Source organism: Megalopta genalis, chromosome 5 (assembly GCF_051020955.1).
Source record: "Megalopta genalis isolate 19385.01 chromosome 5, iyMegGena1_principal, whole genome shotgun sequence".
Lineage (NCBI taxonomy): Eukaryota > Metazoa > Arthropoda > Insecta > Hymenoptera > Halictidae > Megalopta > Megalopta genalis.
In genome coordinates, this window is record NC_135017.1 from 16,185,120 (window position 1) to 16,721,503 (window position 536,384).

At 43.5% G+C, this 536,384-nt stretch overlaps 89 protein-coding genes and 5 long non-coding RNA genes across 213 annotated transcripts in view; 49 read left to right on the forward strand and 45 right to left on the reverse strand.

Moving 5' to 3' along the window:
- Window positions 1–20,252: 20,252 nt before the first annotated feature.
- On the forward strand, window positions 20,253–24,542 carry LOC117227456 (transmembrane protein 135). 4 transcript variants are annotated; one of them, XM_076521985.1, is made up of 10 exons: window positions 20,256–20,405; window positions 20,648–21,532; window positions 21,777–21,907; window positions 22,045–22,171; window positions 22,351–22,505; window positions 22,577–22,832; window positions 22,928–23,095; window positions 23,355–23,495; window positions 23,623–23,789; window positions 23,869–24,542. In XM_076521985.1, the coding sequence occupies exons 2-10, from the start codon at window positions 21,386–21,388 to the stop codon at window positions 23,981–23,983; spliced, it is 1,407 nt and encodes a 468-aa protein (XP_076378100.1). In that variant the 5' UTR covers window positions 20,256–20,405; window positions 20,648–21,385; the 3' UTR covers window positions 23,984–24,542. The 4 variants fall into 4 exon arrangements, with proteins under 4 accessions (XP_033338609.2, XP_033338610.2, XP_076378100.1 ...); XM_033482718.2 differs by having other exon boundaries at window positions 20,253–21,532; XM_033482719.2 differs by having other exon boundaries at window positions 20,254–21,532; window positions 22,048–22,171.
- Window positions 24,238–27,181, reverse strand: LOC117227454 (uncharacterized). 2 transcript variants are annotated; one of them, XM_076521972.1, is made up of 7 exons: window positions 27,042–27,181; window positions 26,737–26,829; window positions 26,331–26,456; window positions 26,053–26,240; window positions 24,982–25,976; window positions 24,662–24,903; window positions 24,238–24,578 (listed from the first exon to the last, which is right to left on the reverse strand). In XM_076521972.1, the coding sequence occupies exons 2-7, from the start codon at window positions 26,746–26,748 to the stop codon at window positions 24,534–24,536; spliced, it is 1,608 nt and encodes a 535-aa protein (XP_076378087.1). In that variant the 5' UTR covers window positions 26,749–26,829; window positions 27,042–27,181; the 3' UTR covers window positions 24,238–24,533. The 2 variants fall into 2 exon arrangements, with proteins under 2 accessions (XP_076378087.1, XP_033338604.2); XM_033482713.2 differs by having other exon boundaries at window positions 26,331–26,664.
- Window positions 27,182–27,340: 159 nt separating this feature from the next.
- On the forward strand, window positions 27,341–28,614 carry LOC117227458 (haloacid dehalogenase-like hydrolase domain-containing protein 2). Its single transcript, XM_033482722.2, has 4 exons — window positions 27,341–27,481; window positions 27,691–27,990; window positions 28,081–28,291; window positions 28,384–28,614. The coding sequence occupies exons 1-4, from the start codon at window positions 27,387–27,389 to the stop codon at window positions 28,549–28,551; spliced, it is 774 nt and encodes a 257-aa protein (XP_033338613.1). The 5' UTR covers window positions 27,341–27,386; the 3' UTR covers window positions 28,552–28,614.
- Window positions 28,603–35,281, reverse strand: LOC117227453 (WD repeat-containing protein 48). Of its 2 annotated transcripts, none has more exons than XM_033482712.2 (12): window positions 35,112–35,281; window positions 34,459–34,675; window positions 34,121–34,333; window positions 33,751–34,046; window positions 33,486–33,671; window positions 33,085–33,402; window positions 32,892–32,994; window positions 32,650–32,815; window positions 32,353–32,544; window positions 32,042–32,288; window positions 31,822–31,941; window positions 28,603–31,744 (listed from the first exon to the last, which is right to left on the reverse strand). In XM_033482712.2, the coding sequence occupies exons 1-11, from the start codon at window positions 35,157–35,159 to the stop codon at window positions 31,879–31,881; spliced, it is 2,049 nt and encodes a 682-aa protein (XP_033338603.1). In that variant the 5' UTR covers window positions 35,160–35,281; the 3' UTR covers window positions 28,603–31,744; window positions 31,822–31,878. The 2 variants fall into 2 exon arrangements, with proteins under 2 accessions (XP_033338603.1, XP_033338602.1); XM_033482711.2 differs by having other exon boundaries at window positions 31,817–31,941.
- Window positions 35,282–37,079: 1,798 nt separating this feature from the next.
- SF1 (splicing factor 1) lies at window positions 37,080–44,001 on the forward strand. 2 transcript variants are annotated; one of them, XM_076521973.1, is made up of 9 exons: window positions 37,080–37,218; window positions 38,299–38,451; window positions 39,138–39,213; window positions 41,063–41,215; window positions 41,293–41,399; window positions 41,470–41,636; window positions 41,727–41,885; window positions 41,964–42,241; window positions 42,318–44,001. In XM_076521973.1, exons 2-9 carry the CDS (start codon window positions 38,397–38,399, stop codon window positions 42,871–42,873), a joined length of 1,551 nt encoding a protein of 516 aa, XP_076378088.1. In that variant the 5' UTR covers window positions 37,080–37,218; window positions 38,299–38,396; the 3' UTR covers window positions 42,874–44,001. The 2 variants fall into 2 exon arrangements, with proteins under 2 accessions (XP_076378088.1, XP_033338607.1); XM_033482716.2 differs by lacking the exon at window positions 37,080–37,218 and adding an exon at window positions 37,595–37,796.
- An 8-nt stretch (window positions 44,002–44,009) lies between these two features.
- On the reverse strand, window positions 44,010–45,334 carry LOC117227460 (uncharacterized). The gene is made up of 4 exons (XR_004492080.2): window positions 45,316–45,334; window positions 45,037–45,099; window positions 44,572–44,785; window positions 44,010–44,488 (listed from the first exon to the last, which is right to left on the reverse strand). It is a non-coding gene; the product is annotated as an uncharacterized LOC117227460 (long non-coding RNA).
- LOC117227452 (kanadaptin) lies at window positions 44,784–48,597 on the forward strand. 2 transcript variants are annotated; one of them, XM_076521968.1, is made up of 8 exons: window positions 44,784–45,267; window positions 45,380–45,617; window positions 45,706–46,559; window positions 46,674–46,945; window positions 47,038–47,180; window positions 47,252–47,412; window positions 47,491–47,865; window positions 47,935–48,597. In XM_076521968.1, the coding sequence occupies exons 3-8, from the start codon at window positions 45,810–45,812 to the stop codon at window positions 48,487–48,489; spliced, it is 2,256 nt and encodes a 751-aa protein (XP_076378083.1). In that variant the 5' UTR covers window positions 44,784–45,267; window positions 45,380–45,617; window positions 45,706–45,809; the 3' UTR covers window positions 48,490–48,597. The 2 variants fall into 2 exon arrangements, with proteins under 2 accessions (XP_076378083.1, XP_076378082.1); XM_076521967.1 differs by lacking the exon at window positions 44,784–45,267 and having other exon boundaries at window positions 45,382–46,559.
- On the reverse strand, window positions 48,478–50,795 carry LOC117227462 (uncharacterized). Its single transcript, XR_004492084.2, has 2 exons — window positions 50,533–50,795; window positions 48,478–48,980 (listed from the first exon to the last, which is right to left on the reverse strand). It is a non-coding gene; the product is annotated as an uncharacterized LOC117227462 (long non-coding RNA).
- LOC117227459 (putative glutathione-specific gamma-glutamylcyclotransferase 2) lies at window positions 48,939–50,273 on the forward strand. Its single transcript, XM_033482723.2, has 3 exons — window positions 48,939–49,096; window positions 49,264–49,491; window positions 49,650–50,273. The coding sequence occupies exons 2-3, from the start codon at window positions 49,357–49,359 to the stop codon at window positions 50,187–50,189; spliced, it is 675 nt and encodes a 224-aa protein (XP_033338614.1). The 5' UTR covers window positions 48,939–49,096; window positions 49,264–49,356; the 3' UTR covers window positions 50,190–50,273.
- Window positions 50,796–50,847: 52 nt separating the features above from the next.
- On the forward strand, window positions 50,848–57,838 carry CycG (cyclin G). Of its 2 annotated transcripts, none has more exons than XM_033482720.2 (7): window positions 50,848–51,006; window positions 53,136–53,380; window positions 53,463–53,879; window positions 53,961–54,218; window positions 54,314–54,522; window positions 54,635–54,702; window positions 54,785–57,838. In XM_033482720.2, exons 2-6 carry the CDS (start codon window positions 53,261–53,263, stop codon window positions 54,678–54,680), a joined length of 1,050 nt encoding a protein of 349 aa, XP_033338611.1. In that variant the 5' UTR covers window positions 50,848–51,006; window positions 53,136–53,260; the 3' UTR covers window positions 54,681–54,702; window positions 54,785–57,838. The 2 variants fall into 2 exon arrangements, with proteins under 2 accessions (XP_033338611.1, XP_033338612.1); XM_033482721.2 differs by lacking the exon at window positions 50,848–51,006 and adding an exon at window positions 51,222–52,057.
- Window positions 57,839–58,302: 464 nt separating this feature from the next.
- On the forward strand, window positions 58,303–60,674 carry Rtca (RNA 3'-terminal phosphate cyclase). 2 transcript variants are annotated; one of them, XM_033482983.2, is made up of 8 exons: window positions 58,304–58,527; window positions 58,642–58,759; window positions 58,829–59,153; window positions 59,254–59,395; window positions 59,463–59,602; window positions 59,678–59,831; window positions 59,917–60,141; window positions 60,447–60,674. In XM_033482983.2, exons 1-7 carry the CDS (start codon window positions 58,486–58,488, stop codon window positions 60,130–60,132), a joined length of 1,137 nt encoding a protein of 378 aa, XP_033338874.2. In that variant the 5' UTR covers window positions 58,304–58,485; the 3' UTR covers window positions 60,133–60,141; window positions 60,447–60,674. The 2 variants fall into 2 exon arrangements, with proteins under 2 accessions (XP_033338875.2, XP_033338874.2); XM_033482984.2 differs by lacking the exon at window positions 60,447–60,674 and having other exon boundaries at window positions 58,303–58,527; window positions 59,678–59,851; window positions 59,917–60,156.
- On the reverse strand, window positions 59,630–63,509 carry Alg11 (ALG11 alpha-1,2-mannosyltransferase). Of its 2 annotated transcripts, none has more exons than XM_033482981.2 (8): window positions 62,995–63,509; window positions 62,649–62,879; window positions 62,330–62,562; window positions 62,043–62,260; window positions 61,677–61,961; window positions 61,351–61,610; window positions 61,116–61,250; window positions 59,630–59,841 (listed from the first exon to the last, which is right to left on the reverse strand). In XM_033482981.2, coding segments are annotated over exons 1-8 (1,368 nt in total). In that variant the 5' UTR covers window positions 62,997–63,509; the 3' UTR covers window positions 59,630–59,837. The 2 variants fall into 2 exon arrangements, with proteins under 2 accessions (XP_033338872.2, XP_033338871.2); XM_033482980.2 differs by lacking the exon at window positions 59,630–59,841 and adding an exon at window positions 60,799–61,048 and having other exon boundaries at window positions 62,995–63,501.
- Window positions 63,510–63,778: 269 nt separating this feature from the next.
- Window positions 63,779–68,767, forward strand: LOC117227588 (tRNA (34-2'-O)-methyltransferase regulator WDR6). 2 transcript variants are annotated; one of them, XM_033482975.2, is made up of 14 exons: window positions 63,779–64,013; window positions 64,145–64,322; window positions 64,380–64,553; window positions 64,618–64,765; window positions 64,838–65,062; window positions 65,129–65,543; window positions 65,658–65,798; window positions 66,264–66,673; window positions 66,745–66,927; window positions 67,017–67,528; window positions 67,691–68,133; window positions 68,211–68,376; window positions 68,458–68,545; window positions 68,651–68,767. In XM_033482975.2, the coding sequence occupies exons 1-13, from the start codon at window positions 63,947–63,949 to the stop codon at window positions 68,510–68,512; spliced, it is 3,117 nt and encodes a 1,038-aa protein (XP_033338866.2). In that variant the 5' UTR covers window positions 63,779–63,946; the 3' UTR covers window positions 68,513–68,545; window positions 68,651–68,767. The 2 variants fall into 2 exon arrangements, with proteins under 2 accessions (XP_033338866.2, XP_033338867.2); XM_033482976.2 differs by having other exon boundaries at window positions 68,458–68,538.
- LOC117227596 (trafficking protein particle complex subunit 31) lies at window positions 68,515–70,267 on the forward strand. Its single transcript, XM_033482989.2, has 3 exons — window positions 68,515–68,949; window positions 69,017–69,326; window positions 69,437–70,267. Exons 1-3 carry the CDS (start codon window positions 68,783–68,785, stop codon window positions 69,533–69,535), a joined length of 576 nt encoding a protein of 191 aa, XP_033338880.1. The 5' UTR covers window positions 68,515–68,782; the 3' UTR covers window positions 69,536–70,267.
- ND-B15 (NADH dehydrogenase (ubiquinone) B15 subunit) lies at window positions 69,785–70,659 on the reverse strand. The gene is made up of 3 exons (XM_033482995.2): window positions 70,461–70,659; window positions 70,016–70,159; window positions 69,785–69,940 (listed from the first exon to the last, which is right to left on the reverse strand). The coding sequence occupies exons 1-3, from the start codon at window positions 70,596–70,598 to the stop codon at window positions 69,869–69,871; spliced, it is 354 nt and encodes a 117-aa protein (XP_033338886.2). The 5' UTR covers window positions 70,599–70,659; the 3' UTR covers window positions 69,785–69,868.
- A 360-nt stretch (window positions 70,660–71,019) lies between these two features.
- Window positions 71,020–71,932, forward strand: mRpL20 (mitochondrial ribosomal protein L20). The gene is made up of 3 exons (XM_033482991.2): window positions 71,020–71,281; window positions 71,389–71,499; window positions 71,562–71,932. The coding sequence occupies exons 1-3, from the start codon at window positions 71,195–71,197 to the stop codon at window positions 71,811–71,813; spliced, it is 450 nt and encodes a 149-aa protein (XP_033338882.1). The 5' UTR covers window positions 71,020–71,194; the 3' UTR covers window positions 71,814–71,932.
- On the reverse strand, window positions 71,823–73,292 carry Tpi (triose phosphate isomerase). Of its 2 annotated transcripts, none has more exons than XM_033482986.2 (4): window positions 73,168–73,292; window positions 72,959–73,084; window positions 72,527–72,780; window positions 71,823–72,375 (listed from the first exon to the last, which is right to left on the reverse strand). In XM_033482986.2, exons 2-4 carry the CDS (start codon window positions 73,065–73,067, stop codon window positions 71,995–71,997), a joined length of 744 nt encoding a protein of 247 aa, XP_033338877.2. In that variant the 5' UTR covers window positions 73,068–73,084; window positions 73,168–73,292; the 3' UTR covers window positions 71,823–71,994. The 2 variants fall into 2 exon arrangements, with proteins under 2 accessions (XP_033338877.2, XP_076378121.1); XM_076522006.1 differs by having other exon boundaries at window positions 72,959–73,088; window positions 73,168–73,285.
- Window positions 73,293–73,370: 78 nt separating this feature from the next.
- Window positions 73,371–76,392, forward strand: LOC117227599 (INO80 complex subunit C). Of its 3 annotated transcripts, none has more exons than XM_033482993.2 (4): window positions 73,371–73,596; window positions 75,570–75,760; window positions 75,836–75,909; window positions 75,991–76,392. In XM_033482993.2, exons 2-4 carry the CDS (start codon window positions 75,583–75,585, stop codon window positions 76,120–76,122), a joined length of 384 nt encoding a protein of 127 aa, XP_033338884.1. In that variant the 5' UTR covers window positions 73,371–73,596; window positions 75,570–75,582; the 3' UTR covers window positions 76,123–76,392. The 3 variants fall into 3 exon arrangements, with proteins under 3 accessions (XP_033338884.1, XP_033338885.1, XP_076378115.1); XM_033482994.2 differs by having other exon boundaries at window positions 73,378–73,596; window positions 75,836–75,903; XM_076522000.1 differs by lacking the exons at window positions 73,371–73,596; window positions 75,836–75,909; window positions 75,991–76,392 and adding exons at window positions 73,610–74,915; window positions 74,996–75,177; window positions 75,303–75,480 and having other exon boundaries at window positions 75,570–75,708.
- On the reverse strand, window positions 76,384–78,684 carry p23 (cytosolic prostaglandin E synthase). The gene is made up of 3 exons (XM_033482990.2): window positions 78,526–78,684; window positions 76,995–77,376; window positions 76,384–76,902 (listed from the first exon to the last, which is right to left on the reverse strand). Exons 1-3 carry the CDS (start codon window positions 78,540–78,542, stop codon window positions 76,762–76,764), a joined length of 540 nt encoding a protein of 179 aa, XP_033338881.2. The 5' UTR covers window positions 78,543–78,684; the 3' UTR covers window positions 76,384–76,761.
- Window positions 78,685–80,091: 1,407 nt separating this feature from the next.
- Nost (Nostrin) lies at window positions 80,092–95,818 on the forward strand. 2 transcript variants are annotated; one of them, XM_033482973.2, is made up of 9 exons: window positions 80,092–80,674; window positions 88,656–89,270; window positions 92,194–92,282; window positions 92,446–92,525; window positions 92,700–92,824; window positions 92,994–93,470; window positions 93,764–94,093; window positions 94,254–94,406; window positions 94,462–95,818. In XM_033482973.2, the coding sequence occupies exons 1-9, from the start codon at window positions 80,636–80,638 to the stop codon at window positions 94,909–94,911; spliced, it is 2,358 nt and encodes a 785-aa protein (XP_033338864.2). In that variant the 5' UTR covers window positions 80,092–80,635; the 3' UTR covers window positions 94,912–95,818. The 2 variants fall into 2 exon arrangements, with proteins under 2 accessions (XP_033338864.2, XP_033338863.2); XM_033482972.2 differs by lacking the exon at window positions 80,092–80,674 and adding an exon at window positions 85,767–88,491.
- LOC143259490 (phospholipase A1) lies at window positions 95,791–97,725 on the reverse strand. Of its 2 annotated transcripts, none has more exons than XM_076521997.1 (6): window positions 97,199–97,725; window positions 96,995–97,098; window positions 96,584–96,897; window positions 96,393–96,488; window positions 96,047–96,292; window positions 95,791–95,944 (listed from the first exon to the last, which is right to left on the reverse strand). In XM_076521997.1, the coding sequence occupies exons 1-6, from the start codon at window positions 97,691–97,693 to the stop codon at window positions 95,865–95,867; spliced, it is 1,335 nt and encodes a 444-aa protein (XP_076378112.1). In that variant the 5' UTR covers window positions 97,694–97,725; the 3' UTR covers window positions 95,791–95,864. The 2 variants fall into 2 exon arrangements, with proteins under 2 accessions (XP_076378112.1, XP_076378111.1); XM_076521996.1 differs by having other exon boundaries at window positions 96,047–96,313.
- A 251-nt stretch (window positions 97,726–97,976) lies between these two features.
- On the reverse strand, window positions 97,977–102,210 carry Rrp6 (exosome component Rrp6). Of its 3 annotated transcripts, none has more exons than XM_033482946.2 (7): window positions 102,072–102,210; window positions 101,112–101,255; window positions 100,782–101,027; window positions 99,197–100,705; window positions 98,608–99,110; window positions 98,374–98,530; window positions 97,977–98,271 (listed from the first exon to the last, which is right to left on the reverse strand). In XM_033482946.2, exons 2-7 carry the CDS (start codon window positions 101,235–101,237, stop codon window positions 98,215–98,217), a joined length of 2,598 nt encoding a protein of 865 aa, XP_033338837.2. In that variant the 5' UTR covers window positions 101,238–101,255; window positions 102,072–102,210; the 3' UTR covers window positions 97,977–98,214. The 3 variants fall into 3 exon arrangements, with proteins under 3 accessions (XP_033338837.2, XP_076378076.1, XP_076378077.1); XM_076521961.1 differs by having other exon boundaries at window positions 102,058–102,190; XM_076521962.1 differs by lacking the exons at window positions 101,112–101,255; window positions 102,072–102,210 and having other exon boundaries at window positions 99,197–100,723; window positions 100,782–100,922.
- On the forward strand, window positions 102,121–105,489 carry Dhap-at (dihydroxyacetone phosphate acyltransferase). 2 transcript variants are annotated; one of them, XM_076521971.1, is made up of 9 exons: window positions 102,121–102,260; window positions 102,373–102,733; window positions 102,805–103,215; window positions 103,302–103,337; window positions 103,425–103,809; window positions 103,885–104,168; window positions 104,263–104,516; window positions 104,599–104,928; window positions 105,035–105,489. In XM_076521971.1, exons 2-8 carry the CDS (start codon window positions 102,442–102,444, stop codon window positions 104,920–104,922), a joined length of 1,986 nt encoding a protein of 661 aa, XP_076378086.1. In that variant the 5' UTR covers window positions 102,121–102,260; window positions 102,373–102,441; the 3' UTR covers window positions 104,923–104,928; window positions 105,035–105,489. The 2 variants fall into 2 exon arrangements, with proteins under 2 accessions (XP_076378086.1, XP_033338869.2); XM_033482978.2 differs by having other exon boundaries at window positions 103,302–103,809.
- On the reverse strand, window positions 103,815–106,214 carry LOC117227595 (uncharacterized). The gene is made up of 5 exons (XM_033482988.2): window positions 106,082–106,214; window positions 105,767–106,013; window positions 105,523–105,706; window positions 105,273–105,442; window positions 103,815–105,174 (listed from the first exon to the last, which is right to left on the reverse strand). Exons 1-5 carry the CDS (start codon window positions 106,180–106,182, stop codon window positions 105,031–105,033), a joined length of 846 nt encoding a protein of 281 aa, XP_033338879.1. The 5' UTR covers window positions 106,183–106,214; the 3' UTR covers window positions 103,815–105,030.
- A 503-nt stretch (window positions 106,215–106,717) lies between these two features.
- On the reverse strand, window positions 106,718–114,998 carry PKD (serine/threonine-protein kinase D3). Of its 3 annotated transcripts, none has more exons than XM_033482970.2 (13): window positions 114,578–114,998; window positions 113,673–113,961; window positions 113,384–113,515; window positions 113,099–113,304; window positions 112,722–113,001; window positions 111,734–111,891; window positions 111,556–111,617; window positions 111,343–111,472; window positions 111,130–111,262; window positions 110,849–111,031; window positions 110,039–110,785; window positions 109,834–109,919; window positions 106,718–109,763 (listed from the first exon to the last, which is right to left on the reverse strand). In XM_033482970.2, exons 2-13 carry the CDS (start codon window positions 113,935–113,937, stop codon window positions 109,650–109,652), a joined length of 2,496 nt encoding a protein of 831 aa, XP_033338861.1. In that variant the 5' UTR covers window positions 113,938–113,961; window positions 114,578–114,998; the 3' UTR covers window positions 106,718–109,649. The 3 variants fall into 3 exon arrangements, with proteins under 3 accessions (XP_033338861.1, XP_033338860.1, XP_033338859.1); XM_033482969.2 differs by having other exon boundaries at window positions 114,328–114,998; XM_033482968.2 differs by having other exon boundaries at window positions 114,388–114,996.
- Window positions 114,999–115,524: 526 nt separating this feature from the next.
- On the forward strand, window positions 115,525–122,315 carry GluProRS (Glutamyl-prolyl-tRNA synthetase). Its single transcript, XM_033482608.2, has 12 exons — window positions 115,525–115,770; window positions 116,079–116,261; window positions 116,362–116,774; window positions 117,028–117,379; window positions 117,451–117,622; window positions 117,700–118,101; window positions 118,189–118,642; window positions 118,964–119,200; window positions 119,286–121,193; window positions 121,280–121,671; window positions 121,766–121,909; window positions 122,006–122,315. The coding sequence occupies exons 1-12, from the start codon at window positions 115,728–115,730 to the stop codon at window positions 122,169–122,171; spliced, it is 4,866 nt and encodes a 1,621-aa protein (XP_033338499.2). The 5' UTR covers window positions 115,525–115,727; the 3' UTR covers window positions 122,172–122,315.
- Window positions 122,316–122,933: 618 nt separating this feature from the next.
- LOC117227412 (uncharacterized) lies at window positions 122,934–129,767 on the reverse strand. 4 transcript variants are annotated; one of them, XM_033482610.2, is made up of 16 exons: window positions 129,584–129,767; window positions 129,310–129,372; window positions 128,503–128,633; window positions 128,316–128,417; window positions 128,036–128,160; window positions 127,786–127,969; window positions 127,580–127,683; window positions 127,388–127,504; window positions 127,192–127,307; window positions 127,076–127,124; window positions 126,777–126,965; window positions 126,466–126,679; window positions 125,508–126,386; window positions 124,928–125,061; window positions 124,584–124,731; window positions 122,934–124,439 (listed from the first exon to the last, which is right to left on the reverse strand). In XM_033482610.2, the coding sequence occupies exons 1-16, from the start codon at window positions 129,735–129,737 to the stop codon at window positions 123,573–123,575; spliced, it is 3,576 nt and encodes a 1,191-aa protein (XP_033338501.2). In that variant the 5' UTR covers window positions 129,738–129,767; the 3' UTR covers window positions 122,934–123,572. The 4 variants fall into 4 exon arrangements, with proteins under 4 accessions (XP_033338501.2, XP_033338500.2, XP_076378071.1 ...); XM_033482609.2 differs by having other exon boundaries at window positions 129,572–129,767; XM_076521956.1 differs by having other exon boundaries at window positions 129,526–129,663.
- On the forward strand, window positions 129,086–129,960 carry LOC117227416 (uncharacterized). Its single transcript, XR_013033434.1, has 2 exons — window positions 129,086–129,217; window positions 129,320–129,960. It is a non-coding gene; the product is annotated as an uncharacterized LOC117227416 (long non-coding RNA).
- Window positions 129,961–130,056: 96 nt separating this feature from the next.
- DNApol-zeta (DNA polymerase zeta catalytic subunit) lies at window positions 130,057–138,793 on the reverse strand. 4 transcript variants are annotated; one of them, XM_076521945.1, is made up of 18 exons: window positions 138,443–138,793; window positions 138,175–138,322; window positions 137,875–138,061; window positions 137,683–137,776; window positions 137,125–137,604; window positions 136,820–137,051; window positions 135,511–136,731; window positions 133,571–134,847; window positions 133,334–133,484; window positions 132,891–133,253; window positions 132,630–132,818; window positions 132,164–132,476; window positions 131,774–132,092; window positions 131,435–131,683; window positions 131,247–131,360; window positions 130,767–131,185; window positions 130,453–130,681; window positions 130,057–130,332 (listed from the first exon to the last, which is right to left on the reverse strand). In XM_076521945.1, exons 2-18 carry the CDS (start codon window positions 138,311–138,313, stop codon window positions 130,159–130,161), a joined length of 6,150 nt encoding a protein of 2,049 aa, XP_076378060.1. In that variant the 5' UTR covers window positions 138,314–138,322; window positions 138,443–138,793; the 3' UTR covers window positions 130,057–130,158. The 4 variants fall into 4 exon arrangements, 3 of the variants coding, with proteins under 3 accessions (XP_076378060.1, XP_076378061.1, XP_076378062.1); XM_076521946.1 differs by lacking the exon at window positions 138,443–138,793 and having other exon boundaries at window positions 137,875–137,970; window positions 138,175–138,311; XR_013033431.1 differs by having other exon boundaries at window positions 130,138–130,332; window positions 130,946–131,185; window positions 138,175–138,793.
- A 144-nt stretch (window positions 138,794–138,937) lies between these two features.
- On the reverse strand, window positions 138,938–140,127 carry Ggamma1 (guanine nucleotide-binding protein subunit gamma-1). Of its 2 annotated transcripts, none has more exons than XM_033482614.2 (2): window positions 139,978–140,127; window positions 138,938–139,769 (listed from the first exon to the last, which is right to left on the reverse strand). In XM_033482614.2, exon 2 carries the CDS (start codon window positions 139,732–139,734, stop codon window positions 139,522–139,524), a length of 213 nt encoding a protein of 70 aa, XP_033338505.1. In that variant the 5' UTR covers window positions 139,735–139,769; window positions 139,978–140,127; the 3' UTR covers window positions 138,938–139,521. The 2 variants fall into 2 exon arrangements, with proteins under 2 accessions (XP_033338505.1, XP_076378129.1); XM_076522014.1 differs by having other exon boundaries at window positions 139,872–140,113.
- Window positions 140,128–140,460: 333 nt separating this feature from the next.
- On the forward strand, window positions 140,461–143,192 carry CCT8 (chaperonin containing TCP1 subunit 8). Its single transcript, XM_033482612.2, has 5 exons — window positions 140,461–140,716; window positions 141,092–141,394; window positions 141,474–142,118; window positions 142,195–142,635; window positions 142,715–143,192. The coding sequence occupies exons 1-5, from the start codon at window positions 140,657–140,659 to the stop codon at window positions 142,901–142,903; spliced, it is 1,638 nt and encodes a 545-aa protein (XP_033338503.1). The 5' UTR covers window positions 140,461–140,656; the 3' UTR covers window positions 142,904–143,192.
- An 82-nt stretch (window positions 143,193–143,274) lies between these two features.
- On the forward strand, window positions 143,275–145,070 carry Gip (hydroxypyruvate isomerase-like protein Gip). 2 transcript variants are annotated; one of them, XM_033482613.2, is made up of 6 exons: window positions 143,275–143,405; window positions 143,612–143,840; window positions 143,928–144,039; window positions 144,135–144,307; window positions 144,396–144,515; window positions 144,614–145,070. In XM_033482613.2, exons 2-6 carry the CDS (start codon window positions 143,645–143,647, stop codon window positions 144,799–144,801), a joined length of 789 nt encoding a protein of 262 aa, XP_033338504.1. In that variant the 5' UTR covers window positions 143,275–143,405; window positions 143,612–143,644; the 3' UTR covers window positions 144,802–145,070. The 2 variants fall into 2 exon arrangements, with proteins under 2 accessions (XP_033338504.1, XP_076378124.1); XM_076522009.1 differs by having other exon boundaries at window positions 143,322–143,444.
- A 2,286-nt stretch (window positions 145,071–147,356) lies between these two features.
- On the reverse strand, window positions 147,357–152,886 carry LOC117227407 (palmitoyltransferase ZDHHC2). Of its 2 annotated transcripts, XM_033482602.2 has the most exons (9): window positions 152,567–152,886; window positions 151,842–151,868; window positions 151,642–151,736; window positions 151,448–151,568; window positions 151,100–151,323; window positions 150,871–151,000; window positions 150,650–150,776; window positions 149,458–149,544; window positions 147,357–148,335 (listed from the first exon to the last, which is right to left on the reverse strand). In XM_033482602.2, the coding sequence occupies exons 1-9, from the start codon at window positions 152,712–152,714 to the stop codon at window positions 148,194–148,196; spliced, it is 1,101 nt and encodes a 366-aa protein (XP_033338493.1). In that variant the 5' UTR covers window positions 152,715–152,886; the 3' UTR covers window positions 147,357–148,193. The 2 variants fall into 2 exon arrangements, with proteins under 2 accessions (XP_033338493.1, XP_033338494.1); XM_033482603.2 differs by lacking the exon at window positions 149,458–149,544 and having other exon boundaries at window positions 152,567–152,885.
- Window positions 152,887–153,324: 438 nt separating this feature from the next.
- On the reverse strand, window positions 153,325–155,894 carry ifc (delta4-sphingolipid-FADS-like protein ifc). Of its 3 annotated transcripts, none has more exons than XM_033482606.2 (7): window positions 155,546–155,894; window positions 155,375–155,457; window positions 155,033–155,209; window positions 154,660–154,799; window positions 154,365–154,578; window positions 154,085–154,296; window positions 153,325–153,988 (listed from the first exon to the last, which is right to left on the reverse strand). In XM_033482606.2, the coding sequence occupies exons 2-7, from the start codon at window positions 155,454–155,456 to the stop codon at window positions 153,848–153,850; spliced, it is 966 nt and encodes a 321-aa protein (XP_033338497.2). In that variant the 5' UTR covers window position 155,457; window positions 155,546–155,894; the 3' UTR covers window positions 153,325–153,847. The 3 variants fall into 3 exon arrangements, with proteins under 3 accessions (XP_033338497.2, XP_033338496.2, XP_033338495.2); XM_033482605.2 differs by having other exon boundaries at window positions 155,375–155,470; XM_033482604.2 differs by having other exon boundaries at window positions 155,375–155,475.
- A 3-nt stretch (window positions 155,895–155,897) lies between these two features.
- Window positions 155,898–159,041, forward strand: LOC117227576 (DNA primase large subunit). Of its 4 annotated transcripts, none has more exons than XM_076521995.1 (8): window positions 155,899–156,040; window positions 156,129–156,288; window positions 156,466–156,797; window positions 156,886–157,107; window positions 157,195–157,332; window positions 157,425–157,503; window positions 157,949–158,107; window positions 158,183–159,041. In XM_076521995.1, exons 2-8 carry the CDS (start codon window positions 156,171–156,173, stop codon window positions 158,194–158,196), a joined length of 1,062 nt encoding a protein of 353 aa, XP_076378110.1. In that variant the 5' UTR covers window positions 155,899–156,040; window positions 156,129–156,170; the 3' UTR covers window positions 158,197–159,041. The 4 variants fall into 4 exon arrangements, with proteins under 4 accessions (XP_076378109.1, XP_076378110.1, XP_033338836.1 ...); XM_033482945.2 differs by having other exon boundaries at window positions 155,900–156,040; window positions 157,425–157,803; XM_076521993.1 differs by having other exon boundaries at window positions 155,931–156,040; window positions 156,150–156,288; window positions 157,425–157,803.
- A 463-nt stretch (window positions 159,042–159,504) lies between these two features.
- On the forward strand, window positions 159,505–164,944 carry LOC117227483 (tyrosine-protein phosphatase non-receptor type 11). Of its 2 annotated transcripts, none has more exons than XM_033482756.2 (12): window positions 159,505–159,915; window positions 160,609–160,731; window positions 160,831–161,025; window positions 161,177–161,339; window positions 161,456–161,568; window positions 161,650–161,921; window positions 162,012–162,091; window positions 162,177–162,359; window positions 162,414–162,590; window positions 162,688–162,904; window positions 163,040–163,191; window positions 163,282–164,944. In XM_033482756.2, the coding sequence occupies exons 1-12, from the start codon at window positions 159,902–159,904 to the stop codon at window positions 163,447–163,449; spliced, it is 1,857 nt and encodes a 618-aa protein (XP_033338647.1). In that variant the 5' UTR covers window positions 159,505–159,901; the 3' UTR covers window positions 163,450–164,944. The 2 variants fall into 2 exon arrangements, with proteins under 2 accessions (XP_033338647.1, XP_033338646.1); XM_033482755.2 differs by having other exon boundaries at window positions 159,898–160,038.
- Window positions 164,945–165,635: 691 nt separating this feature from the next.
- On the forward strand, window positions 165,636–167,518 carry LOC117227618 (arginine-hydroxylase NDUFAF5, mitochondrial). The gene is made up of 3 exons (XM_033483044.2): window positions 165,636–166,638; window positions 166,708–166,892; window positions 167,143–167,518. The coding sequence occupies exons 1-3, from the start codon at window positions 165,995–165,997 to the stop codon at window positions 167,412–167,414; spliced, it is 1,101 nt and encodes a 366-aa protein (XP_033338935.1). The 5' UTR covers window positions 165,636–165,994; the 3' UTR covers window positions 167,415–167,518.
- Window positions 167,519–167,558: 40 nt separating this feature from the next.
- Window positions 167,559–168,786, reverse strand: Ufc1 (Ubiquitin-fold modifier conjugating enzyme 1). Its single transcript, XM_033483049.2, has 4 exons — window positions 168,332–168,786; window positions 168,043–168,174; window positions 167,775–167,942; window positions 167,559–167,692 (listed from the first exon to the last, which is right to left on the reverse strand). Exons 1-4 carry the CDS (start codon window positions 168,452–168,454, stop codon window positions 167,606–167,608), a joined length of 510 nt encoding a protein of 169 aa, XP_033338940.1. The 5' UTR covers window positions 168,455–168,786; the 3' UTR covers window positions 167,559–167,605.
- Window positions 168,787–168,791: 5 nt separating this feature from the next.
- Sas10 (UTP3 small subunit processome component Sas10) lies at window positions 168,792–171,062 on the forward strand. 8 transcript variants are annotated; one of them, XM_033483033.2, is made up of 4 exons: window positions 168,792–169,023; window positions 169,333–169,931; window positions 170,001–170,755; window positions 170,836–171,062. In XM_033483033.2, exons 1-4 carry the CDS (start codon window positions 168,932–168,934, stop codon window positions 170,923–170,925), a joined length of 1,536 nt encoding a protein of 511 aa, XP_033338924.2. In that variant the 5' UTR covers window positions 168,792–168,931; the 3' UTR covers window positions 170,926–171,062. The 8 variants fall into 8 exon arrangements, with proteins under 8 accessions (XP_033338924.2, XP_033338925.2, XP_033338929.2 ...); XM_033483034.2 differs by having other exon boundaries at window positions 169,336–169,931; XM_033483038.2 differs by having other exon boundaries at window positions 168,884–169,018.
- Window positions 171,063–171,330: 268 nt separating this feature from the next.
- Window positions 171,331–172,842, reverse strand: LOC117227622 (10 kDa heat shock protein, mitochondrial). Its single transcript, XM_033483050.2, has 3 exons — window positions 172,649–172,842; window positions 171,841–172,008; window positions 171,331–171,530 (listed from the first exon to the last, which is right to left on the reverse strand). Exons 1-3 carry the CDS (start codon window positions 172,649–172,651, stop codon window positions 171,387–171,389), a joined length of 315 nt encoding a protein of 104 aa, XP_033338941.2. The 5' UTR covers window positions 172,652–172,842; the 3' UTR covers window positions 171,331–171,386.
- Window positions 172,843–173,547: 705 nt separating this feature from the next.
- On the forward strand, window positions 173,548–177,381 carry LOC117227614 (heat shock protein 60A). The gene is made up of 4 exons (XM_033483029.2): window positions 173,548–173,919; window positions 174,730–175,141; window positions 175,284–176,174; window positions 176,252–177,381. Exons 2-4 carry the CDS (start codon window positions 174,730–174,732, stop codon window positions 176,656–176,658), a joined length of 1,710 nt encoding a protein of 569 aa, XP_033338920.2. The 5' UTR covers window positions 173,548–173,919; the 3' UTR covers window positions 176,659–177,381.
- A 143-nt stretch (window positions 177,382–177,524) lies between these two features.
- Atac3 (Ada2a-containing complex component 3) lies at window positions 177,525–182,922 on the forward strand. 3 transcript variants are annotated; one of them, XM_033483030.2, is made up of 8 exons: window positions 177,525–178,680; window positions 179,081–179,183; window positions 179,268–179,420; window positions 179,498–179,695; window positions 179,764–180,100; window positions 180,190–180,459; window positions 180,534–180,811; window positions 180,893–182,922. In XM_033483030.2, exons 2-8 carry the CDS (start codon window positions 179,121–179,123, stop codon window positions 181,148–181,150), a joined length of 1,557 nt encoding a protein of 518 aa, XP_033338921.2. In that variant the 5' UTR covers window positions 177,525–178,680; window positions 179,081–179,120; the 3' UTR covers window positions 181,151–182,922. The 3 variants fall into 3 exon arrangements, with proteins under 3 accessions (XP_033338921.2, XP_033338923.2, XP_033338922.2); XM_033483032.2 differs by having other exon boundaries at window positions 177,525–179,183; window positions 180,944–182,922; XM_033483031.2 differs by having other exon boundaries at window positions 177,525–179,183; window positions 180,579–180,811.
- Window positions 182,923–184,306: 1,384 nt separating this feature from the next.
- LOC117227613 (uncharacterized) lies at window positions 184,307–205,996 on the forward strand. Of its 4 annotated transcripts, none has more exons than XM_076521806.1 (17): window positions 184,307–186,286; window positions 187,618–187,802; window positions 187,934–188,130; window positions 188,219–191,365; window positions 191,453–195,567; window positions 195,681–195,895; window positions 196,051–196,354; window positions 196,446–196,624; window positions 196,722–196,908; window positions 197,004–197,236; window positions 197,467–197,869; window positions 197,962–198,070; window positions 198,167–198,506; window positions 198,583–198,627; window positions 198,711–198,827; window positions 199,580–199,682; window positions 199,770–205,996. In XM_076521806.1, the coding sequence occupies exons 1-17, from the start codon at window positions 186,142–186,144 to the stop codon at window positions 202,022–202,024; spliced, it is 12,279 nt and encodes a 4,092-aa protein (XP_076377921.1). In that variant the 5' UTR covers window positions 184,307–186,141; the 3' UTR covers window positions 202,025–205,996. The 4 variants fall into 4 exon arrangements, with proteins under 4 accessions (XP_076377921.1, XP_076377922.1, XP_076377920.1 ...); XM_076521807.1 differs by having other exon boundaries at window positions 191,456–195,567; XM_076521808.1 differs by having other exon boundaries at window positions 184,309–186,286; window positions 188,219–195,567; window positions 199,770–200,753; window positions 200,904–205,996.
- Window positions 205,997–206,257: 261 nt separating this feature from the next.
- Window positions 206,258–208,462, reverse strand: LOC117227619 (SAP domain-containing ribonucleoprotein). 3 transcript variants are annotated; one of them, XM_033483047.2, is made up of 7 exons: window positions 207,851–208,462; window positions 207,537–207,630; window positions 207,388–207,449; window positions 206,992–207,225; window positions 206,786–206,914; window positions 206,630–206,701; window positions 206,258–206,490 (listed from the first exon to the last, which is right to left on the reverse strand). In XM_033483047.2, the coding sequence occupies exons 1-7, from the start codon at window positions 207,899–207,901 to the stop codon at window positions 206,389–206,391; spliced, it is 744 nt and encodes a 247-aa protein (XP_033338938.2). In that variant the 5' UTR covers window positions 207,902–208,462; the 3' UTR covers window positions 206,258–206,388. The 3 variants fall into 3 exon arrangements, with proteins under 3 accessions (XP_033338938.2, XP_033338936.2, XP_033338939.2); XM_033483045.2 differs by having other exon boundaries at window positions 207,534–207,630; window positions 207,851–208,454; XM_033483048.2 differs by lacking the exon at window positions 207,851–208,462 and having other exon boundaries at window positions 207,507–207,632.
- Window positions 208,463–208,723: 261 nt separating this feature from the next.
- Dbp80 (putative ATP-dependent RNA helicase Dbp80) lies at window positions 208,724–211,440 on the reverse strand. Its single transcript, XM_033483043.2, has 8 exons — window positions 210,939–211,440; window positions 210,447–210,670; window positions 210,273–210,365; window positions 209,978–210,195; window positions 209,706–209,883; window positions 209,397–209,634; window positions 209,146–209,308; window positions 208,724–209,071 (listed from the first exon to the last, which is right to left on the reverse strand). Exons 1-8 carry the CDS (start codon window positions 210,999–211,001, stop codon window positions 208,818–208,820), a joined length of 1,431 nt encoding a protein of 476 aa, XP_033338934.1. The 5' UTR covers window positions 211,002–211,440; the 3' UTR covers window positions 208,724–208,817.
- Window positions 211,441–212,411: 971 nt separating this feature from the next.
- LOC117227564 (uncharacterized) lies at window positions 212,412–221,335 on the reverse strand. Of its 3 annotated transcripts, none has more exons than XM_033482932.2 (11): window positions 221,179–221,335; window positions 220,574–220,673; window positions 217,732–218,294; window positions 216,750–217,621; window positions 216,471–216,640; window positions 216,200–216,373; window positions 215,818–216,135; window positions 215,573–215,726; window positions 215,294–215,424; window positions 214,069–214,692; window positions 212,412–213,397 (listed from the first exon to the last, which is right to left on the reverse strand). In XM_033482932.2, the coding sequence occupies exons 1-11, from the start codon at window positions 221,187–221,189 to the stop codon at window positions 213,224–213,226; spliced, it is 3,291 nt and encodes a 1,096-aa protein (XP_033338823.2). In that variant the 5' UTR covers window positions 221,190–221,335; the 3' UTR covers window positions 212,412–213,223. The 3 variants fall into 3 exon arrangements, with proteins under 3 accessions (XP_033338823.2, XP_033338822.2, XP_076377924.1); XM_033482931.2 differs by having other exon boundaries at window positions 216,471–216,643; XM_076521809.1 differs by lacking the exon at window positions 212,412–213,397 and having other exon boundaries at window positions 213,426–214,692; window positions 216,471–216,643.
- Window positions 221,336–221,849: 514 nt separating this feature from the next.
- Tcs4 (Threonyl-carbamoyl synthesis 4) lies at window positions 221,850–223,753 on the forward strand. Of its 3 annotated transcripts, none has more exons than XM_033482921.2 (5): window positions 221,850–222,304; window positions 222,371–222,647; window positions 222,709–222,837; window positions 222,959–223,315; window positions 223,384–223,753. In XM_033482921.2, the coding sequence occupies exons 1-5, from the start codon at window positions 222,069–222,071 to the stop codon at window positions 223,681–223,683; spliced, it is 1,299 nt and encodes a 432-aa protein (XP_033338812.2). In that variant the 5' UTR covers window positions 221,850–222,068; the 3' UTR covers window positions 223,684–223,753. The 3 variants fall into 3 exon arrangements, with proteins under 3 accessions (XP_033338812.2, XP_033338814.2, XP_033338813.2); XM_033482923.2 differs by having other exon boundaries at window positions 222,371–222,611; XM_033482922.2 differs by having other exon boundaries at window positions 221,854–222,304; window positions 222,371–222,629.
- On the reverse strand, window positions 223,676–236,050 carry LOC117227550 (GTP-binding protein 10 homolog). Of its 3 annotated transcripts, none has more exons than XM_033482892.2 (5): window positions 235,748–236,050; window positions 230,187–230,407; window positions 224,751–225,054; window positions 224,449–224,667; window positions 223,676–224,384 (listed from the first exon to the last, which is right to left on the reverse strand). In XM_033482892.2, the coding sequence occupies exons 1-5, from the start codon at window positions 235,977–235,979 to the stop codon at window positions 223,771–223,773; spliced, it is 1,590 nt and encodes a 529-aa protein (XP_033338783.2). In that variant the 5' UTR covers window positions 235,980–236,050; the 3' UTR covers window positions 223,676–223,770. The 3 variants fall into 3 exon arrangements, with proteins under 3 accessions (XP_033338783.2, XP_076377931.1, XP_033338784.2); XM_076521816.1 differs by lacking the exon at window positions 235,748–236,050 and adding an exon at window positions 230,485–230,519; XM_033482893.2 differs by lacking the exons at window positions 230,187–230,407; window positions 235,748–236,050 and adding an exon at window positions 225,149–225,289.
- Window positions 226,258–247,282, forward strand: LOC117227552 (solute carrier family 2, facilitated glucose transporter member 1). 20 transcript variants are annotated; one of them, XM_033482902.2, is made up of 9 exons: window positions 228,378–228,517; window positions 233,121–233,390; window positions 234,162–234,189; window positions 234,334–234,393; window positions 234,485–234,508; window positions 242,032–242,130; window positions 243,043–243,607; window positions 243,808–244,208; window positions 244,418–247,282. In XM_033482902.2, the coding sequence occupies exons 3-9, from the start codon at window positions 234,169–234,171 to the stop codon at window positions 244,763–244,765; spliced, it is 1,518 nt and encodes a 505-aa protein (XP_033338793.1). In that variant the 5' UTR covers window positions 228,378–228,517; window positions 233,121–233,390; window positions 234,162–234,168; the 3' UTR covers window positions 244,766–247,282. The 20 variants fall into 20 exon arrangements, with proteins under 20 accessions (XP_033338788.1, XP_033338789.1, XP_033338805.1 ...); XM_033482901.2 differs by lacking the exon at window positions 228,378–228,517 and adding an exon at window positions 231,801–231,939; XM_033482900.2 differs by lacking the exon at window positions 228,378–228,517 and adding an exon at window positions 232,084–232,222.
- Window positions 247,283–248,653: 1,371 nt separating this feature from the next.
- Window positions 248,654–255,556, forward strand: LOC117227561 (uncharacterized). Its single transcript, XM_076521811.1, has 4 exons — window positions 248,654–250,693; window positions 251,818–252,566; window positions 252,676–252,894; window positions 253,034–255,556. The coding sequence occupies exons 1-4, from the start codon at window positions 249,428–249,430 to the stop codon at window positions 253,122–253,124; spliced, it is 2,325 nt and encodes a 774-aa protein (XP_076377926.1). The 5' UTR covers window positions 248,654–249,427; the 3' UTR covers window positions 253,125–255,556.
- Window positions 255,557–256,476: 920 nt separating this feature from the next.
- On the reverse strand, window positions 256,477–259,879 carry LOC117227556 (actin, clone 403). The gene is made up of 5 exons (XM_033482924.2): window positions 259,544–259,879; window positions 258,378–258,753; window positions 257,723–258,101; window positions 257,370–257,605; window positions 256,477–257,237 (listed from the first exon to the last, which is right to left on the reverse strand). The coding sequence occupies exons 2-5, from the start codon at window positions 258,501–258,503 to the stop codon at window positions 256,848–256,850; spliced, it is 1,131 nt and encodes a 376-aa protein (XP_033338815.1). The 5' UTR covers window positions 258,504–258,753; window positions 259,544–259,879; the 3' UTR covers window positions 256,477–256,847.
- Window positions 259,880–260,012: 133 nt separating this feature from the next.
- On the reverse strand, window positions 260,013–263,617 carry Gcn5 (Gcn5 acetyltransferase). 3 transcript variants are annotated; one of them, XM_033482886.2, is made up of 5 exons: window positions 263,208–263,617; window positions 261,868–262,845; window positions 261,227–261,787; window positions 260,416–261,140; window positions 260,013–260,327 (listed from the first exon to the last, which is right to left on the reverse strand). In XM_033482886.2, the coding sequence occupies exons 2-5, from the start codon at window positions 262,836–262,838 to the stop codon at window positions 260,134–260,136; spliced, it is 2,451 nt and encodes an 816-aa protein (XP_033338777.2). In that variant the 5' UTR covers window positions 262,839–262,845; window positions 263,208–263,617; the 3' UTR covers window positions 260,013–260,133. The 3 variants fall into 3 exon arrangements, with proteins under 3 accessions (XP_033338777.2, XP_033338776.2, XP_033338778.2); XM_033482885.2 differs by having other exon boundaries at window positions 263,407–263,615; XM_033482887.2 differs by lacking the exon at window positions 263,208–263,617 and adding an exon at window positions 263,040–263,200.
- Window positions 263,618–264,211: 594 nt separating this feature from the next.
- Window positions 264,212–270,356, forward strand: stc (nuclear transcription factor, X-box binding stc). 4 transcript variants are annotated; one of them, XM_033482880.2, is made up of 10 exons: window positions 264,212–264,363; window positions 265,039–266,531; window positions 266,600–266,773; window positions 266,847–267,236; window positions 267,607–267,888; window positions 267,965–268,255; window positions 268,489–268,952; window positions 269,063–269,593; window positions 269,679–269,785; window positions 269,864–270,356. In XM_033482880.2, the coding sequence occupies exons 2-10, from the start codon at window positions 265,064–265,066 to the stop codon at window positions 269,970–269,972; spliced, it is 3,816 nt and encodes a 1,271-aa protein (XP_033338771.2). In that variant the 5' UTR covers window positions 264,212–264,363; window positions 265,039–265,063; the 3' UTR covers window positions 269,973–270,356. The 4 variants fall into 4 exon arrangements, with proteins under 4 accessions (XP_033338771.2, XP_033338773.2, XP_033338770.2 ...); XM_033482882.2 differs by having other exon boundaries at window positions 264,358–264,481; XM_033482879.2 differs by lacking the exon at window positions 264,212–264,363 and adding an exon at window positions 264,501–264,951.
- A 154-nt stretch (window positions 270,357–270,510) lies between these two features.
- LOC117227549 (uncharacterized) lies at window positions 270,511–276,769 on the reverse strand. The gene is made up of 9 exons (XM_076521812.1): window positions 275,796–276,769; window positions 275,220–275,433; window positions 274,927–275,140; window positions 274,591–274,855; window positions 274,355–274,507; window positions 273,716–274,294; window positions 273,233–273,645; window positions 272,928–273,126; window positions 270,511–272,819 (listed from the first exon to the last, which is right to left on the reverse strand). Exons 1-9 carry the CDS (start codon window positions 275,821–275,823, stop codon window positions 272,674–272,676), a joined length of 2,211 nt encoding a protein of 736 aa, XP_076377927.1. The 5' UTR covers window positions 275,824–276,769; the 3' UTR covers window positions 270,511–272,673.
- A 137-nt stretch (window positions 276,770–276,906) lies between these two features.
- On the reverse strand, window positions 276,907–277,658 carry LOC117227560 (transmembrane protein 203). The gene has a single exon (XM_033482928.2). The coding sequence runs from the start codon at window positions 277,656–277,658 to the stop codon at window positions 277,242–277,244; it is 417 nt and encodes a 138-aa protein (XP_033338819.1). The 3' UTR covers window positions 276,907–277,241.
- Window positions 277,659–277,694: 36 nt separating this feature from the next.
- Rpp20 (ribonuclease P protein subunit p20) lies at window positions 277,695–278,550 on the reverse strand. The gene is made up of 3 exons (XM_033482926.2): window positions 278,371–278,550; window positions 277,981–278,149; window positions 277,695–277,908 (listed from the first exon to the last, which is right to left on the reverse strand). Exons 1-3 carry the CDS (start codon window positions 278,548–278,550, stop codon window positions 277,790–277,792), a joined length of 468 nt encoding a protein of 155 aa, XP_033338817.1. The 3' UTR covers window positions 277,695–277,789.
- Window positions 278,551–278,765: 215 nt separating this feature from the next.
- On the forward strand, window positions 278,766–280,991 carry CstF50 (cleavage stimulation factor subunit 1 Cst50). Its single transcript, XM_033482920.2, has 4 exons — window positions 278,766–278,898; window positions 279,095–279,995; window positions 280,103–280,196; window positions 280,314–280,991. Exons 1-4 carry the CDS (start codon window positions 278,828–278,830, stop codon window positions 280,556–280,558), a joined length of 1,311 nt encoding a protein of 436 aa, XP_033338811.1. The 5' UTR covers window positions 278,766–278,827; the 3' UTR covers window positions 280,559–280,991.
- A 229-nt stretch (window positions 280,992–281,220) lies between these two features.
- LOC117227557 (uncharacterized) lies at window positions 281,221–286,468 on the forward strand. Its single transcript, XM_033482925.2, has 4 exons — window positions 281,221–281,406; window positions 282,091–282,198; window positions 282,761–283,355; window positions 283,837–286,468. The coding sequence occupies exons 1-3, from the start codon at window positions 281,350–281,352 to the stop codon at window positions 283,325–283,327; spliced, it is 732 nt and encodes a 243-aa protein (XP_033338816.1). The 5' UTR covers window positions 281,221–281,349; the 3' UTR covers window positions 283,328–283,355; window positions 283,837–286,468.
- A 484-nt stretch (window positions 286,469–286,952) lies between these two features.
- LOC117227431 (pyrroline-5-carboxylate reductase 2) lies at window positions 286,953–294,111 on the forward strand. 5 transcript variants are annotated; one of them, XM_033482658.2, is made up of 9 exons: window positions 286,954–287,105; window positions 288,234–288,481; window positions 288,976–289,157; window positions 290,610–290,747; window positions 291,361–291,431; window positions 292,205–292,375; window positions 292,445–292,657; window positions 292,787–292,952; window positions 293,055–294,111. In XM_033482658.2, exons 3-9 carry the CDS (start codon window positions 289,082–289,084, stop codon window positions 293,180–293,182), a joined length of 963 nt encoding a protein of 320 aa, XP_033338549.1. In that variant the 5' UTR covers window positions 286,954–287,105; window positions 288,234–288,481; window positions 288,976–289,081; the 3' UTR covers window positions 293,183–294,111. The 5 variants fall into 5 exon arrangements, with proteins under 5 accessions (XP_033338551.1, XP_033338549.1, XP_033338550.1 ...); XM_033482659.2 differs by lacking the exon at window positions 286,954–287,105 and adding an exon at window positions 287,134–287,301; XM_033482657.2 differs by lacking the exon at window positions 286,954–287,105 and adding an exon at window positions 287,579–288,182.
- An 8,481-nt stretch (window positions 294,112–302,592) lies between these two features.
- Window positions 302,593–313,801, forward strand: LOC117227440 (MAP kinase-interacting serine/threonine-protein kinase 1). The gene is made up of 5 exons (XM_033482687.2): window positions 302,593–303,891; window positions 305,983–306,129; window positions 308,116–308,472; window positions 308,592–309,162; window positions 309,257–313,801. The coding sequence occupies exons 1-5, from the start codon at window positions 303,837–303,839 to the stop codon at window positions 309,726–309,728; spliced, it is 1,602 nt and encodes a 533-aa protein (XP_033338578.1). The 5' UTR covers window positions 302,593–303,836; the 3' UTR covers window positions 309,729–313,801.
- Window positions 306,136–307,808, forward strand: LOC117227447 (uncharacterized). The gene is made up of 2 exons (XR_004492072.2): window positions 306,136–307,437; window positions 307,499–307,808. It is a non-coding gene; the product is annotated as an uncharacterized LOC117227447 (long non-coding RNA).
- A 148-nt stretch (window positions 313,802–313,949) lies between the features above and the next one.
- LOC117227446 (uncharacterized) lies at window positions 313,950–314,936 on the forward strand. 3 transcript variants are annotated; one of them, XM_076522186.1, is made up of 3 exons: window positions 313,950–314,294; window positions 314,370–314,526; window positions 314,708–314,936. In XM_076522186.1, the coding sequence occupies exons 1-3, from the start codon at window positions 314,162–314,164 to the stop codon at window positions 314,841–314,843; spliced, it is 426 nt and encodes a 141-aa protein (XP_076378301.1). In that variant the 5' UTR covers window positions 313,950–314,161; the 3' UTR covers window positions 314,844–314,936. The 3 variants fall into 3 exon arrangements, with proteins under 3 accessions (XP_076378301.1, XP_076378302.1, XP_033338588.2); XM_076522187.1 differs by having other exon boundaries at window positions 313,950–314,261; XM_033482697.2 differs by having other exon boundaries at window positions 313,950–314,526.
- A 444-nt stretch (window positions 314,937–315,380) lies between these two features.
- Skp2 (S-phase kinase-associated protein 2) lies at window positions 315,381–318,516 on the forward strand. The gene is made up of 6 exons (XM_033482685.2): window positions 315,381–315,475; window positions 315,967–316,281; window positions 316,366–316,645; window positions 316,740–317,176; window positions 317,252–317,379; window positions 317,458–318,516. Exons 1-6 carry the CDS (start codon window positions 315,396–315,398, stop codon window positions 317,802–317,804), a joined length of 1,587 nt encoding a protein of 528 aa, XP_033338576.2. The 5' UTR covers window positions 315,381–315,395; the 3' UTR covers window positions 317,805–318,516.
- bor (ATPase family AAA domain containing bor) lies at window positions 318,493–321,634 on the reverse strand. Its single transcript, XM_033482683.2, has 4 exons — window positions 321,119–321,634; window positions 320,366–320,840; window positions 319,279–320,302; window positions 318,493–319,219 (listed from the first exon to the last, which is right to left on the reverse strand). Exons 1-4 carry the CDS (start codon window positions 321,315–321,317, stop codon window positions 319,082–319,084), a joined length of 1,836 nt encoding a protein of 611 aa, XP_033338574.1. The 5' UTR covers window positions 321,318–321,634; the 3' UTR covers window positions 318,493–319,081.
- Window positions 321,635–322,159: 525 nt separating this feature from the next.
- On the forward strand, window positions 322,160–328,224 carry LOC117227432 (uncharacterized). The gene is made up of 5 exons (XM_033482662.2): window positions 322,160–323,008; window positions 323,083–323,663; window positions 323,739–324,266; window positions 324,337–327,006; window positions 327,107–328,224. The coding sequence occupies exons 1-5, from the start codon at window positions 322,251–322,253 to the stop codon at window positions 327,268–327,270; spliced, it is 4,701 nt and encodes a 1,566-aa protein (XP_033338553.2). The 5' UTR covers window positions 322,160–322,250; the 3' UTR covers window positions 327,271–328,224.
- Window positions 328,225–329,306: 1,082 nt separating this feature from the next.
- yps (Y-box binding protein ypsilon schachtel) lies at window positions 329,307–337,157 on the forward strand. Of its 2 annotated transcripts, XM_033482692.2 has the most exons (7): window positions 329,307–329,466; window positions 330,980–331,043; window positions 331,962–331,995; window positions 332,080–332,341; window positions 332,411–332,724; window positions 333,549–333,611; window positions 333,951–337,157. In XM_033482692.2, exons 1-7 carry the CDS (start codon window positions 329,406–329,408, stop codon window positions 333,993–333,995), a joined length of 843 nt encoding a protein of 280 aa, XP_033338583.1. In that variant the 5' UTR covers window positions 329,307–329,405; the 3' UTR covers window positions 333,996–337,157. The 2 variants fall into 2 exon arrangements, with proteins under 2 accessions (XP_033338583.1, XP_033338585.1); XM_033482694.2 differs by lacking the exon at window positions 333,549–333,611.
- LOC117227435 (protein-lysine N-methyltransferase SMYD4) lies at window positions 336,260–340,149 on the reverse strand. Its single transcript, XM_033482680.2, has 7 exons — window positions 339,784–340,149; window positions 339,499–339,679; window positions 339,137–339,421; window positions 338,951–339,072; window positions 338,217–338,859; window positions 337,942–338,157; window positions 336,260–337,572 (listed from the first exon to the last, which is right to left on the reverse strand). Exons 1-7 carry the CDS (start codon window positions 340,142–340,144, stop codon window positions 337,257–337,259), a joined length of 2,124 nt encoding a protein of 707 aa, XP_033338571.2. The 5' UTR covers window positions 340,145–340,149; the 3' UTR covers window positions 336,260–337,256.
- A 394-nt stretch (window positions 340,150–340,543) lies between these two features.
- LOC117227434 (growth factor receptor-bound protein 14) lies at window positions 340,544–355,619 on the forward strand. Of its 8 annotated transcripts, none has more exons than XM_076522170.1 (13): window positions 340,544–340,676; window positions 342,702–343,228; window positions 343,512–343,738; window positions 343,837–344,017; window positions 344,447–344,577; window positions 345,823–345,939; window positions 346,002–346,133; window positions 347,964–347,993; window positions 352,130–352,357; window positions 352,501–352,608; window positions 353,587–353,855; window positions 353,956–354,049; window positions 354,127–355,619. In XM_076522170.1, exons 1-13 carry the CDS (start codon window positions 340,561–340,563, stop codon window positions 354,478–354,480), a joined length of 2,514 nt encoding a protein of 837 aa, XP_076378285.1. In that variant the 5' UTR covers window positions 340,544–340,560; the 3' UTR covers window positions 354,481–355,619. The 8 variants fall into 8 exon arrangements, with proteins under 8 accessions (XP_076378285.1, XP_076378286.1, XP_076378287.1 ...); XM_076522172.1 differs by lacking the exon at window positions 340,544–340,676 and adding an exon at window positions 340,840–341,317; XM_033482678.2 differs by lacking the exon at window positions 340,544–340,676 and adding an exon at window positions 340,842–341,317 and having other exon boundaries at window positions 342,702–343,200.
- Window positions 355,402–365,151, reverse strand: LOC117227433 (metabotropic glutamate receptor 6). Of its 6 annotated transcripts, none has more exons than XM_076522169.1 (12): window positions 362,998–363,174; window positions 362,759–362,918; window positions 362,563–362,699; window positions 362,337–362,485; window positions 362,063–362,259; window positions 361,697–361,995; window positions 361,398–361,626; window positions 361,186–361,308; window positions 360,801–361,118; window positions 360,452–360,734; window positions 360,187–360,386; window positions 355,402–360,109 (listed from the first exon to the last, which is right to left on the reverse strand). In XM_076522169.1, exons 1-12 carry the CDS (start codon window positions 363,172–363,174, stop codon window positions 359,724–359,726), a joined length of 2,658 nt encoding a protein of 885 aa, XP_076378284.1. In that variant the 3' UTR covers window positions 355,402–359,723. The 6 variants fall into 6 exon arrangements, with proteins under 6 accessions (XP_076378284.1, XP_076378281.1, XP_076378282.1 ...); XM_076522166.1 differs by having other exon boundaries at window positions 362,063–362,292; XM_076522167.1 differs by lacking the exon at window positions 362,998–363,174 and adding an exon at window positions 365,014–365,151 and having other exon boundaries at window positions 360,452–361,118; window positions 362,063–362,292.
- On the forward strand, window positions 357,308–359,653 carry LOC117227442 (uncharacterized). Its single transcript, XM_033482690.2, has 4 exons — window positions 357,308–357,524; window positions 358,149–358,193; window positions 358,281–358,435; window positions 358,515–359,653. Exons 1-4 carry the CDS (start codon window positions 357,308–357,310, stop codon window positions 358,986–358,988), a joined length of 891 nt encoding a protein of 296 aa, XP_033338581.2. The 3' UTR covers window positions 358,989–359,653.
- LOC117227438 (sodium-coupled monocarboxylate transporter 2) lies at window positions 363,973–366,864 on the forward strand. Of its 2 annotated transcripts, XM_033482684.2 has the most exons (12): window positions 363,973–364,172; window positions 364,239–364,398; window positions 364,469–364,534; window positions 364,610–364,729; window positions 364,806–364,960; window positions 365,084–365,224; window positions 365,312–365,420; window positions 365,498–365,607; window positions 365,706–365,889; window positions 366,039–366,125; window positions 366,195–366,376; window positions 366,452–366,864. In XM_033482684.2, exons 1-12 carry the CDS (start codon window positions 363,973–363,975, stop codon window positions 366,711–366,713), a joined length of 1,776 nt encoding a protein of 591 aa, XP_033338575.2. In that variant the 3' UTR covers window positions 366,714–366,864. The 2 variants fall into 2 exon arrangements, with proteins under 2 accessions (XP_033338575.2, XP_076378292.1); XM_076522177.1 differs by having other exon boundaries at window positions 365,389–365,607.
- On the reverse strand, window positions 366,812–368,931 carry Rcd-1 (Required for cell differentiation 1). Of its 2 annotated transcripts, XM_033482688.2 has the most exons (4): window positions 368,604–368,931; window positions 368,020–368,509; window positions 367,563–367,957; window positions 366,812–367,496 (listed from the first exon to the last, which is right to left on the reverse strand). In XM_033482688.2, exons 2-4 carry the CDS (start codon window positions 368,344–368,346, stop codon window positions 367,292–367,294), a joined length of 927 nt encoding a protein of 308 aa, XP_033338579.1. In that variant the 5' UTR covers window positions 368,347–368,509; window positions 368,604–368,931; the 3' UTR covers window positions 366,812–367,291. The 2 variants fall into 2 exon arrangements, with proteins under 2 accessions (XP_033338579.1, XP_076378299.1); XM_076522184.1 differs by having other exon boundaries at window positions 368,020–368,931.
- Window positions 368,932–369,074: 143 nt separating this feature from the next.
- Window positions 369,075–370,204, reverse strand: Sf3a2 (splicing factor 3A subunit 2). Its single transcript, XM_033482695.2, has 2 exons — window positions 369,514–370,204; window positions 369,075–369,446 (listed from the first exon to the last, which is right to left on the reverse strand). Exons 1-2 carry the CDS (start codon window positions 370,057–370,059, stop codon window positions 369,168–369,170), a joined length of 825 nt encoding a protein of 274 aa, XP_033338586.1. The 5' UTR covers window positions 370,060–370,204; the 3' UTR covers window positions 369,075–369,167.
- Window positions 370,205–371,093: 889 nt separating this feature from the next.
- LOC117227436 (scavenger receptor class B member 1) lies at window positions 371,094–374,584 on the forward strand. Its single transcript, XM_033482681.2, has 4 exons — window positions 371,094–372,269; window positions 372,596–372,873; window positions 372,939–373,191; window positions 373,262–374,584. Exons 1-4 carry the CDS (start codon window positions 371,238–371,240, stop codon window positions 373,616–373,618), a joined length of 1,920 nt encoding a protein of 639 aa, XP_033338572.2. The 5' UTR covers window positions 371,094–371,237; the 3' UTR covers window positions 373,619–374,584.
- Window positions 374,585–374,981: 397 nt separating this feature from the next.
- On the reverse strand, window positions 374,982–384,090 carry emp (epithelial membrane protein). Of its 2 annotated transcripts, none has more exons than XM_076522180.1 (6): window positions 382,621–384,090; window positions 377,612–377,949; window positions 376,455–376,952; window positions 376,193–376,391; window positions 375,856–376,064; window positions 374,982–375,758 (listed from the first exon to the last, which is right to left on the reverse strand). In XM_076522180.1, exons 1-6 carry the CDS (start codon window positions 382,676–382,678, stop codon window positions 375,501–375,503), a joined length of 1,560 nt encoding a protein of 519 aa, XP_076378295.1. In that variant the 5' UTR covers window positions 382,679–384,090; the 3' UTR covers window positions 374,982–375,500. The 2 variants fall into 2 exon arrangements, with proteins under 2 accessions (XP_076378295.1, XP_076378293.1); XM_076522178.1 differs by lacking the exon at window positions 382,621–384,090 and adding an exon at window positions 381,645–381,693.
- A 1,252-nt stretch (window positions 384,091–385,342) lies between these two features.
- Window positions 385,343–388,003, reverse strand: ND-49 (NADH dehydrogenase (ubiquinone) 49 kDa subunit). Of its 5 annotated transcripts, none has more exons than XM_076522183.1 (6): window positions 387,862–388,003; window positions 387,700–387,803; window positions 387,312–387,431; window positions 386,752–387,170; window positions 386,175–386,646; window positions 385,343–385,845 (listed from the first exon to the last, which is right to left on the reverse strand). In XM_076522183.1, the coding sequence occupies exons 3-6, from the start codon at window positions 387,428–387,430 to the stop codon at window positions 385,440–385,442; spliced, it is 1,416 nt and encodes a 471-aa protein (XP_076378298.1). In that variant the 5' UTR covers window position 387,431; window positions 387,700–387,803; window positions 387,862–388,003; the 3' UTR covers window positions 385,343–385,439. The 5 variants fall into 5 exon arrangements, with proteins under 5 accessions (XP_076378298.1, XP_076378296.1, XP_033338658.2 ...); XM_076522181.1 differs by having other exon boundaries at window positions 387,312–387,601; XM_033482767.2 differs by having other exon boundaries at window positions 387,312–387,614.
- A 620-nt stretch (window positions 388,004–388,623) lies between these two features.
- On the reverse strand, window positions 388,624–389,524 carry RpII15 (RNA polymerase II subunit RpII15). Its single transcript, XM_033482754.2, has 4 exons — window positions 389,382–389,524; window positions 389,115–389,265; window positions 388,976–389,049; window positions 388,624–388,895 (listed from the first exon to the last, which is right to left on the reverse strand). The coding sequence occupies exons 2-4, from the start codon at window positions 389,241–389,243 to the stop codon at window positions 388,706–388,708; spliced, it is 393 nt and encodes a 130-aa protein (XP_033338645.1). The 5' UTR covers window positions 389,244–389,265; window positions 389,382–389,524; the 3' UTR covers window positions 388,624–388,705.
- A 1,257-nt stretch (window positions 389,525–390,781) lies between these two features.
- On the forward strand, window positions 390,782–399,640 carry LOC117227475 (uncharacterized). The gene is made up of 4 exons (XM_033482746.2): window positions 390,782–390,985; window positions 392,206–392,606; window positions 392,736–393,201; window positions 393,326–399,640. The coding sequence occupies exons 2-4, from the start codon at window positions 392,232–392,234 to the stop codon at window positions 393,601–393,603; spliced, it is 1,119 nt and encodes a 372-aa protein (XP_033338637.1). The 5' UTR covers window positions 390,782–390,985; window positions 392,206–392,231; the 3' UTR covers window positions 393,604–399,640.
- Window positions 399,641–399,785: 145 nt separating this feature from the next.
- Window positions 399,786–403,682, forward strand: LOC117227474 (ankyrin repeat and SOCS box protein 16). Its single transcript, XM_033482745.2, has 5 exons — window positions 399,786–400,451; window positions 401,250–401,593; window positions 401,795–402,035; window positions 402,109–402,352; window positions 402,439–403,682. The coding sequence occupies exons 1-5, from the start codon at window positions 400,425–400,427 to the stop codon at window positions 402,990–402,992; spliced, it is 1,410 nt and encodes a 469-aa protein (XP_033338636.1). The 5' UTR covers window positions 399,786–400,424; the 3' UTR covers window positions 402,993–403,682.
- A 1,988-nt stretch (window positions 403,683–405,670) lies between these two features.
- Pex19 (peroxisomal biogenesis factor 19) lies at window positions 405,671–407,940 on the forward strand. Its single transcript, XM_076522532.1, has 6 exons — window positions 405,671–405,917; window positions 406,258–406,437; window positions 406,546–406,725; window positions 406,780–406,943; window positions 407,023–407,253; window positions 407,314–407,940. Exons 1-6 carry the CDS (start codon window positions 405,857–405,859, stop codon window positions 407,539–407,541), a joined length of 1,044 nt encoding a protein of 347 aa, XP_076378647.1. The 5' UTR covers window positions 405,671–405,856; the 3' UTR covers window positions 407,542–407,940.
- Pgk (phosphoglycerate kinase) lies at window positions 407,931–410,274 on the reverse strand. Its single transcript, XM_033482744.2, has 5 exons — window positions 410,032–410,274; window positions 409,407–409,755; window positions 408,985–409,323; window positions 408,700–408,919; window positions 407,931–408,612 (listed from the first exon to the last, which is right to left on the reverse strand). Exons 1-5 carry the CDS (start codon window positions 410,091–410,093, stop codon window positions 408,335–408,337), a joined length of 1,248 nt encoding a protein of 415 aa, XP_033338635.1. The 5' UTR covers window positions 410,094–410,274; the 3' UTR covers window positions 407,931–408,334.
- Window positions 410,275–412,068: 1,794 nt separating this feature from the next.
- Window positions 412,069–435,173, forward strand: Asator (tau-tubulin kinase asator). The gene is made up of 22 exons (XM_076521766.1): window positions 412,069–412,453; window positions 416,590–416,722; window positions 416,823–416,970; window positions 417,043–417,257; window positions 417,372–417,641; window positions 417,718–417,804; window positions 417,892–418,164; window positions 418,267–418,453; window positions 418,543–418,868; window positions 418,953–419,249; window positions 419,930–420,217; window positions 420,303–420,573; window positions 420,983–421,363; window positions 422,096–422,519; window positions 422,593–422,643; window positions 424,136–424,196; window positions 428,086–428,202; window positions 430,611–430,723; window positions 430,928–431,407; window positions 431,508–431,754; window positions 433,650–433,814; window positions 433,906–435,173. Exons 1-22 carry the CDS (start codon window positions 412,446–412,448, stop codon window positions 434,065–434,067), a joined length of 4,704 nt encoding a protein of 1,567 aa, XP_076377881.1. The 5' UTR covers window positions 412,069–412,445; the 3' UTR covers window positions 434,068–435,173.
- A 596-nt stretch (window positions 435,174–435,769) lies between these two features.
- CPR5 (cuticular protein 5) lies at window positions 435,770–438,618 on the reverse strand. Of its 2 annotated transcripts, XM_033482751.2 has the most exons (4): window positions 437,379–438,618; window positions 437,091–437,259; window positions 436,767–436,999; window positions 435,770–436,688 (listed from the first exon to the last, which is right to left on the reverse strand). In XM_033482751.2, exons 1-4 carry the CDS (start codon window positions 437,388–437,390, stop codon window positions 436,515–436,517), a joined length of 588 nt encoding a protein of 195 aa, XP_033338642.1. In that variant the 5' UTR covers window positions 437,391–438,618; the 3' UTR covers window positions 435,770–436,514. The 2 variants fall into 2 exon arrangements, with proteins under 2 accessions (XP_033338642.1, XP_076378650.1); XM_076522535.1 differs by having other exon boundaries at window positions 435,770–436,999.
- Window positions 438,619–438,771: 153 nt separating this feature from the next.
- On the reverse strand, window positions 438,772–441,653 carry LOC117227472 (uncharacterized). 2 transcript variants are annotated; one of them, XM_076522531.1, is made up of 3 exons: window positions 441,038–441,653; window positions 440,376–440,956; window positions 438,772–440,083 (listed from the first exon to the last, which is right to left on the reverse strand). In XM_076522531.1, exons 2-3 carry the CDS (start codon window positions 440,689–440,691, stop codon window positions 438,909–438,911), a joined length of 1,491 nt encoding a protein of 496 aa, XP_076378646.1. In that variant the 5' UTR covers window positions 440,692–440,956; window positions 441,038–441,653; the 3' UTR covers window positions 438,772–438,908. The 2 variants fall into 2 exon arrangements, with proteins under 2 accessions (XP_076378646.1, XP_076378645.1); XM_076522530.1 differs by having other exon boundaries at window positions 440,376–441,653.
- A 191-nt stretch (window positions 441,654–441,844) lies between these two features.
- LOC117227468 (roundabout homolog 2) lies at window positions 441,845–470,708 on the forward strand. Its single transcript, XM_033482736.2, has 11 exons — window positions 441,845–445,496; window positions 451,819–452,127; window positions 461,522–461,675; window positions 461,754–461,884; window positions 461,968–462,234; window positions 462,314–462,594; window positions 462,677–463,204; window positions 463,548–463,781; window positions 463,880–464,218; window positions 464,297–466,445; window positions 466,568–470,708. Exons 1-11 carry the CDS (start codon window positions 445,433–445,435, stop codon window positions 466,747–466,749), a joined length of 4,638 nt encoding a protein of 1,545 aa, XP_033338627.2. The 5' UTR covers window positions 441,845–445,432; the 3' UTR covers window positions 466,750–470,708.
- Window positions 470,709–470,990: 282 nt separating this feature from the next.
- On the reverse strand, window positions 470,991–472,142 carry LOC117227479 (uncharacterized). The gene is made up of 5 exons (XM_033482752.2): window positions 471,969–472,142; window positions 471,585–471,728; window positions 471,396–471,502; window positions 471,214–471,331; window positions 470,991–471,142 (listed from the first exon to the last, which is right to left on the reverse strand). The coding sequence occupies exons 1-5, from the start codon at window positions 472,015–472,017 to the stop codon at window positions 471,060–471,062; spliced, it is 501 nt and encodes a 166-aa protein (XP_033338643.1). The 5' UTR covers window positions 472,018–472,142; the 3' UTR covers window positions 470,991–471,059.
- Window positions 472,143–472,294: 152 nt separating this feature from the next.
- Window positions 472,295–491,686, forward strand: Nuak1 (Nuak family kinase 1). Of its 3 annotated transcripts, none has more exons than XM_033482734.2 (13): window positions 472,295–472,451; window positions 477,646–477,759; window positions 477,973–478,172; window positions 478,269–478,739; window positions 478,814–479,345; window positions 479,453–480,575; window positions 480,640–480,987; window positions 481,049–481,461; window positions 481,556–481,852; window positions 481,956–481,991; window positions 482,293–482,465; window positions 486,277–490,663; window positions 490,736–491,686. In XM_033482734.2, exons 2-13 carry the CDS (start codon window positions 477,662–477,664, stop codon window positions 490,893–490,895), a joined length of 8,238 nt encoding a protein of 2,745 aa, XP_033338625.2. In that variant the 5' UTR covers window positions 472,295–472,451; window positions 477,646–477,661; the 3' UTR covers window positions 490,896–491,686. The 3 variants fall into 3 exon arrangements, with proteins under 3 accessions (XP_033338625.2, XP_033338624.2, XP_033338626.2); XM_033482733.2 differs by lacking the exon at window positions 472,295–472,451 and adding an exon at window positions 472,689–472,966; XM_033482735.2 differs by lacking the exons at window positions 472,295–472,451; window positions 481,956–481,991 and adding an exon at window positions 472,689–472,966.
- Window positions 491,687–492,277: 591 nt separating this feature from the next.
- Window positions 492,278–495,428, forward strand: LOC117227476 (uncharacterized). Of its 2 annotated transcripts, none has more exons than XM_076522534.1 (6): window positions 492,278–492,620; window positions 492,707–493,066; window positions 493,160–493,279; window positions 493,375–493,475; window positions 493,543–493,851; window positions 493,914–495,428. In XM_076522534.1, exons 1-6 carry the CDS (start codon window positions 492,573–492,575, stop codon window positions 494,011–494,013), a joined length of 1,038 nt encoding a protein of 345 aa, XP_076378649.1. In that variant the 5' UTR covers window positions 492,278–492,572; the 3' UTR covers window positions 494,014–495,428. The 2 variants fall into 2 exon arrangements, with proteins under 2 accessions (XP_076378649.1, XP_033338639.1); XM_033482748.2 differs by having other exon boundaries at window positions 492,284–492,620; window positions 493,911–495,428.
- Window positions 494,175–496,951, reverse strand: LOC117227470 (nitric oxide-associated protein 1). Of its 2 annotated transcripts, XM_033482738.2 has the most exons (5): window positions 495,501–496,951; window positions 495,121–495,417; window positions 494,735–495,050; window positions 494,448–494,665; window positions 494,175–494,371 (listed from the first exon to the last, which is right to left on the reverse strand). In XM_033482738.2, the coding sequence occupies exons 1-5, from the start codon at window positions 496,738–496,740 to the stop codon at window positions 494,193–494,195; spliced, it is 2,250 nt and encodes a 749-aa protein (XP_033338629.2). In that variant the 5' UTR covers window positions 496,741–496,951; the 3' UTR covers window positions 494,175–494,192. The 2 variants fall into 2 exon arrangements, with proteins under 2 accessions (XP_033338629.2, XP_076378644.1); XM_076522529.1 differs by having other exon boundaries at window positions 494,448–495,050.
- A 516-nt stretch (window positions 496,952–497,467) lies between these two features.
- Window positions 497,468–512,879, reverse strand: Root (ciliary rootlet coiled-coil, rootletin). Of its 6 annotated transcripts, none has more exons than XM_033482544.2 (26): window positions 512,692–512,879; window positions 507,129–507,221; window positions 506,047–506,271; window positions 505,779–505,981; window positions 505,326–505,707; window positions 505,112–505,264; window positions 504,731–505,033; window positions 504,385–504,621; window positions 504,166–504,302; window positions 503,943–504,103; window positions 503,749–503,879; window positions 503,327–503,689; window positions 502,896–503,255; window positions 502,638–502,830; window positions 502,200–502,559; window positions 501,942–502,127; window positions 501,610–501,854; window positions 501,320–501,535; window positions 500,852–501,223; window positions 500,602–500,778; window positions 500,430–500,537; window positions 500,185–500,364; window positions 499,896–500,108; window positions 499,522–499,827; window positions 499,080–499,463; window positions 497,468–499,010 (listed from the first exon to the last, which is right to left on the reverse strand). In XM_033482544.2, the coding sequence occupies exons 1-26, from the start codon at window positions 512,698–512,700 to the stop codon at window positions 498,729–498,731; spliced, it is 5,979 nt and encodes a 1,992-aa protein (XP_033338435.2). In that variant the 5' UTR covers window positions 512,701–512,879; the 3' UTR covers window positions 497,468–498,728. The 6 variants fall into 6 exon arrangements, with proteins under 6 accessions (XP_033338435.2, XP_033338437.2, XP_033338436.2 ...); XM_033482546.2 differs by lacking the exon at window positions 512,692–512,879 and having other exon boundaries at window positions 500,430–500,516; window positions 500,852–500,964; window positions 501,022–501,223; window positions 507,129–507,436; XM_033482545.2 differs by lacking the exon at window positions 512,692–512,879 and having other exon boundaries at window positions 500,852–500,964; window positions 501,022–501,223; window positions 507,129–507,435.
- Window positions 512,880–513,673: 794 nt separating this feature from the next.
- LOC117227572 (uncharacterized) lies at window positions 513,674–517,269 on the reverse strand. Its single transcript, XM_033482942.2, has 3 exons — window positions 517,164–517,269; window positions 514,080–517,039; window positions 513,674–513,921 (listed from the first exon to the last, which is right to left on the reverse strand). The coding sequence occupies exons 2-3, from the start codon at window positions 514,218–514,220 to the stop codon at window positions 513,727–513,729; spliced, it is 336 nt and encodes a 111-aa protein (XP_033338833.1). The 5' UTR covers window positions 514,221–517,039; window positions 517,164–517,269; the 3' UTR covers window positions 513,674–513,726.
- A 36-nt stretch (window positions 517,270–517,305) lies between these two features.
- On the reverse strand, window positions 517,306–520,273 carry LOC117227369 (uncharacterized). The gene is made up of 2 exons (XM_033482538.2): window positions 520,093–520,273; window positions 517,306–520,035 (listed from the first exon to the last, which is right to left on the reverse strand). Exon 2 carries the CDS (start codon window positions 519,634–519,636, stop codon window positions 517,894–517,896), a length of 1,743 nt encoding a protein of 580 aa, XP_033338429.2. The 5' UTR covers window positions 519,637–520,035; window positions 520,093–520,273; the 3' UTR covers window positions 517,306–517,893.
- A 357-nt stretch (window positions 520,274–520,630) lies between these two features.
- LOC117227372 (uncharacterized) lies at window positions 520,631–521,597 on the forward strand. Of its 2 annotated transcripts, XR_013033416.1 has the most exons (3): window positions 520,631–520,759; window positions 520,873–521,382; window positions 521,444–521,597. It is a non-coding gene; the product is annotated as an uncharacterized LOC117227372 (long non-coding RNA). The 2 variants fall into 2 exon arrangements; XR_004492062.2 differs by having other exon boundaries at window positions 520,644–521,382.
- Window positions 521,598–523,366: 1,769 nt separating this feature from the next.
- The window catches only part of bchs (WD repeat and FYVE domain containing 3 bchs), an 18,317-nt gene continuing 5,299 nt past the window's right edge, over window positions 523,367–536,384 (reverse strand). For both annotated transcript variants that reach the window (XM_076521905.1, XM_033482522.2), the window contains exons 14-46: window positions 536,113–536,384; window positions 535,821–536,036; window positions 535,349–535,750; window positions 535,126–535,262; window positions 534,851–535,034; window positions 534,489–534,760; window positions 534,189–534,418; window positions 533,950–534,117; window positions 533,664–533,872; window positions 533,402–533,589; window positions 533,166–533,314; window positions 532,893–533,091; window positions 532,466–532,826; window positions 532,170–532,374; window positions 531,680–532,100; window positions 531,394–531,603; window positions 531,141–531,329; window positions 530,780–531,073; window positions 530,477–530,712; window positions 530,133–530,388; window positions 529,828–530,039; window positions 529,630–529,762; window positions 529,393–529,546; window positions 529,090–529,324; window positions 528,784–529,007; window positions 528,461–528,714; window positions 528,164–528,391; window positions 527,889–528,080; window positions 527,648–527,819; window positions 527,333–527,579; window positions 527,006–527,263; window positions 526,603–526,800; window positions 523,367–526,510 (exon numbers count right to left, since the gene is read on the reverse strand). The exon at window positions 536,113–536,384 is cut by the window's right edge and continues 18 nt beyond it. In XM_076521905.1, the coding sequence (XP_076378020.1) occupies window positions 526,396–526,510; window positions 526,603–526,800; window positions 527,006–527,263; window positions 527,333–527,579; window positions 527,648–527,819; window positions 527,889–528,080; window positions 528,164–528,391; window positions 528,461–528,714; window positions 528,784–529,007; window positions 529,090–529,324; window positions 529,393–529,546; window positions 529,630–529,762; window positions 529,828–530,039; window positions 530,133–530,388; window positions 530,477–530,712; window positions 530,780–531,073; window positions 531,141–531,329; window positions 531,394–531,603; window positions 531,680–532,100; window positions 532,170–532,374; window positions 532,466–532,826; window positions 532,893–533,091; window positions 533,166–533,314; window positions 533,402–533,589; window positions 533,664–533,872; window positions 533,950–534,117; window positions 534,189–534,418; window positions 534,489–534,760; window positions 534,851–535,034; window positions 535,126–535,262; window positions 535,349–535,750; window positions 535,821–536,036; window positions 536,113–536,384 (7,420 nt within the window). In that variant the 3' untranslated portion in view covers window positions 523,367–526,395. The remainder of the gene's footprint in view (window positions 526,511–526,602; window positions 526,801–527,005; window positions 527,264–527,332; window positions 527,580–527,647; window positions 527,820–527,888; window positions 528,081–528,163; window positions 528,392–528,460; window positions 528,715–528,783; window positions 529,008–529,089; window positions 529,325–529,392; window positions 529,547–529,629; window positions 529,763–529,827; window positions 530,040–530,132; window positions 530,389–530,476; window positions 530,713–530,779; window positions 531,074–531,140; window positions 531,330–531,393; window positions 531,604–531,679; window positions 532,101–532,169; window positions 532,375–532,465; window positions 532,827–532,892; window positions 533,092–533,165; window positions 533,315–533,401; window positions 533,590–533,663; window positions 533,873–533,949; window positions 534,118–534,188; window positions 534,419–534,488; window positions 534,761–534,850; window positions 535,035–535,125; window positions 535,263–535,348; window positions 535,751–535,820; window positions 536,037–536,112) is intronic.

Here is a 536,384-nt window from a genome sequence, read left to right on the forward strand (position 1 = left end):
CCAGTGGAGGGGGAAATGCATTACGCACACCATAACCATGGTAGTGTGGGACTGGCCGAGGGTGGTGCAATCGGCTTACCCACTAAAACCTAACCTCCCTTCAGCCAAGTTGTAGGAGCCCCCCTCAATGGAATCCGCCTTTCAGCATTGCTTCGTGAGGGGGGCGGCTGGAATTACGGTTTTTTAGACCGACCTACTTGTCTTTGCCTTGCGGCTTGGCCTTTTTCCTCCTTTGGACATTGTTGACAGCAGCTTCCCTCTTCTTGAGACAGTCCTCGACGTATCCCTTAAACAGTATCCTGTCCTCGTCAGCCTTCAAAATCCTCTGTATCTGGTCTATCGAGAAGGCCCCGATCTCTCCGACCAGGGCGGAGCGCTCACTATCGTGAGCCGGACACGCCATCAGGGCATGTTCTACAGTGTCCTCAGCTCCCCGGCACAGCAGGCACGTTGGATCTTCCAACTTCCCGATGCGCGCGAGGAAGCTCGAGAAGCATCCGTGCCCGGACAGCACCTGTGTCATGCGGAAGTCCAGCAGCGCAGGGCCCCACTCTATCCAATCCGAGATCTTTGGAATGATCCCGTGCGTCCAGCGTCCACCGGTGGCTGCGTCCCATCTCCTCTGCCACTCGGTCAGCGTCCTGCCTCGCTCCTCTCTCTTGACCCGCAGAGTCAGTTGTCCATACTCCGGCGAGTCCCTTACCAGACCCGCCAATCTCGTGTGGACGCGCCTCCTCTCCGCCGCCACCAGCTCGAAGGGGGGGAACCCCGACAGGACGCACAGAGCGTCCAGAGCGGTGGTGCGATACGCCCTGATAACTCGCGTAAGTATCGCCCTTTGTGCGGTGTTGAGTAGCCTCCTGTTATTTCCCATGCGGACGGCCGGGGCCCAGATCGGGGCTGCATACATGACCACCGACTCCACCACGCGGTAGTACAATGTTCGGGCCCCGTAGCCTCCCCCGTCCAGGTTGGGCATGATCCTTCCCAGCATGCCGGCATACCTCGCGGCCTTCTCGCAGGCGCTGCGAATGTGGGCCCGGTAACACTGGTTGCCTTCAACCACAACCCCAAGGTAACGCGTTGCCGCGCATGCCCTGAGGGGGGCGTCACCAATCCTCACCGAGATTTGCTGTCTGGCTTTCCTGCTCGTGAGGTGGAGGACCTCGCACTTGTTCTCCGCAAGCTCCAGGTGGTTGCGGTCGAACCAGGTCCTGATATCTTTCAGGGCCGTGGTGGCCTTGTTCTTAGCCGCCTCCATGTCCCCGGCCGTCACGATCAGGGCGGCGTCATCGGCGTAGCCCAGGAGACAGCAGTCCCGCGGCAGTTCCATGTCCAGCAGTTCGTCATACTGGACGTTCCAAAGTAGAGGGCCCAGAACCGATCCCTGGGGCACCCCCGCATAGACGGGTATCCGCTCCGCAACCCCGCCCGTCCATGTCAGAATGCAGCGCCTGCGGAGGTAGCTGCTCATCAGGTCAAGGAGGCGGGGGGTGATGTTCCTCCCTCGGAGGGCCTCCAGGATGTTTTCCCATCTTGCCGCGTTGAACGCGTTCTTGACGTCCAATGTTATCAGGAAACAGTGCCTCTTCCTTTTCTTCGCCGTGTCCCAGAGTTCAACCACGCGGCTAACTGCATCCACTGTACTTCTCCCCCTCGTGAACCCGTATTGGTTGTTGGAGAAGGAGATAGTGGATGCGATCCTCTGCTTTATGCAATACTCAAAAGCCTTTGCAAGGTTAGAGAGTATGCAAAGCGGTCGCCAGGCAGGCCGGCCGTCCGGGCCCGCCTTTTTTGGTATCAGAACAAGCCTGCCTACCTTCCAATCACGGGGGAAGTATCCGATCGCCAAGCACCTCGTAAATAGGTGCGCGATATGTCCCGCCGCATATCCCGCCAGCGACCGTACAACCGGCAGAGGCATTCCATCAGGCCCCAAGGCCCGCTTCCTGAGTCTTCTCAGTGCCGCGCGGACATCGTCCTCCGTGAACGGGGGATCATTCCTCTCCTCAGTGAGCCCTCCCCGAGCGGTCAGTCGGGGCGCAGCATCGGCGACGTCCCGGTCGAGTGGCGGAGGGGCGACGGTGAACAGCCTCTCCACTAACGCCCGCTGTTCCCCGCGGCCCAGTGCGGCCGGGGGAGGCCTCCCCTTTATATTTCTCACCACCCATTTGTAGGGTTTCCCCCAGGCGTCCGTGTCTATTCCCCGGATGAACCTCCTCCAACATGCATTCTTGGAGTCTTGAATAGTCCATTTCAGTTCTTTCTTGTGTGCCAAGTAGATGGCCCCTGCAAGCTCAATCCGGGATGCGGTGCCCTTTTTTCTTGCTCTCTGGAGCCTTCTCCTGCTTTTGACCACCGCTATCCTAGCCGCCTCGACCCCAGGTGACCACCACCATCTGGGTTTTCTGTGTTCAGAACGCAGCTGGGGGCGGGACGCCTCCCTCACGAGTACTGTCATCAGCTGTATGTAGCCATCTATGTCCGCCGCCGTCTCGATAAGGAACGGCGAGGCCAGCCTCGCAGCCGCTTTGTAGAGGGCAAGGAACTTGTCCACGTTGACCGCTACCGGCCTGGGCGCCCCTCCGTATCGAGCGGCGTCCTCGGCGAACTCATGCCTTATATATCGGTGGTCCGAGGCACTTTCTGTGTCAATGATGTTGCTACATATATGCCTCCGGAGCACCGCCTTTCCACAGAACATGGCGTCAATCACCGAGTGCCGTCCGTTCCTCTCAAACGTGCTCCCCCCCTTGCTGATGACCGGGCTGATTCGAGCCCGATTGGCCATCTCGAGGGTGGACGCGCCTCGCGTGTCCGTCTCCGCCGACCCCCATGCCGGCGACTTCGCATTGAAGTCACCCGCTACGATAACCCGGTTGTGGTCCAAGGTACCCAGCAAGCCCTCCAGATGCTGCAGGCGAGCCTCGAACTCGGCCAGTCGCACGTTTGGCGAGTAATAGCAGCTCACTACTGTGATGTCACCAAGCTGAACCGCCACGCATCCATCCGTTCCGGCTAGTTTCTGGATCGGGGCCGTCCTCCTGGTAGCCCTTTCCGTGACCCATATGGCCGCCCTGTCGTCGCTTGCCCCGAACCAATCACTCAGAACCTTCCAGGGCTCGGATATGATTACCACATCCACGCCCCAGTCGACGGCATTTTGCTGTAGCAGGTCATGAGCCAGCCTGCAGTGATTTAAATTTATCTGCAGGATACTTAGATGGTCATCCTTTCCCTTCTTCCTGCCTTTTGGGTTTGTACGGGGATGTGTTTGTGTGTGTGTGTTTGTCATTGATTGTGCTAGTTATTGTTGTTGTTATTGTAGTGTTGTTGTTGCGTGATGGTGTCCTGAGGCGCTTGCAGGGAGGCTCTACTCCCTGTCGTTGTTGTTGTCCTGGTTTCTCTTGGCTCTGTGGTCAGATCTTCCCCTCCAGAGGTTGTTCGTGTCCCGGGAGAACCTTCCTCATACATTTCTGCGACGCTTTTGGCGATCAGCGTTACCCTTCCCCCAGCTTTCCTGTTTATCCCATGGTCTGGATTAGCTGCAGTCGGCACGGGGTCCTGGTCTATTTCCATGCGGGTTGTCGGCGGATCGCTCTCGTTAGCTCTTGTTGCATCCGAGTCTCGTCCGCCGCCATTCTTTCCTCCGCTCCTCGGGTCCACTGTTTTATTCCCACTATTCGCCTTTGCCGCCTTTGGTTTCCTGGTGTTCTTCCTGGCACCGTCAGTAGGCGGTTGCTCCTTGGTTCCTTTGGCCTTTTTGTGTTTCTCCCGTGCCTCCGCTAGTGCCCTGCTGTATGCTGGGCAGTTTCGCCCCCCTGCTGTATGACCTAGCGTGCCGCAGATCACGCATTTCTCCTCCTTGGTGCAGCCTTTTCTCTCATGGCCACGTTCTCCGCATCTGTGACAGCACTTCGATCGGTCCTCGTTGCTGCACGTCGTGCTGCGGTGTCCGAATTCACGGCACCTGAAACATTGGGTTACCTCAACGCGTTCCACCACACGGCAGTGACCCCACCCTACCCTGAAGCGCTTTACTTCCAGTAGCCTTTTGGCGATCTCGGCTGTGGTTATTATTGTGGCGTTCTGGCTCCCTGCATGCCCCGGCCTTAGGGCCTTCACTTGCAGTTCCTGCGCGTCCATTTTGGTCCCTATTACTTTAGCGAGTGTCCCTAGGATATCTTCACGGGTGGCATCCCCATCCAGTCCCTTGAGGTGTAGTGCCTTGGTGTTCCGGGTCGACACCTTCGCCCTGACATCTGGAATCTTCTGGTTCACTAGTGCAGTGAAGCCAGTTGCTTTGCCTCTGTTACCCCTGACCGATATCACGAGGTCTCCTTTTTTATTTGCTCTGACGGCAGCTATGCTTATATCCTCTCGGCCCACGTCCACGTTCTTCTTGACTGCGCGTAGTATATCCGCGTATGTCTGACCATTGCCGGATATGGTCACCGTCTCTTTTGCCGGTTTATGGCCGCCGTCAGAACCTCTTGCCCTCTTCTCCGCCGATCCTCCCTTGTTAGGATAAAGGCAGAACGTCGTCTTGCTCAGAGGGGCTGCCAGCTCTACTATCTTCCTGACGTTGTCCATGCTAGTCCCACTGGGGCAGACCAGCGCAATGTCCCCCGTCATCGAGGAGTTCGCGGTTAGCTGCGCCAGGCTTCTGACGCACTGATAGACGGTGTGCTCATTCACCTCGCCCTTAGCGTCGTCCTTGTGTATTAGGAAGTAAAGGGTCTTCTTCCTGGTCTTTGGAGTGGTGTTGCCTCCTCTCCTGTCCGGAATCGTGGTGGTGGTTTGCAGGTAAGCCACCTCTCCCCTGCGGGTCTCCTGCACCAGAATGTCTTCCAGGCACGTCACTCTGTTCAGGATTTCGCGTGCCCCCCCATCGGCGGGTTGTAGGTCCGCCGGGGCGAAGCACGCCACACCACTGGCGTCCCTCGGTGGGGTGTCGGCTTCAGCGGTCCTGGTGATAGTGTAGGCGTCGGCGGCCCAACTACGACTCGTGACCTCTCGGAGCTCTTCCGAGCTTAATTCCCTCTGCGCATATCTTGTGACCTCCCCAGGGTCCACCGCCTCCGGGTCCGCGGTTTGCGTCCCCATTGTTCTGAGCGTTTTATGCGTTTTACGCGTCAGATATTCGGTGGTTTGGAGGACATCGATTGTGCTATCGTTCCCTTTACGATGTTTGTGAGTCCCTCCGGTGATGGCCTCCTTCGTGGTCCTTTTCAGCGAGTTGGTTTCGCTCACCAGCGAGGCAACCAGCTGCGATAAACTCGGGTCAATACCAGGTTGTGATCTGCAGTACGCCTGTACTGCTCTGGTGCAGGATATCAGTTTCCTGAGTTGGTCTGTAATGCCCCGCATCAGGTCGTTCGGTGCACAGGCTGTGTCAGAGTTTTCTTCTTCACTGTGGTCCGACAAGTTAACCAGCCTTTTCCTCTTTTGTACCCGTGTCGGCTCGTGTTCAGTGCACCGAGGGGTCCCATCCTCTTCGTACTTCCCCGTCGTCCGCGCAATATCCGTCAGCGACAACGAGCGCTGTCGCGTGTCGGACGGCGAAGTCCTTGGAATTCTCTTGGTGGGAGGGTAGGGGGGTTTGAATTCCGCCTTCTCCCCTTCTCCGTGGCTCACCTTCTTCCCAGCGGTGCGCCGTGCTTCTCCGACGCCGTCGGGTTTGTTTGCAGGAAGGACGGTGGCCACTCCGGAATCCCCACATCCTGGTCTCCCTGGTGGCTTGTGTCCCTCGTTGCTTCTCACCGAAGCGATGGTCTCCAAGTCAATCCTGGTAAGATTCACTCGGGCGTCTCTGCTGACTGTCTGTTCCTTGGGGCAGGCACTCTTTGTGTCCATCCCATGTTTCTTCCCTGTAGTTGTTTCAATCGGGAGAGCCAGGGGTTCCACCCTACCCGATGAGCAGTCGTCGGATGACCGTTGCGCGGGGCCTGCTCGCCCACACCCGTCCACAACGGGCTCTGGGGGTTCCGAAGCCCCCTGAGCAGTAAATGAATAAGTCGTTTTAGACATCTCCATGTTAGTTTATGTGTGTTGGCCGCGCTTAGTTTTCACCGCTCCGACTGGACCTTACCGGCAAGGGAGGCCCTGCCAGGAACCGAAGTTCCCGCCGGCATCGCTCCAGTCTTCATCACAGTTACTTAAGCCCCTATACCACGACAAGGTGGCGACCACATAGGGGGACATAACCTTGACATAACCTTGACATAACCTTGACATAACCTTGACATAACCTTGACATAACCTTGACATAACCTTGACATAACCTTGACATAACCTTGACATAACCTTGACATAACCTTGACATAACCTTGACATAACCTTGACATAACCTTGACATAACCTTGACATAACCTTGACATAACCTTGACATAACCTTGACATAACCTTGACATAACCTTGACATAACCTTGACATAACCTTGACATAACCTTGACATAACCTTGACATAACCTTGACATAACCTTGACATAACCTTGACATAACCTTGACATAACCTTGACATAACCTTGACATAACCTTGACATAACCTTGACATAACCTTGACATAACCTTGACATAACCTTGACATAACCTTGACATAACCTTGACATAACCTTGACATAACCTTGACATAACCTTGACATAACCTTGACATAACCTTGACATAACCTTGACATAACCTTGACATAACCTTGACATAACCTTGACATAACCTTGACATAACCTTGACATAACCTTGACATAACCTTGACATAACCTTGACATAACCTTGACATAACCTTGACATAACCTTGACATAACCTTGACATAACCTTGACATAACCTTGACATAACCTTGACATAACCTTGACATAACCTTGACATAACCTTGACATAACCTTGACATAACCTTGACATAACCTTGACATAACCTTGACATAACCTTGACATAACCTTGACATAACCTTGACATAACCTTGACATAACCTTGACATAACCTTGACATAACCTTGACATAACCTTGACATAACCTTGACATAACCTTGACATAACCTTGACATAACCTTGACATAACCTTGACATAACCTTGACATAACCTTGACATAACCTTGACATAACCTTGACATAACCTTGACATAACCTTGACATAACCTTGACATAACCTTGACATAACCTTGACATAACCTTGACATAACCTTGACATTTTTTTTTTTTTTTTTTTTTTTTTTTTTTCAGGAGGAGGGGAATGCTTTGCGCACGCCGCCCCTGGATGTTGGTGGGCGGGAGTGTGGGACTCCCTGGCGAAAAAGGTGCAATGCCTGGTATACCCACTAAACCCCTCCTCAGGCTTCAGCCTTTGCGCAGAACACCCACCGCGGCGTCCCCTCTCGGGATTCCTGCACGGTGGGTGTCTGGATCAAGAGTCAAAAACCGTTTAACTAAGGCCACGGTAAGCCTATACTACACCTAGAGTCAAAAAAGCAGGGTCAAGAATTAAACCTAGAATAAAAATAATAATAATAATAAGCAATTTAAAATAAAATAAATAAAATATAAACGCCTAGCCTAAAGGCTGAGGCTTGTGTCTCTGTCTGATGCTTTGCATCCTACGGTGCCGTCGCTTTTCTATCCGGTCAAGCTCTTCTCGTTGCTTGGCAACACCGGTGATGTAGCGAACGAGAGTTGTCCTGGTGGTGTCGTTTTTTAAAAGCGCCATAAAATTGCCGAGGCCGATAGTTGTTCCCATCGAACCCTCGGCGGCGCCCCTCTCGGCAGCAAAACGCCCGCACTCCAAGAACGCATGAACGGGGCCATCAGGCCCACGCCCACATGCCAGGCAGAGATCACTCGACAAAAAGCCCATCCTCGACTGATACTCAGAGAAGCATCCGTGCCCGGTGATAAACTGGGTCAGGTGAAAACTGAGAATTTTAGGGCCCCACTGGACCCACTCGCTGATAACGGGAATCAAGCGGTGGGTCCAGCGTCCATGCTTTGCAGCATCCCATCTGTCTTGCCAACGCTGTAACGTGACAAGCCTTTCCTCAGCCTTAACCCGCCCAGCCTCCGACACGAAGCCCTCCGAGCCCCGGTCGAGGGTGGACAGCCTGCGAAAAATGCGAAGCCTTTCCTCCGCCACCAACACCAGAGGCGGCACGCCCGCCAGAACACAAACGGCGTCGAGGGACACGGTCCTGTACGACCTGGCCACTCGGGCCAGGATCGAACGCTGGACCGCGTTAATGGCCTTATCGTTGCCGCACCTCGACGCCACGTGCGCCCAAGCAGGGGCCGCGTAGAGGACCACCGACTCGACCACCCTATAATAGAGCAGCCGAGCCCAGTAGCCCCCGCCCCGGATATTGGGAAGGATTCGGGCTAGCAGGCCCGCGTACTTGGCTGCCTTCTCGCAGCTTCGCCTGACATGTGCACGAAAACACTGATTTCCCTCGATCAGCAGTCCAAGGTAGCGCACGCATCCGCCGCCTCGAAGGGACGCCGAACCGAGGGCCAGCTGGAGGGGCCCCGGAGCCTTCCTGCTGGTCAGGTGCAGGACCTCGGTCTTCTCCTCCGCCAGCTCTAGATGGTTGTCCCTGAACCACGCGCGGATGCGGGCGAGCGTTTGCTCGGCCAACGCAACCACGCGATCGGCACTGCGCGCGCCGACGAGCAGGGCGACGTCGTCCGCAAATCCTATTAGACTACAGTGCCTGGGAAGAGGCATCTCGAGGAGGCCATCGTATTGGGCGTTCCAGAACCAGGGGCCGAGAACGGAGCCCTGAGGCACCCCGGCATGAACTGGAAAACGCTCAGGTCCTGACGGGGTCGTCGCCTCCACCACGCGCCCGCTGAGATAGCTACTCAGCACGCGCAACAGCGGAGCCGAGACCCCTTTCCCCGCCAAGGCGCCCAAAATACCGTCCCACCTTACGGTGTTAAAGGCATTCCTGACGTCCAAGGCAACCATTACGCAATGCAATCCTGTACGCTTGGCAGCGTCCCATGTGTCGATGAGGCGACACATGGCATCGACCGTGCTTTTGCGCTTGACAAATCCAAATTGATTGCTTGCGAAGGCCACCACGGACGCCAGGCGCTCCTTGAGACAATACTCAAACGCCTTGGAGAAGTTCGAGAGAAGGCAAAGCGGGCGCCACGACACCACGCCCCCGGGTCCAGGCTTCTTAGAGATCAACACCAGCCGGCCCACCTTCCACGCCTCAGGGAAATATCCCAATTCGAGGCATGTGTTGAAAAGGTGGGCGACGTGGCTGAGCGCCTCTCTCCCAAGAGCCCAGACCACGGAGGACGCTATGCCGTCGACGCCGGCCGCCTTCCTCTTGACCTTTTTGATGGCCGCCTCGACCTCGTCCTCTGTAAAAAACTGCCTAGAAGAGGCAGGGCACTCTGATATAAACTCCTCAATTCGAGGGAAAGGAGCCCCACTAGGAGGCTCCGTTACAAAAAGCTTGCGGACGACGTCCGCCACCTCGCCGGCACTAAGGGATGCTGGCGGAGAGCGTCCCTTGACCCTGCCGCTGACCCACAGGTACGGCCGGCCCCACACATCAGCCTCCACGCTATCAGTAAACTTTTTCCACGCGGCGGACTTGGCAATCGCTATAGAGCGTGCCAGGTCCTTTTTAAGGACTTTATACGCCAAGATACGAACTTCCAGGGCCCCGGCGTCCCGACCGCGCCTGGCCCTCTGCAGGCTTCGCCTGGCCTTGCAAACCATTTTCCTGGCCGTCGCGATCTCGCTACTCCACCACCACACGGGACGCTTATCGCGCAGCCCGGGGTGGAGGGTGCGAGACGCTCGTCCGGCCAGGTCGACAATCATGTCTATGTACGCGTCCACGTCCTCAACAGTAACAATACTGAGAGGGTTAGCTTCATGCGCAAACTTGTGATACTCTTTTATGAAACGTTTAATATCTACGCTCCGGCGCGGAGGGCCACTGAACGGTCCCCGCCCGGCAGCGCAGTCTACAAACTTGTGTAAAATGTACCGATGATCGGAGGCAGTCTCAACGTCGAGAATTCTGCTCTCCGTCAACCTTGCATAGGCGCCCCCGCCACAAAGCATAAAATCTATAAGGGAGCGTTGGCTCCCCCGCTCAAACGTAAACGCCCCGGCGCTTCTCACCGGGACGAGTCCAATCCTATTGACAAGCTCGAGGACGGCATGCCCCCTTGCATCAGAGCAGACCGATCCCCAGGCCGGGGACTTCGCGTTGAAGTCCCCGCCCACTGCAATCTGGCCCAAAGGAACTTTTCCAATTAGGGCCTCAAGCCCACCGAGAAGGACACCGAATTCGGTGAGCGGGATATTCGGGGAGAAATAACAGCCAACGAGGGTGAGATCACCCACGCCGACCGCCACCGCCCCCCGAACGGCACCAACATACCTAGCTCCCGCCCCCGCGGCGCCCCTCCCCGTGACCCAGACAGCCGCCTTTCCGGTTTCGTCCCTGTGCCAGTCACCTGGAACGGTCCAGGGCTCCGACACGAGGACAACGTCGACCTCGAGCTCGTGCACGGCCTGCTGGAGCAGGTCGTGGGCAAGCCGACACCTATGCAAGTTGATCTGGAGAACATTGAGACCCCCCAGCCGGATACTCTGTAAACTGGCCATATTAGCCATTGCGCCGCACTAGTATAACGTCTCGTGAAAATTGAAAATTGAGAGTAATTATGGGATTTACCGTCGGCGAGACGTTTGCGCTCTGCTAGAATTGAAGCGAAGGTATTCTGGTGGACCAAACAGTAAATTCCGTGCAGCAATGTTAAGCTCGGCGTTGCCGTTGCACCCACACACTGCACTTCACTAATAAAATTAATTAAATTAAAATTTCAAAACTTATCGGTTAACGACCGATAAGCTAACGTTATACAAAAGAAAAGAACTGTAAGAAAAGAAAAAAGTTTTAGAAGTAGGCCGACAAGAAATATACCTCGCACAAAAACTCTTGCACAAAAACCGTGCGTGTCAGTCGCGTATCGAAACAGACGTTACGTGACGTCAGCCTTATTTTCTATATTTTGACGGAGAGGACCGTCCCTCTCCGCACGTCCCTGCTCCGCAGTGCTTGTTGAGCCGCTCGGCACCTGTCGTGTAATTTCGCCCAGCTCGGCCGCGCCTGCGCCGCCGCCTGCGCGTTCCGTGCTGCGCGGACGCAAGACGACGTCATTCGGACTCGTCAGCCCGTCTCCCCCCGCGCGTCCCTGGGCCGGCGCTCTCTTCAGCCTGAGCTTCGGCTCTTTCCGGCACGGCTCGCGACGAAGGGCCGAGTCTGCGCCTTGGTCTGCGCAGACATCGCTGCGCGTTGGCGACGCGCTACTTGGCACAGGGGGTACCCCCCCGGCCGGTGCACCGCGCGGTGCAGGCTGCGGACATCCACCCGCGCGCGCACCACCGCCCCCAGAACTAATGCCTGCTTCATTCCGACGAGCAGACTGCTCAGGTGTTATATTATGATTACGCACCGCGGACGAGCCAATCCCCTTTTCAACCGAAGGGGGAGAGGCTCGCGCTCGCGGCGTTATTTTTGGACGTCGTTCGATAGAAGGAGGCTTCCCCCCCTTGCTCCTGGCCTCTTCAAGGGCCCTGCGGTAGGCAGGACATCTGAGACCCCCGTCCCGGTGCCCGTCCTGGTCGCAGACCACGCACCTCTCGCGCCCCTTACACTCGCCCGCCCGGTGATCATCAGCGCCGCATTTGCGGCAGACCTTTGTACGGTCTGGCCCTTTACAATCAGCGGCCCGATGTCCGTATCCCCGGCACCTGAAGCACTGGAGGATTTCCTCGCGCTCAGTTACCAGACAGCAGCTCCAGCCCACGCGTAGCGGGCTGAGGGCGAGGATACGCGCCGCCACCGACGCGGGAGCCAGAATAGATGCATTCTGCCTCCCAGCAAACGCCGGCCGGAGAGCGCGTATCTTGTAGCTGTCAGATGGAAATTCGGGCAGCCTCCTGTGAATAGCCGCCTTTATGTCGTCGACGGTCGCGTCGCCTTCGACACGGCGGAGGTGCAAGGTGCGGAGAGGGCCCCTTCCCACCCCGACCGACGCCCTAAGCCCTTGTACCTTTTCGTTAACCAGGGAGCTGAGGGCCCTGGCCTTCGCCCCGTCGCCCCTCACTTGTATGAGCATATGTCCCTCCCTGCTGGTCCTGACGTCGGAGACGAGAATCCCCGCGCCGTCGATGTCGACCTTATCCTTTACGGCCCGAAGCATCTGAGCGTACGTGAGGTTCTCGCCCCTCACCAGTACCGTGTCGGAGGGCTGCTCGGGGGGGCGACGCATTTGGCCGGCTGGGATCCCCCAGATCTTAATTGCAACCCCGGTTCCCGAAAAAACCGCCTCGAGCATCTTTCGGAAAGGCTCCGAAGGAATGTCGGGGTGGGAGGCAATGGCTATGCACTTGCATGCCATCTTGACTCCCAGTTCCCTTAAGTGCGCGAGTGCCCTGTACGCGTTTTCCGCCGCGAAGGTGCTGGGCCCGGTTGCCCTGTCAGCCGCGAAAAATATTCTTTTCTCGCGGATTCTGGGGGGGGCATCGCGGCGCGGAATGGATGTCCTGAGGGTGAGAAATGTGGACTCACCAACCGATGGAGGGTCCGTCCTCAGGTCAGCAACCCCCGGTATCCGGTCTAGAAGGAAGCGGGCAGGGCCCGTTCCCACCTCGAGGTCAGCTGGGGCGAAGCACGCCAGATCGTCGTCCGGACAGCTAACGAGGGGGTTACCCTCGACAATCGTCGTGTTCACGAACGACGATTCCGCCCACCTCCTGTCCACCAGTGCTCGGAGAGATGGCCAGTCCCTGGCCCCGCGCGTCCAGTCCGCAACGTCATGATCGTCCACCTCCTGCGGGTCGCAGGTCTGAGTGCCACAAGACCTGGTCCTCGGCGGGGCGATGCACTCGGTGTCCATCCTCTCCGTCGCAGGCTCGGTCTGCGTGCCCGTATTGACCCCGCGACCTCCAGGCTTCGCGTCCGGAGCTGGGGAGCTCCGTGTTGGAGGGCGGTGGGCTGGAGTCAAGGTTGAAGGGGCTCGCTCGTTCCTCCTCATAGCCTTGACCGCATGTTGCACCTCGTTGAGACTCCTGATAATGGTGTTAAATAGCTTACGCGTGCCCTCCTCTTGCTCAGCTGAGGCGCCTAGCTTTTTGGAGAGGGCTCGCGTACCGGCAACCGCCTTCTTAACTTGAGTCTCCAAGCAAGGCAGGGGACTCACATAGCCACTGGCCGACGTCGATTCGTCCGACGTGCATTCGTGTGCTTCTTCGGGCGACGAAAAAGCGGTCCTCTTCCTCTTGATCTTCCCCCTCCCCGCTGACCCCTTTCCGGAGCCAAGGGTGGGGGAAGAAGGGAAGGTAAAGAGGGAGGAAGGAGGGAGAGGGGAGAAGAAGGGAGGGGAGGGGGGATTGGGCACCGGAGAGGAGGCCGTAACGGCCGCCGTCCGGGGATTCTCCCGGTCCTCGGCCTCACGTGCAGGATCACGAGATCCTGACGGCGGAGACCGTGCCAAACTCTTTCTCGGCAGAAAGGGCGAGCCCTCCTGCGCGAGATCGAGGCGCTGACTTCCAGTAGCCAGCACGTCCAAGTCGGCCTGGTTGCCTACCGACTTGGCGGAATTGCGGGTGCCGGGAAGCACCCTTACCTCGGATAAACCGAGGGACGCAGGCGGCACTGTAAAAGCCTGCTTATTTTTAATATCTTTATTCATTTTTGAAAAAAAAAAGAATTAAACAAAAAGGGGACAAAAACAGTGTAAGAGAGTGTAGGTGTGTAATATGGTCAGGAGGATCGCCGGGAGAAGGGGCACCGGCAGCCCGTCCTGGACCCCCCCGATGTCCGAGCGTCCCTACAATCCGGTGGCCTCGTCGGTTCCCCCCCCGCTCCCCGCAGCAGGGTACCCGTCCGGACGCCACTCGGCACTACTACGAGAAGCGGGATTTAGCGTATTCGCCCTACCACTGTGCAGGGCTGCCTCCCAACTGGCTGGGCTGGGTTCGGGCCCCCCTACTAATGGCGGCCCGGCAGTGCCCACCGGTTTTAACCGCTGTACCCTCCAGATAGGGGGCGCACACGGACACGAGGAAGTCCCCTCAGGACCCCCGATCATTCCCTCCCCCGACGATCACTGCACCGTACTCCCAGACAGCGACCCCTCGAACTCGGAGACTCATTCATATTCCGGTGTACCTATTGACCAGGTACCCGGACCATTCATAACCCGCCAGGGCATTCCCGTTTATAGGTAGGCCCCCTTCATTCACGAGTGAACCCGTTTATAGGGTTACTCAATTCATCCACTGGCTCCCCGGAAAAAGGGGAAGGCCTCTCTTACACTCTCCCCGAGACAAAGGGTGCCCGGAAGCACGCGTAGAAAAGTGTGTGTATATGAAAGTGAGTGGTTGTGCCCGTCGACAGCTACCACTGTTGCTGCGTCATTCGAGAGCCTGAACCCCTTCGGCGAGAACAGCCGGTACCACGTGAAGGTGGGGAAGACTTGAACTGCAGAGGCTATGGCCAAAAGACCTTAGTTACGCATGACAGTCCCTTATCCGACCGACATAACCTTGACATAACCTTGACATAACCTTGACATAACCTTGACATAACCTTGACATAACCATGGGGGGGGGGGTTTACATTGACATAACCGTGGGGGGGTTTTCATTGACATAACCGTGGGGGGGTTCCTTGACATAACCGAGGGTTCCTTGACATAACCGGGGGGTTCCTTGACATAACCGGGTTCCTTGCCTTGCCTTGCCTTGGTGACAAATGTCTCTCGTTTCTCCCTCTTTCTCGCTTTCATTCGCTGTCTCACTCCCTCTTTCTCGCTCTCATTCGCTGTCTCACTCCCTCTTTCTCGCTCTCATTCGCTGTTTCACTCCCTCTTTCGCTCTCATTCGCTGTCTCGCTCCCTCTCGTGGTCTTAATTTCAGACAATGCCAAGCGGCTCGAGGAGTTCTGCGAAACCTAAACAAACAAAACACTGCCCCCACACAAAACACTGCCCACCCCGTATCGCGTTACACTCAGCGGACATTCTTACCCTCCTCTTTCCGAAAATTACGACGCACATTTATTCCCGAAATATGTAACCTTTCAGTATTGTAACATTAACGCTACACATCCATCGTTGTTTTCCAAATATTATCAGCATCTTGAAAAAAAAAAAAAAAAAAAAAAAAAAAAAAAAAAAAAAAAAAAAAAAAAAAAAAAAAAAAAAAAAAAACCCTTCGCCAGGGTTCTCATAAATCAACTTCACATTACTTGAAGAAATAAATTGTACTATACCGGGTTTTCCACAATTATTTTAACAGCCGAAAATGAGGGGTTGCTGAGGTCATTTGAAGTAACTTTTCCTTTGCGAAAATGCAATGCGCGGCTTTGTTTGCGAGTTATTAACGAAAAACACTGGCTACTGAGAGGTGACGGTGCGAGAGAGAGTGAGAGAGAGAGAGAGAGAGAGAGTCCGCGAGAGAGTCCGCAGCACGAGGCTTTGACAGATGGTCGGGACGGACTCGAGCCGCGTTCGAAGTATTGAACAAATCACGAAGCGAGAACTTTCCGGATTATTTTACTACGTAGCAGTGATATTTTTAAGAAAAACGCTGTTCACCTTTCCTTTAGAACGTCTGAAGAATATTTCGAAATTTGTCGGACCCGAAATAATAAAGAATTTAACCGTGACGGCCGTTTTAATTTTCTAGTGTGCATGACACCTCGTGTGTAACATGTGAATTTGTTTTAAGCAAGGTGGACAGTGAAGATTAGCAAAGTACGCAAATATTTTTACGTACAAAGTACGTAAATATAATTTACGTACTTTGCTAATCTTCACTGTCCACCTTGCTTAAAACAAATTCACATGTTACACACGAGGTGTCATGCACACTAGAAAATTAAAACGGCCGTCACGGTTAAATTCTTTATTATTTCGGGTCCGACAAATTTCGAAATATTCTTCAGACGTTCTAAGGTAGATTTATTTGGACAAATTGTGGCGTCGCATCCCTCTACCTGAGCGCGGCCGCTAGCAATAAAACAAGTACCGTTCCTAATGCTCAAAATTCCCTAAAAATCACGCACCCCTAATAAAGCAATTCTCCTCACATCTGGACACCTCGACCCACGCGGGACTTTCCCAACTTTCTCCTTTCCTACGAAAGCCCATCTATTCCTTTCTTCTCTTCCAGTATAAAAGAGACAAACGCGCAACTCCAAAAGCTCAGTCTGTCCTAAGTTGCTAGTCCTACGACACCACGCTAGTGGCGCCCGCGCTCATCGATAACAATTCAATAAACTGCATTAATAGTAACCTCAAACACGCTCTCCGATTCGCTAACCTTCCCTTCAGTGCTAAAAAATTTTAAGGGGATTATTATTTTCATTACTTCTCGGTAAAAAAAAAAAAAAAAAAAAAAAAAAAAACAGGACGCGCTCAGGGCGTAAGAGACAACGCGGTGAGAAGGAGATGGACAACGCTGATTGGGAAAACCCATTCGCGGGTCAACCAATCAGGAGTGTCCAGAGCCCTTGCCGGGGGCAAACAGGATAATATAAAAAGAGCAGCAGTGAGACGCTCGTTCTCATACCTCTGATACTCCTCATACCTCTCGTACCTCTGAAACTCCTCATACCTCTCATGCTACGACGTCACGCTACCCGAAAGTGATTCTACGCAACTTATCCAATAAAGTTAGTAATTACATCGCACGCACCAGTTATTTACAAGAACACAACTCATAACTAAAAATATTTGTTTTTCCGCGTATTTGATATTCGCGGTTCCCTACGACTCTTCAAGATGCTAGGGATAATAATAAGCTGAGTTTCTTTTCTTTAACATGGAATATATTTGAACATTCAACTTCACATCGATACAGAGTATAATTTTTAGAGAGTAGACTATTCCGTGTGCGGGTTGATGGTAGAATGACTGTTGTGTGTTCTCGGAGGTAAATTCGGTGTGGGTGTGTTCTAAATTTGAGACAGTCGGATTCGTGGATTGTTCAATTCTTGCGAGGAGTGAGGGAAACGGTCGCCCTGACTGATTGGATTGCAAAATTAGGAAAGTGACCGCCCCAAACTAAGGGTCACCCGCAGGTAGTGCTCGTGCCCTCGGGTGACGCCCGCGAAGGAATCCGAGTGTCCCAAGGATAAGCCGTAGCAAACAATGATCCCGAAAATGCCTCTTCTCGGTGGAACATGCATATCGTAAAAAAAAGAAAAAAAACGACTAAGAATGACATTTGGTGACCAACTGTGGATCATAAAAGAAATACTTGAATAGAAGACGGAAATGGCTTTCAACGAAATTGCTTACTACGGGTGTTTTGGCATTTCGATTGCTTCGTCCAAAATACGCTATTTCCTAGGGCCTTCGGTCCCTGGGTTATCCACATCTGGCAATTTTCCTCTTCCCAGGGACGAACGTGGATGGTAAATAATGTTTGACTCGAGGACAACATTTTTTCTCGCTTGATTTATAGGGGTTCCGTCATACAACGGAACAATATTTATGTATCGATAGTCGAAAGTCCTTCTGTACTGTCTATCCTCCCTGTTGGGATTATGGAATGAAAATGAATATGATTCCAATTCTTTTCTTAAAAAGACTTTATTTTTTTTTATTCCTTTATTGAGAGAAGGTATATGGGCGAAAACGATCGAGCGACCAAACTCTACTGAGAGTCCGGTAAGAAAAAGACGCTTCTTTTATACACTTGTTGGGTTCGTCTTATCCACCAATCAGAGACGTTTATTTGTCGCGCTTCACATTGTATACGTGACGCTGGGATCCCCAAACAGTCAGGGCACGATGTGTATCTAATGGTACCGGTGATGATGTATCGCGGTATCTATTATATACAGTTTACATCACCGTCGTTGCCCGCTGACGGAACCGACGAAAAAATGTAAACCGATATCTTAGTATCTTAGTACTAAGTAAACTATAGATTAATTTTTGTTCGAGGCTAAAATTTCCTTTTTTTCAACACTCCCTAATATTAATATTGTCTGTTCGACCTAATATAACAAGTATACCTTTCAATAGGATAACTGTTTAGAATTACGTCCTCTTTACCAACTTTACTTTTTTTTTTTTCTTAACGTCTTTGCTGTATTATATCGTTATTATTATTAATGAATCGCCGTAATTAATGTTTTTGAATCATCCTGCAGTGCACACTGCATGTGGCGCCTCTGTCGAAGAAAAGATGAAGCTCCGTTCCGATATCCGTACAGCGCCAATCGATACAGTGACAAAAGGCTCAAACTGTTAGCCAAATTATCGGCGATAGATTTTGGCTACCGGTTCCTGCGTTTTTCCGCTAGATGGGGGGCAAACACCGTCTGTTGTGGCGTACGCCCGTACAAGCGGCACACAGCGCCACCTACAACTTAGTAACTAGCTGTTGCTACGCAAACCACTGGACTCTCTCACAGTCTAATAGCAACCTCCCGAGAGTAAAGACGTACAAACAGTCTAAAGACGTACGCATAAAGTTAAATAAAACACGTTACAAGTTAGCCAAATTAACTGTTTCCTTTATTACCGAAAAGCCATCGTCCCCAGTTCTCAGAGAATCCAATTTAAGAGAACATAATACCAAGCAAACCGCCACACTGTCGAGTAAATAAAGTTCTCCTTGTACAGATCAACACCTCGAATTCATTTTGCAAACTCGCATACTCGCAACCCTCGATACGTTTAACGTTTCGCATCTGTTAGTACACAGCACTAATGTCTTTATGACACGGACGTGCCTAACCGGCTATTGTTTTGAGCTTAGGTTTTTGGGACTTCGCTTCTCTCGGCCTCGATGGCCGGGACGAGTCATAAAGAAGGAAAAGTTCCGAAGGGTCAGCCTAACATTGTATTATGACGGTGATGCCTAGAGGAACTTTCCTGCCTTTGCCGGAGCGATGCGGACGTGTGCTTTGGAACGGACTCGCTGATTGACTATTGCCACAAAAAAATCGGGCAGGGCCAATCGGCGAATATTGGAGGTGCATTGGAGGGATGGCAGTCTTTATTTTATACCGTCCACATATATAGCGTCATAATTCGTCGCTATTACTGACGACGCTGTGACGCCCCAACACAGCATCGATAACGGTTATGTCAAACGAATATAGAGAATTATGAACTTGACACAAGGAACATAAGGCCGGTAAAAGAAATTGCGTAACCATTGATTATGAAAATGGTACAATTCCAATTTCCATAGACAGGTGGCGGGTTAGTGGCCACCGGTGGCTTCACAATTGTTACTATTTTAGGTTACTTATTTTATTTTCCTCCAACAATGGATAATTTCATATTCACATCGGATAGTGATATAGGTAAGAAGAAATAGTAAATCAATGTTATGACAATTGAGAATATTTATTTTATTTTCAATAAATTTACATAGAAATAAGACCCATGAATATAAACAAAAGAATAACGAACTGTGATATAGAAGAATCAAGGAGTGCATTTTGCGCGCGTTTCTCCCCACCCCACGACCCTCGCGCGTTTCTCTCCACCCCACGAGCCTCGCGCGGCGCGCCCCCCCTCCGCCCTCGCCATTTCGCGCGGCGCGCCCCCCATTCCCCTTGCCTTTCGCGCGGCGCGCCCCCCATTCCCCTCGCCTTTGCGCGGCGCGCCCCCCCATGCCCCTTGCGGCGCCCCCCCAGCGCGCGTTTTTCGCGTGAAACCCCCCCCACAACGCCGCATGCGCGGCGACCCCCCCCCCTCCCCCTCGCTCGGCACCCCCCCCCCCCCCCTCCCCCGCGCCTTGTGACACCCCCCCCCCCTTAAATCTTGTCATTGCGCGGCTTGAGATGACGTTTGGGAGGAGGTATTAATGATAATACTAATTAGCTATTAAACTATATAATAATCAAATGTGTGTGCATCATATCAAATACATCAATTATATCCTCTTACAATTTATACAAACACGTATCTAGAATCGGAGATGTAATCAAACTAGGAATTTTCAATTCAAAGTAACCCATTATAACCTAGCAATACAAATTTATTAAGTCAACCGAAAAGTAATCTAAATCTTTCCTTGTCTTTCTTGGAGAAAATTTTATACAGCGCGTTAATAAACATGACTTTACTATTCCGATATTTATTAGCAAGTTCAAAGAACATTCGTATTAGCATGTGTTTTTATATCTGAATCCATTAGCATGTATAATAATTATTTCCGTTTCAATAAATAATTATATACATTTTTCTTTTTTTTTTAGCTGAATCAGAGGAAAAAAAAAATTAACGTGTCCCAGATTCCACAATAATATCAGTGACAATGCTTGAACAACGAGCGTGGGACGTACTTGCCCCCGCACCGCACCGGTCGTTTCAACTTTCGAGCGTACGAGTGTACACCACATTATGTTTCTAATGCAAGTACAGTATACACGCCATTCCGTTGTCACTTTCATCTTTCGTTTCATTTCAAGTGCGTGTGCACTCAGATTCTATGCTTTAGACATCATTCTGATTCCAAGAGGTGAGAGGGGAACGGTCCGTGCCTCGCGTCGCGTCGTGTCGTGCGATCCTCTGCTCTCAAACTGTGTTGTTTTGTCATCGTCAGTGCACACAAGCGTTTCATTACTTATCATTCTCGATGCCTTATGCCATCTAGCTCTAGGACCATCGACGCGACTCGATGTAATGCAATGTAATGAATCGCGGGATGCTACGCACCTGATCCACGGCTAGTCATTCAGATGCGAAAGGTTTAAGGTCGTCTGACAGTGACAACGACGACACAACATCGACGACACAGTTTAATCCAGTGTCTGGTCAAGTCCAGTTTAGTCGGCGCGGTACAGCCGCACGGCACGGCTCACTCGCACCTCAAGGTCTCAAAATCTCCTACTGATCTCGACGTGAACGTCAACCTCAACCTCAACCTCAACCTCAACCTCCATCGAGTCAAGTCTGAAATCTCAGTTCATCTCCACACGCATTCACGGTACGTTGAAGCGAGAGTGACTGCTTCGACAAGACTGAAAGCATTGTTTACGATCAATGCTGGACAAGCCAAAGTTCAACGCCGAAAACACGTTTATCTAATCCGGTTTCACGGTTGTTCGCGTCGATAAACACAAACAGTAATCCATTGGTGTTAACCAGTATCGTCAGCCTTCTCGGTTTGCGTTGCGTAATGTATATGTATAATCGACGTGATCACCAGATGGAGACGAGAAAATGAGATCGACGATACGTACGCTGCTATCGCATAACGGAATCGATAGACTGTGATCGGAAAAGTGTCATCGAACAATTTTCCTTTGATGCGTCGCGAGAACAACTGATTCGTATTCTGTGATTGGATAGAAAGTGTGAAAGCCATTCATCGTTTATAGTTTATCGTATAATGCCCGCTCAACTCAGCAAGTTCGTCCTGAACGCGTCCTGCAAGGACTATTGTCACCCATGGACAAACTCCTGTTTCACCGCGACGACCGGGCTCGGTTTGCACGCACTTCAAGAAAGCCTCAGGATATACTCCACCGTTTATTTAGTACGTTCATCATCGGTTTACTTTTATCTTTTGAATTTCGTATTTTCTCTCGTTGATAGATTTACGTTTACAATAGTCGTGTCAACAACATTTTTTAAATTGTCTGCGTTATACTAGGGACTTGGTAATCGAACGAATCACATTTTTTTTCTTTTTTTTTTTTCATTCGAGGTACAAATGTATTCCGTGTCAAGTTTTCAAATATTTTTCTTTCGTACATATTTCATTTACATCTTTTTCCTAGGTCGCACTGTTATTGAGGGGGAAATTCCCATCTAGGAAAGATGTCAGGAAAACATTCACAGATACGCTACAATCTGTAGCTTTTCTCTCGTGGAGCGCCTTTTCCTATCCTATGTTCATTTGCTTCCTGAGGTACGAAAAGTCAATGCCAATTTTTTTAGGTATGACTTGCAGACAATATACTATGGCTAATTAATTATTTACAATGAAATCTATTAAATCATGTCGATAAAGAATCACATTATCTTCATCAATTTTACGTATTTCAGAAGGCTGCTTAGAAACTTTAACTTTCTGACGGTATCTTTTCTACCATCGTTTTTATCCAGTTTAACAGCTATTTTCGTTGAAAGACCATCCAGACGTACATTGCTATGTTTATACGTATCTAACATTGTGAGTAAACTGGACTTAATATTATAATGTAATGCGTGCAGAGCCTCTTAATGGTTCGTATTATTTAACATGGTTAAATTATATATATACAAAATTTCCTATTCTGCATCATAGGAATTATCAGGAATACAATAATTGGGCTAAATTAAAAAATTATCTTTTATATTCATTCTTTTTAGGCTACAGAAACATTGTTTAGAATGGGTCAAGCCAGAGGATATTATTCTTCTATTCCTAGGGGAGATACATATATTTTTTCTACCAGTGTGGCATTATTGCTTTATTATTTCCGTTCGAAATCGAATAAACACGATTCGGTGTATAAAATATTTAGGTACTTACTGCAATTTTGTACCACTTGCATAATTTTGAAATAGTTTAAAAATCATTTCAAATCTTTGTCAGATTTGTTATTGGAAAATACGAAGGTATTGATTACATTAAAAAAAACACCTTACAATCTCCCACGTTAAAATGTTCTACCGATGAGTCTAATATGAGGAGTTCAAAGAAAAAGAATAAAAAACCTAAAAAGTCACTCAAAAAGAATATATTCCTAAAGTCTCTCGCAACATACAAGAAGATTATCGAAAATCTGAAAGATCTAGGGAAACACGCGTCCTGTCCACATTCTCATAGTTGTCTTCGTTACACGCTGGTGGTATGTATTCTACATGGATGAAACATTGTATTGCCATTGTACTTACGAATGTTGCGATTTCTAAGAATGCTAACAATAATTATTCTCGTTTGCAGGGTGGTATGAAATGCTTTAGTTATGGTCTTAGTGTTCAATTAGGACTCAATTTGGTATTACAATTTCAAAAGATACTTAAAAGACCACAGTCGATCAAATCTATAATGTTCAAGAGAAGCAACCTCAACTTGGCTGTGTTCTTAGGTGGTTTCTCAGGCCTTTATAAGGTACGAAAATATTTTATTACCTTCAAACGTTTCATGTGATATATATATATATATATTATCAAATATAATTCGTTCCCAATAGGTACAGATTGTTGTACAACACAGAAACGTTTCGAATCAAGTTCTCGTTAACTTACCCTGTACATCAATGTGTTATACTTGATCGTATATAATATATGTAAATTTAAAACTAGTTTCAACCATCCGTATGATTATAACTCACTGATGGACGTTGTATTTAGTGTAATTTTTGTTCTAGCTATTGTCTTGTTCATTGAGGAGACTTTTCCAGAAAGATTCTTCCCATTACGCGTTTCCAGCTGGATTCATAAGTGGTCTAGCATTCATGTCTTACGGTGGTAATACCATAGCATTATACTTTATGTGGAAAGCATTGCAGGTACTTGTGTTGGACAAATGATACTGTCGCTTGAAGCATTTGTTGACTTCATCGTATACATAGATATCTATTTCATTTTATTTTATTATTTTATTTTGTACGATGTTGCTTTTTTTTCTTTTTTTAGTTACTCTGGAATGATCTTGTGGAAAAGCAAATAGTACCCGAGGTGAAATGGTTTGTGATTTTCCTGTACTGTTTTAGTACAGCGGTACTCTTCCATGTAGCGATCATTGAACCACAAAATTTGCGTCCATCTTATTGGAAATTCTTATGCAACATATCCGGAGATAGGTAATGAATATGGTAGTACGTGTACTTTGTATAATATATTATCTTATTTCCTGTGTTCTTTCTTTTTTTCTTCTTTTAGAATAGCAAACATGTCTCGAATACCAATAGATCAATTTGGTTTAGAAACTAGTAAACATTTAGAAAAGGTGCTTGTGAGAACCAATACCAGCAATAAAAGGGCTTATATATTTTAATATTATATTTATTTTCCAAGAAGAATCTGTCAAGTCTTTATTTTGAATATCTATCATATACTATAATACTATTTGGAACACGTACACTGAACAGGCCAAACACCAAAGGGATGTACGAATTTAATTGGTTCATATTTGCAACATTGCAAGCCTACTTATTATACGCCAAATGATCATTTTATAACACAAGGGTACTATTGATATCAGGGTTCTGTAGTATGTGATAAGTCAGAATTCTTAAACTACGATAAATCTCTATGTTGTAAATACATGTATATTTTATGACAACTTAATATATAATTTCTGTACACTTGTGTAAGTAGAGTATACGCAAAATGAAAATTTTTTTAAATATAGGTATTTTGGAATACTAATGTGTAGTATACATATTCTCTTGCGTTGTAAATATTTGTAAAAGCATTTACAGGGTGAACTGTAAAATATGTTCGATGTATACAATGTTGTATATTGCAGTTAATATGAAACTTTTATATTAAGACATTTTTATAGAATTGTATAACTTATTACAGTGTAAAAATAAATTGTTGAGTTATCCTTCTTTCCGTGTTTTTATACTTTCAACAAATAGTAACAGCTAAAATTATAATATGTATATAAAATGCGATAAAACACGATGCACTATTTTTGTTTCCTAGCAATTTCCAGCGCCTTATTTACCATGACATCTGTACTTCTTTGTTCATGCTTTCTTTTTAGACGTTTCTTTTTTCTTAAAACGTTGTCCCAGTTAATTTGACTTTCCTTTTTGAGATCCTTGCTATCTAAAACTCCGGGTATAATTTCGGACTCCGAGATCGAAATGTATCGGTGTGAGACAGTCCTCAACGGTTTTAGGATTTTCATGGAATCTACTTGCCATGGAAGTAAACCAATTGGACATACTGCCCATTCGTAATTACCTAAATAAAATATTTCAATCATCATCATCATCATCATCGTTTACTTATTTATTCAATAAAAGCAAACTACACGCCTACCGAACATAGATTTCCATTGACTATTTCGCACTCTTTGATCCGTGAAAAAATGAGACGTTATGCTTTTGGATTTGCTTTTTTCAATTACGTTTGGTGCATGACGTTTATGTAAAGTCTGAACGTCCTCTACAGTGAAAGCTGTGTAATCCTTGTTGGAACTTTCACCGACGGTTGTTCGTCTCTCTGCATAAATTTTCACCAAATTCAGCAACATCTGTTTTTTCGTAGCATCTATCTTGGGACATATTAATTCCAAGATAGGTGATATAAATGTAATAGAGTATTCATTTGCATTTAACAAAAGTTTCGAAACAAAGTTCAGATCGGTTAAAATTGGCAATACCGCACCAGATAAATTGAACCATAAAACATGTTTCAAGTGTGGATAAGCATTTTCAGTTTCTTCCATCACCTTCATTTTAAATGCTCTTGGCGGTAATCTTTTCCCAGTCAAATCAAACTTGTACTCTAAAGTACGTGATATACAGTGAGCAATATCTAATTTCACAAAACCATAGGCTATCGAACTTATCCATAGCGAAGCGAATAATCTCTTATGTTTATCTACTTCTTGATCGTTTATTAATCCAAGTAAACCCATGATCAAAGTCTCCATCATTCTGTTCTCGTATAATAGAAATATAATATCTTTCCAGAATTTCAACATATCCGATGGCAAAATGTCATTTTTTAATTCATTTTCAGTATTTTCTTGTATGAAAATAAATAAAACATCTTTATTTGGTAAGAAAGCTTCCGATTTAAAGAGTTCATCGCAAACTACATCCTTTTTACTAGGATCGGATTTTTTACTGAAATATCTAGAAATCTCAGATAAAAGAACCATTCTAGCGGTCTCTAATGTATATTCTTCGCCTGTTCTTATATCATCGGTAGCCAGTTTTTCATAACCATTGTTATAGTTCTCTACGTTCTCGTTACCTTGTTGCTCAAACAGAGAGATGACATACGAATGGAGATCTTTTAAAGTTTCCCTATTCAAAACAATTTATTTATTTAATAGTTATAGCATATTATGAATTCTTTATGGACAAGAGTTTTTATACTTACACCAATTCAGAATCTGGAATATCCCCTACTAAATGGTATCCAGCATGAATGTATAAACTAACGGAAGTCCAAAGTTCAATTAAATCGCTAAATTCTTGAATTTCTTCATTTTCTTGAGCTTCTTTCACAGACTCCTCCATGACAATACACTCTTCCAATCTGTTGGCTTCGGCTGCCCAATATTCTTCCTTTAAGTATAATACAATTGGTCAAATGGTAATACAATTCTCTATATAGATTTACAAAAATATACAAAGTACGTAAAGAGATAGACTTACATGTAGCCATGTTAATAATATATTTATAGCTATTCTTAACACACCGATGGACGGCAACTCGTGCCCGTGAGCAGTATCGTGTCTCAAGTTCACAATCCATTCTGGGATATTTAGCTGCTTTGCAATCTGAAACAAGGATGTTTGCTTCGTGTGCCCTATGTTAGCGATATGATTTAAGAATCTCATTATCGTAGTTGAATACATTAAACATAAATCATTTTCATAACTAATCTGCAATTCCCCGTTATGTATCCTAGGAGTCCATTCAAGATCTCTAAGACAGACTTGCATGATAGAGAGGGTACAGTCCACGCCTACCGGCAATTTTGGCATCCTAAAGTTCATTCTGTTAATATACGATTACTATTCCAGACTATTTTAGCAAAGTATTCGCTGCTATTATTACCTTGCTTTCCATGCTAATAGAGTTTCATATGCCTTGGTTTGCTCAGTTTTGTTGTTTGAATATACTTGCTGATACACTTGGTGCCATTCGATTCTAAACATAGAAAGAGATAACGGTAAGTAATATTTTTACGGTTTATTTTTCGTCGAAGATCTCTATAAAATTTCCAAAGCATTTCATGTAAATAAAAATACAATTGCCTAAGCACGTGTACTTAATTAATGTAACAATATCAGGTAATACCACCCGATAGTTATCGCGTTAGACGAGGATCGTCACTGTTTTTATGATGTACGTGCACTTACAGTGAAAACCATGGAACTTGTTTCCCACTTTCCAGTTTTAGGGAAAGCGCCATAGTAAACCACGTGCAATTACAATCATACGCGTCTTGTTGCTTAATTTAACTGAACAGACGTTGCGCTGTGTTGATCGGTTGAAGAATATACGTGCATGTACGTGTATTGAACACACACGTACGAGGCTAGGTTACGTTACGGAAGCAACAGAAGTGTCGGTTACAGTCGCAGATCCACACGGGCTCGAAGCTTGAGAGACTGACAGAACCTAGAACTGTAAACTTTACAGTTAAGTAAAGTGGAACGCGCGAGGAGAAGAGCTTAACAAACGCGTTAAAAATATTCTAAAATATGACCAGACAAATACGAATGGTATTGATAGATCTTAGTGGTACTCTGCATATTGATAGCACAGTGATTCCTGGCGCTGTGGAAGCCTTAACCAGGTTGTTCTTCTCTTTATATGTACATTTCACTCTATTGCGCCGATATTCCTTTTATTGGCGCGATATACGTAATATAGGTAATCGTAATCGCATCGGGGCACAGATATTTAAATAGAATAGAATATTTTGTATTCGTTAAGATGATTAAATGTTGTTTGTTACAAGTTGAAAAAAAGAAACAGCAATCATGCTATGAATTTTCAAAACAGGCTTAGAAGTGCTAATATACCATTGAAATTCGTTACAAATACAACGAAAGAGTCCGGTAACTGTCTACACAAACGATTAAACAGCCTTGGTTTCGATATACAGAAAGAGGAAATCTTCAGCTCTTTAGCTGCCGCAAAGAATTTAATCATTGAAAGAAAATTGAATCCACTGTTGTTGATCGATCCCGCAGCCAATGAAGATTTCGATGGTTTAATAAAAAATGATCAGAAAGCAAACGCGGTGGTAGTTGGATTAGCACCGGATAAATTCCACTACGAGGAATTAAACAAAGCTTTTAGGTATGCTTTGATTATTTTTTGTCACACAACACATGATCGCTATTACATTTTGCATTAATATAATACTACTAAATAAATTTGTAAGATTAGATTGTTGTTAGATGGTGCTCCGCTCATAGCAATTCATAAAGGCAGATATTATAAACGGCCGGACGGTTTGGCTTTAGGACCGGGTGCATTCATTTCTGGTTTAGAATATTCCGCCAATGTTAAAGCTGAAGTTGTCGGCAAACCAACCGCGGAATTTTTTAAAGCAGCATTAGCCGGTGTACCTCCGGAGGAAGCTATTATGATCGGCGATGTAAAGAATTTACATATACATGTGATACTGTAATGTTTATGATACCACCTCTATCGATGATAAGATATTAACAGAAATGTTTATTGATTTAGGACGTCAAAGATGACGTAGCTGGAGCGCAAACTATTGGTATCAGGGGTCTTTTGGTGCAGACAGGAAAGTATAGAGAAGGAGATGAAAATACAATTATACCACCACCCATGAAAATATGCAGCTCCTTTATGGAAGCTGTGTCATATATTTTGGAGGAGAAGGATTAGGAATCGCGAGAATCATTATTTGAACAATGATAAGTGTAGAATAAATGAATATTCTGTATTAAATTAGATGTTTTATTTAAATATTAATAATCCCACAATGGTGTATACATGATCTGGAGTAGTTTCACGATATAGCAGTTTCAAAATAGAAAGCAGATGGTAATTACAAAGAAACCCCGTTATGATATGAAACATATAACATACAAATTTACTTCTGTTCTATTAATATTACCGACAAAATAACTTTTATAATACTATCCTCTTGCATACTACATACGTATATTGTAATGACAAGTAGATGAAAACAGAGGATATTTGGAATTTTCAACGGATATCGTCTCATCGGGTGATCTCAGCTGTAAAAAAGTTGTAGAAAATTTCATCTACTGTTAGGTGATAATACACTTTATAAATTATGATTTATAAATTAGAAATCATTCTTATCGAATCCAGATCTTTCTAGACGAGAGACGATATTTTTCTAAAATACTTATCTCCTTCTAAAAGACAGGAAAAAATAATCGTTGTAAATCTGAATTGCTACAAATACGTGGCCTTAGATAATACAAGTATATTATAACTACCGTATTTAATAAGTTATTATTATTAAGAGCATGTTCACAGAAACAGATCCTTTTTGTCTTGCTTTAAAAGGAGGAATTGGTGCACTGCAAGAATTTCCATCGGTATAAAATTTGGCACCATTCTGCAATCGTTTCGTTCTGTATGCAAGGACCGACAAACTTTTCGCATTCGAAACATGTTCAATGTCCGTCACTAAAAAGATGCGAGGGGTGTACAATTAGTTTTGATTTCACAAGTTTAAATTCGCATCTCAACAGAGTAGTCGCAAGTTTCTCTTTGTTCTTTCGTTTAAACGTTATACATTAATACTTCCATCAATGAACAATGTTATTTCTTTAATGAGGAAGGCTCAGTTATAATTTTTATGAATACTGTATGAAATGCATGACTTGTATCTAAAAGTAACATAATATTACCTATGCGCGTGAAACAGCTATAAACGGTAGAATGAAAATCTTCACGATTCTCTATCGAATCAGCTAAAATAATAGGCAAAAATTTGTAATTACAATGCAAACAAAATAACTTTACTTTTCTTCGACGCATTTTGCACAATCGAGCAAAATGACTTTACTCATTTCCAGTTAATGCTTAAAAAATACAATACATTCGCGTTGCGTTTGACATTAGAAAAATAAAACATGGTTAACATTTACGAATGAACATTATAAATATATAATTCAAAATGCTGGTCACTTTTCGCAAAATATTTTCTATGATTATGCATCGCAACGATATAACTTACAATTGATATTATTTCAATAAGGACCGGTACGCATCAGCTCATTAATTGAAATGCCCTCTACAACTTATAATCTATGATCAGGCACATGTTCATTTCCTGTCGCGTTAACGAGGGTCATTCGTCTTCTATCTTTTTGTTTGCTTTTTTTATGAAAATACATATTTCAGTTAAAATGAATTAATTAAATGAAAAAAAAACATACATAGAATGCTTAATTTACAAACATAAAGACATGAATCAAACTTAACTATAAAATGTACAAATTTTTTTTTGGTAGCCACATGTTCACATAATTAACGTTGTCATTGGCTCGAGAGAAGAACTGAATCGGAGATGTCTAACAGATTCGTAATTCACTGACTGTAGAAGAAAAATAAGCGGCAATAAACCATATCATTATATTATAAAACACCTATAACAAAAGCTGAGCAAAAAGGTAAACTTGCGGTACGCGGCATATTATAATGTAACAATGGAATAGTTTCTATTTGTTTCTATGTCATTTCGATAACACAAAAATTATAACATTTAGGGCCGTATCAATAAAGAACAGTATATTTCTCTTCTTTTCTCTCTCTCTCTCTCTCTCTCTCTCTCTCTCTCACGCGCGCGCGCACGCACACACAGAGACACACTCACTCGCTCACACATTCATTCTTTTTCTTTTGAATAGAAAAGTCAAGCGTTTATCCCAATTACATGGAACTGGTGTAAAAGCTTTAGTTTTCGATAGAATTTTATTTACACAGCCCATCACCATAATTAGGGAACATTACCTACACTCGCATTCATTATGTACACAATTTGTTGAATTCTAGTAAAGTGAATATTTTTTTAACAAAAGATCAACTACGTACTCTTCATTCTTCTTCTCTTTTATCTGTCACAGATTGTCTTCCAAGATCAAATTCTGTCAATATAGCTATATCTGTTTATTCGACAACTATATATCATACTTAAACTTTTCTTTTCTTATGAAACATTTTTATATATTTTGTAAATACAAATTTAATTAATGGAAGTTCCACTAGAGACAGAATTTGACCATATTGTAACGAAGACAGGTATATTAGATTGTTTCTTTCCTATGTTACTGACAGGAAATATTGAGAACTGTTAATTTGGCTGTTTAAATGTAATTTGATTAATAGTAAATTGACATTTTCTTCTTCCTATAATAGTTTGCTTCTTTCTTTACCATAACAAGGCAGGCGTGTGGAGTACTATTGACAAATATTAATTTCATTTTATTTGTTTGTTTAATAAATACATAATGAATTTCTCTATCTGTTTTATTCATTTGAATCAAAAAATTAAATATACTAATAGCTATAAATTACGAGATACGTCTACATGGTAGTAACACAGAAAAATTTGAGAAGCATTGTGTGAATACGATGGCGTTTACACAAAAAACGAAATTAAGATTTCCTGGGCCATAATAGGATCTGCCCCTCGATTTTGTGCTTAACCTTCCTCGCCGATACTTTTGAAATGGGAAGACAATAAATGGCTGACGACATAAGCATGTAATACTATACACCCAGGTACAAAAGAAACATATTATATATATATATATCTCTAAAAGCAGACCTAACTGAAATCAGCATTCCACCGCATTTCAGGGATAAGTTTGGCCTCAGGACATAAATATACAAACATGAGCAACTCATGCTAATACTTCCACACATTATTGCCTCTGAGCGCATTCAGTATCAAGTACTCTGTATGTTACTTGGCTTTAATTCATCGTCCGATGTGACGTTCAACGAACCATCCGTTAAAAGTCGATCGAACATCTCATGAAAAGGAGGTAACGTAAAGTGCCAGACTCTACAACTACTCCATATCTCTCCAGTTACTCTAAAATTCGATTTTTCTTATAGAGAATAATTGTCTCGATACCTAACTAACTAATAATAAACACATACTTACCTTACCATAGTGAAAAACCAGGCACACTTTAGAGATTCCTGTTCTGATGTACTCAGTCGTAACTATTTGACAGGCCGGTAATGAAACGTCAAGTCTGCCGAACTCTTCCAAATTAAATGCCTTACCTAAAAATACAAACAAAAATTTTGTAGAAAAGAAATTGATTATTATAACAATACTAAAGATTATTTCAATTGGAAGTCAAATGATTACTCGAACATTTACCGTTCTTAAATCCATAGAAAGATCCAAAACCTGATCGTTACATAGAATTTCCACCTTTTCTTCGGCCAGCGAAGAATTATCAGCGTTCGAATCCGTATTTGCTCTATCCCCAGCCGGAGAACCACCAGAAACTGTATTTCCAGTGCCTGCTACTGATCCTGAATCACTTCCTGCACCAAGCACCTTGTCGCAAACATGCTCCGCCACCTTACGAATTTGTATAAAATCGTTGGCGATTAAACGATCCCTTGAAAGATAAAAACACAGGAATATAAGAAAACTTTATTATGTTTACGCCAATAGTTACATACTTCTTCAAACTCTTTACACCAGATGTGGCATGTGGAAGGAGGTAAAAAGGTATTTTAATAAATTGTGGAAGATTCTTATCCACAACAATATTGACCACCCACGCTGGTACAGTTTCATTTAATAATCCTCCTTCTGTTTCTCCTGCAGCATCTCTAACTAGTAACCTATACAAAGTTTTTCCTCCCACTTCGCTACGATGTAAAAAGATTTATATATATATATACATATACATATATTGTTAACGATACAAATTATGTTCGAATTCAGTGAATGATATCTTATTAACTAACGTATACCTAAATATAAGAGGTGTGTGACTAGGTACTGAAAAGTATGGATTTCCTCCCCTCGTATGTATAGGACCATTACCATCGTTACTACTACCTTCATTCTCATCATCAGCATGCAACGGTCTCCACCAATGTTCGAGTAAAGCTTGCAGCAAAAGATTTCCATAATTCACTGAAATAGAAAATCTTCTTTAAGGGAAAAACACACACAGAAATGACAATATTCCTACTTCTAGAAAGAATGTTACCTTTTTGATCAACAGCATCATTTTCAGCGAGGCCAGTTTCCTTTGCAGAGACCCATGCAGAAAAACAGTCGTTTTCATCTTGACCTAAATGAATGGTTAACATCTACAAGAATAAACAAGCATGCAAGATTACTAATTACGTGTTACAGTTCTCTCAATTTGAACTGTCCTAGCAAACGATAGAAATGCTTACTCCTGTTTTAAGATCGACATTGAACCAATTCGGAACGTATACCATTTTATTTCTTTTCTTTATTTCCTGTTCAAAGTCTACTTTTCCTAAATCTTCAACTTTGCACGCCTTTAATACATCGTACAAGGCTACATTCTCTTCTGTATCTTTCGTCAAAACGTGTCTACGATCGTTTAAAACATGACAATGCCTTATCGCGGGTCCACCCAATATTCTTTGTGCAGGTTCCGTGTTACGTAAAACATTTGAAGACACTCCGGTAGCTGAGTCGCAGTAATCACCAATTCCTGAGTCCTGCCAATCTTTTTGACTTATAGTCTATTACAAAGTATTACAACACTTAGTTACTCGTATCGTTAAAAAAATTCATGTTGCACGTGCAGAGTATGAAAATTTGTTACCCAATTATTTATAGTCGATTCGCTGGTTGCCACCCAAATGCTAGACTGGTCAGGCATCATAACCATCTTTAGTATAGGTGCTTGCTCTTCACATATAACGGTATACCTTTCGGGATAACTTAATTCAGTCATTACAACTCTTTTATCCCTTCCCCCTGATAACACATGGCTGAAGGAATCTGTTGCCTGAAAAAATCTTATTGTGAGTTTAGAGAACGTACTAACCTCATAAAATTTATTACGCGAAAAGGTTAATGAAAATTACCAATAAAGCCCAAACACCTTCTGTGTGTACTCGAAAAGTTTGAATACATCTTTGCTGTCCTAACGACCAAAGTTTAATAGTTCCGTCGGAACTTGCCGACAAACACTCGCTTCCATCTCTATTTAATACTAAAGCTTTAATATTATCCGTGTGACCACGAAGTTTCATCAATTTGTTACAGTGTCTCGGATCCCACACTCTCAAAACTTTTTCTGTGCTTCCGCTTACTATAACTGTTCCAGTCTGATTCATGGCAAGACTGTATATTGAATCTTTGTTTCCGCTAAGCGACGATGCTGTAAACAACATTGTTAATTAAAAACTAATAAAATCGCGGCAATAAATGACTACTTAATAACCATATGGTTACTTGTTACTGTGTTGTTGCTAGCTGTAAGGGCAGTCAATGTATTAACGTCCCACAGGAAGATCAGTTTATCTAAACCTGCACTAGCCACTTGCTCTCTATCTTTAGCATAAGCTAAAGCTTTCACATAGTCCTTGTGTGTCCTTAACGTGGACATGCAAAAGCCTTTATGCGCATTCCATACCTTTACTGTTGTATCAGAGCTGGCTGATATCACTGTAAAGGAATAAATTTATTGATCTTTTATTCATTCAAAGTAATTAAAGTATAAATCAACTCCTTCTTAAGAGTGGAAGAGTAAACAGAATTAGTTTACTTTGGTACAACTAAATAATACGTACGATTTTTGCCACCACAACATAATACTATATCATTCACCCAATCTGTATGATGTTCCATCGATTGAATATATGGGTCCTTCATATTTTTGCAATTCCATATTCTTATAATACTATCTCTACCCGCGGAATAAAGCCTATGCAAAGCTGGGTCGTATTGTAAGGAGTTGATTCCAGCTCTGTGTCTCTTCTCCACTTCGTCTCTTATAACCATGGACACCTTTATCGATAAATGAGTAAGAAACATTAGAATTAAAATTTTTTAATGGATTTTACATCGAAAGGATAGCTTTTAAGTCCTACGTTGGTTAGACATTTTTTATATCTCATTTTTTACCCTCTTGTATGGTTGTACTAATTGCGATTTATAAACATTACCAAATAAGGTTGTAAATATGCAGGTAAAAATATGACATAACTTTTCTGCAAATGGAATTGGAGAACAGTTGATTTGATTCATATGAGAGATAATAACAAACAAACTGAAAAAGAAGTATGAAGAAAAAAGAAAAGGACAAAGAAAATGAGAAAGAAAGGAAAGAAGGAGAGAAGGAAAGAAGGAAGGAAGGAAGGAAGGAAGGGAGAAAAGAAAGAAAGAAGCAAGACTGGAAGACGATAAATTTTGCTAGAGAAAATAAAATATTTAGGACATGCACCTGGACTTTCTTTCGGGCGCTCTGCCCGCCCGTCTTATGAGCTGCCATTACACCGCAAATTGTTCCTCGAGCACAATGATAATTGAGGAAAACATTCAGATCGAACGATTATGCTGGGGCTGATCCACGTTGCGACGCGTCGCGACCACACACCAGTTTCATCGTAAATCACTTGCGATCACGAGCTCGTACGAACGGTGCGTACGGCTGCGCTTTTGAATCTCGGAAAAAATAAGTCAACGCGCATCACGGTCAGACGTTGAACAGCTGTCAAGCAATTTCTGATGGCGGTTGTTCATTCACGCTCATAACGAACGAACTACAGACATTCGGTACTTGTTTCAATGCCGGTGTCAATACGCTCGAGAATACGTTACACGTACAACGTTACATCACGTTTCTCGAGCGTCCGACAACCTTCCGACTCCATTGTTATGATTACGAATAGAATACCGAGACGTATGCCGTTGCTTGGCGTTATGCTGAAACACTGTGGCTCCTCTGCGCCGGTAGATAATCACGTTATCACGGGCTGATTACGATTTCTGTAGTGATACGCGCGGTCTCCGCCGCGAATTATGTATATGCGCGAGTCTATGAGTTTTCGAAAGTCGGGTGAAGTCGGTATGTACATTTCAATAATTCTGTAGTCGATGCTTGTGGCCAATAGCCGAACGAGATGCGCGTCTTGTGGGCTATAGTAACGGCTGCATTGCGCGGCCAATCAAAAATAATGAATGTGTTGCGTCTTGCGTCTCGATACATCCACGTATCGGATCCAGAATGCATAATTACAATTGCAAATTGCCTGTAAGTGAACACGTCATAAGTAAGTACATAATGTATGTACATGTATATTCACATGTGTATGCACATTTGTACATACATTGCATTTATATTTTGCTATTTCGACTGAAATATCTTATTGCCGTTTTTGCTTTCACTCTTTTAATGTCGATTGAAAAGGTGAGTACGATAAAGATATACATCAAATAGAATTCCAATTAAGCGATCAATACTTTTAATCAGCGATTTACATTTAACGATTAATTCTTTTAGTTGACGTAAATAAATATTTTATTTAATTACTCTCATACTGTACATGTGTACTTGACATGTATGCAATATTTTTGGGGAAGAGTACAAATATGCAAAGGTTTTCGAACACCCACGAATCGTACATGTTCAATTCAAGTAAAAAATTGTAAGAGGTATCGTCATTTTTTCAAAATTCATCAACAAATCTATATGATGCAACATTTAAAGTTTTGTTTAATTCTGTAAATTTCTGACCTGTATACAGTACATTTCTGTAATCCAGTTAGTGAGATGTTTGTAGATACGTAACTAGAGGGCGTCAACTTTATAGGAAAAAAATGGAGGCATTTTTGTGACCAAAAGGGCCATCTGTGATTTATCTGCATGCTTGGACGAACTAAAATTCAATATGGTTGCCTATCCACATTTGCATTTGATGGACTGTGGGTAGACCATGTGCCGACGCAACACCATTCCCGCCATTCTAAGCAAAGTCAAGCTAATCGCAAACGAACCAGTGAATAGATATAATGGACATAAGCAATAAGTCATACTTATTTTTATTTCCCATAGTCTCTTATATCTTTATAATAGTATTTAAAGTACACGTATTTTCGTTTTAGATTCTTTTAGATTGATCCATTCTATCATCGACAATGTAGCAGCGAGAACATCGGAGCCGCTGTCGAAATTCGCGACCTTTTTCACGAACTTTCTATACATATGTAACTGTCACGTACACGCATACATACTAAGTATGTACGCAATGTAATCGATGTGATGTACCCAGCCTTTACAGACTGACTGTATGCAATGTTAAGAGTGTTTCAAAACTCATCGAGGCTCCAGCTAGCGAGAATGTTCTCCACTACAGTGATACTTCTGTTTCTCCAAAACTCTCCGGCCACAGCACGCTCCGTTAGCGAGAATAGATGTAGAAATTGCTTTGCTATGATTGGCTGTCGATCCAATGCTAAGACAGAATTCACTGCGGATTGGCTGCACAGTAAAATAGTGGGGATACCAGGCGCTTGCTTAGAGGGGAAGAAAAATGTGCAGGAGTTGTGAGGTATGTATCACTCTGTATGTAGTACAGTTACGTATGCATCGCGTATAAATTTATGTGTGTGTGTATGTATGTATGTATGTATGTATGTATGTATGTATGTATGTATGTACGTATGTATGTATGTACGTATGTATGTAATTTCAGCCAAAAGGACTGCATCCGCCTCCGGTGTTCCCGTTCTGTCCCGTTCCCATGATAGAGGCGAAAGACGAAAGTTGTCGTTGTCGTTGTTCCTCAGTTGAGCTCCGCCATTTTCCTTAGTTGAAGTGAACGTTTCTGTTTCTGATCGTGGATTAATAAAACGGTGTTGTTCTGGATAACACGTATATACGCGTAAACGTATTCTTACATTGCTGGTTCGATCGATCCCATCGACATGAATCAATCGCGAAATTTCACGTCGCTGTTGAACCCGAGCTACTTGCAAAACGCACAGCAAAATGCTGCAACTGCAAACGCGGCCGCCGCTGCAGCGGCTGCAGCCGCCGCGGTCAGCGCTGCGATTGCAAATGGTACCCAGCTAAACGCCAATTCCTCAAATACAACGACGAACAATGTCAGGAAACGCGAAGCGGAAAGTATGCAGTATACAGTTCGTTTAATATATCATATGGTTTTACATAGCCTGTTACTATCCATTGTGCTGTGTGCTGTTTGTTGGTTGTCCTTTACATATATGTATACAGACCTTTGAAAAAACGAAAAGTATAGTAGGTGTAAAGAAAGAAAATCTGTTCAAATTCACGAAATTCCAATTTCTTTAACAAATTTATGGTACAGCCTTGATTATTAAAATAGTTAGCATTCTTAATTATAGTCTTGTTTGCTGTTTATATAGTAACTCGCAAGTACAATCACGATAGAAACTTGATGGCATTTTCAGACATTGTCAACTTCAAAAAAAACTTTGCTCCAGCTAATAGTTCTTGTATTGACTGGATCAAGCGGTAATCTCTCTCAAGATACAAGCATTTTCGCTATAATGAGATGTTCTCAAATATTACAATAAAGAGGATCTAAACATGATATGTCCATTGTGAAAGATGTTAATTATGCTTGAATAATTTGAAAATATTTTAGGTGACGGTAAACAGGAAAAAGAGACGAAAGAGGAACGTAGGAAGAGGAGGAGAACTAGATGGGGTGGTAGCGAACATGACAAAACATTTATACCTGGCATGCCTACAGTTCTCCCAACAAACCTGACTCCTGAACAGGAGAAGGCTTACCTCTGTAAGTTTATTTTCTTTTCATTTGTGTAGTTGTTGTTTCCATTTAATTACTTTTTTTATATGAATATATGTATGCGCACATGTATGTATATACATGTATGTATATATGATTACACATATACGAGCAGGAAACGATATAAGAATATCTCGCTTCTGCATATAAGTTTCTGAAACCAAATTTATAGTACTATAAAAGATGTAAGTATGTATGTATGTATGTATGTATGTATGTACGTATGTATGTACGTATGTATGTACGTATTGCTGAAGTATATAGCTGTCAGAGGTAATTGATTTTCTTTTGTTTTTTAAATAATTTCAATACATAACTTATGGCAATAGGAATTGCCAATTTTGCTGGACAAGAACAATTACAGAAATTCTTAGTGTAGATTAATTCAGCAGATTTTGACACCTGTTTTTGAATGCAACATATAATCGCAGCAACATATAATAGCAAACATAAACGCTAGAGAAATATATTTTTGTACCTTATTAAAAAAATAAAATAAAAGGAACAAATGTATATATTTTACTGGAACATTTACCTCATGGAAATTGTTAGATATAAGGAACTGTTCTACACCTTTGACACATGCTTACATTATAGAATGTATATGGCTATGGCAAATTGGCAATATCTCTAACTGTTGGGGTTTCCGCCCCCTCTAACCCGTTGGTTTACAGTTCAGCTGCAGATCGAGGAAATCAGCAGGAAACTACGCACTGGAGACCTTGGAATTCCACTTAATCCTGAGGAAAGGTTTGAAAGAAACTTACATACCAAAAATGACCGTTACATATCTACAATACCTATCTACTGACCATTCAGCAGCCCATAAATACTGGGGCCTTATGATTTGGCTCCAATACAATTAGTGTGGAATACTGATGTCTGTTTGAAAAGATTGGGCTTGATTTAAGCCACCATGCAGCACAGAAGATGAATTTTGATAATATTGGTTTGCCCTAATAAATTTATTTTACTAATTCATTTTTTAAACACTGCTACAAATGAAAATGTTTCTATTACGTTCGCATATGTCGAATTTTCTAATACGTAAAAAAAAGAAAAAGAAAAGAAAAAAACACTACTGATTTTCTTCACATATATAATACATGTATGTGCGTATATGTATATATAAATAAATTATAGTAGCAGTGTTTAATACGCAGTGGGTATTCTAGTCCATATATCTTCTAAATAGCTCTATTATTGCACATGTAGGGATATTTGAAGGTGTTCCTATGCAGTCCTATATCATTGAAGTTCACAGTAGTACAAATTAGTAGGCTCTATTCAACGATCAGATTTCATAGATCTATTTGAAAATGTTCGATTCTAATAAAATAATGGAAACTTGCGCATAGGATGCCTTGAGAAACACTTCTCCTAATTAGGCAGCCGTGACTTGCACGGTACTTTAAATCTTATTGTTTGTTTTGTTAATGGCCACAGGAATATCTGTATCATTAAGGAATTACGATAGAGTTTTTTCTCCTCTTAATGACAAGTTTAATGAGCAGATTTCAGGAAAATAATGAAATTGATCAGATGATAATTGCTATTATAGGCATAATACTATATAAAGATCAATCTTACGTTACTTTCAGGTTCGACTTTAACTAGATACACTTATTAATTTCTCTAATAAATTAATTTACTCCAATAGGTTTAACTTTTCTGATTTTAGCTGGAACCATTATTTTATATTATTGTGTTTCATTAGTATTATACATCATAGTAAGATATACAAGCTATTATTAACTAACCCAAAAAAATTGTTTCCTAATAATCACAGGATCTATCGTAGCAGCTGACATCATACCGATATCTGCCGTGCACAAACACGCAGTCTTCCAGTGGTTACCTACTACTGATTAGACATATATAGCAATCCTACAATTAACAATATATAATTTTTTATTCTTTGTTTCGATACCTCGGCATTGTTGGAAAACAAACTTTATACATTCTTAAATGTATAATTTTGGTGTATCGTACAATCAAACATTTTGAATTAGCAAACGCGCAATTGTTGAACTATCAAAGGTTCATCTTTAATGCTTAAACTGCTCTTGTTTCCCTCAAAACTCAAAATTATGACACATTGTACATTTGTATATAGATATGCCAAATGTATTATTTATTTTGGATTCTATTTCTATTTGACTTACTCGATGCAAAGGATAATAATAATTGTTTTGGATGTTGCATCGCAGACTATTCTTTTTCCAACATGGTCACAATGTATCTTATTTATAAGAGACAATATACAATATGTAAATGGAACAAACGATTAAAGCCAAATAATGTTGCATCGCAGAATATTTTTTTTTTTCCAACATGGTCACAATGTATCTTATTTATAAGAGACAGTATACAATATGTAAATGGAGCAAACGGTTAAAGCCAAATAACGTTGAAAAAAAAAAAAAAAGAAAAGCAGAAAATCAAAGCATTGTCCCAATTACCAACTTTCTGTTAATAATCAGCAGCTCTTTCCTCACTTAATCACACAGTCATAGTAGGATCAGGTTGCTTGTATGCTAGTATCATCTTGATTCAGACTTTGTATCTTAACGTATTCTTTTGTTCTTTTGTTTTACAGATCACCATCTCCAGAACCAATATACAGTAGCGATGGTAAACGGTTGAACACAAGGGAATACCGTACTAGACGTAAATTGGAAGAAGAACGTCACAATCTTATTCAGAAGATTCTCAAAATTAATCCCGAGTTCAAACCTCCGCCAGATTATAAGTAAGATTAAAGCATATGAAGAATTAACGAAGGAGATTTTCCCAATAACGTTTGGTTTTCTTGTATCTCGTATCTAGGCCTCCGATAATACGGGTACATGACAAAGTAATGATTCCTCAAGAGGAACATCCAGACATCAACTTTGTTGGTCTGCTTATTGGCCCACGTGGCAATACATTGAAGTGTAAGTAAATGCTGTGAATGCATGATAGAAATTCCATGCACGTCATGACTTATTCTTTGCTAATATACAGCAATGGAGAAGGAAACTGGAGCGAAGATCATAATTCGGGGTAAAGGCTCCGTGAAAGAGGGAAAAGTTGGAAGGAAAGATGGACAACCTTTGCCTGGCGAGGATGAACCTCTGCATGCGTATATTACAGCCAATAATTTGGATGCTGTAAAGAAAGCTGTTGAAAGAGTATGGTCGCGTTTTGGTTGCGTAGCCATTATCGTATTGCGCATGATTTTATAAATTAATATATTTTAATGCTTTCATTTTTTCCAACAGATTCATGAAATTATACGACAAGGTGTGGAAGTGCCTGAAGGACAAAATGATTTACGACGTAATCAGCTTAGAGAGTTGGCTTTATTGAATGGAACATTGCGAGAAAATGATGGACCACGTTGTACTAATTGCGGCGCATCGGATCACAAATCGTGGCTGGTTCGCACAATATATTACTTAATCCCCTTGTACTTTTAACAAGCGCCTTGATATGTATTTTCATTTTGATTGCTATAGTGTCCAGATAAGCCAAATGTAACAAACAACATAGTGTGCTCGAGCTGCGGAGGAGCAGGCCATATCGCTCGCGATTGTCGGTCTAAAAGACCAGGTCAGGGTGGACCAGCTGCCGCAGGAATGGGAGGAATGGGACCTGGCGGTGATAAAGCTAAAATCGATGAGGAATATATGTCTCTTATGGCAGAATTAGGCGAGGGTCCGCCGCCTGATAGATCGAAAAGTGGACAACAACGACAACCAAACCCAAATCCAAATTATCCGGGTCTTTTCGACAGGTAAGAAGATCGTGTTGTAAAAAGTGGTAATATTTCGAATGGTTAACCTATAGTTTTATAATGTTTCTCCGTTTAGACAACAAGCTCCTCGTGCTTTAATGGCGGCACCAGCTCATCCGCCTCCACAAATGATGCAAGGCGGACCAATGATGCCACCGCCAGGCATGGCTCCACCACCGTGGAGTCAAGGTGAAGTAAGCAACATGAATGGTATGAACATGCAATGGCAACCACCGGTTAGCATGCCTCCTCCACCTGGTGTAATGCAACCGCCACCACCACCGCCGGGCTCTACGTCCCAACCGAATATCCCTCCGTTGATGCCCTGGATGGCTGGCAATAATCAGCCACCGCCGCCTGGACAAATGCCACCAACACAGATCCCACCTCCTGGCATGGGTATTCCACCGTGGCAACAGGGCCAGCAAGGACCAATGCGGCCACCTCCACCTGGAACAGCTCCGCCGCCAGGATTTCCAGGATGGCAGCCGCAACAAATGGGTGGATGGCCACCGGCGGCACCGGTTCCACCTCCTCCGCAGCAACAAACACCAGCTCCGCCTGGCATCGATCTCAACACTTTACCTACGCTCTTGGCGCAACCACCGCCACCACCGCCACCAACAAGTTAGTGTAAAACAATCGTCTGCTCATTTAATTAAATCTTCGTCCGTACACTAGAGAAATACTATCGATCGTGTCAGTAAATGATAGATTGTAACGTTCGCCTGAAAGCAGTTAATATCTACGAGACGATTCAATCAATTTATTTCTCAATGTATGTTGATCTGGACCATGTGATGTGTAGAAAAAAGTGGCTTTAGGTTCGTAATACGCTGTACAAACGTATCTACTACGTGTTGTGCTCAGCAGAAAAACAACAGGTATCTATATAGTTTTGGTTACCATTATTTTCAAACTTATTGTGTATGACGTAAACCTAAAGTTTTCTTATAAATGTATATGTGTAAGTGATATACGCCAAAAGCATTTTTATAATGCCCCTCGAACCACGATCATTTTTACTTACATAATATTCTGAACACCCTGTATCGTACATTACGACTAGAATATAATTTGTACACTGTATTGTAATGTGCGAGTAGCGTGCACGAAATTGCGTATACCTACGTCGGTGCATTTGTTGCTGTGCACAAGTATTACTGTAATCAATATTTCGCTTCAGTATATTACCCACCGTATGAAACGAGGATTGTACATCGTAAAATAAATGTTCAATGCGAAAATGCGTTTTTCTACAAACCTCTTGTGTCGAAGTTCGTACGACTCAAAATTTGCAAGCGCGTTGTAATAGCTTTTATGACAAAGTTTTTGGTTGATTGTAATTATTTTAATTGATCGTTGAAACATTGGATAATATAATGAAGCGTTCAACAATAATCAATTATTTTCTTGTGTAAGCGATCAGTTGTCAATTTTAACTATTACTTAGGTTATTTATCTTAGAATAATTTCTGCAAATCTTTCAAAACCGATGCGGAATATGTTAAGTATTTACCAACTATACCGAAACATAAATATGATATCGCAAACGTCCAAGCGCAATAATTTTTCTTATCACCAATTTACTAACGAACACGAAGCGATTCACTAATTCAATATGAAGAATCTACTCTATGTATATGAAATATCGTTAGTATTGCGTGTTACGTTTAGAATACAAAAAGATAGTTTGTGAAATTGTACAATAGCTTGTGATGTGTATGTTAATTACACAATAAAGGTATACACAAAACAAATGCAAGCGTTTCTTAAAAAACATTCTTTCTTCTTTTTTTTACACATTACGTTAATGTAATCTTATTCTTATAATACTAAAAATATCGAAATCGTGGTGATATAGATTACCGTTATATGCATATATGTAGACCCGCTGACCCCGAAGTTAATTCTGCGACATCCGGATCTGAACATAGAACTGTTAATTGCATTGTCATTTGAGTGCCGGATAATGCTAATCTTGCACGTGCAAGAATTTCTTTATCATCTCTGAAGTAACCGCCCATGCTTGATGCACTTTATGTGGTATTCTGTCTCCGATTCTGTTGGATCGAATTCAGGCGATGATTTAACTAGTATCAAATTGCAAATCAACAACTCCAATTGTGGTATATCTAGTAACGCCGATCAATCATGCATCGTTCTCGTATAAAACTTCTTCGTTTTTTTGTCAACTATCTGATCTACGGCTTCCAATAATTCGTCCATTGTCTGTGCCGAAGGAATCTGAAAACAATCAAAATTTCATCGACTAGATGCTGACGATCATTTGTAGATATTAACGTACGCTGAAATGCTTATATGATTACCTGAGAGATATCGAATGGTTCATTCATGGATGTATGCATGTATTTCATTAAGGCTACTTCTAAACCAGACACGGTCAGATGGGGAGGTTGTATCGAGGGTGGGAGAATAGCGGGATCCATTTGCTGTTGGAGTATGGCGCAATAATAAGCCGCACGATGACGAACCTCGTCGTCATAGTTGTCTTCTCTAAATTTTGGAAAGGATTCCCCTCACCTAAAGAAAAAAAGATTACGTTAAGTAAAACATAATAAAATCGACCATCTGAATGTCACTCGGATAAGAGATATAGATTGAAAGATTTCAGTGAAGGAATACTACTGCTTCTTCGAACTTTTACGAAAAAGTCGTCTCAACCTGTTCGGTAGGAACTGCCACAAGAACGTGGCTGACCACCCGTTTAGTTTCGATTACAACTTAAAACTTACATTAAATATGAGAGGTAGAGCACGTATGTTCATAGTTACCATCTTCCTCCTCCTTCTTATCCCGTTTAAATGTATTCATTTTACAAAACCACAACCAAGAAACTGAAAAATAGGATACACGTCACCTTAACTTTTTTACGTCGGAATGGTTGGAACCATTGCGCACCATCGTGCATATTGTGCATGAGATGAGAACACTGCTATGTCCACGAGATGGACATTTGACATTTTGGCAGACTATTGTGGCGAGATATTGCAACTAATAAGTCGGTACGTACGTATATGTACTTTTGACTCCATTACAATTTTCTACATTACCTGACTTCGATAACACGGTATTTAATTGAAAGTTATCCACTTACACCGTGAAGTGTTATTACAGAAGGGTTATTACATAGTTAGAAAGCTCCAAGCTCTAAACCTGAGACAGAGAAATGAAAGACGGTCTTTCACACGGCTAGTTCGCGTTTGATGGATACCAACCGTACGTGTAATTCAATGGGAGTGTTCATTTGAATCTAACTTCAAATACAGTGTATTGAACGTGAATCGCGCGATGTAATCACAAATCGCCATGTAAAAGAGGTCTAAGCGTACAACTAGAACTGAGTTTAAATAAGGTAAAATTTTCTACATTTTTTATCACAGGTGGCGTAACCATTTGTTTGGCAAAACCAGAATTAAATAAATCGCCATATTGAATTTTAGTCGAGCCCCCCTGATAGTATGTGATTACATTATTTCACTATTCCGGTCAATATCGATGCGAACTTCTAACGAACGCTTTCTTAACGTTGTTGGTGAAAGTAATTATGGAAATAAAAGTAAATGAGGAAGAATTATTGCGTGAAATGGAAATGAACGAGATTACAATGAATTCGAACAACGAGAAAGTAAGAAAACTAGACGACGAAAAAGGCTGTGATAGTACCTTATCCAGTTCGATGGAAAATAATAGAACTGATTCCTTAAAAATTCCTAATGAGACCAGTAGTACCGACATAGTTTTTAAAAAACCGACTGTTACTGGACTCGAACGTTCTCGATTAGAAGGTAAACATTTGAAAACGTGCCCTGTCTTTTCGATTGGAAACCCAGAAAGCTTGGTTATAGTGGAAAAATCTCAAGAACATTTTAAGGATCCACCGTTTCCTTACATGGAACCTCCTTGGAGTGGAAAAGCAGAAAAAGATTACAAAATGGAGGTATTAAAATCTGGCGTCATTATAGACACAATTTCGCTCACGAAACAAAGTTTTTATGTCATTGGACGCCTACCATCGTGTCACATATCGTTAGCTCATCCAACAATTTCTCGGCATCATGCTGTCTTACAGTACAGATCGATAGAAGATCGTGAACACTCTAAAGGCCTTTATGTATATGACCTAGGAAGTACTCATGGTACTTTTTGGAATGGAAGTCGTATTAAACCTAATATTTATGTACGGCTGCGAGGTGGTCATATGCTCAGATTTGGATGTAGTCAGAGAAAATTCATATTACAAGCTCCATTGGATGATCAAGAAGAGGAATCTCTGTACACAATATCAGAATTGAAGGTATTTTATACTGTTTACTTTTTTAAATATAATTATTGAGGTACTACTGTGTATAAATATATTCGATGGATACGATATAAGCATTAATGCATGTAACAAACAACAATCTTATAGCAAATGCGAGCATCGAAGCTAGAAAAACCTGGCAACCAAGATGATGAATCATTTAATGAAAACAAAGAGACCGATGGTATTGACTGGGGTATGAGAGAGGATGCTAATGAAGAAACAGATTTGCAAGAGAATCCTTATGCCTGCATTGGCGACGAGGAGTTAGTTTTGGAAGACCCTAAAAAGACCTTAAGAGGTTGGTTCGAGAGAGAAGGATATGATCTACAGTACAAAACAGAAGAAAGAGGACCTGGTCAATTTTTATGTTGGGTAGAGTAAGTGTCCGTTTTGAATCTAATCGATCTTCGAATACTGTGTCTGTAAGCTGTATTCCCTTTTTTGATATATTTAATTACATGAATTGCAGACTACCCATGGAAGATATTGTAGGTCACTCTTTGAAAGCAGAAGCTCTTGTCAAGGGCAAAAAAAAAGAAGCTGTAGTGAAATGTGCGCTAGAAGCTTGTAAAATATTGGACAAATATGGATTACTAAGACAATCGCATCATGGTGAGTGCGTGAATCTGATCTGAGCTCGAATTTGTTTCTTTTCTTAATATATCTGTTGTGTCCCCTTGTAGAAGCAAAAAAACGGAAAACAAGAAACTGGGAAGCCGAAGATTACTATGATTCGGACGAGGACAATTTTTTAGATAGGACAGGATCGATAGAAAGAAAACGTGAACAAAGAATGCGGCTGGCTGGCAAATTGGAAGAAAAAGTGGAGACATACAATTCTTTGGTAAGCTTGACAATTGTGCACTATACATTTCTCATAATAGACGTATCATTGTATCCGTAATTCTTGGATTTCTTTCAGCTTGAAAAGTATGGGAAAATTCTAAAACGGATTTCGCATCTGACAGATTCGATTAAAAATTGGCAATATGAAACTAATATGAGGACAGAAACATCGGAAGAAGACGCCTTGGATGCTTTTATGTTAAATTTAAGTTCGTCCGCTTTGTCTAAAAACGACATTGTCAAGATGAAACTGGAACTACTGACTCTTCGTAAAGAAGAAGCGAGCGTAATGAAATTATTAGATTTGACACGACCAGCAAATTTACCGGCACTTGTTCAACAAAGTATAACAACAAATTCAACAACTGATCGAGATAAAATAATTATGAATACTATACAAGACATATCAAAAGCAAGTAAAATCCAACGTTACATGCTTGAACTTAGAAAGGTACATCTATTCGTTTTTTTGTAGTTTTCTTTATTTACAATCTTAATATCAACTTTCAACATGTCTTAGGGAAAACTTAATAATCGTCGGTCAAACGGAAACGTCGCTGGATTAATATCATATACATCTGCTAAGGATAGCATGGAAGAGGAATCTGAAGAAGAATCGGATCCTGAAGATGCAAACAAAGATGAATTGCTTTCAAATTCGTCTCCTCGCATAAACAAAAAAATTTGTGAACTACGACACTCTTGCACATCTAATGCAGATACCGTTGCTACTACTACTACTACTACTACTACTACTACTACTACTACTACTACTACTACTACTACTACTACTACTATTACTACTACTAGTAGTAGTACCACTACTAGTACTGCTACTGCTACTATTACTATTCCTACCACCACCGATGCTGACAATACTGATACTATCACTACAGTCGATGCTAATGATATTACTTCCACAATCAGCATAAATAGGTCTAACCGAGAAAAAAAACGTCGGAAAATAGTATCTTGTGATCAAGATATTTATGCCGACAATTATTCTATGTGGATTCCTCCACAAGGACAAGAAGGGGATGGAAAAACGAGTCTTAACGACAAATATGGTTACTAAATTTATGTTACACATAACGTGATTTCAATCAATTACATTTCGATGTATTATACTGTAAATACATACGTTTGTTTGTGTGTTTATTAAATTAAAAAAATAATCTGAGAATTTATCTATAGCATATTATAGCATAATAGATAGGTGAAAAATCATGCATGACCTGCCCTGTATTTTTATATTATCCCTGTTTGTCTATGGCCACGAGGCAACATTGTTGCGATACATAAGTATGCATATACAATATAATTTCGTTAGTTAATCGGAGTAAAATAGAAAATAGTTACATTTCTATGTTTGAGCGTATTTGTTGAAAATATACATATATAACTCTCCGGTTGAGAATTAAGTGTGCTCCTTTACTTTATAAATTCATAGATTGCCTCCCCACCGCGAGATTCATTCTTTGGAGGCGTGGTTTTATTAGTAAGCGATTCTTGATCTTGACTGTTCTTCCGTACTCGGTACTCTGTACGTTCTGTATAGGCATCATGCTGAAACCATGAAAAAGTGGTTCGAACAAACAGTGCTTTAAATATGGTTGTATATGTATTCAAATTATAAGTTCTTCCAAAAACATATCTATCAGAAGTATTTGTAGAAAATTTTGGTATGTAAAAGACAGGTATAGATACATGTGTTCTCTCTCTCTCTCTCTCTCTCTACATATATGAATTATGACTGTTCGATGACTGTTGATAAACAGTTTAACGTGTTTTTAATGTAAAATATTCTTAGAACTAGTATCTACAATAAGTCATTTTTTTATCATTCTAGATATTAACGGTTTCAACTTATCGATGAGCAACGTTTTTATTGAAAATCGAAATGAGCTGTTAAAATAATTATCGCGTAATGCTATAAGTTATAATGTGGGTATTTGGTTATGGTTCACTTATATGGAAAGCAGATTTTCCGTATGAAAAAATTTTGGTCGGACACATTAAAGGGTACAGTAGGAGATTTTATCAAAAAAGTACAGACCACAGAGGAATACCCAGTAGAGTATGTCTGCGATAATAATTTCTTCATCAAAATCTCTTTTATCCTTTATTACTATAGCTATGTGTTTATCAAAGGCATTTTATTGATTGGCAATAATTTGTATTTGCATTTCTCTAATTTTTACAAATTGATTTAACAGAGCATAAAATTCATTTTAGCCTGGCAGAGTTGTCACATTGGTAGCATCAAATAATGCCAAAGACGAAGTATGGGGTATCGCATATAAAATATCATCCGAAGACATAAATAAAGTTGTTAAACACTTGGACTACAGAGAAAAAGGTGGCTACGAAAGGAAAAGTGTCCCCTTTTATCCATCTTATTCGATAGAAAACATTGGAGTACATTCGTTAGAAAATAATTCTACTCAGGGCATCCTTGGATGTACAAAATTAATACCGTTAAGTGAAGATAATACACCGTTTTACATTACAATTTATATAGGTGGAGAAGATAATCCAAATTATGCGGGTGTAGAAGATGTTTTTACAATAGCTAAACACATACTTGTATCTCGTGGTCCTAGCGGAACTAATACCGAATATTTATATAAATTAGCGTCTGCAATGCGAATAATAGCACCGAATGTGTCCGACGAGCATCTGTTTACTTTGGAAGCTACTGTAAAGGCATTGGAAAAGGAAGAAGCTGAACAAGCAAAATTAGATAAAAATTCAACTGTTGACAAAAATAGATAAAATACATATTTTATACTTTATTAGGATATAATGTAAGTCCAGGAAAGATAGAAGTTATTACAAATATAAAACCTGTTAATACTTCTTCTAATGTAATTTAAATTAATTCTATGTAAAACAATTCTATCAGAATAGTTATTTCATTACAAAAAAATGTTTCTAAACGGTAACTATCCCCGACAAATTTTCAGTAATTCATGAAGAAAAGTATGTAGTGACCCATTTGACCAAGTTCGTCCAAAGTCTGAAGAAAGTATTCAATTTTGAATTCTAGTCACGTTATATTCAGTTCAATCGGCAATGACGAAAGCGATAAACGATAAAAATAAACAAAGCAGCAAACCTGTTACGCGTATATTAATAATCATATTTATGTATCCATAAAAAGATAATTGCACATGTATTTATTCGATTTCATCGATATCGATATGTTTCATTCGTTAAATCGTAAGGTTATCAAACCACCATTTACGTTAATTTAAAAAAAAAAAGAAAAAAATGATAAAAGCTAATTTTGTATGTTACACCGAAATAACATTTTTCGAACGATGACAATTATTTACGTCTTTACATTACTTTACGTTATAAGTTTTAAATTCGTGAAGGAACTACTTTTAATACGCATGAGCGTGCGTTGACTCCGTAACGCGTAATGATCAGCTGAACGTACGTGGTTCCGCCATTTCTTATTGTTAGAACAACTGTCAAACTCAGTAGTTCGTCTGCGTGTCTGTTTCCTCTATGTACCGACGAATACGATAAAAAAAAGCCAAGATTGGGTGATCTATTAACGTGAAAGCGTTTCGGACGCATCCGGGTGAGTTATCGTACGAAATTTTCTAGTTTTTCTATTACATGTATTATTGTTACATACATACATACATACGTACATACATACATACATACATACATACATACATACATACATACATACATACATACATACATACATACATACATACATACATACATACATACATACATACATACATACATACATACATACATGCATGCATACGTACATGCATGCATACGTACGTACATACATGCATACGTACGTACATAAATTCGATTGTCCAGCTAAGACAAAATGGTGGTAAGACTCAAATGGTACGATGAATATGTATATGTTTGTAATTGTTTTACAATCGAGACGATAACAAGTCCATAAAAAAGATTATTTTCTGCGATGTAGCTTAAAGCGGACCAATCTTTTTAATTGTACTTCCACCTGCTACTCTGCCCCATTCAACATTTGCTGTATATTATTATATCAAGCTTTTCAAAATAGAATGCATGAAAACGTATATCTTTCATTCGTAGAAGCGGTAATTATTTTATTCAAGGTGTTATTTTCTCAATGGTTAATCGATAGTTGTATACATAATAGCGTAATCAGCGGTAATCGTGGAATGTATTTTTAATTTTACATTTTTATACAGGGACACATATTTTTAAAAATGGATGACATGATAATATGAATAAACTATTATTTTGGTAATGCCTGTGTTACGGGCAATATTTAACATGTTACGTTAACGGCTTGAATACAACCATAGAACGTTTCGTTCGTAAAGTTCGTTTGAAATTCGTTTGTCGCCGTGATCGTTCGGGTATTGTTCATCTGGGACGATGTGACGATGTGACGATTGACGATTAACAAAGCAGTTGCGAGGTGCAAGACGAGATGCGACATACAAGATAGAGATGCAGTCAGTCGAGTTGAGAACACGCTCAAAGAGCGTATGTTCGTTCCTCATGGGAATTGTTTTGCTCTTACGCAAACAATGGAAAAAACGAAGTGTAGTATATATGTGCATAGTTTTTTTTCATAGTTGAGTGATCTCGTACGACCGTGTTTTTTTCATGTATGTCAATAGTATATATGCGAACACAATATTACACACTTACATATAACCGACAGTATTACAAAACATACCACCATCGATAATCCAACGGCCATTAACCTTCGAAATCTAAATGTTCTTTGCAGTTACTCACTTCTGCCTGTTCAATTTCTTCTTATTTAAGTCAGCATTTAGAACTAGTACAATCAGAATAGTTCGATATAATTTTTCACATGATAACATTTCAATTCTTGTATCCGGTAATTCACAAAAGTGTTCAACACTGAAATGTGAAGGTTAATCGAATTAAAAAAATACGTACCGTGTATTCGTCTATATGATTTCATTGTGTTACAAACTTGTACAAGCGTTTAAAGTTGACCCTTGATTTTGACAGTTCGTTGCATCAGCCGTTCGATGGCTTTGTATATGTAGTTATCTTTCTTTGGCGGTGTTCGTCGGTGGCAGTCGGCATAATTTAAGGTTGCTTTTACGATTCGATACCATTACTCCGTTCTTCGTATCATTTGATTAATACTGTTATCGTGAAATAAATATTTATTCATTCGATGTCAGTTACACATATCAGCATTGTGCCAAACAAAGATGTTTTTATGCTCTAGGGCCATTGCATCATAAGTGGAACTTAAAACTTTTTAATTATATGCGATGACTCGGACACTTGGTTCCGACGACCATATGTAATTCGTGAACGTTAAAAATATTGAGAAACGAATTTTAAAAAGTTCGACTCGCAAAAGTACGCGGATACCATGCTGTTCAGCTCTTCCGTATTTTTGTATCGTATATACATACATTTGAAATAGAAACCAAGTTATTCCAAATGTACTCGTTTTCTTGTCTATTCATTGAAACTGACAGTTCACTGTCAGTTTTACTACTCGTGGATGCAGACACGTATTGTCACAGCCTAGTAAAAGGGCAGAAGCATGGAGAACAAATTGTTTAAATATTTTTTAAATAATATTTGTGTGTTTACAATGTTTTTATAACAGATACTACTATTAAGGATATAATAAACATTCAAATGCTGGTTTAAGTAACTTTTTTCAGATCCGTTATCGTATTATTGTTACAGATACAAGGCTAGCCAGCTGCGCCATTCTTGTTGTGTGACACCCGCATCATCAGCCACACTACACATCTTCTGTGTGTTATTATTTCATTGTTGTTGTAGTTAGCTGTTGGTCACACATCGCAGGAATGGACACATCGGGCTTGCCTGTACCGGATGCAATCCACCCGCTACTCGAACAACTGCAAGAAGCTTTGGTCCTAGAAGTGAAATATCAACCTAATCTTCAGTTACCGACTATGTCGCAAGTAAGTATACAAGATGCATTAATAGACTTTCGTATATGTTGTGTCTGTAGTAATTTCCATTTTGTACCGTCCTCTTTTTCAGAATGATGAGATAACGATCGGGGCTCGTGATGGTTCAGCCCATGTTTTGAGGTGTTTGAAAGTATGGTACGATTTACCGTCGGACGTGTTTTTTATTGCCATCAATTTAATGGACCGCTTCTTAACAAAGATGAAAGCAAGGCCGAAACATATGGCCTGTATCAGTGTATCTGCTTTTCATATAGCTGCTGTTCAGTTAGCACAGTCCTTGGATGCTGATCACTTAGTCTCTATTTCCCAGTGCAAATGCACGGGTGGTGATTTGAAACGTATGTCGGAAGTGATACGGAACAAACTAGAGTGGGCACCGGGTACACAACCTGTTACACCCTTGACTTTTCTTCGATTATTTCATGCTATGTTCCATGCAGTCGCATTACAGTTTGGTTTAGGAGAGGTGTACAATAACATCGTTACAGTGAGATATATGTTTAATCTATTGTAGTAAAGATTTTTAGCGCTAAAATGAGAATAACAGAAACTTATTATATTGTCTTAGGAATCCGAGCTCCTTCTGAGACTAGAAATGGTTGCTTGCGATGGTAACTGTGCAAGTTTAAGGCCGTCAGAAGTTGCACTTCTTTTACTTTGCACATACTTAGATAGTGCAGTCAATCGACTGGATACAAATGCGGATACTACCAAATCTACAACCATTATACCTAGTTCCTCTGCGATCTGTAATATGACTGTAATACCGAAACATCAGATACTTAGACTTTTGGAATTTGCAGTAGATCTTCAGAAAATATGTAAGGTAACGTTAAAATAATAATAACAACGTTAATGATCACATTATATTTCTGCAATAAAATCATTATGTCCGTGTTTATTCATTATTCCTGCTTACAGATTTCGGACACAAATTTTTTCTCCACGCATGAGGCCGTAGGTGCTATATTGAGCAAATATAATGCTCAAGAGCAAACTCCTCATAAACAAAGACTGATATGGAGATTATCCTCTCGTACGGCGCGCCTTTTACGTCCAACCGATAAATTCACTTCTGTATTACCTGTTATCGCCGAACACGCTCCAGTTCCTTCACCGAGTAAAATTAGGTATGTTCCTACAATTACTTAATTTTTCTTTATAAATATTATCGCGTTGTTCGATAAGAATATTTTTTATTAATTAATAGCATGGCAATAATTATTTCACTTGTTTTTATAGAAAAAATCGAAAGTTTGGTCGACGCCATGGGAACAAGAGACGTTAAGTGGTAATATCGAGGCCTTAATGTGAGTCTGCAGTTGCCATTATAAGTACAAGTTTATAAATCGAAAGGGATGTGTTGGAATTTTTATTATATTATCTTTTTAGGTGCTGGATTAGAAGTTCAGTGTTTATCCGTCAAGCAATAAAAGAAGTTTAATTTGAAATTAGAAATTATTAGAAAGTACAAATACCGATGTATTTACGTCGTACGACGAACTGTCAGATATCTCTTTTCTATCATACATTGAAAACTCAAGTGAGTGTACGTTCACATTTTATTACAGTATTCTAAAATGAAAAATCAAATTGATTTTGGATATATTAGTTTCATCGGATGCATAATTTTTTTTCTTTCAATTGTACCATACCTTTTATAAAGAAAGACGAGAATTTCTGTTTGAAATTTAATGTTTCACATAGCACACGAATGATGTGCAAATGAAGGGAATAAAGTCGAAACAGCAAATCGTATTTTACTAACGTTAAAGTTAATGTGATACAATGTCCATTGTAAAACTCGTACTTTATGGATAAAACTCTAAATGGATGCAATTCTATTATTTATAACGTATACGTATATATATATATATATATATATATATATAATACGTATATATATATGTATATATATATATATATATATATATATATATATACATTGGGGGAGGGGGGTGCGTGCGTGCGTGCGTGTGTGTGTGAAAGAGCAAGGAAATTAATCATGCGCAAATATAAATTAAAAATTATTTAAAAATAAATTATAAAAATTAATAAAACTAATTACAATGATCAAAACATTCAATAAATCTAAACTCTTAAAATTTAACCAAAAGCGAATTCACAGAGATTGATGTTTTGTCGTGAGACTGTATTTAAATGGTGTGTATTGTTTGAGGATAAATTACGAATGAATGTAAATAGAATAGCCTTTTCTGTTATAATGTTTTTACGATATATCAATGGAGTAAAAGATGCAACGAAGCATTTTGCATTGAATAATTTAAACAGCTTATCCTTTTGCCCTCTGATGGTATTTTGCAAATTTCATTTGAATCTGTTTTTCAAATTTGTCGATATTCATAACATGAACATTATTTTTATATTAAATTCATATGAATTTATCTATATGTGTAGGTGACGTATAAAACATACACGATCGAAAAGACCGAGTAGTAATGAAGGTGACATTTAAAATAAACCAAAGTTGATTTAAATTTAGGTAGTATTTATAAAAGAATTATTGAAAAAATGTGAGTAATTGAAATGTATATACACGTTCTTTGTAAACACTTATAAGAGCGCAAGAGGTTAACGATATAATTATTATGAATGCTTCAAACAAACTGTTTGGAAATTAGATAGAAAAAGCAAAACGTGTCAGCTGTGAAAGTATAATTATGTGTAAAATAATTTAAGATACATAGTATTACATACGATTACAGATAAGAGCAACATTTTGAAGCCACAATTTGTGATAGAATTTTTTACTAAAGTAGTTTTCAATCGTGGCAATTATTACATGGTAGCGAAATTGTCTCGACCATTTGAGAATTAAAAATTTATCTTCTAACAATTTATTATCTACTAATTTTTCATATGATGCTTTTCTTTTGTGGCAATCTCATAGTGTTTAAAAGACGTTGAAAATAAAATGAAAATACTTTGAATTTACTATAAAAATAATTTACGTTGAACAAACACATAATAATTGTATAATTTTTATAGATTAATTGCAAAATCACGAAGATGTTATATTCTTATTTTATACGGAACGCCTAATTTTTAAGATACATATAGAAATGAGGTATAATACTTCAAATCGACGATCATTTTGATAGAGATTGATTCAATTGTTATCGTGTCTTTGCAGCCTTAGCCAGTTCACGCTAGTCATAAGTTGTACGCATTAAAATTTCATTTTGTTTGTAGAACGAATAGCAAAGATTAATTCAAATTACATATCTTAGAGTAATACTAAAATATGTTAGACTGTTATCCAGAGATGTATTTAATCAGATAAGAAAACAAGTTAATTATTATTATTGTGAAAACCATGAATTCTCTGAGATTTTTCATTAGCACACATTAACCAGTATTACATGCAACTCTGTATATTTTCCGAAGTTAATTCTACCGAATCTTTTCTTACAATAAAATGCCAATACAAAGTGAAAAATTATACATTTTAGCATACGAAATAGACAATTTCACAAGTTTTACTCGTTCTTCCTACGAAGGAATTTCAGAAAGAGATAATAAATAATAATAATAATAATAATAAACAATAATACTTTAAAGAAAAGAATGATGTTCTATAAACTATTTAAACTATGAATGTAATCGGTGATAAATTATAGATGTAGTACACGACTTAAGTACGAATTTGTTTACATATATTAGGTCGAGACATAAATGACTTCCGATGCAGCTAGGTAGAATCTGTTGTTCTTATCTATCCACTATGAGTCACCGGGACAAACGAGTTTTTGCTTTCACTAAACAGATAAGAGTTCGAAATAGATGAAATAAGAAAGAAAAAAGAAAAAAAAAGAAATAAATAAATGTTTGATAAAGAAACGGAAGTTATTTATGATTCGATCTAATATGTATACGTATGTATATAATTTTCTTGAATCTTCTTTCTAAACTCATAAAAAAAGTAACGAAAAAAGCTTACTGTGAGTATAAAATATTATATTATTCAGGTTACTATGAAATAGAGTAAAAGATTAGAATTTGTTATTAAAAATGGAATATTAGGAGGATATATCAGAAAATAAATTAAATGTTAACATATTAAATTGCAACGTTAACGTATTTTTTATTTGATGGGAATTGTGATTTTATAGGACAATATAAATGAAAATAAATTGTTAAAAATCACGTGCACAAAAAATAGTTCATTCTGTTTCAATTTCTATATACTGTACAATCAAATGAAAAGTAAAATGTGTAAAAAAACTGTAACTGTTTGTTGCAAACAATAAGATTCTGGTAAACTGAACAAAAACAGAGGTGTCGCATTTTATTCATGTGTGATGTTAGTGGCATTATCTCAAACATGAACATAAAATTTGTAATATAAAGACGTGTGTTTATAGTAAAACTGGAAAAAACAATCATATTTATGATGATGATTTGTAATAAAATAACAAATACTAATTATTGAATTAATCATATATTTTCTACCTCCCCCCCCTCTCTCCCTCTCTTTCTCTTAAAACATACGAGATGTCAAGATACATACATTATAATGTATATTCTCTATCAGAAATGGATATATTATTATTATATTAAGATTTTTTATTCGTCAACTGCGATTAAACAGTCACATAATGTAATCATGGTCAATTTCAATTATTGCAAGTTAATAATTGCACAATGTAAACGTACATTACGTATACATATATATATATATATATATATATATATATATATATATATGTACAATTACAATAATAATGGGTCCTGGTCGTCAGGTTGCAACTTGATCCGTTAGCGAGAATCGATATAGAAATTTTCTTTGCTCCGATTGGCTGACGATTCACTGCCTGAGACAGTATGTGCATTACGGTGTCACGGCATTACAATGGTGGGGATCAGGATCCCCACCATTTCCAACTTTGACATGAATATAGCTATGAATGTATTTCGAATATTTGAAGTGAGCATATATGAGCAACCTTCAATTTCATTTCATTTAAAAGTTCGAAAGCGAAATTTTTAAACCAACAATTTTCAAGTGTCAAAGCCATTTACGCACGATAATACGTGTTTCTTCTTGGGCATTTGATCATAGCATTAATATTATGACATCTACAGTACAGATTGACGGAAGTTTAGGCGAGGGTGTAAGTATTTAGAATCTGTTCATTTTTTAAAAACGAAACTACCGTTAGGTTATAGGATCGATAAACCGTAAATGTTAGATATTAATACAAATTTATGTTCTTAATTTTTGTAAGGGTGGCCAAGTATTGAGGATAGCATTGTGTCTGAGCGCATTGTACAAAATACCAGTGAAAATTAATAATATTAGAGCAGGTCGACCGAAACCTGGACTAGCTGCTCAACACTTAAAAGGTATACATATTCATAATTAGGTAATCTATATTTATGATTAAATTAATTCCCAATCAAATATTATTATAGGTATCGAATTATTGAAGAGTATGTGCAACGCGGAAGTACAAGGAGCAAATCTAGGATCGACTAGCATAGAGTTTAAACCGAATAACTTAAACTCGGACGGAAGACATACATTTGTCGTAGATACAGGAACTGCTGGTTGCATCTGTTTGTTAGCCCAAATAGCATTGCCCTGTGCTTTATTTTTTCCACGAGGAGATGTTGTCACATTAATCCTTAAAGGTGGTACAAATGTTCCTATGGGGCCACATATAGAATATCTTACAGAAGTTTTAAGACCTTTACTTAATAAATTTGGAGCTGATTTTGACTTCAGAGTTGTGAGAAGGTACTCGACATGTTATAGATAAAATGAGTTCCCATAATGCTTAACATAAGGTATAGATTGTATTATTTAGAGAATATTAATTTTTTAATGATCGATGGAGGGGTTATTATCCAAAGGGAGGCGGAGAAGTGCGTTTATACGTAAAACCTGTTCGCGTTCTGAATGCTGTTAATTTAATTGATCCTGGTGTACCTAAGGATATAGTAGGATGGGCATATGTTGCCGGTGTTGTTTATATCGAAGTATGCATTCCGTGTATTATTGTGTTGACGGCCACTCTATTTCTAATTAAATAATAATTTTTCACAGGAAGCACATAAAATGGCGAACGATGCTAAAGAAGTTCTGATAGAAGGTTTAAATAAATACGATATTCCAATTTCACAGATAAACATTGAATGTTATAAGGAAGATAAAGTTGTAGCCTTCGGAAATGGGTCTGGCATCAAGTGAGATATTAAAGTATTCTAAAGCAATATGATTCTACGAATTATATTTAATAATGAAACATAATTCGATACTAGTGTAGTGTGCACTACCACTAGTGGATGTGTCTATGGTGGTTCAGGATTGGGTACCAGTCGTCGAGAACAAGTTATACCAGGTGTACAAGCAGCTGGAGAAATCTTAAACGCAATTTTAGCAGGGTCTTGCGTTGACGAACATGCTCAAGATCAAGTATTTCTATCTATAACATAGTATAAAATTCTGTTATTATATGTAATTATGTAATTGAACTTTCTTTAATGTTTGTTTATTTCAGTTAATAATACTGATGGCTCTAGCAAAAGGCACCTCGAAAATTAAACTTGGAAGTCAAAAACTAACTTGTCACACCGAGACGGCTATAAAAGTGGCAGAAATGATGTTAAAACATTATAATCTTCGGTTTAAATTGAATGAAAAAAAAGTTGGAGATAACATTTCGTATACTTTAGAGTGTGAAGGTTGTGATTATAAACCTTTAACAACACAATAAATAAATGTTGTACGTTTCTTTTTATATTGTAATTGTAGCGCAGTCTCCTTAAAAATAATTCTGAGAGAAATACATTCCATACGAGGATACGGAATTGTTCCGGAGAATCTATTGTGTCGATAGCGTGTACAGAAACAACTGACGACTGTGAAACTGTAATTAAATGCTCCTTAAAGTATCGTTGACATTTATGTTAACTAATTATATTTTGATTTTCTTCCACGATATCGATCCAACAACAGATTCTCCTAAACAGTTCTGTGCCCCTGGCTTAGTCTGTCATGCCCCAATTTTGCCATAATTAATGTTTTCAGGCGATGTGTCCGCATTGTGCATACGCGCGGACGATATCTATGTACATATATTATACTGTTCGAGTGTATGCACTTAACCCTTTGCGCTCAGAGAATTTTTACAAATCACTATCAACTCGAACGTATTTATTCGTGAAGTAGTAAGTACATATGCGTATAAGATCTTCAAGTATAATATTAAATGATATAACGTTGGAAAAATAATAAATATATTTAAATAGAATATAACACGAGATTATATGGTAAAAAAGATTTGTAATTTTGAAAATGCCACAATTCCGAGCAGCTTTTTTTATGTCTACCGAGGATGGGGATCGGAGTGCCAAAAGGGTTAATATTAAGATACTCAATATTTTTCTTTCGAGCTTTTCTTTGGCAATGAAACTCGAATAATTTACATTTACGAATTTCTGAAGTTTTATAAAACGATTAATAAATACATTTTATAAAAAAGAAAAAAAGAAACTTATTATTATTAACACATTGGTTGATCAAAAATCATTTTTCATACAATTCATTCCTGTTTTTGTCGAAAAAATGGTTCTATCGTTCGTAAAAATTCTCTTTCAAATACCTCATCTGAAAACCGGCTTACGGATGCTCTGAAAAGTATTATATAAAAATATTTGTGATACTCGATCTTTTTTCCATTGCTTGCGCAATAAATACCTGGCTGTCATTTTAATGGCGTTTCTGTCTTCTGGATGCATACCAATGATATGTGCCATAATCGTTGCATACTCTTCAGCTTCTTCAGCCAAAAAACCATTTTGCGACCCTGGTTGAGTTTCAATTATATCAGCTCTAGAATTATTAATAAATACATTAAGGCATTTTTCTACTACTTGTTTCGCAACATTTTTCATTTCTTTTTCCTTTTTCCTTTTTCTTAACAGAAGATCACCTTGGTCCTCCAGAAGCATGAGCCACAACAATTAATCCTGCAGCCATACATTCAACTACGCTGATACCAAAATGTTCATTCCACATAGTATGTAATCCTATTGTTGCCCTTTGAAGTTCCGATACGAGCTCGGAATATGGTATATTTAATTTAAATTCCACGTTTTCGTCTAATGCAAAATGTTTCGATAAATCCTGCATGTCTTTAACACGTACTTCGTCTTCCACATTTCGGCAAGATCCAATAAGGATTAGGCGAATCTGGAATGTTCATGTAACGTGATGTGATCACTTTTCTATATTTAATTGAATTTGTACCAAATGTACCTTATCCCAAATTTCTTCTTTAACAATTGATCTAAGTTCGTACATCGCTCTCAGCATTAATGGATGATTTTTTTCTGGCCTGAATTGTGCAACTGAAACTATACGAATAGTATCGCTTTTATCGTCCTCGTTAAAAAGCTTTAATTCTGTTAAGTGTTTCACGTCGCACGGTGGATAGATCCTATGAGTTTTTAGTGGACACTTCCAAATTGCGTTAATGTGATCCTCCGTCCAAGAAGAATTAACCATGATAATTTCGGCGCTACTGCCAGCCCATCCATAAATCTACAGCGATTACTATTGATGACGATATACAAGCTTATTATACTTGTATTATATGATACCTTTCGATCCTAATCTACTTACAAACGCAAACAATTTGTAGTAAGCGATTTTAGCTGCTGACAGAAATGGATTTCTAGCTATAATTCGTCTGTTATTATGGGAAATAACTCTTCTGTAAATATGCCGTAACATATCGGTTGAAATTGTAGGATAATGCGTGTACGTTGCTACTCTACATCCTCCGATATATCTGAATAATGGATACGTAAATGCATAACCCATTGTATCGATGTAAATATCTAAAATTATACTTTAGATGTATGTTTTGACGAGACACGAAGCATTCGATGCATACAATAATCGCGAACCTGGTACGTAGCTATTTAAAGCTTCGATGCCTAACCAAATTGATCCTAAGCTTTGACCCAAAAGGGTAAAATATGGATACATCGTAGCTTCCACCCATTTGCGTTTATGTAAATAAACAAATTCCAACTTTCTCTCAATTTTAAAATTGAACACTGTTTCTGCTTTATTGATAATTTGTTCTGGATCCGCATCAAGGTCTCCCGTATAAATCACAATATGTACATCTGGATATCTGAAATAAAAAAAGAATGCGAAAAATAATAAGGATTTCGATAATCTACGAATTGAGCTGGATCAAGAGTAAGGCTTATTATATACCTAGTTTGTATGGCTCTAACTGCAGCCCAAAGTACTCTTTCACCACCACCACCCGAATTACAATACGGATGGAAGATGCCAACGACAGTTCCTCTATTAGATCTTTCCATTCGCCTTTTAGAGTATACTTTTTTCCACGTTACAAATAAAATGGGTACAGCTACGATTACGCACAATAGTTCGCAAATAAAAAGTACAAATAACATATTTAATGATAAAGCTATAGATATCCTAAAACGAAAACAGAAAAATTTAATTGGTTTGTAATTAATGGCTAGAATTGTTTCATATTAATTATTTAACATATAGTAATTTTCAATAATTATTTGACGTATTCAAATCTTACATGAGTGTGTAGAAAATCGTATTCCTGCCTTTGGAAAAACTTGAATTTCAAAAAATTATTTTGACACGGTTACACCCGTACGGGGTTATCTATAGTAATTTTGTGAGTTAACGCTATGAAACTTTAATCAATTAAATAATATCTCGCGTTAGGTTAATTCCTGCATGTGAATCGAACAAAACGTATACGTAATACGTATGTATTCAAGTGTAACCTTATGCAAATTTTATTGCTATCTTAACAACTGTGTATCAGCCATTACTTTGTTCTTTGATATACTTAAACTTCATAGTACAAACATAATCAATGTATACACTTAGATAGTTACATAAGCAATGTACATTCGTATGTAGTCTATATCCTACAGCTTTAATACTGTACAAAATAAATATTTGTTTGCAATGTAGACTTCAAAATGAAATGCATTATTCTGAAGCAAATCCAGTTCATCGTTATCGTTTAAGATTTTTACATTATTCCTATTATTGTTATTATTATTGTTATTATTACTCATATCAGCGTGAATGATTCTGACCATAATTTTTATAATGTACAAATACGCATTCTGGTAAGGCTTCAAGTTCAAACCATAGATGGTATCTATCTAGTACATATGTATATTATATGTATATACGTATGTAAGAAATTACAATTACGTACAGCGCCAATTAGTCTACTGACAAAACGCTCAAACTGTTAACCAAATGATATACCGACAGAGTAAATTACACCAGCGATAGTAGAACCACTTGTGTTTAAATCTCGAATTTCTGCTTGTAATCTGCAGTATCTGTACCGTGTGCATAATATGTGTTCAGATAGCGTTTTGTACAGCGGTAAAACTGTGAAGCGGTAAAAATTGTGAAACTAAATGAAACGTTTATTAATTGTTTATTATAATAAACGATGTGCGAAATTTCATTAATTTATAAATTTCGATGTAATTTCTAAAATGATTTCAAAGCTATTGTGCACTGATGTTCTTGCTATCCACAGCAGACGTAACCTCATTTTCGTAGGTTAGTTCAGGTTATATAAAATTTATTAAAAATTCTAAAATATGTAAAATATGTAAAAAAAAAAATAATAATAAAACAGAAACATTTTCTCTTAAATTTTGGCATCATTTATTCTCTCTATTTCGTTACAGGCGTAGGTACGACATTGCATATTTTTCGTGCTGACACTTTCGTGTTAGAAACAAAAATAGATTGTCTTTATCCAAATAATATACACGGTATTGTCGAAGGTCCTAATAATAAATTAGCTGTGTTCGGTGCTAATACTTTTTGTACTTATCATATTTGTATAAATGAAGAAACTTTGCAGTAAGTATGTCTTAAATATTGTTTTAATTGTTTCTTAAAACGAAATATTTATTTTAGAATTAAAGAAGATAATAACAAAGAGCTTCTGAACAATTGGATAATAACAGCGAACTGGCTTACTTTTTCTAAATGTGATTATTTAGTTATTTTATCGGCTCATAATAGCGTATATATATACAATACGTCCAACAAACATTACCAAGAACAATGGTGCAAAGAAAAGTGTATTCTGTATCCTTCTTTAAACATATTGAAACAATAACTTGATAAATAAACTTAACTGTATTCGAATTAGATACGCTGGTTTCATTTTCGTGAAAAATAACAAAGACTTGGTAGTCTTCAGTGGGACCGTTTTTCAAGAAATATTAATATGGGAATTAAATCCTATTAATTGTACGAATAAAGCTATGTCAGTTTTACACCGTTTACAGGGACATAATGTTAGTATTAGTTGATATTAATAAAATGGTAAAGTTCTTATAGATTTTGCTATCTGAACAAATTTTTTTCAGGGTGTAATTTTTTCAGTTATATTCGATCCAGTTACAAACTTTATTTGTTCTACATCCGATGATAGAACAATCAGATTATGGTCAATAAATTGTAACAGTAGAGAAAATGAAACCGATGTGAATTGGAAAAATGCAAAAATAATGCTAACAAGAACCATCTTTGGGCATACAGCTAGGGTATGGAAGTGTATTATTAATAATGACACTTTAATAACAATAGGTGAAGTAAGTAATGTAAAACGTGAAATATTATTAATGGTATTCTGTATTTTAATTTATTTACAATTTAAGGATTCTCTTATGTGCGTCTGGTCATTGAATGGTAAATTACTTAACAAAATTTGTGCTCATCATGGGGCTGCTATATGGAGCATTGATACATCGGACGATAATAAATATGTTTTTACTGGTGGAGCTGATGGTGCGGTTTACGTATGGCCTCTTGTTAACAATTACGTTCAAAAGGTTTTTGTAATACCCAAAAACTTTTTGTGTTCTTCGCCAAAACGTGTTTGTTCTTTATGTAATGGAAACTTTTTGGTCTTCAATGAAGATGGGAATCTTTTTGTTGTTAATAAGTTGTACAGCGATCCAATCGAATCACTATATCTAAAGAAATATAGTTCATATTGTGTTATGGAAGTATCATTATGCCGATCTTGTATTTGCTTTGCATCAAGAGATGGGGACATATGTATCTATAAAGGTAGATGTTATTGAACCGTATTGTATGTATACAGGGTGAAAAGTCTGCGAGAAGACTCTTCCTCATTATCAAAAGTATATTAATCATTTAATTATTTGTACAACATGTTTTCAGTAAGTATTAAGAAACTAGAACTAATTCTCGAAGAAAAGATAATGGACTGTCAGATCCTTTCTATTCAATGGTTACAAGATAATAAAATAATAGCGTGTGGATCAGATGGAATATTGAAAATAGTTGCCTTCGATATGACAGGTATATACATATATACATACTATATGTATGTATGCGCATACACGGGGTGTTTTTGGGTTAAATCAGCAAACTTTAGATATGAATTTAGGATTGTAAAACAAATAAATTTCTCCATAAGTATAAAACGCTAAATAAATATAAACGTTTTCTTTAAAAGATATTTGCTACTAAAGTTGTACGACTTGGTATAATGTATGCCATTGAAATAATTCAGATCTATCACGTATACTACTAAAGAAAATTGTTGTATTTATTGTAAAAATAATTGTAATTCTTACATGTGTTGTACAAAACGATTACCTTCAGTTTGCAAATAAACATTACTACGTTGTTTATTTTAGCATCCTAAATTCATCTTTAAAGTTTGACGATTTTGAAACCGAGAACACTCTGTGTACATACGATATGTCCTACATACACGAATTTGTAGTTACGTATTTTAATTTGATTGCATTTCGCACATAGCATCTATTACTATAGAATCAACGTGTTCGTTACCACCAAGTCGAGAACGTTGGCTGACAGCTGCGGTACTTTACGAAGGATTATTAATATGCGGTGATAGAGCTGGAAATATGCACGTTTTCAAACTTAAAGAATACGTTTTACACAAGGAAGTATATATAAAGGAGACTAACGATAAACCTATTCAAACTTTTACTAAAGTTCATGGAAAAGTTGGCATTCAAAGCTTTCTAATACTAGATTCAAAATTGGTATCATCGGGTCGTGATGGAATGTTAAGATTTTACGAATTGAGCGAACACGAAAATTCCAAACTGTTACGTATTTTACATAAAAAAAAAATGCCAATGGATTGGATCAGTGGGAGTATAAAAATTTCAGATGACATCCTGATATTGGGTTTCAAGGAGGTATAAACATTTGAAAAGATCTGATTTCATTCGATCGATATGTTTCATTATTTTCTTGCGATCACTTTCAGGTAGAGTTTTTGGTGTACAGCATGTTTTATCGCAGAACAATAGCAAGAATTCCTTGCGGCGGTGGTCACAGGTCATGGGACTGTATGTTATCCGGTGAATTAATCACATTTCTTTATATTCGTAACAAACGAGTACATGTTTTTGAATTTTCATTAAATTCTATCGAATCACCAGTTTTATTAGTAAGTAATTAATTTGTAATTAATTTACGTTGAAAGCTAAAAGCTAAAACGACGAGAACATTTTCGTTGTTTTATTTTGAAACTTCTAGAATGGTTTCCATACGAAAGAAGTGTATTGTATCGAACCTATACTGAAATTAAATCAAGAGAATGTTTTAATATCTGGAGGAGAAGATGGCAGTCTACGTGTCTCAACTATTACAAATACATTGATAAAGAACAATTTGAGTTTCCGAACGTTGGTCATTTTTAATGGGCATATATCCAGCATAAAATCTATAATTTCCGTGTGTTTGCAATCGAATTTATTATGCAGTAAATACCTTGTCTTCTCGGTTGGTGGAAGAGCACAAGTAAAAGTATGGGAAATCGATATAAAAAACTGTGAGACCACTCTAAAAGACTCGGACATTTCTTGTTCTGACGTTACATCTCACATGCTGTACGGAATCGACCAAATTCGAAGGAAACAATCGCAAGAACATAATCAGTCTTACATTATTCAACCTGAGACACGATATATGGATATTACGATCTATCGTGATATACAGAATTTAGATTGCATATTCCTTTTTATTGCTTGTGCAGATGGATTCGTCAGGTAAATCGTTTATTTAATTAGTTTTCTTACACAATTTAATACTGTGTAGCAGTAGAGAGTTAGCCATAAAGGTTGTTTATTTTTTTCTTTCTTTTTCTTTTCCATGAAATATTTCTAGAAAAACGGAACGAACATTTCTTCTTTGTTACATTTCATTTACAGGACATTTTTATATAATTTGAAAACGAAATATGTCTCGTTAAAAATACATGTGAAAATTGTCGACCGTTGCGTAGTGAAAATAAGTATTTTAAAGTTTGATGAAAAAGTAATTCTATTAACGATGTCAACCGATGGAGTTGGTCGTTTTATCGATTTTACCGAAATAATTTCGAAAATATCAAAAGGAATGCGAAGCGACAATCAAGAATTAGACGACTGTACCGATATGATTCTTGCGAAATTCAAATTACATCAATCTGGAATTAATTCATACGCCATAAAAACAATTAAGAAGGACGAGTATTTATTGGCAACTGGTGGCGATGATAATTTATTCAATCTTATACATTTTAAAATTTCTTCATCCGAAGATGGTGAACAAGTACACATTTTATTACTATCAAAATGGAATACGTCGACCGCACATTTTGCACAAATTACAGGTCTGCCTAAAAATCTTGTGGAACTGTTCTGTTCTTTGATAAACGAATTCTTTGAATATAGCTTGTATTTGTTTTAGGTATAAAGTTTCACGAAGAAGATAAAATTTTTAGCATTGGATTGGACCAACAAATCAATATGTACAATTATAGTTTCGCCAATGATATTTTATCTGTGAAAGTAATGAAAACTATTTTCACGTTCGTGACAGATGTAAAAGGCTTAACTTTGTGGGATACACCAAAGTATGCATTTTTGAAGAATACATTACCCTTTAAATTGGTCACAAATGTGTCTATATTTTAGATATTATTTTTTTCTTTTAGGAATGGATCAGCTATATGTGCTTATGGTAAAGGTTTTGAAGTTTTACTTTGTTAATGACAACTATGTACAACAAATTTATGGTAATAGGTAACACACTGTTTTCGAAAAATATTTCAAACTAAAACGGTTACATCTGTATTCTGTTTTTTCAATTAAATTCAAAATGTTTGTAATTCTCCTTTTAATCGACAGATGGCGAGTGCACAGGAAGACAACACATTAAGTTCAATACATTCAATGTTGAAACATTCGAATATCATTGTTTTGTTACCGAAATATTTTTAATAAAGGCATATATTAACGAGAGAATATTGGTTTATAAAAATGACAACTATTACAATATCAGCAGTTCGAACGCGAACAAGCATCCTTGATAAATCATTGAGTAAAGGGAAAGGAGAGGTTAGCCTTAGTTGTTTTGCACTTTTGTTCTCAGAACTTGTACAGTACTGTCAGAATCGAGTTTACACCGTACCAGAATTACAAAACAAGTACGTAGATCAACGAAACGATGAAAGATTTGCCTGTAAACGGAACGTTTTCATATTTATTGTTTAGATTAGCAGAAATAGGCTCGGAGGTTGGGCATAGAATAACAGACCTTTTAGTTATTCGAGAAAAAGGAGGAAAGCGCGAGATCAAATTATTGAACATTTTATTGTTCATCAAAAGCACGGTCTGGAAGTCTTTATTTGGTCGCGAGGCTGACAAATTGGAACACGCAAACGACGACGAGCGTACCTACTACATTATAGAGAAAGAAGCATTAGTGAATAAGTTTATATCAGTACCGAAAGATAAAGGAAGTCTCAATTGTGCTTCTTTTATTGCTGGGATAGTTGAAGCTATTCTTTGCGATTGCGGTTTTGTGAGTAGAAACTCAAAGTTTATTCTATGAATTTTAAAGATTATGTGCATTATTGTATTCTACGAATCTATTTTGAAATAATTACAAGTAATTCTATATTTTGCACCCAGCCAGCAAAGGTAACAGCGCATTGGCATAAAGGAACAACATATATGGTTAAATTTGATGATGCAGTTGTTGCTCGTGACAAGCAATTAGAAGATCGGTAAATATAGGTAAGAAAGAAGAAGGATTGTTATGATGTATTCATTCTACATGAATATAAAAAAAGCAAAGAAAATGTGTCCAATGAATTTAGAAAAAATTCATTATAATTGTTTTAGTTGTTAGTAATGTAGTCTTGTTACTTAAACCAAATTAAACATTTTATAAGTTCTACCGATACATTTACTACGCATCAAATTTACTTTAAATATCTCGATTATAACATTGATAGTTACAATAAAACTATACACAACTTGGATTTGTAGAATAACAATTTTATTGCATGTATTTTTCTAGATACATACTACGATAAACGATTTATTCTACATTTATTATTATTATATTTTAAATTTATAAACCACATCAGCATATTTCGTTTGCCCGGTCCACAATTTCTTTCTTGTCTCATTCTGTAACAATCAATTTTTTTTAATCTTATACTATACATGTCGTTTAATGTTGTTATTAAGAGACGAACAAATTACCTGCTCTTGCACTATTGTATTACGAGTAGCCCACATGGTAAACATCAGCAGTAATGTACCAATTGTAAAATTTCTTAGATTTAGTCTATCAAGTAAATGATAGTATTGTCTCACGTAACTATATCTATGTATCCCTGGGTCCATCTGTATATTCAAGACATAACATTATTATGTGTAACGATATTCCAATTGTTAACCATTATTTATGAAACAAACTGGTATGCGCCATTAATAAAAAATACAAAAAATTAATACCGTCTAATGAATGTCTTACATAATTTTCACATTTCGTACAAGTGCTGTTCAGATATATAATGTATAACTTTGAGAACCAATTGAATAGGAAGTAAAGAACGAAAGCAACTATAGATTACGTTTAATTAAGTTTTCTTTCATATAAATTTCAAAGTCATGCAAGTGAGGTTAGCAATTGAAAGGTACGTACAACAAGTTTTTGCTTTACTGGATTATGGACTTGTTTCAAATAGGTTTCGCGCAATTGTTTTCTTCTTGCAGCTTGCCATTCTAGTACTTCTCTGTCTTTCGCAGAAATATCGTACAATTCTACTCTCTTTGAACCCATTTTTTAAACAGGAAATCTCAATACGCGTACACCCTGTACACATGCACATGCATTAGTACATTATACGACATACATACTTACGTATGTATATGTACAGTAGCTCACGAAAGTATTCGAACGCCTTTTAAAATGCAATAACTTTTTTAAAACTGGTCTAAGGGACTTGAATTTTTTTTCAGATGATAGCGAGTCTAGTCTACCAGACGATGACCAAAGTGCTTTTTTCAAATTTTGCTATTACTTGGAATGACGAAAAGAAATAAAAAGAACTCTCGCTTTTTTTTAACTTTTTTATCTGAGCCTATAACGAAAATTTAAAAAATGCCTCTCGTAGATCTCGGTAATTTATATGCGTGTTGAAAATTCGAATACTTTCGTAAGCTACTGTATGTAGCACTTAAGGCAGACCCACATTTGTCAGAAACGAACCTCCTGTCGAAACCACGGTGTACATACATGTGTACATGTATACATATCATTTCGTGTAACCTAAAACTTAAAACTGATTTTCCGCGTATTATTCCTGCGTGAACAGAGGAATCATTTCAGAAACAGAAATATTTTATAAATTAAACTGTCTGTCCGCATCCAAGAAAATGGTATTTTTAACTGCTCAATTGTTCCCAAGATCTCGAGGCCCAGATGAATTTTGGCGAAAACGACAAATATTTAAACTAGCTGCTGTAAGTGTAATTGCCATATTCAGTTGTAATATAAAACAAAATAAATTTGCTGTAAGTATTCCATATCTTTTTTTTTTCCATTAAAATTGGACTGTTCAATTATTTAGCACTACATCGGCAGAAAAAGAAACTGTTACAGCATAGCTATCAGAAATGTACACAGGGCATTGTTAAACTCAACAATTGGAAGACAACTTAAAAAGGACGATATGAAAGAGGTAACACGTATCATTTCCTTTTTTGTCAAACATTCTACAATCGATGAAATAATTATTTACAGCTTTGGGAAACAAGAATAGAAGCTGCTAGTAATGAACATGGCATTAATTTGAGAACATTGATCGAAGGATTGACCAGGTGTAATATTTTACTGAATCGCAAATCTCTAGCAACTCTAGCTGTATGGGAACCACGAACGTTTAAAAGTTTATCAGGCATTGCTCACGCAAAAGTAAATATAGGAGATATTACAAAGATCGCGAATAAGCCTATGCCTGAAAGAGTTTTAACCAAGGGATTAGTAGACGATTAAGTAAACAGATTTAATTGTAACATTTATTATGCTGCGGATAATTAAATATTTACACGAAACGTATACTCTGAAAACTCTTTAGATAAAGAACAGAATAAAATATCATTATCTGCAATTTATTTTATTGCATTGAAATTTCTCTAAGTTTAAACAATACTTTTATAGTTGAGAATATCTGATCTTACTGTTTGGCGTTAACAATTTTTACAAAATCCGGTTTCAAGGACGCCCCTCCAACTAAGAATCCGTCAATATCTTTTTCTTTTGCCAGATCTTTCGCATTTTCCGCTGTCACTGATCCTCCGTAAATAATTTGAACATTTTCAGCAACTGTTGGATTCAGATTAGTACAGAACCATTGTCTCAGTTTATCGTGTACTTCTTGAGCTTGTTGAGGAGTGGCTGTTTTTCCAGTTCCAATTGCCCATACTGGTTCATAGGCAACAACTACATTATCCCAAGATTTTATCTTATCCGCGATAGCTTTGGTTTGCCTATAGACTACTTCTTCAGTTTTACCAGCCTCACGCTCCTCCAATTTTTCTCCGATACACGCGATTACCTTTATATTGAAAGTATTCCCATTAATACAAAAGTTGTACAGAGAGAGAGAGAGAGAGAGAGAGAGAGAGAGAGAGAGAGAGAGAGAGAGAGAGAGAGAGAGAGAGAGAGAGAGAAGAAATAATATTGTTTGGTAGAAAAATTTTACTTACCTTTAACCCTGCATCTAAAGCGTGAGCTACTTTCTCTGCTATTAATTCATCATTTTCACCAAAGACATTTCTCCGTTCAGAATGGCCAAGTATTACCCAATGAATTCCATTGTCTAATAGCATAGCAGGACTGATTTCTCCAGTAAATGCTCCTTTTGCTACTTTATACGTATTTTGGGCACTGACGGCAACATTATCGGGTAATATACTTTTCGCGTATGTCAAATATATTGACGGTACTCCAACAACAACCTCTGTTATAGCAATACTATTAGTATTATGAAAGTATTAGTTCAATATTTTCGTGTTTTGATTACACGATCAGATATATTACAGTAATCATGAGTTACATGATCTTTTTCAATGTTACACGAGAAGCACGAGAGATGAATTGTAAATTGTAAATTGTTCTAACATACGTAATAAACATACCAACATTTGGATCTAGAGGACCAGTTTTTAAAAACGCAACGATACCATCTATTTCATTTTTGGTTCCATTCATTTTCCAATTACCACCGACGAAAAATTTACGACCCATGGCTGCTGTGCTGTCTACTAACTTGTACGAATTATCAATTGAACCACGATTGCAATTTGTTAACGAACCTGGAACAAATTTCAAAAAATACTCTACTGACCTTCACGAGTACAGAAGGTGAATTTGGTCACGTCTACCCCCAATCTCGTTTCACCAAATCCCCTCTCCGAATTTCCTATTGTACAATTTTTACGTATGCACAAACGTACGCGCGCGCACGCGTGTACATGCATTGTGTAACGTGAAGTCACAAATGGTCACAAAGGGATATATATATATATATATATATATAGGTATCTACAATATTTTGAACATTCCAACTAATAAGACAAAGGTTCTCGACATATTATTGATATTAGTTTGTTCCGTCTCAGCAGTGAATCGTTAGCAAAATCCGAGCAAAGAAAATTTCTATACCGGACCCTCGCTAACGGATCAATCTGCGGCCTGGAGTTGTGCAGGAGTAGGACCCGTTACCGTATTTAATCATTGATTAAATAGAAGATTTCGATCTATGTATCTATCGATGGTAAGTCTGCATTTTATGTTATTTTATCTTCAAATAATGTAGCCCAGAGAGATATTTATGTATAAAGTCAAAATATAAATCACAAACACACAAGGTCTTAATTAATTTCTTAATAAAGGTTTTTCGGAAAATTTTTATTTTATAGGTTAAGGAATATGTCGTTGACACATTTGACGTTCTCGGAAAACCAGTTTGAGTTTTCTTTTTTTTTTTGATTACCCAAGAGTCAAACATGCAATGCACTTACATTGATTGAGAAATTTCTTGTTTAAAGAATCCATATAAAACATCTTCAAAAGATTACCACTAAGGAAATGAACAGTTGACTTTTTAATTACTATGTTTGAAGCCATGTATCATTATGAAGTTGCTTCGAAAAACTATAGAATGGTTTTTCACGATATCAGAGTTGTCAGTTATTTCATAACGAAGTTAATATTTTGGCTATTTTTCTATATAGAAGCTTTAGTATGTTTACACGTATTAATATATATTTTACATTATAAACATACCACTGTAACACATTAATTTGATAAGTCATGATTCAATTATCGATGTTAAATGTGGACAATTTTGTACACACGTTTGTTCAAAATTTAAGTTTAAAACTTGAATTCCCTGTTTGTAAAAATCACTCCAAAATCACATTTATTAAGTATGTTGATAAAGCTTATAGAATTAAACATCGATCATTATTCGCAGTCGAAAAGATCAGAAAGATTGATGTACAACAAAATTTAGATTTCTCTAATGAAAGAAACATACTATATTTCATGAACGAGAATGCCAGTTTCTTTGACAAATTGAATTCTTTGAGCAATAAACAGATATTAGCTTCGCACTTAAATAATATTAATGCAAGAATACTGCAGAAAGCAAAAGCAAAGAAACGAAATATTGAGAATATTAAGAAAATGGAACTCAAAGTATTGAATAAAAATATATCTTGTAAGAAAAAAGTGAAAGCAAGTATAAGGCATAAATTGTGCGAATTGAAAACGGAGGTATTACCTAGATTCCATAGAGATAAGAATATTAATTTACAAACAAATACGAAAAGCAATTTTAATGAGGCAGCTATAATTGAAGATAATGATAGAATCTGTAATGAATCTACTCATCCTAACAGTTACAAAAGTATTGATCGCTTTGAACCAAAATATGGTGATCGGAAAACATTGATTAAAAATAATTGGTCAAAAAATCTGATAGACATTACAAAAGAGGAAATAGAAATGGCAAGAAAAATCTTATGGTTCCATGCAAAAGATATAGAAATTCTTAGGAGGAAACTGCATGTTTCTCTTTATATTGCAAAGGTTATATAATAATATTATTGATTGTATTTATTTAAAGAACTTTCAGTTTTATTTTATTCGCTTCAACATTTATTATACAGAATAAAAATTATGGTGTCGACACAAGCAACCGAATGATATACAATCAACTCCTCTGTCACCATGCAATTTTATGTTTGATCGAGCCAAGTGACAAAGTTTTTGTTTTAGTCGAGGATGATTTAACGCTTGTTATTAAAAAGTATCTATTGCAAGGATATAACTATCATTTTGAATGTCAAAGGTATTTGATTTTAAAAGGGGAAGTTAGCATTTATACATATATATATATATACATTTTTTTTTTCTCTTTTTAAGAATTATATTATAGGATCACAAAGAGATGAAATGTTATTATTTCTTTAATAGAGATTCGCAGAGCTATTTTACTGCTTTGATTACTTTAAATCGGTGGGCTAAAGTTTTAGTTCAACACTCAAATACAACAATGATGCAGACAATTTGTGGTATACTTGGATGCAATGTGCATGAAATATTAGTTTTACGTGGTCCTTAAGAAAAATTGTTGCAGTATTTTAATATAAATGTAATGTTGCTGCTTAATAAAGACATTTTGACAGTACTATTTATAAATATGAATGTGCATTCATGCGTTTCATTGATGGTATTTCATAGATAAAATGAGAAAATGGTGAGCGAAGAAATAGTGGAGTTTAACAAGAAGTCACAGCCAATCTTCAAGAATCCAGTTTTTCAGCAAAAATTCCGGCCAACTAGTACTACTGGAAAGAAAAGAACCTGGCGCTCGTTAAAGCAGGTTTTGGCTCAAGAACGTGCATTACCGTGGCCCATAGAAATAGTACATTGTATGAATTATTTTTCAACAAATTAGTAAAGTAAGGACAAAGGACAGGTTTATCGTTGTGTTACACAACTTTCAGATAGTTCTATTAATGCACCGCCAAGCTTCAGACCAGCAAAGAAATACTCGGACATTTCTGGACTACCGGTACATGTATAGTAAATCTGTTTGTACAATTACACAATTAATTTAATTGTTACAACATAGGCATTAAATAGGTTTGATTTCATATAGGCACGATACACGGATCCACAAACCAAGCTATATTATGCAACCGCTGAAGAGTTTGCAACAGTTCGAAGTTTACCAATGGATATAACTGCTGGATACCTGGCATTACGCGGTGCTTCTAGTATAGTTGGTTAATTTATAAAATTCATGAATTCCTTCTATATAACCTTAGACACCTAGCTTATGAAATGAGAAACAATAGTTTTATAATTGTATATTTATTACAGATATACTTTAAATGAACAAACACAATATATAATTCTGCAAATTTTTTATGTTGTACAGTACATATAAACAGAAATATCTTAATTTGTTCACATTTAATTATATAAACTGATTTATACACGATCTACTCTCCTTTTCAACGGGATTCCCTGAAATAAACAACTGCACAAATAATTTAAATCATTTTCATTATTTTACCTTCATCTTTTACATAAGTAATCATTATTAAAAAAGCTTGTCCATTATAACTTAGCGTATGAACTACAGACTATAAAAGATCAGAAGAGAATCTTTAAAAAGTATATTACTGTTCATTCCATCGACCGCTGTATTCTTTTTCTGTTTACAGTTCTTTGCACACCTTTATCGATTTCTTTGCTACTGCATCACGGGCTGTCACAGCAAGATTGCAAAACTTATTTGCAATTGAAAATACAAATAGCATGGCCTACTGAAATATCGCCTGGTGGTGCACTATTCTTAGGTCGCCCCTTTTTTATTTTTAACGTTTTTTGAATGTAAATTATTTTAAAGTAGCATAAAAATTTTTCACTCAATTAGGTCAGGTAAATCATCATCGTCGCTATCAATTTCATTGCCTTCGTCTCCCATATCCTCGAATGTTTCGAAATGTGGCTTACTGGATCCTGAACCACCCGAACCACCCAAGCCACCCATTTGTCTCATCATCTGTAAGCGAACGACGAGATTAATAAACTGTGATTACATCTGCTGCAAGCTAGAAGTATGAAAAGTTTCGAAGAAAAGGATGGTTTCCTTACCTCTTCTAAATTATTGTTTTCCATCCCGATGCCATTTTCATTCTCACTGTCGTCTTCGTCCTTCCACTTGTTGAAATCGCTCTTTAGCCAATGAGCTTTTGTTTTTTCTGCTGTTAATCTTGGCCAATACGGGCCACCTTGTTTTTTAGAAAGAACTAACTCAAAAGTCCTTCCTTTTAAGTATTTAATCGTTCTGCGTGGAACAATTTCACCGTATAGATCGATCGTAAGTTCATGCATTTTCTGTTCTGTCCCGCCGACTCCCTTAAAATATATCTTTTCTGGTTCAATTTCAATAATGTGATCTTTACAATCTTCTAAGCAGATGGTAACATATAAAATGTCGTTCCTCTGTGCCCACATAACAGGTGGCGGAGGCAATCTAAAAGTAGCAAAACAATATACATACATATATATATATAGAATATATATATATATATATATATATATAGATATATATATATATATAGAAAAAGTGAAGTCACATATTAAGCAAGGAAGAAAATGGAAATTTCTCATTTAGAATGTGCGTGTGTGTGTGATTCGATCGTGTTTCGGGTAAACTTAATATCGCGTATAGCGTATCGCAATACAATTGCAGATAAATAATTTTATTAGCATGTACGAGTAATATTATTATTAAGATAAAATGGGAAGAAAACGGTATGTATGCAGTTGTAGAAGAATAATTAACGGAAAAACAAGTGATATATTATATGGATAAGTCGGTATTTCTCCAGAGAAACATGTGCTTCGATACACGTCTCGGGACAAGCTCGTAGTAACGTGCGAGGAGATCAGATATGAAAATTTTTGTATATATCATATAATTATATTCGAATGAATCCGAACGATCGTCTTACATAACTTAATAAGTGAAATAAAAAATTTGTAGCAGGACGATCGAGTGCCAATGGAAAAAGCATATGTTGAAAATAATGCGATAAACGTGAAACGTGGAGTAAGAGTAAAGGTTGGAAATAAAGTTGTACGGTTGCCGAGAAAAACCGCTAGTCATTGGTAGATAAAACGATACACAGTGTATCGTTGCTCGTCAACGAAACAGAATAAAAATAATTGCGCGTTGCCGAAAGCATTACGAGGAGGAACGTAGAATTCGAACGTAATATTTTTGTTTGAAAATTCGATAAATAATTGCTTTGAAATATGCAAGTTATTAAAAGCCAGTAGAACCAGGATGTTGATCGTTCGATATTTCGTCTAAAGCAAAACGTATGGGGAAGTTTAATATTTCGAAAGAATTCAATTGATCGGCGATGAAACGAAAGAAAGTTAGGAAATTGGCGAGAAAGCCAGGCACACAAAGAAGTTCATCGAAATTCTTTTCTAGAAATTTCGAGAATCAATAAAGTCGTTTTACAACATGGCGGTGTTTCGAAAGCCACGGGGCGGCATTTCAGCCATTCCGACGAATAACCAACGATTTTCACATCCCGATGGGAAAGGGATACGATTTAGAATTTATAGAATAGATCCGAGGGAGTTTTTACGTGAATTCTACTATACTTACTGGCCTTCTTGAGTCATATTTCCAGAGCTTCGTTCCGCGAGAAGCAAACAAACACAGGGCACTCACGTATCGCGCCGTAGACCTCTGATTCGATAGTGTTTCGAGATTCAATTTTCGATCAAACAAGATGGCGATTGGTTGTTTTCGACGATATCGACTTGGCTTGTTTCCGGAATCGAACATTCAAAAGTTCGGTTCCCGCGCTTTTTTGATCCGACGACGCGACGACGGGTATTTCATTTCAAACAGAAACTGCAAATTTCATAGGTGTTACGTAGATATATCGTCGAAACAACATACGTAGAATATTCGATAGAACGAAAGACGTTATCATGCATCAACTAACTATTAATAGAATATTCTGAATAAAAATCTGCAGATTTTGATTGCAATCGCATCGATATCAATAGCGATACCGATAAAGATATCGCGCAAGTATATCCCATTCTGGAAAGTATTGTTGCAAGATAAACGTGTTTCAGTTTGAAGTTTTTCAGCATGCAAGTATTTACTAAATAATAGTTTGTGTATCGATCAACGGGAATATCAAAAAGAAATACAAATAGAAGCGATACAATAAGAAGATGGAGTAGGAGAGAAAATAAGTGATCGAATGGAGGAAGATAATAGAGAATAATAGAGTAAAAGATCATTGAAGTATAAGAAAACTAAGATTAGTATTAAAAGTAAGGGGATACGAGTAAGAGAAAGAAACGAGAAATTAAGGACGAATAACCTACCTAATACGCTACCTAATGAAAGCAGTTATGAAAGAAATCATAATGTAAGGTTGTAAATAAATTGTGAAAGCGTTATCAATCACAATTTCAGGGGATTAGGTAGCGATAAAGAAACAGAGGAATAAGGGCAAAGAAGAAGTTTACGTTTAACTAAGTCTAATTTAGATTCGTATGTATTACTCCCGTATATAAAAGCGTGGTTTATTCTAGAGAGAGTTTCCATTCGTATTTTGCTGTAATCGTGAAATATTGTGAAAGAGAAGAGCAAGCGAAGGAGAAAGAGATGGTTGTAAGAGGAGTAAAGGAGGGCGAAAAGAGAGAGAGCGCTTTGACTTATTGTTAGTCCTCGTCCCCGAAGTTTCCATTTGCCGGCGTCATAGGGGCGTCTCTCGCGCCCCCACGCTCCCTAAAGTCGCCATCAAACCTCCTACTTGAACTGAAAGCCGAACACCGAAGTGGTAGGAATGCGCCGTGTAGCAAAATGTTGACCCGCGCGTCGTTACGTCGCGTCGTGTAGCATCGTGTAGCGTCGTGTCGGCGCAGGCGCATCGCAGTTGGGGAAGTCAACAATCCCCTCTATTACTCCATTCCAATTTAGTAACGTTGTCCATGTCGATCAAGTTAGAGGGTAGCGTGGCCGCGAGGGACGCTCCTATGACGCCGGAAAATGGAAACACTGGTTCGGTGACAACTGGAGGAGCCTTCGTGTTAGCTGTTGGGTTAGATTGTAGGTCAACACGGTATGGTGGGGACGTCGTTGAGGGAAATGGGAGAAGAGAGGAGGAAGAGGAGTAGGAGGAGAGAGAGAGAGAGAGAGAGAGAGAGAGAGAGAGAGAGAGAGAGAGAGAGAGAGAGAGTCGTACCTTTCTTACCGTAACCGTGGTCATAAACAGGACATGCATACGGTGTATCAGTCCGCTTCTTTCGCAGCTTTGACTCGTCCCGTTTCGTCCTGTCCCGTCTGGTGCAGTTCAGTTCAATCTTATGTCGCGCACAATTCGTTCCGCGCGAAACATCTCTTCGATTTTCTGGTTCCCCGCCATCGAACAGCTTCCGAATCTGAAAGTTTGCGACGCTCTCGGTGTTTCGACGAGAGTCCTAGTTTCACCTCTAGATTCGGTGATTTGCAAAAAGCTTTGCCTGGATTTTGCTCGGAGCTATTAAAACGAAGAGTGCAAGCGTGGGCACCTCCGTGCCTCGCGGGCGCGCATGTGCGTGCACGCGTGCAACCGCGTTCGACAAGTGCGACAAACTTGGTAGATATCGTGGTTCGGAGTTGTGGCCAAAATAACGGCGACCAACGATCGACAATGAAGCAGTTGTGAAAGTGCAACCCGTTCTCTGCAACTTGTTGCGCTTGGATTAACGCCATGTCGACTAGTTCGCTCTTTTACAAGGACAAGTACGCGGTGAGTACCTACCGCGTTCCTCTGGACCTTTTCTTCTTCTACACGTTTATTCGTTGATTCGATGATTTTATTAGTTGATTTTGATTCATTCGTTCATTCGTTCATTCGTTCATTGGTTCATTCGATGGATTGCATTCTGCGCGACAAACTGCTGTTTCCAAATTTCTCCATTGTTTTTCTATTTTTCTATTTTTTCTTCTAATTTTTCTATTTTTCTATTTTTCATACTTGGCAGAAAGCTTGAAGCATTTTGATTAATCAACAATGTATCGTCCGGCTTGTTTTCTATACGAGATATCGGATGTACGACCCACTTTTCTAAAAATTGTTGCGCGCATACACGCTACACACGCATGGGCGCTTGCGTGTAAATAAATTTACTCGATTCGTACGCTCTCTCGATCGCCTTAGTCGTTGCGCGTCGTTGGCTTTACATCGAAGTTTCGGGACCGGGATAGATGCTAGAACTCGATTTACGTTTAGAATACGTATAATAACAGGATTATACCAGCGTTCGATTCCGATGAAAAGGTAATACCGAATTGAAAGCAGCATTTATTGTAGCCACTAATCGTTGTACGATTTATACACGATGAATGCGTTCATCGAGCCTTTTCGATGATCGCGTAAGAAAAATAGGAAGCGCAGGGCGTGCACGATGATTGCGCTGGTGCAGTGACGCGTCGTCGCCTCGCCTCGCCTCGCCACGGCAAATGGCTCGCTGAACAATTATCCGCGGATAACTGCGTACTTATGGACAATGGCTGCGTTTCGTGCGTTCTATGAAACAAGATCGTACGAGCCTTGTTAGACGATTTTATCATTCGTGCAGAATCGTAGACGAGTAGAAGCACCGTCGCGTCGTTTTTTCTCGCTCTGAATTTGGATTCACCGACGCGTACAGATCGTTGCTATCACGAAGGCATGAGAAAAAAAAGAAAATAAATTTGACAGAGTCCGAGCAGATGATCGATTTCCGTGTTTTCGGATTCATCTTGTTTACTACCGTTTGCGTATTCGCGTTCGCGTTCGCGTTCGCGTTCGCGTTCGCGTTCGCCTTCGCGTTTGTACCAGCTTGAAAGATTGTCTCAAGGTCGCGAGAAGGAGAGAGACAAACTTGGTACACAGGTATATTATACAGTTACTTGTATCGGCGTGTAAGTAGTTAGCGAAACGCAACGAAGACGATCAGCAAACGGCATTGAGGTTCGTTTACCGAGCGGACGTTAAATCGCTCGCTACTCCAGTTATTCTCTGCTCTTGATCTAAAAACTTATTATCTCGGAGTTCGCTACGTATCGATAGAAAAAAAGAAAAGTATAAGCATCTTATCTTAGGATGGGTCATCGTTTCGCGATGGACTTGGTCATCGTGCCGCGCGAGGATCTAGATCCGCTATCGGCGTATCCATTCGTTCCGGGTATATCCCGTCGAATATCTCGATCGCAGCTCTTAATCTGAAATTTCATCGAAACCTAATTAAGTCGCGGCGATAACGGCGTTCCCTAAATTCTCGCTAACTAAATTTCCAACTAATTATCTTGGATCATCTTGTCGTTGTTGCAACAAACTTAACGGTCGCATCGCGGAGAGAGAGAGAGAGAGAGAGAGAGAGAGAGAGAGAGAGAGAGAGACTCGGAGCAATCGTTGCCGACAGAGGTAAAAATACCGGGAAGGTGAACGTGGAAACTCGAACGGTACACGACTCGATTGTTGCATCGTTTCGAGATCGGCTCGGAGATTTTTCTGTTCCGTTACGTAATTATCGATGAAGTTCGAGGCGAAAAGGCGAGTGGGGAAGAGAAGAAAAAGGAAGGGAGGAAGAAGGCTGCTGCAGGAACGGAGAGTGGCGGCGCGATGGGCTGTTGGCCTTTAAGGCGTAGGGTGTAACGTGTAACGCGTTTCTACTTTGCAATTGCAACGCGTGCGAACATGATACATCAAATTCCTGGCGAGCGGGTCAGTTCGAGCATTCTGCCATTCTGCCGGTCCTGTCGGTCCACTCGGCCCGCAGACCTCTATAGGCCCGTCGGAGACGCTCCGGGGGTGAAAGTGTTTCGGAACAAACACGCATCTTATTATGTCATGCAATCGTATTATACATGACTCGAGCAACCTCGCGAAACGGGTTGTACTCCCAGAACCGAATTGGAGGAAGAGGAGGAGGAGGAGGTAAAGGTAAAGGTAAAGGTAAAGGTAAAGGCAAAGACAACAACTGAACCGGACGAAAAGCTTCCTTGCCTCCTTGTGTCATTCCATCGGGCCCTCTTCGACTCCGCTGACATAGCCGCGCTACAAAGGTTGCGGCGCATCGCACCCTTGCCTCTTTCGTTTCCCGCACGTCTCGTGTGCGATCAAACGGCCAATAGATAGTACATACTTCACGGAGATAATATCGTTCTATGGATACGGGAATTAGATAGGAAGTAAAAGCACGGAGTATCGGTTCGCGGAGAAGCGTGTTACATTACGCGGTTATCTATTAGCTGCTCGCATTCGCAGTTGGAGCGTGTCGCGAGAGAACTTTGTTCCGGTCGACGAGTCGTTTCCGGTTGATCCTAGTCGCCGTATTAATCGTTGGACGATACTCGTATCACCGTTGACCGCGTACTCTTGTCGGTCTCCCTGGGAGAAGATGGTATAAAGTAGCTTCGGCTCTGCTCGCAAAAATAACATTAACGGAAGAAACGTTGAAGAAAGTGGTTTTCAACCGATGTCGATATTAGCATTAGCGATATCTTTGCAAAGCTGAAAAATCTTGATACCGATAAAGGACCCGGTATCGTTGGGTTCCCTCCTTTATTCTTTAAAACGTGTCGCTCTATACCGTCACGGCCTATCTCTAAGACCGGGATATTTTCCTACCCATTGGAAGACCAGTCTTGTTACACCCATTACACATACTACGAAGGAACAGTTCCATCGGAAAGTAAGAGTAGCTGAAACGATTAAAATCGACTGGCGTTCGAGCATCTTTCTTGCGTTGTTTAAACTTGGGTTTCGTTCGCGTTCTCTGTTTTCTGTTTTCTGTTCTCTGTTCTCTGTTCTCTGTTCTCTGTTCTCTGTTCTCTGTTCTCTGCTCTCTGCTGTCTGTTTTCTGTTCTCTGTTCTCTGTTCTTTGTTCTTTGTTCTCTGTTTTCGGTTGTCCGTTAAGAAAATCGTAGAAAATCAAGAAAGTACGATCTCGGGAGACCAGAGAATGCTTTTACTGGAACACATCAGAGATTTGCTAGCGAGATCGACGTTTCCGATCGGTGTACAATGTTTCGCAATTTTCGGTCGAACAGAACGTCGCGTCGGATAAGAATGGATTATGCGATAAGAGGAAAGCATGCCTGTGAAACGAATGTTCGTTGCGCGTGGACTATCGGTAGTCTCGCGCGTTTTTATTCTCGTTGCTTGTCGTTGCCACGTCGCGCGGTGGATGCGTAGAGCGGATCGAGAGAATGCTCGGAGCGTGTGCAACGATCGGATAGGTGGAGTTTTCGCAGGATGCGTTCGAGACGTTGTCGGTGTCCCGGCTGCGTTCGTTCGAAATTCTTCCGAAATCTTGTCGCGACCGTAAGTATTCGCTCATCGGCCGAATTCCGAATATCCCGAATATACCGAATATCGTACCGAATGTCCCCAATATACCGTGACTCGTGCGTTCGCCGGTGCGTACGATCTGGTTTTTATTTCGATCGCCAGACCGGATGCAGGACACGTGCTCGTCCCGACTTGAACGCGTCGACTACTTATCGGGTGGCTCGCCTGCGAGACCCGTACGGTTCTTTGTCCGAGATTGAAAATTCATTTTTCTCGCGATGCGACGTTCGAATATTCTCGATGTCCTTAAGATTCGTAGGGCGGGAACAAGAACGAATAAATATTGGAGTCGGCTCGAGTCGCTTCGGATCGAGCGTGCTCGATGCGAGTACGATAAACGATAAAAAGATAGACAACCGTATTTTCTCTAACGGGTAGTGGATCAACGAGGTAACAGAACAGGCTGTCCATGGCTAGAGGCAAGGTGCGACACCGGATAAGCGTGCACCGTACTTCCGCCGCTACAGTTCCCTTCTCCTTCTCCCTTCTTTTCTTCGCCTCTCTCTCTCTCTCTCTCTCTCTCTCTCTCTCTCTCTCGTCTCCCCATCTTTTTCTCTTTCTCTCATTCTTTTGTCTACATAGTTGAGGGTAGGAGTATCGTTCATCTTGATCTTGCCCTTAGAAAGATTTCGTAAGGAACAATGCGAAAACTAGTTCGATTACTCGATCTTCTAGACCTCTCTATTTAGAAAAATTGGAACGAAATGCGATTTCCTTCGGGAACTTTTCGAACCATTGTCGAGTGGCGAGGCGAAGCGATGCCGCAGGATCGTTCGCAGTTTACAGCGTCGTGCTTTTCTTCCGATCGCTTCGGATCGTTCCGAACGGAAATTGACATTGATCGCAGGTTCTCGTATCGGGTCTCGACAATTTCGGTTCAGCAAGCAAACCCGGTAAGCGGCCCGTTAACCGGTCGGAGGAATTGCTCGTTCAAGTTTGAGAAACGCGATCGCGCGAGTGGTTGCAGTCGTCGATCGACGTTGCGCCGGAGAAGCTGCACGTGTCGTGCATCGTTCGCTTTTAGTTGCGCGTTTTAGCTGTGCGGTGCGGTGCGGTGCGGTGCGGTGCGGTGCGGTGCGGTGCGGTGCGGTGCGGTGCGGTAGTGTAGCATGCACCGTGTTTCGGTAACGCGACTCTCTCGCACGCGTAACGAAGCTAAATATAATCTTGAAACAAAACGACAACCTCCCGCCTAGAAACGCGTTTATCGCTCAAACTATCCGCTTCTGGTTGCGATCGCTCCGGAGTGTTGCGCTCGAAACGCGCATTACGTTTCCGACCGCGAAAGAGTGTCCGGTGCTCGTGTCCCGTGTCCCGTGTCCCGTGTCCCGTGCCCGTGTTCCGTGTGTCGCGTCATGTCCGCATCTATTTACCCGCAGCTGTGCAGCGCTCTCGACGCGTCGCACTCGATCGCGATCCGTCTCTCCTCTTTGTAGCCGTCGGATCGTCGCTGCGTATCCACGCATCGTTACCAGTTTCCTCTTCCGAAGGTGCGCCAGCAACGTCTCTTCGTTCTCGTTTTTCGTTTGTTTTTGATTTCGGTGCTGCCTGCCATCCGTCCCCTTCCGATCGGTTTTCGCGGCTTAAACGCGGTTTAAACCGTAGCAAAAAGGAAGCGACCGGAGGACCGGAACAACGGATGGATCGCCGCGACGAACGGAATCGTACATACGTGGTATTTGCGATGGTAGCGAGCGACGAACGAACGACTGCTCGACGCTGAAATTTCACAGCGTTCGACGAAAAGAAATGGAAAGATATCGCAGCAGAGTCTTGCCTCGAGGCCTCGAGGCTGCGGAGGCACGTGCCGCGAGTTAAGCGCCGCTTAATCGTTAACGCAAGGAGAATTTATAATCTATTATTAGGAGAGCGGTCCTCGACTATGCGCGTACTTACCGTTGCCGCGATTTCATTTCGCAGAGATACGAGGAGCACGGTGCACCGTTCGCGCGGTTGTGCAACGCGCGTGTACGCAACGTAATACGGATATAATTGTTTGACCGACGCTGTTGTATAATACGATACGACGCGACGTACGAACGCGAGTTCCAACGCGAATCCAGTCGTCGCTGGAACGTTGTCGCTCGAACATCACGGTTCGGGGAGCGTCGCGCTCTCGCGTTTTCGCGGTTCTCTCCCCTCTTATTTCTTCCATCGATCTGCGGAAATCGGAAGAGACCGCGACGATCGTGTTCGACACGATTCTTCCGTCGCGGATCGAAAGCTCCGATCGATCGCTCCTCGAACGGTTCGCGACGATCGACCGTGAAACACGGTCTCGTTCCCGGGAATCGCGTTTTCAACGTTCCGCGATGATTCTTTGCAAGGTCGTTGAACGGCCCGCCAATTTGCGCGGATCGGCATGACTGTGAAATCGATCGGTGAAAGAGTAACGAATCGACGATGCAGCCGGCGCGACTATGCGCGAATCGCGTAACGTGGAAAAAACCGATAAATCGTGAAACTGGAACGATACATAGGCGACCGACAACCACAGGTGCATCGGTCGCGCGCGGAAGCGGCTAACCGGGCAGACGAGGCGAGGCAAGGCGAGGCGAGGCGAGGCGAGGCGAGGCGAGGCGCGGCATCGAGACACAAGGCGCGGTATCGCCTTATCATTGTCGCCATTGTCGCAGCTGTAATCGTAGTTGCGTGCACCGTATATAACGAACATCGAAGCGACGTCGTACGGTCTTCGACGCCTTGAAATTGATCGTCGAACGTGTAATTTTTGCAAATGTGCAAACAGAAGCGGATGGACGAATTTTCGAGACAGTCCATGTTCGTGGGAAAACAGAAATGTCATCGACGTTCACCCACCGCGAAGCGTTTCGAAATTCGGTGCTCGTAGGTAAATCGACCGACGACGTTGGATCTTTGAACGGGTAGACGGGAGACGTTTCGATCGATACTATCGGTCGAAATCGCGTGATCGCGCATCGCGCGATCGCGTCATCGCGTCATCGCGGCTCGCGTCACCGCGTCACCGACGGACGCGCGAACGTTGCGACGTCGTGTCAGCATTCTGCGTTTTTATCGCGCGCAACGATCGATCCGAGCAGTGAACCGAATCGAATCGAACCGAACCGAACCGAACCGAACCGCGGGGAGCACGTCGGAAGAAAATGGAAGAAATGCGACACGCGTGGGCCTCTCTGAAATCGGTTAGAAAATTGTCGTCGTCACCGAAAGCGAACGCGAACGCGAACGCGAACGCGAACGCGAACACTGGGAACGGCAACAACAACTCGTCGACGTCGACGATCTGGTACGACGCGCCGACGCCGGTGATAATTCACTGCCGCGAGTTTTCCATCTCCGATGGGAATCGGGAGGTCGCAAAGGTGGTCGACGAGGAGCAACGGCCGTTCCGTGACCGGCGAGCCATCCCGACGGAACAACCGTCGGGAGATCGCGAGAAAGCAACCGACTGCCGAGACGAAAAACGGCACAAGACCACCGTGGAACTGACGGCGGTTGCATCGGTGGAAACCGACGTGGACGGGGTGCCGACGATCAGCTTCAGTTTCTTGCAAGCCGACGAGAAGCGTCCCGTCCTTGACTCGAATGCGCCGGGGTCCGCATCCTCGAGCATGGCCGACGACAACGACCAAACGAGTATCGTCTCGACGTCGCAATCTTATCGGCTCTACGACTTTCCCCGGAATTCGTACGTACACGACGAAACCGAGATCAAGACCGAGACCGAGACCGAGAACGAGAACGAGAACGAGAACGAGAACGAGAACGAGAACGAGACCAAAAGCGAAACAACCAAAATCAAAATCGAAACCGAAACTGAAACCGAAACCGTGAAGGTCGTAGAAAGTCGCCAGGACCTGGCAAAGACGACGAACGATGGCAATGAAATTCACGGCACGATTCGAAAAGAATTCGACGAAAGAAAAGAACCGGAGCTTATAAAAGAGGCGGAGACTCTCGAGGATTTGGTTGACCGATCGAACGATATCGCCCCGGAGAAAGCGAACGGACGAGCGATCGTGAGAATCGGTTCGGTCGGCGAGAAGAACGGTCGAAGCGGTCGCAACGACCGCGCGAAGCGATCGATCGGATCGTTCGAGTCGGGTCGAAAGAGCTACGGCACGGAGGAGGACGACGAGAACGAGGAGTACGTCGTCGGAATCGCCTCCGTGTCTGGATCCTACTCGGATCCCGAGTGTTCGAACGACGCTCCGTCCAGCGCGTCCCGTCGAATCCGGCGTTCAAAGGTACACGTATTCGCGCCCCGAAGGTGCTCTCGCAGCAGAGCACGCGCGCGCGGTCTCTTCCCGAGCAACGTCCGGCGAGCCGGTTCGAGTCGGGCAACGACTCGAACGTCGCCGGACGTTTTGCTCGCGAACGGACCGAGTGTACAATTTCCGCGCGTCCGTAGTTGCAGAAGCACCGATTGGGAAAAGCGTGGGACAAAATGAGGAGTTGGCTGCGCGACGAAACCACCAGGTTCAACGAGGTGGTCAACAAGCACGCGAGAATGCAAGCGGTCGGGGCCCTCGCCGCGGAGACCGAACAACCGGCGAACGTCCCTAAAGTTTCGAACGTCTCGAACGGCAAACGCGAGTCGGCGTCCTACGACTTGACCAGGGCGACGATCGGGCACACGGGCTCCGTCACCAGGGTCGAGGAGTTCGGTTTCGTTTCCGTCTCCGTCTCCGCCACCGAGACAATCGCTACTCGGCCGGTCGAAATCAAAGCCGATATCGAAGCCGAAACAGAAGCCGAAACAGAAGCCGAAACAGAAGCCGAAACAGAAGTCGAAACCGAAATCGAAGCCGCCGGCCCGAGAAGAGTGCTCGGCAGCGCGAACGATCCGAATCCCTGCTGCGGCACGGAAAACGAGGAGACGGACAACGCGATCGCCGAGACCGCCGAGACCGCCGAGATCAAGGATCGCGCTCGAAAAGTCGGCCTGATTAAGAGAAGAATGCTGGGCTCGATCAGAGGGTTAATGGCCTCTACTCATCTGCTTCACGTTCACGAGGCCGAAGAGGTATACGTCTTGGTCGTTCTATTCTACTCCGAATTTAAAATCGGCATCCGCGATTCCGAGAAATTTCCTTCTTTTTTTTGCGAGAGCCGTCTCGCGTCTCGCGTCTTGCCGCGCGCGTCCCGGTCACTCGATATTTCCACGATCGCGCGCACGCTTTCGATTCTCTCTCCCGACCGAGAGGGCATCTCGCGCGCGCACAGTTTCTAATTCCTACGAGAATATCCGACTGTATTCGTTCGGGCCTCGGGTACCGCTAACCGTAAATACTGTTTCGAACAACGATCAAACCATGGAAAGTGTGGGAAAGTTGGGCGGAGAAAATAACCGACTTTGTCTCGCGCGCGCTCGTCCGCGAGTACTCTTGGCTCCGACGCTCCTATACCGGTGTGTACGCTTCCGATGCTACCAAGCTCCTACGCGTTCCTACGCTCGCGCGCGCGTGCAACGCTTCTCCTCGTCGCGTCGATCGAAAGATACCGCGACTTTCGTTGCACTTTGGTCGCGACTGCAGATTCTCCGTTCTCCAATCGGAAAACCGTAAGCTGCTAGTTTCGCTCCGCGAAGACGGTATCGTTTCCTTGCGAGCAGCGAACATCTGAAATCGAAACTTTCTCAATGTTCCGTGTATTCCTTGCGTTCGTCTTTTTAAACGATCGCGAGTCAATCTCTCTCTCTCTCTCTCTCTCTCTCTCTCTCAATGCCGAACGAACGCGCGGAACAACGTAAAATACACCGTACAATAGCCTCGAGCCTCGACTATGCGCAGTACCCGCGACCTCTGCGATTTCACCGTGGCGCGTGAACCCGACTAGAGGAAGTCGAGGAAGTCGGCCATCATCGATTCGTTTCGAGTCGAGTCGAGTCGAGTCGAGTCGAGTCGAGTCAAATCGTGTAAAAGCGAAAGGAAGAGTCGTGGCCGTTCCACCGCGACATCGCTTTCCGAACCCACCCACTTTCGTTGCATCCGAAACGTTCCCGATGCACCTAAGAGAGGGCCGTAAGCGAGTTCCATCGTCGGATCATGTTTTTACGATTTTCGGCGTTGACTAGTTTCGATCGATCGATGGTTGGATTTTCGAAACTCGAACGAATGCGAGAACCTGTCCCGGATACTCTGTCTCGCCGCGGTCTCGAGTAAATCGTCTCGAAATCATAGGGAAGACACGCGGACGCGTGCCACCTGTTGCACGATTCGCAGAATCATGCCCGCGCCATGTTATCGCATCGCGCGCAACTACACGCGGCACTTGCACCGCGCGTGGATTCATTTTTACGGCGAACGGACGATCCTTTCTTTTATCGTTCGCGTAATCGCGAGTGTCGTAAACCAGATTTTTTTTGTCGCGCGATTCGCGCGCACGCGTACTCGTCGTTTATCCGATACGGGACGCTCTTTCCGAAGCTGGCAGCTCCGCGTTTCTTTCGAACGTCGGACAACGACGTTTCTTTAAAGTTTCTTCCGGTTCCAACGAACGTCCGAATTCGTCGGAAAAGCCTGCGATCAACCTCGAATGAGAATCGGTCGGATTCGAATTCGACGAAAGCGAAACGGAAGGCGCGTCGCCTTCGCTCGCAACGTCTCGACATTTTCGACGCGTTCCCTTCGATCCGGTTGTCCCGTCCCGCCACAAAAATATTTCACGTTGCACAAGGAAATCCGAGATATCGAACAGAAGTAAAATCGAACGATTTTTAGTCGACCGGTTCGCGACGACCGGTTTGATTACAGAGAATATACCGGTTTTCCTTTTCACTTAACGCGCATAATTTTTCATCTATACATCGAATTCTCATCGTACCGAATCGTTCGATCGAATCGAATTCATTCGCGGTTTCCGCCTTGTCTTCTGTCTCCTTCTTCCTCTCTCTCTCTCTCTCTCTCTCTCTCTCTCTCTCTCCCTGCCCCCGTCCGTGTCCCTATCTTGTTCCCTTTTGGAAAGGGACTCGGACGGCCTCGAGGATTCGCCGTCGCGAAAGATATTCGGCCTAGAGCTATTTAGCCATGACGTAAGACGCGCGAGTCGACAAGACGCCTAGATTCGCGCATATCCACGTTGCCGCATGTCCGCGAAACGATTTCATCCGATCAAGGCACTCTCTCTCTCTCTCTCTCTCTCTCCATCTCTCTCTGTCACCTTCGAAATATAGTCCTTAAATCTTAGATAGGATTCGGAAACGATTATTCGACCGTCCATCGAACGATGGAAAGCGCCCGATTCCGCCGACGAAGCTACCTCGCTCTCCTCCTCGAGCAAACCGATAAGAAGGTAGAATCGATCCTCGCTGGCGCGACGTCGCTCGAGAATTTCACGTGGGAAAGTAAACGCGCGTTGCCTCGCTTTGCCTTTACTCGACTCGCCTTGCCGCTCGTGCTCTCGACGAGACGCGACGGTGCAAACGCGCGAACGCGTAGAAACGATCGATCCAGCCTTTCTCCGGTTACGATCGAGCACCGAGGCTTTCGAAGAGTCGAATTTTCATCGAAAGACTCGGGCTCGGTCAAGATCGCCGTAAGTCGGATAACTCGTGCCCGTAAACCCGTCGGGACGGAGAGCGGCGAAAAGGTAGAGATTTGTAAATTTCTCGTTTTTTCGAGGCCCGACGACGCGTCCGGAAGAAGTAGGCGAAACTCGGCGGCACGCGGCGCAAGAAATCCTCGTAATTCGTTCGCGATACTTTAGAAATATCGCATCTCGCGAGCCACGATGCGTGGTTACCGCTATTTTCTAGGTTCCCCTTGCGTACCGCGATTATTCAACCGTGGAACGAGCCCCCGCGTCCGTCCGGGAGTTTCCCGTCGAAAGTGGACAAGCTACGGGAAACGAGAAACGGGGAACGGGGACCGGGGACCGGGGAACGGGGAACGGGGAACGCGACGGTCAGCCTCCATCATCTATCGATGCGTATTGTTTTCTGATTGCAGGGAGGGCAAGGCGGTTTCGAGGACGTTCGAAGGTACGTCAAGCAGGGCGGTGACTTTTGCAAGGAGTTGGCAGCTATCCTACACGAAAGGTAATCGTCGCCGCGTCGCACGTACCTACGCATCCGTGTACGCGTTCGCGATCGCTCGGGCGTTTCGTTATCCCGACGACGGGACGACGACGTTATCTGAAAACGATGCACCGTGCTCGTATTTTCTCGCTCGCGCGTACTTCCAACTACCGATATATTTTAGGGCGGAACTGGAAGCAACTTACGCCAAAGGACTCTCCAAGCTGAGCAACAAACTGACGAAAGCGTGCGCAAAGGATCAAGGTATTTTGGCGACGATTCTTTACGATCGAAACGATCGATTTCTATTGGACGTGCGACTATGCGACTGTGCGACTGTGCGACTGTGCGACTGTGCGACTGTGCGATGGGACGCGAGGTTGCGATCAATTTGCATTGTCATAATTAGTTGGTCGCCAACGGTGTTTCGTAACGCAGGTGGGAACAGCAGCGGAGGCGTGAACGAGGCATGGAGATGCATCGGCGAGGAAATGGAGGCTGCCGCGGAAGCTCACAGGGTTTGGAGCGTCACGCTCAGCGAGCAGCTCGCGAAACCGATCCGGGTAAGTTCGGTGTCCCGTCGATGTCCCCAGGCTCCTCTCTTTTCTCGTGCTCGACGCGTCGGATCGACAGGGGTTGGGGAGATGGGCCGGCACAGGCGAGAACGCTACCTCGGCGAACCGTTACGGCCTCGGAACGAGAGGCGTTAACGAGGCGTTAACGTATTCGCAGGTGGGAGTAGCGGAAGCTCAGGGCCGTTCGAGGAAGTCGATCGAGAACGCGGTCGACAAAGCTGGAAAATCTCTTCACGAGTGGCGTAACATCGCTGCGAAAAGCAAAAAGCAGAGTTTCGCTTGCGCGCGGGAAAACGAGAGGCTGCAGGACTTGGCGAGGCTGCAGTCGATCGGTCAGAGCCAGCAGAGCAACAACAAATCGTCGAGCCATCACCATCATCACCATATGACCGAGAAGGAGGCGAGCAAGCTCGAGGCGAGGAGGAGAAAGGCCGAGGACTCGTCCCGTAGGGCGGACACGGAGTTCTACACGGTGAGCGTGAGAGCCGAGAGAGCCAGGCTCGAGCACGAGAGCACGGTGAGGAAAGGAGCCAAGCAGATGGAACTCCTCGAGGAGGAGCGATCGAGCGCGCTCAAGGACCTCGCGAACGTTTACCTGGCGCACCTGCAGGCCCTCGCTCCTCGTTTGCAACAGGTGACTGACTACTCGCTCTCGCTCTCTCTCCTCTCTCCGCTCGTTCTCTCTTCTCTCTTTTCTCTACGCTCCCCACTTCCTCCAACTTTCCACTCGCGCCACTTTCCATTCGTCATTCGCCATTCGCCATTCGCCACTCGCCACTCGCCACTCGCCACTCGCCACTTTCCACTTGCCACTTTGTACCGATTCGTTTTCACGATCGGCCTCCGACCTTGAGAGATCTCGAACAGACTTTGACACCTGTCTTCTTTTTCGTTTCACGTTTCGTTTCGCGGCTCGCGGGCTCGCAGAGCACGGACCGTTTGATAGCGCCCGTGCGCAACTGCAACGTATCCCACGACATCGAGATTCTGAAGAATCTGATACGAAGAGTCGAGAGCAACGACACCTGCAACTCCGAGCAACTTTTGCCCGATTTTTACGCCGAGCATGTCACCCTCGCGATGAACAGGGAGCGTCGGAAACAGTCGCTGGTCAGAGTTCTCCATTTGATCAGGCAGGACTTGGAGCGAGAAAAACGCGGACGCGAGGGTCTGGAAACGCTTCACAGAGCTTTCGTCTCGACGCCCGCCTTCGCCGCCGACGAGAGCACGCAGAATGTCACGGAAAAGTTGCATCACGTACGTATTCCCTTCGTTCCCTCGATTCCCTCTCTATTCCCCCTGTTTCCTCTATTCCCTCTGTTCCCTCTGTTCCCCCTAATCCCTCGGTGGTTTTTTCTCCTGCTCGTTTCGTTCTCCTCGCGATCGTCCAGCGATAGCCATCCTGTATTTGCCGCAGATGCGCTCTATGCTGTTGTACTTGGAGGCAGCGAGGTACAAAGTTGGAGGAACTCTGGCAGAAATGGAAGGCAGCAAACGAGCCAAGCATCCCTTGGCGGAACATATATTGGTTTCGAGAGACAAACAAGGATTACAGCAGAGCGTCCTTAAGGTGAGCAATCGTCTTTATCGTAGATAACGGCATCGATTTGTACGACGATTTTCAGGTTCCTTCTTGGGCGAAGAACGAATCGTTCGAGTTTCAAGACGACCAAGACGACCAAGACGAAATGGATGTTCGTCTAGCGAAGGATCACGAGACCGAGAGCCGCGATTGGGCCGATCGAACGGCCGGCGACGGCAACTCTGAGAATCCGCCCGACGAGGACGACTTCAGCGACTTCGACGAGTTCAGCAGCCATTCCGAGGACAATAACAATCAAGATATCGACGGTGCCGGCGAGACCGAGACTACCGGAAAGCCCATGGAGGACGCCGCCACGGCGGAACGGTGCAGGGCGATCTATCAGTACTCGGCGAATTTGAACGACGAGCTCAGCTTGAGCCCCGGGGACTTGATAACGGTGCACCAGAAGCAATCGGACGGTTGGTGGATAGGCGAATGCAAAGGACGGACCGGCATATTTCCAGCCACTTACGTGCAAGTTATTCATTGATCGGACATCGGCGCGTTCGCGAGTCGGCCATCTTTTATCGGTACTTTTCTTGCATTCGTCGCCCGTGCGGCCGACAACCGACAACCGACGACGCTACGCTGCCGAGAAAAAAAAAGAAAAAAAGAACTTTCTCCGCGTGTGCGATCGATCCATCGATCAAAGTCGATCGAGAACCTACCAAAGCACGCTCGAACGTCTCGAGTAGCGAAGCCACGTTTCGTTCAACGTGGACCGGTCAACCCTCGACCGGTTAGAATAACATTTTTACTCGAATCTAACAACGTATGCGGTGTATACGCTTCGACTAATTTTATACGATTACGACACTACCGACTACTAAACCAAATCGATCACCCACAAAAGTCTTTGCAATTGTAAATCTTTAACCGTTCTACCTAAATCGAGTAAACTTGTCATCGAGATTGTTAGAATTCAACGATTAAGAAGTGCGCGTTTTACTTTACCATTGTGGGCGAACACTTTTCCGGTACATTGTATTATACGTATACATGTGCTTGCGTCCGCGCGCGTGTCTCTCTCTCTCTCTCTCTCTCTCTCTCTCTCTCTCTCTCTCCCCCCCCCCCTAACGTTATCCAAGTGCCAACTAAAGCATACGCGATCGATAGATACGTAGGTAAAACGCGCGGAACGTTTGATCGCGCAACTTATTTCGAATACAACGAACCGTTATCGCCCTGTGAATGTTTTCATCGTCTACGCCTTCTACTATTAAATACGATGTATAGTATTAATAGCATATAGTTGGTTCGAGTCACTATGCTGTAACGCGTAAAAAAATGTGTATCGAAAGATCGATTTATTTTCGCAACGAATCTAGAACGAATAATTTCGGTACGATGTGCAATAATTACCGATGAGCAAAGTAAAGAGCATTTATTTGAGAATATATAGTCGGTACACGTTGATTATTTATTTGAATCGAACGATCAGTTTCAGTCGCAAAGTTCGTCCCTGTTGTTCTTCTCCACCTGAACGATGGCTTGGCCGACCGCACCAGTGTCGTTGACAACTACTGAAAGATGAGCATAACTGCTGTTCAACCAAATCCAAGTCGAAATCGTGTACGAAATCTACTCGGTGCCTATGCATGTTTCACGAGCGAGCAACAACTTACGGCAAAATGGGGTCGAGTTCGAAGTAGCAACGAAGAATGTTCCACGCTGGGGATAATTTATGGCGTTTATACCCATTTCGGTGCAAATGTTTCTAGTACAAAGTTCCGACCCAACCGCCATTAGATTTCGATACGATAAATCCCAATGATGCGCCCAAAATGTACAATTATGTTTAACGTCGGATATCAACGACTCCGTTAAATAAACGTACGAACGTCCATGACTGCAGATGGAATTACCGATCTCTGAAAACAACTCGTTTTCTTCTATCGAGATATTCGATTACCTAAAAGCGAAGCGAAGGGAAACAACGCGAACGGAATTCCTTCGAAGGCTCGATCTTACCTCGGACAGGAAACGGTAAATATTGGTTGTACGAAGCGTCTATTTCCACGCAGCCAGGTTGGCTTTTCCCACCGTTCGGATAAAAGTCAGCGTGGCCTGGTTAAGAAGAAACTTTATGAACCGCGTCTAAGAGACCGTCTAAGAGAGCGAGCATTTGATGGCTTTCGTAAAGCCGTAATCGTGATACCGACCTATCGGCTCCGGTAAACCTAATCCGATTTTCGAGAGCAATTTCCCATTAGTGTGTATAATGTCTACGAACGATGCGTCGGATTTGTGAAGCTTCACGGTGGAATCCGCGTTCCTGAAACAAGGCTGGGCAGGATCCAATCCTGTTATTCTTTTCACTCTCCACGCGCTCCGTTTTCTTTTCAGCTCCTTCGCCGCAAACCCGCATATGTGTGCCCCGAGACTGTGACCCACCAAGTGTAAAGGTCCCCGGCTCTTATCGTTGCTGCCGCCGACGCTTCCAACGTTCGTCGCATCTTCTATCTGTTCTAAAAATCTTGGCAAAAATAACACGAAACAAAAATAACGAAACGCGATTTCGATGTTGCGAATACGTTCGACGATGAACGCTCGAAAGCGAAACAGCGGCAAACCTTGCAATTTCATATCCCACTACTCTTGTATTTACTGCAGCTTTGTAATAGTTCCAAGTATTACCTCCGCTACTCCAGTCAACGACCACAACGTTCACGTCATTCTGGGCACATAACACGAGACATGAACGTACTATGCGGATATTCGATTTCAAAGATAACGTATCCGTACATTTTTATCGCAAACATTCGAGAACAACTCACCCATTGGAGAAACGATGTTTCCAAATCATTGATCCACGATTCTTGACCGTTCGATAAAAATCCATGTACAATTATAATAGTTGGACGGTCGATTCGATAGTCTGTCCACTCCAAACCAAATTGTTCTCCGATCACTACCTGGACGCGTTGCGGTTGATTCCGCGAAGACAGTAAAAATTTGATATCCAAAGCTTTCGTTCCATTTGGTTTGCTCGTGAAAAGCCATTCCAAAAATGTCGCAAACGTTTTACCCAAACCAAGACAATCGACTTGATCCGATTTAGATTCTGCGCGATAGTCTACGAGATCCGAAGAACCAGAGATCGTATAAATGAACTCTGACAAATTTCTCATATAACCGGTCAAGGAATTTTTCACTGTAACGTTTACGTTTCTACTGGTATTTTCATTTTGATTCGCATTTCTGTCGAACAGCAGGCCATGTGCTGCAGAAACCAAAGAGAGCTTGATCAACAACGTCGGAAAGAATACCATTTTCTGTACCGAACTTCAGGCTTACACGAACAAACTACTTTCGATCTTCCGATCATCGTCGATACGTCGTTACGTCGTTACGTCGTTACGTCGATACGAACAAAATTTCAATTTTGTTTACCTAACGATAATAGCCATAACATCAGAAGTTACGTATACCGTCTTACATTACCACTACACATCGTCGATTTCAAACGAAATACGCACTTGCTTTCGGTATCGCAACGACGAACATCGCCTTCCACCCAATTTCATGCTCGAGTAGAAACACAACTGTACCCCATTAATTTTCTAGACAATATTTATTCGTTGTAGTAAACAAATTTGTCCGCGCTACATCTGTGTAGGAGAACGTAATGCAAGGGGGCTGATACGCTGATACCGTAACGCCAGAATTGCCTGTTAGCGATTCGAATCGAATCTAACCGAAGAAACAACATATTATAAAATAGAAGAAAAAGGATATACGTGGAGCATAAAAGTATAATAAACTATTATATTTATGTATACGACGTGAGTTCTCAGATTGCATTTCCTTGTAGCTTCTTTCGCTTTCGTCTCTTCTCGTGTTGTTTTTTCTATAAGTATAAAAGAAATAAGACGTTAGCACGTTAACACGTTTAACGTGTACCTTGATTCGATCACTAAGGAACTTTAACGGACGATGAAGGTTCTCTTACCATCGTTTGCACAAAGTTCGCTTTGTTCGTTGTATTTGCGCTTCCTCCTTGGAAGGAACTGAAATCGACTTGTTTGTAATCAAAGTTTCTCGATGGCATCAAACCTATATTCTTCAACTCTTGTATCGTTTGCCGTTTATCTCCCTTTTTCCTTATACTGCGGTTAGGACGAACAGTTAGGACAACGTATAGATCAAAAATACACAATGGATAATATATACACGTCAGTCTCACCGTATAGATTTGATCGTTTCCTTGACTTCGCCTCGATCTCGGATTCTTGCTAGATAATTTTCTACCTTCTGCTCCTCCATTAAGGATGTCTCGTCGTCCGATTCATCTTTCACCAATGACGGAGCTGGCGTTAATAAACTGTCGTCTTCCTTCTCTCGCGTTCCAGCTTCTTTTTTGATATTGGAATCTCGCTTTCGTTTTCGCCCTTGTAGTTGACACAAGGATACTGGTGCCGGTTTCTTCGAATTTTCTCTTGCCGTTATATTAGAAACTTGTTTGAAATGTTCGTAAACTCTATTTTTGCTTCCCGCTATTTCTTCTTGGTCTTCTTGTTTCTGCATTTCTGTCGCTCGATTTTCTTCTTTTTGCTTTTGCCTTTCCCTTTCTTGTGCTTCTTCCAGCGCTATCATTGGTATCACGCGTTTATATCGTTCGAACGGACTAACAAACACAAACTTTTTCTTTTTGACGCTTTGTTGATCGTCCTTTGTAGATTCTTCGTCCTGAAATCATTTGGAAAAATAAGAATACTTCAATTATCTTCTACAGTATCTAGAAACGAGATTTATCGCGTTTATTTCCTTTTTACCTCGGATGTGACTGGGCTATCGAACACTGTAACCGTATGTTCCACTGTAGTATTTGTCAATGATGTTTCAGATACCATACTTTTGTCCAACAAACATGGTAAATCGGCTCTCGCTTCCATACCGCTTGGAATATCATGGGGCGAATGCATCCAAGTTTCTGAATTTGAAATCTGATTTCTTTGAGTCAACCTTTGCCTGAGATCCTCGAGAACTGGTTTGATGAGCGGCTGTTCTCTAGCCTTCAATATGATTTTGTGTAACTTTAGCAAATGTTGTCGGACCAAAGGAGGTATAGGATTGCAACACGCCAAGATTCCTTGCATCTCGCGTGGTAATGTTTCCGCTATATTCAAGAGCATGTGGTTCGGTAAAACGTAAGCGGTGCTATCGTCTTCTTCCCTGGCAGTCGAATCTCTCCATTTGTGAACTTCTCTCAGAGCATAAAGCTGTTTATTATTAAACATTTTCTGACTCTTTCTATACAGACTCATACAATTTTCTTCCGTCCAGAACGGCTTTACGTAAGTTTTCTTACATATGTCTGTACTTCTATCGTACACTGCTTTCAAGATGTTCGTTTGTCCATTGGCAACATCTATTAAAGCATTCTTCAGTATATCTTTCACAAACAATAAATAATGCGTATCTTCTCTAGCGTATCTTTGAAGTTCTTCAGGCAAAGGTCTTATTCGCCAATCGGCCAATTGAAAATGTTTGTTCGGATCTACGTTACAATAATGTTTCAGCAGGTATGCTAAACTCAAATAAGGCAGATTAAGTTGTTTCGCGGCTTGATGTGTGTCGAACATGTTCACCACGTACAGGGATAAATCTCGTTGAAGCCATTGAATGTCTAGATCCGCGCCATGAAATACTTTCAGAATTGTAGGTTTCGTAAAAATTTCATTCAACTCGTGCAGCTCGGAACGTAACGTCAATGTATCGATTATGTAATCCGCATCTGCCGTCGAGATTTGCATTAGGCAAGTTATTCCTTGGAAACTCCTATAGGAATGATGCTCCAAGTCTACGGCAATTTCTTTGTACCTATTCAAGTCTTGTATCAGTGTTTTGACATCGGACGGGTTCTCGATCATTATCAAGGGCGTTTCGTCTAGAGATTTATATTTCTTAGGTTCGAATTTCTGTAACTGGCTGCAAGGGGGAGTAAAGATGTCCAATTCGTATTCGTACGGATGACTGAAAGTTTCTCCGTTCTCGCCCTCTTCCAAATAAATTGCCAAAGGTTTCAAAGAGTTTGGTTTGTCTTTGATCTTGGGGCACCATGGTTTCGAGCTGTTATCAATTTTATCCTTGAACATTATTTGAGGTCTTTGAATGTTTCTACCGGCAAGTAGCCGAACGGATTGCGCAGCGTCAATCGTTTCGGTCAATCGAGACGGTCGTTTGTTCCAACTGCCGTTCACAGTCTGTTTTTTCGTCTGCGTTACAACAAATTCTACTTCGGATGTCTTCACAATGCCAGATTCTTCATCCATTAACAAGTTCTACGAACAAGGTAACATCTACAGTTCGTTAGAAACACAAAGTTACTAATAATTCTATACAAACGTCTAAGCTTACTGCTCTGTCCAGGAGTATGTCGTTGGATTCCAACAGAAGGTCAAACTTTTCTTCCGTATCGAGCCTAGAAATGTTACCTTTAATACCCGCTGTTCCCAAAACATGCTGCATAACGCTTAACAATAGCTCCACATTATTATCTTTGGCAGTTAAAAAACTAGGAAAACAGCAATAATAGTTAAAGTTTGATTCGATCGGCAAAGCATTCGCTGCTTTGATTCCAACTCTTATAGCATCAAACGCATCCTGAAATAAGATATTATATAATACGAGAAGACATGCGAATTTTGAAACTGTACACAACTGAGATTTAGAAAACGGATAAGTTACCTGAATGTAGTCGTCGAACTTAACGTATCCAGGTATAGCTTGCTTAGATTCCTCATGGGCGATTTCCTGTGTCTGATCGTCTATCGGTGTCTGACAATTGCCGCTCCAATCTTCTGCAGGATTCATGGTCGATCACAGCTATTTCTTCCAATGAAAATAATAAACACATCAACACCTTCGAGTTATTCCTTGTGTTTTCCTATGTTCCTCGCGTCTAACGTAACCTAAACACTCTACGCTGTAAACCAGTGTCTGTCCGGGTCGAGTATGTATGTATGCATGTATGTATGTATGCATGTATGTATGTATGTTGCACCCGCTGTCCCTCCACAAGTTTTTTGATTCCAGGAACATTAATTTTGAACAATTGGTACTATTGCACTAGTACCGGTACCGGAGATCATTAATTTTTTCTATTTTCGAGTTTTCATTGGTTTTTACTGATTTTCACTGTTTATCGCTAAGTGGCAGCACCAATACATCACCATGGCCTTGGGATATGTAGCATACATACATATGTATGTTTGTGTAGAGTGAAGCACGGGCTGTGCTATGAGGACGTTAGATCGACACGTGCATACACCTCGTGGAATGATATGTACTGTCACTTGATGTACATAAATCATCTACGTGACGTCAGAATGTTTAAGATGTACTATATACATGCATATAAGTTATGCTAATGCATAATTATGGTTCCTTGCTTTCAGTAAAATATCCATTCACGGAGAAATCGGTTTATGAACAAATGAAGTTGATATCGGCATTCTGCGGTTAAAATGCATCGATCCATGCAATTTCGAAAGAGTGACACATTGATATTCCAAACGTGTTCAACTTCTTTATTGTTCGACATTAATGAATATGCAAAAATGTTTAATTTCGCAGAATGTATTTAAAGTTTAATTGAGATGTTGATGTAAGCACAAGCAGAGTACATACGTACATATGTGGACATACTTAGTGTAAGCACAAGCAGTATATGCAAAGACGTAGACCATGGACAGTAGTGACCTCAACATCACCACCCAATCACTCGACTATCATACACTCGGCGATCAACATCACTGAACGTCGCACTCACGCACACGTCACGTCGTCACTGTATGAGTTACAACAGCGGGCACATGTGCTGTGACCTATGGCCGCGTAAGTATATACATACATATGTATTTGCATAACAGATTGTATTGACATATCATTCGAATTGAAAATGAGAGAAAATTGATCGTTGCACCTTATGTCGGCTTCTTGCTTTTAGTAAAATATCCATTCACGGAGAAATCGGTTTGTGAACAAATGAAATTGGTATCGGTATTCTGTTGTTAAAATGCATCGACACGTAGAATCTGTGGATTTGTTGCTCGCAAGGCGAAAGGATTGTGATATTTTATGGGCTTCTCGACCTATGGATCCCTTATTACCACATAAAATTTCTTCCGAATCCAAGTATTCCAGAGATCAAATGATTGAAGCTGTCTTGAACGATGAAAAAGTTAAATTAGCAATTACATCTGTAGCTACGGCACAGCAACTAGACGTAAACAAAGTTGTAAAAGAAGCTCGTGTGATGATAAATGAAATGGCTAGTAAAGCACATTTAGCTACTGTGCGTTGGCTAGGTAAGTACAAAATTGAGAAAGAAAAAGCAATGTTTATCCATTAAATTATGGATATTGATATTGGTTTTCAGGTATTGTTATTACTAAAGTACTTAAAAGAATTTTTTTAAGCATTCACATAAATGAAAATGTACTCTTGAGAATGAAAAAAGAAATGCAAATTTCTCAAGTTCAATACGTGTATGCCCCTTCGCATAGAAGTTATCTAGATTTCATATTGCTATCGTATATTTTGTTTTCATACAACATGGCGCTTCCTAACATTGCAAGTGGCATGGACTTTTATCAGATGTACGTGATAGGAGAATTGCTAAGGAAAACAGGAGCTTTTTATATGCGACGTAGCTTCTGCAATGATTCAGTATACAAAAAAGTATTCCAATCGTATGTATCGTCGCTAGTAAAGCACAGCGACAGAGCAATAGAATTTTTCATCGAAGGCACTCGCAGTAGAAGCTTGAAGAGTATAATACCAAAATTTGGTACGTAGAAATTGCTGCTATTACGGTGTTATTCTACCATAAATACCAAACAATACAAACATAATGTCTAACAACATTCTTTCTAGGTCTTTTATCAACTATTTTGGAAAGTTTATTGGAAGGTGGGGTACCCGATATTCATTTTATACCTATAAGTATTAGCTACGAACGACCACCGGAAGAATTACTATTCGCGTATGAACTCTTAGGTGTTCCGAAACCGAAAGAATCTACAGTTGGTCTCCTTCAATCGTTGTCTATTTTACGGAAACCTTATGCATACGGTTGTGTGTTTTGTAATATCGGCGAGCCCATTTCTGCTTGTAACTTTCTAAGTATGAAAGTCCGTAAGGCAAAAGTATTATCACCCTATACAAAACTACCATCGACGGTCTGTGAAAGTTTGGCTTTCCATATAATTGATTCGCATAAAAAAAATACGGTTCTTATGCCTATCAATGTAATCGCATTGTTGTTCAATGAAAGGAGTCAAATGTATCCTGATAATCCGTACACGTTAGATAGTTTAGTTAATGATTATTTGTGGTGTAAAAACATTTTACAAACATTTCATGCGACTGTATATTCAAAAAAGTAAGTTTCACTTTAGAAGAAACCATTGGGTTTATTAACATTACAGTCATTATTATAAAATATGTTTTGGTCTAGGTCAGGGGATGCAAATGATGCAGGACAAGAAATATTAAATACCCTAAAGACTCATGAAGAATTACTTGTGTTTGATTCGTTGGAAGTTCTAAGACTGAAACAAAGACACAAATCGACAAAATTGAAAATCCTCACACAAGTTAAAGGACATACTCTCTCGGAGAAAACGATGCAAATAGCAGTATCAGTTATTAACGTATCAATTTATCTGAATCCCACACTTTCTTTTCTAATGAAACCAGCTATTGCGACGTTAGCAATTGGAATGGAAAGAGCCGAACTCGGTAATCTTGAAATAATTACTCATACATGTTCGCTATTATTAACGTGTGTGTATCAATAGGGTTAAATAAAATATTTTTATTATGTTACACGTAGATTCCGCTTTTAAACGATATGCATTACTCAGGTTAATATTGAGCACAGAATTCGCAATGCCACTGTTGGAAGATGAGTCGGCGGTAATGTTCGAATGGAAAGAAACTCTAGATATTTTACTGAGACTGAATTATATAAATATTCACAATAACAAATATATTCAAGCACATAATTTGAAAGTATTCTCTCTCTTGTACAATGTATTACTGCCATTTGTAGATGCAATGTACATCACGAGTCTTGTTTTGTTTGAGGTGAAATTAGAAATCGATTCTTAATAATGCAGTATCGTTTCAATGTTCGATGAAAAATCTTGAAAAATCTTCTCAATTACAGTGGGATGAGTCGGTCGACGTAACTGTAAAAGTAGTTTCCACCGAAGCTCAGAAACGGGCTGAAGAAGCATTTCTCGAAGGAGATGGATGGGGGATGCATCCATATTCATTATCTCTTGATTTATTTTCCACATCGATAAGCAATCTCATATTGCAAAGTATTCTGGTACCATCAGAAAAACCAAACACCTACCATGTCGACAAAATTCGATTAGGGTTAGTTCTTGGAGAATTGCATAATCTTTCGTTGAAACGACCACCGGGTTCATATCGTGATACAGTATTATTGTCCGCAACGCCGCTAACTGTGCAAGCCAAATTGTAAACTTGGGTAAGAAACGTAAAGAAATATTCACCACAAAGTTACATCGGATAAATGAAGAATTTGTTCGCGGTGATAAGTTACTAGTACAGCTACTATGCATTTTTTCTTTCAGATGAATTTATCCATGCTGCTGAGTATCTTAACCGTCTCTTCGTCAAGTATGTTTATAGATCTTCTCCTTTTTCTTCTGCCGAGGAGTAACGTGGCACCGGTTGGGGTGGGTGCAGGGTTATTCATATTTCTGAATAAAAGCTAAAAGAATAAGAAACAATTACGTATAATAGCAAATACAAATCAAATTACTGGTGATAATGGAATTTAACAGATACTTATAATCAAGTCATTAATACCATTACTAGTCGAACAAGATATACAGCAAACGTGAGGAATGAAATAGCCATCAATGCACCTTCTATGGACGGAAATCCTGTGGCGTTGTCGTGAGAGTCGTAACCGAGATCATAATGTTCGGTTCCTCTTTTGTGTCGGCTACCTGTTACAGTCTGAGCGAGACGTGACTCTTTAAAAGAAAAAAATAAATCATGGTTATTATTTGTTTGCTAGAGATTTCTACGTCGCTTATAGAAATCATTCGATTACCTATTTCAGTTATCAACGTTTGTTCAAATATTTTCAAGAACAAGAGTTTTCCCTCGCTAGACGTGGACTGCGATTTTAAAATCTGATGAACAGTTTTCAATACGTTTACCGGTAAATATTTTAGAATGTCTACGTTGTTCGAGATCAAGGATCCATTGTAATATTCTGTGTTCGAATTGTTTTTCTGGAAAAAAGAAAGAATTCGAAGTAAGCAAAATCGATGGAACATAAAATATTAGCATACATCCGCTATCGAGGAATCGGTTGTCTTTTCTTGTTTTTCGGAACTAGTTGAAAACGAATTTTCTTCATTGGTATACTCGTGAATCGTCGTGGTTTCACTATCAGAATCTTCAAATCGATGCGATAGTAGAGATCCTTCGTTTCCGTTAACTGCTGCTACTTCTTCGTACAGATCTTTCCGCGATGATTGACCTTCTGTGATTGTTGGGGAAAATTGATAATAATGATCCTGTTTCGAGGATGGTATTCTACAAGTAAAAAATGGAAAACTTCAAATTAAGCGATGTTTAATATACATACTGTTTTTGTTACATACCTGTATATTCTATTTTCATCGGAGAACTGTGGCATGTCTATCCATTCTGCCAAACTGTTGTTCCACAACAACAATATACTTATTATACTTAGTATTAACATTTCAATGAACCTGATGATAACGTCTACTATTACTGTGGTATCGATTGCTTAGTAAAGTTCCGCAAAAAGATAAAAAATTGTAACACAATAAATGACATCAGCGAAATATCAGTTTGTTCCTTGCGCGAGTTTCGCATTCAAAGAACTGCTCGCACATTCCGTATTCGAATTTAAGTAATACAATAACCGACTGAAGTCCTTCCTTGGATACACGGTGTGTCACAGTGTTACTAAACAGGATGTTATTATTTCAAGCAGAAGTGCTGTTAGAATTAACGAGAACGAGACGAACAATTAAATTTCCACCGTGACAACATCGATTCGTAGACTTTTCAAAATGTTAGAAGAGAGAGAATGTTACAAGATCCAAATACGGAAAGATTTTAAATAAATTTTCTAAAATATCATCAGCGGTTTCACGATTTTTATACGTGCTAATCATAAAGATATCGTTAATATTAAAGTATTCGAAGGAAGGAGAGCAATCTTTTCTTTGTACATATGTAATACTATTAAAAATTAGAAGGCACGCTCATAGCGTCACTCATAATTAATTTATTCATATTATTATAAGTACAATAATGATTTAACATTTTAGCATTCTTATGAAAATTTGTTAGTTTTACTTAAAATCTACGATCTGTTACAATTTATTACTGAAATTCATTTAAGTACTTTTCACTACCCTTTCTCTACTAATTATGTGTCTGTGAGTGACGTAAACTTAGTTCAAGTGGAATGTATCATTAATTATTATGAGAAATTGTTGAATGCGTTTGAAAGAATTTCGTAACATTCTTCGAACAATAAAAAATTAAAAAATATATGGAACACACACACACACATATATATATATATATATATATATATATATATATATATATATATATATATATATATATATAGTATATACAAATAATTGTCTTTACTACAATTAAATGTATAAATGATACATTCAACGCATCTTGCACAGTAAATACTATAAAAACATACCATGGATACGTAATGTATTATCAAATTCTGCTAGGAATAATTCAAGTGTAATCTTTTGTGAAAATTTATTGCATTCGTACCTAAAAAAGTTATTACACCAACAGTATTAACTGCTCGAGTGTAGCTTTTTAATTTCGTAATTGCAACCGATAAAAGATTTTACAATTGTATGAATAAATATAACAATAAACATGGGACATCTAATAATATAGGCCATGAATCGCGAACACGACAGATAAATCTTAATAAGTTCTAATCAGATGAGAAACTTGAGAGATTCGGTTCAAAGTAGATGGATACGTAATTGTTATTAAAATGACAAATATCGCTACTCAAGAGCAACTCAGTCTTTGCCAAATAATTCATTTTGAATGTCTGCACAAATTTGAATCCTTCATTCTCTTATTAAGTTTATTTATTTCATCTTATATCGTTGTTCTTTTTGTTGGAAACTTTGTAAAACATTACATTAATAAAAAATATTAGAAACTATTATGTTAGTATCAGAATTGTGATGCACTATTATCATAACCCCTTTAGGATGAATTTAATGAACAATAGTTGTAAACAATAGTAACACTACGTACTTTTAGTTTTCTATCTTAAATTACAATAGTTGGGCATGTATCGTCAAATTACAGTGTACAAATTTCATTTATCTGCCATATTTATATGCCGACATTATATGAACGATGGAAGCAAATGCAATAAAGAAATGCACACAATATAAAAATAAAATATATAAATCTCTCTGATTTTGCTCTGTGTTTTCCAAACATAACGTGGAACGTTTTTGATTTATTCCTAATAAATATAGTAAAGCAAAAATAAAATAAAATAAAATTCAATAGTAAGAGAGTTCAAACAATAAATATGTATACTAAAAATATTCAACTTATCGCTTTATATGTACACCAATAATAGTATAATTTCAATAAAAATTTGATCGCTACTTCCAAATATAAAATTTATCACATTAGGAATTATATTCGCAACGCTGTGTAAAACATCATTTCGTGGACAATTTTTGAAAAATCTCCAATTAGGTATACAAAATCTCCTTATTAACATTATAAATGATTTTCTCCCCTTGTAATCAATACAGGCAGATACTTCGTAATTGGAAGCATTAAAAAACAACGTATTCGTATTATGATCTTATGTATAGTAGTGTATCTGGCAATAATGGATGAATTTTGAAGTGTTTGTAATTTCAGTGGTAGCTTGTTGTCTTTGGATGAACCATGTGAGAGATGATATGCAGGGCAAAACTTCTAATTTTCGAGTTTAGCGGATATTTTTTAGAGGAAACGCGAAGTAGGGAACATTACCTTATATAGAGAATAATTTTATATTCTTACCTAATCTATGATGATCTAACATTGTTAAAGAAGCTTCCTACATGGATAGAGTTGAACCCCGCCAATGATTTCCGAAGAACATGCCAACAAGTTTAACGGGCAGTCCATTAATTATTCATTATTAAAAATACTCTGCTGTTTATATGACAGTGTCTCTAAAAAAAAGTTTTAACAGCTGCTGCTTTTGATCGATCTCGAAGTAGTCTGTAAAAGTATAATTTTTGCAAATATTCGAATACATTGAATTTGGCATTTTTCTTTCTTTTAGTTTGTCTTTTTCGTACTGGAAACAATGATGGGAGTTTTCATGGTAATATTAACTCGATCGATCTGAACATAATATGCAATATACATTCAGATAATTACACACACGCACACACATGTTCGCTTTGCATATTATATAATATTATCTACTATTTAAATTTATTTGCTTAAATTTCAAGCAACATTTGTATAATTATAAATCATGCTAAACTTTGAAACTTATATCAAGCAGAAAAATATGTTATATGCCATTTGTATTGCAAGTTTAAGCAGTTAAATGTCACTTGTAAAATATTATACATTCAAGAGAGTATTAAAGTTATAAAAGGATATGAAATCATTACCTATCTCGGGGAACGAGAAAAGTATGGAGAATCATTAGAACATTTGGCACGAACGTACCGTGCATGCCATTCAATGAAAAACATCTGTTGCGATATATCCGTTAATTATGATAACGTAATATTGAAATATATTCGAGTTCTTGACCAAATTTCCACCAGGATTTTGTGTAAACGTTGCTATTACATTTTACTATATAATATTTTGTTCAGTATTCTATCTTACATATTCCAGTCTGATTGAAATGCCACTGAATAATATTCTTATTTTCTACATGAAAAATACCTTGAAAGATGTCTTTATCGATGGTGCGTAGTTTACTATCGGTATTTTAACATTTCAACATTTCAAATGAGTGATAAAATTGTTATACTCCCTTGTATAAACTTATTCAAGTCAGGCACGAATAAAACGCCGTAATCTGGCTCGAGCGCTTCGAGCCCAGCCTTTGTGTAACGATAAATTATTTGGCAATGTTTCGATGTTTAACATAGGCGGACAGTTCTGTCATGTGCGTTGGTTACTGTACGCCAGCCACCGAGCATCATCGCTTTCATGAGTTAAATAACGGTATCCCACCTTCGATTCTAATTCTCGTAAGTCACACCATGTTTGATAATCCTGGAAAAAACGAAGTGGAATTACAACATCCTCGATGCTTGTGTTCATTTATTTACTACCCGACGCTTACTTGAAGCCATATATGTTGTAAACTTTTGTCTACAGTGTAACGTTTCCTTTGTTTTACTTGCAACAAATTATTGATCAAATCGATTGCTGGAAAAACATATGTATATATATATACAATATATATATATATTATATTTCGATTGTATTTAGTGTTAAAAATATGTGAAAAACCAAAAGAATTTTCTCATAAATTGGCAATTCTATACCATCGGATGAAATTTCTTGCCAAGGAACAGGTGGATACATGAAAGCAGCATTCTGAATTTGTTCATTGATATCTTCTTCCTCGTTGAAAGGGAATGTACCGCTTAAAGATACATAAATAATTACACCGACACTCCACATATCCAAAGATCGATTGTAACATTTGTTTCTTAATACTTCTGGTGCTAAATAAGCGGGTGTGCCAACGACGCTTCTTCTGAAACTTTTCTCGCCTATGATTCTAGCGAAACCGAAATCGCACAGCTTCACTTGAGTAAATTCACTGTCGCTGCTTAACAACACATTTTCTGGTTTCAAATCGCAGTGAACTATATTCTTGCTGTGCAAATGTTTCAATGCTACTAATATTTGTGTAATTAGGAATTTAGTGATTCTCTCGCTGAGGCGGCCACGTTCCGAGCTCAATATCATTTCTAACATATCTCCCTTCAGCTTCTCCATGACCACAAATATTCGTTCTGTGGTCTCAAACATCCGTTCTAGATTTACCACACCACTGTGGGAAAGATTTTGTAGAATAGCGACTTCATTTTTCAATTGTGCTTCTTGCTTTGTTGGAAATCGCAGCTTGTCGATTACTTTTATAGCAACTGCCCGACCACTCTTACGATGAACACCTCCATATACAGTACCAAATTGACCAGAACCTAGTACTTCATCTGGAAAGATCTCATATAACTGAGACATGTCTGTGACATTTTCTTCTGGTTCTGTAGTTTGTTCCTGGCCTAAAATAATAATAAGTTTATTATCAAATTTCTTAGAAAAACACGTAAAGTCGGGATACACACTGTTCGATACAGTCGTCACAGGCATAAGTGCTTGTCTAATACTAGTTTCCCACGATCGAGCTACATGTGCTCCGATACCACTTTCTGGAGGAGGAACTTGACTACAATTATCTCTATACGAAGGATCTTCTCCAACATAATACTCAACATTGGCAGTTTTCAACTCGAAACAATGCATCGTGCCTGTAAACATGAGTAACATATTAGCAAATTGAAAGACAATTAATATTAATTTCATTAATTTAATACAATAAAAACTTGTGCAAAGCTTAAGTCGGTACTTGATCGAGATGTTTTTGCAGCTTCGATTGATATTATCTCGACCAATGGAATTTCTTTATAATATTTGGAGCTGTTTTCGCTTTGAAATAATGTGATAGCTTTTGTATCGAGACGCCAATAATGCTTTTTTCTCTGAAAATATTAAAATACAGTTTGGAAAACTGATTACTGTACAGTTATCTTTACATAATGCGTATATAATAATTATCTACCATCGAATCACGATTTGTAAAATGTACCATCCAACCTTCTTTTAGAACTTTTGAACCACGTCGTTTCGTGTGTTTTACACTTTGCACTATACGCATTAAAGGTATGTTATTGCTTGGCGTGGAACTGCAGCTATTAAAGTAAATATTGTATATAACAAAAAATTAACGCTACAACACATTCGTGTACCTAACAATTGAACAAATCTAACTCACCTTGATGGTCTTGATTTTTGACACTCGTCATAATTAGTATCATCGTTGCTTGGAACTTGTTCCTACAATAATAATTAGTAACAGTTAATTAAATGAATGCATTTTTCTGTTTTGTTAAATCAGTGGCCTACATAAAGTATTAATGTTAATACTTTATAGCATTATAAAGGAATTTTACAGAATAATCTTCAGGTGTTTTCGTTTCGTCTCCAGCAAATGATGAATGTTGTGGCGGTGATGGAGACTCGGCATCACTATCACCATCGCCTTCTTCGTTCCTTCCATCGCATTTACCTTCTGGTTCACTGCCTACTCCGCTATCTGGGTACTCATTACCTGTATAACAATTTCCATTAACACAATAGTCTTTTCTGTCAACTATTTAGGTCTGCCGAAAGTTCTATCTTCTTAACTAACATTTATTTTTGTTTACTTCAGAGTGTTGAAAGCAATTTGGATCGATAAGGACAACAACTAAAATAAAATCGTTCCCAAGTACATGCATCGTTTGGGATTTGCTTAAAATACTTATAATTTGTAAAATTAGTTGACAATTGCTATCAACTATTTCTGTACCATTCAATTGAGGAAAATAAGAAGTATATGTATGAAAATAATGTTCTAAAGGAAAATACGTACTACTGATCTAGAAAATTGTACTGATTACAACAAAATCATGGTTTTTTGCATTAGGAAACACAAAAATTCCTACATTCAATAGGACAAAGGGAGCTTAATTTACTGTAAGTTTAACAGGTAATGGCAACAAGTAATGGAAAAACAGGTTGTAATAGAAAGTGTGAATTTTGCATTACGATGACATCAGGATACATGCGTTTCTATGCAAAGACGCAAGACAGAATGAGGAACCAAAATGGGTAGGGCTACAATTACTTTTCGCATTCTTCAGACTGCACCTTCGAATTATCATGAAATCAGATTTATGTAGATCTCTTTCTGAAGAAATACTTTCCATCGAATTCACATTACTCGTGTAAACTACAATTTTACGGAATTTCAATTAAAAATCATTTCGATATGTGGGAAGAGATCAGAGATTACATATTGGCGATCTCAACTTCGATTTTTGCGGAGTAGTATTTCGAATCGCGAACGAGCAGAACTTTCCGGTAAACCTAATGGATATCAAAGCAAGTAAGTAAAACCTGTATTGTCTCGTGTATTTTCTCCGGTACAGTCTTTAGGTATTTTTTCAATACACTTTTTGTGTGCATTGTACTGACAATCTTTACATTGGAGGCCTTGCTTAAATAAACCTCTCAGCAATTTTTTACAGTGTCCGCATACAGTTGGCCTAGTGTATGTGTGCACCACAAATGTATGCGGAATTTTTATACGGGTCGCAAGTTCTCGTTCGACCCAAACTGGTCTTCCTCCCAGTGAAGGAGAACGGGATTGTTTTGGAGCCAGTATACTTGGTATTGTCTGGACATAGGAGATAATTACAATACACAAAATATAATATCAAGATGAGAAAAAAGAACTGAACAGGTCGTATGTTAGGCGTTACAAGAAATCCTACCAAAGTACTATTATTTTGGCTCACGTTCAGCATATTATTTGTACTATGGTTATCGTCGCTGATGCTGGTCAAACTACTGGTAGACCCTTGACTCGGAGATCTTGGTACATTCAGCATCGCTGAACTACGTCGTCTCTGATTGGCATCTTGTGAGCAATTATTAGGTATTTTAACAACGCATCTTTTGTGATAATTCATCCCACATCCTGCACAATAGAAAGCTCTAAACTTTAAAAGCTCCAACTACCATGGTTATCGTGTTATTGTATTCTTTAACATATTTACCTTCACACTTTAAACCTTGCCGAACAAGACCAAATAACATTTCACCACAAAAATCACAAAATGTTGGAACCTTGTACGAATGAACGGTTAAAGCATGAGAACGAATGGGAACTTCTTCATTTGGCACTTGCGCTGAATCACGAGATATGGAATTAATTAGCTTGCGAATAAATAGATTTTCTGGTTTGCGATATTGCACGAAGTCATAAAGAACATTTTAACGGAAGCAATCATTTTGTCGATAAAAGTTTATAAAGAAAGATATCTCTATAGAAAGAGCAATATTTACCAGTCAAAACAATTTCTACCAGAGTTTCGTCAACAACTTCTGTTGTATTCGTAATAAGCTGCAGTATATTGTTAGAATTATAATCGTGCTTGAATAAAAGCAATCGTTCGAATAGGTGATTTAAACCATGCTCTGGACATTTGGCATTTATAAAATCGCAGGCAAATTCCTTAAGAGCCCTAAGAGTTAACGTGCTGCTATCGACAGTGACAGTGTCACGAGTCAAACCAAATTGAAATAAAAATGTTACTTCTGGTCCCTCCATGTTATCTATATTATTATCTGTGCTCTGCAAATATATTTATAAGTTAGTTTTCCTTGAAAAGAGCAGGACATAAGAATTTTCTCTCTCTTTTAAATTATTAACAAACACTAAATTGTATACAGTCTTATTTGTATCTAAACGTTATCTTTCTCCAAGAATTCTGCTATTCAAAATTCATTGTGCAAATTTTATTTCTAATCTGAACTTTATTCGTTGTGTAGGATAAACGATCGACAAAACCAATTAATTCAAAGTGTCGCAGAAAATATTAATAAACAAGCGGTCTAACACTATTAAAGCATTCGTAAATATCTTCGAGAGTTCTAAATTACACTCAGACCATATGAATTTCGTATGAAAAAAACGAGGAAAAAAAGAACGGTAGTCTACCTATGTGTATAGTGGCAACTGTAACGTTTACTTCATTTAGACAATAATTGTATTACGTACATATCGGTAAATTGGCAGAAGGCGCTGTTTATCTACGTATGTAATCGGATTCTTATCAATCAAATTGACACTGATGAAACATAGTTAATGTAACAACAGATCCCACAAGTGTCACCTAGGAGCGTCAAATCCATGCCTGACACACATTCGTCGATGACATTTTACAGTTATCTCCAGGTGACCGACCCACCTTTGCTGTACACTTCTACCTGTTATACAGTACTCTCGCGATATTAGCTCAGGAACTGATATACAATTGTATGTATGTTTCCCTAGAAGTTCTTCAATCAGTAGTAATATTAATATGATTCTCGTGCCATCCTGGCGCATACAATCGAAATATTAGACGACATGACAAGCGATGAACGTTCAAACTGGATCAAAGTTACAAGCAGTTACGAGTTTGCATCGTTTGCGCGCCACTGTCCAGAATCCAGAATACGTATGTACCAGGAAGCCTATTAGGTACCTGTATGTACATACATGTAATTTATGTATAATGAACATGTTCAAAATTTGTCCCATTGTCGCCGTTGAAATAGAATTTTTATAATTCCATTACATGTATGTATTCCTAATTGCACGATGTTTGTTTATTTATAATTTTAATGTACACAGAATCGACATTCAAAAATAAATTTTTGTTCAGACCGAGAGAATGTTCATACAATATTAAAATAACAGGAAATTGTTATTTAATGTTCCTCATTATAAAGTGTTGTAGTTCAAAAATTCCGACCCGAATTCTTATATATATATATATATATATGCATGATGTACACCTATTGGTTGGTGTCAAGGATTCTGCTGGCGAGTGGTAGAATTGGATAATGCCAATGGATTCCAATTGTAATCCATTGGTATCATCCAATCCCATTCGTGAGGTCTCCCCTCCACCACTAGGAGCAGATTCCGAGCACCGTTGCCGTGCATTCCATTTCGTCAACTCAAATGTCACGTGATTCCATCCATGACGTTCGGAGAGTCAGTTCAGCAGAGTAGGGGTAGAGGGCAGTCTGATAATCCGACGCGACGCGACCAATCACAAACGTGAGAGTATTCTTGGCAACCGTGCTGCCCTCTACCGCTACTCATCCGAGACGTCATCGATGGAGTTGCGTGATCATTAGAAGGAATGCACGGCAACGATGTTTCCGAGTGTAGCAGGGCACGAGCCCATTCAGCCACACTGGGTACACTGTACACTGTATGTACATTGTTTCGTACTTCGCCTGTGACATGCTGTCATTTATAACTATACACGTGGTGGAGGTACAGTTTTAAGCAACGTGAATGCATTTATGAATGTTGTTATTATAATTTCAATTGTATAGAGAAAAATGACTTACAAACTTTCGGTCAACTCTAGAAATCCGCCGACAGGTAAGCTACGTACAAATCATTATACAACTTGCAACTCGAGAAATTGTATTTCAAAAGGTATTCATAACAGATGTCAGTGTAGTATTGGTAATTTCAGTTTAAACTTTGCTTTCATCTATATTTTAAATTTTGATCACACATTAACTATTGAGAATAAAGTCTATTTGTTCGAAAATATATGTAACGGAATATCTGATGCAATGCCTGTTAAAATTAAGTGTACTCTTGTATGAATGAAACTCTAATTATCATATCAATGTACTTATTAGATTCAATAATATTAATTCGTATGTGTTTTATTTATATAGACACCTTGATAGTAGTAGAATTAATTAATTCTGAAAGCAAGAGTAAAATCGATGTACTTTGGCGCGATGATTGGACGAAGAAGGAAAATGTTCAATTAATGGATAGTCAGAATAAAGTGTTAGCAGAAACAAGTAATGAAGTAGGTCGTTATTTTGCTAGAACTACACACATAAATTTATATGGTATGTATGTATATAGATTTAATCTTCCATAATTTCACATGTTTCATTGATGCATATATTCATTTATTATATATTTACATCTATTGTCACCTTTGTTTAGGAGGTACCGATCCTCTTGAAAAAACTAAAGTCGATCATTGGCTATCCTTCGTGATTGGTTCTTACGGACGCGGTCCATTAAAAGAGGATCTGCTACGTTATTTGGATAATATATTGATGGCAACCACTTGGTTGGTTTCTAAAAAGTTGACGTTAGCCGATATCTCTGTATTCTGTATGCTTTTGAATAACGAATTTGTAACAAAGTTTGAGAAACAATTTGTTAATATAAACAGATGGTACAGGCAAATACTTTCGCTGCCTGCTGTCGCAGAGGTATTATCGTCGATTAAGAAGAATACAAAAATGATCGTTGTTAACAATGTGCAATCTGAAAAAGCTACTAAGAGACAAACTGGCCAAAGAAAACAGGAAGGTAAATTCATTGATTTGCCTGGAGCAGAAATGGGAAAAGTATGTAATATATTTTTATAATACGCACAGAGTATCCCAGCTAAAGCTACACTTAAATATCTACCTTATTTATTGTTATATATACGATGAAACTCCTCGGTTCAATAATATAACTTTCTCATGAAAAATATTTACAAGAGGATAAATAAAGCATATATTTAGTTCCATTTAGCTAAAGTATCTTACGGATTGTATACATTGTCCATTTAATTTGTTTAATACATTTTTAGAAATCTATTTAATCTTATGCTAGGTTGTAGTACGTTTTCCACCAGAAGCAAGTGGATTTCTGCACATTGGTCATGCTAAAGCAGCTTTGTTAAATCAGTATTACGCGGATACCTTCAAAGGACTACTTATTATGAGATTCGACGATACAAATCCTGCAAAAGAAACTCTAGAATTCGAGAAAGCTATTCTGGAAGATTTAGAGTTATTAAAAATTAAACCTGATCGATTTACACATTCGTCCGATTATTTTGACTTGATCTTGGAGTATTGTACTAAATTAATAAACGAGGGAAAAGCATATGTGGATGATACTCCTGCTAATATAATGAAAGAACAACGTGATCAAAAATTAATGTCATCGAATAGAAATAATTGTAAGAATTAACGCCTTACAGGACGAAACAGCCTTATCGTTAGATTTTCACGAATTTGTTCTTTATTTTAGCAATAGAGAAGAATCTTCAACTATGGAACCAGATGCAACAAGGGACTGCAAAGGGAGAAGAATGTTGCGTTAGAGCAAAAATTGATTATGAATCGGCAAATGGATGTTTACGAGATCCAACGATATATAGGTGTAAACCAGAGCCTCATCCTCGAACTGGAACAAAATACAAGTATATGAGTTTTTATTAGATATTAAAAAACAAACAAAATTGTGTCATATGTTAATAATATTTTCATTTTTCGCTAGAGTCTATCCAACGTATGATTTCGCTTGTCCCATCGTCGATGCTATAGAAAATGTTAGCCACACTTTACGTACAACGGAATACCATGACAGGGACGTCCAATTTTATTGGATAATCGATGCTCTAGGCTTGAGACGTCCTTATATATGGGAGTACTCACGTCTGAATATGACCAACACTGTACTTTCGAAACGAAAATTAACATGGTTCGTTGACGAAGGTCTCGTTGACGGATGGGATGATCCGCGTTTTCCCACAGTAAGGGGTATTTTAAGAAGGGGAATGACTGTCGAAGGGTTGAAGCAATTTATAATTGCTCAAGGGAGTTCTAGATCTGTTGTTTTCATGGAATGGGACAAAATATGGGCATTTAACAAGAAGGTTATCGATCCGATTGCTATCAGGTAAGTTGATCTCGAAATTTTCTGCCATAAATTTTTCTTTAAATAAAAGTGGTTTTTCTTTAACTCGTACTCTCTCTCTCTCTCTAGGTATACTACTTTAGATTATGATAAGCTTATACCAGTCCATATAGACAACGTGAAGGAAGAGTGGCTAACAGTTCAGAATCATCCAAAAGATCCTTCTAAAGGTACCAAACAGGTATTCACGAGTTCATTGGTGTACATAGAGAAAGACGATGCAGATGTGTTGGTTGAAAATCAAAATGCGACATTCATCAATTGGGGTAATATATTAATAAGAAAACTTGAAAGAGATAGTACAGGCGTTAAAAAAGTACTAGCGCAATTAAATTTGGAGAACAAAGAATACAAGAATACATTGAAGATAACGTGGCTATCGGTACCGTCGCATAACAGCGACAATGATATTAGTAAAACTAGTCCAATACCGTGCTACGCTGTGTATTTCGACCATATCATAAGCAAGCCAGTTTTGGCAAAGGATGACGACTACAAAAATTTCATTGCTAAAGACACAAGAGTAAGTTAAGAGTATGAGCAAATTAATTTTATAACTGCAGTAAACAAATTTTACTAGTTCGATTAGTTTTGGTATATATTTTATTAACCCTTTGCACTCGAGTGGCGATTCTAAGACGCCATTAAAATTGTTTTATCACGTTACAAAATAATTTTAATATTATTTGTTTATATTTGCATGAGTATATTTTGTTATGTTATGTTTGCATTGTATATAGTTGCACGAGTCACAAAATTCGATTTCATATGTATAAAATGCACTTGGTTATATAAAATGGAAATACTATAAGTCAGAAAAACTACTTTGGATGTTTTACTTTAGATCGAGATACAAATGATTGGCGAACCGGAATTGAAGCGCGTGAAGAAAGGAGAAATTATTCAATTGCAGAGGAAAGGATTTTTCATATGCGATGTATCTTACGCACTCGCTAGTCCATTCTCTTCCAGGGAACAACCTCTGATTTTGTTTCATATACCGGATGGACACAGCACCAATACAACAAAAGCTGCATCTTCTGCACCAACAAATACGGTTAAAGGATTGTTGCAGAAACATGTGTGCAATATTTTACAATTTTATAGTTATAATTTAACGATGCGTGTTTCTTCTTAACGTCCTATGTGTTTTCTTCTCAATATAGGAATTTGTGCAGAATGCCGACACGATTATTGAGAAAATTGTTGCTCAAGGTAATAGAGTGCGTAACTTAAAATCTCAAAAAGCAGATAAAGCTTTAATCGATACAGAGGTGAAGGTACTTCTAGACTTAAAAGTCGAATATAAAGCGTGTACTGGGAAAGATTGGAAGCCAGAAATAGCTCCAAACAAGCCATCGCAAGCATTTCTTAACACGAATCAAACTACATTGACTAATGATATTACCCAACAAGAAAGTAAAATCCATGAATTATTGATCAAAGTAAATGAGGAAAAGCAACGACTTTCTTCTTTGAGAGCAGAATACAAAGATAAAGTGGGTATCGATTGGACGGGTACATTTGCCAAAAATACAAAAGAGTTGAATGTTGATCAACTGTCAGTGAATATACAGAAACAGGGAGACAAAATAAGGCAGTTGAAATCAACCAAGGCAGACAAGAGTGTCATTGATCAAGAAGTAAAATTACTACTCAAACTGAAGGCAGATTACAAAGATGCAACTAATAAGCAATGGCAACTACCCATCGCTGTAGCAAATACGACAGATTCTAATATTGATCAATTATCGGAGAATGTACAAATACAAGGAGATAGAGTGAGGCAATTGAAAGCTTCGAAAGTAGAGAAAAACGTAATCGATCAAGAAGTAAAGTTACTTCTTAAATTAAAAGCTGATTACAAGACTGCGACTGGCCAAGAATGGAAATCAGTCGCTACTACAACTGGTACTATCGCAGATAAAGGCGAATCTGCTAATGCTGTTGCTCTAAATTCGAAAGATGTACAAAAGCAAGGAGACGAAGTAAAACAGTGGAAAGTGTGGGGAGCAAGGGAAACCGTCCTCGGAAAAAAGGAGAAACAACTTACTGCTACTCCACCATTGGATGTCGATAACGAGGAAAAGCCAAAAATTGAACAGCTCTCGAAAAATATAGAAAAACAGGGAGATAAAGCGTCGGATAAACCAAATGCGAGCTTGAAAAAGACATCTTATATCCCCAAGACTAAGAAACAAAAGAATATTGCTAGCGAAGGTGCAAAAGATGCGGATAATGGAAAAACTGGAACTCGATTGGGAATGGAAGTGAAAAAGGAAGAAAATTTTTTCGAGTGGTACTCTCAAATTATCACTAAAAGTGGGATGATCGAGTATTACGACGTGTCCGGTTGCTACGTCCTTCGTCCATGGAGTTTCACCATATGGAGAATGATAAAAGATTACATGGACAAGGAAATAACAAAATTGGGAGTTCAAGAATGCTACTTTCCAATTTTTGTGTCACGATCGGTATTGGAAAAAGAAAAGACGCACATAGCAGACTTTGCACCGGAAGTTGCGTGGGTTACAAAGTGTGGGGAATCGGATTTAGCGGAACCAATTGCTATCAGACCAACATCGGAAACTATAATGTATCCAGCCTACGCCAAGTGGTTGAAGTCCGACACTGAACTTCCCTTGAGACTGAATCAGTGGAACAACGTGGTGAGATGGGAATTCAAAGATCCGAAACCTTTCTTACGTACAAGAGAATTTCTTTGGCAGGAAGGTCATTCTGCTTTTGCTACCAAAGCCGAGGCGGATGAGGAAGTATATACAATATTGGATTTGTATGCCAGAGTATACGAAGATTTATTAGCGGTCCCTGTCGTTAAAGGCCGTAAAACAGAAAAAGAGAAGTTTGCCGGTGGGGATTACACTACCACGGTTGAAGCTTTTATTTCAACGAGTGGTCGTGCTATACAAGGAGCAACTAGTCACCATTTGGGGCAGAACTTTTCGAAAATGTTTAACATTCAAGTGGAGGGTGCGACAGAAGTGGATGAGAAGTCGTTCGTTTATCAGAATTCATGGGGCTTAACTACTAGAACAATAGGTGTTATGATAATGGTATGCGAGTTTTGCTTTACGTCTTCCAATATAATATCTTTTGGTTATCAAGATCCTGTTCGATGAAATGGTCACAATTATTGTAGGTTCATGGCGACGATAAAGGTTTGGTACTCCCACCAAATGTAGCCTGTATTCAAGTTATCATAGTACCTTGTGGTATTACAGCTAATACAACGTCGGAACAGCGAGAACATTTATTCGCTGAATGTAATAAGTTGTTGGATGAGTTGTCAAAAGATAAAACTCTTCGCGTGAAAGCCGATTATCGTAATAATCGTACTCCAGGTTGGAAATTTAATCATTGGGAGTTGAAAGGAGTACCAGTTAGGATCGAATTAGGTCCCAAGGACTTGGAAAAGGATCAAGTGACACTCGTACGTAGAGACACTTGCAAGAAAATAGTTGCAAAGAGGCCCAGGGTACTTTCTACGTTAGACATTATATTGGCCGACATACAATCAAACATGCTTGAAAGGTAAGTCCATAAACGTTTTATACGCTGTAAATTAATATTCCAAACAGTTATACGACAAACAATTGGTATGTTTGTTTGTTTGTTTTTTTAATAGAGCCAGGAAGAACTTGAACGAACATATTAAACGTGTTGAAAACTGGAATGATTTTTGTTTGGAACTAAATAAAAAGAATATACTATTGTCGCCATTTTGCGGTGAACCATCTTGCGAGGATAATATTAAAGCTGGTAGCGCACGGTAAGCATTATTCGAACGAGAAATCCTATGCATGGTACTGATTTTTAACTTAATGCATATACATGTAAATGTAACGGTGTAATTTGGCATTTGTAGCGAGAACACGGAGGAAGAGCCTGGAGCGCTTTCAATGGGCGCTAAAAGCCTTTGTATACCATTCGAACAGCCAGTCTCGACTGATGTTCTTGCTAAACAAACATGTATCTATCCTAGTTGCCAGACTAAACCGAAATTTTATACACTGTTTGGTCGCAGTTATTAAAATGTTTTTATAAAGAAGATTCCCGGCAATTGTCTCTCAAAGCATTTTAAGGACACCTGTGTTTTCTACAATTTTGTGTATGTTATTAATAGCAGTTCTATTGTATCATATTAATATAAATACATATTCATCGCTTGAATTCTACTTCTATTTCAAAATCTCTTCTTGCTACAAACATAACAATTGATTAAACTTTAAAAAGCAATTAATTGTGTTTCTCAATGTTGTCATTTGTTTGCTTTTTTTTATGTATAACGTCGATATAGTAGATGTTACTGAACAATTCTGCCCCCCCCCCCTCCGCATACGGGGTTATTTTTGTATGCTCAAATCCTGCCATAATCATCCATAATTAATTGTTTTTCGACACTTTCGGCGACCTCTTCGATTATCCATATCATTGTACATGCCAGTGATAGTGGTGCCTCCTGAGGAGAAAAACTGAAGCTCCGTACAGTGGTAAGACGCTGAAACTGTTAGCCAAAATCAACGGTCGGTAAATTATCGAGTAGTTTGAGTGTTTTTCAGTTATACCAATTGTTGCTGTAAAAACATCTGAATGGAGTTTCAAAATATCACCGCTATGTATATTTTAGTCGAAATGATAATAAAGAAGAAAAAATAGATGAATGACAAGAAAAGAAACAAGAACTTCGATGAACAATGCGTAGATGAAAATCAATAACAGTCCAAGTCATTTCAGTTGTCTCACTATAAATAAATATCAAGATATAGAGGTATTATACTTAACTACAAACGATATCGTACTTATATACATATTTATGTTATATTGCTTAAATTTTACTACAGATCTGACGAGTACTTTCATTGATGCATTAACAAATATACAATGATAGAAAGATGCATTAGAAACAAGTATGAATACCCGAGCAAACGAAATCTTTTATCGGGTGAAGAGTGAGTAATATTCAAGGATTCATAATTCTTAGACAATTGAAAATGTCAATCTATCCCATTTGTAATTTAGCGAGTATGATAACTAATTTTCATAGTTTTGTAAATGGTATATGCGTATATATATGTCCAAATCTTTTTTTTTACAATATTTAAATGTACTATTATTAAAGAATTATAGGTACTACGTATAATAATCGTCTACTGCGTAACAAAACGTATCAGTTTCAGGAATGCTTCTCAATCGTACGATTAAATCAATACTTTAAAAATCCTTAAGTAAATGTACATGTATATATATATATATATGTAATTGTATTACGTTATCTATCGACGAAACGTTTCTCGAAATGACAATCGATCCACTTTACATTATATTTCAGGTGATCCAGTGAAAAATTGTTGAAATGTTTTGTAATATCTGCAGATATAACCTTGTTATTGCTTTTCACACACACACACACACGCGCGCGCGCGCGCGCGTCATCACCTTCGTTTACGTAACTGTTCAAATTCTGTTATTCGATTTCCAGTCAAAGATAACGAAAAATTCCCAAGGTGCTTTGAGTCGTCCGCCATTGAATTTACAGTATGTTTGTTCGATGCACTAATTCTTTCGCTTATATCATTGCATTCCTTCAAGAGACCCACTTCTCCGATTTTTCGTTCTTCGCTTTTTCTTTGGTCTTTCGAAAACAATTGTGGATTAGTGTCAATAAAATTTTCTATCTTTTCCAAGTCGATGCTTATTTTAAGGTGGATTTTGTTTCTGTTCTTTTTCCTGTTTTTAAACTTACTATTTGTACAAATTGCATTTGTTGCATCAAAAGGATCGTTTTTGTTAATACTTCCAATACTTTCAACCTTTGGAACATTTTGTTTTATACTGTTAATAGTCCAAAAGCACTTGTCGTTCGCGTCTGCGACAAGCTCATCCGTATCATAGATATTTGTGATATCGGTCGTTAAATTAATGTTTTCTCGATTATGCCATTGGTTATCCTCTTCGATCGTTTTCGACACGGAATTTGTCGCATTACTGTTCTCGCATTGATTATTACCATTATTTGTCAAACTTTTGCACGATATTGGATCCAGATTTTCTTTGGAGTCGTCACGATAACTCTCGGACTGATCGTTAACAAACACGCTGTGCGTATCTCTACTTTTAGAGATAGGTGTACTGCTATATAGAGAACTCTCGGGTTTCAAAACCGAGGAAGTTTCACCGAACGCTTTAATATACTTCTGCTGAACTGTCTTCCGTGCGGATACATCGAATTTATCAGTTCTTTTCGCTACGGTGGAAGTCTCCATATTAATATTTATAGAAAACTTATTATATAAGATCATCTGCAAGAGAAGGCAAAACTTTATGAATTATCTCAATAATACACCCATCCTATCAAAATCATAATTCTAAACATATTAAAATGGTAAAGAGTACTAATTCGTTCAGCGATGTTATTATCATATTATTAAAACTAAATTACTAACCATAAAATTATTCGAATTGCATACACGAAACTTTAAATCACATAAACGTATATATTCCGGTATCAGTCGATAGTGATCGCTTTCACTGTTTCTGTCTCTTCTTTGGTTGATGCTACTCGCATTTGTTTTGTGATTTGAAACGGCAGCCCTGGAATTAAATAAAATTTTGATCGAAGCTCTTATACACTTTGGTACTACATACTTTTTTACAAAAACTCGTGTTTTTGTTTTTTTTTCTTTATTAAACTGGGGATCTACAAGGACCACCCAGTAACTATTTGAAAACAGAAAAAAAGATTTTGATTCGTTGAACTGTGTAATGAAACACAATTAGCGATACTTACATCTCAATATTGGTCTGCAATTTCCGTTGATTCGTTGTTCCCGATTGCAACGAGTCGATTCGTTCATTAGAGGCGAGGATTCTGTATCCCGATCTGGCAGCAGCAGCAGGACCGGTGCCTGCATCCGCGTCACACTGTTAGAATTTCAAATTATACACTAAAGGAAAGGTACGGGGAGATTTATAGAAGAATACACGATCCCCGTACCCTACTTTCAATCAGGATTAACCCTTAAATTGAAATGTAATTTCGCTGCTATAAAGAGATGTATAGATGACAGAGAGTGTTCTGTTTAACTGGAAACGCAACTACGTTTTCTAGATACAGATTAATTATTATTACGACAGTCGTTCAATACGAATGAGGACATAGTTTTCTTCCTCTTCGAAACAACTCCCGCAATAATAATATTTTAATGATTCTAATACTGTAGACGGTGTACGGGATATTGTAGTGCATTTCATCTTCAAAAGTACTAAATATACGTATATGTATGTGCTTTACACCATGCATTTAATTGCATTAATATTTACACTGATTATGATTCCGCGTAAAGCATATATTAAATCGTATTACTTACATTTCTTACACCACTACCAATATTTCTCGCTTCAGATATTGGTCCATCACCATTCTCAATGTTTTCTTCTTTACGTTCCGACAACGTTGAACAGGCTGCATTATGTAATACCGTTGACATATCTTCTTTAATCGCATAGTTTACGTTAGGTATTTGAATATCAGAATTCGCATTTTTAACAGAATGCTTTTCCACTCGGGACGGTAAATGGTTAGCGACATTATAGTCCCTACTAATTCGCATTGAGTCTGTATCAAATATCGAAGCTGAAGTATTATTTCGAAATACGTTAGACTTCGTACTGTTCTTAATATCTGCACGTTCAAGTAACGATTTCGTCTCGTATTCGTATATGTTAAGACTTCTTCTGATCTTTTTAGATTTATCTTCCGATGCATTTAACGAATTCGTAATAACATTGTCAATTGTTCTTTTCAATCGAATTTCAAAATCATCGGTTTTTGAATGCGAAGAATGAGATTTTGGATTGATTTCCTGTTCCTCGTTAACGGATACACTTTCAAATTCTTCGTGTGTTAAGGAAATAATATTGCTAATTCTAATATTAGAAAGCGAGTCATTAGAATTGCAATCGCTTTCTACGTTTAAGTGTATCGTATCATTCGAATAGATTGCTTTCGTATCTTGCAAATTTTGTTCCTCCAGTCTGTTGGATCCTGGAACACTTAAATTAAATTTATGATTTTGTTGTCCATTGTCCGGGTGTAACACTTCTTTCCTAAACGAACTAGAACTCTGCGTTGTATCATTTTTTTTATCTTTAAGGATATCATTTTCTAATGAAAAAGCATTACTCCGCACAGGTGTATCAATATCAGCAATTAATATTGTATTATCTAGTGTACTAGTCGATGCATTCTGTAATACACAGATTTTCATCTTAGTATACTAAAGTTACGCTATGTGTAATTGAGTTTCTATGAATTCATACGTTTACCATTTCATCGTCGCTGTCGATCATAATAACATTATTAGTTGGGGAAACTGTTACAGATTTGCAGCATTCAGTTTCCAACTTGATATCTTTTTTGGATAAGTTCGATTTGTACGATGAAGCGTTTTTGTTATTTGCACATTCTTCTACGCTTATTTGATTTGAGCTCATATTTGTTTTCTCAGCATTATGCTGTCTGCCATTCCTCTTCTTTAATCTGCCAAGCATTGAGGTACACTTATGTTAACGTAAAAAAGAACTCAATATAACGAATACATTTATTCTGATAGAGAGCGAAGCACGTTTGTACTGACTCTTCCATTTCTTTAGCAATTTGGTGTTGTTGCCTTAATTTAAACGTTCGTGGACCAGGACGTAACTTAATGGTAGGTGGTACTTCTTGTATCTCGATAGGTATCAATGTATCTATTGTGTATGGCACAGGCAATTCTTTACCAACAGAAATGTCACTGTCACTTTCATCCGAATCAGTCTCGATTGTCCTTGAATAATGAAAAGCATACATTAATTTCCAGTTAGACTCATAATAATATATCGTAATTACTTTCAGTTATAATAATGGATGAATAAACGAGAAATGTAGACTACATACTGCAACATGCTAAGAGGTGTGTCTGTGTTGGCAATTGGTTTGGATTTATCTGTAAATTAACGTTACAATGAATCACCATTGTACTAAGAACAAAATATTATTTATTAGTAATTTACCTAAAATAGAAATACATTCGGCGCATTCCCAAATAGGATTACTCCATTTAAGTTGTCCGCACGACATATGAATTCCTTGAGATCCACAAGTTCTACAGAGCACTAACTCCCATTTTCTATTACAAAACGTGTTGAAGATAAAAAGATGCGATAAGAGAAATCGTGTAATGAAAATAAGAAATATATTTTTACTTACGCATTAAAGCTGGTATATTTTCTACCTTTAGGACATAAACAGATTAAAGCGTCGCATTGGTCGTGTCTGAACAAAAGTTCTTGAAACGCGTTCGGTTCAAGTTCCCAAGAAGCATCCCTGAAAAGAAAAACATATCGGTTGTAAACACAATTTATCGAACGTACATAAAATCTACCAAATTTATCAACTTACTGTCTAGGAATAAAAATACCATATTCTAGCATTGCTTTCTGGAACTTCTTTTTATCATTGCACAATGGACACTTAAAAAAGTAACCAGCACTCATAGCAAGTTGCTAAAACATAATGTTTGTCACTGGGTATGCGGTCCTACATGCTTAAAAGGTTATATAGAATACTCTAAGAATTGGTTTTTCATTAAAAGATTGTTGACTTACTTGAACACATTTTCTATGAAACCATGTATTTTTTTTACAACACGGAGCCCATATTGTATTAATTGTATCGGTTGGATTTACATTGTCGTAACATATGTAACATTTAATATCATTGATTTGCTCTAATTCATTCTTCACCTTTAAATCTATTTTTTGTCTTGGTCTATGATTTTGACAATACGACCTACAAAGTAATATTTCCATATCTAAAGAACATTGATCTGTAAATAAGAGAACATTAAACGCATACCTAAATTCACCAAAAAATTGGTTCAAGGATCCAGCCCTTAGCCCGCAAGGATAATGAAATATCCGTTTACACTTGGAATTACAACATCCTAAAGTAGCACCACTTTTTTTACAATACGAGCATACCTTTGAAAAAGAAAAATATATTCAAATGTGTTAATGAATTATATTAATTGTGCAATGTGTATATACATATACATATAGTATATACACCCTGTACACAGTTGTATCATTATATTAAATATAACATATTTATTATATTTCTTCATAAGATTAATTACCAAACGTTTTCCTCTGCGTATCTCTTTTTGTATATCTGATAGTAAAAATCCCAGAATACCATCATTGTCGCGTCCTTTCTGTTCCATATTTGATGATAATAACTATAAAGTATATTATGTATTCGAACACGATAATCATGAACATACGCATTTATGCACGATGAATAAAATTATACAAAATACATACTAAACAATAATAATGCGTGACAACATCGCCGTGTTCATAAAACTTCCCATATTCTAATTCATTGTCGTCTGGTAGTCCACAGAAGCAGCAGATCTTTTGGTTAAACAACTTACGTTTCGACATTGTATTCGCTTAAAGATACAACAAATAAGTTTTAGTAAAAAACATTAATATAACTGGCATTTAAACTTATAGAAATTATTATTTGGAATTTTGATAAAACATTTTGGAAACCTTATCTCTCTCTCTCTCTCTAGGGTTCTATAATACTAGCATTAATTGAAAAATTTTTATGCAATTTGGATCATATTAGTGCACCAAACACAGTAGCATATAATAATAATAAATAATCCTGTTCGTGCTTTTCACATTTCTTTAGTTTGTATGTCTTGCGTGAATAAATACACTTGAATAACATACAAGCAACGTGAAATATTCAAATTTCTAAAATTGTCTGAATGCTTACCTGTGATATCACGGAAGGTCTAAGCCAAATATACCGAAATATTTACAATATGTACATGCGTTCGATGTTCCTTTGAAGTTTGTTTTTTATAGATGCATGTTCATGAAAGGTTCAATAGCAAAGTGTACGCGACTGTTGCAACTCGCAGAACGTTGACAAAGCAAATAATCATAACGGCGAATTACTGTATTCTACGCGATTTTAAAACGTGTCTCTAAGTGTTCTTACACATGAATAATTTTAATTTATGTATGTGACAATAGGAAAAAAGCACTTGAACTACGATTAATTATTATTTAATGATAGAATTCTCATATTTACGATTTAATTAATAAATCTACCTCTTTTCAGGAACCAGTACTGCGCGGGAAAAACTTCATGGGAATGTTTATTATGAGTTACAACTAAAAAGAAAAAGAGGTAAATGTGAACATGTTTCACTGATAATACGGATTGTAATAACAGTGCTAATAGACTGAATGAATAGGATTTCTTTCACTTTTCTCACTGGTCAACTGTTTTTTTTGGCGAAAACTATGATAAAAACAACCACCCACACAGAAAATCATAAACCACTAAATATGTATGTATGTATGTACGTACGTATATACATACATACGATATGTAATGCACAACATCTGCATGAACGACGTAACCGTAACGGGTAACGAGTGTACTTGAACTTGGATGTATTGTACTGGGGACCAGGGGTCCCAGTTTTCACCCCAAAATGGTGGACGGGTCCCTGGGTGGGGATACGACGCGACATAACATTGTTACACGATGCGAAAATCGTGCGACGAAAGCGACAGCTGTCGTGTGCGTCGTGTCGTACCGTGCCTCGTAATAGGTCCATGGCTAATGACTAATATAATTAATGTTATACGATTTACGTGCACCATTCACCATTAAAGGGCTGCAAGCTCCATTATTTTCCTGACAAATTTCTCTTGTAAATGAAATCAGTAAAATAAAAAGTTTTCATTACGCTACTCAAATGTTTATTTTTTTGCAATTTATTAAAACTATCTTTTATATTAATTTATTTACAAATCTGCTAATGAACATATATAGTCATACGAAACAACTAACATATATGTATACTTTATTTTTCTGTAATATAAAAATATTTTCAGCGTGATTATGAACCTAAAGTAATATAGAATTGATTTAGAAAGGAAAACGAAAATTTACTGTTTTGTGTTTCTTGCTTCTGTATGAAAAATATCACGATTACAAATAATACCGTTTAAATATGGTATTTGAACAAGATCTCTTCTAGCTTGGACTAAACGGTACAAAACCGGACAGTCCAAAGATTCGCATTTCACATCATCCAAATAACCGACACAAGATTTACAAATCTGAAAGAAAATCTAATCAATCTCTCGGATATTAAAATACAATTTTATTTAAATATTTTGATCACTCGAATTGGGATCAAACGGTAGACGACATGTTAAAGATTGAATTTTACGTTATACCGTAGTTAGTTCAGAATGAGTACGCTCTAGCCACCTCAGCTTTTCATGTAAAACAATTATCGCTTGAGTTGGATTCTCTATGCAGTTTGTGCAAATATCATTCTGTGTTTGTCCTCCGCAAGCAGCGCATACAACTGTACTGAAAAATTGTCGTATCGTCTGCTTTTGATTGTCGATGAACAAACCGACTGTTTTGTTGGATGATTGTCTGTGGAACATTTCCCTGTACCTGAAAACAAAGGCGACGAATCAATATTTCGAACACAGCGATTATGAATATCAATATTTCGAACATCGAAACTATTTTCTAATACCATGCGTTAACATCAACCCCAATTAGGTTCAAACAACGATTAAGAGGCGGTATGATAACTTTTGTTATGTAGTATATTGAATTTGAACTCAAACCCTCATCTGAAATCACTTCCATTGGTGTTCGTACACACTGAATAAGGGGTTGATTCGGTGCACCTGCTACTATAACATAACGTACTCGTTCACCGGTACGAGGCACTGCTCGAGGATCTTTACGCATTAGTCTCCTAGTTAATTCCAACGCAGGTACGCATGCATTAGGTTTGTAACCGCGTAAACCACGAAATTCTTTCGCGAAAGTTAAATCTTGAACTGATATTTTCCTACGTAGAATTTTATCAAATTGTCTGGTAATGTACAGCTTTAACAAGGAAAGGTCCTTGGTATCGAACAAGATCTTCAATGTTTTCTCAAGTATCTGTAATGAAATATTTATCATAGTTGCTTTATATTCATATTTTATGTTTCATTTAACATACTTTTGCTGCTGCTGGACAACCATCTCTACGAATAGTTTCAATACCTTTAGCTAATAATTCTGGTTCATTTTGATCAGGAAACTCGTACATGTAACCGCAATATCTTTTTTTAGTCTAAATGCAAAACAACTTTTTAGTATTATACGTTTTAATCGTGGACCATTAATGTTGAAATCGAAGAGTATTACTTGTAATATCGATGGTTGCAAAACTTTTTCGAACTTTAGTTTCACTGGAGGCGGATTAGCTGCAGTAATTGTATCAGCCATTTCAGCTCCAATAGTAAATGCTTCTTCCTTTGATTTTCCTGGTAAAAGAATGAATAACGAATCTGTATCACCATAGACAACTTGTGCTCCCCACTTCGGTGTAGCCTCCACAATTTTGATTGCTCTTTCAAGCGTTTCTCTTCCTTTGCTAACAACGCTGTCTCCAACCTGAGAATACACGTAGTTAAAATTATTTGTGCTTTTAAAAAAGCATAAAATAATTTCATTTCTACACACAAATGTAAAATAATCACATACTTCTATGCATGGCATTCTTCCACTAAAATTAGCAGATGTATAGCCATAGGTAACATTCGCAATCAATTTAAGTCCCAATTGTTGCGAATGAAGAATACGCTGTAGTACACGATTCTCATTTCCATGGAGTTTCATAGACTGTTTTACCATTAATCGTGTGTTTAGAATTTCCGTGAGCATACGTGGCAATATTCCAAGACGTACATCTGGTTTTACAAAAGCTACGCCACATGGTGAGAAATTTATTTTGCCTTGTAAACTTTCAATAGTTCTTTTCCCTACTTTCAATGTAGTTGCTCCAAACTCAAACGGCTCATGCCTATAAAAAGATAACTAAAGCTATACATCACATATTTCGGCAGAAGTTAGACATGTTAATGTCATACTTACTGGCCAACATGTTCTAAACGACCCAAACATGTGGAGAAGCAATAATTATAAGCAATGATAATGCTTGGATATAAGCTTTGAAAATCAAGAACAACTATAGGATCGGTATAAAACATAGATTGTGGTTCCATAATAAGTGGTAGTGATTCAGGTGCCCGCATTCTAGCTCTTTGTTGCATAGATGGTGAAACAGCTATATAATTCAAAGGTTTTGCGAGTCTCAACATCATCGATTCAACACGAAACTGGGACCCTCGAGAAAAAACTTCATAAAATTGTATTCCAAATAGTCGAGCGTGTTCGCAAGTTCTTCCTGAAATGTTTTATCTAGTCAAACATGAAATATCAATATTTCTAAGCTTTCCATACTTACAATACACGTATAAATGCATAAAAATTAACAATCTGCTTTCTGTGCAACACGATTATCATTATTTACATATGTATTAGTCAAATAAATACGAACCAATGATATCTAGGTGTAAAAGTATTCTAAGCGTACCAACAACCCTTGTAACGTAATGAAAGATTACTTTCCACTGTGTCGTTACATTGCTATGCCTCCACCAATCGGTCAAATGTTGAAAAGTAGGGCACGAGATTCTTTCACGCAGCACATGATAAATAACATTTTCAAATGTGTAATTTAATAATGCTGTAAAATAATATGAATACGATGATCGATGTATAAACTTTTACACACGTGTTTCCAAAATGTATACTTTACCTATTTCATGACGCATTATCCGCCAAACATCAAGAACGATTCTACCTGGTATTTTTGCTTCGCTTAAGTTATCTTTATCCCATGCTTGATCTTTCGAAATTGGAGTAGCATTTGAAATTCTTGAAATTTGCCATGCAAGAGTAGTAAAACCTATGTGGTTAGCCCGCTGTAAAATGTAACCCCACGAATGAGATTCTATTTCCCAACCAACTAAGATGTCTGGATCACAATGCCTGAGCAATGTTATCAGGCTATTCAGTAAATCCTTTTCACTGGATACATACGATGTCAGACACGTCGCACTGGTTGAATAAACAGTTTTTATCCTTGAATCATTTATAGAAGAATTTACAACGATAGCACCTAGACAAATAAATATTCATTTTCTTCTTAGAAAGAAGTGTTTGGAACTTGCTGACAGAATATCATATTTTCGTGCATACCATGTATTATTTGTTGAGTATCCAACAATGATGGAATATCGTTGTGAATAGCATAGAATATTGCTCCGATCGAATCGTGTTCTGGATCAGGAAGAAGTTTACCACGTGTTACCGCATGTACTTCCAATGATAATATTGTCAAATATTGAGGCTGTAATAACAAACATAAAACATATTCATAATATTCATCATAAAACTATCATTTTACAAAAGATATTGTTACCGTTAATTATTTACCACTAATAGTCCTTTGGCATTTTGAAAATTTTCATCTGCAGCATTACCACTATGTCCTTTTATAGAATATTCAATCTGACCATATGAAATTCCCAAATGCTGTGTGTCATTATTTTTATATAATAACGGATTCTCAAGTATATCTCTTAAAGAAGGATTCATACTATCATTAGATCCACTTGAGCGGTGTGATGTATCAGTGCTTTGCGATTGTTCTTTTACACATTTAATATTAGCCAATGGCTTTTCATTAATCAAATCATTTGCATCAGTATTGACCTGTTCATTTGTCTTTTTTGTTTCCGAGTCCCTCTTTATTTCAGAACATTTACTACTTCGTTTTAGTGAGTACTTTTTAGCTTGCAACCAAATTTGAGTACTTCTTGAAGTAGGTGGTCGAATAAGAGGTTGGATTGTTGTCGAACAATGTCCTGTTAGAACTCTCTTTATGTCGCATGACTTTATATATAATCCAGAAGGATAAAATTCATTTATTTTCACTCTACGCCATAATTCGATACCAGTAACTTTATCTAGACTAGATTTAAAGGAAATCACATCCTCAATGTTATTATTTTTTCTTGAATATTCTTTCTGCTTTAGGAGGTCGATTTTTTTGCTAAAAAATGGTCCATTCGATTTGAAATCGTTATATATTTTCATGGTACTTATAATCCTTTCTCTTGTTGGTGAACTAAATTTTGTAGTGATTGTAGTCAGTTTGTTTCTCGCAATATTGTATGCAGAATCTAATGACAATAGGTTCAAATTCTCTGCCTCCAAATTTAATTTTTTATTAAGGAGTTGAGTATACATCATGCTGAAAATATTTTCTCCACCTTCGATATCGTCTTCATTGTATTCTTGCAGCATCTCATTTGATAAACTTCTTTTGCATAAATCTTTATCGATGTTTATCGTACTTGAGAAATTATCTTTGCCATTTGTTTTCTCATCTTTCTTTGTGCATGTTTTTAAAAAATACTTGTCATCAACCAAATTTATGGCAGGAACACTAGCAGCAGAATAAATTGTTTGCGACTTAATTATAATCTTTTCTACTGTAGATGAATGTTCAGAATAATTTTCATCGATACCATCTTTCATAGATGCAATTTCTTTATCATTTGTGTCAAGAAAACTCAGCCGTTTACGAACATCTTTGTTACATCTAGAAATAATATCTTTTGTAGGCTTTGTCGCTAGTGAATTATGTTCGGCATGGTTTAAATAAATAGACTCCTGAACATTTCCAGCACTATTCAGGATATGACTGTCTAAAACATACAGATGACATGTATAATGTAATATAAACAAATGTTAAGTGGCCATGCAACCATATCAGTTTCAAAAAATTAAAAACATTTGTTTACTTCTTTTTTTTCAACAAAATAATAGAGTTGTAATACAATGAAAACATGCAGAGATACGGGCCATAAAAAATACTAAAGAAATTTGACAATTTCTAAAAGCATCCAAAAAACAAACAGCTGATGATTTCTTGGAGGGATTAAATATCAGATTCAAGAGGAATTAAAAGTATTTTCTTTTATTCTATAAAAAAAAAATTAACTTAAAACTTCAAACTTTAAATCCATTTTTCTGGAAACTATATTTTTTAACCTGACAATCAGTAGATCTCCGAAAGTATTTATTCGATCGATATAAAATTTTATCGCATTATCCTACAGATTACGTACAAAGTAGAGTACGATGTTTATTATACTTATTCTTTAATTTTTTATATATTTTCAAAAATGAGTTTCTTTTAGAAATATTAAAATAAAGCTAAAATATTGCTTGATTTTTCTTATAAAAATATTTTCCTTTTCTTTTTACAGCATTCTTATATAAATAGAAAAATTTAGATTCATTCCATTTTATTAGACCTATATGATTGCATGTACCCTTAAATGTACCTCAGATACACATACTCATACCTTGGTCTACTTCAGAGGATGAACTACATATTTCCTCATGTAATAAATACATTTTCAATTGATTTTTGTTTTGATTTGGTGTATCAAATGTAGATTTCGTACTGCATGGTTTGTTTTTTAATGAATCTATTTTTCCAAAAGATTCTTTGGCTTTTGGAGACATTATTGTTATATTGAGGGCTGAATATTTTCTTGTAGAACATGGACTTTGCAAACGTCTTGCTTTAATTGGAGTATGATAGTGTATTTGTGGAGACCCTGAACTTGAGTTTCCAGACTCTAGTTTTCGTTTTTTTAGTGAAGTATTGACTATACACTCTTCATGCTTTAATTTTGTGCATGACTTATAAATGCAAATGCGTTCCTCTTTTCTATCGGTAGTGATATCTGAATCCAAATCAGAATCACTAGAACTGTCGACTGCATTACCATCGAACGATGGTAGTTCCACTTCCATTAAGCGATTATGAGCAATAGAATATGATTCATTATGATCACTCGTGTTTATTAAATTTGAATGATCGATTAATAGTAATGCGTGATCCGTATCATCTATATCGTATACATCTAAATCTTGATGATCCGGTTCATATTCCATAATAATTTCTGTTATCTTCCTTTCCATATTCCTACAATCACGCCCATGTTTCTCATGAAATAATATTGAATTAAATGCAATTGACTGTGAAAGAGTATGATCCAATACAATTTGACGTAACTTCTTCCTTGCATTCAATACAACGTTGGGATTAAGACAAGAAGACGTTATCACTGTTTTTTCTAACAAATCATCATGTTTCTGTATTTTAACGCAGTTTATGTATTTCGATACTGTATTTTCATTTTGAGAGGATTTTATCTGCAACTGTTTATCATTTTTATAGATCAAATCATTTGAACCATCATACTGTGGAAAATTCAACAAAGTAACATCTTCATCATCCAGTTTAGTAGATCTTCCATTTTCAATTCCAATCTCCTTATTTTCAAAATCAATTGTACTTAATTGACTAACAGTCTTGGTATTTGTATTCCATGAACTATCTAAATCTAGACTTGTAATATTTAGATCTTCAACGTCATCTTCATTATCTTCTCTAATTTCATTACTCAGCATAGAATACTGAGAAGCTAACACGCTATCATTATCAACAGAAACTTCTTCATTTGATTCTGCTAAATTGGCTAACATTTCAATTAAGTGTACATCATCTATATCCACTACAAATAAAATTATTCTTTATATAGTACCTATAAGAATATTTACTATTATAAATAAATTTATTCATTATCTATTGTTTCTACTTACAAACACTGACATCTATAGTTTTGTCCTGCGATAATGTTTGTATCGACGCATTAAATTTCTCAAAATTTAATGATTCATTGCTTAATATTATTTGCTCTTCATTCTTTTTATCTAGCAAGTTCAGTTTAAAATGATTCGACACATGCGAGGCATTAAGAGAATTACTTTCACCTTGAACTTCCAATGGGTAACGAAACGCTGACAATGTTGCCGATGTTGTTGTCATATCCGTCTTAACATAGAAATAAGTTATTTTAGATTTCTATTTAAATTCCAACTACATATTGTGTACCGACTTATCGTACCTGGGAAATAGTTTGCAATCTTCGCATTAATCTTTCTTCCTGATAAATATCATTATCGGATGGACTGTAAACTCTACTGTTCGCATTTGTATATAATAATTGTGATTCAGCTTGCTGTAAACCTTTGACATCTCTTCTATACTTTTCATTATTCCATATTGCTGCGATACCAGGATTCAAATCTAAACCATTTTCAAGTTCTTGTTTATTGAGTATTTCAGTTGCTCGTGCATCTACTTCCAATGTACATGTGCTTTGTCTAATAACAGATGAAGGAAGGTAGATCTGGGAATTATTAGAGTTCAAACAGGTTTCATTTTGAGAGTTGCTCTTGGATCCTGCTGCTATATGTTGTCTATACTTGACATCTTTTAAATTTATTAAGCTCATTCCATAGAGATTGTAATCTATCATAAATTGTAATATGAAAGGAATATGAGCTTCATGTGGTTGTAAATTTTGATTAAGTATCGCACCGTTCTATAACAATAGATTCATTATTATTCCTATGTAATATCTAATGTTAACAGATTAACTGGAAATGTAGAAATTATTTACTTGTAACAAATCAGCTGCTCGTTTAATCATAGACGGATTATAGAAATAGATTTTAAAAAATAAATGTTCCTTCTCGTGATAACCGTAGAATGGACTAAAACATATATGTTTTACACTGTATTAGTATTATAGATCAGAGCATTGATTTGGAAGTCTAAATTCATGTTTCGGTAACGAAACAAGTCCCCTTACATTCCAGAAGTTATGTGAATCTTATAGACATGTTGGGTTTTAGACATTGCTGATCCCAAAGATACATTAATTGCAGAATCCATTGCTGCAGCTAATCTGTATATAAAATTATCAATGTTCTTATCTATTGTACATGGTACATAAATATATGGAAATACACCATGTATATGGAGGCATGTTTTTAACCCTGAATAAAAAAGATAACTGTGAGATGGTTATTGTAAGATTGAATTGAAATAACACACTGTCACATTTATCCTCATAATTATTGAAAGATTCAATTGAAATAATGCTACTTACCCTTCGGAGTGGATCCAAATATTCTAATAATTGGGACATGCTTGATTTCTGTCCCACGAAAATCTGAAAATGTTATATCTAATCCAGACAGCGGAGCTGATTGGTAACTGTCTAATGTTACCAAATTAATAGAAAACATACTTAACCCCTGTAAATAGTGTTTACCAATATTTACATGATTAAAGTAAACATATGTTACGGAAAGTATTTATATTCTTGATTCTATGATAATACATTGTATTTTAGGTTAACGTTACAATTTTCATACCAAATTTTATAGACATATGATATATGTACGTTCTTTTCTCCACATATGTAAAGATTTCCATATACATCATTCGATCGCTATTTTCTACATAATACTGTGTGTATTTTTTAAACAAGACTAATCATTAAATGACCAGTATCAAATACAGACTTAATTAAGACTTCAGATAATCGTAAGTGATCCTAAGCAATTCTAATCCTAAGATTCCTAACTCTGTGTGGTTGTGGTCTGTTGTATCGTTCATGTGGTACATACATATGTGTATAATATAATAATACAATACGTACTTAAATGGTCATATACGGTATGTACATATACATATACGTAAATTGTAGCTTGTAACCTATCATTACCTTTCAATTACTAATTAACATATAGATTTTTTAAAGGAAAAATGATAAAGTTTCTATTGTATAATTGTAATGTAATTTTATTTCCTTAAATTTAATTGTTTTAAATACTTATTTGTTACATCTGCATCATTAACAATATAAATTATAGAAAAGTATGCACTTTATTTTGTGAGAACATAGAGGAGCTATACAGTGATAGTTTTACAAAACTTAGAAAAATATTGATGTACATACAATATGATTATCATATTAACATGTCTGTAAATTTTGTACAGATTACAATGGTTAGTAACATTAGGTATTTTTGTTTTCTGTCTCTCTTCTTATACAATTACTGCAATTTCTTAAATATTTTATAAAAGCAACATTATACAAAACAGTCTTCGGTTTTTGTATACAAATGTATAGATCAAATAGATTAATATATATATATATATAAAACTTTTGCATATATATAAATATATATCTGTTTTCAAATTTGAGATTCGCTTCCTTGGATCTAATTGTACAGAAAAATAGTTTTGCTTCTATATGGGATTAAATACAGGAACAACTAATTGTGTAATAATTTAAATGTGTCATGTCACAAAATTCAATTATTTTCTCCATAGAAAAGCTGATTGCATAATTGAAAAAACCTTTTCTTCTCTACAAACATGTTAAAATAATTAAAATACTTCATAAAAATGGATTGAGTTTACAATTTTTCATTTCAAGCAGGCAAGTTTAAAGAATGGTACATGAACTTTTCTCTCGAAAGGGATTAGACTTTTGAGATGAAAAACCCAACAGCAAACAATCTTCTTGCTCATGTTCGGTAATATATTTCATTATGTCTTCCACAGCTTTGCTCACTGTGATCCGTTTCAGAGCAGCTTCACGACGGAACTGCTCTGTAATTTGACGTTGTTGTTGTAGATTTGTGATCACCATATCCATAACAATTGCAGGCAATAAGAATTCCTACCAGATACCTGTAAAGTACGAGAGATTTACTTTATATTTCCTTGAATTATAAATAGTTATATATTTAGTTGAGTTATCAAAACTTGTCTGACAGGTTTTGTAATACCAACATTTGTTATTATTTATATAAGATATTATTATTACAATATATTATCAATATGCATGCGATCATATAAATTTCTTATTTGACTTTTATAATATTCAAGCACTATTTACCAGGTTAGTGATCGTAAATTAAGTAGTACGTAATTGTTATTGATTGCTATTTTTCTCGATATTTCTTACTGTTTATCAAAGTTTACAATGAGAGCCTATCCCTTAAAGCTGATTCTCATGGCAAAATATATTGTATGTATATGTGTAGACAGTGTATGCCAGCGAGAGTGAATATAGATGCATGAATCTCCGACCGCAGCTCGCTCTTTTAACGGAATAATAGGAGTAGAAATCGCTTTGCTCTGATTGGTTGACAATTCAATGCTAAGACAGGATTCACTGTAAATCGGATGCCCAGTAAAATAGTGGGGATACACGCGCTTGCTTAGAGGAGAAAAAAATGTGAAGAAGTTGATGTATCATTACAGTGGTAATCAACATTGTTACGTTGTACAGAAAGAGACATATGTGCTTATACAAAAACTCAAAGTTTTATATTCTATGGTCTACGATTTGTACATCTTGCATCTGCAGTCTTCTTTGCGCAACCATAAATGGTACGGTGCGCATGCGCGCCGAAAATGAATGTTGAAGTTGAAAGGCCGAGGTTTCGTTTCTGTCATCTGCAGAGGTGCTCTGTTGCTCTGTGATCATCTATGGTCTTTGAGTCTGTGGAGTACATGCATACTGTATATCAATTCTGAATCGCACGTGAGATCTTTCAATTTCAAGAAAAAAAATGGCTTTACATGTACCGAAGGCACCAGGCATAGCCCAAATGCTTAAAGAAGGAGCACGCGTAAGTTGTGAAAATCATTAGTAATATTTTATAATAGATAATTCGTATAACTTCGTTGCATGTTGTCAGGCCACGACGAAGTAATGTTTTTCCTTCGAAATAGAATAAACGTGACCTTTTATAGGCATAATACGTACATATTATAGCATTCATGTTACGTTAAAAAGATAATGTACTACTGGATAAACTAAACTTTTTTAGTTATTCATGTTTTCTGTTTTATTTGTTAATTCAGTTGTCTGTTACCGGTTTATAGTTTATAAGTTGTCAAGGTATATATATATATATATATATATATATATATATATATATATAGAGAGAGAGAGAGAGAGAGAGAGAGAGAACAGTTTAATATATTTTTTGTTTTTGTATTAGTATTTTTCAGGACTAGAAGAAGCTGTATATAGAAATATACAAGCTTGCCAGCTTTTTGCACAAACTGTAAGAACTGCGTATGGACCAAATGGCATGAATAAAATGGTCATTGATCATATAGAGAAATTATTTGTTACTAATGATGCAGCAACAATCATTAGTGCATTGGAGGTTGAACATCCAGCAGCTAAATTATTAGTTTTGGCATCGAAGATGCAAGAAGCAGAAGTTGGCGATGGTACAAATTTTGTTATAATCTTTGCTGGAGCACTTCTTGAAGCTGCAGAAGAATTACTTCGTTTGGTGAGATGCTTTGGTACTTATATTACGACGACTAATGTAATTATAAAATAATGTTACAACATAATTTGTTTTACAATAGGGCATCAATATATCTGAAATAGTCGAAGGGTACGAAGCATCATTGAAGAAAGCATTGGACATATTACCAACATTGGTTTGCCATGAAATACAAGATTATAGAGACAAGGAGAAAGTGAAAGTTGGAATCAAGACAGCTATTATGAGCAAACAATATGGAAACGAAGATGCGCTCGCTTCGCTTGTTACAAAAGCATGTGTATCTATCTTACCAGAAAAAACTACTTTTAACGTAGATAATGTACGCGTCTGTAAAATACTTGGTAGTGGTCTATCTAGTTCCGAAGTTGTTCAGGGAATGATATTCAAACGACAAGTAGAAGGAAACGTTATGAAAAAAGATAATGCTAAAATTGCTGTTTATACCTGTGCTGTGGATGTTATGCAAACTGAAACAAAAGGAACCGTATTGATAAAATCGGCAGACGAATTGATGAAATTTTCTCGAGGAGAGGAATCTCTGCTAGAAAGTCAAATAAAAGCAATCGTCGACAGTGGAGCTACAGTGATAGTGTCTGGAGGAAAATTTGGTGACATGGCTTTACACTATATGGAAGTATATAACTTAATGGCTGTCCGTATACCTAGCAAATTTGATCTTAGAAGATTATGTAAAAGTGTTGGGTCCACCGCACTTCCAAAATTGGTAAATATAATTTCGTTCTGTATATTTCTTTGTTTTACATGCAAACAATTCTTCTATCAATTGTCTTTGTGTTAAGGTTCCACCGTCGAAACAAGAGTTAGGATTCGCTGATTCCGTTTGCATCGATGAAATAGGAGATACCATTGTAGTAAAATTTATGATAAATGGCAAGGAGAGTCGTATTAGTACCGTGATCATTCGCGGATCTACCGACAACTACATGGATGATATCGAGAGAGCGATTGATGATGGAGTAAATACATTTAAGGGAATAACGAGGGATGGAAGATTCCTTCCTGGTGCAGGAGCTACCGAGATTGAACTAGCATCGCAACTTGTCACCTACGCGGATACTTTACCTGGTTTAGAACAATACGCAGCACGTAGATTTGCAACTGCTTTAGAAGTATTCCCGAAAACCTTAGCAGAGAACAGCGGTAGTCATGCTTCTGAATTGTTGTCGAAACTTTACGCAGCGCATAAAGAGGGCAAGAAAAATTATGGTTTCGATATTAACGTACGTGTTTTTGATCATCTCGTTTCAATATACTTCATTTTGCAGCATTCTCCGTTAATAAATGTATATTTATTTTTAGGAAAAGGGTACAGAACTTATCGATGCTGCGGAAGCTGAAATTTTAGACCTATTCTTAATGAAACAATGGGGTTTGAAATACGCCGTTGATGTTGCATGTACTGTTCTCAAAGTAGATCAGATTATAATGGCAAAACGTGCTGGAGGTCCCAAAGTACCGGGTGGCGGTATTCGCGACGACGACGAGTGATAATATATATAAAAATTCAATTCTTAACCCTTCTGTTTAAACGTATAACGTTGCATTTCCATTGGCTTTGAGTACGTTTTGCTTAAATGTTATGCGAGAAAAATATTTGTAAAAACGTTCAATATAGAGTATACTACTCTACGTAATATTATATGCTTTATATATTTTTCAATGAAAACACATACCAATTCATAAATTAAATTGAAATAGACATTTTATACTTTAACAAATATATAAATACATTCACACAATTCCGATATATTTAATAAAATCTACTAATTATATAATACTAATTTTCTTTTAATTTCCTTGTATGAAATGAACGTTCTTAATAAGAGATGAGTCCACATTGAATATGTATTTAAGGATATTTTACATATTTAACTACGTTATAGCATGTTTGAAATTGAGGTTAAGGACGGATGGTTATACATTTTTGATACTACTAGGTGTACATACCAGAATAATCAACTGCGTTTCGAAGTTTTTATTATACAATTAAGTATGTTACACAGAATTAAAGAAAAAGTGTGATTGTGAGGTTGTGTATACATTAAAGATTGAGTAGTTGATAGAGATATTAAAAAAGCAAGATATAATTCTTATCTAGCTGTATGATAGTGACTTACTATATATTTGAAAGAGATAAAGCAACTTATATAAGTATTGCTTCTACAAAATAATACTGTTTTTGTTGTACATTCACAGTTGTGAAACTTTGAAAAGAAAGTATACATCAACATGAGTCTTAAGTTTGCTAGCAACTTGTCTTTCATGTTTAACGAAACATCATCTATCAAGGAAAGATACAAATTAGCTAAAGATGCTGGTTTTAAAGCTGTGGAAAGTGGTTTCCCTCTTAACTTCCCTATTAAAGATATATTAGAGGCTAAAAGAAGTGCTGATGTGGAACAAATTCTCATAAATGTTTATACAGGTATACACAAGTTATGATTAATGTAAGGGAAAGTATTCTGAAAATGATATTCATAAAGATCTTATTAAGAAATTTTTATTGTAATAGGTGATACGTCAAAAGGAGAATTAGGATACGCTGCAATTCCTGGACAGGAAGAGAATTTCAAGAAGAGCATTAACACAACAATAGAATATGCAAAAGCATTGAACTGCAAAAAGTAACAAAATTTTATTTATACTAAGCAAAAATAATCACAATGTTCCACTATATATATTTTTGACTTCTAATTTATTTTCTGCTTAACTCCGTCAGAATTCATGTAATGTCTGGTAATGTGAATAAGCCAACATCCGCTAACGACAACGCCTACGAAAACAATCTTTTATATGCAGTCGAGAAATTTAAAACAGAAGAAATTGTGGGTCTTGTTGAACCTATTAGTAGCGCTGCTGCTCCAAATTATTACATGAATAGTTTTGAAAAAGGTATGTATGTATGATTATATGTATAATAAAAAGGTGCCTAAAATAATAATGAAGATCCTTCTATTGTTAATATAAAAGTTTTATTCAGGTTTAAACATAGTGAAGAAGATAAATAGCCCGAATTTAAAGTTACTACTCGATGTTTTTCACCTGCAACAGATTTCTGGAAGCATTACGAAAACTATTAAAGAATTAATGCCTTACATAGGTATATGTTTATTTGAAAATTTTTAAATAATCGAGTCTTAAATAAATGGTTCTTGTATAAATCATTCAATCTTTCATTTTCGTTTCTTTTATCTGCAGGCCATGTACAAATCGCTCAAGTACCAGATAGAAACGAGCCTGACACACCTGGGGAAATAAACTACAAATACGTACTTTCTATCTTAGAAATGGAAGGGTACAATGGATATGTTGGATTGGAATATCGTCCAAAATCATCTTCGGTCAAAGGATTGAGTTGGATACAGAAATATGGTTACAAATTGTAACAACATTGCATAAAATAGTACAGTTATTATTCTTGAACGTCGCATGGATAAAGAAGACAAAATATTTTACGAACTTTATCCGTGTTTCAAGATACACCATATTTTTACAATTTAATTTTCATTATAAACATTATATACATAGGAAACAAAAAATCAAGTAAACCTATTTTATATATAAATATAATTTTATGTATTGTTCTTGTAGCGATATACATTTTATTGTTCTCGTAATATTAAATAAAAGAAATGCTTTATACTAATTAATATAATATATTGTCGCATTAATTAAGTTATACTTTTTTTATTTATATACGAGACAAAAAAACAGTTCATAATGATAGTTTTAATACTTAAAATACAATTTCTTTTATATACCTCAGTTGTGTTATTCAGTAAGCTTACATAGTTTGTTCTTCACTTAATAACTGCGTGCGAAAAAATAAACATTGACTATTCCATTTCGTATCATATCGTAAGGTTTGTAAAACGGTTGTTTGTATTTTTAATTATCTTAAAAAACACAGAGACTAATATATGTTTCTAGTAAACTAGAAACTTGTCAATTGAATCCCTGCCTTATTAAAATCACACATACAAAAGAATTATCAATAAAGCATTTATAATGAAGAATAATTTCAAATAAAATAATCCGTAAATAGTTTTCGATATATGTATGCGAAATGGGAAGTAGTATTTTAATACAATTCTATGCAGTTCTTTAGCACTTTGACAATTAAACAATTATTTTAATGAATGACTATTTAATGTTCATTAAAATCTTATCTGTGTACTATACATGTTTATAACATTCACGGCAGTAATTTCTTTGAAATATAATTTACATTTATCATCACATCAATTTCTCATTTTTTACATTTTAGTGAGAAATAATTTTTTAATAGCAACTTATTAGCATTTAAAAACAAAGTCAATGTAACGTTGATGACAACTTTGCTATCGATAACATGGTATATTCCCGTTGAAAAATTTTCACAAATCATTTTGCATTTTAATTACTGTAATAATATTCTCATTAATATACCTATGTATATATGCGCGCGTATAGAATATTATGAATAAAACTATCAAACTTTGAATTTAGTAATACCTACTGCAGTCTTTGCATTAATCTTTAGCAGTTACACATTAAATCGTTTTGAGAAAATTAAATTAAGGAGCAAATTTGTAGCTTGTCAACTAGGATAATCGTTTGCCCGGCCGTAATGTTTTGTATATAGAATTTAGGCACAAGCAAATGTGATAACTGCGAAAGATTCATGTTAAAACTTTCAGAACAGTTTCTGCTACAACAAAGAGTTGTTTACAATAAAGATGAAGGAAATTTATCTGCTGTATCAAACAATTTCGGTTGTATCCACCAGAGGTTGAATTGCATCTGCGGCAAAACCTATTACAGCAGTGCTGTAAAATATTTGAAATGCGTTTAATAAAACTGAAGATGATCAATGAAAAATGTTCAAGTCTTATTAAATCAATGATTGTGATTTTAGGGACATAGAAATGTGTAATGATAATATTTTACATTTCTTTCATATAAAAAAAAGAAAAAAATAATAGCATTGAATGTTAGTGTTCAAAAACTATACAAACATAAAGGCATGCGACAATACAAAACTGAATCTGATTATGATTAGGATTTTAGGGTGTCTTATACAAATGAAATGAAATAGTTTCGAGTTTATATTAAAAATAGTATTACTAAATATTTTCAATGCCCTTTTTGTAAAGAATTTTATTGCTTTGAATTTGACTTTTATACATGTGGGAATATAATGCCTTTCAATTATGTGCACCAAAGTCATTTAAAAATCAATGTGGAAATGTTTTGGAGTACCGAGTCAGTGATAAGATAAAGACTTAGCATTATCTTATTCGAAGAGCTAAAATTGTAGATTCGTGTACCAACGTTCTATGGTTGATAGTAGATCTGAGATTTCATGTAATTACATGAGTACATAACTGTGCATTTATGCCATACTTTCGTGTGGATATGAAGCTGTGATACTGTGATTCGAATCAGTTATGTCCAAAAGATAAATATAATTTACAAAAAGCGTTATTTCGATTAAATATGCTTATTTCCTATAATGAATCAGCCATCATAATATTACAATATCTGCTTCTTGTCTTTAAAAACTACAAAAAATATAAAATTATTGTATTATGATTTGTGTCAAAATGTAATTAGAATTAGAATTAGAACGTTAAATTTAATATATGTATAAATGTGTGCATTAGACCTTTAAAGTTAATCTCATACATTGAAACATGCGTAACTAGACAAACAATAGGAAATGAAAATCATGCACAGCAATCAATTCTAAAAAAAGAAAAAAAAAGAAGAAAAATCGTGAATAAATCAAGTTTTAATTATGCAGAATTAAGTTATTCATGTTTTGTAAGTACACGACCTTTACCTTTTTCATAAATTACAGTTTCAATACACATTGGACAGTGGTATTGATAGACATGATGTCTATCGTGTACAATATTTTGTATATATCCTGTACATTGACCATTGACAGACACATAAGTGAGAAATTTAATAATATTTATTAATATATGATTCGTACAATCTTTAATAGAATTCATTAGACATAATTCTCTTATGTTTACATTAAGTACTGTAAAAATGTACATACTAAATTAGACATTAGTCTAATTTTAAATGAGGAATCACATTAAAACAGTATATGTTATTTTGTAAGAAAAATTTCTGTGATGGAAATTATATTATACTTACTTAATGTAAAAGTTCATAATAAACCGTTCAATTATTAATATTAATAATCAAGTATTTCACGCTGTTAAGAAAGTACAATTATTACAATTATTAGCTAATTCAAATTTTTAGCTAATTAATTTTTCATGTGTTCCATAAATTTATGACACGTAAAATAATAGGCCTAATTTTAATAGTAACTGCAAACTTATACCTACAATAATAATATACTTCTATTGAATCCATAGAGATAATATAGAATAAAAAGATTGTATTAATGATAACCAACATAATTATATGTCTCTTAGCTCGTGTATATAGAACATTTCAGAAACTCTGTTACAAAGTAATACTTTTTAATAATATTACCAGAACACCTTGTATAATGTTAAAAATGTTTTAGAATGATTTCTAGCTGTTGTTTCATAGGACAATAATAACAACTTACTAAGGTAAAGAAGGATGGTGTAACATTTAAGCTTGTGTGAATGTGTAGAAGTATTCACAGCACTGAACCTATAATTTTTTATGAATACAATATAGACAGAGTAACTGCAGCTAAACAAGCTTTGTATTACGAATACTGTAGCATGTACTTGGACACTGTAGGTAGTAGACTAATCGCACAGCTTCGATATAGGGATTCAGACTACACAATACCTGCTTGCGACCCATAGGGAGGTGGAGAGTCAAGCTCGGTCTCATCACCCCACTGTTGGGCAGTATGTCCCAACAGAGTATGTGTGTCTTCATTGCACAGCCGTTCAGGAAAGTTTACCCCATCGCCAAAACTGTAACCCACACCCTACCTTCTACTTGATGTTATCCCACATGTACTCAGAGATAGCGTAACTACTTGTTTTTAGTAGCACTTTTCAACTAGAAATTTCGATCATTGAACGCATAGATTCTCATAAGATCGTTTTACGATGTATAATTTAAAAAACTGCTAAGTAAAAATAGTTACGCCACTTCTAACAAGTTATCATGTATCAGCCTGTAAGAACCAGATGCACAATACCTCTTAAAATTGTAAGAAATTTTTAATCATAATTGATCAATGTACAATACGATGCATCTACCTAAAAAAAGAAAGAACACGTGCACTGTTTAAATATCAATTTAGAATTAAGCTAATATCTATGTTTAAATTGTTTCAGATAAAAAATTTAATTTTATTGAGAATGGAACAATGAATATTATATATATATATATATGAAACATATGTGTCGAATATATATACTGTACAGAATCGAAACAGGAATAACAGTATTTTTGAACACAACACAGGGATTATGTTTTTCAATGTATTGTCGCAAGTTAGGCTTATATTGACTAAAGTTTTAAGATAGTTCAAAAACATATTTTAAAAAATAAGAAAGCATATATCAGCTAACAACAGATATATCGACAAGAGGCTTAAACCGAACATACAGTTATAGTGCAGAAGTCATAATTTCGTTAGTCTTCCATTGTCACAAATACAAATATCAATGTTAGCAATAATCAAATAAAATTAATAAGTGTAATAACTACCCTTTACAATACCACTATATGTAGACTAGAAAAAAATGAAGACACAATAGAAATGAACAATCGCATGCATTTAGGAAGCAACATGTATGCATCTTCATTACTTTGGAACTCCGTGTAAGTGTAAAATAAACGAGAAACGAAAATCTTTGAAACGAGAGATGATATTCTTTTAAAAATTGAACGTATGGATCTGACGATAAGAAAAACAAAATTATGAAGAAAATGTTTCGTTTCAAATGAGTATGTACATAGACAATTTATATTACCACTCGTACGTTTAAACTATGAACTGCCTTTCAATCAATGATACTAATGAGTTCCATAGTAAAGGTTATTATAACTATTAACTGGAGATTTTACACTTCTATAATGCTGACCTGTTTCGAGTACTGCCCATGGAGTCGTAAGTATTGGGTGGGCCTTGATGTTGCGCGCGTACTGCATACGTGACACCATTTCCAAGACTAGAACACATTCAACGCACCCATCGCGATTTAACTAATTCATACAATTACTATTAGACATAGTAATGTGATAAATCAATTAAAATATTGGAAACTCTTAGTACTCTGTTAATTTTCTTTTCCTAGTTTGATGTCAAACGAAACAAGATGTTCATTTTTACATATAATTTTGATTTTGAAGGCAGTTTATAAATTTGTATATGATATTTACAGAACAATGACATTGTTTTAACATTTGACTTTACCATTTTCTTCATTTCATATCTTATCTGTGAAATGAAAACTTATTTGTGAAGTTGTACTACACATCTACACAGATCAGTGCATACATAGAAAAAAAATACAATATGTTGAATAACACTACAGGCTCAATATATCTTCATAAGAGGTTCTAACTTTCTACACATGATCGTATTTAGTATTGGAAAATTCAAATTTGTTCTGAAACACTCAATATCTAACATCCATCACTTTATACTAGATTCTACTTTGTATATAAATGATTTATCGAAAGTACAAAAGAAGAATGTATGTATGAAAGTTACATAGTACAAGGAGCCAAACGTTTCGAAGTGCACAGGGTGTTTCCTTTAACGCGACGCACGATTTTTCATCCACTTGCAGCCTGTCTGACAAAATAACATTTAGAACAAAAGTTGCAGGGTATGGAGTGTACAATAGGGACGTCGAGATTCGGGATTTTAAAACACATGTGTCCCTCAGGAAACCATGTAACTTTCGTTCTAAACAGTTTTTCGTCGAACGAGTAATTCCCGTGTTATATGAAGTCGTCATGTTACGAGACTCACCCTGTATATACATATATGTTTTTTTATGTATACAGATGTATATATATATATATATATATATATATATATATATATATATATATATATATATATATATATACAATCCATATTTATTATATAATGAATACATTATCATGTAGGAAACAAACATAAATTGTAAGTACTGAAAGTAGCGCATTAATTTTTCATATTGTGCAAATGGTTCACAGTTTAATCTTAAAAATTCTATAAATATCATTCTAATGAAAACACTGTATCATAAAATACAACATTGATATCACGATCGAAGAACATACCTAGTAAAAACAGGAAGGAACCACAGTCTAGGATTATCGCCAAACACTTCTTGAAAATTTTTATATTTTCCAAGACTAAAACCATCTTTGTCCTTTCCTGTGCGGAACATGGGTGGAGTAAATGCCTCTGCAAATATATCATTAGAAACAATCTAAATATTGTCGTATGTCGTATGTAAGATATGCAAATTATTTTTTTATATTCAGAAATCTTTAGTTACCTAATGTTGATCTGTTACGTAAAACCAGATAACAATGGTACAGGAAAAGAGAATTTAGGCTAACTGTGAACATCAATGCCACAAAGAATAAGAAGAAGAGTTGAAATCTACTCATTCCTTCCAATTCTCCCTATAGAAGAAATGCTTGTATCATAATGGGAATGAAATCCCAACTTGAAATACATTACAGATTTAAGTTGTTTGTATAAAAGTTCCTTTTTGTACTTACTTTGCAAAAACGTATAAAATACTGTAAAGATGTAGCCGTAATGAATAAAGAATAAAGAAAAGCATATGCCAGAAACAACATGAAGAACTTGTAGTTATGAAAGCCTACACAGTTGTTTACCCATGGACAATGGTGATCCATTTTTAAAACACATGTCCTGCACACATTGCAATGGTGTGCTCGATCAGGCTTAATCAACTGACATTTCTCGCAGAAACGTATTACTAGAAAAGAAATATTTGTAATGCATTAACAATGAATTACATGTTCGTGCAACGGCACAACCATTGATTCTAAGTAGATAGTATATACAGAATAAGTTTGGTTAAGGCTATGTACTGAATATACCTCCTTTGATGGTAAGATTTGTGACTGGAAGATCTTGTGCAAATCTTTCTAAAATTTGTCTGCGCGCTTCCTCTGTTTCGGCTTGTTGAAATTTTTCCATTTCTATATCTGGTATTCTAAACTGTATATAACATTATATTTATTATTGTAGTTATGTTTGTATAACAGAAGCTATCAGAGAATTAAAATTTTACCTTATCTGGTACTATTAGTAAATCTGTAAATACAGTTTGCCAGTAAGACCACAGAAACATTAAAAATACGGCATGATAAAAAATCAGGTAAAACGCTGTCAACAAACAAACATAACATAATTTATTATTTCATCCGCACAACTTTTTATTCGCGTAAAAACAAGATTATTATCCATTTATACTAATTAAAATTGACATACCTTTTTGAACATAATTATCTATTGTATCTAAAAGAAGATAAAAATAATTAATAGCAATATATATGCAATATAAAATATAATATACGCACAGAATTATATAAATCTAAAAATGTATTAAAAACAAGTAGTCTAAACATTATCTCCAATAGAATCTATTATATTTCTCTCGTATGATAAACAGTTTTTACTCTGCTTAACAAACAGAACTAGTAGAAGACTACACAATCGCATTTCTAACACTTTCTTTTTGTATAAAAGATTTAAATACCTAATAAAAATTACTTTCAATAGTTAGTCGTCGCATTTCTTTTTTTGCGAACAAATTGAAAAATTCGTATATTTATGTCAGAAATTTTTATTAATTAAACATACATAATATGTTTGCTAGCTATGTATGAATTTGGATGTAAATCTAAACGTAAAATACTGTTTAATCAGTTTCATCTTTAATCATTGGAATGTGTATGTAATACGTATCAATCGAACAACATGATATTCGATCGAGGGAAGTTCTAGTGTAGAGTTCACTCCGAGTCGAAAAACTTTTCTTTCCGAGAGCATCGGCTTTATACATATATTATTCGTTGTAAACAAAGAACAAGATATAACATAAATTTGTTGAAGAAGACAGCCACTTTCATTATAATAAAGGAAATTTAACTGTTATTAAACATTGAATGATAGAATATCGTGTGGAACGTTAGAATTCAAGGGATAATACTTACAAAAACATAATTCCACCACATAAGCGTAATAAGACCATACGATAACCGTCAAAATGAAAATAACTGGTATACAGGTGACGGTCTTCATAAACCACCAACAAGACCCGTCCTGCTTTCCCATGCTGTCAACCGTCTTGCAGATATGCATTTGTGCACGAAATTATTTCCCGTTTACGTATACATTATTTTTTTTATAATCAACACCGTGCACCGTCGCGGACACCTTGCACGAAAGGCGTACATGTAATCCGACATCCGATCAGAGTGCAAGCATGAATGCGGGAGTGCGAGCCATTGTACACTGATTCACTTGATTCGTTTTACCCTAGAAATTTCTTTAAAATCCCCAGGACGGCTCGAAGTTCTCACTGTACGTATGTAATGTAGAGCTGCGCCTTCGCAAGATAGTGAATCAAAACTAATTAATTTAAGAATTTCAGCATACATATACATATATATGTATGTGTACAATACTTATTATGTACTTGATACTAATTGTAAACGACAGATCAAAACTTCCCCCCCCTTTCCATCAAAATTTACACAATTCAAATAAACCGCCACATCACTAGGCAACGACTTTAGAATAGGCGTTCGTTCGTTTTACATACATATTATAAAATTATATATTTTATATTTCCAAAGTCTTCAATTTGTTAGTTTCATATACGATTATATTGGGAAACGAATTTTAATCACTAAAGAAACAATTGTATTAAAGAACGAGCTTTCGAAAAGGGGTTTATTACACTAAAGTGTTATTATTCGTGGTAAAAAGTTTATTGTTATACTAGTTTACAAATGCACGAAATTTGTGTTTCAGTTGTAAACAGTTGCCTAAAAATTTAATAGTTTTTAATCTTGATTGCTATAGTCACATATATTATTTTATTATATGTAAAATATTTACAGGAATCATTAAATAGAATACTTTGCTACCTCAACTTCTTTCATTTCCGGTTTAAGTATAGAACGAACGTAGCAAGTGCTAAAACAATTCTGTGAATTTTCATTTGGAAATATAGCGTTCAAAACATTGATAAAAATGAATATATCTTGACAAAATATAGAATTTAAATGACGTTCATATTTGAAATTAACTGTATTCATCGATGAAATCGATGTTAAAGATTACACATTTATGATTTTCACATGTAATACTGAAAGAAATCTAATAAATTAGTCATTACACTCAGTATGCTCTAAATACGTATGTAATTCCAAGGTTCTAATGTTTATTATTCAAATATTTGTTTTTAGAAATTAAAAGTTTTCCAAGTTTTACGAAGGGAGTCCCCTATGTTTTCTTTTAATTCTTGCATAGGGACCAATATCTGGGTCCATAACAAAATCATATAATACTGACGTCCACGAATCGTGGTGTGGTAAATTATCATAAAATTCGGAAGCTATTTTTTTTACCTGGAACAAACCCAAAATGGATATAAAATTCAAGGAATGTTTTTCATTAAACATATTTTCAATTAATCATTTTGCAACAAATAAGAACATATTTGCCTCTGGTAATCTTGAACCAGGAACAGCTGGAAAATCATGGTGTTCATTATGATATCCAACATTAAATGTAATCCAATTTAATGGACCATAGTAACTGTACGTCTCGAAGCCTTTCCTGTACATGTAATGTTCCGATATGAAATGACCAGCTACAGGATGTAGACCCATTGCCAATGCTGATCCAGAAAGTAAATATACTAAGGCTTTTCCACCTGTATGATTTATTATGAACTTTTACTGTACTGGTTAAATTTTATTTAAAAATAGATTCTATGCTTACCAAATAAATACCATATTGCCCCATCGAACACGAGCTGTATCACTAAATTAATGTATTCCAGATCTGTAGGCAATAATGGGTAAACAACGAGTGGTCTAAATGCATAAAAAAATGGCTGTAAAAGTACCCAACAGAATTTTCCAAATGTTGTACAAAATAACTTGGCTTCCACTAATGTTGGCAAATCAGTATCTAATACTTCATCTCCTTGATACTATAAATAACATTATTAGATTAATTATTAACTTAACATTTACATCATTATAAATAGCACGCGTGTCGCTTTTATACTCACACGGTGGTGTATAAGATGATACTTCTTAAAACTAACAGAAATTGGTATACCTATAGGTAAATTTGCAAAATATCCAAATAATCTATTTGCCATAGGTCTACAATGCCCAAAGGCAAGATTATGTGCTATTTCATGTATTGCTGAAATATAATTATATATATTAAGGATGTACAAAGTAGAAAGTTTAGATACTTTTTACAAAAAATGATATTACATTTAATTTACAACGATGTATAATGATTAAAGCTTACATATATCTTAGAAATGTGCATACTATTTCCTTAACAAGCTATACTAGTAGTAGTCACAAGGTACAATCGCCGCTGATTAGATTAGCGATGCTCGTATTAACTTAGGTGAAACATATACATACCTAACATCAAAGAATGATTAATTACTCCTCCAAAACAATATGCCACTAGAAAGATCATTGGATAATTTGAATCCTTTATAAAATACAAGGATACGAATTGAATTAAAACCAATCCTGTGACTATCCATTTGAACATAGGATCATATCCAAACAGTTTTTTTATTTGTGGATATTTTTCTAAAATAAAATGAGAATAATTGTTATCATATATTATTGTCGTTTATCTCGTATGCAAGTAAAGTTAATTGAATCATACAAACGCGTACTTTTATATATTATTATCGAGACGAAGATAAGTACAATTTACGATAAAAGTGTCAAATATAATCATTTTTCACGTACCCAAAATTATTTTGCGACGCGATGCATGCGGCTCTTCCGTGTAAACCCATTCGAAATCGGTTCTTGAAACGTGTTGACCCATTCTGCAACGTATCCCTAAACTTTATTTAATTTTTGCTTAGTAGTGACAAAAATCAAAACCAATTTATAATATACATTTATGTTACTTACATTAATGCTAGCAACCACTAGCAACTATGCCAAAACTGAGAATCTTTCATTACCCGGCGAATTCGTCAATCTGAATCTGAATGTACATATATATGTATTAATCACCGCAAGTTCAGATTACAGCACGATACGTGTCAAGTGGCGTACATATGTATGCATTGTACTATGTACATATTGTATAAGGTGCATTTATGTATGTGTATATATATATATATATACATTTATGTATGTAAAATTTAAATAATAATTTATATTATAAAAATTTGGTCGCTTTATTTTAACGGACGTCTAAAAATATAATAATCTTTCTTCCTAGTTTCTACTTGTATTGCTCTGTACATACTCCTGCACGCTTTTTCTACTCCCTAAGCTGGCGCGCACATCCCCACCATTTTGCTGCGCATCTAATTCGCAGTGGATTGCCTATTACCAACAATTATAAAAACGAGCTCTTCTCAAATTGTCCAATTTTGTTTACAAGTTGAAGGAAAATTAGTAAGTATTTACCGTAAACCTTATATGATAAATATGTATATACTTTAATGGCTTTGCCCTAAATCTGTTTATCTTTTTTACTCCTCAGAAAAATATTTATTTTGGATAGGTCATCAACTATTAACAGACCATGATGGACATAGAGCAATGTATTACATATCCATGTAATTTGCAAATGTATATTGTACCACCTACTGGGAAGATTAGATCAGAAGAGTTACGAGAATGGTGTATTGATAGAGTAAGAGGTAAGATAAAAGAAACAATTTGAAAATATATAATATATATACACATGATAAAAATCAATAGATCTTGTTAAACATAATAAATACACTACACATTTTTGAAAATTCTGTAGCTGTTTATTTCTTTTATTCGTTTATAAGAGATTTGTACCTTAACAAGAATATGTTTTTATTTTATAGTTCTAAAATTAGTAGAGGAAATATTAATGAAAAATTATAAAAAAACACCTGTGCAATGTGCAGAAACTTTAATACATGAATTGGAAAATAATGGTATCCACGAATTTGCAAATCTCATAAATATTCATAATTATTCCCACAGTGGAGTAGAACATTTTGTAAGATACGATTGCGCATCACATTTTATACTTAGATCCGCATTTTCATTTGAGCAAAATAAGAAAAAATGGTTTGTCAAATACGAAACCAAGTTATTTGCTTGGCGACTTTCCTTCTTAGATAAAGATAATGTAAAAATGCTGCTTGATCTCAGTAATCTTCAATATTCCATTGTTAGTATTAAGTGTAGACATACTGTAAATATCATATAAATGTTGTATCAATTTTCTATATTTATTGACCTTTTTTATTCTATCGTAGGTGAGTTCAGAAGAAATAGAACAAATAAAAGATGATTTAATTCTGTCATCTGTTGAAAATGTCGCTAATATAAAATTTTATAAAACTTCTTTTAATAATGTAATAAGAGCAGTTAAAAAGCGACATGTATATATAAAAAATGGCATCGCTTATGTACCAGAAACAAAAATGTTTTGGCTAATTATACCTGCGTTTAATAAAACATTAATTAATGGATTTGCCGTAAGTTTAGAGCAATAATAGCATAGTGACACGAACTTAGAATTATATATACCTACTATATTTTTGATAAAATATATATTATTTTAGAATGCACGAGTAGTTGCATCAAATACTTATGGAAACCTTAAAATAACAGAAATTTTAGGTACGTTATCAAGTCTTATTAAAACTCGATCGTTCAAGTGCAATTACCACAATGATGTCCCTATCGATCAATTGGACGAGGTATGTTCACGATCTCAATAGACTTATTGAAATAAGGTATTTGTAATTAAAAACATATTTAAGATTAATATGTTACTTTAAAATTTAACTAGTTATCGAGGACATCTTATCCGTTATGTATGAGATTACTACACGAAGCACTAAGAACAAAGCATCATCTCACAAATGGTGGTAGAGTTCAATATTGTTTATTTCTTAAAGGAATTGGTCTTAGCCTTAACAATGCAATACAGTTTTGGAAAGATGAATTTACCAAAACAGTTGATGAAAGAACTTTCGAACGAGAATATAAATATTATATTAAGCACTTGTATGGAGAAGTAGGCAGACGTGCGAAATATGAACCATCTCCTTGTTTTAAAATATTCAAGGCTGAAGTTGGTCTAAAAGACAATCATGGTTGTCCATATAAACATATGGAATTACATATCCTTAAAAGTACCCTTACTAAATGTGGACTAATTCGATCAGGTTATCAACACTTTAAACGATTATGAAAAAGAAATAACAATATATAATAGAAAATGATTAATCTTGTGAATCAATTCACTGTCTTAGTTAATATTAATATATCCATTTACGTAATAGATAATTAAAAAACTTATGACTATTTCAGATATAAACTCAATAGTGGAACTTTCAAAAGATGGTCATTATTTGCAAGCATGTAAAAGATATTATGAAGCTAAGGATTTGTGTATTATAGGAAACACTATTGATCATCCAAATGAGTTTTTTGAATATAGTCGTAAAAATATTCAAACTGAGTGCCCAGGTAAGTTTTTCACTTAAACAATTAAGTTTTAAAACATTCTTTAAAAACTTTCTATATATATATTGATTATTTTAGATGTGGAAGACTAAAACGAAATCTTATACACATGTAATATACACAACGTAAAAAAATATCGATTTCATTCCAAAATAATTTTATCCAAGTCGATATATGTACTCAACAAAAATGTTTACACGACTACCCCTCTGTTTATGTTCGTTATATATATGCAGACTGCTGTTAATACTTATAAGTATTAACAATGTTGGCAGTATTTACAAGATTCAAGGTTTTGTTAAGTTACTAAATACAGATCTAATTATTATTAGATGATCTGAAATATAGGATCACCATAAGTGTATGGTGAAAAAATAATTTCATTTGTAATACAATAAAGAAGTTGTAATTATAGAAAAATTAACAATTATTACAGACGGTATTGTCCCAAGTTACAAAGAGATAAATTTGTTTAATGGATAGTGCTGTACTTCTATTAACTAATTCAAAGAGAATTGTATCACATAATTCTCTGAACGGACATCTTGATAAAAGACCATCTGTTTCACAAAATGTACAGATATTCTTCTATGCCTGCGAAGTGATGATATCGTTATCCTTCCCGTACATTTTGTATCATTTGTAAAAATTGTATAAAGACAAGTATTTCAAACTAAGTTTTCTATAAGATGCAATTATAACTATTTATGTGTAATATTCCTTGAATTATATTAGATTAGGACCAATCATCAGTTCGTCATAACGTATATCTCAACATGAATATGAATGGTGTACACCGCATGTACATACAATGAATTCTACGCGTATGTATATCCAACGTCTATGGCGGCGCGTAGATTAGCAGAGGCCTCCAACTTTTGTGAACTTCTAAAAAAGGTATCTTGTTTATACAAAATAAAGTATCAGGTCTCAGGAATTTCAGAGGTATTTAATATTGTTGAACGTGAAAATGGTTAGAGTGAATCGATCGCTTCGCTCGCTCCAAAAATAATAAGCTAACCCAGGCCAGTTGCAGTTATATGTATATGTACTAGCAAATTTGAAAATGATACGCCATAGATTTTAAAGCCGGTGCCGTTCCTACGTTATCGACTGCTGGACTTGAGATAACAGACCACTGAGGTGACGCGATAGGCGGAATAAATTACCATAGCGAAGATATATACATGTACAATTAATAACACTGGATGGGCGTCTATCAATGTGTTAGCGATGTCTATATACGCTGTTTTCAGTGTACAGCATTATGTAAAAGTTTTTGGTGAATACCTTGGAAATTACCGAAGCTAATACGTTTTATATATGGAGTCCTTCCCCCTCCCCCCCCCCCCCACACACAAATGCCATCATGATCGGCGTCAGATCTCTTTCGAAATTACATACAGCCAGAAATTTTATTTATTCCGTATTGCATACTATGTATCTTTTTTAAATTTTAGTTATTACTACTCATGCGCTCAGCCCCATGGTACAATTGAGACGAGTCTTCATTTTATGGTACAAATCAGGCTACACCGAGCCACTGAGCTGATCTGTCCTCTAAGAAATTGTGTCATTTTGTCCTCTCTACAGATCCTGAAAATCTATGCCCGAATGGTTTAGCTTTCGACTTTTTTTTGTTTTCGTGCAAAGTGAATATGTCAAAGACTGTGGCGATACTGGCGATATGCAGTTAGCGTTAAACTGAAATCAATTGCAATTGTGAATTGTAGGCGCAGATATCAATGAATCGTTATGAATTATTAATATCCAAGTGATCATAGTTGGATCCACGACATGGCATCTCGTAGGTGAGGCACGTTTTTATAGTTGCATAAAAGAACATGTAATTATCATAATCGACGGTCGTTCGCTAAACAGGTCCACTTATTAATTACTCTTAGTTGCGGATTAATGAAATTTGATGGTGCGAGGTACGCATTTGAGTTGTTGGATTATTTATCGCTGATGAATGAATTTTTAATGTCCAAACACGGACGAAATAATATACCAGTTGACACATTTATATTATATATATATATATATATATATATATATATATATATATATATATATATTCGTCACAGATATTTCCAGACAAAAATATTCTCTCTTTATTCTACATGATTATTTGTATGCATTTTCGTAGTCTATAATCATATGATTTTTACACAGTATTTATATCGTGTTTTGTAGAATGAATTCTCTTGTACATATATGCTTAAATTTTTATTATTATTTGCACAAGATGATCGAAATTATTGTAATCGATAATTTAAATATGTTTTAAAAATGTTTTCCATTATGTCTTCTAATAGGAATAATTATTTCATTGTAGCACTTTTTATCCTTTTAAATTTATGCAGAAGTAAGTTAAGTTTGATTCATTTGTAGGCTATTAGTTGAACCAATAATTTCTATGGAATATTGCATTGATACTGTCCGATTAATTCTTTCGTCCAATCACGGAAAGGTAAACAATAATAGCATAACATTTGTTACAGATGGTTCCATCCCAACATTTCGGGTTTAGAAGCAGAACGTTTATTAATGGAACGAGGTTATGATAGTTCATTTTTGGCAAGACCCAGCTCATCCAATCCTGGTGATTTTACATTATCCGTGAGGTAAGAACATAATTTATATTATATTCTCATATAATAGTTGACAATATATAACAGCTCAGTATCGTTTCGCTATAACGGATATTTTGTTCTTTTTCTCAGACGAAATGGTGAAGTGACTCACATAAAAATACAAAATACAGGAGACTTTTATGATCTTTACGGTGGCGAGAAGTTTGCAACGTTGTCAGAACTTGTGCAATTTTATATGGAAAACGGAGGACAATTGCGTGAAAAAAATGGTGAAATTATTGAACTGAAGTATCCCTTGAACTGCGCAGATCCAACAACCGAAAGGTATTTATTCAAGACAAAGAGGTAATATTATTGATTCCATGATAATTGTAATAGTAAGTTTTGTCATGCATCGAAACATTCTTTCTTGCTACTATTACTTGAAATGCACGCATATAGCATGGTATGTGTTAATAGTAAAATATGGGTAAAGGTGGTTCCATGGCCATTTATCAGCTAAAGAAGCAGAACGTTTAATGCTGGAGCGAGGTAAAAATGGATCGTTTCTGGTTCGTGAATCCCAAAGTAAACCTGGTGACTTTGTATTATCCGTGCGCACAGACGATCGTGTTACACATGTTATAATACGATCTCAGGTTAATTACATCCTCTATTATGTGTCATATATATCATCTTTAACAATTTTCTCCTTATTATAAAATATTATCAAACCTTGCAATGTGCTGTTATTAAAAATTAATATATCTTGTAGGATAATAAATATGACGTTGGAGGGGGTGATAAGTTTGATAGTCTGACTGATCTAATAGAACATTATAAACGCAATCCAATGGTTGAAACGAGTGGAAGCGTTGTACATTTAAGGTAGAAATCGTTAAACTTGATAGGTCGTTAATTATGTATGTGTATACAAGATATATCTTTAGATCTTCTCTATTTGTCAAGGCAACCTTTCAATGCTACTCGTATAAATGCTAGTGGCATTGAAAGCAGAGTAAGGCAATTGCATAAAGAAAACGGCTGTTCGAACGGATGGTTATGCTGGAACGGAACCACCGGCGGTAACGAAGCTGGAATAGGGCGTGGTAAAGGAAAAGCTGGTTTTTGGGAAGAATTTGAGTCATTGCAACAGTTAGAGTGCCGTCACTTATTTTCCAGAAAGGAAGGTTTACGTCCCGAGAACCGGGCAAAGAATCGGTACAAAAATATCTTACCATGTAAGATGTTCTTTAACTTGATTAATTTTCTTAATTATTTTCATGTGGTATATGTGTACATTGAAATCATAAAATATGATTATTTTATAGTTGATCACACAAGAGTGCGATTAAAGGATGTTGATCCAAACGTTCTTGGAGCCGATTACATCAATGCTAATTACATTAGGGTAAATTTTTCCGCATGATTCAATATTTGCTTTGCTTACGTATGTATATTATGTATTGAAATTTGTTTGCATGCTACTTCTACAGAATGAAGAAGGAGACGGACAATCCGGCGGAATCATTACCGTCGGTGATGTTGGTGCATTTAATAAGTGTTACATCGCAACGCAAGGTTGCCTTCCAAACACGATAGCAGACTTCTGGCATATGGTATACCAAGAAAATACCAGAGTAATAGTGATGACTACCAAAGAAATGGAAAGAGGAAAGGTATACTATTTAAAGAAATTCACGTACGAATATATAACATATATTCTATTTTAGAACAAATGCGCCCGTTATTGGCCAGAAGAAGGCGAAATTGCAGAATACGGTAGCGAATGGAAAGTACGAGCCTTGTCGCGCACTTCAACAGCGGATTATACACTACGGGAATTTATTTTACATGGAAATAAATCGTGTTTCGCGGAATCTAGAAGAATTTATCATTATCATTTTCAAGTACATATCATTACAATAGAGTTCTTAATTATAGCCGTTGTATTATGCTGCATAGAACAAAATGATGAAGTTGTGTGTTAACTATATTAACTTTCAGGCATGGCCTGATCACGGGGTTCCTTCGGATCCTGGATGTGTATTAAATTTCCTTCATGACGTTAATGCGAGACAAGAGTCGATTACTGCATCCCTTACATCGAGTAGCCAAAATGCACAAAGTATAGGGCCGATTCTTGTACATTGCAGTGCTGGAATTGGTAGAACGGGAACGTTTATAGTTATCGACATGATTCTTGATCAAATTAAACGACACGGTAATTTTTAATAGAGAGATCATGTGTGTTATATTATAATATAATATGATTATATTAAAATATCATATTATATTGTAATATTTCATTAGAAATTTCATGAGTTCTTCTAATACTTTGTGCATATTTTATCAACAGGCTTAGATTGTGAAATTGATATTCAAAGAACGATTCAAAGAGTACGTTCGCAAAGATCAGGAATGGTTCAAACTGAAGCACAATATAAGTTCGTCTACCTTGCTGTGTTACATTATATTGAAACTGTGTCTCAACGAATGCAGGCAGAACAGGTAAGTAGACAAGATCTGTTTTACATACACATATATTATCCAATGATCTTGACTCATCTATAATCTTTTGTGTTTGTTGTCTTTTTACAGAAATCTCTTCATCTAGGTCGAGAATATACAAATATACGTTATAAAAGTGAAACAAACGCTACAACAAATATAGGTGATATACCTATTCCTACATGTACTGCAACGACCGTTACAACATCGGCACATTTCACGTTACCCACTCCTATCAGTAGTTTGAGGCCAAAGTAATTACTAATATCAAGATCTTTGGAAAGCAGGGCAATAGGCATTGTCACTCTTATCGCGCATGGTTTTAAACTTTGATATTACTTCCGTGATATGATCTGTGTTTGTAAAAATTTTATTTTGCAAATTGTCCAATCGTTTTTAATATTTAAGATGGTAAAAAGAGAAGACGAGGTAGTTGCAATGTATCTATATGCAGTGCACGGTCTCAATTTTGAAACTGTGATTATCATTTACTGCATGTTCATAAAGCATAGAAAGAAAAAGAAGCGCGCGTGCGTGCTTGCTGCATGCATGTACGGATGGATGGATGGATGGATTGATGGATGTACGGACGGACGGACGGACGGACGGACGGACGGATGATTATAATTCCAACATTTTATAGATGAATACTTAAAGGCAATTAGCAAAACGTTTTAAAATTACGAATGTATTATAAGAAATGTGAAGAATATTTTGAGAATTGCAACAATATTCCAAAACATTCAAATACGAGATCACACTAATAATTATTTCAAATATATTATAATTATATAATTACTTATATACTGTTAGCTCGCTATTAGCTGTATTACGTGGAATATTAATTAGGTAACAAATTTATATAAAAACAGGTAATTATTTTTTATGCTTATTTTTATGGGCCGATAGTGGAAGGATTTTCTTGTGGTATAAATATTTTCTCGAATATGCAACGAAATTCCCTAGGGTCTCTTTACGTTTCCTGGTGTAATATTATATATTGTACCTTAAAATGTGTAATATTATGTTTCTTTTTTGTTTTTTTTTTTGTGATTACATAATTGTACAAATTTTTTTAGCAATATCTAGGACTGACTTTTATATAAAACTTTACCTTTAACATTTAGGCAAGATTATAAAACATCTATTAATTGTAAATTTTAATTTGTTACGAGGCAGACCACGCAAAGGTGAAATAGTTACAACTTTACGTATTACTAGATACGTGCAAACGATATATGTATTGCGAATAACATTTATTAATTTTGAAATGATCGTACTTAATTATGACGTTAAATACTATTGGATCGAAGTTCATTGAATCAAAGTCATAAAAAATATTCTACTAAGTAGCAAACTGTCAGACCAGGGATTGTATTGGAACACAAACCGGTGTAATTTATCGATCAGTCCCATAAACAGTATTTATAACATTGAAATGTAAATTACGAAGATATTCGTTACATTTGTCTGTAATTAATTATGTTTGTGATTTATCTATATTCCAATTTTTGTATAGATTCATATTAAATTCTGTACACTTTTGTGCATTAGCGACAAGTTTTTTTTCTTGTACATTTTTACATGTCAGTTCAATGCAGTATATATACGTCTAAGTGGGTACTGTCTTACACAATAATTAAACATTGCGATACTTATAAGTCTTTCATAACATTATTTGAAACCAAAAGAAGATTTGCTTTATTTAACCATGTATATGTTTTAAATTATTAAAGTAGATTTGAAAATGAAATTTTAACGTCTATCTTGATACATAAGAATGACATTTTTTTATGTAATTATATGTAATTGCATATATATATATATATATATATATATATATATATATATATATATATATATATATTATTACATGTGGATGGTTCAGATAATTTAGTCATTTCGTGGTTAATACTATTTTCTTTTCTTTTTTTGCTGAATTATAATAAAAATTGTAGTTTGCATTATTATAATTGTTATTTTCTTTACAGCTAATTTGCAAAATCCTTAGTTACATTTAAGGTTAATGGATTTGTAACTCCTGCACGACGGCAAGGCTCTGGGCCGCAGCTTGCTAAGCAGTTGAAGTTGGAGACAGAAATTGCTTTGTTCCGATTGGCTCACGATTCAACGCTAAGACAGAATTCACTGTGGATTTGATACAAACGCTTCCTTAGAGAGGAAGACAAATATGCAGGAGTTTAGGTATCATATACAGGGTGTCCCAAAATTATTGTGAAAATGTAATCCACGGTTTCGTTTACGAGTTATTAACGAAAAACAGCGATCAATACGAGGCGGTTAAGCTAATGAGCGGAACTAGGCTTCGACCGCTCGTTGGCTCGGCCGCTTTTACTGCTCATTCGATCCGTAGTTGATCCTGTTTCAGCAGTAAATTGTCAGCCAATCACAGCAATGAAAATTTCTATAACAATCCTCGCTAACGAGTGATGCTGCTGCCTGGAAGTGTGCTGGGGTAGATCCCATTACTGTACTTAAATTTATGCTATACGTTTCCATTTCATTTTTGAGATCATGCTAATTACTGTGTAATATATGACATAATAGTGAACGATTTAAACGAATAGTTAATTATAATATAATTTATGATGAAATCTGTTAGTTATATATACTATGTATTTACGTGAACTACGTGCAATGCAGGTTACGTTAGGCGACTTATGTACATGAACGCTTTACGTGTTTGGATCGTTTCCCTAAGAAGAGTATGAACATGTACATACAATTTATTAAATATTATAAGCATATTTTGTGCAAATATTGTTACTGATGTTCAGATTATATGCACATGCGGAAAGAAGCAGACATAAAAATGTTAAATTTTCATCGACTTAAGGAAATGCATGTGTTGCTTGAATGTTGCATATTCCACCATGCGTTTGGGAATCAAAGTCGAATCAGCAATGTTCGTCGTATAGTTAGCAGTATAACAAATTTCACGCCAACATCCGATGGTGTCATGTACGTTTTCGATAGGGATGCGAAGCTACTGCAAAGAGAACGAGCAGCACAAGCGCCCAATGCAATACTGTTTGATTACATCAAAGACGAAGTAGGTTACAGACTATCGGATAGAATATTTGATATAAAGAAAAAATTTAAGAAAGCACTTAACTTAGGATGTGGTCGTGGTCATGTATCCAAGCATATCGCTGCAGAATCTGTCGAGGAACTAATATTGACAGATACGTGTTCAAGTTTGCTACACGAAGCAGAAACCACAGAAGGAATTAAAGTAACCAGAATGATTTTGGATGAAGAACAGTTTTTGTGGGAGGAAGACAGTTTAGACTTAGTCATAAGTTCCTTGAATCTTCATTGGGTGAACAATCTGCCAGGCTGCCTTGAAAACATTCATAAAAGCTTAAAGAACGATGGTGTATTCTTGGCAGCTATGTTTGGAGGAGAAACGTTGTATGAACTGAGGTAATTTGAATAACATGGAAAAGAATGACAATTTTGTGGTAATTTATTGTTTGTTGTTTGTTTTTCCAGAAGTTCCTTACAATTAGCAGAATTGGAAAGGGATGGTGGGATTTCAGCTCATATTTCACCATTCGTTGAAATTAGAGATATTGGAGCTTTGTTAAATAGAGCCAAGTTTACAATGTTGACTATCGATACAGATGAAATGGTTGTTGGTTATCCAAGCATGTTCGAATTAATGTGGGATTTGAAAGGTATTAGTTTATCCTCTGAACTGCAAGCAGATATACTATTACATCTTCTCGCATGGGAATTCCAATGAACAGTAACTCTATGTCAAAGCATTATTACCATTACAAATAATGTTGTGATCTTCATCTGTGATGTTTACTGTTTTGGGTATTGCTTTATGACATAGTTACTGGGACATCCTGTATGCATATAATCATTGTATAAGATAGGACATTATATGGATTAGTTATTTCGAGGTATTTAATTTTGTAGGAATGGCCGAGAATAACGCTACTAGAAATCGAAAATTACGTTTAAATAAAAACACTCTATTCGCTGCTTCTGCAATATATAAAGAACTATACGGAAAAATTAAAGAAGATGGTACACCGTTTATACCTGCGACATATCAAATAATTTACCTAGTAGGCTGGAAGCCAGATCCTTCGCAACCAAAAGCGTTAGAAAGAGGTACCGGCGAAATATCGATTAAGGATCTGTACAGATTAGACGAGATCATAAAAGAGACTAAAAAGTTCGAATAGATGAAGAATCTAAATAATATGCGAAGTATTGTTATTTATATGTAATGTACAAGTATAAATATTTATAATTCGTGAAGAGAACAATACATTCAGTAAACAAACCATTTCTTCAAAATTAATATAAAAGTTAATCTTGATCAACAATTAAAAGCAATAATTTCATTTATATTTCAGGATATTCTTTTATAATATTACGACTTTTGATCGATTTTATCCTTATGTACTACAGCACCTTTCTCTATAAGATCAGGAATTTCAACTGCCATCCATGGTCCCAGCTAAAAATATACATTTGAATATTTATAGCATAAAATACTAATAATTTAGCAAGAGTAATAATTATATAAATGAAAAATTTACTCCAAGGGCCATGACATGGGCAATTCCAAATTTTGGTACATTACGGGCCCACAAAGGCTTAAAATGATCTGTCAGACAAATCTTTCCACCCCTGTACATTTTTGCAGTTTTACCATCTAACTCTGGTAAAGCTATTTCAGGTGCTGTTGTGGGATATGTAACAGCAATCTACAATTACATTATTATTATTATTATTATTATTATTATTATTATTATTATATTATAGATATTGCGGTACTTAATTATTGTAGATAGAAGAACGACTTACCTCAAACTCAATCTCAAATTCGTATTTTAAGAGATTGTGAATATACCAACATTTTCCAAACCATCTTGTACCCTCTTTGTTAGATTCTAACCGAAACCAATCATTGTCAGAATCTTTATTATTTTTTACATACTGAAATACACACAAAGTTTAGGAACATCGTAAATTCTAAAATCTTAATTTATCGATCGATTAATCTCTTGCAAACAAGTTTATAGCATAAGTAATAAAAACTTTGGAAAGATTGTTAAGCGTATGGAAAGCACCACATTGTACAATGATGATTTACTTGAATTAACGCTTGATATTCTTCCTTTAATCTTTGCACCCACAAATCCTTATCTCTAGGACCCGCTTTCGTTTGTAACAATGGAATATTACTTAATGTTTTCTTCGTTGATTCATCAACCATCCTGAACTACAAACGTTATTCAAAACGGTGACAGGTTAAGTAAGGGAGTATTGGTTAAATGGGTTGTCTGATCTGCTTTGCAGTTTTGGTATTGGGGCCGTGGTGGAGGTCGGTGAAGGCCATGTAGAGAAACGAGAGGAGCTCCAGACCTGGAGCACTTCGAGAGATGAGTGACAGGAGGCGAGATTGGAAAGTGTAGTAAGAGCGAATAGGGAATAGGGACTCGTTCCTTCACTTATTTCACAAAGTGTTGCCGGCTAATTCATGCTTCAAGCCTAAAATATCTGAGGAGCGCAATAGTGGTCTGAAGTTCGAAATATCTGGAACAGTTTGGTATATGCTGCAGAGTGGCGGGGCGGGAGGGTGGCGGTGTGCACTGGCGACACTGCCATTGGAATCCGTTGACATCGTCCAATCCCATTTGTGATTGGTTTCACCTCCATCGAGCTGCAGCACATTTCAGACTGGAATCCGAAGATGCTCGGGCGCGGGCAAGTTAATTCCGAGCTGTTCCGAGTTTATCCGAGTCCTGCCATACGTTTTGTACACGAATATGTATATGAGGTTAGGTAAATTCGAGCGTTCACGTGTGTCGATGTTTCGTACAACTTCAAATTAAGTTTTTGACATGAGGAATAAAAAAAGGTGTAGCGTTTTTTTGGTTAAGTAACAATACGAGAAGCAATTTCATTTAAGAATAATTTACTTTCTGTTGGTATTACTTTATTAATTACTTGTTATTCCAAGTAATTAAATAGTTGAATTGTATGCTGATAAAAGAAAATGAATTTAATTACTTTTATTTTTGTTAAAAACATAAGATAATTAGCGTTTTTATAACATTTTTAAACAATCTTTTTGTTTCAACATCTGTATAGCAGGACTAGAGCATTCCAAATGCATGAAGAAGCAGGCGATTTAAAAGGAATAGATATGAACGAAATTACAGATTCGGAAGAAGAATATTCAGAAAATGAGCGGAAATTACTTAAAAAAATACGAGATAGACGTTCTTCTGAAAGCTATGATAGTGATTATGAAGTTTATGGGTTACAAAACGAAAATGAAGCTAAGGATGTTACGGAGAACGAAGCAGACTCTATGGTATCAGATATCGAAGGATTACAAGAAGATTTTGACTTACCAAATGAAAAAGCCTGGGGAAAAAAGAAAAAAGTTTATTATTCTACAGATTATGTAGATCCTGACTATGCTACAGCTAGTCAAAAGGATTTAGCTGATGCTGAAATGGAAGAAGAAGAAGCTAGAAATATTCAAAAAAGATTAGCAGGACAGTTAGATGATGTTGATTTTGGATTAGATTTTATGCAACCTATAAAATCCCATGATAAAGATATTCGAGAATATGCAGAACAGTTTGTAAGAACTGATCTCAGTAAACTTAGTAAAAGGCAAAAACAAGCAATAATGGAAAAAGAAAGTCCTGAATTTATGGTGCTTGTAACTGACTTTAAAGGTATTTAATGCATTTTACATTACTATCTTTATATTTTCAATTCCGCATAAATATTTGTTGGTTATTTAGATCGCATGACAGAAGCAAAAGATGTATTAGGACCATTTTTAGAATTGGCTGAGATTAATGCGATCTCCGGTTGTTCAGCGGTATCTTTTGTAAAGACGAAGTATGACATTTTATTGAATTACTGTATCAATATATCGTTTTATTTAATGTTAAAAGCTAAACGATTGCCTGTTAATTCTCATCCTGTTATAAAACGTTTGGCACAATATAGTCAATTGTTGAGTCAGTTAGAGTCAGGACAGGGAAATTTGATACAAGAGATCAAAGACGTATTGGCAGCTAAAAATCAAGGGAAACCATTGTATAATGTATCCGATGGTTCTAAATTAGGAACCAACGAAAAGAAACTATCGGATCATTTTAAAGGGAAACTAGATCATGTACAAAAATCTGCTAAAAAGAGAGTTATCGATCAATATTTATCAGAGTCCGAATATAACATGGAGAAAAAGAAATTTACAGACGAAAGAGAAAAATCTAAAGATAATATATACACAGAGATAGTAGAAAATTTGGAACCTCAAACAAGTAGTACAGACGAAGAGGACATGGAAGATACTACAGAAAAAGAAGAGAAGCAAATGGAAAATACTAACGTGAGAGAATCGGTAATTGAGAATGCAGGAAAAAGAGGAATTACGTATCAGATGGCAAAGAATAAAGGTTTAACACCACACCGGAAAAAAGACCAACGGAATCCTCGAGTAAAGCATAGAAATAAATATCGTAAAGCTAAAATTCGAAGAAAGGGAGCTGTACGTATCCATACGTCCATAAAATATCTACAATCTTTATTTTAAATATTGCAATGAAACTGAAACATTTTATGTTACAGGTGAGAGAGGTGAGAAAAGAAATAACTCGTTACGCAGGAGAAATCTCGGGTATTAAAGCTAGTGTGAAGAAAAGTGTTAGATTGAAATAAAAAAAAGTAGAAGATTGCTTGTAATATAATTTGCATTAAAAATTATAAAATTAGTTTATTTGCTATGAAGATATAAGTCTCTTTTACATACATAATACGAATTTAAGTACAATAAAAAAAATCTTGTATTCTGATAATATTAACAGACTTTATTCCAACTATCCTTAACGGTACAAATTATTAAAATCGAATGTAAATTAACAAAATTAACACAGCAAATGATATTTTTACAAACATAATCAATACGTGTTTTATTTCTTTCGGTATTCGTAACATTATATTTATTTCAACATCCAGCTTTTGGAGGAATATGTGAATTTATGATGATAGAACGGTAGACTTAAACTATGTGCAAGAGGTGTAAATGTGTATACGCATACATATTAGGTTTATGACTTCAGAAACTTTCAAAGAATATTTTTTAATGTTTGAAGTATTTTAAACTTACAATCAATACAACCTTAAACTTCTAACTTCGCCAGTATGTCCGACTCGCGGAATAAGTGTAATTCTTTATTATCTTCGAGCTCTACTTTAGTTCCTCCATATTCTGGCAATAAAACAACATCACCAACTTTGATGCTTAAAGGAACATGTTCTCCTTTCTGAAATAAAAGTGAAAACTATTACTATATGTTACTATTGTTTTGTTAGTAGCAGAACCTTTTTTTTTTTTATAATAATAGAATGATTTCTATAACCCATCCAACAAGACAAACTGCTAGATGTAAACAAAGCAGCTCTGCGATGTTTGCTTGGTCGAAGCTGACAACAGCAACTATTGACTGTTAAATGTCGAGTTCTGAGTTGATTTTATGCAGTTAGAAAACTTAAGCTTTTCCAAATGTATATACTGTGATCACTGTGCATTTGTTTATACCCTTTGATTTGTCTTATTATACAAGACTATAATACCTCGTTCCGTTGCCCAGGTCCTATTGCCACTACAGTACCCTGTAAAACTTTTGCCTGAGCTTTCTCTGGTAGAACAATGCCTCCTTTCGTTTTGGTTACTGCTTCGGCTCTTTGTATAAGAACTCTATCAAAGAGAGGTACAAGTCTCTTGATGACACTAACAGCAGCCTAAGGAAAAACAAATAATTTGGGTTGTATATCCTGAAACTTCTCCAGGTCACTTAATAGACTATAATATTTTAACAGCAACAATTACTTTGACATTATACATGATGTAATTTTGGACAAATTTCTGTTATACCAAGTGAGAGTACGTTCAAATAAAAAGATATGAACATATAATTCACATAAAGTTACAAGTTTCAATTTCTTCAAGATTATCTATTAGCAATTGCAACAGTAATAGTAGCGTCGGGTTAGACAAATAAGTAAAAAAAATATTTTTCTGTGTTTATTCTTTTGTTTTATCGATAATCCATAATCATTTGTTTCACACTGTTTACAACAAAAATAAAATTTTTGCCGGCCTTGTGACTTGGGACAGAGTTCGTATAGATCAGTATTTGAACTACTAAAGACAACAAAATAATAACATATTAAACATGTTGAAAATGTAAAATCTATTTGAAATATTGTATTCGTGCGTCATTTTGCAAAATATTACTTGTACTGAGAATGCATCTACTTAAGTTGTTGGTTTAAAGGTTAACTTTGAACATTTGCAAATAACTATTATTAATTGATACATTATAAGATATGTAAATTTCTTTACAGCAAATTCAACTTATTGGAAGTTTGAAAATCTTACCATTCTTGATATAAGGCGTTATTAAATTATATCTTTGATATAATGCAGCCGGCAAAGCAATTTCGGCCACGTTGTGTAATCTAGGTATAGAAGTATACAGCCAGTGAGAGAATGAGAGAGAGAGAGTCAGTGTAGAGACAATAGCACCAGCAACAGCAGCAGTACGTATGTAACTAGCAGGAGCGGCAGGCAGCGTGGCAGCACAGCCTCATTGATTTTCTCGAAATTTCCGATTTCCAGCTCCCTCTACCTCTGCCCATACAATCTGTCTTTAGCCCCTTCCCCCTGCGCCGCCGCCACCATCACCAACACCAACACCAACACCAACCCAACATATATATATTGATTTTGTAATTGCACTATTCTGCAGCACATTTCAGACTTTAGCATGTACATACATAAATACATATGTCCTTATCAATTAAAGAATCAATGAAATGCATGATCAAGTACATATCTATTGTAAATTTAAATATCGTATTTTTTCGATTAATGTAACGTTGTACCATAAGAGTCGAAGTGAAACTGAATCCATATATGTAGTTGAATATTTGTAGGTAATGCGTAAGATAAGAATATATTATATTTATTAACTTATATCTATATAGAAGAAAAACAATAATAAAGATCCCTAATTTCATCTACATAAATATATGTTCATTTCAGCTATCATACATATGCATATATGTACATCGATAAGCATCGATGAAGCATCTAGAAATTTAGAAGTACATATGTACCAAGTGCTGAGCATGGTGTACATATGCACATATGTATGTGTGCATTGTTGTACACCGTGGCACTGAGTAAAAAACAAATTCGACAATTTTTTGACGAATGTGATTGGTGTATACAGAACGATTACATCACACGAGTTCCAGTACATTCTAGAAGCTCAACATTCCACATGTGAAATACAAATTATTGACGATGCCAATACATGATGTGCTGTTAAACAAATAAAAATGAAGGGATTACAAATATTTTATTTAAATCGTCTTACATCTATTCCATTCATATATTGATATGAAATTTTGCACGTTTCGTGATCAAATATTTAAAGGTTAGGTTAGAATAAGCTGAAGAAGGAGGGGAACTGTTCCATCGTTCCATGTGATAGCGCAAGCCGTTCCGCAAGCTCCTTTCACTCTTCACTTCTCTCCATCTTATTCTCGTGGTGAGACAACGTGCGGTCACGCTGCGACGATTTTCAATTGCTTTTGCAGTTGCGATTTCTTAACCAAACCTTTTTGCTTTTTCATTAGATAAAGGTAAAAATATTTTAATCGATCTATTACTGTATATTTTAGACGAAATAAGCTCTTTAATTCTATCGGTGCTGTTAACCGGCTAAATCATATTCAAATAATTTTTTCATTACGATATCCATTTCATCACATGCTTCTCTTTTTGTTTCTTTTTTCGACCTTTGTTAACTTACTTTCGTATTAGAATTATTCGTTCCGTTTCTGTAATTTCGGAAATTCATACTTTCATATATATAAGATTACGAGTGCTGAATAAGATAATAGAATATAGTGAATGCATGGTAAATTAATATAATTTTTTTTATTCGTACGTATAATTGTGCTTATTCTAAATCACTTCTGTTTTATTAAAGCTTATTTTCTGTATGTAACTATATATATTTTTCGCTATCGAAATTGTGCCCGTTAAGACAGCCGGCTAGGTTAATCTATACTGTATGTTATTTTAAATAATACAAAACTGAATTTTTCGAAATAAAAATAGAGCGTATACCATAATATTAATTTTTACGTAAAATGGTATTATAAAATGCAATAATTTTTGAAATAATTTACTTTTGGAAATGTTGGTTATCATTCACGCGGTAGTTTAAATAACCATATTTACTACCAAAACGTAATTGTGCATCTCATGTTTAAATCTTTTTCGATCATCGACATTGTAGAAAATATGAATGTGAAATTGTTAAACGGCACTTACCTGATACCACAAAGAATTCAATTTTCATAAGATAGCGTGCTTTGGAATTTGGTATATGTAATTAAATATTTAAATTGCAAAAACAAATGTATTTTTATTTATATTTTTTGCAGATGTACAGATTGCCGTCTATGTTGCGCGGTGCTGCTTTGCGCCAGTTACAAGTTCGTTGTTATGCCAAAGATGTGCGTTTTGGATCAGAAGTTAGAGCACTTATGTTACAAGGTGTAGACATTTTAGCAGATGCTGTTGCAGTAACAATGGGCCCCAAGGGTCGTAATGTTATATTGGAACAAAGTTGGGGTAGTCCAAAAATTACCAAAGATGGTGTTACTGTGGCAAAAGGTGTAGAATTGAAGGATAAGTTTCAGAATATTGGAGCAAAGTTGGTACAAGATGTAGCAAATAATACCAATGAAGAAGCTGGCGATGGTACAACAACAGCTACAGTTTTAGCAAGAGCTATTGCTAGAGAAGGCTTTGAAAAAATTAGTAAAGGTGCTAATCCTGTTGAAATAAGAAGAGGTAAAAAGGATCTTATATTATTGTTATTTCTATAGATATTATTGTTATTTCTATAGATATTTTATATATTTCTATAGATATTTTATATAACACATTGTTTTAAGCGCAATATTCTTCATTTATTTTAACATTTATATTATAGGCGTTATGTTAGCAGTTGATATGGTTAAAGATGAATTGAAAGCTTTAAGTAAACCAGTCACTACACCAGAGGAAATTGCACAAGTTGCGACCATTTCGGCTAACGGGGACAAAGCTGTTGGCAATCTTATTTCCGATGCCATGAAGAAAGTTGGAAAGGAAGGTGTTATTACAGTAAAGGATGGCAAAACATTACACGACGAACTCGAAGTTATAGAAGGAATGAAATTCGATAGAGGATACATATCTCCATACTTTATAAATTCTAGTAAAGGAGCAAAAGTTGAATTTCAAGATGCGCTTTTGCTCTTCAGTGAGAAAAAAATATCGTCTGTACAATCTATAATTCCAGCCTTGGAATTAGCAAACTCGCAGCGGAAACCATTAGTCATCATCGCAGAAGACGTTGATGGTGAAGCATTATCAACTCTTGTGGTAAACAGATTGAAAATAGGTTTGCAAGTCGCAGCTGTTAAAGCCCCTGGTTTCGGCGATAATAGGAAAGCAACCCTTCAAGACATGGCAATATTAACTGGTGGAATCGTTTTCGGAGACGATGCGAATCTCATTAAGTTAGAAAATGTACAGGCGTGTGATTTGGGCGAAGTAGGAGAGGTAGTAATTACGAAGGACGATACACTATTCCTTAAAGGCAAAGGAAAAAAGAGTGACGTCGATCACAGGGCAGATGTGATTAGAGATCAAATAACAAATACAACTTCAGAGTACGAGAAGGAAAAGCTGCAAGAACGTTTGGCAAGGTTAGCATCGGGAGTTGCAGTTTTGAGAGTCGGCGGTAGCAGTGAAGTGGAAGTTAATGAGAAGAAAGATAGAGTTCACGATGCTCTTAATGCTACTCGTGCTGCTGTCGAGGAAGGCATTGTTCCAGGAGGTAAACATAATGTTTTTTTTTAAATTTATATTTGCCTATTTATACAAGTATCTAATGAAGATTCTTTTATTTTATAGGTGGAACTGCTCTCCTGAGATGTATTCCTGCTTTAAAAAATGTTAAATCATCGAATAGTGATCAAGAAACAGGAATTAAAATTGTAGCTAACGCTTTACGTATGCCGTGTTTACAAATTGCTCAAAATGCAGGTGTTGACGCGAGTGTGGTAGTGGCCAAAGTTAGTGAAAGTAATTTAGGTTACGATGCTTTGAACGACGAATACGTTGATATGATTGAGAAAGGAATCATTGATCCCACGAAAGTAGTTCGCACAGCGCTTACTGATGCGGCGGGTGTTGCATCATTGCTCACAACTGCAGAAGCAGTTGTAACAGAGTTGCCTAAGGAAGAACCTCAGATGCCAATGGGTGGTGGCATGGGAGGAATGGGCGGTATGGGTGGTATGGGAGGCATGGGCATGTAATGAAGTGAAACTTCCATAAAGACTGAACATTCTATTCTCATTGACATTTGGCCAATATTGCAATTCAATCGTAATGTTAACTTTTCCGCTATACATGGTAATTAGAGTTGCAAATACACGACCATAATTTACAATCATGTAACCGGAACGTTAAACATGTTTAGTACAGTCGTACTTCAAAACAGGGGATGAAGGTGCACAGAAAAAGAATGTGTTGCATACATGTTGTGTAATATTTGTTCCATAACCACTTATCTTTATGTTACGCATTTATAAGCATTATCGTTTTAAGAAATTAAATTTTATGTTCCTCAACAACTTATATAGAATACAGTATACGAACATACCGTATATCAATATTCCGCATAAATATAACAATTTTTTAAGGCTTAGATAATGAAATGCACGAAATTTACAACATTATAGAAAATTTCTTTTCAATAAAAATGCATCGTAATATGTTCCGTAAACATATTTACTACATTGATTCGTCGCTTCGTCACCGAAAATTTTTCGACGAGACACAACAACAAATTCGTTTCTAAATTCATAAACTGCAGAACACAAATTCTTTTCTATCCATTCGAGGATGAAAAAAGAGAATGCAAATGTACAAATATATATCTTGGAAAATAAGGTAGATAAGGAAGTTCCCGTGTTTTTCTTTTTAATGTTACAATTTATTTTCCATTCTTTAGTCTGAATAAAAATATGTTTAAATTATTTTACTGCGTGTTTATTAGAAAAACAAAAAAAAAACCCTCTTCTAGCAGAGAACCTTAACAGCAAATCTTAAGGGACGATATTTACATATTTTATATATATATATATATATATATATATATATATATATAGTATAATATAACTTATAATATAAACTATTAAAAACAAAAAATTATTAACGCAGATCATTAAAAGAGAAAAGATGTGAATGTATAGTGTTCTTTAACATCTTTAGTATTGTGTGACGATAGCCAAGATGTACAGTACTATGTAACGCGTAACGATTCACATCGTTGTGTTGTTGTTATTTTTGTTGTATCGTTCTATTTCATTAAAAAGACAAAAAAATATATGAATAGAGTGTAATAAACACCTACAAAAGAAAAAGGCGGATCGGGTCAGAAAATTGATTCGAAAATCTTTCGACGCTTACAATACATACAAAAAGTAACGTAAATAATATTTGTACGAAGTTCGTTGATCATGTATGCATGATGTACGTATGTACTTTCAAACATTTACAATGAAAAGATTTTGTTGATTTTGGAGGAAGCAAAGATTGTAATCAAGATTCGATTGTTTGGTAAATATATTATGTATGTAATGAACAAGTATCTTGCCTGTCTGGCACGTGTTATGATTGATTATGGACTTTTTATTAAACGGTGAATTATTATATTATTATATAGGTACGTACATACAATAGTTTCCCTATTGTGTACTCGGTGAACGGATTGAAAGAGATTTGAATCCTGAGCTTCGGATAGCGAAATAAATAAACTGCCTGTTATTTTATTCGTTCATCGATATTATACCAATTAATTGAACTACTTATTACATATTTCGAAATATGTACAACCCCAAGAATGCCCAAGAAGAAAAGTTTACGACGTAACCTAACCTTTCTTAAACATAACCAACGTACCTAACCAATTCAATGAAGAACATATTAGATACGCGCCACCACGTGGCGCTGCGATTCATCATGCGATTGAACATATTTAATCATTACCAAAGAAGATTTCAAGTAAAACGATAGAAATCTCTTTCAAAAATACATTATTTCGTAGGGAAGAAACATTTTTAATCAGGAAAATCAATGTTTATCTATGTCAAACATTGTTTGAAACGGTAAGAAAAATTGCACTTAGGAATGGCGCCAACCTGTCGCCATTTTCATGAAACTTTACCAAGACGGTAAATCGAGAAGGCCGTGGGGAGGAAGAATTCCTGAAAAAGAGTGCGTGTGTCGGAAAACTAGAGGAAAAATCACGAAAAAGCGAGAATAATGAACTGGCCGTAAGTATATCATCTCTCCATGCTATTTTTCGTCGGTTTGATTCGTTTCAAGCACAAAACACGGGGCCTATGGCATGGGACTTCCGTTTAATGAACAGGAACAGGAAGTTCCTCGCAATCTGAAATGGCAAAATAAAAACATCCTGTACCGAGGAAAATTTCGAAAAATATACACGCTACATTTCCGAGCAAGTAGACAAAAGCGAATAGATTGTGTTTTGATACCATTGAATTCGACTCGGATTTTAATTTTTTCCGACCTACTTTCGATTCCGGTGGCTCAAGGTCGAGCAACACCAACGGAACTGCACAGAGTGAAAAATGGAACGGTCACAGCTAGTCCTATTTACTTTGAAAAAAGCCCAATCGATAACAATTGTTATGGATCATTTGATTTTAGTGTGCACCAAAAAGAACGGGATTGAGTTTAATACACAAACATGCAAGCTGCAAGTATTTGCACTAATGATATTGAGGGTCTGGACACAGATACCCTTATACCTGTATGTACATACGTTCCATTATAATATACCTTACTACTTGTTGTATTTAAGGGACGCTATATCTGAAGTAAAGATATTTCCTAGGTTGAAATCCTTGATGTGTCTCATCGTGTAAGATCTCAAGATGCCATATCGATAGTGGAATTAGGGAAACAGTTGCTTTTTAGTGCAAAGTATGGGGACACGGATACTGTTCGTGATCTTATGTGCAGAGGAGCTCCTTTCACTACAGATTGGGTATATTTACTCGAACGATATAATCTATTTATTATTTATAGAATAGTAATTGTATCGTTCGTATTGTTCTTTGTTAGCTGGGTACCAGCGCGTTGCACTTTGCTGCCCAGAATAACCATACGGACACTGCAGAAGTTTTACTGAGAGCAGGAATTTCGAGGGATGCGAGAACAAAAGTAGACCGAACACCTTTACATATGGCTGCGTACGAAGGCCATCACCAGATGGCCCAATTACTTCTTAATTATGGTGCAGACGCCGATAGCAGAGATATGGTAAATAAAATAAGAATGACATAACCGACATTGGTTTTCTACGCTTGTGTCAAAACGAATGTTTTCAGTTAAAAATGACTCCTCTGCATTGGGCAGTTGAGAGGGAACATATAGAAGTAATGCACGTTTTATTAGAACATGGAGCAGACGCGAATGCGACTAGCAAATTTGACAAGACTCCGATTAGTCTTGCGCTGGAACACGATAGATTAGATTTGGTAGATATATTGCAACAAGAAAGAGAGATTGTCGGCGTTAGAGCTCATCAACAAAATCAAGCGAATACGGCAGAACTCGAAGTAGCAACTCATAATTTAATACAATTAGAATCCGAAAGAGACGAGGAACAACAGAAATTTGAATTATTACAACAGGAGTCCCAACCGAGAAGAAAAATTACTCATGGTACATTGCTTAACTTTGAAAATCGTTTTCTCGTGTAAATATTTACATCTAGAAAATATTATTAATTTTTCTTAAACATATTGTCCAAGTTGGGAAAAAACAACGAATGCTTTTTCAACAAATTCACGTTGGACCGAACACCGATGACGATCAGGACAAAGAGGTTGAAGATGCGGATGAAATTACTAATGCGAATAATCCAAACAATGCTAGAAAACGTAAAGATATTCCAGTTGTTGGGGGACTGAATAAACAGTTTAGGTTACTAGAAGCGCATGGGATCACAATGATACCCGTGGATAATAATTCTTCTATCGTGGAGAATGCAATGGAAAGTGGAAGAACGGTCGTTTTGACTGGTACGAAATGTTTGAAACTTACATAATTCAATGAAATTCGTTTCTATCGATGTCGATTATACGTTTGTCTACAGAAGCTGGGAAGCTTGCTTTGAATCTAACAAGAAACTCTTCGATAGGAGTGAAACGACTTCAAGTAGCTGGAAAAAAAGGAACTTCGAGGAAAGTGATAGCAATTAGAGCAGATCAAATATTGAATCACGCTACACCTACTCTTACCTCTAGAGGGCCGAACATATTGAAAAGGTCTTCTGTTGATAATAAGCCTGGCAAATTATTCATTTCATCCATCTCTAACGCTACACCCGTGTCAACGCCCACACAATCGAAAAATATCGTTCCATCGCCAGAGGTACGACGATCGAATCTATTTATTCGTTATTTTAACGAAAGCATATATTTTTAGTATATTTGCGTTCTATGATTTCAACAGAGCAAAATAATTAGCGCTTCAACAAAAATCACGGAGCCAATAATTTTACAGTTGGATGACGAAATTGAGGAAATTATCGAAGACGATCATACAGATACCAATGAACCGGTAATGGATATTGTCCTTTTAAATAGGCAATTGGTCGAAGCACGAAGGCAAGCAGCAGAATATCGTAAACGGCTTCAAAAGAAAGAGGAGGAGGCAGAAATTTATAAGCAGCAACTAAAAAACATTACAGCGCAAAGGGCAGCCAAGTGATTTTGATCATGACACATTCAACGATCGAGTCACGTTTTACGAGTAGTCCTGCTTTTTCTACAATAGAACATTTTACACATACAATTTTCAGTCTTGTTCAGCAGCTCGGTTGGAAATTGCATCTCTATATTTTAAGCTGTTCTTTCTTCAATCTCTTATTGCAAAGCATTATGATAGTACTTACGCGCACTTTTTATTAATAACTGCTTGTTTTCTTTAAATTTCGTTTTCTTTTCTTTTTTTTTTTTCTTTTTTGTAGAGAGCATCTCGGAGAATCAGCAAGATTCTTCCACAATTTTTTATTTCCATTCATCGGGCATAATTCTGTATTATTTAACACACATGCATGCTTTTTGAAAGCTGTAAAGGATGCATATAATTATTAAGTCTAATCTAGATGGAAACGAAACGTATTTTTTTTTTTTTTTTTTTTTTTTTTCTTTAAAGACATGTAAGAACACGACATGTTTAATTTGCTTTCCACATAATGTGTCGCATAAAATTACAACGGAAGTCCTTCATATTATATATAGTATCGTTAATTTTTGAATCAGTTAAAATCAAATTTTTTGCGCCAATTCGATTTGATGTTGATACGTAAACATGTTGCATGATTTCAATGCCTTGCTATTCAACTGTCTCTGTCTGTTATCAATCGGGTACTATTAACGAGCAGTGATTATTAGTACTGTATACCAATTTTCATATTGACGACACGTTACAATACCTTAATGCAGAAGGAAGAAAAGGAGTGAAAAATAATATAAAATAGTAAGCGATAGGTATCGAAGGATACATATTTTTAAATTGTATATGATCTATTTTGTACATAGTAAATTTTTATATACTTCGTAAGGTTGCCTAACGATAAAGAATGATTATGCAGTATTGATAAATAACTAGAATTACATAGAAAGAGAAGAAACTAAATAGATAGGAAATTTCTATAAAAGTTTTCAAATTTTATGGTCAGAAACCTTAAAGAAATGAATGTTTCCTAACTGTTTATATTTTGTAGTAAGAAAAGCGTTAATGAAATTTGGTAATAAAAAAGTTTATAGTGAAATATAAGAGAATCGAGGAGTTGTAAAATATTGAATCGTTCGCAACGTAATAATTTTTCCATTGAATCGGCGGAAAAAGAAATATTTTTTTATAAACAGAACGTGTCCGGAAAGCAAAATGTGGAAAGCAAATGATCGAATCGAATAGAATATGCCTTGCAGCAGTGTAAAATATAATTCATTTAGAAAGACAGGTTCACACACGTTATTTGGATACTGTTATCACACTCTGTATAGTTTCTTACGAACAAGGTGATTTCATTCCAAGCGCATCTATGCAATGATTCTGGTGCGCCGAAACAAATATGCTCATTCGAAATGCGTTGTGGAAGAGAATGCCAGACAAGTCTCTTTGTTTTATCTAACAGCATGTACTGTGCTATGTATTCGTGCATACCCAATATATTCGAATTTCTAGCTTAAGAATACGATATACATATAAGCGAGAATTATGTATGTACAGCAGACAAAAAAAATCAAAGAAAAAGGAAAGTAGTCTACTCAGGTAAAAAATGTTATAATGTATAGAGTATGAGAGGGAATTGAACAGTGTCGATCACCATCAAACGCAACTAATAAAATAATGCTAAGATTTTTTCTAGTAATATACCCTGTAAATACGAACATTTATACATATACCGATAGAACATGTTGGGATGCAAAGTTAGAAAACTTTTATTCGAAAATAAACATTTTATATTTCACGAATCGTTCGTACAATATTATTACACGGTTTAATCATAAGAAATACTTTTCGTACCTCTTTTATTCGAGTTTCCTGTTATTCGAATACGTTTATGTAGGACAATTGTCTGTGCAGGAATTAAATACACCAAATACTTCTAAAAGAGTAGATTTGGCATGTAAGATCGCCGAGAGAAAAGTTTCAAAGAAAATTTTAATAAATTTTCCAGTTAAAAACTACGAAATATGTTATTTATTTCTTCAAAATATAGCTATAGCAGTAGTATATAGAAAAACACGATTTCTCCTTCCTAGAAGCGTAACAGACTCGCGTAGTAGATGTCGAATTTTGTACATCAATGTCACATAATGTGTGGACGTACGTGATACGTATACACTACGGACGATTCAATCACAAACATATATTACATGGACGATTATGTATAAGTTAATAAGTTAATAAAATCATGAAAACTAACAAAACGATCCAATTCGCGCATTTCCTCGCGTAGAAATATGATCGATAATCTCGGTAAAAATGTGTCCCGCGTTATCGATTTGAAACAAACTCGCAGTGGCAGCACCGTCTGTCTCAAAAAAACTTTCATATTTTAAAAAGTTTGCCTATCGATCGATCCGATGGATTTCCGGCTCGTCTTACTCGAAATGTCGAATTATCATCGTCCTGAAAATAATGGTTAACTGGACGGTCGAAAAGAGAACGAACAATCCAAAGGATCAAAGGAAAGATTCTGCGATTTGCTGCATAGAACACAAGGGTGTCGACAAAGAGTCTTTATACTCCATATATGTATGCGCATAGTATGTATGTAAGCATACATAGAGATTCTTTAGTGTTTCTTGCTGCTACGATCGATCGCAACAGTCATACAATTACAATCTCGGCCTATCACGAAACGTCGCCGTGTAGAACATCGCGTTTGTTGCACGGCGGCGTAAAATAGATGGCTTCGGCTGCGCTACGATCCACGGTGAATAACCGTAAACACCCGTAAACAGTATGAAAACCAAAGCCAAAATGTAGTGCGTTAGGTTGTGCATCCTGTACATATTATACATCTCTTCCACACATAGCTCAATAGTCTAACGCTAATATTTTAACGCTAGCATTTTTTGTTGGTAATTCTTCAAAACCGAACGCGTCGTTAAGTGCTACTGTACAGAATTGTACATAAGCACATTTGTATATCCTTTACTTGAGAGACTCTGATCGATTGAATCGTTGCCCCCGCTATTCGAACTTGTACGGAACTACGCAGAACTACGTCATTGAGCGAGAGCTTCGCTCGGGAGTAGGGGTCGGCGAAGCCTTGAAGGTCTTGAAACGTGCGCTCTCGATACTCGATAACAGTCTATGTATCACGAACTTTTCGCGCTCTTTCGATACAATCGAAATTGAAAGGTAGATCGAAGAAACTTTATGAATCGTTCGTTGTGTTTGTTCTACTGTGATCGAGCTTGTGGTTTTCCGGCGAGTATTTCGAGTCGGATCAAGTCAAACTTTTATTTTTCAGTTACATTGAAATATTCAATATTTCTCCAAGTTTTTCTATTCTTTCGATATAGTACTTTATGAACTGTTTAATTATAGAAAAGATAATTATCTCTAGATCGGAATCAAACACGGTTATAAATTATGGGAAATATACAAAATAAAATACAATTGTTCTTATTACTTGCTGTAGAACAGAAAGTATGCGAACAGGCTAAATAATATAACCGATAATTGAAAAGAAGCTTCGTTTCAAATTGAAATTCGATACAAATTGAAAAGTGATTCGATGAAAATTCGAATCGAAAACAATTACTATGAAACGAATTGTTTGCTTCGTAAGTTTAATTAATATAGTTAATTCAGAGCTTACCAAATCATACTCCCGAATCCAAAGAGTTGATTTACTATGTTCTATATAGAATAATTTCACAAATCTGTACATCGAAGAAAACTATGATGGGGAAACTTTTGAACGTTCCTAGAGAAAAGTAGCTTTTGTAAATATGTAAGTACGCGTGTATGTACTTACTTAGGTATGACTAAAAGCATTGCAGGTGACCGGTGTGGGCTCGAGGTTGAGAACCCCCTAAATGTTTCGTAGCCCGTTGTAGCCCGTAGCCTGTGTGTAGCCTGTAGCCCATAGCCCGGACCAGCCCAGACCCGAAGCCCGAAGACCGAAGACCGAAGGCGATGTCCAGTGCGCTACGGTGCAAGGAAGGGGGATGGTTTTCGTTGTTGTGGTTGTGCAGTGTACATTGTTTCTCCGGATACAGCCAGTGATTCGAGAGCAACAACGATTCTCGCCGACGGAACGGCGAGGTACAAAGTAATATGCCTGGGGAACGCGATACCCCGCGATTACGTGCATCGTTATTATTGCGAGCGAAGGTGCGCGCGCGCGCGCGCGTTCTCCGCGCGTGCATACATGACACGGCACGACACAACGCATCACGCTCACACGCATACACACGCATACGCTTCGCTGTCGTTGTATGTTGTACTTAAGAGGCGCAACGATCTCTGCTCGGCTCTGCGTGTCGGTGTGTTTGCGGTCGAGCACTGTGATATGTGGAAAAGTGCGAAGTGAACAAGGAGAGAGTGAGAACCGCGAGAGAGCGAGAAACCCTCCGATTTCTTGAATCGTCGGAAACAGTACCGACAATAAAGTGGGGAAGTTGCGAAAACGAGGGGAACAGGGAGAAAAACAAGGTTTGCTTTGCGCGCGGTCCACGGTTGTTTCCCTCGCCTCCCGTTTTTCTCCATTCCCCTGTTTCGTTTATCCGATCTGGTGTTTCTGTGACGCAAAAGAGCGCGTGTGCTATTTCGTATCCGCCATCCGCTTGTGGTTTCCCGATGCGGGTGTGAGCGCCAGGTAGAGAGAGAAAGAGAGAGAGCGAGAGAGAGAGAGAGAGAGAGAGAGAGAGAGAGCGAGAGAAGGACATCGGACGGAAGGTATACTTGGACGGTGAGTGAAGCGACGAGAAGCGGGAAGCGGCGTCGGAACATTCGTTTAAGGCCGGCGTTTCGTTGATTTTGAGCGACTTCGAGCAACTTTGAGCCGTGTTCAACTTCAACGTTTTTCTTGATATCTCGATCTCAGAGGAGCCCCGCGGCGATTCGATCTCGGCCAGCGGAGGCGGTTTCACGAAAATGCGATACGAGTTGTTAGGCCGCCTAGCGTAGTGTATCGCCTAGCGGCGACGGGCCCAGAGAGAAGCGGCGGAAAAATGGCGTCCGATAACGAAGCCTCTTGCGCGAGTGACCCAAATTTCGCTGTGATCTGCTCGTTCCTCGAGTGCTTTGGCAAGTCCTGTGGCATCATTTATCCGGATATCGCGCGCCTTCAAGAGATGCTCGAGAACACGCAGGATGGTAAGTAAACTCTCAAGTCTGCATACGTGTATGCGTAGAAAAGAGCGCGAGAGAGTGAGAGGGAATGACTGACCCGCCCCCGCGAGGCCAAAAGTCTCGCCTCGCGTGCTATATTACAGTTTTTCTAACTACTTTCGTCTCTCTCGGACCTATTCTCTTGTTTACCGCTTATTCCCATTCTCTTCGACTTGACTGGCTCTTCGAACTTTATAGTATCACCATTCGGATCGTATATTAACGAGTAAACACGCTATTCGTCGCTCTGTTTTTATCCCTTTTTCTCTCCAGCGATATGCTAGCCGCAATTTCGCACATATGCCCTTCGTCTTTTGTTTCTTTGTATGTACACTTCATTCGTAGCAATTCGATTAATCGCATGGATTCAACCATTTAGAATAATTGCGAGCAGTTAGGATTCATCGGTATGTTTCAATAACATTATTGACAGGCGAGTTCGATTCGCTCTCTCTTCTCTGTTGTTATTTTCTCCTGTGCTGCCACCTCCCTTGTTGTCAATGTCGGTTACACGTGATTGCTAGTTAAGAATCGCGTGGTGATTCTTCGAATACATACGGTAACAAACAAATTTATTCATTCTCAACTTGTACATGTTGGTTGATTTTTCTCAACAGTACTATTTTGTTCGACACGCCAAATTCTTCGCTATTTTCATTGGAATATGTTATTTAAAAATGTCATTGTCATGGTATACTTTATCTGGAAATACGTATTCCTTTCAACGTCGAAAACTACCCGATTAAAACAGGGAATTTGTGATAGACGAACATGAAAGTATCTAACACATTTTTAACTATAAATTCGGTTAATTGTTAGAGGTTATTTTTCCATTATTGTGACAGTTAATTCAATATCCTCTACTATTAATTCTTTGATAACCTAAACATACTCTTATTTTCTATTAGCGTACTTGGAATGATTATTGCTTATCGATATTCTGATTTGAACTAATATTTTGTTAATTCATGATGAAATAATTTAGTTGAAATAATCTAATATTCAGAAAAAATATTCAAGAAATTCTTTAATATATTTATATGCACGCATAATAATAAGTATTTAATATACGTACATATATCTATACACGTATGTATGTATGTATATATTATATGTTTCAGGTTCGTGTCGTGTCTTAATTCTTTTAATTTTTGAAAAATAAACCGAGGGAAATAGTTAGCAATCAATTTATTATTCAAAGATACATATATATATATATATATATATATTATTATTATTATCATTAAACATTAGCGTTTAGATACCTTAGAATATATGTTCTGTTCAATTGTAATGACCGATTATTTTTATTGTAGTACCACAACAATTGATAGACCTACACATCAAATTGTTGCGTAAAACACGTAAAACGGTATCACCAGAAAAATGGGAACGAGCACTGGTCAAGTTCTGCCATACGTATTCTAATCAGGATGGATGGGAACTCGAACGTTTTGGTTATAAAAAGGCTCGCATCGCGGTTAAGCTACGCTTACTCAAAGTACATATTAAAATGATTCACTGTGTTTTATAAAGAAATAACAACGAAAACTTCAACTATTATTTGCGAAAGCTTCTTTCGGAGCTCTCGTGGTCCCGTTTACCATACATGAAAGATCTTTGTCGTTACAGGTTCTTTTGGAAACTCAATTCGACTTGAATCAAAAATTTAAAAATGAAGTGAATAAATTGGCAGCTAACGAACTACGCGTGGAACCAATGGGCAGAGATAAATCTGGTTTAGCATATTGGTGTCAGCTCGACGAAGAGTGCAATATAAGAGTCTATAGGGAAGATTTAGATGAAGAAAATTGGGAGCTTGTGGCTAAGTAAGTTTTCTACTAGCTCATGTTCTTTACTTTTAAAAACAGCTTATATATGAAAGTAGATACTTAGTTATTCTTTTGTTAATACCAGGGATCGGGAAGGTGTTGTCAATCTTATAAACACCTTATCGAATGGCGAGATTGCAGCTATTCCGATCAATGAAGATAGCAATAGTTTAGAAATTTCTGAGAAACCTATTATCGATACGGGGCAAATAACAACGTCCCCAAGTTTGGAAGACGAGACTGTGCAAGAAAACGGTGTTCACATCGAAGGTTTGGACGGAAAAGAAATAGCAAAGAATAGAGCCGATTATTGCGAAGAGGAAAGACAGAAAGGTAACGCCAAGGAAATCGATCGCGCCAAAGAAGACGTGGTGGAAGCCGAGGATGAGGCAACGAACGACGAAAATTCGAAAGAAAATACAGAAGAAGACGATTCTCAGGAAATAATAGAAAATCAAGCAGCGGAGTCAAATTATGTTGCTGCATCTTCCTCGGTACCGAAATCTTCATTGACAGTCAATAACGAGAAAGTTGATGCAACATCAGGAAAAGAATCGACCGTGTCCCAAGAAAGAGAAACGAACAAACCTCAAGAGTCTGGAATTACAACTGTTTTTAATATATCTAATGCTAAATCTGAGGAACATGATATGGCAATATGTAATAATTCGAAAGTTAATGCGGACGAATTGTTGCCGCTTAAATCGATTGAAACACCTGTTATCACGTCTCCTCTGAAGTTGGTAAACATTGTTGAAATGAAACAATCGTACGAAGAGAAGCAGATTGCTGGGACAACAACAGCAGGTACAGGTCTGAACGTAAAAAAACAAGAAGACTTAGTGGAACAAATGGTTAAACCGCTGGACAAGTCGGCCAGTAAAAATAGTCTTTCGTTTCCATCGACGGATATGCCAACGATACACAGTAAATTATCCGTGAAACCTATCGATCAATTGGCGGCAAACCTTGTAAGGATACAATCGGAGAAACTCGAAAAACCAAGTGGCGCCAAATCTTTGGAGAAAATAGCCGAAAATTTGGCAAGATCGAGTAGCATCGTTGGAGGAAACACGGTAAACGGAGACGATGACCGATTACCGCAAGATTTCTGTGCAAGAGGTCAAACTGAGAAAGCCAATACGCTTAGAGGGCACAGGGGTATGGATTTATCTACGTCGCCCAGAGGCTGGGAAGGTGCTAACGAACAAAATAGGCCGATGGATTTCTCCGGAATAGATTTATCTAGTCGAAAGTTCAATAAAGGTGTGGATTTACCGACTGCCGGTTATAGAACGCAAGACTTTCAACACAGAGAAATGGACCTTAGTACGAAGAAATTGAATAAACCAGAAGTGACGAACTCACCGTACGACGCTCGTGCTGTGATGATGCGTAATCACGCGATGGTCGCGGACTTGAGTAAAAGACAAATGTCGTTTCCTGCTTATGAAATGGCCTCTACACCGTATCATAATACCGCCAGGTTACCCACCAAGGAAGACCACAGATTACCAAATTACACGATACTTCCGGATCCAAGCAAGATAACGTCTTTAAGGATGAGCGCGACATCGATAAAGCGTCCGATAGAAGGAGACGATATGCAACAGGATGTGTTGAAAAGACTAAGGGCCGACGTGATACCGATCAGAGGATCTATGGATAAAATACCGCTTATCGGTAGAAACTGGAGGGACGAAGTTGGCGAAGCCATCGAAGAACCAATGATGATGATTCAAGGCGAAGGATCGGGCAGCGATTGCGATGCTGTCAACCCCGGCCTTGGCGAAGCAGTCGAAGAACCGATTGTTTTTATTTACGGTGAAGGGTCCGGAGAAGAATGTCAGACAGGCAATCCCGGCGAGGACACGTCGGCCGACAATAAAGAAAGCAACGAATCAAAAAACGAAGCTGACTCGGCTACTTCGTCTCTGTCGCCAAATAATAAAAGCTTATCCGAGGAGATCCTTCTAACCGAGATTTCAACCGGTTGCTCGCTGGTAACGACGAATAAGCCTACAATCAAATTAAACAGGAATTTCCCTCAGTCCGGTGTCTCTAATACAAAGCTGCCAAGTAGCAATTGTCAAGTTGTAGGTTCGACGCAAGAGAAGCCAAAGTTCAAGCCAACGTTGGGTATTCAGATTATACCGAAGAACACGAGCAGTTCCGTCAAGAGGATGTCGAGATGGGATGTTGGGAAACCAGGAGAGAAGACAGAGTGCGATAGTAGTATCATATCAAACGAAAGAGACATATCATCGAAGAATGACGAAACCGAGTGCGAGGATTCTACCAATGAGAAGCAACGCGTGAAAATAGATGGAAACTCTGTACATACCGAGAATGTAAGGTTACACGAGAAGAATATAGAAGCGGCGAGGCGAGATTCGGAAGAAAACACTGGAAATAGTTCTGCGGGACACCAACAAAATTCGACTCTCCAAGAAGCTACGGCAATGCAGTGCGATTCGTCTATATCTTCGTGTCAAGCGGACACCTCGGAGGCACTCGACTCTACCACGGAAGCAACACCTTCGACACGTTCGATGAACGACAAAGAACTTTCGCGAAACGTTTTCAACTCGGACAGCGTGGTTTCGCAAGACGCGACCACCGACGCTTTCTTGCTGGACAAAGTAGACAATGAATGCAAACCTGCCGCATCGCCGCCAAGATTTTTTTTTGGACCTAATTGTATATCGTACACTTCGAGAGTAGGGTCGTTCGAATCGCAATCCGATCATACAGTTTCTACAACTATACAATCCAAATCGGACACGTTGCAGTACGAGTGTGTTTCTTCTTCGAAGCCTATCGAAGATGTCACGATCACCTCCTACAAATCGGACGACTTTGATGTAACGCAAACCAACAATAATTCCTTGAAAGTCAAATCATATACATCCGAATCGGACAATGAATTGTGCGAGGATGACAATAAGACCAGAATAGAACTGACGGAAGGACCAACCGATACATGGGAGCAATCCGTTTCTTCGAAATATTCCATAAAAGAAAAATACCGTACGATACCGAAGACAGAGATAAACTTGCCGGGAATGGGGACAGGATCGGGGTTGGTGTCCAGGTCCAGGTCCAGGTCCAGGTCCAGGTCCAGGTCCAGGTCCAGGTCCAGGTCCAGGTCCAGGTCTAGGTCCAGGTCCAGGTCCAAGTCTAGGTCTAGGTCCGGGTCCGGATCCAGGGCCAGATTCAGATCCAGATCCAGGTACGTGTCCGAGTCCGAATCAATGTCGAAACCAGCAGAAAACTTGAAATTGTCTATCAATGATACTGTACAAGATCCCATTTCCAGTAGTGAACACGCAACGGACAAATATTTGAAATCCGATAGAACAGATGCGCCGAATGCAGTTTCACAGCCACATAGTACCAACGATTTGAGCAAACATCGTTCGAACGAGGAACTGTCGTCGAGTTCATCCGTCGAGTTAAGACAGTATGAAACATTGGGCAGCAGAGGATGTGGCACGGTTATGGAATCGCAATCGCGGAACGAAATGTCGGGCATGGAAGATAGCATTGTGAAAACTATCGAAACTCCGATATCTTGTTCGGAAGATAAAATTGTTTGCAAATCTTTCGACTCGGTAACGCTGAAAGACGGCGTTGATCGGAGAACGGATTTGGCGTACCTTAACGATTCGTGTTCGAGCTCGCAGCCCGCGACAAGATACGACAACGATTGCGATTCCGAATCGAATCCCGCGGACAAGCCTGAACGTTTCACCGACCAACAAGTCGATAGTTCCGCGGACAAGGAGCTGGAAAACGTATGTTCCGGAAAAGAATCTGATCCGGCCGTTGAAAAGTTCAACGAACAGCAGAGCGAAGAAACCGATACTTTACCGAGGAGTAATACCAATCGATTGGAACAGATGCTGGACGGCGATAATGAAATAGCAGCCAATAAACAGACCGTTTTAGACGCGGATACGGTGAACTTCGATTACGGCGAAGGCAGCGAACAAACTGTGGCAAATGCTTCGCAGAACATCCGAATTCTAGACGAAGTTTCTGAAACTTCTGAAAAAGCGAAAGAAAATCTGCTGGTTGGCTTGGTCGTAAGAAATTCTGTGCCCGATATTAACACCGATTTGGACTCCGCGGAGAATACTGCAGCTGTCACCAGTTCAGAATCCGTCGGAGAATGTGAGAAAAATGAATTAGTTCCTACGATAAGTAGCTCGAACAATGGTTGCGACGAAGACGTTGCTCCGTGCCAAGGCGTCGAAGCGCGTACAAATTCTGGGAAGACGTTCTCTAAAAATCAATATCCTATATCCGATGTACTACCATCGACGGAGATAGTACCTGACACGAATCATTTTCGATCATCCGAACCTGGTGGTTACGCGATCGGGAACCCAAAAGACGTGGATGGATCTAATTTGATCGAAACTGTGAACAAATTTGACAACGGTGCCGACGACGATACCGACAATGCCGACAATGTTGACAATGCTGACAATGCTGACAATGCTGACAATGCTGACAATGCTGACAATGCTGACGATGCTACATTAGGAAATCAAAGTACTCGTGCCGATAGAGAATCGATGAAATTGAACGAAGATCGCGTGCTTTTCGTAAGCGGTACTTCATCCGGAACACCTTCGTTGTCCGTGAAAGAGAGAAAAACCAACGTTGTTGTTGATGTTGCTTCGTTATCGCGGGATGCGAAAACGGAGAACCTTGGTTTTACGAATACTCGACAGAATTCTTCTAATTCGATAGCAGAATCCATCGGTTCGGGAAAACACGATACAAACGATTGCAAAGTTGTTTCAAACATTGGTCGAGAAGAGAGCAATCGGAAAGAAAATTTCACGAACGTCGCCGTTGAAGTCGTAATCGATTTGCAAAATCCGAAGGATATTAGAAAGTCTGAGACGATAGTGGAATCTGGAAAGTCTCGTGGACCTGTGACAGAAACGAAACAATCTTTGGTTGCAAATTATGAGAGCAGCGATTCGAACGATGGTAGCGACGATGTTTTTGAACTTGTTGCAACCGAATCGCTTAAAAACAAGAACAACTCGATTGTCGCTAACGTGGAAGTATCGACGCTTCGCGATAAGGAAATCGAAAATGAAACCGGTGTTTTGGAAGCATCGATTCCGACCAGTCGCACCGTGTCGAACGAAGGAAAGTGTTCGTTCGCCGATGAGCAACAATCCGAATTGTTAACGATGACGGATAACGGGGAAATAATGAATGAACAAGCCGAGTGGAAAGATAAGTGCAGCGAGAAAGTGACAAACGATGAAGAAATGGTCGAAGAAGAACAGAATTCGGTTGTTGTAGAAGATGATTCGAACGAGAAATCGATCGTATCGATAAACGAAAGCAAACGTGTAAATAGCTCCGAGAAAATCGTTGGCACAGTATTAACGAGAACCGACATATTGTCGGCAATTTCTCCCGAGGTAGTCGCTGGAAATACGTGTAACGAAGCGAATAACGAACGTATAAACTCGATGTTGATCAAAACCAACAATTTGTTGATAGACGTTGTAAGAGTTGCGAACGAAAAGAAATGTTCGATTCCTCCTAGTATAGACAAACTGGAACATTCGATTGCTGAAAATAAAAACAAATTTAAAACGCTAGATTATTCGGTCGATGAAATCGAACCCCCTCAGTTGACTCGAGAAGTCGACGAAGCTAACGAATTTACCGAGTCTAGCCAGTCCAGCGTGTCTAATCGTGTCGGCGATCAGAAATCTGATGGGAATTTCGAAGAACGGTGCTTAAAATCTGTGGAAGAAAAATTGCAAACGAATTCGGAGAACGACATTAAGTTCGTTAAATACGAAAAAGTCAAGCATGTCACGGTAGAACTCGGCACGATGGAATCGCGTAAAATGATCGTCAGCGAATTGTCAGAATTTAGCGACGAAAGGTCCGGAAAGTCTGAGAGATCTGCAAATAAAACTGACGCGTGCTCGCACGATGAAGAAAGTCACCGGGGCAAAGACTTACCGAACGTCGATGAGTCCGTTCGTTCGGCAGCGAATGCTTTACCGCTGAAATTTGATAATACATCGTCGAGCATAGATCAATCGGAAACGTGCAAAAATAACGTTTCAGCTGTATCGGAAGAGTTTCAACCTATAGATAATCTACATTTTGGCAATTTTGATAAATCAGAATGCTCGAATGTTTCGGAAAATCACGACGAGAAATTTGAGGAGCCTCCGCACGCTAGAAATAAATCGACGGCTTCTCCCTCGGAAAGTTCTGTTTTAAGGAGAAATGAAATAACATCGGAAACGACCGTCGTTACGAAATATGATTCGACGAAGGAGGCTAGAAAAAGATTGTGTAACATTTCCGAAACCGAAGATATTCCTGCATCGAAATCCAAATCCCTCTATGCGGAATCGAACGAACGAGTATTAGAAAATTCAACGGTGTCCAAAGTACAATTGGATAAATGTATGGATAATTCTAGAGAAGAAGACGTTCCAGTCGGTAAGATCGAAGTAGAGGAGGATGCTATTTCGGCCATTAGGATAGCAACCGTAACGAAAGATGAATCAAGAAGTACCGTTCCCGATGTTCCCGATGTTGCTGGTGTTGCAGCCGGTACAGCTGCGGCGGGTGGTAATGCATTGGTCGGAAATCAAGGAAAAGGTAGCGTTAACGAAGAAAGAAATGAAGAAAACTCGGAGATTCAAAGTATCGAAATCAAAACCGTCTCTTTGGTGTCCGATGACTCGATGGGATTGGACCACGATGAAAATCTATTTGATGCTGCTCCGGAAGAAGTGGATCCTTTAGCGTGTACCGACGAGGATACTCCGAGAAAGATAGACGAGAACGCGGACAGCGTTGTTCCTATTCCTCCTCTGCCAAAAATAGGTTTACGCGTTAAACCCGTGTCCGAACTTACTTACGACGGTTGGAAATTGGACACTACGGATCCCCCGAAGGTTTCCCGCAAGAGACGCGGTAGTTTTCACGAGTCGCATTCGGAGGATGCGGGAAAACAAGAGGACGAGGGAGTAATGGGAGGCAAAAGGATACGGTTACGCGAGAGACGTATGGCCGATAAACAATCGCGGAAGACTGCAGAGAAATATCGAATCGTGACGATAAGTTCGGAGGACGAGACTGTGAAATGCGGTTCGGAAAAGTTCGAGGAGCAGGAAGTTAAGGACATCAGCGACGATCAGAGCATCGCGCGTTCGATCGTGATCGAACGAAAAGCGAGGGGTCGTCCTAGAGGAAGGCGAAGACGCGGTTACAGAGGAAATGCGCGCTCGACTCGACCTAAACACAATGAATTTCAGAAAAGCAATCAGGTACCGGATGTGTCGCCCGAGGTTGTTCAGTTCGATGGAACACCGATTACCAACGATTCTTTGAATTTAACGCCAATATCTCAGAAAAAGCGAAAGAAACGTAAGCGGCATTATTTTATCAATTATATATCAGTTACGTGTACAATATATGTATATCGACGACGCTACCAGAACGTAACGTTACCGTATTTCCAAGTGTTATTTTATCTCTAGGAAAAATGGTACTGGGTCTCGAGGTTGGAAGAGACATCGCCGAAGAACAGTCGGGAGCAACCCAAAACGAGACACCTGTTAGACAATCTAGGAGAATAGCCCAATTGAAGATCAAAGAAGAGGCTGATAAAAGAAGAATCGAGGAGGAAACTTTAAAAGATGACAAAAAAGAGAAAAAAGATTCCACGGAGAAGAAGAAGCGGAAAAAGCAAAAGGTACGTTCTTCCTTTCTCGGTTTCTCGTTCTTCCTTTTCTTTCTCTCTCTCTCTTTTTTTTTTTTTTTTTTTTTTTTTTTTTTTTTTTTTTTTTTTCTTTTTTCTCCCAAATCTCTAATCGATAAAACAACGACGATAACTGTAACGATTTGCAGCCTGAAAGCGAAGAAGAAGTTGTGATAAAGGAAATAGAGAAAGAAAAAAAGTCTAAGAAGAAAAGAAGAAAAAGAAAAAAGAAGAAAATGCTGTCAAAATTTAACGAAGCAAATCCATGGCAAAGTTCTTCCGGTTCTAGTAGCGACGAAGAGAACGAAAATGAGGAAGAAGAAGACGAAGAAGAAGATATAGAGAGCGAAGGATCTTTACTGTTCAAGAGCGATCATGAATTTTCACCGGAAAGCGATCTCGAAAAAGATCAGGAATCGGAACCACTGAGAAGGGCTAGAACTGCTCAGAAAGGTATCGATCGATTGCATTAGAATTAATGCGAAGCGTTCTAATGTTTTGGTTATTTCATAAATGTATCGCGATCTTTCGTCCGGATTTTTAGCTCAGAGCGATGTCGAAGAAGCGGACGATGAATACGCTTGTCAGAAATGTGGCAAGGCAGATCATCCGGAATGGATACTTTTGTGCGATTCGTGCGACAAAGGCTGGCATTGTTCTTGTCTTAGACCCGCGCTTATGCTAATACCCGAAGGTGATTGGTTCTGTCCACCGTGCCAACATGTGAGTCGAGTGTTTGTATATCGGTGCTCGCGAACACCGATCAACGTGAAACGAATTACATCGAATGAAATTCACCCGTTTCTAATATCCATTTCAGAATTTACTAGTGATCAAATTGCAAGAAAGTTTGAAAACGTACGATCAGGTAGCGAAACGGCACGAAAACGAAGTGTTGAGAAAGAAAAGACTGGCCTTTGTCGGTATAAGTTTAGACAATGTTCTTCATAAAAATGAATTGCCGCGTCAGAAAGAGTCGAAGGCTTCTAGTCAAGAGTCTGACAATGGTATATCGCGTGTTTCCTTAACCAATTTTCTATTGTAATCTTGTATAATTTCTAATTAAGCATAATCGTTGGAATCTATCTAAAATTTTCTATAGAATCGTCGACTTCTTCCTCTTCGTCGAGTTCGGAAACATCGTCCAGCGAAGAAAGCGAACCTGTGTATCAGTTGCGCGAAAGACGATCCGCGAATAGGTATAAATTTAATGATTACGATGCCATGATCAATGCCGCCATTCAAGACGAAGTGGAGGCGGTTCAGGGTGCTGGAAATCAAGGAAGAGGGAAAGACATATCAACTATAGTAAATGCGAAGAAAGAGGAAGCAGAGGTAATGTTATCGAGAGTTATTAAAAGAGGCTGAAATCTTTGTATGGAAAATTTGTCTATTCGTCCAACCTACACGGCATGTACACTAACCGAGCTTGTAAGCGATCGTTACGTATATGTATATTGGCCAGTATGTCGGACCAGTAAAGGTTGATCGTACATCTCGATGCGATTGTATCTCGTACTTGATCGTGTTTCGTCAAGGTTCGAATTAATGAAATCTTTTCACAGCTTAATTTCAAACACGAAGATTTAAATATGGAGGAGACGCAAGAGACCAAAAATAATATTGATAGGAAATCGGAGAAAGATAGCGACGAAGAATACAAAATCGAAGGAGAAGATGGTATGGAAGACGATGAAGAAGAACATAAAGGAGGAGGAGTGAGGAAATTATTATCGCGCAAAAAACATCGTAAACTGAACAGTCTGGACATAAGCAGCGACGACGATCCAGAAAGCGACGAAGATTTCAAAGGTACAAGTTCGGAGGAAGAAGAGGATTTCTACGATCATATGACTTCGTCCGACGAAAGTACTTTCGCTGATGTGAAACGGCGCGGTAAAAAGGGAGATTCGCGATCGGTTCGAAGAAGTACACGTGCTAGAACTATGCGCTACGAGGAAGACTTCAGTAAGCACGAATATAATCGCACACCCTAAAAACTAATTAAGCAATTGTAAATATTTAAGGTAACGAGTTATCGAATATTGAATTGTTCGCAGTAAACGACGACAGCGAGGAAAGCGATAGACCAAAGAGGAAAAAATCTCGATCTACTTGGGACTCCGATAACGAAGACAGCGATAACTCGTGGCGACAGAGAAAGAAAAAGTAAGATGTTGTTGTTGTTGTTGTTGTTGTTGTTGTTGTTATAGGCTAAATGCGACCGAATTATAGCCGTATACGACGATTGTAAATTCATTTTAGGAGTAGAACCACATCGACATCTAGATACAGGGCGTTGCCAAAAACAAAGAGCAAGAAGAAAAAAAAGAGAAAGCGTATTATCGAGTCTGATAATCAGAGCGAGAATGAAGAGTCGAACGAGGAAATGACAATTGAATCGCACTCGCAAGTAGAAAGTGAAAAGATAGCGATGTCTGAACAAACGACGGATCAAATCAAAGTTGAAAATATAAAAGAATGTAACGAGAATTCAAATATGAACGAAATAAATAACGAAAAGTTAGAGAACGTAAACGCAACGATACCAGAAATACCGACAATCTTGCCAATCCCAGAAGTTACCCAGCAAAAGAAAAAGAGAGTAAGCGACAATTTTTATCGTCGAATTCTATTCGTTTGTGTCCGCAATATTTTCTTTTCTTCTTCTTTCTTTTCAGGAAATCTCGGTAAAACCAAAGAACACTTCGGTTATACGTAGGAAAGTATGTAACCTATATCGTTGTGCTTATTCGATGTTGCATTTTCGTTTTACGAGATTCATTTGAATTCCATCGAATGTTTTCAGATCATTTATGGCGGACTTCCCGACGAGAACAAACCGGAAGAAGAAGAAATTTTAGGCAGACGGACCCGAGGGAGAAAAATTAATTATCAAGAAGAAATAGCATCGGACAGCGAAGAGGTAGCAAGTATAAAGGCGGGTGTCCATCCAGGAGTAAAATTCTCGAGGATTGCTCCGTAGTCTCGAGGCTCGAGTTACTCTGGAAAGGCAGTAGGGCCACTCTTAGATGGCTACTCTCACAATACGAACCAATTTCGTATTCTGAGAGTAGCTCTACGTGTGTCGCATTGTCGTCACGTAATATCATAGCGGTAATATGTATATTACCATTGTAGTTGATTAGGTAAAGAAACTGCATGAGAAGGAATAATGTCTCGAAGCTGCTCTCAAATGGAAAAACAATTTGTAAGTATTCGTGAGAGAGTAACTCGCGCGAGAAACTCTCTCCAGAAACTCTCGGATGGACACTCGCCTTATCTCGAATGGGCGAACAAAAAATTATAGGTTAGGACTATTAGCAGCGTAGAAAAGCACATTCCGGCACTTTTAGATGCAGTGTAAGATCAGATGTTGGATTTTCAGCAAATACGATCATAATAAGATCGCGGCGCTAAATAGTATCAAATATATATATACACACACATATATAGTATTCAATTTATAAACACGTTTCTTTTTATTTGAAAACAACGACTGAATTGATCTGTTCGATTTATTACCTGGGCCAAAACTTTAGGGCCTAACTATAATTTATACTTTTTTGCCCGCCCACTAAGAGTGTGCGCGCGCGTGTGTAGTATTATATGCGGTAACATCGAACGCAAGAATACATGAACATTTAAAAACACTGCATATTTTACCTGATTTTATAGGAGCTAAAAAAGGCATTAAGGAGAACGGGCGAGAGCGAAGATGAATTCGTCGTGAACGAAGGCGAGGACGTAAACGATGATGTTGAAAAGGATTCCGACTCAGGTAGCTTTTAGAAGATTTTTCTTGTTAGTTCCGACTTCGAACTTGAACGCTGATATTAGTTTTAATCTTGAATGTGATACATTATAGGGGACATATATAATCCAAAAAAAGATGGCCACAAATTGAAAAACAAATCACCAAAAACCAGAAAGCCAGGGAAAAGTAAAAGTCCTGGAGGTAAACGGAAAACGATAAACGACGGAACGCCTAAGCAAAGGAAAAAACCTGGTCCTAAACCTGGTAGTAAGAATAAAGCACGAAAGCAAAGCTTTTTGGTCGGTTCGGTGATTCAAAGAAGAGACGACCAGGACGGAGAGAAGGATCTCATGGTTAACGTTATGGACAATCCTATAGCGGATATAGACTCGAAAATAGACGATAATCTTTCTGAAAACGTAGGACTGTCCGGTACGACTATGTCGGTTGCCGGTTCTTTTAGCGGGGATGTTCCAGAGGGTTCTTTAACAGGACTCGGTCCTGGCGAATTGGCTGATCTAGACGACGAACAGTTGGAACAGATGATGATGGAAGACGAAGAATACGGTCGACGACAGTTGGAGCTTGCTGCGATTGAAATCGCGAAAAAAAAGAAGAAAGAAGAACGCGAAGCGAAGAAGTTGGAGAAGGCACGGTTAAAAGCGTTAGAAATACTGGCGGCCGAAAGACAACGAGATCCTAATGCGCCGGAGGGTACCGACGGCGAGGTACCAAAAAAGAAGAAACGAGGACGCCGCAGCAAAGCTGAAATCCTTGCGGAACAAATGCGCAGGGACGGCGCTCCTAGTTTGAATGCTACCGTTTTACCTACCGCTTTACCTACCAGTTTACCTACAAGTTTGCCCACTACTTTACCAACTAGTTTATCTACCAGTTTATCCAGCAGTTTACCAACCAGTTTGCCGCAGAACGTTACGAGTAATATGTCACCCACCATGGTATCCACTATATCGACGATTATGACGCCTGAGGCAGAGAGATCTAGCGAAGGACACATTCCGATGATGACAGGGCCGGACGGACAACTTTTCAATCCCGATGGGTCCCCAATGAAACCCAAACGAAGAGGGCGTGGTAAGGGTAAAAAGACTCTAGCTTTGGAAGCAGCTAGAGCCGCAGAGGCAGCAGCCAAGGCTGCTGCTGAAGCTAGTTTAATTGGCATAGGCACCGACTCGAATCCCGAGATAAAACCTGGCGATATACCAAATGTACTTCCTACACCAGGTAGCAGCACGTCTGGATCGGCACCGTCCACACCACCCGCTGGCGTAGTCACGACACAGGGTCCGCCTGCTTCGCAAACTACACCAGCCTCGCAGTCCGTCTACTCGTCGTTACCGCCGAACAATCAGCAGCAGCAACAGCAACAACAACAACAGCAGCAGCAACAGCAGCAGCAGCAGCAGCAGCAGCAGCAGCAGCAGCAGTCTTCCGTTATTACCAGAATGCTGCAGTCGCAGCCGGTGTCGAGTAGCCCGCAATCGTTCTCCGCTGCAGCCGCGGCAATGGGTCACAAGTATTTCGGTGGACCAAACGCCGCGGGTCAAATGATGGGTGGACCTAGAACAACGGGTTACGAAATACAACCTCGCGGAAGGATTCCGTCGCCGTATAGGCAAACCGGACAAACTTCTATACCTCCTCATTTCGCAGCTGTAAGATCAGGAACTCCACCCATGAGGATGAGAGTGCCTGGTCCACAAATGTATCATACACCGCATCATCCCATGGATCCGTCTCCATCGGGCGGCGGACCGATATCGATCAACAACAGAGATCGTAGTTCTCCTCTCGGACCGGGGCCTGCGATGATTCCACCAGCCGCCGGAAGTCCTCTGGCCAAAGGTGGTCCTACGCCTCCTCCGCCCCCTCCTTACGTCAGAGGACCTCCTCCGTCGTTGACCAGGTTCGCGGACAATCCCATGGGTCCAAGGCACCAGATGCCTCCCTTCACGAACGCGTCACCGGTCAACCATAACATGCAACAACCATCGCCACCTCCTAATCGGCCTCCAGGTAACTTCTCGCCATATCATCCTCCACCTCCTCCCAATTATCATTACGGCGCCTATCCACCGCCTCCGCCAATGTCCACGGCAGACGATGCGGCCGCCTATCAGAGTTCCCCGTATCCAGCGGATCATTTCTCATCCCCTGCGGATAATCCACCACCCATCCAACAGCCACCACCGCCTCCCCAGACCCAGCCACCGCCGCAGCAGCAAGCGCATCCGAGCGATGCCGCTGGTGCTGGAAATAAACAATACGACGAAGAAGGCTCGGGAGAGTTTGGCGGTTTGGTATCGTACTTTAGTAGTCAAAGGGAGGACGATCTTGATTCGTAGCATGAGTGAGACCTTGGCCAACCCTGTATCTTTAAATAGCACGCGTTAACAGTGTCGGCAACGGTAACGCGTTAACAGTATAACGCGTGTCTTTCTTTCGACGGTCCAGGTAAGATGGCAACTTTTGCTCGAGAGGGAAAAGTACAAGAGAAACGTGAAACGTAAAACGAACTTACAGTTTAACGACCTGTAACGTAATCCTAAATGAAAGAAACAAAAATTAGATATATATATATTATATACATATAATATACATATGTGTCTCGGGGCATTGAAACGTTTGAAATAACGAATAAAGAGTATTTGCATTATAACATTAACAGATTCAGAACGATGTGTCCGATAGCCACGGATCGTTCCGTGATGCTGAGCGAATGAACGAACATAGAATTACCTATCGGTAACTATCCTACTGTAGCGGATAGAGAAGGTCAGGATACATATGGGTCACCGGTCGGTTATCCTATATTATTTTATAATTTTCTGCCGAAATAACAGTCGATCGTATACTTGGACGTAATATTGCGCTGAATGTGTTAATGACAACGATGTACGTTCTAGCATTATTTTCTACTAACAACGTACTGTAATAACGTTTTAATACGTAAGGATACACGCGTAGAGTTAGTATTGTCTTCCTCTTCGACCTCTTAAGCAAACAGTTGTCTTACGGTTTTTTGTACCTTCGAAGGAGACAGAAAAAATGGAAACCAGAAAGATAGGGGAAGCGAGATTACGAGAATAAGCGCCGGAGAAACCAAATCCAAGGTTGGCCAAGCCAGAACAAAAAAGAAAGAAAATATTAATATAGTAATCGCTGACAATGGAGCCTATTTCCTAAGAGTTGTAAGCTTTTTGTAATTAGTTCGAGTTTGATTAAAGTTTCTATATGAAAGCGAATAACGACCACACAGTTAGTTTACAACGCGTCAGAGATACTGAGAGATATAATCGCGTTTACGCTAGCGAAGCCGGATTACACAAAGATCTGACCAGAATTTTATCTAATAACTCTCTCCGTTAATATGATATACATATGCATACAAAAATGATATTCGTAATGCACAGTTTATTAACCGATCGACCTCCAAATCCGGCTTAGATACGTAGGTATTCTTTCTTCGGTAAACGTTTACTGTTTATACATGTCGATCTTAGTAATAATCGACGGAAAGATCAAGAGGGGGGGGGGAGAGAGAGAGAGAGAGAGAGAGAGAGAGAATGGTAGGAGGTGAAACTTATTAACACATTCGGACTATTCACCGTTGTTATGTGTACATATGTAAATACAATAAGTCCTTTAGGTTATATTATATGTATTATATATACACAAAAGAAACGCGTACACACGAACGTACACGAGTACATGCTTGCAGTCGAACACAGGTACAAAGCACCACGATCACGGATAATACACACATACACAGAGTCACTCGAAATACTTATACGGTTAATTAGTGCAAAGGGCACAAATGTAATATTTAAATTGGAAAAAAAGAAAAACGAAACGAACACGGCAGATTCGATTATAATAAATTTACAAATGGTGTGAAGACTACTACTAATTATTTATAATTCTAAATGAAAAAGATTAAGAATTTATGATATAAGTAGCGATAATATTGTATTTTACAAATTTTACTTGATTATTATTATTATATTATTAAGAACGACGAAACAAGAGCATATGTGTATATATCTATATATATATATATACATATACATGTATATACATGTGTGTATATATATATATATATATATATAGATAGATACATAGATAGATAGATAGATAGATAGGTAGTTTGAAGAACAGGAGGCTGCACCAGTCCAATTCTAAGAAAGTAAGACTGTAGAAAACGCGCATGAAAAATACATGTAGAAATTAGTCGGGCGAGGGTGCTTGCGGATACTATGAAATTCTATTTCATTTTAGTGTGCAATTACAAATATATAGTTAATATGTAAATTATATTGCGAATACATATGATTTTTCCAGGCATATGCAACCGAATCGAGTTAAAGACTAACAAATCTTTTTCTTTTTTTACACACACAAACATGCGCGTGCACGCGCACACACAGACACGTGTGGATATATTTATGTATATGTATACATACATACATATGTTTGTGTGTGTGTGTGTGTATACACGTATATTTCATGTTTCTTATCTTATTTCTTTGTTTCATTCTTGACTTAAGACGCTTTTCAAGCTTTTAAGGGAAAAAAAAAATATATATATATATATATATATATATATGCATACAGAGATATATATGTAATAAAGTATAAATTAATTAAGATATATTATACGAACGTATCGTGTTATTATGATTCATCACAAATTCTACAGCGCAGCTTCCTGCTTGATTTTAAGTAGCGGATTCGTATAAGAAAGAAAAAAAGAGCACATAAAGAAAAGTAATTCAACCGATTCGAGTGATTCGCTGAACAGATACGATTACGTGAAAATCTAGGTATATTTCTAAAAAGAAGGAGAGAGAGAGAGAGAGAAAGAGAGCAACTAAGAGGCACGCAGAGTGTGTGTGTGTGTGTGTGTGTGTGAGAGAGAGAGAGAAGTGTTACTTCTTTTTTGTGATTTATTTGTTTGTTAATAGTGCGACAGCCTCCTGCTCTTCGATCGGATCGCAAAGCTGGTAGTATCTCTTTGCGCCAGAAAGATCGTGTATCTGTTTAGTTATCACACATACGTACATACCTAATATAAATAGAAGTTATATAAATAAAGAAAAGGAAATACATTATCTTAGGATTAGCTGCTTGACAGTTTCCTTTACTTCGTCGACCGTCTTGGTCCATTAACGCGCAATGTTCCTATTTCGACGATTCGAACTTCTTTTTAAATTTCTCGTTACTGTTGTCTGCAAGTGGCGCAGAACATTTCAATAAACATTCCATCGAGATATAGCGAATTAATTATCCGATTTACTTTATAAAAATTGAAGAATAAAATTGGAGTTTTAATAAATTCTTGTTTCAGAGAGTTTCATTGAACAATGGAATTATCGAAAGTATCGATATGTTAACTTTTCCAACATGTGCAGTTTAGTCATCGATACGGGACCATTGACCGTTAATGGGTGAACAAGACCGAATTGTGAACGATCATTACACAATCTACACACCGTACAATTGTCAGAGAGAAGGAGGGAGAGAGGGAGAAAGAGAGAGAGAGAGAGAGTGAGAGTGAGAGTGAGAGAGAGATATTTGCTGCGTCTATAATTTCATTATTTTTACACCTATACGATACATTTCGGTTCTACACCGTTTTTCAATGTACAATCTCTATCGTCTTCTTTAACTCGACGTAATCGTATGCGTCTTCGACCCGTTCGTCTCTTAGAGTGCGCTTCAAGGAATAATGCGACTTCGTTCGTAAACGTTTCTACAAAGAATTTTTAAATGTAAACTCATGGCTGCGTCTGTTTTCAATTAAAAAAGGCAGATCTTCTAATAGATACAAAGGTGTAACGTAAACGCAACATAACGCGGAATATGGATGTCTTATACAGACTTTCGACTAGTTTTCATCTGATCTTTATAAAAGAAGTGAGAATAAAGCGATAAATCAATTTTTCAGACGTTGTATATGTATTATACGTACGTTCGTATATTTCTTATGAAACACATTTGTAATACACACGATGATTTTATCGAATGGTAGCGGATAACTAGAGAACACATTTCAAAGATCTGTAATCAATTTGAGATCGAAGCAGACACCTTTCTACACGCGTACTCGAATGTAGACAAAAAGAAACGGTACATATACATAGAAAATGTTTCCTTGGAACGTAAACTTGACGAAAACGTCATGTCGGGACAACTGTAAATGTGGTGCGCAGTTTAGCTTTTCTTTTCGTAAGGGTCTAGACCAAACGCAATTATTATATTACATGTTGTAGCCTAAATACAAACATTTTATAATAAAATTCAATATATTGAAGTAATCTTGTAGGATGCTGTTCTCTCTTTCGGTATATCCGATTTCATCGCATATCAACTTGAAATCAAATTTTTTCCTCACTATGGATTCTTAGCAACAGAATATCATAATACGAATAAGATCGGAAAAAGAAAATAGTATCGCAACACCGAATATGATATTTTTGTTACAGCTAGTGTTTTTTTTTTTTAGCAATTTCCTGCAAAACGCAATTAGATACGCTTCGATTAGTCACACTAAAAAAGAAAAAAAAAGATTGCTTGCATTCATTGCGCAAAGTATTTTATAACAAATACGATGATCGTTTATTGTGTATACAATGATTGTACCGAAAATAAGAAAACTTAGAATAAGGTTTGCAATCTACGTTGCTGTTTTGGTATATAACACTGAATATCATTTAACAATTTTAACTTTATTCTGAAGTACTTTATCATTCGTGGATGTTACTTCACCAAATCTGATTTTTCTCTTTTCTATTCTGGCTTCCAACTCGGCCTGCAATCAAGCATATTTGTAAAAATTAAATATAATATATATATATATATATATATATATATATATATATATATATATATATATATATTTAATCACATAATTGAATGTTATTTATATATGCTTTTATTCTATTTATTACCTTCTCCATTAGGGTAGAAACAGACATACCAAACCTTTCTGCTCGCTTTTTTAAAACTTCGTATGTTGTATGCTGTAAACATGTATAACCAATGAATTCTAAATATTTAAAACGCGTCAAATGACGTTTCGATTGTAATTAATGATAAATACATACCACAGGTGTTTTTACAGAAGCAGCAGACTTATTATTTTGATTATTAATACTGAATCTGGCAGATCTGGCTTCCTTTTTAGCAGCTTCCGATAGCGGCATACCAAACTTTTTAGCTCTCATTTCCAATCTCTAAACATGAAATCGGTATAGCGTTACTATTTTATTTTATACGTATATCCGTAGCGGAAACAAATGTTTATCGTTACCTCTTTGACACCGAGCTCTGACAACTTAATAATTTTTCTTTCCGGTGGTACAGTTTCTGTAGATTTCATGTCGGTCTCAGCTTTTTCTATCAATTCATTCTTAGTTTCTTCGATCACTCGTTTGCGGTTTAGAACTATTTTCTTCGCGCTCGCGTTGCTCTCCGTAGACAATTTCCTTTTTTCATTTACTTCTTGAGAATCTGGTTTACTCGATAGCTCTTCTATTTCTTCATCCTATATCACGAAATATTTGTTGTTACGACTATACCGATAGAAATTAAATCATAGATACTTTTCTAAATATTTATTTCTCAAAAGTTTCTGCTTGAAACGATCCTGTTAAAATTAGAGATAAATAAATGCGATATTAATTTGAAATATCCTTTTTGTACTTACACCGAGGACTGCATCTTCGTCTAAAATTTCTTCCGCAGTTTCGTCCAAAGATAATGCAGAATCTATCGAAAAAGACATCGCTTTATCAACATATAATTCTTACAGGAAAATACACATACATTGTAAATTCATTTATAAACATATACCACCATGAATTGCTAACTGAAGCCTTTCAACCAATTCAGTTTTATTACCGCTAGTGGTAAGTCCTCTCTGTTTCAATTCGATCTTCAAATCTGCAACCTATTTTATAATGTTAATTAACAAGTGTATTAAAGTTCTTTAACTGCAGAGCCTTAGTAACAAACATTATTTTTACGATTGATATCAAATAACTACTTGTGCACGGTGCAAATAAAACCGTAGACAGAGAAATCTTTTATTGTGTACAAAACAGTTGTATATAATGTTGAGGTTATGTTCCCGGTAGTGAAACAATATCAACCTAATACATATAAATTACCTTCATCTTCGAAAGTTCCGTTAGTCCTTTCTCATAAGACGAATCAGCCATAATGTATCTATTTATATTATTATATTTTTATAAAGAGAGTTTCTTAGTTTACGATTAACATGTCACCATTCGTTTCAGTCCAGTGTTCTTATGTATATTACATACAGATGTACTGTTCAATGCTCAAGCAGCCAGGATTCGCGGGCCGTAAGAAGTAAGAACTTACGGAACTTGTTCCCTCTTGTCTAACCACAAGTGCCCACAATGGACCACAAGTCAAAGTGATCAAAGTCACCACTCTCCAAAGCACAGACTAGTAATGAGCGATGTTGCATCGGTTCTTAGATAATCGATGCTTTATATTGTAATATCGATGTTTTAAGATATCGATTAATCAAGAAATCGATGTTTTCTTAGTTCGATGTTGAAACTACTTGGCGTCACTAGCGCATACTTCTCACCATTTTGTTTGAAGGCAGAGCTCTAGACGACTTTTTTGCAGGAAGGGCAGGAGTAGCAGTATTACCCATCATAAATAGGATTGGATGACGCCAATGGATTTGTATTGGCAATCCATTGAAATCCTCCAATCTCAATTGTGAGGTCTTTTCTCCGGCACTCGGAGCAGAATCCCTGACACCAATGGACACACTGGTCCTGAGTGAAAATTTCACGAACAAGCAATAAAAAATAGTTCCTGTTCTTTGCTATTAGTAGTAACTATTTCGATTTTTGTAATATTTATTCATATATATACATATATATATATATATATATATATATATATATATATATATATACAAGAGAATATATTTTAGCAATTTGTGGTTTAGAAGAATATTTTGAAGGTACAGAAATGTTCAGGACAATTTTCTAAATCCATTTCATGGCAAAAAAAGTTTGTTTCTTTATTAAAACAGTTAAAATGTCTACGCATATTTGATATAAAGGATAATTATATATCGTACATACTAAGCTAGGCTCCAATTTTCTCAATTTCGTCTGCGTCTTCAACATTAAGGTAACGTATTTTTTTCCCAAAATGAGTCTCTATATCTTTACATATTGCCATTGCGTGTGACGAATCTACTAAATTAATAGCAATTCCAGATTTCCCAAATCGTCCTGTTCGACCGATTCTGTGCAAGTACGTTTCACAATCAGCTTTCCAGTTTTGATCCATGGGTAGGTCAAAATTGACTACTATCGTTACTTGTTGAACATCGATACCTGAAAGATGAGTAATATATTTTCAAGTATCGGATGATTCGCTTATGTCGTTAATAATAAATTGAAATAAATACCTCTAGCTAAAACGTTCGTCGTGATGAGAACTTTCTCTAAACCTTCCCTAAATCGATCTAAGACAGAGATTCTTTGTTCTACTGTTAATTCACCGGACAAAACGGCCACTGCATGGCCATCTTTTGTCATTTTTTCTGCTAACCAATTTGCCGTTTTCCTAGTCTGCGAACAGACAGAAGATAATAATATATTTATGATATATAAACAGAGAAAATTTTATATCGACGTAAATACAAATGAACTGTCTTACATGACAAAAAATGATTGCTTGACCTATTGTTATCACACCGTAGATATTAGTAATAGCAGCATATTTTTCTTCCAAATCTTTGCACTTTACATAATATTGTTCAATGTTATCTAAACTCTCTTCTTCCTTTAACAGTCGTATTATCAAAGGATTATTAACTATGATCTCTGCAAATTTCATGACTTCTGGTTCATAAGTTGCGGAGAAAAACATCATTTGACAATCGCGTGGAAGTTGCCTGTGCAAGTAAAGTGTATAATGCGTAAGTGCGTATAATTCAATGAAATTTATTGCGGTCGCTTGAATTACTTGTGAATACGAATGCACTGATCTTGATGGCCTTGCGTTGCAATCATTACATCCGCTTCGTCTAAAACAAATACTGATATCTCGCTCAGATTAAAGAATTTAAATTTAACAGTCCAATCTAAAACTTTTCCTGGTGTTCCTATAATGATGTGTTCAGTAATTTTTGACCCGCGACTTACTGAAACAAGTACATAGATTACATTAACATGATAAGTATTCGTTTGGTATAGGAATAAAATATTTAAAAAATCTAACAGCAAAGTATATATTACCTTCTTCTCCTCTGACAGCGTATTTGATTTTAATTTCATTACAGAACGCAGACATTTTTGCTGCTACTTCTCCCGTTTGTATAGCTAGTTCATAGGTTGGCGATAAACAAAGCACTTGAGGATAATTCTTAGATGTATCTACTCTGCTTAGCATCGCCAACACAAATGCTGCTGTTTTGCCAGTCCCAGACTGCGACTGAGCTATCATGTTTTGAGGCCTGTACATTCGTTATCCAAATTTAAATTCATGATAAACATATAACAAAAAATATTATCGAAGAAAAAATGAACTTACGGGTCAGCGAGCAATGTCGGTAATGCAGTTTCTTGGATTTTTGATGGCGCGTTAAATCCCATTGCGTATACTCCTTTTAATAAAGCTGGTTTACTAAAATATGGGTTATCGGAAATGTATTTTTAATTAAACTATAGAATCGCAGAAAACATAATATATCAAAGATATACGTACAGATGAAGAGCTTCGAAAGTTTTTACGCTATATAAAGGCGAAGCTGGATCTTTTCTTTGAATTTCTATATTCTTTTTCGTTACTACTAGCCCTTTACGTATAATTTTTTGCAAGAATGACTTTTCTGCTGGCGTGATCTGTTCGTCTGTTCCATCGTCATTCTTAGATTCTGTATTATTCGATGCATTTTCTGCAGGTTGTTTTTCTATGTTCAAGTTAGACACCTGTCGATAACAACTAACAATAGTATACCGATAGTATAACAATATTTGTATCTGGATGCCAAGCTACTGAAATTGATTTGTACTACTTTTTTACAATGTACAACATTAATTTTATTCTTTCAATCAAATTTCTTCAAATTACACAATGAATATGAACACGAGAAAGACAAAAGTGTAAATTATAGAAAAAAGGCTGTAATAAGAAACATGTATAAACAAAGAAATGTGAGGTTAAACCGGAATTATATACATGTAATGAGAATATTACCTTGGCGGATAATTTTTCCTGTTCATCCGTACATTTATTCCAATCGACTTGAGTCGAAGCCATATCAGCATCCAGTTGTACTCACAATAATCAAGAAACAACTCGATTTTCAGTTGGAGCGACAAAAATGCCAAAATGACAATACACCGTTCAGCATGGAATATGACGAAATAATTCTATTACAAAAAATGGAGAACCTTGCTTACAGGTAGAGCTCTCAGGCGCCTGACCGTTCTTGAAATTTCCACTCAAGACCAGTGCGTTCATTGATGTCAGAGATTCTGCCCGAAATTCTTCTTTTCTGTGGAAAGAAAACCTCACAAATGGGATTGGACGATTCCAATGGATTGCCAATGAAAATTCATTGGCGTCATCCACTGTCTGGCAGTGGCTCTAGTAGACTTTAGTTTCGAGACTCCACACAGAGCACTATACTATAGCAACTGTCGAGAGTTTTACTCTTAGATGCACACCCGCCCTAATTCTCTCACTCCTACTTTCTTGGAAGAAAGTCGTAAAGTGGTCAGGGTGCTGGGAGCTCTGCTCGTAAAGCGGTCGTCGGGCATACGAGAGCCCTGCTTGTTTTCAAAAGCAAATTGTATCTGTTTTTCTGAGTTAACTTGCCGAAGTTGGGCACACCGACCGATCTGCATGGCTTTGAAATATGTTAAATTTGTTCAATATGTCTAATGTTAAAGCAACATTTTTCTTTGCATCAAAAACAGGTCCATTTTAGTTTCTGAGATATTTACAAAGAACTGTATCTGCTACATGCTACTACGTTGAATTCCGCTTGCCGCGCATGCCGCAGCAGCGTGTACAAACGTGTATGTGCGAGCCGCGAGCTGCGAGCCAGCGGTATAATTAATTGGTCTTCGAAGTTTAGTTAACTATCATATTAACCAATTATATTTTGCGTTGTTGTTGTTTACTTTTCTTACACGCTATTAAACTCTTTTATTTGTGTGTAGAAGCAAAGAAAAGTCAAGAATAACAAATTTACAACTTACTTGTTCTGATAATCGTATAGAGAATTCTTATTAATGCTCTATAATAATAAGAATGAGCGAGTATTAACTCTTGATTTTTTTTCTCGTTTTATTTAATACGTTGATGTGTGCACTTTTCCTAACTTATGTGCGCGACTATGATTAAACCCAAGAAACTTGAAGTTTTCAATAACTAAAAAATCAAATGAAAATATGATATTTAATTTTTTATTTCTTTTTATTATAATGAATCACCCTTTACTTAAACGTTTCCTACCCATGAATTTCTTCCAGAATTGACAAACTTTTGTATTACTTATAAAAATAGTCACTTATATAAAAAAAATAAGTTAATAATTGAACAAATAAATGGATTTTGACAAGAAACTATTTACATTATGACTTGTGTCTTTTGTTTGCTTGCAATTCTAGAAAAGGATGATGCGGAAACTTAATGAGATGTAGAAAACATAATAATAAATAATATCATTAATGTTTGTTGTCTATTTCAAAATTCATTATATAAAATGGTACGAGTATATCTAAAATGATTTTGAAGTTGTAATACACATCGGATTACATTACAAATACGTAACTTTGAATACTTAATTACATCTTAATTGTATAGTATGTTAGCCCTATAAATTGTACGATTAACGTTTTATTTATCGACATGTACGTCATCTTGCATTTGAAATTATATGTATAAATCCATCAGTTTTCCATTATACGAGCATACGCTGTACATACATGGTAAATAGTAGCTTTTAAATGCACAACGCGCTGTTGTATCTGCCACGTGTATTTTTATATGAAATATACATTGCATTTGACATATGTACAAATTAAATTGTTAGGATATTTTACCTTTGTCTGTAAAGGTATATTATACAATTCATTTGCAGCCAAAAATATGTTTTTCTAATCTTTTCAATGCTATATATAGTATCTCCCTTTCTCTCTACGTATGCGTATATATGTTAAATAATTACAAGTATCTATAATTAAATTACTTTATATATATAAATATACACACATATATATATATATATATATACATATATATATATATATATATATATATATATATATATATATATATATATATATATATACATATACATATACGTATATATATATATTCTAAATAAGAAGTATGTAAAATATGAAATGCACATTGAATTATACACAGATTGCTTCAATTAAATCGTGAATTGTTACTTTTAATCACAAATGTAATTATACTATGCATTTTTTGGTATTTGAATTACAGTGTTGGCTTGGCAAATATTTTCTTTAAGAAATTTTAATAACGGCAGCCATGGTTTTAGTTCCGCTTGACTGCGGTACAAGGCGGACAGTGATCAGCGATAGGTCTATCATTTTTCGCTGGTATTTCTTGTGAAACACCATGGCAGCAGACTGTGTCTTAAACACAATTGTTGCGCTACGTTCACCCATTTGTATGCTCTATAACACGAATAATATGAACAAAGAATTATTAAACTAAAAGTAGGCTGTTTATTTAACGGAAAAAGGAAACAATAAGATATACGTATAACAATATCTTGATAGAATCGTAACAGAGATGAAACTGTAGAAATAAATTTAATCGATGATGCATTAGAAAAATGAAAATAAATCTTTTCGACATATAGTAAATCGATATAAAACTTTTACATGTGACGCAAAATAATATCTTATATACATTGTAAGACATATCGCTACATATGTTTTAGTTAACAGAATCGAGAAGGGTACAAAGATGAAATAATACAGTATTTGACAAATAAAACACTTTCTTCGTTATAACAAGTGTCGTTATCGGACATACTGAAACGAATACTTCGAAAAGTTCGTAAGATTGGAAGAATTTGGTTTCAATCGAATAAAGAATATGTGAAACTTAAAGCAGTGTATCTTTGAAATCTTGTATCTATTACACACGGGGAAAATTATAATCAAATAGCTTCTGTGATACGAAGCTAGTTTTTACGTAATAAAGAACATAAATTAGCTTTTTTCTTCTACTAAAGTAACTTAAAAGTGAAATTAATAAAGTGGAAAAACAAAAGTAAAACCACTTAAAAGAGACAAACGAGTCGAGGCGGGAGAAAATGTTCTAGTAGAAAAATAGTCACCTCAATAGTTCCAATCCCTTGACACATACGTCTAATTTGTGCTTCGGATGTACTTGCTGCTAAATTTTCTACCTTCACGGTATTAGTTTTTGTTTCCTGTTGCTTTTTTTGTTGAGTTGGTGTTTTTTGAAGTATAACTCTTTGATTGTTCTGCGTATTCATAACAACCTTTTGTCCACTGGTATTTGTCGTTACTTCTTGTACATTGATGATAGTCTTCTGTAAACTTACAATCGGCTTTTGTTTGAAGATTCGTTGCGGATTGCTAACAATCCTCTGTCCAACCGTTATTAGCTTCTTCGACGGATCTGACTGGGTTTGGCCAGCTTTATGATCTGTAACTTGTGTCGTGTTATTTATTTTGTTCTGTAATATCATTTGACCTGATTTCTGTAGATTCGACACCGTTTTTTGGATAGTAGTGGCAACTTTGTGAGTATTCGATAACGATTTCTGTATAACAACACGTCGCATACCAGATTGCGTACTCAAAACTTTGGTATTATCATTGCTTTGCACAATCGTATGCCCGGAGTTATTGTCCTTGGAAAAATCTACCAAATCGTTGGGCTGTACAGTCTGTATTGTTCTTACAATTCGTACACAGGATGATTTTTCTGCAGCCTACAACAGAAATCGTAACGATATTTCAGTTTGTCGAGTCACCAAATCATAATAATTATAAAAATGACAGTTCATAAGAATAGCTCCTTTAGAATAACTGAACTATTGGAGGAAATGAAAAGGAACAAAAAGTAGTTAAAAAATACATTTTATTGAAACATGAATAAAAAATATACAGTAATGTCTGCTAAATGTATGTATATATATGTATATACATATATATATATATATATTTCGAATTCGTACGTTTTCATTTTGTTGACAATGATAAATATTTAAAATTAATGTATTTCTCCGAGATGTGTAAAAAAATGCAACGACACGTGCAGCGTGTCTTAATTACATGCATCGGTATATAATTGTTATATACCAACTTTAGTTTATGTACAAATAGTATTTTAGCACAGCGTGATCTTGGAAAACTTGAATAGGTATATAATCGGAAAATAAACAAAATGTACTGTACGTAAAGGTGAATGTAATAATTCTATTTAACTATATTCGACTTATGAGATTGTAACACTTTTGAAGAAATTGTACCAATTTTCATTGTTTTTCTATTGTTAGAAATTAAGAAAAGACAGTATTTTTAATATTGTACCTCGGTAGCTTGCGTATTGGTAGGACGACCGCGTCCTCTGCCAATACCAATATGAGCTTTGCTAATTGTAGCCTCTTTTACAACTCCCATAAGTACCGACGCCGGTTTCGTATCTCGTGTACCTACGTTTGCTGAAAAAAAGAAATCCGTGTAAAGCGCACACGTATGTACACGTCTATGGATGCACGATACGATGCTATTGCAATAATTATTGCGCCTCGAATCTAACTTAACGGTGATCGAAAAACGGATGTTTACAAAAGTACTAAACATACATACATGAACCAGTATCGTTTTTAGCTTCTTCACTTTGTTTCTCCATTGCAGCCATTTTTCGCCTATTTTCCTTTTCGCGTAAAATCTTTTCCCTAAGACGCTTCTGTTCTTCCATTTTCTTTCTGTACTCTTCCATTTCCGGATCATTCTCCTCGTCCTGAAATATTTCATTGCACGACAAAGTATAGAAAAATTCGTGCCGAGAAAAAGGTTGAAATAAAATGCTGATACAACTACTGTGTACACACCTTCTTATCGGTGTTCGCGGTATTTAAGGTATCTACCGTTCGCACTTCTTGAAGATTTCTATTATTAGATTTCATTCGTTTTGGACTTAGGTCGCGTAAAGGTCTGTCCACCGGTTCGGAGTTCCTCTTCTGCGGTAATCTACATTTTACCGAAGCGTTCATGGGTCTGTTACCAGGCGATTTTTGTTGCGTATGGTTTTGATCGTAGCTCTCACGGTACGTGTTCGTGGAGGGCGGTCGACTCTTTGGAATATAATCGCTTCTATTCTTCGATTGCAACTCTCTGTCGCGATAATTCTGACGAGTCCCTCTATGATCCTAATAAGCATTAACATCGTAAGCAAATGAATCGAAATTTGCATCCAAGTACGATAATGCTTACCTCTTGGTAACTGTCTTTCGGATCCCATTGACTGGACTTATACTTGGTGGTGGCATCGTAATTGCTGTCGCGCGTGTAACTGCTTTCAGCGGAATATGATTTACCGAGTGTTCCACTCTGACTTTTCTGTGGCTTGTTTTCTTGCCACACGTCCGAGAAATATGCATAGGGGTCCTATTTCAAATATGCGATTCGTACGCGTTATTCCAGAGAAAGAATGGTCAGAAAATATTGTAGGTGTTTCGTAGAAAAATTCTTTCTAAATACATACATCGCTCTTATTTTGCTGATAATTCTGCTGATAGTGCGGTGGTCCTTGCTGCTGCGGCTGACCGTACGCAGCTTGATTCGGATAAGACGGCAAAGATTGGGAAAAGTGACTGCTAGGAATTTGCGATAACAAAGGTGTTTGTTGTTGAGCGGAGTCCCATGCCAGCCTTGCTGCTTCATGCGGAAAAAAGAAGAGACGATTTCGTTCGGTTATAAGTAGCCTTCGGTTGACATTAGTTCTAAGCTAGGTTTCGCTGAACAACTATTTCCAAAGACTTACCATCGTTGGTCGATTGAACGGCGCCTCGAAAGTGAGGATTGATTAAAATCTTGTGGCCTGGAGGTAAAGGTACATTAGGTACATTGGAAGCAGACTGTTGCGGTACCGGCAAAGTATTAGAATTAAATTGGCTGGTAGGTACTTGATCGGTATAACCGGACCTCGAATCGTAAACCGGTCGATTTTCAAATTGAGCTTCTTGAAAAGTTGGCCTGTTCTCGAAAGGCGGCTGATTCGATACTTGTACATTGGGATGGTTAATGGGTGGTCCTTGGGACGATTGCCGCGGGAATCCTTGCAGCGGTAACGTTTGGTTCCCTTGTAACAATGCGACAGGGGCCGAAGCGACAGACGAAGCGACCAATGGGTTCAGGTTTCCAAGCAACGACGTTCCTGGATTTCCTTGCAACAAGGTGCCTTGATTATTCTGCATCAGACGAGTTTGACCGTCTTGCACGTTGAGCACATTCGAACTTTGAAAAGGACCCGGTTGAATTTGTCCGTACGGTGGTTGACTCGGTGAATGATTATTGTTGTGACTGTAAGGTGGTCCTTGCAGCGATCCTGGCAAATTACCTCGTGGTCCGTAATCTAATCTCGGGCCAATAATTCGAGGGACTACTTGACCTTGAAATTGATTAGGATTGAATTGCGGTCTACTATCTACGAAGTGTGTAGGACCTTGAAGCGAACCGTTCAGAGAATAATGCTGGAAAGATTGTACTTGAGAGTTTGGTTGTTGATAAATAATCTGCTGGTTTTGTACGTTGTTCGGTACTCCGAGAAGAAACGGTGGCCTAGCTTCGAGTAACGGTGGTCTGCATGCTGCTGGTGTTTGACCATCGAAATTCATGTTGCGCGCGTTGTTAAACCTAGCAGAACATTTCAGAGATATTTCAAAAATATTTAACACAGTCTAGCTATATCCGTATTTATCGTAGTAGTATCGGCAAGACGAATGGAAAGATGTCTAGTCAAGTACCTTGGATTAAAGTTCCCTGAATTCTGCGTATTAAATCTTCCTCCTCGGTTTCCTCTTGCACTTCGACCTCTTCCGCGGCCTCTGTATATCATCAACTTCGATGGTTCAGATGTTACAACGTTTTCCAAACTGTCCGGTATATTGGTATTCATTTTCGGAGATACTATAGTTCTCTCGTTTTGAAATCTGTTCCTCCTTTCCTTGGCCTCCTCGCATTCATCGTCTTCCATTCCTTGTCCAGTCGCTGCTGCGTACATCTTTGCGTTTTTCTGTAACTTCTCTCGCAAATCTCCTTTGCCGATATTAGTTGAAGTATTAACGTTATCGTTTGCCGAACGTTCATCTTGTTGACGCGTTTGTTCGATTTTGTATTTGTTTATTTCGTCTTGCTCGTAATATTTCGACTGAACGTCTAGCTGATTACCATCTTCATAAAAATCATTGTCATTACTTCTATTCAATTCTATATTTTCATCTTCACCATCTAAGTCGTCATCGAGTGCGTCGGTAACTCCTAAGTCCAGTACATCATCTGTTTCCTCTTCTCCCTTATAGCTATTCTGCTGCTCAGGGAATTAAATTGCCAAATATTTGTAATGAAAATATGATATTTAGCCATAGTCGTTACAATCTACTTTTAAATAACATATTCGCTAGTAGTCGTGATTTGATACGATTTGCTCTAATATAATCTGATCTGATCTTATCTGATTTGATCCGATCCGATCTGATGCGTATGTTTCTATGAATGCGAATGCGTATATGTAAAATGAGAAATTTATGATGAAAACGAAGATACGTTGCATGATTTTTGAACGTGATATCGCAATATTGAATTTTCATATTTCCGTTACTTCATGCTTATAAAAATTTTTCTAATTGAATGCCATCGCAAATGTTTCGCTAAAATTCACCGTTAAACACAATTATTGTGTTTATTGCAATCAAATATTAAATGAAGGTATATATTCGTATCTTAATTAATTATCTCAGATAGATTATATGCAACAATCGAGACATAGCTAGGACGATCGAATAATCCTTTCTGACCGAATAATTTTTCAATTACTTAACTTATACTTAACAATAGAATAGAATAAAAACATATTGTACACGTAATGTAACTATAGGTTACAGCAACATGACATATAACAGCATATTACTTTGGATTCATTTTATACGTTACTTGACAAACAAAAAATATCTTACCGCGATCGAAGATTTTAGTACTGTAATATTTCATACTGCTGTTTATGCGTCATGAAAATGAAAATAGATATATCAGCTTACATACTAGGAAAATTAGTACAAGTTCTATGGAAACGTGAACAATATTAATATTTTTTACAATAGTATTTTATCGTTACTTTAATAACATCTGTACATAATAGACAAATGTTTTAATGAAAAAATTCACAACAGACAAAACCTTTTTCTTTTTAAATTTCACTTATCTAAGTTCTACTTTTACCATCAAAAATGTAACAAGAAACTTTAATGTTTCAATTATAAAAAGTGTAATCGTTATCAATTACAATTCAAAATTTTATTCAAATCTAGTGCTACAATTTAAAGGTTTCTCAAGAGCATAACATTTTTCTTTGAAACATTCATTAGTTTCATTAAAACATTCTTATGCTACAGATCATTGTATTCAAACACACTGTTGAAAGTATATATGTGTGTGTATATATATATATATATATATATATATATATATATACACATATATAAAAAATCTATTACATAGTTTATAATATTGTCAACTATAATTGTTTGATGTAAATACTTTAACAAAATGGTGTAATGCCACTGGTGGTATTTACAATTAACTTTGATTTTGATTACAGTCACAACTAATTAAAGTGACATTTGTAAAAGACAGGGAAAAGGAAAAACACATAAATACATTTGTACACATTCAACTTTAAAAGGTTCAACAACATAAAATATTCTGATATTCAAAATTTCAGGACTTCGCATACAAAAGAATGAATTTATACTTCTAGGTACAATTAAAGTGTAGAAAATAATAAATTCAGCCGTTATCTATTACTATAGTTGCTTTATGTAATTTAGAATAGTAAAAAGAATATACGAATAATTTATAACTAATTACTTTCATTTTCCCTGCTCTAATTTTGATCAGACATATGACTTATCTTACATATTCCACATGTTATTTCCGCATAATATTTTTATATCCTTCTCATACATCAAATGAAAGGTAAAATTACAACATGAAATTCTCGCTAGTCCAATAATATCTTTTCACGTATATGCATTTGTTTTTAACCTCGTATTGGACATATTACATCTGTGTGATTTGATACAATCCTTTTGATACGCTTTAACATGTAAACATTTCATTTCGTGAGATTATTCAGACACAAAGAAACAAATATTTGATTTACTAATGTCATCCTTTGATAAAAAATTATACATGGTGAGTTTTTATATGTATACCTTTTGTAGCTCTCACATACAACATAAATAAAACGCCTACAGATTAAATAAATCTAATAGCGTTGAATTCCCATCTCGCATGCTGAAATATATCATAGATAGACAACACGAATATAAATTACATTAGATTTAACCCATCTAAATAACGTAATCCTTTGACTTTAAAGTAATAAAATTATAATTTAATATTTCAGATAGATAACGTTACAGCCATACGTGATCGATTAATCCATAATTTTCCACTTTCAAATAAGATTCTTCAGAAATTTGTTATTAATTTCCATCATAGAATAATCTTGTATGATAGTTTATGACATTACAATGATATGCAATTTTTTGTTTAATAACAAAATAAGTTGCAGCTGTATATGCTCACCCTTTCCAATTCATAATCATCTGCTAAAAGAGCCTCTTCCTCGTCGTTTCCAAGATCATATTCCTCATCCCCAAGGTCTTCGTCCAATAAAGTATCGTCGCTACACAAATAAGCATTGAATATTAAAGTATTATGAAAGGAACAAACAATAGAGTTGCAAGGAGACGAATTTTAATGACTAAAGATATATCATGTAGCAGAATTGCCACCTGGCTTGAAGTATAACGGATAAGTTAGTAATGGATAAATAAATGGGTTAAAGTACAGTACACAAAACGAATAGAATAGAAATCTACGAATAGAAATAATACAACAAATGCATTATTAATTTTTTATAAAATATACATCCTACGAAATGTAAGTATAACAACTGTAGAAATTGAAAGAACTTAACGCGATTAATGATGTTTGATAAAACACAATAGGTGTAAGTATATACGTCACTAATAGAAGCGATGGTTACTCTAACCTCTACTCTAGCAAAGGTAATCGAAGTTTGTTTGAACAATACAAAATGTGTTGAAAAATAGCACTAAATTTGTGATAAGCATTAAAATAATAAAAAGATATTCATATTTCAAAATAATGGGAGAGAAATTTCTTACTGTTCCGACATTGTACGTGGAATTTCCGACACTTTAACACGAAAATCTGTAGGTCTAGAGTCTGTAATGGCAATGTCTGATGTGTCTGATGACTACGGCGACTACAAGTGACTACAAGACAGTATGCTTTGCCAGATTGCATCGATAATCCATTTCGATATATCGTTTCTCATCTTCAAATTCTCGAATAGTTTCTCTCGATATGCATTCGAAACGGCTTCATAAGACCAAGTGGGAGAATCCAAATTATATTCACCATGAGATTTCATTAGTATTGATTAGTTTTTGTTTTGAAGACATTTAGAAATTCTTGGGAGCTTAGAAGGAGCTTTTAGGTATCTTTCTCTCTCTCTCTCTCTCTCTTTCTTCCTCTTTCTCTTTCACACTCTCTCTCTCTCTCTCTCTCTCTCTCTCTCTCTCTCTTTGCAAGAAGGAAAGAAGAACAAAACCAAGCAGCAGTGTGGCGGTAATACATCAGAAACGTATAAGATAAAACTGTCTTCCTGGATTCCTGTAATTTCTCGAAGAAATCATTCCGATCAGCGGCTTCAAAGTATGTAAGTACATATACACGCGTGCGCAAATGTAGAGATCAGTGTGTACTGTCGTCTGTTTGTATTGGTTTGTATGTATTTACTAGATCGGTAAAACCGAGTAAAGCAGATGACGTAGACAGCTGTCGATAGCAGTTGACTTCAGTCGGTTTTAGACCATGCAACTAAATAAGATTTTGAATCTATTCCGAAGACCTTTTGTTTTACTATAAAATTAGTATTAAATATGTAGTATATATTAATTTATGTATTTGTTTTCTTGATTATTGTTCAATAAAATCAATATTTATAACGTCGATTTTCGAAAGGCTAACTTAGAAAAAAACTAAAAGAAATATGGCTTTGAATATGCACTTATATTACAAACGTTTTTCGAAGTATTCTATGAATTCGAACACGTTATCGTATTTCTGTAGAAGCGATTCTGCATTATTAAAAACACTTTTACACAGTAAACCAGCTATAATCTTAGGGATAGAAACCAGTTGTGATGATACAGGTTGTGGAATTGTTGACAGTACAGGGACTGTATTAGGTGAAGCTATTAGTTCACAACATAATATTCATTTAAAGTAATTTCAATTATTATCAATCAGGCTGATTGTAATACTGTAGATAATATCTTGGTATACTTTTAGTTTTGGAGGAATTATTCCTTCAGTTGCACGTTCATTGCATAAAAGTAATATTACTAAGGTATGTGAAGCTGCGTTCAGGTCTGCAAATTTGAAATTACAAGATATTAGTGCAGTAGCTACAACTGTAAAACCAGGTCTGCACACGTCACTCGATGTTGGAACAAAATTTGGAAAGTATTTAGCAAAGATTGGGAAAAAACCTTTTATACCCATACATCACATGGAAGCTCATGCTTTGACAGTACGAATGATGCACAAAGTCTGTCGAATAATATTGGTATATGAAACAAGATTCTGAATAGAGGAAGGTATAATAAAATATGTATTTTTGCATTTAGGTCGACTTTCCTTATGTTGTTTTATTAGTTTCTGGAGGCCACTGTTTACTCGCAATTGTAGAAGACGTAAGCAAATTTTACTTACTTGGAACTACTTTGAATAATACACCCGGGGAAATTTTGGACAAGGTAAAAATCAATATTTAACTTTTCCTTAAAAATATTATATTATCAGATATGAATTTTTTCTGGGAATTATGTAGAATTTTTTATAATAATGTAATTATACCGTAAGCTTGTGTATTTATAGATTGCTCGAAGACTGAAATTAAGAAATATTCCTGAATTTAGTACTTTAAACGGAGGTTTAGCAATAGAAACTGCAGCATATAAAGCATCAAATGTTAATCAGTTTACATTTGCACCTGTTATGCAACATTATCGCGATTGTAATTTTAGTTTTGCTGGATTGTTAAATACATGTTTAAAGTATATCGAAAAACAAGAGAAAGATCATAACATAATTGCTGATATGACAATGCCCGATGTTTATAATTTGTGCGCAGCGTTTCAGTTAGCTGTTGTAACTCATATTTGTCAGAGAACTCAAAGAGCAATAGAATTTATCGATAATACGTCGTTATTTCCTAAAGACAAACGAACTCTGGTATGTTCTACTAATATACTGAGAAAATTTGGTTTTACACAATATTTAATTGGTTTTTAATTAATTAGGTTGTATCAGGGGGTGTTGCATGCAACAACGTTCTAGTTAAAGCATTGGATATTGTGAGTACAAAATTGGGTTATAATTTTGTACGGACACCACCCGAATTATGCACCGACAATGGAATAATGATTGCATGGAACGGGATAGAAAGATGGGTTGCGGATACAGGTGTTATTAGAAATGAAAATGATATTGATAAAGTGGATGTAGTAAATAATGCCCAGTTAGGAGAAGATTGGACAAAAAGGGTAAAGGAAGCTAGGATAAAGTGTGATTGGATAAAAGTAAACGCAGAACTGACTTAAATGATATAATTGGAAATTATGTAGTGTACATTTTGTCAATTAAAGAAGATAATATGATTTTATAAGAAAATTTGTTTTAGACGAATATTATATAAACGTGGGTGCGTGCCGTTGCGTTCCTCTTTTCAGCTTCGTCAGTAAGGTTTCTTCCACCGAATCTTCCACTGAATTCTCTGAACCGCGTTTCTCTTCTTCATATTTGTCAATAATATCTCGTAGTTTTTCTTTAATTAGCTCTATTTCATTTTTATCCTTTGAAATTAATGATGTTGCTAAAATCTCATCGAACTGTAAAAAATTTTCTGATTCTATAGATTCATCGAATTCTGAAGCAATCTGTGATAAATTATTTAATTTTGATTTAATTTCGTTAAATGTTTTGTTTGAATCTTTGGTATCCATTTTATTTATTAAAAGCATCGCAGGTTTTTTTAATAAATCCGGTTTGTAGAGTTCAATTTCTCTATTTAACGAAAGTATAGTTTCTAAACAACTCCTATGCTTGTACTTATGAGACAACTGAAATCCCTGTATATCTACAACGAACAATAATAGTTTTGTTCTTTCTACATGCTTCAAAAATTTGTGACCCATTCCTTTATTTATATGAGCACCTTCGATTAGACCAGGCAAATCGGCAATGGAAATCTGCCTATGATCTGTATAGTTTACAATACCTATTTGTGGTCTTATCGTTGTAACTGAAAAAGAAATAAAACTTACAATTATAAGTTCACAATAAAATTTGTAATCGATGCAACTTACACGGATAGCTAGCAATTTTTGGTCTTGCTTTAGAAACTGTATTTAGGAAAGTACTTTTCCCTGCATTAGGAAAGCCAACCAGACCAACGTCTGCAATTAATCTTAGATCAAGAATTATGGTTCGACTTTCACCCTTAAGTCCACAGTATCCTGTACTTTTGCAACCACCTAAACCACCCTTTGCAACCAGAACGTTTGCACCTTCTGAATTTACTTCGCCTGTGTACATATAAATGGAGAAAATTGTAGTCGACCGTTGAAATTATGAAATTCAATGCAAATAAAGCATAAACAAGCAGTACCAAGTTTGACATTGTTGCCGTCATAAACGGTAATACCTACTGGAACACTTATACTCAGATCTGTTCCAGGGATACCGATAATTCCTCTCGATGTACTTTCACCGCCTGGTCCAGCTTTCAATTTCAAGCTTTTTAATTTAGATTTAACTTTTTCCAGAGTTAAATCTTCTTTCGATACAATAAATACATTTCCTCCTGCACCACCTATTCCACCGTAACGAGGAAGTCCGGAACCTCCAGGTCCTCCGGTTACGTGTACGCGTAAACTGTCAATTAGTCCACGACGTCGAAATTTTCTTGCCAACTAAACAGGTAATATATATATATATATATATACACGTATATGTAACGAAGATGTTTATTGCCATCAACATATATATTAAAGTTAATTTCATTACCTTAACTACTTTATCTGCATAACCTAGAGTACGTGTTAAAACAACCATTCTTTCTCAATTACGTACAAGGTAGTTTTCATAAAATCGATCGATCGGCTTCCTATCGTACCATAATATTCCATATATGTACATACATACATACCAAGTTAACTCTGTTATTACATATGTTGTAGATGGAAGATTATACACACTTCTCTTCTCTATCCTGAATTTTGAAACTGATTTTTGGTTGCTGATGCGACATATTCGAATGAAAAAGATGAACGTTGCGTGAAGAAGTTGATCAAATGGCGGCAAGTTTAAGTAGGTACGCAACTGATAACATCTGGTAATGTAACAATCAAAACATCATTTCATATCTATCTATCGAAATATATATTTGTTTGTATAAAATGAATTGTTAAAATTTAATTTTATTCGTCGCATGAGCATACATCTTTTAAAGCGCAATAACTTTTTTTAAACTGGACTAAGTGATTTGAATTTTTTTTAGATAATGTAGGGACTAGTTTACTAGACGATTACCAAAATGCTTTTCTTAAATTTTGCTGGAATGACAAAAAGAAAGAAAAATAAAAACTCTCATTTCATAACTTTCTTATCCGAGCTTATAACGGAAATTTAAAAAATGCCTCTCGTAGATCTCGGTAATTTACGTGAAAATTTTATCGAAATCAGTTGACGTTGTTTGTTATTTGTTACAACCAATTAAAGGTATCAAAAATCGCAGTTTCATCACGATTTTGACCAAAAACTGAAGGCAATCTGCATTTAAAAAAAAAATCTTTCAACATCTGTAATTCGACTCTGGATTAACCGATTTCGATCAGATTTTCAACACCCATTTTAGCCATCGTCTAGTAGACTAGTCCCTCTATTATCTAAAAAAAATTCAAATCACTTGGTTCAGTTTCAACAAATTTTTGCGTTTTAAAAGATATACGCTCAATTTGGTGAATAACTGTATGTATATATATATATATATTTCAGGCAAAGAGTGAATTTGATTGTACCTGTAACGAGTACGTGGAATACAGAAATCAAGAAGAGTAATCAAGACTAAGATTCGTTCTCGAGAATTAGCTGATGCCATTCGTCGACTCTGACTGCTCGCGTATCACAATTTAGGAGGCACTCTGTACATACTAAAATAATTGTGCGCAGAAAGATGTGCCGAAACTGGAAGCTCATATAAGCGGAAACATTTCTTATCGTTAGAGGCAATTGATTTATTTCGAGAAGGTAAATTACGCCCTTTTTGGTTTGCCGATATCTAACCGTTAAGTTTGTATGCTTGCCCGATACAGAAGACAAGAAAATATGTACATATTTTCATACGTATATACTGTTTATCTACTGCTAGCTATACAAATGATTACGAACTCGCACTAGAGAATGTTTAACAACGAGTATTAACCGTCGAACACCCCGGGGGCCCGTGAACGGCAACTCGAGAATCGCTGCTATGAAATTGAAAAGCAACCGTTATCATTCAGCCATTGTAGCCATTGTAGCAAACGCTTCGAACAGACGCTCGAGTTTTCACAAGATAGTAATCATTTGGATGAAAGTAACTCTTGTTATCGAACCTAATCCGAATCATTGTATTAACGAAGATAGAATGAAAGCGAAGGAAATGAAAAGTTGTGCGGCAACGGTTGCGTTTTTAAACGACAAATATTTCGGATATACGGAGGAAGAATAAGAGAAGTTGAAACTACGACTACGTTCTGCAGATATTTCAATTGTTGTGAGTTGTGAGCCTGATCGGTATACACTGCCGGTAGGATGCACCACCGGGTCAAGTGAAATCAATTGCAAAGCTTAGTGAGAATCAATTGATGCAGAAACATAAGAGACAGCGAGAAGGAGTTGAACGGGGAGGAGAGGTTGATGTAGTAACGTATTTGTGTTCGTTGTTAGTGGAAACTCGGAGGCTCGTCTAACGACGTACGCGTTAAAATTAAATCCAGCCGGAGGCCGACGGATACGTCTTGCCGACGGCAACGGCAACGACAACGGCGACGACGACGGCGACGTCGCGACGAGATGCGTCCTCTAGCTCAGTCTCAAGAGCACATCCCGGCTGTACGGGTGTTCTTCGATCTTCGACATCTTTTTTTTTTCTTTCATCCCGTCCATACTTTCGTGCTTTCATCGACCGAATTGATCGGTGACACGGTTTCGTACGTCTTTTGGTTCCGTAATCGGCGTCAAGTTGGTCCGAGTTGGTGCAAACTCCTACGTTCGGATAGCATCCATTACCGAACTCTTCTTCTTCTCTCTTCTCTTCCCTTTTCTTCTCGTCTGGTCTCGCCTGGTCTCGTCTGATCTCGTTGGGACCCCCGTCTGGTCTGGTCTGATCTGATCTGGTCTGGTCTCGTCTCGTCTCGTCTGGTTTGGTCTCGTCACGTCTCGTCTCGTCTCGTCTCGTCTCGTCTCGATCCGTCGGTACTCTCTGTTCCTCCTACCGCTTCTGCTTGGCTTGCGCACGAGGTAATTAATCAAAAAATGAAACAGTCTCGTCGACGAAAACGCGAAAAGTGTCCTGTTCATCGCAGGTACTATTATTGGTCCCAGTAACCGAAAATTTCAGTTTATTCTGTTTATCCTGTCTTTGAAGAAATTTCAATGACCAACATATTATTTGATTTTAAGCAGCCGCCTGTTCCATGATTTTTCGCGATTCTACGCGTGCTTGAAAATCATACATTTGAATTGGATCGAGAACCTGATAGCAGATTACTTGCAAAATTTTCAAGAAAAATCGTGTTCGCATATATGTACACGATAGATGGAAACAAAGGCAACATTGGATATTACTGATTTTCTTGAATGATCGTAGGACAAAGTTTTTAGTTAGGGTGGGGAGTATGTCATCCAGTTACTAGCCTTGATCGTCTGCCAAATAATTGATAGGGAAAGCGTACTGCTGTCACATTCTCGTGCTAATTTTACGTACAATATCTACGACGCGCAATTGACAATTGTCTTCGTTATCGTGGAACGTAACTTTGATAGCTCGTTTTCGTAATTAGTAAGAAAGGCGATGATTCGACAAAAGTCGAAACACTTTTCGTTTCACTGAAAATACATATAAAACTATCTGTGCGAACGTTTTTTACCGTGTCGTACTGCATTGTAAAATTATTAAGATACTTTATTGCGTTGTTACTATAGATGGATAGAGATGACGAGGATTTTGGAGAGGGTTTCATCGCGGAATCTCATCCTCTTAGACCGACGCATCTTTCCGTGCCCATCAGTGGTCGCCCCGATTCCAGAGCACCGAGTATCAGTAGCAGTGTCAGTGATCTAGATGTCCCAATTTATGCGAGAGATACCACTATACCCGTCTCGGCACGTAAAGTGAGTACATTCAGTTTTATCCTGCCATTGAACTGTGACTAATTCGAGCTGCGAGATTCGTTTAGTTTAAATGGTAAAATATCGAGAGTAGCGAAATACCAAACGAACACCTTCAAAATATTATAATCCGTCGCTTGAACATCTGTCAGTGGAAAGCCATGTGTGTCGTATACTCGAAAATGTAGTGAAACACGATTGCTATTGGTCGTTGATAATCGAGAATCTAAGAGGAGGTCAATGTAACCAATGAATTTTTGCGTATCGCGTGAAGTCTATTTTTAATTGTAAACGATATATAATATCCAAACAACGCTTCCATTTGTGTTTGCAAGAGTTATCGCATTCGCGCGTTTCATTAGTTCCAATAGTAGCGATACAAAGTAAACCACTTTATTTTTAGTGTTCAGAACTACCGCGTGTACAAAGTTAGCTGTATGAATATGACGCGAACGTAACAGGATGATACGTCGGTGCAAAATATAGTACGATATAACAATAAATACATCGAGGAAAGCAACGTCTCGTGCATAAACGCGTTCATTCCGTATAAATACGGCATGTGACAGAAATGCGCGTGGACGTTCTTTTACAATTGCGATTGCAACATCTACTCGATGTTGACAAAGATTTATATATATGTATGTATGTATGTATGTATGTATGTATGTATGTATGTATATCGGTACGCGGTAGCTAACGTGTTTCGACTCCTAGCTGCATAAACGGAAGTTCAAACCCTTATGAACTAGAAATGTATAGTCAATAGCTTATAGTTTCGTAGAAATGACCATCGCCGCGTCAAAGACGAACAATTCTTTTAAATAGTAATTCTTGACCTTGCGCGCCTCGGATCATTGATCGTTTCTCTGTAGATCTCAGTCGGCGGATATCGTTGCATTCGGTGATGCACATGCTTTCCTGATCGAACAATCTGTCGTTTCTTCGAGTGACGCAACATGAGTTGTGTTCTCGACTACCGCACGTAGACACGTATTTGACCCTAGTTAATGGAATTCTAAGCATTCAATTAATATGCCCTTAGTACCTATCGGATAATTAAGCGATGCTTAGACTACTCACCGTAGTAGACATGTACTACTACCAATTATTTCTATGCATTCGGTACCGCTCAAAATGCTACTTTAATAACAAAAATGCAATTGTTACGAACCTCGTGTCGAACCTTAAAAAAGAAAAAAACAGTGATACCACATACATTCACTTTCATCGTTAAACATCGATCCTGATGATATTTGGTGCTCGATGCATACTAAAAAAAAGGAACATTAAGAAAAATGATTCTATATCTTGAAACAATACAAATGTTGCAGCATATCGTATATGTATACAGGGCGGGCCGTTATTCGTAATACAACCGAGAAGGGGGTTTGTTTACCAGGGATTCTGTCTTCGAGAAAATCGATTTTAAAGTTTGTTCATCTTTGCGAAGGATTCACCTAGTTGTCGTCTATTCTTTTATCGCAGTTGTATCTGTCCAAGATAGTGTTTACAAACATTGACAATGTATTGTATGTGTATCGGTAAGAACGCTTTGTATTGCTTTAACCACGCGGTAAATGATATCGACAACTGTGGTAGAAGAATAGAAGATGATCAAATCTTTCACGAAGATGAACAAACTTTGGAAGATGTGCACAAAATGACGCACCTCTTGGTGTTGGTACACGATACTCTTCCTCGTTTCTACTTTTCGCATCTCGTTTCTTGTTCCTGGTTTCTCGTTTCTCGTTTCTCGTTTCTCGTTTCTCGTTTCTCGTTTCTCGTTTCTCGTTTCTCGTTTCTCGTCCCTCGTCCCTCGTCCCTCGTCCCTCGTTCCACGTCCCTTGTTCCTTGTTCTCGTTTCTCGATTCTCGAGATGTATAATCTCACCTGACGCAATCAATATAAAAATTACGGTAGAACAAAGTCGAAGCACGAAAAAAAAAAGATATACATATACTACATACTTGGGAAAGTGAATATTTCACTGTCGATTTCTTGTTTTCACCTATGTAATCGAAAGCTAAAGTTTAGGCGCAAATATTCATTCCTATTACAGCGCGAAGATTAATTATAATGTATTGGTGCGTCAGCAGTGATTCGAACTCGCGTTTATTTCCATTGCATACCATATATGTATGTATATTACACGTGTCATAGGTCACGTGTTACGATTTCTGGTCATTGAAAATTCTTCCTTACCAACACATTCGACCGAACATTTGATTTCAGTCTGCACATACACAATAATTAAAACATTCATATATCTCATTTGGTAAGTACAATATTTTTTCGCGGGTTAAAGTTCATTAAGAAATATTTTTGAACTGTAACTCGACGAATGTGCCATTGCTATAAAGTGTAAATCGATGGAGCACAATTTGAAATGTAAATAATTGCCTTGCGTCGTCTACGTGCTAAGGAAAATGCGCATTTATTGACTAAAGATAACATTTTAATATGAAAAAATCGTTTAAGGTGTCGTCGATTTATCATTTTTTACTATGTCAGTTCCTTTGTTTTTCGATCGATCGATTTTTCCAATTGAGTAGTAAAACCGTGTAACCTTCCGTGCCCATCGAATAAATTTACCATAACTATAATAGTTACATAATATAAAATTGGATAAAGAGTAAATTTTCAATTATTTTGTTTACGAGTTAGATTACTACTTAACATTAATGGTGCTCACTGTGTGCTCGAATTAATGATTATATTTAACAAGTTTGACGTATAAAATCGCTTTTACGCTTCCTGTAATATAGCGACGGAGGGAAGGGAGAGCGGGGAGAGAGGGAGAGAGGGAGAGAGGGAGAGAGGGAGAGAGAGAGAGAGAGAGAGAGAGAGAGAGAATGGTGGGAGGGGATACGAAGAAGGAGACTGAACGATTATTGGGGGCTCGCCATTTGTCGAGCAATGACGCGCGTTCACTGGTTTTGCAGTGCGCAGCTGTGCTCATGCTCGTGTGCTTCAAACGTAAAGTCATCGTTTGTTCACCAGAGATCGGCTCGACCAGTTTTTAAAGTTGCTCGCGTTCCCTATCCTTCGTTTAGTTTTACATGAAAATGTATCGACCGCAATTTGACTTACAGTAAAATATGAATTACAACCATTTTCTTGTATGTACATACATCCCGCGTGACTTATCCATTGTCCATGTGCTTGAAAAGAGGTTAGAATCCTACTGCCCGTACATTTGTTTATGCAACGAAGCGAGTATGTAACACTTTTTTCATAGTCGTCTCGGCCGATCGAATCGATTTTAACGAATTTAACGACGAGTGCTTCTGTCACTTGTTCTATTTTTTGATTCGTAATCGTATCGCTTGCATACATACAATTGGATTCCAGTGCAAACCAAAGCCTTAGGGTGAAGAAATTTTCTTGGACACCGAATATTACACGGTCGAAGTGTTTGCACGGTAAATGGCTTTATCATTATGTTTGTACGCGCATAAACAAGTTGTTTATAATAGGATCGAGTTTATACAAGGCCGTAATATCCGCGGCAACGTTCGCGCACGTGCTACATGTACACTGTACACTATATGTATGCCAGTGTACACGCGCGGACGCATAGAAGCGTATACGCATGTAGATTACGGTTACGATAAAGCCTGGTTCGGTCGAGTTCAACTCGTTGTCGAAAGTCGGATCATTGCACATCGTGTATGTCCAAAAAGTGTACAGCATATCGATCTAGCGGTACGTAAATGTTTGTCCTAAATAAGAATTTGTGGAGGCGCAGGCTCGCCAAAAAGAGCCGAAAGTAGGAATCAGTATGCCTGCTGTCGTAGACACGCGTACGTCAACGTGCACGCCTTGTTGTCGATTCTTTTGCATATAAAAGTTCAAAGTAATCGTGTTTACGTGCACAGATTTGGGAATTCCGTTGAAAAGAAGCGCGAAGTTAGTCGCGTTGAAACGTTTAACGTGCAAAGAATTTTGTGTGCGCGGGGGAAGTACATACACTTGTTGAAATTGATCTTCGAGAGACACATAGTCGTATTACGTAAAGTCGAAGCTCGCGAAACACGAGAAACTCTCGCACAGATATGGCCATAGAACCGCCATAAATGTAAGAACATTACGCGATACTTCGATCGGATAACGTTTGAGGTTAATTACTTTTCAAGCGACAAGAATTCTGTAGGTATCGTCGCTACGGTCAAAGGTTGCCTCCAAAATACGCATGTTATGTATGTACATCTGTTATTTGCATCGAAGCATAGACAACCACGTTCTGTATAGAACATAGAAACGGGACGTTTAGTCTTTGGTGCAAAACTCAATTTCGAATCTTGTATCGAAAAAGAGAAAATAAGAATTTTGCGAACGTTCGTTTTTTACGTGTAATCGTTAATTTAGTAACGATATAGAACAGTCTTATTGGTCTGCACGCGTGATGTTTGAAAATACGAATGAATATAAACTCGATAACGCGCGTCGTCGTCGGCGAGTGAAACGTGAATTTCTCGTCTGGGAATTTCGGAATACGTGAGACTCGGCACGAGGCACGAGATAGGAAGCACGAGAGACGGACGAGGCGCGGGCGCGGCCGTCGGAAACATTTTCTCGTTGGATAAATGCTCGTTGGTTTCAGGAAACGCAAGACCGATTCGTAGAATTCTTGCGTCAGAGTCCGAGATGAAGCAATCGTAGGTACGGGATTGCGATGAAAGGTGCAAGCGAGACAAGCGTCGGTGAATTTTCGCGCTTGCGCTCGAAAATCTAGGGAAGCTTGTCGGAAAGGTCGTTCGCGTATCCAGAGGGGTATTATAAGCGCACGAGGATCGAACCCGAACCCGAACCCGAACCGAACCGAACCGAAGGAATAGTCGAGCCCGCATTTTCCTCGTTCGAGGGATCGACGGTGAGTAAGTACCATGTATACATACTATACGTTTCGATCGTCGAACGGTTTCCATTCGCACGCTCTCGGCTCTCGATGGCCTCTTTCCTTTCCTCCGTGGAATTTCCGCTGAAAGCCAACGCGTTCGCGTTTATTTGTAACGATTGCACAGTTTTTACTACGCGTCTTTGTTATCGGTTCAAAATGTTCGTTCACCGAACCGATTGGTCCGACTCTGTCGTCTTCCGATATGTTCCGAGGCAGTTGTTAGGGTTGCGCGATCCGTATGCAGAAGATAGGAGTGCGATACACGGAATCGAGTCGGTCGGGTAGGCGACAACGAAGTCAGGGTAAACGTACGGTTACCCAACGGATCGGTTCAATGAATTAAACGTTTCGCGTAAATGTCGGTTGGAACGATTATTGGCATCGTCGGTGTCGGTATACGATACATATTGCGGCGTGGAAAAAGACAAACAGCCGATGGAACACCTATAATCGTAGAAGATAGACGCGAGCGCGCGAATACGTACATATGTGTAACGCACTACATACGGCTTTCGTATTTCGCACGGTATTCGGAAAAGCTAATTGCAAGTAAGTCGAAACCAGCCGCGAGAAGTAATTCGAAAAACGATAGATTCGCTGAATCGATACATGAGATGGAGAAGAGCGAGCCATCGCGTCGAATGCCCGATGACGCGTCGCAACTCCAAATAATGAAAAATGAGAACGAATTCGGTTCGAGATTAAATATAATCCCTGCTTCTCTGTTGTTTCTTTTCCAAGCAGCGTTAGGATGGCAGCACAGGAGGACAAGGTATTCCGAGCGTGTGTTGCGTGTGCGTGTGCGTGTGTTGCGTGTGCGTGCGCGTGTGGGCGTGCGTGGGCGTGGGCGTATGCGATAAAGAAACGAAGAGAATCGAGACACGTTTCGAACGGTTAACCAACATTTTGACTTTAGCCGAGCAATGAAATACAAGAGCAGGCTACGACACCGACCGCTCTGACTCCGGCACCAGAGGTAACCAAATTCAACGGATATTCATTTACAAATATGTATTATCGGTCGGTCTTATCTTTCCGCTCTACTTGTTTGCTTTTTTTACACGCAGCCCACCACGAAGGATAAGCAGTGGGTGAGTACGCGACACGTTCGAGTCAAATTCTTCGTTTCAACTTCCATGTATCTCCCGACTATTATAATACGTAGAGCGTTTCACGCGATATACCAACGATTTATTCGTACAGATTATTTTTGCAATTTATTCGAGTTACGTCTTATTCGCGGTTCGAGGCTATCTTGTGGCTCGTTCGAGAAACTATGTACCGATCGAAACCCTGTGCCGCGTGTCGCGTTCGCTCGCAAGGGCACGGACCAAGTAAACCGGTACGAAGCGGAGACGAATCTAATCTCCGATAAATTTCGAATCGTAACCATTTCGAAAGTAGTCTCTAAAATGCAGGAATTCGGATAAAAACCAGACGACGCGACGCGACGCGACTTTTTCGTTTCATTCGTTGAGATATTCGCAACGGGGTCTGTGCGACGCGAGTACGCGTATTATATGGAAATTATTTGTACGTTTCAACGTTGACGTAATTAGTAATAATTTATACCGATTAAATTATCGCCGACTTTGTTTTCAAGTCCCTGTTCCGAGAAACAAGGTCGCTGCTGCAATACTGGCGCTGGATCCTCGATTCGTTTCAACCGCGGAATCTCGTCCCGATACTTTGAGAATTTCCCGTGGTATTCGTAAATTTTCTATTTGTCCGTCGCCGGAACTTTCTACTTACCGATAACGCGGTTGACTCGTTCTTTCTTTTCCGTTTGTTTGCGCAAACTCTCGAAGAACTTTGAAGAATCGGAAACGGAATCCGAGATGTTCTACGGTCTAGAGTCTAGAGTCTAGAGTCTAGGGTCTAGAGTCTAGTCTCTGGACGCGAACCGCGAGAAAGCGAGAAAGCAACGAGGCGTGGCGATTGGACAGCTAAAAATATTTTTTCGCGGGAGCACGTTTTTCGTTTTTCGTTTTGCTCGAAAATCGGTGTTCGGTGGAACCGATCGCGCGCGTAGCGACGATAGCACGACAGTGTTCGTTGTCGTTGTCGTCGAGTCGACGACGTATCGGTTACCGTTTCCGTAACCAAGAGCATGGTCAACAAGACGATGCGCTATTGAAACGATATCATCAAGGACGCAAGTAAAACGAGTACTCTGCTTCAATACCGTTAATTGTAAAATTGGTGTACGCGAACCGAGCATCGCCGCTAACAGGCTACGTCCGGTTCTGTTCTCCAGTCGGAGACGCTACCGTGCGCGGCAATAGCAAAAACATAGATCTGGAACGATCGAACAATTTTGATGTACGTACTGTCGTGTACCGTGCGCTTCTTAGGCACGATATCTAGCATCCATTGTGAATTTCCATCCTCGGAAGTCTCGGCCGTTCGAGTTGAAAGCGTTTCTTGCCCTCGGTAGTGGTACGTGGTACGTGGTACGTAAAAAATTCTTGAATACATTCGCTTCGAACCGACGCGACGCGTCCCGTTTTTTTCTCGAATTTGTTGGCGCGATACGAGACGACGCGTCGCGTCGCGATACATCTCGAAAGTAAACTTTGTACGTACGAACGATCTTGATAAAAACTTTGAAACGAAACGAAACGGTCGACGATACACGGTATACGGTACGGATTTATACGATACGTACGCGTGTACGGGTCGTACAGGCTCCGGTAAAGGGTTCGAACCGTTTGTTCAACCTCCGATGCGCACGAAATACGCCGCCGTCGGGGGAAACCGGTGTACACCGTGTAACGTGTTCGAAACGACCTCAACAGGTGTATCCTCTTAAATATGCGACAGATGAAATCGAGACGGGGATAAATATCGATACATTCTTGGAGAAACAAGGACGATCGCGAGGCAATCGACGAGCCGCGGAGTTGACGTGTTTTTCTGATATTATCTTGCGGGTAAGACGCGCTACGATTACATTTTCATACGCGATACGAACGAAGCGTTTAATTTAGCCATCAAAAATATTGAATCGAAATTGGTTCTCGGTCTTTGGTACGCGCGCGCGGGTGTGCTTCGATGCCGAATGGGGAACACGTGGAATTGCGGTGGTTTTCCGGCGCGGCAAACGGAACAGAACAGAATAGAATAGGATCGAATAAAGAGAATAAAGAGAAGAAAGAGAATAGAGAGAATGAAAGCAATAAAAAGAATAAGGGGAGGAAGGGCAAATAACGAAGGTAGACGCGAAGCGAGTCCGATCGCTGACAAACGGTTAGGTTTGCGGTTCCCTGGGTGAATTCCTTTCTTCGTACTCGTCGCGGGAGAAATGCAGGATTGGTGAGAGGCATGGGCTGGTGTCTGCCGACCAATGAGATTCGTTCGTGGGTCCCAGCAAGCGAGCTGGAGCGAGTAACGAGTAACGAGTAACGAGGAACAAGGAGGAGAGGGAGATACGAACTGGTTTCGAAAATCGGCTTTCGTCCCACTCGCACGAGTATCGTCTCAGTAGCTAACAAACGCGACCGTGATACGGAACAATTCGGTGGTTGGTCTCTGATCTTTTTCTAGTCTACCGTTCCGTTTCTTCTCTACCACGAGTCACGTTCTCGCACGCGAGACTGGTCACCGTCCGTTCCAAAATACAGAAGATAGTGCGCGACCGATCGAATCAACGCCGATTCGCCGATTCGCCGATCGCATCGCATCGATTCCTGGATTCGCTATGAGCAGTACTCCCACAGGGTGGCTGCAGGTAACAACATCGTTTCGACCGTATCGCGAATCTCTGATTAGCCGATTCGTCTGTATTAGCCGATTCGTCGTCGACGATCGATTTCCAACCACGCGTATATCCTCGATCTTTCCAATTTTTATCGTCGCTGGGTTTAGAAACGCGGGTTCGGATACCCGCGTCCGAGAACATCGAAGCGTTTCTTGAAATCCGCGATCGTACTTATTCCGCCCGGTTGCGAATAGCCTGCAAATATTATTAGCGTACCAACGCTAATGTACAATGCGAACATTCGAGTCGTATCGCAAACGTAGTTCTTCGAAATAGTCGAAAACACGCGAAACCTGGTATCGATGCTCTAATTTTTCTTCAAAAATTTCATTTCGGTTTCATCGATTTTGAAGTTTAGGGAAGCGTCGCCGACGCGTCGGCGCTTTTCTCTCTAAATAAATGCTCCTAAACGGTACCAACCTGTTGCTTCTTCGTTAAAAGGTACAACGGAAACGCTCGAATTTATCTATCTAGGTATTTGTACGAAATAAGACGCGTCGCTTATTGTTAGTTATTCGTTGTCGCGAGTAAACGTACTTCTGTCGCAAACGAAAGGAACGAATGGAACGAAACGCGAATAAGAGACGATGACATTAATTCGAAACAATGTTAAGATTCCGTTATGTCGGGTTTGCGTTAGCCATACCGTTGCCATACCAATCGTCGGTGACATTGTTGCTTAGCTTTCCGTGCATCGTGCATCGTGCATCGTGCATCGTGCAATCGGACAATAGACAGAATTCTCTTTGGTTTCCCGTTTATCCTCGAAAAAACATCTACGCACGTATGTATGTCGGTATATCTATTCGTATTTCGTATAAACTCCACATACGTATATAGTAGTATACGATATGTATGCGTGCTACATAACACTATGATCGGACTATACGTATGTACGTGGAGGACACCTTACGTTAACACGATGAACGAACAAAAGTGATAATTTGCTACATTCGTACATGTGCATATATTATATGTATATGTATGCATACACAATTTATATATGTATATAGCCGTAGGTCTTGGGCATTGATTATCACGTTTCTTCTACCATGGTATAATTTATTATTCTGGTATATCGAATGTAGAGAATTTTTGTTGGTAGATGCGTCGTTATCTGATATTCGATCCATCGAATGGATAAGAACTTGAGAAATTAATACGCTTTTTGGGAAAAACTTTTTCTTTCACGATAAGTTCGCGTTTAACCGTTGCGTCGCGTCGCGTCGTGTCAATCTTCCATCCTTTCTTTCTTTCTTTCATTCATTCATTCATTTTGTCTGTGTCGGTTAACACGTTCGCAGAGTGGTAATGTACTCTAGACAGTTGCTCGGAGACAAAAGGAAGGACCGTCTACTATTGTTGTCGTTTCCAGTAAAGATACTACGATCTCCCTTTGAATCGTACTTGCGCGGCGCACAACTTGCTCGTACAACCTAATAAGAATTGCAGTCGATATTCCATGTGTCGCGCGCACGGTGACGCAAACTAATAAATAATGCAAAACCCCGGTACTTTTAATATCGTGCATATTAAATATATATATACACGCATAAATAGGTATAAATATAAATCGCGAATAAGCACGAGACGCTGCGCACCGTTCTCACGACGGTCGGACACGGTTGTTGCAGAGTTTTTCATTTCTGTAGGAACAGAATTCTGTCCGTTGAGATACGGTTCGAAGATGAACTGGTTTCGATCGAAAAAGCAGGAGGATGCGTTTAGCCGTTGGAGGCTATTTTTATTCGAAGAGATACCGAGTACAGAAATACGCTTGTCCCGTTATTTTTTAGCGGGAAACTCGGATATAATAATTGCGATCGCACGTGCATACGTATATACATGCATGCTACAAGTTCCGATCTTGTTTTTTGATCTTTTCGAATCGTAAGCGAAGTCTCTCTGCCATCGGATCTACACGGACACACGTACACACACGTGTACAACGTACAATATGTAATAGAATGAAACAGAATAGTTTTACGGTTGCTCGATACGAAACGCGAGACATTAATGCCGATCTTTTGTATTTCTGCAACCTAGGGCAACTTAGCACGATATGGTTTCGAGGGAATACGCGAGGTCGAAAAACCTTACGACGTTGTTCGTACATAAAAGAGTATCCGCGCGTCTCTCCGCTTCTTGCTATCTATCGTCGAAACTATTTTTAGTATTAAAGCAAGCATTATTTATATCGGCTTATGTTGCGTTATATCGAACGTGTACGCGTATACCGCTAATGTCGATAGCAACACCAACGGTCGAGAATTCGTACGGATCGAAATCTACGTTCGTATTTGTATTTTTATACATTTTGTTCTTGGTAGGGAAAGAGGCAGGATAAGAGAATTCGATGGGGTACCGTCGCGAAATTGTTTGGGCAACCTGAACGCGAAGTGAAAGGCCTGTGTCTAAAGGTAATGAATCGACTCCGCTTATCGTACGTTCAAGCGGTACGTTGAATAACATGTTGGCGTTCGCGTGTGTTGCTATAATTAGGAGGCTTCGGCTTGCCACGAGGCTCGTTAAGAGAGGCGCGACGACCGCTGGCCAATCGTTGTAGTTTGCGATCGACACACCTCTGTCTAGACCAATCGGGCCGGAGTAAGGCAAGAAACGCGACCAGCGGCAAATTTCGCCTGTGTCGTTTTGCGAGACGCGACGAGCTTCTTCGTGTCTCCTCTTCGCTTCTCTCCCCCTCGGTGAAACGGAATTCTATTCCTGCCATAAAATTATGCGTATCCGTAGTATTTTCACCGCTAGCCGCTTCTGTAGTCGCTCGCGAGAATTTTCTATTCCGAAATGTATAAAACGATGCCTCGAAGCTAATATTCTCCTACTCTTGTACTCTTGCACTCTTGTACTCCCTCGTGAATCGTGTCTGCACAGAAGTCACGAGCGTTGCCAACGACGATTTGCCCGATCGAACGGGAGATCTTGACTCGCTCTTGCGCAAATCGAGAGACTTTACTACAGAATCTATTATCCAATTATTCTACGCTGGTACGATCGTCGAAACGATCGCGATCACGCGATAGATCGAAAAAATGGCCGCGCGAAGTAAGATATCGTTCGTCCGGTCGTGGCAGTGACAATACTTCCACATGGAAACGAGAGACAGGCGCCTCGACGCCTTCGATACATTTCGTAACATACGCGTATTCGCTATCGTTTCTGACTGATGTTCTTCGAGAGATGTTCCTTCTTATTCTTCTTCTTCTTCTTCTTCACCTATGCCTACGCCTATGCCTACGCGTTCGCACCGAGCTTCGTATACAATAAGCAACGAGCAAATTAATACGCAAGTGTAGAAATTGAATCGCGTACCTTTCGATGGAATCGATTCTTTATAACGAATATCGTCGTTTGCGCCAATGCGGTTAACCAAATTGCATCGAGTTTCGTGTTTCGAGTTTCAAGACGGAGATCGTTTGAAAAGCGATGCTGGAACGTAGGTTATGTCAAGGTCGTTACACAAGACTGCGAAGTCGAGTAAACGGTAAAAATGATGAACCTGTCGACTGTTCGATGACTTTCCTTATCTAAAAGCAATTGGTACTTTGCTAGCTAACCGACGATACCGTATAATCTATTGTAACTTGTAGTTCTCTTATTCCGCGTCACGTACACGTATACATACAATGTATAATTGCGGAAAAAGAAGAAACACAATTTTATTAGCATCGTTCGACCGCAGACCACAGTCATTCCAAATAATGTTGCGATAATGTTATGTTAACGTTCTCATTTGTCATGTACTATCGATAATGACGGTTGTACAATGTACGATACTATTACTTTTGTCCACCGGCTACGATATTTCGCATCTCGCGCTCCTTCTTCCGCAATTTCTGATTTTGAGCATCGCGAACGGAGCAACCGAGGAATCGAGGAATCGAGGAATCGAGGAATCGAGGAATCGGTAGCTTGAGAAACACTGTTTCGCCGAGTCTTTCTTTTGCATAAGTGGTTGCTCGCCGTTACGTCGTGTGCTGTATGCCGTATGCGGCATCGTGCGATGGTCGTTCCTGCATACGTCGTGTAGAAGCGGTATAAAAATGTGTGGCGGGGGTACCGACCCGCAGAATAGTCTTTGACACGTGCTCGAAGGCATCGAAGACGTCGAAAACGTCGGTGTTCCACGGAAAAGTTACCTTCCTTCCTTCGTTCGCTCGGTTGCTAGACGCGATTTTCTCCCAAACGTCGAGACGATTCAAACATCTCGATGACTTTGAAGACCATCGATTTGGAAATACCTGTCTTCAAAAGAGTGGTGAGAAGTCGACAAATTTTCTCTTATCACGGTAACGATCGACGACGAGCGTCGGCGGTACCTAACAACGAGGACGAAACGCGGACTTTCGAAGACGAGAGAAACTACAAAATTCAATGTTAATTTGCCATTTGCTATTCGTAGATCGCGATACGAATATTCAAGATGGAAAATACTGGAAAGGTTTCACGGTCGTTTCACGGTCGTTTCACGGTCGTTTCACGTTCGGTTGTAAGTTCGATCGAGGAAATGGTTCGGAGGTGTTTCGCGACAAAGTGGGCGAGGTCGTTGTTACGTTTATCGGTATTTGAAGTAAATTCGATAGCACGATCATCTTCCAACTTCCGTCTTTCATCCAATCGATTGATCGACGCCAAATGATAACACCGGCAAAATATGTCGTTCGAATACACGATTGGAAAAAGGTGTGTCCGGACGGTGTGTGTGTGTGTACGCGTGTGTCGGTGGGGGTGTGCGCGGACGAAGGTTGCGCGATTTCTGCCGAGTAACATCGAGCTACCATCTCGAGATACCATTGTAATATTACAATGACAACATATTCCGTATTTTGGTTACAGGGTCTAAACGGACGGTTAGCGTTTGCTATTGCGGCTGCTGCGCTCGGATCGTCTTTCCAACATGGGTACAACACCGGTGTCGTTAACGCACCTCAGCAGGTATTTCGCAAGACGCATCGTCGATTGTCAGCGTTTCTCTGAAACTGGCGAGTCATTCGTTTCTTCGCTTATTCGGGCTTTTCCCGTTATCGTGCGTTCGTTCGCTGCCAATCGGAACGTACCGTTCCGTATCGTCCCGCATCGTATCGGAGGCCAAGAAAAGGAAACGCGAGAATGCTCATCGGTTTATGATAATCCGTCGTTCCTGCTTACGCGAATAAGAAACGGTTGACAATTCTGCTTGCGTCATTAACCGACCGTATACCTTTGCATAATCGCGTTCGAGCGCGCTTGAAATTCGTCCACGATTCGATAGTGGCACCGCGCGTACATTGGACAAAGTACAAAGGATGATCGACGATCGACGATCGACGATGGACGATGAACGATCGACGACAATGGCCGATACCGTTAATTACAAGTTGCTTACGCATTAATTCGTGGGTTACCGGTGATTTTTCCATACGCGCATTCCATACGTTCGAGCTGTTCGTTATTTATGCTATAGACCGTCGTGTTTCTAAATGCCGATGATCGACGCGATATCCATTCGATCGATTCGATGAACCTACGAAGAGCGGAATTTCCTGAAGAAAGCCAAAACCCCCTCCGTTTGCAATTACCTCGCTGTTTTATTTTCACATGTACGGAATTCAGTTTTCTCGAGCGAACAGGCTTCGCGGACGACTTTATTTGCCGGTATTTGTCCGCCGGTATTTGTCGACGAGACCGGGTGTTACGAGATCGGGTACGATAACGAGCAAGATGCTCGCGATATTTGCGGTATTTACGGTGTTTACGATGTTCACACGGTATATCTAGAGAGAGAATGTTGAGGCTCGCGAGACGAACGAACACCGAACGGACCTGCTAGCGAGATAAACGCGTGACGTTCTCATGGATGTGTTGCAGCTTATCGAGGACTGGATCAGCGAGCTGAAAACGAATCGTACCGGTGTGCCGCCGAAACAATCGGAGGTAACGATGATATGGTCGATAGCAGTGTCGATATTCTGTGTTGGCGGGATGATCGGCGGTTCTCTGGTGGGTTCTATAGCCGATCGTTTCGGTAGAAAGGGTGGTCTCTTACTGAACAACGTGCTGGTCCTCCTCACAGTAATTTTCGAGGGCTGTGCCAAATCAGCGAACAGTTACGAGATGATAATCGTCGGAAGACTCCTGATCGGTATCAACGCGGGATTGAATGCCGGTCTAGCGCCCATGTATTTAGCCGAGATATCGCCTATCCATCTGCGAGGAGCCGTCGGAACGGTTTATCAATTGGTTATCACCATGTCTATTCTCGTATCGCAGATTCTCGGGCTGGAGCAAGTGATGGGCACGGTCGATCATTGGCCTCTTCTTTTATGCTTGACGATCGTTCCCGCGATCTTCCAAGTGGCCACGCTTCCGCTATGCCCGGAAAGTCCGAAATTCTTGTTGCTCAGTAGAGGAAAGGACATGGAAGCTCAAAGAGGTGAGTTATTACTCTCAAGCGCGCGTCGAAACTGTCGAAAGCGCCGAAACAGCGGCTCGACCGTTGCCGCGTACCGAATTAGGCGCAAGCTCGATTATGCTTGCTGTTTCCTATTTAATGAGAATTCGACGCGCGTTATCGGCGCGAGACGATTACCGGCTTCGGTAAACCACCTATATCTCCGTTCTTCTACGTTACAGCTTTGTCCTGGCTACGCGGCACGATCGAAGTTCACGACGAGATGGAAGAAATGAGGGCGGAGTACGAATCGGTGAGGATGGTGCCAAAGGTCACGCTGAAAGAACTCTTTGTGAATCCTGCTCTTCGAATCCCGCTGATAATCGCGCTCATGGTGATGTTCGCGCAACAACTGTCCGGCATAAACGCTGTCATGTTTTTCTCGACGAAGATCTTCACGATGGCGCAACTCGACAAGAACGCGGCACAGAATGCAACGATGGGTGTCGGAGCGATGAACGTACTCATGACTTTCATTTCCTTGATACTCGTCGAGAAGGCTGGAAGGAAAACGTTGCTTATGATCGGCTTCACCGGAATGTTCATCGACACTGCTTTGCTCGCGATCTGTCTCGCTTTCGCTGTAAGTAACCAATCTCACCTACCTAGTCGATTCGCACGGTCCAGCGTGGTTCTAGAAGCGTTCTCGTGGGAGTTCTAGAGAAGTTATAACAAGACGAAACGGAAACGCGACGATAACGAGCCCGTAATTAATTGTACGAACAAATAGAAAATGCAACATGATCGATGAAACGAAAAACACGATTGAGAAACAAATGTTTTATTTTTCAGGACACGTCCCGCGCGGCAGCCTACTTTTCGATCTTGTTGGTGATCATGTTCGTGGTCTTGTTCGCGACCGGACCCGGAAGTATTCCCTGGTTCTTGGTATCGGAACTGTTCAGTCAATCTGCGAGACCAGCCGCGACTTCGGTCGCCATCGCGGTCAATTGGACAGCGAATTTCATCGTCAGTATCGGATTCTTACCAATGCAAGAGACGTTAGGTGCTTACGTATTCATTATTTTCGCGGTACTGCAAGCATTCTTCACCTTCTTCATTTACAAGAAAGTGCCCGAAACCAAGAACAAGACGATGGAGGAGATCAGTAGCATGTTCCGACAGATTTCTTACCAATAGAACCAACGAGGACTCTGTGTTCCGTGGGCGAGCTTTCTCGCGTGTCTCGACAAAATTCAATGATCCAGCAGTAATTTGTTTCGAAAGGAACGTCCCGAGACGAATGCGAACAACAAACCGAGCGCCGATGCGAATTTCTTAGAAGAATCCGTGGCTTGACTGTAACGAGCGCATCGCGACGACTCTTTCAATTCGTTCGTTGTCATCGATCGTAACAATGTTTTACCAACAAATTCAGAGTTTTCAATATTTTTAGAGGAAACACTGTACCGAGAGGAATTTCTATTTTAACATTTTGACGAATCGAACGGGTCAACGGAACGATGCTCCGCGTATTTTAACGTATCGCACCGAATCGCAGCGTATCGTAGCGTATCGTAAATGCTGTCAAGACACGCGCATACTTTTAAAGGAGTTTGATTTTTATAAGTAAACTTATATCTAGTTCCTATTTTACCAGCACAGTTGGCTTATCGTAACGGACGGTAAAAATATTGGATCACGAACAATAGGCTCAACGTTGCGCGTTACTATTTGTTCAGTGAACAGATTTACTCGTCTCCCTTCAACTCTTTTCCTTTTTCTTTTTCTTCTTCTTTCTTTTTCTCTTTTTCTCTTTTTCTCTTTTTCTCTTTTTCTCTTTCTTTTTCTTCCTTCTTCTTTCTTTTTCTTTCTTTTTCTCTTTCTGTTTTCCTTTTTCTCTACATCTTTCTCTTCTTATTCTCGTAGACATCATCTACTTTCAATGGTAAGATTCCAAGATCGCGTACCCCAAAGTTTACCAGTAATCATTAAACGCAGCTCAACTTTACAAAGACGAACATACACGTAATAAGCTAACATACGCATACACTTACATGTACCTATACGTTTACACACGCGTAGAGCGTACAGCGTATAGCATGTAGAATATAGCATATAATATACATATAGCACATAGCGTATCTTTGGAGACGAACAAAATGTTTTCAATGAAAAGATTATCCATGACACGAGAGCACAATCGATTACCGATCGTCGACACGCATGGGAGAAAATCGATGATCGTTGTATTTTACATTAGTCTGACGCAGCTGTATTTGAAAAGAGTTAAGGAACGATATTATTTAACTGTGTTGAATAACTGTACTAAACGTTATAACTCTAGTCATAAGAATACGATTTGTTCCATTGCAGTAACATTCTACAAAATTCTACACCGAGGAACACATATTATCATTTTTTTGTTCTTTCGTTTCTCTTTTCGTATTTTTCTTTCGAAAAATTAATTTCTTCCGGATAAATTGGACTGGTTGCCACTTGACTTTTTACTTATGTTTTACGTAGGTCTTAGGCCATTTACGAACGCGAAACACCCCAGACGATTGCGGAGAAAAATGTAACTCGCCAATTCCTGAAACCGTTTGAACCCGTGAGATTGATCTTTAAAAAAATATCGATATTTTTGAACAGTAAATTTTTTAGTGTGTTCACATCGTTACATGTATAACTTTACACGAATATATAATATTTTGTTACGTGTGCTCGGCAGAGACATTTTAATCGAAACAAGAAAATCGATAAACGTTGTAACGATTGTACATAGAGATATACAGAAAGAGTAGTATCGTATATCGTAGCAAGTAATAATATTTATGTATGCATGTAATTAGTTAATGTAAATCGTTGTTGTTATACTTGTTAAATATTTAATTAATGTAATATAAACGGTAACTCGCGACCGTGTTGAAGCATCAAATGTATGCATAGTTTAGGAAAAGAGGGCGTCGTCGAATCGTAAATTGCGGGTTGACGATGCAACTTTTTATTTACCATGTGTACATCCTGGAATCCAAATAATACTCAAATTTAGGTAGATTTTTAATACCGAATCAATAGAGAAACATGTTCTTTTCTACGGCGTGTCACTAAATGCTGCAATATCATGTAATTTCCTTTGAAATATTGTTTTTTCTTTACACCGATTCGATGCATAGTACATATGCGGTATGGAGTATGTGAAGTATGAAGTATGAAGTATGGAATATGGAATATGGAATATGGAATATGGAATATGGAATATGGAGTATGCTGTATGGTGTATGGTGTATGGAGTATGGAGTATGGACTGCTGCAACTAACTCCTTGAAAATTAGATCGAAATTAGTCATGATTGAACAAATCGATCAACCTGTAAATCAACAAATTCAAAACTCTACAAATCTCTGCAAACATACAAATCCAAAAATCTAGAAATCTTTCTACGAAAACGACCAATTACTCAACGACGGAGTGTGCGAGTCGTTCTCCTTCGTTTTCCTTCGTTGACATCACGAATGATATCCAGGACATTGTTTAGAACCAATATTATTTCGAGAACCGTGATCGTATCGATGACGACTTGTTGATAAATAATTAATCGTTAAGTGTCAGCTGTAGTTACGAGGCACGCCGAAATCCTATTATAACAATGATATTGAACAAATGATATCGAATGGACAGAATAGACGGAATAATATCATATGCCGCAACCCGCAATGAACCATTTATTTTGTTCACCAATTGCACCCAAAAGTTGTTTCGTGTGAATACGTATTTGTATCGAGTATATCAACTTTCTACACTTGCACGTGTATGGATAGGAATGATTTTAGTTCCGTTCGCGATTCTTGTAGCTTACAGGTAACAAATTCTCTGCATGTACAGTACACGTTCGTTTCCGAACTCGTTCAAAATCAAAATCGATAATATCAGTTGCGAATCGAATAGAAAATCTAACAAAACACAGTTTGTAATTATATTTCGTATTACCGTTTATCAGTTAACGTTGCATAAGTTTGTCGCGGTACAATTACAGCATTTAGTGTTAGCTCCTTCTCTTTTATACGCAATCCCCTACTATATTACAAGTTCCTTGTTCCATGACAGGTCGATTATACATATCCGTAGGATGCAATGGAGTGTATCCCACAAAACTCGTACGCTCAAAGATTCTCGTTACACACTAGAAAGTTCATTATTCACAATCATTACTACAATTATTTAAAAAAACATTCTCGCATTATTCATCGGCGTCACCGTTTTCTCATAGAACGCTACGAGAATGTATAACGCATTATAGACTACAACTTTTGATGCCAATATACAAATTATTAAAATAAATGTTTTTCTTGTATTCTTGTTCTAACTATAAAATACCAACACATGTGGCAACATTAAATATTTAAATTGTCACGTTTTATATCCATCTCCTTATACGTAATCCAAGTAATCCCTGTGGGTCCCGATTTCATTGGTTAAATACACATACATATACGTATAAAGAAATTCATCTTGCGCCGAACATGTACACATTTGTTAACAGTGCAACATTGTAGCCTGTTCGAATGGTATTGCGTTGCACGTTACGAATACGCGCGTCCACGAACTACCTATTATCAAAAAAAAAAGAAAAGATTCAAAAATAAATACAATCAGCTTCGTCGACATTATCAAAAATGTTCGAAAATTATCATTATCATACGTCACCCTTACCGCAACTGTAATTACCGCGCTTTTAATGTTGTTTTCATCCACACGTATTTACAATAAATTTCTAATCGAACGGTAAAGTAGCGTAAGAACACGACGTTTAATTAACGTTGAACCATATCTATCTCGTACATGTCGTCAAGCGTGTTTCTTTCAAAAGTCATCGAAAAAATCGTAACGGTTGCAAGGCTATGTAAGATAATCTCTTGTATCTTCTTTATGCCAAGAAAATATCGACCGTGAATGCTAGCAAAATACCTACACACACGATACGTTTGTACAACAATCTGCTGTGGACAAAATATAGCACGCATGCGCAAATATTCATTACGAGAAATAGAAGCAAGTTGCATGCATCGGTTGCGCGTCGCACCATGGCGCACCACGCCACTGTACGCCACTGTACGCCACCATGCGCCACCACGCAATGCCACTGGTCTGTCTAGTCGCATCGGAAATAAAGGAACAGGAAACGAGAAAGGCGAGGAGTTGGGAAAGGGAGAAAGAGATAGTAAGGGAACAGAAAGAGAAAGAGGAGGAAAAAATATAGGTAAAAAGAAAGCGAGAGAGTTCCACCGACGTTGGTCGACGTCGAAGTAATCGATCGATGAGCGAACGGAATAAAACGCGAAAGGTTTACGGTTGCGACCGCGAGATGTCAGAACTCGAGGATGCTAGGAGGACAGGGAAACGCCGTGCGCGGCTCGCATCGTCCGTCAGAGTAAACACAAGCACGAGCATAGGCATAAGCAAAAGCAAAAGCACGAGCACGAACTCGGGCGAGAGAGGCGCCTCGTGTTGTACCGCCGCACTGCTCTACCGCTGTACCACCACCGCCAGTCTGCCAGTAGTGGCAGATATTTTTTGACGAGTGTTTAGACAGAAAAATATTCAAAGGAGAAAGCAAACGGCGAAACAGCAAACAGTGTCGGGAGAGTGAGAGGCGAGGCGACGCGACGCGACGCGACGCGCGACCATCAATCGGACAAAGTAATGATATGTGTGGAGGATATAGAACAGCGGTGAGAAGAGGGCATCATCGGTGAGGACATTGTCAAGACGCTTAATGTGCGCGGTGCGGGCGCGTGGTACGCTCGAGGCGGCCACAAATGAAGAAGAGGGAAGCCACGGCGAGGGTGGTAGAGAGGGAAGATGTCGAGTGGCTCGGCCTCAAAGCTTGTGAACGGTCAGAATAAGAAGGAGAACGTTCACGCGTACAAGTACGGGAACAGGAAGGGGAACGAGAGCGGCGCTGCTGGCAGCACTGCCTCTTCCATAGTTGTTCTCGCTGGTGGTGATACTAGTAACAGTAACAGTAACAGTAACGCTACTACTCTTGATGCCGCTGCTAGAACTCGTGTTGATGCTTCTAGTATTAACATCGCCGACAATTTTGGTAGTGACAGTGGTAATGATAGAGCCTGTTTCTCTGGTAGTTGCGGCGACGGTGACAGCGGTAGTAATAGCGGTGTCTGTGTTATCGGCTTGACCGCCGGGGGCGTCGTCGGCAGCGTGGAGTACCACGACGTAAACTCTGCTTTCAAGGCATCGGATCATCTCGACGATCTCAACAATCTCGATAATCTTGAGGAGTTCGAGGAAGAGGAAGAGGAGGAAGAGGAGGAGGAGGAGGAGGAGGAGGAGGAGGAGGAGGAAGAAGAGGAAGAAGAAGAGGAGGAGGAGGAGGAGGAGGAGGAAGAGGAAGAGGAAGAGGAGGAGGAGGAGGAGGAGGAGGATCAAGACGATCAAACCGAGACAAACGACGAAACGGAGCTGTGTGAAACCGAGTTTCAGGACCCGTACCCGGGTACGTGTATCGAGGCACCAATCGTTAATTTGACCGCCACCACTACCAACGCTACCGATACCACCACCACTACCATCTTTACTATCATCGAGCACGACGATCAAACGACCACGGCCGTTTCTGCCGCTACCTCTTGTTACGAGGGAGACGAGGAAGAGGACAACGAGGAGGACGACGACAACATGGTTGCGGCGATGAACGAACACTTGTCCACCACGTCGGCCACCAGCGGCGTTCGGAGTAGCACGGTATCGACGACCAGTACAGCTGCCAATTCCGTTCTCAACCAGAACAACAACAGTTGTTCTCGCAATGAATTCCAGAACGTCGACGAAAACGGCAAACCGGCCGCTGGAATACTCAGTTTTCCCTGTGATTTCGATCACATGTACGCCAGCATGACAGACGGCGGAGCCCCGGCAGCTGCCACTGCCACCTCCGCACTCGGTGTCAGCCCTCTTCGGGGCAACGAACCGCGTCAGAATGATTTGACGGAGGTGAAACACCTCAAGGAACTGTTGCTTCTTCATCTCGATTTGATCCAACAACAGTCCGAACAAATCGTTACCAAGGATAAACTTTTAGCAGCACTTCGACAAGAGAACGAAACGGTACTCTCTTTCCTTTACAATGCAAGAATTTCTTTTCCTTCTTTTTCTTTTGCATTTTCTTTTTCTTCTATATTTTGTATAACGTCGTTTAAAGCCTTTTTCGTGCCTCGCTATTATCGTTATCGTTATTGTTACCGTAATCGTTATCATTACCATTATCATTATTGAATTGTCATTAGCATTATTGTTAACACCGTTACTTCTACTTCAGTCGACATTCTCGCCGAACCTTTCACGGATCATGATTATCGAGAATTCGTTTCGAAAAGCGCGCATTCTAAAATACCCGCGCTTTTATCTGTCGCGCGTCTCGGTGTACGCATCTGCTTACTACATGCTACTACACTACTACTACTACTACTACTATTGCTTTTGGTTACGTTTTCCCGGTTGTTGGACATTGGACCTGTTTCCGTCATTGGTCAGCCAATCGTGAAGGCTAGCCGCAACGTTGCCACGGGATGGCGCTGTTTCGGAAAGAATCGTATCTTCGAAATACGGAGCACGTTACACGTTTCTGTTCGATTCTCGCGCGCAATCTGCTTTGGCAATGACGGCACCTTCACAATGGAAAATGGGAGATTCTTTATGAGAAAGGACTTTGTGGAAGAATTTTATTTTAAATCACTCAAACATATTATTACTGCTGCCGCTACGTCTTGCTAAGCCTACGTGTGATTAATTGTGGAAACAATAATGCCTGGAATTCGGAAAGAAACCAGAATTCGACCGACTTGTCGTTTGTTGACAGTAAATAGAGATGTTCGATCGAACACTACATAATTTATGCGATTGTTTACCCTCGGACACTCCCGTTAGCGTTAAATATGAAAGCGAACTTGATCCGCCAAGTTTCCCTACGATTCTGCTTTTTAAGTTCAGTTGTTGCTACGTTATTTCACGAATACAATGGACCGATCGACTCTTTAATTATTCGACGTTTTTTAAATAGTAACCTGCATAGCTGTGCAACACGCAATGTTTCTCTTTTGAACGTTATTCAAACATATAATTCAAATATATGTATATTTTCTGTCTTTTTACAAGTCAGGACAATGCAACTCCTAACGCTGTCAAAGTTCTACCTATTTGGTTTCACTAACAAGTGAATATTTATGTTATAGCTTAAACTACGTTTAGAACGTATGGACAGACGTGTGAACTTACAAAAATTGAGATCTGAAAATAATGAAAATTCCATTACATCGGAGCACATCGAAGCGTGTTCTCCTCCAAACATCAATTCTGTAAATGTGCCATCGACCAGTGAGATTCATAGGAATGTTCAGACGGAGAACAATAATTCTCAGTATAACGAAAGCTTTAAAATACGTTTGAACACTAGCGGTGGAATTACCACCGTCAAACAAGAACCAAACGATAATCAAGGCAAACTCGAGGCAAAAATAGAAACTAGTAGCGATAGTAGATTAGAATGGGAAGAGAGAAAGAAAAGGAGATCGGACCCGATACCATTATCCAGTGGAAGCAAAAGAAAAAGGGGTGTTTCGTGTTCGTCCACGATCAGCAATGATACTTCTTCGACGGTACAGGACAAGGTGTTGGCCCACGAATCGAATAGAAAAGGAGATAGAAAGGGCAAGCTGTTAGCAAAGAAACAATCTTTTCTTACAACCGAAGAACATTATTATACAGCCGTTGGCGACTCTAATTATACGTTAAGTTTGAAAGAACCTAGTCCTGTGGAATGCGATACCTCTTTGGAAGTACCAAATTGGAGAGTAAAAATATATACAAGCTGTTATACGATGGAAGGAACTGAAAATTTAGACGATGAAATTTTCAATAAGAGACATTTAAAATTGGAAAACGATGAACGGAGAAGAAAAAGGTGGGACGTACAAAGGATAAGGTTTGTATCTGGTGATCGTTGAAAATAATAGTTTTTTATCATTTTTTTTCGTGCTTATTACAATGTCATATCGTAGCGCGCATTACGCGAAAACGACTTGTTGTTGCAGAGAGCAGAGGCACATAGAAAAACTGAAGCAGAGGCAAGAACGTCAAAATCATCAAGCTACCTGTTACAATACAAATCATACAGGTCCCTGTCCTTCCACGGTCGAAGAAGAAGCTGTGTCGTCGCTATGGCCTGATATAGAACAAATACAAAGTCTACAAGTGGATGCCCAATTACCTATTACCGCATTTGGTGCTCCTATTCCTAGTTTTACTCCAAGGTAAATAGAAACGTATTCATTAATTTGTTCGTTCGTTCGTTCGTCGTTCGTTCGTCGTCGTTCGTTCGTCGTTCGTACATTCGTTCGTTCGTTCGTTCGATCATGCCATGGTTAATTACAATGAATTTTACAATTACAGCGAATTTTCTTTACCTTGGTCAAACATGCCACGATCAACTAGTCGGCGTCCAAAACGATCGACAGGTAGAAGAAAATCTACTCGGAGATAAACTTTTACGCGACGACAGACTCGACTACCTTTGTCTTATTAATTTTTAATCTTTCTGATAGACTTGCTCCCTTATATTCCCGTTCTCTTTTCTAACATCATATTCTTTATATTACTTGAAATAGGGGCACCAAAGATATTTTTATTACCTTTTTTAAAATACAATTCAGGAAAGATAATCATAACTGATAGGAGTACCTACCACCTTTTTATTTTCTTCATAATTGTCGATAAACCGTTCACTTATTGCGAAAATTTGTTTCAGAAAATACTGATTTTGCGATTCGTTTCGTTCAATTCGGTTGAAAGAATCATTTTATTCGTACAACTACGTATATTGTTGCAATTTGATAAAAACATACATTATTCATTCATTTGATTTTAATTAGTATTTATTATTTATATCTGAAATCTCAATCGGAATTGTACAAATTATTATAATAATAATAATCATCATTAACTTACACACGCTCAGATCGCATGTATTGTGTTTTGCAATAGTTTGTATAACGTTTCATTTAAAATTTATATTTCGATTGAATTGGGAATATAGAAATATGCAGAAACGCATGCTGCAGATACAAAATTTGAAAATTAATCTGTTGCGACCACACGCGAGCGAACAATACGATCTATCTCAGATTCCTCGTAGCCCCTTTTCTTTGGTCTCGAAAGGACAAAATTTTGGTAAAGGAGAAAATTCGTACCAATGAAATTGTCCCATAACTATTTCCAAAAAGTACCAATGGTACAAATGTATTTATTGTATTAAAATATTTATTCTTAAGGACTAGAATACTCTTGAAACGGTGAAAACACATGTAGTTGATAGAATAGATCTTAAAAAATTCAAAACCATATTGAATCAGATGTTTGCAAATCTTATTTATTATTAAATAAGTTTCAAGATAGTACAAATCCGAAAGTTTCAAAGAACATTAAGTCTGTGTTGAAAAGCAAATTCTACTCAATATGATTTTGAAGCGTTTAGAACGTTTACATTACGATGTATTCCGATAAGCATCTCGTGCGTCCATCCGGTAAATTATCTCAGCTATGTTGCACCCTTTGTGGACCATTTTTGTAGTATAATAAACATAAATTGTCTAATTATCTATGATAGGTTTAAAAACATTCATAAATATAACCATTGTCTTCCTAAAATGTAAGGAACTACATCGAAAAGATTGTTTGTAAATTCTTTCGGAATTGTATATAAGAATACGATTATTTGAAAATTTCAAATATATATGTACGTATGTATGTACGTATATTCAAATTTTCAAATAATTACGTAACGATTAAAGGAACATTTTCTGCATTTCATTAAAAAAGACAACAAAATTGATCGCGTTTCTTATCACACGAAAACGGTATGAATGAAAGAGCTGTATTTATGACAGTTATAAGTTATAACGTGTAGGAATTGCATAAATGATAGTATTTTAAATTGTTGTAAATTTCAAGCGACATTTGAGAGAAACTATTTATTTTGTTAACTCATATTCTGAGATCGTTAGATTCAGAATACGAGTTCAGCCGACTGCTGTGCAACAAATTTGATTAATACAATGGTTCGCGAATGTGTTAAAAATAAGTATTACAGTTAAGGGAACACATAGCTCTCGATAAGTAAGTAACAAACAAGTAATGTAAAAGATATAACTTCCATTCATCGGCCATGATGACATCATAAACCACTTATGTACATATATAAAAGATTCTACGTTACTTGTAATATTTCATTCTTTCATATGTATAAATATTGCGAAGGAAAAGGGGTTACGACGTCCAGTTATAGAAAGTGCGCGCGGAAAATAGAAATTTAATTAACTTTTGTCATTCATTTTTATTCGATTATTAATACTGTTTACCACGCAACTACATACATATATCGTCACCAAAATATTGTATCGATGCTTTAAATTTTGAAAAATGTTCAACTTCACTCGTTTACAACTTATTCTAACATTTAAATTATTTAACGTTTTTTCGATACAGACAATTCCCAAAAATTCTCAGGAATACATTACATATTCAAGTTATATGTATATAAATATGCAATACATTCATACATTACAAACATTCAAACAGCAAACATATATGTATGTATGTATACATGTATATACATACGTACTACATAGATACATATATCTTTCATGAATCTTTCTCTTTTTATGTAAATTTTACCGTTGCATTTAATTCTGATTTTTTGCACGTATTTCGGTAAAGGTACTAATCTCTACTATTCATCTATCACATTTAGTTGTACATATTACTTTGTTTTATACTACGCGACAATTGACGAGGTACTCGATTTAACCGTCCATGAGAAGTATCTGAATTTCATGAACTGAAATGCTCGACGTTGCGACACGGTAAATATAGCACTAGAATTTGTAAATAAAGGAACATCTTTCCAATTAAATGTTAGTTTTGAGTTTCTTTTTTATTTAATACACGTGTGTATCTATCAATCGAGCTCTACCGAAATATATACATATAAGAGTATATATACGTACTCTTATCCGAGGATTTATTTTTGTAATATCCTGATATTAAAATACTCTATTATCTATAAAAATTTCATTCAAGTTCTCTACTAGACGATGATGTATGTAAATAATACGAGATGATTCGATAATGGAACGTTTAGATACCAGAGTATTATACAAATAAATGATCGGATACGGTCCTATCTTTCTTTTACATTGAACAAAGTAAATGGATTTTGTACAATTTGTGTCTTTGTTAAACAGTCTTTTATTGTTATCCAAAATTTTCTCGAGTGTGTATTGAAAATACGTAAAAAATAACATAACGCATTTTTATACAAACTTAATGATCGATTGTTTAATTCCAATGATTTTTATTTATAAATTGTACTTAATACATATATGTATATGTAGTAGAAAAAGAAATAGGTAACCATTCACAATTCCAGTATACAACTGCGTTATATCGTTTGATTTGTTATCGCGCGTTGGTACATTTGTCTATAAAAACTTGAACAATTAAATCTTTAAATTTGGAATCGATGAGATTTCCAACTCCTACAAATTGCAATCTTCGGGATCTGTATTCTGTATACATATAAATGCATTCGTACGTAAGTACATACATATATGTGCATACATACATAGGCAGTACCTACAGGCGCGCGCGCGCGCGCGCGCTCGTCATCGTTCATACGTAGATACATACATATATGTATATGAGTATATGACGTTTATACATTTATCTCCGATTGTGTATGTGAGACCATGTGCATACGTTTACGCAACACGTTTACGTATGTACGCGAGTATAAATAAATACGTACATGTTTCGAACTTAATCGAATTGAAATATAATATATGTAAAATATATTTATTAAATTACATAATATATAATACATATATTATCTCGGCATTGCATATACAGGATGTTTCGTAACTGCATGGTGGTTCAATAAACGTGGAAAATACGTAATCGCTTTAATAATATGAAAAAGAAACCTATTTAAAACTATATAAACTCAACAAAGGTTTTCGATGCGATTAAAACAATTACGATGGAATCAAGCCCCGCTTACGAAATGTTCTGTATATAGATAATACGATCGAGTTACATTTTAGGAATAAGAGATATTGAATAAATAAGATTATTTCGTACAGCATGTCGACATTTTTTGTCAAAACCAGAACCGGACTGTGATAGACGATTATAGAGGAATGAGTATAAATTAGAAACACTTTCTATGTACGATGGACGGCCCCGATTCATCGTACTCCTGCTTCGAGATCCACATTTGCTGGAAGGTGCTCAAGCTGGCTAAGATCGAGCCACCGATCCAGACCGAGTACTTCCTTTCCGGAGGCGCGATTATCTTGATCTTCATCGTAGACGGTGCCAGTGCCGTTATTTCCTTTTGCATCCTATCCGCTATACCTGGATACATGGTGGTACCGCCCGACAACACCGAGTTCGCGTACAAGTCTTTACGTATGTCGACATCGCATTTCATGATCGAGTTGTACGTTGTCTCGTGAATGCCACACGATTCCATGCCCAAGAAACTTGGCTGAAACATCGCTTCTGGACACCGGAAGCGTTCGTTACCGATTGTGATCACCTGAAATCCGATGTTTCTTTCATCTCTTTCCCATTTCTCTTCTTAATTTCTCTTCTAATATGGTTATTTTCTTCGATAAATAAATACAATATACGTGTGTATGTATTTATGTATTTAATTAAATGGTCGTACCTGGCCATCTGGTAATTCGTAGCTCTTTTCCAGAGCGCTCGAACCAGCCGCTGTAGCCATTTCTTGTTGAAAATCTAAAGCAACGTAGCACAATTTTTCTTTAATGTCTCGGACAATTTCACGTTCGGCGGTCGTTGTGAAAGAATATCCTCTCTCCGTCAAAATCTTCATAAGGTAATCCGTTAAATCGCGACCAGCCAAATCCATACGTAAAATCGCATGCGGTAATGCGTATCCTAAATAAAGTAAAGAAAAGATGGTACAGTATTTGAATAACATCTAAAAACACGAGTGTACAATGTATGATAGATATATGTGTGTGTGAACAAAGTATTCGACAAGATTCTTCGTACCCTCGTAAATCGGCACCGTGTGCGAAACTCCATCACCGCTATCTAATACGATACCGGTAGTGCGTCCTGAAGCGTAAAGTGACAAAACCGCTTGTATAGCAACGTACATTGCTGGAGAATTAAATGTCTCGAACATGATTTGTGTCATCTTTTCCCGATTAGCTTTTGGGTTTAAAGGAGCTTCTGTCAGAAGTACGGGATGTTCTTCTGGAGCGATTCGCAATTCATTGTAAAATGTATGGTGCCATATTTTTTCCATGTCGTCCCAATTTGTCACAATGCCATGTTCAATTGGATATTTAACTGTTAAAACACCCCGTTTGCTTTGAGCTTCGTCTCCTACGTAACTGTCTTTTTGCCCCATACCAACCATGATACCCTGTATCATTTTTCCCAAATGAAATTCAATTAGATAATGGTACAATAAGTTTAGGGGTGGACGGAGGGGAGGAGGGCAGAATTTTCACCCGGACACACAATTTTTAATGTTAATCTATATGTGAACATTCTTTATACATACATACATACTATGGGCAAGACCAAATATTTAATGCTCTATCGTTGTATAAATATTTAGCATTGTTTAACATTAGAAAAAAGTAAAGTCTGCTAATTTTCGCAGAGAAAAAAAAGAATAAGAAGCAATCTATTGTACCTGATATCGTGGCCTTCCCACAATAGAAGGGAACACTGCACGTGGAGCATCGTCTCCTGCAAATCCTGCCTTGCACATTCCTGATCCATTATCAACTACCAAAGCTGCCACATCGTCGTCACACATTGTAAAATTTAGTTGGTTAATTTTTTCTTATGTATAAGGAAAGCAAAATTCAATTATTTATCGAAAACAAGGAAACCTTCTTACACGATTCTAGATTTAGTACTTATCTCTCAACAGTACAATGACTTCTCCAATATTGTTTCGGTGAAAGAATGGAGCTGCTTTATATTGACTCCCCCTCTTAGTCTGCCTCTGCCCACTCGTGCCTATATTTTATACTGTTGCTTATGGTCTAGTAAACCAATTTGTGCTGAAAATATAATGCAGCAAATCATTATTATTATTATTATTATTATTATTATTATTATTATTATCATTATTATTATTCTTATTGTTATCTGTTTGATCATTTATTTAGCAGATCTTTTACAAATTCCTTGCACACGTATGTAGGAAAAAGTTCTATCCAGTACTTTACTACTCTTGTTAAATAGAAAATACTATGTCCAAGAGATTGATTTAAAAGTTGAACAGATCTTTGAAATTCGTGTAACTGTACTAACACCGCATCTGATACAAATGCTGAGACGAATACCTTATAAGAAAGTTTAATTGGTTTTTAATATATGCCAATTAGGCACAGAGTTCGTATGAAGTAGAGCATAAGATTATTTCCTTGTCTCTTTGGTTCTGTAAGATTCTCTTAAGAGAAGTAACTGGAAGAATATACGCGCGTATTGATATCCCTCGCTTATATTTAAGATCCTATAAAAATAAGTAGGATCGCTTATTAAAGAAAGCGAAAACCAGCTTAAGCAACTGAACACGAATGAATTCGTTTAGGTTACAGAATGCAATTTGTTGCAAGATGCTATCGAAATAAAAACATCAGAAAATAAAATGATTTATATACCATCTAGAATCTTCTATCTACAATAATATTTTCGCCATGACAATTGTAAGTCTCGTGTCTTACTTAATCATTTATTTAGTAATTATAATCTAGAGATTACATCAACCACGATTACAGATTTGTATTTTCAAGTCAAGTACTTTACATTGTACTAGATTCTTCTTTGATATTTGAAAAGTGTACTCACCCGTATAGAAAAGAAGATATATGTACATACATGTTCACGTTTGCTTCAACTTCTCGAATTGGTTTCAGTTTAATTATAAATTTAGTTATAAGAAATTAACTTGCTGCCATATTTGCAGAGAGTAGATGTTTCGGCACGCCAAGTCTCCCAGAATTAACGCATTTTCAGAATTCACTGTTCCAGAGAATAATCACTGGGCAAAGGACTCATTATAATCGGTGTATTACATTTCTTAATTAACTGTTCGACTAATGCTTATAATTAGGCCGTGAAATTAACTACCTAGCTCAGTCTTAATTTGCTGTGTGTATCCTATTTTCAACAATTTCTTAGAGTGCAATATACATGCACGCATAGAATCAACTATTCTATCGTAGTATTAGTAAAAATCGAAGGTTTTACTGATAAATTAATGAAAAAATAAATGAATGGATAAATAGATAGATAAATAAATAAATAAAAAAATAAATAAATAAATAAATATTTCTTTTTAATTTATAATTCTGAAAATTTTATATTTACAGGTAAACGTACATACAAAATAGGATAACATTTTACAAATAAAGTAACTGTTCCTTACATAACAAATTTCATTTATCCCACAGACCAATCTCTTTCATTCTCGTTTGAAAATACTTTTCTAAAGCGTTAGCACATCGATAATATTCAGTGTCCGGGCTATTATACAAACGACAATTAGTAAAAATTCGAGTCATGTCGGCAATAAATAATCTTCTTGTCACATAGTATCGCGCTTTTAATCGATCGCTCATGGTCTTCAGATCTAGAACATAAGAGTCAAGTGTATTGGCCTGTATAGTATAGAACTGCATGTAATTAGCTTATCAAAGTTATTCTTATATTGCATTTACCCATGGGATATTTAATGTGATCATAATAATCTGGCACGTCGTTTTTATCTACAGGTTTTAAGAAAGGCCACGCCGTACTATGATTTTTGACACTGTTCAAAACGTTTTTCAAAGCATTATACAACGAATCGGTAATGTCTAAGCATGCCTCCATCGGCTCCGGCCCTTGAGTCCCTTTGGCTACTCCCCTTGTTCTCGTTTGAGCGTAACTTTTCCAACCGGTTTCACGAATACCAGGAATAGATTCAACAGGAATTCCTCTGACACCTTCTTTGAAACATGTCAAACCGGGATGAACCTTTTGTATTTCTTGTTGCCTTTGATGAATCAGTTTTTTAATAATTTCTTTTTGCTTCCTTATAACAGCCGTAAACTCGGTGTATACGATCTTAGCGTTCAATTCACAGTGCATCAATGTGGCACCTTCGTAGTCCTTGATATATCCTTGATGCATCGATCGAGGTATCTTAATATCTTTGCTGAAACCTTGCTTTTTAAAATATCCAATTGCAAATTCATCGGCGAAAGTCAGGAAATGCAATATATCATTTTTGATGTGATAATCTTTGAGCATGTTCATTAAATGTGTACCATAGCCTTTAACTTGTTCTTGACTTGTGACAGCACAGAATACTATTTCTGTAAACCCCTGAGAAGGAAACATTCGGAAACAAATACCACCGATTGGTCGACCATCTTTTATCAGAGCCAATGTTTTGTGTTTTCTAAAAATGCAAGATAATTCTAATTGAAAATTCGAAAGGTATCCATAAACAAACTTGAAGATTTTTCAGATATTTTTCATACTTACGGATCAAAAACTAATTGAGATATATACTCTTTTGGCATTCTAGGCAATTGATGACTAAATACATTATGCAATCCAATTAGCCAAAGCATAGTTTGCTTGGACACTGGCTGTGTCAAACTATTCCCGACAACGTGAAATTCAATAATTTTTCTGCTTTCCTCGATCTTAGCAGTTTCATCTCTGGGAACATTAGGTGGAAAAACTGCATCAGGTCCGCACATATAGTTAGGATCATTGATAGTCGCTACAATTTCAGCTACAGTTTCTTCTGGTAAATCTTCGAAAACTTCTTCGTTTCTTCTTCTTTTTACGTCTGTACGTCCTTCGGAATGCGACCTTTTTTCATGAACTTTCTTCATACCAGGACTTATATTAATCGTTGTGTAGTTATCTTTGTCGTTTGGAGTAACTGTAACTTTTTCAAATTCACCAGTTCTTCTTCCTTGACTTGGTTTCGATTCTAACGCAGTTTGTAAATAAGTAGCAGGCACTTGTTTAAATTCAGGATCCCAGATCGGCGAATTATCAGCATAAATTTCTGCTTCCAACAACGACAGAAATCTGGAAATAAAGTATTCCTATTCTATAGATAATCCTATTCTAGTAGGATAGACGGAAAAGAAAAAAATGTTTCAACATACTTAGGAAAATGCGTTAGAACTATCACTCTCTTCTCTGGTGCCAATTTATCTCGTTCGCTATGACACTTATCTAATAATTGTCTAGAAACTGGTTTAAAGATGGCTTGAACAAAGGTTCGACCAAATACCAGAGATGTGTCGTAATGAGGTAAAGAATCACAAAATGCTGGTATATGGCAAAAAACCAACCAACGTGTATGATTAATTTTATAAGCAGGAGCATCCTCCACGCTAATCGTTCCTCTTCTAGCACTAAGCGGATCAAAGTTCCAATGATTTAAACAATGTAAAAACATCTTCGCCATGTCGCACATTGCTTGCATGTCTCTTTGCGGCAAATGCCCGTATTTATATGCTACAAAGTTCATTACCGCCTTCGCTATACTGGGTCTTTCGAAGGGTGGTTGCCCTAAAGGACCTTCTATCGTAGGTTTTGTCATGGACTGTATACATTTCTGTAAGAGTTTATACAAATAAAAATAAACTTTTTTGGTATCTGGATCTTCTTCCTTTTGTAATCCCAAGAAAATATTGTCAGCATCGATAACCATACATAATAATTTATTGATTTCCTCTTCCGATTGATTAGTTAAATGAGAAACATGATTTTCTAAAACGTGTGTACAGCTTTTGCAGGGATCAAAAAAATTAATGATAGGTTGTTGCGAGTCAGTTTTAGGGGATTTTATCAGTAATTGAGGGTTCTTCCAGCCTATACATTTGCAATCTTCAACTTTACAAGCACTGTAAGCTGCAATTTTCAATATTTTTTTCATTTGCGGCAAATTTAACATTTGCTGCTTTCGTTGTTGTATTCTTTGAAGACTATTTTGTCGGCTACTTTGTTCTTGAGGTCTAACAGCATTAGGTTCTCTACTATTCCCAGCATGTTGGGATGTACTAGTCACAGATTGATTATTCTCCTCTATGGGCTGTAATGTTGTATTGCGATTCGTTTCCTCGGCTGACATAATTTGGCTAGAAAAATCATTATATACATCACCACTATGTATAGTAACATCAAACTAAAAAAACCCAACTATAAGATTACAAAGAATTTTTTTCGTTTGTTATGACAAATTTTAATTTTCAGATTACATATCGTAAATTTTACGAGAAAGAAAAGTTTCTATAAAAGAATGTTACAATCTGTGTGGCTTTATTAAACGTACTTTTTAAATACAGTCTTTAATAATTGTTAAATAAAACTTAAATTACAAGAACCACAATATAACAGCGAAATTTACAAATAACGAAAACGTTTGCACAGTAAAGTGTCAATACAAACAATATTACGATGTACAATTATAAGAAAAATGTTCAAACAAAATATTATCTACTTTTTTCTGCGATACACAGTCTTTGGTCATTGTTTACATTATGTACTGTGAGCACATGCTTGAAGTTAGCTAACAAAATCGTAAAATGCATCCAATGCAATTCGACGCTTCTCGAAGAAAAAAAGTGTGACATCTAATTCTACGTGAACAGATTTATACTCAATATCAACACAGTCAATTCTTCTGAACAATTCCGTACCCTTGGATTACTTTTTATCAGGGTTTTATGCCCTAATTTGTCCACAATTAATATTTTTAGGCGGGCGACCCTGCAGGCACCTGCACGCCTGCATACGCCTGCTCCGCGCACAATTGTGCATATGCGATATGTATTGTATGCATGCACTGTGTGGACGATTGTGACGCCACTTTCGGAAAAACAATGAAACTACCATCAGGGTCCACACAGCGCCAATTGGGGTAGTGATGAAACACTCAACTATTAGACAGGTAATTTAGCTAACAGTTTGTGCGTTTTGCCACTACGTGTAATGGCGTTGTGAACACCATAGAAAAAAACGCGGTAAATTTAAGATGTTATATGTGAAAAATCCATGCTTAATTAATCCACCCTAATTAATGAATACATGGAATGTAATTGAAAAGGTCATTTCTATATATTTTTGTCTCTATATATTTCCCCACCAGCATCTCTTAGCTTTTGTGAGCTTAAATTAAAATAGTAGATAATCGCACTTTATGGTAGGATTATTTACGTAATCTCAACGAAAGAACGTAAAACAAAATGATTACATAACAAATTGTCAACGTCAGCGTACTTCTTGACATATGGTAAAGAGAAATGTGAAAAATATACGTTGTCAACAATACGTGTGTATACAATATATTCGTTCGAAATGTGTAAGAACTTTCAGATGCATATACGATACGATAAAAGATATAACTATCTGAGCAATGTGCAATTAATAAAATTGTGTACGTAAGTGCACACACGCATACATACATACATATATTTGTTGAGTACCGTTTTCGCTACCATATTAAAGTTCAAATATCGCCGCGCTTTCCAACGTTTCCAATTTCTAGCACACAGTCTCTTCGTCTTCTTTCTTCTAGAGGGCCCATCGCGAAGGACAGAGAAATCAACTTACAAAAACTGACAAAAACGATACACATAGACACTGTTTATGCGTAGGTAGGTCCAAAATTTCGGGGTCACGCACAACGAATATTGAAGATTTTGAAAAGAATTCCTCTATTGTAAAAACGCCTGTAATATATAATACATACATATGTACAGCAAAGATTGTCATGTATGTATATATGTATGATCCGAGATTTTAAAGTTCTCTCTTGTGATTTTGATCAGTCTTCAACATTATATTTTGTTTAAGATATATTACAAAATTTTGTTTCCAACACGATTTTTGTATTTTTATTACGATCCAATTTTCTAATTGTTCGAATGTATACGATTTTGATCAAATATTATCGTTTGATTTTAATATCGTTCAACACATTCAAAATCGTTCGAAACACTAGTGTGAACAGACTCGTTTTAACGCGGATACATTTTCTCTTTTTCCCTTTACATACACGTTGATTGAAAGGTCTCCATGATTCTTGTGTGCTCATTGTGCAATACTATTGTACATACCATTACAATCGTTTTTGCTAATCTTCGTAAAATTGTCAAGTGGTCGGAATCTTCAAGTGTAAGAAGTACGATTTTTTGAAAGATTCGACAAGAAATAACTTAACCATAGTTGGAATATAATTATTCGTCAGTATAATAAACGATACGAAAGCAACAAGCAAAATTATTTTTTATTTATTATTCTCGTATATACAGCGAAAGTTATTCTTACAGACACGTGTGAAATCGTGTGAAGATTATGGCTACGTGGGATGGTTCGTATTCTGAGCCGGACGATCAACATTATTATTTATACTCCGATCAAAATGTTGCCGCTTCTACAACTGGAAGCTGGACGTTTTTTCCTAACAATGTGAGTAACGATTATACACGAGAAAATCGTGAATTTTATGTACAAAATGATTCTGTGTTCCATCAAAATTGTCCAACAACTTTGTATCATACAAATACAAATGTGATGTCCAACATTGTGTCGAGTGGTAATAGTTATCAGGAAGATTTAAGAAATACCATCGATAACACGCAGACACCAACTAATGTACAACATTTACCAAAAAATGTTACGCCACAAAATTACTTTGTACCCACCGCTGATTATTGGAGAAACGATTATGATGCGAATGTACCTAAGATTAAACAGAGTTACGCAGAAGATATGAAACAAGTTGCAACTACCGTGACAAGAGACTCAAACTTACATGCCACAGCTCGAGAGTTTGTGCCAAATCTAAATGCCAAATCTGCCAATAAAAAGTTTGAATCCCAAAATATGGGAATTCCTTGTTCTATCAACCGTATCGATTCTTATACCAAAGATACGAAGCTTACGGAAGAAGAAATAATGATTAACAAACATTCTGTTGACGATGCAAATAAATATGAGCAGAAACAATATGAAAACAAAAGGAATTACAAGATCAAAGAAGGAGGACAACAAGATCAATCTTATAAAAGAAATAGATATACCAACTCTTATCATCAGAGAGGCAGAAGTTCTTACAAGTTTCAAGGTAATAAATATTATACTAATAAGCATTACTCTGACAAATTGCAAACGAACATACAAGATACACCAAATTTAGACAAGGAAGAACCATGTTCCAGTATAGATACGAATCTGCATAAAAATAAAAAATTACCAATTGAAAACAGAAATAAAAGGAACGCTACTACCAAAGACAATAATGCGCAGTCGAATGGCATTAAACAATCTAATAATGAGGACAAAGAATTTATGTACGCTAATATAGGATCGAAACAATTGAACGCGTACCATAAGAACATAAGGAAATATCCATATAATGCTAGACATAGTAGGGAAGAATACGGTTATAGAGAAAGAAGACATAATTATCAAGGGCAGAACGAAACTTGGCAAGTTTGTAGTTCAGAAGATAAGCATCTGGATAGGAACGGACAAATATGCATTTACAAAGATCCTAACGACACTAATCAAGATATTAGCGAGGAAACTAATAAAATTGGAATAAAGGAAACAAAAGAAAAAGGATATAGTTATCAAGGACGTAATGGATTGAAAGAACACAGAAAAGGTGATAAAACTGAGACATTCAAAGAAAGGGATAGAAATAAAAATAATATATTTGATAATAAAGAAAAGGGAAATGAAAATTGGAGAAATAAAGCAGAAATTACTGAAAAGGGCTGTTTTCAAAAACGAATACAAAATAGAAGACCTCTACTTGGTACGTATAGAACTTAAATGAAACAAATTAGACTTCTGTAGAATATATTCCAATATTTTCCGATTTAGACGATGATGCGAGTCAAAAAGAAAGACTGACCGATCAATTGAACAGAGGACAATTAGAATGTTTAGTGTGTTGCGAGTGTATTAGGCAGAACGATTATATTTGGTCGTGTTCTAATTGCTATCATGTTTTACATCTGAAATGTGTCAAAAAGTGGGCAAAATCTTCGCAAGCGGGTAAGTGGTTTATGCGATAAGCAACAAATCGATATTGTATTCGTTGGACCATAAGTATCCAAATTTTTTGTAGAGAATGGTTGGAGATGTCCAGCATGCCAAAACGTAAGTATAACAATACCTGACGAGTATTTCTGCTTCTGTGGTAAGACAAGAGCCCCGGAATGGAATCGTAGAGATATTGCACATTCTTGCGGAGAAGTTTGCGGTAGGACATTATCAAAAAATACTTGTCCTCACAAATGTACCCTTCTCTGTCATCCTGGATCTTGTCCACAATGCATAGCAATGGTAACAAGGTACTGTGGCTGTGGTAAAACATCGCAAACGGTACAATGTAGCTCGCACAAGTTATTGTCGTGCGATGCTACATGCGATAAGGATTTAAGTTGTGGTACGCATAAATGCGGAAGAAAGTGCCATCACGGCGAATGTCCAAATTGTGAGAAGACAGTTGAACAAGGTACAAAATTTAAGTGTAATAACAATTTTGTAACTTTGCTAACTTTAACACGTCCACGACGGTGCTACTATTTGAGTTTCTCGGTATGGGGCGGCTGACTCGAATAAACATTTTCAACATACTCATGATTACGCGCACCATAGCGATACTCAAATACATATTTGGTGGTGGCTTCGTTGTCCGATGAGAAAGACCGTGATCTACTGGTGGTACACACGGTACGTCCAATGAGGTATTTGAGTGTGAGCCACTGGTGGTACACGCGGTCCGATAGAATATTCAAGCATAAGCCACTGCTGAACACCGGCGTGAACGTGTTAATGTATGTATTACTATGACAAGCGTAGAATCAATATAAATTTAATTTCAGAATGTTATTGTGGTAAAGACAAAAGAACAATTATTTGTCAAAATAATATTTCGCTTACATACTCTTGCGAAAGTGTTTGCGGTAAATTATTAGACTGCGGTAATCACACGTGCACAAAGCTATGTCATCCAGATGCTTGCGAGCCATGTAGTCTGACCCCGGAGAAAGTGACAACCTGTTGCTGTGGACAAACACTGCTGACAGACAAAAGACAAACTTGTTTAGATCCAATTCCGATTTGCGACAAAGTATGCTCGAAAAATCTAAAATGTGGTCAGCCGAGTAAGTATTTCAAAACCAGATATTGACCGGTCGAACGACAGATATCGTATTTCATGAAGACATAAATTTTCCTTAGACAATCCTCATGTATGCAAAGCAAAATGTCATAAAGGAGATTGTCCTGTTTGTGATTTAACTACAGACGTTAAATGTCGTTGCGGAAACATGGATAGAGAAGTAGCTTGTAAAGATTTAATATCGAAAGCTGACGATGCTCGATGTGAAAAAAGATGTACAAAAAAAAGATCTTGTGGCAAGCATAAATGCAATCAGTTGTGCTGCATAGAAGTAGAACATGTTTGTCCGTTAATGTGTTCTAAAACTTTGAGCTGTGGTAAACACAAATGTGAACAAACTTGTCATAAAGGTATTGTATTGCATCCTACTCGTGATAAGAGTGCGCAAATGAAATTTTAATATGGCAAGACTTATAACGATTAGCAAATTTATAATTGTTGTTTTAAAACTTTTTGATTGTATGCAACAACTAGATTGCGGATGTTTTCTGCTGCTTCAAATTATAAATACTCATTTTTGTCACGACTGCATAAAGTCCGCATCTTAGTAATTAACATAGGAAATATTATGTTGCTAATGCAGGAAGGTGTCAACCTTGTTGGCGTAGTAGCTTCGATGAATTGTATTGCGAGTGTGGAGCTGCTGTGATATATCCACCAGTTCCCTGCGGTACCAGGAGACCTGTTTGCGACAGGCCTTGTTCTCGTCAGCATTCCTGCGGACACGAAGTGTTTCACAATTGTCATAACGAGCCTACATGTCCTCTGTGCACTGTTCTTACTCAAAGGTGGTGTCACGGCAAACACGAGCTACGTAAAGCTGTACCGTGTTACGTTAATGAAATTTCATGCGGTTTACCATGTAATAAGCCTATTTCTTGCGGTCGACACAAATGTCTCGCTATTTGCCATCCTGGGCCGTGCGAGAAACCTAGACAACAGTGTTCTCAACCGTGTACCATTCCAAGAGAAATGTGTGGACACATTTGTGCCGCTCCATGCCACGATGGTAAATGTCTAGATACGCCGTGCAAAGAAATGGTGAAGGTAATAAATTGCAGACATGTACACACATGTGCACTTGACATATTATACATGTACATATAGTCGAGTACGTAATTGTTTTCTTTTTAAACAACAAATACTATTCTACGTAGGTAACATGCCAATGCGGACATAGAACTACTTCTCGTGCTTGTGCAGATAATTCGAAAGAATATCAAAGAATAGCGAGTAACATATTGGCTAGTAAAATGGCTGATATGCAGCTAGGTCATTCGGTTGATTTGGAAGAGGTTTTTGGTCAGGGAGCGAAAAAACAGAATCAATTGAAAACATTAGAATGTAACGACGAATGTAGATTGATAGAACGAAATCGTAGATTAGCATTAGGTTTGCAAATAGTAAACCCAGATTTGAGTGGAAAATTAATGCCACGATACAGTGATTTTATGAAACAATGGGCTAAGAAAGATCCACTCTTTTGTCAAATGGTTCATGAAAAGTTAACCGAATTGGTTCACTTAGCAAAAACTTCGAAACAGAAATCCCGTAGCTATTCGTTTGATAGTATGAATAAAGATAGACGTCATTTCATTCACGAGTCCTGCGAGCATTTTGGTTGTGAAAGTCAAGCATATGATCAGGAGCCTAAAAGAAATGTTGTTGCTACTGCTGTAAAAGATAAGGTAATGCCTTTCTTTCTTTCTTTCTTCTTTCTTTTTCTTTTTGTAATGATAATATAATGATGTTATTTTAATCAATTCGTTGTAGTGTTGGTTACCAAGCTACAGTTTATTGGAAATCGTGCAACGAGAAAACGGTCAGAGAAAAGTTCCTGGTCCAATGTTGAATACTTCAAGATCCGATGGATCTGTAAAGTAAGTATTTCAGAGAAATAAATAAGTAAGTTCGTTGATGTTATATTGATTTTATTAATGTTTTCTTTTCTCTGTTAGAACGATATTATCACTGCCCACAAAAAAGAACCAAAAAATGGAGATGCAGTCGAATACAAAAATGCCAGAGCCAGAACCAGAAATAGATTACTTTGACTACAAAGGCTAATATTGTTATTGTACATACATATATCATGTACAGTGTAATACGAATGATACAGTTAGTAACACGATCTGGAGAAATTAGTGTTGCTAGGTATAATTAATTATTATCTGTTCTTCGAAAGAATATATCTCGAGCGATAATAGCTGCCGATCTTACTCCTATTATTTAAGATTAGCAACACAGGAGTACAGTTACACAGCCAACTATTATGACTTCAGCTATATTTTTTCGAAAAACAAACCATAATCGTTTCAGTATATTCTTATTTGTAAAGCGTCAACACTTGTAATACAATATACGTGTAAGTTGTTAAAACTATATTTGAAATATCGATGTACTGAAATTGAAAAAATTAGATAATAACGAGAATAAAATTATTAAAATGTATATCATTCTTTTACTTACGTTCGACGACATATCTGCATTTGATCTTCATCGCGTCTACGTAAAAACAAAGTTCCAAGTATCGTAATCAACTAACGAAGAAGAAATTGGGAAAAGTGTATATTATCGTTGAAGAGAAACAATATTATCACAAACATGACTAGAGAGACGTTTATTGATCTAAGACCTTTTATAGTTTACATATTTCTTTTGACATTTGCTTTATTACCTGTGGCATATTTACGAAACAACAATGTCATGAAATGAGGAAACAATCAACAATGCGATGCAATGACCACTATCTAATGTACAGTTACCAGTACCAAAAATCTCATATGCTACTGAAATAAATTTTACACAAACAGAAACGAAACAAAAATAATTCTCGTTAAATCACGATCATTTATGTGATTGGATCGATGTTACTTCCCTCGAACTGACCAAAAATTGTGTGTGTATTAGAATCTATTTAATAGAGAAACAATTCTATCGAAGTCTTATTTTATTAGTAATTTCTATTTAGCTACACGATTTTTTGTGTAACATATATTATATTACATAAACTTAAATTCGTAAATGACTGTTTTATAAGATAATTCGTTTTATAAATTGCTTCCAACATTTTTGTGACATTATGCACTAAACTTTGCAAATATAGCACAGGTATTATAATAATATTTTCATCAATAAAAATAGTGTTTTATTATGCACCATTTTGAACAGCTTGAATCAGTTTAATTCAAACGATACCATTTGTTATTGTATGTACATTGAGTTCGTATATAAATATCCACATCTATACGTGTATAAGACTACTTCAATTGAGTCGATTTTCATAAACATTTAATATATAGGTAACACAAGTATTTGGCATATTGAACATTGACGACATAATATATTATATACTAAAAATTATTGTAGCTTCCAATAACTATAATCAACAAGATTTTCTCATGCTTGTTAAGTACATGTAATTTCTTCCATAACATTAGATTTTATAGTAATCATTGTCAAATAGAATGTAATGTTAGAATTTCATATAAATCGATGAAGCCGCAACTGATCGAAGGCAAGCAATATTGTTAGAAAAATCTATCGAAAGGATCGATTGACAGTAACGAATGCACAAACGAATTATTGTAACATATTGTGTGGCCAGTCTCTTATTTTATACAGTAACACATTCTTAGTTGACACTTACATATGTATAATAGTAGACATAAAGGGATCATCTATACTATATAGGTAAATTGTGTATCACATATAGAATTAAAATACTGTTAAAATTTGCATTTGTAAATAGGATGATTTTTTATCAGTTATCAAGAATTTTTGTTAAACATTTAATAGTAGGGCACTTCAATGTTGAACTGGTATTATTATCATTATTACTACTAACAGTATTGTGTAGTTGGTGCAGTAGATGTAGAGTAAAAATTCCTTATTTACGCGCGATTCTTTGTGATTTCATATACATAGTGCTACGTTATATTTTTTATACTCCAGGTTATTTCACAGTAGGAAAAAGTAGTCTCTTTTTGTTTTATTCTTTTTTAAGATTCACTAATATAATTTCTATGTGTGAAAAGATTTCTTGTTTTAGGTTTCAACACATTGTTTTGTAAGAATTTAGTAAGGAAGTGAGAAACCTAAAATATTATTAAAATAATGCTTTTTCAAACTAATCTAATTCGAAGAATAGAAATATTTATCAATCAAAATATATTCTTTAGAAGAATATCTTTTGTGTAAAGCTTCTTTAAAAACATGATATACATTTGTTGCATATATATATATCCTTACTAAATATATATATTTATACATGTGTATAAGCTATTAGAGCTAGAACATGTTCTTTTATGGAATTGACATGTTCATCTATTGCTATATTTAGTTGAATAACATTTTCTGTTCACCATCCATATAACTATGATAAATGTAACTTTGCCATGACATTGAACCAATAGTAAATAATGAAAAGGAGTTATTGTAACTCTTGTGGAACGAAAGATAAATCTCTCATTTTTATGTCTCATTTTCTTTGAAAGATTATAATAATAAGTATCATTCAATCATCGCGAACTGCAAGATGTACAAAAATATTAACAAACATTAGAGAATATCACGATTACGATGTATTGTTATATGTTTCGAAATAGGAACACAAGTAAAATATACGTATATATATATATATAGTCTTAGAAATCTTTGGTTTGATTCATCGCTTACTGATGCATTACTTTAAATGTAAGGATTGTTACCTAGTTTCCCATGTACATTATATTTAAGGTAACCATTTAGGTACTGATGTTTTTTGAACTTAGTCACGAGTAATACTTGCCATTGCCCAACCCATTATTAGTTCAATACCTCTGCATAATGTCTGATACACAAACCATGGCCAAGGTTTTGGATACTGTGATACGGTTGGTTGTGTACCATACCTTACTCTCTCGGCTAAAAGTCCTGAAACAATGTAAAAAATCAAGAATGTTCATCTTTAATAACAAGATCATACGGTCTGAAGTAATTAAGAATGCATCAAATTTGTCATTCACAAAAAAATCAAGTTACCATATGGACCAAAAATACGTGCAATGTCTGCAACGCATAAAATGATTCCTAAAATTGCAGTTACATATATTACATTTAATACTTTTCGAATTTTCATCTTCTTTGAATTTGCTTCAAGTATATGCAGACGCGTATCGGATTTCGATCTGTCTACATACGCGATGTGATTTAATATCGAATGAAGCGTGAAGTCGCCACTCTGAAAACAAATATTTAGATATACAGAGTAAAATGAAGCCCGTAGGTTTATAAGATTATAAAATCGAAATTAACGGAACCGATGAAACTAGATGAGAGGAAACTACCGTAATTTTTGTATCGGTTGTAGCAGTTTCAGGAAGCAATGTAGTCTCGACGGTTATTTCTCCGGCCTCCTCTTTTCCCTTTTCATTTTTCCATGATAAACTTTTCTTGCGCCCTTTTCCATCGTCCTCTTTGGTTTTGATCTTTTCTGCCATTAAGACTGCTTTCTCGCTACAATCAGGCTGATCCGAGTCCGATTCGGACTTCTCCTGTATTTCTATTTTTTCAGGAACTATATTACGACCATGGGTAGGACTTCTACTTAAAGTTCTAATGCTTATGTCACTATTCTGGCGGTTCAAGTTTAATGGTTTGATTTGAATCATCTCAGAATTACGTCGAAAGGAAATATCTGAATTTCTACGTAACTCGCTTTTCGAAATGATTCCGCTAATATCTGAATTACGTCTTGAGTCTAAAGCGTAAAATTAAGGAAGCGAATTATACAATTGTTGCTAATAGAACAAGTATTTTTTCTATTTTACCTGCAGGACTTAAATCCACAACTCTGGGTAATTTGTAATGTTCGTTCGAAGGTAACATTCTTCTAGGTGTTCTATTTCCAAAATCGCTATTACGCTTCAATTTAGCCGCAAATTGGGAACCTCTGTTTTTTTCATGTGTAAAATCGGAACACCGTCTTAGATCTTTTACGCTTCCTACAGGAGTAACATTCTCCGAATGTCTCCTGGACATTCTATCCGGAGATCGCCTACGATCGATATCGGGCGAATGTCTAGAGTTGAAGTCCGAATTTAATCGACGTTCTGGCGTAGTGCCGTCCTCATCGTTCACAAATCGAACGCTGCATTCGGAATTCCTTCGCGAGGATCTAGAGGCGTCGCTACTCCGCCTGCTACCGACAGAGCTTCTACGGCTCGGGCTCGATACCGTTATTATAGGCAAATTAGCTGCCGAAGGCGTTGGTGTCGGCGGTCGGACATACACTTCTGGTACCGTGGACACAGGCGTTGTCTTTTCGTCTTGTCGCGATGGATATCTGCAAAATTTCTCACACTCCTTTTGTAGTTGCTCTTCCTTTTTAGATAATTTTGCAAGACGATCTGTAACATCAAAAATACCAGTGTTTTATTTCATTTCAATAAGATAACTAATATTTTTACCTGTACAATTTTTCTCCGATTCGATCACAAAAGTGGGAGGTTCTGTTTCTTCTGTGCTCTTAGTCTTAGGATTGAGCAAAGTAGGTACTAGAGCGGCAGCAACGGACGATGCTAAGTTACCGTAAGGTGCTAACATTGCCAGTTGCATGATACCTTGGAAAATATTAAATGTTTAATTTAACGATGTTGAAATGTTTTGGTTTTTGAAAAATTGAAAGCAAGTTGCGAGAACATACCTTTCTGATCGCTAATATTATTGTCTCTCGCCAACATGCTACTCGGTACTGCTTTTAATAAGCGCATTATCTTGTAACCTGCACGTAGGAATGATAGATACAAAAGAATGCTCAAGACAAGGAACACAGACTGTACCATGTAATTGACAACGTAACAATTCGGGGAAGTTAGATCGATGTTGGTGGCAATTACAAGAAAAAAATGTCCTGCCATAATTAAATTTACACAATAATCCCTTTGTATATTTTGTGGTCCAAATTTAAGCTGAAATTGTATCCAATCGTATGTTGAGTCTGTTCTTGTTAACGTATTGATTATAGTAATATTCGGATTACCTGAGTTAGTTGTAGGAAAGTCAGTTGTATAAGACTAAAGGCGTACGTTATATAAGGGAATCCAAGATTCCATGCTATCGATCCTATGAATTTTGGCACGAAAGATTTTTTAAGATTATACGGATCTATGAAGAGACAAAGAGCTCTCAAAGCCCCGAATACGCATAGAAACATATTAATATTTGACATATAAGATCGGTTCGATATAAGCGACCTGAAAAATAATAGATAGATTCTGTATAATTCCACAATATATATATATATATCGTTTGTAAGAAATTCGTTCTTAGTACCTGATATGTAGAATGGATAAAAATGTGTAAGATGAAAGTACAAAAAAGAGACACGCGAAACCGTACGCGTGTAGAAGGAAGATCCATTTCAGTTCCTGATTTACAGAAATCAATGATGGAGAGACTACTAGAAATTTTTCAAAAACTGCAGATGTAGATGAATTTGAAATACAGCTTTGTCCAGAGTTTGGTGTTGATGATGTTTCATTCATATCTATTGATAAAGCAGAAATTATTAAACGATATTCATATTTAATGTTTCTATACTTATAATTACTATATATGTATAAGCTTTAAAGACTATAGTCTTATGATTTTTGTTTCAATAATTACAAAGTTTTCTGTGAGCTAATCGACAAAGCTATTAAAATAAATATTTACCGCAGTATTTACATGTAAGATAATTTTAAAATAATCATAAGATAAATTAGTTTCTTTCCACCGCTTGATAGCAAATAACATATAAAGTTATTATCACCGTACATTTTTTAATAATTCATTGAATAACATAAAAATATTTCACATATTCTAATCATGTGAAATGTAAAGAATAATTGTAGCATAAAAAAAACTGACCATAAGTCCAATTAGTCAGCCTATCCATAATCTCTAGATTGGTGTCCACAGCACATCACTGATGCTTATTCTAATCGTTGGACTATGACAGATAATCGTCGTTTCTTTCAACTGAAACCGATCAGATAATCGCAAAAACGAGCTTTGAAATTGTGGTAGCAGCAACAGGCTTTACCTATAGTGTAGCCGGACTTGCATCCCTCCTCTCCAAGTCGCGGACACTCTCGGTCCCGTCGTCCCGTCCCTTTCTCTTACCCTCCTGTTAGAAATATTGATTTTATACAAAGAGGATTGGAGGGAGAGTTCAGACTGTAGTGAGCTTGACGCTTGTCGATTGTTTATCTTTAGAATTTAAATAGAGCATGTACTAAATATATCAAATTAATCTCGTATCATTGTTTATTATTACCTCCTTATTACGTACATATTACATACACGTTAGTTTTATCTTTGAAAAATTGATAACATTATATTTTTAAAACATGATACTTATTTTAAGCATAGAAATTATCTTCTTGCTACTTTTTGTAGGAATTATGTACATATATGTAATAAATTCATTCACATCGATCAATTTTTTCATATAAACTGAGTTAGTAATTTTGTTTATCCATCTTGAAATATTTCAGAAATTTTCAGAAAATTTGTTCAATAAATCCTTGATATAGTATTAATTATTCTTATCGTTCATCTTTACCTCTACATTATACCGACATTAAATATAGTATTGTTCAATAATATTTTTTATTATTGTTGTCAAAACAAATAATTGCTTCGTAATAAGTTGTTGACGCTGACAAAAGTCGAGTCCACAATATCCACTTTTCTCACTTCGGTACGATACAAAGTTCATCCATTTAATAACAATAAAAATGTACTTACTGTGCTACATCTATTGAAATAGCATAGCATTTCAAACACTTAATTTATTGAAGTTTCAAATTATTTTGATCTAGAAGTGAACACTACAGGTGGTATTTGGCCATTACCGTTCTAGAAACTTACACACGTTAAATCATGAATGTCTTCCAAGTTAAAAGTATCATCGTTGTCGGCTGTGCCTAATTAAATGTCAATAACACAATCTTGAAGTAACATTAAAAAACATTAGTTCTAGTCAAACACCCTTTATTAAAATTCGATAGTCTGAAGTTTGTACTTGAAACTTAACTTTACATGTTTCGCTACATACATGTACATAATAAAGATATTGTGCAAAGTTAACATTTAATAAGAATAATGAAAAAGCTGCATGATAAACACAAAGGATATAAAGAAGAAAAATAAAACTCTATCCATGATATCATTATTATGCTGTTATTATATTATACTAAACATATGTTATTAATATTAGAAATTTCACGAAACAGTTCCACTTAAGTTTCTCTTTTGTTCTGTTAACTACAATTATGGTAAATTACACGAATGTTCCATAACTTGTAGAAATCAATTGCGTAGACATGCTCTAACTGCGATTAATTGCCAAAGAAGGAATATGGGGCTCATCATTTCTGAGTATTCCAAAGTGCTTTGCCCGGTTAACTTTTTACACAATAGGTATTTAAAAAGAAATAGCAAGAGTAGCGTTGTGAGGCTCCGAAGTGCTCTGTAATTAGCACCTCTGATTAGCCCTCCCTCCATACGCATTCTCATGAAAATAATTGCGCAAAAGTAAGTATTCAATCCATCTGCGACGAAGAGAGGTGAAAAAACTATCCACCATCCTGTGTTACCAAAGAAATAATTGTCATCTAATTTTAGAGCCAGTAGCATTGTAAACATTGCCAATGAAACTAAGTTTATCCATATCTCAAAAATTGTTAGGTCTAACCAATCTACTAGTTCGTCCAAAGAAAACATCATTTCGATTGCTTTGGATTAGAAATGAAGAGAACACAATTACTTTACTTCCTTCTTTATCATATCACAATCCTTTGTTTATTATTCAGATTTTTATCACGATAATCCATCGAACATTCTTAAGTCTTGTACCGCTATTCGTGATACTTGAGACTACCTACTGAAAACTTTCTAAATACACGAATATGTATGGCAGAATTATTCCTATTAATTGTTTCATAATCGGCATTATCGTGAAGAGGTTCAAAGTCATCTACAATAAAATATAATATTATTATCGTTATCGAAAATGTAATATTAATAACAATCTAGAATACTTATTCACCAATGATAGACGTAGTAGAAGTCTTGACATCTAATTCGATTCCACCATAATGAATCTCCTTCAACTGAAGAACTAAATTACAAGCTCTGAGTACAGCAGCTCCAAGACCATGAATGATCAGTTCGCAGGCACCATTGTTAAGAAGTTTCTCACATATCTTCAACTGAGCCTTGTATCGTAAAATTAATAAGAAAAAATCAATTAAAATGAACCAAATTACTTGTATTAATAAAAACAAAATTATACATATATATATCAATTGGATTATAAAATACCTGAACATAAAAACAATAACAAATTATAGGACAATCTATTTACTAACAAGCTTTTATTTTTCGTTACTATTGACAGTGGCAAAAGACAAGGTTATAATGTAGAAACAATTATTACCTTAATATTTGTTTTATTAGTAACAAATATATCTTTCTTCCGTTTTCTCAATAGACTGAAAGGTTGTCTTTTTTTGATAGTGTAGTCCGAAGACAACAACTTCCTGCGTTTTGTTCTAGGCGCGTTTCTCTCTTTCAAAAAATTCGAACTGGCCCCCGAACACTTGAGCACATCGGTCATTCTGACAGTTACCGTATGCGATTTTCTGTTAACTTTCCGCGTGCAATACTTTGTTCTTATCGGCAAAGATCTCTATCTAAGCAAACCAATAGGCTAATTAAATAACTCGTGTGAAAATTAAATGGTAAATTCGCTGGTCGAAATCAGTTGAAAACAACGATTTATAACCTTAAAAGTTAGAGGCATCGATTGATGGGCGCTTAGACAACGATTTAGCGCGTTCTACCGGAAACCGTCGTGTTGCGTGTATCATCGTAAAATACCGAATTTCGACGAAATGAAGGAACCCGAGGTAGACCCGAAAAATATTATAAAAAGCAGAGAATTACTCTACAGGCTTATGATCAGGTTGCATATTTTTCTTGTTCTTTTCCTTCCTCTGTATATTCGTATTAATTATTGTTCCTTAATAGTACTAGAAACTGTAACTTGTACTATTTTGTCTTCTACAGGGTCATTTAACCAATAGTTATATGCCTATATATAATATTCTTTATATAATATATTCATCAAAAATAGTAATACAATGTAACAAATGTTTTAGTCAATTATTTTACGATGGACATCAAACATTGGCTGTGCAACTATCGAATATAATTCAAGCAGAACCCCCGTGCCCTCCATCAGACCGATTACTTCATTTAATGTTGATCGGATTGGCTCACGAACCTGACCGTTCTAAAAAGGATACAAGTAATGTATCTACATTTTCATCAACATTTGATAATACTTTGGGGCCTGGTCTGGATTTGGAATTCGAAACAGAAGCTCAAACGCAAGCTCCGGAACCAGCACAATACGAGACTGCTTATGTTACGTCGCACAAAGGAAATTGCAGAGCAGGAGCATTCTCCGCGGATGGTCAACTAATAGCAACCGGATCGGTGGACGCGTCGATAAAAATTTTAGATGTTGATAGGATGTTAGCCAAGTCAGCTCCGGATGAAATGGCACCTGGCGATCAAACGGGTGGTCATCCTGTCATAAGAACATTGTACGATCATTTGGAAGAAGTGACTTGTCTAGAGTTTCATCCAAGGGAACCTATTCTTGTGTCCGGCAGCAGAGATTTTTCCATTAAGCTGTTCGATTTTAGCAAGGCTAGTGTTAAAAAAGCATTTAGAACTATTACAGATGCGGATCAGATACGATGTTTATCTTTCCACCCAACCGGCGACTTTCTAGTTGTTGGAACTAATCATCCTGTCGTAAGACTGTATAATGTTAATACAGCTCAGTGCTTCGTATGTAGTATTCCTAGCCACCAACACACCGCTGGAATAACTAGTATCAAATATTCTCCGGATGCAAAAACTTATGCATCGGCTGGTAAAGATGGGAGCATAAAATTATGGGATGTAGTGTCGAACAGATGTATAAATACGTTTGTAAAGGCTCACGATGGTTACGAAGTATGTTCGGTAACATTTACAAGGAATGGAAAGGTTTGTAGGATCTAGAAAAAACAATCTATTCTTGTTGTACGATACGAAACTGAGATACGATATTTCAATACAGAATTTCATAATTTTATTACGTCTATTGGTTTCAGTATTTACTGTCATCGGGAAAAGATTCCTTGATAAAATTATGGGAGCTGTCCACTAGCAGATGTTTGATAGCGTATACAGGTGCTGGAACTACAGGTAAAACGGTGAATTCCGAGTATATTAAAAATATATACTTGAACATTATACTACATAGATATATACACAGTATATATATAATTCTTTTATCGGTCGTTAATTCCTACGTTTCGATAGGTAAACAAGAACACAAGGCACAAGCTATATTTAATCACACCGAAGATTATGTAATGTTTCCCGATGAAGCAACAACATCGCTTTGTGCATGGAATTCTCGAAATGCGTCTAGAAAACAATTACTGTCATTGGGACACAATGGTCCGGTGCGACTGATTGTGCACTCACCGACTGCCCCAGCATTCTTGACATGTAGCGACGATTTCAGAGCAAGATTTTGGTTTAGAAGGATGCCAACTCATTAAATCGATATTGACGACGAAGAGGATAGATAGAAGTTGAACATTCGATATCGTGACACCAAGTACAAGTGCGAAAGCATGAAGAGAAAAAGAGCTACAGCTAACGATTAAAAAACGACAATATATAAGAATATGTGTGTAAGTTTGTACAAAAGACTTTGTACAATCAGTTCTATGGTGATCATATATTCGGCTGTCGTACCTCGAAGTACGAAACATTGATTGAAACGATATGCAATTTAATTTTAAATATTGTACATATCCGCCTCGTTTCTCGTTTTGAAGTAAAGCTGACGTTATTTTCTTTCGATAACAACTTATATGAATGTTAACATTTAGTAATGCTGCAAATATGTAACGAAATGGCAAGAGACGCGATTTATGCGTCCATTAAATGGTCGACTATAATACTTGAAATTAAACGGCTCAAAATGTTTTTCTTGTTTTAAGTGTAGAGGTAAGTAATCGATCGTAAACAGTTCACGTTGGAAAAAGTAGGAACGTTAACTATACAGACACACTTTGCGTTTCGTATTTTGAATGCGTAAAGTATAAAAATGAAACGATAGAATTTAAAAGGTTGCTCGTTTACGTTGCGTCGCTACGTGTCGAATTATCGAGTTAATCGCGAGGCGGCGCTCTGAACTCCCGCTCTACGTTTGATGATGTGTCACGTGACCCACGCTAACCGCCATCTTTGCTTATCGTATAAACAGTGCGACCGGGCTCAGCACGAATTCTTGCCGAGAAATCGCGGTTTTTCCAGTGTTTTTGAGTGATTCGATCGCAGGGAAATGTCCGAGATTAAGGCGGAAAACAAGAACGATAACAATATCGAGGATGCGTCGAAGGTAAGCGGATGGGAATGCGAGAAACACGTTCATCAAGCCGAGTTTTCATGCCAAGGCGGCGTGTGCTCCCCTCGAATGCGAGGAGACGCTCGTCCTCTCGAAAATTCGATACGATAATGCGTGCTATGACGAACGAACCTTGTTCGAGGAGTGATTGTGCGAGATACGAGCTCGTACGATCACAGGATAACGGTGCCTTATTGCGCGTGGCTACGAACTCGGTGATTTTTCAAAGCTGCGCCGTTTGTCCTTCATTGGCAAAGATGGTGGATGTTTTTTATTTGTGACTCTTGTGACGAGGAGAGTTGCTGGTCAGCGGCGATAGGGTTGTATCAAAAAGGCGGGAAACAAGTTTCGTTAGGAAGACGATGTTTCACACGGTTTTCCACGAAATTGCGGCCCCGTCTCGGAACATCGTCGGTGGCTACGACGCCAGAAATACATATCGACTTGGCAAAATGGCGGGAAACTTAAACAAACTTGGCGTGTGTCGTGTATCCCGTGTGGTTCAACGCAACGGTCCTTGATAAATCTTATCACGCGCGCGTAATTATCGTTCACATTAGTTTTCTTGTAGGCCATCGTGATCCTTGAAGCGACCACGAATCTCGAGCATTTTACCTTTCGCTCGTTTTCTTTCAATTCATCAGGACGAAATCTAATGGAACCATGAATTGTTTGCAGGATCATTCGGCAGAGGAGAAACCGATTCCAGTGAAAAACAAACGAGGAGGCACCAAAAGACTGTCCACATTGGAAAGGACCACTCAGGAAGGCGAACGACTCACAAAGGTGCTTTTTCGTTTTCCTATACGCTCGTATATAATCGTAGTTTATTCATCGAAAATAGCTTTCCGCTTTGCAAGTGCGTATAAAGATCGGATTATTTTTGTTTAGCACCTTGCGTGGTTATTTCCCTTTATTTAACCTCCTTGACGATTCTCGCTGTCTACTACGTGAGCAAAATATTATCGGGAGTGGGGATGGAAGGGATGTTAGACAGTCGAAGGGGGGAAATGGTGCCTTAAATCTTTGGTGGGGAGAATTCGCTACGAATACGTTACACGACCGCTAATTACGAATAGCCCAACCGTTCTTTTTAAACCGATTGCCGGCGCGTTCTTTGTTACCATTGTTTTCAAAATGGCTATGCTGCTTATTACATACCATATTAATTTACTGTACTACTGTGTGTTCTTATTAGGTTGGCAAAATAATTAATAAATAATAATTTTGATTTATAATCTTTTGCTTTTCCAGCAGAAATACCACGATTCATTACGGTAGCATATTTCTGTTATATACATACGTATTCTATTTCAGTTGTGTAAAAAAAATATGTTTATTATCATAGGATTTAAACGCATCCGTTGGAGAAGTGGAAGGAAGGAGGCGTACTCGTAGTTCAGCACGGGGTCTTGCATCATCGACGCCTGTACCGTCTCCACCTAAAAAGGAGAAGAGAGATACGTCGACAAAGAGTACTGGTCGCGGACGCGGGCGTCCGAAACGGCAAGAGAAAAACAATGAGAACAACACGGACGAAGAAGCAGCGAATAACAAGGGTGAGAAGCATTCCGAGGAGGAATCTATGAAAATGGATGTGGACGAGAATAAGGATGAAACAGAGAAATTAGTAGAGAACGAGGATAAAAGTGCTATAAAATCAGAAAGTAAAGAAACCATTGAAAAGATACAGGAACCAAACTTCAAGGAAGAAAAAATGACGGAAGAATCAGAAAATTTTACGGAAGATAATAAAAGTACTAGTGTCAGCGAAGAGAAAAAGGAGGAAGACATAAAGGATAGCTCGGATTCGAGTCAAGATGCGACAGACACAACGGCGGAAGCACCACCCTCATCTTCTTCGGAGTCTCAAAACCCCTCTAATACTACTACTACCGAGGAAAATAAGGAATAACCTCCTTTCGCCTGTTTGCCAACTTCATGTAAGCATTCTTTTTCTTTTTTTTCTATCGTTACTTCCTATCGTTTATCGATTTCGATGAAAATTTTGTCGAATTAGTCGATCGAAGAAGGGTGAGAACTTTTTGCTAGCGAACAAATATGTGTACCGTTCGAAGGTAGAGCGCGGGTCGGTACCGTCTGAGAACCATTTGTTCAACACTGTAGAACTTTGATATTAGCATTTGGGTCTCGTAGCTCACGATAGTTTGCGATCAACAACCGTACCAATATCGTAATTGCTTACAAATCTGTACTATCGGATTGCAATATTTCTGCATAACGGGGTTGCCATACATTCTGATTATTTCTTCTATGATGTTGGAAGGATATACGTGTAAGATAGTTTTTGTAAATTATGATAAGAAACGTTGAATCGTAGAGAAATTATTGTTAAAATGTATTACTTCTATAATAGTTTTAAGACGAAGGTTCATCTACATAAAACATTGATTTTTACTGCAGCAGGTACCAGGGCGGCGCACACATTGGGGTTACAAATCCAGTCCCCTCGTCTATTTTAACAAATTGACACCTACTTGCCAATCGTTGCTCTGATCAGCGCACGCGAGATTTGTTTTACTTCTCTTCCGAATTCGAAGATGAGACATTGGAATGTGTTTAAAAACACGCGTTCTTTACATGTTGGAATACATGTTTCATTGACACGTATGTACTCTCAATGGTATCGAGTGTACCATAGTATAATTGTTTTAATTCAGTTTTACTCTGACCGAGTAAAATTGCTCGTTGCACTGGTTAGTTGACGATAGCAAGCGAGGTGTAGAGCATACGTTGTTCATGTACAATGATAATATTATTGTAAAATATATTTAATATGGACTTATATAGAGACAAGTTGTTTTCAAATCAGAGCTGAGATTGGACTCTACAAATACGGTCTTTAATTCAGATCTGATATGGAAGTAGCTGAAATTAATTCGTACATAGCAAATTACTGTAATACCTTATCTTATATAAATAATGACTGAATGAAATGGAATATATGAGAATTATGGTAAAACGATTTCTCTTTTTTCATGGAATACAGAAATAAAATTTCTGAGAAACGCGTCTTAGCGTGAAATATATTGTCTCCTTCCTTGCGTAACGCTATTACTATTCGTCGAATTAACACATTGAAAATTTTTCTTTTCTTTTCTTTTCTTTCTTTTTTTTTCTCTTCCTTTTTACATTTTTTAACTAACACTTTTTAACGAAGTCCGTTTCGTTTATATATTTTGAGCAAATATTATAAGAAAGATATGGAAAATAAGAAAAGAAAAAAGGAAGACGAGGAAGAAATTATTGTAAGATAGACGTGTGTGCATACGTATTTTTCGCTATAGAATTTCGCGACACACGTTGATATTCTGTGATCTATAAATCTATCCATTAAACATCTTTTTTGTTCATAATGGTCCAATATTAAATATGTTGATATTATTGTGTATTTGAACGGTTGCGAGTGTACAGATAGATTATATAATTCAATGCACTATATGGTTAAAAGATTTTCGTTTCTCAATTAAACACGGAAATGGAATGATAAATCTGATCATCGAACGCAAAGAAGATTGATGAAATGTGTGCAATCAAGAGAGAAGCAAGTTGTTTCAATCGTTCGCTCGTAGTGTCTTTTTTGTTTTTTCTTTTGTTTCATTATTTTTTTCTTTTTTTTTTTTTTTTTTTTTTTTTTAATAATTTACATCGAACGGGAACCACCACCTCCGTCTCACGCACCACCGATATATTCTTTGTCGAATGCGGTTCTTGCGACATTTGAAGTTGACCAATTATGTATCGGACATGGTTTTAATGAAATCGGGCGCCGCTAAGAGCAACAAATCAATTTGATAAAGACAAACGACAGCAGTTGCTGATCAAGGCCGAATAAAACAAAGAAAACTATCGAATCGATTTTAGCCGAATTCCACAACATTTTCTACCGATAGTAATATTCATTGGAACGTTATCACGAGTGACGGGAAAAACGATGGGATTTGCCATTCCATGTGTTCTTTTTTTCTCCATTTTATTGGTACATTGAAATAACGAAGCTTCGACAAGAGATTAAAATCAAATGCGATACGCGTGTATATAGTTAAGGTTAAGCTTCGTGTGTGGCAATTGATCTTATCTCCGGTAGTAGCGTGAAGAATGGGAAAGTAGCGTGTGTTGGTGTGAGGCACCATCTTACATAAGATATACATACTATATGAAGCATAGCCTGAAAGACGTGTTTTTCCTTATCGAATCAAACAAATGAAATTTTACGATACCGTATGCTATCCCATCCCATCGTAGGAGAATCAATGTTAAACTTGTTTTACCTATACACGTGCACTTAGGCAATTATTACGAGACGTCGATGAAGATACACGCCTACGATGTTCCAGTGTTTGTATTTTTAGGATATATTTACAATCCGGGATAATTGTAGGTATCCATTCTTGTTTGTAAAGGTTAAAGTGTGTTTATATCCGGTCGGAACGGAAATGTTTCCTCCGATTCTGCATGTACGAAAATTTCATGGAACATTGCTTCTTACTTATCTCTTGGTTTTCTTTTCACGTTAAGACAGTCTAGTTTCCGACAGATACGTAGTAATTAATCGGTAGACCGGTATAGACTGTTGTTAAAGTGTGAACGCGTAGACGAGCGCATGCTTGTACAATTTTTTTATAAAGATTTTCATACGATTCGCCCTATGTAAATGTACTATTTCGATGTCGTTTTTGATTCGGTTCCTGCGTGCCGTACTCGATCGCGTGCGTGCGCGCGCGCACACACACAACACACAAACACCGTGAATCGTAACGATCTCGCTGATGCTGCATTACTTGTACGTTGCAACATTCAATTGTACCTATATCATTTCCTTTTCTCTTTTTTTTAGAGTTCTCCGAAACGCTAGGTACGCGCGGGTGTTTCGTAAGAGACGAAATTTTATCGCTAACTGTTTACGAGGTGAAGGATTACGGTTTTTAACGATGCATTGTCTCGAAATGTGATCGATTTTATAGGAATTTGAATGAATTTGTATCTCGCTATAATAGAAGAGGAAAATAAAACGATCGAAAATTCGTTGATCGAAGCATCATGCGTTATTTGGATTTGAAAGATATTTACATGTAAAAGACGTCCTGCCAAATCTTGGCATATAAATGTTAACGATCGTTTCTCGTTTTGTTTTTTAGCGAGAGTTGCGAAATTTAACCAAGTTTCCCCTAGTAGGTATTTTCTTTTCTCGCGACGTCGAAGCGGTAAGTTTTATTCGTACACGCATGTGCACACGTTGTCCAGACACGGCATTCTTTAAATATTGAACAGGTCGTTCGTACGACACCGGCTTTCGACCGATTCGGTCGTTTTACCGGATTGGCACCGGTAATAACCGAAGGTGCGCGAAACAGGATCGTGTAGACTATGTTTTACTCGAACAGCTGTCGGTGGTGTAATCAATTATCGTGATTGCGGGGCAGCAGAGTTACCACGAAAAGTATGACGCGAGGGAAATCTGTTTGCCCCCTCTCCTTCCCCGTAATCACCAACGCGAACCGAAGTTGGAGTAACGGAGAGTATCGTAGCAGCGATAGATCGTCGCGCGACGATGCGCAGGTCAGCGGTGTCCTCCTACCAGAGACTCACCGGGAGGATTGGTGTAAAAAGGAGCTTGTGTGTTCTGCAATGTTCGCGAAGCCCCGCACACCATACGTTTCGTGACAGCTTTGGTGGGTAATATACTACAAACAAGTTGTTAGTGCAAAGAAAAATGGTGATCGATGGTGACCAGAGCTCGGGGTGGTAGTGGTGGTAGGAGATTATCGCATTCAAAGTCCATGTTGTATCGTGTAACACTCACGGTACACGATGCAAACATTGCGAGCCAGAAGCGACGATTGTCCTATTTCTTTTGTTTCGTACTAGGTAAATACTAATCCCAACATTTCTTTCGTATTCCGTAATGTAATATCCGAACACGGGTGGATTACGATACATGCGTACATACATGATTTCGAATAATTTTTCTGTTTGGTTCTCCTTACGCATAGTCCGCGGAAAAGCTTAGTTTCCAAGATATTCGTGCAAAAGCTATTGCTCTCGTCGCATCGAATTTGCGAAGTCCCTGCTTTTCTACCGTATGTACTTGGATTATTTCTTATTTTGTTCGTTCGTAGTTCCGTGTGTGGTATGTCCCTAGAATTTGTGTCTTCTTTTGGCGCCTTTCGTGGAAGAAAAAAACGATGTCTATACAGCGCCAATCGGGGTAGTAGCGAAACGTGCAAACTGTTAGCCAAATTCGACCGTCGGTAATTTGGTCAACGGTTTGCGCGTTTCGTCACTGCCTCGATTGGCGCTGCGCGGACATTGAACGCAGCTTCGTTTATTCGATTTAATCGATAATTTTTAATATCGATCGTTCGTTATATTTTGGCTGAAGCATTGATTGCTCGATGCAACGAGACGCGCCGAACGTAGGGAAACGGTATGACAGGAACAGAATGATTCCTATCGTTTTAAATAGAGGTACAGAGATCGTAATCGTATCGATCGTCAAGAATGCGATACCGACCGTACGCGACACAATAATTTGTACTTATCGGCGATTGGTACGATTCAAGTGTCGCGCGGGTCGTTCTCGAGGTTCTATATCGCCTATGCGCAACCAGGTAACAATAGGTCGAGTCGGTCCTCCTCGCTGTGCGTGCCCGTGCGTGCCTGTGCGTGCCTGTGGCGCCGGAAAGCTCTGTATCTGATAAGGGGGTGACACGATTGTGTTTGGATTGCGATTGGCCGGCGCCGAATAGGTAGTTTTCCGTGTGTCTTCGATGAACAGTAATTTGTAAGTCGCATTTCAGTTTGAGACGACGCGAGACATCGGTATATAAGCCCCGCTTGGAAAACCGTTGCACAGAAGTGCACAGAATTCGAAGCGTAACAATTACTGTAGGCTGGAATTTGGCGTTGCGCGATATCGTTGCATCGGGTGCCCTGTAAAAGAGAGAGAGAGAGAGAGGGGGAGAGAGAGAGAGAGAGAGAGAGAGAGAGAGAGGCCACCGACCGCATACGACTATTCTCTCATGCGCTGTGCACTATGTAAAATTGGGTGAGTATTGATTTTTTCGTTAATGCTGGGAATAATATTAATAATTAGTCGAGAAGGTACAACTTATTAACTTCGAATCGATCGTAAACGCTCGGAAACGAATAAACGGAATAAAATTAGTTCGATCGTAGGACCATCGTACAAACTCGTTTCAATGTTATTCGGCAATGGGAATTATCGTGCATAATTACCAATTACGATTTCACATTCGTTCTTTGAAACGCAATAGAAAAGAAAAACTTCAAGTATTTTATATGTTCGTTCGATCCCCGGTCGGTTGAAATAAAATACGATACCGCTTCTCGCGTCTCGAACAACGAAAGATTTTCGATAAAGTTCGATCGACGTAAATTATATTCGGTGTCCGATTACAGTTTACGACGCGTTACGTTAACGATGAAATATTTTCGTCGCCCGTAAAACTACAAGTGTTTCTCCCGATCCTTGGGCCGGAATAACGATGCCAAGCGATTTATTTCTGTTTCGTTCGATAGGCCTTAGGCTACGACCTACGACTACGACTGCTCGCGTTTATCGGAAACCGCTGGCCACGTTTATAGAATCTGGTACAAGCTCGAGAAGGAAAACACACTGCCCAAGATGACCACGAATCTGAAGACAATGGAATTTCTGAAATTGAGCAGACGCGTCCGGCGACGGCTGAACGCCCGGAACGGTGAGTAATGTCGCAAACGTTGTCAAGGTTCGATCGAGATCACGATGTTATCGAACAACTCGCGATATCCGATTGAAACGTGATTCCGATTAATCGACTTCGCAGACCTTCCGCACGTGACGCCCCGTTTACATCCTGCAATGTTCGCATTAGCGTGCATCGGTAGAACGATGGATGCATAAATATCGAAGAGAAATCCGAGCGAGAAAACGTAACACGGATGGCTACGGCTGCTGTAAAATCGTTCTTCCGATGGAAGAATCGACCTGGCCTGTTGATAGAAAACGCGAATCGGAAGTCGTTGACAAACCGCGAACGATATCGCGACGCGCCGTTCCATCTTCGTAATCGTTTCTAACGATCGACGAGCTAAAGCTAAGCGATCCGATCGATCTCGATCTCCACTCTTCCGAACTGTGAACGTTATTGTAAAGATGAGGAGCGTCGCGATCGAATACGAATAGGGCCACGGATACGGATGCCGATGCCGATCACGACTTCGCAGAGAAACTGCACAAAGAAGCCCTTGCAACGCCCTTACGGCCGCTTCGCTTCGACTCGCAATCGGTTTCTTTCGAACGTCGTTCAGTTATGTTCTTTTCTGGTTAACCGGGCGAACCGAGTCACGATGAATTACGATCGCGGTTCGTCTATGTAGAACGGCGACCGCAACGTTCCAGCAATTATTGGCACCGCCGAGTCAGCCGAGAGATCGCCGAGTAAACGCGCCGACGAGCACGGATGTATGGGTGTCCGTGCGTGCACGCACGCCGGCTTGCAACGACGAGCAACGACGAGCAACGACGAGCAACGACGGACAACGAACGCGCATGGATGAGCGCGAGCGAGCATCTTATCTGCTGTACGATTACATGAAATAAAAATAGAAAAAAAACGAGGATGAAATGAAAAACGGAGAGAAACGAGCGGAATAATCCGAAGTTCGGGGCGAAGAGGAGATGGGGAGTAGAACAGGAGAAGCTGCGAGAAGGTACCGCACCAGCCGCGGCTGCGGCCGCTCTCGGTCATCGGGTTCCCCTTTGCACCGTGCAGATTAGAAGCTCGTTCGAGACTCGGATTAGAAACACGCTTGGTCTTCGACTCGGCAGTTCCCGCGTTTCCGTCGCGTTCGTCGCGTTTCCGTCGAAGGGATACGATCCGATCCGTCACGCAGCGAGACCAAGACGTACCCCGTTGCAAGATATCGTAAGTACCCGATCGATTCGGAGAGTACCGTAGATGGAACGGAATCGTCGCGGATGCTCGTACACATTCGTTCCAACTAGGAATCGAATAGAGGTTCGACGAGCGTAACGAACGCAAACTCTGTCCCACGACGCCGATCTCGATCGCGATCGCGTTCGCGATCGCGATCGCGATCGAACAGGATGTCCCGACTTTCTCGATCTTTTCCGACGAATCGTTTCGAACTGTAACGAATTGTTTTTGCAGTGAGCGACCAGCTTCTCGCGGACGGCCAGGAAAAGAGGAAAAGGGTATCGTTGAACGTGGACACGAAGATGCTGAAGATCGGGTTCATCGGAGGCGGCAAGATGGCACAGGCGCTTGCCAAGGGTTTCATTCGTGCCGGTAAAAATAACGATAGAACCTAGTTGCTCTTAATTACCCAATGGAATGGTACTCGGTTTCCCAACGCGTATCTTCGCACCTTGCGACTCGAATTTGTCAAGAAAATTCCCGAAACGCGTTCGGCGAACTTGTGTGTGGAAAGTTGTGGAAAGTTACGGGACGTTGCAACTCGACGGATCCGATTCGCTTCCATCGATTCCGTTCGCGCTCGTTCGTCCGACCTCCGACCTATCTTCTGCCCGACGCTCGATCGCCTGTGGTCGGCGGTGTGTCGGCGGGAAGTTGAGAAAATTCGAGAATTTGCCACGAGGTACGAGCCAACCGATTCCCATCGTATCGGATGGCACGCGTATTCGTCGACTCGTCGAAAAGAATGTTGAACGTTGCCGAATCACCACCCCCGGTCGCATATTACGGCAAGGTTATAGCGTATGCATACGCGTACGATACATGTATTTACGATCCAATAAGGGCAACGAACCCGAGACACGCGTACACGTATGCATATACGCGTAGAAACGTACGGAGAAACTCGAAGATCGAATCGTCCGATTCCGAAGCGTCCGCAAAGGACACGCCCGATCCCTGTTAACGCAAATACGGTGTTTCGCAGGGCTGAGCAGGGGCGACATGATGCTGGCCAGCTGCCTACCGAACGACGCAGCCAGTATAGACGCGTTCAAGGTAAGTCGGTTTCGCGATCGTAGAGAGAATAGAAATTTTCCCTGTCTCCCCACCCTCGCGCGAAAACCCTCCACTCCACCCCGTTATTCGTAAAATGATTCATTTGCGACCGTCGCATTCCTTGGACACGCAAAACAAACGCGATAAAAGGTAATCAGCGAATGGCCGACGGTATCGGCGCGTCGGCCTGGTCGTGCTGTATCTCGAAAAAAACATCAAAACAACGAATATCATTTTTGTTTGCTCGGTAAACATTAATCTGAAATTGCTCAATCGTTAATAAGCTTGTTGCGGCGTCGCCCGTTCGATCGCGATCGCGATCGCGATCGTGACCGTGACCGCGATCGCGATCACGATCAGTTAATTAGAGATATCGTACCGTATGTACGTTTACATATCCGATCGGCGATCGGCGATCGGCGATTCCGAACTCTGTTCTTGCTCGCACCGGGTTCACGAATGCTCGCTCGTGTCGCCAGAAACTCGATCGGATCGAGCGTTTTCGATCGTTATCGCGCCTAGGAAACTTTCCGTTGTATACGCGATACGTTTCCTTATCTTTGCTCAACGACAAGTCTATGAATTGTGACCGACGCGTGACGCGCGACGCGGATATCTGGCTATGCCTTTATCTCGAATCTCGGATCTCGGATCTCGGATCTCGGATCTCGGATCTCGAAAGCCGAATTTTTACGTTTTGCCGATGCAACGAATGCACGTGCAGAGAATAGTCGGCGATGGGGAATCAAATTGTAATTCCAACGTTCTTTCAGGAAATCGGATCGGAGACCGTATTCAAGAACGGACCCGTAGTCGATCACGGGGACCTTTTGATTTTGTCGGTAAAACCGCAAGTGGTACCGATGGTTCTTCCGGATTTGAAAAACTACAACAAACTGTTGCTGTCGATCGCTATGGGCGTTCCAATAGCATCGTTGGAAAAGGTATTTCGCGCAACGATCGATCGGTCGCGACACGATCGAATATCACGTTACGCGTTCCGATGCTTGCAGGCTTTACCCGGAGGAACCCCGGTGATCAGGGTGATGCCCAACACACCGGTCCTCGTTGGTTGCGGAGCTACGGTGTTCGCGCGTGGTAAACACGCGGGCGACAAGGAAGCTGAAATAGCGGAGAAATTGTTTTCCTCCGTGGGTGTCTGCGAAGAAGTGCCCGAGACCTCGATCGATCCGGTCACCGCTCTGGCCGGTTCCGGGCCCGCTTACGTCAGTACAATAATATATCGAACTTTCCGATAGTCGATCGCGGCGGTCTTCGCGCGACCGTCTCTTATCTCCCTTGGCAAACGAATCGGCTCGATGATCGGCACACGGTTGCCCGTTTCTGTTCGTTAGGTATACATGATGATAGAAGCCATGGCCGACGGCGGCGTGAAAATGGGCCTGACGAGGCCGATCGCCTACAAGTTGGCTGCGCAGACCGTTCTCGGTGCCGGCGCTATGGTTCGGGAAACCAACGCTCATCCGGGACAACTGAAAGACGACGTGGCATCTCCTGCTGGTTGGTAATCGAACCTGTCGCGATATATCGCGTATTTCTTTTCGAATTTCTCTCCCGAATTTCTCTCCGAATTCAAATTGCTGTAATTCTCTGTGCGATCAGGATCTACCATAACAGGCGTCCACTATCTCGAGCAACACGGTTTAAGATCGGCTGTGATCGGCGCGGTAGAAGCAGCAACGAAGCGGTGCAGAGAAGTTAGCTCGTTTCTAGAAAATGGCCAAGACTAATTTCTCGACCAATCGAACAGTGAAGTAGAAAATTGGCAACGCACACGCGCACTCGCACGCACGCACGCACACGCAGAGAGAGAGAGAGAGAGAGAGAGAGAGAGAGAGAGAGAGAGAGAGAGAGAGAGAGAGAGAGATAGGAGCCGGAAACAAGGAGCAAGTTGAAACATATATAGTACTCGCGTAGTTCTACACTGGAGATAAGCGATAGCGATTAACTATGTCTAGTTTTTAAGAACTCTTTTGTAGATTTTGTAAATAATTTCATTGAATTTATTGTTTATCATTCGTTCGAAGCATCGCGTCGCGATTAAAAATATAGATCTGTAACTGTTTCGACGATATCATATTTTTAGAACGAACGTTACGGTATATAAGAATGTTACATGTAAATATTTTTATACATATTTTGTAGCGACATCTGTATACTTTTGAGCACGCTGTTTCCACGATTTTCAATTTGAAATCGATTATAAAAAAATACAAAAAATATGGAACATACGATCTCGACGCGTGTACATACGTATAGCATTATTGCACGTACATTACGCGTTTTGTCCTGCGATTTCTCTTTATACCCGAAGCGATAATCCTGCGTTTAATTCTTATTAATTAATTTATTTAACGAGCAACGATGCACGTGCACAGTGTTATCCAACAACTTATAAATTCTTCGCGCGATAAAAGATAGCTAGATATAGGAATTGTTTGTCCGAGTATTTATAGATGCTCGTTGTTGACGCATCCTTCTATCGTCTTACGCTTGCCGATGCACCGACAAAGCTACCTCTTAGACGTTAGATCCGTAATAAAAGTTAAGCGATGTAACACAAATATGTGCACAAGTACAATATCGTTTGCAGTTGCCTTCGTAATCTTGATATTTGTAGTAGGATTGCTCGAGCGATAAAGACTGTCCTTGATAATCATCTGCGCGTTATTCATCGAATCCAGTTCCTGTTTCTTTTCTTATCGTTCAATTATTACGATTCTGTTTATTTTCTTTGAAGTTACACAGCAGCCGCTCGCATCGTGCCCCATTACGCTGTATCTTCGTGTACGCTTTGCTCGCATTACTTTAAACAACAAACATGTTTGCCAACAAATTCGAGATTAACGGTTCAAAATTGAAAGAACATTTTCAAGGTATGCGGACGTTGACGATACGCGGATGCCCGTATGTAGGGACGATCGAATATCTGTTAGAGCTGTCACGGATGAATCTTGCAGAGTTAGCACGCGACTCCACTTACGAATCGATGAAACTTATTTATTTTTATTTCTTAGTATCGGTACACGGATAAACTGGTGGCGACGGTTACTTTACAACATGGTGTACCCTAGGTTGTCGTCCGAACGATCAGGGGCGAGAAAAACGCGAAAATCGAGCCGGAAATATATCGGGCATAATGCAAATCCCATGTGTTCATGACGTTTTCGATACGCGCGAGCATCTTTTCGAAGTCGGTATATCGATCTTTGTCTTCCATCTTAGAATCGACACGTGGCGCCTCTCGCGGCGAGTTTTCGAAGCTCCTTTCGGGGTTCGTACAGCGCCAATTAGTCCCGTGGCAAAACGCTGAAACTACTAGCCAAAATTACCGACAGCTGATTTTGGCTAACAGTTTGAGCGTTTTGCCACGGGACTAATTGGCGCTGTACGGACCCCGAAAGGAGCTTCGGGATTTCGCCGCAAGAGGCAGCACTGTCGGCCGCATTCGTAGAACGCAGAGTCGCCGAAAAATATTAATTAAGGCAAAAGTAGGGCATAAAACGATAAACCAAGGGCACCGATTTATAGAGGAGCGTCTGCTGCGTCGATATCGCGTGAAGAAAGCGGATGACAACGTTACAAAATGTGAGTAATTAGCATTACAGTGAATCAAACTTCAAAACGCAATTAATGACGTTTCGCACTGTTGCGATCTGTTTTTTAATATGTTATCGATGCAATAGATTCTCCCGAACGTTTCCGTAGCTTTGGTTTATATTTCTGTGCTTTAATATTGTCATAATTAATGTTTTTCGACGACCATGCGTTCCGCGAATGCGGGCGTCAGTGGCGCCTCTTGCGGCGAGATCTCGAAGCTCCTTTCGGCGTTCGTACAGCGCCAATTGGTCCGGTGGCAAAACGCTCAAACTGTTAGCCAAAATCGGCTGTCGGTAATTTTGGCTAGTAGTTTGAGCGTTTTGCCACCGGACGAATTGGCGCTGTACAAACGCCGAAAGTAGGTTCCAGCTTCTGCCGCAAGAGGCGCCACCGTTTGGCTAGCAGTTTCAGCGTTTTGCCACCGGACCAATCGGCGCTGTACGAACGCCGAAAGGAGCTTCACAGTTTCGCCGCAAGTAGCGCCACTTGTGTCACACCTGGCGCTAATTTCAAACGTTCAGGGGCAGACGATTCGTATCGAATTCTACATTATATGTTACGGCGAAAGCCGTAAGGAAGTAAAATCGTTAGAATTCATCGACGATTCCGAATATAAATTCTTCCGAGAAAGCAGAGATAGTTCGGGCGTTTATCGTTACGCGGCAACGATCCCGTACGCCGTACATCTCGCGTTATCTCGTCGACCGCGAATATTACCGAACGTTATCGAACATCGTTCCGTGAGAATTTATGGACGTTGAGACATCGAAGCTGGAGGATCGCGATTTATGGAAGAGCTAATCGGAAAAATATCAAATGAAACGATCGTGCGAAGTTGGGTGACGCATCGTTGAGTTTTATTTTACATTACATAAGAAAACGTCGACACCGGCGTACTTCTCCACCTACGTTGAAGAAAAATGTGAAAAATACGCTGTTGGTGGTGCGCGCGCGCGCGCGCGTATACATATACATACACATATATAGATACGTATATCATCGACAAACACATTACACGCGATTAACCGTGCTTTCGAGGCCGTCGCGTTCGAGTTGACGCGCCTATCGGTGCGCGCAGTCCTCGCGCGATATACATGTGTACATATTTCGCGGGTGAACACGTAGATACGTTCTCCGTACTTCCTTTCCTTACGGCGCAACAACGTAGATACCGCGTAGTCGCGGTCTTCCAACAGCCTTCGCGTCGAATACTCGGAATGATACAACTCGAATTAACACGGTCCCAACGATACGAAGACGAATAACGGACAACGCTGAGACCAGGTCGCGGTCGCGACGAGAAGCGAGGACGAGACGGTCGAGACGGTCGAGACGAGACGAGTCGAGTCAACCGAGTAAACGTTGCGGATGGTCAGAGAGAGAGAGAGAGAGAGAGAGAGAGAAAGAGAGTACCGTCGGCTCTTGCCAACTATCGATGAAAGTTAATGCGTCTACTACAGCCGGATCATCGTCCTGCTTCGAAACCGATCGCGAGACAGCCAATTATCGGAGCTATCTTATGATATACGAGGCCTAAAGCCTCGGGCCCGAGGATTGAAAAAGTCGTGAAATTTTCGAGAACGACGAAGGACGGAACTGGCGTCTGCCCGGCCGTTGAAAACGATATCGTTACGATGTCGCTAGCTACGTACCTGCTTCGTATACACGCGCATACGTATGTACATGCACGTATCACGGTGGCGTCTACGACGGTGTCGTCGATGCCGACGATCGATCGTTCACCTGGTTTTAAGTTTTAATAGGTTTAGCGAGCTTCCGAACGATACGACCGCGGTCTCTGCAACGTGAACTCTGCTTGTACAACCGTGTCGTTGATCGCGACAGATCGTTCGACTTCTCGACGAGGATCGGTCGAGGAAGACGAACGTGTCGCGATAGAAACGAGAAAACTACGAGTTGGCACGTTCGTCTTTCGCGAACACGCGTCTAACGTATGATACGTTACGTGTCCGACGTACATAAATTGTGGCGTCGCGCCGCGCCGCGCCGCGCCGCGCCGCGTACACAACGTTATTGCTCGCGTCGATAACGAGGTGTTACCCCACGCGCGGCTGCGCCATTTCCTACACATCCTGGGATCGTTTCGTCCGTGTACACGTGTACCTATATTCTTCTACCTACATATATCGTATGTTCGAGAACGAGTACGTTTCAAATTCGATATCCGAAATTTCAATTGGTCGCGTCGCGCGCGGGTACGGCTCGCTTCGGTTGGTTCGAGTTCCGAGGTTCGGCGAGCTATCGCGGGTCTCGGGTCGAGAAGCGAGGTGTGCGAAAGCGGCTAGGAATGGGAAGTCCCGAAGACCGAAAGGCGCGAAGACCTCGAAGACGTCGCCGCGCGCAACATCTTCGACGCTCGTTCGACCGCGACTCGACCGTTTCAGAAATAGTCGAGAGTCGGCGATCCGGAAATGTCGCACGTTATGCTACATAATAGGCGCGGATAGGTATGTTCGGACATCGACGAACGATGCGTATAGTCGACGAGAAAGCCGCGCGCGGCGGAAGGCGGAATCCTTCTCGCCGAGGTTCTCGCGTCGTACGGACCTCCTGGTCCAACGTCGCAGCCGCGATACGGCTGTTACGAAACTAGCGAAACCGTAGAAATAGAAGATGCATCGCGCCGTTTCGTTCCAGAAGTTTGTCGCGAGACGCGCGGCGAGGCGTCGGTCTCGTTCGCAAAATAGGTCCGAATCGCTCGTTGTACCTACATCTGGCACGAATCCCGCGCTCGACGTATCGTTATAAATATCTTTCGCGTTTTAGCTCGCATTCTCGCTGTACCCGAATCGCTCGAAATCGAAAGCCGTTCCCCGTCTTCGAGCCGGCATCACCGAGACCGAGATCGATATCGATTCGCGACGCGAAAATTATACGATATAAAATATGTAGCCGATTAGAAATGCCGAACGACTGCTTCGAGAAGGCGTCGAAAACGTGTTGTGTCGCGAACACCGTTTGGGCCGCGTTTCCGACATTCTCGCCCTTCTCCGCCCTTGTTCGCGCGGGTCGAGAAAGTTCGTTGGCTCTTTTTCGGCCGGTCGCTTTGTTCGCCGTTGCGACTCGACTCCCGCCGTCTCCGCTTCGCACGGTCGCTTATCGTTGATAATAGTCGAGTTCCCCGATGGACCCGCGGAGACGCCCGCTTCCCGCACGGCGGTTTGCTCCACGAAATACTCGAATTTGTCGACGTTTCAACGGTCCTGTTACCCCGTAACTCGTAGCTCGCGGATAGCGCGTCGAAGGGTCGACGAGTGGCACGGTGGCCTTGACGCGCTCGCGTTCGCGGTTTGCACGCGCGTCCGTTTCTCGGCCGGGGAAATACGTACTCTTAACGCCATCCAGAAATAAGCGCGCGATGGACAAATTGTGGAGAGGTCGGTGCGCGTCGGTCGACGACCTCGTCCGATTCGGCCGCTCCGACTCGAGATTCGTTCCGATCGCGTAAATCGGTAAGAACCCGCAAAGGGCGTTTTAACGCTTTCTCGATCAACGAGACGGAACGGAGCGCGACGGGGCGCGACGGGGCGCGCCGGGACGCTTTCTTATCTAACAATAACACCTTCTTTCTCTCTTCGGCGGAACGAGCGTTCCAATGCACCGTCGCGCGCTGTCGTTGTCGCGTTGCTCGCTCGAAACCGGAATACGATCGTAAAAGCCGAACGCGGATGTAGGCGCGTTTCGTATCGAAAAATCGAAAGATCGAAAGATCGAAAGATCGTTCCCTCCCGTGAGCCGTTATCTCGTTAGCGATGCCGGAATCGACGAGTTTTCTCGGTGCTTGAAATCACCGTCGCGCGACGTTCCGCGATAAAGAATCGAAAGGAACGGAGGCGACGGCTGGGACGGACGCGCCTCGAAAACGAAAACGAAAACAGCCGAGCACGGCGACCGTAATTGCGAGACGTTTACGATCACGGTCGGATCGAATGTAGAACCAGAGATGGAAAGGCGACGGAGCATCGAGACGGGAGACGGCGACGCATCGTTCGATCGCGGTATCCTAGCCGACGCCGACGAACTTTCGACGAGTCGCGCGAACGCTCGAAAGCGAAAAGTTCTTCCTAATCGAAAGAGAAGCGGCCGCGTGCCAAGACCCGCTACCGCCGGCGGAATTCTCGTCCGATAAAAGGAACGACCGACGCCGACAACGAGCAACGCGCGGAAGGCGAAAGACCTTCGACAAGGTGAAACTTTTGCGCGTCGCGTTCGAACGTATTCGATCTTGAATCGCCGGAGCGACGACGTGCCGCGTAAATTCGTGCGCTTCGCGTTTCTGTAGTCGACGCGATATTCTCGCGTTCCGAGCGTTCGCACGCGTCGTACGTTGTTGCATTGTGCACGCAACGCGCGCGCACAGACGTCGTCTCGAGAATCCGCTAAATATAGAATGTTATCGACCGAATAAGAATCGGGAAAATAGCTTCCCGAGTCGAATGAAATCATATTTTTGCCGGTTTCGATTCCGCAAGTTTTTCCATCGTCGATTCGCACGCATGTTCCACGAACGTTGTCGGAGAGGATGTCGTCGTTTTACTTCGAGTCGATTCTTATCTCGGAAAATTCGTTTTGCTCGAAAGAAGCGCGTACACGCGCATACATTTTCGTCGGTGCGACGTCGCGTAGCGAGAGACGGTAGGTACGCGTTATCCGCGGCAACGCGTAATCGTTTTCGACTCCGCGCGGTGAGCAACGCGTGTCCGTAACAATTTATAGAACGCGGAGAAGGAGAGATCGCGTTGGCCGATAAACGCGATCGCACGAGTCACCGACAACCGTTGACCGATAATGCGACTCGTTCGAATCGACCAAGTCGATACTTTTGGCAGTGCTGCGATGCTTGTCTCGGGTGTTGTTCCGAAGCTGACGCAACCAACCGTCATTTTTAGGATCTCCGGCGTTCGCGCGTACATATGTACGCGGATGTTTACGCGCGAACGATCGAAAACTTATCGTGATGGAAAACCGGTGGACGAATCTATTTTAACGCTTTGTTTCCCAGATTCTGCTCAACCGATCCACGTGTTTACGAATGTTCCGATACCGCGCGTCGAATAATTAGATAACGAACGAATTCGAGCCAATTCTATAAGTTGGCACTGCACGCTTCTAGGCAAGCTTGAAAACAAGAGGTTTCCAGGGGAGGAATGTTTTGAAAGTGGAAGAAAGTTGGTCGAGAGAATCGGTATCGTAAGTGGGCGTTCGTACGGCCGACGACGCTCGATCGCTCGATCCCGCGATCGACCGATCGACTGTACCGATCGACCAGCTTGTGCCACGTGCGAAAACCGGTTTACGCTCGCCGTTCGTTTCGTACGAACGAATGCTGCCCTTTAAATTCTCGATTTAGTTGAGAAACGAAATTCGTCCGTTCGATCGAACCTGCGTCGTTGTCGTACCGTTGATCCGAAACGCCGCGACAGTCCGAAACGCGCGCGCGCGATTATCGTGCACCGATTACGCAACACGCAACAACCGCGCGATAACGTTATTACCGTATAAATCCTGCGGACGCGTCCAATCGTTGCGAAACGTGAAAAAAGGAATCGGTCGCGTTCGCGTCGTAGCTCGCGAATCGTAAATTTGGCCAAACTCGAAAAGATGGAAGCGCGAGAGACGCGTTATCCGTCCGCCCAAGGAACGTCGAAACGTGTTTACGAGCAAGCGTAACACCGGAGTGTTTACATAGGTATAGATTGTAGATAACGTCGAACAAACGGTACTCGGTCGAACGAGGACGCGTCTCGTGACTCATATACGTATGTAGGTAAACAATCGACCGGCTCTGTGGTCTTACGTAATATTAATACGGCTAATAAACTTACGACGCAATAATGTAGCGATTATGCGGGCAACAAGTTCACGCGATGTCGAACGGTTGAAAACAAACTTCGATGGCCGACGCGAGCCTGCGCACGACTCGATCGTGCGATCGCGCGACCGTGTGCTCGCGCAGAGGTGTCGCGGCGTTTGGGAGTGTACGCGTACACGACTGGGTGCGCGAGCGTATCGGTCTCGCGCGCGCGCGCGTACACGTACAATGTACATTCGATGCTGCATGCTCGCAATTAGTTGCTACGTACGTACTTGCTACAGGCTACAGGCTACAGGCTACGAAAGCTGAAGCGATAGATGTTCGCGTGTCCTTTCCCGTTCCTCTTTGCTTTTTCTTATTCTCCTTTTCCTTGTCGTACAAATACGTACATTCGAGCAGAATAATTTCACAAATTGATTATCCCACGGTTCGTAGCGTCGACGGTTCGCCGATATCGGAGTCGACGCCTTCGTCTCGTTTTACATATTTTCGTTTCACCGAATAGCAGGTTGTACGAAGAACGGCGTTACACCGAAATCGTAATATCGTTGGAACGTTATAGGATTTACCGTATACGTATACCGTATACGAAATTGATCGGACTCGAGTAGAATCGCGTACGAAAGCGGTACGCATCGGTGTGCGATACGCGGGTCGCACACCAACTCGATTCGTCTTCTGCGTTCTACGATCTACGTCGTTGTTTTACCACGATATGTTTTACCCACGTACGTACGTACACGGATACGATAAATATACATACATACGTACATATTACGTTTCCGTGGCCCGTAGCCATTGCGCGCGCGCGCGCGCGCGCATCTACACCCGAAAGACACGCAACACGCGACGGCGACGGCGACGCCGGACGACGCTGCGACGCCGTGACGCCGGCGAGGCCGTGGGTCGCGAGGCCACGCGACGCGAACGCCGGCGTCGCTTCCCATACATTTATCTGGTTTTGTCCTCGACGATTCGGGGTGTAAACGATACCAGATGTAAACATCTGTAATGCCCGAGTCGGAGAACGAGCCGACGAACGAGCAAACGACACATTTTCACAGAAACCTCGACAGAACGTTGTACGCCAAAGATGGCGCTTTTAACGGTGAGCTAATTCCAATCGCATCGGAACGATCAGTGACTCTCACGCGATGTCGGAGCCGGTCGCAACGGCGTCGGAGCATCGACGATCCATCGTCGAGGATCTTCTGGAAAGGAAATCGCACGTGGCGATTGCAGTCGACGAGCGTCGACGCTGCGATCTCGTCGCGTTTCCATCGCGCTTCCATCGCGCTTCCATCGCGTTTCCATCGCGTACGAATCGAGCGTATTTTGTTCCGCGAGCAACACCGACCGCGACAAAGGGGTCGGGGGAACATCGATTTGTCGCCGATCGAGTCTGCGTTCTTCTACGACCGATGAAAATTTTGTTACACCCGATTCTACGTACGATCGGATAAACGACGACGAGAGATGAGAACCTCTGACGAGAGGGCTACGTGACAGAAGGCGCGAGTCTCTCGCGGCTCGACGGCGCAACGTGTTTTCAGAGGGCGTCGACGAAGTCAGGCGATCCTACGTGGAAGCGACTGAACGGAACGGAACGGAACGGGTGGGGAGAGAGAGCCGTGGTAAGGTACGGTTCGTCGAGGAAAGAGGGAAGGGAATCGCGGAGGAAAGAGCGGGCGCAGAGAAAGGGACGGAGAGAAAGAAAGAGGCGAAGCGGTGCCGCGTGCGAGAGCGAGAGCGAGCGCGAGCGCGTACACCGGCGGACACGGGAACGGTTGATTCGAGGAGGAACGGCGAGGAACAGCGAGGAACGGCGAGGAACGACGGGAAACAGCGAACGGCGCAACGCGCGACGCGCAGCTACCGGTGGGGATGTTGGTAAGCGAAGCGACCATCTTGCGAGATTCAGTCGGAAACCAGCTGCCGAGCAGTGAGGGAAGGTGAACGAAGAGAACCGATGCGTTAGTCTAAGGATTTTTAATGCGCTTCCGAGCCCGGATTTCGCTACCCGCGATTACGACGGAGCACCGAGCACCGCGAGATTTTCGCAAACGGAGAAACCTTGGTTTACCCGGCGAAACATCTTCGAGCAGAAGAGACGAAGCACCGAGGGAGGAGCGGACGTAGGCGAGGTTTGTCGGCGGTCGACGAATCGGGAAAATTCGCTTATTTCCTGTCGGAGACTCGCCCATCGGAGGAACGCAATCGGATCGAAGGTAATCGAGAGAGAAGTTTCTGATCGATCGGTTGATATCGGACGTGGTTGGGAGCAGCAACACCTGCGACGCGAAACGAGAATTCTGGATACAACCGGAACGACCAAGGAGAGAAACCAACCGAAAGAAGAGGAAAAAAAAGTGTAGTGTCAAAGTCTGTGATAGTATTTATTCGAAAACATACAAGCTACAACGCGCGCGTATCATCGACTACACAACAGAGAGAGAGAGAGAGAGAGAGAGAGCGGCTTCTGCCGTTCGAAGAAACCGTGAGAGCCAAAAGGGCACAGGAGAGTAGATAGCCTTTATATATTTATTTATATCTGTGATACCGACACTGATATACATCGATCTATCCCGGGAGTACACGTCGGTAGAGGGAGAAAGACGAATCGAGGAGAATAGAGCGGAAGAAAACAAGAGGAAAGGAGAAAATACTGTTCTCTACGCCGATATACGCGTTCGCATGTATATCGCGAATAGTGGAGCGACGTTGCGCGTGTACGAAGTATAAAGCAATCGCCAAGTGCCTGCCTGGAACGAAGATTTATATCAGTATCTCTTAGTGTATATAGATGTTTTTGTATATACGACTGACTCTTTTTTACAATTATTGATACCGAGTTAAGGGAAGATCGTTCCACCGTCGTTAGTCGAGGGAAAAGGGAACCGAATAGGAATTTGAATTTCTGCGACGCCGATACCGTGTCGCGGACAAAAATGGTGGAGAAAATCTTGGAAGAGAGAGAGGACGGGTGTTTGGAGGCTAACAGAGGTAGGACGATATTTTTATTTCGTCGAATTTTGGCGATACTCGATTTTATTACGAGCCGAGTAGAACGCGACGCGTTCCCGTTTCTCGATCGCGCGCTCGAACCGCACACCGATGCCCACACTCGACCGACAAATTTGTTCTTTTTTAAACAAATCACTGTTCGCATCGTCGCGTCGATTCAACCTTTTTCTTTTTCCCCGCGACAGTTTCGTCGTTCGCATCGATCTCGTTCTGTTCGCGTTCCACGTTGTTGCGTGCACACGTACGTGCGTGCACGCACGCACGCATACATGCGTCGAGAACGCTTCGATACGTCGCGTGAAATCCATCGGAATACGTAGCAGAATCGGCGAGAACACCGAACGGAGGCGGACCGCTCGAAGTTGCTCGACGAAAGAACTTTCTCGAAGCCGGCACACGGCTAACCGTTCTGTCGCGCCTCGCCGTAGCTTTTATGCATGCTTCGCGAATGTAGCGGGTACCATCGCCGCCAAACCTACGCGTCGTTGTTTCGACGTATCCGTAGTCGCGGTTACAGTCGCGACGAAACCCTCGGTCGTCTTTTGGACATGTACGCGAGCAATAATATTCGCGAGTCTTTCGGAGCAACTTTTTCAGCGGATCGCGGCAGCACCGCGAAAGATCGGCCGATCGAAAACGCGACGCGTAACGCGTACAGCTGGGCGACGTTGGGCGGCGCGACGCGACGCCAACTTATATATTTTCAAGGGTCGAATTGGGTTAGTCGTATCGTTTCGAGTTCGACGCGCGTATCGCGAAGGGCGCCGTTCTAAGGGCAAGCCGGCACGGAGAACGTTCCGTGAAAAGAGGAATTATGGGAGGGGTAAAGTATCCGCGTTCGCGTGCGTGTGCGAGAAGCGATCGTGGCAGCGAGAACGGCAGGGGGCAAGAGAAGGAGGAGGAGGAGGAGGAGGGTGACCGAGGATCGGAGAGCGGCAGGAGAAGGCAGAAGGGTCCTTGCGCGCCACAGATTCGTTGCCCCCTCCATTAAAGGGAAGGGTTCGATTTCAAGGACAAAGGGATCGACGCGGCACCACGTTGCCTACCTACATACCTATCTACCTACCTACCCACCTAGCGGCTTTCGAATCGTAGTCTCGAAGTTATGTAAGCGAAAGCTCGTCGAGCAACAAGGGTCGCGCCGACGAGACGCGAACGAAATCCTAAATTTTCCAGAAATATTCGCAACCCCCTCGCAGTTAGGCGTACGCGCGTACGAACGAGTCGTTGCTCTCCGCGCAAACGTTAACGACCTACGCGAACCAAACAAGAAACTGATTTCGTAACGCAAATTGCGTGTCGGGTTCGAAAGGAAATAGATTTGTACGAGGCTCGGTACACCGTGTTCCTCGGGAGCGAATCGCGAATCGAAGAAAACAGGAGTCGAGTCGAGTCGAGTCGACCGGTGGCCGCCGATAACGAAGAAAAGCCGGAAACGAGAGCGACGCGAGTTTAAATACGTGCACGCGAATCTTTCGATGGAACGATAGGCGAAGAGAGGCGTGCATAGAATTTCAAAGATCTGCTCGAGATTTTTCGCTCGACGCCGGTTCGTTCGGTGGATGCAACGACGTTATCGTACGCTCCTATCTCGCATAAGATGGCGGCGTTGCTTTTCTGTGCCAGTCGTTGAACTCTCGATCGCGTACCGACCGTTGTCGCGTCTCCGTTGCCATCGATTCGGCGAACCGGAATACGTATTTGTAAAGAGGAAAAAATTCACCGCGACACGCTCTCTCCGCTTTTCCAAACTGCCGCGTCGACGTTCGATCGTTCGGATCCTGTCGATTTTTCAACGGAGACGAAACGATCTCGTGGCCCGCAAGCGTACGAGTCGCGCTACCGTTCGAACGGGGTACGGTCGCTCGTCGCTTATCCACCACACCGACGCTGTAAAATATATCGTTGCCGTTGTACTCGCGATAAAATATAAGCGCGAAACGAACGTCGATCACCGACGCGGTCGAAACGGTCTCGTTCCAGATTCTAGACGCGATCAGGGAAACGAGAACGATCTTGGAAACGGCGACAAATTTGAACGATTCGAAAATGTTTCGCGGTATGTTGCAGAGGATACGGGTTGCATCGGTCGCGGAGACACCGTGAACAAGTCGGGGGAATCGATGAGCGCGGTGCAAGCTCGTCAGGAGGAAGCCAGACGCAAGAGGCGCAAGAAGAAGCGTTCCGGATCTTCGTTGATGTCTTCTTGCTTCCAAGGTAAATATCGACGGGCGAAGAAGTCACGGACGTGCTCTCTCTCTCTCTCTCTCTCTCTCTCTGCAGGACGAAATAATGTTTCGTTGGTCGATCCTGTGCCGCGAAGCGTCGACGAAATCCGTGTTTCTCGGGACACACGACCGGCGTACGATGCTACGTTGCGTATGGTCAGCGTAGCGCGGTCTCGCGACAGCGTGCTCTATGTGTCATTCGTGCTTCGGTGACTTGCGTTATGTTCGGCCGTCCGACCTTGTCCAAGTTCAGAACGTTCGAGAAATTCTGACGCAAGCCGCTGCGAATCGATCGGCAGTCGCGAACTCGGGTATCGTTCGCGTTCGCATTCTTGTTCGCATCGACCGGCCGGTGCAACGGCCGGCGACGAATCCGCGAACGCGGAAGCGGTCCGATCGAATCGAACGCCGATTTCGTACGCGTTCGTTCGTCGAACACCGAGAAACGACCCGATCGGTTCCCGAGAGTTTACCGATAACGAGCAACCCGGTGGTGCACCGTCGCACCGATCGAGTTCACCGGCTTACGAAGATTACGTCACCGTGCCACGATCGATTCGCGGAGCAACGTCGTATTCGAGAAGCTTCCATCGCGTTACCCTCGCCGCGAATCGGCCGAATCGGCGTAATTTTCTGTTCGACGCGTTCACCAGATTCGTCCTAACGCGGACCAGGCCCCGGCTTTCGCGGATTACATATATCCATCCGACGGATTCTTGCGTCATCCTTAACAGACGACAATTGGATGTTGTTTCAATTCGACGCGGTATTGAGTCATCCGGGTCGATAAGGTGTTAAACGTACGTTTTTACTTGTTATCTCTAATTGCGAGCGATACGTACACGTATGTATATATATATATACATACACACGCGTATTTGTTTTAGCTGGTAACCCGTCTATGCGATTCGAGAAACGCGATATCTACGAATTACGACGCGTTTTCTTTTCTTCTTTCTTTTTTTTCATTTCTATTTCGAGCTGTTTGCTCCGTCGACGAAACTTTACGCGATCGACTCCTCCGCGAACGTGCCCGAGCAACGCTAATTGCGCCGTTGACGATCGCTTTGTTTCGCGGGTTAAATTGTCGTTGATCGAAGAGAACGCTGTACGTTGTAGCAACGATGGTCGAATGTAAATTTAGTGATCGCGTACCATTTTTCGAAGACGTCAGAGTTCCCGAATTAATCCCGAGCCAATTTTACGTTTCGCGGCATCTGGGAGGACGAACGGTGGACCCGACCGCGAAGACAGCCGCTACCGTTGCTAGCGCTACCGCTACGTCGACGACGACAAGGTAGAAGCACCCTTCTATTTGTCTGCTATCGGTTACGGTTACGATTGTTGTTGTCACGCAGTACCGTGTACATCTTGGTCTTGACGAGCGCGAACACGGTCTCCGGGAAGCCGGGAAGCCGGGAGGAGGACATTTTGCTATACCGGGAGCCCGGGTAGAGCAAAGAGAAGAGAAGAGACACGGGCGAGAGAACGGACGGATCCGCGAGAAGATAGCAGTTGGGTTGACAGCAACGGCGCGCAATAGTAGCATCGTTGAGCGAACCACGCGCGGGTAGAATGTGGGACGGAAGTCGATGCGTTGAGAGGAGTAGGGACCCCGGCGAACGGAGCGACGAAGAAACGTCGAGAGGCGAATAGGGAAGAGAAAAAGAGGGAAAAAGAGAATAGCAGTACTTCGGGGGACACGACAGTTTCCACACGGGTTAGCTCTGGCCGACCTTAACATTGACTGCGTTGCACCGAGCAAAACTCGGCCGATCTCGATGTTTCGTTTATCCCGATAGAGGCACTCGACTTTCGCCCCCGGACCGACGACAAAATCGAACTCTCGCGATTCGTCTCGAATTCGTCGTATAAAATTTCTATCGATTCAAAGACGACGGAGGGTGCGTGGAACGTGTAACTCGTATCGAATCGAATCTACCAATCTGTTCACCTTGTTCCGTCCTTTTTGCAGAACTGTACAAATTGACCGGCGAGGTTCTTGGAGAGGGTGCTTACGCCTCTGTACAGACGTGCAGATCCCTCTACACGGATCTGGAGTATGCGGTGAAAATAATAGACAAAATACCTGGTCACGCGCGGACGCGCGTATTCAAAGAGGTCGAAACGTTCCATCATTGTCAGGGGCATCCGAACATCATACAAATGATCGAGTTCTTCGAGGACGAAGAGAAATTTTATCTTGTATTCGAGAAGGTCAACGGAGGTCAATTGTTGAGCCGTATCCAAGAAAGGATCCACTTCAGCGAGTGGGAAGCGAGTCAGATAATCAAAGAGATAGCCAGCGCGTTAAATTTTCTTCACAAAAAAGGTACATTATATGGTAATCGCTTGTTTCGCGTTGCTCTTGGTCTCGTTCTCGCTCTTCTTCTCGTTTCTGGCTTCGACCAAAGGAGAAACGGATAAATAAAACGGTCTCGTCCTTTACAGGAATCGCCCACAGGGACCTAAAGCCCGAGAACATATTGTGCGTGTGTCCCGACAAGCTGACGCCGATCAAGGTCTGCGACTTCGATCTCGGTTCCGGCATCAAGTTCAACAACTCGCTGTCCAGTCCTGTGGCGACGCCGCAGCTTTTGACGCCGGTGGGAAGCGCGGACTTCATGGCCCCGGAGGTGGTCGAAGCTTTCATCGGCGAAGCGAATTATTACGATAAACGTTGCGATCTTTGGAGCCTCGGCGTGATCATGTACATCCTTTTGTGCGGCTATCCACCGTTCTACGGGAATTGCGGTACCGACTGCGGCTGGGAGAGGGGAGAGAACTGTCAGGCGTGCCAAGAGCTGTTGTTCACCAGTATTCAAGAGGGTAGGTACGAGTTTCCGGACAACGAGTGGAGATGCATTTCCGAGGACGCGAAAGATCTGATCAGAGGCCTACTGGTCAAGGAAGCTCATCAGAGGCTGAGCGCCGAATCCATTCTGAAACATCCGTGGATCAATCCGGGCCCCAGTTCGGTCGATAACACCGAGAAATCTCTCACGACTCCTCACATCATCAGGTTCGTGAACACACCCGGGGTACACACCCGTGTATATATCGTACGCGTATCGTAGACGATGGAAATAATGAAATATTGCTCGGTTCTCGTTTAGGAGGAACAATTCTGCGAGAGAACTTTCGACGTTTGCCGAATCGGCAATGGCTGTGAATCGCGTGGTACTTCAACACTTTTCCGTGAATCTGGAGGAATTGACGGAAAACAGGGAGCCGAGATTGTCGACCTCCTCCACCGACGAAGATAATCATCCGTACGGGCACATGTCCGATTCGAGCAGCGAGCTGTCCGAGCACGGCAAACATTGCGCCACCCATTCTTCCGGCGAGTTCGAGGGGAACAACGTGCATCGGCGGGAGTGTTGCTCGATTCGTTCGAGCATCGATCTTTCCGATCCGAAGACCATCGGCAAGAATCGTTTGATCGGAAAGGATTCGTCGCTGCATCAGCTGTTCGGTTTATCACCGCCCAGCGAGAGCCGGCTGATGCAGCGACGTCTCAAGGCGCGTTCCGATCTGCTCGTACGACAAACCAACAAAGCGGCTGCGATCGCGTCTCCAAGTGGCTGAACACGACCGACGAAACCGACGACGCCGACGACACCGACGACATCGACGCGACCGACCGTCTTTCCATCTCCGTGCGGTTACGCCTCCTTTCTTGGTAACGCTACAAATAACGTTCGTATTTACACGTTTGCGTATAGGAATACGAAAGCGTGCAGCAGCGATTTTATCCATCGACGGTTTATCATTGATAGCGACAAGGTTCGCACGACTCCGCGTATCTCCGATCTTGTACGATCAGGCTGGTTTAACGACACGCGAGAACACTTGAACACAGACTACGACCCGCGACTGGAACCATCCTGCTGTGTAACGGTACGTCGACGCGACCGACGACGACGACGACGACGACGACGACGACGACGACGACGATCGCGATCGCTACGATAACAATGGTTTGGCTTCGTTGTCCGTCGTGCCTGCCAGGGCATCCAACTTTCCACCTGCGTCGTTGGATGCGTTTATTCGGGTTGTGTTCCATCCTCGTGCAATGCTTCCTATCCACGATCTGCACCACGCTCGCGCAAACATTTCGAGATCGAGATTACGAATTTGATTTCATTTGAAAAAATCCGCGCGAACCGAACAACTTCTTACACGAGGGTCGCGGTAAGTTACGCGAGAAAGCGAGTTAACGAACGAACAATCGCGAATACGTTTCGGTTAAATCATAGATTATTTGGCGGACACGACGGATACGAGTATATCGACGATCGCGAGAGAAGAGTATGTTCGCATTATATCTTGTAGTTTTCGTGAGATTTCGAAGACGGTCCGAATTTCTCTTGTCTCGCGAACGTAATTGATAGGGCGCATGCTCGAAACCCGACGCATTCGCGAGAACACCAGAAATAGCGAGTAGCGCCGACAAATCAGACAAATAATACAAACGCGTTCTTTGGTGCATGTTACGAATAGTTTGCTCAGTAGGAATCTAAGGATGTAGTAGACTGTAAGTTCGAAAACGTCGCGAGTATCGTGTCCGAGAAAGGAACGAACGAGTTTTGCATCGAGAGAGAACAATAGGGGTGATAATTACGGCCATTTCTTTTGTAAATGTCTTTTAAGTATCTTTGTAGGAAGTTTAGCACGTAAGGAAGATTAAAGATTAGTTTAAAGAAAATACGAAAAGCCCAAAAAAAGGTGAAAAAACAAACATTACAGAAAAAAGTGTACCTGCGTCGTAAGGGTGTAGATGCGAGCGTGAGGGAAAGGTGTTGGGAAGAAAGACGAATAGACGCGAAGAGAAAAGAAGGAGGGGGTGGGAGGGAAGAGTTAGATGAGATAAAAACGATCGGAACGTTTGAAAGAGAAGAGAACGCAAAAATGTTAGCGAGAAGTATTCCCGGCAAACATAGATTATACGAAATTATCAATTAATTACCGTTACGTATTTTTCTAGAATTTTATCGATAAAACATCATTTTATCGTCTACCCGCTCTCACAGTCGCAGCCTCGTTGCTCGAGTGCCTCCGCGAGTTGCTGCTTTTCAACCAACATCGATCTTGCCTCGATCATTTTCTCCGGTTGAACGAACCTCTCGTTCCGCCGCTGTATTCGTTTGGCAAGCAATTCTGGTTTTCGAAATTGTTCCAAATTTTTCGAAAGTCGATCGGTTTCGAGTTTCGAGTTTCGAGTTTCGAGTTTCGAGTTTCGAGTTTCAAGTTTTGCGCGTTGTTGGTCCGCGCTGTGAGACGGGCATTTTTTACTCAGGGGAGTTCTATCGAGCCGCGTAAATTCGATTTGTTAATCGCAGATTTATCGCGTTCGGGAAAACCTACGAAGGTTACGGATAGATTTTAGGATAACGCAGCAGGTGTGTACACGCTCCAAGTCGAAGCCTGCCGAAAGTCACTGGTCGATGCTCGGTGTTCTTCCTTCTTTCGACGTAGTCCTGGAAAACGTTTATTCTGTGGCGACGGTCGTCCATGGCGCGCGTTATAATTTTCCTCTCGCCAACCATCGATCTTTTCGAAGGGAAAACCATTTACTCTAGACTCTGTACTATGTCGGACAGAACGAAACTAAACTAAACTAAACTAAACGAAACGAAACGAAACGATACCGAACACAGTGTAATCGAGACGCGACGACGAATTTTCGACCGTTCGATTCGTCCGAGTCTACGAATCTTTCGAAGTCGTTGAAACCAGCCGTTTTATTTTTACGATACACGCTTACGAAGTAGAGTGCGAAAACTAAATTAACACGCCGCACGATATTTATCGGTCTTGTTTTCGTAAGATCCGAGAAACGATACTACCATCGTCGTCGCGTTCGCTACCGCTTCTTTTGTCTCCTCCTTTTTTCTCTTCCTTTTTTTTGCCTTTTCGTTATTTTTCTTTCTTTTGGAATTCGATAGATTCTCGCGTAGAAGCTTTTGGACGAAAAGACGGTCGATCATCGGTTCTTCGCGGTTCGCGTGCTACCACTTTGTAAAACTTTGTTCGAGCATTGCCGATAACGACGCGAACGGTTACTCTCGCGACGAACGCCGGCTCGGCGTACGCGGCGCATACATAGAGAGGAAGGTCTAGTACCGACTAACGCGTGAAAATTGGTAAACCAAAGGACGAACGGTAATAAGAAAAACCCTATAATTTACTAAAAATGAAAAGCCAGAACGCAGATGAGAAATCTACGGCCATAACATAGTTCTATAATCGTAATATTTGCGCGCGCGTCGTTGAATGTGTATTACGCGTACCAGGGACAAATTGAACGACGCACGGACACTCGGATAGACAGAGTAGAAAGACGAAAAAAAATACAAAGTTAAGAACGGTGGCCTGTTTGCATGTCGATATACGAAAATGAGCCGTGAAAATGAGAATTGCGCGAGTATGAGAGTACGAGAGTATGAGAATCGTGCGAGTATGCGAGTTTGAGAGTTCGCGCGTACTCGCGTGTGCGTGCGCGTAGAAGAAGAGCGAGATAGAGAGACTGAGAGGGAGAGAGAGCGACGAACGATGTACGCGAAATGCGAATTTGTTCTCGTACGAGAACAACGATGCTAGGCGTTTAAGCGAAACATGTTTCTAATAGATTCGTCAGGTTTCGAACCAAGAAACCGCTGTGCTACATACCGACGAATCTTTCCTCTTGAAAATGAACAAACGTTTGCGCACGGTACGGTCGAATATCCGGGGAGGAAAGCGTAGAAGCGAACATTCATTCGCATCGGATTGTACGCGATATTCGTCGACAACGGTATACGAGATATTTTCCTTCGAAGTCAAAATTCTCGGTTGCAATTGCAGATTTCACGCGTACCACTCGTTCGTACTTTTCATAAAATTGATCGCTCACCATTTCGAATGCCGTTCGCGTAACGCTGAAACTAATCGTCCGTTACTTCGTTACACAGACGTTGCGACGAGTCCTACGAAGTTGCGAACGCGATTCTACGAGTCGTACGCGCACAATCCGGTGAACAGCATTTGTTTCTTCTCTTTTCTTTTCTTTTCTTTTCTTTTCTTTTCTTTTCTTTTCTTCACTTTACATTTCTACTCTTTCGTTTTCATTCTATAAAAACAATGGCACAAAACAAGCAACTCGCATACTACATTCTTTTTCATATGGAAATACGATGCATCGCTATCGGTTGATCTTTATCGCGTTTTACCGTATCTTCGGATGATTCGGTTCGAGCCGCATATCTGGCCAACTTAGGAATTGCAAAAAGAGACGGATGCTCATCTTTTTTCATGAAAAAGATGCGAAATCTTGTAAAGTTCTTCTTTGCGGGGAGCGAAGAAAGAGAAGAAGGGAGCAATAAAAGAGCGAGAACGGATCAGGAGTAAGAAAAGCGAGAGAGAGAGAGAGAGGAGTGCATGCATTTCGAATGGCTGGCATCGATACAAATTCCATATTTCTGCGTAAAAAAGATCTGATGAAATATCTGTGGCTCTTGCAAGGTATGCTTGGCTGCGATTAAGAACACGGAAGATGACAAAACCATATTGCGATACGATCGAGAACATTCAGCGGGCCATCATTGTTCTCGTGTTAAAGATTCTGCGAGTCTTACGAGAACTGTGTAAGCTTCCTAATAAAATAGCATTTAATTGAGAAATTTTTGAGCAATAAATTTGCGATTACCGCTTATTTCTGATTCCAAGAAATGGAAACGAGAACGATTTTTTTATCATTTTTCTAATTAATATTATCCGCGAGCGCTACGAGAGGACAACGATGGAACGATGGTAGGTCCCCTTTTCTTCTTTCCGGTAGTATTTATTTCCAGCGTAGTCGGAAAATATTGATCAAATATGTGTACCATCCCCGAGTTGACGCTTGTTGCGATCGACTCGCGCGACGCTTTCGTCCGTCGATCTTCGACGAAACCGGTACTCCCCCGAGGACACGACATCGTACTCGTATCCAGTGTCTGTATACGTGTAATCTCTGGAATACGCGCGATCCAGCAGATCCCATGGATCGAACCAGTTCTCGCGACTCGGACTCGCCGACGATCAGGAAGGTGCCGGAAAAGCCACCGTTCAAGCTGTGCTTCTCCAAGGATCAGATTCTCGGTAAATCGAGCGTTCGTACGCTCAAGACGAACTGTACGCACATGATTTTCTTTTGGTTCGCAAAACGGACAAACGTTCCTTTATCCGTGATTCTCGTGATCGTTGCAGGTGACTCGATCGCGCCGAAATTCTATTCGAGACAGTGCGAAAGCGGCGGTGCAAACGATCCGAACGAAAGCCGCACGCTCGACGATATTACACCCGGAGAGAAAAAATCACCCACGGATCTTAATTGTTATCCGTATCGATTGCTGTCCAGTCACGCGTAATATAATTTCCATATCACGCAACCTAAGATTCGATACGTATGCACCTCGTATACCTTGCATGCACCTTGTACGCATACGCGTACGCGCCACGGTCCACGGAATTGCTATTTCAAGTTCAAACGTATCTGTTTCGAACGTGTTGGGCGACCGAGACTTGCTTCTTTTTGTTTCTCGCAGGTACGGATGGTGGCACGAACAGGGAATACGACCAAAGGATTCTCGTTTCAACTTTCACAAGAAAACTTCGGATTTGGTGCATTTTCAAATGAAAGTTTACGCCGAAGATCGAAGGCTCGACGTTCCGAAACATTGACACGAGAAAATATGAGAAATTGCCACGTTTAATAATAATAATAATAATAATAATAATAATAATAATAATAATAATAATAATAATAGCAACGAATCTGTAATAATTACCTATCTCCTTCTCTCGATTAGATTTTCGAACGAATAATGTGTCGGAAACCGATGCAAAACGGAATAGGAAATCGAATCGGATACTTTATACTCGGTACAATATATTTCTATCGTATATTTCTAATTTAAATTACAATTTATAATTTGTAATTTGTAATTTGTAATTTGTAATTTGTAATTTGTAATTTGCAATTTGTAAGTAGTAGAAGTATAGCAAAGCGAGAGAGGAGAAAGCCAGCGCGCGCAAGCGCGCGTTTATTGGATCGCTTGGTTTCCCGCCATTTAGAAAGCCTCGAGAGGTCAGCCAATCGAAATCGAGGCTGAGGAAATGCTCGAATCGAAGCATGTAGTTCGAGCGATTAGAAGCGTCGCCACTAGCGATTGTTTTCTGTGCGAGCGACCATTGACGATTGAAAAAGGGGCATCGAGACGGATTCCGCCAAAAATGAATTCCGGCGTGGTGGACCGCACAAGGTTCGACGAGGACTTCCTGGAAAATTCCGAAGAATTTTCACCATCCGAAAGGTAAATTTCTTTGTTTGATTTTTTCTCGTCACAAAAGAATCTCGAAACTCCTGGTAATTACCAGTTGCGAGTTTCTTACCTGTTGCACAACCCGATGCAGGTGCATAGTCTGGCGCGTACAGGTAAGGTTAAGAACCTTTACCATTATCGCTTACGTCCGCTTCGAATTTTTAATCGGACGCGTTCGCGTTCTTGGCAAATACTGTACGGTGACTCGTTTAGTCGAGGCTCGTTAGTTTTCTATTTTTTCGCCGATGAAAAATACACGAGCGATATCGAAAATCCCGGAGAAACCGGGATTATTTGTTTATCGATTTTTGCACTTTCAACATAGAAATCTTCTCTCTGCCCACTTTATCGTTGTTATGGAAGAGAATCTCCCTCGAAATCCCATCAGGAGAGATTGCTTTCTTGTATTTAATAGTATATTCGCGTAGTATTTCAACAAATTGTACATTGTATCGGATCTCCATCGTTTATGTACATTCCAGCAAGATATTACGTTTGGACGATGGTTGCAACAACAATTTAAATGGCATTCTAAACGAGAAACCTGTAAGCAACGAGAGGTGGTCTTATTCGGGCGATGGCTCGCTGGTGGAACCAGAAATCTTGGCGGACATGGGTGTTGGCATGCTGGAAGACGAAGCATCTTGCGACAGAACAAAAATATCTCAGTCGTCGAAACATTCTGTTTCACCCGTCGATTCGCTTGCCGATAAATGCTATGGGAAAGACGGCAACTATCGACTGGATGAAAATATTTACGGAGACACCTGTTTCAAAGCCGGCGGAGTAGCCGATAGGTCTGCGACTTTAATGTTACGTTTTATCGTACGATGTAACGTGTCCTTTTAGAATTTTCCATAGCTATCTATTTTTATTTTCAGACTAGAACAAGATTCGTACGAGTTGGACAAACTGGTCGCTTATTCGACCATGGGAAACGAATCTGGTTACTCTTCTAGGATAGAAATAGACAATTTTGTAGATGCGAAAGAAACCTTCTGTAAAAACAGTTTAAACGCATCTTCCGAAAGGTGTAATCTCGAACAATTCTACCTCTCTCGAAGAAAAAAGAAGCCCTTCGTCGTTGGGGAAGATAAATTTAACAAATTGTCGGATGAAATGATTTTGATGATTTTGAAATGGCTTCCCAAGAAATGTTTGGTATAATTTTCAGCAGCGATTTAATCCGCTTTCTCGTTGCGCGATACGATACCGTACGATATAACGATTATTTATATTTATCGAATCGTTTCAGGTGCGTTCTATGTTAGTGTGTAAACGATGGTGCCAAATAGCTCGGGACGAAGCATTGTGGAGCAGATTGGATTTAGGTGGTAAAGTGTTGAGCGAAGGCACGTTGGGGCACATTCTACCCCGTGGCGTGCAAATACTTCGACTTGCTCAAGCGGAAATCGCGGATCCGGTGTTCCTCGAAAACAGCGAAGTTCTCATCGATGGATACGTCAGCAAATTACAATATTTGGATCTTTCGATGGCAGTCGTTTCTCCGAGTGGGCTGGCTATCCTCTTAGCCAGGTGTAAACATTTAAAGAAATTATCGCTAGAAAAATGTATATTAAACAGATCGTGTTGCAAAGCTATTAGTGAAAACGGTGATCTAGAAGCTTTGAATTTAACGATGTGCGAGGGTATGGACATTGAATGTGTCAGGAATTTAATGAAACTTAAACGGTAAGACAACCAATTCATCGACGCATCGCCGATCGATTTTTCAATCCGTTTAATCCGTGTATGGACAATTTTCAGCTTGAATGCTGTTAATATGGCTTGGTGCAGCTTAGACACGGAATCGATGACGTTACTTTGTAAATCGCTACCTTCGTCCGTTACACGATTAAATGTAGCTGGATGCAGGAAAACGATGACCGACGACAGTAAACAGAATTTTTCATAATATCGGTATTCTTGATTATTCGCATAACTATTCTAATAATGTTGCACGTTTATTTCAGGTATCAGGGATTTAGTGAAAAGTTGCCCGGATGTAGTGGAATTGGATCTGAGCGATTGTACGATGCTCACAATGAACAGCGTCCGTAACTTACTAGAGTTAACCAGAATAGAACATTTATCGTTGAGTCGGTGCTATGGTATACCGCCCTCGACCTACCAAAAGTTATCGTACATGCCCTCTTTGTTGTATTTGGATATTTTTGGTTTAATGTCGGAACAAATACTGAAAAATTTACAACTTGGCTGTGGCGAAACTCAACTGAACAAGTTTCTGTATAGTTCCGTTGCGCGACCGACGGTCGGTGTCCGTAGAACAAGTATATGGGGACTCCGTGTTAGAGATTGAAACGTCTACGGTTTAGCGTTTTCTTTGTAAAAATGTAACAGGCTGACCAAGACAAGTATAATAGACCAAAGTGAAATTGGTAGACTGTATGTAATGTTGTGCCTTTAAAGTGTCTTTTCATCGAGAGACTGATGATTTTACGGCACTACCGAAACGAACCTACTATAATTCAACGAGCACTTTGTACGATATATTTTAGTCTTTCCTCTTTAAGTCGAAGACATTATAATCGCATATAGAATTGTGCTGGAGGGAGAAGCATGCTCAAGCCATAGAACCTCGGTACCTAGTACTTTGTCTCTGATCGTATTAATAGTTTATTTTGCGGCTTTTTGTCTGCCCAGTTGTGAAAAACGATTAGGTATATAAAGAAAACTTGTATTTTCTTTTCATTAAGATTTGAAGAAAAACTCGCTTTCGACTGAATACAGCTAATACACGTTCACAACGCGTAGTTTGTTTTAACGTTGATTGATTTAGCATAGATATATTATGAAAAATGGTAATTGTGAGATTCTATGAAACTGAAATTACCAACTACTATTACTATTATACCTAAACAATCTTTTTTATTTTTTGCGAAATTGCTTATTTCTTAATTATATTTTAATTTAACCTATCAGGATTCAAAGAAATTCCGTTGTAATATTGTAAAAAGTGTCTGTTAACCAAACAATGAATCAAAGTGTTTAATAAATAACAGTAACAAAAATTGTACATTTATTAAACCTTTCGAGAATACAATAGAAAAGGTTTGAAATATAGTAGTGAAATCACTGTGACGTTCGATCTCTATATGGATCATTTGGAAACACAACCGTATAAGTTGAATTATTCGAAACCAAAACATAACCAAAGTATTTAATTAAAGTAGTTACAACTAATTTTCCGATTAGTCTGATACTGTGCCTTATCAAACCTATAAACGTTTTCCTATTAATACGGTAACGCGAGAGACAGAAGATCGCGAATATGTAATCATACACGAGAAGAAAGATAGACAGGCAGATAGATAGATAGATAGATAGAGAGAGAGAGAGAGAGAGAGAGAAAGGCATGACTGAAAGTTTAATTTGGCTAGAAGTTCAGATTACTAATAAATGCACTATTCCTGTACAGTATTTATACACTAGAGCGGTTTGCTTACAAAACGAGGACTGTACAATTAAATTCGTTTCCTCGATAATGCAATTTGTACCTTTTTCATTTCCACTTAGTACTAATTAGTTTCTTAGTAAAATAGGATTTGCAATTATTTGCGCAGTTATGCTTGTCGATTAAGCTGTTGCGACCGAATGTTCAGGTGTTGTGGGTTCGATTACAGGTTTCGGCTTTGTCACCGGTTCCACTGATTCCTTTTCATCGGCATAAATTGACTTTGCTTCTTGTCTTTCTTGCTCGCTCTGCCATTGAACCTGCGAAGAATAAAACGAGTTTTATCAAAAGCAACTCGGACAACAAGGTAGGTACGTACCTTTTGTCTGTGTTGTTTGATGGCATCCGCGCATCTGTCAACAACCATTTGTTCAGTGAGAACTCCATCCTCCGAGGCGTACGCTGCCGCTTGCCAGGCGACGCCCAGTTTCGCCAATTCCCTTCCAGACATTCCTTCGGTCATCACGGCCAATCTACTGCAAAGCGCGCCGTAATCGAATTGCGCCACTTTCAATCGTTTATTACCTTCGATCGCCGGTTGAAGAACAAACTTATCAAAGTACAGACGAACTAGACGTTCGCGCTCTTCCGGTCCCGGCAGACGGAATTCTACCATCTCGTCCAATCTGTCGTTAACGGCCCAATCGAATTGTTCCGGAGTATTCGAGGCGAGAACCAACATAAATTTATTGCTTTGCTCGCCGGTTCTGTACAGAAAAGCGTTCAACATCGCTCTCAAATCTTCGGATATATGCTCGCTGGAACGCTTCCGTAAGAACGCGTCGGCTTCATCGATGAAAAGCAGCAGACCTCGTCTAGATGTTGTCGCCCAGTCGAAAACCTTATGAATAGCGGTTACACCGTCTCGACCTAACGGGGCCAGGTCCCCGCCGGTCACGATCGCGTAGTCCATGCCGGAGTGTTCCGCCAACTTCTTCGCGAACATGGTCTTACCGGTCCCAGGCGGACCATGCATCAGTATATTTCTATACATTCCACGATTTTGCTTCGTGTTTTTCGTAGCTATCGCGACATCGCGTAGTCTTTCTTCGAGCTTCGGTGCTAAAACAACGCCGGATAACGCGTCCGTCTGCTTACTTTTCAATTTCTTCGCCGCTTGGACAGGATGTCGCAACGTGTCTAGTACCGTGAATCTGGAAGTTTCTCGGACCAAGGATGGCTTCCCTAAACGAGACTCGATATACTTCGCCGCGATGCCTGTCGATCCTTTTGCAGTGTACACGCCGAACGCTAGCAACGATAATCCACCAGCAGCAGCGATAATTTTGTCCCAATCTTGTAAAAGAGCCGTCGCTCCGGATCCCAATACCGAGCCAGCGGTTCTGAAACAACCGTTTTAATTGCTTTTTATCGTTACAACATAATCAGAAATGGTTCTCACTTACTTTATAGATTCCAAGACGGTGATTCTTTTTTCCGATGCTTTCAGTCTGATCTGTTCCAAGTTCAAGTCTTGATTTTCTCTGTCGATCTTTGCTTTGGCTTTCAACTCTGCCTCCAATTTTCTCATTTCATTCTTATGTCTTAAATCCATTTCATGTTCTATAGTAGCTTTTCTCATAGCTTCCTGTTTAGCAACCGATTCCTCCTGCCTCTTCAAATTTTCGTCGTTCATCCTTTGCTGTTGGATGAGTTGATCGTCGTATCGTTTCCTCGCCAGTTGATCCTGATACTGAGCTCTCATCTGATGCTGCTTGGTTTCCTCCTGCATAGTTTTCCTCCTTTCCTCGCCGTCGATGCGCTTTTGATCCACTTTCATCTGCTCTATAGTAGCTTCGTATTTCTTCATTTCCGTTTGCATTTCAACCTGTTTGGTCGACTCTTGTAGTTTAGACAGTTCCAAAGCTTCTTTGGCATGTTCTGAAAGAAGATTACGTTTAAAAGATTTTGTTCTAGCATCGTGCACATTCCTTCTATACGTTTGGGACAGCAAGCGATCGTATAGAATTTCATAGAAGAGAATTTCGTTCAACTAGAATCGATGTCTAGTAAATGCCTCGCGCGGAATGAAGCATCGCGCCATTAAAGGAACACGAGAACGAACTTTCTACCTCGTCCATAGAATAATTTTCTGCTTACGTAACCTTGCACAACGATTTCGATCGGAGAGAAAATTCGAAAAGATCAATCGTACATACTGGATCTTTCGAGTTCCTTGGCAGCTGCGGCTGCTCTTTCCAATGCACTCGAATCAAAACGGTAAGCTTCCATTCGAGACTTTGTGGTTTGTGCATGAGAGCCATCGCTATCGCCACCAGAATTAGCCGACGCCGGCACTTGTACAAATTGTGAAAAGTCTTGAGGTTGGGTGTTACGATATCCAAAAAGCCACGACATAGCGTTAGCTTTATCTCAAAAGAGTATTATTGATCGAAGAAACGAGTGTCTTTCCTCCTTTCCACTAATAGTCACCGATACCACGAGGAACTCACACGTGCATTGGCAACGTGAACACCGAAACGAATGGACCATCGAATCGAGCCATGCAGTGCCATCAAGTGTCACACACTTCTACGTACATGCATTTTCTATCCTCGCGTATTCTCCTATCAGAACTTTTGCATACAATTTCTCCTTAATTTATAAAATCGTTTTGCATATGTACATATTTTTATATTTTGCAATACGCTAGGTGGCACAAAAGCGAAAGTTTTTATTTTTCTTCGTCGAAATTTGTGCCAACCGATAAATATTTGAACACCGTAACAAAATATTTCGGTTGTCTAAATCTTTTCTTAAATTTGCATTTAACAGTATGTTCGAATCGGTCGTTACGCTGCTGATAAATGTGCTACATATATATGTACACGTTGCTGTCGTGATTGTTAACAACGAAACTTTGTTCAAATAGCAAATCTGAACACGATGCTTATCGTACATATGCATGTGTGTACACGAAACAACGTAGGGTGGCGCTTCAAGTGGTTCAAATATGTACGTTGAAATACGGGACGTCTGAAAAGGCGCGAGATTCGTATATAGAATCATTCGTATCAAGCATCGTAGAATCATGCTTCAAAAGAATTTTGTGACAATACGTATCTTCGCCATCATTTAATCGTTGAGCAAGCGCGAATTTTTCGTTGTAACGTTGTCAACGAAAATACGAAGAATCGTTCGAAACTTGAAAAACGATACAATTTAGAGTTACGTAGTTGCTGGTTGCTACGTCGATAATGTCGTTGGACGTTGGACGTAACGCAGCAAAGTTCCGGTGATTCGGTGAGTGTGCTCTTTTCAAACATGGAGAGGTTATTTGTTTGAAATAATATGTGGGATTTAGGATATCGGAGTATCGCCGCGTTAGCAAGTGTGTTGAGTGGGTGTGTGTTTCTGTACAACGTTTGGGGGCCGATTCTCGTTCTGACGATTCTGCTTTGCCTCACTGTTTACGCGTGCTATTCTTTGATCGTAAACGACAGCTTATTGTCGCCGCACGCGTCTTTTCTTTTCGATTATTGTGTGCACGTCGCTCTTGAAGTTCGTACACATTTCGAGACTATCGTCGAACAAATTTATCGGTGGTCACGTACATTTTGGGAGACCGCGAAACGTCGTTTTATCGAGGTGTACCTAACCAAAATCGGGATGGAAAGACGTCGTGGAACACATTACCAACTCAGCACCGATCCATATCCTACTAGAAGGAACTCGTCCAAGTTCGATCCTATAGCTCAACTCAGACCGATTTCAAGAAACGTGCACGAATCAAATATGAACGAAATGGTTCGATCTAATTCGTCGTATGCCCGCAATTCTCTAACCAAGCTTGCTAGCACACCGCTAGTATTCTCACAAAACAAGGAGGAGTTTGAGAATCAATTGTCCGAGGAAACTTCATCCCAAAGAGTATCCTCCGTATATTCTCAGTATGATAATTCAGTACAGGGGGAAGAAGCGTCGTATTATCCTTTGGAAGGATCTCCATGGGGTACTACTATTAGTCCAAAAGCCCGTGCAACAACGAACAAGTCGTCTCTGTCGCCGAGCACACCTTTATCTTCTAGCAGGTGTAACATCGATGCAAGGTAGATCCAATTTTGTTTTTTGTCTTTTCTGTTTACATCGGAGACGATTATAAGTTTTGTCCTTTACATTGCAGAGTTTATCGTGACGTAACTTCTCCAGGACTCGCAACTAGACTAACAAAGTATGCCGCGGAAGCGAGCAACAGATTGAATCGTCAGTCCCAGTATCACGTGGGGCAGAGTCCTAAAATAAATCTTCAGAGCAGTCCTGTTCCGTTGATAAACGCGAAATGCGTGAAAACAAGAACACCGGTGATTGTCAGAGTAGCTCCGCCGGATACCGTTTGTTATTCACCGCCTGGAAAACACAAAATATTGTCGAATTTATGCGACGTGGACGACGGTCTTGGATCGGGAAGCATCCCTTATGGACTCAAAGAGACGTCGTTGAAGAGACACGCCGAGAGAGAGGACGTTGCTTTTGATTTGGCAAAAAAGCAACGCACAGGCGGCATTTCCGTGAACGAAATCGAGACGCAGGACGAAACCAAACAGAAAAGAGGTAGAGACGAGTCCTCGAAGTCGGAAGAAGACATCTCGCCTCAAAACAAAACCGTTAGACCAGCGAAACGGACAAAGACACCGTCTTGCTATGATATCTTAAATTCGTTTAGTTCCAGTAAAAACGTAGCTTCCGGGATCAAAAGAAAGGCCAGTAAGTATAAAATCGTTTCGTTTATTGTGTTCTTTCTTTATTTTGTTTAATTCGTACACGTGATTCGTTTTGCAGGAGATCTTTCGCGATGCGGAACGCCCGACTTTGAAAAGCATTTCAAGTCGCTGGAATCTGTGGCGAATTTCAGCGCGCAAACGTTAGCAGAGGCACAAAACACGAACGCCAAATACCGTGAACACAACGAATCAATGGAAAATGTACAACCGAAAGGCCGGAACATTTTGGATCGTGTAGAGGGAAAACTGTCTCCTTTGAAGGGAATTTTAAAGCCTAGCTCAAGGTCTTTAGAAAGGGATTCCCGCGATAAAGAGAAACGGTATAGCGGAGAAGCCCGACCCTCAGTGACGGTTCAAGGAACGGTCGTCTCGGTAGAATCGGCTAAATTGGCCAATAAATTGTTCATGAGAGCGGAACCGGAGAGAAATGAAAAACTGAGAATGCTCGTTGAGGAGCAGGGCAACATTAGAGCGAAATTCACTACGGACGACGTGGAAGAGATCAAGAAAGAGGATATAGCCGACATGAGACAGACAAGCATGAAGGCAAGACTTCAAAGTATGTTCGACGCGATATCCGGCAAAGGTATGCAAAGTTTTAGTTACAGACTCTTAGGGAAGCGGTTCCGGATCTTAACTTTTACGTGTGCTTTCAGCGACAAGTAAAATTAACCCGGACGTTGTAATTCAGGCGGAAGAAGTAAACACCGTGAAGTCCGCACCGTGTCAAGCAAGTTGCGTCACTTTGAATTCTTCAACGACTACAACGAACGCGAATACTACACCTATCTCTACGTCAGCCATCGTTCCAAGTTCTGGAATCAAATCGCCGAAACACGTGGCTTTCGAGCTCCCAAGCAAGGTGGCGGTGTCGGATTCGAATGCGTCGACTGGCAATGTTGCCGAAAGAAAAATCGAGAACGTTCCAGTTTCAAATCCTACTTCGGTACTGGCTGGCTCATCCGGAATCGTGTTTACGAATACTTCTGGAAACACGATCCTTCCATCTGCCACGGCTAATTTGAACTCGACCACGGGACATCCCGAGGTTCGGAGTTTCAACCCCGGCGTGGCTACGACGACGAACAACTTTGTTCCGTCGACCGCAACTACTTCGATGGCTGCCCGGGTGACACCCACGGCGAATCTGATCAGAGGTACAACCAGTGTTACGTTCTCCTCTTCGAGTGTTCCAGCGAGTACGACTTCCGTGCTTGCTAAAGCTAAAACGAGCGGCTCGCAAGCGCCAGAGAAAGTTTCGCCGATGTCGAACACTATGCCCGGAACCAGCAACAACGCCGCGTTTTCGATGACGCATCCGAGTGCGTGGAGCGGAGCGTCGACTTCAGGTTCCAACGCGGGAAACAAGGAACAAAACATACCCATATCCAGTATATCAACACCCAGAATATCCCCGATCGCACCTACTACCATAGCATCGACTACCATGGCAGCACCGACTTCGTTGTTCAGCTTTGGAAGTAAAGACAGTGCCGCGAAGACCGAAGCTGGTTTCGTATTTGGCTCGAGTTTCGGTGGAAACAGCTCTATCTCTGTTTCCTCCTCCGCCACCGCATCCGCCTCTGCCTCTGCCTCCGTCTCCGTTGCCGCCGCCGCCGCCGCCGCCTCCACCTCCGCTATCGTTCCTATCTCCAATCCTGCGCCTGTTCTGCAGAGCAATCAAGGTGTTTGCGATACAACGAAGTCCGAAGCAATCTCTATCGAATCTAATACGAATCAAGCGATATCACGGTCCAATGTTGCAACGACTGTCGGTGGACCGACATCGGCGTTTGATTTGTCGTCGAACGTGAAAACTGCAGCATCCCCGTTCGAATTGACCAAACTTCCAAACTTCTGCTTCGGAGCCAGTTCCCCTGGCGCACCCGGTAACAGCAACAAACCAGGATTTTCTTTCGGCAACGTAACAACGACGACCGTCGCGACCAACGTATCGACGGGAACATCGAACGCGACGCTATTCGGTGGCGTCAATAATAACTCGAGCAAATCAACGTTTGGAAATTCGACGAACAATAGCAACGTTGGCAGCAGCAGTTCGCAATTCAATGCGAACGCCGCTTCGATATTTGGGAATATAACCACGACATCGGTTGGATCGGTGTTCGGAACAATGCCCGGTCAAGCGATATTCGGTGCTTCGACCGCTAACGCAACAACCGCGGCCGTGAACGCGAACGTGGCCGCAACGAGTACCGCAAGTACCTCCACCCGATCTCTGTTCGGCTCGAACTCGGCCACAACTTCCACCGATCCTACGCCAATATTTTCGAACAAACCGGCGTCTGGAGCATCCTTGGGAATGCCGAACTCGAGTTCCGCTTCGATCTTTGGCTCCGTTGCGAAAGCATCCACTTCCGGAGGGACCGGAGCGACCGGAGCGAGTGGCAACGTCTTCTCCAATACGAGTCCAACGTCCGCTTTTGGAACACCGAGCAACATCTTTGGTCAAACGAAATCTCTGGCGGACAACTTGAAAAGTACAACGGGAACGTTCTCGAGTACCTCGACGCCCGTGTTTGGATCGCCATCGATTACCGTGGCCACATTTAGTAGTCCCGCGTCTATTTCGAGCAACGCGACTCCGTCGATTTTCGGTTCCGTGATCGTTTCCAGGAGTGCAACGGAACCCTCGTTCGCCGCTACATACGCCGCATCCCCTGTCTTTGGATCTCAAAACAACGTCGCTTCTAAAGGGCAAAATACCGCATCTCATACCTTCGGCGGTGGAACCAGCATATTCGGCACAGAACCAACCACGACCGCATCCGCAATCACACCCGCTTCTGTATCCGCATCTTCGAATACGTCCGCAGCTCCCGTATTCGGATCAGCTATCACCTTGGCCACGCCCGCTCCCGCAGCAACATCCACTTCGGTTCCTTCTTCCATCGTTATTTCCAGCGTTATTTCCACCAGCGCATCCAATGCGTTCGCAGGACAAAATACAACATTCGGCGCATCCGCTAACGCTTCTGGGACGACTCTTGGTTCGAGCGTTGCTTTCAGCCAGAACAAGGCGCCGGCATTTGGTCAAGCCTCTTCTCCGTTTGCCACGCCGAACGTGTCCACGACCGTGTTTGGATCCGGAAATGCGAGCAACGCGAACAACAACGCCGCCAGTGTGTTCACTTTTGGGGCGAATTCGAACCAAAAATCGCCGCAGCAGCCAGTCGCCAGCTTCGCCTTTAATAGCAGCGGTAATAACTCGAACAACAACAACAACAACAATAACAACAACAACAACAACAACGCCGCTTCGTCCTCCTCACCGTTTCAGTTCAACGCGTCCACTCCGAAACAAGGTGATCATTTTCAATTCGATTTTCGCCCGACCATGTACTCGCGAATGTCTATTCTGTATACACGTATAACAACGATAACGTTACGTTTGGTGGTTCCAAGGGACCACAGGCTTCAACTTCTCTGCTCCATCGGCGACGCCAACCATCAACTTTGGAACAACGAGTACACCGACATTCAACGCGTTGATGCCTGGCATGTTCAGCATCGGAAGCGGCTCCACCGCCCCAAGATCCAGAAGCGTTCGGACCAGAAAGCCGAGATGATGAAGAATGTGAATCTGTTTGTCGAGGATTCGAGAAGCAACTCGACTCGGCTCCGTTCCGTTCTTTCTTGTTCGCTTCGCTCCATCTGTATTTCCAACGATACCAAGGATTTACCAGAGTCTACGCGTAGAGTGCCGCGTAGTTCCAAACGGAACCACTTGCTCGTTCAACGACTGGTTGTCGTTTCAAAATACATTTTTCGTTACCGTTCAAATCTATCCAGTTTACACGGACGTGCACGTCCAAACGATTCTTTTGATTCGCATTTTTGTTTTACATTCTGCTCCGCACAACCCGCGTGATCGAACAGTGAGCCACACGTACGGTATGACACACACTACGTACGTGGATTTATCTGGTATTTTAGATAATTTTTTCATTTAACGTTTATCGTTCGTCGATCGAAAGCAATGTTCATTTTTAACCTTTAATTGTTCACAAACGGACGAATCATGACAAATTTTCTGTTTGCGATTGTTAGCGCGATTTTTAACGTCTCATCGATCGATTCCGTACTTGTAGAATGTAATAAAATATCGCCAATGAAATCGGTGTAGTCAACGATGGACATCGGTCGAGCAACAAGCGTAATTTTAACGCCGACGAAATTCTTACATTTTATTACCCGGCGTCGCGGTCCCCTCGCGTTCGTATTCGGACTTACTCCGTCGAAATGTCCAGATATAACGACGTAACGACGTAACGACGTTCCCCAGACGATAGCAGCAAATAGAACAGCTGCTTCGTGTTTCTCAACAGCGAACGAACGAGATTTTCCGGTCGATCGAAGATTATTGTAAAAGATATGCACACACACACACACACACACACACACACAGTTATTTTCTTCTACGCTTCAACGAGGCAGATGTATTTTCGAGTTATTGTACAGTTTAAGAAACGTCGGAAATACGAACGTTGACGCTTTTCGAGTAAAGTTTCGTTTTACGTTTACATTATCTTTTCCCGTCCTCCCTTCCCGCCAACAGAATCGTACGAGCGCGGCTTTCATCGAACGTCGATAATCCTGAAATCCGATAGTCGAAGTTTGCGATCTAGTTCGAATTTACGGATGCGAAAATTGGTAAAATCGCACGAAAGATACCAACAGACTGTACCGGGAAGGGTTCAGCAGGGATCTTTCTCGGTGTAATAACTTGTAAAGAGTACGAGACAATTTTTGGGAATTTTGTCGAGAAGAAAGGCATCTTCGAACGGTACAATTCGAATCGTATTACGTTCACAGGCATTCGCGGAATATCAAATATTTTTAGACGATTTACGTAATTTTGTTCAAAGTTCGGCGGAAGTAGTACGAGCGTGTGAAAAATGGTTCACCGCAGGCGAACACGATTCCGACCGAGATTAAGTATCGCGTAAGAACTAGAACGAATTCGAATATTTGCAAATGATTCGATTCCAATTGATGCGATAACAGGGCACGCCGTTCGGTTATATCAAAGCCGTGAACGATAATATCTGGAGTAATCGAAATAACATAAAGGGGCACGAGATAGACCACGCGATGCGGTATTCGAATCGATCGATCGGCCTTTGCTACGAGCGCCAAGCTCGCCGATTCGTAGGTGCGCGCCACTGTACTTTCCGTACCATTCGGCGCTAGCAAACTTTCGAGTTTAGCCGTATGTATCGCTTTGGAAATACGCGTCAAGACGCTGAATCGTAAGAAAATAGTTTGTTCGATCCGTCGAATCAACGAGATTCCATAACTCGTAAAATTTTTAGTACGGACGAAGCTCGGTCGACGGTTCAGGGGACGTTGACGCGACGCGACGAGGAGAACGATGACGTTGCGACGGCGAGGGCGAGAGCGGGGGCGAGAGGACGAACACGAACGCGATCACGAGCGCGAGCGCGAGCGAGCGAGAAATCGAGGAAGTAGCGCGATACGACGTCACGCGCGTTCCGTGAAACTCTGCACGGGATTGGACGAGTAAAGAAACTGGCCGGCTCGACGACCTATCGGACCGTTCGTTAGACGGGAAGGATGTTTGCACGGTCGCCTGGAGGCGCAGCCATGTTGGGAACATCAGAAGGGAACCAACACCACGACCAGAAAGACGGGAACATCTAGGTTCGGCAGCGGCGTGTCTTAACACCTGAACACCACCACCATGGCTGACCCGGAAAAACAGCCCGAACAATCAAAGGCTGTCCAGCCGAAGCAGGTCATCGGTGAGTAAGCACTACGTTGATATCGCGACCGCGCATCTTTCCGGTGAAAAAATCGAGCCGAAAGGGAAAGCGGCTAACTCGTCGACCGCCGTGTCGTCAGCGTGCTGTAATGGCGTCCGCGAGCAGCAGACGTTCAACCATGTGGCATGTGACCGGCGTGTGCGACCAAAGAGCTTAATCGGTCTGGCTAATTTCGTTTCACGAAGTTTCGCTCGAGATCGCCGGTTTTTCATACTTTCTCGGAGTTTCTCTTGCTCCGATAATTTCAATTTTTCTCTTCTCCATACACTCTTGCGTCCTCCACGCATTCGGAGTCTTTCTCTCTCTCTCTCTCTCTCTCTCTCTCCCTTTCTCTCTCTTCCCCTTTCTACACCCCTATCCGAATCTATCCGTGTCCATCTAGCTACATTCGGCTCACGTCTACAGTAATCACCAGTTTTAATTCTATTTCTATCCCTATTACCATCTTGGTCTGCTATTCCTATCTATCTCTGTCTCTATCTATCTTTATCTCTATCTTTGCCTAGCTTCCCTGCCCCTCTCGTATCGCATTTTGTATCTCTCTCTCGCGCGCGCTCTCTCTCTCCATCCCTCTCTCTCTCTCTCTCTCTCTCTCTCTCTTACTCACTCACTTGCTCGCTCACCCAATCTTTCCCTTCGTCACCATAATGTTTCGTGATACGGAAATTCAACATAATCCGCGAGCTTGACGAAAACTCGTGAAAATCGGAGTTCGGCCGCTCTACGAACTAGGACGCATCGATTCTGTTTTCCGCGTAAATCGGAGCGTACCGAAAACGGAAAACAGGAAATATCGTGGTTGTATCGTACCCGGTCGAAAACATAGGTCGCGCATAGAGAAATCGCGAAAGCGATTCGTTGGAGAAACGTGTTAGAACCACGAATTCTTTAGCTCGTACGCGTGAATGGAGCTCGATATCGATATCGATAACGGTTGGCGCGATCGGCACGATCGTTCGAAAGCATCGTCGCGAACGACCTTTTCCGAAACGTGAATCGTAAAACTCGGAATTCGAGAATATCGCTCTTGTCCCCTGTCGATTTACCTGTTCACGATGTAAACACGTACCACTCGGAACGTACGGTTTCGATCGCGGACTCGTAAATGCAAGCACTCCCTGCGAACGTCGACACATGTCGAAGAAAAAACAATCGATTCGAGAGTAAACAGATATTGCTTATCCCTTTGGCATGGTTTTCCATTCGATTTTGATCGTTCAAAGTCTGTTCGGGTAATATGGCCGAGCAGCGGTTGCGCGCGTTACGCGGATATTCGAATCTTTCGTAAGTTCGATTCGACTCGATCTGAAAATTCTTTTTCGCGGATCGCGGAAACGCGAACGACAGGGTGTGTAGCTTTGGAAGAAGGAGAGGGGGGCAATTAGGGACGCGTTCTCGAAAGAAGGCTTAGTCGCGATGACCGGGCAGTAGCGCGGTGTCCCGTTACACGGCAAACACCTAATTAGAGCGTTTCGTTTTTGTTGGGTTTCAGCTACCAAAGTGACCGGGACTGTGAAATGGTTCAACGTGAAGAGTGGATACGGATTCATCAACAGGTTAGTAACCAGCATCTCTGGTGTGCCGGTATCGTATCCGATATTTCGATGGATCGAGATTTTTCGATGTTCGCGCTCTCGCCGATTTTCCGCTGCTGCGATCCGTTTTGGCCGGCCGTGTTCCGTCCACGCTACGCGAGCAACAACTACCGACGAGGAATTCCACCGGTTCTTCGTACCTTGATTCTCGAACCTCTCTGCTATTTCTAGACGGTTCTAGATCTAAGCTAAAGTTTGGCTGTCCGCCAAACCTTCGTTTCACGGCTCGGCAGTCCGTTCGGTCTCGCGAAGATCGTTGAATTTTGTCCGAGAGTTCATCGGCGAAGGAACACGGTTGCATACACCGTGTGATCGGCGAATAAATTAAAAAAGGCGAGACAATTTTTGATCGCGTCGTATCTTTGTACTATCCGTGTTCTCGAAAGGAGAGAACGTCTCCCTCGAGACGGAGAACACTGCGGAAAATCAGCGAGGCGAAGCGAACCATGAAGCAACGTGTAGAGCCGTTCGAGATTAGAAGTACGCGCGGCGCGAACGATTCGCGTTCGGTTATCGTCGCGGAGCCTATATTTTAGTTAAACGCCGCCACTTTTTCGCACCGTCGATCGCGCATCGTTCGCGACTCGAACGGCTAGTTTTGACGAGTGGCAAAGCAAATGATCGTGTCCGGTCACCCATTGGAACGTGTCGAGACCCTGTTCGAACGATCCATGTTCCGAGACGCACAGAATATCTTTACGTTCGTTGCGTTGGAGAAACGCGCTTAAACGCGCTTAAATGCGCTCAAATGCGAGATGGCGTGGCGGACCGGCCGGCCGGCCGGCCGGTAGCGGTGCGTTGCCGGTTGCAGGATCTTTAGGCGCGAGGGGAGAACATACCTAGCGGAGCCCCTCTAATCCTGTTTCTCTGTTGTCTCAGGAACGACACCAAGGAGGACGTGTTCGTTCATCAAGTGAGTTGATTTTATTTTGAAAATATTGCGGTTCTCGATCCCCCTCCGACACCGTCGATATTTAACCGATCGGTGTTTTTGCAGTCGGCGATCGTGAAGAACAATCCAAGGAAGATTGTCCGTAGCGTCGGTGACGGAGAAGTGGTCGAGTTCGACGTGGTGATCGGCGAGAAGGGTCACGAAGCGGCCAACGTAACCGGTCCTTGCGGGGAAGCGGTCAAGGGTTCGCCTTACGCTGCCGACAAGCGACGCGGATTCCGCGGAGTTCACTGGTACATCAGTCAGAAACGTGGCAACACTCGAACTCAGCGCAGACCGCGCGAGGGTCAGGAGGGCTACGAAGCCGGTTGGTAGATAATTCGCGAGAATCTTCTCTCGGACGATCACGGATTCGAACGACGTCAACCTTTTCCAGGCGAAGGCAAATCCGCGGACGAAGCTAACGTCGGCGAAGGTGGTGGACAACAGCGGCGTTACAGGGTCCGAAGGCCGTACGACGGTTACTATCGCGGGCCGAGACGATCCGGACCATCGGCGCAACAGCACACCGACAATTCCGGCGAACCCGAAGAACAGGAGGGCGAGGGAACAGGTGGCGAAGGTGTGCCCCGCGGCGGCGGTGCTCGCGGCCGCGGCGGAGCTTCCCGCCGCTACTATCGCCGCAATTTCCGCGGAGGTAGAGGTGGCGGTCCACCGCGTCGACCTCGCAGCCAGGATGGTCAAACAAAAGTCTGTATAGTTCTCTCTGTTATCTACCTCTTTGTCTCTCTCTCTTTCTCTCTTTTTGCCTTTCTCTTTCTCTCCTTCTGTTTCTGTCTTCCACCTATTCTTTCTCTTTCTCCCGTTTTCGCCGGTTCCACCAATTCCACTCCGACGGTTCGGTGTCCCTTCGCCGCTCTGTTTTCACTCTCGGTCTTGTCGGTTCTATCGCACGGTTTCTGCTTTTTCTCTTCCCGTTGTCACACTCTCTCTCTCTCCCCCCCCTGCCACCTCTCCATTTTTCCACCACGATACCATCATCTTCCCACCTTGATACGTATCGACTCAGGTATCCGACAACGACGAAGAAGGCGGTGGCTCGGCACCGGTCGACGGTCTGCAGAGACCGCTTCGATCGCGGTACAAGCGAAGAGTTGTCAGGCAACCGCGGCCAACCAGCAGCCAGCAAGCGATCGACAGAGTTTGCCAACGACGCTCCACCGTCGACAAACCCAATCCTGTCGCAACTCCTGTATTTCCACGTCCCGACGCCCGTCACCCGTTCGTCCAGGTAGAGCAGCCAGCGCGGCGGCGATCTTGTTTTTCCTCCGAGTCCGTTCCAGCGACGAAACCGCGTCGTTCGAATCGCGTCGCGATCGTCGCCGAGCTCTCGACGTCCCTGTCTCTCTCTCTCTCTCTCGAACCCTGGCTTTTTTTCGAACACGAAACACTTCCGATAAACAGCTGTTCGTTCGTTGACCGATCGACCGCGATCCGCCGACGAACGTGCTCGTCGTAAATTGGCGTACCGCTTGGCACACACTATTGCACGTCTCTTTTTGTGCTCTTTTCAGTCGGAGCAGAAGTCGGATGCACCTATAGATAAGGATGCACCTGCCGCTGCCCCTGCTCCACAGGTAATGTGGCTTTATTTTTCTTTCTTCTCCCAATTCCTCCATCGATCGCCACCTCGTACCCACGTTCTTTGCTCGTTCCACGATCGCTCCCTCCGTTTCACGGCATGCTCTTCGTTTACTTTTTCACTCTTCCATTTTCCACTTTTCGATCGATTCACCGACTTTCTCCGTAACTCGTTTCCATCGTCTCGCCGCTACTCGGTTCGATCGAACTCGCGCGATTACACGCTTCGTAGCGAGCGTAGTCGCTCGCCTAGATCGCAGCGGTACGGTACCGTTTTGCCTGCGACCCACGTTTCGTCGACCGATCGTCTCTGATCGAATCGTTGCCATTTGCAGGAAAGTCAGCCGGTTCAGAACACCACTACCGAAAGCACCGCTTAATCAACAGCAATGGTACCACCACGACATAACCACTCCTTTTAACAAGTAACACCAACACCCGTTATACACCGAAGCAGCAGCAGCAGAAACAACAGCAGCAACAACAACAACAACAACGTAACAAAAGAATCGAACAAAAAAAAATCTAAAAAAAGAAAGAAGGAAAGCAAAGAAACTAACGAATCAACGGTACACCGCGCTCTCCTCGGAAGAACGTCGCGTTCTCGATCGTTTCCTCGATCGCAGGGTCTCTCTAGGATCGCTGCGATATCTCCGGGAGAACTACGTTGTATTTTCGTAGAAAGTTTCGGCAATTGTTATCGCGGAGAAAGGAGGGAAAGAATAGAAAGAAGAGAGGGTGACCGACAGCGACCGTCCGCGAAGCCGGCAAACGAGTCGACGACGATGCGGCATGTATTCCGCGCGTTCGACCATGCTACCGACGAATGGTTCGCGGGGATGCAGGCGCGCGACGCTCGTGTCTCGCTCGCGACGAAGAAAAGAAGCGGAGGAAGCGCCGGATGCACCGACGGTCGACGAACGACGGACAATGGACGACTGACGGAACGACGGACGAAAATCGCGACTGCGACCAATTCGGTGTACACGATAGAGGGCAATCTTGATCGGAGGAAAGAACGAAATCGCGGAAAAAGGGAAGATGCACGGTGATATAGGGCATAAGGACGCGACATCAACTCGTATGGACGAAATTGCTATTTTTGTTCTTGTTTTTGCGTATTCATTGTTTCATATGTTTTGATTTTTCTTCGACGAAACGCATTCGATCGTTCTACATAGACGTCTTTGAGTTTAGTACGATATATACGTGAGGTTCTCTTGTTGCGTACATCCGTATACGTATCCGTTATCGTGGCGAACGCGCGTTATTCGCGCGCAAACGCGGAACAACCGAAAACCGTGGGTGGTTCCGTCGTTTGAAATTCTCTGAAAATTTTGCCGTTCCTTCGAACGCGCGTTAAACGTTGCGACTACGTTTTGTTTCGTCTCGTTTCGTTTCGTTTCGTTTCGTTTCGTTTCGCTGCGTTACGTTACGTTTCGACGAACGGAAGTCCGACGCGCGTCGTTTTCATCTTCCTCGATTCTCGATCCTCGCTCGTTCCACTGATCCGATCGCGACGATGCGAAAGCAAACGAGACAGCGTTCCGTTCGATCGATCCGGCGACAATCGTTCGGTAGATCGATCGGGACGGTCAACTCGGCCGGTGTGCCCCTGGCGGGCCCCAGGTGCGATCTGTCCATGGTTTTCGGATCGACGCCATTCTACGATTGCGCGATTATTCCAAGACTCGCGCGCGTCGATTGCGTACGATATTAAGAAATCGCAGTTATTCTGCTACGACTCGATTGACGACGCAAATCCCTGACTTGTCAATGGAGTGAGAGAGTAAAAGGAATACAGAAACAAAAAGAGAAACAAGAATGAGTGAGAGGAACAGAGAGTTTGTGTGCGTCAATGTATGTGTGCGTCTGTATGCGTGCGTGTGTGCGTGTGACAGGATAGGAGAGAGAGAGAGAGAGAGAGAGAGAGAGAGAGAAAGAGAGCGAGAGAGAGAGAGAAAGAAATTTATATGTTTTTGCATGAAAACAAAACTACTTTTTTAAATTTTAGTTTGTAGTCATATCGTCGGAAAATAAAGTATACAATTTTCTTCAACAACGTTTCGAAACTGTCATGCTGTTCGTTATTGTTAGTTACTTTGTGTACTTTGTGTTTTGTTCCACGATCGTTGTCGTCGTCGTCGTCGCTCATTGTATCCCGATCGTTGTCCCGAAGACGTCGACGTCCGACGCGCGACGGATCGCCGAAAACTATATACCGTTCTCTTATTCTATTCGCGTCCCCGGGACAGATTTCTCCGATAGCAAGTTGCGAAACCGAAAAAAAAGACTACAACGGTTCAAGGAGGAAACAGAGAATCGGACGCGAGCACGCGAGGAGAGTGTGTGCGCGCGAATGCGGTGCGGAGTGGGAGAAAACTAGGCACGATCGCGTTTCTTTGCGACCGGATCGGTCGTTCGAGTAATAGAGAGGATAACAATTATAGAGGTCGAGATAAAAAAAAGTTTGGTAAAAAAAACGGTTACTTACACTTGTATACATTGAACGTTTCTGTTGTCGCGATCGCGCTGCCACTCCCACGAAGTACAAAGTAGATGGAAAGCGACGTCGGGATGCGCTCGCCGTCTGGATCAGGCGACGAGGGAAAGAATGGAAGAGAGCCAAGAAAGAAAGTAACGCTTAGGACGCAAACATTGTAATTGAATGCGAAAAAAGAACAATGCATGTGTTGAAAGTGAATATCGAAGTAAAAAAGAAAACCAAAAAAATGTGAAATAACAAGGAAAGAAATTGTGCGCACGATCGAGAAGAAGAATCGAGCGAACCGAGGTACGCCCGAGGAATACATGTAACACGTGGTATTCGAGGCGCTCGCGATCCGCTCGTCCGGTTCGATCGCAACGTTTCGGTTCTCGTCGATCGTCGTCCGTTTTTCGGTCGTTGCTCGTTGCGCGTTGCGCCCGTGGTCGCAGCGCGAGCGCGGGAACCGATCGAGATCGGGTTCCCGAGATTAGGGAAGCGAGGGCACTCGCTGCGTCGCGCCGGCAGTCAATTAATTCAAAATTATGTGTTCGCGATAACGTAATTGGATCGAAATCGGATCCGCGGCCCGTTGCGAATCGAATCGAACCGAGCCGAGCCGAACCGGATCGGATCGGATCGGAGAACGAGCGCGCGACCGTATCCTCGAAACGATCGAGGAAGCGCGCTCGTCTCTTCGAAGGAGAGATGGCTTGGCGGCCGCATATCGGACGCGTACGCGCCGTTCGTCAAGTAGCCCTCACACCCCTATTCTCACCTACTCTTCTCTCTCCCGTTATATTCCATCGTTCCATCGCCCTTCTCCCCTCTCCCCTCTCCCCTCTTCCCTCTTCCCTGTTCCCTCTTCCTTCTTCCTTCCGCCACAGTCCCGTCGCTTCCACCTTTCTCCGAGACATAACCCGGTCCTTTCAATCCAGTGAATTTTGTACCAAAACGCGAAACTTCGAAAAGCTAATTTCATATATGGAATTTAATTTTTTCACGAAACATGTGCATTATAAAAAATAAATGCCAAAAAAATCGCAAAATCGAAGAACCGAAGGTCGTTTGTGATTCAGTTTCCTCGAACCGTCGTTTTCTCTCGTTCTCCGGATCCGGCCGTCGTCCGGAACCTGGCAAGAAACCGTTCACGTTTCTACGCGTGCCGGATCGAAGCGTGCGACATGCACGCGCTCGCCGCGATTTCCGCCAAATGCGTGTCCCTGTGCGGCGGCACCGCTATTCGGTGAAACTTTCTCGCTGCCCCGAGGAACGCTTCCAACGCCTCGTCGGATCGTTCCCGGTCCATCGCCGCGAATCCTTGCTCGTACCGACGCTCGCATTCGCGCAGAGCAGCGAGCGGTCCCCGCAAGTCGATCGTCCGACGACAAGCCGAGCACTCGATCGGGTCGCCCGTCTCCCCGGCTCGTCGGGGCTGCCGATGTAGCTTCTCGCATCCTTCCGTGGGGCATCTGCGACACGCAACGCTCGCGAGCATCGAACCGATTCAATCGAAGCGAAACCCGACCCTAGATCGTTCTTCGCTGGAACAACCGGTGAACCGGTTCGCGCGGCGCGACTTCGGCCGACTTTTAAAAAGCGATCGATAACCCCTCGCGAGCCGCGGTTATCGCGTTTCGCGTTCCGCGATTGTTCGCATTCGGGCGGAAGCGCTTTGCTCCGAAAGCGTCCGGCAGGCAGGCAGGCAGGCCTCCCGGCCGACGCGCGACACCGGATCGCAGCTGTTTCGACGGATCTAGGATCGAGGGTCTAGCCTCTGGGTCGCGTAGACGCTGGGTCGTAGGTCCCGGGTCCCCTAGCTCCTACGTGCGTTGGCTCACCTCAGCCGCGCGTGCTCGTTGGTCAAGCCTTCGAAGCGGGGCCAGTTTTCGCGGCAAGCCGTGCACTCGCACTCGAACCAATATCTGCCGGCCAAGGTTCTCCGGCGTTCCTCCAGGCTCCTTTTGGTGAAGATCGGCCCGTAATTCTCGGCGACCGTGTCCCCGACTCGCAGGCTGCGCGTCGCTCGAATCACGATGCTTCGGCCGACGAAGTATCTGCGCAAAAGACATATGTATCGCGTTCGTTCGTCTCGAAACAGTCCGGGGCAACGCACCTCGTCACCGCGGGATAACAGTCGTGATTGAATCGGGCCACGGTCGGGTAGATCGCCACCCCGATGTAAACGGGTTTGCTGCCGCGAAATCGATGTTCCTTGCCCGGTCGAGTTTCGAAGACCTCGTGAGCGTTGAACTGCAACAACTGAAGATGTTTCAGCAGCAGAGCAGCCACCGCGATCTCCGATTCAGTCGGCACCGTCGGCACCGTCGGCACCGTCGGCACCGTTGGCACCTTCGATCGACTCGAGTCTTCGAAGAAGCCGACCGTTTGCAAACATTTCAAGAGGAACGCTGCCATCAGCGATCTCTCGAAAAAGTCTCTGGCCGTTCTCCGGTCCTCGTGCATGACCAGCTCGTAAGCTCGAAGCTCGGTTTCCTCGTACGGTTTTTCCTTTTGGTATTTCGAGTCGCGCAATATCTTTCTTCTGATTCGCCGTTTCGCGGACTTGCCGAGCTTCGTTCGCGTTGCCGTTGCCGTTGTCGTTCCCGCAGCTTCTTCGAGACCGCCGTCCTTCAATTTCGGCATTGGATCCTCGGAGTTTCGAGCGCGCAGCGCGCGACAAATGCGCGCGCACTCGGTCGGGCCCGACTGGGCGACCATTCGCAGAGCGAGCATGCTCAGAGCGCTCATTCCCGAGCCTGACCTCGCAAAAAGATGCGCAACGAGTAACGAGGAGAAAGACCGGATCGGGACGAGAAGGTTCTCGGTAGTACGCTCGGTGTTCGTTACCTATGAGCAGCGCCAGAATCCGGCACTCGTACTTGTGATAGCTCGCCGTTGCCTCGTCTCGGCAGGTTCTGCCGCAAAAGGCGACGCTGCTGCAATCCGGACATCCCACGGGGCCCCTCAATCTGGAAGAACCGAGCGAGACGAATGTAGAGAGGCGGGGCCGGAGAGACGATGCACGACGCTCACCCGGCGAAACAGTGGTGGCAGCGGGTCCCGAAAAATTCCGGCAGCAGGCAAGCCGCGAGGGGCGGCTCGACCACCAGGGTGTCCCCGGGACCGATTTCCCCGGTCGCGATCGCCTGTTTGCCCGCGGTCGCCGTCTCTCGCACGTCCAGCAGAGCCGAGGCAGTAGGCATCTCGGGGTGCGGGCCACCGCTCAGCTTTTGAGATTTCGACGACATCCGCTCCTCCTCCTTCTCCGAAGGGATATAACGCTTCTCGCAGTCCGCCCTCTTCCTCGCGAGTTCCACCCTGAAAAAAGCGTCTCTTTTAATTCTTCGAGAAACGAAAACACCGCGATATTCCGAAACTGGAAACGATCGGCTCACCGGAAACGCTCCGGAAGCTCGACCTCCTTCTTCTTCTTCTTCTTCTCCTCCTCCTCCTCCACCTCGATCAGGGCAAAGTCCTCCAGGGCGAGCGCGTGCTCGTTCAACGCGACGAACGCTTCCGCCCTGCCGAGCAACGCGAGCGGCAGCGACAATCCATCGTCCACCGCTTCGCATTTCCCTGAAATCAGCGAATCGACTTGACGCGACGTCTATTTCGCAAACGCTGAAACGGGGGTCAGCGGGGCAACGCGACAACGGAGATACGCCTGGAAGATTCGAGACCTGTGGGTGGTGCGCGCAGAACGGCCTGGCTGAAAAGTAAAACGGCTTTCTCTCGTTCTCCTTTGGCCGCGGCTTCCAGAGCTTCGAGCCTCCTCGCTCTGGACGCTTCCGCGTCCTTCGCTCTGTAGAGCATCGTGGTTCTGTCGAGCGTCTCCGTCACCGCCTCCTTGATCTTCTCGTCCGCGAAGAGGGCTCGCACTCGAGCCTCGTCGTCCCGAATCCGGCCGAACACCTTCGAGATCCAGGTCTCGCCGGCGATACCGGAAACGTGCTCGCTGAAGTCTCGGAAGAATCCCGTCTTCCCCGATCGCACCGTTTCCAACGAGCACAAATTCCTGTAAAACTGTTCGGTGCCCTCCATGTCGAGGTCGCGGCGTCCCGATGCTAGCCGTACGCGGTGGCTGCGACCACCGTTGTTCTCGAATACCTCGCGCACCGTCGATGTCTCGAAGTCGCGTAGGGGAAACGACGATCGACGTCGCACCGATCCGCGGATCCGACTACGGGACCCGAGACGGCACGCGGCCGTTCGCGATCGTTCGAATAAATTTAGACGAAGCCCGCGCGGCTGGACGGCGCTATTTTCGGCGACGCATTTTCACGCGGCTGCACCTCCGCGAGCGCGCGCTCCGAGCTCGGAGCTCGAAGCTCGATCCGCGCCGGCGCGACGATTCCCTTCGGCATCGGAGGCAGAGACGGAATCGCGTCCGCTCGTGTCGCCTCGTCGCGAGAGAAAGCCCGCTCGCCGCGTAATTAACGCGCAATCTTCGGGGAAAAATGACGAAAGCCGACCGAGGCGGAAAGCCTCTGGTGGGGAGCGGGCGGACCGACGCGACGGCGACCAGGAGTCTCGCGATCGGCGTTTACATGGAAGAGGACGCGCGGCTGAGCACGTGTGTGGTTTCGCGGTGCCGCGATGCGGCGATCGCGGTCGCGGTCGCGGTCGCGGTCGCGGTCGCCCGGATCCGGATAATGCGATGCGCGATCGGAGACGCGGCGTGACGCGGTGAGACGAGCCGAGGAGAAGCGAGCGCGAACGAACAGAAGCGAACGGAAGCGAGAGAACGGTAGTAGTAGCGTGGAGAGACGCGGCGGTAAGAGGCGTTGCGGTGAAGCGATAGTTTGTTCCGTCTCGCGTACAGTGTCCCGTGTCCCGAGTCCCATGTGTTTCGACCACGCCGCCTTCGGTCTCCAGTTCCAGTCTCGCGACGGAGATCGCGGCTGTCGCGCTCGTGGTTCGAACGGCGGATCGACGGCTCGCGTTCACGGATCGGCGATCGCGCGGTCTCGGTGACCCCGACGACACCGACGCGACCGTGCATCGGAACCGATCGATGGAGAACCGGACGAGGACACCGACTCGAGAGAAAAACGCGAGAGGCACCGCTCCGCCGCTGTTGGATTCGGTAGAGACGGACGATCGTTCGCGGCTGTCGGCGCTGCGAGCACGATAAATTCGTAGGAACGACGATAACGGGAAAGAAAAAAGGCGAGCTCGTCGAAGCGCGGCTGGATTCGAGTAACTTCGAGTGACGTAAGTCGAGCCCGAGTTGCGGACGCGTCGGTTTTCCATCGTCCAATGGTTGTCTCGGTTCGCGTCGCGCGCGGGAGTTCGAGCGAATCGAGCAACGCGTTGCTGCCGTTTGCTGCAGTCGCTGCACCCGAGCCGCGATCGCGATCGCGATCGCGTTCGATCGCCGAGATCGAGACGAGATCGAAACCGAGTCCGCGTCTCTCTCTCCCTCTCTCTCTCTCTCTCTCTCTCGCTCGTTCTTTCTCCTTTTCTCGCGCGAGCCAGCTTCTCGCGTCGGACGCGAAACATGGATACGAGATCGCGCACAGTTTTGCCCGAGCCTGCAATTACGCGAGTTTATCGCGCAGCCTCGACACGAACAACGGCAGCAGGGTGTTGTCGTCGATAGCAGCTGTACGCGCGTGAAACGTTCGGGCTTTCGGACCGCTGCGTCGAATCGCCTCCCGACCTCGGCGACACTCGTATTTGATCCGAAACAATTGACTTTCGCCGCCTACGTTGACCGGTTCGTGCCTCGGCCGATAGAACGACGCGGCGAGTCCGTCTCGCTCGCGCCTCGCTCCTCGCGGCGGTGCTCTCCGCGGACCGCGCGTCGCGTCGCGTCGCATCGTCGGATAGCCGAACGCGGCACCGGTGCGGAAGAGAAAAGTGCGAACGAGTGCGGAGACGCGAGACGCCTTGGCTGGAACCGGAGGGCGATCGCGAGCTTTCCTTCGACGATCGTCGCATCGGTTTCATCGGCGAACGTCCGACGCGGTAAGGTGACAGGAGAGAGTCCACGTTCCTCGGACGTGGTTTCGCCGCGTATCGAAAGTATCGGGAAACCGTATCGTGCTCGTCGCTTTTCCGGGCCGATTCGAAGGGTAGCGGACGATCCGCGTTCGCGCGCGTTCGAGCGCGCACGTAACGCGCTACGTGCTACGTGCTACGTGCTACGTACCTTTGCGTGACCAATTTAGACCGCGCCGTCAATTTAGAGGCGAGTTAACCTTCGTTAGCCTCGCCGCGGCTCGACAACTATGTGAAAAAAAGTCTAGTTTTCTTTCGATACTCGGTGCACTCGAACGATGCGCCGCGAAGAAGTCGTACGCGTGACCAGCGTGTTCCAGCGATCGTTGCGTAACGATCGTGCAACGACCTTGCGACGAGATCGAATCGTTCTCTCCTGCGTATCTTCTCGCCGAAGAGATACGGAAACGGAAAGCGTCGTCGCGCGTCGTCGCTCGGACAGACCCGAGAAGCCGGAACTATACGGTTCACTCGTGCCGTCGGTCGTCGGTCGTCGGTCGTCGGTCGTCGGTTGCCAGCCGTCGCGTCGCGTCCCGTCGCCTCTCGTCTCGTCGCGGCGTTCTCGAAACTAACGAGAGCGATCCGTTTCTTTCAGAACCGTCGACATGGTGGGGAGCTTGACGTTCGTCGCCGCGACCAGATTCGAGGATGATTCTCGAGATTGCGCGAAGAACATTTCGGATCGCCTGTCGCCCGGATGTCGCGATCCTCGGGTGCAAAAGCTACCGTGGGAACGAACGGTGATCGACGACGTGTCGACGAATTTAACGATGCCGGCGACCGCCGCAGCGTCCGCAACGGCAACGGCAACGATAGCAGAAACAGCACCAGCTACCGCGACCGCGACCGCTACCGCGACCGCGACCGCTACCGCGATCGCAACCTCGGGCTCGAACACGAACACGACGACGATCGCACCATCGCTGACGACGACATCGATGACATCGATGACGCGCGATCGCGAACCCGATGCAGCGACCGACGAGCGAAGAATCTACAGCGATTGGTTCCTCGCGAGCTGCGCGGAACTCGCGAGTTGCAACGATTTGACGCGGGACAGAGGAATCGGCACAGCGACAACCTGGTTCTTTCAGGTTCGTCGGCGTTGTTCAAACATTTGCAGTAAGTTCGAAAATTGGACCTTGGGACGACCTTCGCGTCTCTCTCTCTCGAAATCCTTAGCGCGGGCAGAAAGAGAAACGAGAACGAACATGAAAATTCGGATAGAAACGAAAAATTCGGATAAAAGAAAAACGTAGGAAATTGTATCGGCCGAATTCGAGCAAAAGAAGGCGCGTCGCGTCGCGCTGGTTCGCTGTCGTTCGATCGTTGGGGGTGCGGCGCGCTCTACTCGGAACAGGACTCGGGATCCGCTGCGTTACTGCGCGTTCTTTTCCTGTTGCAGATTGGTTGCCGAAGGTGTGCTCGTGCACGGAGAACGGCGTAGCGATTCCTTGGTTGTCCGGTCGGCCGATGAGACGAGTCGGAAGTTACGAGCGGTTCGGATCCAGAGGCAGCGACGTCTTCGAATTTGGTCGGACCGCGTCGGCGGCGACGGTGGCCAGAGTCGAGGAACGCGCCAACGGCGAGCACGGTGGACGTTCCCGCGACGATCATTTCGGCAACGATCAAGTGAGCTTTCGTCCGGTTCGCGTTGGCCCGAGACGAGGCGCTGAAACCACAAACGATTAACGTTATTTTCGATCGTTCGGATCGGTTTTCTCGATCAGGTGTTGGAGTTGCGTTTTCACAACGACGACGACGACGACGACGGCGACGACGACACATGGAACAGCTTGCTCGTCGAAGAGAATCTTCGAGCGGACGACGCGTGTCGGCTGCTGAAAGTGAAGCGGAACGTTTCCGGTAACGCTTGGTCGATCGTCGAAGAGTGGCCGGAATTGGGAATTGGTGAGAATCGTCGTCCGTTATTCGGTTCGCAATCGTCCGATCCGATGGCTCGCGCGACACGCGAGCTCGACCTCGTCCCGTCGCGAAACGTTTTTCGATCGTCCAGTCTACTCGCGCCTTCTCCCGGTTCCCCCAATTTCTCGAGTCTTGTCCGCTCTTCCCACCGTACGACCGTCGCCGACGCGAAACGTTCTCGAGACGTTGAATTCCTTTGAATTTTCACCGCGAAGGGAGTAGAGCGAGGAAGACGCGATTCGCGACGCGACGGAGCTCGAGCTCGGGTGTTCGCGTCCTCGAGAGATCGATCGTGTGTTGCTGGAATCGACGTTATCTGGAATTCTCTCTCTCTCTCTCTCTCTCTCTCTCTCTCTCTCTCTCTCTCCCTCTTCTCTTCTCTCTGTGTGCGCGTGTGTCGGATCGGTTTCGCAGAGCGTACTCTGGAAGATCACGAAGACATCGTGGCCGTGCACAGAGACGCGAGAACGTTCGCGTCTCGGTTCCGCAGCAAATTTCTCTTTCGAACGGATTATCTCAAGTACGAATTCTTCGTGGATCCCAAGGTGAGTAGAGACGAATACGCGGAAACGTTGCGTATTCTCCCCTCCTCTTTGTCGTTTTAGTTCCGATCGATTCGGAAATCGGGATCGCACGTTCGCTTTCGACGCGCAACATCTACGCGGGTGTAAACCGATTATCGGGCATGTTTGGAATCGATCTTACCTCGGTTTCCTCCTTCGTTGTCGCTTCCACTAAAATACGATAATCGGGGCATCGTCGCGGTCTTTACGAACGACGCAGGATCGTTCGACGACATCGATTACGGCGATATTACGATCGCGTTGTCGTACGGTTTTCTCGCGCGAAATCGATCGAAGAGAGAAGATTCTCGTAGCGAACGAATCCGTGTCCTCGGTTTATCGTTTCGTGCTCTAATTTGGCCGTGATTAATGTTTTTCGGCGACCCTGCATTCCGCGTACGCGGGCGACAATCGACGAACGTGGCGCCTCTCGCGGAGAAAGATCAAAGCTCGATTCTGCGTTCGTACAGCGCCGATTAGTCCGGTGGCAAAACGTTCAAACTACTAGCCAAAATGACCGACGGTCGATTTTGGCTAACAGTTTGAGCGTTTTGCCACCGGACTAATCGGCGCTGTACGGACCCCGAATGAAGCTTCCAACTTCCGCCGCGAGAGGCGCCACCGATTGGCTAGCAGTTTGGGCGTTTTGCCACCGGACTAATTGGCGCTGTACGAACGCCGAAAGGAGCTTCGTGATTTCGCCGCGAGAGGCGCCGCCGTTGATTCGAAATAGCTCGGAGGTTAGAGATCCATCGACGAGAGTCGCGCAACACGTAGCATCCGCGATTTCGATTGGTGTTTCCACGTTGAAGCAAGAGCGATACGCGTACGTTTCGTTTCGTTTCGATCGCGTTTACTACGCTCGCGCGCGAACCAACCAACGACCCGACTTTATCCTTATCGCGCGACTCTTATCAGGTGGTCTCCGAGAACAGCGGTATTTTGAAACGTTCGGGAGCCGGTCGGAAAGTCTGCGCGCGTACGCGTGTACGCGTATATTCGCGGTAACGAATAAATCCGCTTGGCACGAAATGGATGCTGAAAATTTTCCGGAACGCCTTTGCGCACCTTCGTACGTTCTTCCAGCCCTAAATTATCATATTTTAGCGACGATAGCCGAGCGACGACGACCGAGCGAGACTCCACTCGAATTCGCAACTTGGACGACTCGTTTCCGTTTTGGGAACGGTGCAAGTCTAAACGGAACGTTTTCTTCGTTTATTCCAGCAATTCTTTCCCTCCGATATGATCGCGTTTCCTCCAGCCGACAATTCCAACGACAACGAGAACGGCGACAGCGCGAACAGCGGGGCAACGTTGATCGACGAGGAGAGCGCCTTGAGAGTCGGTATAAGCGCGGTCGAACGCGCGATTATTTCTGTTAACGAATCGTTGTCGAATTTCAGAACTATCTGCTGCAAGAGAACGCGCCGTGCCCGCAGGTGTTGAGCCCGGCGTGGGTGCGGAACGGATATTTCGACGCGTGGAGGAAAATGTACTTGTTGCTGCGAAACGAAAAGCTCTACGTGCTCAAGAAGGTGAGCAGCGTGCCGTGGTCGCGATTCGTCGGCCCGGAAGGACATTCGCAACTTGGAGCGATAAGAAAACGGATCGGGGTACGCGCGCGCGCGCGCGCGCGCGGAGAAAACGCGTGGACGTTGCGTGGGTCACTCTAGCGAACTTTGCTCGAGCCGAACGCGCGCGGGCCGTTCTCCTACCGTAATCGTAAGATATTTTTCCTAGCCGCTTTCACCGAGCACGATGCGTTTTTGCGACTATCCCGGTCCCGAGTCGAGTCGAGTCGAGTCGAGTCGAGTCGAGTCCCGAGTCCGCTCGCCCCAACGTTCTTCTCGGCTCTCCTTTCCCCTCGTTTCGTTTCGTTCGCTTTCCTTCGTCGGTTTCGCGGATCTCGGCGCGTCGCTTTCCATTCCCTTTTATCTCGAAGTCCGCGGAGAAACCGAGACGACGTTCACACCGTCGGCGACATCGTTCGTTTCGACCACGCGCGTAATCCCGACGTCCCGCGGCGAGCGTATCGAGAGGCGTCTCTCAGCCTCGATGGATTCTCGCGTAGGCGGTGTTCGCGAGGCGAGATCGGCCGTGTTTGGATGTTCGAGCGAGCGATCCGTCGCGCCGCGTCGTTTCCATGCCCGATTCTCCACGATGCCACACGGTCGAAACGTCGAAACGTCGAAAGCGGTCGAAGGAAGCGGTTCGTTCCGAAACGAGGCGTCCGCACGGGCGGACGACCGAGAGACTTTGGATCGGAGCAGCCCCGGCTTTCGTCTCGAGGCTTCGGCGAACCGGCTCTCGGGTAAGACGAAGGTGCGAAACGAGCCGCGCGTGACACACATTCGTACCGACGATAGAGTTATTCTACTAGGAACACTGCTCTCTGGGTCGTCGACCCAGCAACTCCCACCATTTTCCCCTCTCGCTTTCCCCCACTTTTCATCCGCTCGTCTCTCTCTCTCTTTTTCGCTCCCTTTCCGCCGTTCGCTCGCTCGCTCGCTCCACCGCTCCCCCTTCCGCCTCTTTAACCCCTTCTCGGCTTTCTCACCGTTTTCCTTCTCGCCGACTCCGTTCGCGCTCGGGTTCGTTTCTCTTTTCCTCCTTTCCACCTTTCCAGCTTTCCTCTTTTCCACTTTTCCTCTCTTCGTCTCTCGATCTCCGGTTGCTCCGACCCTGCCGTATCGTCCTTCGATCCGTCGATCACTCGATCGAGTCCATGTCTCGGTGGACGCGCGCGGCCCCCTCGAAAACGGACAAGTTCGATTCTCGCGAGGCTCGCGATCGGCCTCGTCGCCGATGCCGAGACGATGGCAATGGCAGTGAGAACGGCAACGGTAGGGCGATATGCCGGTACGGGGAAGAAGGATAGCCGCTACCGGTGCGGGCCCGTCGAGCCGGCTGCCACCTTCGAACAGCCTTCTCCCATCGGAACCCTTCGAACTTCCGTAACTCCGTTTCCCCCTGTACTCGTTTTACTCCGTTCAGGGTGTCGGGCAAGCACAATACGTTTTCGCAACGCATAATATTACACGACCTCCGTTGCATCCACTTCATTGTTCGCGTTCGTGACGCGTGACGAACCGTGAACGATTCGCGTTTTCGTTCTCGTTCTCATTCTAGTTCTCCTTCTCCATCTCGTTTTCGTTCTCGTTCTCGTTCTCGTTCTCGTTCTCGTTCTCCGAGGTCCGTTCGCATCGGGCCGCGCGCGAGCAGCTCGCGCGTCGAACGTTCTCGGTACTCTCTATCGAGAACGAGTCGAGTCTTTTTCCGGACCGTCGCGTTTCGTCGGCCGTCGCTCGCGCCGATTCCATGTCTCTCCGAGATAGCTCGCTAAATCGAGTATAACTTGGTTTCAGATGAACGAGTTATCGACGAGGCGGTTTCAGGTAAGACGATTGGTCGAAGCATCGCGCGTACGCGAAAACCAGAAGCATACGCGCGCCGTCTCGCCTTCGGTGCCGCCGCGTCGCGCCGAATCGAACGATAGGGAGCCGAAGCCGGAGAGCCGGAATCGTAAGGAAAGTCGGAATAACCGCGAAACCGTTCGTTCGTTCGTTCGGCTTTCCCGCCGTCGCGACGCGATTCGCCGCGGCCCGCCGAGCCGAGCCGTGCCGTGCCGAACCATTTTAGACTTTTCACGAGTTTAGTGGGTTAGGATATTTGGAGTAGAATGCGCGCGGCTGACTTTTTGGCGGCCGGCCAAACTTTGCGTATTTTCCAACCGTGTAATCGTCGTTTTTAGCGCGATCGGTAACGCGGTCGAGATACGCCCGAGCATTTCCCTCGCCGCGTCGATCGGCTTCTCGAAAGCGCGGCGAAATTCGGCGAGAACGGCGAGAACGGCGAGGGGCTGCGAGAGGAACGCGAAAACCAACGGGGATGGTCGATCGCGCGGACGAGAAACGAAGAAAGGGAACGGAACGGAAAGGAAAGGGAAGGGAAGGGAAGGAGGAGGAACAGGAAGAGGAAGAGACGAAGGAGGAGGAAGAGGAAGAGGAAAGAAGGGGTTGAGCGCGACCAGCTGATTCGGGAAAGTCGGCGAGGGGGAGAGCGTGATCGAAACGAGGGAGCAAGGAAGAGAGCAAGGCGCAACTGCGACCCGCTGCTCCGCTCTCGGTTCTCTCGGTTCTCGGTTCGCAGCCCGCCGCCGCCGCCGCGTCGCCGCGTCGCCGCCGGGAAACCAGCTGACTGCGGGCCTCGGCTGTTTCCGCGCCGCGACTCGGCAACCGTCGGATCTTTGTCCGACGCGAATGACGCGATGCACGAGGGTACCCGGAGTACCGGCGAGCAGCAGGCTGCTCAGGCTCGGCCGCTCAGCCGCTCCGCCGTCAGTTGTCGACCCGACGTCGTCGTTGGGAGGCGATGCGCGCGTGCGCCTCCTACGCCTCCTACGCCTCTTTCGTCGTCGCCGACGTTGTCCTCCCTTGAATCGCGAATCGCGAATCGCGACCGGCCGCATCGACGCCGTGTCGCGCGGGACCGATCGGTCGCGACGTCGCGACGCCAACGCCGACGCCGACACCGACATCGACGTCTTCGCCATCGACTCGTTCCGATCAACGGGGAAAACAGCTGCGAATCGAGCAAGAAGATCGGCGTCGACGCGCAGTCTGCCGTTGCCTCGCCGGTAGATCGTCTCTCCGTCTCTCTCTCTCTCCCTCTCTCTCTTTCTCTCCCCCCCTCTCTCTCTCTCTCTCTCTGTCGCTCTCGCTCCCTCTCCCTCTTTTGCACGCTTGCTCGCTCGCTTCCTATCCCCTCCTTCCGCAGCCTCGGCAACTAACCCCTTCCTTCGTTTCTCCCTCGCCATTGCGTTCGTCATCGTGATCGGCACCCCGCGGATAGCACCAGCATCAGCATGAACAGCGTCGTCGTCGTCGTCGTCGTCGTCGTCCTCGTCGATTCGCTGCTACGAGGAATGAACACCGAGAAATCAAAGAGACCATCGAAGAAGCGCGGAGAGTCGCGGAAAGGTCCGCGACGACGTCGCAACCGTCGCGAGAATCAGCGAGAACGGTTCGTCGGCCGATGTCGAGGATACGCGCTTCTTTCGGATTCCCTTCCGAAATTCTAAACGAAGACGTTCGTACGAGCCGCTGGACGGGCTCGGAAGTTGTTCGGATTCGTAGGTGTCGTGATTCTATCGATGTGTCGCGAGAAATGCTCGGTCCGCGGAAACAGTGGCACAACGTTGAACCGTCGACCGTGCATCGTCGGTCGAACAACGGCGACTCTCTCTCTCTCTCTCTCTCTGCCTCTGTCTATCTCTTTCCGTACACGAATCGCTCGAAGACGGCGGAATAATGGAGTACTTTCGCCGTAGCTTTCGTGGTTTCGACGACGCGACGATTTACCGACGGAATCGCGACGCACAGTGGGGATTTGCTCGATTTCGTTCGCGAAAAGTCGGTTTCGTCGAATCCGTCGTCGGCGGAAACGAGTCGAGTACGTGGAAAAGACGAGTAGTCGGGGGGCAACGAACCGCAAATTTTCTTTTCGTTTTTCCCTTCGCGAAGAGACACGCGACCGTATTTATACGCGTTCGTGCCTTTTTCGGCGTCCACCGCGTTGGCGGATTTCGGAGCGCGATCGCTTTTTTCCACGGTGAATATATATTTTTCGCACGCGAAATCTGAAATCGAACGTGGACGGATGACAGAGTTAAAAAAAAGAAAAGTCACGTTTGGGCGAGAAAATCGTGATCGGCTTAGCGGGAATCGCGATAGAACGGGACGCGACGCGCAAAAATTCGTACGCGTCGCATGGCTGTGACTTATCAACCGCCGACGACGAGACGAAACCAGAGTATGAAATTGTTTCGAACGATCTCGAATTTGTTCCAGCCGTTTTCGCTGTTTTCGATAACGTTCGATGCGTCGCGACGGTTTCTAATAGCTTCCCACAGCTTGGCGTAGCTTTTCGCGACGCGGAACGACAACGATATTCGTTGGTTCGACGGTTGAAACGATTCGCGCTGCGTTCGAGCACCGTAAACGCGGATAGGCGCGTTCGTCGATCGATCGAATAACAAAGCCAACGTTTCGAATATTCGATCGGGAACTCGTATTCGTCTATAATTATTGTTCCAAGCCGAGCCAGCGAAATCGAGGGAATACCCCACTGTGCTACGCGAGAAAATCGTTGGATTCGCGGAGAAAGCGGCGACCGGTCGAAACGAGATCCACCGCAAGGATCCCACAGGGAACGATGGCTTCGACGCGATCTACGAATCGACGAATCGACGAAACGACGAATCGGCGATGGAGTTTTCTCTGGATACGGAGCGGTCGCGGAGCTCTCGCTTCCGTTTTTCCTCTCGCTCTCTCGACCGGAGACTCTCGAGTCTCGGCCCGACACGTTCGCGTTCGCGTTCGCGTTCGCGTTCGTGTTCGCGTTCGTGTTCCCGTCGCGTCGCGTCGCGTCGTCCGTCTCTCTCCGACGCGTCGATCCTAGGCCTAACCGTTTACCCACTTATCCGGCGAACCGTTTCCGCGTGCATCTGCCTCGCCTCGCCTCGTCTACCTTATCTTTCTCTCTCTCTCTACGTTGTCTAGTCTACGTCGACTCGGTCTCGTATCCTCGACGCCGATATCGCCACCGACGATTCCGACGATTCCGACGATTCCGACGATTCCGACGATCGCCGACGATCGTTTGTCGTTTCGTTCCAAACGTTATCGTCGAATAGAACGTTGCACCCGCGACATCCGATCGGCGCGACGCACAATGTCACGAGCGGTACGATATTCCTTCCGATGTTCGAGAAACGCGCGCTCCTCGATGGTTCTGGGGCAAGTGCTGAGCGGTCCATCGCGACGCGGTCCTCTTACCAAAAGCCTCTCTTTCCCTTTCCCGTTCTCGTTCCCGTTTCCTTTCCCTACTCCGCGGCTAGATCCTCCGCGAAAACCGAGTCCCGACACTTTGGCTCCAGACGTATACGTACTTTCTTCCGCCACTCGATAACCGGAAGAGCCGACGCGCGTCTCGTCCCGTCCTCGATCTCGCCGATCGATCCTATCGTAGATCCGACAAAGACCGAGCGTCGTCTCGAAAGCTCGGCCTTGCTCGCGTCGAATCGTTCGATCGGTTACCGTTCTCCGGCTGGAATTTGTAACGCGAGATCCTTCGTCCCCGGTTGAAATTCGGTGTTGGGTATTGGCTCGCGCGAGATCGCTCGTTCGTCGGATTTCCGCGCGTATGACAGATCGCGCTTCTGGAATTACTCGGAAACCGGTTCCGGTTCGACCGTCGCCGCGCCTCTCTAAGCGTTATGCCGTGCCCTGTCCCTGTCCCTGTCCCTGTGCCCGTCCTCCGACCCTCTCTCCGTCCCGCGCCGCCCGTCGCCGTCGCTTCGCTTCCGCGTTTTCGATGCCGTTCGTCGGAATCGAACCGACGTTTCCGGATCGGAAAATCGTCGATCGTTTCATTCTGTCCCGGAACAGAGATCGAAGAACGAACGGTCGCGACCGCCGTCTTTCCTTCGTACTCGCGAACCCGAGAGTCTGATGCGATCGAATGCTTTCAGAGGACCGAGCGGCTGACCACTTTCGCCCACTTGTCGGATTTCGTGGTGTACAAGATCGCGAACGCGAAGGGGCCCTTCCGCGCACCCTTCGAGTGGGGCCTGTGCCTGAAACCGTCCAACACCGGAGAAACCAAGAGCACCGTGGCCGGAGAATCCTGCGTCAAGGTGGTCGCATTTCAAACCGAAAGATCCCGCGTTTGCTGGCTCACGGCCATGAGACTCGCCAAGGTAACGCTCGCTCTCTCTCTCTCGACCCTTAAACTTCCCGAAAGTATAAGCCGTAAACTATAAGCTGTAAGCTGCGAGCCACGAGCCACGAGCGATCGCGTTCCCATCCTCTGCCAGCCTCATATTCGTTTCTGTTTTCGCAGTACGGCAAGCAGCTCAGGGACAACTACAGAGCCTACAAGAACAAACAGTGCGAGCAAACCAGCGGGGATAGCGCGAAGGAACGATACTCTTCTTACAATGTGTCCAACGTGAGTGTCCGCGCGTCGATTTTCGGCAGAGTTTCGCGGAGGAGGTCGCTTTCGATCCACGCGCCGAAACGAAACGGACGTGAAACGAACCGTAGCGATATTTCCTCGGGCTGTGTTTCCAGGCCCGATGCCTCGGGCCCTAGGCCCTAGGCCGTTGCTACGCGCAACCGGCTATCGATCATCCGGAGGAAGCGACGCGTCGCTTTGCACCGCGCCGCGCCGCGCCGCACCGCAACCCGACGCACACAGTTTCCTCCGACTCGAGACTGAAATCAAAACCGAAATCGATACGGAGCATTCGATCGCGCCGTTCCCCGCTTCGCGGAGCAGTCGATCGGGCGAAACCGATCCAATTGCTCCGTACGATCTGACGCGTTTCGTTTCCTTTCGGCTCGCATCCGCGTTCGGTGTTTCGCGTTGCGCGGCGCGATTACGGATTACGGATTACGAATTACGACGATCTTGGTCGCTCGGACGGAGTCGGTCGATTTCGCGCGTCTGCGCTTCGACAACCTTGACATTGAACGATCTCTCTCTCTCTCTCTCTCTCTTTTACGACGGGGGGTCTTGGTCGGAGCATCGACAGACCTCGACGCTGCTGCCGCTGGTTGCCAGATCGTCGAGTATTCCTCGCCGGAACGTCGATCCGTTCCGACCGAACATGGAAGTTGTTCCTGCACTCCCGGAAAATCTGTCCCTCTCCTGCGTCGCATCTTCGCGGACCGTCTTTTCGATGGTATCGCGAAGCCGAGAGGTAATCGTATTCGTCGCAGCGCGGATTTTTGGATTTTCGAAAGGGGGACGGACGGGGAGAGAGAGAGAGAGAGAGAGAGAGAGAGAGAGAGAGAGAGAGAGATGTCGGGCAATGTTTGCGTAGAACGGCGAAAGCCTCGGTCGGTCGGTCGGTCGATCGCATTTCGCTTCGCGAAGCAGCTGCGGAGGGAATATGTGACGAATCGTCTGGACGCGTTTTCACAGGAGTCGGTGCGGTCGCTCGTGGCCATGGACTTTACGGGAAGCGTAGGAAGGATCGTGGACGATCCGAAGGAAGCAAAAGGTATCGCGGAGAGCGAGGGAATCGATTGGAGGCGCACCTGGAGGCCGTTCTTGAGACCGCCGCCGGGCTGCGCGGTGGTCAGGCTGCACGGGCTCGACGACGGGATCCACGTTTTGCAGCCATGGTTCCACAGGGGACTCAAGAGGGACATCGCGGCGGCGATCGTCAGGGATCACGGATCCGTGGACGGGTAAGAGAGCGAGATTCTGTCGCGATCCACGCGTCTAAACCGCGATCTAAATCGCGATTACCCCGAGACAGCTACAGTTTCGCGCGTTCGATGGTTTCAGCGTGTTCCTGGTTCGTGAAAGCAAGAGCAACTTGGGAGCGTACGTGTTGACCTACAAATACAGCGACAAAGTGTTTCACGCGCAGATACAGCCGGTAAGACCGTTCTCGTTTCGCGTCGAGCGGAGGGAAACGAACGCCGGGCTAAACGCGACCGGACGACGTTGTTTCAGGTTTTCGACGAGCGATGCAACTGCTGGCTGTACACGCTCGACAAGGGGGTAACCAAGTTCTACGATCTGCTGCAGTTGATCGCGTTCTACCAGCTGAACGCGGGCTCGTTGCCCACGAGGCTGACGCACTACGTGCAGAACGTGGTCCCGGGGTCCCTGCCGATCGCGGAGGAAGACGGGGCCTCGCCTTCGTCTCCCACGCCTCCATCGCCTCGTTCGCCGCCTTCTCCGCCGTCGTCGCCGGCCTCGCCTTCGTCGCCGTCGCCCTCGCCGACGGAGACCGCTCCTCGGTTCGTCGCGACCGCGAGCGACCGACCGGAGAAATTCGCGAGCCACGGGTCCATCCGAGGATAGGATTTTGAGCGGCCCGATAGCCTCGAACGGCCCTCCGGGGCCGACCCTACGACGCGATCGGGTTGCTGGAGTTTGTGCCTCTGCAGTTACAGCAAGTGGAGTCTGTGAGAAGAGGAGAGCCGCGGTTTGCAGGCTGCGACGCGCCGGGAGCGCGCGCACCCGAGGACGGCGAACCGACGACAGATGCCGTCGTCGGATGCTTTCGGTCGGTCGGAAACACGAAAGCGATCGTCGTCGCCGTATCACCGTATCACCGTTTCATCGTATCACCGTTTCACCACTCGTTGCGCCAGAGTCGCTGACCGGACGCTCGCCGGTGGTGGCTCGCGGAACTTGCTCGAAATCTGCGAAATCTACAAAATCTACGAAGTCTACAAAATAGTCTACGAAATCTACGAAATCCGTGAAATTGCCGAGATCCGGCGACTTCTCCGTCTCCGACGACCTTTTCCACAGCGACGATTCGCTCTCTCTCTCTCTCTCTCTCTCTCGGGGACGCGACTCTCGCGCGTGCTTCACGGTTCGAAGAATCGACTTTGATAGCGGTTAATCAATCTCGATTTTTGGTCCATTGGCCGCGCGACGTCTATGTCCGCCGCGCGTTCGTCAACGGGAAACGGAAAAGTCGTCGTCGAAGCGCCTAAAGCGCGCGTTCGCCAACAAGGTAAACGGACCGACGACCCCTATCGTTTGCAATTTACTTTTCCGCTTCGTCTTCTTCGGTCCGGTTCTCGGCTGTCGTTGTCGTTATTATTATTACTATTATTATTACGATTACGATTACTATTACCATTACCATTACCATTACCATTACCATTACCATTACCGTTACCGTCGTCGTCGTTGTTATTATTATCATTGTCGTCGACATCGTACGGTACGACGTTTCCGCTCGAAGCAACGATGATAATAACGATGATCATGATTACAATTATGGTTATTATTATTATTATTACTGTAAACCGATTATCGTAGATACAAACCGTTACAATGATATATATTTTGTACGAACAATAACGGAAAGAGTTGTACCACGACGCGACTCCGTGCGGTACAAAGATCGAGACACCGAGTTCGTGCTCGATCCGACGCGACGTTCGATAAAGAAATAATAAAGCGCGGACACGCTGTCAAGCACGCACCGTCGCCTCCAGTTGTTCGTTTCACCCTGAACCGTAGTAGCTTCGACCTTGGACCGTCGACGTTCCGGCCGGTTGCGGAGGATCATGGTTGTTCCTCGACTTCGAGCGAGCGTCGAAAACGCGACGGCGTTATCGAGCGATCCGCGCTCGTCGCAACAGGTAAGTCGCTTCGAAGACAGACGAGTCGAGTCGAGTCGAGCCGAGCCAAGCAGCAGCCGATGAACAGGTAACAATCGCCAGGGGGACCGTGGATGGCGGGGAGGGGTTAGCGGGAGACAGAGGGGAAGTCGACTCGGTCGGAGTCGTCGGTGTCGGTGTTGGCATCGGTGTTGGAGCGGCGGCGAGGTGGGATTCGGATTCAGGTGCGCTGCAGGCGGTAGTGGCAGGAAGCAAGGTGGTAGCCTGGTAGCTCTCGGCTCGCGGTTCTCGACTCTCGTCTCGGCTCGCGATCGACAGTTTACCGCGAACGCTCGAGGAGGCGACGCGTTTTCCTTTCCGGGATCGTCGACGATATGCGAGCGGCCGGTGCTCGTCGGACGACCCGATCGAGTTCGCCGATCTCGGACCAACCGACAGCCAAGTAAGAGAACGCGCGATCGAGCCGCGATCCGAGTTCGGCCGCGGGATCGCGTCGACGGAAGTGGGCACCGTCGAATCGGTCGCGCGTGGGCGCAGGCGCAGGCGCGTACGATCCGTGGGATCGAAGAGGAGACGCGGCGGCGGCGGCGGCGGTGAAACCGATTCCACCGTCTCGAACGAATCGTTTCGTCCGGGCGTCGACGTTTCGCTCTCTCGAGGCTTCCTAGAATTCGTAGCACGCGCGCGTCCGTCGTCGTCGCCGTCGTCGTCGCGCGGCCGTAACGCGTCGGTACGCGCTCGCAAAGTCGAAACCGGTCGGACGACATTCCTGTCCTCGATCGACCGACCAGCCACGATCCGATCTCTCCGTAGTAAAACCGTTTCTCTCTTCTCCGCGATCGCGTTGGAGTTCGAGGCGTCGCGTCTCCTTCCACGGACGCCTCTCGTCCGGGCCTCGACGCGTGTCCTTCGACGCGCGACGATCCGTGTCCGTGCGTCGATCCGGTACCGCGAGATGCCAGGCACGGCTCTGCAATTTCTATCGTCCTCTCCGACTTTGCATACTTTTTTGCGAGAATATTTCCAGCACCGCGACGCGAGTGTCCAGCAAAATCGGGGGATCCGAAGCACGGAGGACGGAGGGACGGCGACGTAGCACCTGGGCCGTAGTCGCGCCACGTAGCGACGCATCGGTATTTCCGAGAGAGAAACGGGTCGAAGATACGACGCGGTCGAACACGGCTCGAGGAGAAACGTTCGGCGAACGGCCGATCCAAGGATCGTTCGAGCCTGGTTCGAAGCGCGATGACTCACGCCCAGCGTATTTCTTCGGCCGGCTTTCCGATCGCGGATGCCCCGTCCCGTTCGGCCGCGTGTATTCTCGCTTCTCTCGATCCTTTCTCGCGCGCGAATCCTTGACAGAGCCGTGCTCGATTTTCTAAGACGAGCCGTACGCGCCCGTACGTGAAACAGTTTCAGGACAAACATGGTTCTCGACGAAGACGTTTCGGTGGATCGACGTTGAGAGGAGCGAGGCGAGACGAGGCTGGGCCGTCGAAGGCGAAGCACCGTCGAAGCGTACGCGTTCCTCGGCTCGCGGAGGCGACATGAGCCTCGAGACTCTCGCCGCGGGGCTGCTGCTCGCGGGAATCGCTGGATTCGCGGGTCCGATGGTCGAAGGAATGAACACGCGCAGGGAGAACTGCGGCGACGTCTGCCCGGTCACCGAATACTGCAACAAGCACAACAACCTGTGCACGCCGTGCTCCAACATCTGCGACGAGGACAACTACCTGGAAAAGGAGTGCAACGCTTATTGTCGAGGTAACAGCCCGGAGAGCGGCTTCGACTCTCGAATCTTCGAAGCTGGCGGGGTACGCGACCGCGAACGTCGCGCGTCCTATCCGCGTTTCGCGATCGATCGAACGAACGAACGAACGAACGAAAGAAAGAAAGAAAGAAAGAAAGAAAGAAAGAAAGAAAAAAAGAAAGAAAGAAGGCGAACGCAGCTAGTAGGCCAAGCTATGCCCGAGAAGCATGCATCCGGGCAGAAGGTAGCAGGCTCGAGTCCGTTGACTTTACACCTGACCACCGACCACCGTCCCTCCGTCGACTTTCCACACGCCACACGCCGCACACGGCGCAAGGCGCACGCGAACGCGAACAAGCTCGATGACTCATTCCTGCGCCTGCCTGCCCCCTGCCTACCTGCCTGCCTGCCTGCCTACCTACCTCTATCTACCTGCCTGCCTGCCTGCCTGTGCGCCTACCTGCTTCACCAGCCTACCCTACTGCCCGTTTCTCTATACACATTTTCTTTCCTCGGTCTCTCCCTCTCTTCCGTTCGCGTTCCGTGAAACGGAGAAAGTCGCGCGGTCGAGTACTCGCCAGCTACCGAAAATTTCTCCGCATCCGACCGTCTACGAAACACGACGATTTCTATTGCAGTGTACCTGCTGGCGCGCGTCGAACGCCAGTACGAAGATCTACGAAGTAAGTAGAGCCGGCGGCGCGCGTATTCGCGTACTCGATTCGTCGACGCGTCGACAAACGATAAGAAATGTTCCTCCCGGTCGACAGGTGAAGTGAGCAGGTTGCAGAACTTTTCGACGGCGGCGATCGCGGTGGCCTTCGTCTCCCTGGTCGCGGTCGCGTGCCTGTTCGCGAGCAGGTTCGTCGAATGGAAAACCGTCGGCGGCGCTTTGCGCCGACCGTTTTCCGGGGCATGGCGCAAGGTGAGTAGTCCGGTCGAAGCGACCGAGAACGCGAGATCGAACCCGCTCTCGTTCACCGCTCGACGTATCGATCTTTCAGAAAGCTACGGCGAACAAGAGCAACAATCACGAGAACAACAACAAGACCACGGAGGACGCGGAGTCGGCCGGTTACAACAGGCGAAACGGTCCTAAACTGGTGATGCCGACGATCAGCGCGACCGTGGCTCCGGCCCGAGATCCAGGCACCGCGATCGGGATCGAGAATCGCATCGAGAATCGGATCGACAATCGGATCGACAATCGGATCGACAATCGGATCGAGAATCGAGGCGGAAGCCGAGCGAACGATCAGGCTGGAAATCGGAGCGGACAGGGACAGGGACGCGCGAACGAGACCGGAAGCTGCGCCGCGGCCGATAACGGCACACCGAACACGACCACCACCACTCTCTCCCTGTCCGGAAGACACCCGAGCGAGGACACCACCCTGGACTACGCCTACGACAATCCCGCCATGACGCCCAGTCCAGTGTCCGTTCAAGTCCGGAGAGATCGCGAGAGTTCGTTTTGACTTTGAAGCCGAAGGGGTGGTGGTATCGAGACGGTCGGGATCGAGACCGATACGGAATTGTAAATAGCGCGTAGTTAGATGCGAACCGAACAGCGTACGGATAGCGTACGTTCGAGCAGTCCTTATCAATTGTTCCGTCCATGAACGCGAAAGGCCTTCGGAGCGAAGTCTCGGCGACGACGCGCTTCGCATATAGGTCGGCTCGGTTCGGCGCGGGCACGGATCGGACGTCGACGTCCTTCTTCGTCGACGCGGAACGCGCAGCTTGGCTCAACTCGTCTGCTCAACGCTCGATCTCGATCGACTTTCGTCGAGATCCCCCCTCTCTCGTCTTTCGAAATTCTGCGCGTTCCGCGTTCCGCGTTCCGTCTGGCGCGCGCGAACCCTCGCCGTCCTTAGGATAAGTTACGTTTAGACCGAATTGGGCACCGGATCCATCGATCGTTTCCGATTCTTTTCGTCGTCGCACGGGAAGAGTCGACGTCTTCCAAAAGCGAGAACTCGTCTCGAGTTCCCGGAAGAATTATCTTATCGTAGGCGTTGACCTTTCGCGGGTATTTATTACGTTTTAAGCCGTTGTCTCTTCTTTATCTGTTGTCGATTGCGCAGAAACAGTGTTCCGTTCGAAATCTAGAAATACACGAGAGCGCGCACCTGTCCGAAAATATTTCTGTTCAATCGCGATCTATCCTCTTCTTCCTTGGCGCGCGGGTCTCGTCTCGTCTCGACTCGAGTCTACGGCTGGAGGTCGGACCGGGCGGATCGATTCGCGATCGAAGGCGACCGAGAGGGAACCTCGAGCGGTATCGTCACCGTCGGATTCGAGGAGCCGGCGGCGTGCGGCGATCTCGACATGACCAGCTCCCTCGTGTTCTTCTCCGGCTTGATCAGCACCACGTAAACTTTCGGCAGGAAGAGGCAGAGCAGCTGCACCAGACCGTTCAGCGACAGCGAGAGCGCCAACGTGATCGCTCTGACCAGGTTGCTGACCGAGGCCAGGTAGAGGGGCACGAACGCGAGCCACAGAACGATCGTCGCGTAGTTCGCGAACCCGATCAGTCGGGTCTCGTTGAATCCCTCCGGGCACTTTCTGGTCTTGATCGCGTAGAACGTGGACGCCACTGAAAGGAGCCGCGAGCACAGGTTCGCGCCGGATTAATACGAGCGGCGTTCGTTTTCGCGAACGCGACACACTTACCCGTCAGCACGAACGGATACGCCAGACCGATCACGTACGACCCGTCCTCGGATCCGCGACAGATTCTGACGTTCGCCTCTCTGCTGGGATAGGAGTTGATCACCGACGGCGGTTCCCTCAGCAGCCAAGCCGCGTCCAACGCGACCTCCGCGAGCGTCAGGATGCCCGCGATCGTCAGCTGCGACCTCGGGCTGGTGTACCTGCGACCGCGAACGCGATTGAAATCGTTTCCGCGACCGAACGAGATCGCGCCGATCTCTCGTACCGTCGCTTTCGCGGACTCGGCCCGGGATCGTTGAATATCCGGTGGATCCTGTTGATCTTGGTGGCCAGCGCGGCGTAGCAGACCGTGTAGCAGAATCCGATGCCGAAACGGACGACGGCGCAACTGCCGGTGCTCGGCTTGGCCACGATCGCGAACGTGATCGAGAAACTGGCGAGCGCGCCGACCAGCAGCAGGAACGACAACTCCCGGCCGGAGGCTTTGATCATCGGTGTCTCGCGATACCACCAGAACACCGAGAAAACGAAACCGGTCAACGATATGCCTGCGGACACGAGAAGAGGAACGCGTGTGGAGGCTTCGCCTCGAGGAGAGAGCGTTCGAGGCTTACCGAGGACGGCGACCGCCATGGCGGCGATCGCCCACGGGTTCGAGTGGTCGACGAACTGCTCGGGAATCGGCTCGCACCCGGTGCCGTTCGCGGTCGGCCGGGTTCCCCGCGCGCACTCCTCGCACCTGTGCTCGTCGACCCGGTACCGGTAGAGGCCGCAGCTCTGACATCGCCAGCAGCACGGGTCCTCCTTCGCTCGCACCATGATCCGATCGGAGCCGCACGGTCTGGAACAGGAGGACGCCGGAAAGTCGACCTCCCCGCGGAACCTCATCTTCTCGCGGTCCAGCCGAAGCTCCGCTCGTCCTTGCTCGTTCGCTGCGCCATCGCGGAAACGGTTACGAAAACGAAAACGAAAACATGTCTGGAACTGTGCTCGACTTACGCGTGTAATTTCCAACGATCGCCCACCGATACGAGCCGTTCGAGGTCCGTCGAAAGTTCAGAATCGAGTATCTCGGCGGCCCGTCCACTTGGTTCACGAATTCGAATCCGTAGCCCGATTCGTCTGCGATCGGATGAAAACGGAGAAACGTTTGAAATTTCGACGTCGACGTCGATTTCGATTTCATGGGACAGCCTGTCTCGCTCTCTTACCCGCGAACGACACGTTGGACAGGTATCGAGAAAACGTTTCGCCGTCCATGGATCGCATCCGTTCGCAAATACCGCGATATCCAGGGCCGCAGCTGTCCGTTTGCGCGTCGCGCAGGGCGTACGCCACCGCGTAGACCGCGTCTCGAACGAAATGCAGGAATCTCCGTTGCTTGTAGCCGTTGGACCGATCGATTCGGAGATTCGGATCCGCGCATCCGTCCTCGGCTCGCTGAAACCACCGAGCCTGGTTAAACGCGCGTATCGCCGTCGAGAAGGATCCGCGAGGGATCTCGGCGTACCTCCTCGCTCGAGTAGCCGCAGCCGTGGTACTTGTACCAGAATTCGCGGAACCAAGGGTTCTGTTTCTCGTGCACGAGCGTCAAGCCCGTGAAATACTCGTCGAAGCCCGAGAGCGGGGCGTAGAGGGGCTGCACGGCGAGCGCTCCCTCCATCTCGAGCACGCTGCTCCTCCGTTCTTCGTCGATTCGATCCGGCCACGAATCGCTGCCCAACCAAACGAACTTGGAATGCAGGCCCATTCGACTCGCCGCCTCCAGCACGCGCAGAGTCGCCGACTTTTCCGCGAACAGCACCACCACTGAAAACGAGCGAGCCAATTCACCGATTCGTCCGTGTTTCTGGTTAACGACTCGCGATCGATTTACCTCGGACGTCGGTTTTCTCGACGATGCTGTGGACCACGTCGTCGTAGTCTCGGTCCGCGAAACGGTCCTCTTTGATTCTGTGCGGAGCGGTGAAGCAGATCGAGTACTCGCTCGCCAGGGAGATCAGCGTCTCGTACCCGTGATCGCCGTACTCCGAGTCCGAATATACGATCGAAGCGTACGTCCACTCGAACCGTCTGCCGGGAATACGAAACACGAAACACGAAACACTAAACACGAAATACGAAATACGGGGAGGACTCGGCGTACTCACCGAAGTATCTCGAGCATGGCGCGCGCTTGGTTCACGTCGCTCGGTACCGTTCGGAAAAACTGCGGGAACCTTTCCTTGCTGCTCAAGAACGGCGACGTGGCCATGTAGGAGATTTGCGGGATCGAGAAGAGCGTCAGCACCGACGCGACCTGCGAATCCAACGAATCGAACGAATCGAACGAATCGCGATCGCAGAGGTGCGGGTCGTCTAGGAACGAGAGCTCACCTGTATGGTGACCGAACTCGACTGCGCCCCGAGCACCGCGATCACGTCGTCGAATCCTCCGTTCATGAACCTCGGCGCGCTTCGATCCTCGCATCGGAACTCTTCTTCCCCGTGCCGATTGCCGCGCGCCATCGAACCTATCGGAGGAAACGCGGTCGAAAATTGGCCGGTTATATATTCGTACATGCGTATATACCTTTCACGAAATAGAAGGCCTGTTCCAGCGCGTAACTCGGGTTGTCGCACGTATCGAAGGCCAGAGCACCGAGTCGTATGCCCGGCAGTATCTCGGGGTCCTCGTTGATGCGTTCGACGGTGTACAGCATGGCTTCCAGAGGTTGCACTCCGTCCTCGATCTGAAGCCGAAAGAAATTCAACGATGACATAACCGAACGGAAAGGAGCTGTATATACGGTCGAGGGGCAGCTTCCTCGCCTGAATCTCGCCGCAACTGTTCCCTCCGCTGCCTTTTCGGTGGACGGGAAACAGGCCGCCCAAGATTACGTGTCCGGTGATGTTGGCGTAGGCGACGCCTCCTTCGACGTTCCATCGACGCTCGAGTCCCGATAACAGCGACGAGAGGAGCGCGATCCTAAGTACCTCCGCGATCATTTTACTCGCTCCGTTACCGTATCAGCCCTTGCGAGCACCGCGAATGGAAGGACGCGGCGGCGGCGGCGACGCGTCTCGGTCGCCTTCGGGGCAAAGATGCGACGAGCTCGCGCGACGCCCATCCGTCGAAGGCCCGAAAGAAACCGGGAGTGGTCGTTTCCGTTTTTCCTCCCGAACCGCGAACCGGGGAAATCGATCACGGAAAGTAGCATTCCGTGGGAGGAAACGAACCCGAGAACCGGCCGATACGGGAGAGAAGGTAAACGGATCGGCGGCGAGCAAACAGGGGCACGGAAAGAGCAATTCCGCTAAACGATCGACGTTTGTCCTCTCACCCCCTGGCCGCGCGTTTTCAAGCTTTCACGTTTCCGTGCCGCAGCGAGCCGCCCCGCGAATTCCGATCGAATTCGAGTCGAAAGACGGGGACGCGCGGCCGACGCTCGCGCGCGGAGTCGAAGAGAGAACGAGGACGAGATGGATCGAGAGGAGAGGAAGACGTTCCGCGGAGGTAACAACGGAGGAAGCGGAGTGGGAACGCTAACTAAGAGAATCTGCAATTATTCAATCGGCTCCCCAAGCGAGGTCCGCGCAAACGTCCGGGTCGCATACGGTTTCGCGGCTCGGCATCCTATCGACGAGGAGACGTAGTGCCGTTGTTTGCTCTCGCGCGAATCGATCCGGTCGCGAAGTGCGTCGGTCCCGCGTCGATCTCGCGATCTCGCGATCTCGCGATCTCCCGATCTCCCGAGCGCCGAACCGACCGCGACAACGAAGGAAAGAAAGATCGCGGCCGCGAGCATGGCCGACGGCGAGGACGCGGCTCGGAAGACGTTCGATCTGATCGATTCCGCGGTCTTCGTGGGAATGCTGGGAATTTCCGCGATCGTCGGCGTCTATTACGCGTACGAGTCGAGAAAGAACGCGGACGCGGTTCGCGAGTACCTGGTGGGCGGCCAGAACATGTCCATTTTCCCTATAAGCATGTCTCTGATAGCCAGGTAGGAGAAGAGTCGCGCCTCTCTTCGACCGCAGCCGGAATAAATTCCGTGGGCTCCAATTTTCAGTTACATATCGGGGATATCGATCCTCGGTCTGCCCGCCGAGATGTACGTGTTCGGCACGCAATTCTGGTGCGGGGTGATCTCGGACTCGTTCGTCTCCCTGACGATGGCCTTCGTTTATCTGCCGGTGTTCTACGGTCTCGGGATCACTTCTTCCTACGAGGTAGTACTCCCCGCCGTCGCAAAAGTACATGTAAATCGGCACTGACCGCGCGCAAACCGGGCTCTTTCAGTATTTGAAGCTGAGATTCAACGACGCCGTCCGTCTGATGGGTTCCGTGATATTTCTGATCAAAATGGTGAGTAGTAGTGGCCGCGCGACGAGCGAGCAAGCGGCGCCCACATCCAAATTCAAGGACGGATTGTCGTCGTAGCTCCTCTACATCCCACTGGTGATATACGTTCCCGCGCTGGCGTTCAATCAAGTGACGGGCATAAATTTGCACGCGGTCGCCCTGCTGGTCTGTGCAGTTTGCATATTTTACACGACCCTGGTAAGAAGGAGGCGAGTCGCGGCCGTTCGAACGCGCCAGTTCGCGATCAGCGTAATGGCGGAACCGCGTGTTCCAGGGCGGCCTGAAAGCTGTCGTATGGACAGACGCTATTCAGACCATCGTGATATTCGGAGGTGTGATCATCGTTGCGGTTTACGGGACGCACCGAGTAGGCGGGATCGATCTCGTCTGGCGGAGAAATCGCGACACGGATAGAATCGAGTTTTTCAAGTAAGAAACGCGCTGGGGAACAAAGAAAAAAACAGAAACCTAGAAACCTTTACCGCCGCGAATTTCGGCGAATTCCGTTCGCGCTTCCGGTTGTCTGAACCGCTCGATTCTTCCGACCCTCAGCATGGATCCGAATCCGACGACGCGGCACACCTTCTGGTCCGTGGTCGTTGGCAACTATTTGAACTGGCTGGCGTCCTGTTCGGTGAACCAGGCGATGGTGCAGCGATGCTTGGCGATGCCGAACCTGAAAATGGCAAACGCGTAAGCGAACACGTTTCTTCGCGCGGTTCTCCGCCGTCTCTCCTCTATTTATCGTAATTTCGTGTCTACCTTTCGCGCGTTCTTTAGAACGATCGCGATAATGGCGATCGGCATAATAATCATCGTCTCGTTGTGTTGCTACACCGGCCTGGTCGTGTTTGCAGCGTTTCACGATTGCGATCCGGTCAAAACCAAGGTAACGTCGCGATACCACCCGCTCGCTCGCGTCTCGCATTCGTTTTTGTTCGCGCCACTCAACGCGATTCGTTCCAGCAAATAGGTAAATCGGATCAGCTGTTGCCTTTCTACGTAATGGAATTGTCCACCTCGATACCCGGACTGCCGGGCCTGTTCGTCGCCTGCGTGTTCAGCGCAGCCCTCAGGTAAGCTGTCCGCGTCGAGAGATCTCGTCCTCGTTCTCTCGATCACCTCGTCGGCGGTCAACGGCCGACGGAATATCAGCGTCCGCGTTTCGTTGCAGCACCATGTCCACCGGCTTGAACTCCATGTCCGGAGTGATATTCGAGGACATGATAAAACCGTGGCTGCGAGGGCCCATTTCGGACACGGCTGCCAGCCGAACGATGAAAGCCACGGTGGTCGTGATCGGTATCGTTTGCATGGCTCTGGTGTTTCTCGTCGAGAAACTCGGCGGTCTGATTCAGGTGAAGTCTCTCGTCTTCTCCACTCTCCTCTCCCCAGCCCCTTCCTTCGTCGTTCCGATCCGTCGGACTAATCTGCATTCTACGTATACGTATTCCAAAGACTAGTATTTCGAGCACGATGCTCTCGCTTGCATTTGAACGTTTCGCAGGCCGGCAAGAGCTTGTCGAGCATCACCGCGGGACCGTTGCTCGGAATGTTCACTCTGGGCATGTTCTTCCCGAGCGCCAACTCCGCGGTAAGCAAACCGATCGATCGTTCTTTTCACTTTCGGACCGTTTCCGATTAACGGTGCGACTCGCGACAGGGCGCGATGGTCGGTGGTCTCGCGGGCTTGGCTCTGGTCGCCTGGATCTCGCTCGGCACCCAAGCGGCCGTTTCCACCGGGGAGATCGTGTTCCCCGCCAAGCCTGTGTCGATCGAGGGATGCCCGGAATCGATCAAGAATCGCGTCGGCAATCTGACGACGATCGCCGATACCGCGAGCAGGTGCGCGCCGAACGATCGTCCCCGAATCGCGCGGTGACCACCGAACACCGTTCATTTCGTTTTTGCCGGTTCCAGGGAACAACCGTTTCTCCTCTACAGGATGTCCTACCTTTGGTACACGTGGGTCGGATTTCTGATAGCGATCTCGATCGGCTTGCTCGTCTCGTGGATCACCGGGTCGAACCGATGCAAACCGGGGGACGAGAAATTATACACGCCGGCGGTACGCCCTTTCTTGCGGTCCAAAGCGGCCACGAGCGGCCAACGGGTCCGCGCTTTCGACAAGGTTTCGATGGAACTCGGGAAGATCGAAATGGATGCGTCGAGGAACCAGTAAGGAATCCAGCCGTCTTCCGGGATACGCGGAATTCGCCGTAGCTTGCCGATCTGCGGTCAGTCGTGGAAGATCAACGGACGCAATAATATACGTACACGTGATATCATACAATATAATATACTATAGCATAATATAATACAATATAAATATACACACATTTATCGTAGATTAGAGCTTTGCGCGACGCGTACACGTCAACGCGTATGTTCGTATTACGTCGCGCGATGGATCCGTGGAAGCTGCTCGAAGGAGAAACTAACGAAACTGACAACGTTACGCTTCCGATCGTTTCTTCGTCTCTCCGTTTCTCTCGCAGGATTCTCGTAGCATTCGCGTAGTCGTCGTTTTCGTGATTTCGACGAGCCGCGGCCTGCTCTTATCGCAAAATCGTGCCAGCGATTACTCGCGTTTAATCGTCTTCGTTGCGCCACCGCGATCGATGGAGCTCGCGACTAGACGACAAAGGTGGGAACTGTTCGGAGCCCAGATGTCGTCGAGCAAAATTCGTCGTTGAGAACGAGACGGGACGTCACCGTCTTTGAATCGAAAATCTAAAATCTCAGAAGAACCGGATAACGTTAAGACGCGAGTGGCGACATGCCGATCGTTCTGGGATCCTGCTGGCCCGCCTGCGCGGGAGGCACCAGCTGAGGGCCGTTCTCCAAGTTCCGTAAAAGTTGGTTCAACCAGTGTTTGGTGGACGCGTCCTCTTGGAGGCAGGTCGCGAACGTGTTGTTGTCTCTCAGCTGATCCGGCAGGCACTGTCTCAACGCCAGCAACGCCCTGCAACGAATTCGCTCGGTAACGCGTGTAACGCGCGTAATAAGCGGAAACAGTGGCTGGACGCACCTCGCGTTGTCCGACAGTCTCAAGTAACATCTGACCACGTGCTTCAAGAGCCTCGCGGACGGATCCTTGGCCAAGGACAAGACCATTTTTCCCAGAATCATCGCGACGTGGCTGAACCTGTCGTAGGTTTGGCAAATGTACGATAGACCGCTGTCGTCCAACAGAATCTTTTGCAGGATGAACGTAGCCACTGTTTTGCTGAGCTCGGACCCGCTCTCCATGATCCGCAAACAGAGCGGGATGATCTCGGTGGTGAGCAGGAACGTGATCACTTCTTGCTCGTCGGTCTTGACCAGCGCTCCTATCACGCCCAGACTCGTCAATCTGAGGTACTCGAACGGCCTCGTCTTGCTGATCGTGTGCAGAAACGGGTACAAGAACAAGGGGATATGGGCCTGGAAAAGCAAAACGGTTCTTATAAAACGACAAGAATACGGGCATAGAAGTTCTGGCGTACCTGCAGAAAAGCCGACCTGGTCTCGGGGTGACTGGCCACGCACTGCAGCAAAGCCAACGCGTTGCACACACGGTTGCTTTGGTAGGCCGTCAGCGTGGCCGGATTGATGGCAGGATAGATGCTGATAATTTCCTGAAGCAACGAAGCCGACGTACCGAACGAGTGCCACAGCATGGGGGCCAGGTCGGGGACGACCTCGCGTTTCTTGCTCAACTCCATCAGCGCGTTCTCTCTGGTTTCGGGGTTCGACAACTCGGTGATCCACGTGTATACCTTTTCTCGGTCCACCGAAGACTGAAGCGCAGCGGGGCTCTGCTGCGAACTCATTCTATCCGTTTGTCTACCGTTCGCAGTTCGTCGATCGGCTCCGAAACCTCGCTTGTCACAGGATACGCTAGGTCCGCGAGTCTCGAATCGAATCTACGGGATCCGGATCGAGTCGAGTACTCGTCGTTCCGGCTATTTGCCGGGTGATCGGTCTTCGAGTCAGCTCGAAAACAAATTTTGAGGTTAGCCTCCGAATCGACTTCGATTCGCCGCGATCCGCGACACGGTGACGGAACAAGTTCCCTTTGGCAACGTACCACGAATCGGCAACACCCCGGACCCTAGAATTCTTCGTTTCGTGCCGTAGATAACGCTACGTAGGAACGCTACGAATCAAGGGTTTTCGATGGCTGTGCAATACTTGCGCTTTCTCGTAATTTCGGGTTATGAAACGAAACGATAACGGTAAATAACGATACGAAACGAAACACAACGTCCAACTTTGAATGATGCTTTGCAAACTTCACCGTCAGGTGGCTACGCGTCGCCGCGAACGACCGAGAACGCGAGACAACGAGATGCGCCGATGTCGTGCTGTCTTGCTCACTCGTTGTTTCCTCTCTTTGTCAACGAGGGCAGCACCGTTCAACCGTGAATCGTCGGCCAATCGGAGCAAGGCAATTCAAAAATGTCGTTAAATTCTCGTTGCCCTCGGATGTACGTACTTCTTTGTCGTCAGGTACAGTGTCGATAATTAGAACGGTATAGACTTTAATCGAGTTCCTTGATTACGAAATAAAATTCCTTTGTGTATTCTCTTAATCAAATTTAAATAGTAGAAGATATTCTCTTGGTTCCAAATATATTTACAGATTTATTTTTTACGCTATGTGCGGAGGCGGAGGAGGTATTTGCATTCCAGTAGCTAGAAGCGCGGGTGGTGGAGGAACCGGATTAAACATCGGAGGTCTAGGCGGTGGTGGTACAGGTACCATCGGCGGTCCCAAACCTGGCCTTATGAGAGGTACCGGTGGCGGTGGTACTTTGCCGATCGATGGTTTTTCATTCTTGAACGCAAATTGCAGGAAAAACTGCTTGGTATCCTTGTTCCAATGCGTCCAAAACTTCCCTTCCGCTTTCTCGACTTCTCTGCTAGGCACCTGTAAGGTACGTATAACATTTACAAACGATTTCCAACTCACGAATCTTGCCGTATATTTTATTTACCTTGAACGCTATAGTTTCATAAGGTTCCGCTGCAAACAACAAGTACTGCCATTTGCGGTCCGGTGGTTCGACCTTTTGTTCATAGGCTGACATGAACCTGTGCCTCGGGATTACATTGTCCGCAACCTCTGGATAATCCACTTGGAACAGTAAACTCTGTTGCCCGGTTTCCGGATCGCGTTGTTTGGTTACTCTGTAACCCGGTCTTCCAATTTTCACGAATTTCTTGGGTTCTACTCTAGGTTTCTCCGGTGCGAGAGTCTGCGGTGCCTCCTTGGCTTCTTTGGCAGCCCTTCTAGCTAGATTAGCTTGATGCTTTTTACCTTGCGTGTGAGCCAGATAACTACCCTCGTTGTTGTGAAGAGTAAGACACAATTTACATTCGTAAGACCCTAAGTGATTCTTCATAAAATACGGATCTTTGTTCAGATCGATAGTTTCTAACGCCAACTGTCGTAGACGTTCTCTTCTGTCCCGGTTGCTTTCCGACCAAGAAGCTACACCTCCGCCTCCAGTTTTGCCTCCTGGACGATTTTGGAAATCCATTTTTCTTCCCGGATCAACTTTCTACCTTTCGGAGCAGCGTATAATCGATTATTGTCCTTTCCTGTGTCTATTATAAACAACAAACAACGCGACGAAAATGTTTGTTCGACCAGCGTGTGGACAACGATAGTTCCACCACCGGCGGTTAGAGGCAGCACTCGTTCTCGATTCTCGATTCTCGATGAGCGATCCATTTCGAGATATCGAGTTTGGCGAGAGCTCTGTACGAGGTCGCGCGACTCTGGCGGCCGCGAAATTTTTGAAAAGATGCGACTTTTACGAACGAAACCATGGCGCGTCGGCCCGTCGACGACGGGCACATTGGACGAATGTCGCAATAGGAAATTGCTCTTGCCGTTTCTCCCCGACTCATTCGTCTCCGAGCGAAGAAGAATATAATCGGAGCGATTCGCTGAATTTATTGGATAATCGTGAATGTACCGGCCAAGAAGAGTCGTCCGATTCGCTGCGCTCAAAAAACGATGTTTGTACACGTCCGGGGATATCGATATGGATATGGACACAGTGTGGCACGATTCGTGTCGCGCGTCTCGTTCGCACGACACAAGCGGGTGAAAAGGGCATCTGCCAGTCACAACATCGAACGGTTTCGATAAAGGCGAATCAACGGCGACGAAGCGCATCGAGATGACCCTTTTCGAAGCCACCGTCTTCCGGCACGTCGCGACGCGCCAAGAAAAAAAGAAAAAAAAGAAAAAAAAAAGAAAAACGATGGAAAACCATCGAAGCTAATCCGAACGCAAAAAACTCGGCAGTTTCGAGTCGAAGCGACGTCGGTTTTTCTACGGTGCGCGCCTAGACTTTCCTGTTATCGCCTCGTATCGCCTCGTGGACGGGAACCGCGTACGTCTCGATAGGAAATTCCAGTTGGCATCGAGGCATCGACGGGCCAGTTATCGATCTTCCGATGGATTTTTTCGTCTGCGCGAGATACCGAGTCTCTCGTGGTCCCTAGTCGCGCGGACCCGGAGACGCGAGCTCGGAGACGCGAGCTCGGAGACGCGAACTCGGAGACGCGAACTCGGAGATGCGATCGCGTCGCGAGAAGCGTAAAACTCGTGGAAAAATTGTAGACGCGACGAGGTCGAGTCTAGCAGAAGCCCGAGGGAAAGGGGCGGACCGAATCGGACGATAGAGAATACACAGACGCATCCGAGATGTCTTCGTCGAGCGTAGGAAAAACCGAGCGTCGTCCGGCCAGCAACCACCGGCTAAACGGGCAACGAGAGAAGGCAATTTCAAGAGCGCGTCCCAAGTTTGGTAGCGTGCCGGGGTCATCGTCGCCGGAAAGGTTATCGATGATTCGAGGAAAGGTGGGGAGATTTTTGTGCGCCGTCAACGTATTCTTTGGCGGCGAGCAGGCCATCGGAACTGTAATCGAGCGTAATCGAGTGCCGCGCGTTGGACCGCACACGTTCGGTAAAACCGCGACGAAGGGATCGATCGAGGAAGGGGAGGGCCGAGGAGAGGTTCGATCGGGTCGGGAGCGCGCACCGATCCCGCGATTCTCGCCGCGAATCGTTGGAGTCATGGAGACGAGGTGCTGGGCGAGAGCGATCCGGAAAGGCTTCGACGGCTCGAGAAGCAGGCGGGTCCTGTGGCTGTACGGCCTGGCCGCGTTCACCAGCATAACGATGTTCGTGGCGTTTTGGTTCACGAACGCGTTCCAAAACGCGATCCTGTCCAACTTGGAGCTGCGAAACGGCACGTCGGCGTATCTGCTATGGCAGCAGCCACCGGTCGGTCTGCTGCTCAGCGTCTACGTGTTCAACTACACGAACCTGGACGAGTTCGAGAGCGGAAACGCGACGAAGCTGCGGGTGCAGGAGGTCGGCCCTTTCGTCTACCGGGAGAATCTGAGCAGAGTGAACGCGGAGTTGCACGAGAACGGGACGGTCACCTATCAAGAGAAGAGGACCTTCGAATGGGTGTCCGGCGAGCCGGACGATCAAACGGTGATCGTCCCGAACGTTCTGCTCGTGTCGATTCTCGCCTTCTCCCGAAACTTGCCCTACGTGATGCAACTCTTGTTGACCATGCTGCTTTCCGGCCTGCGTTCCAAGCTGTTCCTCGAGTTGCCGGTCGGCGAATTCCTTTGGGGCTACGAGGACGAACTCTTTCGCGTGATCAAGCCTTACTCGTCGCTCAAAGTCAACATTCCTTTCGAGAAATTTGGGCTTCTCGCATTTGTACGTATTATGCGACCATCTCCCTCTCTCTCTCTCTCTCTCTCTCTCTCTCTCCTTCTTTCTCTTTCTTTTTCGCACGAACGATTCGTTGCAACGATCGCTCGAAACACCGCGAAACGTTCCACCGATCGCGATCAATGGATCGACAGGCGCGCGTGACTGCAAGGTCTCTGAGGTCGCGGAGAGATCATGGGCCAAGAAAACGATTCGCGGCAAATAGATCTCCGAGTCGCATCGGATCGATTCGTAAGCGATTCGTAAGCGATTCGTAAGCGATTCGTAAGCGACCCTAAACCCGATGTTAACCGATCGTCGCGATTTTTCAGAGGAGCGGCGTAAACGAGGATCGGATCACGATGCGCACCGGAGTCGAAGATCTCGAACACATCGGACTGATCGAGCGAGTGAACGGAGCGCAGGATCGCAAGGTTTGGGGGGACGAGAAATGCGACCGCGTGTTCGGCACCGACGGCAGCATGTTCCCGCCTCATTGGATCGAAATGCCGTACAACGCCACGCTCCAGGTGTACGCGAAAGACGTTTGCCGGCGTATACCGTTCGAATTCGAACGCCGCGACTATGCCCACGGCATTCCCACGTATAGGTAAGCGAAATCGTTTTCCCTCCGTTTCCCAGCGGCCCTCGTCGTTGTATCGCTGTCGTTGCCAGGTTCCAACTGGCGAGCAACGTTTTCACGACGACGCCCGACGAGAACAGCTGCTATTGCCAAAAGGATCCGAACGATCTCGACTCGAGAAGATGTCCACCGGCCGGGACCTTCAACGTTTCCAGCTGCAGATTCGGCACTCCGCTGCTGATCTCGTTTCCTCACTTTTACGCGGCGGACGAGTCTCTGTTCGAAGAGATCGAGGGTTTGTCGCCGAAGCGAGAGCATCGCGAGAGCTACATCGATCTCCACCAGGTGAGAGAGCGTTTCGACTTTTCTCGTCGCGCCTCGCCGCTGTTCTTCATCGATTTCGAAACAATTTCAGAGATTAGGCGTCACGGTGGGCACCAGAATGAAGATTCAGCTGAACATGGAGGTGCGCAAGGCGGTCGGAGTGCCGTTCGCGGATCGTTTGAAAGACGGAACGATCTTGCCGGTGATCTGGACGGACACCGAGATCGAGGAGATGCCGGAATCCGTGAAGCAGCTGCTCTATCGGAGCCACTATCTCGTGAACGCGATCGAAGCTGGATTTCAGTGGTGCAGTCTGGTCGGCGTCGTGCTCTTCTTCGGTGGTCTGGTCGCCGCGTTCAAGAAAGACGAGGAGCCGCTCCAAGACATCAAACTCGAGTCGTCGAGGGACCAAAGAAAAATCCGGCAAGACGTCGTTGCGGCAACGTGAATCGTTTCGATACTTGCCTTTCATCGATTGTCGCCGCCGTTTCCGATACCAACGTCGAGGCGAACCGTGGTCGCGATCGAAGAGCCTTCGAAAGAGACTCGATCGCTCGGTTTCTCGTTCCGGTAAGGAGAGAGTTCCGATTCGTGGATGGGGATCGACCGACCGACCGAGCAACCGATCGATCGATCGACCGACCGACCGACCGACCGACCGACCGACCGACCGACCGAGGTGTCCCAGACGTTTCCATGTTCCATCGATCGCGTCGAACCCGCGTGAAGCGAAACGCGACGACGGCGCGACGCTTATCGAGCAAGAATCTCGACATCTTCGTTGTTTACGTTCGCGATCGATTCGGTCGCACGCGAGCGCAAAACGAGAACGCGAACGCGAACGTCGGAGCGATCCACTTCCGTCGAATCCGATAACCGAGGTCGCATCGAACGACGTACGGCGAGACACGAGATAACTGCTGTATTATTTTTTCTCGAATTTATCGCGACCGAACGCGTTCAACGGCAACAAGTTCTCGCGCGATGGGGCAGGATATCTGCGAACACGCGGCGGTCGATTAGTTCCGATTAGTTTCGGACGTTCGGACGTGGCACGAGATTCGAAGATTCGAAGATTCGAAGATTCGAGAGAGCAAACCAAGCACGGTGTACCTGTCTTATAAAACATTTATTCGTCTCCACCGAATCGCTCGACGATCGAATTGACACGAATCCGACCGATTTAAAAACCATTTCGCAGTTTTATTGCCTGCTCGCGCTCCAAAGTGGTAGAAAACTAATTTTTACCTAAGAATATGAACCTAACCGCGATCCATCTGAAACAACGAGACGTTTAGAACGATAGGCGCGTATACTCGAACCGGTAACGAATAACGGATAGGAGGAGCTCGATCGTTGCGGAGTGCGCGCTGTTCGAGTATGTACAAACTGATAAAAAAATACGTATTTCCTATTTGCTATTTACTATCTACGCGTGCACGCACGCGTTCATTGGACGGAACGATTTCGTAGGCGGCTCGCGTCGACGAGCCCCGCCGATTCGAATCGACGATCCGGAATCCTGTTCCAGATTCGAATTTCTTTACGGTTCTTTCGCCAACCTTCGGAGAGTCTCTCCTCTCTCTCTCTTTCTCTCCTTTTTCTATCGCTTCCTCGATCACCTACGTACACGTATTTCTAGAATAATACAAGTTGCAATCAACGGAGGAGCTCTTTTGCTACTTTTCGCTTTTCGATCGGACGATTTTTACTCGACCCGAGTAAATTAGGTGCGTCGAGAACACGGCACAGTTCTTGAAAACGGTGAGTCGTGTACCAGGTACCGTTAAGCGGCGCAGCCTAGCACTCTCTTCCTTTCTCCGATCGAACGTTTGTTCGTTTATTCGTTTAAATCCCAACGTACCGACACCGACACCGACAACCGTCACCGACAACCGTCACCGTCCCGCGACCCCGATCCCGACACCGACACCAAAACACCGACACCGACACCGGCTCGAATTCGAGCCGGGCATTTGGAAGCGAACGCGACCCGAGTTTATCGTTTCTTCTTCTCTAGCAGAGCCGTTTCTCGTTCTGCTTCTACCGTTTTTATTTGTTCGACCGTATCGAGCGCTCGCGTCGCGTGTCTCGAGTCTCGAATCGACAGTGAGAGGGAGATAGATAGATAGATAGATAGAGAGAGAGAGAGAGAGAGAGAGAGAGAGAGAGAGAGAGAGGAAGAGAAAGAGAGAGAGAGAGAGAAATCGAGGATCGAGCGTCTGGTCGTGCGTCGGGATTCGAGAATGATCTGCGAATAATCAATCCGGTGTCGGGGGGAAGTCGAGGAACCGAGTTCGAACCGAGTCGACAGAGTCTAGCGAGTCGATCTACTTGGAACCGGCGGAATTCTGGAAAGCCGGATTCAGCTGACCGGTTTTACCGGCGCTGGCGTTCGATGGTAACGGATTGCTCAGATGAAGTTTCTCTTGACGTTTCGCGGCACGCGCCAGGCAGACGAGCGCGCCGATTAAAACGACCGCGCCGATAGCCGCGAGCGCTCCGGAGACGGCCGATCGAGCGATCGGCGGCGCGTCCACCGCCATCTTCATCAGGCTCCGCATCTCCTCGGGGAGCTCGTCGATGCCCTGGAAACACGGAAACGATGTACGTGAGCGCGGGCGCAACATTTTCGGGAAATCTCCGGAAATTTCGGGAATCCGTTCTGCTCGAAACGATACTTGCGTCCTCGAACCACATGATGGGGAAAACGATGTCGGGAAACGTGGCGACCTGCTTGATGTCTCGCACCTGACTGACCGCCAGATTGATCTGAACCCTCGCCTTCGCTCTCAGCGAGGTGCCCATCATCGGCTGCACGTCGATGTAGAACTGATGGTTCTCTTCGACCGGCGGCGATATCCCGTTTACGGCCTCGCGCAGCGCTGGATCGGCTGGAACAATGGTCGCGCGTGGAAACGCGTTGAAACGCTGAGAAAACGCTGGGAGGAAAACGGTGGGAAAACGGTGGGAAAACGGCGGGAAAGGAGCGCGAGAAAAGTCCGCGAGCGAGGGGCCTTACCGAGATAAAAGTGCGGGAAGCTGAGGAGAACCGGCGACTCGTATTGGCAAAGGGACGCGTTGAAGGTGCCCTCGGGCGCGCACGGCGGCCCCGCCGGGCAGAAGCATCGCTGCGATTCTACTCTGCCGGCGGATCCGAACGCGTCCTGGGACGGGACGAATCTGTAGCCGGGAATTCCGCCGGCGGTGGTCACCTCCTCCTGCGAAACGGAACGATTCGTTCAGAGTTTGTACGGGCGGTTTCGCCACGGATCGCGTCTCACCTTGTAGACCAGAGGCAGGGCTCGACAGAGATCCTTGTCGAAGATCTTGAGGACCGTTTGCTTGGTGATGCGCGGAGGGAAGATGCTGCCGTCGCTGCCGGCGACGCTGTCGCACTCCGGCGTGGTCCAGTGACCCAGGCTGCTCTTTCCGTTCCACTTGTCGAGAACCCCGTACTTGGAGATGTCCCCTTGCCCGGTGAAGATGGTGAACCAATCGGGCATCGTCGCGTTCTTGCCGTACATCAGCCCGAACTGGTCGTAAGGCAGCTTCTGCTCCTTCGGCACGACATCCTTGGCCAGCTTGAGCAACGGGTCGTCGTAGCCCCAGAGCAGCTGCCCGATCGACACCTCGACGAACGGCTTTATCCGCAGGATGTCCATGATCGAGGCCATCGCCAGTCGCAGGAAACGGGCCGCGTGCTTCGATTGACTGGTCGCCGAGAGCATCGGCACGTTCGGCACCACCACCAAGTCCTCCTCCGTGCCGATCGATTTTTCCTGAAACGATCGAGCGGCGCGCACCCTTTTCATTCTCCGATCCCGATTCGAGAGGAGCGTTCGCTCCCGCGTCGCCGCGTCGCCGCGTCGCCGCTTCGCTGTTTCGAAAACGCGAAGAGAACGCGCGTCGACCGTTATCGATGCGAACGAGCGATATTGTTCGCGCGAGTCCGCATTGTTCTTCCGAACAATACCGACGATCGTGAGAATCGAGGTGTCGCGCGTGTTCTCGGAGAAACGTGCCACGTTGGCCAAACGTTGGCCGCACGCTTGCTTTTGCTTTTGCTTTTAATTCACGGAAGCGCGTTGCTCCGCTATTACGATCTTACTCAACCCGACTATCGTTACCTAGCAGCACCGTTGCGTCATACCCCGCGACCCGACTTACTCTCGAGAACTTTTACGAGAAACCACGCCGCCCTTCCTCGCGGCTGCCGCTCTACCACCACCATCGCCACCATTTTCCGTTCTCTCCCCCTTTTCCCTTTTCCCTATTCCCCGTTCCCTATTCCCTTTTCGTTTCCCGTTTGCTCCGATCGTCGTCTCGACGTTCGTTTACGCGGAAACGGAGCGGCGTTCGAGCGCGATCCAGGAAGGCGACGGCGAGCGAGATACGCGTAACGCGTACGCGCAACGCGCGATCGAAATCGAGTGCTTACCGGCGAAAAGACGAACTGTTTCTTCACTTTGTACGACACGGTGTCGTTGTCGTTGAATTTAACCTCGACCTTTTCCCATTGTTGCACGTACACGTAGGGACCGAGCTCCATCAGCGTCGGTTTCTCCCCGTCGTTCAAAAACTCATCGGCGTTCGTCATGTTGTAGATGTAGATGCTCAGCTGAGGAGACACCGGCGGTTCCTTCCACCATTTGAAGGTGCGGCCACCCTCGCGCAACGCGATCTCCCTGTTGAGCAGGACGTCGACCAGTTTCGGAAACACCGCCGCCAAGATCGCCGCCGCGATGATCAGCAGAGCGCCCACGGCCACCGCAGCCCCTGCAATCGAATCGAATCGAATGGAAATTGATCGTCGTCGTCGTCGTCGTCGTCGCACCCGCGGAAGTCGCGAGGAATCGCAGAGATTCGAGTCCGTCGACACCGATCGCGAATCGAGGAACCAAGAAACCAAGAAACCAAGAAAAGAAAGTGGTCGTCTCGCGCCCGCAACCTCTGCAACGTCCGCAACGCCCATGCTCGCGCTCGTCCCGAGATCGGCTTTGCTTTCTATCCCGTCGAGCGAGCCCCGCTCGTCGCGTCAACGATTTTTGGTCATCGATTTTCGGTTTTGCCGGAGATCGTCGCAACTGGGCGAATTCGACGAGTCTTCGAATTCGCTGTTCTCGACCGATCCGTTCCTTACCGGCCATATTCGGACTGCCAACGTGTTCGCGTCGGTTTCGATCGGTCTTGGGAGACGACGAAATTTCGCAGGACGCGTCGCGCGACGCTCGTGCTTTGCGAAACGTCGCTTTCGAGGTTCTCGAGACCTCGAAAGACGATCGCGAGCCGTCGATACCTCGAAGTTTTGCTCGGCCAACCAACCGTGCGATGTCGCGAGCATGCCAGTGCGTTCGCGGCTCGCGGTGCGACCACGATCGCAGCGGCGATCGACCGGTTAAATTTTTAGTCACGTAGACGAAAAGGCACGTACGCGACACCGTGCCACCGCGCGAGCCGGCCTTCGAAACGGGCGGTCCTACTTTTTCCCGCTTGGTCGCATCGCCGCGCCTATCCCGGCTTCCGTATTTCCGATTCTTTTGAAAAACGATGACTCGATCGCTTCGATCGTAGGCTTCCTCGAACGATCGGATCTGGTCGTGCGTCGCGTCGCGTCGCGGCGCGGCGCCTCGATCCGAGACGCGATCAGAAATCAGGAATCCGCGTCCGATCGATCGAGAACTCCTACTCCAGGAATTTTCCTCGGATTATCGAGAGTAAGAATCGCGCGAGTACGGGCGCGTGCTCGATGGCGACGGCGATCGAGAATGCGCGACGCGACTTGTCCGCTCGTGGACGTCACGCCTCCGACCTTACAAAATCCTTCGAGCCGGTGTCGCGACCTCGAGAGACCAGTACTTTCCATCGAACGCGACGCGTGCACAAACTAACCGAACGACTTTGTTTTTTGGCCGTAAACTCAAACGCTCGGCTCGCGTTCTCGCGGCGTAGCGTGGCGTGCCGCGGCGTGCCGTGGCATGGCGTGACATCGCGCGCGGCGCCGCATCGTCGTCGTTGCGTTCGGCATCGATTCGCGCGACAGAAATTCGTCGAAGCGACCGCGACTGGGATTACGAAACGGATACCCCGATCGATCCGATTCGATCGTGTCCAAGTTGTCGAAGGTGTCGAAAGGAATGCGAAGCGACGCGAGCCGCGCCGCGGCGTCGGTCGGCGCGAAAATTCCCGATCGTGTTTGCGGAGTACGCGAATTTGCGATTTGCGAATTCGCTGTAACATTCGATTTTGGTAGGCGCGGCGCTCGGATAACCCAGTTTGTAACCGGTGGGTAACCGATCGGGCATTCGAGCGCTCTCGACGCGTTTTTACAGATTTTTCCGCGTGCACGCACGCATCGCCACGCGCCTCGCGTTTCGCGTTTCGCGTCGCCACGCACCGCCACGCACCGCCACGCACGGCCACGCACCGCCACGCCTCGGACGGGAACGTCGTATCCTCGGTGATCCAATAAAACGGCTAAACCCTCGGTTTTACGCGCGCTATATTTTCATTGACTCGCGCTCTCTCTCGGAACGCGGGGCGAGGGTAAAGTCGAAAAGAACGGGTCGAGCGGATCGTCGATCTCGATCGAAATCGAATTTCTAAACGATTGTTGCGCGAACGGGAAAATTCCCACGGCTCGTCGCGGCGATGGGAACCGTCGCCGAGAGATCCGAAGAAGCGCGGAGCCCGTGAAGAGCAGGGCCCGGACGAAGGACCGAAAGACGCGACGGCGCGTGCTCTTTGTCCTTGACACGACCATTCGATGGGCAGTGTTTCGCATGGAAACGAGCGGACGAGGATTCGACGGGCCGTCGTCGCCGTCGCGTCGTTGTACACGATCGAGGGAAATTGTTTGGCACGAGACGGCAACGACTGCGCGGCTACTGCCAAGACGAAAGAAACTCTTGATAGTTTTACGCAGAAAACCAGAGCGAGAGGCTCGCTTTCGACGCGTTCCTATTCTCACAGTCACGATATCTCGACGAATCGCCTGCTGCGCCGCCGTTGCTCGTTTTCTCGTTTGCTCGACTGCTCGGCCCGCGTTCTTAACGCGGTTTTCAACGCGCTGAAACGAGGAAGCGAACCTGAATTATCCATGTATTGTACGCGCGTCCGAGCCGACCGTTCGTTCGCGTACACCGGTCGGTTTAACCGTCGGTTTTTACCGAAATCGCTCTTACTTTCTTAGAACCGCGACTCGAACGAAGCTCGGTCTTTACAACGAATTACCGATCGCTGCTCCGCGTACGGAAGAACCTAAGCGTACGCACCTAACAGGTGAAAGCGCAACACCACCGAGCGAACCGTTCGGCGAAAGATCGAGTCGGCCGTTCCGTCTCGTTGCTACCTTCTACTTCTATGCGTGCACGCGTCTAGGCGCGTACGATTCGCGCGTATCTCGGGGAAAGATGCGCGCAACGACCCGGCCAACTTGGAGTTTTTTCGCAACGAGAAATGGGAAACGAGGAACGGGAAACGGGAAACGGGAAATAAATATATATATATATATATATATATATATATATATATATATATATATATTCGTATTATATGATGTATAATATAATACGAATACGCTCCCGTTTCCTCGGCCGCTCGGTCCGCGAGGTGCGGCACGGTCTAGGTAGCTCCTGCTCGCCGTCGCCGACATCGACTCGAAAGGAATGCGATCGAACGTTCGCCGGATCGGACGGACGAGTGGTCGCGATGGAAGGTACGCGCGTAGAACGACGCCGACGACGACGCAACTGGCTCGAAGCGCGACCCGCGACCCGCGACCCGCGTGTCCCAGCGAGCAAGGAATCGCTCGCGCGTTGCATCACGGAAAGAGGCGATTCTGACATCTCGTCGCGTCCTCGTTTCCCTTTTTGCAGTCTACATTTCCCGATCCGGCGCTCGGCGAGGTTCGATCGACGAACGATCGCGATCGCCGACAAGAGCGAAGGACGGATCGGCGACGAAAACGAAACGACGACGTTGCTGCGCGAGCTTCGATCCCGAAAGCCGAACCTACGTCTACACCTACCTACGCGTACTTGTCGGCAATTACTCGCTATTATATAAGGCTACGCTTCCTGCTCTTACTCGGAAGGTTTCGCGCCTAGCAAACGAAGCGACTCCACACGGTCGGAACGTCGGCGTGCGCAAACCAGATCGGACGGCCTCGAGCTCGAGTCCATCCGAGCCTTTGATCGTCCAATAATTTGGCCGCTACTTTTCCAATCTGGTAAACGCCTCGCCGCCGTGCCGGTCTCTCGTCTTCCACGTTCCACGTTCCACGCTCCACGCTCCACGCTCTACGCTCCAAGTTCTGCTTGGACCAGGCCTGGGCGACTGTTAGGTTTATCGCTGTCGAGGTTTTCCAATGAAACCGGACTCGGCTCGATCGTCGCGATCCTACGCATCGAGGATTGGAATCGGAGAGCAGTGTTACGTTGCAATCTCGCTGCTCCGCGAGTTCCTGTTCCTACCTGTTCGAAGCGAGACGGCGACGAAAAGTTGCATAACGAACCGATCAACGACAGAAAAAAAACCAATAATAGACCCGGAATAGCAAGTATCTTCCCGCTCGATCGTTCCTCGTAATGGTATCAAAGTTCGCTTTCTGACGCACGAATAATACCCGCGGGCAGTACCATTACGGACGACCATGTAACGTCGACTCGTCCCAGGACTCTAACAGCGTCGCGGTCATTTAGTCGCGACACGCAAAACTACTTTTTGCATTCGTTCGCCTCGATTCGATCATTTTTTCGTCCTCGACTGCTGCGTGCGCCTATCGAACCGACCGCCTCGCAGTTTCTGCGACATCTGCGATGCGACGCGATGCTATGCGATGCGATGCGATGCGATGCGATGCGATGCGATGCGATGCGATGCGATGCGATGCGATGCGATGCGATGCGATGCGATACGAAGCGAACGATGCCGTTTCCATTCGAGTTTCCCGCTCGCGTTCTCGTTAACGATCGCGTTCGCGCTCGCGAACTCGAAGTGAAAGTAAGAAAGAGCCCGGTTTACGACGATTGCTCGCGATTTTGACGCGCGCGGATAAGCTCTTCGGTCGCTCGTACCGTTACCGAAGATACCGAGAGGATACCTGGTTGGTGTCGAGCAATTTCGAGCGGTGCGGCGACGGTGCGCGACGAAACGTAGCTACGCGACGCGATGCGACGCGGTGACTCATTGAGCAGGCATACGAAACGACACGTTCATCGAATCGAATTAAGAGCGCATCGAGCGTGACGGTTGTGGCGCCGGTAACCGCGTTAACGATCTCGTTAACTAGCCTTCCCTCGAACGATACAACGTAGCACGTTGACGGGACGGGACGAGACGGGACGAAACGCGAGAAGAGAACGCACCGGAGAGACCCGATGTAACACCGTAACACCGTTGCGGCGATCGTCTCCGTTTCACCGTGCCACCGTTTCGTCGTTTACTTACACCATCGCCTGAGAAATCCTCCTTGCAATTTCGCGCAAATCCCACGGTGTACTCTCATCTTGATTGGTCACCGCGTACACGCGTCGACGAATTCTCGGCTCTCCCTCGTCTCTCGTCTCTCGTCTCTCGTCTCTCGTCTCTCGTTTCTCCTTTCTCCTTCCTCGCAGGCGCGTGCGTCTTCTTCTTGCGTTTAAACGACCTCGCGCGCTTCTTCTACTCCCTCTTTCCTTCTCTCTTCGATCTCCTTGACCTCCCTTCTTCCTTCTTTATCGCTCTCCTCGCGGCTACCTCCTTCTCCGACCGAGCCTCGCTCCGTCTCCCGATTTATTCGAATTATTCGGATTATTCGACTTGTTCGGTTTACGCGCGACTCCCCGAGTTTTCCTGCGGCCAGTAGTCTCAGAGTTCTTTCGATTTCGAGCCGTTCGGAGGACTCTCCGAACACGCGGCAACGTTTAGAATTTTAATACGTCCGGCCACTTCTTCTTCTCGTCGATCAGACCTTGATCATCGTCCTGCTTCTCCCCCTTCTCCTTTTCCTCCTCCTTCTCGTTGCCCTCGTCACCGTCACCGTCACAGTCACCGTTACCGTCGCCGTCGCTGTTGCTGTTGCTGTTGCTGTTGCTGTCGCCGTCGCCGTCACCGTCACCACCGTAAACGTCGGTTTCGATCGTCTCGGCGATGGTTATCGTCGTCGATGCCCGCCGATAAAGAGACCGCGGAGACTTCGAAGACGCTTCCCTCCGCGGCGCGCGAACGGGCCGCAAAGCAAAGCAGCGCAACGCAACGCAACGCAACGCAACGCAACGCGCGGCTGTTCGCGGTGGTTCGCGGTGGTTCGCGGCACGAGGATCGGTGAGAAGGAGAAAGTCTATTCTCCTTTCGAAGCGTCAAGTGTGCCACCGGCGCGGCGATCCGACGAGAACGCGACAACGACACCGAGCGCGCGCAATCTGCTCACCGGAGAAACGAGCAACGAGCAACGAGCTATCCGTCGGTTTGCAAGTTATCTCCTTCGCAAGTATCGGCTTTCTCCGCACAGTCTATCGGAACTCGCGTCGATCGAAACCGACTCCAAAAACCGATCCGTCGAAGGGCTTTGGCTCGCTCGCGTTGGATAGTTTCTTGTTCCGTTGAAACTCGTACAAAATTTAAACAGCCGTTCCGTAAAGCAACGGAACGGAAAAACGCTCGACCGAATTACCAACTAACACGGATAACGGCTGCATTCGCGTTTGCAGCCGTTCGCAACGAGACGGTCGAACACTGGCGACTCGACGGAATTTGAAAGTGCCACTGCGAACGACGCGAGTATGCAGAAGGGTCTCGAGATCGAAGGGAACGATGCGATGCGATACGATACGATGCGATGCGATTGCGAAACGAAGCGATCCCTACGAGGTCGCTCGAAAGACTACGCGCGGATGTCTAAACGAACGCTGCCCTCTTCCCGCACGACTGCATCGTGAACGGGGCAAGCATGCGGTTCAGGTGAACGATTTATTATTACCCCCACTGGTTCTTTCGCTCTCCGATTCTACCGATTCTTCTCTTCCTTCTGTCCTCTTCGTCGTGGTCTCCTTCCACGTTGCGTCCTCCCACCACCGTCACCACGACCACCACCTCAACCACCACCTCAACCACCGCCTGATCGTATAGCGCTCTCTCTCTCTCTCTCTCTCTCTCTCTCTTTCTACCAACCAGTTTTCCTCTTTCTCTGGCGGCTCGTTTTTCTTTTTCCAACCAGGAGGCGAACCGCCATCCTTCTCAGCCTTCTCTGTCACCACGTCACCACTATCGTCCCCATCTTCCATTTCTTTTTCATCTCAGTCCCGCTCCAACCTTCTACCATCTATTCGACTCTTACCGACAAACTGGCTCTGTCCGTCTTCCTTGTCGTACCGTTCCTTTTCCTCCGATGCTCGTACCAACGTCCATGCCGATTCCTATAATGCTAGGAATGCTGAGATCTCAGCTGCCCCCCCCCCCACCGTGGTCGTTACCAATCGCTGGAATCGCGTTTACGCTGATTACAACTTCCAATAACAAGTTCCCTTCCGATTTAGGGAACACACTCCCTATTTATGCAGGGCGGAAAAGTTTCTCCATAAAACGAAACGAACGGACGAGACGGAACGAAACGAAACGAGACGAGACGAGACGAGACGAGACGGTACGACACGGCATGGCACGAAATGTTCGTTGGCGCGAACGAGCGCGAACGAGCGCGTACATAATTGCCCTACCATGAAATAATTGTGTAACGCACGCGTTGCCCTTGCTCGAGACACGTCGGGATCAAGAGTAACGAGACCCTTGACCCCTTCATTGAAACCTAATTCCTGTAATTTCATGACACGGAAAACATTTCCGGAAATCTCGGACGAGCCAGACTCCCGCGACTAGATTGTGTCAGATTCTATCGTATTATCTATGTCCGCTTAATTATCGCTATCGAACGTTTCTTGCTAATTCCCACGTGGGAAACAAGAAAATTTGCTCGATTAGATGACGATCCGTTTCGATCCGATTCGTTTGCAATTGCTACACACTGTGTACACGCGTGCACGAGTTCCGTGCATACGAATTCGCGCGACGATTAGAGTAAAGCTGACGTTCGAATGGTCCGATTTAGCTGGAACAGTACTCGCACGCGTACTCGAACGTGGCAATAAACGCAACAGCTGTGAATTGTGTACAGTATGAACCCAAACAATGAACATTTTGTTATATCAACGAAGCCGATTTATTTGCTAGATCCTACAAAAACGGCGACGCTACAGAAACATAGAATACTCGGTGGAATGCTAAATCTAGAATTATCTGTCGATTTCGCCGAAAACAACGTCCAGGGTGCCGATGATCGCTACAATATCGGCGACCATACAACCCGGACCCATATGACGCAACGCGGACAAGTGAGCAAAGCCCGGAGCTTTGATCTTGCACCTGTAAGGCTTGCTGCTACCGTCGCTTACAAGATAAACCCCAAATTCTCCCTTCGGTGCTTCGATCGCGGTGTAGGTGGCACCCGGAGGCACGGCAAAACCTTGCGTGAACAGCTTGAAATGATGGATCAAAGCCTCCATACTGGTCTTCATTTCCTCTCGTCGCGGCGGAACTATTTTCGCATCGTCTATTCTAACTTCGCCCGGTGGCATCTTATTTAGACACTGATATATAATCCGCAGCGATTGACGCATCTCTTCGATGCGGCAAAGATACCTGCGAACAAACGCGATATTACTAACAGAAGGAAAGAACCCCGGAGTCTACAATTTGCGCAACGATTAGAGCTCCGAATACCGAAGCTAACGATTCTACTCCCTTCTCGGGGCGGACGGTTAATAACTTTTCGCATATAAAAGTCAAAGTTTTTCACCCGGTATAACCTTCTTTTCATTTCATTTTTTTGTTTTTCTGGAAATACACGCGTAGCTGATCGTTTGAAAGTTACCTCGATTAAAATTCCATGCGAGAACCTCGCGTTTTAAGTCGATTCCATCGAACGCATAGAGCCCGCGTAGTCCAACGGTGTATATAAACACGCCTACCTGTCGTAACAGTCGCCATGTTTGCCAATAGGAACATCAAAATCAACGAGATCGTAAGCGTCGTAAGGAGCAACTTTCCTCAAATCCCATTTGATTCCCGAGCCGCGCAACATTACTCCGCTACAACCCCAATTCAGCGCATCCTCCGCAGATAGTACTCCAATGTTGCGTGTGCGAGAAATCCAAACTCTGTTCGAGGTCAGCATGTCTTCTACCTCGTCCAAACGTTCCGCATATTTTGACGCCCATTCGTATATGTCGTCCATTAAACCGAGCGGCATGTCCAATGAAACACCGCCAGGACGGACATAAGCGGCGTGCATTCGTGCACCGCTGACACGTTCGTAAAACTCCATCAGCTTCTCCCGCTCTTCGAACAACCAGAAGAAAGGCGTCATAGCGCCGACGTCCAACGCATGCGTTCCAACGCCCATAATGTGATTCAAGATTCTTGTAATCTCACCGAAAAGTGCTGAAAGTATAAAGAAGGGTTATTAACACTGCCCTGCCAAATCGTCGAACGAACGAATCTTTTACGATTACTCTCGATCGGTCTACCAAGATGGCAATCGCTTACTTCTAATATATTTCGCTCGTAACGGTACTTCTATGTTCAGCAATTTTTCAATAGCCAAGGAGAAACACTCTTCGTTACACATCATAGAAACGTAATCCAGCCGATCGAAATAAGGTAAAGCCTGTATGTAGGTTTTGTATTCTATCAACTTTTCTGTACCACGATGCAAAAGACCTATATGTGGATCGGCACGTTGGACGTGTTCTCCGGAGAGCTCTAAAATCAATCGCAGTACACCGTGCGCGGCTGGATGTTGAGGTCCAAAATTGATGACCATGTTTTTAAGATCTGCCTTGTCGCTTGTATCGACGAGGTATTTATCCCAGAAGGATTTTCTTGGATAGTAGCACCTTTCGTACTCCACTGCCCGCGCAATTTCCTCACAGGTCGGATAATACTTATGAGCGTCCCGCTGCTGACTGAAATATTTGGTACATTTGTGTCAGAGAATCAATTTTTTTAGGTTATAAAACGATTACATAATATTGCATGTATATGTATCTACATCGCGCATTTACATTTGACATCTTCGAACGTAAAACTCGTCACGTTAATATCACCTTCCTATGCAGAACGAATTTCCTGTCCTGCAAGCAGTAGCGCACAGTCCTTTCTCGTTCCATAATCCAATAAATCCTTTTCGTGATCGTAGAACGGATGTCAACGCTCTGGCCGCCATTCTGGATATGGTCGATCAGAGAGGATGTTACTTTGATAGTCGTTACTGTTACTGTTACTGTTACGTTACGTTACGTTACGTTACGTTACGTTACGTTACGTTACATTCACTTGGTAGGTTCGCATCGGCAAGATGCTGTGCCTATCTAGCACAAGCTTTTCTTTCTCCCTTCTGTAAGTGTCACCTACTTCGTGTTATCATTATTATTTTCAACGCTACGCGATAGTACGTATTTAGCTACCAACTTATAATCTAAATTCCAAACTCACCTTGAACGCCTTCTCCGGCTACTGTCGACCAAAGAATAAAAGGTTCTTGTCACTCACTCGTTCGTCGGATTTTCGGTCTCGAGCTTGTTGTCAACCATTCTCAACTGCAATTGGTTAACTTATCGTTGCAACGTACGGAATTCTAGTGCAATATGTACGTACGTATAACGACAGCGACAAATCATCTACATAGCGACATTCCAAATTTAATCTAATAAGCTAATACCAATGTGTACATATGTACATATAATAAATATCAATGTACACGGGAATAACCCAAGTTTCGAATCTTGAATCTAGCCTCTTTTGGAGACAAAATGATGCTCCGTTTGGGGTCCGTACAGCGCCAATTAGTCCGGTGGCAAAACGCTCAAACTGTTAGCCAAAATCAGCTGTCGGTAATATTGGCTAACAGTTTGAACGTTTTGCCAGCGGACTAATTGGCGCTGTACAGACCTCGAACGGAGCTTCATTTTTTCTTCGTAAGAGGCGCCACAATCGCCCACTTATGCACAACGCAGGGTCGCCTGTAAACATTAATTACGACAAAATTAGAGCATAAACAACTAAACCAGGGGTACGGGGAATTATTCAGGAGAATCTGCTGTGTCGATATCGTGCAAGAAAACCAAACAAGAATAGCACAAAATATCATTAGTCAACAGAGAATATGTACTCAACCAAAATTCGAAGAGCAATTTAATTGCGTTTCACAATCTAGCCATTTGTTTCTTTTTTTATACGATATCTATGCAGTAGATTCTACTAAATAATCCTGTACCCTCTATTTATTTATTGTATGCCCTACTTTTATCATAATTCATTGACGACACAAGGTGACATAACCACATGTACATACATTTAAAGCATTCCAAGTATGCATATAAGTTATGCGCGCTCTAGTCTCCTCTTAAATTTCTTCGATTTGTTTCCTAACAGTATACATGTTTTATTAAACTTACGTGTATACATAGTTTATATTTTAGAGTAGATTATAGTTTATATTTTATTCTGTCCACCTATGAGAACAATGTTGATTGGTGCAGACATAATATAATCTCATTTCTTCTTCCGCTCGCCTGGTCTGTGCTTGGAAAAATACAGCTTCCCTGTGATTACACTTTGGACACGGGTGTTCCTCTGTTCTCGGTAAAGTAGGATCTGATATCACATCTGCTACAATATGTGTTAGTTCGCTGAAATCACAAAGTTAAAATTGCACTTTTTCTGTGCGCTATCCAACATCGTGCACATGCATCGCGTTACGATTACTTACTCAATCTCGTGCATAATTTTGTTCACATAAATACAATTACTATCGGCCAGTTGTTTGAAATCGCAGTTTCTACACTGTAAAGGTAATAAAGAATTATAGTCTTCCTAAAGGGAAAGTAACACGTACTTCTAATACTTACAGCATACATCAGTACTTTATTTTCTTTGTCTTCTTTAGGATACAACATATTATTGCATTCCTGACAAAATCGAATACCAACAAAACCTGGTCCGTCATCGTGTGTATCGTATCCAGTTATTTTTGACATGATGTGCGTTTAATTCTAATACCTAAACAGTATAGCTTCGTCTTTATCCTAAATATATCGTTCATATTCCAAATGAATGTTTACAAATTGTGAAAAATCAATATTATGTGGTACGTATCGTTGATACCCATACATTACCGTAGAAAAAAGATATACAAGACTAGCGTTGTAAATATACTACATACATACATACATACAACGTGACACGACGAAGAAATTCTCACATTATCCTTTCAAAACCATAATGGCGATTTGTTTAGTCACGTGACCGATCTCTTATTCGCCCGTTTTGTAACATGTGCATATATACACATGTTTGATTGTTCGATGTTCATCCGTTCTGCTCGCGACTAACTAATATGTGCGAAGTGTTTGTTAAAAACATAGGTTTTGTTTAAACGTAATTTATTTAATAAAACGAATAGCTATACACTGTACATACGTACATATCAGCCAATCCCAAGGTGCCCATAAAAGTAACTAAATCATGACACGTATTCGATTGGTTACAAATTCGAACTAACATTTTGATGGCAATTGGACAATTTTCATGGGATTGTTAGACATATTCATACGTACGCATGGAATATTTAGTCTGGAAAAAAATGAATCAAATTTATTTATTAGAGTATATGGACGCGCATGGAATCTATACTGCTACAACAGTACGTACTTATTGTTGGTAGCCCATAATTCGGCTTTGGAATACATCGATGATACATACACAGATGATATTGTACATACAACAACAAAGTGTATTGTATATATTTATGTTATGTAGAATGGCGGCGCGTCTCATCACGTGATGAACTTCTTATTGGACCATTTTTTGTCGGCAAGGAGAGACATACCTTAGGCCTTAGGCCTTAGACCAATGGCCTAAGTCCTAAGGTATGTGCATACGTACTAATATGTATGCATGTGTTCTGATTCCCAGAAAATTAATTTGAACATAAAGCTAACCACGTTCACTCTTCCAGGTTGAATACCGTATTAGTTTCTTATGCTCTTTCAAGAGACAAAGCATTTCTTTTAGATCGCCTATCATTTTGATTGCAAGCTTAGGCGCGTTTCCATGAACAAGTCGAATTCGTACACTTTCTATGGAATTACAACTAGACGCATACATACACATATCTTAAACATATATTTTCTAAAAATATCAGCGAAATATTTGATCGGTGAAAACGAGTGAACACATATTATATTTCTCTGAACATAGAAAATATCTGTTAAAATTGTTAACAAGGTCTCGATGATTTTTCGCAGATATTTGATCCACACAGTATAGATTTCTATCGATGTTGTCAAAACTATTCGATTGAAACCATAAAGATATTTTTCAAAGATTCGGTAGTAGCGCTATAAATTCTACGTGATATTTCTAAAGGAGGAGGACGTGTACCAATGTGTACATACACAATGTATGCACGTACACGAGACGCACGAGCACCCAAACGCGGATTTACGTGCGCGCGCGCGCGTACGTGTAGACGTGTGTGTACGGTAGAGCAGTTTTGATACGCGTCGGGCGTCGGGAGTCGGGAGTTCGTTCGTAAGAGTTTTCAGGAAAGACAAGAGGTGCGCTGGTGTTCCACTAAGCTACCCCCAGCCTTACTACCCCCACCCTTCTGTTCGAGCTCCCCTAGCTAGTGCAAATCTCGGCGGATGAATGTTTTCTTAAGGGATTCTTCCCGAAAGCGACGCGAAAATCTGAGAGGAGTCGACAAAGCTGAAAATTCGTGAGTGAAACCATTTATTCGAAAATTCGTTCTATTTTTTGTTCCCCGAGTCCTGAAGTTTGTAGAATTCGGATTCGTAAACTAAGAAGAAAGACTAAACTTGTGTTCAAGGCGTTCCTGGGGGGTGATGACACTCACGCCGACAGCGTCTCCCACAAAGATTTCACCATTTTTCTATATGGAACGAAATTTTACATTTCTCCATGTATATCGTACATTTTTTGGTTAACCTGTCGGCTAGTACGCTTTGAACACGTGATTACGATAAACGCCGCGTAACTGGAGTTTGGGTTTGAACTTTTTTTTCCAAAGAATTTGCTTAAACATTATCAGCGACCGATTTGTTTTGTTACATGTTTTCTCAGAGATAATGCTACGAATTTCTATTCGAGTTATTTTCACATGAATATTTTTCTTTGTAACCACATTTCGTTTATATTACCAATTTCTATATTTCATTCAGGTAGATATTTTGTATTTCATAAGTATGATGGATTCTCTTCATAGTCGAGAACACACACCGTAATCATCAAATTATTCTAGCCATGTTGCATGCTATTGTTACGGTAGCACTTGCACATTTTGTTAATCAAACTATATATTTTCCATTAATTTCTCCAACTTTTCTTTGTTACGTCCGTTGACATTCAAAGGCTTGTTCTTATCCTCGAGTCTTGCCTTTTGGTCTTTTTCTTTTACAAAAGTTCTTATTTGTTCCGGCTTATCGATGTACTTTATTAAAGTTTTTTATGTATACGTGTACAGGCAAACGTACACGAATCGAATTGGATCGTTTCAAAATTTATCTTTAGCAGATCTCTTCGCGCGACGTTAACTTTTTATCAGAAATAAAATGAAATGTTTGTATACGAGAAAGAGAAATGAATTCTTAAAAGCATAAAGTCATTGCGATATAACATCAAATTAAATTATACGTTATCGTCGAACTTATTACATGTTATACTTGGAATAGAAGCGTATCGGTTGCTAAAGAAAGTTTACATCTATCTTATCGTTGTAACGTTTCGTCGTTCTAACGATCCGTCAAGAAATATATGTACAGTGTTCGAACTATAGCGAATACTGTAAAGAATTTTTATAAAAAAAAAAAAAAAAAAAAAAAAAAATATATATATGTATATATATATATATATATATATATATATATTTTCAACGTATCGTCGCAACAGTATAATTAAACTGCTTGTTAATATTGACAGGAAGATTGTTCTAAGAAGGTACCATAATGGAGAGTGGAAGTATCTTGAATACCCCAGGTAATTACCCTGGTGGGGATCGTCAACAGTTTTGCGTTTCCTGGAATTCTCATCAGTCGAATATGCACAGTGCGTTTCCTAAATTGTTAAGTTCCGAGCAATTTGTCGATGTCACTTTGGCTTGCGACGGAGGTTCGATAAAGTGTCACAAAGTGGTATTGTCAGCCTGTAGCGATTATTTGGAACGTTTACTGCTAGAAATACCATGCACCCATCCTATTATCTTTTTGAGAGACATGAGAATGTGGGAACTTCAAGCTTTGGTGGAGTTCATGTATCGTGGAGAGGTGTACGTGGAGCAACAGCAGCTGGCAAAGTTAATGCAGGCTGCTGAAGTATTACAGGTAACGAGCGATAGATTTGCTTTGCTATTTCCACGAATACTTATATTTATCCGACGAAGTAATTTTTGAAAAATGCACGGAACGGTGCATCGATCGATCCCGATCTGACGATAATATATTTTGCTCTAGATTCGTGGTCTATCGACCCAAGGAAACGATAACACTTTGAGCGAAACTATTCCTCAACAGTGCGATTCGAATACTCCGTCGGCTGCTCCGTCTACTACCACGCAGCAGGATGGAATCAATTTTAAAACGGAGGAAACTCATTCGGACGACGGAACATCGAATGCTAATTTTCTGGAGGCCACGTCGATCGCCGCATCTAGTACAGCCAGTGCGCCATCGCACACTAGCACTCCGGTGTCGCAGAACCCAAATTCGTCGAATTTTATGAACATGGAGCACAGCGAAGCGCTCCAACATTTGGAAAAAGCGCTCAGCGCTTGCGAAGCGACTCTAACCGAGACCCAGGGAATGGTAAAGATGGAACCGGACGAGCAATTTACTCAGCAACAGGATGTAAAACCGTACTCGATCAGTATGGTACCGAGCAGTAATTGTAATCCTAGTAGCCCGTTTCCTGCAATCGAAGGTGAGAAACGAAACGAATATCCATCGCGTCGTAGTTCGAAAGAACAAAGATATCTAAACGCGAACGCGCAGAGGATCGGGGGTAGGCGCGTGCACCGTTTAATCGTCGTCTGCTTCACTCGTAGGTTACCAGAGACGACAAAGACGTTCGGAGGAAGAACTGAAACAAGCTTCGGACATGGTGGCACGTGGTATGACGTTTCAAGTTGCTTCGGAAAAATATAAAATTCCGATAAGTACGATTCGATTCTACATGGTTCGAAAAGGTATATTGCAAAGGCGAAAACGCGGTCGTGGTTCAAGCAATCTTGGCATGAACAGTCAGCCAGGAAGCCCGGCAAGTCCGCCGTATCATATGATGAATTATCGTTTGCCAGAGAGCCTAAACTCCAGCCTACCGTAGTGCTATAAGAGAAGTAGCGAGTTTTTAGACTTGAGTTGAATCGAACAAATTTTTTATTGCCGTATCGGAGCTGTTCCAGACTGTCATTCTTCCCATGCTTATCGACTCACACTGAGTTATCCATTCTTTTCACTCCATCGTTCACGACCGGAAAAACGGTCACGCATATCTATTGCGAATGCGTTTTCGCCGAATAATTAACTATTCTCCATACATTTATTGCATTTACAAAGAAGATAGTAATTTAATAGAGAATAATTGACAATGTGTACGTATCGTACACGATAGGTATGATTTTAGTCTAGAACAGCTCGACTCCGTGTACATAAGCAGCACCATACGCGAGCTTTCGGACGCAGCATCTAGACAAAAGGAAAAAGTAACGAGAAATAATGGAATTAGAAGCAGAACGCGCGAAAGAGACTTGTCGCGTCGGCTGTTTTTTCGAGGTTTCTCCGAGTTGTTCTCGATCATTTTGCCAATTAATTTTTTGAAACGAATATTTTCCGCGACGTCGTTTGATTCGATCGAGTACTATCTCGATTCTTGATTTTTGATTTTCGACTTTCGTTGATTTTCTTTTCTCTGTCGCGACGACGTAAAAGGAAAGAAAACAGAAGAGAAGATTGTGATGCGACAAGTGTCGATGCGGCGCTCGAAGGCCACTCGTACGGTTCAGTTTTGGGCCGTGTTCCGTTCTTCTACTTAGTGACACATACACCTTGCGTACATGGATAGCGTAAGAGGTATTTTTTTGAGTCCTATACACAGATTGCTACAACAGATTTACATAACACGGTTCATAGAAAAAGATTGAACGCGTCACGCGAACCATATTTTTACGATCGCTCGAAAAATCTTTTTGATAATACGTATCCGTATAGGGTAGATTCTTTTTTATTACGTATTTATATACATAGAAGTACACACGCACTGACATACACCACGTAACACGGACATGCATTCACACGCTCCCGGACACGTACACACGTGCTCACGTGCACACACGGATAGACGGGGCGGAGAAGAGAGGATGGGTGCGAGAGAGGTAGATAGATATATATATATATATATACATAGATATATATACAATAGATATAGACACGGACAGAGACAGGCATACATACGATACCAGAGACACACACCCGCATACACACGCGCGTGCGCGCGCAAACACGTCGGTAACATACGTATGGATTGTGTTGGTTGTGTTTAAGAGTGAACCGGTGGTTACAGTTCATCGTTAATAGGAGATTATAGCATTTTGACTTTCTCACTATCTAGATATTGTTTCGTTTAATTTGACGCGAAATCAAGCAAGACGAGAGAGAGAGTAGTAGAGGTTTGCGGTTGAGAATAGCTTGTTATAATATTACAAGAAGATCGTAGGCTTTGTCCATGAACGAATTTTAGTCACTACGTTCAAGACTGGTCGTACACGGCTGATTCCCAACCACGTCGAATTTGATTATATACTGGAAAATCTGAATTGATTATACCGATATTTTTGTAGAGACCTTGTCGTGGTACGAGTCTTCTTTCTGCCTTCATACAAGTGCTCGCGCTCCAATCTAATTCACCCATACATATATATACATATATATATATGTATATTATTCTTGTATCAACGTACAATCGTACAGTCGTACACAGGTATATACATATATGCATGCGCATGTGCACCGATGCACTCACGCACGCATTCACGCACGCACGCAGCCAGACATAGGCACGTAGCCACGTAAACGTACCACCACTTGCTCGGGACTCGTGCTCGAACACGTACGCGTACACGTACACGTACACACAGCAACACCATCGCTACAAAGCGTAGATACGCGAATACAGGATGAAATGTGCGTGCGTGCGTGCGCGCGCGCATTTCTACACAAGCGTACACATGTATGTGTACAGGTGAACGTACACGCGCGTTATACGAATATAATATAATAATACATGTTGGTAATTGTGGAAGCTCGATACTCGGTACTCGGTACTAAAAACGGTTGGTACTTGTTCAAAAAGTTTACGGTTTAGCTTATAATCGAAAAACTTATAATCGATCGTCAAAATTGACCAGTTTTCATGAAAGCGACCAAACACGGCTTTTTCGATCGTTTTGTGAATCCTGGATTTGCCTTTTCGAAAGATTATATAATTAGATATCGAAGATCGGTGGCGCGCGTTCGGTCAACCAGCAACTGCGCGTCTATACTATACATTATACAATACGTGTACATATACTTTTTAACGAGTACATTGGAACTCGTTCGCGCGTACGCGCATACATACGTACGTACACGGGGTTGCGTATCTCTGCAGGCTTGCATGCATGTACGAATGCACGTGCGCGCATTTATGCACGTATGTGTACATATACAGACGTATATAAATTCTCGCGTGCACTCGGTCGCGAAAGAAACAATATACGATACGACGGATGCCTTGTCACCGTTTCGTGTTTTCGACTAGGATTCTGATTTCGAATCGTTACGATAAAGAATAAGAGCGTTTTGGAGCATGCACCTAGCAACAACACGAACGATTGATGGGCATATTACCCGAGTATATCTATACAGAGAACGTACACGCGCGCACAGAAGGTACTTGGACGCGAACACACACACACACACACATACGCACGCACGCACGCACGCATACGCGCACACGTTGATCACAAGGGACATAGGACACGACAGGAGGACATTGACACAAATGTAACGTAATCGTACAGTGTATTGCCTTTGTTAAATAGCATTCGGATAAAGCCATATTTTTCCATGCAATGCAATAATCCAGCAAAATAAATTACCGTAATTGTGAAACAGCCTAAAATAGGGAAGAGTGCCAGATAAAACAGAGAAAAAGAATGAGAAAGAATAGGAAGGAAAAGAGAAGAAGAGGGTGGGGGGGGGGAGAAGGGGAGAAAAAGGAATGAAAAGAAAAAAGAGAGGAAGGAAGGACGCGAACGGAGGAACGGCGAGGAGAAGCGCCGAACGTAAAAGGGAGAAGAATACGTGGGCGAAGGAAAGGGAGGAAAAAAGAGGAGTAGGAGAAGACGAAGGAGGAGAAGAATAATGGGCGTGATCGATGTAAAACGATTTCCTACCACTTAGAACATATTTGCCTTTTATTCTGGCCTCGTGATAAATCCTCACTTTATTTATACTCGACAATATACTGGATACCGTGCGAAGGAACGACTAAATTAGGATAGGAAACTTGATGAACCAATGATTTCTCGCGGTACACTGCGAGTCCTAAAATTCCACCTCGTTCGCGTGAATCGTTGCGAACCCGGAACTTTGGGATTTTCTGGAATTTTCGATTCGTTTCCTACCCTACATTTATTCTCTCTCTCTCTCTCTCTCCCTCCCTCCTTATTTCCCCCCTTTCTCTCTCTGTCTCTCTCTCTCTCTCTCTCTCTCTCTCACACACACATAACACACACTCTCTGTCACTCTCCTTGGCTCTCTCGCTCTCACTCCACGTCCTCTCTTGATCTCGATCAAACGAGTAGCTGTGCGACGCGTGGTGCTCCTTTACCTTTGTCTTCTTTGCGTTGATCCTAATCCCTGCTTCTTCCAAGACACGCTCTTCCTTATTTTCCTTGCCTCGTTTCGTCGCCGTGACCGCGAACGAATTCTCTGTAAAAGAGTGTACGAATCAACGTATAGAAAGAAGAAAAACGGGAGAGGAAAGCGAGGGTTGTTGCGGTTTTTGGTCGCGTTCCGATCAGGATCAAAAACAAAGTAAACGCGCGAGAGCAAGTAAACGAGAGCGAGAACAAGCGACGAGGTAGCGTTTTTATCGGCGTGTACAGCATTGTTGCTTGAAAAAGTTCGTATCGCGTGAATCATCGTTCAAAAAGTTCCAGTTGACAAAGGTTTTATACAGATCTATTAAAAACCAGTATTTCAAACCAATGAAGAATAATTAGTTTTCTAATAATAAACAGTACATTTTACGTGAACTTAGAAACAGTGCTTAAGTCAGTAATGCTCAGCGTATGTAACAAATATTTTTAGTGGAAATCCGTGTCATACTCACGTGAATTATAATGCCCTTAAAATATGTAACTAAACTAAATTAAACTAAACTAAACTAAACTAAAATAAAATAAAGTAAAATAAAGTAAAATAAAATAAACTAAAACTAAACAACAATCAAAGAAGCATGGACGATACTTGACGACTATTATTAATATAGACGTTTTCTTAGGAATACATAGATCGTAGCCATTTTGAGGCAGTTTACGTTATATTTAATTATTACTCTTTTATGGCGGTATTATTATTTGTAGATAGAATTTGCGATTATACTTACTGCGATGATCGGTCGATGATCACTATAATTAAGGTTTCTTTTTACAGTTACCGAGATCAATGTCCTGCGAACGACAAGAAACTCGATCGATCGGTCTTTCGTTCCTCCACTCTGCGACGTGGTATTTCTCTTCGTCTCCTCTTGTCCTTTCGAAATCTTTGATCCTCCGTCGCTCGGACGGAAGAAGAAACTCTGCGAGAGTCGATCGCGAAATTGCCCCAACCTTTTTGCAGCGGATCCTTGTTCTCCATATATATATATATATATATATATATGTGTGTGTGTGTGTGTATAATTGATCGGTCGATCGGTTCCTTGGTCGTATCGGAATCGCGAAGAACGTTCTATAGATATTTTTCGACGAAATCACAAACCTATAAAAAGAACACGAGTAAAAGTCCAATTTTCTAAACGCAGGTTCCTTAAGACTAACGAACTCTCGACGCGACCGTTGCAACAGGTTGCGACAGTTTGCGACAAGTTGCACGCGCCCGACGATCCGCGCATACACCGATGCGATTATCCTGCATATATATCGTATATACGTGGCATCGCGTCGAGCGGGAATCGCCATTGAAACGCCTCGTGCTCCTTCGAAATTGTATTCTCCGTTTGTTTTCGATCGGGACGACCGCGCACCACCGCTCGACGCGATACGCCCGTCGAGAATGCACGGCCACGGATGTCGTTGCCGTTCCCGTTGCCGCTCCCGTTGCCGTTACTGTTGCAAATAGACGAATAAAAATATTAGCGATTAGCAACGAAACGTTAGGCGAGTCGCGAAGCGTCGCGTATGCGCGTTGATCGCGGTCGCGGTCGTTGACGATGAAGAAAATGCCGGCGGTGCGCGTCACCGTTCGAAACAAATCGAAAGAAGAAGGGAAAAAGAAATTCAGAATGATATCGACTCGCTTTTTTTGTTTTGGTTTCCGCTTCGGTTACCGTTTCTAGTTCTTATTCCGCTCGTTTTTACAGTTTTAGCGCCGATCCGAGAAACAAGGAGACGCGAACACGCAGGACAAAACCGAACAAAAAACAGACTAGAATAGATAATAGAGTGTAGGATAGAATAGAGAAAATAGGACAAAACAGAACAAAATAGAACAGAATAGAACGGAACAAAACAAACCAGACCAGTTCAGAGTATGTAGGTAAAGAGAGGGTGAGAGGGGAGAGAGAGAGAGAGAGAGAGCGCGCGCGCGAAAGAAGAAAAAGGTAGATAGAAAAGAGAGAGATAGACGATGCGGCGATCGTTTCAGCGATTACCGATCCGATTTTGAGAGGAAGCATATTGCGATCGTACAGTCTTATTATATCCAGAATATCGACCGATTTTCTTAAGCGAGATCATTCGGTAAAACAACGTCGTAGCAACAGTAATAAGCGTTCGAAGTTTCGAATCGCAACATACATGCACTTCTGTACAGAATTTTTCGTAGGTTGCGACGATTTTCATGAAAAAAAACTCAGCACTTGTCGGCTTCGTGAAATTAAAGTATTGTTGTTTCATTTACGTATAAGCTGTACGTTAAGGAAAAAAAATTGCTTATAATTTTAGGGTCGTGTAACGTGTGTTAGCGAAGCATGCTTCTAAGTAGAAAGATAGGACAATGCTATAACAATAATTATTATAATTAAAGTGAGTTAAGAGTATAAGGCATTTAATAAGTGCAAAGTATTTCTTAATAAAAGTACTTCCAAAAACGAGAAAGTGTACAGATTGTTTGAAGAGTCCTCTATCTATCGTACGCGCGCGTCTCTTTCCAGAGATATCTCGAACCGCGTCGATCGACCGACGCACCTGGTTACCGGACGCGAATTCGCGTGGACGAAAGACGAAAGAAAGTAGAAGGATGATCGGAGGACGCGACGGTTCCCCGGCAACACCGGTTGTTTTCAACTCCGACGATCGGCGAGAATCGAAACGTTATCGAGTGTTCGACCGTTCGAAAAGCGTGCCTCGGGTACACGTGGTCGTATGGTATCGTCGTCGTATCTCGCGCGAGATCGCCTCGAACCGGAAACTGAATCGCGAGCTCGATCGTCGCGTCGACGCGCCGCGCGACTCGACGCAACGCGACGGTCGACTCGATTGCCAAGGAAATCGCGCAACGGGGCGTCGTTTCGAACGTAGGATATTTTCAACGAGATTCTCGGGAGAGCCGAGGAGATCGGAAACAAAGACCGCGTATCTTGGTTCCCGATCGCGAGGACCGCGCGGTTCGCCGTCACGCGGACGAGAAGAAAGGCGAGAGAGAAAGATAGAGGGAGAGAGAGTGAGAGAGAGTGAGAAACGAGGGAGAAACGCGAGCAAAAGTACCCGCTGCGAAAATTTCTGCGAAGCAAAAATTGCGCAGTTGTCGCGAGCGAACGAGTCGGTGCGCACGCTCCCGCGCGTTCCCTTTGTGTTATTTTCGGGCGGAATCACCGTTTGAAGCTTTAAATAGGACCGACTTTCCGACCGAGAAGACAGTTTGTAACACAACCGGTTCTATATGGTGGAGCATCGAAGATTATTCACTGTGAGTAAACAACGTCGAAATGTGGAACGGCGATCGCGTCGGGAAACGTCATCCGTCGTGTTTAACCCGTCCGAAACGACCGAGAGAATCGTCCAAGAGAATTCGCTTTCCGCGACGACGTCGACGACGACGACGACCCGTGATTCGTTTTCGTAACGGAGTTCGCGTCACGCCGTTTTTTTCCTCGAAGCGGATCTCGGCTTCTTCGAGGAAGAAGCGTTCGCGAAGCGCGTTCGAGTTTCAACGACGATTCGAACTCGCTCGGACTAGATTCAATGGTCGATGAAATAGACGCGAGATCGTCGCGTCGAACGAAACCACGGTCCCGCGATCCGAGAGGATCGATCGAAATCGTCGGGAGAAACGCGAGGTCCATCGCAGCCGAGAATAAGCCATCGGGTCGGTCGCGATCTCGATCGATTCGCGGTTCCGTTATCATCGCTAAATTTGTGTCGCCGTCTTGGCAGAGTTTCGGCGTTTCGATCGAGATTTCGATTGTTCGATCCAACTAGATTCGATTCGATTACGATTCGATTCGATTCGAATCGACTCGCGAGGCGCGAAACTCGAACGGCCCTCGACTTCCGGCGCGCGGCAACGCGGCGCGCCGTGACGTCGACGGCTCGCGCGGAGCTTGCGACAACCTTTTTCTGTATTTAACGATGACCGAACACGAGCAGGAAGAACGAGGAGAACCGAGATCGAATCGAATCGAATCGAATCGAATCGAGACGACAACGATCGCCGATTCTGATCGTCCGTGTTATGATTTTTCCTTTCCGGTGACGACGCCCGTAGATGCCGACCGAATGCATGGCGAGCCCGTTGCAGCGCGAACTAGCCGACTCCATAATACGGTTGAAACCGCTCGACGAGATCCGTATTCTGCTGGCGTGCGGGGCGAAGGCGAACGAAGCTGTCACTCAGGGCTTGAGGCCGCTGCATTACGCGGTGTGGCAAAAGTACACGGAAGCGGCCCAATTGTTGTTGGTGCGCGGCGCGGACATAGACGCGACCGACGAATGCGGCTATTCCGCGTTGCACCTCGCCGCCGAGCACGGCTACGTGGACTTGGTGAAGCTTCTGCTCGACCACGGTGCCAAGGTCGACCATCGAGCGGACACCGGGGAGCTTTTCCCAAGGTAGAATTTTCGATCGCGCCGAAACGATCTTCTCTCCTCTTTCGCTTCCTCGCGCCCGTCGACGATCGATCGGCGACCAAAGCTTTCCATAGGATGGAACGCTCGTGTTCGTGGACGGAAGAAGCGAATGAGACGAAGGACGGTCGCGTCGGCGAAAGAGATATCGCGATCGGTGAAAGAGAATCTCGCTTGATCGCGCAGGACGACGATGTGCGACGAACCTCTGCGGCTCGCTCTGAAAAATCGGCACGTCGACGTCGCGAGAATCCTGTTGGAAGCTGGCGCGAACCCGAACAAACGTTATTTCTTCGGTTCGGAGATCAATCTGGTCTCGCCGTTGGATCTGCAATGCATGGAGCTGTTGCTGGCGTTCGGGGCTCAACCGAACACGAGGGATCGCGCTGGACTCACGCCGTTGATGAAAGCCTCGAGATTGCCGCAGGTAAATCTTCTCGTCCGAGCCGCGACGATTCTCGGTATCCTTTCGAATCAGCGGAGAACGTTCTCGCCGACAGGGCATATCGTCCGTGTTGCTTCTGTTGAGCTACGGCGCGGACGTGAACTCGATGGCGGACGCGAGACACGACTACCGGACCGTTCTCCACTACGCGATCCTCGGCGGTGATCCGACGGTGATCGATCTGCTCCTGAAGCAGGGCGCTCGACTGGACCTCGGGCCCGAGTATCAAAAGCCGACGGCTCTCGACTTGGCCATTCTCAAGGGGGATCCCTCCATCGTTCGGATGCTGTTGAGATCGGGTGAGTTTAAGCGCGACGCGACCACCCCCGGCATCGTTTTCCTACGGGCCTTCGAACGGATGATCGCGAATTCGATGCGTCCTCAGGTGCCGACGTGAACGCGACGTCGCCGATCATCGGTTCTCCGCTCCACGTCGCCTGCGCGGACAACATTCCAAACAGACTGGAGATCCTGACGATGCTGTTGGAGCGAGGCGCGGACCCGAACCTGGTGATACGCAGCGACGAGGGCCCGGCGTTGCGTCCGGTTCTGGCCGAATACGTAGCCTCGAACGAGAACCCGTCGGTCCAGGTGGTGGCGCTCTTGCTCAAGTACGGTGCCCGGGTCGTGATCAAGACGCAGTTCCGCGACCCGCACGGCATACTTAACTCGCTCCAGAACACGGCGAACAAGCCGCGGCTGCTGAAGGCGTTGCTGGAAGCGGCGGAGAGCTTCGATCCTTGCATGATACGGAGATCGAGCAGCCTGACGGACGCGCAGAGGGCGATCGTGATGGAGGCGGCCAGAACTCCGTTGCCTCTCACCCATCAGGCTAGGTTGATCGTCCGGAAGCTGTGCGGCACCAAGTTGCCCAAAATCGTTCACAAACTTCAGCTGCCGCAATCGCTGAACCGTTACCTGCTCTACGACTTCCATTAGGTTTTTGCCAAGCTTTGCCGACCCCGCGGAATAGCCGCTATCGAAGCTGCCGTTGCTTCCGAACAATTCGCCGCGGCGACCGATCGCGGCGCGGGCCCGTGGGCCCGTAGGCCCGTAGGCCCGTAGGCCCGTAGGCCCGAAGGCACGGGACGGAGGACGCGAAGCGCGCGGTGCAAACCGCGGTTCGTTTCCACTTTCTAGTTTCCAATTTCCAGCCGCTTTTCCCGATTCCGACCGCGTCGCGCTGTCCGCCGAACCGACGACATCGACGTCGAAAATCTGCCGCCGCGTTTCGGAGTCTACGAAGAAACCCGGCTTTCGAAGAGAAACTCTCGCCGCTCGCTCAAATTGTCGTCGCCTCGAAAGGTTGCCTGCCGTTCGTCGCATCACCGTCCACGTTTTTACTCGTTTCGCTTGAATCGACGCGCGACGGCTCTTTCTACGCCTGTCGCGTCGACCGGTCGATCCTGTAAACGGAAATGGAAAGAAACATCGAACGTAATTTTCTACTTATACGCGGTATCCATCCAACGAATTCGTCGTTACACCCAACGTTACAACTATGTGCGTATGTATATTCGGGAATACGTATTCTTCGCCTGTTTACGACAACGCGTACAACGACCATGTACAGCCCGATCGAGACAACCGCCTCGACGATCGAACCAATAAAGGATAACTGGAGGAATACCTCGTTTCTATACTCTTTACTTTGTAGTTTATCGAGCTCGAGCAAATATCGTCTTATGCGGCATCGTCCGATCTGTCGCAAACTTGCCTCGCGACTAAAATACTCGATGATACGTCTACCGGTATATCTACATACTAACAATAAGCTGCACGCGTACACAGCCGAGTTTTTCTGCCCTGGGCCATCTTTCCGAAACGAAACGCTTGCGACTTGCGGCGAATTGACGTCATTCGAATGACGAGCATTCTCTGTCTTTGTCTTTTCTGTTGGCATTTTGATCGATCGTCGCATTATTTATTTTACGCGCGAAACTGTTTCTCAATGCGCATACGTATACGGTATACGGTGATATAGTCGCTGACACGCGCGATCGTTGAAATACCGTGCACCCTGTAGAGTCATCGGGTGCTAGCGATTCTACGTTACATCTATCGAAGCAACCAATTTTATTTTGATCGCGATACGAGTACCACCGTGTTATTTGGTACACGGAGCAAACGCAACATCGGGACCGAAAACGATTTAAATTTACCGCCACTGATCGACTTGTAGCGCCTCTTGCGGCGAAATCTCGAAGCTCCTTTCGGCGTTCGTACAGCGCCAATTAGTCCGGTGGTAAAACGCTGAAACTACTAGCCAAAATTACCGACAGCTGATTTTGGCTAACAGTTTCAGCGTTTTGCCATCGGACTAATTGGCGCTGTACGGACATCGTTCGGAGCTTCAGTTTTTCTCCGGAAGAGGCGCCACAATCGCCCACATATAAACAACGCAAGATAATTTAAATAACATTGATTATGTCAAAATTAGAGCATAAACAACCGAACCAAGGGTACGGAATTGCTCAGGAGAATCTACCGTGTCGATACCGCGTTAAAAAACTAAACGACAATGACGCAAAATATCATTTAGTTAACATAATAGTTGACCAAACTTCGAAGAACAATTTAACTACGTTTCGCAATATTGTCACTTGTTTTTGCATACGATATCGACACAGTAGATCCTCCTGAGAAATGTCGTACCCTCGGTTTAGTCTTCTGTGCCTTAGTTTTCCCAAAATTAATGTTTTCAGTCGACCTCGCAGTAGGCAGGTAGGGCGACTATGGTGAACAATCTCTTTTGGCAAGAGAATTTTCTAGAAACTGGACTGTTCCCATTATTGTTGCATACGATAGATATTGTCAGGATCGAAGCTTTGTATGTCGTATCAGAATTCCATATTTCCTTATACGTAGAATTTAGTCGAAAGTAAATTGCAAACATTTAGGTATAAGTATAAAGTAGTTTGTACTCGTTTCATGTTCTCTGTCTAACAAGGAATGAAGGGAAACTTATGTGGGTCTCCTCATTGAACCAGCAGCAGCATTGCTAGTCACCGATGAATTACTGATAAAAATTAGTTATTGCTACGTCTCTATGTCACTTTATTGATTAATCACTTTACACTAAAATGTAACAATTCTCATTTCGGAGCTGTTGAACATTCTTCGTAGTTTGATGACTAACGAAAATTTTCTTGAAACGAATGTAGGCGTCCAGAGTTTTATTTACAATCCACGCGTGCAACATTGTACAAGTGATTTATAACAAGAAATTAGCATGGATCAGTTACATACATGTTATCGGTTACCGAACGGATTGTTGTCGAAAAAAGATACAAATCAGGAAAGATAATTAGCTTTCGCTGATATTAACAAAGAACATATACGTATACATTTTACATATCGAGCTTGTACACCATCCGATAGTGTCGTCAATAAATAAAACCAAATATATTTTACATATAATACATTTCTGTATCATGCACATTAATTAATTGTGAATAGAAAAATGGTTAATTTATTTTATACGTATACCGGTAGCGTATACTGTATACATCGTAGAATACTTGAAAATTTAAATTCGGATCAATGATAATTATGAGAATTATTTTTAAAAATTATACCTTATGTATATGTATGCGAGTACATGCATAGGCTACTATATTTTTTTAGAACGATTATGAAGGACAAACGTGCACTCGAAAAAGATTCTTAGTTTGTTAGTGTTGGTCCACCTAAAAAGTATTTTTAATATGTATATGTATATGCTGATAAACGTATACCGTTTCGATACGTATACTTTTATGCCATAATTTTCAAGTTGTCATCAAGTTCGAGAAACGGTAAATATGGCTGATGAAAAACTGGTAAATCAAGTAGAAGATCAAGAATTGAATGATTTATTAGACAGTAAGTAATTCTTTTGTTTACCAAAATTTAGTTAAGTAAATATAATTCAGAAATTTTATAACCTAAAATATGGAACAAATGCTTTGTGTTTTTGTTTTTTTATTCCTACCAATACGTTTAGTAATAAAAGTCGATACGAGCTTTCTCTGTTGAAAGCTTTAATATAAAAAAAGGTATAAATAATTTCTGATTGTTATAAGAATTTGCAAAGTCATCGATAATTTGAATTGAAAATAATTGCTTTGTTATGTAATTCTTCGAAAAGAAATGAAATTCTAGTCTTATTAAAGTTACAGTATTATGAATATTTCTTGTTGTCATTACAATAATAATATTGTAGGTGCTCTGAAAGATTTCAACAAAGAACAAAAAGTAAAGAAAGCGGATGATAGAAAAGAGTCTTTGACAGCTACGACGGACGAGGAAAATTTTGAAACGTTAGAAGATGCTTGGACTGCAAATATTACCGAAGGAGCTGTTGACCAGTTTAAGGAGAATCTACAGGATTTAATAAATAATGGTAAAGATTTGTGAGACGTTTGAAAAAAAAATACTATTTTAATATTGTTCTGCTCTAAACAGACGGCAAACTGGATACGATATATGCTGTAATTGTAATGTTATATAGGTGTTCTAAAGGATTGCAACAAAGGCCAGAAGGTAGGTAAAGTAAGCGAGAAAAAGAAATCTTTGACGCCTGGGACGGACGATGATACTTTCGAAACATTAGAGGATACCTGGTCCGCGGACGTCATCGAAGAAGCTGCCGATCAATTCGAGGAGAATATACAAAATTTAATTAAGAATGGTAAAGACTTATGAAATTGTTAGAAAGGACACTATTTTAATATTTTTCTATTAGGAGCCGATAGCGAATTGGGTGCTTCTTTAAAAAGAATGGCACAAACACTTTCGAGCGTAGTATCGGACGAAGGTAACACCGATAAAGGCAGCGCAAGTACAGATTTCGAAAGTGTTATCGCTCAAGCATTAAACGATTTGTCTGCAACATCCGAAACGTTACAGGTAGTTGTTTACAACACGGATCTTTTGTTTAATTAAACATTTTGATTCTGACAAGAAGTCTCCTACAACGATATTGTAGAACGAAGCTGATATTTCGGAAATGTTTGGGCAAGTATCTCTGGATGATGGACCCGGTGGTATTCTACCGATCATGCAAGGAATGCTGCAACATTTGCTGTCCAAAGAAATTTTGTATCCGTCGTTGAAAGAATTGGTAGATAAGTATCCTGAATGGTTGGAAGGAAAAAAATCTTCGTTATCGGACAACGATCTACAAAGATTTAATAAACAATTAGAATTAATGAGACAGGTGAGCAGCAGAAAAATGTCAAATACAACGGTCGATTATAATCGAATATCGTTTTTGTAGGTGTGTACCGAATTGGAAAATGAAAAAGACGAAGATACGAAAGAAACGAAAAAGAAACGTTTCGAGACTGTGACGTCGCTGATGCAAGAAGTACAAGGATGCGGACAATTACCGGAAGAACTTGTGGGTGAACAAACAATGCCTTTTCAACTCGATGCAGAAGGAGATCCTATTATTCCAGCGGTACTCCGCGGCATGGATTCGTCGCAAAATTGTCAATTAATGTAAACGATAAACAATTCTTCGGAATCATTTCACAGGAAGAAGAATCAGTCTAAACCCGTATAGGGGCTTGTAACACAAAAATATTTTAAACGTGTAAATTTTAATTGTACGTACAGCCGGTGATGTATTTAATACAGAACAATACTATTCCCGTTGATAATATTACGAGGAAGGATTCGAGTCAGCAAATGAATTGAAATGCGCGCAAGCGTGCTGTACGATTTACAATTTGTACATAGATACTACATATATGTGTGTACATATAAGTGTCCACACGCATACAAAGTTACTAGAATGGAATTATGTTGAATCCCGCGTTTTGTAATTGTACGTTTTAACTTGTGGGAAATAAGATTCCGTTGTTTTAAATGATATTTTAATATATTATAAAATCTGTAATAACTCAATATTTTATTTAATCTAAATAATTTATATTTGTGTTTAACGTTTCGTTAAAAGGACTCTTTACATTTCGTCTATCAACAAACCGATCTTTTTACGGATAGGTGTCGATTTCGATTTACTTCTTACTCCGACAGTCATTGCGTAGCGTATACGATACATTCCTACAAAAGCAAACTCTCGTATCTCTTTCGACATACATATTTCACGTGGAGAAGCAACAGTCATGTTTCACAGAATACAATATTTTTTATACGGAAATTTTGTATACAACAATATTACTGTTGTTAGAAGGTTATTTGATGTTTTATCTATTCGATCGAACATTCGACTCTGACACGACCGATGTCCTTTAAAGTCTTAACAGCAACTGGTACATTTAAAAGTTGCTAATTTACGCTGGAGTAAGAGCCTGGACTCCCGGCAAAATTTTGCCTTCGAGAAGTTCTAAACTGGCACCGCCTCCAGTGCTCACGTGGCTCACTTTATCTTCAGTTTTCCATTTAGCGGCACACGTGGCTGTATCGCCGCCCCCTATAATGGTAATGGCGCCCTGCGACGTAACGTTCACAACGTTATCCATCAGACTCTTTGTACCTTGGCTGAAATTTTCAAATTCGAACACGCCTGCTGGGCCGTTCCATACAATGGTCTTTGCTCTTTTGATCGATTCTGCAAATCGTATATCGATAAAGTATCCGCCACGTCATAGGTACAAATGGAAAGTGGAAAAGCTCGTTGCCGAGATATATTATTTACCTGCGAATAATTCTCTCGTCTTAGGTCCAACGTCGAGACCCATCCAACCATCGGGTATGCCGCTCTCTATGTCTGCCGAACCGACAGCTGCATTTTCCGCGAATTTATCCGCGGTAACAAAGTCAACCGGTAAATGTATTTGAACCTTGTTCTTCTCTGCTTTCGCTAATAGATCGTTGACTATTTTCGCGCCTTCTTCGTCGAACAACGAATTACCTATCTAATACGGGAAACATCGTGCGTTAATTAGAAGTAAATGAGAGTACCGCGTTTCGCGATATTCACCTTCATGTTTTTGGATACTTTCAAGAAAGTATACGCCATTCCACCGCCGATGATCATTTCGTTGACTTTGTCCAACATATTATTTATTAATTGTATTTTATCTGCAATTTTGGCACCTCCTAATATCGCTAAAAATGGTCTCGCGGGATTATCTAACGCTTTGGCGAAATAATCTAATTCTTTCTTTAAGAGAAAGCCGCTTGCCCTTTTTTCATATCCCTCCCCTAACATCGAGCTATGAGCTCGATGCGCGGTGCCGAACGCGTCGTTAACATAAATATCTCCAAGTTTGCTGAGAGATTTTCGGAATTCCGCGACCTTTTCCTTGTCCGCTTTTATCTGGGAGAAAGAGAAATTTGATTAGAGTTTCTTACTTCGAATTGATATAGATCGGAACGTCGAAGACAACTCTCCTCCTATACCTTGCTTCCATCGGGGCCAACTCCCTTGCCTTCCTCCTCGATGTGGAATCGCAAATTTTCTAACAAGATGACGGTTCCAGGTGCAGGATTCGCACAAGCAGCTTCCACCTCCGGTCCGACGCAATCGTTTAAAAACAAAATCTCTTTTCCAAGTAGCGTTTTCAATTCTTCCACTACCGGTTTCAAAGTATATTTCATATCTGGTTTACCATCTGGGCGACCCAAGTGCGACATCAATACAACACTCTTCGCTTTTTTCTCAAGAGCATATTTGACAGTATCCAATGCAGCAACGATTCGTTGGTTGTTGGTTATCTTGCCTTCCTTTAATGGCACATTGAAGTCCACGCTGAAACACGATTACAACTAATATATATTTTACATTATTCGCATGTGTAGCAACATTATAAATAAACTTGTCGGTAGATGACATATATTCGTTTCTTTAGAGGAATTCGAAATTCTTCAACCGGCTTCCGAGTATCTCGCATCGCGTTGAGGTTACATTGTACATCAAAATCGAAGAATACGCGAGAATGTCGACGCAAGGTCTCGTCGATGCGTGAAAAGTTTAGTAGCGCACGGAATTGAAGTCGAGAGAGGTACGATTAAAGGATATGTGTACCGCATCAGAACCCGTTTGTCCGTCAGATCCACTTTATCGATGCTGAGCATATTGAACGCCATAGTTTTACTATTTAAATGTCTCGCTTTCGAAACGATGCTCTTCTCGACGATTCTCGATGCTCCGTTCCTGTGCTTTTTCAACTCGGTTAACCTCTGTTCGGTGCAGCAACTTGCGACAAAACTCTCGACTACCTTTCGATTCGTTTTATCACCGAAACACTTTGACTCGGCAAAGTCAAAGCAAGGTCGACGAATGTAGCGACCTCCTACGAGTTTTAGAGACGCGCGCATCGAGACAGCTGTTTCGAATATGAAAACGCGAACTGGTTACTCGTTGGGTGCTCTAACTTGAAAAAACGTAGAAAATTCCTACGCGTACGATGTACGCGAATACGTGGCTCCTCTCGATTCGTACGCACTCGTCGTTCGTACAATTTTCACCCTATTGTTCTTTAATACGATCGTAGATGATTTTCATTCGTTCCGAGAACGCCCAAGTTCTTCCGAACAAACGCATAATTGAACAAAAAACGGGTAATATACCACGTTTGTTTCGAACAAATTGAAATTATCGATTACAATCTGTAACGCCTCGGTTCGATAATAGTTTGGATATCCTTTTTTTTATTCATCGATCGCAAAATTGTCGAGTGTACGAAGTACGGACAGATACAGGAATTGGTAGGAGCGATCGATTTTGATTTCGACTCGACGACAGAAAAACCAAACGAATCGGTGACAACGAGACTTCTCGAGAGAGAGAAGAGTGCACTCGCGTAAATAGGAGAACACAGAGACTACAAGATCGTTCGGTTTTCTGATATCCCATCGCCGAATTATAATAATACAAACACATGGTTTGGGTCCGCAGAGATGGAATATTCGATAAACGTCTGGTATTCCGGTATTTCATCTGACCGATGCTATTCTCGAGTCTGGCATGGTAACACAATCGTGCCGTCGACCGTTTATCCGATTCTAAAACGAAGGTGAAACAGGGGTAGAGAGCAAGCCGAGTGGCACGCGTGAAAATAGGACGAGAGGAACGAATTTTTCCCAATTATTGCCGATATTACGTATTATCCGACGTACACGAGGTACACGCACCTCGGCGATACCGTTTCTCCTTCGAATTTGGAATCTCATCGTCGTTTGCCACGAGCCGATCGGCGTTTTCGGGCGGAAAAGAAAAATAGAGGAAAGGAAAGAAACGAACTTGAATAAGATTCCGACTCGACTCGACTCGTCGCGTCGTAAGTTGCGACACTCCTCGACCTGTAAAAATTGTACGCGTGAAATGGTCGAGCACGCTGCCGTGCCGCCGCGCCGGACCGAAATAACACAAGTTTGCTGAACGCGAAGGCGGGATACGCGAAATATGTATAGCTATGTATATTTTCTCGACAGAATTTCAAGACAATCGTACTTTCGGAAGACCGGTTTAATCGCCTCTTCCAACGTAAAACCAGGAGTCCCTGTTTACCGAATAAACTAAAGATTACCGGGACGCGTGGCTGCGAATCGCGACGTCTGCTTCGAAATTTGCAAAGATAGCGCGAAAAGGGAGACGTATACGTGTACGCGTGGGTGTACGCGCGGACGCGTCAATGATCGAAAATCGATGAATGGCATAGTACGGACACTTTATAGTAAATAGGCAGAGATAGGTAGGAGCGTAGGAGCCAAGGTCTGGTACGCGAAGCAGCGTCCGCGATCGGTTCGGTTCAAGATTCGAGACAGGCCGAGCGACCACCAGGCCGCATCGGCCGGAGGGAGGGAGAGAGAGAGGATCGAAAAGAGAAGGAGACGATGGAAGAAAAGGAACAAAGCGATACTCGTGTGTCAGTCCAATGCCAGTGGAACGCGGCGACTCGCATTCGAGCTCTCTGACTCCGACTCGAACTCGGACCCCGACTCCGACTCCGACTCCGACTCCGACTCCGGCTCCGGCTCCGACTCGTCCGAAAGAGCTTTAGCCATCGGTTCGTTAACCAAAACCGTTCCCTTCGTGTTCTCGGTCCCGGATCGCGCGAGAAATTGTCCTCGATCATCGTTCGTCGCGCTCTGCATGGGAGGGGCCGTGGACGATTCCACGGTACAATGTTCGTTTCGATTTCGATTCTATCCGGTTTACCCGACCGTCTGTTCGTATCTTGTGTTCGATTTTGAACAACGCGTCGATTCGCCACCGTCACCACCGCCGCTGTCACCGACACCTTCGTCACCGCCACCGCCGCCGCCACCGCCACCGCCACTGCCACCAACGCTACCACCAACGCTACCACCAACGCTACCATCGCCGTCGCCGTAATCATTCTGCTCTGTGTCATCTTCGTGTAACCACCTCTATCCACTCGACGCGATCTTTTCATTGCCTTTATTTATCGCCAAGTCCCTCTTTCGTTCGGAGCCATGAAGTGGTACGTGATCATTATTTCTTTCGAGACGATTTAAACTTGGTATTCGATCCTTTTTGCTCTCCCGTTGTACCCCCTTGCTCTCTTTGTTGTATCTCCACTTCTCCGCTACCCCCTCCACCACAGCCCTCTTTCTTTCTTTCTTTCTTTCGTTTCCCTCGACCAATCGGTTTTGTTTCACAGTGTGTTCTCCTTCTTTGAAATGACTGCGCTAACTTTTTCATCCGTTTTTCTATCCTTACGCATATTCGTACAGTTTGCATAAGCAGAGCATGCCCGGAGTGTGCGAGTACATACGTTTTAATTGCCCTGGAGAGCACGCACGAACGTGCGCACGCGTGCTTCTCGCGTATTCGCGCTTCATCCGTGCCTTGATCATTCGTATGTATGCATGTGTGTATGTATGCATTTCGATAACGCGGTGAACGGGTTGCCGTCGGTTGCAGAGAGAGAGAGAGAGAGAGAGAGAGGGAGAGAGAGAGACATAGTGGACCGTTTAAAACCAATACGAAAAACCAATCTTTTCGTTCGACCGACGTGCAGATAGATGGCTAAAGAGCAACAGAACTACCTCGAAAAGTACCTTGGCGCGGAGAAAGATGCTACTCCGCGTAATATGTACACATATAAAGTGGGGTCGTTTAAAAATAGATGTTTAAACTTAAATTGTACAGCATATGTATATACATATAAGAATTTATTTTGCTTTCAACGGGGTAAAATCCCATACGAACCAAAATTTGCGAGGCAGCACGAAAACGCGTCGATCAGGTGCTATTTGTAAATAAGGTTTTCGATTTAGCTTTTCGTATTCGCTCTATATTCGTATTGTGACAAAGTAACAGCATGCGTACGTTACGAATTATATTTCTGAACGAAGGTTATGCATTGCCCATATACATATTTTATAGGTAGCATGCAACGGTATTCTTTGCCATTTCCAAGCGAGACTTGTCTTTGGTACCGTGTAATCTGCCCGAAAGTTTCTGCTCCGTAATGTACGTATAATTGGCCAAAAATTTATGAGAGAATCGTAGTTCTATCCTTTTAGAAGTGTCCCACGCTTCGAAGTATCGTCGGTGACTAGATAGTACCAGTCTGCATTCTAAATGTGTTCTAACTAAGCTGTACACATAGTACTTTTATTGCGTCAACACATTCAAGATCTGTGATTAATACATGCTTCGAGACGCTCGCCCTTTTAACACATTGTAACAACGTTATTATAAATATGAAAAATTCGATTTAGTTGAAATATATATATATATATATATATATATATACATACATATATTATAAAATCATTCGCTCCGTTCGCACTCCGCAATATCGGTTCACGCGTTTTATCGTACAAATTAACGCGCGATGTAGATTTCGACGTGATTCGGTAACGTGACATTTTCGCATGTTCGGTATAACAGAATTATTTAAGCACCACCTATTAAAAGCAACATCATTCGGTAATACCGTACTGTAGATTATAAGGTGGTACAAATATGACTACGATAAAAATTTCTCATAAATACATCGTTTTTCGCGGGTAGGGGATACAGATACATATACCGTCTTGGTCGAATTTACTTTTATTTCTACCGCACGAAGGTGGAATAGCGTAAGTAGTATATGTCGTGGAGAAAGTTTCCTGCGAAATATTAACGACAACGGTAAACCACGAGCGTCGAGCGCGAGAATAATCATTAAACTTGGGCCGGGCACTTCACGGTACGGACTTCGAATCGTGTCTAGCACCGCAGCGCGTTACGCGGGATATTCAAAATCGCATCGCACCAGGCGTAACGCGACGCAACATTTATTCAACGATCGATCACTTTATTGTTAATCGTTGCTATCATTACTAATAAACGTTATTATTTACCGCTACTGCTATTGTTAATTATTATTTACTAATCGACAAAATTTGAAATATTACAAAGCACGAGCTTGTAACAGGAATCGATGTAGGAAAATTTGTACGAACGATCTTTCTCTTTCGATCGTATCGAAGCGTGCATATACGTATTATATATGTACGCGCGCGTACGCGTACGCGAGACCGAACAAGTTCGAGAGAGATTTTTAAATTCTCGATCTCTATTACTTTCATAGACTCGATATTAATCTGCTGTCAGAAGTAATACCGCGAGAGCGATCATTTTCAGATTTGATTAATTCGAAGGGCAGTAGGTCGGCGCATAACCTCAATTTGCAAAGAAAATTTATGTATTTACACACGTATATGTGTATTTACTATACTGCCTTACGAGCGCGTTTCGATTCTGTAAGAAGTTATTAATCTCTGAGCTGTACTTCTTCGTTTCGAGAATGAATAATTCCAAACTATCGTATATTTTTGTACGCGTCGCGAGACTTATCGCGAAAGAAAATAGTTCAAATGTTTTCTGTTGGAACAATGCGAACGACGTAGACTAAAATTCACCGAATACATGTATCTATAATGTACATATAATCTACAGTACGATGCACAATTATACAACAATGCGCAAAATTAGAAAGAAAGAAAGAAACAAATACGAGTATGCATATGCATGTCCTCTGGTATATCGGTCACGTAAGTAGTAGAACGTTCACAGTTCACATGGTCACTCACTGATTAAACCCTGAAATATTTGAAAGGATAGTGAGAAAAGAGAGGACGATAGAGACAGAGATCGATCGAGCATTCAGGTCGCTATCTTGCGGCGTTTACAAGTATTACGACTGTAGTGGTACAAAATCGAAAAATGGCTGTTCTATCGGTGTTTGACGGGAAATAGTACGTAGCTACGGTTCTCGCAGATACATCGGATACATTTTGTACCGTCGCGAACAAGGTGATCGCAAAGATAAAATGTCGTGTGAGAATAGAAAAAAAGAAAGGGTAAAATAGCAAACGTGCGGTGTCGGTGTCGGGTCTCTCGCTCGGGTCGAATCAACTCGCAACAGAGTGGGAAAGGGTGACAGAGAGAGAGAGAGAGAGAGAGAGAGAGAGAGAGAGAGAGAGAGAGAGGAGCAGAGTGAGTGAGAGAGGGAGTAGGAGGGAGGGAGAGAGATATATAAGAAAACGGTGGGATGGGCTAGGAGAGTGGGAGAGGGTGAGAAGGCAAAAGGAGAGAAAGAAAGATGGAAGGGTGAAGCGAAGATAGAGTGAAACTAGCGGGAAGGGGACGAAATACGTGTGATACGGATACGAAGTATCGGGGAAAAAGGAGAAAAGGAAAGATGCGGACGGAAAGTGTGCAATCGTGAAGAGACTTGTACACTGGTTGGGGAAAGTTCTGCTCGCGAGGAAACATCGTCGAGGATTCGAAACAGTATCGACGAACAACATCGTTAGTAAAAATGAAATAATTCATTGAAATCTGGATCGATGGGTGTGCGGGAAAGGATTACGAATGAAACGCTCTATAACATGAAATGTTTCATACAACATTGCGACGAGCAAGGAAACCAAAGGGATAGAACTACATACATACATACATATATGTATTATTTTCTTTAGCCGTGTTCCCTCTCTTAGTTTCATTGCTCGACTCGGATTCATTCGGTTGTGTTCGTAATGATTGACGCGAGTTAACGCGACTTAGCGACTCGTAGACTTGCTGGAAGAATCGCTCGAAAGTTTCAAAGGTGTGATTGTCGCTAAACGATGAATAATCCACAAACGATTTTTCAAGAAAAAGAAAAACTCGAATGTGACGGGTGACGGGTGACGGCCGAACGCTGTCGCATGACGGATAGAACGGTTGGTCGTCGTTCCCTACGTATCCGCTGTACCCTTCGCTCGCACGCAATCATGGCTGCCTAACACAGGGCGCTCGGTATCGACCAATTTTCTACCATAATACGCTGCTTTAGGTTAAAAACCTAACCTATTACGGTTTCGGGGCGTGTCGCTTGTCTCCCGTTGACAGCTACAAAGTTCGTTGTATCGAGCCGTTCCTCCGGTCTCTTCAGTAACGTCGCGTCGACACACGTTACGATTCTGTTTCCGTCTCTCTATTTATTTTTATTTAATTATATGTTGTCTTTTCGCGTGTTCTCGAGAGAGGCCAACGGAGGCCTAAACGCATCCAGTATGCGAACGATTCTACGTATCTCGATTCAATCGCAACGCATAAGGGATCGCTCGCATTTTTCAGGCATCCCGTTCATTCTACCAATGTGCTGCTGAGGAATGTAGGCGACGAAAGTACGGACCAGAATAATAACATAACTATGACGAGTGAAGATTTGTTACAGCCTGGCCATGTGGTCAAAGAACGTTGGAAAGTTGTGAGTCGCTTAATTCATTTATCCTTTTCTTTCTCTCAACGTATACATCTTCTCCTTCTTCCTATCAATTTTACATGTTACCGTTCTTTTCACGCTGTAGATTAAAAAAATAGGGGGAGGAGGATTCGGGGAGATATACGAAGGCGTAGATTTAATGACCAAGGAGCTAGTCGCGTTAAAAGTTGAATCTGCTCGACAGCCAAAGCAAGTTCTTAAGATGGAAGTAGCCGTATTAAAGAAGCTTCAGGGTTTGTTAGAATTTTATGTTAGCATCTATGATTTTCTATGCGCGCAAATATAAACGATCGCATCTATCGCAGGTAGGGAACACGTATGCAGATTTATCGGCTGTGGTCGAAACGATCGATTCAATTATGTTGTGATGCAATTGCAAGGCAAAAATTTGGCTGAATTACGTCGTGCTCAGCCAAGAGGCGCATTTTCGTTGTCCACCACTCTTCGTTTAGGACTTCAAATTCTTCAAGCGATAGAAAGTATACACGAAGTAGGTTTTCTTCACAGGGACATTAAACCGGTGAGCACGATTTTGGTATGGTATTGTACTATAGGACACCTACGAACGTTCGCCGTGATACCGTGTTTCAAAATTACACGTATGTCATATACATTTCTGTGGGTATGCTTGCAGTCAAATTTTTCAATCGGACGACTTCCGCATAACTCGATGCTGGTGTACATGCTGGATTTTGGACTGTCTCGTCAATTTACAACTACCACCGGCGAAGTTCGACCACCTCGCAGCGCGGCAGGATTTAGAGGAACCGTCCGTTACGCATCCGTAAATGCACACAAAAATAAAGAAATGGGTAGACACGATGATTTGTGGTCGTTGTTTTACATGTTGGTAGAATTTGTAAACGGACAACTTCCATGGCGGAAAATAAAGGACAAAGAACAGGTACGTTAAAGGGAGCACGTCGTTCGAAATATCGGTTGGACCGATTAATCGATAATATGTAATTCGTTTAACTCAGGTGGGTCTCATGAAAGAGCGGTTCGATCATCATTTACTTTTAAAACACCTTCCATCCGATTTTCGAGGTTTCCTGGAACATATTCAGGTACGTGTTTGAAAAACCATGGCGACACGCGATCGTTAGGAAATTGTTAGTACTCGATATATCTATTATAGAATAACACTATTCTAGAGTTTGGAATACGCGGACAAACCAGACTATGAGATGTTAGCGGGATTGTTCGAGCGCTGCATGAAACGGAGAGGCGTGAAGACGAACGATCCTTACGACTGGGAAAGAGCGGTGATAGCCAACGAAAGTTTGTCAACTACCAGGTCTCTGCCAACGGTTACCGTACCTCCTGTACTGACTACTGCAACCACGATCAATCAGCCACCGCCCACGCCAAACGTCGACACGAACAATCAAGAAAACGTCGAACCCGACAACAGGAAAGAATTAGACGTAAGACGCAACGATGCTAACAGCAAACTGAACGGGTTACCGCGCCTTGTTGCCCCTAACCGCGTCAGTTATCTCTTGCTATTATTTTCTGCCGTTTTCCAGGCACAAATGGATTACGAAAGTATATGCAGAAGGAACAAGCAACGCGGTGTGGAAGCATCTTCGGTACCGTTTACATCAGCCAATAGCAATCATGGTCGCGACAAGAACTGCAACGCCACGATACCAACGATCGATAACAATCACCAGCAGAACAGGCAGCAAGCTGTTCTTCCACCGACGACTCACGGTCGCAAAACTTTTTCAATTAAACGAATAGATTTCTATCTTTCTTCCGGTCCCCTGTTTTACATGCTTGCGTCTATATGGATCTTGCAGGTTCGCCGAAGAAACGGCGCGCAGTCTCGATGGCCGCCGAACCGCAAACTGGAGTGGTGACGGTGGAGAAGCCCGTGGACAACGAAGGGGATGCGCTGATGGCGTCTGCCCGTTCCGCTTCGGAAGTGACCCGAAATAAAATTAGCGCGAAGCTGCCGGCACCGTTGCGAAAATCACAGAGCGGTGCCTTCGTTCGAGTACGGGTGAGGCCCGCACCCGAACCGACAACCGAAGAGCCACCCAGTCCTCGAGTGCAAACCGAAGTCGATGCCTCTTATTGTTCCTACGATGTTACCAATCCAAAATACGTTGGCAATCAGAGTCCCGTACGTATCGATCGACCGTGTTCGTTCGAATTCGAAGAGTTTACACAACTTGATCGTTGTCTAACAATTAGTTAACTCCGACAGGTTACGGAACAAAGAGAACCGCTGAAGAGGGAACTCCGTAGACGAACGGACGGTCGACAACAAACACGAGCCAGCCGTGCGGCGATAAGAGACTACTCTATCACCCAGTGTGCACAGATCGACGACGACAACGTATCCGCGTTACAACAAGTAACCAAAGGCGGTGGTGGGTTAACGTTGGCCTCTCAATGGAAATCGCAATTCGACGACTCCGAAGAGACCGACAACGAATGGAAAGGAGAAAACTTACAGAGTCCTGAACATAAAGGGGCCAACTTGCCAGTTATAGTTCCGCAGGTAAATTTGATCTGAAATTTTCCTTGGATCGTATCGAATTCCCTGCAGACATATTTTTGGTGAACAAGAAAAAAAAAAGAAGACATACGATACAAGAAGAAATGTATATTTCTTTATCAACTTACGGATGAAATGTTTGACATTCTAGCCAAGTCCGGGCAGCGTCCATGCCCTCGTTTGATGCGACCGTTGTTACCTGCCACAGAATCGAATCGACCCTCTTTATATGCCATCGTTCGAAACTTTACGCGTGTTTCTGCATTATTTGTCATCGCTCGTCTTGTCTGTCTTTTCGATATCTGTGATATATATATATATATATATATTTTATTACGTAGACCAGTTTACGACTACTTCTCGATTCTCCATGCCTCTAGAAATTGCAAAACCTTACGAGGAGGCGCGCACATGCCTATAGATAACTCGATTCTGTCGTGTAGTTTATCGTAGTTGGTAGAGACGCATGCGTTACGAAAGAGGATATCAAACGAAGCGAGAAACGCAGAGTCGGAAAGAGTTGCGTGCACCTGTTTGTCCACCTTCGAGTTCCTTGCACTTTTTCTACATGTTTTCGTTTGAGTGAAGCAACGATTCAACAGACGTATACATACGCCCTACATGTGCATATACAACGATAGTTTTGCAATAGTTTCGTGTTTTTACCACACTTGTATATACAGTCGACAGTTGTCAGTGATGCTGTGACTACCGCATCTTCAGTGCCTGCGTCTATCGATGCGAAAACAGCGGTGGTTCAATCAGCCACGTCGGTTGTGTCTCATCAGCATTCAATTGTACCTTCCGCCCTGTCTCGAATCAGCGAAGATTCTCCAAAACCTTCGGTTCCTCATCGATGCTTGAACATCGCTGGCATCGAGAAATATCCGGATCTCCAAGGGGCGCTCCCCAGTGCTTGGAGCGTGCCAGCGTTGGCGCCGCATGTCCGCGCCAATCTCGAAGCCCCGTTGGTTCGTATATACGCATCTGTCCTAGATACATCTATTGGTATTTTGAATTTGATTGGAATCGATGCACCAATTTATTTTGGGACAGGTACAACAAGCGGCGTTCGACGATCTGTTTTACGAGGTGGACGTAATGAGGAACATCGCAACGCGTTACGACGAACCGAGAGAAAGTCCGCCGCCCCGACGAGCGAGCGTACCAGCGGTTGCTTTCTCACCCCCGAACACAATGCCTAGTACACCCGGCGGGGAAGAAGAAGAGACGGGTGCGGTGGCGGGTAGACTGGAAATTAGGGTCGTGGACGCGACGGCTGGTGCTACCGTTGTGCAAACTACCACCGACAGAGAACCGTTGCAGAGTAAGCATGCCAATTGTTTGCTGCGATAGATTACACGTGTCTTCCCCGTCTCTCTCTCTCTCTCTCTCTCTCTCTCTCTCTCTCTCTCTCTCTCTCTCTCTCTCTCTCTTATCTCCCGTGTCTTCCGTGTTTTCCGTGTTTACCATGTTACTCGTGTTTACCGTGTTCACCGCGTTTTCCGTGTCTCCCGCGAGCCCTTTTACGCCTAACGTGAACCGGCCAATTTATTTAATCTACTATAATATATGTTTGCGCCTGCCTGCTTCTTTTTCGCCTTATTTCCTCATCATCCATCTGGCCGAAAGAAACAAGCTTTCTAGCATCGCAGACACTTCGTTTCACAGTAACTTTCTCTTCGTTCAAACACACATTTCTCGGCAACGAAGACAACAATTTTGTGGTTCGACAGGAAGCATGGCAAACGGTACAGTGGATAGTCCAGCTGGCCCTAATCCAGGATCGGAAGAGTCGTCGGTATACGACGATGCTGTCGAGAATCGGCCACCTGCCGATGCTGTCGTATCGACACATAAGGAAAACAATACCACAACCGTCTCGGCCACTATATCGAACATAGTAGCCACTCGTGAATATAAGAACAATAAAGAAAAGGAAGCTCCTTGTAGGATCTATAACACTGTCAGTAAAATACCGGTCCCGGTTAAAAGTCCCAGATGTTCGCTATCAGAGTCTACTCCAGAAACGAATACTCCGAATACCAGGACTTGCGTGGCTAACGAAATCGAAAAATCGTCTACACCCGCGGCTATAACCAGGCAAATAGATGCTAGTTAGTAAGCCTTTTTTCGATTAAATTGTAATCGTACGATTCTCTTTCGAGGATCGCTGATGCGACTCGCGCGACTCACTGTATATTTCACGTAGTTTCGTTCTATTCTGTTCCGTTTTGCTATTAGATTTTCGAACTAATGCAATTAAAAGTAATATCGAAGCGGGACACGCGCGTGTCTCCCCGTCGATCGTAATCGTTGCCACAATTTCAAGGATAACGAACGCTTACAAAAAGAGGATGGTAACAGAATATTAAGAGAAAATTCAGAGAAAATTCAGAGAAAATTCAGAAAAAATTCAGAGAATACACGATAATATACTCGATTGTACGTATTATAATTGAAAAATGTAGATACATTTACGAATCCTGTCTCGAGTTACCGTACAAGTAGCTGCATCACGGTTGTTTCGCTAATTTTCCGTAGTCGAGAATTTTCCAAAGTTTTTCGATCGGGGCGCGTTCTATAGTCCCAAGAACGGCAGGCCATTCGATGAACTTTTCGTTTTCTTTTCCAAAGTCTTTGCGTGTACGGTCGTACGGTCCAGGAAAACGCGAACGAGCTAGAAAAGTAAAGTCGAACGATAGAAAGGCGAGAAAGGAGGAGAAGGAAATGGAAAGGAAGGTCTGCGCGCGCTTGGTTAACCGTATTTGTTTCGGATGAGCTGATTTGTCAGAAATAATGCCGCGGGTATAGCGATTCGAATCGATACTAACATTGGCAAATTTTAGCTATCAAAGGCAAACCCTTGACAGCGGCCAGGATCTGGGAGCCCCAGCAACTACGCAGATGCGCAACCTTGCCCGACGCACGACCGATCTTTTCGCCGTTAACGTCGGCTAACTCGACGGAAGACATAAATTTGACCGGATGCACCCCTGCGTTACGTCGCCGAAGGGAAAGCGAGAAATACGTGACGGATGCTAGTCAAAGAAATCTGCGATTCCAAACGAGATTGCAGCGCATGGTCAGACCTAATTCCGAAATACTGTCTCGTTTTTCTCCGAGAGGAGTACCGTCGCACCTCCTAGGAGAAGCAGCCAAGCAAACGGAAGAGAGTAGCAACAGCGATTCCGAAAGCAGTGGACCACCGAATGCTCAGCCTCCGCCACCTCCCACGTCCTTGCCACCTCATGTTGCAGAAAATAATGCCAGGTACGTTTCTTAGAGTAGATAGACCCGACAGTCGATACACACGATACATCTACGTGCGGGGTCCGATTTACAGATGCCGCAGATTTCGACCTATACCGGACGCAACGATAGTCAGCCGAGAATCGTGAGGTACAGCGTCAACGACAAGAAGGAAACCGATCTGTTTCTTTGTAATATCACGATCACGATCACGGCAGAACTTTGCGATCTGCTGTTTCGTCGAATGTGCGGAGCTTTTCTTTCCGCGTAGTGCGAAAGAAACCATCCGTGACTGGCCATTTTACGGCAATTGGATTGTACGAGACTCGTACAACACCGCCGCGCCGCCGAACGATCGTTCAGCCTCGAAGCGTAAAACAAACTCAACGGAATAATCGATCGAACAAGAAATAACGATCCACAAGTTGAAATTGCTTTTCTGTACGAGCAAGCGATTCTAATTATTTTTACGAACGTTACACGTTCTCGGAACAGCACGGTTCGATTAGATTCGAGAAATTTTCGTAATTTTAGCTCGACGCATCTAGGCGTCTACGCATCTGCGCGTTCGTCTAACGATTATATTCAGTCCATCCGTATGCGTTGAGCGTATCATTTATTTCTAATGCAGAATTCTCTCGCGGATCGCGAACATTATATGAATTGGTGGTGCTTCAAAGATTACATTTCCTAGTCCTTAAATGCGTCCGATGATAATTACAATAAATATTAATGATTATGTGTAAATGATGCACGTTGCTACAATGCGATAACGGCATTTTCGAAAAGATGTCGGGGAAGTTGTCCGCGTTAACGACGGGAACAAATTCTTCCTGCACACATTTCTTTCCATCTATCTATGTCTGTCTTTGCCCCCCCCCCTCTCTCTCTCTCTCTCTCTCTCTCTCTCTCTCTCTCTCTCTCTCTCTCTCTCTCTCTCTGTCTCCTCATTTCTCTCTGCTTTTCTCTCTCTCTCTCTCTCTCTCTTTCTCTTTCTCGTTTCCTTCTCTTCACGAGTTACTATAACGTGCCGTTCCTGTTCATTTTGTGAGACGTCGAAACATCACCGATAACGCTTAACAAATTCTTCCTAAAACGTAGCTTGATCTTTTCCGTTTATTTCGTTGGAACTTTCGATAGTTTGTACGATGAAAAGAGCTTGTATCGATTCCGTTCTATGTACTTTAGCGACTCTACTTCTACGTTAGCGACATTGAATATATCGGAAACTAGTTGAAAACCGATATAGAATCGGTTACGCGTACACGCGTTACTGTGATTTCGGTTCGGTATTTTGGATCGATTTCGTTTGGATATGTTCGATTGTCTCCGAAACGTACGTACGCGCCATGTACATATACGTGCACACGTGCATACAGGGGAACACGATTTCTTTGAAAAACCACCATCGTACGTGTGGGGAAGGGGGTTCGCTAACAATAATATCGACGAAAGAAACGAACCGGGCGCGTTAAAGAACTATTTGCGTTTGTGAGAAATTTGTCGAGGGAAACAGAGAGAGGAACGATATCAGACACGTAAACAGAGTACTCGAAAAAAGCTACAGTTAGATTTATATGTAATAGAATTACGCGTATTTGTCTTGCACTTCCCGGTAACGTGATTTTTCCAGACAGTTACGAATTCGCAGTGGAATGGAATCTAGTGATGCATAAAACTAGTCAAGTAGATCCTCTAGTATTCCATTACTAAAACCAAATTCGCGCATAGAGTTATACATACCTATATTGTATTTGTACAAAGTAGTTAAGGGTTTATTTTGTGCAATGGTCGTAAGAACGTTGACGATACGGTACGATGAAATAGCTTTAACTTTAAAGAATCGTGAAATTCATTTTGCGTCGTAAAAGTGTGTAAACTACACAAACAAAAGAATCAACCGAGACACGTAGGCGCAATAGAGACAAACAATCGACTGAATCGAGTCTATACGAGTCTATACGAGTGTATGAATCTGTGTATGTACGTATATTCTTCTGTACGTATATTGTTACAACTTGGACAGCGCAATGTCTGTTCTTGGATCTCGAGATGATTACGATCACGAAATATCTTGTACGAATATGTATACAGAATTTCGAATGCAACGACAGTAAGGTGCGCAAGCAAAATCAACTCTGTGTAAATCAGTAATGGATCTGTAATCAAAGGTCAAATGTATGTTTGAATGTAAACAAACACGCATAATACAACTCATTGGACGTATCCCTTATTACATATTTAATTTTGTAAACGGAAAGACCGCGCGCGCAGCAAAATACTTATACGATTCACCTTGACGATTCGCAGCTTCATGAAAATAAACAGAATGTTTTTTGTTTTTGAAAACGTAGACATGTCAAATTTATTAACTTTATTTTAACAAAAAAGAATCGGAACAATCATGCTCTGAAAGTGAAATTTCCTTATACATGAAATCTGAATTTCTACTCACGTATCTGCCTGCATACAAAAACAAACTCCTGAATTCTCGACTCGACCCTGACAATTTTCGGATTCTCTTATACCTCTACAAAGCTTGTTTTTCTTTAGTTCGAAACAATTCAAATTTACCGCCGTCGACCGGTCAGTGGCGCCTCTCGTGGCAACAATACGAAGCATTGTCGGGGTCCGTACAGCGCCAATTAGTCCGGTGGCAAAACGCTGAAACTACTAGCCAAAATTTTGGCTAACAGTTTGAGCGTTTTGCCACCGGACTAATTGGCGCTGTACGAACACCGAAAGGAGCTTCGAGATTTCGCCGCAAGAGGCGCCACTGTCGGCCGCATTTGTAGAACGCAGAATCGCCGAAAAATATTAATTAAGGCAAAAGTAGGGCATAAAACGATAAACCGAGGGCACAGCTTTATAGTGGAGCGTCTGCTGCGTCGATATCGCGTGAAGAAAGCGGATGACAACGTTACAAAATGTGAGTAATTAACGTAACAGTGAATCAAACTTCAAAACGCAACTAATTATGTTTCGCAATGTTGCGATCTGTTTTTTAATGTGATATCGATGCAGTAGATTCTCCTGAACGATTCCGTAGCTTTGGTTTATATTTCTGTGCTTTAATATTGCCGTAATTAATGTTTTTCGGCGACCATGCGTTCTGCGAGTGCGGGCGACAGTGGTGCCTCTTGCGGCGAAATCTCGAAGCTCCTTTCGGCGTTCGTACAGCGCCAATTAGTCCGGTGGCAAAACGCTCAAACTGTTAGCCAATATTACCGACAGCTGATTTTGGCTAACAGTTTGAGCGTTTTGCCACGGGACTAATTGGCGCTGTACGGACCCCGACAAAGCTTCATAGTGTTGCCGCGAGAGGCGCCACTAACGGCGGTAAATTTGAATCGTTCGGTACTCGAGACAGGTAAAGTATTTTCTAGATGTTTTGCTAAAACCTAAAAATTTTTAATCAGCCACGGTGTAGTTATTTATTATGTATCTATAGTTTCGTGTAATACTAAAATGTCCTTCGACTGTTCGAAATAGTCAGAATTACTTACAGCAGTTCCTACGTCGCTTTACTGTCTCGGAATAGAAGCGGGAATCAATGATTAAACGATAGAAGCTTGAAATTATCGACCTGCTGCTTTAGCACGTTTATCAGATCCAGCTATAGAGATTGTATATTACGAAACTACGTTTTCACCGTACCATTTCGATATCATTGTATGTATTACGAAACTCGCAGTTCATCTACGCTTCCCATTGTCAAGACAAAACACGGTAGACCAAACAAGTGTTGACATAGTTTCCTCGCAATATTTTCTCTCTGAAACGCTGTACGTATCGCGATGCAATCGCATACACGTATATGTACTGTTGGCATTTCATTGTTTGTACAAAGGGTTATAGACAGGAGAAGACGATTCTAGCTACTTTAATACTTCTAAGCAAAGTTCTGAACTTTTGCAAGTGAAAAGGAAAGACAGCTTATCTAATCTCTGTTATCCATTACGTGAAATACCGATCACAGCATGTTCACGATATCTCCACGCGACAGTTTCCTCTATCTATATGATCGCAAAATTTTCCAAACAAAATGTTTCTTTACGACGACAAGCAGCGCGACAAATATAGCTGCATACGTATGTGTGTATAAAGCTGTATAGATCGCTGGTTGAAGTTCCAAATATGCGATTAATTTTCTTGGATTCGATCGGACGATCGATGACTGTACACGTCGGTTTTTTGTTGATATTAGATAGTACCCTACGTCGTGTTTGGTATAATTTGTAAAAGCAATTACTTTTTTACAACACGATGACTAATTTGTTAGAAATGTTCCGCATCGTTACATGGATACGTTATCACAAACGAAACTGCGCAAACTCAACGATTCTACGTATCCAGGCAGTTGGAGACCCTTATCGTTCAATGTGTGCATCGGTATGTATATGTATGTATCGGACAATAATGATTAACAACGAAAGTATTTGTATATGAGAACGCGATGCAAATATTTCAAAATCTGTAGATACATGTGTAGAATATTGGTTGTTGTTTACTCGTGCACGGGAAACCTTGATTTCGAATACAAGATCGGACAATGTAAATCGGGCAAGGGCGAGCGTAGCCCGTGTGCCAAATCTGGCTCTTTCCCACTCCTACGGCTCCCGTGGCTCGCGCATTAATCTCGCACGTTCGCGCGATGTTCCTTCTCGAAATTTGACCTGAAATCTGATTAAAATTGCAGAATTGAACGATAAATGGGTAGAAACGCCGGTGTTTCGTTGACCAACCGTGCTTTATTGTATTCCGATAGGTGAAATGTGGACGCGCAAGCGTACCAGCGGGTGACTACGCGTCTACGTGTAAGGTAGAAACATTGAGCTCGTAGCAAATACATTCCTCGATGCATACGTAAGCTCGACATTGCTCGTGCACGTACGAAGAAGCACACATAGGACGCGCAACGACGGTGGCGTTGCCGTCGCCGAGACACCACCGAGAAGTGGGAACGAGATTGAACGATGATTGGCTGCCGCTTGTAATTGTGTGGTGGAATTGCGTGTCCCGTCTCCATCTCTCTTTCGATAGCGCATATTCGTGTTGACCTGTGCACGAACACGGACGTCGTGTACGCATACGCGGACGGTATTCTCTTTCTGTAGTTGTGCTTCAACGAATCCGTATCTCGAATCTCGAATTACGAAAAAAACTTACTTGCGCTCTACTCGCACGTAGAAAAATCTTTGCTCGGTGGGAAGAAATACCCGCGGATCGCATATTTGTGTTCGCAGTGGTCGATCTCGAGAGTCGATACATTTAACGTAGGTGTAACGGTTGCTCGTGCTTTGTCGAGAAATATCGAGAAGCAACGGTGACCGAATCGAAATCGATTCGAACGTCCGCACGATCGCCAGTGAATATCCGTCGTCCTTTGACGGAACAATCGTCTCGCATTTCCAAGGCCCGGAAACTTGTCCTCGCAAGACTGCTGGAGCTATTTTTTAGCATTCTAACCTCGTTCCCGTAACAAATTTGTGGGAGCACCGTTCGAAATACCGTCCGAACCCTTTTACGGCGACAGTACAAAGCGGAAAGTAGAACGCAGACAACGAACAGCAACGCAATTTTTTAGTTGCTCCCGGACTACGGCAGAGTAGTCAAAGTGCAGGGGAACCAGGCAGGAGCTGTGCCGCGTCGTTCCAAGCGTTACCAGTTACCGACAACAACAAAAATGGGTTTGGGATACAAGGTGCGTAAACAATTGTATCGTTTCGTCGCGTTCTCTTTTCATTTCCGTTTCTCCGGCAGATTATTCTATCGGAACTTCGTATCCGATATTTCTCTCTCGTTTCTTATTTCGTCGTTAAATCGCTAAATGCCGTTTAGTTTTGTTGTGCCACGCCGTGCCGTGCCGTGCCGTGCCGTGCCGTGCCGTGCCGTGCCGTGCCGTGATTGCGTACGATTACATAGGAACATGGCGATAGACGGAGAGTCGAACGCGTTATCTTCGAAGGATAAGCAGGCGCGACTAAATTCTAATCAAATATTATACTTCTTTATCCAGGCATGATCTGTGCGTTTCCGCGGTAGTTCGAAATAAACATGTACGCGGCTACGAAAGCGTTTACAGACTTCTAATTACGAGTCGAGCTCGAAATCTCGTATATTATTCGATCGAGGAAAATATCTGAAACTACGCAGATGCAACGTCTCTCGATCACACCCTCCTCGAACAATTTTTCCACTCGTAGCGCCGGAGCCGCGATCCACGATCACCATAATACGTAGATACACGCGTGCTCGCGATACGAATACCGGAGCGCGTAAATACTTTTTAAATGATTCCATAATTTGTTCGCTAATTCGTAGGACGGCCCGGTCGATTGGAATTTGACCGATCGCGTGGCAACGTTAGGGGATGCTAACGGAATTCAGTCTCTTTTCAGAATCTCGATCCGCAGCTGGAAAACGCGGACGAAACGTTTTCCAAACATTTTTCCATTCGCAGCATTTATCATCTGTAGGAAACAATTCGACGCATACGTGCTCGCACGTATCACATACATACATACATACATATAATACAGTATAGTATAATATTATCATGTAACATAATACAATCTAATACGATACAACCTACGTATTTTACATAATGTACCGACGATGCGACACAGTGTAATAAATAAAAGTAGTTGAACAGATGGAAACCGATCGAAAAAGGCGCATCCGAGTTCCCTTCGTCGTCGACGACGTGCAGAGCTTCGAGAAAGAAAACTAAATCGTACGGCGGCCTTCGCTTCGCGTTCATCAAACGATAATTGCTTCCATCTCGGAACTCGAGTTCTCGTTAAGATTACGTAATGGTGAGAAAATTGCTGAGAATTCCGAGAATGCCGAGAATTCGAGGAAAACGCGTACGAATCGTTCCGTTCGCGGTCCGAAGGAACAAAAGATCGATCGAAACATCGTCGTGCCACGGGACGATAAACGCAAATGGAACTTGGCAATGCGTTACGTCCGGAACCCTCGTTCCGCAGACGTAGAATGTAGATTATAGTTGTTTCCGCGTTCCGCTCGATAGGAGCACAAAATAATTACCATCGGCGCGGCTGCGGCTGCTAGATCGAACATTTGCGTCTGTTCGGCTTTCGTGTAGCAATCTTATATAACAAACATTATTCTATAGAATGTTTACCAACGACGGACGATTAGTTTTCACGATAAAATTGGAAATGAGCGTTTTAGATCTGGGTGTGTACGGCGCGGCGCGGCGCGGCTCGCAGTTTAACAATGTTTGTCACGAGGCCAGCGGTGCAACAATGACCGTGACACGGTGCGTATCGCGTAAATAGTAAATCGTGTAAATAGCAAGTAGGAAGGTTGAAAAAGTCCGAGTCGATATAAACACGCGTGCATCGTCGCGCTCGATACCGAAACGAGCGCGACGACAAAATGTCGCAAGGACTGTCGAACGATCGCGAGATATCACCCTTTGCCGGACGACCCCGAACGAAACGACCGTATTTATATTTTATAGACCGGCGATCGTCGATAATTGGTAACGATAGAAACGCCGATACCCCAACGAACGCGAAATCGTCGCGGAACACGACGATGGCAATACGCAGGACGAAATATCGATCGTTAGTTTCGCGCAGGTCTGCTCGACCATTATCGGGGCAGGTCGGCGAGACCTAAAGATGCGGCGCGTTCGCGGCGTTCGTTTCCGTCGCTCTTGATTTTTCGGTCGATCGGTGATGCAACATTGTCCGGTCGTTGCAACTCGTAAATAGTAGAACAATCGAAAAATAGAAAGGTAGAACACGGTCGAAAGGGTGGAAAGAGAACAAGGAGAGAGCCACGTTCGCCCTGCGCGAAGCGACGTCGATGCGACGTTAACGGATCGTTTGCTCCTACAAGTGTGTTTGCGTACGTATGCATCGTTGCGCTCGCACGTATGCGTCACGCGTTTTTTAGGTTGATTTTGAACGGGGGCTCGATCCGACCGGCACCGGAAAGGCGCCGCGAAAAGCTTCGATTTCAGCCTACTCTCGAACTTGGCTATTATTACGCTATAACGCGCGCGTACACGCGTAGAAGATGGCCGGTCTTTTGGTCGAACGCTCGATTAATCGCGTCGTATGTTTTATGCGTTAGATGTCCGAGGAGAACCCAGAGATGCGGGAAATGGCAGCACGCATATGTCGCGATTACCTCCACGGAGTTTGGAAGCATGTTACAGCGGAGAATATCGCTCTGAAGCGTATCAGGTGAGTGGAAGACCGGGCCACACTGGCTAGGGAAAACAGCGTTGTTGTCCGAGCAACGGGCCTGGTTGCGCGAAGCAAAGGTATTTGGAACGCGCGTATTCTCGTCTCGCGATCATAATTACGGGGGTGGGGTAGAGTGTCCCGTCTACCGGAGGCAACGCTCTACGCGAGAACAAACGGTATAACGTGAAATGTTTGTTGCAGCGGCGGCCTCAGCAATTGGTTGTACAACGTTCAACTTCCGAGCGGAGCCGTTCCGATCCGCGGCGAACCGCGGCAAGTTCTGTTGCGGTTGTACGGCCAGGTGCACGGGGAGAGAGCGCTCGAAGGATTGATCACAGAGTCCGTGATCTTCACGTTGCTGTCCGAAAGACAACTCGGGCCGAAGTTGCACGGCATATTCCCCGGTGGTCGCATCGAGGAGTACATACCCGCCAGGCCGCTGCTCACCAAGGAATTGGCCGATCCGACCTTGAGCTCGATGATCGCCGAGAAAATGGGACAGATTCACACGATGCAGGTGCCCATAAGCAAAGAGCCGACCTGGCTCTGGGACACCATGAGCAAATGGTTGGACACCGCTAACGACATTCTCGAAAACGTCGAAGATATAGACGACCGACACGCGAAGAACGTTAACGCGATACGATCGATCGACCTGGAGCACGAGATCGATTGGTTCAGGTAAGCAGGAAACCGCCTTCGATAAAAGAACGATGGACGAGTATCGTCGACGATCGATAACGGAAAGAAACGATACGATTCGTTGTTGATGCGTTTTCAGGTCTCTCGCGACGCGACAGAAGCATCCGGTTGTATTTTGCCACAACGACATGCAGGAAGGTAACATATTGTTGAGACAGAACACGCGTAAACCGGAACTGGTTCTGATCGACTTCGAGTACTGTTCGTACAACTATCGAGGATTCGATGTAGCGAATCACTTCGTCGAGTGGCAATACGATTACACGGCGGCCGAATATCCTTTCTTTCACGAACGCTCCGGATCCGGACCTACGGAAGAGCAGAAGGTATGTGTCGGAGATCGACGGCTCCAATACTCGAACCGTTAGCGATTATTCGAAGAGGGGTAAGACGTTCCTATCCTTCGTCACGTATACGCACGCGTCCCGCGTAAACGCGTACGCATACGTGTTTTTTTGCTTACCGATTCGTTCCTCGATTAAAAAGGAAACTCGATGTTCGCGTTTCGTACGTAATCGGACGACGAGTACGCGATTCGTATCGCAACGATAAGCGTCGATGATATATCTGTAACGATAACGATAACGACAACGATAAGAGTAACGATTCGAGATAACGACCACGATAGAACTTGCGTTTCGATGCTCACGGAATCAATGAAATTTCAGTAGCTAGGCGTTCGGCCCGATCGGAGTTCGAAGGAAACGTTGACAAATCGAGAAATTTGTAACGGGAAACTGTCCGGCTTTCTACCGAATCGTTCCAGTGACACGCGATGTCGATGAAAAGGAACACGGAGAAACGGTTTCCCTTTGGTAAAGCCGCGCGGCGAATTTTACGCGTTTACTTGGGTATTCCCACGGTTCGGAGAGGATTCCGCCGTTGTCTTGCAGGACATGTTGGCTTCGAAATTGTCCAGCGACACACCTCCGCGCTGACTTTCAGCGAACAAACATTTCATTCGGTAGAAGACGATGCCAGCTCGATCGATCCAAATGTCCTGCAGGAGCTTCGACGCTGATTCTCAATCTTGTTCGCGACAACATGTTCCAGTAGGATGTATTTTGAATTCTTGCCCTGGCAAATCCACTCCAAACACCCGTCGCCGATCATCGCCTGTCACACGTATCCACGGATCACACCATACACCGTACACCGTACACCATGCATACCATACGTCATACGCCATTGGCCGTTCCTCCCGTTTGTCCCAGCCGTCGGAGTCTCCCTAGCTAGTCTACCGTTCGACGCAACACGATAAGACGTCGAGCGCATAAGAGACGATAGCGAAGAAGAATACGTATAGCGTGGTAACGTTCTACATTGCACATACTCGGTCGAGCGAATTCGAGAGCTTTCGAGTGCTGATCGAGGACTGGTTGGCGTGTGCTGCGTGTGTATATATTAGTTTCACAGGACCACGATTCGGTGAGACAAGGCTGATGCCTGCGATCGGCTAATACTCGGAATAATGGACGGCATATCGATCTGCCGATGCGATGACGGATCCTGTGTGTCTCGCACCGCACGTTGTGGAACCAGAACGACCGGTGCCATCATCACCCATCTTTGCAACATCAGTCCCGTACCTGCGCATCTACGACTCTAAGAGTACTTCTTCTACACGCACTCTCGATAGTCGATCCATAAATGTACAGTGTCTTATGGGTGGTAAAACCGCGTTATTTCCAATTAAGACACTTCGCTAAAATCACCGCAAACGCAAATTATACAGCATATCCGCTTTCCGCGGTATTTTAGAATATCCTTTCCCCCCACGAGCCGCGTATTTCTTCCCATGTTTGTTCTATTCGGAGAAAATTCGCACGAGTTTTCGATCCGCCAAGTGCTAACTACAATATGTACCGTGCTAACATATAGATACGCGTTTTTTCTACATTCGTATGCATACGCGCTTGTCAAAAAGTCTTCTCTTTGGCAAAAATTTACTCAAATTTTCCTCGACGAGTCTACGCGTTCGCGCGCACACGCGTACGTCGCACGCGTACCATAGCGTGCACGTGTTTCTATTCGAACCTGCCGCGGTTCGCTCTCGACCGTCGCTTTCATTCGCGCGATTTAACCAAGTACGCGTGTATGCGCGTACGCGAACGTATCGTTCGATGATTGTTTTACTCTCTCTCTCTCTCTCTCTCTCTCTCTCTCTCTTTCAAACTCATTCTTTTGCTTGCGTTTAATCGGTTCGTTTTTTTCTTGACAGCTCAACTTCATTAAAAGTTATTTAAGAACGGTCGGGAAAGAAGGGGCGTCGGAAGAAGAGCGCGCGATGGCGGAAATCAAAATATTTTCGTTGGCCAGTCATTTGTTCTGGGGTCTGTGGAGCATCGTCAACGCGAAACTTTCCGAAATACCGTTCGGATACTGGGTAAGTTCGAAGCTGCCGCTAACGATGTTGGCGCAACATCTTCCACCGTGATTCATCCGTTGGTAACAGTCATGTGTCATGCGCGTTGCAGGATTACGCGGCCTCCCGATTACGAAAATACCAATGTCTCAAGGAGAAGATGATGCTGTCGGGACCGCCGATGCCGACGCCAACGTCTACGCCAGCATCGACGCCGACATCGACGACCAGGGAATCCACCGCCACGGACACGAACCTAAATGCGATCGATTGAAAAGGCGAACGTGTAACGTCGCCCGTTACGACGTGACGTGGAGAGATTTTCACATCGTCGACGCGACTACAAAGGTTGTCCGCCACGTCTTCGCGTGCTCGTGATCGTCTTGCCGGACGATCGCGTTGCATCGCGATGCATCGCGGCGTTTTCTCATCGAAAATCGTGATACGCGTGTCAAACGTGCTTTCGAATTAGTCCAAGGAAGAGAGGAAGAGAATTCGAATGGAATGCCGGTCGACTGATAACGCGGATGCGGGGAAGAGGATCGAGAGTGATGGAACGCGCGGAGGGCGTTGAATTACGCGTTACAAATGTGATATAGGATAAGCATAGACAGAGAGAAGCTGTACAACGTTATTATATTTTAACGGCGCGTCAACTTTTCAGGGAAATGTTGCTCAATTTCCGAGTCAGACTGTCAACCTGTTCAGCCGCACCCTAGGAATCGGTGACATAGGATATTCTTATCGTTTACGAAACAGGTCGCGTGCACCAGCACCAGGCACTCGCACTCTCGCTCTCGCTCTCACTTGCACCAGCACCAGCACTCGTGCACGCGACACGCGTACTTAAGTGTGTAGAAGATGAGTGCATGTATCTTCCTATACGCAACCGATTTGTACATAATTACAACTTCGTTGTACCTGGATTGAATTTTTTTCCGTTTTTTTCTTTTTTTTCTTTTTTTTTTTTTTTTTTTTAATTTTATTCTAGTTACATTCGGAATCGAAAACCGCAATGAATCGTGCCTTGATCGTATCACTCGAATATACGTATATGTACTTAATGATATTTACGGTCGCGCATCTCAACGTTGACCGAAGGTGTAACTAAGAAACGAAGAAAGTAACGCTAACGATAACGATAGTAGTGTAACACTGATAGCAATCGACCGATATATTAACGAATAGACGCACTTTTGGCTGGTCTTTATCGTTGTTAGAAGAAGAAACGGTCTGTTCGTCGCGAATAACCGTCGGAAATCCTGCGTTGCGATTCAACCATGTTTTTGTTTCGTTCACAATATTTTTACGGTTGTCACTACTATACCTCTCTCAGTGATCAAAGTATCATATTTTAATAAATTTCGAGCGAATCTTTTACATTTTGGTAGTTTCATGAACCATCGATGTTTTTGCCCTCGCTTTCCTCGTCGGCGTCCTTTGCGCCGATACACGCAAATGCATTGGACAGCTACTACAGCGGTAAACGATGTCGTCGCGAAATCGCTGACATCGGTTACGGCATCAACCTCCGATTAGGATCACGTTTTAGCAAGACTCGCGCATCGGATGCGAAAAGGTAATTATTAATCGAAAAGCATCGCGTGCAGTTGTTGCATACAACACGTATGAGCATGTATTTCTAAATTTCTACGGTAGATCGTTTCGGAAACCGCGCGTTAGAAGCCCGCGTTGGAAATGCAACGTCTCCAAAGCGTTCTCGTCGAACGCGAAAACTCGGCAAGCCCATAGTTTTCGAGCACGCACCGTACAACTCGTCGCAGCACAGAGGTAAACACGATCCTTTCGCCGTTAGTTCGACGAAGACGCTTTTCCATTGTTTCTGCAACACGGATAGCATTTCATGAAACGCGAAACGTTCGAGCGATCGAGCAATCTCTCGTTCCCGGCGCGCCGAGGTCGGCGTTTCCGATACGGGATTCCGGATCGAAGGGATTGAAAACTCGGGGAGACGATTGCTAAATAAATGATTTTTATTTTCTTTTTCACGTTAACGCTACTCGTTGGAAAGTTGTTGGAAACGCGGCATCGAGAACGCTGCGTTTCGAGCCAGGGATGAGACGTCCTAGAATCGTTCCAATGGCTAGAACGGCGCGTGCGGCGTGCTCGCGGCTCGTCGCATCGTTCGGCGTTCGCCATCGGTTAGCGTTAACTTCCTCCCGGTCTTTGCGCGATATAGAAAATATAGCATCTTACGAGTATCACGTGTCACAGAATACATACGCGAGTAGAATGTTACCTACGACTTTAATACATGTACTGGGGTCTAGAACAATTCCAGGTCTGCTCGTTCGACGAACGTTTTCGTTTTGTGCGCTAACAGCATCGTGTAAAGTGTACAAGGTGTAAGGTAATAAGGACTCCCCGCTGCTCGGCGAAAAAGACGCGCGAACGCGTCTGTTTCGAAATGGAAAGAAACGAAAGGTTGGGACGCGCGGCCGACGTCGACCCGATAATCGTAATCGAGAATTTAGCGAATCGAAACTGTCCAGGGAGGATCGGTCGGGGAGGTAGGTGGAAGAGAGACGAGGACAGGAGCGGTCGGAGTGAGAAAAACGCGAGATAAAGACGCGCCTGCGAATCGATACGGAACGATTGGGATTACGAGTGCGATCGGAAGAAGCGGAGAAAAGTGAACCAAGAGCGCAGATTATGGAAATGGGGAGCCCAGCCGAGTAAGTTCGCGTCGCGTCGCCTCGTTTAGTGGACTTTAACGATGCCACCGGCACCCAAGGCAGCACCCGTGAGCAGAGCCTGCGTACCGATCAGAGAACCCTGTCTCAGTCCGAGCCCGACGCCGAGTCCTCCGAGACCCAGCAACCCTGTGTTGGCGGCTACGAGGTTCGTGGCGGCCACCGTTGGTCCTGCCAGCAACTGAAATCGACGAAGACGTTCGATCGTTAGCCGACTATTATTACCGTTACAACGATTTAGGGAGTCCCGCGAACCAACCTGAGGGCGGATAGCGGGTGCGGCCGCGATCACCGATGCCGCCGGTCGCGCCGCGATAACCGGTTGCACGGTCTTCACCGTGATGCTCGGGTCCTTTTGAACGATGGCGTTGAAACCGTTGATGGGATCGGCGGCGTAGGACACCACGCGTCGAGAGCCGTCCGGTTCGATCAGGCTGTAGCTGCCCTGGACCACGTCACCGTTCCGAGTCTCCTCCTGGGCCTTGTTGTCGCCTGAAACAAGCCCGAGTTACTCCTTCGATTCGAAAGAAACGTTCGTCGTTTCCCGGCAGAGGAAGACTCGTCCACGACGAGTTAGAGATACCTGTTAAACCGTCCGCCACGCTGTAGCTGAAACTGTACTGCGGATTCGGGTCGTAATTCTCGGTCCTGACCACCGTGGCCTGGGCTGGAATCGCAGCCACCGTGGCTCCTGCATTCCCGATGATCCCCGCGTGGCCGACGCTGATTAAACCGGCCAGGTAACAGAAAACCTGCGAACATCGGAACGGATCGACATTGTTATCAACGTATTCTCCACGTTCTATCGGATCTGTTTTATGCGACCGCGAGCTTCGCGTTCGAAGGAAACGGTAACGGGGAAAGAAATTACTTTGATGTCCATGGCGTTGAATGCTTTGGCGATGCGATGCGATGCGATGCGATTCGGTGCGATGTAGTGCGATGCGGTACGACGATGTGTTTCTTTGACAACTGCTTGCCTTTGCTCGACGGTACCGAGGATTTTATACCAGTTGGCCCAGGTTGACCCCACCCAGGACTCTTCTGCGACGACATGTAGTTACACGCGCCCCACTGTATCGGCAACGCATACTCTGTTGCTTGCTTACATTGGAATCGTTGTTTCTTGTGCGTGTCTACAGGTGAATGCGACCACCGATCGTTTTGCCGTCTTTCGTAAGAATAGAATCTTAGTTCGATCCCTCCGCAGGGGGAGTATGCTCGTTAGTCGATACGAGTGTACTACTTTTGTCGGCAGGAGCCTGTATCGATCGAACGCGTCCGCCGACGCGACGCCGAGAGACTCGTCGTCTCGAGTCCCCGTCGACGAAGATGCGCGTCTCTAGAATGCGAAAAGACCGTCCCAGGAACCAGGAGACAAACCCCGGTCGTAATCAGTCGTCGCGGTGCAAACCGCGCGTCGAAAGATGCTCTACCGTCCGCGAGAGCTCGATCCGCCCTGTTCCGCCAGACAATTGACTCGAGGCGATTAACATAAGTACACGCGCTTGGATAAACGAAGATCGAACGGATCGAAAGGATCGCCTCTTAATGCTTTTGCCGCAAACATTAAGTAATTGTTAATTGTAAACCGTAAGCCGCAACCTGAAATCCGCAAGCCGTAAGACGACAAAACTACGCGAAAAGGAACGTAATATGTTGCGGTCGGTTTACGATGGCAGGATCGCGTGACAGCTAATACTAATGTAAGCCAATAATTGGTATGATTGCGCCATTCGGTAACGAAATCCAGGCGTCCCGTCGCGGCGGTAAACGCTAAAATGTATCGCGTTGTCGGTGTGCTCGATTCGACGCGCAAGGGATCGGGCGGTAACTCTAGGAGCGCTTCAAGGAATCACTCGGACTCGAGGCGCTCGATTTGCGTAACTTTATCGTTTGCCACGACAACGATTCGATCCGATGCAATCCGCTTCGATTCATCGTAGGTGTAATATAGATGGGCAAGTTCAGGTTCGCGCACGGTTGCGTCAATGAAATCGGACGAGCTCGTCGAATCGCCGTGGGTTATTTAAGAACGGTAAACTACTCCTACAATTGGGTTATTCGCTGGAGTAGGGATCCCTCTCGCCGTATAAAGAGCATCGACTGCTTCTACGGTTCGCTGTAAACGGTCCGGGAGTCTCTGCGAGAAGATCCGCCGGGATCGACGCGGCGCAAGCTCCCTTCGTCGAGCAACTTCGAACAATGTCCAACTCGAGCACGCTTGCTGTAGCGATAACGTAGCGACAACGTAGATACACTGGTTTTCAAAGCGACCGTTGCACCCCGTTTATTTTCATCCGGTTCGATGATATCGTACATAAGTATTATAATAACATTAATCAGAGTCGGACGACGCTCCGGTTTCGTGTCTCCGAAAAGCTGGACCGACCGCCGCGAATTAGACCGATTCCTCGATCGCAACCGCAACCGCAACCGCGTTCGATTCCGGTTCCGGTTTCGGATCGCGGACGCGCGATTTCCGAGCGCAGATACGATCGCGGACGAGCGATAGCGTTTGCGGAGGCAGAATGCTCACCAGCATGAGGATCGGTTGAATCACTCGGGAAAATCTCAATAGCCAGAGATCGGTGAAAGCGGCGGCCAGCGCGCTCGTGATCCAAGGCGCGTCCATCAACAGGTAGAGATTCAGGTAGAGAAAATAGCGTTTTCTGGTCTTGTTCTCTTTCGCGGCGGTGTTCGCGGATGCCAGCTTCGTCGACCTCTGTATCGCGTACATCCTGTAGGAGGTGTAGCAGAAGAGAACGGTGTTCGCGAGGCAAGTAAGCACCGGGAACGTCAGCACGTACAATAGGACGGGCAGGTTCGGGCCGTGTTCGACGTTCTCGAAATTCGGTCTGATCGGAGAGGATTCGGGCAACAAGCGAGAGAAGTGGGCGACGCAAGCGAGCGCGGTAGGTAGCAACGACGCGCCCCAGGTCCAGCCGGCGTACCATAAAAATTTCGTTTTCTCTTTCGATCGGCGATCCTGCGATCGGATCGGCGACGCCCGGTGAAATCTCGTGATCGCCAGCGTTATGTCGACGCAAATCATGAACAGCCAGAACGTCGAGGATATCGTTAAGAACATCAGCGCCAGTCCGACGAACGCGTAGAGCTTCGGTGGGAACGGCACGTGACAGAGAACGCAGGATCCTACGCCGATCAGAATCAGATTCAGAACGATTTGCGTTACGTTGTAACAGAGGACGACTTTGCCGTACGCCCGCGCGGCCAGGCCCGGCACTATCGCGTAGATCAGCACGACCACCACGTACGGGACCATGTACACCGCGTTCGCGAATATCACGATGTTGGCGCCCCAAAAATTTAGCGAGCTGAACACGCTGTCGCACCGGCGCGACCGAACGCTCGCGTTCGCACCGTCGCTGCCTTCCTCCGGAAGCGGAATCGTTCCGTTGCGATCGCCGTGATCGCCGCTCGCCGAGACACAGAATTCGAAACAACTGCGACTCGTCCTCGGGTTCGACCGTGCTCTCCTCGCCTCGACGAACCGTTCTTCCTCCTTTCCTCTTCCTTTCCTTTCCTCCGGCCGAACTCTCGTTTCGAATTCTTCTGAAAACCCCGGTAGAATTGATTCGTACAGCGTGGACTCGTCGATCGAGTCGCGATACGCGCGTTCTGAGTCATCCGACGAGTTGTAAATCCAATATTAGTAGCGAGTTTAACGTTCGAAGCGTATCCACGGTCGTCGAAGGAGAGATCTGTACCGAGAAAAGCAAGGATCGGCGCGGATGCTGGTCCGTGATTCGAATAAAGTGTCCAACGACTCTCAGCGATTCGTACTTTTATTCCCGCGTTTCGCAGAGAACGAGACGCGAGCGTACCGTGCGCGTGCGATACTCACTCGAAACGGTCGAGACGGTCGAGACGGTCGAAAAAGTTGAATCGGATGGAACGCAGACTCTGCAGCACGACGTGGCAGACTCGTTGCCGATCGTATCGTACGGTATCGCCCACGTGCCGTTCGAATCTTCGAAAGCGCCGCATCGACGATTATTCGTGCGATCGACATCGTCGAGGCAGCAGTCTTCCAGAAATTCCTCTTTCGATTTTACGTCGCTGCGAGCACACTCGATCGAGGCACGGCCGACGATCAGACAGAGCAGCGTCAGAGCGGTTGGACCAGAGATATTCGGTTCGATGCCTCTGTGTCGTTCCATCGTTCGTCCGTCGCGCGACTCTCGAATCGTCTATAGAAGATCTCGAAGCCTGCGAACATTTCTCGGTCTATCTTTTATCTCTGTTACCTTTACCGCTTCAATCTCGTTCGTCTCGTTTTCTGGCCAGGTTTCGGAGAACGACGCTCCCACATCGGAGACACCGACATCGACGAGACATCGCACGCACTGACCGCTTCCCCACATCCTCCGCATCCTCCTCGTTTTCCCTCCTCTGGATTTTTCTGCGTGCGTTGGGACTTTGCGACTTTAAGAAGACAAATAAAACGTACGGCCCCCTTCTTCTCGTTGGTCGGGATTCCCCTCCCCACTCGATCTTCGGACTTACGCATCATTTTCTTTCCCTGCCCTGCCCTGGTTGGCTTTCATCCTTGTCCTGGCTACCCGCGCACCTACTTCGACGAATCTCTTTTCGATATTACGCGCGATTATTAATACCTAATAATAGTAGGCGATTAGTTGCACGCGAGCCCGCCGTACTCGCACGCACGCACGCGCGCGCGCGCACGCATTCGCTGCGCGTGTCGGCGCGGTGCCGTGATCGGAAATCTAAATGTTGCGGATGTAACAGCGAATATTACAATTGTACGATACGTGCGCGGGGTACAAGGTTTATCGGCTTGGAGATTTCTTTCAACGTTCGCTGATCGCGACGAGACGTAGACAAAACTCGTCGAATTTAAAATGCGTCGTCCGCGATACGCGTATCTACGTCTACATCTATCGTACTGTCGCGAAACGAAAGAAGCTATTTGTCTACATTTGAAGCGAAACAACGTACGGTCGTATGCCGCGTGTCGTGTCCAGCATGAAAAGGTTATTCGATTCGTTTCATCGTCGACGCGTCGGCCAATCTGTCCGATATCGTTGGAAACTGGACAATTCCATTGTTCGAACTGAAATTCGTCGAAGGTGATCTTGGAACTTGGACCTAAATGGACTGTTCGTCCAAACGTCCCTTTCATCCGAAAGACCTGGCTCATGGCACGCGAAACTACGATATCGGCGCCTTGAGCAAGGATCAGAAGAAGAAGTTGAACCTGAGAAAAGCGACGGTCAGAAACGAGAATGAGATTTATCTGGCAGCGCATCCGGAGATCAAGGCTGTGATCTCCCTTTTACTGAAGTAAGTCTCATCCTGTTGTCTCTGCGCGTTACGTTGGCATGACGCCGCGATATCGATGGACGGGTGTTGCCGGGAACGATTCCCGCTGCACCTACACCGTGCTCGAAATCCGCGGTGCTCGTGCCTTCTTCCTGGTGCTAATATGGTAGCAAAACAGCAATCGGCAATTGGTAGGTGCGTCCTGCTCAGCCGACCCGATGCAAACGTTCACGAAACTATGGGCGAATTCTTCAATAGACCACGCCGACAGGTACTCTCGGAGCTTCTCGATTACATGTTGAACACGGATCGCTCGGACGACGTCGAATACGGGTTACAAGCGGCTATGAAGCATTCGAATCCTTCGGTGTCGAATTTTGCATTCTGTAATGTATCGGGGCGGGCCGATGCGACGAGAAATATAAAGATCCCTGAAAAATAGTAAACGGTAAGAAAGAGAAAGAAAAGAAACAGAGGCGGAACAGAAACGGGAGAAACAACGAGGCTGCAGGTTTCGGATAGCTCCGATGCGAACGATCGAGTCGCAGGAACGTGCTCGCGCCGTAAATGCAACCGATGCCGCGCCACGTACTTCCGTCTAGTTTCCGGTTATTTACGAAAGGAAGTTTACGATTGTTTGATCGGTCAATTAATTTCCGGTGTCAAACGGTGTAGGTAGATGACGCTTTCCTTTATTCCCATTACTCGGTCCGTGCCGCTATTACCGTCTCTCGTTCGCATTGTCCGAACCAGCTCGAACATCGGTTCTCGTTTTCCAACGATCCTGTTTCTCGCGTATCGTAAAACCCCATCGTCGGCCTACCGTCGTTAATAATCGTTCGCCACTCGCTACGCATCCGTGCATACTTGCAACAATGAATCTACTCGGCCGTGTCGATGTATACGAATTTTCACAGGTACGGTACGGTACATCTCCTCGGGACATTATTCGTAGAAAGTACAAATTGCTCTAAAAAAGAACGCATATATATGTGCATAGATAAATACGTATGCGGTGCTTACCTACTGTTACGTTCCCCCTAATTTCGCGTTCATCCTCGATCGTCGAAATAAGTTGAAAGTTGAAACACAAGTTCGGTCCGGCCGGTGCTCAAGATGGAGACGCGAGTTCGATCTTCGATATTTCCGATATAAATCGATACCGGCGAGTTCGAGTACCGACAGCGACAATGGCAGCGGCACGATAGCGGCGCAGCGTAGCAACCCTGTGCTCCAAGCTCCAAGCGGCGCTCCATTTTGCTCGCTTGCATTGTCAGAGTCGCAGAATATACCTATTTCTGCCGTGTTTCCGCTACGGTTTGCAGATTACAGTTTACACGGTTCGATCTACGTCTCGCATAATTCCGTAGACCATACAGATTCCAGGGTTTCGAGTTCCGAGTCGAATAAAATGCAAAGACAGTTGTTACCCGTACGTGGAAAACATCGGTTCGGCTGCTTCGCCGAAGAAAACGGTATCGACTGGGGCGAATAGGAATTTTCGAGGGGTGTCGTTGACGAGAGCAGAAGGGATTCCGGCATCTCGATGGCTCGGTCGTAATACGGCGGGGCACGTAACTGGCCACGGGTGCGCAGTTCGATCGGTGACATCGTAAAGAGAAGACATCGCGTTACGATGTTACGATAGAATTTTCTCCGGAAGGGCCGACGCAGCCGAAGATGAAAAGCGCGAACAAAAACAGAGGTCCGAGCAGGTCCGAGGGCAGAACATAGATGCACCGAGCATCGAGCGCCGAGTTCCGAGCGCCACCGAGCGCCGCCGGGCGCCACCGAACGCCACCGAACGCCGAGAAACGAAAGCCGAAGGATAGTCGAGCACGATCGAGAACAGACGAATCTGGGCGAACCTCCCCGAAGAGCCGCGTGGTGTCACGGTCGTCAGTCGTCACGGGAGAGCTGACTGCGCCGTCGACCGTCAGTCGTGGCTCGTTCGTCGCGCTCGCGCCCGCGGTTGCGGTCTTTGGTGGTTCGCGATTGCGTGTTTCGTTCGAGGTTTTCCGATTTTCATTTTGCGTGCGACTGCTCGTCGTTCCTTGCTGTTTCGAGATCAAAGCGTGCTCGTGGATAGAAAATGGCAGATGCCACGACGGAGGAGAGGAATAATGGTCGCTCGGAAGGCATAGAAACGGTGTACGGTTCAACGGTCGGTCACGCAGAGATCGATTTCGGAAGAAACGCCGAGCTACGAAGAAACGGAACGGCTCGTTCGAACGTCGGCTCGAGGCAATAGAGAGAGAGAACAAGGAATCGTATCCGAAGCTCGATCGCTCTCCCTCCCTCTCTTTCTCTCTCTCTCTCTCTCCCTATCTCGCTCTTCAACCCTTTCTTTCTCGCTTGTTCCAAAATCGGTGCTCGCGTACGGTGGACGAGGTGGCAATGAGGACGCGCGGCTCGGATCGATGAAAAAATTAGAGTAGCAGTACCCGTTCCGAAAGAGGATGAAAGTGTACTAGAAGAACGACATCCAGTGTGCGTCGGTGGTGGTTCCGCCTTCCGCCTTCTCGTTGACGGCGCCTTCGCGTTGTGTCGGTGCCGTGGGTGCGTGGGTGCGTGCGTGCGCGCGCATATACGTGCACCGTGATTCGGCGTGCTCGTCGGTGTAAGCTGCTCCAAGCTGGTGTTCCAAGCGTGCGCGTGTGCTTTGTGTCGTCGATGTGTGCACGCGTATCCTTTTCGATACGGCGCACCTAGGTGTGCGTTTCGCGTGTGCGAGCGTGCGTGCGTGCGTGCACGCGCGCGCGCGCTCGGCTAGCTCGTCGATGTCAGAAGTTCGTCGTACGAAAGCGGCCGTTCGTTTTGTCCGATAAGAATGGGATCGGTGGTGATTGGTCGGCGGTCGGTGCATTAACGTTACGTAGGTTCGCACGCGAGAATATACCCGACGAAACGCTCGCGAATATATGCGAGAACATACTCGATCTCTCCGCGTATCACGCGTAGATGCACGGCTCGCGAACACCGGAGTTCAGACTACACACGTAATGGCGAATACGTTGTACGTTCGCGTGGGTGGGTTTACGGTATAATGTGGACGTGGATGTGGCTGTGGGTGTGGGTGAGCGTCAGCAGCAGCAGCAGCAGCAACAGCAACAGCAACAGCAACAGCATCGGCAGCATCGTCGTCGTTCTTTGCACGTACACGCGTACGCGTATACCAGTGGTGAGGTCGGTAACGTGTAATGGCATGGAAATGAGGCGCGCGCGAGTGTCATCTCGAAAGATACGCCTCTCGCCCGGAAAGCTACTCTGTGCTCCAAACTCGAAAGTGGAATCCTCTCGCGGGTGTTATCCGTTACCGGCGTAACCTCGGTCGGCTCTTGGTCGACTCGAGCGATCGAGCGCGTCTCGTTTACGTCGTCTACGCGCCGTCTATGCACGTCGCCGAGCTCCGAGCTCCGATTTTCAAGTTCCGTTCACCCGTGGAACTGTTTTCCGGCTTTGTTTCGATTTTGCATGAACGGCCGCCACCGTTTCCACTACCACTACCGTTAGCACGCACGGCACACAGCATGCGATAGCATCGAATTCCGAAGCAACCGCGAAGGGTCTCGTTCGTGATTCACGACATCCCAAAATCTTTGGACACCGAAAGAAAAGATGCGCAACGAGTGGCTAAGGAAGTTGATCGCGATAGCAGTATTCGCCCTTACCACGGTTCACGGTAAGTTCACCGTTTCTCTCGATCGTGTATTTTGCTCCATTTTTCCCGTTTACCGCGTCTCTTCACCGACGCGACGTTATCGCGAGCTTTATTGGAAAGCAACGATCGCGGAAGAAAGTGCGAAAGAGACCGTTCTCGACACACCGAAGCAAACGAAAGTAAACGAACGGAGCGCGTAGGTTTCTTACCAGTCGATTGGCGCCGACCGTGCTCGCTTTAGCGCCATTCGTTTCGACGAATCGATACGCTCCACGGTGTTACCAAAAAACGAGTGCGATAGAAATACGTAGGCGATATTTATTTCCATCGGTACGGTGTTTGGTTTTCACGCTCTGTGCACGGATCTGGAAACGCGCTAACTCCGGAGTTAGGGTTACGGGGGGATGCTGGAAGGGGAATTGTTGTGGTCGATATATCGATTCACCGATAAACAGTTTTCTCCGTCTTCTTTGTCTTTTTATCGCTGGCAGGCCGGGTCGAACGCTTCGCCGGACGGAACGAACAGGAAACAATCGAATGGAATTATTTGCATTCGGCATTTAAAAATAGACGAATTCGATTCGACCCGTTCCGGAGCAACCGAATTCGCGGAGAAGCCGACGGTCGTCGAATCCGACCATCGATTGTTAAGTCAAATGGTTCGAACGGAGCCGCGATCATTTGTCGCATCGAGAAATTAGCGTTTCCTATCAATACGCGGTAATTCGTCCTCGATGGACGTATCGGTACGACTCGCGCGGACATACATATATGTATGCGGCGCTCGTTTACTCCGCGGCATTATCTCGCAGCTATTTCAAAGGAGAATCGAACGAGAAAAGGAAGCGAGTCCAGATGTTGCTATCGGCGCGATCGACGTCGTTGCGATCGTTCCCCGACTAATTCGGTCGGGCAAACCGAGAATTTGCTCGTCTCGGTCTCGTCGATGCACCGTGGAAAGTTTCGAAACGAGTGGAACGCGGCGGGAAACGCGTGGCTGAAAGCCGAAACGACCAAACAGATTCGGCGATTGCGATCGATGGAATCGTTCCGATAGGAAGCGACGGTGAAACGGCCGCCGCGTCGAATCGCATCGCTACGGAATACGCTTCCGTTTATTGTACCGGATACGATCGGAAACGAACAATTTCTCTTCCACGGATGTATCGATTTGTGGACGTACGGACGCGTTCTCGAAAGAAAAGCGAAACATTATTATATTCGGCGCAGCCGCCAAACGAAACGCAACGGAACGCTATTGTTGCAATCTCTTGAATCCGTTCGATTCACTGGCGCAGCGATAACGATCGATAACCACGATCTCGTTCGCGAAACATTCTCGATGCAGACCTTTCAGAGTCTACCGAATTCGCAATATTCCAGATACGGTAATGTCTCTCCAATCGATGCTCGGATTGTGCAGAAAAATGGACAATTTGGGAAGAGGAGATGCGATTGTTCGAGTCTCGTGGCCCGTTTTTATAATCGTTGACAATCGGCAACCGTATAAAACGAGCCACGAGGCTCGAACGATCGCATCTCCTCTTCCCAAATTGTCGATTTTTGTGGATCACCCGAGCGTCGATTAGAGAGACATTACTGTACGCCGTTACGAAATAGAATCTCGTTATCGAAAGGAAACCGAAAGCATTAGGGTCTATTGGAGTTAGGTACGCGTCGCGTCAACGCCGGGGGAGCTATCGCTCGACGCGAAAACGCGAAACGAATGTTTAATGGAATCGGAGCATGTGCGTGGACACGTGGACGTGTCTTGTTCTCGCCTATGTCGCTTCGTCCACGTACTCGGGGACGTTTACGAGGTAACCGATGCAACCAGGACAAACCAATCTTCGGAACGAATCGCCTGTTCTCGAGTTCGGCTCGGAACTTTGACCGGTGCTCGAACTACCGAGCCGGCAATAACTTTCGAACGAATCGTTCGACGGTACGGCTACCTAACCGAGAAAGCGAATCGACTAATGTCAATGAAAATAACCGTAAACTCGATCGCGGGTTTAAAGGTGTACGCTACGATGCACGGTTGGTTCGTCCCAAGAGCGCGCCAGCATCCTATGCACGGGAGCGCGTAGACGAGGATGCGAACGTATGCGTTTTTTTCACTTTTCGATGGCTCGAACCGCTTCGTTCGGTATCGTACGGTTTGGTAAAATGATAAATTACGCGGGATAACACGCGAATGCCGCCACAGTTCGAGTCTGTACACGCTCGACTCGATAAATTCTGGCTTTTGGATCGAGATACGTGTTCGTATCTATAAGTTACAATTATCTGTATTCGCACGGCATACCTGGATATAACTATGCTACCAGAAAATAACGACACGATCGAACTCTACGCAACAGATATCGGTGGTTGTACCATTTTCGTGGTTGGAAAGTTGCGAACACGGCCGAGTTTCGCCGACGTTAAACGAAACGGTAAACTTGTATACGGTCGGCGCGTGCAACGACGACAGTTTTTTCCCTATAATAGGGAACGCACAATTTTTCTGAAAGCTTCAACGATTCTCGCATCAACGATCATCGAATTTCCGTCGATTCGAGCTCTTGGAAGTTTGCGCGCCGGGACGAGAAGCGAGTCGCCGTGTCGCGTAAGAGCGGAAGAGTGCTCGGGCATCGTGTAAAAAAGTTTAGCAATAAACGTTTCGCTCGCGGATTCTCGATATCGATTCGTTTAACGGTACGCTTCGTTTCGTTGGAAAAACGTGTCGTTCCGGTGACGTAAATCGTATGCAGGTATACGTGGACGATCTTCTATGAAACAAGTACGAAGCTGTTCTATTTCGGAATGAGAACACCGAGCCGCTTCGAAACAACGTCGGGAAAAATCGCTTTCTTCTTCTACAACTTCTGAAAATAGCGTCGGAGTCTCTTTCCGATGTAATCTTCTCCGATGGAAACCGATGAAAATCGATGAAGAAGCAACGAGGAGAGTCGAATGTCTGCTCGCGCGTGGAATCCAGGCTTTTTCCAGCGTATTCTCGTTTCTTCTCCGCTTGTTAACGCCCTCGCCGTTCTTCCCAGATTTTTACAACTAGAATTCGCGAGATCGATCGCGAATTCTCTACGATATATTAATAGCTCGAATCGATAGCCGGGGTGTAATAGTTTCGATACGAGCTAAACTACGCTGTCACCGATTTTTCCCCGATGTTTAAACGGATCTCGACGTTTCGTATCGTATCGTATCGACGGACGTCGGGCTGTGCGCGCCATACCCGCGAGGGAGAAACTGGACGATCGATAGCCCCGGTTCGCAAGACAATTTCTTCCGAGGTCGAAGAGACAGAGGAAACAGCGAGCCCGAAGTGGAAGGGCTGCGGGCGGAGGAGACGAGACGAGACGAGACGAGACGAGACGAGAGGAGGCGAAACGGGGTGCGATGAGAAGACACGAGGGGAGGGAAAGAGGGTGGTCGCGGTCGTGGTCGCGGTCGCGGTCGCGATCATGGTCGTGGTCCTGGTCCTGGTCCACACGGCCAAGTTCCCTCCATTAGGTATCGCTATTTTTGGTAAAGTCGTATAAATCGAGAGCAACGAGAAAAACGTCTGAGAGCAAATGGAAAAGCGAGTAGGAACGGAAACCGAAATAGAAGCCGAAATAGAAGCGGCACCGACGGATCATCGATTCTTTCCGGAGTTACGCTACGCTCTGCGTTATTTACTTTAGGAACGTTGCTATTTTTTTTCCACGAGCTTGGACGAGCCCGCTGCTCGGAAAGAACTCGAGGAGGGTGTGTCGGCTAAACTCTCCCTTCCCAGGTTTCCGTGCGTCTTAGGTTTCCCCCACGTCTCAAGGAATTCAATGGTTATTCCCGTTTCGTCTTCTGGCTTCCCCTCTCGAAAGAATATCCTTCTTAGGGGATAGGGGATAAGGGAAAGAAAGTAATGAAACTGTTTCTTCCTCCGTGGTCCCCCTCGCTCCCATTTGCTCCCGTTCGCTCCCGTTCGCTCCCGTTCGCCACCCATCCTCCCGCTTCTCGGTCCTCCCGCTCCCGCTCTCTTCCATTTTCTCCCTCTTTCCATCTAATCTCGACATCTATTAATCTTTTACGCGCAACGATGAAAACGTACTCGCGCGCGTACGTAGTACGCGCCTCGTAAACATCTGGCAGCATCTTCGCGATCCAGTCGACGATTACGGGAACTTCGACCGGTCGGGATCGTCCGGACGTCGATACGTGCCTGGAAATTAGGCTAAATCGAAGGTGTACGTGTGCACGCGTACGCGCGTGTGCGCGTTGCCCTTTCTGGCAGAACGGAGGGGTAAAAATGGTAGTCTACGGCGTGGTAATGATTTCAAAATAGGACAATCCTCGCGACGGTTTGCCGTGGTATGCTTCTGGAGACGTGCCAAATGCAGTTTGGTAGTCCATAATGTGTACTCGTACTCGCGAAGCTATATTCCGTTCTTCTCTTCTCCCTTGTTCTTTGCATTCGTTTCCCATTCCTTCGACTTTTATGCCGTTTTTGCGAAACCTTTGAAACCGCAACGAACGTTCCCTTTGCTTTCTATATTCTCCGTCGACAGTTTTCTTTGTTTCGTTTCTTTCTTTTTACACAAAAACGAGAGGGCCGGCCCGCTGAGAAACGGATGCTCGAAACGTTGGAACACGCGTCGATCGTCGTTCGCCGCGTGTCGAGCCGAGGGAGAGAAGACGCGAGACCCGGCAATCCGGAAACAAACCGTAAAGGGGAAAGAGGAGAAATTGGAAAAAGAGGGTAGAGGGTGAAGGGTAAAGGGAAGATAACGGATTCGATGGATTCGGCAGAATTCGGCGAGGCTCGCGAGGGCTAAGGGCAGCGAAGCCGGCGCGGTGGAAGACAGGGCAGAACTAACAGAGCCGAAGCAACAGCGGCAAATCAATACTCGCGTCGTCGCAGCCGTGAAGCCGTGAAGTCGCGAAGCCGTATGCCAAGCGATCGCGCACTCGAGCGCTCCGCGCTTTAATTGCCGGGCATTATCTTCGAGTCGTCGATCGTCCTCCGCGATATCATTGTCGTTCCGTTGCATCGTTCCGCGTCCACCTGCCGTCGCGACGAGACGTTTCGGTGGAAGGCGGACGATGCTCGATCCGGCCAAAGCCGAGTAAGAATATTTCACGAGGAAAGAAGGAGGCCGAGCGTAAAGCGCGAGAACGGAGGATCAAATGGAACGAGAAAGAGCAGATACGCGGTGGTCGGTGGAACACAAAAGAAGCGAGAGTGGGGAAGAGTTGGCAATGCACAGGTTGTCTGGATAGCTTGATTCGGAGGAGTTGGAACTTGGAACTGAAATGAAACGAGATGCCTCGGGCCTACTGAACGCAAAAGCTGCGCGCGCGCGCGCGCGTCCGCTTGCCTGCGAGTCTGTTCAACAGCGAAATATGAAAACTCCGGAGGCGATTTTAATTTAGCCACAGCGTCTATTGTTTCCGAGCACCGAGGCAAGAACACAAAAGAAAAATCTGCCGGCTTGCGCGCGCGCGCGCTCGCGCTCGCGAGCACCAGTCTGCCAGATATTTTGTATTCGGGGGATCCGCGAGCGTTCGACCGATTTCGTCGGAGCAAATTCGATCGCGCGGATTAAGAAGGCTCGATTTCATTTGCTAGAACATTCGTGCAGCGTGTCCGCGAACGCGTCGCGCGTAAGTACACGCGCAGCCTCGGAATTCGAGTAAACGTTCTTACAGATGCGAAACGTTTCTCGAGCGGCCTCGCTGCGGACGTTCCGCTGGAATAGAATTTGCAGACCGCGCGAGGCGATCGCCGTACATCTTCGTGCACACATATCCGACTATATCCGCCTATATCCGTATATCTATATCCATCCGCGCGTATATTTGTGTACACAGATGCGCGCACATCTCGGTACGTCGATCGTACCTATACGTACCGCTTTAGAATTCCCATTGCTATATCGAGATGGTTGTAATATCTTTGCTCGGACGCGTTATGCGGACGACGGGGCGGACACGGGAGCCAGTTGCGCGCGTGAACGCAACTACCACCGATGCATCGTCGATCATCTGGAATATGGAATCCGGAATCTGGAATCTAGAATCCGGAATCTAGAATCTAGAGTCTAGAGACGACCGCAAAGTCTGCGCCGCGAGATCTAAAACGGTCTCGAGCGACGAGCGACGATCGACGTACGACCTGTACCTAATTATCGACCGTCGCGCGTTAAATTAGAGAGATAGTCGTGGAAATAGTAGCGGATGATAAATAGACATAGAAGCGGAAAGAGCACGGATCGACCGTCGACGCGATCGTTAACCCTTTTTCCAATAGTTTTCAGCGTGTGTGCGTACGAGCTAACCTCGAACGAAATGATTGTTTCAGGGCAATGGAGATTACCGCGCATAACGGAACACCCCTCGGACATAATTGTGGCGAAAAACGAACCGATAACGTTGAATTGCAAAGCAGAAGGTAAACCTCAACCGGTAATCGAGTGGTACAAAGACGGGGAACTGGTTCAAACGTCGCCAGGAGATGCAAAATCCCATCGCGTTCTCCTCCCGACGGGATCGCTATTTTTCTTAAGGGTAATGCATGGCAAAAAGGAGCAAGACGGCGGAGTTTACTGGTGCGTCGCGAAAAATCAAGAGGGTTCTGTTCCAAGTCGAAACGCCACTCTCACCGTCGCAGGTATGTTCTTCGCATTTCGCATTTCTCTTTCTCATTCTCTTCCCCTTTCTCATTTCCATCGTCTCCTCCGCCTGCCCCCCCCCTCGTTCCTCCCCCCTGTACTTAGGCGTCTTATTGTTGGAGCATCTCGACGCAATGTCGGAAACGCGATCTTTTCTCGGCGAAACGGTAAATTTAACGCTGGAACTGCCGGACCCGACAAAATGGCGGACTCGCGATCGTTCGGATTCTAAAGACGCTTCTCCAGGCAATTACCGGATACGTCTTTTATTCGGATGTATTCCGCGATCGCGTCGTGCATCGTTGGGGTCCAGTCGTTTTTCAAAGAAATTACAAAAATTAGTAGCTTTCGGTGCTCGGTTGTTCCAGCGTTAATTTATATTCGATGGAAGCGCGTATCGCGTCAATTTCTAGAAATAGCCGAGGCACATTCGAGATTGTTTCGACCGATGGAAAATAGCGGACGCGTTGCAGGTTACAGTTACAACGAGAGTCGAGCATGTCGAACGATGTCGAGTTTGTTCCGATGCGGTGCCCGGTATTCTATTCTAGAATGAAAAACGGAATAAAGGACGGGAGAGGATAGCGGCTCTTTCGTAGCTCCGTGAAATGCGAAGGTAAGCGCTAAACGCGTACGCATACCTGCACCGGTCGCGCCGTGCGCATACTGTGTACATATTGCGTTGCATCGCATCGCATAGCGCGTAGGTATCTACGCGATACGCGGCACGTAGGTAGACGATAAAATCGTTTTTTTCGGTAAACCGAACGCGTCTCGCGCACCGCGTTCGTTGGAATCGAACGGTGCTCCGAGCGGGAAGTCGATTCGCGGTTTTTCACGGTTCTTCGCGGCGAAACGAGCAACGGTAACAATGCCAGCGCCAATGCCAATGCCAAAATCATTTCGTCGCCGGTAATTAACGCGCCGTGCGTTTTCGCGTCGCCGTGCGTTTTTCTCGGCTCGACCTCCGCTTCGCGACTCGAAAAAGAAAAACGGGTTCTCCCGGAAAAACGGGTCGATTCGTTTTCGAGCAGAGCGGTAAAAGTACGGGTAATTCGATTCGAAAACGAATACATATAGTACGTAGGTAGGGTACCTACGCGAGGAACTGTGCGATAGTTTCGCTCGAAATTTAACCATTCGTCCACGCGGTGAGCGCAGTCGAGCCGATCCCGGCTCTCGCTCTCGCACTCGCGCGTTCGCACTTTTCTACGGTGCTCGTGGTCGTCGGGTATCTACACGCGTACGGCACACGTGTACGTACATACAGCGATACCTATATAGCTATAGAATGTATAATAGAAAGAGCGAGAATGCCGGAGGGAGGAGAAGGAGAAGGAGAATAGAAATCGATACGAAGCTGTATCTACATCGAACGTATGCTTGGCCAACATCGTGCTACGCTATGTTGTGCGACGCGATGCAGGATAGCCCGACGGCCGACGCGACGGCTCGTCGCATCGTCGCATCGGATCGACGTAGCAACGTCCGTACGCGTGCAGTGTGCACACGGTATAGAGCATGGACGCGTGCGTTCTGCCGTGCAGTTTGTCGCGAACGCGACAAAGGCGGCCCTGTGAACGCGACCGTGCCAGAGTTCCAAATACCGGAGATTCTTTTTCCCTAATTCGGTCGCGTTTCTAGCTTATCTCGTACAACACGACCGCCTTCTTCGTTTCCTCGGCGAGGAAAATCGTTGCGCCCGGAACCCTCCGAGGCCCTTTTCCCTCCCTGCAGCCGTTAACAAGAACGAAGATCGACGAGCAACGAAAGGCATCACGCGATCAGATTCGCGTGATTCGAGCCGATATCTTTTCAAAAATTTATTTTACTTTTCACGCACGTTTCCCTGGTTATCGTGCGCGTTACACGGTACCGGCGATCTTCCCCGCTTTGTTAATCTTTGTCGCATGTACCGTGATAGTCGACGGTTAAGATGGCGATAGGAACGGCGGCGGGTATCGCGCGGGTATACGTTGCTACGTGGAAGGCGGTTCGCCCCTGCGAACAAGGCTTTGTGCCGCGGACTGGCACGCTGCTCCGGGGTTCGTTGAATTTCCATCGTAACGGAACCATGGAAATTGGAAGTCTGCGCGGGCCGGAGAAAACCGAGCGGGGAGGGTGCGTTTGGAAAACGCGAAGCGCGAGGATGCGCGACGCGCGCCGGTGAAAAGAAGATGGATGGAAAAATGGGAAGGCTCGGTGGCCAGGGGACAACGGGTCGGTGAAAGAGACGTATCCGTCGCGACCGTTGGAAGATACCGATCGCTCGCAGGTCGAACCGAACCGAAACGAGTCGGTCCCGGGACTATGGGGCGGCGAGTCCGAGTCGAATTCTGGGAAACGTCGAATCGATTCGAACGATTCAAGCTGCTCGACCGCCGATTCTCCCCCGTTTCTCTTTTCTTCGGTTCTCGCCTCGACGAAATAACACCTATCCATCGTTTGCTTTCAACCCTCCGCTCAACTATCTGGGACCCTATTCGGGTCCCTCGTTCGCTCGCTCCGCTCCATCCACCGCGTATCGATTAGCCGGCCGGCCGGCATACTACCGCTCTGCCTCTGCCTCTGCCTCTGTGTGGCTGTATCGGTGTGCGTTCGTATCCGTATCCGTATCCCTATCCCTATCCCTATCCCTATCCCTATCCCTATCCGTATCTGTGCCCTGTGCTCGCGCTCGCGCCAGCGCCAGAGTTACTTGGCATGGCTTTTAGGGGAAAAGAGAGAAAGAAACTGACAATGAGAGCCGGAGGGTCGGAGACGAGCTGACCGAGCGCGGAGGAGCGGGCGAAGGAAAAGGACGCGGCGAGAAGAGACCGAGACGATTCGAGTGGGCGCGAGAAGGCGAAACAGAGACGGAGGAATCGGAATAGGGCCTGTGGCCTGTGGCATGCATGCATGCATACATAGGTACGGCGAGTCGAGCGAACAGCGTGGCCATAACCGGGACCGTTGCCGGCCGAGGGGAAGAGGGGTAGGCGCGTTATAGCTTTTAATCCCCACGGAGGACTGTTACCACGGTGCTCCGTATCGACGGATTCGTTGATACGCAGCAGCGGTGCCGACACGGTAAACGTTTCCGTTTATTTGGTTCACGGACAAAGTCGAAGAGTCCGAGGTCCGAGAGTCGACGGGTGGCGGTCGGTCGTACACGGCTAATCCGTTCGAGCGGGGCCGATACGCGCGGAAACCGCGCGTAAAAGGGAATTCTTCGGCGGGAGAGCAAAGAAATCGAGATCGCAGATTCGGTAGCGGCGAGCGATTTCAAAGGGAGCGAAAACGTCGAAGGGTATATCGCGATTATTATTTAACGGGCCATTGTTTCGCGCGAACGGCACAGAGGAGGAACAGAAACAATACCCTCGTTGGTTGCGTCGACCGTTTAATCGACCGCTTACTTAGTATCACTTACCGCTTATGAGAAGATTCGAGCGAACCTTTGTTCCCATTAAATTCAAAAGAACCCGAACCTTCGAGCATCCTAAACGATCCTCGAACGATTCTTGTCGCAAGCAGCCGGAGCCGCGAGAATCCTCGGACCGACGCTCGGATTGTGCAGAAAAATGGACAATTTGGGAAGAGGAGATACCATTATTAGAGCCTTGCAGCTCGTTTTTATAGTTGTTACGGTCAGATTATACATTTCCCTTGTACAGCGGGTCGCGAGCCTGATCCCGGTCATGGAACACGGTTAAATATCGCGAGCTGTAACTTCGAAAACGGCCGATCGATCGAAAATCCAGCTCCGAGCCGGGTCAACAAAATTTCTTCGTTTCGACGTGAAACCGTGATACGCCGTTGCGCGGCGAGTCTGGTTGCAGGGTGCAGCGGTCTCTCGTTTCTCGCTTCTCTTCTCTCTCCTCTCTCTTCTCGCCGTCCCTCTGGTAAGGAGCGAGCGAGCAAACGCCGTCGAAACAACGACTTCATTCAGTCCCGGTGGTGTAGTAGGTACTTCCGGCGTGGACAGCCAAGTTCGCAAGGCATAGTCCGAGGATCGTGAGTCGTGACGCGTACAAACGTTTATCGGGAGATGCGATCTGCCAGCTACAAAAACTATCGGGAACCCGGTCGAATTCATCGGTCTCTTTGGTATTCGGATTCGGCTCGTTCGCTCCGTTCGAGTTTCAAATTTCCAGTTTCGAATTTCGTGTTCCGTTTCGTAAAAGTCGACGCGCGCAGCGGCACGAACGTTCTTAGAACATTGTTCAACGTTTGCGCGGTTCGAGTCCGATTCGATTCGATTCGATTCGATCCGATCCTATCCGATCGATTTGCCGCGCGGACGTTCCATATCCGCTCGTAAACGATCGATCGGGTGCTCGCGGTCGAACGGAAAAGCGGGCTCATCCTTTTCCGGTTCTACGACGAATCACGCTCGCGTACATACACGGTACAGAGTATACGTATACGTGCATGTATCCGTATACATGTACCGATGGCACATAGAAATCTCGTAGCGCGCGATGTTTCTCGGTGATGCATGCGCGCGGGTACGTCCAACTGCCACGCCTACCGACACTACGGTTTAATCGAGTAATCGAGTACCCTCGCAACATTGCCCGAACCAGGAGGAGAATCACTTTGAACCCTACCCGTTTACTCGTTGCAGTCGATGCACGCGGTCTCCGTTCTTCGGCCTCCGCTCTCCGCTCTCCGTTCTCCGTTTCCCGTTTTCCGCTTTCCGCAACCTTCCATCTTCCAATTTCCAACCGGTCTCTATCCTGTTCCACGCGACCGTGTTCGCGAATCGTTTCGTTTCAGAATTTTCATAGCCTCGGTTACCTCTTCGCGTGCGCCGCGTTCAATTTTCATTTCTTCTTCCCTTGTTCTCGAAACGATATACTGGAACGACCGATAAACCAGGATCGCGAGTGAGAAATAGGGGTTGCGTTGCAGGAATTCGTGTCCTTGCATGTAGGCGAGTACATGCGTGAAGAGAGAGAGAGAGAGAGAGAGAGAGAGAGAGAGAGAGAGAGCTGGGGAAACCGATGAGGAATGGTGCGAAAACTGGCATATATTTCGTCGTACGTTCCGCATTCGCGCGTCGCGTATTGCCTGCTCGCGTACACAGATAAGTCTCGGACCGTTTGACCAAAGAAGAACCGGGATCATCCATCGAGGACGGCGGTTATCTATCGAATAGTGGCTCGCACGGGGGAACGAACGCGCCGCGCGCCTCGTACCTCGCACTTCGCACCTCGCACCTCGTACCTCCCGTCTCACTTGGCGTCTATTTATATCGAATCCGTGGGCATACCGGACCAGACTGGCGCGTCGCTTCGCTTCGCGTCGCGACTCGCTAGCAACTCTGGTTCCTGGTCTCTGGACTCGGTCCCTGGCCGATCCTTCGATCGCTCCGGACCGCTCGGGACTTACAATTGGGACAAAGTTGTCGCGTCGACTCAGAGTCGTCTCGACGAGACCGACTACCCCGCCGAGAACAAAGCGTCGCGAACGTTTCGGTACCGTTCGACCGAGCAGTTTTCGCGGGCACGTTACAGATGCATAAAACGTACGCGAACGCGATTCCTAGAGGGAACTCGGCGGCGTAATTTCCAAGCCTGCTTCGGAGTCGCGTTCCGTTATTGTCCCGAGCGTCGGCGATCGCGAGCGTCAACGATAGCGATCGATGATCTCGATCGCGACGAGCCGAGTCGAGCCGAGCCGGCTCGCGCGTCTTCCCCCTCGCCGCGAATTTCCCCCCACGAATTCTCGCCGTTCGTCAAACACTGTAGGCGAGTCGTGAATCGGACGATAGCCTCCGTTCGTCGCCTGTCGTTGAAATATTCGCGAAGGAATCCGTGTGCGCGCGCGGTATGGTTTCCTCGGAGTCGGCTTTCGACGGAGAAAGAACCCGCGAATCGGCTAACCGCGAACCTTCCTACCTTACAGCCTGTACACGCACCCGTGTGCATACTCGTTTCGCCGTCGCGAGATCGAACCGAACGACCGAACAACGATATCGACGGCTCGAGCTCGCTACGCCAGGACCGATCGCCTCGAGATTCGAGCCGAACAACCGGAGAGTCGTACGCCGTGTAAGCCGTAGGCTGTGCGAGCCTGCGAGCTGCAAGCTGTATCTACAAATGGAAGCTCGGATGCTTGGACAAATTCCAACGACAACTCCGTCGTTGTTCGGCCGTGCTCTGGAAAATGGGTCGCGCGCGTCGATTCTTTCGCGACGCAGGCCCCCGCTTCCTCCGTTCCTTTATCCGCACAATGGACGATCGAAGCGCGCGTTCAGGGGCGCACGCGTTTTAATACGGTCTCTCGTACGCTTTTAAGAGCCTCTTTGGAAGGCCACCTACGTTCGATAACCGCGATGTTAAACTTTTGTACCCGACAAGTCGGCGAAGTTTCGTAGCTCGCTGCCTACGCGCGCACGCCGCGCCGTTCGCCGCTCGCCGTCTTCGATCGATCGAGCACGCGGTGCATCGGTGCACACACCGTTCACGGTTCGCGCAAGCAAATCGTACGAAAGGAAACGCGTCGCAAAGTTCGCTCTTTTACAACGAAATCGACTGGCGGAAGCGTCGATGCTCCGGCTCGAGATTTCGCAGTTTCCCGACGAGCGTATTTAGTAGCTGGCGTGGACGCGTACCTGTACGCACACGCGCGCACATGGGTGCACGCGCCTACTTGTACGCCTACCTCTCTCGGTATGGGGATTCGCGATCGACCACCCGTATACGGATATGCTCTCCGTAAACGTCGCGCACGGATGTGCGCGCGTGCTCGCGCGTGTACGAATAGACGCACAGGTACACGGGGCATGGGTCCACGGGTCCGCGGGCACAATGGGCATAAGGCATGGAGGCATAAGGCGTATCGAGAGGCTTAGAGGCAACGAGCTTCTCGGCTGAAACTCGCGGCGAGGCACCGAGCACCGGGCAACCGAGCGTGCAAACACGCGAGCATGCTAACGCGCACTCATACCAAGATATCTCTCCGAGTATTTGCATTCAATGCTCTTACCTACCGAGCGAGTATCCCTTCTACGCAGGCATTGCCACCGCTGCCACCGCTTCTCGCCCTTTCTAACCGGTCCTTGTACCATTGTGTTTATTTATGCACTTTAATTATATCGAATATGGTTCTGGTAGAACCCTGACGCCAGACTTCTATCTCTTTCTATCCGCCTTCGTTCTCTTCCTCCTTCTTTCTCGCTTTCTCTTTCCCTTTCTCTTTCTCCTCCTGTTTCTCTTTATCTTCCTCTTTCTCCGGCCGTTGCATCTCTCTCTCTCTCTCTCTCTCTACCTCGCACGGACACGGGCGCACGCGCGCACACACGCAGTTTCCTTTTATCAATACCGCATTGAATCGATTCGACCGGAATCGCGAGGATATACGCGCGATCCGGCTACAATTTGGTTAACGTCGAAGACCGAGAAGAACACGGGGAAGAAGAAGAGAGCTCGAGAAATCTTTGCGTTTGTCTCGAGAGTGAGACCGGTGTATTCGATGGTTCGCGACAACCGCCGAAGCGCGCGGGCGCGTGGGTGGTTACGGTCTATAGTCGAACAACCGTGTATCGAAACATTTCGAAATTGGGATTGTAGGAACCGATCGATTCTTGGCCTCGTTGCTCGGTCCGGGCGTTCGTCCGATTCGCCCGATTCCAACTCGAGGTTCGCCAACAACTCGAGGTTCTATTCATCTTGCGACGAGGACGAGAGAGGCTCGTTTCGAAGGACTCGTGTCTCGCGCAGATGGTGCTACTCCCTCGCGAGCACGGTCCAACGGGCATCGGTCGTTTGTCTCTCGTCTATGCACGCGCGATGCGTGATGCGTGCGTGGTGGGTGCCACGGGGCGCAGACGGGCGCTGAGGAGCGCGGACGGGCAGGAAGGGTACGCGCGCGCCTGCTGCTCTCATTAGTTGGTTCCTGCGGCTCGCGAAAAAGCCTGGGGGTTAGAAGGCCGACTGGGGTGAGAATGGTGAAAAAGACGAAAGGGGCGAGAGACGGGAGATCCAAGAACCCTTCAATTCTTTCGCTCCAGATCTAGCGTCCGTTAATTGGAGCTTGTTTGACTACGCACCCAGCTTCGCCCCTCTTTCTCTCCCCTATATCTTTCCCTCTTATAATTTCTCTCTCTCTCTCCCTTTCTCTCGCGCCCGCTCTCTTTCTTTCCGCCTCTCATTCTCTCTTCTCCTTACATCGTCGACGCATTGTAGCTTCGCCATTCTTCTCGCCTTTACTCCCGCTCCGTTTCTCCAGTCGATAAACAGTTGCGCCGATGTCGCGTCTCGGCTTCGATTCATCGGCAAATCCGGCCGGGAGCGGAAAGGAGAAAGTTTTCCGATGCGGATAATTTGTTTCCGATGGAGCGACAAAAGTTTGCGTTCTACGCGGCTGTTGTCGAACAACCGAGTCGAACGTCGCGAGCGAAGAATCGTCCAACCGTCTCCCGCCGCACGAATTCGTTTCGAATAAGAAACGACGAAAGCTGTTCAAACCGTACCGCTCGGACGCAGAGCTGTTTGTACGGCGCTAACGATGAGCAAACAGAGCGGAACGGTTTAGCCGATACACAGCCTAGGTCGTATGACTCATCGTTTGGTCGGCGACGGGAGAAGAGAGAAGAGAGACAAGAGAGACGAGACGAGAGAAGAGAAGAGAAGAGAAAGGACCGTGTCGGTACGGATGCTGTTCGAACGTTTTTCTTCGTTTCCCGATTATCGGCAAAGCCCGTCGCTAAAGCGCGATGGATCGATGCAAGAGCCGTCGCAGGCGTTAAAGACTCGAAGAATAGCTCGGAACTCCGAATCGGTCCAAAGGGAACTCGCGGCCGCACCAAATGCGGCAGCGTCCGTAAACGATTCTTAAAGACGAACCGACGCGACGCGCGTCGATCGAGCGGAATAGACGCGAAGAAAAAAGAAACCGAAGCGAAAAGAGCAAGAGCGCGCGAAGGTGTATCCTATGGTTAAATTCTTCGGTATCGGAGAACGTATGTATATCCAATTTTCCGTTCTCCGTCGATTCGCCGGCACGAACGGTCCCGATTCCCGCTCCGGGTGCCGTATTTCCATTTAAAGCTTCTATAAATCCTCCCGCCCTCTCGCAACGTTGAACGTAGCTTCTTTGTTCGAGACGGGACACCGCTTTCTCGGTCGAAGCGAATCGCGGTATTTTCGCGAGACGCGCGGCGAGGGACGCGAGCAGCAGCCGGCGAAGACGGACGTTGGTCGACGTTCCTGCGAAACTCGTACGAGCAATTTCCTGGCCCGATGTCCTCGATCCACCTATACGCTTTCCTATCGTTCCCATCGTTTCGAATGTTCCGTATCTTTTGTTCCTTTTCCGAGCAGGGCTTCCTTGCGCGGCTCGAAAGAAAAGGAAGCGCGCGGTATCGACTTGTCGCTGACGAGGCATCCGATTTCTTTGTTGCAGTGCTGAGGGATGAATTTCGCGCGCAACCGCAAAACACTAGGGTCGCGGCTGGAGAAACCGCCTTGTTGGAGTGCGGGCCACCTCGTGGACATCCGGAACCGACTTTGCATTGGAAGAGGAACGGTCATACGATAGACCTGGATGCCACCAAAAGGTATAACCTTCTCTCGTACGCTTATCTCGGATTCTGTGACAATACCTTGACCAACAATACCTCGTTCGATTTGCGCAGGATAACTCTCGTGGACGGCGGGAACTTGATGATCTCCGATGTCAGGCAGACGGACCAAGGAAAGTACCAGTGCGTTGCCGAGAACATGGTGGGAACGAAGGAGTCCGCCGTGGCGCTTTTGACCGTTCACGGTAAACGCGATAACCGATTACTTTATCGCGGGTGCGGCTTTAATCTGGAAGGAACTACGTTCGATCTCCTCGACTGTCCACAGTGAAACCGTACTTTCTGGCGACCCCCGCGAACCAGACGATCCTGACGGATCAAACGGCCGAGTTCGCCTGCCGCGTCGGCGGCGACCCACCGCCCGAGATACTTTGGCGACGGAACGATGGGAAGATGCCGATCGGACGAGCGCACATCTCCGACGACAAGAGCCTGCGGATCGAGAAAGTAACGTCGCTGGATCAGGGCATGTACATTTGCGACGCCGGGAACGGTGTCGGCGCGATCTCGGCGAGCGCCATCCTGACGGTGCACTGTGAGTATCGTTAGCCGTTTGGTCGACTCGACGCGCGACGTTTCGAGAATCTTTAGATCTTGCTTACGTACGATTGCAGCGAGACCGGTCTTCACCGATTTTCCAACGGACGAGGCCGTCGTGATCGGCGCGAACGTGTCGTTCTCGTGCGCGGCACGCGGCGCCCCGAAGCCCTCGATATTCTGGACGCGCGAGGGCTCTCAGGAACTGATGTTCCCGGGGAATCAGTATCAGGGCCGTTACAGGGTGACGGCGGACGGAAGCCTGCACGTCTTGGGCGCCCTGGCGAAAGACGAGGGCCATTACGTCTGCAGCGCGATCAGTCAAGCCGGCGCGAGCACCGCCACCGTTTTCCTCCAGGTACCTTCTTCCGCTCCGATCAGCCTCGTTTCGCTCAATTTCCTTTCGTTTGGTCCGTGATCGCTGGTTGTCGTTTCGTCAGGTTACATCGGTCGAGGATTCTCCACCGCCCATCATCGAATTGGGGCCGAGCAATCAAACGTTGCCTCCGACGAGCGACGCCACGATGGCGTGTCGCGCGACCGGAAGACCACCCCCGAAGATTCGCTGGCTGAAGAACGACGAGCCGCTGCGAGACGACGGGAACCGATTCGCGATCGCCGGTAACGGCACCCTCTCGATAAAGAACCTGCAGGCGAGCGACACCGGCGTGTACAAGTGCGTCGCCGTTTCCGATTTCGGTAACGCGACCTGGACGGCGAGCTTGACGGTCAGCCCGGAAGCGGACCACCGACCGCCCAACCTGCTCCAGGACGTGATGTCGGCACTGCCCGAGAGTCCGAGCAAACCGAGGATAACCAACGTTACCAGCAACACGGTTACGCTCGCCTGGAGTCCGGGGCACGACGGGGCCAGCAAGATCATCGATTACACCGTCGAATACTTTGCCACCAATCCAAAGACCGGCTGGACGGTTGCCGCGACGGATATCGTCAACGATATTTATACCGTAATAATCTAGCTCTCTAGCTAATTGGTATCGGGCAGACTCGCCAATTTGCCAGTTTGCCAGTTTGCCAGTTACCATGAGTAGCGAGTCTGCTGCTGGAAAAAAGTCAGCAACGTTCGATTCAGGCGAGATTTTCTTCCAACTGCGAGCCGCGAACAAGCGCGCGCTATCGTGTCTCGACTACTCGAACGTGTTTTTTCTTTTAAAGCTCGTTCGTCGTCTAGCCGAGACATCCTCCGAACCGCTTAGCTTGTCCGCGTTGGCAGACTCGCGCGACTCGTGTCTCGCGTTACACCTTTTCTTCTCTCGGTCTCACACTCCCTTTCCGTCTCCGTCTGTTCAGGTAACGAACCTGAAGCCCGACACCAATTATGTATTCCTCGTCCGTGCTAGAAACGGTCAGGGCATCTCGCTTCCCGGTCCGCTGTCGGACGTTGCGCGGACCAGCAGCCTCGATCGACAGCAGACCACGCCTCAGTCCGAATTGATTCGGGCGAGAGATCGTCTGAACAGCGAGATTCTCTTCTTGAAAGAGGTTCAACCGTTGAGCAGCACCAGCGTGAAGATCGTGTGGGATGTAAGTACATTATGGAACGCATGGACCATCGTCCGGTCGCTTCGTTACCGCGTTATCGGTATTTTAGTTTTCCGAATGGCATGTTCTCGTGCACACAGATTCTCGGAGCCGCGGACTTGGTGGAAGGTCTCTACATACGGTATCGCGAGATATCCGATAAACCGGAGTATCGGATGGTCACGGTGCTGAACGCTGGTGCAACCAGTTACGTGTTAACGAACCTGAACAAGTACACGCGGCACGAGTTTTTTCTAGTTCCGTTTTACAAAACTATCGAGGGAAGACCGAGCAACGTGAAGCTGGCCACCACGTTGGAAGACGTACCTTCCGGCGCGCCCGAGAACGTTCACGTCGGCATGATCAACGTGACGTCCGCGTTCGTTCGATGGTCCCCGCCGCCGAAGAACGCGCAAAACGGACAGCTGATCGGGTACAAGGTAAAGATCTCTGTGTACGATGTTGTAGCGACGGAATCGCGTAGAGGGCACAGCCGTTATCGTCGTTGTTCGTTTCAGATCCAGATCAAGAGCAACAACAGCAACAAAGTTCTGGGTCAGATGTCTTTGAACGCGTCCATGACTTCCGTGATCATCAACAGCTTAACCACCGGAGGTCTTTACACCGCCCGCGTGGCCGGATTGACTCGGGCCGGTCTCGGCCCCTTCTCGAATCCGACCGTTTTGAACATGGACCCGAGACAGCTGACGCAACTGCCGGCGAGAACCGATCCGAGTCAGAAAACCGCCTCCGTGATCAGCGAAACGTGGTTTCTGGTTCTGATGATCACGGTGGTGCTGATCGCGATCGCGGTCTTTCTGGGCATCGTCTACGCCCGACGAAGACAAGCGATGAGCAAGCAGCTCGGTCATTTGAACGTTCCCGTTGGCACGGCCAACGATATCTGTCAACTGAACAAGGACGCGTTGTGGTTGGAACGCGGCTGGAGGCCGAGCAACACTCTTCAGGCCTCGACCACAGACAAGGACTGCGAGACCAAGCTGCTCAGCAATCAGAATCAGATGGGTCTGCCGCCGGGAATCGTCGGGATGACGGGCTCGGAGTACGCCGAGGTTAACCTGACGACGTTCTACAACACGAGGAAACAGTTGCAGGCACCGCCGGAACCGTACGCCACCACCACGCTGTGCATGCCCACTCGTAGTCCAGAGTCGGCCGAGACCAGCGGTCGCAAGTCGAATTCCAGCGACTCTTGCCTGAAGCCGGACTACTCCAGCTTGGATTCGAACCTGGATCGCAACAAGTCGACGGTCTCGCCGTGCAGCGACAACGCCAGCAGCATCTACAACGGCGAGGAAAACACGGAATCCCACAGAAGGACTCACCAGTACAGAATGCCGCTTCCGAACGAGAATCCGCCGCCGAACTGGTGCGACATGCTACCGCCTCCTCCGGATCATCCGCCCTCCTTCGAGGGATCGCTCGGTTCCAGCAGAGCGACGCATCTACATTCCCATTCGCATTCGCACACGCACGCGCATTCGCATCCGCATCAACACCAGCATCAGTATCAGTACCATCACCATCATCAGCAACCGTCGCAGCAACAGCAGCAACTCGGCCATCAGTATCAACATCAGCACCACTATCAGCAACAGCAATCGCAGTCGCAGTCGCAACAGCAACAACAACAACAACAGCAGCAACAATATCAGTCGGCGTTCAGTCCTCATCTGGGGAAACGGAGCATCGACAGGCAAAACGATCTAGACTCGATGACCGGTTCGGGATTGACGTTGGGATTGGGCTTGGGTCTGAGCTCCAATTCGGGATCCGGATCTGGATCCGGATCGGGGTCCGGTTCCGGGTCTGGTTCCGGGTCCGGATCCGGTTCTGGTCCCGGATCGGGAAATTCTCAAAGTCCACCGAGTCCGCCGATCCGAACGGCCAACAATCTGAGCGGTTCGGGATTGGTTTGGACCGGCTCGAGTAGTTCTCATCATCATCAGCCGCAGCCGCAGTCGCAACAACAACAACAACAACAACAACAACAGCAACAGCAATCGTTCGATGGAGCCGTTCCGCAAACGAGCGGCGTCCATCAGCAGCAGAGCAGGTACACGAGTTTGCCGCCGCAGACGAATCCACCGTCTTTGCCGGCTCTGCCGCAGGGATTCGAACGTTACGATTACAAGTGCAACAACCAAGAGAACGAGTACGAGAGCGGTTCGGTTTTGTACGGGCAACGAAACGATTCGCCGCTCGAAGATTACGATTCCAGCGCGTACTGCCGAGTGAACCGGACAGACTCTCGCTCGGATCAATCGATCGTGAACGAAAGCATGTATCGCCGGCACAACGAGGACTGTTACCCAACGGAGAATCTCTACCAGCCGGAAACCGAGGATTGGGACAGGAAGTCGTGCGACTCGAACGCGCACTCGGACATTTGTTGCTCCTGTTCCGAGTCGAGTTGCCTCTACGGCAACACGCTCGAGTACAACGATCAGTTCACCGTGTCCTCGGCGAATTGTCTTCACGGTAGAACCGGATCGCGAAGCAGGAGCGGCAGGAGTCCGCGTAGAAGAAACCCTAGAAACTCTTCGCCAACCTACAGTAGCGGTGATAGTAATTACTCTTGTATTCCCCCGAGGCAACCCGGAAGTATCGGCTCGCAAGAAAGGGGAAGGCATAATCGTGGGAAAGGTTAGTACACCGCCGGTATCGCCTCGCGATCCGCGCTCACACGTAATTAATACACGAGACCAGAGACACCCACCCACACATCCGTATTATCTGTATCTAAAGCAATGTTTACCTCCGAACAGACAAAGTGCCTAGTTTCACCAGAATCGGCGGTTATTCTCAACACAATTCCACGGGTTCGAATACGGTCAGCAGTTCCGGAAGTCAAAGGTACAACAAGTTGAGCAACGTGTTCGCCGGGGCTAACAACTCGAACGTTCCTCCCGCGGACTGTAGCCGACCGGCGGATCTCCGTGACGGTTAACGGGGGGCAACAACGAGCTCGTGCTTGCTCTCGTTCGTCGTCCACGGCCGAACCGATTCCTTCGGGAACTGGTCACGTGTCCGCCTGTACCGGTGCCACCCCTATACCTATACCTATACCCATATCCAGGTGACAACGATCGCTCGGTTATCTTCTCCTTTTCCACCTTCCTTCTTCCGCCATTCCCCTCGAATCCCACGAAACCTTCGACAAATCCTCGAAACCCCCCGAATTCCACGAACCCCGTGGGCACAGTCGCTCCAAACAGTCTCTCCATTCGCGCGATTCGACGAGAAATCGCGGAGGTCGTTGGAATCTTTTTGGAGCCATTGGAACGCGGAAAGTTTCATTCGCTTATTTTCCGAATCGTTCTACACCGCACATGTACATACGTGAAGATAGCGACCGCCCCAGAAATATCAAGGACAACACCTTCCATGCTCGAGTTGACCGGAATAATTTCGATCTCGCCGCCTATCCTTGTCGAACACGAAAAGATGGAAATAGAAAGAAGGCGAGCGAGCGATCGTGTGCTCGATCCAAGACGAGCGTCGTCTAAATTACGATTACGATTACAATTACGATTACGTAAATAGGAATTATAGCGTGAGAAATGGTGGTGCACGTTGAACGGTATATCTGTATAGATTGTTTTCCTACTTCGCGGAGCGAATAGCAATTTACGATTTACAATTTACAATTTACAATCTAAAGCGTAAACTTTTCGATTACTATCCGCTCGCGCGCACACTTCGATCTAGCGACGGCATTTATTTTATGAAGACTCGAAATTCTCGCCGCAATGTTCCGCGTAAGTGTGTGCGCGCGTGCGTGCGCGTGCGTTGGCTTTGCGCGACGCACACGACCTGAACTTCTGTTCCTGAACTCGTTTACGAGTCGCGGAGTCACGAACCGCAAAAGTTGGTCGCGTCTATCGAACCGTCTCGCCGACCGTCGACCGTCGACCGCCGACCGCCTCGATCGACCACCTCCGGTCGACGGTGACGCGCGTTTTTTCTCGTACCGTACGTTTCTACGACGACCGTGGCGAACACTCTGTAACCAATTCCAATGGAAAGAGAAACTAGAGAAACGATTGCCATATATCGAGGAGTTTTCTATTTGTAGGAGTCGCACGTTCGCCGCGAGTCCCTTCTCGCCAGTCGAGGCGACGCGATCGCAACGACTGCAACGCTTCCTGGTCTGCGATTCGTTGTTTTCGTCGAAACGAGGCATCGAATGCTCGACGATTTCGATCGCCGATCGAATCGGAACTGCTCAACGGCGCTGCGGGGACTGTCTGTTAAGCTGGAACGCGTTCGAACGATTTCGAAATCGTGCACGAAATCGAAATCGACGTCGATCGCGCCCGCATGTACCTATTATGTATACATAAAAATCCGAAACCGAGATCCTTCCAACGAAGAGAAGGAAACGATCGTGTGCGAAGTAAATTTTGCGAAGAGTACCCGCATCGGTGATCGCTCAAAAAATCCCTCGTGATTAGTTTAAAAAACGTTTCAACGAACGGAAACAGGATAAGGAGAAATATGAAAGGAAATAGGTGAAAAAAAATATATATATATATATATGCAGAGAGAAGAGAGGACGCGGAAAACTGGGGCGCGATAACGCGGTAACGATGAGAAACGACTCGACGACGGTTGATCGACAATTGGAACGACCGATGGTACCGAAGATATTGCCAATACTGCCGGATACTAAGAGAAATTATAATAGAAACTTTCTAAGGATAAGTAAGAGTATAAAGATAGGGAAATATAAAAGTAAAAGAGTAAACGGAGATGTAAATCAGCCGCTCGAGAGACAAAGTTCGTAAATGAAACTATGATGAATTCGTAGCGTGTATAGAGAAGACGCGAGTGTAATCCATCCAAACAGGTAGCCGGAGGAGCAAGAAATTTCATTGACCGATCCTCGGGGGTTCTGATTTTTGTAGCGTGTTTAGATTAGAACTCGAATCGGTGAATCATAGGCACGTAGGACATGTATTTTAAGTATCATTCACCGTAACATTACCCGAATCGTCTCTTATACGGGGATCTATTTGGATTGTGCGTGTCGATACCGCCGAGCTTGCCAAATTTCACCCAACGTTAACGAAGAAAAATAAACGGCTGCCGTTCTAGACGCGTAGGCTCTCGTCCATGGAAGAGACACAACGTAACACATCTTCGGTTCTGTAAATATCGTCGCGCTCGAAATTTTCCATGGTGCGAAAGAACGATCGATAGCACGATACCGTAAAATAACATTACTCAGCTACCGGAAACTGAAACGGAAATGAACATAAGAAAAAAATGGATACGAAAAGGAAACGAAATTTCGTATTTTCGTTACGCGAGGAAACGGACATTTGCTTCGCCGTCGAACCATCCTATCAATTTGCGAGAATCAAAGAAAAAGAAAAGTAATACGTTATTTTTATAGTTTTTCAAGCTCGCGCGATTGTTACGATGGTTTGCGCACCACCGTTTGTATCATACGTGTAACGTGCTACGTGGCACATGTTACGTGTAACGCGTCGACTTCCGCGGTTCGAACGGAAATGTGAGAATGTGAAAATATGTGTAACGTACAGAAAGGTTATTGTTCGTGGTACGGGTACGGGTACGGGTACGGGACGATTTACGCGACATTCCTTTTCCGCAGCTTGATCCTAGTTTGCTGTATGCCCTATGCTGTACCATGTTGTTCGTGTCCTGTATCGCTTCCCGATACGATCGGTAACGCAACGATCTCTCGTTCTTGATCCGTACACGGTCCTATCCGATCCATTTCCTACCTCCCACCGGCATACGGCGATATAGCTCGTAATTCTCCGTAATTACCACTGGGCCAAATCTTTCCTACGTTCGCCTGCTTGTTCTTGTACCGATTGCTCGTTCGTTGGTCGACCACACCGTGGTCGTGTCCATCGAAGCGTACGAAATCGCATCCCCGAAACAAATCCCGCAGAGAAAGAATCGCAAACGCCAGGACACGACGCGTTTTATGCCTTTGCGACGAGAAAGGTTGCTATTCTTCCGTTCGCGATATAGCCAAATTACAAGTAATCCCGACTGATTCGTATTCGTAGAAATATACCGTACGATAAATTCGGTTCCAACGATTCGCGTTCGCGACACGGAAACGATTTCGTAAACGCGTTTACATCGGATCCGCCTGTCTGCCCGGCTGTACTGTACAACTCGTTCAACTGCCCAACCACCCCACTGCCTGCCTGACTGCCAATATATAAATCGAGACTAGTCTCTCCTCCACCCTTCCGAGAGGAGACATCGATCGATAAGAATTCTATCGGTCGGCGCGAAAGGAAATTTTATCGATATCGTAGGTCGTCGATATATTTTACAGCAGCGAATCATCGATCGCGTCATATCATTAACTTTTAACGAGGAAAAGAAAAGGAAAAAGTTACGAAAAAAAAGCGAATTAATACGCGCCGACGAATATCGAATCCGAATGCCGATACAAATTCGATGACAAGTTCGTATCTTCTTGATTGTCGCATCATTTAGCTCCTAAGTCTGAATCTAAACGCGAAGGCTGACGAGTGATTTAGCTTAAATCTTCTTTACATTTTGTAAATAAAGCGCGTGAGAGAGAGAGAGAGAGAGAGAGAGAAACGGAGAACGTTTTTGTAGGCAATAACTTATTTATTACGAAAGAAAAGAACAAAAAAAACACGAATTGATATGTCCAGTTCGGAGCGCATAGAGTCGCAGGAAACAAAAATGCGAATAAAGTCGATGGAATACGAAAACACAGCAATGTACGCATACACGCAGCAGACACGCGCGCACAAGTGTAGATAATTACGGAATAAGGATCATTATTGTCAAGTACTACGTACACGTATGTATAAGACGTATAAGATATACGGAAACGTTACATAATATACAGGTAACGATTATTAATAAAAAATTACGTTGAAAGCTTGAACTTTATCCATTTTACGTACCCATCGAGTTCATGGAAGATTTATAAAAAAAAATTCAAGAAAAAGTGCTTGTCCCCTCTGTTCTCCCTGTTACCCGATTCTTACGACCTAGTATGCACCTAGCGAGAGAATGTTTCGTTCCTTCGGACGAAGAAAATAAAGAAGAGTCGCGCGAGCCGTTAATTTGGAATAGCGAGCGATCGAGAAACATTGTCGCATCTACGATATCTGGGACGGAAGCACGGGACTTATTGTAGGAAAAGAATACCTCAAATGGTCATGTTTGCAATCTCATTCTCGAACAAAATACGAATGTATTAAGTACGCGACCAACGCCGATTGAAAATTATTCGCAACCACCTTTTCCGCAGCAGCTACGCTTCGGCGGCCGATATCTACGAGAACTATCCCCCATCAATGGATTGTATTCTGAAACGATATTTCGGACAAAACGTTATTCCTATACGAAATACATTCGAAGAGCCATCCATCGCACTTACCTTTTTTGAACGAAGCGGGCTTGTTTTCGGCGGATCGGTTGTCCGCTTCGGATCCCAATTTTTGTCCCAAACCACGAAGGTCTATCGACTTCGATGCTTCCCTTTTACTCTTTTCCCGCTGGAAAACGGTACAGCACGGTATCAGGACATTATCAGGATCGAGAATTCGAAAACGATTTTACCTCTTCCTTGTCTTTCTGCGCAAGTGCACATTTCTCGATGTATTCTTGATGCAACTTTTGCCGCGAAGCTTCTACAGCCGAGAGCCTCTGTTGCAACAGATCCGTATCTAAACGCCGAAAAAGTAATTGTTACTTCTTAACGCATCGTACCATCGTTTGCCAACAGAAAACAACATAATCGTCGCTTACTTTTATGATACTTTGCGGCATAATCTTGCTCGTCTTTTTTCAACTTCCACTCGATATATTTCTCTCGAATGTACGGCGAAGCATACCATAGCGCGATTAGAATCGCAACTATGTACCAACCCACCGATGCGATGGTCGTCCAAACTGTGCAAAGTTTTGAATATTAATTAAATGTGACTACGCATAATCTAGTCCATCGGCGAGCGCGACCTAGAGATTAAGAGGTTCTACGTTGCACGAGTTACGGATATGCTAGTCAAATTATACCAAATGGAAAGAAAAATGAAAACTTTATCCGAAGAATATCCGTAACTTTACGATTTACGTGATTACATTTTTAGGTTATATATCGTATTTGTACTCGTTATGTACCATCTTACATACTTATCGTGAAGTAAGAAACTTCAAAGTGTTCACTGTCAGTAAAACTCATCCTTTATTTCGTTCGTCATCCACAATCGAAGGAAATTCACTCGTCGAAATTTTGCGACGTAAACATTGAAAACTACGATTGCAACTGGATTGCAGCTCTTGCCAAGGATCGTCGCAGTCGCATCGGATCCAAGATCCGATCTATGCATAATTTTTAACGGTACTTTCAGCGCCGTCCAACGAAGAATTTCGGGACTACGGCGACGCGCGACTTTACCATCGGTCAAGACCAACGGTTTCAGCGTTTCCCCGCTGCACGGAGTGGCGCTGTTCGAACGTTTGAAAACGGCAGAAAATACGTGGCAGATTTTACATCGACCCTTATCGGAAATGCGGCACAAATTATTTGTCCGGACATTTGATATTGCAACGTAAAACGGAAGATCGTTGATAGCCGATCAAATGAGATTCGAAGAAAACGGAAAGCTACCGGAGGTAAGCGCGATTCGAGTCGGGCGACGGAAAGGTGCATCGGGGATAATTTTTCATTCCGCGATAATCCGACGCGAATAGATTCCGCTGCTGCAACGCGAGCTAACGCAAGCTGACGCAAGCCGCGTGCTCGATCGTTCGACTGTACGTAGCACGTACGTGGTATTTATGTACGTGAAAGACGACGGCGAAAGATGTCGCCGCGATCGGCGTACCCATCTATCCGTTCCCCGTTCTCAGCGTTCAAGTCCAAAATTAGTAAATAAAGATGGTGGCAGCGCGTGAGACGTGTGCCGTATCGTCTCGCGAAAAATGTCTGGTAAAATGAAGTGGAAACGGAGAAGGTTCGCGATCTTTCAGGAAAGTTCGAACGTTAGAAAGACTTAGCGACCGGGGTCGGACCAAAGACTACGACAACAGTGTAAATAGTGATTGGTTCCTTCTATAGTTTATCCCGGGGCTAGAAGCGGGTAGCAGCCGCAAAAAGAGGATAATTTCGTTCCAGAGTTCACCGTAAGGTACAAATTCTCGCTATTTTTAGATTGAATCCGAGCGTCGATCCTCATTGAAAGAGTGTCGAGCGAAGTCGAGTCGAGACGAGACGAGACGAGTCGAGCAGAGTCGAGTCGAGACGAGTCTCGAGTTAGTACACGGTATCGGCTGAGCCAAACTTCCGAGACCGATTCTCTACTCTTTCGCGGAACCAGTCAACGGAGACACCGTTGATCTTCTTTCGCAGGCGTTTCCGATCGCTCGATAACGAGCGAGAAACCGAGCAAGGAGTCGTTCGATCGCCTCGCTAAACCGTTTAATCCCGTCTCGCTCGGTCTCGTCTGGTCTCGCCTCTGGTTCCTTTCCGCCTCGTTCCGTTTCATTCCGTTCGGTTCCGCTTCGAATCGAATCGAGCCGAACCGATCCGATCCGAATCGGAGGCCCTGAACTCGAATCCGAATCCCCGAACCCTTTGGCACCGTCCTCGGACAACCCCTTCGCCGAAGGCCGAAGGAAGCCTTATTCTCGGCCGTGTCCGAAGACGCCGCTCGGAACAATTAACGGATGTCCCGAAAGATCCCTTTAAAATATCAGAATGCTATTTTTATCGATAGAAACCTACATACCGCGGTACGCGGTTCATTCGCAAACGGTGCACCGATATACGCGATACGCGCGCTCCGACATGGATTTTCTCTAACCCAATTTATTAGGCCGTTAGGCGATTCCTCGGGACGTCCGGATCAATTCTCCGGATTCGCCCGGTCTCATCCATTTTCCCGAAGCCGCGTTTCTCTCGTCCGTTCGCGGCGCGCGGTCGTTTCGGCTTTACCGGTAAGATTTCGGCTCGGCCATCGCTACGGCCATTGCTCGGCGATCGTTGCCAACGAGAGTTCCTCGTGGAAACGATCTAGGTCCATCGACGACAACACGTCTCGACGATGACTTCTCGCGTGACCGTCGCCCCCGTAATTTAGCCACGGCTGCTACCTACGCGCGCGCGTATATTCGCGTATTGTCGCGGCACGTAACGAACTCGTTAAAGGTCAACGAGATGAAACGCGGCGCAAGGGATGCGTGAACGGGGAGGAGATAGGTTGCTCGAAGGTTCGCGTATATACAGGGTGTCTCGAGCCCACCGTTTCTTATCGAAAATATGCACGTGCCTAATTGTCGCATGCGACGACCGATAGATAACTCGGACACAACGCGCGACATCCGAGATAGGAGAGACGAGAGACGGGAGGAGACCCGCGATAAGGGAATTCCGCGCGCGCGATGCAACATTTTGCAAAGTTCGTTTTCGCGATTCCGAGCACAGCCGCGGATATCGGCGGGTTTCGAAATCGCGACGCGAGCGTTGCGACATCGTTTCTCGCGGACGTTGATAATCGTCGTCGAAGCAGGCGCGAGCTCTGTTTTTTCGTTCGCGTTTGTAGCGCGTTGAACGTAACACCGCGAAACATTTCCCGGCCGAAATAGCACAGATGTCCGGATGCTCGCGGACGCGAAGACGAACGCGAAGACGAATACGCGGTCTAAGGGGAAGACGAAGACGAAGACGAAGACGAAGACGAAGGCGAAGACGAACGAGAACGCGAAGGCGAACACCGACGATATTCGCCGAGCGTGGGCTATTAATTCCTCGTGACTCAAACTTTTGTCGCGAGAAATCGCGATCCACGCGTACAATCACCCGCGCTCCGCGCACAGGAGTTCATTCATATATGCAACGCGGGTCGCGCGGACGAATAATGCGGGTTTTAATAATAACGCGTGAATCACGAGATACCATAGAAGCTGTCGCGGAGGACGTCGACGGTTCTCCTTCCATTTCCATCGGGCCGACGGTCCGCGTCGCTCCGTCGCGGCCTCGTATCGCGCTCGCCGACTTGATCGAACGCGATCGAAGCTTTTCCACGGACTTTGTCCGGTTTTCGAGCCAGCCGCCTGGCCCGCGATCGAACGGCGAGGCTCGGAAGGCCAAGGAAAGGAAGTTCTCACTGGCAAGAATTCCGGAATTCGGTTCCCTTCGGCTCTCGTCCCGTTCGAACGGCGTCCAAACGACAAAGCGGGACGTTCCGCGCGCGTCCGGCGTCGGCCGCCGTTAATAACGCGAACGCGCAAATGTAAATTTATCTTGGCAGATTTTTGGTAGGGACGCTGCCAAACGGTCGCGGCGCGGCGCCTTCCCATGCATCGACCCGATAGATCGTTTTCTCGGCTTCCGCTCGAACGTGGAAAGATCTTTTCGCGTTTCCGCGTACGGTCTCTCGTCCGAATCCAGCGAACGATGCCGCGAAACTGTATTCGAACGGTGCCGAGGGACGTTCCCCGACGCTCCGTCGCGTGCACGCGACGATACGTCCTCGTAATCGGCTGGCCGAACGTATCCCGCGTTCTTTCAGACTTCGCGTTGACAGTAGTATTTTGGACACCGTCTAAAAATACCGGGTAAAAATGATCGTGACCTGGCTACTGCGCGTTCCTCGGAGCACTCGCGTCCGGATCGTTCGGCTCGTCGACGGAGCAGGGACGTCGTCTCTCGGCCGTTTCGCGATCGATCGATCGGTTAATCTCGATTCCCGTTCTCCCGCGAAACACGTCCGGAGATCGGAGAAAGGGAATCGAAGAAGCGGAGGGAAGAGAGGAATTCGAAGAAGCATCGCGGGACGTAACGCGCGCGCGATGAAATGGAAGTCATTAGGACATCAGCCCTGAAGCCCGAGTCTGCCCACGCGTTGGGTCGGGTCTACGCGTCCGCTAAAAATATCGAAACGCACCGATCGAGTATCGAGAACGGGAACGAGACGCGGCGCCGCGGGGCGATGTTACGGGGCACAAGCGCGTGCACGTGTTCCGTTCCGTTCCATTCCGTTTCCAAAGAGTTCCGTGGGCCCATAGATCGGCGCGGACACGCGCTCCGCGACGAGATATTTTGCGAGATCGTGCCCATTTTCACGCGGTATTCCGCGCGTTCGACGGCTCGAGTTCCGTGGCGCTAAAACGCTGGCGATAATAGACCTTGCGAAGCTGGCTAGACGGTAACGATCTATCTAGCTTGCTTCGAGGCAAATTGGCAAAGCCCACCCATCGAATCTGCTCGCGCCAACGTCAAAACCCGGAAGCGTCCACGCAACTTGGACACAGCGAGCTCGGCTCCTTGGGGAATCGCTTCGCGAGATTCGCTTCGATTCCGAATCGAGTCGAACGAAATCGCGCCGCCCTTCGGAACTCGTTTTTTTCGCGCACCGCGACGACGAGGAACGGGATACGTCGCGACGAAGGAAACGGACCTGCCAAGGCCAAGCGCCTCGTCGATCAGGTGAAAACGATCGCGAGACGTTCGAGACGAGAGAGCGACGCGACATTTGGCAAGGTTCTCCTGCTGTCTCTGGTCTTGTCGCGGTTTGTCGCATCGCGGCGTGCCACAGCCGCAAGCTTAAATCGGATTGTAGCGTTTTGGCATGACCCGAGGAATTCACCCCGAAAAATAATTCGAGAGCGTCGGCCTAGGCCTCGTCGCGTCGCGTCTCGTCTCGTCGACGACGTCGGATACCCGAACGAACGGCTCCCGATGCGCGACAAAAGTTTGTCGATCGAGAGGAGAAAGCGTTTCCGAGAGCAACTTTCTTTCGACTTCCGACGATCGATGCTCGGCGACACCGCGCCGAAACCGGCGCGTCGCGTCCCATCGCCCGATTCTCCGAGAAAACCTATCCGTCGGGGACCGTTCAGCCAGCGGGAGCGCAGCCGTAGGGCTTTCGCCGGTTCTTTGACCCCTTTTGCGGACGCAGCCGCGGCCTCGGCACGCCGGAAGCCCGGCTTTGGATGCCAAAACGAACGGGCGACCGGTCGTTACATCCATATCGCGAGGCATTAATAGCCGCCTCCGACGAGCCGTCGTCTCGGTTCCACGGTCGAGACGTTCCGTTCGAACAATTTCTTTCGGCACGCATCGAGGACGCGGATCTTCGATCGTGGTCCCGCCTCGAATCTTTCTCCTTCTCGTCCTTGTTCTCCATCCGATTAGGGGGAAACGCGACGATTCGCGCGTATGTTCGGTTCGGTACGGTTCGGTTCGGTTGGGTTCCATCGAGCGTTTCGTCGAGGAGGCGAGCAACCCCGGGGCCGTCCATGGGCGGGAGCGACGTACACCGACGTCTCGCACCGAAAATAAACCTGCCCCGTTCCACCTCTCCGTCCTTCGTTCCTCGTTGGACCGCGAGCTCGATAACAGTGCCCCTTCGTCGCCGTTATCCACGGGCTCCACGGTTCACCATCGCGAGAGCACGCGGTCTCGCCTCCTCGGATCTTGCCCACGCCTCGCCTCCGAGCAACCGATCGCCTCCGATCAAACGATGGCATCCTCCTACGACCCGCGGCCTACGACGGCCGCTTCAACGATCCGCCCGAGCTGGATCGTCCACGATCTCGCTCGCTCTCCGTCCTTTCCTCCGGCGTCCTTGTTCGCCGCGTCGCGCCAAAGATGCTCGACGAAAAGATACCTGTGCGCGATCGGGCGCGAAAGACTCGCTCGACGAACAGCCGAAACGTATCGACGAAGTCCGGGCCGACGTCGGAGCCCTGTCCGAGGGCGATCGCGTCGGCTTCGTCGCGAAACGGAAAGCGGGGGATGGCGAAGAGAGCGCGAACTCGCGGCGTTCGAGCTGAATCGTGACTTTTCTTTTCGTTTTCTTTGCAGAGATAAGTAAGGCAAAATGGTTGTCGGCGAGGCGAGCATACACAACATTATGGGAGGCATGGAGAGCACGGGAGGGGTGCGTCTTCACAATCACAAAAGGAAGTTGAAGCAGAGGTACGTCGGTCCAGCGAGATCGAGAAGCGGCGAACGAGAGAGAAAAAGAGAAAAAAGAGAAATATCCGTGCGATTCGATGATTCGAAACGAGAGAGCGGGCGCCGCTGTTCTACCCGTTTCGACGTAGAACGAACCGCCCCGCGTAGACGATGACGCGCGTGTGTCCGAGGCGTCGCACCCCCAACGTGTTCCGTTTGTTTTCTTTGATTCAGGTTCGACATCATCAAGAAGCTCGGTCAAGGTACTTACGGTAAAGTTCAGCTCGGCATAAACAAAGAGACCGGCCAAGAAGTGGCGATCAAGACCATCAAGAAATGCAAAATCGAAACGGAGGCCGATCTGATCAGGATACGAAGGGAGATTCAGATAATGTCGAGCGTCCAGCATCCGAACATCATTCACATTTACGAAGGTAAGAATCGATCTTCGATCTCGGATCTCGACGCGACCGGCTTCGAAGCTGCGCGCCAACGAAGATTCAGGATAACGTGTTCCGTTTTGATTTCAGTGTTCGAGAACAGAGAGAAAATGGTGCTGGTGATGGAGTACGCGGCGGGCGGCGAGCTCTACGACTACCTCAGCGAGCGCAAGGTGTTGTCGGAGCACGAAGCTCGCCGGATATTCCGACAGATCGCCACCGCGGTCTTCTATTGTCACAAGCACAAGATCTGCCACAGAGACTTGAAGCTGGAGAACATTCTCTTGGATCAAGCGGGGAACGCGAAGATCGCGGACTTTGGGCTGTCGAACGTGTTCGACGAGCAGAGGCTGTTGAACACGTTCTGCGGCAGTCCGCTCTACGCCAGCCCCGAGATCGTCAAAGGCACGCCTTATCACGGGCCCGAGGTCGACTGCTGGAGCTTGGGCGTTCTTCTCTACACGTTGGTCTACGGTGCCATGCCCTTCGACGGCTCGAACTTTAAGCTACTAGTCAAACAGATCTCGCAGTCCAACTACTTCGAGCCGAAGAAACCGTCGCGTGAGTCGATCCGTTCGATGCGTACAGATATCTTTCCAGTCTCCGCCGATTCCTAACGCGTCGTTCGATTGCAGCCGCCTCGCCCCTGATCAAGGACATGTTGACGGTGACGCCTGGCAAGCGGGCCGACATAGAAAGGATTTGCACCCACTGGTGGGTGAACGAGGGCTACGAGCAGAACTGTTTGGACATCGCCGAAGAGCTGGCGGCTCAGACGCCGGTGCGGCTCGATCTGCTGCTGTCGTTGGTGCCGCAGTCGGCCAGCGCCGAGAAGCTGGTGGTGGGCGACGACCGGCAAGCCGCCGGGGACACCGACGACGTGTCTTCCGAAACCCTGGTGCCCACCAGATGCCATTCCGTCGGCAGCTTGATGGAGCTCGATCGAAACGATTCCGACAGGAGAGCGAACAGGAGAATGCAGATGCTGCTGGCGGAGGACGAGTCGAGGTCCGCGCAGCAAATCTCCTCCGGCGAGGCCAAGAGGAAGCTGGAGACGACGCCGTCGATGGAGGAGACGGCCGCCGCCGGCGTCAAGAGGAAGGAGCGTTCCAGGAGAAAAGAGAGAACCGACGAGCGGGAACCAAGAGCCTACAGATCCGGATCCAGGTAAAACCGTGCGCGCGCACTCTTTCTCGTTGTTTCTCCGCTTTCTTTCTTCCCCCGGCGAACCATTTCCCCTATCGGCTGTCTCAAAAGTTTCTCGTTTCGCGCAGGCACCATTCGGCGCCTATTCCGAACGCGATCACGGAGGAGGCCATGGAGGTGGACCCCGTCGCGATCCTTGCTCCGGCGGGCACCGATCCGAACGGAGCCGACGCGACGACCGGTTGCCTGGAGTTGATCAAGGAATGCAACGAGAGATCGCCCAGCAAGGAACGCAGCAAAACGCCGGTGCCCGCGCCAGCGCCGCGGAAACAGGAGGAGCCGGTCGACGACGCGATTATGGACGATGCCTCGAATACCGGCGCGACCGACCGCGAGGAAAAGGTCTCCCGGCAAGACGAAGCGACGCGCAGCCGATCCGTCGAGGGCGGACAGAATCTCGCGACGGCGTACGACGATCGATCAAAAGCGATCTCGAAGTCCGAAACCTGCGAGTCGAAGTTGACCGGCAACGACCGATTCGTGGGTCACGACACCGTCAGCTTGGAGGCGACGCAACGGGAATTCAAGAAGCTGAAAGAGAAGGCGCTCTCCCTGGACTCGGAGCTGTCCACGGAGACGCGGGACGTTCCGGCGAGAACGTTCGAGAGGAGACGTTCGAAGATTTTCGAAACCGCGGAGAAGTTCAATCAGATGGCGTCGAACGTCGAGACCGAGAAGCCGAAAAAGATCTTTATTCCCGGAGTGAACGTGGGCGGAGCGAAACGAGTGTTCGAGCGGAAAGCCAGTTTGTCTTCGATCGGCGCGCCGCCTCCGGCCAAGCCTAGCGCCTCCAAAGTGATCATCGACGTGCCCACGGACAAGAAGACGAACAAATCGGTCGTCGAACAGTCGAAGCAACCGCGGGAGACTCGAGGCGAGGAACAGCAGCAGCAGCAGCAGCAGCAGCAGGAACAACGGACGCAGAAGCCGGAGGACGAGGAGGAGAAGAAGAAGGAAGAGGCGAAGAAACGGGCCGTGGATATCATAAGCGGCGCGATCGGCAAGCCTCCGGTGCAGCGAAGAGTGAACGGATCTCCGCCGGTTTCACCTCCGGGACACGAGCCGAAAAAACTTCCGCTGAAGATACCCGTCGGAGCGAACGACTCGAGGACCGCCACGGTGTCCGTTTCCACTCCGGTCGACACCACCTTCTCGTTCGGCGAGTCCTCGAGCGGAAACAAGCAGTCGCCGGTAACGATCGCGTTGCGTCTTTCACCGATTGTTTCGATCGTTCGAACGTTCCTTTCGTTTTCAGGTGTCCACGGACGTTCGAGAGATGGACGAGGCGCGAGGGGAGGAGCCCAGGATGTCCAGCAAGGTGGAGATAACTCTGAAAAGCGCGACCCTGCCGAGGCCGCGCAAAACCAGCAAAGCCGAGATCTCGTTGTCGGGAGCAAAGTCTTCGGAACCGGTGGCGTTCAGGTCCGAGGTGGAAGCGAAGATCGACGCGTTCCAGCCGCAGAAGCTGCGAACCCAGAGGTCCGAGGTGGCGTTCCCTGTCGCAGCCGCGATTCCGCAAGCGCATCGGAGCTCGAGCCTCGAGCCGGACATCAGGCATACGGCAGCCTCTGCACCACCCAAGGAGAGAATAATACCGATACAGGTTTGTTCGAGAAATCGATGTCGTCCGTAGACCCCTAGGGTACATTGCGTCGTGCTCGCAGGTCGAAGGGGACAGCGGGAGATCGTTGCAACACTCGTCGACGCCACCGACTCCGCCGACGCCGTCGACGCCGCCGAAACCACCGATGGCTCAGAGATTGGTCTCGCAGAGATCGGGATCGTTGTCCCGACAATCGACCGCCGACTCGGACACCGACAGCGCTTTGGGTTCGACGGTCGGTCCGGAACCCATCAGGAAGAGTCCCAGAGAATACATAATCCCCATCGCGGTCGAGGGCGGCGGTTACGTGACGCCCAGGTCGGGCAGCGTGGAACCCGAGAACAAGACGGGCACGTCGACGAACGCGGGCGCGAACGCCAACGCGTCCAGGTCCAGGTTCGCCAGGCCCCGAAGAATGAGCTCACTGTTGTCGGACGCCAGCGAGGACGAGTCACCGTTCTCCTCGTTGCACAGGTTGGTCGGGAGCACGGTTCTCGGTTCTCGACTTCGTTTCGCGCATCGTTGTCGATCGTTGTCCTACTTCGTTCACTCGTTCCCGTTTTCGCAGAGACAGCGAGGATCTCCTGCAGAGGCACATGCATCGACTGAGAAGCTCTCGGCCGTCGAGGCAACCTCCGGAACACGCGGACAGTCTGTCTTCCGGCGAGGACGACGACGACGACGGCTTCGAGCTGCTCACGGCGGAAAATCTGTTCAGCACTCTGCTCTCCAGAGTGCGGAGCTTAACCCAGAGACTGAACGTGGACGATAACCGAAACGCCGGGTTCCCCAGCTCTCGACTCTTCGGAAGATTGGGCCCGAACTCCTCGCAAACGTTCTGGGGTCTGAATAAGCCGTTATCGAGGTAATTGGCCAACGGCCTTGTCTCTGTTTCCGCGCGACGTCGCGACGCGAGTCGGCTCTCTATCGAAGTCTAATCGGAACGATTCGACGCTTGTTTGCGCAAGCTACCAGACGTATGTCGAAACGAGGACCGTGACTACGTGAGTCCAATTGTTACAACAACTTTAGAACAATGTAGTGTATCCCGATTATCTTAGAAGGTAGTGCAGAACATATTATACGATTGATTCGCCGAACGTAACGAATCGCAAGCTGGCAAGCTTTCTTCGCGTTCGTCGAAACACCCTCCCCCGATCGACCCCGATCCCGATCATTTCGAGAATCGCGAACGAGAACGATCGGGGTCAGTTCGTGTCGGGAAATCCAGCCGGGTCTCGCCACGACTGCGTACTCTCGACGATCACGGGGAATCACCCGAGGTTTGCTTTCTGCCGAGCACAGGCGATTGACGGAGTCTCAGTTCAGGCATCCGTTGGGCCGCGACGAGGACGCGTTCTCGAGGAAAGATCCCGTCGACTCGACGAATCCCAGCAGCCCCGGCACCACCCACGGATCCAACAGCACGCCCACGAGGGAAACCGTGTTCGATATCGGCAGCAACACCTTGCCCAGAGGTAAGAGAGTGTCGTCAAACTGTTTCCAAGACTCCGACAGCTCGATGCGGAGTCGCGTCGCGTCCGACGGCCGACGTTCCTCGTCGGCCCTTTGCGCGTTCCTCGGCGAATCGCAAAGGATCGACGGGTGCGATCCATTCGGGATCTTTTCATCCGGGATTCGTTCGTCTCGCGACTTCGCGGAACGCGCGCGGGCCCCGCGTTTTTTGCTCGGAAACGTATCGCCGACGAAAGAAAGTCGCGAGACGGCCGAGAACATCCTGGATGGTAATCGGTATGCATCTCCTAGTACCTATAGCTGTTGTCGAGTCGTTGATAGACAGAGCCATCTTTTTTTCTTTACTTTTATCGATTTGCCTCTTCTCTTTTAGTTTACTCTCCGCCTTTTTGTCTCTCGCTCGTCCACTCTGTTCCTCCTTCCCCCGATCTCTCCCCCCGCCGTCCGTGTGTCCCATCGTCGACGACGTGGTATTTTTCCGACTTTTTGATTGCCTGAACATGTTTTTTGCAACTTTTTCTACTAACCCTACTTAGAATAGTCGATCGGTTCATGTTTGGCACAGGTGGGTAAACGTGGTTCCGATAATTTCGGGAGATTTCTAGGCTCTTTCACGGATCGCACACTCTTCTCTTCTCAACTCTTCTCCGTTCTCCATCGTTCTCCATCGTTCTCCACCGTTTGTTTTCGCGAGAGGGTGGGAGGATCGCGCGAATCGTTTGCCGATCGAAGCGCGCGTCTTGTTCGATGTTGCTCGCAAAAAGAAAAAAAGGGAAACGGTACCCGCCTGCTGTGTACAATTTACAATTTTCATTCGAATAACCGTGACGTCCCCTCTACACTTCCACCACGATCCCGTGCTCGTGCTCGTTGCAGCAGTGTATCGATCCAAAGGGAAAATCGGCGCGCCGCGATCGGTCGCGAACGTGAGAGAAACGGGTTTTCGCTATTTGAATTACTCACAGACGTAACTCACACTTTGCCTGACATAGAACCTCGTAATATATAATAATGTAATACAAGATATATAATTAATAATAATGGTAATAATAGCAATGACAATAATGATAATAATAATAATAATAGTAATAATAATACGCTGTAGTAGCGAGTTGCAATGTTGTTGCTGTAGATTTTTCTATACGTACACATATGTATCGCATATATACGCGTATATGTCTAGATATATACATGTACACACATTATCCTATTAACACGAACGAGCAGCCGTAATACATTCGTCTTTTGTAATTGATCGAGTGTACGCGTATTGTACTAAAGTTTATGGCATGACTGCGCACGTATCCATGAACGCGCACGAGCGCACGAGGAACAACTTCGGTTCTATGCTATCCAAGAGACAGAATCCATCTTGAATCAAGAACATTCATGCATCTACTTCACGTCTATCGTCGACTCTTCAATCAGCGATCAAGGGAATTGAAACTGTTTGTCACCGGCGATCGATGCTTTCGCGGTCCGCATCCTCTTCCGACGATTTCCTCGTCGTCGACGCTCGTCCAAGGTTGCTTCGGCGAAGACGTGGACGTTCGTCGATCGACGAGCAACGCGTCGGCGTCGGTGCGGACCGACCTCGAAAACACGTACAGTAATGTCTCCCTAATCGACGCCCAGATTGCGCACGAAAATGGACAATTTGGGCAGAGAAGATACGATTGTTCGAGCCTCGTGGTTTATTTTTATAGTAATAAATTGTCCACAATTATAAAAACGAGCCGCGAGGCTCGAACGATCGTATCTCCTCTTGCGAAATTGTCCAATTTAGTGGAGAATCCGAGCGTCGGTAAGGGAGACGTTACTGTACCGCGGAAAGCGAAGTCGTCCCGGTGGTATCCGTTTTGTAGCACGTGTATAATTGACGGTCTTTTCTGACGGTTGTTGCAGCGACCGTGCGAGTGACTCTCCGTAGGCGGGCAGACGGTAATCCCCAGTAGACAAACCAAGTTAGGTACTATTCTACACTCTCTATCAAGCGAACGCGACACTCTATTCCCGTCGCGGGTCATCCGTCTGTCGGTTGGTGTCACGTTCGACGAAGCACAGAGCCGCCGAATCCACTGCGCGGAGCTCGCGACAGCAAACACTCTGTTATAATGTACTCGCGGCTCGGATATCGGACACCGAACACCGAACACCGAACACCGAACATCGGCGAAACACGTTACGCTCGCGAGCCTGTTCGTCGACTCCGTGTCGAGACGAGACGAGAGGATCTCGAGCGAACGCGATCGAGAAGAGCTCCGTCGAATCGAGAGCCGAGAAGTTTGTCGAACCGAGTCCCCGCGACGGCGTTCGCGTGTCCTCGCGGAACAGCTTTTAGCCGCGAACGAAAACGGAAATGGAATCGGAAAATCGCGACAATTACGTGCCAGAGCAGAAACGAAGGAGGCAACGCGCGCGACGATCGATTCGCAACGAGAACCCGACGTTATCGTCGCGTTTCCAAAACGGTATACATACTAAACAAAATCCGTTGCATAACAAAGAGATTTCTACATTCGTTGAGGAAGACGGTATCTCGATAGATCGATGTGTACCGCAAGGCGAAGGAGAGAGCTAACCCTTGTTTGAGATGGCTGATATTTGTTGTGTTTTCAAGAGTTTAAATAACAGCGTTTTATTACTTCACGTTGTCTCAGCATGCTTTGATAATGCTACTATATTGTATTTAATATTGTACACTGCATTACTTTTGACTCGAGTCGACGCAATAGCGTTGCGGTTGTTTGGATCAAGTTAAGGACGCGAAAGCGCGACGCGTTCGTATTTCGATGTAATCGCTCGCGGACTTCCCGGAATCGATGCAGAGAGGAGAGACACCGATCTCTTCGAAGGATAACTTTCTTTCGAGAGGGACCAGCGAGTCGACCGATCGATCGATCGAACGAACGAACGAACGAACGACGAACGAACGTGCGTTCGTTCGACGAGAACCTTCGCGCCTCGGGTCAACACGCTCGACGAACGCGAGTTTTACGCCGCGTACGTACGTCCCGTTCTCTCTTCGTCGATGTGCTCGCATCTGGTTCGATTTCGAAAGGGAAACGGAAGCGACGCCGACAACGGCAACGGCAACGGCGATGGAAGCGGAAGGAAGCAGCGGGGGGAGACGGCGACAGATGCGGCAGTAAAAACCAGCGAAAGCAGCGGAAGCGGCGGCAACGGCAGAAGTTAGTTACAGCGGGCGGCAACGGCTCAACCCAACCGATCGCTCTCGATCCCGTTTTGTGCCAGAATCTGCGACGCGTCGCCGACGCTTTTCCCCTCGGCGCTACTCGTCAACTTGTTCGATATTTTTCCTCGCGTCTCGGTTCGGTTTCGCAACGAGTCGACGGTGCGCTCGTTCGGTCGTCGCCACCGATGCCAAAGCAGCGCGATTATATTTCGTAACTTTTAGCAATAATCGCGTTCGCGATTACTCCTTTTTTCGTCGACCGACGGTCAAAAGCCGGTGCTAACGGGGAAGAGGTCGGACGTCGCAGCGCGACAACCTAGCGACCTCGCGCGAGCAGTAGCGCGCGCACGCGCGCGCGCGAGTTTATTTATTAATTTTCGAGAGATTTTATATAAGAGAAGGCAACGCGTTACATGTATGCAGAAATAAAGGAGTGTAAATACCGAGAGAAGAAGACGAAGAAGAATGTTTTGCCCGGTCGCATCCCGAACGTCCGCACCCGCGCCCGCACCCGCGCCCGTTCCCGTTCCCGTTCCTCGTCCCGAACAACGAGAACGCCAGACTTTTCGCGCGGAATGTGTGGAATTTGCGTAGACGTTATCTCACTCTTTTTCCAGATAGAGTAGAGCGCGAAGACGCGGATACGGCAGCAGAAACGAGAGCCGAAGCGGAACCGGAAACGGAGCTGGCCCGAGTCGGCAAAGACGCGCGAGAATCGTTGGAACTCGGGTTCACGCCGAGCCTGGCGAAGCGGCTCAGCAGATCGTTCATCGAGCAAACGAGGCGACCCTTGCCGTACGAGAAACGGCACCGGCGCTCGGTCGAGGCGACGGAGCCGTCCGCGACGGAGGGCGACGCCGACGTCGACGCCGTCTCCGATCGGACAGAGTACAAGGAGCATCGTGCCTCGGCCAACAACAGAACGGTGCGCAGATCGAACAGCCTGCTGGAGTCGACGAGCACCGGCAGAGACGCGTCCCATCGAGCGTCGCCGTTGCCGCGACGAAGCGTCAGCCTCTTCGACGACGACTGCTACGGCTACGGCTACGGCTACGATTACGACTTGGACGCGGACGTCGATCGCCGGTCGGCGACCGCGCCGTTCTCCAAGTACGCGACGGCCGCCGTCAGGAAATACGCGGAGAACGCCGCGGCGACCGCCGCCGGTGCCGGCAAGCTGCGCAGGGAGAACTTCCACGCGTACAGGACCGACAAGATCCAAGAGGAGCCGGCGACCGACGACGCGTCGGGCCCGCCGCCGAGACTCGAGTTCGACCACCTGGACAGCTACGCGACCGACAACGGCTCCGTCTCGGAGATGCCGGACGCGACGTCCAGCGTGTCGACCAAGTCGTACGACACCTCGCCGACCACCGAGTCCTCCTCGAACGCGCTCGACTACAACCGGTTCTCCTACGCCGGCAAGTCGGATCGGTCGTCGAGGAGCTTCGAGAACAGGCTGCTCGCCGCCGAGAATCTGATCAAGGAGTCGAAGCTGAGGAACCTCGGATCGAACCGGTTCGACCCGAATCTGAGCTCCAGCTACAAGGAGAACGACAAATGCGAGAAGCAGTCGCTGGTCCCGATCGGCGAGCGCGCCGACCAGTGCTCCTCCTCGAGCTTGGCGAAGCGGCGGAGTTGCATCCCGAGCTTGCGGCTGCGGTCCGGCTCGCTGACCAGGGAGCCGACCGGCCGACCGGATCGTCGCAAGTCGTTCGCGGACGCGCGGGATCTCGGCGGCGTCGCGGCGCGGGCCCTCAGCCCGGAGAAGTCCCTCCTCGGCAAGCTGTTCGGGCCGTCGAGCAACCGGGACGCCGAGTCCAAGCAGCGGGAGAGGAACAAGGACGCCGACAGGGAGAAGGAGAAGCCGCAGAAGTCGAAGCAGCACAGGATATCGCGGTTCCTGCGGCCCGACTTCTTCGACACTCCGCGGGAGGAGAGCAAGTACGCGAAGGAGAAGGAGGAGCGGAAGGCGGCCGAGAACGAGAGGCGCAAGTCTCGCTTCATGAGGCGGAAGAGCGAGAGCAGGCCGCGCGAGGCGAGCAGCGTCGAGCGAGAGAAGCGGGACAAGGAGCTGAAGAACGAGATCAACGCGCTCAGGAAGGACAGCCGGCCGAACGAGAATTCCTCCGAGGAGAAACGGGAGGAGGACGCGTCGCCGGTAACGCCGACGCCGACGCCGACGCCGGCGCCGACGCCGATCGTCGAATCCGTCGAGGGGAAGAAGACCGAGAAGCACGGGTCGCGAAACAGCTTCCTGCACTCGCTCGAGAAGAAGTTGGAACGGCTCCGGTCGAGCGAGGAGCCGAGCGGAGCCGCGGCTTCGGCGCAAAACGGCGGACTCGCGAGCGAGTCGCGAGAACGCTCCGCGCCGCCCGGCGAGGCGAGGCCGGCCCGCGAAGCCGGATCGCTCGGGAAGGCCGGCAGCGTCGAAGATCTGATCGCGTCGAGCAAGCCCGTCGGTCGAACGTCCTCGAGGAGCAAGGTCTCGTCGGTGTTGGGCCTGTTCAGGAGCACGGACGCGAAGCAGGCGGCGAACGCGATCGGCAGCCGCACGCAGAACGCGATCCTCGGCCGGCTCAAGCGAAGCCCGCCAAAGTCCTCGAAGAGCGACGCCGCGGTCGTCGGCGAGGACGCGGCTTGCTGCGCGAACGGCGCTGGAAACGGCAACGGCAACGGCAGCAGGATACCGACGAAGCTCGCTGGCAAGGTCGAGCCGAAGGCGACCAAGAAGCTCGTCGCCGAGGGAAAAATAAAGCCGGCCGCGGGGCCCGAGTCGCCGAAGCGGTCTCCGCCGAAGGAGAAGCCGTCGATCGCCAAGGAGAGAAGAGCCTCCAGCGAGAAGGAGCCCAAGACGCCGGCGAGATCGAGCGAAAGAGAGAGAGACTCGGCGGACGCTCCTCGCGAGAAATCGAACGGAGAGACGAAGCGAGACGAGTCCGCCGAGAAGAAGGGAGAGGCTGCGAACGGCGGCCTGCTCGTCGAGAAGAAGGTACTGAAGACCAGGAAGAACAGGACGCTCGCGGAGACCGGATCGTCGACGGGATCGTCGACCGGCGAATCGACGAAACGCGACGACGCCGACAAGAGGTCGCTGACGCCGACCGTCAAAAAGACGACCAAGGCCGGCGAAACCGGCGAAGGAAACGAGGTCGACGGGACCAAGAGGAAAAAGGTGACGCGAACGGTGAAGAAGCTGGGGAAGAAGACGCCCTCGGACGGCTCCGAGGAGAAGCCGGACGACGCGGGGAAACTCGGGAAGCCGAGAACGAAGAAGAAACCGACGATCGGAGCAGCCGCCGATGCCGGTCAGAGTTCGGAACCGGTAAAGTCGAACCTCTGCAAGGACCTCGGCAAATCTAAAGAGAACGGCGTCGAGTCGCAAACCAACGGAAGGGCCTCGACGCGGTGCAGCGTCGGCGACGGCAAGACCGTCGTCGGGAAGCCGGGCTGCGTTCCGGACGCCAAGCCGCAGGACTCGCAGCGCGCGAGCCGAACCAACCTGAAGCTCGACCTGTCCAAGATACCTCAGCACTCGTTCAGGAACACCACACCCAAGAGGGACTCGCCCAAGTCCGAGTCGCCGAAGACGTCCGGCGGCGACTTTGCCGATTCCCGCGACTCCCCGAAGACGACGCACCCTATTCGGCCCGAGGAGCTCCTGCCCGACAAGCTGATCGAGTGTCTCTCGAAGGTGACGCATCGCGCCAGCATCACCGGCAACAAGATCGTGATCGACAAGCCGCTGCGCGCCAAGGACGTCGCCGAGCTGAAGAGAGAGGTGACCGAGTGCGCCAAGATGATCGAGAGCCGCGTCGGGGCCGCGAGAGAGGCCGCCGCGGATCACGAGCAGCCTCCTCCCAAGGTCCTCGAGGACCTCGAGAAGCGCGAGGACAGGAGAGACGGGGACAAGGAGGCGTCGGCGGCACCCGTCGCTCCGGTCGTCACGGTCGCCACGGTCGCGACGCCGGCCAGCAGACAGCCGTGGAAAGAATCGCCGACGGATCTCGAGCCGTTCTCGCCCGTCGACGAGCCCGACAGCTTCGACTCGTGGTCCGTCAGCTCGACGGAGCTGAACCACGCCAGGACGGATCTTCGCTCGCCCACGTCGCCGTCGCGTTCTCTGTACGCGAGGGCGGACAGCTCGACGACGGAGTCGGTGATCGACCGGATTCGCAGGCGGAGCTTCTACTCCCGGTTCAACGACAGACGAAGGCCGTCGCTGACGGCGCCGCCGCCTGGTCTCGGGCTGTCGACGAGCGCGGCGTCGCTGCCGCGAAAGTACAGCTTCGGCGGGCACCGGGACCGAGACAGGGAGCATCGAGACCGCGGCAAGTACGGCACCGGCGGCTACGGTCTCGCCGCTACGATCGGCAGGACCGGGCAACAGGACTCTCGACGAACGAGAAGCTTCGACTTGTACGCCGACGACGCGGTCGCGGCCGCGATGGCCGCGCGGAATCGGTCCCTCGAGAGGCCCAGATACTCGGACGCGACCTCGTCCCCGTACATCCTCGACGCCAGGTCGTCGATCGAGCACCTGCCTCCTCTCTCCTCCTCGTACGACCCGCTCCGCAGGTACATCCGATCGCCGACCTTCGACCTGTCCAGCTCCCGGACGAGATACCACAGCGCGGACTTCTCGATCGACTCGGACCTCGCGAGCTACCGCAGCCCGTACGCCGGCCTGCTGACGGAGCCAACGATCGACAGCTTCGGCTCGACGTCCACCTTGCCGAGAAAGTACGGCAGCTCCGCGAAGGGCCCGAAGACCGTCGAGTATTACGAGGAGCTGTTGGCTTCCGGTTCCGCCGACTTCTTGCAGATCAGAAAGTCCCCGATCACCGGCGACTACTCCGGAAGATGCGAGAACGGCTACTACAACGGCGCCAAGGACTCGCGCGCGACCGCCTCGAAGCGGAATCCGTACGCGGAGAACGCGAGCGACGCGGAGCCCGGCGAGCAGCGCGATCGGGAAGAGGAACGATTCGTCGAGCGGACAAGGTACACCTTCGCGAATCGGACCGCCCCGCGAAGTCCCGCCTCGAATTGAAACGCGTCTTCTTCGATTTCCAGGAGCAGAAGCGGGAGCACGAGCGCCAGCGTCAGCGCGAGCATCAGTGCCAGTGCCAGCGCCAGCACCAGCGACCGACAAAACGAGGGCCACCGTCGCTCGCCCATCTTCGACGATTCGTCGATGGCGCGCGCGCCCGCTGGAAGCGACCGCGATTATTGAGTCCGTCGAAAGGCTCGGCGTCTCCCGATCCGGACGACGAACAGCTCGATCCAGCTTATCCTCCGTTCGAGAACCGAAGCCGATAAGCGCAGCCGATCGATATCTAGTCGAGAAACCGGTGTTTCTGCCAACGATTTGGCAAAGGCCCGCCCCCGCCGTTCAGGCCCGCGTCGATCGCGGCGCGTATCTTTCGAAACTCTAGTCTTCGAGTTTGTGTCGTGACCGCGCGCGCGTTCAAGCGAATTCGCGTGCAACAGTTGTTTTGTTCCTCTTCTCTTTCGTTTCTTTTCTAATCGCCGTTATCGTTGTCGCTATTACCACTGTCGGTGTGTCGCCGTTACCGTTGCACGAAAGAAGACGCGCGCGCGACGTAAAACGTGAAACGTCCCCCGATCGGGAGAGTCGTCGACCTTGCTAATCGCGCGAACGTTCGTTCGCGTCGCGAGATCGGTTGCAGTATTCGTAGAAACGCGAGCGAAGCGTATTGGCAGCTCGTCGCATCTCGTTGCGATTTTTGCGCGGTTTCGCCGATTTTGCCGCAGCGACGGCTAGTTTTCCCAATGGCTCGGTCCGCGCGAACTGTTTGCTCGCGATCCAGCGAGTTCCGATCAAGCGAAACTCGTTCTCGCGCGATCCGGCTACGAATTGGGACCACGTTCGCGAGAGGAGGAGCTCTCGCCCCGACGCGGCCCGAGAACCCTCCGCGACCGATCGGCTACGGTCTTCCGCTTGTTGTGTATGCGTTTTCTATTCATATACGTATCTTTAAATAAATATCATCGATATTCGAATCGGCCGTCGCCTCCTTCTCTCCGTTCCTCCGTTCGAAGCGCGAGCGACGGGCTTCGAATGTTTCTCCGAACGCGTGCTTTTCGCCAGTTTTCGGCGCGACGCCGCGTTCATCGCCAGATAGAAAGAAAATGTCCGCGACTCTGCTCGATCCGCCGCGATGAATCCGGTGAAATTGCGATTCCTCGCCGAAAGATACGAGAAGGAGAATAAGCGGTTGCGACTGCAGGAGGAATTTGTCGCCGTCGGTCGGTCGGAGGCTCCGACCGGCAGCAAATTCTACGCGAGACACGACGCGTTCCAGGAGTCGGAGATCCGGCAGGAGTACGTCGATTTGGTCGCGAGACGCAACACCCTGACCCCGCGGGCCCTCTATCCGTCGGGGCCGCCGACGGCGAACATGCTGTACGGCTGGCACGCGGACCGCTCGGTGGTACCGCCGACGACCGATCCGAGGCTGCGGTTTCCCAGAACGCGGATCGACTTCGTAGCGGTCGAGCTCGAGATTCGTCGCTCTCGGCGGGGGATACCGGTCGAGAAATTCACCGGGATTCCGTTCAAAGTTTAAGCTTTATCGATTATTCGACCTCGGTGTTCGCGTACGCGTTCGGACCGGAGCGAGAGCGGAACGCGTTCGATCCTCGGCGAAATTCAACCGACGGCCTGTGCGCGTTTTGTCGTGCGGCCGTCGTTGCCAAGCAACGATCGAACGACGCCAGTTCGCCCCGAGTTTACCCGCGAGGAAGGCCGCGCACGGACCGCCTCGGCCCGCGTTTCCGCCGACGATTCGAATCGGAAGGATTCGACGGGATCGGAAGCGAACCCGAGAGCCCCACGGCAGGACAACGGGATGCGATTCGAGGATCGACGGTGACCGCGCGCGCGAACATGACGGGCAAAGGTTTCCGCGTGAAGGTGCGACTGGACCTGCACGCCGTACGTATACTATATATCGTATCGCTTGGTTTCGTTTCGCTTCGCTTCTTCGTCTCGACGACGCCTACGTTCGACGCGCGTTTCAGGTAACGTGTCCAGGGGTATGGCTGTGTCCTAGCGGCGAAACGGCGCTGCGGATAATCAGTCTCGGCTCCACCCTAGAATCCGACAGAGTATCTCCGATTTTTCCACTATTATTTCACAACGAGTTTAACTTTAAGAGAACGTTCACACGGCTGGCTGGTTTGACAGAACTGCAACAGAAATTGGAGCAACAGTTTATCCGCGCCGAATTGATACAATGGCTTGGTCCGTGCAACCGAGCCGTCGTGTTAGCCACCTTCGAAACCAATTTGTCGGACGTGCTGTACCCCGTGTCCCGTTGCAAACGATTGCTGCCCGGAGTGGACGTCGACCTCCTCATGGATCCAACGAAATCGTTCCCCGTTAGTAAAGACCGGTCGAACCGGATATCTCCGATTATCCTCGATATCCGCGCTAATCGAACCTACCGTTTCGTCCGATTCGGACGAATCTAGGGCATCATAGCACCCAAGATCGAGATCTCGACGAGAACCGTGATAGAGGAGGTGCTGGCTGTTTTCGACGGCTGGTTGGACGAATCGGCCGCAGTCGACGCGAGAACGACCGAATTCAAGGTACGGCTTGGACGTACGCGTCCTCTATGAAGAGGGAAAATCGCTGGTGATCGTTGACCATCGACCCCGTTGACCCGCATTCCCATGTCTTTCAGCGCACGCTGCCCGCTCAGAGGAGACGACCCGCGAAAGGTATCATCAGACAAAAGAGAGTTTGTCACAGCCGAACGCATCGTGGCATCGAGCTTCCTCGAACGTGAGTACCGACGAAGCGACCGGCCGTCGAATCGTATCCCGGAATTCAGCATAACGTTCCGTTCAAGCGCGAGATGCCGATGCGTGGACGCGGACGACTCTCCGGTTCGCCATCGGCCACGAATCGAGCAAGGTTGCCGAGAGACTCGTCGACGAGAAGATCGCGAATACCTACGAGGCGTCCACGACCGGTCGAGCGATCGCCGAGCCTCCGTCGCCGCTTGCGAGAACGCTCGTCTCTTCGATAAATGTTCCGTCTGTTCGATGTACAAGTGTTACTTCGGCTGCGACTGCAGCAGCCACGCTCGCGATCGGCGGATAGCCGGCGGAGACGCGGACTCCTGCGACGAGTGGCGATGTTGCGACGACGCGCTCGCGTAAGTTCCTCCCAGCTTGCATCCTTGTTCGCGCGTTATAGAGCACTTTGTTCTCACAGTAGAGCCTCGAGGACTCGATGCCCAAGGACGACGAACGCGTATCGATCTTCCCGTTGCTGGGGAAAGGATCGCGGGGCAAAGTGTCGGCACGTTTCGAAATAGCAACGTTGCTCGAAGCGAGAACAGCTCGTGACCGGAGCCAAGGCTTGCACGAGGGCGAGGGAAACTTCCAGCGCGGGAAACCGACGATAGCTCGATCAAAGTCGAAGGAATCTCTGTTCTAGGACGGAACGATGTAAAAGAGGCAATCGAAACTCTATACGAACCGGTGAAATTTTCTTTTATTTCACGTAAACCTGCCGTCCCAGCAGATATACAGGCGTAGACTGTTTCTTGATGCCGCGAAAGTTGACCGATTGCGAGAGCAACGCCGGAGTTCTCAGGTATATACCTCGAGCCTGAGGTGTCCATGCTCTCAAGGTCGCGTGCTCGTTCTCGTGCGGCGTTACCGCGATCCAACCTGATTCAGAGAAAACGCGATCCGATTGAATTGGCGGCTCCGCGAGCATGAAATCGATCTCGAACAAATCGTTTACCTATACTGGACAGTACGATGTCCGCCACGGATTTCTTGTAATTTATGCCCGTGACTTTCATTTCTTTCGAGCCCAATTTCGGCCACCTTTCCAATCGTTCGGGGTCGTTGACCGGCACTGCGAACGCTCTCGTGGTCAGCAATTGTTCGTACAGGTCGTCCGCGTGTTCCGTGAGGCATACCGTTAGAGGCAGATCCATGCTCGCGAACAGCGTACACCTGTTGATCGAACGGATAATTTGTAGAGTTCGAAGTTTCGCGACGAGAACGATAAAAAAGATTCGGTACCGAATGTAAACGTCTCCTTCGAGGTAGTCCAATCTTCCCATGCCAGCCAGGAACATGGTTTCTTTCGGCCTGAGGATGAACGTTCTCGGAGATATTATTTGCTTGGGTATGGTCAAGGACAGTTCGTCGGTCGTTAACAGATCTAATATTTGATCCGGCTGAATGGTGCCCGGTGTATCGTAACACCAACGACTCTGCGCATACTCTGGCTGTGTTTCGTCGAAACAAGGCTTCCTTTGCATAAACTTGTACGATTTCTCCGAGAATGGATCGCGTTCTTCCAGCGGTTCCTTTCGGAAGGTTCTACCTACGCGCTCTACGGAAAAACTGTACAGATTAATAATCGAAAAGTCCGCGTAGCCGATCGAATCTAAATAAATCTCCACCTTCCAACATGGTGTAACGTATGTTCCTTGTCTCCCGAAACTTCGACACTCTATATTCTGTCTCGGCCACTTTATAAACTTGTTCTTGCATCAGTCTTTGCGTTCGCAACGCGACTTTCTCGGGCTGTGCGTTCAGAATAGGAAATTTCAGTAGATTCAACGTCGTCCCTGGCCAAGGTGATATCGTGGCGCGTTGCAGCAGATCCACAGCCTGACTTTTACAGTAATCCGAGTTGATCAGCGCATTGAACATTGTACTTTTTCCAACGTTTGTACAACCAACCAAATACACGTCTCCTGAAAATTTAGACGATCTTTTAGAATTCTTTAGAATGTCCCCTATCTCCGGAGCACGGTGTAGGAAAACCGAGGACGATCACCTCGATTCCGCCACAGGCGCTGCAATTTGTTTATGAGCGACTCTATGCCAAAGCCGGTCTTCGCGGACGCGAGGGTATAGTGCATCACGTTCTTCCGTGATATACCGGTCACTTCGAGAAAGCTGTTTAAAAGCTGGTCCTTCAAGTTGTCCAGAAATCGAGGGCAGTCCCTCGGAAGTAAATCGACTTTATTCCCGACCAGTATTACGGGCGTGAAAGGATGCATGACGCTTTTCAAATCGGGCCATATACTGCAAGGGAAGTCCGTCAAATCGACGATCAAAACCATCGCACATTTTGTCTTTTTTATGACCTTCAACAGCTTCGGATAATCGTCCGCCGATACCTTTACGTGCAAAGCGGCATTGTAAGCTTTCAAGAAATGGCACCTCTGACAAACCGTACGTTTCAAATCTTCTTGGTCGCCGCGCGAGAACAATTCGGACGGCAAGTAACCGGGAATCGACGGATCTTTGCAATGCAGTAACGCTCCGCATCCGCCGCAAGGAACGGAACTTACAGCGGACGACGGATCCGGAGTTCCGTAACTTCGGAATGCTTCGTCGTCTGCCACAGTGTCGTTGAACTGTTCGAAATCGGTCATCCATGTGGATGGTACTTTCCAAAGTTCTCCCTTTGGTAACGAATGGTCGTGTTCGCCCTTTACGATGTCATCAAATTTTGATTCATATTCGATGCCAGAGTTCTTTGCTTCCAAATATTTTTCATACAACTTCTTGTACTTTATGTTTAACCGATCCGATGTTTCTTCTTTTATACTTTCATTTGACAAATCGATGGTTTCGTAAGAACTTGTTCTGGTATATGGCATATAGAAATTAGAAGAGCTTTTATTGTCTGTTCCCAACCTCTCGCCGTGGTCAGATTCTCCGTAACTTGATTTTTTCTCTCTATCTAAAATTACGCTTGAAACGGGGTCCTCGAACGATGTCTTAGTCCTTGCTGCTTTTTCACGCGCTAAAAACTGCAATTGCATCTGTTTGCGTCTTTTAAATCCCGTTTTAACGTATTCGAGATCCAAGTGATCGCAGTACAACAGTTTCTCTCGTAAAGCCAGAACCTTCGGATCTACCTCGTCATTTTGAACGTTTTGCTTAAACGGTTTCTGTTCGATGTGATAGAGCTTTGCGTTACAGGGCAATTTGTGGGCATTCAGCCGCGAAGAAAGAATTCTGATCTTTGAAATGTGCATCATAAAACTCGTTGGAAAATATTCCATGAAAAAGAATTTACATGCATACCTATTCAATATTAAACGGAACTAAACAGCACGTAAATATTTATACAATCAGCTACAGGTTTTAACGAAGAACCGTGTACAAACATTGTTGTACTTACTGTATAACAAGGTATTAACTAATTTTTTAAACAAAAATAAACATCAACAATCCGCCATGTATTCATAACCTACAGTACAACTATTGATAACTATTTGACATGTGGCGCCTCTTGCGACAAGTTTTCGAAGCTCCTTTCGGGGTCTGTACAGCGCCAATTAGTCCGGTGGCAAAACGCTGAAACTACTAGCCAAAATTTTGGCTAACAGTTTGAGCGTTTTGCCACCGGACTAATTGGCGGTGTACGGACTCCGAAAGGAGCTTCGAAAACTTGTCGCGAGAGGCGCCACTAACTAGTCAACGGCGGTAAATTTGAATTGTTTGGTATTCAAGATAAGTAAAGTATTTTCTAGATTTCTAAGTATGGCTTAATTAGGCCAAAAAACAATTAACCAAAGGCATAGAATTGTTCAGGAGAGTTTTCTGTATCCATGTAAAAAAAACAGATAACAATACCGCAATACGTAATTAATTAACATGGTAGATGATCATTGAATTCTTTTAATGAAAAAAATTGAAATTTTATGAATTATTTGTATGTATATCGTATCCCCCTAAGATCAAAGATTGTAATACTCTTCCTATCTCTTTTTTGTAAACGCATGAACATGAAATTTGCAATAGTTTATTTATAATCTGTACGTATACATAGTTTTACAAAAATGAACATTAAACATATAATAAAATGTTTGTTTTCCGTGACTAGAATTGAAAAAAAAACTACTTATTTCGGTAGAATTTTTCGTCGATTAAAGTAGATGATTCCGGTGTCTTTCGGAAATGACCATTTCATAAATACATATATACGAAAGGATACGTTGTACATAAAAATAGAGTACTTAAATTATCTATAATTGGCTTGATTGAGCTATTAAAAAAACGTCGTAACAATCAAGTCTGTATGGTGCAAAGGTACTAATAAAATAGTACGTTCTGTTATTTGTGCTACGTTTGTACTTAAAAAGAGAAACTAATGGTCTCTGAACACATGAATTTGTTTCCATGATCCGCAAACAGGACAGCTCGATTAAGCCAGCTAAATATTTCGGCTGGATTAGATGTCTATATTCTTAACGATAAAGAATAGACACAATCCAATTCGTCGAACCAACCCTTACGTGCACGTTGCCCTTTGATACCTCCTTCTACGGTACCATGTTCTACTTCCTATGGCTACGCGGTAGACTTCAGTTATTCATCTATCAGAAGCATATCTCTACAATGCTTTTGCTCGGTGATTCTCTTTGGTCTCGGAACAAGACCAAAGATAGCATTACTCTTGCCAGTACAACTTACTCTGAAAGTGCTTTCCATTATACGGATCATAAGCGCATGCTTCGCAATCCGGATATACATATATTCTCAAATCAACAACCAATAACGCTAAAATCAATTAAAAACTAACTTATAGACGCAATTACTGCAGCAAACGAACGTCTGCGCAACGCGTGGACGGACTGAGATTTAAGTACGTTTCCGTTTTATCTTAGTATTATCTTAGATAATATTAAAAATGGTACGGGTATAGAAATTCTTTGTCAAAAAGAAAGAACTGTCTTAATTACGATATTATACTGTACCGTTGGTACAGCTTCGACCTTTGTTGCCGAATTCATATAAAAAATGATCTGAAAAAGTTGTGTTCCAGCTTTAGAACCAGAGATTACGAGAAAATCCATTCTTCCGCAAGAATTTTAAAGTGAAGTTTAGGCGAAGGTACGCAGACCCGCGGATGAATCTTTAAGTACACTTGGGACTAGAATGAATGTTCCTACGAGTGGAAGAATCGTTTCTACTCTATTCTTCTGGCAAATAACGATTGAATATTGGCAGTTGTCGAGTCTGAATCAGTCTGAAACGGAGCGACGATTTATTTGAGTTGTGCCGGCGTGGAAGATCTGTCGTACGGCGATGGAGGTGGTAAAGCCAACGATGGTGGTAAACTGGTGGTACTCGTTAAAGTCGAGTCCAGCTTACGGGCTTCGTGTTCTAATAATACTGCGTCCAGCGATGGATCTTGGGCCACTGTTCTCAACGAGTCGCCCAGAGCTTGCCTCAATTGCTGCATCTCCCTACCAGCCCTTGAACTTCTCAATACATACAATTGTCTGCGTTTTATCTCCTGATTCAGTTGTTCCCGCAATAGTTGAATCTATTCACAAAAATCGGAATTATAATACAAAGTTCTCGATCTTGGACATAAATGGTGATAAACTGTTACCTGATTTTCCAGACGTAGGATTTGCTGACGATGGCTCTGCTCCCTTGCTTCCAACAACTTCTCTGCCTGCAGTTGCGCGGCCCTGAGTCTCTCAACTTCTCCAGATCTATCCCGACTAAATTCGTACATCGAATGACTATGAACGTAACCCGACTTCACTCTTATGAGCTCTGCTTCTTTCTCCGCCAGCTGAGTCTCCAGTCTGCGGACTTTCAATCTTAATTCTCTGTTTTCTTGCTCGTAGTGGTCCACATCGAAACTAGTGCCCAACAGTTCTGCGTGTGCTTTTTCTGGCCTTTCGTAGCTCTTGCTGCGAACGCTGGTCGACTTGGCCAATGATATTTGACGTTCTAAATTACGTTTATCGACTTCTAACATTTTTACCTGAAACATTGTTGGAAGAATGTACCTTAAGATTGTCAGCGAGTTATCAAAGATTTACCTTGTCGCCAAGTGCATCCACTTTTCCTCTCATCTCGCTCCTCTCCCTCTGCGCTGCTTGCAGCTGACGCATTAACTCCTCGTCCTTGTTCGTTGTTTCCTCCTGCGGAAAACTGGCTATCCTTAATTGTGACTCCAAGGTGCAACGTTGCACCTCGTTGTTCGCCAATTCGTTCTGCAATCGATTTATTTGATCTGTTAACGACTGATTCGTACGTTTCAACTCGCTCAAGGACTGTTGCGAGGACTCCGCGCGCTCTGTCAGAATTCTTCGCTCATTTTCAGTATTTGTTAGCTGTTTTTGCAACTGTAACAATTATATACGTCGGTTTAATATCGATACCTCTGGTAATTTACCAAAGATGAAGAAAATACCTGCTTGGTTTTCTCATTGGATGTCTGCAAAGAGGTCGTCAATTCTAGGACATTGCGCTGCAGACAATTAATTTCACTCTTCAATTCACTCTCCGTATTGGACGCCTTCTCCAATGTTAAGTTCAATTGTTCTATCGTTGATTTTAACGAAGCACAGCGTTCCTCCAAGCTTGCCATGGCTCTGCTCTGAGTCTCGTTTCTCTCTTGCAGTTTCTGTGGGATTATTTAGAAAGTAATATAATTCAAGTTTGTTAGATGAGTTTAAAGGTTGCAGTCGCAAGCGAATTACATGAATATTTGCTTCTTTCTCTTGGAACATCATCTGCAGTCTTTGAAGATCACCCTCCAACGACATCCTCTGCAATTCCAGTTTAGTAGCACGGGACTCGCTTCTATTGAGCTCCTCTTGCAAATTGCGCTTCTCGTTTTCTACTCGATTCAAAGCTTGCTTCATCTTTTCCAACTTATCCTATAAATTACAATGCAATTGGGAAACAATGAAAGCGTTTTCCCTACAGAATGTTTTGTTCCCACCTCGCACTGTATCTTTTCTTCGGTGCTACTGCTGATCATTAGCTCGAGGTTCGCCAGTTTCTCGCGCAGCTGTTCGCATTCCTCTGTCTTTTGTTGCAAAGCGTTCAGCTTAAAACATACTCTTCGGTAACGACTTAAAAATTGCTAGCAGAACTCTATAGGAAAAACATACCTGCATGTCGTAACTGCCCTGTTTCTGAGACAGTTTCATCTCCAAAGAGTTCTTCTCATCCTGCAGCATTCTGATGTTAGCCAACAGCGTATTTATTTGAGTGTCTGACTTGTTCTGTACCTCTTGAGTTTCTGTCAGCTGTTTCTTCAAGTTGCACAACTCTGTTTTGTAATCGTCCTACAGTTTAAACAAAATTGGGATTAATTAAAAGGAACGTGTAGAAAATTTATGAAAAAAATGCAACAGTTACTCTTTCGCGTTCAATTTGCGCCACTTGTTGCATGAAGGAACGCACGCCTTTTCTAACTGCTTCAGGATCAACATCGATTATCACGTCTCTGCCGGAATCGGTGTGCTCTTGAGCTAAATCATAAGCCAAATTGTTATCTAATCGTCGATGTTGATCGATCGATTGCTCACCTCTCGCTGGACTCCATCTTCTCGAAGGACTCATCAATTTGAACGGCATGTTAACATTTCCATCCATTTGAATACCGACGATACGTCGTAAGGTAGAACCAACGCTGCTCAATTTCTGTTCAGCTTCTTTCTTTGCGATTTCAAGTTGCGATAGCTGAGCGTCCAGAGCTCTGACTCGTCCTTCGGATCCTCCGAGACGTGCCTAAGTAGCATATGCAACAAAAACAGTACTAAATCTATTTTCCAAACTTACCATTAACTCTTCAGAAATATTCAACCGTTAATTTCGATATTTTACTTTTAGTTCTTGAATTTGTTGGGAAGCATCAGCCAAGCAAACTTCCAAATTATGTTTTTGATCTTCGAGCTTTCTCTCACGGCATCGACAGTCCTCCAGTCTAACCAGTAACTCCTGTTCCCTCGTCCTCCATCTCTCATCTTCCTCATCGGCGCGTGAACGCAGTCTCCCAAGCTCTTGTCGCGTGGCTTCCAAACTGTTGTCCACATCTATCAACTAACCAAAAACAGTCAACGGACGAACACATATATTTCACAATTAATTTCTTTTACAGTACTCAATAGAGATACCTGTTTCTTCACTTGATGCAGTTGCAGCTGCAAACGTTCTCTTTCCTCTGTCTCGTTCGCCAGTCGAGCTTGCAACTCTTTCTCGTCGCTCTGTGCTTGGGCATTACTATCGTGAGACTTTTGCAATTCGTCCTGTGTGAACCGTAATTGTTTCTGCAACTGCGAAATCTCCCGTTCCATGTCACGCAATTGTGTCTGAATACGTGATCTCTCTGCGTCTATAGCTACTTTCATGTCCTCCAGAGCTTTACAGACATTACATATAAAATATTTATTAATAAAACGCTACCCACACACTGCAGCAGTCATCTACATCTGTCGCTACAATGCACCTGCAATCTTTTGGTACGATTCTTCCAACGTCCTACTCTGTTCCCTCTTTTCACTTTCGATGCGTTTCACGTGCTCCCGTAACTCTTTGTTACTGTTATGGTACTTCTCCTTTTCGTACGTAGAGTCAGCTAATTGCCTTCTAATATCCACTAACTCTTTCCGCAGGCTTTCATTCAGAGTTTCAGCTGCAAATATACAATCGTTGCTGTAGAATCAACAACCGATCGAGCGTAAAGGATATTTATAAAAAAAATTACCATCTTTAAGTTTTCTCACTGTCTCCTGCAACTGATTTTGTAGACTGTCGACCTTGTCCTCCGTCATATGCAATTGAACTTGCAATTCTTCCGACTCCCTCTGTGCCGATTCCCGTTCTTTCCACAGCTCTTCGATCTTCAGATCAAGCTTTATCCTCTCTTCGTCAGATTTTAATTTGGTCTCGTCCAATTTTGTCTTAAGACGATTCAAGTCATCGCGCAATTGCTTAGTACTGTTGCGTTCTTGTTCAGCACGTGCAGCTGCTTCCCTCTTTATTCTCTCCACGTTGTTCTTTTCTTCCTCCATTTCTCGTAAAACACTCTCGAGCTTGTCCAGTAGTGCTTGTTGATCGTGATGAGCTGAGAAAATGCATAGAACGATATCGATAAATCGAAATAAATGTTTACAAATTTATAATGTTATAAGTATATTTGTACCCATTAATAGAGCCTGCTGTTTGTCATTCTCCGCCCTCAGAAGAACCTCCTCGTGCGTCTGACACAAGTTTTCCATCTGTTGCTGCATCTCGTCGATCCTCTGCTGCAACTGATTGATCTCGTTGTCCTTTTCACCGCTAAGTTGCAGCAGGGACTGCTGAAGTCGCTTCTCGAGACTAAGCCTTACTTGTTCCTGTGAAAAAATAAATTCAGTCAATTTTGCTTTCCATTAATCAGAGACATACGCGAATTTCTTACTTTCTCGTCGTTCAACTTTTTAATATTATCTTCGCTATGTTTTTTCAAATTGGAGATAATGTGATGGAATTCAGCCTCTTGATCCCCGCTTTGCTGCGTCAAGCTCTGCTTCATTTCTTGTGCCCGCTTCTCGTTGTTTTCCAAATCCTTTATTAGCCGTTCTACTTGCCCTTTCAAGCTCTCTTTATTAACCAGTAACTCTTTTTGTTCCTTCTCCAACTGCGTCTTCTTTGCGTGCATACTCTCTAGATTAGTTTGTGTGTCGAATAGGACCCCTTCCAGCGTTTCCTTCTCACTGCGCATCGATGCAAGTTGCTCTTGCAATCGTTGCACTTCTTTCTCATTGGTCTCCAGAAGCACCTGCCACGATACAAATACATCGGATGGTTATCTATATTATAATACATTGCGCAATAATTACTTGCAGCTACCTGTTTCTCCTCATTGTCTTTTATCAAATCCTCCAAGTTTCGATTAATCCTCCCATTCATCTCATTTGCTTGCTCCAATCTCTGCCTGAGTCTCATCAATTCTTCGTTCAAAGTTTCTTTCTTTCTCGCTAGAACCGATAATTGATTACTCAAATCTCCACGCTCTCGCGTGACCTGCGCCAGTTCTATTTCAGTTTTTTCCTTCTCGATTTCCAAAAATTTCACTTTCTCATTTAACGTAGCTTTTTCCGATTCCAAATCTAGCCTGATTTGCTCCGCCTGCAGTAACTCCTTCCTCAGGGAACCTAGATCACCTTGTTGATCTGTACACTGATTTGCTAATTTTGTTTTCTCATCTGTCACCTGAAGTTTGAAATTAATACAGTAACCTTACACCCCATTGGTATCATCCTCTTCTATACCTTCTTCAGCTCCTCCTGTAATCGCTGTTTCTCTTGCTCGTGATTACTACAAACCGTTTCCATCTTCATGAGGACCTCTTGCACGTCCGATTTTTCCAATATCACGCGTTCTAATTCCAGTTCCAAGTCGCCTGAATAATAATCCAGTTACACGGATTGAATTATAAGCACAGCAATCGATAAAAGAAAATTACCTTTATTCTTTTCGATTTGCGAAATTAAACTGTCGGTCTCTAATTTTTGCTGTTCCAACATGTCCTTGGTTAAATAAGCTTTGTTCAACTCTTCTCGCAAGGTCAACAATTCCTCTCTCATTTTGCTACATCTGTCTTCCTCCGAATGGAGATTTATTTCTCTGACGAATCAATTAAAAGTTGCATTAACTGGCAGGATTACAAAACACAATGTTTAGCTAACCTTAACTCTGCTTCTTTGGAAACTCTGTTCAATTCGCTTTGCAGATACAGCTTTTCATCTTCGAGATTATCACAGAGCTTTTGTAATTTATTGTTAGATTTCTGAAGCTTCTCGTAATCGTTGTTTAAATTCTCCATCTAAAAAGAGCAGAGCATACTATGGTTTGGTACACCGTTTACAAAATTTCTGCACGCTTTGTGCGATAGTTAATAGTCATACCATGCTGTTAATTTCGATCCTACTCTTGTCCAGTGCGTTCTTTTCCACTCTTACGGTGTCAAGACCCTTCTGCAACATGTCCTTCTCTTGATTAAGCTGCGAACACTGTGATCGAGCCGTGTCCAGCTCGGTAATCAACTCTTGCACACGTTTCTCCAACGTTTTGATATTTTCTTCCGCGTTCTCGCACTGCCTTCGGGTTGTCACCAATTGTTCTTTATTGCTTTGCAATTTCACCTGTAGCAAGCAGTAGGACAGATTATTATAGAATATTGTCAGCTGTTCGGAGAACGACTTCCATGCTGCATCGATCGATCTCAAAGTATACAATATAAAATCTTCACACCTGAAGCTCGTGTATAGTCAACTGATATTTATGCAGCGCTGCTTGCACAGCACTGATCGTACTTTCAGCGAAAGCTGGGATGGTGTTGCTTCTTGTACCTCTTTTCGGTGATTTCTGAGGAATTGGAACGCTAGGTGTCAAATGTAGGTGAGACGGTCCTTGAGTGCTTTCAATCTCACGTGCTTCTGCATCTTGAATCACGGCGTGCGCTATTTCTCTCAACGCGGATTGCAGAATTTCAACGTCGTCCTGGGCACGCACGTTACGTTGTATCTCCGCTTCTGCTTCCCCGCATCTCTCTTCCTGTATCGCAAAACAAAGTCAATACCATCGCACTATATTTACGACTTACGTAAACAATATTCTATTATAATGATTTACCAAAGTGTGAACGTCACGAATAAGCTGGTTAATTCTCTCTTCTTTCATGCGATTTTCGTTTTGAGTTATGTCATACTGTTGTTTAAGCGTTGATAATTCAATTTTTAAATCCGTCGCTACCTGTTCCTGTGCTTGATGAACTTGTTGCGATATCTGAAAATTACGAAAATAATACAGTTCGTTAGACCGCGAACTTATCAAAGACTTGGTTTACCATTGGCTGCACGGCTGCTTGCATCTTCAGAGCAAATCCTGTGTTGGCGCAAGCCGATGAAACGTCGTTAAAAGTAGAATTGATACCATTTTTCATTTTTAATAGGTCTCTTTCCGTATTAGATTTTATCTCTGCAAATAATCGTTTCACGGAGACAACGTCGCGCCACAGATTTAATAATCTATTGTGTTCGGAAGTGTAATATTCATTAAATGCTTGCTCCTCTTCTTTCCATTCGTCTTCTTTAATAGCCAGTTCTTCCCTTAGTATGTCCCAGTCGTTGCTCAATTTTTGTAGGTCGTTAGTGAGGGCCTCGTTTGTCTGATGCGATTCTTCCAATTGATCTTTGAGCGTTGTATTCAGTTGTAACAATTTTTCGCATCTAAGAAAGAACGGTAATGTTAATACATATAATCTACTTCTTTCTTTACGCCCGTAGCGATTAAATACTACCGTTTACGTTCATCCGCAAGCTTTTTTAAGGCAGTGTCTAAATCATGAATTTGTTCTTCGCGCATATCCCTTAACGTTTGGTGCGCTGCGTCTAACGGAGTGGTTATTACTGGTATAGAACTGGACAGTTTATTAGAATCGTACGCGCCGGTCTCTGCCACCTGGTTTTCCAGCTCCGAACATCTTTGTTTGTATTGTAAAACCTACAAATACGATTCGTTAGATCCGTATACCCGTTCACCGATGTCTAGAAGAACGCGTGCATTACTTTGGCTTGTAAACGAGAAACAAGGGCTGCCTGATGCTGCTGATTTTGTCTATACGTATCCAGCCGTCTTTTGTAATTAACAGCTTCCTCTTCGAGACGATGGCGCAATTCACAATTTTGTCTGACCAATGCATCCGGAGATAGATCGTCGTCTTCCCTACGTTCCCCTATACCGCTGGTGGTGCTCCGTGACGAATCCATTTTACTAGTTGTATTCTTGTCCGTCTTAAAGGGACATAAACTTGATTAGGCAATGTAGCTAAAAGCAATATACAGAGTGGATGAGAAAAAATTTCATCGTTGACAACAAGGTTATTTGTATGCAAAATCTTTCTAAAAATTCTGAACTTCGGGCTGTCCTGTGTACCGTGTAACAAAAGATATTACGATAATTAGAAATTGTATACCTTTCGATAAATTGTCTATATCGAGGACGCACAAGCTCATCGTTACGAGGTTAAAAACTATTTAAAATTAAGATTGCAACTAAAGGAAATCGATCCGTTAATATAAATAATATTTTTTTATCGATACTGTTAATAAATTCCCATTCATTTTCCAGCTGTAAATGCATTTCTTAGAACAATGTGCACAAAATTCCTATTTACTGTTTACTGTGCGATGGGTACTGTTTTACCGACACACGCGACAGTAGTGACTCTTGCGGCGAAATCTCGAAGCTCCTTTCGGGGTCCGTACAGCGCCAATTAGTCCGGTGGCAAAACGCTGAAGCTGCTAGTCAAAATTATCGACAGCTGATTTTGGCAAACAGTTTGAGCGTTTTGCCACCGGACTAATTGGCGCTGTACGGACCCCGAAAGGAGCTTCGAGATTTCGCCGCGAGAGGCGCCACTTGTCACAAACGGCGCTACATTTAAATCATCAAGAGTAAACGATTCGCGTCGAATATTGCGTTGTACGTTGTGTGCGCAATCCAGTGGTTCGATTTAGGTTTATGAGACGACTTTTTAGTATCTGCACTTTATAGAATAAAATAAAGCAAAACAGAAAGGAGTAGCACGAAATTTGGGAATCGTTTCTAACAACGACGGCTTAAAGAATATTTCAAGTACCGAAAATACCTCTTTCGTCTTGTTAGGCCCTCTAAGAAACGGTGGCCGCCGCCTTTCCATCTGTCCTCTCGTCGAAATCTGCGGAATACCTTTAGACAACGACTGCAACACAGAATTCATTCGATGAAGAAAAAGAACGAGTCATTCGTTCTCGGCGTGTTCGGCGAGGCGAACTCGTTAACACAAGGGGAAAGATAGTCTTTGCGCGTCTCATTGCCAACGGAATCTTCTTCTCTCGAGGAATTATCTCGCTCGATTGATAAACAGGAAAAAGAAAAGAATAGCACGATAATGAATAAACCGACGTTAAGCTGACATATTTCAAACCAGTCGCTGTTCCGCTAGGTCAGCCTAATCTCCACCGCGCCGCGCCGGCGAGAGCAATAAAAGTCGTAAAAGTATCGTTATCTATCGGGCCGCGATGTTACCAATTCGTTATACTTAATTAACTCCGAGCTCTCTTTAAAAAATGAAAATCTGCACCGTAGACTCTCCGACCAACGCGCGAGGGATCTCCGAGTAACAGAACTTGGAATCAGTTACCTTCCCGAATCCTATTTTCATAGGTCTGAAAATCGTTCGCAAATTTTGGGCGCTAGATCTGTACGCTGTAAAAAATTGATCCGGCCCTAAGCTTTCCAACGGGTTGGAACTTTGTCGGGTCTTCGCAGGTCCCGGTGATCGTGGCTGGACTCTAGGTAGCAATTACCCCGAGTTAGGGTACGAGGATATCCTAATTGTCGATGGAAACGATTCGCTCGCGAATCGCGAGACGCGGCGCGGCGCGGCGCGGCGAGCCCAGCGTTCCTCCCTCGATGTTCCTCTTTCGGCTGGCAGAGGCAGAGGTTTGTCGTATCCGGTGTCTGGGCGAATGGAAGTAGAAGAAGCACGACCCACTGCCAGGCACCGAATGGCACCAATCGATATGTATATGGTGAACCCGGATTCTCGCGAGGATATCACCCTTCGAATACACTGTCCTAACTTTTCTACGACTTCGTGCGCACAACTTTAAACGCGGCGCGGCGCGGCGCGACGCGACGCGACGAGGCGTTCCGTCTGGTCGCCGCAAAATCGTTAAGCGGCCCTCGGTGACCGGAAGCTCGCAGCTTCGACGAACCGGAAGAGCCGGAAGTCCGGAGTCCTCGAAGCAACTTCGTCCGCGACGAGAGAACGCAGAGATCCCTGCGACGCGTTATCGCGCTGTGTTGTCCCAGCAATTTTTTTTTCTCGCGGTTTTTAATCGGATCGGGGCATTGCGGCGAGGTTCGCCACGATCATCCGCGAGTCCGCGAGTGTCCGCGAACAGCCACGAGCATCGACGAGCCACGCAAAATGGCCCGGGGAGAGTTCAACGAACGAGCGAAACGGCAACGTTCGAGCAACCCCCTGAGAATCCCGCAGCTGGACTAACAATCGCGACGAGATAAACCGCGTGCTCTCGGCCGCAGAGCCATAGTCGATCCTCCGCTCCGATAGTAATAACAATTAGCCGGTCGGAACGGTGCCGGAAACTTTTCTCGTTCGTAAATTCACGCCCGTTTTCGATCACGTGTCCCTCGGCGCGGCGCGGCGCGGCGCGGCGCGACGGCGGAGCACCGATATCGAGTTCGGAAACTAACGGTGCGCCGGTTAATTGCCCGACATCAGGGAACTCCGCGACGACGGAATTCGTCGAACCCCCGAACGCTTTCCGAAACTTTCTTTCCGTAAATCAATCTTTCCAATTACGATTCCGAACGGCCCCCGGGGGGTCTAATGAACCCCGTTGCGTTCGACAAACTTTGCCGGAGCTATCGTGGCCGAGACGAACGTTTATCCGGTCCTAGTTAGACCGCGGACACCACGCGCGAGCGTACAGACTGTTTCAAAAGACGAATCGAGGAAAATCGATTCGGAAAAGTCGCTAATAATAATAATAATAATAATAATAATGATAACGATGATGATAACAACGATAGAACGGAAACACTCTGGGATCGCTCGAAGCGCGACTTTTGCCCGTAGGCTGAAAAAAGAAGAACAAAAGGAGAAGGAAAAACCGAGCGTGGTTGCACGGCTCTGCAGCCTGTGTTCCAGCGGTTGCCCCGTTATCACCGGACCGGGATAACGTGAGAAAAGTGGGAGAAGGCGGAGAGGGTGGAGGTGAAATCTCAATGACCCGCCGGACGATCGTCTGCAAAAAACTCGCTCAGATAGAAGAGACGAGCGGTTGAATCCGGTTCGCGCGTTTCCTCCGGCCCGGTTTCCCGCTTCCACGGTCTTCTACGGTCTCGGTTTCGGTTAGGAAATTTTAGAACAATTCGGAATATTTCGGTGATGAGAACAAGGTCCTAGGACTCGCGGGAACGAGAGCGAAAGTTGCCGCCGCAGCCTCCTCGGGCCTCTCGATTCCAGGACCATCGAGATCGAGATCGAGATCGAGATCGAGGCAGGCGCAAACCCGGGCCCATTTCTCGGCGAGCTCGCGACACGCTGCTGCGAGTCGCGAGCAGTTCGGTTTACGAGTTCGCGAATACGGGAATAGCGGGATATCGAAGAATTTCGCCCGTTCTGTTCCGCGTTGCGATATCGATCGCACTCGCCGCCGATAAGTGCAACGAAAGGGTGTAGCGTGAGGGAATTCGGGCTACGCGGAATTCACGGTCACATAGTTCCGTAAAGGGTCGCCTCCGCTCGTCCTTGACCATGCCGTAACCAGATCCGATTAAACGCTTCGAATACCGAATTGATTTATAGTCTCCCGCCGTCGTTGAACTCCCGCGCGACTCGAAATCAATTTGCGACCCGCGCGCGGCCAGCGACCCGCGAGCCTCTCGAGTTCTCTTCCACCTCGTACGATCGAATACAGTTCGATCGAATACGTACTAATCGACGCTCCGATTGTCTACAAAAACGGACAATTTAGGTAGAGAAGATACAATTATCCGATCCTCGCGGTTCATTTGTTATAGTTACGAATTGTCAACAGCTATAAAAACGAGCCGCGAGGCTCGAATAATCGTATCTTCTCTTCCCAAATTGTCCATTTCTGTGGACAATCCGAGCGTCGGTAAGGGAGACATTACTGTACATTTCGGACGCTACGCTCGTCGCCTCGCCGAACGATCGTCCGGTCCGCGCGGATCCGGACGCGGAAGCTCCGATTCGCTTATCGCTCCTCCCTTGGAAAGTCGATCGAACGTGTTCCGGATCGCTCGTCGGACGCGCGTGGCCGCGGTCGAACCGGCAATCTGTGGTTCGACAAAATTCTAGGAAAAAATGGCTAAACGCCGCTACGTCCGGTTAACAAGAGATAAGAAGGCGGAGACGGGGAAAAACGAACGACGCGACGCCTTCGCAGAAATTAATGACGGTCAATGTTCAGTTTCTATTCTCGCGTAGATAGAAGGCTGTACTCGCGAATCGGTCTCGACTCGACCGAGTCGTTTATCAAAGGCGCCCGATTATCGGTCCCCGTCGTCCCGTTCACGGAGTTGCGCGCGATTTCGCTGGCGGTACCGGATCGTATCGACGCAAATCGTCGATCGTCGATTTTTCCAATCTTTTCACGCGTATTCGGTCGTACGATTTAATTCGGAAGTCGTGGACGATTGTCCGGGTAAATTGGCTCGATCACCGTTTACCGCTTGTTCGCGACAATTATCGTCGTCTTGACGGGGAATCGATGTATCACCGCTATCGGTGGTTCGTTCATCGACGAGGACAGCTGGTCGCGACGAAGCGAACGCCTCGCGGAGCCGGGGAAATTACCGCGGCGAACGTTCGTCGTTCGTCCGGTTCGCGTGCCGAGCGATACGATCCACGCATCGCGAACAAACGATTGCGAAGAACCTCGGACATCCAACCTTGAACCTCGAACCGCGACAGCGCGTGATTCGCCATTCGTCGTTCGCCGTTCGACGTCTGCCAGCCGAACCTTTTTTCCTTCTTTTCGCTCGCCGAGCAAAATGGTGTTGGCGGAAGAAGAGTCGAGGGTCGAGCGACCGACGTTTCCGAGCCATCTTTGCGCCGCCGAATCTGCTCGATTCGGCGCTTTCTCCGGTTGGCTCGAAAATATTTTCCGCAATTTAACGCGGGAAATCGTGCGGCTTTGCGGTGCAACAGCGCGACGGTGTGCGAAGCGTTATCGACCGATCGCGAAGGCGACATATGTGTAGCTTATCGCGTGTAGAAAACAGGCCGCGCGTAACTTCGTTTCGCCGCTCGAGCGGAAGTCCTTTTACGGTTTTTGCTCGCGAGAGGATAGCCGATGAAAATCGCGAAATCGCGGGGAAGGAGAGCGTCTCCGCGCGGCAAGCGAGGAAGTCGAGGAGCACCTCGCGTTCGCTTCGCCGTAGCTTTTCCTACGTCCCTTCGGTGCAGCGAACGAAACGCCAGAGATCTAATTTCGTCGACCGTCGAGCTCGCGACAGCAGCGAACAGGTCGAGCTGTAGGGCGATCGAGGGCGCCGTTTTAAGAAACGCTTCTCGACGAGTCGGCACGTGGGGTAGCCGTGGCAGTGGCAGTGGCAGTGGCCGTGGCCCGTGGCCCGTGGCCCGTGGCCCGTGGCTCGTGGCTGGGAGTTCTCGACACGTGACAGCAACCCCGACCACGAAACCCCGTTTTACACGAGCTCCCCGAGCGTGCGTCACGCCTCTGCGAAACCGGACAGTGGCCGCCGCTGTCGAAGATAGTCATCATTTATTCACGCGTGTACCGGAAACACGATTTTCAACCCCCGAGGCTGGTTCGCCCGCGTGAAAAATCGATTCGGGCGAAGCGCGAACCGAAAACGCAGTAACCGTTCGTCTAGAAAAAGAAAAAACTGCCGCGAGTCTTCGATGCTGCGACGAAGAACGCTCGAGTACCGCGAACGAGCTAAAGCGGGCGCAACTTCGAAGCGGTTCGATGATAAAAGATCGAAGATAGAGGCGGCAACGAGCCGTTCGACGAGTCTCGAAATCGATGGAACGCGCGCGAAAGGTGCTCTTCGTGGTCTCGCGAAACTTCGCAATTGCTTCTAGTTGGAGTTGGACGATGATAGTCATCGCAGGCGTTCGGCGGTACGGAAGCGTGGATCGAGGATCGTTATCGGTGGCTCGGCGGTAACCCGAGTGCGTCGGTGTCGGGTTCGTTTGCTCGATTCCACGTGGCGAGTCGCGGGCGCGTCGCGTCTCGTCGGTGTGCAACGGTGCACACCCCGGTTGTTCGGAGTTAATGGAACGAGTCGATCGATCCACGCCGCTTCGCGTCGGTGCGAAACTAGTTAACGGCGCTAATTATCTCGTTTCTCCGGCGTTTGTTGTTCCCTCGTTCCGGAGATCGCACGGCGAACGCTATCGCCGAAGGGTAGAGATTTTCATGCTTCTGCGATCGGACGAAGTTAGAGAGACCCTCTTAAATGCGGGCGATCGAGATCGAATCGTGCAACATATTTTAGAGGGAGATCGCTTTTTTTCAAGTTTAAACGACGCGGTAACACGGTTAGCCCTTGTACCGTGTCGCGTTCCAAAACGCGAGGTTCGCAACGAATCGCTTATAATTTTGTAGAAAGAGAAACGAAAGAAAGCGACGAGTATCGCAGCTCACCCGGGACATGCTGGAGGGTCGTAGCGAGAACGCGTTGACGGTGAGCGACGACGTCCGAAAGGTGGCAGAGATGACGAGAAACGGAAGGTTGATAAAGATGGTCGGCGGCGATACGGTTTCCTCGGGGCCTGTCGACGGACAACGAGATTCGGCTGCGTTCGACGCGGACGGGCGGCTGGCCTTCACTGAAGCGTCGGCGTCGGCGTCGGCCTCGGCGTCGGCCTCGGCGTCGGCGTCGGCGTCGGCGCTCGTGCCGCGATCCAGCTCGCGCGCGATCGCGGGCTTGCCACGCAAACGCAAAGCCGTATTTTCGAGCCTCCCTTGCCTTTGATCCGATGGATCCGCGGAGGGATTCGCGGACGGATATGGGGAGAGATCCGCGGAGGTCTCTCGTTTCGAGCGAACAGGGTCGTCGGAGATCGAGGAATCGAGCGTCGCGAACCTATAAAATCCTCGAGCTAATTAAGAAGTTGAAACTACCTGGAGGAATTTGTTTCCGGACTCGGATTGTGTGGAACAGTTCGAGTAATTCGAGCGTCCCGCGATGCTCGCGCAGAACGAAAGAATAACCGCGGTAAGAAAACGAGGCTGTCCAAGGGACGACGACCCAGTATCGGTTGACAAATTTTCCTGAACTCTCGTCCACGCGATTATTCGAGCCGCGAGCCGTCGGTCGCATGGCTCGGAATCAGTCTCGCGACGATCGTTTCGTGCACGCAGAGAAAAAATATGTCTCCGATTAGTTATTCGTCGAACTTGTCGCCGGAGGGAGTATCCAAGGCTGGTACCTCCCTCGGCTAATGGTTTCTCGATCTTCCGGGCTATACCGGAAACTCGCGTTTCAACCGAATCGTTTCGGTCACGACATCTCAGCCTCGCGATTTACGATCGGAGAGTTCTCGTCCGATGACCAACTTATTTCCACGATTGTCGCGAGTTTGATTCGTAACTAGCTGATAACAGGGAAGAGACGAGATCGCAGTCAACGTTTACGATTTATTGATTCATACGGTTCGCCGATCGATCGTTCGCCGTTCAGTGCGGCTTCCCGTAAACGTGGACTCGATAATGAAGACCCCTGGAGTATTTGGATCTGAACTTGATGCGGATGAAGTTGTGGCCGATTCCGCCGGAAGTCACCCACATGCCGTCGTTGTCTTCCTCCGAGAGAGAATCGACTCCTATGCAGGTGATGGTTGCGCCGGTTGGTCCGTAATCCGCCACCACTTCCTGAAACGTACGTTGGCCGAGTTAATACAGGCAATTCGGGGGAATCTTGAGAAATTCGCGGCGCGCGCCGCGCCGGGAACCGCGAGCCGTAACTTTCCGGCAAACGCAATACGATAGAGATAAGAATAGGTGATCTATCGAGGGCGAATCGCACGCACTTGGTATCCGCCGATCCTGTACGATCTCCTGACGTTGTACTGCCAGATAAGCTGTTCGTTCGTTCTCGAACGGCACTGGTCGATCCTCTCGGCAGTCGCGACGAGAACGTTGAACGCGAGAAACACTGCGATCAGGATCATTCTCCTTTCACCGGTCGACTAGAACTTCCCACTGGAGATCCCGAATCATGAACGGACGAACGGAGAGCCGGAGAAACGGTGCGAGCGCGTCGACGGCCACCGGTACCGATCGATCGCCGACGATGACACCTCGGTACGTCGACCGTTTATTCGAGTCGGATTCGCCTCGGACCGATGGAAAACACCGTTTATTGTTATCGAAGGAGGCCGATGCTGCGTGTAGCACCAGCAACCGGCCAGTATTAATAGCCGACCATCGATACACCGAAAGTTCCCCCTTCTGGTACAATATTTACTCTCGTTGCGCCCCGCTGAACGGTTCTTCGGCGTCGAGGAGATTAGATACCTACGAACTGGCTGGTATCGTGCGACTCGTTCTCTCCGTTCTGCGTCGACAACGAAAGATTAAACCCTGCGAACCTTCCCGCATCTTTTTCCTCGACTCGCTCGGTTCTCGAACGACTTTTATCTTCTCGGGGAATACCTCGCAGCTTCGAGCCGAATTTCGAGCGGATTTTCGAGCGGATTTTCGAGCCGCGCAGAGTTCGATTAAAGACTTATTTACAATTTCTTGGGGTAAAGACACGCGTCCTAATGGCGTCGAGCGCGCATGGTGCGTATCAATGGCGTCGCGCGGTTCGAGTAGAATAGCCTCGCGACGAACGGACGTAAGAGGAATGCAGAGAATTTTCTCGCGAGATATCGTTGCACTTGTCGAAACAACCTCGACGTCTGCCGTTCGATCTATCGCTTTCGAAAGCCTGCAGTCATCTCTCTCCGGTATCGCGCGACGATTTTGTAAATACGTATCTTCGCGCGAACTGCGTCAACGCGAAACGATACCGCTGCCGGGTCGTTCGTTGTCGCTCTTCCAAAAGCGGACGAAACAACGACGATAACAAGATTAGTCTCGCGAAGATGAATTCGGTAGCTCGGTCGTCGCGTCTCCCAGACTTTTTGCCGTCGAGTTACACGAATGTAAGCGATACTATCCAACGACGGCTTACATCAGAGAATGATGTAACTGTTTTGGTTGCGGCTCGACGCGGTTCGACGCGACGCTATCGGTGGAGCGTAAAAAGAAGGCGATAACGGATTGCAGTTAATCGAGACGTAGTTAACGCGTAAGGATGATGCCGTGCGTCCGTCGACCGTCGATGCGTCGAGCATCGTGGCAGATTCTCCGTCAAAGTCTGCAAATTGCCGGCGAAGGTGTAAGCCGTAAGGAGTTGTGTGCGCGCGAGCTCGACCATTGGTACGCCAGTCAGGTGAATCTGTTCTCACAGTGCCGTGCCTGGAACCACGTGGCACAGACCGTCCAAGAAAATGACTTTCCTTCTTGTTACTCGCCGACGGATCCGGTTAAGGGCCTTTACGGCTCCCTTTACCGCGGCTCGAGCCTAACCGCAACACGAAAACGTTTCTCTCGACGTCGACGGTCGACGGTCGACGGTCGACGGTCGACGATCGACAGCTTTTTCAGTTCGAGCAGCACCGACAGCGTCGACGAGACCACGATTTTTAAACGCGGAGAGTATCAGCGGTGATTGGCCAATGTTGCCGTAACTTTCTTTCGACATGATTTTTAAAACGGTGGCCTCGCGGATCGTAAACAAAGGTTTATCGGTACCATGGAATTCCGAGAAATCGGCCTCGCGTGACGAATCATTTCGAGATATTTCGTCGCCGGAGGAGTGTACAAATTGACGGGGACGCGGACGTACCGCGTACGGTCGCGTCGCGCGAACAGGGCTAATCGCGAGCGTAGCTTGTCCTCGGATAACGGAGGTCGGTGTCGATCGTCGACGAAGAAACCGGTACGGAACTGCGGGCTAGAAGCCTGGAGCGATAGCATTTTGGGATTCGCAGAATTCTCGAGGCCTCGAAAATCGTTGAAGCGCCGATCTGAAACTTAAAGTCTACGCTCGCGAAGCTCCACTGTTCGCTAGACGCGACGCTATCGTATCGTGCCGTTACCCCGTGCCTTTTCGTGTAAAGCGTAGAACAACGCGAATAGCGGCGGGTCGGTTATCTCTCAATTCCATTTGCATCCTCGCCCGAATCGGGACGTCACGGAAACGAATTCAATTACCAAGTTAACCGGCAAAGACGGACGTTTCCTCGTCGCGTTCATGCGCCACTTATTAATTCGTTCCTTTCGCCAAAAGGCCGGTTCCGAGTCCCAGTCTCAGTCCCGACGAATGCGGAGAAATCGACGGTGTCTCGGGTGCTTTGGTGCTTTCGATGGATGAAATGCAACGGAATCGAAAAGAAAAAAAGAGGGAACAAAGTGGCCTGCGTATCGATTTATTTCGCCGGCGTGGCGCGGCGCGCCGGTCGCCAAGGAACTGCATTTCAATATTATCGCATGCTAAGATTGCGTTACACGCTTCGGCGTCTTCGAATCTCTGCGTGCTGCTGTGGCTCGAAGCCTCCTCGTACAGCTAAAGCGACTCATCTATCGTGTTTCATCCATCGTTCACCCTATCACCGATATTTACGATCCGGGCTTCGCGTCTTCGCGGTTTTCTTTCCATCGCGTTCGATCGCGTAGAAACTCGCGCCTTTTTCGCTTATTTTTAGTTAGAATAGTGCACGAGGCAACAACCATTTCGATCGTTATTGTCTTCGAGATGCTCTTCTGGCCCTTGAACGAGCCAGACACACCTTGGAGGTCTTTCGTGTCTCGAGGAGAAGGAGAGATCGGCGGATGCGTTGGTCCATCGGCTGAGAACGGACGGCGACAGCGACCGCAACTGCGACGGCGACGGCGACGGCGACGACAATAGCGGTTCGCCGAGAAGGAAGAGGCGAGGCGTCTTATAGAAAAGAAAGAAAACAAACTAGCGATAACGTGTTTCGAACCGGCGACCCCGGCCACTCAAAGTCCGTGAAGCGTGAAGCGTACTGCCCCCGGGTCAGCCTTCCATAATATGCACGTACCTATATCGCTTATTGTGTCGTAATCGAGCCGCCGGTTAGGCTCGTTCGCGTGCTCTCCGAGTCCTGATCGGATCCTGATCGAGTCCTGGTCCTTGCCACCTAAAACATCCTGCGAGCGAGATTGTAAATAATGCAAGCAACGTAGAAAAAGAGGAGAATATTTTATTGACTTGGCAACTCGATGATGTCTGCAAGCGTACGTACACGGAACCTTATTGTCTGTCGTCTTACAAAATAGAAAATACTATGAATAGAAGTGTCCTGCAAGGCCGCGCGACTCGCCAAAATCGAAAAGTCCGGTGTCGATGTTATTTACAGCCTGCCGCGTCCAGCGCGTCGCGACGATAACGGTTTCAATATTATCGCGACGCAAAACCGCTCTCGGCGTGTCCGAGGTTTCTCCAGCGGGTACAAAGTCGATCCCGCGAACCGGAAAGAGGGACGAAATCGTACGGTTCCCACACTCTCCTACACGATTTCGACCCAGGCGGTGCTCGGCTCGTTGCGCCGCATGGGCTCGGTCTCTCCGAATCTGTCCGCAAAGATAGGGACGAGCGCGATCTCCGCACCGGAATCAACACGGTTGATAGTTGAGACTCGAGAAGCGACGTGGCACGCGACGAACGCGTGTTCTCCAGCGTTACTTTGCATCGGCGGGATTGAACTTGACCGCTGAGAGTTGCCCCGCTTCTTCGAGATACGACCTTCCTCCAGCTTCGGAGCCGAAGGTTTACTGCACCACTCCCAACGGCGGGTTATGTTGGCCCGGCTGCGCCCTGATCATGCCAGCCAGTCGTCTGAAGGGCAGCTGGAGATGATAGTAGGCGCAGTAGGGTAACGGGTCCCAGTAAGTGAACAGAGCCTCTCGTCTGTCCAACACGGTGCCCAACAGATGAGAAGCTATCTCTCCGGTAGGCTTGAGTCCACTGGCCACGGCGTCGAGTGAGAGATGCTTGTCCGTCGTGTCCAGAACGGCGCCAGAGTTCTGTCTGGAGAAGTGTCTGCAGGGCTTCCAGACCAGCCGAGGATGCATCCCGGTGTGACAGATGTACGGCAGACTGATGCCCACCCGGCATCCTATGGGGACCAGGTCTCCTTCTTCGGTTACGGCCAGCCGGAAGCTCAGGTGTCCGTTGATGCGTCCGTTGAACGAGCCGCCGAACAACTTGTCCAGCCACTGCGCGACTTCCGGTCGCTCCTCGAGGATCAGTCCTCGTTCCTCGTCGATCAGGCACGTCACGTTCGCCACGATCCTCGACTCCTTGACCGTGGTGCAGGTGATGTAGTGGTTGCCGGTGGGATCGCGGATCACCACCCACGGCTTGTTCTCGGTAATCTCGTGCTGCTGATGCCGGAACTCGCGAATGGTCGGCGGGAGCACCGTCTTGGCCCTGTCTCTCATGCCGGCCGGACCCGCGGCCAGCATCAGGTACCTTCCGGTAGCGAACGCGTTTTGCTCGTAGAGCCTCGACACGTCCTCCGAGCGGCGGAGAACCGAATGCTGAGGCGTGACCAGGCCCGAGGCACGACACCTTCGCAGCAGCTCCAGAGGATCGTCGAGGGTAGCGACTTCGCTGGCGCACGGCACGAAGCATTCGCAGCCGATCTGCTCCAGGTGCGGCTTAGCCAGGGCGTCGTAGTATGCCGCGTTGCTGGCGCTGACCGGGATGTAGTAGGTGACCTTCTCCCTTTGCACGATGTCCTTCAGGGCCCTCACGTATTCGATCGCGCTCCCCGGCCCCGGTTTCGGGATCGCGTAGAACTTGGAGCACGCGGTCGAGTATTTCGCAAGCCCGAACAGACCCTCTAGCTCGCAGACCACCACTCGAGCTCCGGCCTTGTAGAAGTTCCGGGCAAGGTGGACCGTCTGCACCGTGCTGCCACCGCTGATCAGGACACAGCGTTTGCTGCGCAACCTCTCCGACGCCGGTGTGTGCAGAATCGTGATGAACCACTTGACCGCGGTCAACGGCAGCTGAAAGATCGTCCAAATTATGTGCACCCAGACCGAGGCCCACAGCGTCGGCGCCCAAAACGCGTAGCTGACCACGCTGATCGCTCCACGAAAAATTGCCAGAAGCGCGCCAAAGTACGCGTTCAGCAGCCTTCGCAGCAACGGCTCGTTTCGGTTGTGGTTCTGACCCTGTACAGCTGGCTGCGCTTCATGGATCGACGAAGTTTCCTGTTGCTGTTGCTGCTGCTGCTGCTGCTGCTGCTCATCGTCGTGATGACGCTTGGACGTAAGGGTCGTCGACGGCGATTTATAAATCTGCGGTAAACTGGATACGTTGAAAACGTTCGAGAAGGTGGAAGAAGCGGATGCTGATCTCTTGAACGTGGATAGCGGAGACACCGATGGCGGCGATGTCGACAATGGAGAGCTAGGTATGGGAGGAGACACGCTGCTGCTCCTTGAGATCGGCGGACTCGAGGACCAGACCCTCGAGATGTTCTCGCTCGTGCAGGCTGGCATCGCTCAGTTTCCGGTTTGCTGGTCTGCTGGTGAAATCGTGCTTCTCTGTCCGCGATAAATTAGAATCGGCCGGAGTCCGCCTGGTCGCACAATCTTTTCTTCGAAGCTGAATTCATATCTTGGACGAGCTTGCAGAAATCTCGAAAATTTTGTGGATCGGTTTTGTTCGATGATTGCACGTAGAGTTTCTGCGGTATCGAGGGCCACGTGCACGGGACACTCGCGGGTAAAATGCTCGCCGAAATTCGGCTGCGATTCGCCAAACGTATTCGCCGGTTTGGACACACAGCTTTAACTGAGGCAGGTCCTCGAGCCTCTTGGTCTCTTATGCTCTCTGCATCTCGGCCGCACTATGGACCGGCCGCTTATCTAATCGTCGCCGCCTCAGACACGCCGTCCCTGAAAGAAACAAAGTCGAAATGCTCGATCTAATTGTAATTGGAACAAGAAAGTTACCAGATCGTAGGGAAGCTGCGATATCCTGATTAGATTTTTCGGGGTAACTACTCCTTCGAACCGCTACCTGCGAGCTCTATCGTATCGACGGTTGTCTACAGTCAGGCGTGTAGGCGTTTCCTTGTTTCGATTACTAATTATTTCTTTTAATTTGTGAGAGGACCCATAGAGAGAGATCGTTGCAAGATTCCCGAGGCCTTTACCTTAGTATTATTCATCAATTTAGTCTGCGAAATCACTTTGCGGTGAATCTTTATCTTAAATTTGGGTTTCGCTTCTCGTGTCGTAGACAACGCCACTGTCTATTACCGACTCTACTTACCGACTCTATATTTCAGATATTTCAGAAATTTAAACTTCTTAATGAGAATCAAGTATTTTGTATATCTCATTTGCATTACGACACGCTTTATTATTTGGTTATGAAAAAATCTAAATGATAAAGTTGTCTTTGATAGCTTCCTTGCAAAATAAATTGTTGCAAAAATTAGATAATTAGAAATAATAGAAATTATCGATCATCATCGATCACGGCTATCAACATTCGTCGAAGTCAGTGGTGGGGTTACCTGTTCCTGGTCCGATCTCGATTGATCCTGATATTCGTCATTCGGCGTGTACAGGCGAGAAGGCATAGGGATGGTAGTTCCTGGTAGCTACTTCCTGCGTAAGATCTCCTTATAGACCTATGTAGCTTTTTTGTAACATAGGTTCCACATTACGTTTTCAAAGCAATATCCTTCATCAAGATGCTCATTGTCCCCCGCATCCTGCCCTCAGGGAGATTGGACCACATTGGACATCAGACTGATTGAACACTTGTTGAGGAGGCTCGGGCCCGGGTCACCATTGGGCCACCGGCGTCATAATGGTGTCCCTCTTGTCCGCACTACCCCCTGAATTGCCAGCAAGCTGAAGCGGAATAAAAGAGTATCTTGCCCACTCGTTATTTCCTTCCTTTGTCATTGGCTATGAGGGCAGCACTGTTCAGCAGGGAATTGTCAGACAATCAGAGTACAGGCAATTCGGTGCATTCCCTGAATTCAAAAACCTCGTTGTCCCCTTCCGGTTCTTGAATTGAGAGATTACTGTAATTACGTAACGCGACGCGTAGGTCAGCTTTTTACTACATGGCGCATTCTTACCACTTCGGTGTTCGGTTTTCAGTAAGAGTGGGAGATTTGTGGACGATCATTTCGGGGGAAGTGCAGACTCGAGGGACGCCCCTATGACGCCGGCAAATGGAAACACAAACACTGACCTACCATATCACTTCAATAATTCCCAAAGGTAAATTACTTTCAACTTTAATTTAGGTCGTTCATTAAATAGCACTTATAATTTTTCACAGAGTTCGATCAAGCTGAAGTCGATTGGGAAAAATTCGAAAAGCATTAGGCTTGCTAAAAGTGTGAGCAGCGTCCTTGAAATATGCACTTCAAATTTTTGTGGCATTTTTTGTATGAGTAACAAGTAGGTAATAAATTTTATTTTTTGTACAGTAACATATAGTCGGGTAAGATTCATTATAAAAACAAGCTTGTTACAACTTTGACCAGTTTAATATAATTGTACCAATCAGAATTTACTATACAATGTTTTTTGACTAGCGACTAACAATACAATAGAGCTACTTACATACAGTGTACATATACGATGATGACTAGTATGTATGTATACATATATGTAATTCCTCTGTCGGGTGGGAAACGTATACTCGCATATGCATGGAACCACACGCGTTCAAACTCATACATACCCGGATTCAACATTGTTTATTCGAACATTCCCTCGGATCGTTTTTCCTAATCTCTATCTATTATACATCTCTACGGGTAATTAATACTCTTCAATGTCTTCTGCTTTTTTTGTACACTCCTATATGTATATACAATCCAGGATCAAACACTAACAGGATACGAATACTAATACACAGTGTCACAAAATTAGCAGTGGCCTTCTCATTCGTAGCACTTAAGAGGACATTAAGAAAATACAATCTGATGTACCCTTAATGCAACAGTATTTTCTGACAGTCTCTTGGGAAGTCTTGTAATCGTTACAACTATGTAAACAAACTAATCAATTCGATCTGCCTGTTTCTCTTGCCTTCTGTAATATCCAGGAGTCCATTCTAGTATAACAACTTCTCGACGACATTGTCAATTAATTTATTCTAAGTTATAGCAGCTCAACATGTTGGTGCCTGTGTTCTAATCCATTCAGAATTGCAAGATCCATGTCCTTGAACTCTTTCGACTACAAAGACAAGAATCATTGCTAGGAATGGACTTTTCAATCCCAATTGGCCTTGTTCAAAATTTCCAATCCCATGATGTATATCTTCTATTATTCCTAAGCTGTTCCCAGCAATGTAAGTCAGAACTGTTGATATTAGAACCTGGAAATTGAGATGTTACGATGATTGAACTTCCAGCAGAATACACACTGATTAAGGATCAATTTCATCTTCTTCAGGCTCTGTACTTGCAAATCTTAAAGCTTCGATTGTAAGGAGGCAAGAAAAGGTGTTGTGCTGGCCACTGAGCAACAGCAGTTGTGTTGATCTTATATTAATTTTTTAGAAAGGCTTTTGTCATCTGATCTCTGCTTTTTGTAAGAAAGAATTATGTAAACTAACATTTAACAGTTTTGTAATATCGTTAAAAAATAAGTCAAGTATATATAAAAAATTATATTATATTAGGAATGTAGTAAATCTATTTTTATATTGATAAATGAATTGAAAAATTCTTTCGTTATTTAATACATGTTTTTTTAATAGAGAGCATCACTCTTCTAGTTTGTAAAATGCATCGTAATAAAATACACAATAAAATGTATGTAAAGTTCTATTTTATAATACATGTGGTACACAGACACCAGCGCATTTCAATATGATTACAAATAATACTGTTGGAAACTATTAACTGAAAACTTTTGTTCCAATGCATCAAAGTAAACAATTAAAAAATCCCGGACATTCACGTGACTAGAAATTATACTTAGTTCTCTACACGGTAAAATAATTACTTGGTTCCAAATTTACGTATAATTATCTGCAACTGTAATTCTTTTTAAAAAATAATGCATTCTCCTTTGAATTAGGTTCGTCCTATCCCTCAAATAATTTTACATTGTTCGCGTTGCCTTTGTTAATCGCGATAAATTAAGATCTATATTTTTTGATCAGAATCAAGCGCAAGCTCTCCAATTCCATCATACAATTAATTATAAGCTTTGTTTTGTTTGTGTATAAGTAGAAGTACAAAAGTAAAGATAATTGGCAATGTTTTATTAGAACTGGCATGTAATAATGACACACAGATATTATTTGCATAAGATACGTGGTAACTCTTTTTAATTTTATGCGTCTTGCATAATTTAGAGATTTTTCTCAATATTTTCTTGAACCTCACTCACAAGGAGAAATCCCCAAGTGTAACTCTGACGTTTCCACCAGCCTTTGCACAATAGTAGAGCTTTAAATACTGAAGCTAATGGTACCTGCTTTTGAGGTCAGGCAGTTAATGATCTTTAAGATATTTAATGTAAATGTTCGGCACAGGCTGCTGGAGGAAAAACGTCGTTACATTCTATATGTATGTAATATCGGTTACGTAACTTTGATGTCACATATTTCAAAAAATATTAACCGTGCGTCCCCCAAAACGAGTACCATTAGCTTCAGTATTTGGAGCTTTACTATTGTGTAAAGGCTAATCAAAAAGTATGAGTTACACTTGGGGACCTCTATGCGAGTAACGTCTCCAGCACTTTTCTATTTTCTCTGAGCTTCGTATCAAACGCATTCTTATAGAAAGAATGCATACTAGATATTGTGCTGATTATACACAATGAGAGAAACAAGTATTCATACACCACTCACTTTCATTTTCAATTGTACGCATTGTTTCTCACACAGTTGAAGATATTTATCGGTCCATCTCATAGGAATTCAGCTGTCTAAATAAAGACTGTCGCAATTTAATTTTAACTCAGATGAGATGATAAGACATTGTACTAACAATTGGAAACAATAGAAAGAGATGTATGAACAAATTATCTTCCTCTTTCTTTATTTGACTAGCAACGGCGATACTAGTTAACATTAAAGTACCACGTTGAAACAACACTCCGCAGCGTGTCTGAACTTCGTTCACCTCGTGCTCGATTTCTTTTTGTCAGCGCTATTCCTCGATCTTTATAAAATTTGTGCCTTTAGAAAAATGGAAGTGTATCGATAGAATACAAACGGTAGAACTTGTTATTCGTATAGGGAGACAATGCTTTCTCTATCTGTTTCTTTTTTACTCTCTCTCTCTCTCTTTCTCTTTTCTGTAATCTTTCGATACCGCAATCTTCATATTTATACAAATTTCCTTGTACGATTAGTTCAGTAGATTTCATGGATCGATTCTAATCGTTTCAAATCAATTTTCTTCTGAGGAAATGGATTGCATTCTTTGTCGTTTCAAAATGTTATAAAATACTTGTTCCAAGAACGCGCATATTTTTGTTTTAATTTTACTTCTGCCTTCACAATTAATTTTACAGACACGTTCACGATATATACATACACAGGTATACAAGGTGTTTCAGCATAGGTAATTTTAAACGGTGATTCTACATGCAAAGATAAGTCATGAGTCTTTGTACTCAAATTATTAATCTACACGATAACAATTTGAGAACGAGGCTGAAATTTTATTTCAGTTTGTAGAACCACCTTCTGAAGTGTCTATCACATGTTGTTGAACATCTTGTATATGCATATATCAACTCTGTGAACAAATGAGTGTATTCCACATTTATTACATTGCTTACTGTATTTTACTGCTGGTTTTAGAGTCTATGGTTTCGTTTTAACCAACTTACAGTTATGCCATAACACTTTTACGTAATTAAAGGTATTGTCTATTATAAAGTTACGAGTTTTACACCTGCATAGGCAGCGGATCACAACGCGGTGCACTGCAATTGCATGTCCCTCCCTTCAGGAATCGTAATCCATATTATATGCTTGGCTCTTTCTTTTCCTTTTCATTTCTAAACCGTTGAAATTCCGCCGATTCTACAAAATGGAAAAATAAAAGACTTGTCCATTTCACGATGCAATAATAAATTATATACCTTCGATATTCCTTAGAATCAATTACACCGCGTATTATTATTGCATTATGTACACGACACGTTACCGTAAAGAAAGAAACAAACGTTTTATCGAACAGCTATTCCAAGTAAAACGTAATATAAAAAGAGCAGTATAAATAATACACGGTATATTTTTCATGTGTACACACACATATACATACATATATGTATACATATATGTATTTCTTCTTTGGTTGGTAAATCTGATAAATATTCAATCTTATATTTTTCCATTAACAATATTGACATTTTGTATATTATTCTACTATAATTTAAAATAAATATTAACAATTAACCGTCTAATACAGTCAGATACGAGAACCGCCGTAATCGTTCTGATAGGGAAATCAATTGTCTAATACTATTAACATTCTTCTCTATATGTATGTATAATTGTCAATGACCAACGCAAATTTATTCATCATAAATTTGTTAAAATAGGAAAGAAAGTAATCACAGATTGCATCTTAAATAAATTTCGCTGCGCACACGTTCACGTGCACAGAAGCTTTTATCAATTTTTGTTTAAAAATTAATAATATATAGGTGTATCGAGTATGCAACATACAAAAAGACTGTACACATTGCTCTCAGACATATAGAACACCAAGATACACGCAACGCAGAGAAACGCCAGAAAATTATCGAAATTTAGAGACACACAGAGAACACGTTTGCACTGTTCTAACTTGGTTCCCCAATGTTTGGTAAATTTTTGGGGTAGACAACTACCACAAACCTGTCGATGAAGCAAAGCAGGCCGATTTTCCATAGGAATTATGCTAGATTATTGTGTGTGACGGTTTCTATCATAAGTCAGAAGTACGCAGAGGGACGTGATTTCGTAGGATCGACAGGGATGTACCAAGTGGTTCACCAACAAAGAGAAATAATCACCGTAGAGAAAAAAATAAGGGGACCGGACGTCGTAAACTGAAATGCAGCGATCAGAGTTTCTTCCTGTGTTGGTCGAAATGCAAGAGAGCCCAAGATATATCACGCGAGAACGGAACGAAATGCATGTTCAGGTTTACCTTGGGGAAAAGGTTCAGGTAAAGACATGGAGAGGATACCCGTGATTATGTACATTCGAGTTGTACCCACCCTCGATCCGGTCACTTAAACGAAACCGTAGAATATACCGCTAAATTAGGTGCTGCTCTCGGCGGACAGCTGGGAGCGCAGTGACGAATAACAACCCTGACACACTCTAACAGGCTTCAGTATTCCTAGCCTCGAGATTTTCGATTCGAATCGGCTGCATCTGAAACAGTGGCAGAATTCGTTGAAATCGGTCTTTGAATGGACCAGCAAATTAGATTATTATCAATAGTATGATTCACATAAACGACTCACTTTGAACAAAACACTTGTCCACAATTGCGACAGTGGTGTCTTCTCTCGTACAGATTAAATCTAACTCCGCAACCAACGCAAGAGTCGGCGCCTTCATCCTTTAGCCAGTGATCGGCAACTGTGCGACCCGGTTGCTCGCACACGCTCCACGAAAACACCCTTCCTCTTGTGTCTCCTACGTACACTGTTCTGTGATCTCTGAAATTTCATTTACCATAAACTATTCAATCCTTCTACCGACAATTCATATTGTAAATAAAGACCCAGCGTCGACTGAACGAGCTATAAACATTTTTCTCTGTTTCTGTACTTTATCTTACTTCTAGGGATTAAGAGATAGGCATTAGGTAAATCTTGTTGAATAGAAAATCTTGAAAGAGTATGTTTTAGAATAATAATTTACCTCGAAACTGCGAGGGCCGTTATAGACGCCGGTTCTGCGTTGTCCTTCCGATCATATGCAGTGTGCATTGTTAATTTACTTCTAAACACTAATTGCCGCTGCCACTTGAAACCATCTCTTAAGACGTTCTGTGGATTAATCCTCTTAGGCTTAGTGTCAGCTTCTGTGACCATCACAAAGCTGTCCGTCAAGCTTGTATCGCTTTTACTGGCTCGCAGGGCGCCCTCAGAATCCCCTCCAGTAGTGCTAGATAATTCGCTACGAAATGAATCGTTTAAACATCATATTCTCGATTCAGAGTCACACGAGTTGACCAGAATTTATTACCTAGTTTGTGTACCCTCACTGTCTGCACGACCTCCACCCTCGCTCTTTCTAAACATAGGATTTCCGCGACTTTTTCTTCGGAGAACGACAGTATGTGTGCTGTTATTCTGTGGCGATGGTTTGTTGCTAGAACCATTGCTCGACTCGTTGTCCGAGCATTCTTCCTTCTCCTCGTGCAATCTCAAAGCTTCTTTCGATGTTTCTGCCTCTGAGAGACTACTTTCTGATCCACTTTTCGCGAGCATACCTGCAAGATCGAATAAAGAAGCGTAACATACAGAATGACACCTATATTATATTTCCACAATTATTTACCTGAACCTTCCTGAGATATACTCATTTGCTTAACCAGTTCGTGTACTCGTTTCTTGGTGCTTTCACTTTGATTCTCAGCCTTGCTGGACTTTGTGTTCTTTTCTTTGGTAGCAGTGACTTCCTCTGGCTTATCCTCCTCTGCAGGCACTTGCACGTAATCCATTGACCACATCTGTGCAAACGATTTGTCTCCGTTAATCGTTTATAATGATTTTATTCGAATGAATAGTAAAATTCTTACACGAGCTACACCGTCTGTCGAACCTGTCATTATAACATTCTGCGAGTCCCATTCATGTGTCTGGCTAAAAGCTACGCATAAAATTTGTTGCATTCTATCAGCTCTGCCAACACATGTGTTCACACTAGCTAATTCCTCGCCGTTTATGCTCCACACGTGTAGCCATGTGGCTGCACAAGTTGCTATGTCTCCCTAGAAACAGAACATTTCGTTAGAAATCATAAATATGAAAGATACCGCTAGATTACTAATGGCATCGATCACATTGAACTTACTGTTAATTCGTTTATAGCTACCGCAGCCACGGGACCCGCGTGTCCTCTTAATTGACGGACAAACAAGCACCGAGACAAGTCCCATATAATCGCCGTACCGTCTCGAGATCCCGATACTATCACGTTGTAAGCTGGGCTGGATGACAAACACGTGACAGCGTCGGTGTGACCATAGAGACACTGTTTAATGGACAGTTGCCTCTTGGTATACTCCCAAACGGTTACAACCTGTTAAAATATGGAAGCCATGAAAGTCTGATCTATAAAGGCTGAATTTAATCATGATAATGCACTTACGGAGCTTGTGCCAGCGGTTACTATCAGTTTGGAAGACGGACAAACACAAGCAACTATCTCCCCGCTACTCTGCATCATGGCCTCGCAAACGAACATCGCTTTGTCGCTATCATAATTCCCTATTCTGAGCGAGTGATCTGCAAAACCCCATGCAACGTATTTGTTGTACGACGGCGGAATCAGCGTCTTGTTTTGTTCGACAGCCAACACTGCTTTGTCCACGTGGAGTATTTGGCCGACAGGGCCTTTCAATTCTAATAAATAAACGACATACAAACGTGTGACCTAACTAGGAAACAAATCGTGAAGATGTAAGCGCAAACCTTTGATAGGCTGCAACGATGGTTTCAAATTGTCAAGGTTGTGGAAGAACAATTTATCGGATGTGGTGATACTTAAGCCTGGAGTAATTGGTCCAGGATCAATGACACTGGTTCGCTGAGTCATCTTTTTAGCCGGATGCGGTTTTTTGAACAATTGCTTCGGTATCTGACCAAAATTGTTGATGAATCCAATTGTTGCGTTCTTTTTCAGGGGATCATCGATACTAGAATATATGTATTAAGAGTAGGTTTGCCAAAATGAAATTACTGTTAAAGAATTGTCGTCTAACAATGATGAAATTTTACTTGTAAATGTCAACGTTGCCTTCGTAGAATAAGTGATGGAACACGTTCACTGCTTCAACCGCAGCGGGACCATTTTGTTTGCAACCAAATATTAAATCGATCCATTGATGCAAATGTTGTGACACATAATCGCATTCCAGTGCAAGTCGATGCACACGTATGAATTCCCGGGGATCCTGCTTAGCCCATGGTGGAAGTACAATATCTCCCAATTGTACACCACTTTGTTTAGAACCTGAGGAAATCATTTCAAGTCTTAGTTTTATTGGTTTCATGAAGAACATAATAGAACGCTACACTTACCTAAGTCAAAATGATTCGAATTAACAAGAAATTCTGGGAGATAGAAGAATTCTGGTATAAGCTCTTTTACATCGGCCATGTTATGTTTAGAAGCTGATAGCCAAGCCTCCTTTATGCTATTAAACATTCTGTCTGCCAAATCAAAATGTCCACCCTACAAAAATATATTATTATATATTATACTTCAATCTATCATTTATAATAAAAAGTGTATGTTCAGTGGTTAGTTTTACGTACCTGTAGCCTGAGAAAATGTTGTGTAAAAGGTTCCATCCTCACCAAATAGGAACATACTATCATGGCGGAAGAGTAATGTGTTCCATAATGATAAGGCGGAGTTTCACCGTGCGGATCATCCCATTCTTTATATCTAATAAAATGTAAACTGAAATTTAATTTTCCTATTCAGTAAGAATCATCGTAAATTTAATGTACCTTTTCTTGAACTGCAGTAATCGTTCTGGGCTCTGCGCGCCCATGGGTTTACCGAAGTCCCTAAACGTCACTGGATCAGTCAAGTCCAATTCTTCGCTATCATAGTCGGCCAATATCCATGGAAATATTGGATACTGCATCAAATCGTTATAACTGCGACCAGCCAAAGTGTTCAGATGCATCAAGTATTGGAAATTCGATATTTCGCCCCTCTGAAAGTGTAAATATACTTTTCGTAAATACCACTCGTACATATATAAAATACTTTCTTGAAAAAAAATACATTATAAATTTATAATACTCACCACCCATCGTTGGGTAACCGAGGTTTCACCGATTAGATTTGAAAGTAGGCCTGTAGCCTGTTCCACGTTAGCAGTTCTCCTTTGACCAGCCACTGATTGCTGTGCACTATCAGCTATTGCTGTTGCGAATGTCATAAATCTCTGATAGACCTTATTCCTCACTTTAAGTGGGAAAGCTAACAAATAGTTCCTACCGTCCCCGCTAAACACTTCTAGTGCCATCGGTTGCAACAAGTATCTTCTTTTATGTACCTCCCTGTAACAATGCAATAAGTAAATCTGTCGTCCTCGTTTTATAGAAATTATATATAAGTATCCTTTCTACAGGAAAAAAGATTTGTTACCTAATATCTTCATAATTGAACTTCGAGCACTGCCTCATCGCTCTAGACCTTCTAGGAGACCCAGGTGAGGGCAAGATAGGTTCATAAGCTTCTGGCAAACTCTCGATGTCTCTAATTTCTCTGGATTTCAATAGTGTAAATCCGTCAATCACATAGAAGTGTTCTTTTCCAAACAGTAATAGACCTTCCGTTGTGTCTAAACCTTGAATCCTAGCGCACCTGAACATGTGACTTATCTGAAAACACAAGGCAATTAATCTCTGAAATGTTCAGTAATCTTAACAACGTCTACGGGGATCGCACCTTTTCGTGTTCCTCTAATAGTCGTATCAAAGTTTGATTGTCTGGAACAGTCTGATTATTTTCCTCCTCCTGTTCGTTATCTTCTGTCACTTCGTCGGGTTCACTGGCGTGACGTTCTAATGTGCAGGGCACCATGGGAGGTTCGCTTTCCGTGGAAGCCTCATTAACGTTCAACGGGGTGTCATCGATAACAGGATCTCGTTCACGTTCAAACATACCCGAAGAATTGCCAAGTTGTTTCAAGTAATACTCTTTGCTGTCCGTGCTCGTCGCAACTTTGTACTTCAATTGTTTCTACAAGTAGAACACGCATGGAACAGAGTCCATTGATTTCGACCATTTCGTGACAGACATAACTTACGTTATCGGGATGCTCTAATTCAGGTCGGTAAGGATAATGTATGTAAAACAGCTCGTTCTTCATCATCTTCTTCCGCATTCTGCATGGGCCCTCAGTCATGTCTAACATCCATTTATCCAGCCTAGTGGCTGTAGGTGGACCCCATAGACCGCGTTCCCTAGTTAATTCAGTCTCCGTTTGCAGCCATTCCTATAATAAATTAATTAACAAAATTAATTTATCTGCTGAAATATTTTTTCATCGAACTACTTACTTGGTAGACATATCTTTGAGTATGCTGATTGGTTTGTATATATTGCAATCTCTTCGCCGCAGCCAATTCGCGTACTAGTGCAACGTGTTGCTCTGTCCATTGCGCGACAGTATTTTGGTGCAAACGCAATCTAACACGCACAGACTCCTCTTTCCTCACTTTCGTTCTGCTTGCCAGTCTCGTTAAGCCTCCAGTGACCTTTTGAATTTTCTAGAAGGTAACATAATTATTTGTTACGTTTCCTTGTCCTCGTTAATAATGTTACAACCATGAAGCGAACACTCACCGACTGTATCTGATTGTGCAGTTCCCAAGGCACCCTGTACGAAGCTTTCCTTTCCATAACAACGTAATTCATCCAAAGCCTGGTGGCAGCTTCGTTCAGCTGATCCCTTACCAGAGACAGTTCCGGTACACGCTCGTGTCCTACAGGCGCTGGAAGTGTTATTTTAAAAACTTCTTCTATGGCAGGTTTCTTACATACGTATAACTCTTCCCAAACTCTCATCGCAGCGACAGCCATCAAGTTGTGTCCCTGATGCGACGTTAGTCTGTCGTCGCTGGCTTCAACTTGCGGATTCAAATGCCACGTGGTCTTGAAGTTTGTGTCTAGCATGATCTTTACGTCAGCCGTAAGTTGTAAAAGACAGTAAGTCAAGCAACCAATAAATTCCAATTCGTGATTACCAGCGCCAAAGACCAACAGTCTGTAAGAATACGATTACAGTGAATTTTTGTAATTTAAAATAAGATATGCTTGTGAACACCTGTTCTACCTATGCGTTGTGAGTTTGTGCAACGCTTCCAACACAGCCATTTGATCAGCAATTGAGTCCGTTGATCGGGATAACAGGAACAGAATCGTTCTGTTCAAACAATGATGCAAACCTTCCATGTTAACGGCACCAGGCCGCCTCTTAGCTTGTCCAATTAATTTCACAATAAAATCGAATACCTCGTGGGGATCTTTCGTCAGAGCACCTATATCGAAGATACAAATAAGAAGTCATTCACTAAGAAGCTTGCGGATAAGAACATTTTTAAAATAATTAATAAAATTACTGAAATCCACCTTGCCATAGTTTGTCTACTATTCTGGCGGCGACATAGCACACATTGTTAGTGATATTATTGACTGAACCCCCTGGAACTACTGGTAACGCTGCTTGCTCTCCAATCAGAACGTCCGCAGCCAACAGGTGTTCCATTAGGATAGACAGAACTTCCGTTTGATAACGCGTCTGTTGACCAGTGGACGCATGCTCTGGCCACGCTTCCAAAACCAAATCGATGGCTGGCGGAGACTTTGCAGTGACTGGTAGAGAAAGGGAGTCTACCACAATGACCCTCAAGAAGTCCATGACGAATTTCTTTGCTGGGTGATTTGTTAAACCGACGTCCTTTGACGGAGATCTCACTAATACTGGTTCTTGCTGTAATAACAAAATTTCGTTGTAATATGTTTACCTTTAAAATTGCTACTAATCTATAAACTTTACCTCGTCTGCCGGAGTACTAGCTCCGCTACTATCTTGGCTAGAACTCGTAGGTTTTGGGAACAATGCGCCAGCCAACGCGCCCAGCACTTCCGCCGACATGAACACTTGCATGAAGTCTGTGAAGTTGTGATACAGGAAGAACAGGAACTGTATTATTGTCACTGGATAGTCACTTAACCAGTCAGGCAGAGATTCAGGACTGCAAAGCAAGTATCATTGTATCACGAGTGAATTAAGAATCCTGTAAAAAAATTTAATGAATAAAATACTCACTTAATTGAGTAGTTATTAAGCATTGTTCGCACCATGGCCAGCAGAGTGACTACAGCTTCAGGGCAGAGATTAATTCTACTCGCAAAAGATGATAGCGTGTGATTTGCTGGTACACCGAACAAGAAGTTCCACACGTTATCCAAGTCAAGCTGTCACATAAAATATAACAGCGCGTTACATTTGCGGTTCATTCAAACATTAGTCAAATAAAAATATATTCTGCGAAAATACCGAACTTTTAAAATGACTTTTGAATCGGTAGGCAATAATTTAACAGGTTGTCCCATCATGAGGGCGATAAAGAGGAAATATAATTCTGGTACGAGGTCCACATGCTGTGGCAATAGCCATCCTAAATGTTGAAATCCTGGTACATGAAGACTAGATGGTTTAGTCTCACCACCCGACATTTGCTGATGACAACCTGAAACAGCATTGAGGATATGAACAACAATGATATCACTGTTAAGTAAAATTATTCCGTTTTAATAAATATACCAAGTGCGAGTGCCATTTTATTATGGTCCGTGTGTCGTAGCCAACCACCATTGCTGGTTCCTTCTTTAAATTTCTGTAATATTGGTTGCACTGAACAGACGGCTACCAATATTCGCAATCCCCATATCACTGTTGTACTGTGGAGACCAGATTGAAGAAACAGTAATATCCAATCTAGGCCTAATACTTTAGATAGTTCTTCACACATACTGCAAGAAGATTTTTGATTTATATGTAGAAGTTATTTAGGTTTAAAATGGTTTAAAATTGTATCTCTGACACTCACTTTACATTCACTTTGGGTCCATTAAACAACAAAGAATGTAAGAGCTGCAAGCAACGGTTTCGCAGAAGTATATGCTCTCCCTCTCCTTCTTTATTACCTTCGCTTTCTCGAAGAATTAAATGCTTCTCCGAACTCTGGGGTAATGTAGCCACAATGAATTGACCAAACCTGCAGAAACGAATATTTTCATGAATGTGTGTGCTTATAAATAATAAAATTTGTAAACGTATAAAGATTACCAGAGCAAATCAGCTTGTCTAGGCTGACTCAATAAAATGCTAAGTAACGCGAGCAAAATCTGTCGCGTGGTACTTTGTTTGACGTCGCTTAAGATGTGCAACAATTTATGCACTAATTGCAAATCCCTCATCAAACGTAAATTTGTCCTCTTCTCGCTCGACTCTGCTATCAATTCATACAAATGTTCTAAGAGCGATCTTAATAGTTCTCCTGGTGCTTCGTGCCAAACCTAAACATTAAAAGTTATTTTAAAAGTCTTCTAAAAAATATTGTGATGAACCCCATGGAATGAACCGTACTTGTAAATCACAAAGGAGATCTTGAAATGCTGTAACATTCGGTATCGCGCTCGTCTCCCTGCCACTGTCAACCGTGCCTACAAGACTGAATGTCAAGTGTAAAATATGACTGTTTAAAAGAGGGCATTTTCTCCGTAGCAGCATTGCCAAAGTTTGATAGCCTCTTCGACGATCCATTTCCTGCTGAGCTGCCTGATTCGATCTTACAACGCAAACTAATGCTTTAACGGCAGCGTACAGGGATTCGACGTCTTGAGCCATGGCTATTAGACCTGCCGGTATAAATAATTAATTAGTATTACTCTTAAACGAGTACTTAGTATCGTTGAAACGGAGCATCTTCAAACTAGCAACAAGGTCACCTAGCAATACGGAACATCCTCCGACATTGTCGATCATTGTAGCCACAGGTCGAGGACTAAAAACTCGAACGCCAAGGTAACCAACAACCACGCCTCCTAGCGCCCTTGCTGGACCACTAAGGTGTCCTGAAGAATTATGAAGGACTCTAATTGGCGTAGCATTTTCGTGTGACGACATCCCAAGCTATCGAAAAACAGTTCGATCAGTAAATAAAAATGTTCTAAAAGAGAAACTACTGATCGTTCACTCATTATCGATAGAAAATAAAGCATACCTGTTTAGCAATTGATTTATTATCGGCCCGACTGTAGACTTTTCTAATTTTAGCTAACGTTAATTGCGACATCGCTTTAGCATTCAATCCAAACACAACTTTCTCTTCCGCAACGAGAGGCGTCAAAGGTTCTTGTGCTACAATGAAGATAGCATATTTTGCTTCAATTATCGGTACATATGTCTAATCTTAATCGTGTAAATTTGACATATTGTTTGAATACCTGATAATTGCGGAGATTGTAGACTGCCCATATAATGCGGTCCCAATTTAAACAGCGTTGCTATGCTCTGTGAATTAAAGACCTCTTCCACCAAGTGACACGGCCCTTGCTTCCAGGCTAATCGGGAATATCGTCGCCAACAAGGCGGTGTACCTATGTATCCATAAACCGGTGATGCTACAGTCAAATTAGCTACTCCTCCTCCAGGAACTTGCGTGATGTAATGAAGCTTTTGACTGTGAATATGTTGACCATCCAGATATAACGAAAAGCTCGAGTTTTTTAATACAGCACGGTTCAGTACTATGGCTATATGATGCCATTGTCCTTCGTGGAGCAAATCAGGACACCAAACTCTTGCCCCGCACTCACCGGTGCCTTCTGGTTCCCATTCGCCTACGTCTAAGCGAGCAACAATATGATTTTAATTATCTACATTTCTTATACTACCTATTGCATCAATGGAGCTTACTTTGCGACATTGGTGTTTCCTGTGTTGATACAATAATAGCTTTATCTCTAGCACTAAGGACTGCAGTCAGACAAATCAGATCTCTTGCTGATTGCGGAATTCGAACTAACGTCAATAATCGTACGCAATGGGGGTCGGTTCTAGGATCGCTGAATTTATCAACGCATATCCAGGTACTGTAAGTGAGCCCGGTCTGCGGAGGAAATAGTCTGTCCCCTGAAAATTATACATTTAATTAATTCATTTGTTATCGTAATTCTACACAACTGTGCCATAGATAGTAGACATTTACCTGAACCAATTCCACCGAGTACACTGCTATCAGCAGCCACCACCGTAGGTGGGGTTGTACTCTGCGGTGCAACGCTTGGTAAGTACAAACAAGCAAATCCTTCTGCGCTCATATCGAGTTCTACGAAAGGTGGCAGAGTGCATGAACCATGTGCTCGAAAGTCCTTTGGCGTTGTCATTGATACTAAAGTCTTGATACGTGTCAGCGGTACAGGACCTCCCCTAGGTTTATTTGGTTCAATCTCATCGAGTGAGTTGCAACACAATGGATCG

Coding starts and splice junctions, on each gene's coding strand:
- LOC117227456 (XM_033482718.2), top strand. CDS start 21,386: ATGCCCGCTCAACTCAGCAAGTTCGTCCTGAACGCGTCCTGCAAGGAC. Junction 22,506..22,576: donor TCGGTGTATAAAATATTTAG/GTACTTACTGCA, acceptor AATCTTTGTCAG/ATTTGTTATTGGAAAATACG. Junction 23,096..23,354: donor GTTTCTCAGGCCTTTATAAG/GTACGAAAATAT, acceptor TTTTTGTTCTAG/CTATTGTCTTGTTCATTGAG.
- LOC117227454 (XM_033482713.2), bottom strand. CDS start 27,094: ATGGCGCTTTCCCTAAAACTGGAAAGTGGGAAACAAGTTCCATGGTTT. Junction 26,830..27,041: donor CAAGTTCCATGGTTTTCACT/GTAAGTGCACGT, acceptor TTCTATGTTTAG/AATCGAATGGCACCAAGTGT. Junction 26,241..26,330: donor TATTATTAACATGGCTACAT/GTAAGTCTATCT, acceptor TTATACTTAAAG/GAAGAATATTGGGCAGCCGA.
- LOC117227458 (XM_033482722.2), top strand. CDS start 27,387: ATGACCAGACAAATACGAATGGTATTGATAGATCTTAGTGGTACTCTG. Junction 27,482..27,690: donor GCTGTGGAAGCCTTAACCAG/GTTGTTCTTCTC, acceptor TTTTCAAAACAG/GCTTAGAAGTGCTAATATAC. Junction 27,991..28,080: donor GAATTAAACAAAGCTTTTAG/GTATGCTTTGAT, acceptor TTGTAAGATTAG/ATTGTTGTTAGATGGTGCTC.
- LOC117227453 (XM_033482712.2), bottom strand. CDS start 35,159: ATGGCAGCTCATAAGACGGGCGGGCAGAGCGCCCGAAAGAAAGTCCAG. Junction 32,545..32,649: donor CACACACCTCTTATATTTAG/GTATACGTTAGT, acceptor TTTACATCGTAG/CGAAGTGGGAGGAAAAACTT. Junction 32,289..32,352: donor GGTGTAAAGAGTTTGAAGAA/GTATGTAACTAT, acceptor TTATCTTTCAAG/GGATCGTTTAATCGCCAACG.
- SF1 (XM_033482716.2), top strand. CDS start 37,595: ATGAATCAATCGCGAAATTTCACGTCGCTGTTGAACCCGAGCTACTTG. Junction 37,797..38,298: donor CAGGAAACGCGAAGCGGAAA/GTATGCAGTATA, acceptor AAAATATTTTAG/GTGACGGTAAACAGGAAAAA. Junction 41,216..41,292: donor AAACCTCCGCCAGATTATAA/GTAAGATTAAAG, acceptor TCTCGTATCTAG/GCCTCCGATAATACGGGTAC.
- LOC117227452 (XM_076521968.1), top strand. CDS start 45,810: ATGGAAATAAAAGTAAATGAGGAAGAATTATTGCGTGAAATGGAAATG. Junction 46,946..47,037: donor CAATTTTTATGTTGGGTAGA/GTAAGTGTCCGT, acceptor CATGAATTGCAG/ACTACCCATGGAAGATATTG. Junction 47,413..47,490: donor TGGAGACATACAATTCTTTG/GTAAGCTTGACA, acceptor GATTTCTTTCAG/CTTGAAAAGTATGGGAAAAT.
- LOC117227459 (XM_033482723.2), top strand. CDS start 49,357: ATGTGGGTATTTGGTTATGGTTCACTTATATGGAAAGCAGATTTTCCG. Junction 49,492..49,649: donor ACAGAGGAATACCCAGTAGA/GTATGTCTGCGA, acceptor AATTCATTTTAG/CCTGGCAGAGTTGTCACATT.
- CycG (XM_033482720.2), top strand. CDS start 53,261: ATGGACACATCGGGCTTGCCTGTACCGGATGCAATCCACCCGCTACTC. Junction 53,880..53,960: donor TGTACAATAACATCGTTACA/GTGAGATATATG, acceptor ATATTGTCTTAG/GAATCCGAGCTCCTTCTGAG. Junction 54,523..54,634: donor CCTTCACCGAGTAAAATTAG/GTATGTTCCTAC, acceptor TTGTTTTTATAG/AAAAAATCGAAAGTTTGGTC.
- Rtca (XM_033482983.2), top strand. CDS start 58,486: ATGACATCTACAGTACAGATTGACGGAAGTTTAGGCGAGGGT. Junction 58,760..58,828: donor AGCTGCTCAACACTTAAAAG/GTATACATATTC, acceptor ATATTATTATAG/GTATCGAATTATTGAAGAGT. Junction 59,396..59,462: donor CCGGTGTTGTTTATATCGAA/GTATGCATTCCG, acceptor AATTTTTCACAG/GAAGCACATAAAATGGCGAA.
- Alg11 (XM_033482980.2), bottom strand. Junction 61,251..61,350: donor CATGCTTCTGGAGGACCAAG/GTGATCTTCTGT, acceptor TAATAATTCTAG/AGCTGATATAATTGAAACTC. Junction 61,049..61,115: donor GCCATTAAAATGACAGCCAG/GTATTTATTGCG, acceptor AATACTTTTCAG/AGCATCCGTAAGCCGGTTTT.
- LOC117227588 (XM_033482975.2), top strand. CDS start 63,947: ATGATTTCAAAGCTATTGTGCACTGATGTTCTTGCTATCCACAGCAGA. Junction 64,554..64,617: donor TGCAAAGAAAAGTGTATTCT/GTATCCTTCTTT, acceptor TATTCGAATTAG/ATACGCTGGTTTCATTTTCG. Junction 68,134..68,210: donor ACATTTTGCACAAATTACAG/GTCTGCCTAAAA, acceptor TATTTGTTTTAG/GTATAAAGTTTCACGAAGAA.
- LOC117227596 (XM_033482989.2), top strand. CDS start 68,783: ATGACAACTATTACAATATCAGCAGTTCGAACGCGAACAAGCATCCTT. Junction 68,950..69,016: donor GTACCAGAATTACAAAACAA/GTACGTAGATCA, acceptor TTTATTGTTTAG/ATTAGCAGAAATAGGCTCGG. Junction 69,327..69,436: donor TTCTTTGCGATTGCGGTTTT/GTGAGTAGAAAC, acceptor TTTTGCACCCAG/CCAGCAAAGGTAACAGCGCA.
- ND-B15 (XM_033482995.2), bottom strand. CDS start 70,598: ATGGGTTCAAAGAGAGTAGAATTGTACGATATTTCTGCGAAAGACAGA. Junction 70,160..70,460: donor CAGTAAAGCAAAAACTTGTT/GTACGTACCTTT, acceptor TTGAATATACAG/ATGGACCCAGGGATACATAG. Junction 69,941..70,015: donor ATACAATAGTGCAAGAGCAG/GTAATTTGTTCG, acceptor TGATTGTTACAG/AATGAGACAAGAAAGAAATT.
- mRpL20 (XM_033482991.2), top strand. CDS start 71,195: ATGGTATTTTTAACTGCTCAATTGTTCCCAAGATCTCGAGGCCCAGAT. Junction 71,282..71,388: donor AAATATTTAAACTAGCTGCT/GTAAGTGTAATT, acceptor TCAATTATTTAG/CACTACATCGGCAGAAAAAG. Junction 71,500..71,561: donor AAAAGGACGATATGAAAGAG/GTAACACGTATC, acceptor AATTATTTACAG/CTTTGGGAAACAAGAATAGA.
- Tpi (XM_033482986.2), bottom strand. CDS start 73,067: ATGGGTCGTAAATTTTTCGTCGGTGGTAATTGGAAAATGAATGGAACC. Junction 72,781..72,958: donor TCCTCTAGATCCAAATGTTG/GTATGTTTATTA, acceptor TTGCTATAACAG/AGGTTGTTGTTGGAGTACCG. Junction 72,376..72,526: donor CTTTAGATGCAGGGTTAAAG/GTAAGTAAAATT, acceptor TTCAATATAAAG/GTAATCGCGTGTATCGGAGA.
- LOC117227599 (XM_076522000.1), top strand. CDS start 74,136: ATGATTCAATTATCGATGTTAAATGTGGACAATTTTGTACACACGTTT. Junction 74,916..74,995: donor TTTCTCTTTATATTGCAAAG/GTTATATAATAA, acceptor TTTATTATACAG/AATAAAAATTATGGTGTCGA. Junction 75,178..75,302: donor TATCATTTTGAATGTCAAAG/GTATTTGATTTT, acceptor TTTCTTTAATAG/AGATTCGCAGAGCTATTTTA.
- p23 (XM_033482990.2), bottom strand. Junction 76,903..76,994: donor AAAACAATAATTTAGAAGAG/GTAAGGAAACCA, acceptor GTTCGCTTACAG/ATGATGAGACAAATGGGTGG.
- Nost (XM_033482972.2), top strand. CDS start 87,388: ATGGAAGAAATGCGACACGCGTGGGCCTCTCTGAAATCGGTTAGAAAA. Junction 89,271..92,193: donor ACGTTCACGAGGCCGAAGAG/GTATACGTCTTG, acceptor TTCTGATTGCAG/GGAGGGCAAGGCGGTTTCGA. Junction 92,825..92,993: donor AGCTCGCGAAACCGATCCGG/GTAAGTTCGGTG, acceptor ACGTATTCGCAG/GTGGGAGTAGCGGAAGCTCA.
- LOC143259490 (XM_076521996.1), bottom strand. CDS start 97,693: ATGGTATTCTTTCCGACGTTGTTGATCAAGCTCTCTTTGGTTTCTGCA. Junction 96,489..96,583: donor AGGTTTACCGGAGCCGATAG/GTCGGTATCACG, acceptor CTTCTTAACCAG/GCCACGCTGACTTTTATCCG. Junction 95,945..96,046: donor GAACTCGACCCCATTTTGCC/GTAAGTTGTTGC, acceptor CTCATCTTTCAG/TAGTTGTCAACGACACTGGT.
- Rrp6 (XM_033482946.2), bottom strand. CDS start 101,237: ATGAATCCTGCAGAAGATTGGAGCGGCAATTGTCAGACACCGATAGAC. Junction 101,028..101,111: donor AGTTCGACGACTACATTCAG/GTAACTTATCCG, acceptor ATCTTATTTCAG/GATGCGTTTGATGCTATAAG. Junction 100,706..100,781: donor ACATACTCCTGGACAGAGCA/GTAAGCTTAGAC, acceptor CCTTGTTCGTAG/AACTTGTTAATGGATGAAGA.
- Dhap-at (XM_033482978.2), top strand. CDS start 102,442: ATGCATCGACACGTAGAATCTGTGGATTTGTTGCTCGCAAGGCGAAAG. Junction 103,216..103,301: donor GAGTATAATACCAAAATTTG/GTACGTAGAAAT, acceptor CATTCTTTCTAG/GTCTTTTATCAACTATTTTG. Junction 103,810..103,884: donor GCGACTGTATATTCAAAAAA/GTAAGTTTCACT, acceptor GTTTTGGTCTAG/GTCAGGGGATGCAAATGATG.
- LOC117227595 (XM_033482988.2), bottom strand. CDS start 106,182: ATGTTAATACTAAGTATAATAAGTATATTGTTGTTGTGGAACAACAGT. Junction 106,014..106,081: donor GATGAAAATAGAATATACAG/GTATGTAACAAA, acceptor TTTTACTTGTAG/AATACCATCCTCGAAACAGG. Junction 105,175..105,272: donor ATCTTGTTCGACTAGTAATG/GTATTAATGACT, acceptor TTATTCTTTTAG/CTTTTATTCAGAAATATGAA.
- PKD (XM_033482970.2), bottom strand. CDS start 113,937: ATGGAGGGACCAGAAGTAACATTTTTATTTCAATTTGGTTTGACTCGT. Junction 113,002..113,098: donor GCCAAAATAATAGTACTTTG/GTAGGATTTCTT, acceptor TCCTATGTCCAG/ACAATACCAAGTATACTGGC. Junction 111,892..112,721: donor AAATACACGAGACAATACAG/GTTTTACTTACT, acceptor ATTGTTATACAG/GTAATGAGTACCCAGATAGC.
- GluProRS (XM_033482608.2), top strand. CDS start 115,728: ATGACTTACAAACTTTCGGTCAACTCTAGAAATCCGCCGACAG. Junction 118,643..118,963: donor TCATTGCTAAAGACACAAGA/GTAAGTTAAGAG, acceptor GTTTTACTTTAG/ATCGAGATACAAATGATTGG. Junction 121,194..121,279: donor CAATAGGTGTTATGATAATG/GTATGCGAGTTT, acceptor CAATTATTGTAG/GTTCATGGCGACGATAAAGG.
- LOC117227412 (XM_033482609.2), bottom strand. CDS start 129,737: ATGTCGCGTCGTATCCCCACCCAGGGACCCGTCCACCATTTTGGGGTG. Junction 129,373..129,571: donor TATCGTATGTATGTATATAC/GTACGTACATAC, acceptor TTTTCTTTTTAG/TTGTAACTCATAATAAACAT. Junction 126,387..126,465: donor TCGACAGCGACGATGAAATG/GTAAACGTATGA, acceptor TGTGTATTACAG/AATGCATCGACTAGTACACT.
- DNApol-zeta (XM_076521945.1), bottom strand. CDS start 138,313: ATGTTTTCTATTAATTTGGTAACATTAGACAGTTACCAATCAGCTCCG. Junction 137,605..137,682: donor GAGCAGCTGATTTGTTACAA/GTAAATAATTTC, acceptor CTATTGTTATAG/AACGGTGCGATACTTAATCA. Junction 133,485..133,570: donor ATGCCAAAGGACTATTAGTG/GTAAATAATTAA, acceptor TTGTTATTACAG/CCTCAATATTTGACAATATT.
- Ggamma1 (XM_033482614.2), bottom strand. CDS start 139,734: ATGGATATGGTGATCACAAATCTACAACAACAACGTCAAATTACAGAG.
- CCT8 (XM_033482612.2), top strand. CDS start 140,657: ATGGCTTTACATGTACCGAAGGCACCAGGCATAGCCCAAATGCTTAAA. Junction 141,395..141,473: donor CAGAAGAATTACTTCGTTTG/GTGAGATGCTTT, acceptor GTTTTACAATAG/GGCATCAATATATCTGAAAT. Junction 142,119..142,194: donor CCACCGCACTTCCAAAATTG/GTAAATATAATT, acceptor CTTTGTGTTAAG/GTTCCACCGTCGAAACAAGA.
- Gip (XM_033482613.2), top strand. CDS start 143,645: ATGAGTCTTAAGTTTGCTAGCAACTTGTCTTTCATGTTTAACGAAACA. Junction 143,841..143,927: donor TCTCATAAATGTTTATACAG/GTATACACAAGT, acceptor TTATTGTAATAG/GTGATACGTCAAAAGGAGAA. Junction 144,308..144,395: donor CATGAATAGTTTTGAAAAAG/GTATGTATGTAT, acceptor AGTTTTATTCAG/GTTTAAACATAGTGAAGAAG.
- LOC117227407 (XM_033482602.2), bottom strand. CDS start 152,714: ATGCATATCTGCAAGACGGTTGACAGCATGGGAAAGCAGGACGGGTCT. Junction 151,869..152,566: donor TGTGGTGGAATTATGTTTTT/GTAAGTATTATC, acceptor ATCTTCTTTTAG/ATACAATAGATAATTATGTT. Junction 151,569..151,641: donor TACTAATAGTACCAGATAAG/GTAAAATTTTAA, acceptor TGTTATATACAG/TTTAGAATACCAGATATAGA.
- ifc (XM_033482606.2), bottom strand. CDS start 155,456: ATGGGTCAACACGTTTCAAGAACCGATTTCGAATGGGTTTACACGGAA. Junction 154,297..154,364: donor GGCAATATGGTATTTATTTG/GTAAGCATAGAA, acceptor TAAATCATACAG/GTGGAAAAGCCTTAGTATAT. Junction 153,989..154,084: donor CTGGTTCAAGATTACCAGAG/GCAAATATGTTC, acceptor GGTTTGTTCCAG/GTAAAAAAAATAGCTTCCGA.
- LOC117227576 (XM_033482945.2), top strand. CDS start 156,171: ATGATGGACATAGAGCAATGTATTACATATCCATGTAATTTGCAAATG. Junction 156,289..156,465: donor GTGTATTGATAGAGTAAGAG/GTAAGATAAAAG, acceptor TTTATTTTATAG/TTCTAAAATTAGTAGAGGAA. Junction 157,804..157,948: donor ATGTGGACTAATTCGATCAG/GTTATCAACACT, acceptor TGACTATTTCAG/ATATAAACTCAATAGTGGAA.
- LOC117227483 (XM_033482755.2), top strand. CDS start 160,019: ATGAAATTTGATGGTGCGAG. Junction 161,026..161,176: donor GCAGATCCAACAACCGAAAG/GTATTTATTCAA, acceptor ATATGGGTAAAG/GTGGTTCCATGGCCATTTAT. Junction 163,192..163,281: donor AACGAATGCAGGCAGAACAG/GTAAGTAGACAA, acceptor GTCTTTTTACAG/AAATCTCTTCATCTAGGTCG.
- LOC117227618 (XM_033483044.2), top strand. CDS start 165,995: ATGCACATGCGGAAAGAAGCAGACATAAAAATGTTAAATTTTCATCGA. Junction 166,639..166,707: donor GAAACGTTGTATGAACTGAG/GTAATTTGAATA, acceptor TTGTTTTTCCAG/AAGTTCCTTACAATTAGCAG. Junction 166,893..167,142: donor ATTAATGTGGGATTTGAAAG/GTATTAGTTTAT, acceptor TTAATTTTGTAG/GAATGGCCGAGAATAACGCT.
- Ufc1 (XM_033483049.2), bottom strand. CDS start 168,454: ATGGTTGATGAATCAACGAAGAAAACATTAAGTAATATTCCATTGTTA. Junction 168,175..168,331: donor AATATCAAGCGTTAATTCAA/GTAAATCATCAT, acceptor TGTGTATTTCAG/TATGTAAAAAATAATAAAGA. Junction 167,943..168,042: donor AATTTGAGATTGAGTTTGAG/GTAAGTCGTTCT, acceptor ATGTAATTGTAG/ATTGCTGTTACATATCCCAC.
- Sas10 (XM_033483033.2), top strand. CDS start 168,932: ATGCTCGGGCGCGGGCAAGTTAATTCCGAGCTGTTCCGAGTTTATCCG. Junction 169,024..169,332: donor GAATATGTATATGAGGTTAG/GTAAATTCGAGC, acceptor ACATCTGTATAG/CAGGACTAGAGCATTCCAAA. Junction 169,932..170,000: donor GCTTGTAACTGACTTTAAAG/GTATTTAATGCA, acceptor TTGGTTATTTAG/ATCGCATGACAGAAGCAAAA.
- LOC117227622 (XM_033483050.2), bottom strand. Junction 171,531..171,840: donor GACCTGGGCAACGGAACGAG/GTATTATAGTCT, acceptor CTTTTATTTCAG/AAAGGAGAACATGTTCCTTT.
- LOC117227614 (XM_033483029.2), top strand. CDS start 174,730: ATGTACAGATTGCCGTCTATGTTGCGCGGTGCTGCTTTGCGCCAGTTA. Junction 175,142..175,283: donor TCCTGTTGAAATAAGAAGAG/GTAAAAAGGATC, acceptor TTTATATTATAG/GCGTTATGTTAGCAGTTGAT. Junction 176,175..176,251: donor GGAAGGCATTGTTCCAGGAG/GTAAACATAATG, acceptor TTTATTTTATAG/GTGGAACTGCTCTCCTGAGA.
- Atac3 (XM_033483030.2), top strand. CDS start 179,121: ATGCAAGCTGCAAGTATTTGCACTAATGATATTGAGGGTCTGGACACA. Junction 179,184..179,267: donor ACACAGATACCCTTATACCT/GTATGTACATAC, acceptor GATATTTCCTAG/GTTGAAATCCTTGATGTGTC. Junction 179,421..179,497: donor CTCCTTTCACTACAGATTGG/GTATATTTACTC, acceptor GTTCTTTGTTAG/CTGGGTACCAGCGCGTTGCA.
- LOC117227613 (XM_076521805.1), top strand. CDS start 186,142: ATGGCGTCCGATAACGAAGCCTCTTGCGCGAGTGACCCAAATTTCGCT. Junction 186,287..187,617: donor GCTCGAGAACACGCAGGATG/GTAAGTAAACTC, acceptor TTTTTATTGTAG/TACCACAACAATTGATAGAC. Junction 187,803..187,933: donor TTAAGCTACGCTTACTCAAA/GTACATATTAAA, acceptor TTGTCGTTACAG/GTTCTTTTGGAAACTCAATT.
- LOC117227619 (XM_033483045.2), bottom strand. CDS start 207,901: ATGGCTGATTCGTCTTATGAGAAAGGACTAACGGAACTTTCGAAGATG. Junction 207,226..207,387: donor ACGAAGATGCAGTCCTCGGT/GTAAGTACAAAA, acceptor TTCGTGATATAG/GATGAAGAAATAGAAGAGCT. Junction 206,702..206,785: donor CTTCTGTAAAAACACCTGTG/GTATGTATTTAT, acceptor ACATGTTTACAG/CATACAACATACGAAGTTTT.
- Dbp80 (XM_033483043.2), bottom strand. CDS start 211,001: ATGGCTTCGACTCAAGTCGATTGGAATAAATGTACGGATGAACAGGAA. Junction 210,366..210,446: donor ACTTTCGAAGCTCTTCATCT/GTACGTATATCT, acceptor CCCATATTTTAG/TAAACCAGCTTTATTAAAAG. Junction 209,884..209,977: donor CGCTGTCAGAGGAGAAGAAG/GTAATATATACT, acceptor TACTTGTTTCAG/TAAGTCGCGGGTCAAAAATT.
- LOC117227564 (XM_033482931.2), bottom strand. Junction 217,622..217,731: donor TCAGGGAACTTTAATCCAAG/GTACTTGACTAG, acceptor ATGTTCTGCTAG/GTTTAACAACGCGCGCAACA. Junction 216,644..216,749: donor CGTTCAATCGACCAACGATG/GTAAGTCTTTGG, acceptor TTCCGCATGAAG/CAGCAAGGCTGGCATGGGAC.
- Tcs4 (XM_033482921.2), top strand. CDS start 222,069: ATGGCTTTGAATATGCACTTATATTACAAACGTTTTTCGAAGTATTCT. Junction 222,648..222,708: donor AAGTCTGTCGAATAATATTG/GTATATGAAACA, acceptor TTTTGCATTTAG/GTCGACTTTCCTTATGTTGT. Junction 222,838..222,958: donor CCGGGGAAATTTTGGACAAG/GTAAAAATCAAT, acceptor GTGTATTTATAG/ATTGCTCGAAGACTGAAATT.
- LOC117227552 (XM_033482897.2), top strand. CDS start 228,329: ATGGATAGAGATGACGAGGATTTTGGAGAGGGTTTCATCGCGGAATCT. Junction 228,518..242,031: donor TACCCGTCTCGGCACGTAAA/GTGAGTACATTC, acceptor TTTTGGTTACAG/GGTCTAAACGGACGGTTAGC. Junction 242,131..243,042: donor TCGTTAACGCACCTCAGCAG/GTATTTCGCAAG, acceptor GATGTGTTGCAG/CTTATCGAGGACTGGATCAG.
- LOC117227550 (XM_033482892.2), bottom strand. CDS start 235,979: ATGTATCGCGACGCGACGCGTCGTCTCGTATCGCGCCAACAAATTCGA. Junction 230,408..235,747: donor GAAGCGCACGGTACACGACA/GTACGTACATCA, acceptor TGATTGCGTCAG/GTGAGATTATACATCTCGAG. Junction 225,055..230,186: donor TCGTGTACCAACACCAAGAG/GTGCGTCATTTT, acceptor TTACCTGTTTAG/TTGGCAAGAAAATTTCGACG.
- LOC117227561 (XM_076521811.1), top strand. CDS start 249,428: ATGTCGAGTGGCTCGGCCTCAAAGCTTGTGAACGGTCAGAATAAGAAG. Junction 250,694..251,817: donor TTCGACAAGAGAACGAAACG/GTACTCTCTTTC, acceptor TTTATGTTATAG/CTTAAACTACGTTTAGAACG. Junction 252,567..252,675: donor TGGGACGTACAAAGGATAAG/GTTTGTATCTGG, acceptor TTGTTGTTGCAG/AGAGCAGAGGCACATAGAAA.
- LOC117227556 (XM_033482924.2), bottom strand. CDS start 258,503: ATGTGTGACGACGATGTGGCAGCTTTGGTAGTTGATAATGGATCAGGA. Junction 258,102..258,377: donor TGGGAAGGCCACGATATCAG/GTACAATAGATT, acceptor AAAATGATACAG/GGTATCATGGTTGGTATGGG. Junction 257,238..257,369: donor ACGAATTACCAGATGGCCAG/GTACGACCATTT, acceptor ATCGGATTTCAG/GTGATCACAATCGGTAACGA.
- Gcn5 (XM_033482886.2), bottom strand. CDS start 262,838: ATGTCAGCCGAGGAAACGAATCGCAATACAACATTACAGCCCATAGAG. Junction 261,788..261,867: donor GTTCTAACGCATTTTCCTAA/GTATGTTGAAAC, acceptor CTTTATTTCCAG/ATTTCTGTCGTTGTTGGAAG. Junction 260,328..260,415: donor TCACATTAAATATCCCATGG/GTAAATGCAATA, acceptor CTTATGTTCTAG/ATCTGAAGACCATGAGCGAT.
- stc (XM_033482880.2), top strand. CDS start 265,064: ATGGCTACGTGGGATGGTTCGTATTCTGAGCCGGACGATCAACATTAT. Junction 267,889..267,964: donor TCTAAAATGTGGTCAGCCGA/GTAAGTATTTCA, acceptor AATTTTCCTTAG/ACAATCCTCATGTATGCAAA. Junction 268,256..268,488: donor TGAACAAACTTGTCATAAAG/GTATTGTATTGC, acceptor TTGCTAATGCAG/GAAGGTGTCAACCTTGTTGG.
- LOC117227549 (XM_076521812.1), bottom strand. CDS start 275,823: ATGGATAGGCTGACTAATTGGACTTATG. Junction 275,434..275,795: donor GCTGACTAATTGGACTTATG/GTCAGTTTTTTT, acceptor CTTTATCAATAG/ATATGAATGAAACATCATCA. Junction 274,856..274,926: donor CTTTCCTACAACTAACTCAG/GTAATCCGAATA, acceptor ATACAATTTCAG/CTTAAATTTGGACCACAAAA.
- LOC117227560 (XM_033482928.2), bottom strand. CDS start 277,658: ATGATGTTTTCTTTGGACGAACTAGTAGATTGGTTAGACCTAACAATT.
- Rpp20 (XM_033482926.2), bottom strand. CDS start 278,550: ATGACCGATGTGCTCAAGTGTTCGGGGGCCAGTTCGAATTTTTTGAAA. Junction 278,150..278,370: donor CTAATAAAACAAATATTAAG/GTAATAATTGTT, acceptor TTACGATACAAG/GCTCAGTTGAAGATATGTGA. Junction 277,909..277,980: donor TTCTACTACGTCTATCATTG/GTGAATAAGTAT, acceptor ATTTTATTGTAG/ATGACTTTGAACCTCTTCAC.
- CstF50 (XM_033482920.2), top strand. CDS start 278,828: ATGAAGGAACCCGAGGTAGACCCGAAAAATATTATAAAAAGCAGAGAA. Junction 279,996..280,102: donor CATTTACAAGGAATGGAAAG/GTTTGTAGGATC, acceptor TATTGGTTTCAG/TATTTACTGTCATCGGGAAA. Junction 280,197..280,313: donor TACAGGTGCTGGAACTACAG/GTAAAACGGTGA, acceptor ACGTTTCGATAG/GTAAACAAGAACACAAGGCA.
- LOC117227557 (XM_033482925.2), top strand. CDS start 281,350: ATGTCCGAGATTAAGGCGGAAAACAAGAACGATAACAATATCGAGGAT. Junction 281,407..282,090: donor ATATCGAGGATGCGTCGAAG/GTAAGCGGATGG, acceptor AATTGTTTGCAG/GATCATTCGGCAGAGGAGAA. Junction 282,199..282,760: donor AAGGCGAACGACTCACAAAG/GTGCTTTTTCGT, acceptor TTATTATCATAG/GATTTAAACGCATCCGTTGG.
- LOC117227431 (XM_033482660.2), top strand. CDS start 289,082: ATGACCACGAATCTGAAGACAATGGAATTTCTGAAATTGAGCAGACGC. Junction 289,158..290,609: donor ACGGCTGAACGCCCGGAACG/GTGAGTAATGTC, acceptor TTGTTTTTGCAG/TGAGCGACCAGCTTCTCGCG. Junction 292,953..293,054: donor CGACGTGGCATCTCCTGCTG/GTTGGTAATCGA, acceptor CTGTGCGATCAG/GATCTACCATAACAGGCGTC.
- LOC117227440 (XM_033482687.2), top strand. CDS start 303,837: ATGGTGGAGAAAATCTTGGAAGAGAGAGAGGACGGGTGTTTGGAGGCT. Junction 308,473..308,591: donor AAATTTTCTTCACAAAAAAG/GTACATTATATG, acceptor CGTCCTTTACAG/GAATCGCCCACAGGGACCTA. Junction 309,163..309,256: donor ACGACTCCTCACATCATCAG/GTTCGTGAACAC, acceptor GTTCTCGTTTAG/GAGGAACAATTCTGCGAGAG.
- LOC117227446 (XM_033482697.2), top strand. CDS start 314,162: ATGGATCGAACCAGTTCTCGCGACTCGGACTCGCCGACGATCAGGAAG. Junction 314,527..314,707: donor CGATTGCTGTCCAGTCACGC/GTAATATAATTT, acceptor TGTTTCTCGCAG/GTACGGATGGTGGCACGAAC.
- Skp2 (XM_033482685.2), top strand. CDS start 315,396: ATGAATTCCGGCGTGGTGGACCGCACAAGGTTCGACGAGGACTTCCTG. Junction 315,476..315,966: donor GAATTTTCACCATCCGAAAG/GTAAATTTCTTT, acceptor TGTACATTCCAG/CAAGATATTACGTTTGGACG. Junction 316,646..316,739: donor GGCTTCCCAAGAAATGTTTG/GTATAATTTTCA, acceptor GAATCGTTTCAG/GTGCGTTCTATGTTAGTGTG.
- bor (XM_033482683.2), bottom strand. CDS start 321,317: ATGTCGTGGCTTTTTGGATATCGTAACACCCAACCTCAAGACTTTTCA. Junction 320,841..321,118: donor CAAGGAACTCGAAAGATCCA/GTATGTACGATT, acceptor ATCTTCTTTCAG/AACATGCCAAAGAAGCTTTG. Junction 320,303..320,365: donor ACCGTCTTGGAATCTATAAA/GTAAGTGAGAAC, acceptor CGGTTGTTTCAG/AACCGCTGGCTCGGTATTGG.
- LOC117227432 (XM_033482662.2), top strand. CDS start 322,251: ATGTGGGATTTAGGATATCGGAGTATCGCCGCGTTAGCAAGTGTGTTG. Junction 323,009..323,082: donor AGGTGTAACATCGATGCAAG/GTAGATCCAATT, acceptor TTTACATTGCAG/AGTTTATCGTGACGTAACTT. Junction 327,007..327,106: donor CGCGTCCACTCCGAAACAAG/GTGATCATTTTC, acceptor GGTGGTTCCAAG/GGACCACAGGCTTCAACTTC.
- yps (XM_033482692.2), top strand. CDS start 329,406: ATGGCTGACCCGGAAAAACAGCCCGAACAATCAAAGGCTGTCCAGCCG. Junction 332,342..332,410: donor TCAGGAGGGCTACGAAGCCG/GTTGGTAGATAA, acceptor AACCTTTTCCAG/GCGAAGGCAAATCCGCGGAC. Junction 332,725..333,548: donor GCCAGGATGGTCAAACAAAA/GTCTGTATAGTT, acceptor TGCTCTTTTCAG/TCGGAGCAGAAGTCGGATGC.
- LOC117227435 (XM_033482680.2), bottom strand. CDS start 340,144: ATGGAGGGCACCGAACAGTTTTACAGGAATTTGTGCTCGTTGGAAACG. Junction 339,422..339,498: donor GAGCTTCCGGAGCGTTTCCG/GTGAGCCGATCG, acceptor CGCTTTTTTCAG/GGTGGAACTCGCGAGGAAGA. Junction 338,158..338,216: donor TGTTATCCCGCGGTGACGAG/GTGCGTTGCCCC, acceptor TCTTTTGCGCAG/ATACTTCGTCGGCCGAAGCA.
- LOC117227434 (XM_076522170.1), top strand. CDS start 340,561: ATGACGAAAGCCGACCGAGGCGGAAAGCCTCTGGTGGGGAGCGGGCGG. Junction 345,940..346,001: donor ACGAGGAGAGCGCCTTGAGA/GTCGGTATAAGC, acceptor GTCGAATTTCAG/AACTATCTGCTGCAAGAGAA. Junction 347,994..352,129: donor TATCGACGAGGCGGTTTCAG/GTAAGACGATTG, acceptor GAATGCTTTCAG/AGGACCGAGCGGCTGACCAC.
- LOC117227442 (XM_033482690.2), top strand. CDS start 357,308: ATGAGCCTCGAGACTCTCGCCGCGGGGCTGCTGCTCGCGGGAATCGCT. Junction 358,194..358,280: donor CCAGTACGAAGATCTACGAA/GTAAGTAGAGCC, acceptor CCCGGTCGACAG/GTGAAGTGAGCAGGTTGCAG. Junction 358,436..358,514: donor TTTCCGGGGCATGGCGCAAG/GTGAGTAGTCCG, acceptor TCGATCTTTCAG/AAAGCTACGGCGAACAAGAG.
- LOC117227433 (XM_076522164.1), bottom strand. CDS start 363,174: ATGATCGCGGAGGTACTTAGGATCGCGCTCCTCTCGTCGCTGTTATCG. Junction 361,627..361,696: donor GCGGCTACTCGAGCGAGGAG/GTACGCCGAGAT, acceptor CGGTGGTTTCAG/CGAGCCGAGGACGGATGCGC. Junction 360,110..360,186: donor GTATCCGTTCGTGCTGACGG/GTAAGTGTGTCG, acceptor GGCTCCTTTCAG/TGGCGTCCACGTTCTACGCG.
- LOC117227438 (XM_033482684.2), top strand. CDS start 363,973: ATGGCCGACGGCGAGGACGCGGCTCGGAAGACGTTCGATCTGATCGAT. Junction 364,535..364,609: donor TGATATTTCTGATCAAAATG/GTGAGTAGTAGT, acceptor TTGTCGTCGTAG/CTCCTCTACATCCCACTGGT. Junction 364,730..364,805: donor GCATATTTTACACGACCCTG/GTAAGAAGGAGG, acceptor CGCGTGTTCCAG/GGCGGCCTGAAAGCTGTCGT.
- Rcd-1 (XM_033482688.2), bottom strand. CDS start 368,346: ATGAGTTCGCAGCAGAGCCCCGCTGCGCTTCAGTCTTCGGTGGACCGA. Junction 367,958..368,019: donor CCAGGTCGGCTTTTCTGCAG/GTACGCCAGAAC, acceptor TTGCTTTTCCAG/GCCCATATCCCCTTGTTCTT. Junction 367,497..367,562: donor AGACTGTCGGACAACGCGAG/GTGCGTCCAGCC, acceptor AATTCGTTGCAG/GGCGTTGCTGGCGTTGAGAC.
- Sf3a2 (XM_033482695.2), bottom strand. CDS start 370,059: ATGGATTTCCAAAATCGTCCAGGAGGCAAAACTGGAGGCGGAGGTGTA. Junction 369,447..369,513: donor ATGAAACTATAGCGTTCAAG/GTAAATAAAATA, acceptor CGTACCTTACAG/GTGCCTAGCAGAGAAGTCGA.
- LOC117227436 (XM_033482681.2), top strand. CDS start 371,238: ATGTCTTCGTCGAGCGTAGGAAAAACCGAGCGTCGTCCGGCCAGCAAC. Junction 372,874..372,938: donor CACGGCATTCCCACGTATAG/GTAAGCGAAATC, acceptor TGTCGTTGCCAG/GTTCCAACTGGCGAGCAACG. Junction 373,192..373,261: donor GCTACATCGATCTCCACCAG/GTGAGAGAGCGT, acceptor AAACAATTTCAG/AGATTAGGCGTCACGGTGGG.
- emp (XM_076522180.1), bottom strand. CDS start 382,678: ATGAGAGTACACCGTGGGATTTGCGCGAAATTGCAAGGAGGATTTCTC. Junction 376,392..376,454: donor CCCTGCCTCTGGTCTACAAG/GTGAGACGCGAT, acceptor TCCGTTTCGCAG/GAGGAGGTGACCACCGCCGG. Junction 376,065..376,192: donor CTTCCCGCACTTTTATCTCG/GTAAGGCCCCTC, acceptor CCATTGTTCCAG/CCGATCCAGCGCTGCGCGAG.
- ND-49 (XM_076522183.1), bottom strand. CDS start 387,430: ATGGCGGCCAGAGCGTTGACATCCGTTCTACGATCACGAAAAGGATTT. Junction 387,171..387,311: donor AATTCGTTCTGCATAGGAAG/GTGATATTAACG, acceptor CAAATATTTCAG/TCAGCAGCGGGACGCTCATA. Junction 386,647..386,751: donor ACGAGCGAAATATATTAGAA/GTAAGCGATTGC, acceptor TTATACTTTCAG/CACTTTTCGGTGAGATTACA.
- RpII15 (XM_033482754.2), bottom strand. CDS start 389,243: ATGTCAAAAATAACTGGATACGATACACACGATGACGGACCAGGTTTT. Junction 389,050..389,114: donor ATAAAGTACTGATGTATGCT/GTAAGTATTAGA, acceptor TTACCTTTACAG/TGTAGAAACTGCGATTTCAA. Junction 388,896..388,975: donor AAAATTATGCACGAGATTGA/GTAAGTAATCGT, acceptor TTGTGATTTCAG/CGAACTAACACATATTGTAG.
- LOC117227475 (XM_033482746.2), top strand. CDS start 392,232: ATGGAGAGTGGAAGTATCTTGAATACCCCAGGTAATTACCCTGGTGGG. Junction 392,607..392,735: donor AGGCTGCTGAAGTATTACAG/GTAACGAGCGAT, acceptor ATTTTGCTCTAG/ATTCGTGGTCTATCGACCCA. Junction 393,202..393,325: donor CCCGTTTCCTGCAATCGAAG/GTGAGAAACGAA, acceptor CTTCACTCGTAG/GTTACCAGAGACGACAAAGA.
- LOC117227474 (XM_033482745.2), top strand. CDS start 400,425: ATGGTGGAGCATCGAAGATTATTCACT. Junction 400,452..401,249: donor AGCATCGAAGATTATTCACT/GTGAGTAAACAA, acceptor CGACGCCCGTAG/ATGCCGACCGAATGCATGGC. Junction 401,594..401,794: donor ACCGGGGAGCTTTTCCCAAG/GTAGAATTTTCG, acceptor TTGATCGCGCAG/GACGACGATGTGCGACGAAC.
- Pex19 (XM_076522532.1), top strand. CDS start 405,857: ATGGCTGATGAAAAACTGGTAAATCAAGTAGAAGATCAAGAATTGAAT. Junction 406,726..406,779: donor ACAAAATTTAATTAAGAATG/GTAAAGACTTAT, acceptor TTTTTCTATTAG/GAGCCGATAGCGAATTGGGT. Junction 406,944..407,022: donor CAACATCCGAAACGTTACAG/GTAGTTGTTTAC, acceptor ACGATATTGTAG/AACGAAGCTGATATTTCGGA.
- Pgk (XM_033482744.2), bottom strand. CDS start 410,093: ATGGCGTTCAATATGCTCAGCATCGATAAAGTGGATCTGACGGACAAA. Junction 409,324..409,406: donor TTGGCCCCGATGGAAGCAAG/GTATAGGAGGAG, acceptor TCTTTCTCCCAG/ATAAAAGCGGACAAGGAAAA. Junction 408,613..408,699: donor GACGAGAGAATTATTCGCAG/GTAAATAATATA, acceptor TACGATTTGCAG/AATCGATCAAAAGAGCAAAG.
- Asator (XM_076521766.1), top strand. Junction 418,454..418,542: donor TCTTCCACCGACGACTCACG/GTCGCAAAACTT, acceptor TGGATCTTGCAG/GTTCGCCGAAGAAACGGCGC. Junction 422,644..424,135: donor ACGATAGTCAGCCGAGAATC/GTGAGGTACAGC, acceptor TTTTCCAGACAG/TTACGAATTCGCAGTGGAAT.
- CPR5 (XM_076522535.1), bottom strand. Junction 437,000..437,090: donor CGTGGCGGACGGTTTAACAG/GTATCTCTAACT, acceptor GGCTTGTTTCAG/GCGACAACAAGGCCCAGGAG.
- LOC117227472 (XM_076522531.1), bottom strand. CDS start 440,691: ATGGAACGACACAGAGGCATCGAACCGAATATCTCTGGTCCAACCGCT. Junction 440,084..440,375: donor GACCGTCTCGACCGTTTCGA/GTGAGTATCGCA, acceptor CGGGGTTTTCAG/AAGAATTCGAAACGAGAGTT.
- LOC117227468 (XM_033482736.2), top strand. CDS start 445,433: ATGCGCAACGAGTGGCTAAGGAAGTTGATCGCGATAGCAGTATTCGCC. Junction 452,128..461,521: donor CGCCACTCTCACCGTCGCAG/GTATGTTCTTCG, acceptor TCTTTGTTGCAG/TGCTGAGGGATGAATTTCGC. Junction 462,235..462,313: donor CGCCATCCTGACGGTGCACT/GTGAGTATCGTT, acceptor GTACGATTGCAG/CGAGACCGGTCTTCACCGAT.
- LOC117227479 (XM_033482752.2), bottom strand. CDS start 472,017: ATGAGTTTTACTGACAGTGAACACTTTGAAGTTTCTTACTTCACGATA. Junction 471,332..471,395: donor CGCAGAAAGACAAGGAAGAG/GTAAAATCGTTT, acceptor ACCGTTTTCCAG/CGGGAAAAGAGTAAAAGGGA. Junction 471,143..471,213: donor GCCCGCTTCGTTCAAAAAAG/GTAAGTGCGATG, acceptor ATATCGTTTCAG/AATACAATCCATTGATGGGG.
- Nuak1 (XM_033482734.2), top strand. CDS start 477,662: ATGGTTGTCGGCGAGGCGAGCATACACAACATTATGGGAGGCATGGAG. Junction 480,988..481,048: donor AGAGAATAATACCGATACAG/GTTTGTTCGAGA, acceptor TCGTGCTCGCAG/GTCGAAGGGGACAGCGGGAG. Junction 481,462..481,555: donor CCGTTCTCCTCGTTGCACAG/GTTGGTCGGGAG, acceptor CCGTTTTCGCAG/AGACAGCGAGGATCTCCTGC.
- LOC117227476 (XM_033482748.2), top strand. CDS start 492,573: ATGACGGGCAAAGGTTTCCGCGTGAAGGTGCGACTGGACCTGCACGCC. Junction 493,067..493,159: donor ATCCAACGAAATCGTTCCCC/GTTAGTAAAGAC, acceptor GGACGAATCTAG/GGCATCATAGCACCCAAGAT. Junction 493,280..493,374: donor CGAGAACGACCGAATTCAAG/GTACGGCTTGGA, acceptor CATGTCTTTCAG/CGCACGCTGCCCGCTCAGAG.
- LOC117227470 (XM_076522529.1), bottom strand. CDS start 496,740: ATGGAATATTTTCCAACGAGTTTTATGATGCACATTTCAAAGATCAGA. Junction 495,051..495,120: donor ACGTTACACCATGTTGGAAG/GTGGAGATTTAT, acceptor GTTTTTCCGTAG/AGCGCGTAGGTAGAACCTTC. Junction 494,372..494,447: donor CATCGTACTGTCCAGTATAG/GTAAACGATTTG, acceptor TCTCTGAATCAG/GTTGGATCGCGGTAACGCCG.
- Root (XM_033482543.2), bottom strand. CDS start 507,239: ATGAATTCTGTGTTGCAGTCGTTGTCTAAAGGTATTCCGCAGATTTCG. Junction 506,272..507,128: donor GGCCTAACAAGACGAAAGAG/GTATTTTCGGTA, acceptor TGTCCCTTTAAG/ACGGACAAGAATACAACTAG. Junction 504,104..504,165: donor TCCAAAGAAGCAGAGTTAAG/GTTAGCTAAACA, acceptor TTGATTCGTCAG/AGAAATAAATCTCCATTCGG.
- LOC117227572 (XM_033482942.2), bottom strand. CDS start 514,220: ATGATCCTGATCGCAGTGTTTCTCGCGTTCAACGTTCTCGTCGCGACT. Junction 513,922..514,079: donor ACAGGATCGGCGGATACCAA/GTGCGTGCGATT, acceptor CGTACGTTTCAG/GAAGTGGTGGCGGATTACGG.
- LOC117227369 (XM_033482538.2), bottom strand. CDS start 519,636: ATGCCAGCCTGCACGAGCGAGAACATCTCGAGGGTCTGGTCCTCGAGT.